Here is a 571,917-nt window from a genome sequence, read left to right as displayed (position 1 = left end):
AGAAGTGATTTCCATATTTTATTGCTGTTTGATTTATTTATTTGATGTAACATTTCAAAAACCTTCTCAAAAAGCAATTATATATCTCTTTTTCAATGTCCAGTAGACTTTTGGAAAAGGACCTGAGTTTCCAACTATTAAATGAGCCAGAATAAAATCCTAGTGGGATCTGGATTTCAAGTCAGCCTTTGCTACACGTTTTCCTCAATCATCTAAAATTATGTTGAGAAAGAAGTCCTGTAAACAAGTTTTTCAGATGCTAGTGGCACATGCAAATGTGTGGCACAATGTCTCCACGGCTGCAGACGTTTCTGCTGCTGTAGTCCTGCTGAACAAAGTAGTATTTCTTATTTCTGAACTAATGCATGGTCTCAAGACAACTGTCAATCTGGGTAAGTGACAATATCACTACATAATGTAACGTGCCCCCTAACAGGAAATTATTTCATTTCTTGCATCTAAATGCACATTATCTAGACATTGATATAATCTGAACAAACTTACATCCCCTTGGTGTTAAACAAAATAGCGTCTCAGATCTGAAAGCTATTGTACAGTCATGTGCAAGTCTTGTTAAAATATCTGTTGGGGGACCGGGGGAAAAAACCCAAAACACCAACAAAAAAAGGAACAGATCAAAAAAGTCCTAAAAGAGCATGGGAACTGTACTCTCTTTTATCCTGAGAGTATAAAGAATAACGTCATTTTCATGGTAAAACAGTAACCATATGTACGCATGATACATAATGACATATACATCAAATAGACATCTATGTATATATGTGACTTGCATATGTGTATATGCACATATATTTCAATACATATGTAAACATTTGGTAATGTACGCACATACCTTTATGTATTTATACATATTTAGAAACCTCTAAATGCACATTTATATTATTATTCATATCTAGATGTTCATCTGCTCAGACAACTTAGACATCTATGTATGATTATATATTATTATTTCTTATAAACATATCTCTGTTTGTATGTAATAAGCACATACACATTTAAAGAGCAACTACTACAAAATTTCTCCAAGTAACCTTCTGCTGTAGAATAACTTTGGTGTCCAGTTTATGTTCCCAGTTTGGTCCTGTGAGAGGGATTCTCTCAGGTAGCTGTGAACATCCACTGTATCACATCCAAAAGGATCAGAGTATCCTCACATGTGGATTGAAATAAACCATTACAAAAACAACTAAAAAAAATATGCTATTGGCACAACGTTTAAAGCGTTTGCTTTCATGATGTGCAGGTGGCTCCAAACCATTTGAAAGCTAACTGCTGTATCCTTGAGTGATCTCTCATGTAGAAAAAGCTTCTGAGCCTCACAAAGCTGATTAGGGCATGATGTGAAGGGAACATTTCATTCTTCCCATTTGCCAGAAGGCAATTAACAATTTGTTTTCTGTACAAACTGAGCACACAGAGTGCCAGTACTTGTGATCTATGCATTAATCCTGCAAAGACACCACCCAGGACTCGGCACATTCACTAAGCAGAAACAAAACCAGGGAAGAGAGCAGCTTCTCAACATGTAGAGGCAGAAGCCTTAGCATTTAACCTCAGCACCAACCACAGCTGCAGCGAAGTCTTTTTCACTGATAACCGTCACTTATGCTGCAATTCATGTTTTTTGATGGAACAAAAATACGAACTGTATTGCATCTTGGAAATAGGTCTCTGGTATATGATATTGCAGAGCTCTTTTTCCTCAACTACCTCTGAAGTCCACTTTTCAAGAAAACATTTCATGAAATAATACTCCCAGAAATACCCTATGTTTGGAAAACAGAACTACAGAAAGTATCAATGGAACTGATGCAGACATCAGCACGCTCTCTCAAAACCCCCAAATGTTTCCCTCGTGTGTGTGAGCTTAACACATTGAACTGATGCACATCTGGGTGGCTTAGCTGTGGCAAACAGCCAAACACCCACCCAGCTGCTCACTCACCCTCCTCGGTGAGATGAGAGAACTGTGGGTCTGCTTAAGGACTGGGGCATTGTTTACCGTTCACTGTCTTGGGCAAAAAAACATTTGACTTGGGGAAATGAATTCATTTTTTGCCAAATAAAATAGATACGAGCAGTGGGAAACGAAGACAAGCATTGAAAGGTTTTCTGCCTTAAATACGTTTTGACAGAACCACCCCACCCATGGCTGAGGGTCTGGGCTGTGTCCTGTGGATGGATCTGTTGGAGCTGGCTGGAACCAGGCATGACCACCCTGGAGCAGCCCCTGGCCTCCTCCCACAGAGGCCACCCCTGCAGTCCCACTGCTACCAAAACCTGGCCCAGTGCACCCAGTACATCTTATCGTCCACCAAATATAGACAACAGCCAAGGAATAATCTCAGTCTGCACCTGTAGTCTCAGGACAAACAAGTTTTCTTTTTTCTAGACCATCCGCAAGATCCTCTCCAACTTTATTTTTCCATCTCCAGATTCCATCAGGTTTATGCAAGCCTGCGTGGTCTGTGAGATACTTTGTCCAATGGCATGTTGGTAGCTTCACCTTCTGCAAGAACGGGCAATTTGCAGCACTCCCTTTTTCCTGAAGTACTGAAAACATGTCGTCTGATATTCTGTATATTTTTGTCACGCCCTCCCATTCCTCTCCTGCTTCTTTCAGTCTTTTTTTTTTTCCTTAGAAGCTTCTGTCACCTCCTAATTTCTATCACTGTTTCCATCATCTTTTGCACATTTTTGCTATATCCATTTAAAAATAAATAATGAAATGTTGGATTAATCCAGTATCTAAGCAATATATATGGCACTATTTGCCATAGTAGTCTATTCTCCTTACAATTTTTCCTCGTCAGTCGGACACTGTTTTGCAGTGAACAATGTTTTTACCATCTGGCCTTGAGTGCTATCCACAACTCCTGTTATGTGACTACATTTCATTCTACTACTCATCACTGCATGTCTCACTTTAGTGCATATTATGCTGTTAGTTAAATAGCCTTTTGTGGAGGACTCTGATAGAAGCCTTGGAAACTGCAAATAGCTGTGCCAGCTTGTTTCCCTTCTCCCCACCATTGTTCTGAGTACAGCAATAAACTGCAAGTGGACTCCTGTTGAAGAACACCCAAAGTCCACATGGCTTGAGAGACAAATTTTGAATGAGGAGTCAGTAAATTACTTCAGAGAGAAACTTCAGTTTCAGCCATTCCTGAAGATTTCCAGAACTACATTTTAATTTCCTTGATGGCTTCACGTAGGGGGGGGTGGGGGGGGGGGGGTGGGGGGGAGAAGAAGAAAAAAAAAAAAAAAAAAGGAAAGGGTTCACACACACACACACACACACACACACACACACACACACACACACACCGCAACCTATCAGTTGGAATTAAGAAGGGCCTTTAGGCTTTGGTCTGCAGAGACCACAGCAATATGGCCTCCAGTACAACCACACAAGAAAAACATCTAGCTGGTCATTTCTCTAGTTCCTCCTTGCTGGGTGCCTGGATTGCATTGTGGGATCACAATGAATGTGGTGGGAACACAATAGTATTTTGGCATGCAAATAGGTAGGAGAGGAATCAAGGAAATAAGGAGGGGTTGTTGATGGCTAAAATGTCCAACCTCTGCCTAATTCTTCCTCACGTGTTCTCAGTCACATTCCGTTCACAATATCAATCCAAATACAAAGTCAATTACATCAGTATTTTGTATGAGAAATACAGGAATGCATGTATTTATGACCACACACACAAAACCCCCCACTTTTGTGAGTTCTCAGAGGTATTCAGAAAGGAACTGCTCCTCCTGCCCACAATGTTTCAGCTCATAATATCAAACCTATTTAAGCTGGGTATATGTTTTCCACAGTCAGTGTAAAAAATGGACGAGATTTTTGAAATGGTTTCCTACAAAGGCAGACGTCTCTGTGTTGGACTCACAAATGACGCTGTTCAAAATGACAACTCATTAAAATACTTACTGTCTCTCATTTATTAATTCTTGCCCCTCTCCTTGACCAGTTTTCTCTTCTTCCACCTTACTCTTCCTCCTCTGCATGTGCCAGTTGAAATGGCAGGCAATCACCGGATGCTGTCCTTCTCTATGGAGCCGAAATTGTACCCTTAAAGATGGTAACAGCTTCGTTCTTCGCCTCTGATGGGAACATTGCAAAGGAAATGTACTATCAACAAGATAAATTTGTTGAATTATTTCTAATCTGTCCTGAGTACAGAAGAAGGCACCCTCATTGCTGCCCCCATTTTCTTCTTTTCTTCATCTTCCCAGAACAGTATCTCTCTCAAGTGTTCTCCCTTTTTCCATTATCAAGGTGCAGCTGAGAAACCAAAAGACAGGAATGAAAACAGAGCATCGTGGCTTTGAAGCAAAGTAGCTTCACATTCTGCTTCTTCAAAGTGACCCACATTTTATAAGTTAACTTCAAAGAGTTTTCACTATGTATCATACATGAAACAATAATTGCTCCATGAATTAAAACAATGAGAATCCATCTCCTTTCGGACCAGACTGCTTCCCTGGCAATGTTATTGTGGTGTTTAAAATGCAAGAGAATCATAAATGGGACAGAAAACTGCATTTGTTCTCACAGGGTGGTGCCGCTGATTTCCGTGAGACTGCTTTTTACAGAATGCATTACACTGTGAATGCAAAAATTATATAATGCTTAGGCATTCATTAGTGTGATAGCATTGGATTTTTTATGCCCAAACCAGCAGTAGTATATGTCACATACCCTAAGGAGCACAGTTTGTACATTTGGTGGTTTAGAAGTTATTTTTCTTCTTTACTTCTTTGGATTTCCTCCAAGTGGCAGTTCACAACTGTCCTTGCAACTAACTGCATCATCTCCAAGGAGGGTGAAAGGAACTGGACAAGGACACTCTTGAATCTCTCCCTGTGTCCACATTCACTGTCTGTCCTTGTTTCCGTTAACAGGGAATCCATAGCTGTGAGACAGGACCATCCAACAAGGCAGCCAGCTTTTAACTGTCGAGGTACAAAATACTGGTCACTCCTTCCCGCTGGTGGTGGGAAAGAGGGTGTTTTGGGTATCTTACTGGTAGGCATGGCCTAGAATTATTCGGGTGTGATAACATGTTATTTTTCTTGATCTTCCAGCTAGAAATCTATTCCTTCTTGTCCTCCCTGCAGTCGGTTGTGCAGATACAGTATGCAGCAGGCTTATACTTAGAACATCCTGCAAGCAATCATTGCGGACCATCTGTTCTGATTGTCTTTTTGCCATCTTTGGAGAACTAGCCTGATTATCCAGTTGCTTCACCAGGAACATCTAAAGTAACCATGGTGAGAAGCCAGGCTATGAAAATGCAATTGCTAAAACCCCTACTGGAAACACAGCACACAGGTATCTCATACCTTCACTTGCAAAAAGATATTTTATTGATATTAAGACGATCTCAGCACTAAGGGGAATTCCAGACTCTTGGGCTTAGTTCTAAGGATTTCAGGGAGAGAAAGAGACTGAATCCCCTTTCAAGGAGCTGCCAACCTTCAAGATCTACCAAAAAAGCATCGGTATTGCTAGAAAGAGTTCCTTGTTGCCAGACACCTCCAGAGAAGCCGTGCTTAGTTAACTCATCACTGGTAAGCACTTTTAACTGGAACAGTTTACAGGTAAGCTCTAGATGCCTGTTTTGTTAAAATCTTTTATAAAGATGACTCCATCACTATGGCAGGTTATTTCCTGACACAGAAGGACGCTATGGGAAAGACCAGTTGTTCAGCTCTGGAAGAGATCCTGATGATTAATTGTTGTGGAAGGCAACAAGAAGCCATCCAACCCAAGAGTGGGGATTGCTTCTTGTTCCGAAGTGGACATAAGGCAAGGTCCTCTTCACAGCCCCATCAGGGCCCAGTTGCTGGGGTGCACTCGTAACAGCTCAGCTGCAGCCCTGACTTGTGTTACCTTTCAGGCCAGTCCCAGGAAGCACCTCCAAATTCTAACTGCTTCGTTCAGAGGAGAACTTCACATTCAAGGCAGAACTTAACTTTCAGTCTAATGTGGAAAGCACGCTAACAAACAGGATGCCGATTCAAAAAAATCAGAAAGGAAATCTGAGAATCTCTTTTATTTACACATATACTACCTTTCTGTTTTGTTGACTTGGGAGAGGGGAGAAATAGTGAAGCAGGTGATTAAAACACCCCATGGAGGCAGCGAGCTGTGAGCAAGACTCAAATTTTAAGATGTTGCAGGTTTAGTCCTTATTTTCATATATACTTGTGTCACGAATGCTTGGCTTATGTTAAGTTGCTTAAAGAATCACCATCAAAGGTATGAGTGAAATAGTTTTAATCCGAGTTTGTGGGAGTGTGACTTCACAAAGTTGGATGGCAAGTTTCACTATATTACTTATTACACGGATAGAACACACAAAGGGAAATCAAATTAAAAATCAAGTTAAAAGAAAAATCAAATCCAGTTCAAATTAAGCCCAAAATGATATATACAGAGGTTTAAGGCATAAAGGGTAAAGGAGACCCTATCATTGAGTCACAAGGTTCAGAGTGGACCCCCTTGCTTTCTTAATGCTTCCATAGAGTTTTAGTGCAGCTAGATCTGATCTTAGTCTCAGACTTGGTCAACGGTTTATGTTTAATAGAAAAGGTATAAAGGGTAGGACAAAAGAGTAAAAGAAAGTCATGAGGTTCAGAATGGACCCCCTGGCTTTCTACACTCTTTATAGATTTTAGGTGTGGCCAGATTGAATCCTAGTCTCAGACTTGGACAACGGGTTGTATCTAGAGGGTATACAGGGAGTAAGATTTTATTCACAGTTTGAAGTTGGTCACAAAATTGTCACAGCACTTAATCATCAATTCATTTAACATTTACAGAGCAGTTCAATAGGATTTGTTTCAATTATAACAATGATTTAATTACAGATCTGAAATGGCAATACAGTATCGGTTATGAGGTATCTAAATCAATTTGAACGCTCGGACACATGCACACAGACAAAAAGGAATAGGTGTATAGAAATACATGTATAAATGTACAAAGGTTTACCTATTGATAGTCCCACTTGAGTTCAGTGAAATACTCACGATGAATGCCTTTGCATTTCTTACTGGCGAAGGGTTGAGCCTTGAGGAGCAGGAGTATCAGCCCGGGCTCTGTTGTCAGCTTTCAGCAACAGTGCCCCTAGTACGGCAGCCTTGGGAGTTCACAAGGTCTGAGCACCATCCCACTTGGAGGGAGGTGCTGGCTGCAGCCTGCTGTGCTCCAGGACCGCTCAAAGGGTCTGACTTGGACCACTCTTTATAGGCTTGGAGATGATTTGCTTTGGTCATCCATAAATTTCCATCCTGGCCTTGATCTGCGTTGGTCAATTGTCAATGACAAAGGTACCGTTCCACTCAGGCTATGGTTCAGGTCAACAATGTCCCAAGGCTGTCAAGGGATGACCGATTATGGTTCTTGCTTCCACCTTGGCCAGGCAACGGGAATTCTGCTCCCCACCTTAGTCATGCAAGTGTTGTTGGTACAATCAAGGGGCGCCTAACCATCCAGCTCTTTACTCAAACACCAAGGCCTAACTGGGACTCCTGAGGTCATAGAGTGGCACCTCCCTGGGAAGGGGGTGAAATGCACCGCCACAACTGGCTGATCTCAAATAATTACACACACTCCACTGCAGGAAATCAGCCAGAAATCTGCCTGTGTACAGGACACCTAGAGATTAACTTAGAAATGGAAGTCAAGGCAGAAATGTCTCCCCTCATCCCTGCACTTTCCAGCAGTTCAGAAGCCTGTTCCAATACAATGTCATGCTGTTGAGGCTGGTGATTTCCCAAGGCAGGCAGTGATATTAATCAGGTCACTACCACAATTCATCAAGGGCAGAATGCTACAAATCAGAACAGGGCATGTTTTCTTCCCCTTCTGCTGCTGCGGAGCTAGAAAAGAAGTCTCAAAAGCCAGCTACCCTAGGAGGTATAATTTTGAAACAAGAAAGAAACAATTGCTACATGGCAAGAGAAACCTTTAAGCCCATCAGCAACCCAGGCTGGTATGTGGGCATGGCAGACTGAAAAATAAAACACACAGTGAGGAAGCCTTGCAGCTGAAGTACTTAAAAGGGCATGGTCAAGAGGATTAGACCCAGAAGAACCACTCTGCTGTGATTCTCATCCAATCTGTGCAAGGTAAACTGTAAGAAAACTTTCTTTTTCCCCAATCAAGACATGCTTCACCTGACAATATATTAAAAATAACAAAAAGCATTTCTGAAACTTACTGCCAGAATAACCACACACAAAATGGTGTCCTTTATCTTGTTTTTCATAGCATCATTTTCTGCATTCAACTTCCTGCAGGCATGCAAGACCCCTTATGATAGAAAACCATCAGTTATCAACAGCAGATGAAGGAAAATGAAGCATAAGCATCCTTATGGATAGTCTATAGGAAGGTTACTTTAGAAAGTTCCAATATGTGCACCGCTGCATTTTGCTGGAGGCAATTAGGCCAACTTCAGTATTTGTATCTATCTTATCAATTAGGTTCTGTCATCAGTAATAGCTAATAGGGACCCTTCAATAGCTCAGGCAGTCAAGCACTGTTTTATCAGAAGGAAAACTGGAAATAAGTTCACTTAGTGCCCTATGCATCGAGGTTAGAGCTTGTACATGGTGTCTGCGGTACAAATGAGCAAAAGGCTTTCAAAGCTATGCATAGAAAAGTTTTTCTCCTTTGCATTCAGAACAGACTGTTTAAAAGGGGAATGAAAACATTTTCCCCACCTGCAAGAATTTTTGACAAGCCAAAATTTCAAACCTTCAAAGAAGCTTGAAAAGCAAAAGTCTTGTTCAAATCAAAGTGAGCCAACAAATACTTGGTTTCAATAATCCTGAAGACTTGATGTATTTCATCTGCAGTACTTGCTATAGATCATGTTTCAGCTCCAAATAAGTGTTTGTTCTGCGTACTCTGAACACTGCTCTTTAAACTGGAATCTTTGCTTTTACACTTTTTTTTTGGTAATGGCAATCTTATTGAAAGGGCCCTTTATGCCCAATCAGCTTGTGTTTTAATGACTCAAGTATTCTCCTCTGGAAAAGTAATGTGAAAAGTACTCAGCCAGCTGTGCTTCTATTGATGTGACTGAAGGGTACCTTCTTGCAAGGCTGACCTTCTGAAATGTTCATCTTATAGGATATTGAAGGAAATCTTCTACATTGACTAAAATGGAAGGAAATGTAAGTACCTTCTTCGTGGCACAGGCCTGACAATTACCTTATCAAATATTGACACCATTAAAGATATAGTTTAAAAGCGCAGCACTATCAGGTACCTAAAAAATACTTTGCTTTATAGAGGTACGTATTTGCTTTGGTTGCACACTGTTGTATCATTAGCAGTCTCTAGGGTACAGCTTCATTTACTAAAATGTGGATATAGCACATATAGTGACTCCCCAAGAGTTCTGAAATCAAATGCCATGCAAAACAAAATTGCTCAATTATTTCTTTGAATATTTGATAGTGTTTGATAAATGTGCACTGTATTTGAAAATAGCAATAGGGCAAACATGCTGAGGAATATCACTTTAATGGTGGTATAATGTTACTGTAAAGGGCAGAATCAGGTAATGGAGCCATTAGATTTTGACAGGAACGTGCTGGCATTACACCACATCACCTACACTCCGAAACAGCATTGCCTTCCTTGATCTTTCTGACTCAGTTCTTCAGGATTTTTTTATCTGGGTCCTTTCAATTTCCTTCTCATTTTCTTCAAAACTCAAAAAGGAAGACACTACAGTATAAATTACTCCATTGTTTTCCTCAAATATTTCTTTCTTTCCCTGAGTAATCATTATCCACAAAACCTTGGAATACCTTTGTAGCACAGTGGAAAAAAAAAAAAGAAAGAATCAGAAGATGAGTTTAATGTAACAAGCCTCTAAAGCTCTATTCTTCTGCTGAGGTTTGGAAGTGTGCAGAAAAAAGGAACACCGCTGTTAACTTTATTTCTAGGGATTGCTATAAACTGCAGTTCTGTTCTAGGAAAAGAGTCTGCTCAAACCACAGCTTTTTAATGTCCTTTTATGTCTTCAATTAATATATCATTTTCATGTATTTTCTTTAAGTAAAAAATACCAAATAATTGAAATATTAATCACCCAAACATGTGAAATAGCAGCATTGCATGAATAACCATGTTTTATGATTTTTTTCTCAGTTCACTGATCATATAGTTTTTACAAATTAATTGACTGATAAAATAAAAAAAGCTCATAAGTATAAGAAAATGAGATTATTTTATTTTCCTGGCTTCTGAAGTCTCAAATTTACTCTGTGATCGATACCTTCCCAGCGTTACTGGTGTGTCGTGTCCCCCCCCGCCGCCCCGAGAGAGGACAGGAGTTACACAATTCTGCATATGACGAAGTTATTAGATGGCCAATCAGGATAAGGATATCAAAGGTTATTTCCAATGAGAACTAGGTAAATGTGTCCTAGTTTTGCAAATCTTTGAATTAATAAAATGGCCAAGCTATGTTTCAGCAAGAAAGAAGAAAGTGAGAGGATGATCAGAGGATCCCTGGAAGCCTGCTGATTAATGGTCTTTTCCCATACCTAAGTCACGATTAATTTAATTCTCAAGCATCCATGGTTTAAATGTATATTTGACTTAAGCAATAATAGAAGACAGTAATAGAGGAGTTGTAGATCCGCTGATTAATCTCCTATATAGCCTCTGACTAAAGGAATTTAGGAAACCTGTGGGAAGACATACGGGATTATGGAAAGAAAATTGACTGGCTAACTGAATCCCGACTATGGACACCCTGTATTGAATACTGTAATTAAGGCCTTTATAGGCAATGTAATGATGGAGGTTCTCAAACTTCGAGTTGATACACCAGAAAAGTATCCAGAAATTTGGACACTGAAGTAATTGGACCATCATCTTGGGTCTAATTTGGTTGTCAATACAGGAAAACATCTTTTTTCTGGAATCCTAAATCTTTACAGCATTCAAGAACCACACAAATTTCTGTTCTAAGTGGAATAGGCAGGTTTGGACAGCATGGACACTTACAGAGCTCTCATAAATGCTACCCATATTTCCTGGCTTGAGCAAGATTAACTGCACAGGAAGCCAGGATCCACACCCGGGTTTAGTATTTCTGATCACAGCTCTAACATCTGGGTCAGTCGGCTGGATTCAAAGGGCAGAATCACAGACACACTCACAGGAGTGCAGGACAAGGGAACACCTCTAAGATGCAAAAATGCTTGTCTTTTGAACACGAGCTTTGGATTTCCTTTTAACCAAAAAGCTTCAGCTTCTCCAACTTTGAAATCTGAGAGAAACTTTAACATAAATGGAGGAAATATTCCATTCTGAAGATAGTATTTTTGCTAGTAATGGGCATCTTTCTGCCACAGCCTCATTCCAGTGAAATGTCTGCTTGAGGGCACCTTAAGAAAGATGCTTGAGCACTTAGCAACACTAAAGCTGAGGGATGAGCTTTTTATCTTCTCAACATAATAAGTTAATCCATGAAAGAAGAAAATTGCTTCAGTGTTGTGCAGAATTCTAATTAAAATCTTCAGAGATGTGCTAAAATCATTTTCATGAACAAATGATACATATAAATAGAGGCACTGATGATTTCAAAAGAAGCAACCACTGGCAAAATTTCAGCAGCCAGACTCCATCCTATTTGGAAGTCAATGGTAAAATTCTCAGTGGTGCCAGTGAGGACAAGGTCAGGCCAACAGCAAATGCTTTTGAAAAGTGTGTCCTATGAAATCCCCACTGACTGTGCGACTCTGCCATACAGAAACGGCACTCAGTGAACTCCTTGGAAAAGATTAGGAAAAGAAAAATAACCTGTGAACAGCTAGAGAAGCAAGGGTTTCACATCTTTCAAGCACTGAATCAGGATCGGCTTTTATGTGCAGAACCCCAAAGCGCATCTTTCTGTCATTTTTCTCCACTAGGCAAGCACTTCTCGCATCAGCTGCTGTGGGCTGAAATGTGTCTTGCAAAAGCCCCTTCTGCCAGCTGTTTTGTGCCCTGCAGTCTGCGGAACAAACTGTACATGTGCCAGTTCGTTACAAGGCATGTAAGGAAAAGGCTGCTGTACTTAATGCTTTCTTTCCCTCAGTCTTTAACAGCAAGAGCAGTTACCCTCAGGGTACTCAGCCCCCTGAGCTGGAAGACAGAGACTAGGAGCTGAATGCAATCCTCACAGCCCAGGAGGAAATGGTTAGTGACCTGCTCCTCCGATTAGACACTCACAAGTCTATGGGGCCAGATGGCCTCCACCCCAGGGTACTGAGGGAGCTGGTCGAGGGGCTCACCAAGCCACTCCCCATCATTTATCAGCAGTCCTGGCAAACTGGAGAGGTCTCAGAAACATGGAGGTTAGCCAGTGTGACGCTCATCCACGAGAAGGGCAGGAAGGAGGATCTGGGAAACTACAGGACCATCAGCCTGACCTCGGTGCCGGGGAAGGTTAAGGAGCATATCACCCTGAGTGCCACCACGCAGCACATGCAGGACAATCAGGGGATCAGGCCCAGTCAGCATGAGTTCATAAAGGCAGGTCCTGCTTGGAGAAACTCATCTCCTTCTATGACAAGACGACACTGCTAGTGGATGAGCGAAAGTCTGTGGATATTGTCTGTTGGGGTCTGCAGCGGGTCTGCAGACAGGTTAGTTGACTTCAAAGACTTAGCCATGTACCTTTAAGACAGCCACAAATTGTCAGGTGTGTAAACAGGGTGTGAAGAACTGGAATTTAGAACCGCAGCATACGGGCACCTACAGCAACAGCAAATAGCAAGCAAGAGGAAGAACACAAACATCTGTCAGGGTCTGACACATGTACTGTCTAAGGTATATAAATAATTTGTATAAACAATAAAGGCCATTTTGTCCGAACCCAGCCATGCAGACATAATGTTTTTTCAGTCTGCCTCAACCTGCATCACCACAGTTGTCTACCTGAACCTTAGTAAAGGCCTCGACACCATCTCCCACAGCATTCTTCTGGAGCTACTGGCTGCTCAGGACTTGAACGGGTGTACTCCACGCTGGGTTAAAAGCTGGATGGACAGCCGAGCCCAACGATTGATAGTAAATGGAGTTACCTCCAGCTGTTGGCCAGTCACAAGTGGTGTTCCCCAGGGCTCAGTATGGGGGTCGGTCCTATTTAGTAGCTTTATCAACAATCTGGATGAGGGGATTCAGTGCATCCTCAGTAAGTCTGCAGATGACACCAAGCTGGGGCAGGACTGTTGATCTGCTGGAGGGCAGCAAGGCTCTGCAGAGGGATCTGGGCCGGCTGGACCTATGGGCTGAGGCTGATTGTATGAATTTCAACAAGGAGAAGTGACAGGTCCTGCACTTGGGTCACAACAACCCCACGCAACACTACGGGCTTGGGGGAGAGTGGTTAGAAAGCTGCTTGGTGGAAAAGGACCTGGGGGTGCTGGGTGACGGCCGGCTGGGCATGAGCCAGCAGTGTGCCCAGGTGGCTAAGGCAGCCAAGAGCATCCTGGCTTGTGTCTGAAACGGTGTGGCCAGCAGGACCAGGGCAGTGATCATCCCCCTGTACTCGGCACTGGTGAGGCTGCATCTTGAATGTTGTGTTCAGTTTTGGGCCCCTCACTTCAAGAGGGACATAGAGGTGCTGCAGTGTGTCCAGAGCCGGGCAGTGAAACTGGTGAAGGGTCTAGAGAACAAATCTCATGAGGAGCAGCTGAGGGAACTGGGCTTGTTTAGTCTGGAGAGGAGGAGACTCGGGGGGGACCTTATTGCTCTCTACAGCTACCTGGAAGAAGGTTGTAGGCTGGTGGGGGTCAGTCCTGTCTCCCAAGTAAAAAGCAGCAGGACAAGAGGGAATGGCCTCACATTATGCCAGGGCAGGTTTAGATTAAATATTAAGAAAATTTTCTTCACTGAAAAGGTGGTCAAGCATTGGAACAGGCTGCCCAGGGAGGTGCTGGAATCACCATCCCTGGAGGTCTTTAAAAAAGGCATAGATGCGGTGCTTAGCAACATGGCTTAGTGATGGACTTGGCCGTGCTGGGTTAACAGTTTGATTTGATGATCTTTTCCAACCTAAACAGTTCTATGGTTCTATGGCTCTGTTTTGCTCTGTTTTCATTACTTATTCTGGTCCAAAGAACTTGTGCCTGTGTAAGGTTACCACAGTGAAAGCGATGTCTCTCTGATCTCTTCTCCACACCCCGGCCAATCAGCAACAGACTAGGCACTGATTATGCCCCCTTCTTCATATCCTGTACCAGCACCACCTGTGCCATTCACAAGAGTGAGCCATAGCAGTGACTTACCCCTCAGCTAGCGAGCTTAGCAGTTACGGATCACGTTTGGAGACTGATACTCTTGCATGTTGCTCCTTGCACAACAAAATTTTAAACTTCAGCTTTTATTTGAAAATGTTCACGCTTTCCAGTATGACTTCTTTATTACACCTGACGTTGAAGATGACAAGATCTGGTCAGACAGGCGACAGCTGGTGCCAGATCAAGGGAGCTGCCTTCTGGCAGAGCATGGATCTTCTCCTTCCTCTGCAACTTCATTAGAGTTTGTCTTCAAAGCAGCAGTCACACACCTTTTCCAACACTCCCAGGAACACGCGAAAATCTGAGTACCCAAATAAAATTATCATTCTCCTCTTTGTACAGGCTGGAGAACAGCTCTCAAGACAAGACACTTTACTTGAGGGTTGTTTATTTCCTTGTCATTCCTCCCATGGGAATTTGATCCCTCAACCCTTGGCTGTGTTTGACATTATATTAACCATCTGCATAACACCACTGCAGTTAGCGGAATGCTAATTTATACTATGAGTCCACGTGTTCATGCCAAGGGTTGGATTTGCTCTTTAATCCAGCAAAATGCATCTGAGATTTTTTTTTTTTTTTCCCAATGCTATGCAAAGGTGCCTGATTAACTTTCAATACTGCAAAAAGAAAAACAGAGCAAGGTATTTTGTTCTGTATTTTGTGCTAATGGCTTAATCTCAGCAGGATATCTGTTCCTCAAAAGCTTTGAAAGGCATAAAAAATAATTATATGTATCACAGAAAGCATTACAGTTTCCATATCTACTTAGTACAATGTGGCAACGTTCACAGTGGTATGCTTGTTCACCATAATCTTCTTCACAACAGTTTATTTTCTGTTTTCAAAGTAATGTTAAGGAAGGCAGCCGATGCCACATTCTACACATCAAGCCATAAACATCTATCAAGGTGTCAGCAGCAAGTAACGCCTCCAGGCTGTCAATATTCAGTCTGCAGCGAAATTAAATCATAGGCTGTCAGACCCAGTTCAACGAGTCAAGAATTTAATGCAGATGCTGCACTGGATGTCAGGAAGATTCGAAACAAAGGATATGCAATCTTCTGCCCCTTTTGACCATGGAAACACCACATAGTCTCTGCATATGCATGCTTCAAAAGCACAGCATCACCCCACAACACACCTTCCTGTTTTTAAGACCAGGCTGAATCAGCACTATTACTCCTGAGGAATCACCACGTTGCCCTAGTGGATGGGCAGCCTCAGCCCCACCGCTCGCTTATGTTACAAAGCCCAGCACAGGACCAGAGGGCTGTCATTAGCTGTCAGTGATGGGATACTTTCCTAGAGCTCTGTCCATGGGAACTTTGCGTAACCTGCTAGTACAAAACACACCTGCTATCCAAGGCACTCTGCTCCCATTTGTAGAGCTATGCCCAAGCCATCAGAAGGTGAACATGATCCTCTGTTAGCAACCCGATGTGGTAGCCACGCTCTTCATTAAATGACTACAAACATGGCATGCCACTGTGCAACCCTGTCCTTCCTGCATCTTCTTCCCTTCCAAAGCAGGACCACAACTGTTTCTGAATTTTTATAGACACTCATCAAACAGCAATGTGGAAATAACAACACTCCTTTGCCAGGTGAGTGGGACTTCCATTTCAAAGACCCCTCCGCGCTTTCTAAAGTTTAACGTATTTGGCTTGATAGAAGCTCATTCCTCCACAACTCATTGTGAGAGGAGCATTTGAAATGAAACCCTTGGACCGACTATCAGCAGCCATGCCTTCACCCTCTCTGTGCAGCTGATACGCAGGCAAACCTCAGGCCTGAAGGCAGCTGCCTGGGCTAGACTCTGCTAAAGCAAAGTGTAAGGAGTGGAGTGGAGCTGAGACACTGAGTCAAACCCCCAGCTAAGTGGCAGTACAGCCACAGCCTGGAATGCTGTTGTTTCCTACAATATGGGCTGAGTGTACTACAATGACGCTATGTAAATCTCACCCACTCTTCGCTGTTAATACTGTTCTCCTCTAAGAGACCGAGTCACTGGGAGGTGTAAGGTAGTGGGGAAGACTGCAACAACTTGTTTGACTAGATCTAGCCAGAGAACAAAGATCCCTTTGCCTACTGCTGTAGCCTCGCCACAGGACTCTCCTTCATCCACTTGGCCAGTAATGGCTAAAATACTAAGAATTACCTTCACAGGCAATTTCCCCAACCTGCAGTCAAGCAAAGGCTTTTGCTTTTCTCCACACATTTTCTGCAAATAAGCAAAAGCATGTCTGGTTTTATAAAAACACAGACCTGAGGCTAGGAAGTAACTGCATATGACCTGCCCTGCCTGTTTCCCATTGCTCCCTGTTTGTTCTACTTCTCTCTTTCATGGGCAATTTCCTTCAAAAGATCCTCCTTCAAGGCACATTACTGTTCTGATTAATCCTCATTCAAACTTCTGCTCACCACAGGTAACTCACAGACAGGTAGCATCCACCACTGGTGGCATCAGAAAGATGCTTGGGTAACAGCTAAGGGCTTTGGAAAGCCCTTTGTCAGAAAATCAGAATCAACTTTTCCCTTCAGCTCTACTCTAATTGCTTTTTTCCCTTGGAAGGTCAAAGTGCTGCAAAGGAGTGTCATCCAAAATATTTTTTTTTTTAAAAAGTAATTAGATGACTTAATTATTTGTGGCTAGGTTTTGCTTTTGCAGTGCATGTCTGTTTGTATTACAATATGGTTTTCACCTGCTATCATAAGCAATATGTGCCTTCGATTATTTTTTTTTTTTACCACGTCAAAAAGGGAAATTAGAGCTGCTTTCTCTCCCTGTTCTGCTAATCTGCTTCTCCCCTACTTATTGTTCATGTGTCTAATCTGGTGTAAGGTGACACACATCTCTGGCACAGGCATTCACGTTTTTACATTACTGTGGTTTGGCAGTTTATTTTTTACCGAGGTGTATCCTTCCTAAATAGGCAAGCTAATGGAGGATATTTACTAATTTCATCACTCATTTCATCCTCTGACTCTCAATTTGTCATAATTTGCTGTGTCAGTTTCTGACATCTCACTTCTTGTATCAGGTAGGTATAGGTTCTCCTTGAAAGTATTCTGCTGCTGCAAGTTTTTTTATTTGTAGTAGTTGCCTTGAAAGAGCCTCACATTTATTATCAAGCCCTCCACACACCTCCCAGCACTCAGAAGAAGAGGCACAAATTTAACTGATTGTGAATGCAGCAACTTGCCTAATGCTCCCGTAATTGGCTAATACCTTTTACTTCCTTAAGGAATATTCATTCCTGTCTGTACGCGTCTAGATGCTGGGTGCAAGGGTCTGCAGGGAACTCGGGGAGGCTGCCAAAAGAAAACTTCCACAGTAGCTCCCTACTGAAAAGTCGTCATATCCTGGGATCAGTGCAGACCTCTTGACACATTATTTGGTGGAGTTGGTGGCGTAAGGAAACCGATTTGCAAAACAGTGTGCGAATAGAGTTGTATAGAAAGCAGTAAATAATTTTTTGGTTTAGCTTTCAGAAACCTTTGCTCAGTGATACTTGCAGGCAGGATTCACCTGTGCCTGCCTGGGGGATGAAAAGCGTATGAAATAGCAGCGTGTTACAATGCAAAGTAAGCAGCTGAGAGAAGAAATACAGAACACTTAATTCTAATGTGAGTACTGTGCCCAGTTCTGGGCTGCCCAGTTCAAGCGAGACAGGGACCTACTGGAGAAGGTCCAGCAGAGGGGTAGGAAGCTGATGAGGGGTCAGAGCATCTCCCTGCTGAGGACAGGCTGAGAGAGCTGGGCCTGTGTAGCTGGAGAAGAGAAGGCTGAGAGGGGATCGTATCCATGACTGCAAATATCTTAAGGGCATGTGTCAAAAGGATGGGGCCAGGCTCTTTTTCAGTGGTGCCCAGTGACAGCATGAGGGTCAACGGGCACAAACTGGAACCCAGCGAGTTTCATCCAAATGTGAGGAAAAACATCTTTACGTTGAGGGTGACATGGCCCTGGCACAGGCTGCCCAGAGGGTTGGTTGGGTCTCCTTCTCTGGAGACATTCAGAACCTGCCTGGATGCGATTCTGTGCAACCTGCTCTAGGTGGACCTGCTTTAGCAGGGGGTTGGGCGGGGTGATCTCCAGAGGTCCCTTCCAACCCTCCTTCTCAAGAGAAAAGACTCTCATTTGATTTTAATGAAATTTTTGTCTGGTAGTTGGATTGGACCAGAAAGACTAATTTGAATGAGGAGAATGAAGACTTTGAAAGCTTGCTCATATGCATTTCTGTTGGGATGTAGTTATTTGTTTGTCTTAATACTGTTTTTATTTTGCCTGCATAGGAGACAAACAAACAGGAACAACGCAAAAAAACTGGGTGAAGATGTAGAAACAATTCCTCCAGATTACAGATTAACAGAAGAAAAAGTAATTTATTTAATGTGCTTAGTCTTACTTTCATTCTTCAGAATATGTGGATGAAACTGAAATGCCATTTCATTTTGAGACATTGATGTTTAGTTCACCCATTTTTATAGTATATAAACATTCTGGTTGTAGTTTCTGAGTATTTGTCATCTATCGTTAGATGCATACGTAGGCACAGAAGTGGCTTAGATGTAAGTACCTACACATGAATAATTTTGGCTGAGATTAGTGCACTGGAATCTCTCATTAGCTTTTAGTATTTTAGAATTTAATGAATTGTAATTGGTCAAAGCTGTTAAAAACCCCCAATGCTTCAAGGTGGTGTTTTCACAGACATCACCACACAACTCATTTGACATAAACGGGTTGCTAAGGTATAGCCAAGACTTGCACAACACTTGCCATTGTGAAAAGATACAACCTTTCCGGACTTTGCATCCAGGACTACTGCTAACAATCTGGAAGCTGGGAACTTTTATTTATTATGTTATTTCCATGGAGATTGGAACATGAAGCAAGGAAGCTCAGGATCCCACAATGAATCCATTTTCAGCACTCAGATGTTTTTAAATTATAGTATTTTAAATTTTTTTTTTGAGTGGCACCTTGAGTAACAGCAGTAGATGCTAGCGGTTACTAGATAGATCATTCTCTTGTGTTGTCCTATCTGTCATTCAGTGAATGCTCTCAGAGTGCTCTCGTGTTGTGTGGTCATTTAAGGAGTACTCGGTTTAATATAAGGGGATTTTTCTTTATAGGATAAAGATGGAAAACCACTCTTACCAAAACCAGAAGAAAAGCCCCAGGTAAAAACGTGAATATTCAGATAAATGTTCATTCATTAATTACTTACCCTAATGTCAGTAATGTTTCCCAGTCTTCAGTTTAAAAGTGGAGATAGATTGTGTTATCTGATCAATTCTTAGTGTATGAAAAGGCTTAAAAGCCTCTTTTTTTTTTTTTTTCTTTTTAGTGATAGCCTGTGAGTGAAGATGATCTTTTACTGGGTTTGACAGAAGGATTTTCCTGTTCTCCACCATCTTCACCATTGCGTACACCGACTGTATTGAAGGTGTGTATATTTGATTTCTGAAAATTTGTTTTATTTTCAAATTGCTTCAATAATCTTGATATTTTGTTTCATTTAAAGTTTATGCAAACTTTTAAAAGTAGAATTCAGTAACTAAAATTTTGAAATATTTTTTTCAATAAACTAATAGGGTGGGACTAATAATAAGAAAAAAAATTAGTTAAGTTAGCTGCTCTATCTTTTTATCAGTTGCTTGCATAAGTAATGCTGTGCAGTTGATAATTTTACAAGTGTTACTTGGGAATATAGATGGGCTTGGTGAAATTTAGCTCCTCTGAAGGCACATTAAACCTGTCTCTGACTAAAGCTATGCCAGGGTTTAACCCCGTAGTTGAGATGGAAGATTGAAGTTGAACAAACTGAGGTGCAAAACAGTTTCATAGTGCTTCCCACGAAGAGGTTTTAATCTGAACTAAGTAGAGCTTCTAAGAAAAATGAAAGTCCTAGAAATAAACTGTGTGGGCATTGCATTTTAGATGCATGGAATTTGATGTATATCTTTCTCTCAGTCCTTGGTTAGTAATGAGGCTGTGTCTTGTTTCAGAAAATCAAGAAAGATGAAACGCCTGCAGATTCCTTGGATCTTATCGCTGCTGCTACAGTTCCTTCAGTGCGCTCAGCAGCTCCTCTAGCCTCTACCTCAGTAAGCAACCGCTTCTGTGGATCCTTATCTCAAACTAAGAACTGGCTAATGGGGACGGACCGGAGCATGATCCAGACAGTTTTAGCAACATAGGCTGTTGCAGAGTTAAATAATTCATTGCTAATACTAGCTGTTGGGGGGGGGGGGGGGGGGGGGAAGGGGGGGGGGGGGGAAGAAAATGTTTCTTCTGGGGGAAAAAAAGTGAGTTTCCAGACCCTTCATGTTCCACTGCCTGTCTTGCCAGAGCTCCGCTCACTGCCAAGGTCCAGCCTGCCTTCGACACCTCCTCACCTGCACTTGGGAAAGGATGTGCCCCGTCCTGTGCTGACTCCTCCAGAGTTCCTGGGGACATCAGAGCACGTGTGCATTTCCCTTCTGTGGGTCGGTGTGGGTTACCTGCGTGCAGGTGTTTTCATTTTTAGGTTTGGGCCCTTAGCCAAACCACACTTTTCTTGCCCTGGTTATGTAATGAGAACATTTGAAGTAACAACAGTGTAGTCATTACCATAGCGCCAAAGTCATCTGTTAAGCTTGTAAAAGGAGTTTAGGGTTAATGGAGTGAGAGGCAGTGCCAAGACCTCCTTTTAATACCAGAACTTCCCTTCCTGGGGTTCAGTGGTGATGCTGCCTGGCCTGTTTCTCCATGTTGATCTGTGCAGCGGGAGCTCCATCTAGTGTTCCCAGACTGGTTTGAAAGCGGGATTTGAAGCTCTGTGCTGGGTTTCAGTTGGTTTTAAGGGCTCTTTTTCTAATCCGTTTTTGAATAAAACTGATATGAATTAACAAAAAACCGTACATAGTATGAAGCTAAAATCTTAAGAAGTTTGTTTTCAGATTGACACTTCCTTAGCAGCTAATCTGCAGTGATAGTGATATTTGCAAAATGAATAGCAATTACCAAACCCCAGTAATTTCATAGAACTGTTCACATTAGATCAGTTAATCTTTTGTGTAACAAAAGAAAGCCATTAAAATACATTCCATAGACCCTTCGTGAAATTATGTTTTCTGTAGGTCTAAACAGTCTGTAATTCTTTCCCCCTGGCTGTCACATAGCATTGTAATTACAAAGGGAGAGCTGATGGTTCATTGTTAACTGAAGTTGGCAGTTCATTAGCCAATACTTATATTGGTTTGATGAATTATATTATTTTTAGTGACGATTTGCTTTAATGAATGTGTTTATACTTTGTTTGGGCGGAAAGGAGATGGATGAAGCCCTGGATCTCCTGTCTTACTCCCTAGGACAGAGGGAACCTGACCCTGATGATAACAAACCGGTTGTTGAAAAAGTAAAGGTAACAAAACACATTCTGAGGCTTGTGCAGTCTGGGGATAAAAAAAAAATAAACCAAGCAAAAAACCTCCCCACAATCTCTTGAGATATTTAACTTCGAGATTTATGAGGTTTTCTCCATGTTGATCTGTGCAGCGGGAGCTCCATCTAGTGTTTCCAGACTGGTTTGAAAGCGGGATTTGAAGCTCTGTGCTGGGTTTCAGTTGGTTTTAAGGGCTTTTTTTCTAATCCGTTTTTGAATAAAACTGATATGAATTAACAAAAAACAGTACATAGTATGAAGATAAAAATCTTAAGAAGTTTGTTTTCAGATTTTTTAATGGTATACTGCAATACCACTTACATACTTGCAGAAGTATATGGCTTTCTGTATTTAAATGTGTGTGTATATATATATATATATAAAATATATTGCTATGGTTACTAGAAAAAAAAACCTATACTCTTTAAGTTGTCCTACATAACATATCAACCACTCTTCAATCAGATGTATTGCTTGTGTGTTTTGTGAAAAATGTTGAATTTGTATCTTAATTAATTCACTTCGATGTGAGTGTTGAAATATTACAGGAAATTTACAAAATTACAAAGAGAAGACACCTGCAAAATATTTAGAATAATATCAGTAAAAGACATTGAAATCAAGTAATTCTAACTATTTTGCAGGTGTCTTCTCTGGCCTTTGTTTCTAAAATTAATTTTGTGGCCTTCTTTTTGTCAAACTTTGATTTTTTTAACCCCACAAATGCCAAGTTCATTGATGAACGTGTTCATCAGTCCCATTTTTAACTTGCCTGTTTCTGCTTGTTTTGTCAGCATTCAGTCTTTCTTCATATAATTGCATGAAGACTTTTCTGCTAATAGAAAATAAGACACATTTCTGCATAATAGTAGTAGTAATAGTAAATTGGCAACTGAGATACTTCAGGTAAAGGACATAACTGGGGGAAAAAATGACCAGAAGCTGCCCATGGATAAATGTAGGCTGGAATCTAGAAGGAGATTCTAATCTCAGACCAGGCTCTTGTGTGGAGGTTGTTGTCTGCCTTCAAAACAGATTTGTATAGCCTGGGTAGTGCCGTAGCAAGGGGGTGAATCCTGATGTGCAAGACCTCAGCAACTCCTGTGCTTCATTGGAGCTGGAGGAGCCTAGCTTTCTTCATGTATGGTTTTGTACACAGGCACAGAAAATGCCTTTTAATATTCAAAATACTAAAAAAAAAAAAAAAAAAAAAGAAGACATCCTTAAAAATGTCTGCATTGACAAATACAAAAATATTCTTCAGCAATATGCCTTAAAACCTACTTGCAGCTAAACCAAGTGTTTTGTTCAGCATGGGTCTGGTGTGTTTGCCAGTAATCAAAACAGCTTAAATTGAAAGATGAACATAGCAGAAGGAAAGGTTCCCTCCTTGATAGAGTTTTCAGGAGCTTGTGGTGCTCTGCCTTCTAGTTGTGTTGGATTTGAACCTGACTTTGGCTTCTAAGCATGATGAGACGTGTAGGCCCATCTTGATCAGTCCAGGTGTGAGGTAGATAGGTGCCCTAGGTTCTGCTAAAGGTAATGACCTTCACAAGGAAGACATTGCAGGAACATAGGTTTTGTGTTAAAAAAATGCATGTTAAAAAAAGTGCATGGATGAGGTTCGATGTGGAAGTATGGAATGGTTCCTTCTAGTCATACTGTTGTAAAGCAGAAATGAAAGTTGACATAACTTATATTTATGTTGTGATGCTGCAGTTAATATATATGTTTAACTTAGTAAATGTGTACATTACATATTATAATACGGATAGTCATGGTAACCAAACGCTGTAAACATGGAAGATGGGGAACCGCATTTTGGTTTCATATTACATGGTATTACTTCGGGGAGAATGTTGCATCAATAGGTTGAACTTGATCCATTTTTGTAAGCACGTACATAGGAGAAGAGCATCAGTCTATTTCAAGGGAAATTTTCAGTAAATGGCAGCTGAAATATGTTGCTTTCAGAGAGAGTGTGGTCTTCTGTGCGGGGCTCAGTGCATGCTCTACAGGCTTCTCCTTCCTGTATTTGCTGACCTAAGAGTCACATTTCATATGCCTACAGCAGCCTCGGGATCCCCATCACTTCTCTTTGCTTGACAGTTTTAAGTAACAGCGTTCTAAAAGTGATTCGACTATATTCCTTCAACCACACATTTGGTTCTCAAGTCATTATAATCTATTTTAAAAATGGAATGAAAACCTACATACATTCATAAATAAGTATGCAGAATGAATCTGGTGGGAAAAGGAAGGCAGTTTCTATTTGTAAAAAAAAGAAAAGTTTGTTTGGCTTTTATAATCCAGAAATCCAGAAAATGGCTTTAGGCAAGGATGAAACTTCCCCATCACATTGTTTTCTCACAGGATACATCCAGGTAGATGCCTGGATCAGAAGGTGACATCTGGTCTGGAAATTTTGTGTTTCGTGTTTCAATTGATGGGATATCTCTTCATTATGAAATTGCCATACATGCCTTTTGTGTTAACACCAGAACTGTCCTAAGATTTTTTAATCTAAAACTGGGGGTGTGCATCTTTTAACTCTTCTCTTGAAGGATTTTTTCATTAATGTTTGAGTTGTGACTGGATCACTAGCACAGGTAAAAGGACATTGAGAAATAGGTATGAAAGAGGTCAGCCACAGCCCTCTTTACCTGAAACAAAGTAAGTGATGGTGGAGAAATGAAAATATATATACACAACAGAAGTTACAAATACTGTTGCTAAACTTTCTGTATTTCAATTGCAGATCATATTTATGTCTGAACTGTGACTTCTGAGGAGTATCTGTCACTGTTTTATTTCAGATTTTAGCTTAGTTCACAGTTTCTTATTATCTCTTGCTTCTCTTGCTCTTTAGAGGAAGGGACAGTCCTCCAGCAGCAAATCTGAGAAGCAGAAAACAAAATAAACATTGACTTCACTGGGTGAATTTTCTTCCTTCTTATTCTCTGAACTACCTCAAAGACAACTCATGCTAGTGCTATTAAAGCTGAGTTTTGGTGACTTGTCTTTTAACTGAACCAAGACATGGTTAGGGATGCTGTTAGACACACCACTTGGAATGACTTTGAACGTCAGTGTTCCTAGGCACGAAAGGTGCAGGAGGGGGCCTGGAAATCAGGACCATAAGTACCAATCAGTTAGCTGAAAGGAACGTGCTCGAGCTTGTAGGCCACAAACCCTGGGAGGACAAGGAGGGTGAATAGGTAACAACCAACAGGGTGAGTCATGCCAAGGAGATGAGGAACAGATGGCGCCAAGGAAAAGTAACAGGTTGCTGTTAATTGATGACTGTAAAAACTTACTTAAAGTGTCCTTTGTTTGTAGTTAACCAATTAGGGATTGCCTAGTATGTAATGCTTAGCTTAAAGAACCAATCTGTTTAAAGCGCGCAGCTTCTGAAAACATATAGCAACTCGTGATTGTGTACAATAAATCGACATCTTGCTTGCATCAAGCTGCGTCCCGTTTCTCCATCGCAGCAAACTGGTGACCCCGACATGATGGGTTTATGAACTGCCAGGCTGAGCGGCAGGCTGCGAGTCCCACAGAACATTGAATGAGCTGCTGAAAGGAAGCAGGAGCCGGCAAGAAGTCCCTCTGGAATTGAGAGGTGAGCTGTGGGAAACATGCAAAATCCCCTATGAAACATGCGTCTTCCCCTATGAGAGACGTATATGGACTCATAAAGGGTCTTCTGGTCAGATCCGGGAGTCGGTGCCTCAATCTCCTCAAATGGTGACCCCTATGGTGGTGTCCCGAAGCCTTGGAAGAATAAGGACAGAACTGGTCGATAAAAAGACAGCTCGTGGAAGAGGGCTGCGTTCCGGAGGAGACGTCTTGGCTGAACGATCGTCTTGCTGGGTGGGCCAGGCAGACAACCTAAACCCCGAGGATAACACCTGTATGCATCGAGACAGGTGAGCAGCCAAGAAACTTTAGAGACTTTGAAAGAAATGAAAGTGTGTACAGACAGCAGCCAATTGTATGACGCTGCCGCGGAGGGGAACTCCGTGTCGGGAATGCATTTAGCACCTTGGTGGCAAATTCTGACTACTCTTCACCAAGTGTGGACTAATTCTGCTAACGGTGCTAAACCAGAGGAAGCTGTAAATTCCACAAACAGTGTAAGCGCTGAACTGGAGGAGGCTGTAAATTCCACCGACAGCGCGACTCTTCTCAGCACACTGTCAACGATGGCGATTCTGTCCACACCTCCTCTGCCCCCAAAGCTTCTGTCACTGATTGCAGCGACCCTCACAACACAGGACCAAGCACGGGAACAGGACAACTTGGACAATGATTCCATTGACACTGATAAACCTTTTGATCCAGGTCCTATAGATTCAGAAAAGGAGCTAGACCTTTCCCGCCCCCCCCCCCCTGCCGCCCACCTCTCTCGATGCATTGACTGTATTTTCGGGGAGGGTGAAAGGGGGTCTGAGGGATCGGTGGCAGGAATGCAAGTGGGAAACACTTAAGTGAGGGGTTTTGGGAGTCGCTATGGCATGTTCAGTATTTTGTCAGACAAATCAACCTGCAGAGTGGCAGCCTGTGCGATACGAGGCTGTTAAAGAGTTAAGCAAAGCAGTGCGGGAAGGGAGGATTCATAATACATTTGTTATTTGTCCCTTCGTAAAGTGATGGCAGAGCCTTATACACTCACACTGCGTGACTGGAAGTTATTGCTTTGTATGGTACTAACTGATACAGTATATGATGTGGTTATCTGATTTTTGTGGGCTATGTGTAGTGGCCTTGATTGAAAACCTTAATCGGGGAATTGCTGTTAACTATGAGCTGTTGGCTGGAGAAAATAATTGTGCTGATTCTGTGACTCAGGCAAGGTATCCCAGGGAGAACGATTTTCAAATGAAGGAGATGGCTATTAAGGCAGTCCGGATGCGGGAGTTTGGGCGAGCCTCTAGTGAGTCGTTCGCCACAGTCTTGCAGGGTCCTAGAGAGTCACTAACTTTAATACTAACTTTATTGATTGGCTTCAGAATATTTTGCAATAAGTTGAGCATGTGGAAGCTCAAGGGTTGCTTTTAAAACAACTAGCTGTGATAATGCCAATGAAAATCGTAAACGGGCAACTTTCACAATCGCAACCCCAACATGTTTATATATAAGTATAACGCAGAACTCACAGCAGACTGTAACTCTCAGGCTGAGTTCTGGAATGCAGCGTAACACATTTTTGCTTCTCTAATCTCTTCTGTAAGAATAGTACACGCTCTTAATTTGCTTAGTAAATTAGGCTGCTAGCTTGCTAAACAAAGTAATACTACAAAGGCTATTATTTTTTTTTCTCTGGCTTATTGACAGATGTTGATTCTGTCCATCATATGTTGCTACAGAACCCAGTTGCTATTGATTTTTATTATTAGCACAGGGACACAAGTGTGAAGACTTTCATAGGATGCGTTATGTGAATCTGAGTGACCACTCTGAATTAATTCACAAAAGTATACAAAACTTAAAAGCCTTAAACAAAGATTGGCAGCAGAGCCAGGGGGGGGATGCCTTTGGTCTCTTCTCACGGCTGGGAAACTTTGGGCCATGAGTCAAAAGTATTACAGGATTTATTATAATTATCTTTAACCACCTTATTGATGTTTGCCTTATGTCTCCCATGCCTTTTTTCCTGTATTCAGTGTTTAGTTGATTGCAACATTAATCAGGTCATGATAACCCAGCTACACACAGCCTTTGCCTCATCACAGTTAACAAGCAAAAAACAGGAGCTAGGCATTGTGAAGGAGACTAGGAAAGATAAACATGGTTGTCTAGTGTTTAATAGGTGTCTGCACGCTTGTAGTGATATACAGCTATGTAACTGCATGAATGATTTCTGCCCTGAGCCTGGTGGCGCATACAGCTGCGGTTTGTGTCCGGGCTCAGAGATGTAAATAGGGGCTTCTCTGTTACGGTAAAGTGTCTCTGGTTGCATATATATATATATAAGTATACGTATATGTATATGTAAAAGAAAAAAAAAGAAAGAGGGAATGAAGGGAATGAGCCCAGAGGCACGTTCAGAGAAAGCATGCTATGTTTTGAACTTTTTGACTGAACCAGTTCTTGTTTGGTGTGCCCTTCCTTGAAACTGACTGGCAGACATTGTTGCAAAAAAGTGAATGTATGTGGGGAACGAAGAATCTTATTGAAAGCCTTGATATTTGGGATAATTGATTACCTCTGTATAATGTTAATCCAAAAGAAGTTAATATTGTTTGCACTTTGAGTGTCAATAATTGTTTTTATGTAGATGCTAATGTAGTAGGAGGCTATGATGGGAACGTATTGCAGCAGTTCTTCTCTTATCCGGAGTAACAGCAGGGAAAGCATTAAAGAGTTAAATCACCTTGTTTGTTAGGCAGTTAAGGATGTGAGTCAAATTTGCCACTGCTTTTTGTTGCTGGCTCAAGGACATGGCTGTGAGGATTTTGATAGTATGTGCTGAACGGATTTTAGGGACCTGATTGCAGCAACATGTTACCAAAATCTGAGAAAATGTCAGCCTTTTTGTCATCAATTCACTCAACTGTCAGTATCGTTTGTTTGCTATTGCCTTGGTTGCCGTCATGTTTGCAAGGGCCCTGCAGAACATGATAAACCTGGTACTAGCTGTTCAAAAACAAAAAGGAGAAATTGTAAAATTGTACGGAACAGGGACAGTGGGTTGTTTTGACATTGATAATGTGCAGCTGTGGCCTTGCTTTGGCGATGTGCAGCTGAGATCCTGCAGCAAAGAGGTAAATAAATTTAAGGGAGTATGAGAAGAAACTAGGATGCAACAGAAACAAAGGAGGAATGTGGTCTCACCTCTAGAAGATAAGGAAACAGCATGAACAGTAGAGAGTAGCCTAGAGTGAAGAGTGCTAAGGAAAGTGTCACATGAATTTGACTGATCACTCGAACTCTATTCATAAGCAGCTTGCTCAGTTAAGAAAAAATGTACAGGCCATAAAGGTTGAGAACGGGTTAATGGACTGGCTTTCAGGCCTTGGGTTAGGGGGTTGGTTACAAAATATAATCAAAGGAGCATTGATGGTATTGACAGTATTGCTGGTTTCAGTATTATGTGTTCCTTGTTTGTTTCAATGCTTACAATGAGTAATGAGTAACTTGACCGAACGCATGTTTAAAACAAATGGGATTTGGATTGCTCAAAACCAAGAAGGGGGAGATGCAGGAGGGGGCCTGGAAATCAGGACCATAAGTACCAATCAGTTAGCTGAAAGGAACGTGCTCGAGCTTGTAGGCCACAAACCCTGGGAGGACAAGGAGGGTGAATAGGTAACAACCAACAGGGTGAGTCATGCCAAGAAAAAATAAGGAGATGAGGAACAGATGGCGCCAAGGAAAAGTACCAGGTTGCTGTTAATTGATGACTGTAAAAACTTACTTAAAGTGTCCTTTGTTTGTAGTTAACCAATTAGGGATTGCCTAGTATGTAATGCTTAGCTTAAAGAACCAATCTGTTTAAAGAGCGGAGCTTCTGAACACATATATAAACTCGTGATTGTGTACAATAAATCGACATCTTGCTTGCATCAAGCAGCGTCCCGTTTCTCTATCGCAGCAGAAAGGGCCTTTTATTTTTCTTTTATTTTCTTTTTTCTTTTTTTTTTTTTTGTCACACCCTTGGTACAGTTTGTAAGAATTGTTTCACATAGGTAAATTTTTTCAGGTTAATGTAACGGAAGATTCCAAGGCATGACATACTGCTTCCCTAGTAAGACCCTTTTTACAAAACAATGAAACCAAGCACATCTCAATTGTTTTTATCTTTAGGACAGTGAGTTTATGTCATTATTTCTGCACCAGGCTAATTTTGGAACAGCGTCCAGAACAGATACAGAAAGTCCCACAGCTAAGCTGGCAGGTATAGCAGGTTTCAGTGTTCTGCTCTCAGCTTTCCTGGCACAAACACAGCCTGGTTCTGTGCACATGTTCCACTGCCACCATGTACTTCTTTGTACTTAGCTCGATCACATGCTTAATGTCAGAGTAAGTAATTAAAGTCTTTTGTCATTATCATGGAAGTATTCATGTAACTAGACTTTGGTGCTTGGTCCAAGTGCTTCAGGCTGGAGGGTTTCCTGGGGTGTGGAGAGAGGCAAGAGTGCATCCAGTGCTGGGCTCTGTCCACCCACATGCCAGCCAGGAGGGTCCAAGTTCTGTCATTCTAAACAACCTGTAGAGGAGCCACTCTTCTCCGACTGCCGAGGTGGTCCTGGCTCCTCTGAGGCTATGAGTAACCATATGCAGCAAAATCCCCTGTGAAGATTTGGCAGCTGGCTTCAAATGGACAAGACAGAGATGCATCATTACCCTACATCTGCAGTGGGCTTCTACCCTTACTGCGGTGTTGCTTTCAAACAATAGCAAATGCTTTGCGGTATTAGGTATTTCAGGATTTCTTTCTGTCACTATAGACTTAGGATTGCAGATGTATTTTGTGAGGTTTTTTTCAAGTTAAAGAAGATAAACACTCTTAACTGTTTTACTTTCTCTTCCTCTCAGGATCTTGGCATCTTCCTGTTGGTGGATAATTATTCTTGGTGAACTAAAGCTGATGCAAAAAGCAGGTGGTTATTTTGGGTGGGGTTTGTACAGTGGTACTTGATGGACTTTGTTCATATTTTTTTTTCTCCAGTAGTACACTAAGATGGCTTTTTTCTTTTTCCATAGCCATTCATTTTATTATATTCATATACTTTGATTTTCATGTAATTTCTTCAGTTTTCAAAGAGAAAGAATGCTTTATATTTGCAAGAAAATATTTCATAAATCAACAGCAATGCCAAAAAAAAACTTCTAAAAATTTTTAAAATCTAAAAAAAAATTAATAAGATTCTTCAGACTTTTGCACATAATCACATAGTGCCTGTAAATCTCAAGATTTTCTATGTGCTAGCATTTTTAACATAGCAGTGAATGAATGCATTAAGTATTCTGGAATATAATAAGCTTTAGCTACCCTCAGCCCACCTCAGCCTGGCTGTGCAGCTTTTCTCAAGCCAGTTCCTGCTGATAACACCATAGGCAAGCTGTGGGTAGCTAAAGAATGAAAAACTGAGGATTAACTGCTTCAAGGGCATCTAGTAGTCAGATAAGGATTTTAGTGGGTTTGTTTTATTTCCAGTCCTATCTGTACTGTTACATCGTTAATGTAGGAGTCTCTTGGCCTGAACAGATACAAATCCTATCGTAATAACCACACTGTTACAATCACAGAAGAGGAGATAAAGAAGGCATGTGAGCCTTAGCAGAGATCTGAGAAGGTCAGGTCAACAGGCACTTTCTTATTTTATTTTGCACTGTTTCTAATCTTTGCTTCTGTTCCTGGCACTCTAGAAGGGAACACAGAAAACAGGGCAGAAATTAATGCCGTGAGGACCAATGTCGCATTCAACCTGCTCTGCAAGAGAACAGGCAAGAGCAGGCACCTCTCATTAGGCTGCTGCAGACAGGGCTGTTGCGACAGAGGTGTGCCAAGTGCCTCCGTGTATTTTTGTCTGTCTTCATAACCTGCAGAAACATCTTTTTGCACATCCTTAGACAAGTACTGCTTCACCATTAGCTTGCTGAGGAAGGACATACCAGTGTTTGTACCGATGCCAAAATCTGACTCTAGTATGTAGCCTTGCAGACAGAGACAGCCCGGAGATTTAAGTTGGGGATATTTAGACTTCTGACTATATTCCATAGTCTGTACTCAGAACCTCTGTTCACACTAATAAAAGTTTTTATGAGTGCATGATGATGATCATAACTTTTCATTCATGATTGCTGTTATCTGAATAGCTACTGTAAGACAAAAGAAACCCTAGAAATAATGAAAAAAAAACCCCAAAGGTCATATTAAAACTGAATGTGTTTAAAAAAACCACCTGCAAAATACATCAGTGATACTTCATGAAGGCCCTCACAATCTGATCAAGATCCAACTACAGTTTTTTCCCCTTTCCTTTGGTTTTCAAAGCTGTATTGCAGTTAACTAGGACCAAATTTAACCTGTGGACTTCCACTGTTTAGGGAAGCAGCTAAACAATTAAGACATAAGCACAAGAGTTTTCAGAAAGGAAGCAATTACTTTTCTGAAAAAATCCAGTTAGAATTTCTATTGAAAAGTATGATACATAAATGATTAACAGGCATTCTCAGGCATCAGAAGAAACACTGTGTTTTCATGAATCAGGTGAACCCTGCCCAGCATCCCTGTACTCATCCAGATTCTCTCTGGGTGTGCCTCTGGTTTTGTGAGCACACTGCCATCACAGCACCAAGTCTGAAGTGTTCATTAGCATCAGCTCATACAGTTCTATCAATGACATTTATTGTGTTGAGATAATGACACACCAACATCCCTGTCTGTGATGCTCCCTTTATGCTGAAGAGGTCTGCAATGCATCTAGATGCACTCTGGCTAACTGGTGCTTTCCTCAAATAATAATAATTAAAAAAAAAAAAAATGGAGTGTGGAGCAAGAAGGGGGCTGTGGTATACTAGGAATACTACTTAATTTTCCCTGAAGTTGAGAAACTGAAGATGAAGCAGTTCAAGCAGAAAACAGGAGCACAAATTACTGCTCACCGCAGCAAAAGAAATGAATGTGCAAAATGACACAGGTGCTTAATCTAGAATCACGTAAACACATTTTTTGCTGCATTCCGTTTTCAGATCTGAAGACATTTTAAAGCAAACAATACCCATAATACCAGAAAATGTACACATGATGCACAGCCAACTCAGAATTCCTGTTTCCCTTAATGAGTTGAGGCACAAGATGCCCCTCATATATGAAAGGATACAGTGAGCAAAAGAAAATGATGTTTGCTACAACATTGTGGCAGAGCTTTTCACTCTCAATAGCAGAATCCAACAGCCTTTCTGAACTCCGGTGAGGTAGGTTTCCATTGCTTGGGCAGATATAATTTCTAGCTGAGAGAAGAGCAAGGCACAGGAAAAAACTTATGGTTAGTTCCAGATCATGCACTTTTCTCTACATCTTTATCTTTGTTAAAGTTTCTGGCTGCTTCAGCATATCAGTGAGGAAACTGAGACCACTCATAACTGCAGAAGAAATAAACACTATAGAATCATGGCAAGGGCATCGTTGCAACAGCAAAGAAATCAAGGGCATTTAAGCATGTATGGTAATCAGTTGGATTTTTTATTTTTAAGTTTAGTACAGAAATAAAAGTTTTCTGCAGGCGGAGACAGTCATTCACAACCACCTGTTAAAAAAAACAATGCTCCACAAAAAAAAATCCACCTCCAAGATTTCATCTTAGCTTTTATAAGTAACTGCCCCTTCCAAACACATAGTAATTTATCTCTTTAGAGCAGTTAGCTCACAATGCTTATAATTACTGTACAGAAAGATATAAAGACCATTAGGACTGACTGACTGTGAGTACAGGTGACAATAGCTGCGTTTCAGTTAGGTGAAAAAGGGATAATTAGCCAAAACAAACTGATGTTTAATCATCTAAAGTAAAATTCACCCACTTCCCTGCTTCCCGCCGCCCCCCCTCCCCCCAAAGATACACGTACTCATTTCCTCAGTGTTACCTAAAAGCGCAAGAACCTGTCCAGTGCAGACAGAGCATTCATGTCTGCAGCAAAAAGGGTCGGGCAGGACTCCTGGGAGAGGTTGGTGTTACAGGCCCAGCGGGGGGGCAGAAGCGCAGCAGGGATTCGGCATCACCCCTGTGCAGCACCCATGCCACCACAGCCACCTGCAGCCCCCTGACAGACTACGTGCAGCACGTAGAGACACAGTCCTCATATTTACTTCGACAGACACAATTTTAATTACAGTTGGTACGTGGTTGTTTTTTTTTTTTTAATGATGTGGTGCTTGATCTGAGGTACATGTTTGTAAAAAGTTATTCTCCTGGAAGCATAAAAATAAAGACATGGTAAGATTGCTCCAGAGATTTACTACACTTAGAGGTTAAAAGGAGCTGCCAGTTGTATCTTTGCAGGAAAGGCAGAGGAAGGCTCAACATTTGCAGGTGGAAAGCTTACCTTGGTTCTTTGTCTCCCAGCTCTTTCTGCTTTTCCAGAAGCAGTGTATTTCAGATTTCTAGTAGTCAGCCTCTCCTGCACCTCCATGCACTGTTCCATGTTCCTTGTAGAGGTGTTGCTTGGTGAAAGGCAGCAATGAATGGCCTAGTTCTGTTCCCAGCAAAACACAACCATGAGAGAGAAAAATACCAAGCAGCAGCATCAGACTGCCTTACAGCTCCTTCCAAAGGGACTAGTTGTGCTGTCCCTCCATCCTTGAGTTTTCACAGTTTTTCAGTGCTTTTCAGTTACTTCTGACAACCGTAAGCAAGGTCCCTTAATTTACAGGTGGCTGTTTTGCAACCATGTCTTGACAGTCTCAAAATTTCTATCCATCCATTTCTATTGTCTTCAATGGTTTCATTGCTGGACACAGCAAAGTCATGTGCTTTTTTCCTCCAGAGAACTGAAGAATTCTTTCACCTGTTGAGAAAAGTGTGAAAGAACATTTGATGAAGAGACAGTAATGTCTTTTAGTTGCACAGAAAGACTACCAAGAAATTTGTGAATCTCAAAGCTGGTCTTGGGTCTTCCACCCCTCTTCCCACTCACCCTCCACCCCAAGACCAGTTTTTAATAAAGGTTTCATAGTGGCTGGATCTCACCAGCTGAGGAAGATTACATTTCAAATCAAATTACACAAAACACAGTTGAAGGAGCTGTCATGTCAGATGAAAAGAAATTGTCAGAGCCATTAAAACTACACACTAAGCAGTCTGAGTTTTTTACAAACAACAGAGATTGTGGAATAAGTAGGAGAAATTATTATCATACATGACATCCAGGAGCATGGAGAATTTTTCCCAGAATAGAAGATGTAGAACAGTGGTGTATTTCTCACTGTTCTTCAGCATTTTTCTTCTGTCTGCTCAGAGAAAAAAACCTGATCTTTATATTTTTTCTCAGTACTTTGCAGAGTGGGTAGGAGATATTACTAGAGGCAGGTAAACCATGAACACTTTGGCAGACAAATATGCATACTCTGCAGCAAAGTCCACTGCTTAAAGAATGAACGTCTTTCTCCTTGCCATTGAGTTAATCCTCTCCCTCAAGTAATCTAATTCATTACCACTATCGTCTTTTTTCAAGGGAACAGCAGGCCCTGACGCCTCATAACTGGTCATGCTTGTAACATGTTAAGATTTAATCCAGATTTTCCTTTCAGTTATACTACAACTCTTTTTTTAAAACCAGAATCTGAATGGCTTACCTGTGCAAGCTGTGACCTCGTTAAGTACCAACTTGTCATGCCAGTGACAGTGCTTGCTATGGAATTCGAACGGAGTTCAAACCTGGCAAAAAAAATCACTTATATTCAGAAAATGTCTATTTTTGTAGAAAGTAGAGTTTTTAAAGTACAATTGGGTTGAGAGAGCAGTAAAACAACTTATGTTTCTTAAATTTCACCCAATTTTCTTTTAAAAATGTCCAAGCTAGATGATAGCCGGGTGGATTTTTGGCAACACATAGAATAATATGCAGAAGATCCTGAGTTCTTATGTCACCATGCAGATCTTGATCCATTAACCTAAGAATTAATAACAGAAATGGAAGCCGTTTAGACCAATAGATAAAGCTGACGAATTACCATTCCCTTAGTATTTGGTACTGTGGTTGAGAGTTCACGTTTCTACAAGTCCTGACATATCATTTCTGCTTGGTTACTTCCAACTTTTCACAACAGACTCCTCAGCCACATCCATCTTTCCCATTTCTGTTACTTTCACGTTACAGTTATTTGGCAGACCTGTATTCTGAATATAAAGGATAACAACAAGGCTACATTTTGCTCCTACTCAAAATTTCAAAATTAATATGAACTTCACTACTCCTCCTGTAAGAAAGGTATTTGTTCTACACTAAGCGTAAGTGGAAAATTTAGACTTGCAAGTGCTGCTCATGGCTACAGTGTCCAAACCGCAGTGCAATGCAAGAATAAATGAGTAATCAAACAGCTAAGGTATGTCTCAGGTGATACCTGAACACAGCTAAATCTGTGTCCCATGCTGTCACCCCCACTAAATGGCAGATTTTTGGCTTCTTCTGCAAAACCCACCTCCCCTTTTAGTTCATTTTTGTCAGTACTGTAGGGCAAATCTGAAAGGAAAAAAAAATATTTTGGTCATCTCTCTTTGATGTCATAATCAATAGTACTGGTCACAGTCTTCAGTACTATGTTACAGAGACATGTTATTCACAAGAAGTTATTAAATTGGAAAAAACCCCAAGACAATAAGGAATACTTGCAGTTGTCATGCTGTACCACAAATCTTCATTTGCAGGTACTGCACGACTTTAGCTTTAAACATATCAGTCAGGTAGTGCTTCAGCATATTTAATATACAGGATCCCTGCAAAAAGAGTGACAAAGTTTCTACAAAATTACTCATTAGCTGGCAAGATGCTTGTTTCAGAAGATTTTCAGCATGCCACTGATCTACATAACACTTCACTTTTGTATGTCCCTCTGATTAAAAAAAGTCAGGTTTTGTGTATATTGAAACAGTACGTTGTTTTTTGGTGATCACTGGTCTTAACAATATTACTGATTGAATAAGTTACGATATTTGTTTTAATTATTTTTTTTAATTACTACACAAGGCAGCACCATATAATGCTCCAGTGAAAAATGTTCCATGGTTTAAGAATACATTGATACAGAGGAAACATTTTAAAAATGGAAGCAACTGCCACTTTAATCCGCTCAGATGTTTTGGACAAAAAACTATTCCAGTCATAAAACCATTAACACCATGTGTCAGGGTTGTCTTATATGTAGGGATGAAATCAGTAAAATACAATTGTACAAGCAGTACAACTGAAATCAATAGCAATTAGGTATTTTACCTTCTGATAAGAAACACTATCAAACATTTCTAAAATTTGAGCTGGAGCTTCCACAGGAGTAGATACAGGATGTGATGAATTTAATGCATTCACTGTCATTAACACATCTCCTTAAGAAACAGTTTTCCTAACAGGAGGCAAAACCAAGTACTACTACTATATTGTTCTCAGTGACCACTGGGTCCCTATTCATTCACTTTTCAGTCCAATCCACATGGACTGAAAGAAAGCAAAAGATCTTCCTTTTTATTCCAGAGCATATAAAAAAAAAACCAACAAAAAAAGTATGTAATACAGACAGCCAAATGAGTTAGAAGTAACTTCAACAGTTGATGTAGTTGAAGATGTCTCTGCCCATTGCAGGGGGATTGGACTAGATGACCTTTAAAGGTGTCATGGTTTAATCCCTGCCGGCAACCACACAGCCACTCGGTCTCTCCTCCTCACCCAGAGGGACAGGGAAAAGAATGGGAAAGGAATGTAAAACTCAGGGGTTGAGATGAAAACAATTTAATAGGTAAAGCAAAAGCTGCACACACAAGCAAAGCAAAGAAGGGAATTTCTTCCCTGCTTCCCATGGGCAGGCAGGTGTTCAGCCATCCCAGGGCAGCCGGGCTCCATCAAGCATAAAAGTTACTCGGGAAGACAAACACCATAATGCCAAATGTCCCCCCTTCCTTCTCCTTCCCCCAGGGTATATACTCAGCATGACGTCCCACGGTATGGAATCCCTCTCTGGCTGGCTTGGGTCACCTCTCCTGGCTGTGTCCCCTCCCCATGTCCCGTGCCCCCCCAGCCCTCTGGCTGGCAGGGCCCAAGGAACTGAGAAGTCCTTGATTTAGTAGAAACATCACCCAGCAACAACTAAAACCGTCACTGTCCTGTCAACGCTGTTCTCACACCAAATCCAAAACAAGCACTGCACCAGCTAAGAAGAAAATTAACTCTATCCCAGCTGAAACCAGGAAAAAAGGTCAACCCAAACTGTTCAGTGATCTATTCTATGATTCTATGACTCTTAAAACAGTCAAGCTAGTAAGACTTAAAAATAACTTCAAAAAGACCCCCACACATTCCAATGGTTTGGTGACAGAGCAGTCAGTTGCCATAAAATAAATCTTAAAAAAAAAAAAACAACAAAAAGGTGAATTTCTGTATTACCATGCCACTGTAGTGCTATGGCTAAATACTGCTCAGATGCATTGTTCATCTCACTTTGGTAGAAAATTTCTTATATCAGACCTCTGCTAAAGCTAGGAAAGGTTTTAGTGTTTTCAGGTCTGACCCTATTTGATGAAATAAGATATAATAATTTCTTTACATTTTTGGAAGCCTAAATGACTTTTAAAAAAATACACTTTCACTGCAATCCTTAATTTCCATCATAAATTCCTGAAAATATTTACATACAGTTAAATCAATATTCCTACCCTTCAGCATTCATATCAGATAATCCTCTCAAACAGAAATTTAGAAGTGGCTCCCAGCACAAATCTGCTCTATGTTTGTCCTTACTAATTAGTGGATTTAGAAGGCAGTTACAAAAAATACAGTAGGGGCTGCTTAACAGCACTCAGTTCTGGATGGGTAACGTTGATGGACACATACACCATAAAGGTCGCAAACCCTTCATTTAACTACAGATCATCCCACCACTCCATGGTAACAAGGTTGCCAAGCCACTGGGGGTAAAAAAGAATAATTCCTGAATTTAAATACACAATTTATCACAAAGGTTGCTGTATTCTAACCTGTATGAAACTATATTTATTCTATGTTAATGACTTTTAAGGAACCTTTTTTACTGACGCATCTTGCTCTGGCCTCCTCCCATTGCATTTCTCATGTTAACGGTAATACACTAAAACACTGGCCTCCACTCAGCTTTCAAGAAACCCTGTTAAAGAAACCATGTTTGGCAGGAGAGCCATGTATGCAATAGTTAGCCTTTCCAAACTTTTATGTTCCTTTTTTGGTGGCCTGCCATTAGTTTCAAGGGCTGACAGTGGTGCAAAGGTTCAAAACAGGGTTGATAACAAAAAAAAAGAGTCATAACAGTTTCTAAGTTTCTATTGTCCTATTCCAGCTAAGGACTGCCCCAAGGCTATCAGGTGTTGTTATTGTGCAGATAAAGGATTGTTTCTGGTACAGCTAGCACAGTTTCCTCTCCTTCAGCTGTGCAAGATTTGCTGGTATGGTCAAGAGATGCTTTACTGCCCAATTCATTACACAGAGGCCAAGGCTAACATGGATCCCTGAGGTGCAGAGTGGCCCAGGGTGGGAAATGTTCTGTCACACTCGGGGCTCCGTGTGTGGCCCAGCAGAGCCCCTCCAGCTGTCTGCGGATCAGCAAGGCTCCACAGGGTCCTGTCTGGGGAAGAGCAAGGCTCCACAGGGTCACGTCTGGGAGCCTTGGGGGGGGGCGCTAGTGCCTGGGGGCCTTAGTGGACAGCAGGGCTTCCCAGGGGCACATGCAGGACCTGATGTGGCCCCTACAGCTGTCTGGGGGGGTGGCAAGGCTCTGCAGAGGTGCGTGGGGGGCCCCCCAACAGAGCTCCCCTGGGGAACCGGTGGACAGCAGGGCCAGGCAGGAGGGGGATGAAGAGCTCAAACGCATGTGAAGTTCCACAGTCATCTTATCAATGGCAGGGAGACACAGGCAGGCCAGCTGTGCCAAGGCCTCTGTTTCTGGCCTGCAGGATGCCCGGTTCCTTCCTGGGCTGCCATCCCAAGCGTTCCTCTCACTGCCCTGACACAGCACTTGGCTGCTGCTTCAGGCTTCACAGGCAGTACACCCACTGGAGCTGTGGGCCACTGCCGCCCATCCCCTGCCCCAGGAAATGGAAGCGTTGCAGAAAGCATGCACCCATTCAGGCTGGGATGTCCCTGGAGAGGGCAGGGCAAGCAAAATCTTTCCTGCACCTTTCCTCTTGGTTTTGCAGCCCAGCAGAGCAGCTGGCACCTTGGGGCCACGACACAGGGTTTGGTGTGTCCTGCAGGGCAAGGAGGCAGGTCCGGCTGCTCAGGTGGTGCCAGTGTGCAGAGCATCACACATCAGCTCTGCACACAGCTCCAGCAGCACAGCCAGCAGTCTCCCAGGGCAGGGGTCCTCCTCCTCCTTGCCCTCCAGAGCCAGTAGCACAGCAGTTGCAAGCAGGATCTGGAGGGATCACAGCCACAGCACCCTGATCAGCACGAGTCTGTGCCACCCCCTGTGATGGCTGATGCACTGGTTCATGCCAGTCTCCCTGCCAGCCCCATGGCCAAGATCCCCAGCCAGGGAGGTGCTCATTACTGCTACCCCATCAGTGGGCTCCTTGGCCCACCAGGTCCTTGCAATTTCCTTCTCCACTAGTAGCTCTGTATCCTCACATTCTGCCTGGTGGCCTGGCCAGGAGGGGAAACACACAGTGAATGGCAGGAACAACTGAGAGCAAGAGACAGCTGGCACCAAGATCACACTGGTGGCCCATGGGCATCTTGCTGCCCACCAGCACTCCCAGGCCCTTCTCTGCAGAGCTGCCTCCAAGCCCGTCAGCCCCAGCTTGTGCTGGTGCACAGGGCTGCTCCTCCCCAGGTGTGGGACTGCACACTTGCCTTGGCTGACCTTCATGAGGTTCCTCTGCACCCAACCACCCAGCCTGGCCAGGTCTGGCTGAAGAGCAGTGCAGCTGTCTAGTGTGTCTGATTCAGACACACAAAAAAGTTCCGAGTGAGGGAGACTACCAAGCCTTCATCCCCAAGACCCCCACCAAGAGGCAAGGGCAGCTGGGAGGGACTTATGAAAATAACTTATTGGAGCTAATTTTAATATGAAGTGGGGCTAGGTTATGAATAAGTATAGGTGTATTTGGAACTCTTACGTATATGCAGCATTTGATTATATACATGGAGGCAAGTTGTTGCCCTTAGCGTGCACGACTGGTGGGACTACCCCCGGTGCTGCCCAGCGCTGAATAAACATAGCTATAATACAATCTTGTAAGACTTTGGAGTCTGATTCTGCATGCCATGGCAGCCACTTCTCCCCATTTTGTATCATCAGCAAACTTGCTGGGGGTGTGCCCAGTGCCTTCATCCACATCACTAATGGGTAAGTTGAAGGTTCCAGAGGTTATCCCACTTTTGCTTGGCAGCTGGTTGGGCATAAATCTCCCTTACGTGGTGGTAGGTGCTTGCCCCTTGCCTTCAGATTGCTTGCTTTGTTTTTATTTATTCACCCAAGTGAAATAAAAACGAATATTTGTTTTAGTCTGTCCTCTTCCACTTCCTCTTTGCATATGATGAAACAGTTTTCATCTTGAGTCACCAAGCTGCTCGCTTTTACTCTCCCTTTTTTCTTCCCCCACCCAAACAAGCAGCTGTGTGTAGCTTTGCAGCCTGCCCGGGGTTAACCCTCAGCACCATGGTATCCTGCCTTGGTTTAGTCCGCATCAGTGATGAGCTGCACGCCAACCTGATCATTCCTTGTCTTTAGTGTGTGAGTCCCGCAGGGAATGGCTGAGAACATGACATTGAAATTAATCCATGGGGTTTGTAACAGGAGACTGTAGTAACCGGGAGGCAAGGAGCTGCTAATTGGCTGATACACAAGGTGACACCCTACCTGGAAGAGACAGCTCCAGGAAAGCAAAACACATTTGCTTTGCCGAAAGGGAACGGCCCTACTGTCTCTCCCTGAAACACCTTTTTTTTTATTCTGGAGAGACCTGAACCTTACTCTTGGAAATGTGGGTCTTTCTCTTTGCTCTGGACAGCTTTAATATGTCACAGAGGGTTCCAGGGAAGAAGCAGTTTATAGAAGTAAGATGCTACACCAAAGCTGGGGGGATATCCCCCCCTTTATTTGCTTGTGGCGCGTTATGCCCGCCGTACCAGAGCAAAGCCTGCATCTCTGAGGGCCTCCCCCCCTGCCCCGGGCTGCTGCAACGCGGAGCAGCAGCCGGGGGATGCCCGCGCCCCGCGGTGCCCGGGGCAGGGCGGTCCCGGGCCGGGGGCCGGGCCGCACAACACGGAGGGGCCGCGGAGCATGCTGGGAAGCGTAGTCTCCCCGGAGCGGCCACCTTGTGCGCGCCGGCAGACCCGGCGGCGCCCGTCCCGCGCCGCTCCCCGCGGGCTGGAGGAGGCGGCAGCCTTCCCGACGGGAGCGCGCGCTGGCTCCCGTCTCTGTCGGGACCGGGCCGTGGGCAACGAGACGGCAGCGGAGACTCTCCCGCCATAGCGGCGCCCGCCCGCCCAGCTCCGCCCCGCCCCACCTCCCTCCCGTCATGCACTGCGCGCTCCCGCCTCTCCGGTGACGCCCTGCGCGGTGATTGGCCGCTGGGCCGCCCCGGCCGGAGGCGGGCCGCCGTGGCAGCGAGATTTAAACGGCAGCACCCGGCTCAGTGAGTGCTGCTCTTGCCTTGGGTTCTCGTCCCAGCTGGCTGGCGTCTCGTCGGTGCGTTGGTGTCGAGGGGACTCCGGCCCGCAGCGGAGCTGTGCTGATGTCGTCGTGAGCGCAGTGCTCCCTGCTGCCTCTTCCCTGCGCTGCCTCCCAGGCGCAGCCCGCGGGAGGAAGCGGCCGCTGCAGCATCCTCGGGGGTCCCGGTCGCTGCCCTGCGGAGGAGGCTGTGGCGGAGCCCGCTCTCGCTGCCCGGCGTTAGCCAGGAGCCCCTGAAAGAGGCCAGCGCCTTGTGCCCTCAGCCTGCGGGCGTCCGGGCTTACTTGCCCGGTGACTTTATTGCTGGTTGTGCAGCACCGGAGCTGCAACAGCTGTGCTTTCGGTTCCTGTGGGTCTGCTCTGAGTGGAGGCGTGTGGACACTGGCTACGCTTTCTCCTTGCAGGTGCTGAAAAGAATTGCACTGCCCGTTTTCGTCCCAGAATGGCTTCAGCTGACTATCAGGAAGTTCTCCAGTACTACGATTTATACGAAACAATTGGATCTGGTAAGCATAATCTGTGAATGCCTGTGTGCAATCTGTTTAACTGCTTCAGTGTTTCTCTGACCCTTTCTAGAATAACTTACTGCAAAATCTATAGGCTGTTGCATGCGTTTTGGGGGATGGAATTCTGAAAATGCAGTCGGAAGTTGGTGGCAGTGATCACTTCTTCCTCGAATGAAGACGCTGTACACTGTGCATGCTATGTAGTCCAGCATAACTGTGATATTACAGGCAAGAAAGCATGTCATCACTCTGAGCTGTAAACATCTCTTTTGGTTTTTTTGTTTTTTCTTTTAATTCTAGGTGGGTTCGCAAAGGTAAAACTTGCGCGACACCTCCTCACTGGTGAAAAAGTTGCAATAAAGATCATGGACAAACTTGCTCTAGGGGTAAGCTGAAAGATACTTAAAAGTTGGCAGAATCTTCTGTTGTTCTTGTGGCAGGAACACAGGGATGCAGCACGTCAAAGTGCCTGCTTGTCCTGTTGACTATTGATGAATGCTGTAGACTTGAAAGAATTGTAACAGAAGACCACAGATCTTGCACCCTTTTATGGGGAGTGCAACGCTTGCTGGCTGTGAAGTTGAGGAAGCTAAAGATTATGACAGGAATTCAAAGAGAATGCTGATGAGAATACTATTTTACATCTACCCCTCTGGTTTTGCTGATCGGTACAGCAGAATTGCAGGGGGGTAATGGCAGAGCTGTTGCTGCATTGAATTTGAGCAGTTGAGCTGTATGCTCTCAGCTACATGCTGCGAAACTGTGTTGAGCAGTAGTCTGATGTTTACTGTGAAGTAAAGGCTGTCAAAAGAGTTGGTAATTTCATAGCTTGCTGTTGTGGTCTTTTAGGATAGCTTGTCTTCCATCAAACTAGAAATTGATGCCATGAAAAACTTAAGTCACCAGCATATTTGCCGGTTGTATCATGTGATAGAGACATCCAAGAATATATTCCTGGTCTTAGAGGTAAGAAGTGGTGTTTCTACAGTGGTGAAGGTTCCTGGGTTTAGCTGTAGTAGTAGATGACAACAACTTAAATAACTTTTTAAAGAATGGTTACATCTCAATGATGACCATGTTCAAGATACTTTCGTTTAAGAATTAAGCTTGTAATGTGTTCCATGGTTTCTTTTCTTCTAAAAGCTGCTCCTCACTGTTGTACAGTGAGTAGAATAACTCTAATTCCTACCTTGCACTTCAGCTGTTTTAAAATAGCACCAGCAGGACACACAGGACCCCAGAACTCCTGTGTGTTTGTCACCTCCTTGGCAATTTGTATTGCCTGTGATGATAACGTGATGCATCTGTTGCAACATGTCAGGCAACAGTCTGACTTTTCAGTATGTTTGGTGTGCTGCAGTGCTGACCCAGGGCATGCTTGGGCACTACTGCAATAAAGCAGAGGGAGTGGACTAGCATCCTCTAGTTGCTGTCCAGTGCTGCTGTTGTTTTGATTTCATTGCTGTGTTCTAAATACATTCTTTTCTTCCTGTCTTCATGCAGTACTGTTCTGGAGGAGAGCTATATAGTTATGTAACCTCCAAATGCCGTCTTTCTGAAGAGAGAAGTCGAGCATTTTTTCGGCAGATTGTTTCAGCAATTGCTTATGTTCACAGTCAGGGATATGCCCACAGGGATGTCAAACCAGTAAGTATGAATAGGAATCAGATTTGCATAAATAATAATGATCACCCACTTCTATTTCTTTGGGAGCTGGAGTAAGTTATGCCTTCTCCTTTCTCTTGTGCTTAGAGCTCTTTATCTAGCAAATGTCTTCTAAAAGAGCATTGTTTCTACATGCTAGTACATTCCTCAGCTGAGCTGGATGCGGCTATACCTGAGAAAGGAGCTTTCTCTGAAAGAGCAGAACAACATGCCCTAGCTGGGAGTGGAGCAGAGACATGGATCTGACTTTAAATGTTCCTTAGGTGTTTTTCTATCCCTGTTATTCCAGTTTGTATCTGGAGAGTCTTCATGGTGCTGCTCTCCTACAAAACGATTCTGTTTTCATCCCCAAAGGGAAAAGTGACACTGATGGTTTAAACAAGCATGGCTAGACAGAGGATGGTGGGGGAGATGCATGTTATGGGACCCATCCTGTAGCTTTGCTGTCATTGCAGAGTTTAAGCATAGGTTTAGGGAATGGAAGACTTGAGTGCATTTCTTCTTGAAGGGGTTAGGAATTAACATTTTTAGGGATGCTCTGAGAAAAGCAAATTCTTAGTGCACCAGCATTTTCCTATGCAGCTCATGAAACCTTTGTCTCCAAAGGTTTGTGGAAGGAGTTGGCTTGTAGCTGGAGAGCTGGCAGATTCATAGGGTCATGTAATAACTTGGGTGGGAAGTGACTTCTAGAGGCTTCTGCTTGAACCTCCTGCTAAAGCAGTGTCAGACCAAGCTTCCTGGGTCTTTATCCAGTCACATCTTTGACCTGTCCCAAGGATGAGACAGTGCAATCTCTCTGGGCAATCTGTTCTGCTCTTCACTGTCCTTATAAGGAGAAGGGCTTTTCCTGATATCCCCTTTGAGTGTCTCTTGCATGCCTGTTGTCTGTGATTATCCTGCTGCTGCTGTGGAGAGAGTCTTCCTGCCCTCGTAGTTATTATAAGTTTCTACTGAAGCTTTCTCATATAAAGGCTGAACAAACATGTCTCCCTCAGCCTCTCCTCGTTGTGCAAGTGCTCCAGCACCCTGAGCAGACGGATAGCTGTCCACTGAGCTTACCTCAGTTTGTCTTTACTGTACTGGGGGACAGAAACTAGGCACTCTATAATAGCTGTGCTAAGCAGAGGACTAGGAATAACTTCCAGTCTCCTAGCTGTGCTTCTTCTCATACAGGCCTTGATATTGATGGCCACCTCTTCTGCCAGGACAGACTGCTGCCTCTTGCTCAGCTTGCTGTGTGACATCCCTCCTGTCCTTCCCAGGCCCCTCTCAGCAGATAGGAATTAGTATTCCCCATCCGGAGTATGGGATGTCCTCATCTGCAACCATTCAAAAGCTCCAGAGGAGAGCTTTCGGTAGATTCTAGCTGCTAATGATAGGAAAAAGTAAGGGGAGGGAAAGCATAATTTCTTGGACACTTAGGTTATAGAAGCATTCATGACCATTTTCTCTTTTATCAGGAAAATGTACTGGTTGATGAGGAACATAATTTGAAGCTGACAGACTTTGGACTTTGTGCAAAACCAAAGGTAAGAGTATTGGTTGCTTTCCAGAGCAGAGCTAAATCAGCTGCTGCACACACATACAAAATGATATCTGACTTCAGAGTGTAATGCAGAGACTTGCCCACAGACCCTAAATTCAGGCTGTTTGCATCCAAGCTGTCATCTGATGGCTAATTACTTGGTAAGGCCTTAAATGCATGAGAGAGCAGGTAACTGCATGTTATGACTAGACTGTTGGGTCGTTTTCTTCTTATACTTTTATATCTTTTACCAAAATCTAAGGCAGAGATCGTCCTATATGTATATGATCTGCTGTCACATATAAAGGCCTGTAATACAAAGCTTATTCTGGTGTGCATTTTTTCCCTGTTAAGTTTCAGTGGGTATGTCTTCTTTTGAAAAAAGACTTGTATGTGTGTGGATATCATGGACAGAATCAAATAGTTTATTCCAGTTCCATTTAAAAATCCTCTGGTTCCATATGCTTGTGCTGAGTTGTTTCATGGTTTTAAAATTAGTTCCTGAGAGCCCTTTATATTTGTCAGCTTTTAATATGCGAGGTAGTCGCTGTTAGAAAGCAAACTAATGGGAAGAAAGTCTTACTGATTGAATGTCAGCTACTTGTCTTCAGATCATTTTATTTGACTCGGGTTAGAAGGAACATCTTACAGGTGATAGACAATTATACCATCATATTGACGGTATAATGTCACCCTATTCTGATATTAGGACAAAGCCCAGGCAAAGTACTAACGTGGTTTTAATAAGAAAGCATTTTTAGTGGTTCTTCACAAAGTTATTGCTTTAAATATTGGTATAAATAACAAGCTAGCCTCCTGCCAGTAGTTCTTTGATCACTTCTTCCAAAGTTCCATCTCTCTTTGCAGTCTCAAAGGGAAGTATTCTTATTAGAGAAGGAGCTGTGGAAAGACTGTTTAGGATAATGGATGAATGAACAGCTTGGGATCTAAATGTTTAGAGGATACTCATGGCCTCACACAATTTTTACCTAGTGAAGCTCTTATTGCAACAAAGCAAAATATAAGTTGAATGTATATGCACAGCAGAGGAAAATGAATCCTCTGAGGCCTCTAATATGCCAAAGAAGACTTAAACTGCATTAAAGCCAATGCTTCTGTGTGATTTTTTTTGTTATTCTAGGGTGGCCTTGATAAACCCCTGCATGCACGCTGTGGAAGCCCAGCTTATGCAGCACCAGAGGTGATTCAGGGCAAACCATATATTGGCTCAGAGGTAAGTAGCACAGTTTTGTTAGGGTCATCCCCATGCCCCCCACCTCCAACTTCATGTATTTAAAGAGGGTGAAGTTCATATAGGCTGACTTGGTTTTGCTCTCGAATACTGCTTGGTAATATCACCTTAGGTAGTTCTCAGAAGCTATGCAACTAACCTCAATGGTCACAGCCTGAAACAGCACATGGTGCCCTTGGCCATGGATCATGTAGCTGGCTATTTTGTCTCTGACTAATCTTTTGCTGTCTCCATTTGCTGCTCCATGTTCTAGTGCCCTACAACACAGTAACTTGAACTCCTCCCTTCTACTGCATGTTCTTTCAAGCAACAATTTGTTCTTTTGGTTTATCCAGCTCTTGTTGCAGGTCTTTGTGTGGTCTCAGTATCTTGTATGCTTTACCAGGCCTGTCTTTAGCTTGAAATTCATGTAGGAAAACCTGTTCTTTGTACCTCACAATGTAATAAAATTTGAGAGAAGAAAGAATGTGTTTATTCAGCTTGGATTCCGTGTCCAGAACACCAGGACCTGCCTTTCTCAATCGATCCAAAATGCTGTAACTACAGTCCCCCTCAAACTTCCTAAACAGCTCTGCTGTTAAATGACATCAGGTTTTTTTCCTTTTGCATACCTTCACGCCACTGTCCTTGGCCTTTAACTCCTGCTTTCTTTTTTTTAGTTTTGAATTCTGTAAAGTCCAGTGCTTTCCAAGCCTCCTTTTTCTTTATGTCTAAATGGAAATACCAGTACAAGGTGGTACAAGGCACATGGACCTTGTCATGCCTATCCAGAGAAGAAGCAGTAGGGCTTTAAAGTTGATTGTAACTGGTGAGAGCTCTTGTAATCAGTAATACATTACCATATAAAATCCCTTGTGATGAGGCTTATTTCATTTTTGCCAGTGAAATCCTTGTAGGTTGAAGGTAATGCAGCAATTTGGCAACCAAAGGAGAGGATATTGGTTTAACAAGTGCTCTAGCTTGAGTGAATTAAAAATTGAATTTGGGCTGTATGCTTTCACTTGGCATAGAAAGAGTTCTGTCGAGAATAAAGGAGCCTACTTTTCATGAGTTGTATGTGGGCTTTGCCAAAGTGATCTAAGCCCTAAAACTTCTTTTGCCACTCACTTCTATATCTTTTTTTTAGGTAGATGTTTGGAGCATGGGAGTACTGCTGTATACTCTACTGTGTGGCGTTCACCCCTTTGATGCTGCTGGTGATAATACCATCGTGTCTGTCTACAGGAGGGTACTGGTAGGTATTGCTGGTGCTAGAATACACTGGGAACAGATATTGCTAAGCATTATGAGAGGCCTTTTCTTTTCTGATGGCAGAACCTGGTGAGCTATGCCTGGAGTAAAAAGGCATATCTGCAGAATTTTGTTATGCTTTGCTACTTTTCCTACTGCTATTTTGGATATTGTTGCCCTCTTTGGTGGGCCTTTGCAGTACTCTAGCTTGGTCCTGTAATATGATAGGAAATTGAGTTTCAGGAGAAACATTTTCTTGCTGGTGGACTGGAGGTTTTTATCTGAGCCTTTATCTGGCTTCTCACTGTTGTATGGGATGGAATTGCAAGTCTGTCACTTGATTTACCAAAATGAATGTTTTGAAATGTTAGCTGTTCTCATTTCCAGAAAAAGCTGGATTCTGCATCTGCTATTATGCTTTCCTCCTCCAAAAAGAGAAGGAAATGTAAGACACCATAATAACAGAAAAAGTTGAATAAATAGTAAGTCATGTCATTCAGTAATTGGTTCTGTTTGACTTGTGCAGCTAAATGGCTGGTGTTCCTCTTCATACACACACCTGTACCAACCACTTCCAAGCTGCCACAAAACTTATGTCAATAAAGCTTCCAGTAAGCGAGTGGGGTGAGGAGCTGCTGTGTTGCATTAAGGGCTTTTCCTTCCTCTACCTCTTTTTCCTTCTCTCGCCCAGAGTCTATGTCAAACAAAAAAACCCCAAAAACCTCCTCAAGGTGTTGAAGGGCTACAGCTGGTCTGTGCAGGGGTGCAGAACAGTCAGAGCTCTATAAAGTGCAGGGTTATTTCCTCAAATGGCAGAGCTTTTCAGTCTGAAATTGGAATTGACTTGAATACCTTGACAGGAGATCTGCAGTGAGCTTAGTTTAATTTGTTGTAAAGACTTAAGCACCACTACTACCTTTTTTTACTTTTATATTCACATGAATCACCATTAAAATGATATGGCTTTCCTACTTGCATAATCACAGGATCTCCCACCTTGGAAAGGACCCATAAAGATCACTGAGTCCAACTCCTTGCTCCTTGGCTACCTGAAACTAAACAATGAGACTAAAATGTTGTCCAGATAATGTTAGCAAGCATTGGCAAGTTATCAGTAAAATTGATGTTACAGGTCATCAGTCAGACTTGAGCTACTTTTCCCTCTCTTCTTGTGGTGTGAACTGTGTTGTTTATCCATATAGTTAGTATACATTGAGAACTTGCCCATTTATATGCATCTTTTGTAGGATGACAGAAAATCCTTTATGCTGGTCATTACACCAAGATGCAGAACCTGGTAAATGATCTGTGTAAGGTATTAATGCCCCTAAACTTGTCAGTAGTTGCAACTTAAGCAGAGAGCTTAGATGTGGAATGGAGATCTTAAGATCATCAAAAATGATTTCTGCATAGTTACAGCTGACTGACATGCACAGGAAATAACAGCTGAGCTATATGACTGACAGAATGTTGGCCAGTGAAACTCTGAGTGAACTGAGACAACCAGGTTTTACAGCTCCATCTGGATGGGGTTGAAGACCAGTAACATCACAGGTGTCAAGATGCAGGCTTGCAATTTCCACTTTAAATTTGTTTCAATTTTATGTGGTTGTGAACTGAAAATTGCTTGAAATGAAGACACTTACACACTATTGTGGAATTCAATTTCACACATTATAGGTCCTGAAACTTACTGTAATCTTGACTCAGAACTATTGTTCCAAGTCAATGTAATAATCTGCTGCTTGAATCTAATTAGGATCATATGACCTGCCCAGAATGTTCCACATCTATTCATTTGGGAATACTTGAATAAATGTTTTTACTTTTTAAATGAAAAATCAAGCATGCGATGTGACTTTTGTAAAAAAAAAAAAAAAACCAAAACAAAAACCCCAAACTCCACAAAAAGCACAACAACAAAAAACCTAACCCAAACCAAAAACCCTCCAAACTTATTTCTAGTGATATTAATGCATTTTGTAGCTATTGCAATCTATTTTTTCCTTCTAGCCCTGCCCTCAGTCAAGGAGGTGCTAATTTTTTTTCCTTGTCTTGTAGCACTATATAAAAATAAAATGCAGATTACATGTGTTATTTGACTTGGCTTAGTTTCGGAGTAAAGCTGCATTGTGAAACAGGCTACAAACTATTTATAAGTATCTTATTAGCAGTGTCTGTAAAGATGGAACTTCAGTGCTGTAACCTGTGATGGGAAAGCTATACATACTCTGCTTAAACACGTGTTGCATATAATACCAACTGTTTTGTTATGGAAGCGTTTGTTTGCAGAAGGAAGTCTTCCATGGCAGAAGGATAGTGATGTTATTTCACAATGGATCTTTACTCTTTGGGTTTTTTTCCTCCATGGAGAAGTAAATGATCCTTGATGGTGAATCTGGTTTGTTTTTTAGCTACTGTTGTTGTATCTCAAGTCTGAAAGCTGTTTTCCATTTTCTTCTAATCAAAAATTTTAAAAGTAAATAACTTAATTGAAAAACTTATCTGTTAGATCTGTAACCTTTTTGCTGTCTGCAGTATGAACAGAGATCAAAACTCTGGTACTAGATGTAACATGTAAGAAAGGAAAAAGAAAAAGAATAGCTTAATGTTGATAATGGTTTATTTTTGTTCTACAAAGGAGGGATTTCAAGGCATATTCACATTTCAAAGTGCTACTCTTGACATTCATACTCCAACATGTTTATTTCTGAAACCTCAGTATTGAGTTGATATGAGGAAACAGTGCTGCCGCTAAAGAGCGGGTTAGCTGCCCAAGTGGACCAAGATGGAAATGTCACACAAGCTGGGTGGGTGAAAACTGCAGCTGATAGTTTAGGCATGGCATTTTCATTACTAATACAGCTGGGGTTTATTACTACCATTAAATTTAGTTGAGTCATTCTTAAAGCTAAGTTTGCGTGTGCCTGCTGTTCTTTTTGACTGAATACAGATGTTACTATCGTCCAAGTATTTTAGCAATTCCTGTTGAGCTGGCTGTTCAAGGTTTGTTCTAAATCCTCTTTTCTGCAGAACGGACAATACAATATTCCAGACTGGCTCTCTCCTAGCAGTATGCTGCTACTTAACCAGATGCTTCAGGTATAGGTGTTGCTTCTATTCAATAGGCCTATAAAGTACTGTTGTACAGGTCAGAACACTGCATCAATGAAATACTTAAAAGCTATGCAATGTTTAAACAAGGACTTTAATTCTTACAAATTTTTTAAGAAAAGAATAATTTTTCTTCTGCTGAAAATTCTTTGAGAAGAAGGATTTGGTATAGAAATTAAAGCAAAGTTTAGGTGATTAAACAAAGTCTTCAAGCAGCCTGCATTTGGGTGTTTTTGATTTTGCTATAGAAACAACAGCTAATGAATAATAAAAATAAATGAAGCTAAATGTACTGTACATGCATTTGGGCCACACTTAGGCCATCTAGCCAATGCTAAACATTCCTGGAACAATTATTGTAACAGATTCTGGAACTGCTCTTTGCAGCTCACGTGTTTGACCATCCTTTTGGCAAAGCTATGAAACAGCGTTGGTTTCCACTTTGGCTTGTAACCACCCTAACATTCTGAGTAGAATGCAAATTGTTCTGTCAGCTCGTCCCAAGGATTTCAGCTGCGGTTTTGTTCCCCACTAGGTGGACCCAAAGAAGCGCATTACGGTTAAGCAGCTGTTACATCACCCCTGGCTCATGGAAGGTTATTCTCGTTCTGTTAAGTGGCAAACTGACTACCCGGTAAGTGCACTTGTTGGATGAACACTAGAGTACTTGATGTCATCTTTACTGGCATACTAATGTTCTTATAGTATGAGGGTGTGAAGACATTTCTCTAAAGATGAACTTTGAGATGGCCATGGTTTGTTTCTGATTCTTCTTGCTGTCAAGATGGTGTTCTTTTCTCTGTTGAGGAAGAATTCCAAATGTCTTTTTGTTGTATTCTGCAGCTGATGGCCAATTAGCAAAATAACTGAATTCTCATCAAAATGTGAAATATTTCCGCACGTGGATGACCTGTTTATTCTCCAGGCTGCTTGGTCAATGCTTTAAAGTGCAAAAGGCAAATGTTCTGGAGAGTGTGGTAGACATGGTTATGGTTTATCTTGTATTTAGTCCTCACTGAAAATTGCTAACGTCAATTTGACCTCACTGAAGGTATTTGTCCTGTCTCTCTATCACTACTCTTGTGTAGTAGATAGAGATAGATAGATAGATACTAAGGTAGTATGCAGAGCGGGGGGGGGGCGAAAATGAAGTAACCTAGCTGTCCGGCAGTAAGTACTGAGAAGTTCCTGCATGTTTGCAGCCAATGCTTCCCATTGGCCACCTGATGTCACTATTTCACTAGCTAAACAGCAGCGTTGGCGTGCCTGCAGCATCAGTTCTAACTGGCTCTGGAAAAGAAGTGCGTGTCTGGTAACTGAATATTTATGGAGAGATGGAAGTGTAGCTTCCGTTCTAGTAAAAAAAAAAATCACCTTGTCAGGCTTTCTTCTTTGAATTCACAGGCTCTCGCCAAGAAGTGGCCAGACTGGGAAGTTGTTGAAGTTGTATGACTTTCTTGGTCTGTTCCCTACAACGTGGTTCTAACCATGTAAAACACAAGTCTAAAATTTAAAATCATGGTTTGTTATTGACTCTGCACACTGCATTTCACTATTGTGAAACAATATATGATATGAGACAACTTGAGAGCCTCATGCTTCAATATCCATTATGTTCTTGCAGCTGGTACAACTTGATGAAGAGTGTATAGCAGAGCTTTCTGTGTTTTATAAACAAAGCAAGGAGACTATATTGGATTTAATATCAGAGGTAAGAAGTATGCATCGGTACTTTAATTGAACACTAATACAGTAAATAAACTTACTGTATTATCAGACTAGTCTCAAGTATGACACTTCTTAATACTCTTCAGATTTAAGGAGCCCTTGCAGAACTCCAGAATCTAGCTATACCTTATATCTATAGTTCTGAAGTTTGAATTTGTTGGGTTTTTCTTATTTTTCTCCTTTAATTGTGCTCTTGATGTTTCCGCAACCTTACTGTAACTTCCCACCATGCTAAAAAAACCTTCTGAATCTCTTAAAGTCAAAATAGACTTAAAAAAATTTATAGCTGAACAACAGATGCCATTTGCTGGGTTAACTCTTTGCTTTGAAATGGCTCAATTAAGGGGAAAAACAGAGTTAAGAGAAAAATACCAGAGCATCACCCAGACTATAAAAATCATCTTTTTGGAGTTACTGTTTAGTTTTTACAGAAGTGAATGTGTTTGTCAGTTTTGAATACAAATGACAAGTTGAATGGGCTACCACTGCAAGAACTGTACAAATGTTAGCAATGACATTGCAGGCTATAGAAGAGACTTAAAGCTGGAGTACATGTCATGTTTTGACCTGAGTCTGAAAATTCTCCCTTGAAATTGAATTTTTTTGCTTCTTTCTACGTAATAGCATTGACATAGTTCTTTGCTTTGGAAAAAAACTTTTAGGTTTTCCATGTACCTGTAGTAGAAACAGATTTTTTTTAAATGCTTGCAGTACTTAAGATGGATTTGTAGAGCTAATGCTACTTGTTCTTCAGTTCTAGGAAATAATCTGAGTAATCTGTCTATATGGGGAAAAGTCCTTCCAAATGGGTTTGTGGAGTTTGCATAGTCCTTTACTGGAGGACTTACAATCCCTTATAGCTATTTCAGACTAACCGTACTATGCTGCAAACCTGTCAAGCATTGTACCGCTGTTCCTTACAGAAGCAGAGTTGCTGAAAGTCATGCAAAAAGTTGGTGTCACTTGAGGAGGAATGGGGGGCGGGGAGGGAGCAGACGACTTCCAAAAAAACTGAGACTTTGGTTGAAATATTGGCTAAAGCAAATTCATAGCTTTGCCATTCATTTCTTGATCTCAAACTGTGATTCAACTGAAGTCTGAAATTACACTTAGGGTGATCAAACATCAGGGATGCACATCAGGTAGAAAAACCTGAAATGTAGAAATTTTCCAAAGGTCGAGCTTGCTTTGTACTTACAATGTTTTCACTGAGGAGATTAAAATGCTCTTTTTTTCGTCCCTGTCGTCCCTCCCACAGTGGAAATATGATGAAATGTCCGCAACGTATCTCTTGCTTCAATCCAAGAAGGCTCGTGGCAAGCCTATTAGCTTAAGGGCTCCATATCTAATGGGGCATGCCAGTACAATGCAACCAGTAGGCTTCAAGGTAAGTTTTCAAATTCAACAGGATGACATACTGATTAAAATGCTGCTCTGCATTAAAAAAAACTCTGCCTGGGAAAACAGGCTAGTGCCCTAAAAATCAGTAAGAGAGCATGAGTGCAGTCAGCCATAGTCTTGGTCATTAAACAGTTCAGTCTCCTTATTAACATGTTTTAGCAAGTTGGGCTGCTTCTATGAATTGATATTACTAGAATAACTGTCTGGGACAACATGGTGCTTTATAAGCATGATGCAGAATCTCCCCTTGGCTACTCATGTAAACGTACTAAAATTGCCCATTGTCTGGCCTACATGATCATTCCAGATCTTTCTGTGTGATGCCCAACTCCTTGCTGTGCTCTTTCGTGTTTGTCTCTTAAGTATTTTTGTACCTAGCTGGTTGCATTTAATATGGATTAGCAAGGAAAGTCTTCTGAAACATCCTGGCATGCCACCTGGGCAGCCTACTTTGGGATGACATGGACACTACATAAGCCAGTGGTCAAAGCAGAAATACCCACTCCCAGAGAGGGCTCCTAATTTTGAATAAAGCAAACACATTGCTGATGTTTTTCTGATGAATTTGATTCTCAGGTGGTTTTGTGTATCTTAGAGTAATTTCTGTTCCTCTGCTTTGGTAGCAAAGTGCAAATGGAGTATTTCAGAACTTGTCTAAAGTTGCTAAATTCCTTGCAATGTCATATATAATATGCAGCTACATGTGATGTCAATGATACTTGTCTGTTTGACAAACTCAAAAGCATTCAGTAAAACTGCACACCTTCCTGTTATCCATTCCCCCTTGAACTGTAGATATCTGTGTAAAATTGTTAACTAGCTATCTGAATGTGCTGTTCTCTGCATAGAGGCAAGCACTCAAATATTTTCTTATGTTTGACTCAATTGCATGTAAATCATTTCAGTTCACTCGTACAACTGCTTTGAAATACAGGTGAGGAGAATTCTAAGATTGCCAGTGCTGGATATCATATCATGAATCATAAGTGTTGCTGAATGTGCATAATGTGATTTCCATGATTGTGGTGGGTTAGTGTTCTACACTGTGATAAGGTGGAGGATCTCTAGGTTCAGTAGTGCTGATGCTATGAATTACTTCATGTCTAGTGGAGTCCCAGATAAATTTATCTGGCTAATGCTACTATTTAACATTTGCATTATGCCTTTGTATGTGATTGAAAATCATGTCTACACAACACAACAATCCCTTAGTCACCCTACAGCACTCGGGACACAACTTACCTGCATGTAGATACTGTGAGTGAACATCAACTGAATTTGCTGAAATACCCAACTGGCAAAGCTCTCTGGCTAGAGCGGGTCTAATGTGAACACGAGCAAGCAAACAGAACATTCAGCTTAGCCAGTTTCTGAATTTAGTGGCACAAGTTTGTACATAATGCTGCCTTATTTCAAGCAGCTTCATGTAGAAGGATAGGATATTCAAAAAAATTCACCATGGCATGAGTTTCATCTGGAGCACAGCAGCTGACAAATTGTATTCAGGCATTTGTATTGTAACGGAATGTGAGTTCAAATGCAGTATCAGCCTGTTAGCTTCTTGGCTGTAGCTAGCAGCCCTCTGGTAAGGGCTTTTTAGTAAGTCATCATAGCAGATCAGATGGCATACTAGGAAGGTCTGTTTCTATTCCAGTAGTAATGAGAGATCTGATCATTGCAATATCCTTGATCATGGGCCGAGAAACTTAGCTACCAGCAGAACTTAGCTTCCTAAAATGAACTCATGATTTAAAATAACTGTATGCAATTTCACCAAATTGTATGAAATGGGTGCTTGCAGAGGGTTTCTTGACAATAACAAAAGGTGTTCAAAATTTGGGATACTGTGATATACATCTGATTGCTAACCTTCACGGCTCAGACTGCATACAATCTGGGCTGAAGTTATGAACCCTGTGATTTAATAAATTACAACATTTTTCACAGGTAGCAATTAGATGGAGGGTGCTGAATGTTAGTTCAAGTACTCTTGAAGATTGCATAATCATATGTTTTGGATGTAACTTGTTTACCTTTATCCAGCCTCCCTTTCAGACTTTACTGCATTCTTTTCTTGGGTTCTTTCCAGCTTATTTGGCTTTCAGTAAAAAGAGGTTATGGTCTAAGTTTCAAAATCAAAGGCAGATATCTCTTGTGAATTGCTTCTTTTCTTGACACAGGTCATGACAGATGACTTGATAATGGTGCTTCAAGAATAAGTTCACATCTGCTTTTGATACAAATGATTAGTCATATGATAAAACTTAGGTCACCAGCATGGTATCTTCCATTAGCTGTTAGCCATAATTAGAAACTTAGAAAGAAATAAGATTTAGATCTCAGTGACACTTTTCTGACAAAGTCTTACTTTTAATTGTGCAGTGAAATCTCAACTGAATTTTTCTTTTCAGTCTGAAAAAAACATTAGATATGAAGATAGGCCAGACTGCAGTGAAATGCCACATGTATTTGGAGTTTTCTGATTCAGCTTCACTGTTTGAAGAATCTGCATTAGAAGAAATTGTTCTAAATACTTGCAGAACACAGCAGGTGCTTGAAGAACAAATACTAAATCCTTAAAAAAACCCACTGTTCTTAATCCAAAAAATCTTATTCTAATTGTACATAAAACTTATTACATATTTAAATGTTTGGTGGACCCTGGCCAAGGGGAGTTACAAACTGGGTGAAGAAATGCTTTAAATATATAGCTGAACATAAATTATGGCTTTCTCTAACTGTAAGTCATGATTCATTTGATGAGAACTTGAGCTTTGACATTTGATTTGCATAAAACCAGCATCTAGGGAATAAGTAAATGAGGCAATGAGAGTTTTAAAACTGATGGAAAAAAGTTAAGGTACAGCAAACAAGATCTTGGATCTAGGCTAGAGCTTGGCAAGTTTTTAAAGAGGTTCAGCCTGTCTGTATTGAACAAGAAAATCCAATGAAGCAATTAAAATTATACAGATAAACTAAATGAAAAATCTTAGCTGTGTTTAGATGAGCTGGGGAGGAATAGTCTTAAATGTGCAAGCTGAAGAATTTAGAAGGAAATATAAATAAATGGCAAATGACATGAGATGTTTATTAGCAAATTATGGCGATATATAGCAGATTAGAGATATCAAAATATAGTATTGAAGAGTTTTTAACTATTTTGCTCAAAAGGCAAGCATTGTATTGTATTTTTAACCTGCTTCAGTTCTAGAATTTCCTTGTCTGTAACATTCCTGAATGTGATCAGAATACAGCAAAGGATGTCTTTTTTTTTTGTTACATCTCTTGTAGCATTCAAGGCATGATGCTCAACTGGATGATACAAAATTCACAACGTCAACTTCAGTGACAAGAAAAGGGGCACCAGAGAAGCATAAAAACAAAGAGAATGTTAGTCCAGAGTCAGCTTCAAGAAATGAAATGCCCTTTGCACTTCCTGCAAAGAGTCAAATTGAGATACAAGTACAAACCACACCTGCCTTCAAAGGTATGTTGATTGTAACTAATGAAAACTTAGAACACATATGTTGCTTAGGAATTATTGTAAATTCAAATATGAACATGATATTTGTGTATCTGAGACATCTGTTTCGGGAAGGCTTAACTTTTTTTGCTGTACTGGCAAGCCTGGTCATTCTAGTACAATCTAGTAAGGTGCTGCAAGAGGTAATTTTAAATTATGAGTTAAAAGGACATGTTAACTGTACATTAATTACTGAAGTCATTGCTACTTACAGTATTGCGTGTACATGCCTTTTGGCACATATGACATGGAGTCCAGTGCTGTGTTCCTAAAACTTGTATCTGGTTCCACTCTTCCATGAAGGTTGAACACAATTTACTCACCGTTTTTTCTTTGTTATTACCTCAAGTGAAAATAAAGATATGCTTTTAGTCAAGTGTGCTATTATTGCTGCCTCTAAGAGAAATCTAACTTTTGAATTTCTCATGGTAGCATATGGGCACTTTCACAGTAACAATCTAGTGTGGCAGTAAAAATCACAGAATGGTTTGGGTTGGAAGGGACCTTAAAGACCATCTAGTTCCCACCCGGCTGCCATGAGTAGGGATAATTCCCACTAGACCAGATTGCTCACAGCCCTGTCCAATCTGGCCTTGAAGGCTTCCAGGTATGAGGCATCCACAGCTTCTCTGGGCAACCTCTTCCCATGCCTTGCCACTCTTACAGTGAGGAATTTCTTCCTAATAAGTTATCTAAATCTACCCTCTCTCAGTTTATAGCCATTCCCCCTTGTCCTATCAGTGCATGGCCTGGTAAGAAGTACCTCTCCAGTTTTACTGCTGACTGCTTTAGGTACTAGAAGGCTCCTATAAGGTGTCCCTGGAGCTTTCTCCAGGCTGAACAACCCCAGCTCCCTCAGCCTGTCGTTCCAGGTACTGAGGGACATTGTTTGGTAGCAGTTCAGTCTTTGCAGGCTGATTCAAGCTAAAGGCATCTTGGGCATACTGTTGTTCAATGACATCCTTTGTAAAGGATTTAATGAAGTGCACTATAAAGACTAGTTGTTTATATGAGTCTGGTTTTTGTCTTAAGATTGTATATGGTACTTTGCAGACTTGTGAAGTTAGACTTTGTGGTAAGTTTAAAAAGCAAAAGTAGGTCCTTTTTATGAAATAGGAAATGCAGGAACACTGTTTCAGCTCATGTTAGTGAGATATTTCCGAGGATTGAACAACTAAAAGCTAACTTTTTGTTTCATTGAAAGACTTTTGATTCAGGAAGGGTAGTATTAATGCTTTCACAGAGAAAAAAAAAATGTGGAAGTATCCACTGGAAATTTTGAAGTCATCATTGTCTAGGGCCAGGTGCAGTTCTGTAGGGAGCTGAAGTTTCAAGTGTTAAAGTTGGGTTTAATTGTAACAACTCATTTTCTGGCTGTCTCACTTGGTGTTTGCTTGTGCACATTCAAACTATGCTCCACAGACCTCTGTCAATGTGTGGGTAATAGAACTTTTTAGGCTATTATATAGTGTGTATTATTAAACATAGCTATATAAATTTACACCCTTCATACAAGGGAAATGGCTTGGTGAGTAACACAACTATTCAACACAGTAAATTGCTCAGTATTTATTCTGGGACCAGTGGCAAAGCAAGAATGCAAATCTAATCCTTTTCCTTTCCAAATTTCTAATATTGAACTGGATTGGTTGCTCTAAGGCTTGATTTGTAGAGCCCTGGGGAAATCAGTCACAGTTTTAATTTGCAGAGTAGGGGTAGTATTGTTGTTATATTAAAAACTTATTTTTTCATTCTGAAGATACAGACCTAAGATAGAAAAGAGGGCTGGTTTTAGAAATAAATTGCTAATAATGAGAAATCCTTGCTGAAGAAAAGAAAATCAGTTATGCAAAAACATACCTGCTTTGGCTTTCTTTCAGAGAATCCACTCCCTGTAGTCACCGCAACTAAGAAACCCACAAACACAGACGAATTGTCAGCAGCTGAGGCTCTTACAGAAAGAAGGTAAACGTCCAGTTATTCGTGTGCATTTCTGACTTGGAGCAGGACAACCTTAATCCATGTACTGCCTGGGAAGCCTTGTTACAACAGCAAGATGTTGTTTTCATTCTTTTGGTAGAAAACTTGCTAAAACCTCTTTCTACATTCACTAGAAAACAGTGAAGGCAGAGAAGTTTTAAAACTATGTGACTTGACTTTTCAGAATATATTCCTATTTTTCATAATGTAAGTTCCTTCTTATTCTAGTTCCCATAGAGCTGCAGTTTCTATTTACATTTCTGGGTTTAAATCTCAACTGAATTCCCAACAGAAACTCTCATAAAGCGCTGCACTTGCTTTGGTTTTCTCCATTCTGTCAGGTCTGTTAATATTTTAGTGATGTACCTGAAATGACTAATTTCTCACTGAGGAAAAATAACAGGTTAATTTGTTCATGTAACAGGTGTTCAGGGGAGTTGGATCCCGACTTAACTCAGATGGTTACCAGACAAAAGAAGAGGAAAGCCAAACTACTTGAAAATCTTGAAAGAGGCCTAGATAGAATGACCAATATGCTTACACCAAACAAAAAGAAACTATTCACTAGAGATTGCCCGAGGAAAGTGAAGGTATGGTTTCTGGAAAAAGTCTAACATGGAAAGAAGTATAATTATTGAAAACATCAAACACCCTTAGAAATGCTCTGTGAAAACTTCTGTGATCTGACTTGCCTGCATTCTATAGTGAGGGGCAGTTGCTCTTACTGCATCTCTGTTAACATGATGATGTCCCAGTTATCACCAAGAGATGTCATGTTAATCTGGGCTCAGACAAGTCACCAGCAGATCAAGGGAGGAGTTTGGTTATTGCTTTTCATATCCCATCTAAACCAAATGTGAGGGAAGCAGGTTGGTTTAAGGAACCCTAGATGAAAATTTTTGATCTTGTTATTTGTATTGAGATACTGCTAGCTCTCACACTAAAAAAAAAAAAATATACGTATATTACTTTGATAACGTTCCTGGCTTAGGTTTCTGTGGTCCAGGAGTGATATGTCTGTTCCATGATAGTCTTTAGTTGTCAAGAGAACCTGAGATTAAACTTAAAGCCTAAATAACTACACCTTATGAAAAAATTTCTGAACACTGTCAGCATTGTTTTGATGTCACTGCATCTGAGCCAGTTGGCTACTTATTTTTGTCTAAGTAGCAGTTCCTCAATGCGTGGCACAGCACTTAAAAATTAATAATTTTTAACTGCCAGAGTAGAGTGACGAGGTTGGGATTAGCTTTGTGGAATATGCATCAAATGGCATTGGCATAATATAATACCAGTGTCGTGAACAGAATTGTACGGATGGCTCAGAAGCAACTAAATAATACTTTAACAGTTACACAAGAAGGAATTTATACTTGAATCTGTAGGTAACACGTTGGAAAGACATGATCAACATGAACGAGACAAGGCTGTTATAAGGCATAAATGGTTCCATAGAAATGAGTGATGTATACCTTCAGCTGACTGGCTGCTGGAGCTGTGGCTGTTAGGACACCTACTGTACAGTAAGAGCTGTCTGTCAGTAAAAGGACCACTCTGTGTTTTGCAGCCAGTGTAAATGGAATTCAGCTACTGTATTCCAGTTGGAAGCTTTTCTCAGGGGCTTTTGTCAGAGGAAAGGTTTTCAGTCTTACAAGTTCAGGACGTATGTTGGGCTCCAAACCTGACCAACTCATCAGACAGGAGTCCAGACTGCAAATAATTCAGGAACCTAAGCAATTGGAAACAAAAGCTAGATCTTCTGTCTCAAAAAGCTTTTATCCTTCTGCATCAGTCTCCCTTGTCCATAGTGTATGCAAAATTACTGATGCATGTCTAGGTACACTGGAGCACGATAGGGGAAGACAGAACTTTATCTCAGTGTTACAGCAGTTGTTGCAAGGAGCTGCATATGCTTTAGGCTGAAAAAGAACTGTAAGAACCAATCTTTTACTCTGACTTTGGATCCTCAACCTACATTCATTTCTTAAGCTATTTTATGGTCTTGTCTTCTCTCACCTGCTTCTGTGACTTCAGAAGCCACATAGAGCCTTTGTGGCATATTATACAGTTGGCATACACTTTCTCCCGTTACACAGGGATGTCTGAAAGCTGTTCAAGAAGACGCTTACTAGATGGAACAGACTCACCCAATATTAGGTGTCATACAAAACCTCTATAACAGTAAACTTAGAAATAGTTACCTTTTTTCTTTAAGCAGAGTGATGCTTTAGCATCTAGCACAAGACACATGGTGTCACGTGTGTTCTGTGGCATCAAAGTGCTGACTCACAGCTGGGCAACACACTGTAGGCAATCTTCTAGAGGTGGAGCATGCTGTAGGGTGCTCCAAGCACAGCTGTGAGGCTGCCTTCTGCAGTCCTTTCCAGGAATCGCCTCTGGCTACGTGCAAGATTTCTCTTGCCTCTGTGCTGTCCTGGCCCATCACTGCTACTTTGGATTTTATGATTGGGCATGCTTTAATATTAATTGTCCAGCAGTTGTTGTTTAGTGTTCCTGTTGTTATGACAATGTGTTGATTATGATAATATTGGGAAACTGAAGCATTTTAGCTGTTCTTGATGAAAATTTTTCATGATGTCTTCAGTTTTAGAAGAACAATTTTTTTTAATGAGCTGACTACTTTTAGGCATGCAGTAATGTTACCACCACTCAGCTACTGAATCCAGACCAACTGTTGAGTGAAATAATCACTGCGCTTACAAAGAATCATGTGGAATATGTTCAAAAGGGGTAAGTGTAAAATGACTTCAGCTTGTATTTGTCTAGTCAGTATTCCAATCCTTGATAAAGCAGAGTATGTAAACTTACTTTCTGAGCCCTGCTCTGTAAATTGCAGCAACTTTCTGTAAAGTGTACGGGCCACTAAATGAATGTGTGCAATAAAACTTGTACACACAATGCAGAACAGTGTTAAATGAGCTCTAACAGAGCTCGTTGATAGAGATGAATTGATAATAGTTAGGTAGCCCTTAGGCTGAGCTGAATTTTGTCTCTCTTGTGAAACTGTAAATACAAAAGGTTGGTTAGGGTGCAGTCACATGACCGAACTGGACAACTTTGTGACATGTTGGATACCTTTTAATCCTTCTTTTTGGCAGATAAGACATAAGCATTTAGCAAAAAGATTCATATATTTTCAAAACTGCACGGAATCCACACGCATTATGTGGATTACTTTAATTTGTAGAATTTACTAACTAGACTAAGTTACTGAGAATAGGATTGGTTCCTAGTTCTGATCAAAGCTTTATGTCAGTTTTCTAATTTCCCAGTGCATGAAAGAAATGTGCTCAAGAATATGCATTTTATCTAAAGTTCTTGACCAATTAAATGGGAGTCATTGTAGATTGTCAGGGTATACTTCAACCTGTGCTACATTTCCAAGCTCAAAGTCTGGAAGGATACTGAATTGTATAGAAGAACCTTCTCCAATTTTAATGATTTAAACTTTGCATTCAGTTTTTCCACTTTTCACACCAGCTGAGCTGTAATGAATGTGAGAACATCTCTGTCCTTCCAGCTCTGAGAATGGGGATCTGTGGCTGGGGGTGGTGCCTGTGGTTGGGTAGGCTGTTGGTGCTACACATGGGTACTTGAGCATAAGAGTGTTCTAGGGCTAAAATATTCACAGCTTTTAGTCCACTAAATTCTGGGTGGCTTCCCAATATTCTGAATAGCAATGGGGCAATTTCTGTCAAGTGCCTTTAACTCAAAACTGAATTACAAAACATTAAATTACTTCTATTTTATATATATATAAATCAATTACTGAACATTAAACAGTTCAATAATTATGTTCTTTGTTTTGTACAGTTATTGCCTGAAATGTGAAACACTGTCTGTCAAGTTTGAGTTAGAAGTATGCATACTGAGTAAACTCGGAGTAACAGGTCTCCGGCAACAACGGCTTAAAGGTGATGCCTGTGTCTACAAGAGAGTATTGGAAGGCATCTTATCTAGCTGCCAGCTGTGATGGGCTGATGTATGTACTGAGAAAGTAGCAGGTTTGCACCAAAGTTTTAGTCAAATATTTTAGAAAGGTCTGTTCAGAAAAGTAAAAGATTTTCCAAATACAGCTATGAATGCTGCAAAACTAATCTTCCTTGTTTTTAACTTTTATTTACAGAACGTTTATTACAAGTTTTACAATAATGGAGATGTTATGTAAGTTTTTCCCTGTCTCCTGCATATTTTACATGTACATGGATTAAAGTATTGGTGTTTGTGCTGAAGTTTATTTTGTACAGTTATCAAGTACATGTGGTACAGAAAGTCATTTGCATAATTCTCTTCTTGTCTCTGCTTAAGTAGGATTTATTGAGATCATTAACTAAGTCACAGCTGTGTTTCCAAGAGTTACACTACATACTCAATGTTGTACAAAATGGGACTGTCTTTAATAACTCTGAAGTCAAGATTGCTAGGATTTAAACTATGATCCCATATAAAACATAACTGCATCTCATTACTAAGCCTTGGTGACACTTAAAAAGTGTATGTACTTTCTGATGCTCTTGTGTTAAGTGCTCATGAGATCATTGTGTCAAGAACAGTAGCACCTTTGAACTGTTGTGAAGGGAGAAGGCATTTGTAACCCTGACTGTCTACATGCAGTTCAGAGCAGCACCTTTAACAGTGCAGAACTTGGGCATGAGAAATATATGGAACTAATAAGTATACACATGAGTTGGGGCCAGCAACCCAGCACCATGCAGCTGCTTGCTCACTACCTCCCCCTTCCCCGCGCCGCCCCCCCCCCCCAGAGGAGTGGAAGGAGCATTGGAAAGGAATGTAAAACTCAAGGGTTGAGGTAAGAACAATTTAATAGGTAAAGCAAAAGCCACGAAAGCAAGGAATTGCTCCCCCACTCCCCACGGGCAGGCAGGCTCAGCCATCCCAGGGCAGCCGGGCTCCATCACGTAACGGGTACTCGGGAAGACAAACGCCATAATGCCAAATGTCCCCCCTTCCTCCTCCTTCCCCCAGGGTATATACTCAGCATGACGTCCCACGGTATGGAATCCCTCTCTGGCTGGCTTGGCTCACCTGTCCTGGCTGTGTCCCCTCCCCATGTCCCGTGCCCCCCCAGCCCTCTGGCTGGCAGGGCCCAAGGAACCGAGAAGTCCTTGATTTAGTTGTTGCTGGGTGATGTTTCTACTAAAACTGTCACTGTCCTGTCAACGCTGTTCTCACATCAGAGCCAAAACACAGCACTGTTCCAACTACTGAGAAGAAAATTAACTCCATCCCAGCTGAAACCAGGACAGGTATCAGCTTAGACCAAGGTATGTGTCTCCCAAGCACTTGTGTTGTCTGCCCTGTAGCACACAACCACACCAGGATAAAGCCAAGGAGAAGCAGTGGGAAGACATACATTGAAGCCTCTCTCTATGCAGATACCTGGTAATATTGAAACAAGTTGGCAGTGTGCTACAGTGTGGCATGTGCTGTAAGTAAACCTCATGTTATTGCCCCTTAACTAAAGCCTGAGGCTCATTTATCAAAGGGTTGGGTAGTTGGATATAGTTGAGTGTTGTTAGAAGCTTCCAGTAACAGACATAAGATATGGCTACTAATTAAAACTGTCTGCTTACTATCCATGACCCTGAATGCAGTAACTAGAGGGATTTTTTGTTGAAGCGGTTACTGACCGAAGTAGAAGTGTCTATTCTTTTGTGGTTTTTTTTTTTCTAATGCCAAGTTGTCTCTTCTTTTTAGACATGTAAAGCAATAGGGACGTTTTTAGTGAATTTCAAGACAAAGCAGGAATGTTTGCAAAGGTAGGTGGAAGGGGAAAGCTCCTGCTCCGTGAAACAGTTCTGGTCAAAAACCTTCCAGATGTGGACGGGGATAATAAGAAAAGAGGGACGATGTGAGCAAGAACACACAATAACAAAAATGTGACTGACAGATGGTATGAGAGGTGCTAACGACAACCAGACCCCTGGTCAGTCACTTAATTGATAAGGGTGAGTGGAACATGGTAATTCTTGTTTTGGAAGGGTTATCTGATTGAGGACCTTGTCAAATTGGATACTAAAGGTAAAGGGGGAAGTCAGAAATGAAAAACAAAGCCTGACAGACAGAAAGACAACAAACAAGCCTGGCGAGTCACAGCAGCAGACAGGCTTTCAAGAAGATGCAGCACACCCAGGCTTTTGCAGCTGGTGAGGCTGGCAGCCCAGGGGCCCATGGTGTGTGTGGGTTCAGTGGGATGGTGCCCACTGGTGGGGTGATGTGTGTGTGTGTGTGTCCCAGCCCAGTGCTGGCTGCTGGCAGGGTGAGTGCCTGTGTCCTCCCCCCACTGGGAGCGGGTGCGGGGTATATGCACCTGCAGATGTGAAGCTGGACCAGTGTGTGAAAAGGAGGTCCCAGGTCTGGGCAGGGGTGTCAGGTGGGTGGAGGGTCCGTGCTGGTTTTGGGGTAACCCACAAGTGTGGGTTGCCTGTGAGAAGAGGGTACAAGTGCTGTGTGGTTGTAGCGAGCACAGAGCTCGACCAGCCTGTAAGCAAGGGACCCATGAGGGGTCAGAGGCCCAGGGGCTGGGCAGGCGTGCTGCAGGGCACAGAGCTGTGTCCCTGCTGGAGGCAGCAGCCACACTCTTGACATCCCTTAACAGCTAATACAGAAATGTAAATGGTGATGCACACATAGCACAGGATCTTAAAACAGTATGTGACCCCCACTTGAATTAAGGGTTTGCATTGATAACCCTATTGTTCTAACAAATTAGGGCTTAAAGCTTCATAATGGCACCTAAATACTTCCTGTACCAGACTCCTCTAGCTACAATATTAGATTCCTGTTCGCTTTTTGGATGTTGAAGTTTAAGTTTGCTAAATATCAGCTGGAAAACATCTAAAAATGCGGACAGTGCAGCCAAGGGCTGTAGCTGATATGTATCTGGAGGGCTGCAGTATCGTGCAAGCTGTTTTTTGCTTGCTTGCTTGTTGTTTGAATGCAAACTTTTCCCCCAGAATTTGGCTTCTGCCTGGAACTTGATCTGAATTGAAATAAGGGTAGAAGGTGGAAGGGCCGACTGAAGGAGGCATATTGATAACAATCTAGCTGATGTATGGCGTGATGTATGTTTTATATCCCCAGTCACAACTGCAAAGCCCAAGGGCTGAAGAATTGAAACATTCACTTTCTTTTGCATTCCCTGAGTTTTAATTTCAGGAATGTCTACAGAATTATCCTGAGTTACCTGAACTGGCCACAGTTCAGAAGCACATTCTGTGTGAGTAACTATTTCCTCGCTGTGGTGGCAAGACTGAATTCATGAAAGGACAAACAGTAATCAAGAAGTTTTGTTCCTTCCTTCTTTTTAAGCTAAAAACAACTGGGAGATAATTCGAGTTCTCTTACAAGCTCTGATGTGTGAAATAAGGTTCTTCTTCATAGGCTACCATCCTGACTTATTTTTGTAATATTCTTGCTGTGAATGAATGACATCTGGTGATAAGAATCGGAGAATGGGCAAGAAGCAAGATTCATTTGTGCTTTTTTTGAAACCAAACTGCTGCTATGCTTAAAAATTGACATATATGACATAAAAATTATGTCAGTAATTTTTTTAATTATTTTTTTTAACTGAGATTGCTGGAAGTCTGTTTCAGCTGATCTTAGGTGGAATGCAAAGGGAGGCAAGAACAAGGGTTAACAAATAAAGGAGCTGTTGAATAACGAGGAGCTGGTGGAAGCCTCTGCACAGAGAAACACAGGACCAGAAGGTTTGTCTTGCTTCTCTGTGTTCAGACTACTCTTCTTACAGGCAGTCAGGCTGTATAAAGTTATGTGTATCAGTCAGTCTTGAAATCAACCGGTATGCTACACCAGTTGCACAGTGGTACAACTTCATTCCGTTTGCTAGGAGCCTCTTTGAGAGTCTAAATTTATATTCGTTATTGTCCTGCTTTTGGCTGGGATGGAGTTAGTTTTCTTCCTGGTAGCTGGTGCAGTGCTGTGTTTTGGATTTAGGATGACAATAATGTTGATAACATACTGATGTTTAGCTGTTGCTAGGTAATGTTTATTCAAAGCCAAGGACTTTTCAGTTTCTGGGGCCCTGCCAATGAGCAGTTGCTGGGGGGGGGGGGGGCGCACAAGAAATCTGGAGGGGACATTATACAGAGAACTGGATGGATTCCTTTAGGTTTTGGGCACAGGAGTGGGAGGGAGATCCTTCTTTTGGGGAGCAAAGGCAGGCAGCACCTCTCTCTGGGCCTACTCAGAGGAGCAGCTCAAGGGATGGGACTTGTTCTGTCCCTGAGTGCCACCTGGAGCACTGGGGTCAGATGAGACAAGCTCCAGATTTGTTGTGTTTCTCTCAAACCCAAGTATGGTGCCAGTGACCAAAGCAGACAAAAGATATTGTCCTATTCTTAATCCAAGTTGGCTTTCACTTCCAGCACAGCGGCATGGCGCTCCCAGATCTCAAGTACCTTCTGAACTGCAAAAGCCACCCAGGTCCACACGAAAGCTCCTTTGGACTTGGTGCATGGGCACATTTTGGTCAGATCTTTGTGTTTAAGTAGACTTCCATAAAGCAACTAAAAAACCCTATTTCTGAAAATGTTTTTGCAGTGGTTAAAACTTAGACTAAGCCAGAGTCAGGGAGACTGGATAGATAGCAGGTTGGGGAGTCACCGTCCCTGGAAGTATTTAAAAGATGTGTAGATGTGGTGCTTAGTGATGGGGTTTAGTGATGGGCTTGGCGGTGCTGGGTTAATAGTTGGACTTGATGACCTTAAAGGTCTTTTCCAACCTAAATGATTCTATGTTTCTAGTATAAGAAGGATTTTACTGTTAGATAACACTGTCATAGTTTGTGAACACCGTACACAGCATAATTCACACAGGGTTTTGTCAAGTTAAAAAAATATCAGGCAGACATTTACTTATTTTTGTCGGTCAGCTCTGGCAAAACCATGTAGACTCAGACATGCTGTGAACATTCTTTGGTTTAATATGAGGGCTGCACTTCTTTAGAGAAAATAGAATAATCCACTGTCATTTTTGGTTTTATCATATTAGGTTTTTGGCAGAGAATTTATACAGTTTCCAATATATACTTATTTATGTGCTACTAACTAGCTTTTCTGCATTCCCTAGAGAAAGCTCCATTAAAACTCTTAATGTGACACCACATATTTTTAGTAGACTAGAAAATAGTTAACAGTTTTAATTTAAATTGAAATGACTGTGTAATGGCTGGACAAATCATTCTCTGTTCCCTAGAGGTCTTAATTGTAACTCTCTATTGTTTCTATGCATAAATTTTCTTTTCAAGTGCTCATTCTGAAACACTTACTAATTTTTTTAATGTTCTGTACTCATTTAATAGTTTTTTATGGTTAACAACTTCATGATTAAACTTTAATGTTAAATATAAATGGTGGAAACAATAAGCCTATTCAAGTGTTGGGAAAATAAAGTGTGTTTGTATTTTGAGATGATGTTAATTCAAGGAACATCCTTCTGCAGAAGGAAAGGGAAGGAGAAAACTGCCTTACTGAGCATAATGGGCAGATTTTGTTGTGTTTCCATAGCAGAGGAGCAATAATCGTGCTTGAGCAAGCAGCTCTTCTTTAGCCCTTCCTGCTGACTGCCTTGGGTCATCATGACATAAAATAAATCTTTACACAACAACCACTCAAAAAGCAATCAAGTAGTTTGCCTTTTGCATCACCCATGTTCTTATTCAACTTGGGCTTCCCCAAGAGACAGAGAGGAAGGACCAAGGGCCAACTCCTGCCTCCAGGGAGGTGGCACTCATCCCAGCCTGACACCTCCAAGGGAAGATGTCTGCCCCTGCTTCACACAGGGTTACCTTGGTTTTCAATGTCTGAGACACACACCTGCAAAGCCTTGTCCTCAGCATTAGCTCTTGCGGTTGAGGTATCTTCATTCATCACAGCCCTGGAAAGTATACAGTCTGCCTCTCTCTATCCCCAGCACTATTTCCTACACATCCTACCCTATCTGCACGCATCCTACCCTGCAACCTTAAGACCCTTCTTACTTATATGACCTTCTCCCTCCTCCCCACCTATGCCACCAGTTCTCTTTCCTCCAGAAGTCTTTGACCTTCCCGGTCCATGGCAGCTCTGAGCACCTTTGCCTTCTACCCAAAGCCTCCCCATGGAGGGTATGCTCTTGGCATCCCTTCCCCAGGTACTCTTTACATCCTATATGCCCTCTGGGTCTTCTGCTGCTTCTCCCTTGTCCATATCCTTGGTCCAGGCTTGAGTCTTCTGAAGTTCTTGCCACCTTTCCTGAAGACAATACAAACAAAGTGAGAGAATGACCTCCATTTCTTGGGCAAAAATCTCAGGTTTATCTTCTGGTAGGAAGACAAATTTCTGTCAGAGACAGACTGTTGTCTTTAATAGCAAGATGAGGTTGAACATTCAGATCATCAGAAGACATCACAATCCCACAGAAGAATTATGTCATAAGAAGCTGTAAACAGAAAACCAAATACCCCAAGATTTGCTAGAGGAGACAATTTCCATGTCACACAGCTGACGCCAGCCAGTATTAAAGCTTTATTTTGTGGTATGTGCCACCATACTCATAAACCATGTGTGAACAGTACTGTCTATCCCAGGACAGGATGCAGCTTGCTCATATGAGTGGGAGGGGAACGCTAGTGGAACTGACAAGCTAAGGTACAGCAGCAGGTTTGGGATCTCCAATACTGGGACCTCTCTTGGCCTACATCAGGCCTTTGCCTGGAGTGCAGGACCCAGGTGTCCCTGTGAAGGTCTGGCCAGAGGGAGGAAGTCCCATGTTGGGTCTCAGAGAAGTTGCCTGTCAGTGCAGGGCAGGGAGTTCCCAGGGCTCAGAAAACACCAGTAAAGTTCTGAGGAGTTTCATGAGCTTGAGGAGGAGTACAGCAGCAAGCACAGAAACTGTCACAATTGGGTAAATATGCCCCTGCAACAGAAGAAAAAGCAATATACTTTTTCTCAGGGTGAAAGATGATAAGGATTTGCCTTGCAAAATGGTGCTAACCATTGTGACAATCAAGTTTTCATTTCGAATTTGAAATTCCCCATCAAAACTGACTTTCCTGAAAACCTGTAGCTATCTGGGAAAGGAGGAAGTAGGGGAAAATATATCCAGCCATGCTCCAGCAGTCATTTGCAGGGTTTCAGCTTCACAGGCCAGCTGTGAAAATGTAAAACTGAGTTGCGGAATGTGCTGGCCTTGAGTGCTAGCAAGGGGAAATTTAGCTAAGATAAAGCAAAGCTCCTAAATGGGGAACAGTAAAGTCACTTGCTGCTGCTGGTAGCAGCATCTTCATTTTGAAACATGGGGATCTGCAGTCACATCTTCCAAAGTCTCTCAGTATCACTGTGCAGTGATACTTTACATCTTCCTAATACAAATGTTCAGGGTGATACAGGTTCTCTTTTAATTAAAAGCTCAGCAGTTAGAAACTCATTCATTTTTAATTAATTGTGTAGTAATAGATTTTCAGTTTTGTTTAACTTGTGGGATAAAACAGAAGTTTAGCGTTAGGATCTGGGCTGCTTAGATAAAATCCTCTTCAGTACAGACCTACGTAATGAAACCTTAAAGCAAAAAGCAAAAGAGCGCCACTACACAGACATAATCAGTTTTAGAGACAAAAGCCTCTTCGTGGGAACTTGTGCTGGAGAGGGTGTTTTGTGGGTTTCCTCCTTGCTTGGGGGATGACAGGTGTTTCAGGGAGGGCAACTGGGGAAGCGGATGCCCTGCAGCTGGGAGCAGGTTGCTGTTTTTCTGCTCACCGGTGCCATGCACGATGCCATGCTCTCCCTCATTGCTTGGATGGAAAGTGCTTGTGCTGCTGCTGGAGCCCCCAGGCTGGTGAGGGTCCCTGGGGCTGGGGAGAAAAGGTGCTGCTGCTGGGCAGAGCACTGAAGAAGGGGCTGGCAGCCCCTCCGGCAGCAGCTGCACTTCGGGCTAATGCTGCATGCGTGGTCTGGTGTGGGCTCAGCACCTGCCTGTTCATACCATGAGGGGTCTCTGGGCTGTGAATTGGGAGGCGGGGGAAAGGAGCTGCAAACGCGCTCAGGGTGCAGAGTGATTGCAGTATCCCCAGCCCCGGAATCCTTGTACCCGAATGCTGTCAGCCCACGGCCACCCAGCCATGCCAGTGCATGGGCTGCAATGGGCAGAGCTGCCAAGAGCTAGCATGAGGATGGGGCTCAGATGCATGGTTATTAACACGGAGCTTGCTCCTGTCCCTGCTGAGCCTGGGGATGCAGCAGCCAGGGATGTTGCCTACATGCTGGTCACTCCGGCTCTGGTGGGGTGGGGGGTGTGAGAAAGCAACATGGCAAGCAGAGGTGAGCAAGTCTGCAGGTCACTAGGCTCCTCCAGTTCCTGCACTCCTCCTTGGCAGGGGTTTTCCCTGTGTCCTACTGCAGACTGAGCACGTCCTCCCTGGGGCAGGAGCAGCTCCACACAGCTGATGAGTGCTTTGTCTGCTGGTCTCCCTTCCCCATGAAAAGCTAGCCGGGAGCCACCACAGATCATTCTGGGTGGAAGCAGAACATCGTTCTTCTTGACTTTGTTTTCAGGGTCAGGGGAGACGTTTTGTTCAACCTGAAGCAAAATGCATATCTTGACTTCCAGGCAGATCTCCCTCAGAAAGGAGCTGACACAGTAGCAGGGGAGAGAAATAATTTAAATGTACCTACAGTGGATGATTTGAAAAGAACCCAAACACCAAAAAACAAGTCAAACCACCCTAACATTTTGAAGAAATCCTTTCTGCAACAGAGCGCCTTGCAGACCTGCGCTGGCTCCAGCGATGGCTGTGACCTCCACGGCAGGTCTCCACCTTGGAGGGGCTGCTGTGACACTCAGACGCCAATGTGTCATGGGCTGCCAGGGGCAATGCCTCCGTCGTTTGGGTTGCTTTCAAGTCTCGTGTCCCTCTGTGTGTGTTTTTTTCCCAGTGTGCTGCAACTTTGCAATTTTGACCATATTTTAAGCTGTATAGTCAACTTCTCTTCCTTTTTTTTTCTTTTTTTTTTTTTTCCTATAATTTTTCTGCAACCAGTTTATAAACTCTAGGATTGGTGGGGTACCCCTATCCCCTTCTCATGTTCCTGAGTTGGATGCCTTGATAAAAATGAGGTGACCGAGGCTGATGAGCTGTAAATCATTACTTAGTGGAGAATATTCAAGTAAAATCTTAAAGCCATCTTGCTATACTCTTCCTTGGACATCCCGTGCTGGTCACAGCCAGATGGGCTGAACAGACCTGTGTGGTTGCTCTTATTTTTTTCCTTTGCTTAGAGAAGTTATTCTAACTGCTTATCATGTATATGGTTTCACTTAGCAATGGCCTTAGAGAAAAAGCTAATTTCTTCTCAAAAAGACAAACTCAAAAGATTTTACTGCCCAGCCCAACAACCACCCCCAACCCCCACCCCTCAAATGTAACAAGAATGGCTAGTAAGTTTCTGGTATATCAAATGGAATTTATTAAACTTGATATCAAGGATTGTGTAAGGTAAATTAATTAAATTGATTAAGTAGGGCTCAGGTGGTCATGGGCAGGTCACGATGATCTCTGGGTTGCTGCTGGCACACCAAGGTTTATTAAAATGATAAAGTTACAACAGGAGAAGATCCTGCTTACTATGCACAGAACAGAAAGAAAGAAAAGAAGGTTAATCAACAAATCATAATCATATAAATGAGCACAAGCTCATCCTGAAAAGCAATTACTTTTCTGGGCAATTTCATTCAACAGTGGTAGGCTGTGCTCTTGAATCATGTCTCTAGCAGAGACACAATTAGCACCAAGATGGCCTCATTATGTCCTATCAAATGTAAACAAAATAAATAAATAAAAAGGATCCCTTGCAAATACATCCTGTTCAGTGATTTTCATGTATTAATACATTTTATGTTAATTTAATCATAGAATGAATCTTTGAGGATATGCCTTGTAAATAATTAGTAGAACTCCATTTAACAGCAGTGTGCCAGACCTTTCCCCCAAAGGACGCTGAGCAGTATGTTGTATTTTCTGCAACAAGCGATCTGAATATTGCTTTGGATGCAGCTTCTCTAGCCCTAGTGTTGAGCCCTCTGCTGAAAGGAGCAAACCAGGATGTCACATTTGAAGTTACAATGGATTTAAATTTTCTGTAGGTTTTTTACACTTTTAGTAAGAGCAAACCAACATCTCTGCGTGCTCTGTCTCTTCCTGGCCAAGCAGACCATGCCTTGGAGGTGTGAGACATGCCTGTCCTCCTTTGTGGCCTTCTCCCCATTGAGCAGCACCTGGGGAAGGTCAAGGCTGGAAATGCTCCTGGTCGCCTGGGGACCACCATGGTGTGCAGGGGGATGACGGATGACTTCCCTTTCTCCACCGCTCTGCTAGCTGTGGTTCTCCTAGAAGCACACCTGGCTCTTTTTGAACACCTCCCACCAGCCCATGGCTTGTGATTTCTCCCAAGACTGAGGGTGCAGGACCAGGCAATAGCACTCACTGGGGCAGGGGCTCATGGCCTGGGGGTCTGGGATTGGGTCCCGCACCACAGGCAGGGTTTGGGGTGGGCTTCAAAGGGGCTGTTCAGGGCTGCAAGTGCCCTCAGGACCCTGACACCGAGCTCTCCTGTGAGCAGGATGACACATGCCCGAGATTCCCTTTCAGACTTTTTCTTCTGTCTACATTGTATCTTGTTTTTTTCCCTCCTTTCACCTTCCATTCCCTTTTCATTCAGAGGTGTCTCTCTCCCAGTGCTGCAGGAAGCCTTCTGCAGCACCGACTGTTGTGCGAAATTCTCACACTCACCACCCATCTTGCCCTTTGCATGGAGCTGGGCATCTTCTCTGAGTCTATTTCCCTCCTATGCGTTGGCTGGAGGTTGCTGGGACAGGACTGCAAAACCCCATGGTTTCCAGAAGAGCAGAAGTTGCAGGTTTTCTCCATGCAAATCACAGAATCACAGAATGGTTTGGGGTGGAAGGGACTTTAAAGATCATCTAGTCCATGGGCAGGGACACCATCCACTAGACCAGGTTGCTCAAAGCCCCATCCAACCTGGCCTTGAACAATTCCAAGGAGGGGGCACCCACAGCTTCTCTGGGCAACCTCTTCCAGTGCCTTGCCACCCTCACAGTGAAGAGTTTCTTCCTAATATCTAATCTAAATCTTTCATTTTAAAGCCATTCCCCTTTGTCCTATCTCTACAGGCTCTGCTAAAAAGTCTGTCCCCTGTGCAAATGGTCCGCAATGGTCTCTTGCTTCCAGAAGTTGTATCTCTGCCAGGACCCCACAAATAATGCAGCTCCTACGTCCTTTGCAAACTCTTCTCCTGCAGCATAACTTCTATTTATTTTTAGAAATATTTCTCTGTTCCTTTGATGTTAGCTAGGGGTGGTATGGGCTTCTATTGGACCACTCCTGAAAGACCAGCCCTCTTAGCATTTCTTGGCACCAGGAACTGTCCCAGGTTTCAGCCCTGAAGCAAGCAAAGCAGAGATGGTTTGAGCCAGGTCTGTGGCTGGTGACCCCACTCAAGGTGACCGTTTGGGGCAGACCACGTCTCCAGACACGTTAGTTGTTGGGAAACACAAAGATCTGGCATCCCTCTGGGTGTAAAGCATAGTAAAATGCTGAAGCTGCCTGCTTCGCGCCCTGCTGATAGTACACACATGCCAGAAGAGGTTCATGCTCTCCCTTGGTGGCCAGAGAGACTCTACTCAACCCCACAGCCTTGGCTCCCCACACAGATGATGGCACCAGCACCTCCCATCCCTGCATAACTCTTTCCCATGGAACTGGGCCGGCTCGGTTGCCATCCAGCACTGACGGAGGGCAGAGCGCGTACACATAAAGCCTATATCAAGTAGGCACAGTGAGAGACTGTGACAAGGCACTGGCCATATACTGTCCATATGGGCACACGCTGGTACATGCCCGCTGCGTGTCTCTGACAAATTGATGCTTCTCATCCTATCCTTACAAGCGCTGCACCTCAGGTAAGACCATCTCTGTGTAGCTGGCTGCTACAAACACAAGTTCCAATTATGAACTCCTTCTCCAGAGATTTTTTTTTTTTTTTACTCTGTCTAGATATCAACAAGCTGGACAAATAGGCAGGGAGGAACCTCATGAAGTTCAACACAGGGAAATGCCAAGTGCTGCCCCCAAAAAGGAACAACCGCAAGGACCAGCATACGCTGGGGATGACCCAGCTGGAAAGCAGATGACAGAAATAGCCCTGGGGTTCCTGGTGAACACAAAGGTGACCATAAGCCAGAAAAGAAGGCCAGTGGCATCCCGGACGTTGTCCAGAAGGTTGGGGGAGGTGAGCCTTCGTCTCTCTGCAGTGCTGGTGAGACACATCTGGAGTGTTGTGCCTAGTGCTGTGCCTCCCAGAACCACAGAGGTGATGAAGGGACAGGGACATCTCTCCTACAAGAACAGGCTGAGGCAGCTAGGACTGTTCAGCCTGGAGAAAAGAAGGCTCACAGGGGATCTTATCCATACGTATAGATACATAATGGGAGGAATGAAGGTGAGGGAGCCAGCCTCTTCCCAGTGGTGCCCAGTGACCCAGTGTTCCTCCTGAACATCATCAGCAAACACTTTTTCACTGTGAGGGTGACCTAGCAGTGGGCCAGGGAGGCTGTGAAGTCTCCATCCTTGAGGATGACCAAAACTGGCCATAGTTCTGCTCACCAGCTCTAGGTGACTCCGCTTGAGCAAGCAGTTGGACCGGGCCATCTCCAGGAGTCCCTTCCAGCCTCCAGCATTCTGGGATCCTGCCCTGGATTTTCACAGAAAGTGCAATTTAGGGAAACTTTTACCTTTTTATACAACAGAGGCAATAACATGACTGGTATACACAAGGTATATTATAGGGCAATGGAAAAACTTTGATTCAGACAGGAATGGGGCAGCTTGTGGGTAACTGAGACTGCTGACAGAAAGTATATTTGCACTATACTTTGTAGCTTTATGAAAACAATGCTTTTGCCTCCAAAACAAAGTACTAACAGGTATCATGAAAAACCTCAAAATCTGGAGCAGAAAGCTCGAGGTGTTCCACGTCTTGTGCTCGCGGACACACACATCTTTTGTGCGGGAAAAAAACTGTTGGCACGTGTGGTGTTTTGTTATTATGGCCTTTATTTGGAAGCTGTTCAAACATTTTCAGTGAGGTCTAGATGGGAATTTGTTTCTATCTCCTGGCTAAGCTTGTTGAAACAAGAGTGCCTATTTCAGTCACGATGCCATGAGCATGTTCGTGTTTCTGTCCTCATTCTGTTGCAACATGAGGGCATGTTTGCTGTTTAAGTAAGATGTAGTGGGACTGCACAGCGGATGTGTATTAAACAGTGGGGTTTTTTTCCCCCCTAAAGCTGTTTTGTACATTCCTGCAGAATAAATTATTAGTCTGCTCTGACATAATCATGCATCAGGAGGAGCATACTTCAGTCAATGTTGTTACCAGATGCAGCTGCTAAAATCTTTCAAAAAAAGACTAAAAAGACATCACGAAAGAGGTTATGGTTCAGGATGGCATCCTGCAGAGGCAGGAGAGGTAAAAAGTCTGTGTTTGCATGTGGCTGTAGCCATATACAAAGAAGTCCGTACTTGTTACCCAGCCAGGAATTCCCATGAAAATAAAACATGCTAGATTCTAAATCAGTTACACTAGATTTGGAAGACTGCATAGATCTTGTAAGACTGTGGTACGCACAGAAAGGATGGTCTAGTTGATCAGAGTCAAATGCTTAAGCCTTGCAGCTGAACCCCTGACAACACCAATGTGAACTTTCTTAGACATGGCCAGAGATTAAACAAATTTGGTTCTAACAAAATGGAGATTGGGGAAAAAAATGCCCACATCAAACAAGCCTGCACTGCACAGTGTTATGGAGAGAGATGTCCTTGCTTTTAAAACTGTTCTAGAAGAGGGATATAATTACCTGGTAAAACCTATTGGTTATCATTTTCTATTAGTTCTATAGGACACTTCCATTATGGAAGGTCACTTTTCTGCCGCTACTATATTGCATTTTGTACAACAAAGTACTCATAGGATGTGACATTTGGTGTTCTGCAAAATAAATTACAATTCTTGTCCTGTGAAAGCAGCTAAAAATAGGAAGAGAGAGCAGACAGTTACCTTGCAGCATATGCCATCTTTAAATGCAGGCAAAGACCCCGACTTGATGGGGGGGTGAGTCTGAACATTCATGTTTACGGCCAGCGCTTTCTGACTTGCTGATGCATGGTTTTATCTCGTGAGGGGGCCATGGCTCCATGGTTAATAAATACCAGTTTCCACACATTGTAGCAGCTTTGTTTGCCTGCCTCTGGCACACAAACGAGAGATGGAGAGATCATTCCCATTTTATAGCAGTGTTAACACCAGGCAAAATCTTTTGGGTTTGTTTAGATGAAATTTGGCGTTTGGTTGGCAGGTGGCTTACATTAAGAAGCAGATTCTTAAAATGGTTGTGTTTACTACACTGTGGTATGTACTACATAGTGGTATGCACTACATAGTTGTATACATGTGCCGTGAATGCCTTGAAGGTGAGTGCTGTGGTGTGACCTGGCCCCATCTCACACTTGACATTTGCATGATGTTGCACAGGTCCAGCGCTCAGCTCTATGCCACGGTCCTGCTCGCAGAATCGCTAGGAACTTCCGACTTTTTGATTCTTGCCTCCAGGAGAAGCACTTCAAATACTTTCCCCTAATAAGCAAGTAACTGAAGGACTTCCCCTGACACCTACTCCTGTCTCCTTGCCCGGAAAGAGCCTGGTAAGTGAAAAGAAGAAACAGGACCTTGCTCAAAGCCTAAATGGAATATTTCCTAGGCAGGGCTCACAGATCTCTCATTATCTTTGAAGAGGTGGTTGCTCTCGCCTTCAGTCCTCTTTGTTCGTGTTCTGCGCACACACACACACCCCCCCCCGCACCCACACAGCCCCCCCACATGCACACATGCGTGCGCACACGCACACACGTGCACGCACACACACACACAGTTTTTAGGTCTGGATTTGCTTTGTGATGGTGCTGCTGGGCCCACACCATTTGTTAGCCCTTGCACAACATTGCCGTGCTGCACATGGGAGATACTCATTTCTGACTTATTACAGATGAATAAAAACTTGCATTAATAGTTAAAAGTAGAGTATTAAAGCAGTGCTTTATGCAGGGGTGATTGATGGCTTCCATTACACTCCATTAGATATTTTATTCTTGTTAAATGAAGAGCAGCCAACTTTGTCAAGTATTTTTAGTTCCCTCTGGTCTTATTGGCTCCATCTATTCTCAGGGATGTCCTGTAAATGGCCACATATGGCTTTGTGTCTGTAGGAGTGATGACCGTACAGCTGGCTTTCATTGCCCACCAATTTACCGGAGCCCCCTTTATTGTGAGCCTGACAGCACCAGGGAGCTTTGTAGAACTAACAAAATATATCTATTTTCTAATTGTCTATTTATCACCTTCCAGGGATTGGTGGGCCTCTCATCTGAAAGCAAAGGGGGGACAGCCTTGAACAATGATCCTTGTCAGGGCAGTTGCTCACTTTAAATTAGGGTCTCATTGCTAAATAACTAATTTAGTCCTGCTATCAGACTGAAAAAGTGGGTATTCAGTGCAAAGTGCCAACTGGGGAATTGATTATGTCTCCTCTTAGTGTGCATGATAAAAGTGCCAGACCTGCAGGCGGTAGGTAGCACCCCAGAGGCCAGCAGCTTCCTGGCACGGAGGGTTTGCACTGGACCACGGGGCAGGAGCTGCATGGGGGAGCTAGACCCCAGGAGCCTCAGCATGTGCCTCTGGTGCTCGGGACCCCTGCCCAGTGCAGAAGATGTGTCCTGCTCCTCAGGCAGGCGGTGACGGAAGGAAAGCGGGTCACTGGCGCTGCCTCCAGCCTGGAGTCAGATCAGGAGGGAGGCAGGGAACAGAGGTGGCTCAGGAACAGGAACAGATTGAGGCTCTGGGAGGATGGAGGCTGTCTGCAGTTTAGTCTCCCAGAAGATATTTGCACAGCATCCGTGTTTGCTGTGAGCCCTCTTCTCCCATCAGCATTCCAGAAGAACAACCTCAGCATCTCTCATTAATGGTGAAATCTTTCCCAGACAGATCTAAGCACTGAGAAGCCTTTTTCCCAGTTGTCACCTGGGTCTGGGCTCTCTCCACAGCTGTCTGGTGGATGCTGAGGTGCCCTTCTAAGAGCTGCTCTGTGGGTGACTTACCTCTGCCCAAGGCAGACTGAGGGGGGTGGGGGTGGGAGGGACAGCATGCAGTGCTGGCCCCAGGGATTTTTAGCCAGCAAGGAGTGCATTAGAAAATATTGTTGTATAAACAAGGACAGCATAGACCGTTGATTAGCAAAATAATGTTAACAACAGGAGAATGTGTATTGTCTGTGTGCTGGAAAACACACACACAGATATTAACATACAAATATTCATATAAATACATATATCTGATATTATAATATCATATAATGATATTAAAGGTCTTTTTCTACCTAAATAATTACCAGATTCTATATTTGTAAAACATAAATATTTATGTTAAATGACAAACAGCTGGTTATGAGTCTTGTAACTTTCTCCCATACACCCCTTCTCCCATGCAGCCTGAGCTGCCATATGCCTGCCTCTGCGAGTTTTGGGTCTGGTTTTGAATTCCCTGCTGAGGACTACGGTGCGGATGCGCAAATGCATGAGCACCCTGCACTGCACTTAGGGAACTTGGTTTTGAACACAGCCCACTGTCACCACCCCCATCCCAGCTAAAATCTAAAACAGCACTGACTTCGTTGAGAGGAGGGTTGGAGTATGAAGGCACATGCACAAATTGCCAGCCTCTGCCTGGGACTAAACTAGGCAAGAAACCACTGGAATTTGCGGGCGATGAAAGGGGGAAAGGTTGGCCTGCTCCAGGGGCTCCCTGCTCCAGGGGCTAAACTAGCAAGGCAAAAAACAGCAGGCGTGATGGAAGGTCCAGGGGAGGCAGTGGGATCACCCCTCCAAGGAAAGAGATCAAAATGGAGTTGTGGTGGCATTTGGACCAAAATGACCATAATAGGGTGTAAAATCAGCAAAACAGGGACCAATGTGGAAAGAGTAAATGGGGATAAATTGTTTATTTGGGAGGGGAGCTGAAAGGTTGTACAGGACACAACAAAGCACATACTAGGGCTGCCCTGCTGACATTGTGGCATGGCACAGCCCATGGCAGGAGAGCCAGCAGTCTCCTGTGCCTGACCAGCCTCCTGGGCAGGAGGAGAGCCCTGAGCATCCTACGAGAAAAGCTGAGGATGGAGGGAAACAGGGTGAGGACAAGCTGACAGCCACGAGGTCTCTGGCAGCATTGATGGGACAGATTTTCAATGCTTTCTCCTTAGGAAAAACCTGCTAATACATGCACTGAAAAAGTCATGGGAGAGTTCTTCTCCATTCCCAAGGGAATTTGTAAAGAAAATCTATCATCTTTCTATTCCAGCTACAATTTGAATTTCAGCATAGGTGAGGAAACAAAAGGGGAGAAGATCTGTTCCCAATCAGCATTATAGCTAGTGAAGAAGCACTTGTGCTTATTCCTTTTCAGACATAAATCTCAGAAAATATTTGCCTAGTACTGTGAGCTAAGCCCTGAGTCACCTGTGTAACCTCAGTGCTAAAGACTGGAAATTGCAGTCCAACACTAAGCACCCCAAGTTGTTTCCAGTGCACAACAGTGCATCTGACATATCCAGGAGACCCCCTTTCCCTCTAAGCCTTTCCCTCGCCTCTCCCCTGCCCCAGCCCAGGCTTATCCCCTGCAGAGACAAAAAAGGCTTTACCATATGAGCTGAGAGCAGCAATTTTCCACTTTCTTCTGCCTCTGCGGCGGCTGGACATGCTTGGTTCTCCAGGAGAGGGACCCTTGGCAGCAAGCAGGCCAGCACGAGTGTGCACTGATGTATTTGGGACACACGTCTCCCCTTTCTCTGTGTGTCTTAGGCTGGTTGTAGCTCTTCCCTGCTTCTAGTCCCAAGCTCAGAGAAGCAACGGACAGAGGCAGGGCCTTCCTCGCTCCAGGTCTCAGGTTCGCTTGATACTATTCAGGATTCCTTTTAATGCTGGAATTCATTACTCCAGGGAGGGGAACGGTATGGAATTGAACACCTTTTGCTTCCTGCTCCCATGAGTTACAGGGGCTGGACTGCACTGTGGCTCATGAGCTCCGTCTGTGCATTCTCTGTGTGATCGCCTTGTGCTGTGCCACCCCCATCACGTCCCCTGACAGCAGCTATGGTAACTGAGCACAGCCATCAACAGCAAACATCAGCATCACCTCTGTGGGAAAATCACATTGAGGGGGAAATCAGAGAAAAATTGGGTCCTAATAGAAGCATAGTATTACAGAAAGCTTTTTAGAGTAAAATACAGCTATCGCCTTCAGGATGGTTGGCATGCACAGGATCTCCATCACCGCGGTTCCCCAAGGCACACAGCCTGCTGTCCTGGAGGAGCAGTGGAAGGTGGAGCGGAGCGGAGCCACCACGGCCGGGTTCTGCTGTGGTCCCTGCAGGGCTGGGCACACGATGGTACCACACAGCCCATAAGCTGCATAGTGGCTGCAAAATATATGAGAAGGTGTCTGTTGCTGGGCCAACAGCTGTGGCAAAGACCAAGCAAAACCTCATGATCTGTGAGAGAAGGTCCTGAACTAGGCCCCCTCAGCACTTCAGAGCCTTCTGACCAGGACACGTTAACCACTAAAAGAAAACAAACTACTGAAGTGATAAGACTCAAGGATGCTAGGGTGAAATAATTGTGGCAGTGGGAGATCACAACCTCCTACTCAAATGGCCCCCCTGAAGAGAGTGAATCCCCACTCAGGGAGCATGTGCAGTAAATTTAGAATGAACTGTGCCTTTAAATGAAAGCAAGGGAACTTTACACCCATCATAATGAAGGAATGTATGACTGGAGTCACTCAGGCTCCACCTGAGAGTAAAGAAAAACATAAAAAGTCGATGAATGAGGGGACAAGTGGGGAAAACACCACCGAGTACAAGTTAAGGGAAGATGCCACTGAGACGGACTCCTGGGACTGGCCGAGGGGCTGAGCCTTGCTTCTCCCCTCCTTGGGACGCCTTGGGTGAGACTGAAATTAAGCACTTCTTCGAGACACTTAGAAATATCTCTAGAGAATCACTTTTCAACATTTGTAGTGAGGCTGTATTGTTGTAACTTTTCCACACGTTTCATACTTTATAACATCTCATTTGCATGTGCCTTTTTGCAAACAGTCACTATCACTGGCAATCCAAGAACCTGTGTATCTGTTGCACAAATAAAACTGCCCTGTTAAGTAGCTGATTGTCACAGTTTCTCATGGAACGCGACCAAACCCTGGAGTATGGCCGTGCTAGTTCACAAGTGCGGCTGGACTGGCAGTGCAGGCCGCTATCAGTGTATCCAGGCCTGCAGTAGTTTAATACACGTATTAAATGCGACTGGACTGATAGTGGTAAATTGGACATCACTTAGAATTTAAACCTAGCCACACCTAACCTCCCACCTCGGTGAGGAAAGTGGGAAGGCAGGGGCGGGGGATATTTCCTGGTGAATTACTCCATCCCCTTTAACACAACAACCTCCTCAGCTGGCTTGGGCAGGTCAAGCATGAAGGGGCATTTTTCTTGTCTGAAGCTTCGGTCTAGCAGGGCACCCTGCGCTCAGCTGTGGCATCTACCATTCATGTCCTGACTTTGGTCACTACACACTCTTCCATTAAAATGCCAGAGATGCCAGTGGGTTTGAAGGAAGTTGAAACTTTTGCAAAAATCAATGTCCATATGCAGCAAAACCAGCAACCCAACACAATGACAAGTTTCTTCCCTGGAACTTGCACACAGTAGCACCAAAAGATGAAAACACCTTTCCTTCTCCCCCAAAACACTGGCTTTGGAAATAAATTTTGCAAACCTGCCTGCTGTGTCGGGCTCTGCTCCTTTCAGGATATAGGCTATGCAAGGTCAGATTAGCAAACATGGATCCCTGTCCCAGCCCAGCAGCGTCTTAGCATTATGGAATGACAGCAAGACACCAAGTCTCTGGCGCTGCTGGCAGATGCATGGATTGTTTGCAGCTTGCTGTGCACTGCACTGGACCTGCAGCTCGGTGTAGCCACAAAAAAAGGGAAAGGTGCACACAAGCCCTATGCACAGTGCTGCTGTCAAAGGCATACACTGTTATCACCCACCAGGACATGCCACAGGACACATGGTCTGCACAACCTACTGTGACAGCACATGACAAAGGCAGCAGATCCCAATCAGCCACCCACTGCTGGCTGCTCAGCCTGTGCCATTCCCAGCAAGAGGAGAGCAGGTTACAGACATCACTGTGTCCATCCTGGCCAGGCTTTTCAGAAAGTGCTCCTGTGGTAATAAGCCACCACATGGTATCATGAAGGTCTTCACAGAGAAAAAAAATGCAGAAGTTTTACCTACATCTTCTGCTCAGATTGCTGTATGCAGCTGTTGTGTGCTTAGCTGTGAAACAGTTCATTTTCAGTCTTTCAAGAATGCCTGTTTCCATCTGAAGGTGTTATGTATTTGGTAATTAAAAACAATAACTAGACTTGCATCTGACACCCATTAGAAACTAGCAAAGTGACTTGTGCTGATGACACAAAATGTTAGTGGCACATTTGCACATGTCCAGACCAGCTTGGGTGTAATGGGCCAGCAGAGCTGCCTTTTGGCAGCTACACCCCGCTACACCAGAGCCAGGACAGCCAGGGAATGCTCATGGGCATAACGGGTTTGCCTGCTGCTCCTACCCCAGTCTGTGCACCAGCAGATATGCTATAGGATGCAGATGTAAGGAAAGATGTGTCCTCTTGGCTCCATTGTGTCTCTCTGACAGATGCGTGTGAGACATGGGAGGTGTATTTGGGAACTGTGGTCAGGAACAGTCTCTTGCAGATCCCACCAACAGCTGCTTGGACAGGAGTGTTTGTGGTTGTTCCTAAGCTACATCTTTAGATGTTTCTCTAGAAGCAAGGTCAGGAGAGGGTATGCAGGTATTATAGATCTTCACAGTGACACAGAACCTCTAAGAAGCCCAGAGTCTAGTACCTCTGACTGTAGAAGCAAGCGTGGTGCTCTTTTCACCATGTGGATGCTATCTCTGCCTATAATGGTAGGAAATTAATTCAGGAATGAAACCAAGTGGACCTCCAGCATGCTTCCATTCTTGTAGGGAAATAGTCCTTCACTGCAACAAACCTTAGTCAGGTAAGTAGCGTCCTTCAGTCTTACGTGTCAGTGTTGCCCTGTGTGTTCAGCCAAGTAGCATGACAGCTATCGATATGCCCGTGTTCCTGTGGAAGGTTCTTCAGAACTGATCTATTTCCCAGGATGGTTCAGGTCAGAAGGGACCTCAGAAGTTTTCTAGTTTTATTTGGTTTACATGGCAAAGTTTTGGTACTGCGGGGGCTACATATGCGGCTTCTGGAAGATGCCAGAAGCTTCCCCCATGTCTGACAGAGCCAACACCTGCCAGCTCCAAGATGGAACCCCCACTGGCCAATGCCAAGCCCCTCAGCAATGGTGGTAGTGCCTCTGGAATAGCATATTCAAGAAAGGGTGAAAAACTATGCAACAGCAACTGCAGTTGGAGAAAGGAGTGAGACTGTGTGGGAGAAACAACTCTGCAGATCCCAAGGCCAGTGCAGGAGGTGCTCCAGGTACCAGAGCAGACATTCCCTGGCAGACTGTGGGGAAGCCCCTAGTGAAGCAGGCTGTCCTTCTTAGTCTATGGAGGTCCACAGTAGAGCAAATATCCACCTGCAGCCCATGGAGGCCCCCAAGTGAGAGCAGAGGGATACCCAAAGGAGGCTGTGACCCATGGGAAGCCTGTGCTGGAGCAGGCTCCTGGCAGGACATGTGTCCCTGCGGGGGATCCACACTGGGCCAGTCTGTTCCTGAAGGACTGTACCCATGGAAAGGATCCATGTTGGACAAGTTCATGGAGGACTGTCTTCCAGGGATGGGACCTCACGCTGGAGCAAGACAAGAGTGTGAGGAGCAAGGAGCAGCAAAGACAACATGTGATGAACTGACTGCAATCCCTATTTCCTGTCCCCAGCACTGCTCAGTGGGAGGAGGCAGTGAAGTCAGGAGTGAAGCTGAGGCTGGGAAGATGGAAGGGGTTGGGGTAACGTGTTTTGAGGTTGCTCTTATTTATCACTATTCTGTTGTGATTCATATTGGCAATAAATTCAATTAATTTTCCCCAAGTGGAGTCTGTTTTGCCCATGACTGTAATTGTTGAGTGATCTCTCCTCGTCCTTACCTCGACCTTTCACCTTGTTTTCTCTCCCCTGTCCATTTGAGGAGGGGAAGTGACAGAGCAGCTTGGTGGGCACCTGGCAGCCAGCCAAGGTCAACCCACCAGACGTCCAACATTCTGTTCAAGGCAGGGTCAGCTATGAGAATGGAGCAGGTTACTCAGGATCCAGTTTGGTCTTGAAAAGATCCAAAGGTGGAGGCTCTACAACCTCTCTGGGCAAGTGGTCCAGCAGAGGTCCTTGTTGGTTCCTCTGTTACCTGGAGGAAGAAATAATTGTTCTTCCTTCTGTCCGGGAAGCTTCTGAATGGCTTATATCCTTCTGTGTTGAGGACCAGGGCCTGCAAATGCAAGGTTGCTCTCATCTGTCTGTAGAGGGCCTCATCAGCTTGTCCTTCCTGGCCACATGGCTTGTTGTGGACACCCACTATAATGTCCCCTGTACCTGTCTTCTCTTTAATCCTAACCTATAAACTCTCAGTAAGCTTCTGTCACATGAAGGTGGGGGCGGGGGGATGTCGGGGTGTATGTGTGTATGTAAATCCTCTCAACCCCAGGTGTTTGATCTGTCTGTTAGCACCCCAGGAAAGCTGAGACCCTTGTGCCCGACCAGTCTGTCAGTGTCCCGTTATAGGGACCCTTCACTGAACGGTCCCGCTGGATCGGAGGGCGATTCGACTGACTCGTTCAGGGAAACACGCCAGCAACATTAGGGGACCCCCCGGTGGGTCTGCCCACTTTGGTCAAATGTGTTACCCACTGCTGGCAGCTGCTAGTGCCCAAAAAGGACTCACACTAACAGTTTATGGAATAACACTCTTTATTAATATAAAATCATGGCAAATTAAGATTCATGATTGCCAGTGATAGAGGCTGTCTGCTTGAAATGATATACAGCCAAACTACATACAAGTAAATTATAATCACTAATAACAGCTAGTGTGAGTTATTTAGCATGTGTAAGTCAAAATTTTTACCCAGCAGTCATCCCTATGGGGTAGAAGACAGGTTCAGCCCATCGACTGACCCCAGAAGTTATGATGGAGTCTTCTCTAACTTCTCTCATCTGTCCACTTTTTATACTTCAAAGTACCTTGCATATTCATTCATCATACACAGGATTGGTTACAAGTTTCTCATTTCTAATGCAAATTAGAACACATCTCAGCACTACTGAAGTTCTCTACTAACTATGTATGCTCCTCAAGCTGGGTTTTACCCTCTTTTGGGGGGCTATTTGAGTTGGAGGTCATGATGTCCCACTACCACTATTATCTTTGTCCTATTTTTAACTAATTTTCTGTTGATGTCTGTGGATTGCAACACCTTATCAGCCTGTCCCCTCTTGTAGACAGAACTTTCCTCACTTGAAGGCTTCTTTCTGCGTAACTTAGATAATGGTGTTCTTTTTCACTATCTATTCTCATGCTCCCCAAGGCTGATTACCTTGGTTAGAAGTCCCTTCGTAACAACTTTAGAGAGTGAGTCAGCTTGACCTAGCATTGCGAACACTGAATCAGAGTTGGGTAATCTGGGAATTCAGATGATTTCCCCCCTTTGGACTTATTTCAGCCCAGAACTAGTCCATTTCCATCACATTTAGGTGGAGCTTGAGTGATTCTAGTCATACATATTGTTACTAGCTGTTACAGTGTGCCCAATGAGGTCTACTAGTACCTTGGAGGCAGGTAACTTTGAGATGGAGGTGTGCCTTAGTATGAGATTATTTCATCTCAGGAAAGTAATTTCTCCACAGTGGTAGGCTCAGCCACAGATATCTCATGGATTCTTTGTGCGACAACTGCTGTGCAGCTGATCAGCTGTATGGTGCCATCGAGTTCCCATTCCTGCAGGGAGCACAACAGAGCGTGGCCACAGCGTCTCAACTCTGCTCCATCCTCTGCCACGCCTAACAGCATTGGCTGAGCTGGCAGGATGTGGTGCTTAGGGAACTGTGGTGATGTAGATTCCGTGCATGCCAACCATCGTGAAGGTGATAGCTGTATTTTACCCTAAAAAAGCTTTCTATAATACTAAGCATCTGTTAGGACCCAATTTTCTCTAATTCCCCCCCTCAAGGTGATTTTCCCACAGCTCCTCAGGCAGAGCTCCAGCTGGTCTCTCACATAATTGGCAACCTCTGCTCATCTTCACAGTTTGTCCTTCCTGAAGACCCTGTGTTCCTCCATTGCAACACTCAGGTCATGGGACCTATCCCACCATGCCTCTGTGACCCCAGCAAGATCAGAACCCTGCAGCTTCACACATATCTTTAACATACAATTAAGACATCTGGTGTAGAAAGTTACATTACAGATCAAGAGCTTACAAGATTTCTGCATAAATAAATGCTGCCCTGTTTGTCTTGCTCTTCATGTGACTGCATTTGATAGGAAACGGGAACTGAATTTCAGAACTGGTGGGGTTTTGCCAGTACAGGCTGTTGTCCACTTGTGTGGGGCTTCTGTAATGAAATAAGCTGAAGCCAGAGGGAACAGGGTGTTTCCTTCGAGGGTTATCTGGCATCTCCTTGCCGCAATGTAAAGCACTGGGCAGTTTGTTACTAGGTTTATTACCCATACCACAAGCATTATAGCACCTGCAATTTAGAGAGGCACCCCAGCATGCTAATGTCCCAGAAGGGGGTTGAGGTGTTTCTCCATAGCAGTGCCTTGTAGGCACTTCATTGTTTACATGCAAGTGATGGAGGTGACCCAGCGTGAGCTCCATTTGGTTTGTGTTCTGTTCCTGTCACATCAACCCATGATCTTTTCTCATCAACCTAGTCTATCACTCCCTCACAGAGCTGCTGGTTATTCTCTCACTCCCCCATCAACTCTAGTTACAAGCCTTCCTTACCAGGTCAGGCTTCCTGCTGGCAAAGGCATTTTTGAGGTGGATCCCATCTCTCCCCAATAGATATTGGCTTGTAAATAATGTCCCAGGATCACAGAACCCAAAACGTCACCAGCACCAGTTCCACAGCCAAGTACTGATTTGTCCTATTAATGCCCCTCAGACAGCCCTTTTCCTCACTGGTACCTCACCACCAGATGGTATATCATCACCTGGGCCCCTGTGTCCTTGACTACCTCCCCTAGAGCTATGTAGTCATTTTTGATACTGTCTAGGTTGCTCCTGGCAGTCTTTGGTGGCCACGTGGAAGAATATTGTGGGGTAATAGCCAGAGGGTCAAACGAGTTTTGGCAATCCCTTCACAACACCTTAGATCCAGGCCCCATTGCAGGCAGCAAAGCTCTTTAAATGATAGATCAAGACTGCTTCTGTCCCAAAAAGCAGGGAATCACCCACCACTGTCACTCACTGCTTCTTCCCGGTGGTGTTGCACAGTTTAGGGTTAGGTGGTCCAGATCCTTTGTTTGAAAGCACATCTGGCTCCTCTTCAACTTGGAGAGTGGTAAATGTGTTTTGCAGTTGTATACTGTTAGGTGGGGCAGGAACTTTCCTCTTGGTGCCAGAAACCTCCATCCTTCCCCTTGTTCAGAGGTTTCACTGATCTTTGAGTTGGGGTAGACACTGCCTGATCTTCTATTGCAGGTGGGAACTGAGGATCTTCAAGGTGTTTTGTCTTAGAGCAGACGCTGTTTATCTCCTTGTGATGCAGGGCAGCCTGCTCATAGCTCCCATAACTCCACCATTTGGCAGCACAGGTCCGCTAAGATGGCATACCTCCTGCAGGACAGAGGGACATTGCTCCTGGCCCCAGAGCAAGCTCCAGGCTCTCCCTGCAGCCTGGGACCAGGAGGGCTGCATCCAGCATCTGAATCTCCACCTGCATCAAAGCCTCTGCCCTGACTGGAGCAACTTGGCCAGCATCTGATGGGGAAACTGCCCTGTGGTGCATTGCTACCATATCTGAAATGGGTTATGCTAGTATGAATTCTGCTGAAGACCCCTTCTTTACACTCCTTTGCACAAGCTGCTGCCTGTCAGAGCTGTGCTCTGGGTCTGGCTCTTACACAAGCCTCTCCCAACCACCAGCAGAAGGGTGATGGAACCTCCCTAATCAGGGGCAGCTGCAACACAGGCTCCCGGCACCCTGGGTCAAGGCCAGCTCTTCAGAAACTAATAGAGCTCCCTTAGGCCCACAGCCCTGTGGCCCCCCTTATATCTCGTCCCTGCCTGACAGCAGCAGGCACCCTTGAGTTTCTCAGGTGGTCCCCAGGCATCCCTCAAATATCCTCAACCTTGTTCCCAGAAGGTCCAGGAGCTCTCAGAGCAGAGCTCAGGGTCTGCTGCACCATCTGCTGCCTCTGTTAGCTGTTGGCATGCAGAGAACTGTAGAGACCTTGAGGATACCCGTTTGATCATTGAGGAGACCGCGGTGAGGATGGCATGTTCTTATAGAACTAATGATCGATAGGGCTGAGATTTCTTTTAACTGTATAATGGACCACAGCAGCAAACTCGCAGCCTCTTGTAATTGGTGGTGAGCCCTGAGAATCTGCAGACCTCACCCTTACCCAGAGCATGGCACATGATTCCTACAGTTGATTTGGCAGGACAGAACACCTGCAGGGACAGGACTGGCAGCAGTCAGTCCAATTACTCTTCCTCTCCTCCAGTCCACATAGTTTGCTGGGGCTAAGCTATGACATACCTGTGAGAAGAAGCGTCCTTGCATGGCCAAAGCAGAGTAACAGAAAAGCTGCTTTAGTCTGAAGGCACCAGGGTATGCTGGAAACCCCCCTGAAAGCCCGCATGCCTTCCATGCAGGGGTGGCATTTGACAGACTGCTTCTGGTTGCCGCACCAAGATACTATCTGCTGCAATGGAAGGAGAGGGAGAACAAATGCCCCAGGTGGGTGAAGCCCTCACAGCTTGGTGGCAGAGGCTCGCACGTGTAATGGGAGGGAAGACATAGAGCTGGAGATTATGTTCACAGGGAACACTTTGTTTTGACTCTACATTTAATTATTCCCAAGAATGCTGGGCTGAATAGTTCCGGGGAGCAGTAAAAAGAAATAAACCACTTAACCCCTGGGCAACGTGCTCAAGCCCAGTCTATGGCACTAGTCCCTGAAAGTTATTACTGTCTCCATGCTAATTTGTTAGAGGAATTAGTGTCCTTAAAAGTGGTTGCTTAGCAGACAGCTATCTATGTAATGACCCTTTAGACATTATATGTTTGCACTGCCAATGCCAGCACAGCAGTAATAGTAACGTGTATTTTCCTCCCAAAAAAGAGCTTGGGCCATGAGTAAAAACCTCAGTCTTTGGGGCAGGTTTAGTTGCCACCAGGTTACCCTTCCCAGAGGCCAAGCTCTTACTGGAAAATAACAAAAGATGTTGGGAATTTGCTTTGGTTTTTTTTACTAAAATTCAGAGGTGATCTGGGTGTGGAATACTAACTGTGTTGATCTTACGCCAAATAATAGGGGTGGTATATAATATCATGACATCAAAGAGCAGAACAAATATCCCTGAAAGGCAATTCCTTTGAAAGAGTTACCAAAGTACCACACAGTACGGCTACAACCAGCTCTGCAGTCATGCAGCGATTTGATTTTGTACTAGCTCTAACTCTTCTTAGAAAGCCAATTGTAGTACATGAAATCAAAAGGCTGTGATGGATTAGCTGAATGCTGTCTTCTAAATATTGTGATTAATTTGTACATTCCACCATTTTAACGGCCACTGTTGCCGACCAGATGAAGCTGTTGTGCTTACACTTGGTGAGATGCAATCTCATGAGCAAGCTGCAGTTAGCTCCTGTATGTGCTGCTGATGTGTCTCTGGCCACCCTGACTCCACTGACCGGTGTTCACTCACCACCTCAGTCAAGGCATGCTTTACAAGCAGAGGTCACTCACTTGAGTTCCCAAATCACTGCAACTTGCAGCCTCCACCACTGCTACGGTACTGTGGGCTTCTAGGATCCCACCATTTTCCATATCCCAGGACACAGAAATATATATATATATATATATATATTTAAAGCAAATGGGGAAAACAGGCAGTACTCAAGTTGTGGCCAGCTTGTCCATGTCTCAGTCAAGGTTTTGAATCAAAATGTGATATCTTCCATGATTATGTTTTCCACTTCTGCCAATCAGTGAAAAAAATGACTTCATGACAGAATTTGTGCTTTTTTCCCACTTGGCATTTACTTTAGTACTGCTGTGTGTAAGGATGCCTACAAAATCATACAATGGTTATGAATAGGTGTTAATTTTAAGGTTGAAATAACATTGGTGATGAACACTTCCTCTTAGTGGTCACAGTTGTCACAATCACAAGGCAACTACAGGGTCCAACATGCAAAGGGACCTGAATTCTAAATTCAGGCTGAGCTATGCACAATGTGCACAGAAGCCTTGCACCTGCACTGCAAGGGAGCTGAGCTCAGCATGCTCCTGATGAAAACTGATGAAACTTGAACCGCTGAAAATTTGTAATAATGCAATGACAGACAGCCCTTGGCCTTTTGATTTTTAGCCTAAGCATCTGATGCATTTGAGGAGGAACACTGCAAAATGGTACACAGAAAGCTTACATGTATTTGTTGTTCTCTGTTGCTATTCCAGAACTGCTAAAACTCATCAACAACGAGACTTTCTGGCACTTCTCTCTCTGCCATTGTAGTAAACTAAGAGAAAGAGAGATTTTGCTTAGCACACCAAGGACTCCAGAGTGCAGATGCCTCTGATGTGGAGCAATTGGTTGTCATGGGCATCCACAGCATTTTAAACTGCAGTGTGCAGGGCTGTTATTGACATCTTGCGGGGGGGCAGCGAGGGAGGGGCTTGCACTTTCTACCTGCCAAAAATGAAACTGTTAAGAAAAAACCTACAGCAGAGCAGCAGCAGGCCTACCAGTAGAAGAAACCCAGTTGTCCCAAGCCTACAGCATGGATAGAACCACCGGAGATACAGAAAATGTCTCTACTGCTTCCTTTTTTCCTTATCCTCTTAGCCACAGGCACAACTCAGGTGCGTCAAAGAGTACAGAAACTCAAACTTCCCTTCCTCCTGGGTCACCACCCAATGCTTAGCACCTCCAGAGTCCCAGCTTACAAACTTGCCTTCAAGGGGACTACAGACTGCAAAGTCTGTGTGTGAAAGCACACACGCAGGGTCAGCACCCAGGCACAACTCCAGATCTCCAGACAGCATTGTGTTTTTGAGGCACTTTCTGTTAGGGTGGCTTGGTATGGGGAAGTAACAGAGGGATCTTTACTTTGGGAAGAACAGGTCTCTCTAGCTGCTGAGACTGCTTGTCCATCATTATAAATTATTTGGTATTTATATGATCTAATCTAGTTAATCAGACATGCATTTCATTCCTTCTGAGCCATTTACAAGTGCATTATGAACGTGCCAGAATTCAAACAGACTGAGTGTTTCTGGTGTGTCATCAATACCAGGATGCTGGAAGGTTCTCGTGAGCCTGACACAGATTCAGACTTTGTCTCTGCAAGCTGCCCAGTGAAAACAAAAGCTAAAATCTCACAGTAATATTTTGCAGCAACTTGGCATGTTGACTTTCATCTTAAACAACAAAGAATATTGGTTCTTATGGTCCTTTTGTGTGGTGGTGATGTCAAAAGCCACAGCTGGAAGATTTTTCATTGTCTTACTGCATTCAGCCCTTGTCAGGCTGCTTCCCCTTAGCTGTCCAAAAGTGAATCCACAAAAAGAATGAAAAGTGTAATTTATTTATACATCTTCTGTACAGACATTAAAGATTCCACAACTGCTGTCTTCTAACTTACTCAGGCAGTGTCTTTTACTGATCTGCTGTAGATGTATTATGCTGATGCTATTGCAAGCAGATGTATCAGAGCAGAAGCCTGTCCTACAAGCAGAGCAATGCAAACTCTGGCATGGTTGAATTATGAAGCTGTAGCCGAGGCAGTGCCCATCACGGGCTGGGGCAGGCCACCGCTGCATCCTTGCAGCCCAGAAAACCAGCTGGCAGTGTGCGTGTCTGAGAAGCAGAAGCAGCAGGGCCAGGCTGAGGGTGGAAAGCCCAGGGATGATAGTTACCCTTTTGCTTAATCCTTTCAGCAAAGGCAATGCGTGTGTGTTCAGCGGCAGAGCTATGGCACAGCACCTGCGATATGGCATCATTTGTCCTTTCCTCAGGCTCATCCCTTAACGTTACAGGTTGGGAGATGAGCAAGGGTCCTTGCATTCCCTTTGCTGGTGGGCATGCCTGTCTTCCCAAAGCAGGGGCTATTTTTTCACTTGAATATGTAATAGCTACCTCCACCTGGGTGACAGGCACCTCCCATGATTCTCCAGGACGACATGACAACAGCAGACTTGCAATTTTAATAGACTCCAAGTAGTTTTCGCAGACCGAAGCCTTAAAAACTCCCCAAGGAGAGATCATCAAGCAGAATGGTCCCTGATGCCAGATTTATTAGCAGGCAGGACGGGGAGGCTGATGAGCAGACACGCTGTCAGGCAGGACTCTTAATCCAATCAGCTACCTGTCAGAGGGGACTGCTCTGCATCTCCCGGCCACCGCACCTCTGGGGAGTGCCCTGCTGTGGACCCCCTTGCCAGTCACCCCCAAGTGCTGCCCTGGCCGGGGTCTTGGGGGTCCCCATCCTGCAGAGGAGGTGTCACAGCTAAAGCCACACTCAGACCTTTGCTCCCCTGAGAGCCACTACTTCCATGTACATGTCAGACCCCACTCAGGCTCACTGTGAAAACCTCGTATAGGCGCAACTAAACCTCCCTGAGGCATTTTGGTGATTTTTCTTAGGCTTTTCCACCAAGGCAATGACCTGGTGGGGCTCAAAAACATGTCCAAAAGAGTATTAGTGTATTCAGAGCTGATGACTTGGATTGCCTCCCCTGGGGTCTGTTGAAGCTTTTTGTAAAGAAATTGATACTACATGCATGTTTTGTTTTGCTGATGTTTTTACACAACGCAGCCAAGAAGAGCTGCTCAAGTATCCAGAACTCCTTAAACTTAGTAGAAAATTGTTTTAATTTCAGTGGTGGCCATTTCAGGCTCTTACTAATGAAGATGACCAGAAAGAGATGGCTCTGCTTCACAGAAAAGGCTGAAGATTTATGATTTTCGCTTGAGGAGGACAAAGAATATTCTCACAACCCACAGGTTTGCTCAGGTTTTCTGGGACAAAGTAGGCCTGTCTGCACAGTTCAGATGTTGCACTGTGCAAGCATTGGGATGGCTTTCCCACAGAAGACTGGGAAGACTCCAGTGGCAAACAAATCTGAATTGAAAAAGGAACTCTTCGGTTCGCAAGTGCTAGGAATAACCTTAATTACAGTCATTAGAGGGTAAAAATGTGTACGTACACACATATCTATATGTATATTTCCAGTCCCTTATTACTATGAGGCTTTCAAAACAGATGCTGAAACATGAAATATTGAAGTGTTTGTAGCTGCAAGGGCTGCCACCTCAGATGCTTTCCTTCTTGGTCTGCATGGTCCCCTTTTACCTTCTTCCAGGTGTGATGGTAAGGACAATAAACAAATGGGAAAAGATATTAAGAGAAAGGCACTTAAATTGCAGATCTAAACACTGAAAAGTTGAAAGATGCAAGGTACAGAGCTATCTGTGCCATAAAACAAAAAACAACCCCAAAACACTAAAGCAGCCACAGTAACAGTTTGTAATGGCAAGTGCCGGGTTTCTTCCATATACCTGTGGAAATGTTTTGTGCAGAAACAAAGCCTCTTTTGAAAATCTGCACAAACAAGCATGGCTAGCCACATGCAGGTGAGAACCTGTATTTCCTCAGAGCTGGGAGGGATGGCAGGGACAGCAGTGGGAGCACTGTGGGGTCCAGCCAGGAGCAAGGTGCTGCCACACCAGCAGCTTCGCAGGAGACGGTGAGATGAAGGGGAATGGTGGCAGCAGCACCAATGAGGGTGGCTTGTGCCCAAGCTTGGCATGTGCATTTCAGGGTTTTACTAGCTGTGTGGCTAAATCCACCTCACTCTGGGATATAAGAAAACTACCTGGGAACACAGGGACACAGTCTTTGTTACAGAGTAGGCAGGTGACAGGTCCCTGCCAATTTGTGACCACTGCTTAGGCACACAGTGGCTCTATCCCACAGTGGCTCTTCTGCCGGGAGAGAAGCATCAGACAGCCTCGGCAGCAAATCTGCTCCCCTTTTGCCTCCCCATCCTACCACTTCATTCTGAAGTGGTCTATGGAGGCAGGGCACATCAGTTTGAGCTCTGGGGATGTTTCCCATTACTGTGTGCTCTACCTCTGTGGCTCCAGTCCCCAGTTTTTGTGATAGTCTCTCCATGGGCTTCTCCTTCCATCAGTACAGGAGGGTTGCCGTCACCTTCACCGAACTCCTGAAGCAGGGACAGCTGCACTGTCAGCTCTCCAGGCTGTCCAACCTCTCCGCACTGCACAGGTGCGATGTCAGACAGCCTCAGCCCTGCTGTTGCTGGTGAGGTCTGGCATGCTCAAAACACTCACAGCTGACAAGGAGCACTGTGAGTGCAAAAAGTTGGTCTTTTGTGCTGGAATAACTCCAGGACAACATGCTGGGTGGAGGGTCTGGAGGGTCCTCCTTGCTTAGCAAGTTTTGAAGTTGGTAGTGAGACAATTTGGCAGAGGTTAGATTGCAGTTGCGGTGGGGTTTTCAGGAATTCTGATCCCTGCGTTTTGAGTGCCAGTGCCCAGGCGGGCAGAAGTTGGGCACACCTGCCTGGCCTGCTGCTGGGAACACCCTGACTGCAGCACGGATGCTCTGGAGCTTGGCAGGCCTTGAGCCCCCTGCAAGGATGCACTGGTGTGAAAGGCTGGAGCACACCAGGTACACGTGAGCACCCAGGTGGCAGAGCTCCCCTCACAGGGACACTCAGCCCTGGGCTATCCTGGGGCACAGGAACTCCTCGTGTTCCTCCACCACCAACTGCCACTGCTGCTCTGCACTTGCTCTGCACCTTGAAACTACCTATCCGCTGCCCTGCCATTCTGGTGCTCCCCGCCATCACCTGATTTCTTACTTTTCATTCTTTGCCAAATGTCTCTGTGGCAAAGTTGTTTTACGCTTTGATGTTTTCACAGCATCCACCCATGGCGAAACATGCCACGGCTGCAAGTGCAAAACGAAGAGGCTGGACAGAGACTGTGACGTGGGGTTGCAGACATCATGGTTTCTAGCCCTGCTGCAAGCTTGGGTGACCCTGGGCAAGGCAGTTCTGTTATACCCTGAAAATCAGGAACTGTCTTGCTCTCTCACCCTCTGCATCTGCTGAGTATCTAAATAAGGACTCTTAAATTAGCTATGACTGGGTAGACAGGACATTACATATACTATTTTACTGGGTCCAATAGATAACTTTGGGGTACAAATTATGTAGGATAAAACCTCTGCCTAGAAAATACTACACAGCTCAGAAAAAAATAGAATTTTCTTAGAATAAAATTAAAGTTTTCCTTAAAATAAATCCAAAACCTGCATAATTTTACACAATTTCTGTTCAATAATTAGCAATTGAACATGTGAATCTGTTATTTTTCTGAGAAGATCAGAAGCCCAATGTATGCCAACAGCAGTTAGTTACTCTCTTACTAGTGAATGATCATTTCCAATGTTTTGCTTCCTGGTTCATTAAAGAAAACCACAAGTCGTTATATTTTATGTGTGCAAGTGTACATGACTTCTGCAAATTTAAACAGGATTAATGACTCTCTTCTCCCTATCTGCTAGAGACCTTCCCAGAACATGCGAGCAGTATTGCTTTTTTTCTTTCTAGTGGCCACTAACATTTTTTGACCAAGGGGACAATTTTTAACATGGCTGGGCTAATATTTCCACTTAGACCATAAAAATTCTTGCTTGAACTTTTCTTGAAAGCAACATCACTGGCCTTTTTCAAAGGCTTGTGATGCAATGCAGCATGCTGACTCTAGGAACATGGTTCACCTGCAATTTACGTTCCATAGTTATAAAGAACCTTGTCATGGTCTCTGCAAGAACAGAAAGCAACTTCTTGGAGGTCTGTTCCTGTTCTGATCCCCTGTATTCACACCCAAGGGTGAACCTTGTGCTAGCACTAGGTAGTTGTTCAAGTACATGTTCAAGTAATACAACTGACCGATGTAGCAATATTAATCTGGGTAAACAGTAATATGCATCAATTAATGGTGCTTCCAACTAAATAAAGTGACAACAACAAACTCTCCAACACTGCAAGTGGCAAAATCCATTGTACAGGCAAATTGACTTTATGGGAAGTTCAGCAGAAGTCAAGTAAAATTCTGAAGGATACTAGAGATACCTAGATACTCTGTAATTTACAGTAGAAGCCCAGGGGTGTTCTTTACGTAATTCCAAGCTTTAGAGCATATGAACCTGCTAAGTGGAAGTCAGCCAGTACTGCTTCTGCCTCTGCTCCTTGAGATATCTCATTTTTACCTTTGTGTGCACACCCCTTGCACAGAGGGCTTTGGTAAGCGATCCTACAGTGTCTAACAGACTTCACAAGACTTCGCTCTTCTCACATTTGCATACTTTACAGTTTCATGCGTTTTGCTGAGATTTTAGAAGGGCGTGGGCAGTGTAGGGGGGGGTGGGGGTGAGGCGGAGTGTATGGTAGGTGCAGCTGGGACTTGTATGAGCCTTGTTGTATGAACGAAGAAGGATGCTGCTGCACTCTGGTGTGGTGGCATGCTCTCCAGGCTGTCTGGGTGGATGGTGCAAGTAGGACTTACGGCCACTGTGATGCAGGGATGCTGAGCTACCTGAAACAGAATGCTGTGGCAGTGCTGATGTACAGGGCTCTACAGCACTTTGCTCTGGAACAGCTGTGTGGGAGCACTTGCTGCTAACCTCTGTAGCTAACCTCCACAGGGATTTTGTACACAGAAACACATCTTCATTATTCTGACTGTGTTTGCTAGCATGACACTACTCTGTCCACACCACATGCCTTCAGCAAGCCATATTGCCTTCCCCCAGCCTGTCCTGCTGAGCAGGCTCCTCCTAGGACTGGCCAGAGATCCCCCTGGATGGAGGGGAGTGGTGCCAGCACCGCAGCTCATCAGTCTCACGGGAATGTAGGGACCCTCTTCAGCAGGACCTGATGCAAAAATCAGAGCAATTGCTGGAAGACCTGCTTTAACTGGTTTGGGCTTTCATAATTAAAACCTGAACACCTCAGTCATACATAATAGTTGGCACTTCTCTGCTGCCCATGTTGTTCCTCTGGTCTAATTAAGGAGCCCACGTCTGAAGACAATTAAAGGAATGTTACATTGCTGTACAGAGATGAGAATGCCTGTAGACTCATGGACACTTTTTATGACAACAGATGTGCTTTTTGCCTTGTGCATTAATTGCTCGTCAGCTTGTGTCAGGCACCGTCCCCTCAGTTTCCTCATTTTTATTTTTGCATTGTCAAAATCTTTAGCACCTGGAGCTGGAAGGGGGAGGACCAAGAACAGCTTCCCAGAAAACACATCTCTTCACCTAGCATTCCCCACTTGCTTACGTGGATTTGTATCATTTTGCAAATTAGGAGCATCAACTCATCAATCAATCAGAAGTGTCTCCACTGGTCCTAAACACTCCCTCTGCCCCAAGCCAGACAGAAAATAACACGTTTACATTCTACTTTTTTGGAGGTCATTTATTAATACAATTCTACTTTTAGGCATATAAGCAGCAGTCAAAAATGGTAGGCTTTCAAGAAATAAACAGCTTCACAAAATAAAGTGTAGCTCTCTGTAGTGGTTTAACCCCAGGCAGCAACTAAGTACCACACAGCCAGTCCATCCCCCACCCTGTCCCTGGTGGGATGGGGAGGAGAATCAAAAAAAGGTAAAACCAGTGGATTGAGATGAAAGCAATTTAGTAATGAAAATAAAATAAAATAAAATAACCTACTAATACTATTCATAGTTATTGTAATGGTAAAAGGGAGACACAAAAAGAGAAAGAGAAATAAAACTCAAGGAAACAACCCAAGCAATGCACAATACAATCGCTTGAGCTCTGCTGAGCCTCGACCAGCCAGTCCCTGAGCAGCGGTATCCACTACGCTGGCCAGCCGCCCCCCAGTTTCTGTACTGACCATGACATTCTGTGGTATGGAATATCCCTTTGGCCAGTTTGGGTCATCTGTCCTAGCTCTGTCCCCTCCTAAATTTTTGTGCCCCCACGCCCCCAGCCCCCAGCCTTCTTGCTGGTAGGGCCTGAGAAACTGAAAAGTCCTTGTCTTAGTATAAACATTACCTATCAGCAACATCTATGTGTCATAACATTGTTCTCACTCAAATCCAGAACACAGCACTGCACCAGCTATTGAAAAGGAAATTAACTCCATCTCAGCTGAAACAAGGATGCTCAAACTTTATGAGCGGTGCAGCACCGCATTCAAAAAACGTAATGCCCAACAGGACAAGGACGTGTTTTAACGCTGTCCTCTGGCTTGAACTAGGCAGTGTCTTTGTTTATAACCAGTAATTTTTGACTGAATTCCACTGCATTTGATGTCAGGTTTGGCACTCCCGTAAACCTATTATGGGAAAAACAGGTATGATGTGAGAATGGCCAAAACAGAAGGCCAAGCTCTCCAGAGCACCAGCAGCAAAGCCCCACCAACAAGCCCTTTTCCCAGATTTTCCTGACAAATTCTTGCCAAAAGGGAGCTTTAGGGTTACCACAAATTGCAAGGTGGCTGACCCTGCAGCCCACCCAGCTTGCTGGTGCCTGAGGGGTTTTGGCTTGTGGGGTGTGTGTCTGTGCTGCTTTCCTTTCTCCTCACCTTACCTTCACTCCTTTCACCAGGTCCTCACAGGGAGGATCTGCCAGCGGTTCAGGAGCCTGGTGACAAACATCCTCACTGTGTAGCATGAGCGCAAGCCTCACTGCCGCCAGCAGTGCCAGAGGCCACCACCATGATCCTTGGAGAGGACCCCCACCCTCCATGCTGCCGGGTCCCCACTTGGGAAGACCTAGTGCTGCCTCAGAGGACCTGTGTAGACCTTAATTAACACTGCCTATCTGTGCACAGCCTAAGAACCGAGTTTTGTCTAGTTTTACTCCAGCAATTAATTTTCCATTGGTTATATCATGTAGTACATATCAAGTACAACTCATTTTTTACTGTCTACTTGCATTTGAGGATTGTATTACAGAACTTCAGTTTTGGATAAGTGGTGTTCAGGGGAGAAAAGGAGAAATGAAAATACTATGCATTTCTCCACTAGTTGTGAAGACACAAAGTAAGAGATCTAGACATCTTTATCCTTACGGTGTCCTGAAGGGATTCAGCTGTCTTGGGGGGAAAGGAAGAAAATAAAAAAAACGCCAATTGCCACAGCACAATGTTGCTATAGGGTAGTGCACTGTCACTTTCCAGGTGTTACACATGGTAAAGTTACAGGCTTTTTACATAACTCATTGTCTTTTTTTTAATATGTAATTCCCAACATATAAGCTGCTAGGAAAAGCAGGCATAGAGAAAAGGAGAATGTTCCCAGTTTTCCCTTTTCTTTATAGAGCAACTCAAGTATGCAGGTCTGTGGGATTCAGGCTCCCTGGGATATTTTCAGAGCTGCCTAAGGGGAGATATAGAAGTCCACTCAGAGGGCACAGGATCTAGGGCTCTAAATGGGATGCAGAATTTTCCCAAAGCATGCAAAGCTGTGCAGAAAATGCATGGTGCGTGTAGGCATGTTGCTGCCTGCTGCCAGTATTGCATTGCAGTGGAAAACACTGTCTGGGAGTGACACGGGCTGTGTGCTTGCAATCATTGGGCCAGTGCCCCAAACATTTTTGGGGACTGCTCCAATTCAGCTTCTGAAGTCACCTACCTGCTGTTGTCATGGAGGTCTATACTAGTAGGATGGAAACTGACACATAAGCAAGGGAGCTGTGCAGGTGGGATGTCCTCAGACAAGCGTTAAAGCAGGACACGGTTTATTTTCCATGGGGCAGGCGTCAGGAGCACCTGGTCTAACTTGATTTTCATCTCTACCAGCATGTAATGTGCACACAACAAGCATTAGCACAGGTAACGCTGGTGTTGCCTGCCAAAGAAAGGACCGATACTTCGGCACCCATCTCAAGATCTCTGAAGATGGGATGAATGCCATCTCACCATCCATGGGTGTGTTTGCTCTGAGCCAGCTCCTGAGGGCTTGGTGTTCCCCCTGGTAGGTGGTCTGCCTCTTCATTGACTGAACAGTGGCCAGGCCACTGCCTTTGACTGAACACTGGCCTCTTAAACAGCTGGGGTGGGACAGAAATCCTGCAATGAAGAGCATCTCCAGAAGTGCCTTGACAGCAGCATCTTTGCAAATCTAATCCAAACAGTTCAACTAATGAAAATACATCCTGAGATGTTTTAAAACTTCATTTTGTATGCTGTTCTGGAAAAGTGGGGTGGGAACCTTTCAAGAATGTAGTTTCAGTGCTGTGCAAAGAGGCAAATGGAGAAGTAAAGGTTGGTGAAATCCCAGGGAGGGATAGGACAGCAAGGTCCAATTACAAATCCACTTTGTATAAGTTCTGTTTTCCAAGACGTTATTTCTTAATGGGAGGTAAAACAATGTGATTCTGGCATGCCAGAGCAAGGCAGACCCTGAGACTCCAGTCTGGCTTGAAAACATGACATTTTATGGGGACAATCCAATTGGCTTTATATGCTTTCTGGTTTTGTAAAGTCAGCGATAAACCAAATTGCTAACTCACTTGTCTGAAACACGGGCTTTAGAGGTTAAATGTGACACCTACTGTGGAGAAAATCTTCAGTTTGTATGTCCAAATGCAGAGTGGAAATACTGTCATTTGCCTTGGGGACATGAGAGGCATTCAGCCAGGTCACACTTTCCCCCTGCCAGCAGAGACAGCTGTAAGGATAAGACTAGGAAGGAAAGACAGATCAGACTGGGGACGTGGTGTCCAATAACCTTCCCTGCAGCAAGCACCATCACCAAAGGGCAGGCACTGAATCTTCAGGAATAAAGAGCATGCATTTGGACCCTTGCAGCATCCATAAATAAAAGCAATCAAGCTATCAGTACATTTGAGACATCCACCTTGAAGCAAGTGGACATCATTGATTATGATGGATGAGAGCAGTGACAGTGCTCAGGGGACTTGCAGGAGCCAGCACTTGTGCGACAAGTGATGACTTCCCTGGAAGGGACTTGACAAAAGCAGAGCACTCTGTATATCCACAAAGTCTGTTTTTTTCTGGGCTTTCAATTGCCTTTAACTGTCTGTGTGAGTGGTGTGGTGAGGAGCAGGCAACAATATGGAACAGCTAGAACAGGCTGTAAAATCCCAGTTTTATGGGTTTGCTGTTGATTGGCATGTCACTCTAAGAAGGGAAAAGTCTGAGTTGATTCAAGCTGCCTAACAGCAGGCAGCTGCTAATCTTTCATCTCATCTTAGTAAATGAATTCAGGAGGACCAACTCCAAATCCATCCTGGATCGGGCGCTTTATTTGCAAAACTGGGATTGCCAGAGCTGCTGTAGAATGGTTCAGAGAGGGAAAGTAAGGGTGATTCCGCCATTCAGCTTCATCTTGGAGCCCTTCAAGAGACTTCACATAGAGGGAATGTGGAGGCTGAGAGGGACCTGGGAGAGCATAAGAAATTAAGAATGACAATAGCATCACTTCTCAGCTTTAAGTTGCAGGTGATCTCTCATAACTATTACTTTAAGAAAGAAAAAGGAGGAACAGTTACCTGGGCCCTCCCAGAAAGCCCACATCCTTCAGGCTTTTCTTCACTCAACTATAACCGATTCAATCCACCTGTCTAAATGCCGCTGTGGTTTTGCAGCATGTGAGCAGATACATACCTTGTGATAACCACTAGTTCCCTTTACAACTTTGTGATATTTGGAACTGCACTAGACTTTGATACATCTGAAAACTAAGCAAAAAAATGCATGATCAGGAAAAATCAAGTCTACGCTGCACTGAGGGTACAAGGAGGGGATGGGGTGGCAGCAGGAGGGCAGGATCTCATGTACTGCCTCTGATCATAGCATCTCCACACAGAACTGTCCCACTATGCTGACGTGGCAGAGAGGCTTCTGGTCTAGCTCTTGTGGAGAGCAGCAGATGTGGTGGTGGGTAAGGACATGATACATGGTTGTCCAGGAGACCTCCAGGGAATGACCCAGTAGGTCTATGTCCTTGTCCATAGTACAAGTGTTCAGTAACAGCATGTGGGAGGAAGGCATGCCGGTGGAAATGTGCACAAAGGGTAATTATTTTTGATGCAAGATTTTAATTGCCATCAAGATGGGCAGTTCAGCATAGGCAGGGGGAGACAGAATAGAGAACAAAACCCCAACAGGTGAACCTCGCAGGCTGCAAGACTGGGAAAAAAAACACCTGGCCAAGGCAGAGCCCCTGGGGCATGGATCTGTCAGCACACACACACACACCCACACACACACCCCATGATGTTGAGCCCTCGTGGGGCTCCCCTGGCTCCATGGCCAGTGAGGTAGGACCCCTGTGCTGGCATCCCCCTTCTCAGCTGGGGGGGGCAGGTGCAGGTTTTGGTCTCAGCCAGCCCCTGGTCCTCCTACAAGGCTGCTGTGAGGGTAAATGCTGTGGGCATGGTGAGCCTCCGTGTTTTCACTGTGTGTTTGAGCCACAGCAATGTTCCCTTCAAGACGGTGCTAATTTTACAGCAGCTGAAGATATGTCCTGAGGCTTTTGCCTTGGTCATGTACCCTTTTAGCTTCTAATTTCTTGGATTTGTCACACACCCTGTAGATTAAAACATAGTATTTTATCTCTGAATCATTAACTTTTGTTGCTTTCTTATGCCCACTTGGATCTTTTTCTGCTCCAGACAGCCCCGATTATAAATAGTCCAATAACACATGTCCTCCTTATTTTAAGACTATCATTTATAGGACTAGAAGTATGAATGTGCAGTAAGTTAACAGTGATGCCATAAAGAGGCTAAAATAATTAATCACTTTGCCACCGTTAATGGATTCAAGGGCACAGGAACGTGTACATGAGCTCCTGCTGCAGCTTTTGAGAGTGTGCTCAGGAGGCAGGAAAAAGCAAAGGTGTAAGTAAGCATTTGGGATGAAAACTCTGGGGAGAGGGTGTGCAAGCACCTGTGTCTGTTGGACACCAGGGTTTCCAAGTATTGGTCTGGAAACATCTTTCAGCCCTGCAAGGACTGGCAGACAGCAGTCGGTGCAGAGGGATGCAAGGCAGAGCTGGACCAGGCCGGTTGGGAAGGAGGGGAGCAGAACGACAGTAACAAAACTAAGGGAATTCCTCCAGAAAGAGAGCATGTAGCATGCTTTCTGTGCTACTGCTTGGTAGATGTCCTAACTACGGGCAAGGCACTGCTAGCTCATGCAGCATTAGAAACCTTGCCTTTGTGGATGCACTGCCTAATGGGGAATTAAACCCATCCCAGCAACCAGTGGGGCAAGTGTGCCAGGGCTGTGTGCCATGGGTTTAGATGGTGCCACCAGTCTCAGTAGCTCATAAGGTGTAGGGGGGAAAGTCTCCTGTAGTTCCCCTCTGGTGACCCTCCCTTTCAGTGATCAGTCTTCAGTTTGATGTTCTGCACCGCGGTGAAATGTTGCCCCCATAGACCCCTGCTGAAAGACCCTGAGGGACACAGAGATCAAGTTGTCAGAGGCTTTGGTTGCAATGGGAAGTGCTGCCAGCAATGGGTTTGCTCACCACGTGTGTGTACAAACGTAAGTACTGAAGTCAGCTGTAAAAATTATGTTATACATTATGAAATCTGCAGCCAACGGCGTGATGTGTGCTTTCCACATCCTTTCCCAGCTACCACCTGGGAGACCCGTTGGTGGCATTAATGAGGTGGTTGCCTCTGCTGCCCTGTAGCTTTGCAGGGATGGCTTGTGAGGTTACCCTAATGTAAGCTTAATGGGAAAAAAACTGCCAGCCCAAAGTCCAAGGGCTCAAAACCCCTGGGCAGATGTGCTATCCTGGCTTAGGAGAATAAGTTGTACAGATTTGAAGTGAGATCTGTAGCAAGAGCTGAGCTGAGCCTCCACATCAAAATAAATTCCTCTTAACAAGAGCGCACACTTTCCCAGGAGATGCTCACTTCCTGAAAAATGCATCCAGGTGTCCTGTTTTTTTCTGGATCAGTGTTAGTGTTGTTAGAAACATAGAATCATTTAGGTTGGAAAAGATCTTTAAGATCAAGTCCAACCATTAACCCAGGACTGCCAAGTCCATCACTAAACCATGTCCCCAAGTGCCACATTTACGTGTGTTTTAAATACCCCAGGGAAGGTCACTTCACCACCTCCCTGGGCAGCCGGTTCCAATGCCTGACCACCCTTTCCGTGAAGAAATTTCCCCTAATACCCAATTTAAGCCTCCCCTGGTGCAAATGAAGCCCACCCCCTGTGGCCGCTCCCTCTTGCCCTATTGCTTGTTACTTGGGACAAGAAGCTGACCCCCACCTGCCTACACCGTCCTGTCAGGCAGCTGTAGAGAGCAGTAAGGTCCTCCTTAGCATCCTTTTCTCCAGCCTAAATGCCCCGATTCCTCTCAGCCACTCCTCGTAGGACTGGCGCTCCAGCCCCTTCCCCAGCCCCGTTGCCCTTCTCTGGACACGCTCCAGCACCTCTACGTCCCTCCTGCCGTGAGGGGCCCAAAACTGAACCCACAATTTGAGGTGTGGCCTAACCAGTGCCGAGCACAGGGAAACAGTCACTGCCCTGGTCCCACTGGTCATGCTGTTTCTGACAGGAGCCAGGGTGCTGTTGGCCTTCTTGGCCACCTGGGCACACTGCTGGATCATGTGCAGCCAGCCGCTGACCAGCACCCCCAGGTCCTGTCCCACCGGGCAGCTTTCCAGCCAGTCTGCCCCAGCTCTGCAGATTGCGTGGGGTAGTCGTGACCCATGTGCAGGACCTGGCACTGAACCTTGTTGGACCTCATACGATGGGCCTTGGCCCATCAGCACAGCCTGCCCCAATCCCTCTGCAGAGCCTTCTGCCCTGCAGAACATCAACTTTGCCCCCCAGCTTGGTGTCATCTGCAAACTTACTGAGGTTCTTAGTAAAAACTTATTAGGTTCCTACTTCCTAGTAGCTGCTCCAGTGCTGTGCTTTGGACTCAGGATGAGAACAATGTTGATTACAGACTGATGTTTTCAGTTGTTGCTGACAAATGTTTATATTAAATAAAGGACTTGTCAGTTTCTAGGGCCCTGCCAGCGAGAAGGCTGGAGGGGCACAAGAAGCCAGGACAGAGCAGGGCCAGAGCATCTGACTCAAACTACCCAAAAGGGCTATTCCACACCACAGAGCATCAGGCTCATTATATAAACCGGAGGGCAGCATGGGGGAGGGGGGAGGTTGGTCCAGTATGGCTGATCACTGCTTGGGCACTGGTCAGGAAGGAATGAGCAACTGTATCATGCATCACTTGGGGTTTTTTTCCCCTTTTGGATTTTATTCCTTTCTCCTTCTCATTACAACAATAACAACATAACAATAATAATTACTATTAATAATATTATTAATAATATAATAATTACTAAATTGTTCTTATCTCAACCCATGAGTTTTACATTTTTCATGAATCTCCTCACCATCTATCTTGCAGGAGGAGTTAGCGAGTGGCTGTGTGGTACTTAGTTGCTGGCTGGGTTTAAATCATGCCACTGGGGAGGGAGAGAAGGGGAACTGAGGGCTAAAATTATATTTTTGGCATGTTAAGACCTACATGTACAGATTTTAAGGGTTGTTTTGGCTTGCAAAGCTGGAGTTCCTCTGGTCCTCCCTCTGCTCATTCAAAGCCAACACTCAAGTACCAGACAAAGCTGCAGACACTGCCAGACCGGTTGCTGGCATGGACAGCGATGCCAGTAGCGATTAGGGGCTAGTTTTCCAGGTTTAAATACTTTTCACATAAGACAATGCTGCTTTTCCTAGGTAGTTCACTTTGTCCATCACTAGCCTGGGGCTAACGTGATTTTTGGCATGACTGAGCCCTGTGTGAAATCAAGCCCCTGAATGGCACCTCCACCCTTGTTTGCCAGTTTTGTCCAGCTCATGCAAGCTGTGCAATGCTGCATGCGTGCTTTCTGAGCTTCAGGAAAACCTTTGTGCAATCCCTAGGAGAAGGAGGTAACCAAAACAGGCACTCCTCCGAAACATGGCTCTATGCGCCTGGCTGAAATTTTATCCTAAAGCAAAGGAACTGGTGCAAGGGGGGTCAGGGTGGAACAGCATAACCAGAGATAACAAAGGAGCAGGTAGACAGAAACATTTCTACTTACTCATTACGTGACTTGTCAGTGTTTGATATTCCTTTGTAGGACTGACTTTTTCCTTTTTCTCTTTTTCAAAAGACATTTTTTTCTGTCTCTTTTCCAGTCCACTCAGCGCTGAAGCAATGAGAGTGTATCACAGATTACAGGCAGGTCAGAAAGGGCAAATTACTTGCCAAAATAGTCTCTCTGCAGGGTCTTATTGGTGTTATGTGCTAAGTTATGTGATAAGTCAAAGTTAGTGTTGCATAACATTCTGCCAGTACTTCTTGTAACCATTTCTGCAGTAGAGTGATTCACTTTTCTGCAATGCTGCTGCTGTTTTATTCCTGCTGAAACTTTCCAAATACACGTGTTAGCTTATTGCTTGATGATTCCTGCTTCTCGTTCCTGCCTTTGTGCCAAACACATGCCTGCTTTCAGTTGATGACGTTCCTCTGAGTTATGAGTAAATGCAGGTTCAATAGAAGAGTGTCTTGCTTATGCTCACTGAATTTACAGCTCTTTAGATCTTTGGATCACAGAAAAGTCACTCTGAAACCCCTAAAAAGGGTGAGATATTTTGACTGACAATTACTGAGCCAAGAGACTGAGCTAAAATTCTACAGCCTGCAGGACCCATCTCTGGAGGTCTTGATGGAGTGCACATGCCTAGGACTAGACTGTGGGGAAATGGTAAGGTGTGCATAGGTGCAGCTCCCATGCACCGAAAAGCCAAGAATAAATAGGATTGTGTTGAAGGACACCCCTCTGCATTTGGAAGAACCATGCTGGGGAACTGTGAGCTGATTTATCCTGGAGAAAGGTGGAGCCAGTGTGTGTGGTGGCAGCTCTTGTGATCTGGCTCACATAGGTGTGAAAGTTTTCTGCCAGCAGCATCAGGACTCCAACAGTGTAACCAGTGAGGAGGAGGCAGACCCTGAGGTATCTTCATTACCCAGTAATAAAAAAACACTCTTTTTGCCATTTCCTTCTTCTTCCTTCTAATGGAGATGTTCTTAGAGAAGTTTTTTGCCTCGTTGCCTTGCAAGACAGCCTTCTGGTGGTATTGCCATTGATAAGACTGCTCTGTTCACCCAGTGTGGTGGGTCAGCCATGCATGTTGTGTAGGTTATTGAACGCAAAAACATAAAGACAACTAGAAGATTAACCAGAGAATTACCAATCCTGTCCATTTTTAAAAAGAAAAAAAAAATGTGAGGAGAACTATTTTTTTTATAATCATTCCTCTATGAGTATCAACAGCAGCTATGGGCCACATGCTAGGTATATGCAGGTCCATGGTGCTGAAAGCAGCAACTGCTTTGTTTGTTTTAAGTTCTGTGGTATCAGGAGCCTTCCCTTCTTCCTTCATACTTGCTTCTCCATCCACTTGCTCCTCAGCTACTCCCACAATGTGGACACCTTCCTCTAGCAGGGCTCCCTTCCCCTGCCACGTGTGCAAGAGGGACCAGCCATGGTGTACTACCAGGTATGCTGCCTGGTGTCCATGTTCACTATTCATACATTCCTGTACTACTAATAGACTTCCTGCAGCCCCTGGGAAAAGATGGAAAGGCAGAGCATCGTTCAGCAAGGATTCAGATTAAAGGACAAATGTAGTTGGCCAAAGTGAACAATTATATGAAACAAAGGGAAAATCACAACTAAAGATCTTTCATTGCAGCCAGCTAATTATCATGAGTTCTGGACTTAACTGTTCAGGCATAGAATTAAAAACCTTAATTATATTGTCACCTTTGTCTCTCAGCTCCCATTGCCCACAAATGAATATTTACTGTAACTGCTGCTGATGGGAAGAAATTGATGGCAGCCCCACTGAGGTGGGAGAAAGGAGCTGGGGGAAAAAAAAGAGGCGGCATGGTGATGGCTGCACAGCTGGGTGACAACTGCATTCCAGGACATTATAAATTAAAAATACTTTTAATGAGACAAATACAGGTTTTATGGATTTTATGCTTTCCTTCCACTCCCTCCCCCCTTCCCCATGCTCTTGATGCCACCAGCATTGTCTTTTTAATTTTATGTTCTGCCTCTTGTCAGATCATTCTCCTTCCTCTGCTGCCAGCTCCCCAGAGACCCTCATCTGTAGCCCCACAAGATCACCAGTTAACAGGCTCTGGGAGGGTACAGGTGCTGCTGGAGAGCTGTGGGTCCCTGCCCATGGAGGGGAACTTTGCTGGTCACACACACAGGTATTGGATGCTTGCCAGCTGCAGACCTGGCAGCCACACAGCATCAGTGCTCCTTCCCTGCAGACAACGAAGCAGTTTGGTGCTTGCCCAAAGTCTCTCTGTTCAGCTGAAGATATTAGCTTATTTTTCCTTTCTTCTACTTGGTTCTGGGAATTTTGTTCCAGACCTCTCAAACTGACAGTCTGTGGGCAGAGGTGCTCATGATGAACAGAATTAAGGGGCCTCTTGTTAATGGTTTTCTTCCCCGGCGTCATGCATGCCAGGGTCGAGCTCAGTGGTGCCAGTGTCTTCAGTCCTGGATCCGGACCCGCTGACAGTGTTTTTCACACACGTTGCCATGGCTACACAGGACGAGTTAATGTGATGGAACCAGCACACGGAGCAGAGGGCTCGCTGTAGACTGTAGACGGGGCCAGTGCACATGGCCGTGACGGAGGCAGTGCGCGTTCACACCTATTTATTACCCTCGTGTAGTGGCAAGGCTTCCTGCTGTGGGTTTGAAAGCTCTGGCTTCAAACTCTATCCTAGCTTGACAGTTGGGGATGCACTGCTGCAGCCTCATCTCTTCGGCCCCCATGTTGGCTGGAGGGGCTGCGCTCGCACCCTACATCTACCCTCTGCCATGGACACTGAAATCAAGATTTTTGAAGAGGAGAAGGGAGGTTCTCTGGGGTGGGCTGCCCAGTGCTGGCAGCAACAGTGATGTGGATGAACCCAGTGTTAAAACTGGCTGGCAAGGCTGCAGAGTTGCCTTTAGCCAGTTTTACCAGCACCTTACTGACAGCTCACAGTCATCCTGCTTTGCAGTCTGTTTTCTCCAATTTTTTGTGGTTTTTTTGTTGTGGTTTTTTTTTTTCAGTTTTAACGTGGAAAACTGCTCTCCACTCTTTAAATACTTCCTGCAGCATTTTCTCTCATTTCCTGCAATTGGAATACATTGCATTCTGGATTTTACAGCTAGGCAAATCTATGCTGATTTACACTGCAAAGCTCCCACTTTGTAGCAAACATTTATGTATCTGCCCTGCACTCCCATGGTAGCTGCTGACAGCTGAGCCATGTCAAATCTAGTCAGTCGTTACTGCTCTGTGTTAGTTGCCATAAAGTCAAAAGGCCAGTCCAGGGGCATAAACAAGGTTTAGTGTTACTGCTGCTAACCTGGGACAGACCCATGGACTCATGTTCACAAAACCCCTGTCAGTGCTGATGTGTTCCTGTGCCCACAGAGATTCTGGCAGCTTGAAGAAACACATGATGGAGCAAATTGGGATGAGGATTTCTGGTTTGCTGCAATTAAAAAAAAAAAAAAATGCCTTACAGAGAGTGAAATACAAGCTACAACTTTGACAGGAAAAAAAATAATCCATTTAAAACCCTGTGAAAGTCCAATAGCATCTTGTTGAAGATGTCCCTGCTCACTGCAGGGGGGCTGGAATAGAAGACCTTTAAAGGTCCCTTCCAACCCAAACTATTACGTGATTCTATGATTCTATCAGAAAGTTGCAGTACAGCATAATAAATGGCTTAACAGAAGAAATCCTGAACAATGTGAATGAAACTGAAGAAGTGAAAATAGTTTTTACCTCCTTTAAATTACATAAATCCAATTGATTCAGTTCAACTCTCTCTTGCTGTTTATAAGGTTTTTTTAATAATGAATCAGCCCTGCTGGAACAACTGCATTTTCTGGTTGACAACTCCTATCCAGACTCCTGAAACTTTCAAAAAGTTCCCTTACCTTCTAAACAGTAAAAAAAAAAAATTAAAAATTGAGATCCTTTAGAAATTGTTTGGATTGCAAAAGTAGTTCTCTGGAAGAGCAGTCCACTGCTGCAGCAGTGTGCAGAGGGTCTAGTACTGCTGAACAGGCTACTGTGAAGTCCCCTGGACATGCTGTGGTGTGCAAGTGTTCCTCAGCCCCTTGGGAGCTCTCCTGCCCCAGCTCATCTTTGTGGACAGCTCAGCTCTTGTCCTCCATCCACTTGCTCCAGCCTGGACAAGGAACTGGCACCAAAGTTACTGCCAGGGTGACCTGGAAAGTATCAAGGGTGACTATGTGGCTCTGGGCTGATGGTCAATGGGAACCTGGGTGGTTTTCTCCTTAAAACTATCAGTGAGGGACAAGGGGCGAAGGAGGAGTAGGTAAATCTTGCAGTTGACAGTTGGTTATGTCCCTGGTGCTGGCAACAGGGTTTTGGTATTTATGGCCATGAGACCTTCTCAGGGGACTTAGGCTTGCTTGGAAGACATGGGATCCACCTGACTGAGCATGGCAAAAGGATTTGCCAACAGGCTGACCGGACTGGTACAGAGAGCTTTAAACTAGAATATGCAGGGTGGAAAGAGGATCACCAAAACCAGGTGAGGAAGTGGTAGACCAGGATGGCAAACAAAGGGCGTGGGGTACAGTGAACAGGAGGGAGCTTATCATCCCTGGAGGTATTTAAAAGGCATGTGGATGTGGCGCTTAGGGACATGGTTTAGTGGTAAGCTTGGCAGTGCTGGGTTAATAGTTGGACTCACTAATCTTAAGGGTCCTTTCCAACTTAAATGATTCTATGATTCTGTGATTCTATGATCAACAAAACAGAGCTAAAGTGTCTCTGCCCCAAGGGTATCCACATAAAGAAGGAAGACCCTACCAGACAGTTATAAGGTCATACCCTTTCTGGGAAGCCAGCATGTGGGGGTCCCTCTCTGAAATGCCTGTACACTAACACACACCACATGGGGTACAAGCAGGAGGAATGAGGGGTCTGTGTGCCACTGCGGAGTTGCAATGTCATTGGGGCCACAGAAAGGTGGAGGGATAGCTCACACAACTGGTCTGCTACACTGGGTGAGTACCAGTGTAGCTCTATAGGAAGGACAAGCTGGGAAGGCAAGGAGGGTGAGATGTGAGAGCAGCAGGAGTCTGTCTTGAGATGGGTAATGAGGCCAGTGTGACAGCCAGGGCACGGTGTACTTATCCTTGGTAGAGGAGGATCAGGTTAGGGAATAAACATATCTAAGTCTGTGGTGTCTGATGGGATGCACGTGTCAGAGCTAAGGGAGCTGGGTGGTGTCATTGCAGTACCTCTTTTGACTATCTTTGAAAGGCTGTGGTGATAGGAAAAGGTCCCTGAGGGCTGGCAGAAAGCAAACGTCACTCCTATTTTCCAGAGAGGCAGAAAGGAAGATCCTGGGAACTACAGGCCTGCCAACCTCACAGTGATCTGTGGGAAGGTGATGGAGCGCATAGTCCAGGAAGCCATTTCCAAACGCATGAAGAAGAAAAAGATGACTGTGAGTATTCAGCATAGATTGACAAAGAGAACATCACGGCTGACCAACCTGATAGCTTCTGTGATGAAAAGTGGAGAAGGGGAAAGAAACGGGTGTTGGTCTTGACTCTAACAAGGCTTCCAGTGTTGCCTTCCATAAAATATTCATAGACAAACTGACAGAGTCGTTAAATGAACAGTGAGGTGAACTGAGAGATGACTAAACAACCAGGCCCAGGGGGCAAGAAAGAAGTCCTGCTGGTGGCCAGTGACCAGTGGTGCACCCCAGGAGTTGATACCATGGCCAGTATCATTTAACATATTTGTTACTGGCCTCGATGATGGGGCAGAGCCCATCCGCAGCAAGTTCACAGGTGATGAAAAAGCGCGAGGGGTGGGTAATAAAGAAGGTGGATCTGCTGCCCTTTAGAGGGATCTGAGCAGGCTAGAGAACTGGGCAGAGAGATATCTCATGAAGTCCAACAAAAGGCAATGTGAAGACCGTGATCTGGAGAGGAATAACCACAACCAGGACAAGCCGGGGAACAGTGGGCTGGAAAGCAGCTTTGCAGACCAGGAGATTGACATCCTGGTGGGCAGAAGTTGAACATGAGTCAGCAGCATGCCCTCGCAGCAAAGAAGGCTGATGGTCCCTGGTCTGCATTAAGAGACATGCCACCAGTGGTTAAGGGAGGTGATCCTGCCCTCTTCTCAGTGTTGCTGATACACATCTGGAGTGCTTGGTCTAACTCTTGGCTCCCCTGTACAAAAGACATGGACTGCCTGGAGGAAGTCCAGTGCAGGGACACTAAAATGATGAAGGCACTGCACTATATAGTCATATGAGGAAAGGCTGAGAGAGCTGGGGCTTTCCAGCATGGGGAAAGGGAGGTTCAGGCAGGATCTTGTCAACATGTATAAGTAACCTGATGGGGAGGAGTAAAGAAGCCAGAGCTAGGCATTTCTCAGGGGTGTCTAGTGAACAGCTGAGAGACGATGGGCAGAAGTTGAAAGAAAATAAATTTCATTTAAATATAAGACAAAAACTTGTTACCATGAAGTTGGTCAAACATAATGACAGGTTGTTCAGAGAGGTCGTGGAGCCTCCATCCTTGGAGGTACTCAAAACCTGACTGGATATGGTCCTGAGCAACCTGCTGCAGATGACCCCAAGTTGAACCAAGGGGGCTGGAAAAGATGACCTCCAGAGATCCCTGCCAACCTCAGCCACACTGTGATCCTGGGATCTTCCTGAAAAACAGAAGTCAGAAGACCTGATAATCCTGCTGACTACAGTGCCATAAGATGGGAACTTCAGAAAAAAATCTTTGTGGGCACAATCCTGCACCAGAAATGGCCAGCAGTGACAGGGTAAAGCCTTTCTCATCTGAGGGAAGTCCTCTTCTGCTTGCAGCTGGAACAGTAGAAATGACCTTTCTCTTGTACAAACACCCAGAGCTACCAGGGAGGGTCACTATTGATCAACCATAGAACTTGGCTTACTAATTGCAGTCTTGTTCTGCACAGGAATGTGTAGCAGATCCTCTTTCTTCTTGATTATCTCTGTGTAATTTAGAAATAGCTGAAGATCAGATTTGGACCAGTGCACATTATTATTGCCAATATGAGTTTAAATTGCTCTCCTTGAATTATTTGGCTTTAGTTATCTTCTTCATCCTCGCTTTAATTTTTTGCTGGTTTAGGGTCAGATGCTGCCATTCCCACACATGGTGAGCGCGTTGTTCTTACAAGAGCATGTCCACTCTAGTCTGTGGAGTTCGTTTACCTTAAATGTTACAACAATTAGACTGAAATAATAAAGTTTAAGAAAAGTCACTTTTGCTTCTCTGTGAAGATGTTTTACAAGCACATGCTGGCCTTCCCCCCAGGCATTTTCACAACTTTTAAGATAAAAAATCACATGTAAATCAAATCCCAGAGGCAGTGCACACTTGGAAGGGGTTTCACCTCACCAGTCCTCAGCTGCCTAAAAAACATGGTACCCAGGCCAAGCCCTATATTCTTACACTGCACACCCACTTTGTGGTGAGTGGCAGGAGGCCATGGAAAGGGACCGTCCTTTCAACTCCATCCCTGACTTTGACAGATGCAGTTTGGAGCCTCAAATGAGCCACAGATCTTTCTCTGCTCAGAGGAGCTGGTAACATGGCAAACTGAAATGCAGGGTTTCGCCACGCCATCCACTGCATGCTGGTTCCCCATGGGAAAGTGCCCAGAAGGACACTCACAGACGACCTTTGGTGGGCACATGATGACTTAGGGCAGAGAGGTAGCAGTCCTCACGCCAAGGCTGGTTGTGCACCAGGGAAGTCCTTGTTCAGCAGAGCTGCCAGACCAATGCCAATGTCCATCAGTGTCAAATGAGGAGGCCTCTCTAATGAGGGGATAGGGCTGCATGTCAAAGTCATCAATGAAAGGTAAGGCTCTGAACAGGACTCCCGCAGCCCTGATGCTGTGGGTACCTGCCTCGTGTCTGAACGAGGGTGGTGTCCCATTGGGGGAGGTTTCTGCTTTTCTCCCACTTTCTGCCTGGCTCTGCAGCGATTGCAAACCAAACACGCAGCAGCCGCTGCATGTGCCAGTTTCTAATCTCCACTCCATTACTGGGGCACCGCACCCTGTACACAGAGCTTTATGAAAGAAAATAAATTCACTGAGTTTTCTCTTGATTTGTTTTCTAGTTCTTGAAATACTCTTTTCTGCTAGGGGGAGGAGTTTCTCCCTTAAGCTCTAAAACAAAACTGCCCTTTTGATTTGCCCTTGTTATTATAAGACATACAAGTTTAAGTGAAACACTAGCATACAAATTTAAGCAAAACACTAAAAGCAATACCAGTATTGCTGATGCCCTTTTAAGCAATGCATTTTCTAACCCTTCTATTGCAAGAGCAAGGAAGCAATGTGTTTTAGTGACTCTACAACTGCTGCCTGAGTGCTCCTCCCAGATCTATCAATGCCTGCTTCTGGATGTTTTGGATGTCTTATCTTTGCCCTCAAAGGTGGTGCTAGGGCATTCTCCAAAGAAGCTCCCTCTATTTCATGCTGCTGGAAGTGATGGGTGAACTGGAGTCCCATGCCATGCTGCCAGACCTCGGGGCTACAGCCCGGCTGCCTCCATCTGCCCTGGGCTGTACCAGCAGGGACTGAACTGGATGATGCCGGTCACCCAGAGAAGGGGATACTGCAGAAATTACCAGAGCAAACGTGTAGCCGTGTCTTGCTCATGACGAGAAGAGTATGTCTAGTTATTACCCAGCCTTTGTAAGTGTACCAACTAATGGAGCGAGAGACATGAAAGATTTCCATAGCCCACCTGGAGTGTAATTCAAACCTCCACTAAGGCAGGTCATGATAAGTAAGATGAATTTCTATCTTTCCTTTCCTTTCCAACACCAACCTTTGGCTTCTGAAAAGTTACTTAAACAGTGATAGTTTGATGGTAGCTGGGTGCCTTGATGAACTTACTAACTTTCCAAGGGCTACAGACATATCAGATATTGCAGGAGCTAGCAGAGACAAATATGTATTTCTTAGTCCTTCTTTTTGAATAAAGCTCTGGATTTTAATACTGTTGACAAGTGAAAGCATTTTGTGAAGCTATTTGTGATGGATGCTGAACTGTATGGTTCTAATTACAACAAGGTCATGTCATTACTGCTTTTTTTAAATCTCTGTTTCCTGACAAACGTTCTTCTAGCTAACCACATTCATTGCTACTGCAGACAAAATGATGGGATGTCAGTCTGTAAGAAACCCACTGGAAGCAAGGGCCAGGTCAAAGAACTTCCATTTTTTTCAGATCAACGGATTGGTTCTGTGTCTGCAGGTACTTAGTCCCTTGTGTCAGAGAGGATGTCACTTGAGGAAGACGTGTGAGGTTAAACTTCCCAAGCCCACAGCATTATGCCTCAGTCCCTTTTCCCAATTCCTCTCACTCCAGCTTTTCTCCAAAGTCTTTTTCTGTTTTAATCTATTACTTTTCCTTTTGTGATATGAAGCGTCACTTTCTCAAATCTTAAGTCAGTGCTGGGTTTGCAGCACCCCCGCCACAAAGGATCAGATTTTTTTTCCTGACAGCAAAAATCTGTGGCCACTGTGCATCCCAGGCACATTCTTACTGACTTTGGAGCCTTCAGGTGAGACCCTGGGCCCGCAGAAGCTCAGACTGAATTGCATGAAGGACACCTGGACTTTTTCTGTAACTCTGCTCTGATGCTCAAAGGCCAGAAGATGATAGCTTTCTCCAAAGGCTCTCTCTTGCAAAACTGTCTCTCTCCTTGATGTTTGAGCATTGCTCCATGCCTCATGGGTTTCTCCCTCAGCAAGGCTGGGAGAAGAGCTTTTCCAGAAAAGCACCACAGGCAGGCAGGCTCAGGGCTGTCTCCCAGCTCAGCATTTCAGCTTCCCTGCTTCTGAATAAAGCTGAATTATGGGGTATTTTACAGTTCTTGGTTTTGGACACTGCCTCTGCCTTCATGGGAGGTAAATGTAATGTTTTCTTCCATCACGGACTGTGGGATTGTCTGAGGCTTGGGAGAGTCAACAATATCTCAGATTCTGCAAATGTTTTGAAACAGAAGGTATTTTAAAGTGTTTTTTAAAACCTTGCACAGTAAGGTTTTAATCTAATTGAGCAATTCTGAAATAAATTTTGTTGCCAGTAAAACATAGCCCTAAATATTCAAAACCAAGAGATCTTTCCAAGTTACAAGCAGCTCATTAATGTCCTTTTAATAGGCTTTGTACGCACAACCTGAGCATCAGAAAGATACGTGTGTTCCCTAATAAGGCCCTTCCTGATGACAAATAAGAGCTGCGATCCTTTGTGTCTCAATTCCCATGCTTTAATCACTTCAGCTACATGAAAATCTCTGTTAGCAGGCTGAGGAAATTGTGTCCAGTCAACAGATGTCCACGTATTCAGTCCCATGGAGCCTGGTGCCACATCCAAGCCCAGATGACCATCAGGGACCAGACAAAGCACCCAGCTTTCAGTCGCAGAGACAGCACCTACCCCTGACAAGACATAGGTTCTGCCTTTGCCTGCACCACAGCAGGGTAGGAGCAATAAAACATTATTGGGGCAGGAGTAATAAAACATTATTGAATAAGGGAATGCTCCTTCTTCAAAAAGTCAAGATTCTATTGCCAAAGTGAAAAGTAATACTTTTCCTTTGATTGGATCAACTAAGCAGTATTTTTAGAGATATAAAATGAAACAATTTTTTTGCACTCTACTGGAAAACACCCAAACCAATGAAAATTGCTGAAATAAAGTTTTGGAATCTTGAAAGAAAAAGTGCATGAAAAGTGAAATTAATTTACTAAAAATTGATGGACACAAAAGATAATTTTTTCCCCAAAATTACTACTGTTTACAAGCCATTCCAAATTAAGCCATCTGTGAAACTTTAGCGAATTATGAAAAGGTGTGATGACACATTTTTCTCCAACTACAGGACACACCTTTGACAATGTCTCTGCACACCAGGATCAGTATTCTTTAGAGGAATCCACTTTAGCAATATTTCCAGAGATTTTCAGCAGGTTTGGCCCTGGAGTCAGCCTAGCAGCAACTTCCCCATGAGTACCATGTCGTGTGAGCACAGTGAGTCCCTTTTGGGGGTGGGCAGCAAATAAACATGTGTGCAATTTACCAAATTCTCCTTCTCCTAATTTGTGACTAGTGATGGCTGAGCCATTTTTTATAAGCCTTTTACACACCCTGCCTGAACCAGCCATCCAGCTGGAGAGATTTCACCCACTGACATGCCTAGGCAGCTGTGGACAGCTGGCAAGCTTTAATTCCCAGAGATCCATGGTTGCACCTGCCTCCCATGGCTCGAGCAGCCAGTTTCCCAGCCCTGTGCTTGTTCATGGGATCACCATTTTCCCTAGCTGTCATTTCTCCTAGCCCAAAAAATGCTGTCATGACCAGAGACTGCACTAACTGGCAGGTTTTTTTCTCAGTTTTTCATCTTCAGAGTTTCTAAAGATGTTAGCACCATGCAAGGATGACAAGATGAATTCCGACAAAAGATAATTGCATGAGTCCTTTGTAGCCAAGCGCTTACAGCACCTCAAGACTGTCAGTTCCCATTTCATTCAAACGTGTGTGTTAAAGCTGCCCAGAACCATAGAGTGACAGGGAGTGCTGGGCCAAAACCTTTATGAGGATTGGAACCTGTGTGTACTCAGAGGTTTTCTTAATACAATGGAGTTGGGCAGTTGGAAATTCGGGGACCAAGGTGCATCTTAAGCAAGTTTATGCCATACATAAGGGACCACCGTGGACGTTCTGTAGTTGGAGCAGGAGCAGCAGTCGTAGCGAGGGGTAGTGGGAGCCACCCCACGTGAAACAGCCATGTCTCCACCTGGGACAGGGATGAACTCCGTGGGGAGAAGCTAGCAGCACCAGCATGGCTCCTCATGGTCCACACCACAGGACTTGCCACAGGACTATGCTCCACCGCAGCACCACTCTTCCTGAGGAAAAAACACTCCCACCCAAAGAAGTGCAGTGTGTGTGTTTCCAGCCAGAGGCATGGGGACATGGAAACCATTTGCTGCTCCTTCAGGTGTCTCCTTTAAAAGAGCCTGGTGCCTCTAGTTACATTATTTTCATGCTTGCCACATAAGCTCATGAGATGTTGTGAAGTGATAACATGAATTACAAAATAATTCTATTTGAAAGGGCTTCAGTTCCCCCATGAAATGCCATGGCTGTAGAATGCCAACCTTCCTAAACCAATGGCTCTGCATGGCACCACTAGAAATACTTAATTTCACTCTGATTCAGGAGAATGACAGGTTTCAAAACCCAGACATTTCTCTTAAATCAGAAATTCCAGAGTTTTCCCGGCTGTGCAACTTGCCATGCACCACCTGCCAGGGACCTGTTTGCAGCAATGCTGATCACAGCCTTCACCAGAGAGGAGCTGGCAAGGGGCTGCACAAGAAAACACTTCTCCCACTTCAAAGAGGTCACATTACCATTTAAATTTCTACATTTTCTTACATTGTCTCAAGATTTCCTCTTTTAAAGAGCTGATCTCCTGCAGCAGCCCCTTGCTACTGCTGTGAGCCCAAATTCAAGATACCCAGCTGGTTCCCAGTCTTCTGCTAAGCAGGCCTGGACCCGCAGCAGGGTGCTCTGTGGTTTTTTGGGGCTGTTTGCTTCAAATAAAGTTGTTCTCCCCTTCATGGGACACTTCACTGAGTCTTTGTTATCACAGCTCCAGTGTACTACACAGAAACGTTTGGCATAGAGTGCCAATCCAGGAGGAAATGCAGTTACAATTTATGATGCAAAACCAGGTGAGAAACAGGGGACACCTTTGGACATCCAGGAAAATAGTAAGTGCTTGAAAACTTTTAACTCTGAGACAGGGAGTTTTTAATTTAACTCGCTGACCATCAGCCAAGCTCTTCTCTCTTCATGTGATAGTAAAGGACCTAGGTGCTGGGAAACAAAGCAAGTATTAGTTTGGCTTCTCTCTTGCATATCTACAAAAAAAGGCCAAATTAATTGCACACGGCAGCCTGACTTCATAGACTTTGTGCTAGGGAAACCCCCTGACAAGTGGCACAAAAGCCAGCAGCGCTGCACAGTGTGCAGGAGCATGAACTCACTGCTGCAGCTCTATTCCCAAACCAAGAGAAGCTGTGGCATTGAAATGCCCATGCCAAGGACAGCAGGAAAGATATCTGAGTGACTCAAAATTACAAACCAAATAGTTCATAATCTGGCTGCAAAACGTTGTGCTTTCAGCCAGGGTAACAGCTGTGTGAGATGCACCAAGGTGATGGTGCTCGCAGCTAAAGACCAGCTTTGCCTTCCTAAGCTGTGATGCAGGTAGGGACCTGCAAATCTGCCTGTCCCTGGATCCATCACTCTTGCAGCCCCTGCAGAAAGCACCCTACTTTAGTGGCCACCCCTGTCTGGTAAGCATCCCTTTCCAGTGAGCACCCATCTCTGGTGGGCACACCTCTCTGGTGGGCACCACTCTCTAATGAGCACCCATGTCCAGTGGGCACCCCTCACCAGTGGGCTCTCCTCTCCGGTGAGCACCCCTGTCTGGTGGGCACCTCTATCCAATAAGCACCCTTCTCTGGTGGGTACTGCTCTCCGGTGAGCATCCCTCTCCAATGAGCACCCCTCCCCAGTGGATACTCCCCATCTCCAGTGGGGTCTCACACCTGCAGCTGGTGCCCAGGTTTGCAGTGCCCGAGGGCCGGGATGCTCAGGCATGGAGGGAGCCAAGCTTTGGCAGGACACAGGGCTGCTCAGCATCGCTGAGACCTGGCCAAAAGTAAGCTGCAGAGTGCAGGCATGGGGTTCTGGCTGAGGGGGAGACTTGTGCACAATAGAGAGAAAAAACAGAGAGAGGGAAAAATAAAAAGAGACAGCTTTCAATTGGCTGAACTAACTGTTGTACATACTTTTAGGAGGCTGAAATGAAATATGTCTGTACAACTCTCTTGTGCTTTCTGCTCGAAGCCCAAGAGGGGGTCTTCAACACAACTGGTAGCTCCAATCTGCTGGGCACATGGAGTGGAAAAGCAAAATCAGTCTGAGGTTGACCTGCAGCCTTGTGCTCACAATGCATAATATTCCTTCTCCACAGACCAGCACTGTGATCCTAATCTTCACCAATGTCAAAGAAGGCACAGAGGTGAGGAAATCTGCTGCCAGTCTGGAGGCCTGCCCACTGCCAGGGTCCTCCAGCCCTGCTGGGCAGAGCATCGCCTGCCCAGTCTGCCTGCCCACCAGCACGAGGTCTGGCTGGCTCGCACAAGTCTTGCTTTCTGAAATAGTGCTGCCTGCTTGGTGACAGGTGTGTTGGCACCCACAGCAGGTGCTTTGGCTCCTTTGGTTCATGGACACCCTGGGACTAATGTGTAATTCCTGGTTTATTGCTTCAGTAAAATTTGGAAAAACAAGTAGAAAAAACTCAGCTCTTTACTTTCCTCTGCTATCATATTTAGTCAATTCATTAACTTTACTCTCTCCCTAGCCTGTCTCCAGTTAGCTGTTAATTTCAGGTGCTAAAAATGTAATTTAGTAACTGCACAAGACCAAGAGGGAGAAGATAATTCACTTCTCTGCCTCTTAGGGGACCTGTACATAAAGTAAATGAACCCAGACTTGTAGTTATATAAAAGTTGGTTGGGGGGGGGGGGGGGGGGGGCGGGGCGGGGGGAGGAAATCAGTGTAAGCAGACAACTGGCAAACTCAAGTATCAAAAATTACGAGCCCTAATGGACTCAGTCGAAGACACTCTATCTTCAGTTGAAAGGGCTAGGAATTTGTCAACCAGGCGTAATTAGAACTTGATGAAGTGTTGCAGTGCTGCAGCATAATGCATGCAACGATGTGGCCTTGATATAAAGCCCTTTCCCTTCCCCAGTGAATCCCTTCTGCATCCTCAGATTTATGCAGTGGCTTGGCCACAGGCAAGCAAAAGAACTGGTTAAGAGCTGACAGAAACACACCCGACGATAACTCCAGGTTTAACCCAAAAAGAAGGAAAATCTATGGATGCCCATTCAAGCTGAAACTCTAAGAAATCATTAGTAAGCCAAGTTCAATGATGATGACAAAAGAAATTTAGGGATGAAATGGAATTATTGGCATTTGCTTAAGTTTGCCAGTTTCAACAGCAGAGGGAAAAGATCTGTGCTGGGGAGCTTGCAAAGGAAAATACAACTTTAGGGGATGCACACAGCAGTGGGCTGGTGAGTATTGAAGCTGTAGACAAGGACCAAACCTCCGTCTGTGTGTGGCTGTGCTGAGCTCACCTGGTCACGGGCAGCTCCTGACCAGAGCCAGGGTCAAAACCTCCATCCACCCTCTAGTTCATGTTCATGGGATGAAGTAGCCATCTCCTAAGATGTCTTGAGCCCATGGTGTCTGGAGGCTTCCAAGTCCCTCCTCATCAGCAAACCTGCAGCACTATCAGTGCAACACAGCTGAGGTATGTTACCCATCTGACACAAGATGCAGTTCTGTCTGTTGGTCCAAATTTTCACCATCCTTCCTCAGATAAATGAAGGTGCTCTCGTACTTCTGGTGTGTAAATGCCTTGTTGCTGGGTTGGATGATCCCTGTTATTCCTTTTGCTGAAAATTAAAAACAGTGTAAGCAAGGTGCTATGTCGAAGTTCAGTCCAGGGGAGATTCATACACAGCTGTTTACTTGCCTGTGTCAGCACTTTTAATAGCCCTACGTATGGATTGGCTTCCCCAGCAAAGCAGGAAAACTCTATCCCAAATCCTGATGAAAGGTCAGGTTATGGCTTAATTTTAAAGTGAATTGCCTGGAAGCTATGGGATGGTCTGCAAAACCAGTTCTCCATCTATGAGAAACTAAGCAAAGAGAAAGACCTGTGCCTGATTTTAACTTTCTGGTTTAGTTTCAGTGTAAAAATTTTGAAAAGCGTTTATTTGCTCTCTATAAAAAAAAATAAAATAAATTCAAACTGGCAGATAGATTCATTTAAGCCTTATTGATATCCTACATTTCTTCCTCCAAAACCCAATTTTTTTATTAAGCATTGTAATATTTACCAAAAATATTACATAATTATTATAATTTTTACTTGATCTGTAATGTTGAATCTTTAATTTGTTTGAGCAAAAACTAGCCAGTTTTAGAGCTAAGGCTTTTGACTAACCCAGAAAATCCCTTCCAGTGTTGGAAAGCCCCTTTGCTGACCATTGCCAGAGGATATTGAATCAGACAGACCACTGGCTGTGACCAGTCTGTCCTTCTCTTCATCCTTTGATTTCAGGTGTTGTCACCCTACATTTTCCCTCCATTTCTCCAGGGATGGTATGCGGAGGCTCTGGCAGGGTTCGTAGGACTGTGTTGCTGCAGAGCAGTGATGGGCAGATGCAAACGGTGATCCAGCCAGCTGACTGCAGGGATGCAGAGGAGGTATGGCTCCCTTTCACCCTGCCTGTGGTCACACATCGTGCCTTCCTCCTGATTTCAGACACTTCTTTTGATCTGAACCAGGATTATGAATTTCAGAGGGCATCTTGTCTCATAAAGACACTTGCAGGGTGAAGGACGGCAAGAAAAGGCTTTTCAGTCTATTTCTTTATTTTGTTTCCTTTTCTTTAAGGGCCATCAACCATTCAATCAAAGTGCCTGTACAGGAAGGGTCTCGTGACGATGCTTCTCCTCACCTCCCCCACACCCAGAGACAGGCAAGGCACTAAAAATGATGGATTGTCCTCCCACTCAGACATCAGATGAGCTGTTTGCAGTGCAGTGTAAAGCCTCACACCGGGGGAATGCTTGTCCACCCTGGAAGAGAGATGGATACTGTAGGGGCAGAGAGGGGGCAGGAGCTGGGAAAGGGCAGGCTTCTGCTGGGTGGGTGAGGACCTGGCCACCCTGGAGCCAGTAAGAGAGTGGAGGCTGGGACTACTGGGTGAGGACAGGTCTGTCAGGGCAATCCTGGAGAGTGTTGGGCCTCTGCAGCCTGTTCATTTGTGGAGGTATGTACATACAACATATACCTCCAGACATGCTACCTTATCTCCCAACTTCTTTGCTGCCTCTTGCTGTTTTACAATGGCAAAGAAAGCCTTCTACCCACACCTTCCAGCTAATTTTTTTATTTCTACAATAGTCTGTACTTCAGCAAGATTGGGGACATTTAATAGGTAATATAATCAATTTCTGACAAAGTATGTTGGGTTCATTCTTCCTTAGCCAGCAGAGAAACCATTTGTCCTTTTTCCCTCCCCCCAAGATTTTAAACCCTCCTCCTTGCCTAATTCAGTGAAGAAACTGGAGCAGACCTGAGAAACTTAAAAGGCATCAAAACAGTTAATTTACTCTATTTCCCTACTTTGAGGTCCGTCAAGAGCTGGCATGAGTCCCCTAATCTGCAAGCCCTGTGCAGAAAAAGCAACTTGAGATACACCCAGCAGTTCTCCAGCTCTTCATCATGACCACTAGTCATGCCCCCCAGCAGTTCTGTCAGTCTATGCACTCCTGTCTTCCAATCAGATTTAAATGTATGCATGGTGCTTCCTGCCTTTCTTTGGCAAGCAATGAAGGACACCATCTTGGTTGTACTAGTCTCCTCATGAAGGCTGGATTCATCAAGCCGGAGTGGCTAGTCTAGGGACCTGTCCTTTGCAGAGCTCTGTGCCATGGGGCAACCACACTGAAACATGCACTTGTCACACACAATAGCTTCTTCAGTTCAGCTGTTGACATTGCTCAACAGACTTCATTTGATGGGACATCAATTAGTCCTGCCATAGGTGTCCACTTTGCACATGCCTTACTTGACAGAAGCCATCAGGTAGTGTTTTTTTCTGGACCTCAGTTTCACTGGAAAACAATAACCTGGGGCTCCAAAGTTCCCCAGGTATGTGGGGAACAACCTCACCTGACTGCAACTCTTCCATGAAAACTGGGCTACAAGCTTAAAAAAGTTTCTTCAAGAAGAGGGACCTCCAGCACCTGCAGCTGGCTGGAGGAGTGCTGCTCTTGGGGCAACAGGGCAGCCCATGAGAGTGTGCATGCTAGGGGTCCAGGATCCAACTGCAGACTTAACAGCCATGTCATGTATTCTTCTCAAAACTTGCAGCACCAGCCAGAATGGTGCTTTGGAAATCTCCAAAGGCTCCACAGCCAGACCTGAATGCTTCTACGCTGAACATCAGGTGCTGGAGTTAATAAAGATTAATATGGGTTTACCTGCAACCAGATTTGTTTGCTTGACTCCTAGTGGAGTTGGAGGAAGCTTAGGCCTGCATTTCTCAAAGGTCTGCCTTTCTTGTTTGGAACAGCTTCATCTGGTTGGCAGATTACTTCTCCCACACTAAAAAATAAAAAGAAGTTCATAATTCATTTTAATAAAACAATTATTCTTTTTAATTAAGATAAGCATCACATACATTTTCTAGCAGTTCCTCTATGCCTATCCAAGAACATCTTGCCATGAGAGACTACTATCAGAACCGACTTTGCAACTAATAATGTGGTCTTCGTCACTTAACTCAAAAGTCCCTATCGGCTTTAGCACAGTGAAGCATTAAGGAAATGAAACATTTTTTAAAAATGCATACCCTCAAGTCTGATTTGTTGAAAGCATTTCCTGAACTGACAAGCTACATGCCGTGTGTGTAGTTCCCACTGGGAACTTTCAAAATTTGAGCAGCAGTTTCTAATCACTGACTATCATTAGCATTTTAGTGAATAGATTTTTGATAAGAAAAATCTTTGCCCTGTGAAAAAAGATCCTGACATTTTTAGTGCAAACAGGACTTCTCTTTTAATTATTCCTTTACCTCTGCTCCAGGCATTGGGTACTGCAGTGAATATTCCTGTTGTGCCCTAGCAAGGGGGTATGGTGCTCTGGCAGCAAGTGCTGTCACTATGCTGAAACTTTACACCATCACTTACATATAACTGCACTGTATGATATGTCTTCTGCTGTGCACAGCAGTGAGGCAGGGGGTGGGTTCCCATTGTAAAGGGCACACCAGCACTTCTGGTGGACCTCGCAGCAGCTGAGCTGTGCCAATGCCATTGCACTGCAGCCTGATAGCACTGGAGACCTGAGCAGAGCAGGTGGGACCCCAGATTAAGGATACTACTGGCAAACACACACACCACAGCAACTTCTGAGGAGAAAGCTTTGGTTGTTTCAAGCTTGAGGGCAGAAGGCTCTGCAGAGGGATTGGGGCAGGCTGTGCTGATGGGCCAAGGCCCATCGTATGAGGTCCAACAAGGTTCAGTGCCAGGTCCTGCACATGGGTCACGACTACCCCACGCAATCTGCAGAGCTGGGGCAGACTGGCTGGAAAGCTGCCCGGTGGGACAGGACCTGGGGGTGCTGGTCAGCGGCTGGCTGCACATGATCCAGCAGTGTGCCCAGGTGGCCAAGAAGGCCAACAGCACCCTGGCTCCTGTCAGAAACAGCATGACCAGTGGGACCAGGGCAGTGACTGTTTCCCTGTGCTCGGCACTGGTTAGGCCACACCTCAAATTGTGGGTTCAGTTTTGGGCCCCTCACGGCAGGAGGGACGTAGAGGTGCTGGAGCGTGTCCAGAGAAGGGCAACGGGGCTGGGGAAGGGGCTGGAGCGCCAGTCCTACGAGGAGTGGCTGAGAGGAATCGGGGCATTTAGGCTGGAGAAAAGGATGCTAAGGAGGACCTTACTGCTCTCTACAGCTGCCTGACAGGACGGTGTAGGCAGGTGGGGGTCAGCTTCTTGTCCCAAGTAACAAGCAATAGGGCAAGAGGGAGCGGCCACAGGGGGTGGGCTTCATTTGCACCAGGGGAGGCTTAAATTGGGTATTAGGGGAAATTTCTTCACGGAAAGGGTGGTCAGGCATTGGAACCGGCTGCCCAGGGAGGTGGTGAAGTGACCTTCCCTGGGGTATTTAAAACACATGTAAATGTGGCACTTGGGGACATGGTTTAGTGATGGACTTGGCAGTCCTGGGTTAATGGTTGGACTTGATCTTAAAGATCTTTTCCAGCCTAAATGATTGTATGATTACAAGCTGTAGAGCCAAATATGTAGACTACAGGAAGGGAAGGCAAGGCAAGGGAGAGGAAGTCTTCAAGCCCTCCATGGCTGAATGATGCCCCTGGATTGTGTTTGCAGGACCACGGAAACCCCACAGAGGTGAGTAAAAATTGCAGTGCTACGGAGGGTCTCTCCGGAGAAGGGGAACTGCCCAATGAAACAGAGCCAGGACTGAGCTTAGCAGCAAGCCATGATCCTCCACATGGCTGAACAGTCACTGTGCCTCTGCCACAATCCCTGCAGCCTCAAGAGCTCAGGGACCAGGACCAGGAGTTAGAATGGATGAGACTACAGCCTGCATGGGCTGACAGACCCACTCCAGCACCACCCCACCAGGTTGTGCATCCTTCACCTATCTCACTTTGTATGAACACCATGAACTGCAACACATTTTCCTAGCTTCTTGCTAGGTAAATATCACTCTGCTGGACTGGGCGGGAGTTCTTGCATTACTTCATGTGCTTTAGCTGAACATCATGTCATGCCCCCTGTCAAAAAATAACTACTCCGTTATTTTTACAATTTATTTTAAGAGTGGGGCCAAAGGAGAGATGGGGCAAGTGCTCTGTGATGTGAATGCAGCAGTGCTGAGTAACAGCCTTTGGTTTTCACCAGTCTGGTGTTTTAGCAAGAACTCATACCATCCTAGGGGCTGGAGCTGAGGGAAAGAGCTGTTCCATCACAAGCAGTGCCAGGTTTTTCTTGAGATGTGTCTGGTGATGTGTGTGTGTGGAGTGCAGGAGAGGAACCCTGACTTTGGAGAAGGCACCAGGAAGACTATCCAATCCAAGATGCCTGGTCCCTGGCAGCACGTGCCTGAGCCTGGCCAGATGGTCAATGCTGCCTTAGGCAGCCTTTCTCCTGAAACATTTGTGCCTCAGGCAATAAGGAGAGAGGAGAAGAAATTAGCCCTGATCAGGAGGGGTTTATGAGCATCCACTCCACGATTTCTGGTCCTTCTGAAGTCCCATGGACTCAGCTACTGTCAGCTCCTTCATAACTGGGTCCACTTGCAGCCTACTCTTCACTCTGTTGGAGTCCAACAGCTCCTGAGCTCTTCCACCTTGGGTATTGCAACTGCCACCCCTTCTCCTCATCTCCCTCCCATTAGGAGCCATTTACCTTCTGCTTGCTGACATTCCTTGGCCAGGGAAAGCAGTGCTGCTCTCTGCAGAGCGAACAAGGTGAGGAGGGGATCTGGAACACAGGAGGTTCCATCTGAATAGGAGGAAGAACTCTAATAGTGACTGAGAAGTGTAAGAGGCTGCCCAGAGAGGCAGTGGCATCTCCTTCTCTGGAGACATTTGAAACCTGCCTGGACACAAGCCTGTGTGACCTGCTTTAGAAAAGCTTGCTTTGGCAGGGGCTTGGGCTAGATGGCCTCCAGAGGTCCCCTGCAACCCTGACCATGCTATGATTCGGTGATTTTCTGATCTATCCACCTCCAGCAGCATCTCCCAGTCCAGCGTAGACACAGGCTGCGTGCACCACTGGCTGTCACCGCCTGTGCTGGAGCCCACCAGCAACACTGGGCTGAGGTCTCACACAGCTCAGCAGCCCTGCCTTGCCTGCCTTCATCTGCCCTGGCCCTGCTTGCTCCTCCCGGCGATGGACACGCTGCCTGGGATCTCACCTCAGTGGGCAGGGAACAGCAATGAGCCGGCAGAGGCGGGCCGGGTGGAGTGAGGGCCCTGAGCGACACAAGGTCCTGTGTGTAGCAGGTGAAGTGCTCATCCAAAGCCACCTGACCCACCTTTGGGCTTCCTGAAGGAAAACATGGCCTCTAATGGCTGCTTTACCCCTGGGGCCAGCCCCCACTCCGTTGTGGCAGGGGGCACCTCTCCTCAGGGCTTGGCTTGGCGTGAGGGGAGCAACGGAGTGTCAGGAGGGGACATGGTGGGGCAGGCCAGGCTGTGGTGTGGGGCCCGACCTGTCCCTCCCAGGGAGCTGGGGAGCTCTAGGCCCAGCCAGAAGAGAGAGGAGGAGACCGGGGCTGGGGTGAAGCACCATGGCTGGGATTTTTTGAGGAAGGTGAAGAAGAAGGGTTCACGAAGAGCTCGCAACTCCTTCTCCCCGCCATGTACCCAGCCACCCTCCTGCCTGACAGGGAAAAGGCGAGGTGCTGACAGCGCTCGGCAGAGAAAAAGGGATGGGAAAGAGGGAGAGGCTGGCTGCAATCCCTGCTCAAAGCTGATAATTAATAAATGAAATGCCCTGGGACTCCACTAAAGCTTCCTCAGATGACTTATCTGTCGTGGGCTCGGCAAAGCATTAAATGGCCATTTTCTGACAGAATGACTTCACTGCGTCGGAGCTTCCTTGACTTTGTGAGGAATATTTCTCCCCTCCTCCCACCCTTTTTTTTTTTTTTTTTTTTAAATCTTTTCTCTTTCTTCCTCCCTCTCTCCCTCCCTCTCCCTCTCTCTCTCCCTAGTTGACGGCTCTAGTTCATTTCTGCCTATTTAATTGGGCCCCGGATGAATTTACTCGACAGGGCCATTCATCATGTGGCAGCGGCTGGCGGACGAGCCCAGGGGGAGTGGGGCTGACAGCTCCGGCAGCCTTGGATGCTGCCTGACTCTGGAAGTTCACATATTTGGGCATTAGTGCAGCTATTAGTTTAACAAGCTTCGTTTATCCCTGTCACTACCACTTCAGCTTCCCATGTAATCATTTGAAATGTAGATTACTGCTAGACAAATGGGACAGAGCAAGAGTACACAGGAGGGAAAAAAGTGACATGGATTGCTTGTTACAAGCTGTGGGGTTTTTTTCCCCTCCCCTCTTTTAATCCCTTCCAGTGCGAGTGCTTTGATTAACTTAATATTCGCATTATTTCTATTGTAAGCAGTTTGTCACCTGTGTACACCCCTTTTTAGAAAATAGTTGGTATTATTGACCCAAAGAGAAGGTTTATAGAAATTATACTGGTGTCCAGGGGTCTGAGGTCTGTGCACACCCAGCCCTCTCCCTAGGAGCTGCTGAAGGTCAGTCTCTGCCAGCCAGATACACCTATGGATTCTGAAACTGGACCTTCCCAGAAGGGGTCTGTTCCCTATGGTGGAAGCCATCTGAGGTGTTGTGATAGGGCAATGTGGCAAGTTTAATCAGCCCTGCCAGCCTCCATTTTAAAGGCTTTTGCCCACCATGTTGTTTTTGCACTGCAGGGGTCAAGGCAGACCAATGTCCCCAATGTACAAAGAAAGGTGTTGTATGCAGGAATAGTGTTCCTGTCTATTCTGCCATCCTTACTCCCTGGTCCTTCCCTGATCAGCCAGGCCCTGGGAGCTCTTGGTCAGCTGGTTTTGCACCTTAACTCTTGCCACTGCCATGTGCCACTGCCCTTTCTCTGTCACTCCTTCCCAGACATACAATCATAAAACCATATAATCGTTTCGGTTGGAAAAAGACCTTTAAGGTCATGGCATCCAACCATCAACCCAGCACTACTAAGCCCACCACTAAGCCATGTCACTAAGCACCACGTCTACATGTCTTTTAAATCCCTCCAGGGATGCTGACTCCACCACTTCCCTCCTTCCTATAAATCTCACAATATTCCATGCTTGCACCTGCAAGACTTTGCATTTCATCATGTGAAGGATGTGTTGTTCAAGTAAAACCAGCACACTTTACAGATTCAAGTGATCTACCAAGCCAGACACTTCACTAACCTGTGGTGTCTGCAGACTTTGCCACTGTGGGCTTGGGATTTTCTTCCTTGTTCCTCATAGAGCTAAGTGGAATTTAGAAATTCTGCTCTGGGGAATTCTGGTCATTCAGCACCCCTGTCCACACTTGAGCATTAAAATTCAGGAAATTCTTCAGATATTTTTTTTGTGGTTTAATCCATTTGAAGACACTGGAACGTGTAATGAGAAAACAGTCAAATGGAAGTTGCCTAAATTCCCTGGAGTGAAAGATGCATGTGCTATTTGTCTCTGGAACTGCAATTATGGTGGTGTCCCTCTTGCAAGAAACATGCTGGCAGCTCTGGGTTTGGATGTGATAGCTGGTATCACCATGGTTCGCTCTGTACATCTTCCATCGCTTCCCCTATCTGCACAGTAAGATCTCCAAGGTGCAGCTTGTGATATGTTGTTATCCCTTTCCAAGCCACTGCAAAGTGACACAATTCATTTATCCCTCACTCTGCAGCTCTGGGACTCCCCTGAGGGCCTCAGCAGCTGGTGTCTTCTTTAATGAAAACAGCTCACAGGTCCGTGTCAAGCCTAGTGGCAGATCAGATCAAAGGCAGCTGATTTTCTTTCGTCAGCAACAAGCCAAGGCACAGCACCCAGACACCTTCCCATTCCCCCATCAACATGACTGGGACAAAGAGGAAGGTCCTGGCTGGACTCCGGTAGGAATCTCAGGCTTGTGCCCCTGGTTTGGCTCCGCAAAGCCCCTTAAGTATTTCTTCTCTTCTGTGTCCTATTCCAGCCCTGTAGAGCTCCAGGGGTGCAACAGGAGACCAGATCTTCCTGTCATTCAGGGAATTCTGCAGGAGATCCAGCGTCAGTGGGATGAGGAATTATTCCAGAAAAAAAGCCAGAAGGAGAGAAATAAAAGAGGGGGTGGGGGTGGGGGGTGGGGGGCGGCGGAGTGGGTGTGAGGGGGAGGCAGGAACAGGCAATGGGAGTGATTAATGGGTGCTTGTCTCCCTGTCCGAGCTTGGAAAATCACTGCTTTGCAATAGTGAGGACATCCCTGAGATTCCCCAGCTGAGCTGGAGTTCCCTAGCCAGCTGTGCACTCCTGCCCTGCTGGGATGGGTCAGCCCCAGCCACTCTCAGAGCTCAGGGACTGCAGTCTCCAGAGAACAGGAGCAAATATGTTGATTTAAGGTTCTCTGGCATGCTTGTTCCTCCGTGTAGAGCGCTACCTGCTTCAGCTGCTTCCCCATCAGCGTAGTCAGTGTCTCTGCTCTCAGGCTGGGCCATCACAGGCAGCTTCTTCCCTTCATTACTGCACACATGGAAAAGAATAACTGATTCGAAGCCACATCACCTGGGACAGGGATGTTGCAGCCAACCATTGGTTGAACACACCTGAGCTCCTGTGGTTTCTGACCCATGTCACTACTAGAAATCCATCCTCCCAGCCTGTGCCCAAAAATATCTGTTGGGGTACAGGGCGTAGGAAGTAGGGGATAAATCACCTGTCTCCTACTTTCCGCAGCACTATTTTGGCTAGAAGACAGCTCTGACGAGCTGGTTTCATAGTCAGACTCCTTTGGATGCCACCTTTGCTGGGATGCCTGTGATTTTCAAGTAGGGTAAAACGGATTCTCCAAGGCACTGGTGCCATTGTCCGCATGGTTGTCTCTTCAAGAAGGTTCAGCAGAAGACTGTTCATCATTACTGTCTGTTAGAAACCATTAAGTTCCTGGGCTCTGATGAATTTGAATCCCATGCATGCCTAGGAACCTTGGTTACAGTGACTGCATCCTGAGAAAAGCCCAGCTTTGGTAATGTATATCTGGTCAATACCTCAGGATCATAGAATCTTTGAATGGTTTGGGTTGGTAGGGGCCTTAAAGACCATCTAGTTAAAACCTTCCTGCCATGGACAGGGACACATTCCAGCAGATCAGGTTGCTCAGAGCCTCATCCAGTCTGGCCCAGAACACTTCCAGGAAGTTATTTTCTGGCAGTCATCGGGATCCTCACCACCCACCTGACAAGTCTGAAAGTCTTGAAGCTCCCATCACCAACAATTTTTTGCTACCTTTCCAGAATGTGCTTGCAGCCCAGAAGAAGGGCATTTGCAGATCAAGTGGAGAACTGAGGAGTTTGGCCAGAGGCACCACGATCTGATGGCAGTTTTGCAGTCACTTGCAGTGTGGCCCTTCTGCGTCACAGGAGAGCTAGGAATTGTTGTCCTTATTGTAATTAATTATAAGCTATTAGCTAATAATTAATTAACTATTAAGTGACCAAAAATAGTTTTAGAAGGCCTTACATGCTCATGAATTTTTCAAGAAGCTCTTTTAAATGAAAGTGTTTTCTGATGTCCTGTGAAATGCCTCTCTGAATAAAAACACCTATGTGACACATGGTCTGAAAAGGTGGGGAATAAACCCCAAGGTAACATGCTGACTCCCTTCAATGACTTCTTTTCTTTAAAAAAACCTACTGAATAATAATGTACCAATTTTCCACCAACTGTCAACAAGTCTGGGGAAGTTTTTTAGCCTGTCAAATGCCAGTGATTCCTCAAACTTGCATCCTCTGGTTCCCATGCAGCTTCTTCACTTCTCTCCAAGCTAGCACATAGCTGGGTTGCAGGGGCTGAGCTGAACACTGCTTTCAGGTACTTGTCAAAAAGTGATTTCACATCATGTGCCAGTGGTACCAGCACCTGCCTTGCCTGGAGGTACGACCCTTGCTCCCCTACTTTGAAATAATGGTGTTTTCGAAAGGGTTTGGTATTTGCCCCAGTGTTTGCCTCTGCTCACCCTTTGCAAAACACGCTCTACAGTGCGGGGTGCATTTGGGGATCTGATTTTAAGGGTGTGTGAGGTCTGCTGAGGATGGCGTGTTGCTGCTGTCAAATCCAATCCAGAAAATTCATGATCACCCATGGGGATGCTTCAGCAAGAATGGTTCATTTGCCAGGTGTTCAGCAATGGATGCTTTTTCTGAATAAGTAGAAAAATACTAGAGAAATAAATGCATCTGGAAAGGAGACTTTTCCTGGCCAAACACCAGTGTTTCAACTATCATGCTTCCTGAAGGTTTGTGGATAAAGAGTGATTTCCTGTCTTGGGAAACAGATTTCCATGCAAACAATAACCCAAACCCCAGTAAGCAGGACTTCCCTTTTCCCTGAAGTGAAATGTGAATAGCTCCCACCAGAAATGATGAAATGTGAACAGATCCCACCAGAATGGCTGTTTGAATGCATCGTGGTTTTCAGTTTCTTTGACTGTTTAGATTTGAGGCCCAAAAGCCAACACATAATCCACAGCCATTTGAGATGTGGAGGATGTGTATCTGCTAAAACTTCATTTAACCTCAAGGGACTAGCCTCACCATTTGTCAAATATTTCTCTTTCCTTTATGCTTCAAGGCCAAGCAAAAAAAAAAAAAAAAAAAAAAAATTCTTCACTCAACATTCAAGCAGTAATTATGACTGGACTTTACAAATGGAACATAAATAAAATTACATAGCTAATTAAGATGTATCATGAACTGAAGCTTGTTTCTATGATACTAATTGCATATTTCACCTCCCTGTTAAATGAATTTGATAGTCAGAAAATAAGCTATTCATGTTATGCAGTAGGAGAGGTTTCAGTGAGCAGGTACTGCCCTCTGTCCAGTGGAATGTCAGGCCCCCCCAGCTAGACCCAAGATTAACAGGGTAAATTGATGAGCCTTTTTCCCAGCCCTATAAGGAGTCTGATTTTGAATGTTCCAGATTTTTGTCCTGCCCTGACCCCCTTTCACCCGCAAGACGTGCATGTACAGAAGAGTAAAATCCATTGAAACAGTGTAAGTGTTTCAAATACAAACTGATTTATTGCAACTTTTATTCACAGACGAGACAGGTTAGCAAATTAGCTTGGCTACCTCTACCTCTGTCTAGCAACAGCCACCCACAGCATTTGTTGTTTTAACTGTATAATTAATTTAACTTAATTAATAAGTTAACATTAAAGTAAGTTAATTGGTTTAATTCTGTAATTATCTGTGGTTCTGTACAGCAGGCAGACAGAGAGCTGCCCACACTGATCATCACGTGAGGATGCAGTAATTACAACATTAACGTAGGACCTGGAAAGGACGATTTAAAGTCTTCACTCTGTGGAGGGTGTTCCTCGTGGACTTGACCAAGTCCTGGGATCCTCTTTTCCTCATTGTGAAGTGAGGATGACTGCCTCGTCTCACAGCAGGGACACATTTCTATACATGTACGTAAGTGTATTTAATACATCTAATATAAATGTAGGTCGAGTATTTCTGGGGAGCGCTGCCTTTCAAAAAAACCCAAAAATCGCCGCATGAAGGACTGAAACCTAGGGTCTGCCACACAGAGGGACAGAGAAATATTTCAAGATTAAATGCTTTAAGTCCTGCAGTGAGGGAGAATGGAGCAGCGTACCCATGCCACAGCCTTTGCTTGCAGCAGGGGCATGCTCTGTGACCTCCTGCCTTGCTCACTGGGCATGTGACCCTCATTCCTCCACTTCTTGTTGAGAAGTTTTTCTCAGCTGTTAGCAACTTTGGAAAAAGGGCACAGTATCTGCATGGGCTGAGGTACATCCCCAGGAAAAAACAGTAATTTTCCCCCAGAGAGCTGCCCATGATTGAACTGGTCCAACTTGCTGCCAGCTGTAGAAAAACTGTCCACAGTGCAGTTTTAACAACAGGCAAGACAAATGGTGGAGAAGTAAACTTTGCACACCTGTGTATTCAAGGCAAGTGTTGCTGTGGAGGGGTCACACATTTTGGTTATGAAGCACTGTTTCATTGAAATACAGGACATGGCTCACAAGTTGGCAGGTGGTGAAGGAGAGTGGTGTCAGGTGCTGGATCCAGCACCTCAGCAGGTGTCCATGGCCCATGTCCAGCCAGCAGCACAGCTGAGCACGCGGTCCCAGCAGACGCACGCAGACACACATGTTTGTAACACATACATACGTGCGAGCACGGCCAGCCACACCAATCGACACAAATGCATGGAATGCACACATGAACACAGGCAGCACTGTCGGCCTCATTCTGCTCCTTCTCTTGCTGAGTAGGACAGAGGTTCATGTCCTGGTTTCAGCTGGGATGCAGTTAATTATCTTCCTAGGAGCTAGCACAGTGCTGTGTTTTGGCTTTGGTGTCAGACTTTCCAGTTCCTCAGGCCTGGCTAGCAAGAAGGCCGGAGGGGCACAGGGAGCTGGGAGGGGACACAGCCAGGCCAGCTGACCCCAACTGGCCAGAGAGGTATTCCCTACCATGGGACGTCACGCCTGGTATATGCACCTGGGGGTTGGCTGTCGTGGGTATGTCGTTGCTCGGGGGCTGGCTGGACATTGGTCAGCAGGTGATGAGCAGTTGCATTATGCAGCACATGTTTCTTCTTCCTTTCTTTCTGGATTTTATTCTTTTCGTCCTCTTTTTCATTATAACTCTTATTATCATCGTTATTATTGTTCTTTCATTTTTATTCTACTTCAATTATCAAATTGTTTTTACCTCAACCCTTGAGTTTTACATTCCTTTCCAACTTTCCTCCCCACTGCTCTGGGTGAGGGGGAAATGAATGAGTGGCCGTGTGGTACTTAATTACCAGCTGGGGACAAACAATGACAGTTCACCAGTGGGGTTATATAACCATGGACCAGCCCACGGTTCCTACTGTCCTTCTGTACTTGCAGCTGTACCAAGAGCAATGCCAGATTAAAGGTTTTTCACACTTTCTTCAGGGATGGGTTTGGTGTGTGCCTGACATTCTGGGCTGGATCTTCAGACTTTCCCAAATTTAGGGTTCTATTTTGGATTCGGAGAGCGCATGGTGTTTGTGGTTCATGTTACTGTCTGTCTTAATGAAACTACTCCATGAGTTATTCCAAGTGCTCAGATCTACAGAAATCAGGACACTCACTGGGGCTTGTGAATGGCATGAGCCCTAGGGTACAAAGTTTTGGCATCCTGGTTCCCATTCATCTAACACAGGGGTCCTCAAACTACGGCACGCAGGCTGGATACAGCCCCCCTGCATCCTCAATCCAGCCCCCGGTATTTACAGAACCCCCCCCCCCCGCCCCCCCCAGCTGGGGGCTGGGGGGGAAACCAAGCAGCTGCAGATGACTGCCTGCCACTTCATCCGCGCCGGCCCTCTGTTTAAAAAGTTTGAGGACCACTGATCTAGCAATTCAGGACTCCTTAATTACAAGTTAGAAATGGATATGAAAAACCTCACTTTATTTAAGAGATTGTTTATTTATTTATTTCTATTTAATGAGTTTATTCAGAACACTCAGTGCCATCAGGGCCAGGGTGCAACCCAGCCCTGGGAACACCATGAGTTTCTCTTCCTTTCAGCTCTGGGAATTTCCATCAAGTGACATTCCCCTCTCCTTCCCCCAGACCCTGTGTGTGATGCGCTGGGCCACACATGGAGCAGGCAGGAGATCCCCCCAGAAGCAGTGCTCTGGCTTCAAAAAGCAGAAATTTTTCTTTTCTGTTTGCCACCTTTTCCTCTCAACCTAGTGTCTGCTCTGGGTGTAATTCTTGACTTGTTCCCAGTAATGACACAAAGCGGTGAAACCAACGAATTGTGAATCAATGACACTTTCATAAAAGAGACATTACAAACTGAAAACATAAAGATCATTTTATCTTTATTAATAGTTTAATGCATATGAGAAAGCAATTTGACATTTTTCACACCTCCAACTCTTTTCTTCATGCATTGCTGAGCAGGCTGCGCCAGAGCTCATCCACTTAAATCCATTTCATAACTCAGTGGATATACAACGGAAGGATTTCAAGGTACAGTAGTACATAACTAGCTGTGTTAAATAAAACTAAGCCATGCCCTCCCTCAAAGTTTTCTGGTTAGAGATTAGAATCGGTGATAATAACGAAATTGAAATCAGACCTGATATTTGAAGTGGTCTGTCCCATTCCATTTCCTCCAGCAATTTGTATGCTCTTGTGTTGAGTATTTCCAATTCTTATCAGGAAACAGCTTTGTTCTGCTGTGTAGTTGGGGTTACCTCACCCAAGCTCCTCCAGAGTTTTCTCTTAGCTGTTCCTTGTCAAATGCTAGCTGTCTTGTGATCAGCCACTGTTTTTTGCATTTCGTTTCCTTGACAGTGTATTGCAAAAGTATGGTGTGATGAGTGCAGTAGACCAAGCTCACAATAGGAAGGCTTTAAGCACAATCAGCATGATAAGGAGTCGTTTCAGCAGTCACACTTTGTCCATGTCCCACCTTGATCTCATCTCTCCCCAGCTGCACTGCAGCCCAGCTCCTGGCACCATGGTAGGGTGCTTCAGCCTTTCTTCTCCATCGCTGTCTCTCTCCCCTCTTCACACCACTCCCAGCCTTCACCTCTTTGAGGTCCTTTTCTACCTCAGCTGGACAAGAAAAACCCACCCACATGCAAATGCTTCCCCACCAGGTAGAAAGGCCATGGACAGATGAGGCTGGAGCAGCTCACAGGGATGCATCATGGAGGAGAGGGTGATGGCATGCACACTTATGTCAGCGTTTGCTTATCCTCATCTCATTCTGCTGAGGGGCTGAATAAGCCTCTTGCCCCACCAAACCAGAAAGCAGCCTGTCTGATCTTCAAACAAGTCGTTGCAAGGCTGTGGGAAGCAGCTGGTACGGTGGTAGGCTGTGAAGCATCTCTGGTACCCATGGCAGGCTGCAAGGCAGCTCCAGTACCCATGATGGGCTGCAAGGCATCTCTGGTACCTACCATGGGCTGTGAGACAGCTCCTCACCCATTTCCATAGAAAGTTGAACACTTTGGTGCAAATCTCCTTGGAAAGATGTCCTCTTCTTATGTCCCCGCAGTTGGTTCCTGTTGTCAAGCCATGTCCTGCCACCCAGACTTTTGGTAGGGAAGGTGAAGTACATTGTGGGATCTGGCAGGGCTGGCTCTGGTGCTGTGCCCTAGCAGCATGACTGGGTGGGCTATGGGCTACACGCTGGACAACAATCCAGGCATTAATGATTCAGGTCAGCTGGACTTGTGATGTGCACCCACTTTCTGCCCAGCATTCAAGGACCAGTAGCACCCTAAAGGGTGTCCATGCTACTCTCATGGTGCTCGTCATGATGCTTACCATGGTATCAAAGGTAGGTAGGTCATTTTCCCTTCATTTGCCATGTTTGCAGGGTGTTTGCTGATCCTGAACTGAGGCAGAGCTAGAGCAGCCATGATGCCCTGAGCCAGCGGTGCCCCATGAGAGCCCTGCTTCTGAAACAGCAACCACTGCAGCAGGAACATGAGGGAAAACCCCTCCTCGAGTCTGGGTTTCCAGTGCCTCTTGGGGACCTTGTTTACTCAGATAGCAGTCTTACAAATTACTAATCAAAAAACATTAAAAAAACTACTTTGCATTTTCTCAAAGTTGTTATCCTATTCAGCAAAGAATCATCTTGTGTCTTTATAACTTACACAATTACTGTTCTTGATTAACAACAAAAACTGATGAGCTGGCCTTTCCAGCAGCCATAAGCAGAGTCAGCCAAGCAGAAAATATAAGTGAAGGGAAAACAATTAAAAGTTATTTTAGTTGCTACGTTGGAGTTGATTGTTACATTTACATATTTTTTCCCCATACAGCATGAAAACCTCCACTGCATGCTCAGTGCTACTCTTCCAAAGACAGTATGTGATATACGAAGTCAATATTTCATATTGGTCACATTAGTTTGGAATTAGTAAGCAACACGCATGTGGCAGTTTTGAGACTTCCTTTTATAATTGTGAAATAGATGAATACGGTAGAGAATGATTTGTTAGCTGTGATTATAACGCTTACAGTCCAAAGAAGTGACACAAACCAGGAAGAACTGGCTGTAACCAGCAAGGAAGATGCATATACATTTTTTTGTTGGTGTGATTTGTTTTTAAATAGTCCATTTGCAGTTTTCTGTATCATGTCATGCATTTCATATGAATGTATGGCATGATACAGAAAACTGCAAGAAGAGTATTTAAAAACACATCAACAGCAAAAAATAAAAAAAAAAAAAGAAAGCATCTTGCAAATCCTATTATGCTTTGGTTTTGTCCTAAAATGCATATTTTTACAGGGTTGTACATATTGTTGTCTGGGTATAATAGAATTTAAAGAATCAGCCACGGTCTCATTTAAATTTTTATTGATCATACAAACAGGTGATGATATATTGAAAAATCATCCACATGTTGGCACCTGCTTACAGCTAAATAACTGCTGAGAGAGAAATCCACCAAAACCAGTCAGCAGAGATTTTGTGTGAGGGAGTGACAGTTTCCGTGATGGGTCTAGAGATCTGAGCTCTGTAGTGATTTCTTCTGTGTCCAGCTCTGGGCCTCCCAATACCAGAGAGACATAGACATACTGTAGGGAGTCCAGTGAAAGGCAACTAAGATGCTGAAGGGTCTGGAGCATTTCTCTCATGAGGAAAGGCTGAGACAACTGGGACTGTTCAGCCTGGAGAAGAGAAGGCTCAGAGGGATCTCATCAATGCATGCCAATATTTCATGGGTGGAATGAAGATGAGGGAGCCAGGCTTTTTCCAGTGGTGCCCAGTGACAGGACCAGAGGCCACAGGCACATACTGAAACACAAGATGTTCCCCCTGAACATCAGGAAACAATTTTCCACTGTGAGCATGACCTGGCACAAGTTGCCCAGAGAGAATGTGCAGTCTCCATCCTTGGACGTACCCAAAAGCTGCCAGGATGTGATCCTGGGCAACCTGCTATAGGTAGCCCTCCTTGAGCAGGCTGGTTGTACCATATGGCCTCCAGAAGTCCCTTCAAACCTCAACCACTCTGTGATTCTATGAATGTCTCAGATGTTTTCAGACCTTCTCCTGGGACCTATTCTGGTATTGATATTCAAGTGAGTTAGCTGAGTCCATGGTGGCCATGGCTCTGCACAGTCGCAGGACAGACATAAGAGCAGCCTTCAGCCCATCTATAAAAGGTGATGATCTGTAGGTCAGAGTGTCTCAGAGCACATCCGTGTGCCTCCCGAGCCCCTCTCAGACACTTCTTTGGCAGTATCTTTTTGTCTTTGGCGATGTAAGTAGCCACAAGTCAGGTGTCCTGGACAGCGGGGAATCTGAACTGTTTGCTGCCTATGAATATAGATGTCATTGAATTTAGTAGGTCTTTCTAGTCCTCAGTTCTCCTAGTAGTAAGAAATGCATCAGTATAAAATGAAGATTCGCCGCATATCTGAGCTGCTCAGGTGCTCTGGTCCTGTCTGGATCTAGTCAAGTGAGCAGGTATTTGTCAACATGGATTTAGCTTGGTGTCTTTGGTTTGGCATGTGCCAGCTAGCCCAGTTCCTCTATAAAGAACCTGTGAGATGCAAGTTGTGACGGTGACTACTGAAGCAATGCATTACCTTCTCTGTACTGAGGGCTTGTATGTAACACATGTGTCTTTACCACTGAATCACTGCTCTTCGTTTACACAGCCACATAATGGACACCTCCTGGTCTTGATGCTTTTGCTAGTAAAAATAGAACTGAAATAAATAAAATGAGAGGACAAAGAATGAAACAAGATGGTAGGATGATGGTGTTGGCACAAAGCCATGCCAAACCAGCTCCAAAACCAGAATTTCCTTCTATCTGCTGTGTTTCAGGAGCTCTAGAAGCTCAGCCACAGTGAAGACCCCGCTATAGGATGTACAGAAACAGACATGCACCCTGCTATCAGTCTTCATATTGGACAAGGAGTATAAGAAGAAATGGAAGTGTGGAGATGTGACTCCTGCTCCTTCCCACCCGTCTCTAAGATATCACACAGGTTCTGGGATCTCCAGCATCCAAATTAAATCCAGCAATTTTTACCTCACAGAGTCCCTAGTATGAAATGTCGCTGTCCCTGCCACAGTTTAGACCATGGTTCCTATTATACTGTAGCATCTCCTCTGCTTGAAGGGAAAACTGTATCGCAGGCCTTCATCTAGGACCCCAGAACTCTCTGGTTGTTCTCCAAATACAGCAGCTTTACACAAAATCCATACATTCCCCTGCTTCTCATTCATCCTTCACACCTGATCTGGTTGACTGTTTTCTGGAATGAGATGAGAAAAAGAAGGATTTAAACCCCAAATTCAGGCCATTCTATATCTTCTACCTGTACCTATTCTGCAAACCCTAAGGCATTTCCCTTTCTTTCCACCTGTGCTCTCCCATTTCCAACACTATGTGATTCAGGAATATTAGCAGTGGCCTGCTCGTCTGAGCCCTACAGTCTCTGTCTAATGACAAAGAGAAGGAGAAGAAAAAGAAAGAAAAAGGCTCCTTTTAGTATTTGCCTTGATCATCACATTAGTTTTTAAATTAATCTTCTCTTGTTATTTCTGTCTTCCAGCCACTAACCAGGACTTGTTAACATAGACAAAGTTCTTGTCTGTCATCTATCAATAGCTGGTAGCGTCACTGCAGTTAAGAGATGAAGACATCAACCTGCAGACGAGCTGCCTTGACTTGCTGATGCCCAAGGGTCACTCTCGTGACTCACTGCCCTGCTCCGTGCTACAGCTGCTGGCCTTTAGGAGCGCATTCTTGATAACAGCATGAGAAGGAATGACCTGAACTGAACGTCTGCTTGCATCTGAAACATGCGCTATGGCTTGGATGACTGAGAAGGCATCACCCCATCCCTGTTATACTTACTCAAATATTGCTTAGAATGAAAAGATAAATCTCCACTGGGGTTTTAGTGTCTTTAGGACTGTGGGTCGGTATCACCTCCATCCATCAGAGATGCTTCTGTTTCAGACTAAATCTGTTATGTGATGATAACCTGGGGGGCAATCCAGCACGGTGTCTCCCTGCTTTGCTTGCTCCTGTCCCAGACTGCAAAGTTTGAGCAAGTAATTTTGTTTGCACTGTGCTGCTCTTCTTCTATCAGGTGCTTGCAGGAGTGATGGAGTGAACGTGAAATTTTAAGCCTGCTTGCTGTTTCCCTTCATCCCCTTGGAAATGGCATGTCCTCTGTCTGAAGTTTAATTCTGGCATGATCTTTTCTGGATCAGGTATATAGAGGTACCTGTTTCCAGAAGAGGGTTAGGGCAACCCGTGACTTTTGCTAGCTGTTATTGCCATATGAAGGGTATGAAGTGGATGATTGCAAGGGGTTAGCAGCCATGCTAAATAAACACCTGCACTGAGTTGTAACCTCTCTATGCAGCAGCTGGCATTGGACACTAAAGGAAGGACCAAAAGAGAAAGGGCTAGTTTAGAGCATGCATTGTCCCCATCTCTGGGAGCTGGTGATGGACAGACTCTAGTGTAAATACAGTATTAACATGAAGATCAAGATAAACACCATGGTAGAAGTTTTGTAGGAGTCTATTTCAAGAACATCTTGCAAGCCAAGTCTCAGAAGTTTGCTAGGGAGACACCAGCAATGTGCTGCTCTGGGGACTTGCTGCAGGGACGGAGGACACCCACTCTAGCTCTGACCTGCAGGACTCTTGTCAGTGTTCCCCACAGTCCTTGTGCAGACAATGGAGCTGGCACATGAGCAGGAGCCCTCATGCCATCATAAGTGCTCCTCAGTGGGAGCCATATGTGGCCACAGTCCTTCTCCTCCAGGATGTCCATGTGCCCATTGGGAATGGAACATGCTGGGTGTGCAGCTCCAGTTCCCCTCCCCAGGAAATGAGTGGAGCCATGCTAAAACCAGTTTGCAACCTGAACTGGAGCCCAAATGCGGAGGCAGATGATGACTCAATGAGAAGAACCTGCAGCAGGTCATGTTGGTCCCAGAGGGTGTGTGGATGGAGGCGAGCACCACAGCTCTGACAGCTTCTGCCCATATAGAAAATGGTGCATCCCTGGGACAGCCTGCAACCTCCTCTGTGGGGCCTTACCCCTTCCTGGGAGCTATTGCTGCCCACACGGAACAACCTTTCAAGCAAGCCCCCGAGCCAAGCTATACAGACAAAGTTCCTGCAGGACCAGCATGCAGCTACCCACGGACATGAGGCTGGTGTGCCAAACCCCTGTCTTTTCCTGCCTTTTCTCACCATATAGACACTATGAATTACATTTTGCTCCTCTAATTGAACGTTTTAGTATCATATGCTTGCATCAGCTGTATGTAAATTAAAAAGGCCTTAATGTGTTTGTTAATGAAAAAGTTACACTGGTATATTAAAGAAGAATTTATTTAACTTAGTTTAATTTAAAGGCCACTTAGCACATTGAGCATTAATGATCTACAGTAAATGTATTTCTTCAAAGGATTTCTCCATTATCGGGTGTTCTTAGACAAGAGTCTACATTGCATATATAGGATTTAGATAAATTGCTGCACAGGGTAACACAGTGTGATAAATGGGCATTAATTCATGCTAAATTACAATGAGATTCCTTCAGAGGAATTATTATATCCGTATGAATATAAAAGGCATCCTCTGTAACTGGGGGTTGCCTGGGAAGCCAGACATTTCTGTGTGTTATACCAAATTGCAGATGTATCCATTATAATAACATTAATCATGATGACTCCATTTGTCAGTTCCACTCTAATTAAGCATTGCTGCCGTAATAGACCATTATTTTAAAGTGTTATCAGGGACTGTTTACAATGGGTCTAATAGAGTTAGAAGCCAGAATTCTGCGGTCTCCCATCAGGTGTGACTTTCCTAGCACTGTGAGGTGGCAGAGGCTTAATAGGGACATCAGATGGCAGGAGTGGCTGGAGCATCCCTCTCAGCCCAATGCACATGTGTTACCTGCTGCACTGGGTCTGGCTGGGACGTGGTTCATTTTCTTCATAGCAGTCCCTGAGGGGTTGTGTTTTGTGTTGCTGCTGATCAGCTCCAGCTGAGCAGTACTTGCACAACATCGGTGGCTTACCTTTCCCCTACACTGCCCCACAAGCAAGTGGGCCCGGGGGCTGGCAGGGTACAGCTGGCCCCAGATGACCAAGGGGATATCCTGCTCTATATGATGTCACACGCAGCAATAAAATCTTGGGGAAAGAAGGAGGAAAGGGGGACATTCATGTTTATGGCATTGGTCTTCTATGGCTATGCGTGCTGAAGTTCTGCTCTCCAGGAGTGGCCGGATGTCTGCATGCCAATGGGGAGCAGGGTGTGAAAACCCAATGGGGAGCAAGGCAAAAAACCCTTATTTTGCTTTGCTTGTGCACACAGCTTTCCTTCTCTTATTAAACTGTCTTCGTCACAACCCACAAGTTTTCCTCACTTTTGCCCTTCTGATTCCCTCCTCCGTCCTGCTGCAGGAGTTGTGAGCAAGCAGCTAGGTGGGGGCATGGCTGCTGGCAGGGTCAGCCTACCACACCCAGGGAGAGACTACGGGGCTATGACCAGCAAGAAGGCTCATATGGACTCCATTGGTGATACCAGAATCCAGCTGGTCTGCTTCCAAGTTCTGGTACTTCTCCCACCTGTCCTGGCTCAGCTCTGTGGTGGGTGATTCTCGGAGCAGCTGCTCTCCTGCTGCTGAGTGTTGGCAAAACCTTCTTTTGGCCTCTCATCGAAAGATAGTATCTTTCTCAAACTAAGGTCCCATTGACTCAAACATAGTATTTTCTGCTGCTTTACTTTCAAGGGTCTCGTTCTCTTACTGTGCTTTAAAACTGTGGACACCTTACAGGTGTCCTGGAGGAAACGATCTTCATCTTCCCTCAACCCTGTTTCCCCCAGTGCAGGATTTCTCCTTTGTTTGAAAGCATTCAAACTCAGATGGTGGAGGAGAGGGATGTGGTGGGTACTCACTCTGTGTACTGGTGTTTCCCTGCAGTGCATGACAGTGAGATGGGGCAGCCTTGGAAGGAGAGAAGGGTCCACTCTGAAACACTGACAACACCTCTACCTTTGTGGCTGGAAGCATTGTGTAAATGGCCCAAACTTCAAGTCCTTTCTAGGAAAATCATCCTGAAAGAAAGGTTTCCTCTTAAGTCCTTTCAGAGCAGCTGTGTCAGTTTGGTTGCACAGATGGATGAGATAATGCAGCATGATGCATAAATATGTATCTTCTGGAAGTTCTCTGGGGAATCCATTTCTTCATAATCTTTTGATGCTTCTGCAAAATATGCCCCATTGATAATTCATGCTTCTAGCCTTTATTTGAGTTTGAAGTTGCTGCAGTCTGCCAAATTTTACCTGTTTTGTTGTGGGTGGGCCAGTTCCTCACGCGTATGGTGACAAGCTTTGGCTCTGCAGTTTTGGCTACACTTTCAATGCCTACTTCTCAGTTTGAAGCAAGGGCATGGGATCAGTTTCAGGTGTGCTCAAAACCTCTTGGCCAGCAAGTCTTTGGAGGAGCGAATGAGTGAGAATCACCACAGGTTTGCAGGCAGAGAGAAGTCCATCCAGCTGGATGGCTGCTGGAGCATGTTTTTCAGTTCAGGTACAGTCAGTAGCCCCACTGTTTTGGAAACACTGTCCTGAAGGACACTTCCTAATGGCTCCAAGACAGTGCATACACAGACAATGCATTTTCTTTTCTCCCTAGGGCTCTTCAAGAGTTTGATTTTTCGCGGAGAATGAAAATAGGTCATGAAATCCTCAGGCAGAAGCCACAAGTTTTTACCAGCTGTCTGTGACATTATTTCCAGATGTTCCTGCTCATAGCTATCATGGTCCACTGCAGGAAACCTGGCAAAGGGGCTGTCACTTTGATCTCTTTGTACCAGCTCCCGTGTACCCACCATCTCTGCTGCTGACTTTCCTGGCTGGACTGCATATTGTCCTTGTCTGCAAAATCTATTACAATACAGGGACATACTTTTGCTTAAACAAGGGTCTTCATTTCCTATTCATTAAAAGTTTAAATGACAATTCCCAGGCATCTTAAACAATGGGCATTTGTATGGAGGCTTGAGCTAAAATCATATTTGCATCCTTGAAGGGCATTCTCACTGAATGAAGCAGTATGGGGCCTCACACCTGGAGAGCCAGGAACATCCCACGCCTCTCACCGCAATTTTGTCATTTCTAATCCCACTGTTTTGCTGCCAGCAGGCTGACGTGGCATTTCACATCCAGCTTCCCATCCAGTGGGAGGGCTTCATGAGTAATGGGTACTGTTTGCCTGCTGCAGGACAGGCGATTTGCTCCTCTCTTAACTTAGCATGGCTGAAAGACAGCAGAAGTACAAAAAGTACAAAAACAGAGTCAGGAATGGCATTCCCTGCCATCAGCACCTCGCTGCAAGGAGAGGACAGCCACAACATGGCTCCTGGTGTCACCACCTGATAGCTCTCCTGCAAAGTCCCTTCGCTGCAGTGCCATGAATCTCCCCTGAAGGCTGCCCAGGCATCAGCACGGGCTCTGGGAGGGAAAGGGGCTTGGGTTCATCCACTCTCTGCCCTCCTCACAACGTGCTGAAAGCTGCACTTGAACATACCCTGCTGTAGGACGCCTGATGAGTGTGGTCTCCGAGCACCAGATGCGTTCTGGAATCCTGCTGCCTGGGAGGTGAGCCGTCCATGTCAATGCAGTGGGCTCTGAAGGGCTGAGGGCTTTTCTTCCTCCCCAAGAGGCATCACCACCAGTGGACATTGCCTACAAGAAGTTGAGTCTCCCAGGGCTCAGAGGGCAGCACAGGAGATACCTGCCCCTCTGGTGACACCTGATTGCTCAAGGCACCTGTGCCTTGATGGAGGCTGGAGGACAGCAAATGCCAGCGTGCAGCAATGAGGTGGGCAATGTCACTTCAGTCTGCACAGGGCATGGGGTGTGAAGGGCTGTTCCGAGGCCATACTTTCCAGAGACCATGGTGCATAGAGAACAGCTGGTGTCAGACTGCAGGAGAGGAGCAGGGGGGGAAGCTGGACAAGTGATGCAGGATGAACTGGGCAATTACAGAAAAATTATTTTTGAGCACTTGTTCTTAAGCCTGCTCCATGATACTGCAGGCTCAAGTGCAAGAACACCCACTCCACTCTGAAATACTATTGCATGAAAGCATCCCGGCTTTGTGCTGCCTGGACAGAAGAGTGCAGGCTTCTCCAGAAAGCGGAGCCTGCTGGGGACCGAGTAAATACTAGATGCAAGCTGCTGGTTGACTAAATTCTGCCTCTGTCTGCCTATTGTCTGTGATTAGACTGTGATTTTATTTATCTACAATTACTTCCTGAATGGTGGAAAGTTCCGTGAGTTCTGTTTCTCACGTTTAAGATTGAAATGTACGGTATTGGGACACAGAAATAAAACGGCATTGCACCCATTCTCCTGAACTCCCTGGAGGATACTGACTGTCAGAATCGATATTAATGTTTATTATAAGGAGTACATTGCTGTGGTGGGTTTAACACGGACAACAGCTCAGCATCCACCTAGCCACTTGCTCACTCCCCCCACAACAGGATGGGGCAGAAAATAGGAAAAGCAAAAGTGAGAAAACTCATGGGTTGACATAAAGTTTACTAAGTGAAGGACAAGGGAAAACAAAACTAAAAAAAAAAAAAAAAAAAAAGTGACGCAAGGGTAACCACTCAGCACCTCCCACAAGTAGACTGATGGTGCCCAGACAGTCCCTGAGCAACAGCTGTTTTGGAAAACCTCTCTCCCCCAGTTTTATTGCTGAGGACAACACCGCACAGTACAGATAACCCTTTGGTCAGCTGGGGTTAGCTATCCTGGCTGCATCCCTGCCTGCCTGTTGCACACCCCAAGCCTACCCTTTGGGAGAAAAGCAGAGAAAGCCTTGATGCTGAGCAAGACTGCTCATTCAGAGCTAAACATTGGTGTGTTATCAACACTGTTTTAGCCACAAATCCAGAGCACACACCATATTTATGAAGAAAATGAACTCCATCCCAGACAGACACGGTATAAACATCATTAGTAGAACACTAGGAATTCCGAAAGGGTGAAGACAGAAGTTCTGGACACATTCACCATTATTTGCTCATTAAAATTTGCAGTATCTCAGTTGTGAGAATACTGTTAAAATTAAGACAGAGAATACGGCAGCTCAGTCCAAATACATCTTATGTCTAATCAAATGGGTATTCCTTTACCACTGTTTCACAAACCGGGTGTTTGGAGTACTGTGGCAGCACTGGCCAGCACAAGCAGGACATGTTGGTAACAAACCCAGTAAATTTCTCACAACTCAAGGCTACACAGGAGGTTTGGCTCTGAGCAGTCCCAAGCACATGGATGCATTTGGAGGGGCACAGAGCTGCTGCCGAGATGGCAGATGGAGACACAGGCGACCTTAAAGGAATGTCAGTAGCACCAAAAATAAACCCCCACATGCGCTTATGCATCCAAATGTAGATGCATTCATAAATAACTCATTGAGAACAAATAATTAGTAAGTCATTAGCTACGGCTCCTTTTAATAAAAGGGGTTTTACAGTAGTAGTATTTAGCAAGATTGAAGTGGCACATACACGTGGGTATGTGCATCTCAAGACACAGCTGGGATGGGAGTCCAGGGCAGGGGGTGGGAGGGCTTGGTACTCTCCTGACTGGCTGCAGCCCTCTGTCTGCTGGTGGCTAGCTGTGACATGGGCAGATGTTTGGGGTCTTTCTACCTGTCTCACAATGGACAAGAGATTTTTGTATGGAACAAGAAGGAAGCTGGGGAGAAAATCCCTGTACCTGGGAGACCCCTTCCCTTCTGCCTGTGTAGCCAGAAGACACCTTCTCCCACAGCAGAGGAGCTGGGTGGCAGGGCAGGACAGCAGAGACCTGCTCTAAAGCAGGGACAGTCTCAGCAAAACCACCACCATCTTCCGAGAACAAGAGCTGCTCTTTAGGCACCCCTAAACAGCTGTTGACTCCAGTCCCCAGCAAACTGTTCCAGTTTGCATCTGGAGTTGGCTTAGAGGTTGCTTCTCCCTCATCAGGAGACCAACCTGCCTGCAGGAATGAGGACATCTGAGGATCTGGACATCCCTCACCAACACAAACCTTACCATTTGCCTGGTAACTGGGGCTTTGCTGGGTCCAATGGTGCTGCCAGCTGGTGAGGTGGGTTCGGCTGCAGTGGCTGGCCCTGCCTGATGGATGCGTTTTCACACAGGCCCCCCAAATCCTGCTTCAAATGCAAGCGTTTGTTCTGGGTTGTTTGGGTTTTTTTCCAAGGGATCAAGGACACACAGTGGAAACAAGAGTGAAAGTGGGGTTTTGAACTTAAAAAAATTACTTTTATTTTAGGAACCAATAAAATTATGGTAAATATTTACAAATAATTATCTCACATAAAGGTTACATAAAACCAAATGTCCACAAGTAACAGTCACTCTCATGAAAAGACACACAGATATTGAACTACGCCAATCTTATTGCATGTTTCTTCAACTAATCTAAAAATAAAAAGTGTTGCAGTCAACCATTTAACTTAGAATAAAATCACAAATTTCAGAATTGACAAGAAAAAGAATTGAAAAAAAACAAATAAAGGAAAAAAACCTTCAAACGGCCCCTCCCTTTTGACCCATGCCTTAGCACCCCCATTCCCCAGCCCACCTCCCTTTTTGCTTCCCAAAACAAAACCCAAAACAAAACCCCAAAATAATGTTCGACATCTTTGGCAAATTGGCACTGCTGTAATTACATTCAAATATTAAAACACACAAAAGCAACACACAGCACTAAGGAAAAAACACCAAGATTTCAAGTCTGTTCTTTTCCTACTAGAAAAAAAGAATACAAAACATACACATTTTAAGAAGCATTTTTTCATCTGTTTTGCAACAGATGTTATCCCCTACTTTCAAAGGCAATTCAACAGTTATTTTTATGTGGTTTTTTTTTTGTAAGTTTTTGTTGTTGTTGTTTGTATGTATTTTTCAAGGGGAGGAGGCTTTTATTTCTCTCCCTCTCTTTTCCTTTTTCCTCTCTTTTTTTTAAGACTTAAGCTTCAATGCAGGCATTGCAGACTTTGGTGGATACAATAGATATGTATTTCTTTGATGCTAGAAGTCCCTAATACAAAGTAGTTTGTCTCCAGGAAAAAAAAAAAAAAGCCTGTTCTTTTTTTTTTCTTGGAAAGGAATTCCATTTGCAATGAAATGAGTTTCTGTAATTTCAAAATGTACAAAGGCCACTACAAAGTGAAAAACCAGGACAAGGTTTCTTTCTACACGAGGCTGAGCAAAGCAAAAGGCAGGCCTAATGATCACCAGCCATTTTCCCATCTCGCTTTGACAGGGCAAGAGCAGGAAACCCTGGACAGAGGGGTCCAGCTGGGTGGTAGCCAGGGCTATCGTAGGACTCTGGTCCACCCCTCCACGACCCCTGCCACGGTTTAAGAGACTCAAGCATGTCTACACACACACACGCGTGTGCGTGCACGTCCAGCCCAACGTGCACGTCCACCCACACTGCAGTGCTGTGGCGGTGTCCTGCAAAGCCCCTTCAGCCTGGCTCCTGCCCTGCAGCTCCTGGGCTGCACCAGCCCTCTCGCAGGACCAGCTTGGAGCTGACAGTGACGCCAGCTGTGATGCCAAAGCAAGCAATCCTGGCACCAGGCACCTCTTTGACGTGCTTTTCACTCAAGTGTTTGCACGTCAAGTCTCATTAGCTCCACCAGAAAAGCAACGCTAACTGTTTTTGATCCTTTCAGATCATTTTGTTTCTCATGCTGCAGTAATGCGTACCTGTGACAGGAGCAGGTTTCAGTTTGAGGGACACAACAGGGCTCCCCAGCTGGCCTCCCCAGGCCTGTGGTGGCCACGGCTCGGGACGTGCATCTGGCACCTGTGTCGGTGCAAGCCGCCCGACCTGGCTCTACGTGATGGTCCCATGTGTGACCATCACCTGCATGCTCTGCAAGATACAGCAAGGCACGTTACCCAAGAACTGTTGGCCCTCTGACATCATTTTCTCAGTGAATCCAGAAGAAAAAGCAGATTTTCCCAGCATTTGCTGGGACAAAAAGTCACAGGGTGGTGGTGGGTCAGTTTAATGCTGTGCTGCCTGTTGTGGCTGTGGCCTCACATGTCCTGGTGGCACGTGCATGGGCACATACATGCAGAAAAGAGCACGGCACTGGGGAGGACACTGGGTTGCAGCCGTGTAGCTGCCAGCAGCAGCCACACAATTTAACTCCACTACGGGCCACGGCTCTTTGAAGCTACGGGTACTTGTGGCTGGAAATAAGCGACACCGAAGCATGGCTTCCTTTCTCCCCCATGCTGAAGGATATGAAGAATAGATAAAGTGAAGAAAATAAGAAAAGGGATACAACCCCATTAGTTAAGACCAGGCATGGCAGAGCAGTTATCACCAGCCAGCAGCTGCCATCAACTGGTGCAGCGAGCCCACCATGCTGTCCTCGCACTCAGCACCAAGGGGACTTGGCCACAGGGAGCTGAGGAGGGACGACGGGTGCCCCAGCCACTCCACTGTTGTGAGCTCCACAGACCTTCCCTCCCTGGTCAGAAAGGCTTTCTTCCAAAAACCACCTCTCAGACTTTATTTTTCCTCTTCTTCCTTTTTTCTCTTCCTGTTGCCATTTCTTCCCTTGCTATCTCCTTCCCAAGTGCCTCAAGGACCAATGCTGCCCGAACACCTGCAGTGCCAGCACAGAATCAGAGCACTGTTCGGACATCTCCGAGTCAACATGCACTCTCTGGCCCCATGCTCCCAGAACCTAGAGCATTTTTCTCATTTGTCAGAAAAAAAACAATGCTTTTGGTCTGCAGATTGGGTCCAGAGACATCCTGAGCTCTGAAGTTAGTGGAACTGCCCAACAATAATGCCCCCGTAACAGAACCTTTGGACACAGATGCTAAGCAAACACGATGTCCACAGTGTTTTATGTCTTCTTTATAGTCATATTCTCACAGCTTTTGTCTAAGGGTTTCCTCCACAAGTCAGTTCAGGTAATCTTAGCTCATGGCCTCTGTTGATTTAGTCTTATTGGCAGCATTTTCCCACTCCATCTCTCAGATTTCATTTCTCAGCCTATGTTGGCAATGCACTTAATACATTTATTGCTGGAGCGCATACTACTGGAAAACCCTCCATCTAGCTGAGCGTATCACAGAGTTTAGTGTTTAAAGTGCCTGAAGGCACTTTATGGGGCTGATTTCTGCAAGGGTCGTAGTAATGATACATGACACTACAGGGCATCCCACCAGAGCAAAGGGTAGGCAGAGCACCCCAAACCTCCATGCTGGTCTTGCTCTCTCCCCTCCTTACAGCCCCAAGGGTTCACTGGCTTCCAGCTCCCACCTCACCCAGGGATCCCTGATGATATGGAGGGGCTGTGGAGGAAGGGGCTGCAGCCAGCAACTCTCCATCATCCCCAGAGGACCATCATTTGCCAGAGGCACCTTCCAAAGATGCTCCCCAAGGAGGAGGAGGATTCCCCCAATGGAAATGGACAGAAAGTTCAGACCTCCTGAGGAAAGCATTTTGTAAATCCCCGGTGAAGTATTCTCAACACCAGCAAGTACTGTCAAGAAGTGTCTTTTCCAGAAGCATGGCGTGCATACTCAATGTGCCAACTTTTACTGCCCTCTGCTGCCAGCAAGGTCCCAGCAGATACGAGCAAGCCATGGCTGCCACATTTTGGGAGGTGGGCTGGACGCAGGCACCTGCCTTGTGCAAACGAGGGTGGGAGTTTGGGGGTTCGCCTCTGCAGCTCTGACCAGGACCTGTATGCTGCCTGTGCACCCACACCACCCCTGCCTAGCTCCACAGCTGGCAGGGTGGAGCCCACTGCTGTTGCCCAGCAGGGTGCCTCCAGCCAAGGGTCTCCCTCCTCAGGAAGTCCTGATGAAAGCCTTAGGGCTATCCATGTCTAAGCACCTCGGGTCACTTCATCCAGTGGCATCCATGCATCCTTCAGAGATGCTAAACCCACTGTGCCTAAGTCCCCAGCCCAATGACAAGCACTGTCAGCCTGAGCATACTAACATCTGCCAGTCTCATGTTTCATCTTCCCAATGTTACCTGAATTTGCGTACATCACACAAACCGTGCCGCTGAGGAAACAAATAGAAGAAACGTGTTTGCCCGGCAGTACACAGAGTGGGTGAAGAACCCACATGCCATCAACAGGAGCTGCTGTTCCTTCACTGGGTAGACAGAAAGGCTCGTTTCAGCCCAGTCTGGTCACCAAGGGGTGGTGTCTCCATAGCTGGTGTAGCTCAGCCCACCTCTGCTCCAGAGCCATCCCCTGCATCCTCACCACCTGTGGTCAAACCCTCATTTCTCTTCTCTTCAGCCAATGCAGCAAACAGCTTCATCCCTTCCCAAGCTCACAGAGAAGGTGTGTGTGCTCAGGGTGCAGGCAATGCGCACCCCTCAGCCAGGGGCTTGGATGGAATCCCCCTGCAACCAACAGCCAGGGACAGAAACACCCTTTGCAGCTTTGTCAGCAGGGTCCAAGCCATCACAGTGTGCCCAGAAAGGGACAACAGCAAAGCAGTGCTTCAGAAGGCTCCCTGTGTAAATTGTCCATGCTGTTGTTGTTTGTCTTCAGTTAAAAGTATGTATCAGCTATTAATTGCTGAAAGATGAAAAGCAGTACTCTTCTCACTGGTAAGTTTGTCACGAAATTTAATCCTGGGTTACGGACAAGGTTTGAAGGACTCTGGCCAAGATCCCTCATGGGCTCTGTGAACAGCTCACTGAAATGTCATTGAACTTGTGGGACCTGTGTGCCTCCATGGCTTTCAAAGATCTGAACACATCTGCCCTGGAAACTTGGAAGTGATAGCTGTGTTTCCATGGTGTGAGAGGATGCCACTGGAATCGGAGAGGGAGCTTATCAACAGGTCAGTGGCCACGAAGGACACCAGACACGCAGCACAAGCAATGAGGTGGGGAGGGAAGAGAGAGGACAGTGCTAACTCAGGAGCTGCCATTTCAGAATAATACTGGAAGCAGGTATTTGTACTTGAACGTTCGTTCACCCATGGGAACGCATCTCACGATCAATATGAGCAACGCCCTGGGACATACACAGGCAAGTGCTAGGAGGACCCCTCTGCAGTGCCTGTGCTGCTCTGGGTGGATGATGATGGTCAGCAGTAAGGAGGCTACAGCCAGATCTTCCTCTCACCAGGGCTAAGGAGCTTCTCAATTGCCCTCAGGAGGTGGGATGGATGGGTCATGCCCATCATCCATCCATGAATGAGGTTGGCTGCCCCTCAGCCTGGGGCAGGGGGAGGCTGCAGGGAGAAATCAGCAGCTCTCCTGGCTCCACTAAGTGGCAGTGATTGGTGCAGCTGCTAAGCCGGTCATTTGTAGCCACTCTCCTCTCTTCATTAGCCCCAGGAAGCTGCACATTGAAGGACATGTCACTATTAGTGCTTCCTCTGCGAGTGGGAGGGAAGAATGATGGAATTAACGGGGCAAAATTCCTTCTGGCACATGTCTGGACTACGGCAGCTTAAATTTGAAATGCCTTCACCGGAATGCACAGACCCTCCTCCACCAAAACAAGTGCCCTCCCTTCCCATTTGCCTTGGAAAGCCCATGTGGCCGCCCCCACGCTCAGTACGCCCCACTCAGTATGTCCGTCTAACAAAAATCATTACAGTGATACTTCTCCCCCTTCCTCTCAGGGTATTCATAATTAGGTTTTAGCATACAAACTATTGAGATGTACATAAGGTGTCAACTATTATTTAGGAATTCCTTCTTGGATGCGGCTTAACTTGAAACCAGAGAATTTGTTTCAGTGCTCATTATGATGACAAATGAACATAAATGAATATTAAGCAGTAAAATGTCACAAAACTGCCCATGTCTTTCAGTTGCCCATGTGTTTGATACCAGCACATAGCATGATCGCACACGACTGTCAGATAGGATGCTCTATACAGAAATAACATCAGCCCAAAATATAGCCACAATGAGTGTTAACGTGGTTCAAAGTTGCTTAAAGCTTACTGAATTCTTTGAATCAGTGCACCAGTTTCAAAATGCATTTTCAGATTCGCTTTGAGTTCGTATTTGTACAATGTTGTTGCTTATGCTTAAGCCACTCTTACAGTAATACAAACAAGCAGGTATTTACAGTGGTGCTTGGGTAAAGTTGAGCAGACTGATTTTCTCTTTGCCACAAAAAAAAAAAAAAAAAAAAAAAAGGAAAAAAAGAAAAAAAAGAAAAAAGAAAAAAAGAAAAAGAAGAAACGAAAATAAGAAAATTGCCTTGAGTCTCACAGCCTGTTTCAGTGTGCAGCAAGAGGAAGCCACCCCAAAGGGAGCTGCTCACACCTCTTCCTTATCCCCAGATACAGCCGTGGCACCCACAGGCGATTAAAGCAGTAGCCAGATGGCTGCAGAAGACATGAAGCTACTGCGCGTTTTTGATCACACAGAGCGTCAGGAGAACGCTTCCTCCTGTTTCTTTGTTTGAGTTGAGACCCAGCCAACATGACCAGATTTAAAGAACACAACAATAATCAGTTCACCAGGTTTACAGAGCAAAATTCCAATTAGCATGTTCCTACTAGGTATTTTCTCCTTCCCTTGCAGCATGGCTGGTGTGGTTGCAGCAAGGTGTCTTGTCACAGTTGTCCCAGGCGGTGCATGCAGTCAGTGCTAGTGCCCCAGGCCCCAGCGTCAGTGGCGGTCATAGGCAGCGGCAGCCGCTGGCGGGGCTGCCCCACGGGCTGCAGCGCTGTAGTAGTACGGGGAGCCTGCAAGAGAAGGGATGACTGTGAGGAAGACAAAGGTGGACAGATGCCAGCTTGCAGCATGCCGACACGGGCTGCAGAGAGCTCTCCTGCCTGAGCTCAGGCTCACAGCAGTAAAGGCTGGGTAATTAGAATAAAAATCACATTCATGCATCCTGCATGAGAACGTTGCTACCATTGCTTTGCACTTCTGCTGGCTGTAGGGTACCTGGTTCCCTTCCTCCACTCAAAACAGTAGTACTTGCCAAAAGAAGTGAATTACTTTTCAGAATGGAAGGTCGAAATGCTCCTGCCCCAACACATTACCACACTCTGGCTTCTCTGATTTACTTTTTCTCTCCTCTGGGGAGGAGGAGGTTGAACCCCAAAGCATTTAACATATTTCACTGGGACTCAACAATAATTCCCCCTTTTCTCAAACTCCTGTCAGGGAATAACCCCCTGGATTTTGCTTAGCTCCCATCTGTGGCCTCAGAGCTCCAGAAAAGAGTGGCCAAGTTTGTGCTCCCAGATCTGCCTTGTGATCACCCCACCACACTGGGCTCTGCCTGGCCAGGGAGAGTCCTTCGGCATCCAATACATTTGTTGAGGGGAGAAACTGCCTTTAGAAAACATTGGTGACCTTCACTTGGTAACGAATTTGAACTCGGAAAGTAGTTTACAACTACCTCCAGTGAATAATGCCTCATCCGATGAAGTATCTGATGCTCCAAATCACAGCTCTTGAAATGGACACTTAAAAGTCTCAAACGGATCAAATTTATGGTCTCCGTTTTCATTGAATACGTGTCGCACATCTGAATAAACTAGCGGGCCGGACTTAGCGCTTTGCAGATTGATGAATGCTGAAGCACTTGTTTACCAAGAAAAGGCCTGAAAAATATTGGTGACAATTTTCTGCCCCACAGGGCTAAGCAGCAGTAGACTGGGTGATCACCAGAGGATCACCTGGAACCTGGGCTGTTTGCTTGGATGAAGAAGAGTCTTTGACTACAGACGTACCTGGAGACATACCAATCTGTCCAGACAGAACTAGCTATTAAAAACCTTCTGTCGTGGTTTAACCCCCAACAGCAACTAAGTACCATGCAGCTGCTCACTTGCTCCATCCCCGCCACCTCCAGTGGGATGGGGAGAAGAATCAGAAAAAGGTAAGAGTCATCAGTTGGAATAAGAAAGTTTAGTAATTGAAATAAAATATGAACAACAATTGTAATGAAAAGGAGAGAGAAAGAAAGGAATAAACCCAAGGGGAAAAAAAACAAGTGATGCACAACATAATTGCTCACCTCTCGGGTGCCCAATGCCCAGCCAGACCCTCAGCAGCAGACTGGCATCCCCCGGCCAACTCCCTTCAGCTATATACTGAGCATGACATACTATGGTATAAAATATCTCTTTGGCTGGTCCGAGGCAGCTGTCCTGGCCCTATTCCCTCACACCTTCTTGTGCACCTCCTTGTTGGTCACAGCACGGGAAACTGAAAAGTCCTTGATTTAGAGTAAGTACAAATTAGCAGCAACTTAAAACATCAGTGTGTTTTCAACACTGTTTTCGTGCTAAATCCAAATATTGTGCAAACCTGGGCTTGTGCAAAGGGCTGGGTTTAAAGCAGATAAACCAAGCTTCAGAACTGTGGTCCCGGTTCTCTAGAATGGTAGTCCTCCCATACACAACAGTAAATCAATACAGTCTGTGAAATCACTGGCCAGGCTAAGCATTTGCAAACACGTCTGCGGAACTTTTAGGCAGGACCCCATCTCACTTAGGTTTACGAACTAAGACATTAAGTATTTTAAGCCATAATCAAGAGGCAAAGTAGACCACCTCAGAGGGTCATCTTCTCATTTACATCTGTGTAAGTGCAGAGCTGACAGCCTTGCGCTATCTGCTGAGGGCACCACAACCGCTGTCCTGGGCTGGACGGATGCTCCTCTTCCAGATAGCTGATATCAGGTTAACAAGCCCGAGCCTCAGGAACCATGTTTCATGGAGGAGAACACTGGAAAGTTTCACAAGGACAGCAAACATCGTTCTCATGGGTAGCCTAAAATAAGCTGCTGTATGTACTGTGTGTCCCAGCCAAATGCAAGCAATTAAAAGCATGGAAGCCTTTCTTGGCCAAACGAGGCAGTCTTGAATGGGCAAAGGGAAACTTAACAGTTCACCGGACTTCAAAATGTGCATGCCCTGTATAGCTGGCGTTTTGGGGATGTTCTCTGTACCCACTGAACTGGGGGCCACCCTCCTGGGGTGCCCATTTTGTCAGTCTGTGTCCCCTCACAGCCAGTTCTGCTGCCTGGGAGTCCCTGGGGATCATCTGCCGCTGCAGGGCAGGCAGCGTCTCAGAGTAAAACACTTCACAGGCCCACAAAGGGCCAGATGAAACCAATGTCCTCACCCACTGCCGCACCAGAAGGTCGATGGTGAGCAGGGGACACTGGTGCGCAGCAAAGACCCCAGTCCCCACCAGCACCAGCATGGGCCAAGGCAGGTCAGCTCAGGCAGAGGGATGGAAAATGCAGGGAAGTGATCCAGTAGCACCAAACAATTTCACCCTGACTCACAGAGCAGCATGTGCATCTCACCAGAGCTGGATGCGCTGCTTCTGTAGGTTTGAAGGTAAAAGGTCTTTCTGGGATCAGGGCCGTGGCTTTCCCCCTCCCTCGTCCTCCGCTGCTGTTCTGACTCAGTGCAACTACTGAAGCCCAATATTTCTCTCATGTTTTCCGAAGGCCTCATGCTTCTCTCAATTTTGATTTTTCCAGTTTGCCTTTCAGCAGTGAAATCAAAAAAGCTTGTATTTAAAGTGAAAAATGAAAACATCACATCACAAAGCATTTACTCTTCCTGTCACCATACCCCCATTCAGAACAGCCTTCTCTGTCCTTCTGCCATTTTTCCTTTCTAATTCATACTACCATCAATTTATTTCTTGACACAGTCATTTCTGGCACCTACTTGTTCTCTAATCTTTTTACAGGAACCCACAGAAGAACAGAATCTAATCCTAATTGACCGGCTCCAAGCCCTGCCTTCACCTGCTGCCAAGCTGGCACCAGCAGCCATGGCACCACAACAGTGCAGGCAAACCCTCCCAGCCAGCGTGCAGGGACCATGTCCTGGCAGCAGTGGGGACACCGTGTCACCAGAAACCTGCTGCCAGCAGCGTCAAGCTGACTGCAATGAGCGAAAGAGGTAAAGAAGTTACTGCAACAAGTCAGCATGAAATTGAATCGTTTTTCTTCATTAGATGGTGTGGCCATTAGCCACTCTTGGCACGTACGCGTTGAGCCAACTCTGTGCTGGTGCTCGCCAGGACACGCTGACAGTGACAGAGCTTGCTTCCCCTGCGCTCGTGCACGTGCCTCCCTGTGCATCCCTGTACTGTACCACCTGCAGGTCATTCACAGCACATTGGGGGGAAAAAAAAAGAAAAAAAAAAAAAAGAAAGAAAAAGTAAGCCCCTTTCCACCTTCTCTTCCAGCTTTGAGATGGGGACACCTGCTACAGCCACCAAGCCAGACACCATGCGAGCAGCTGGGGTTTGTGTCCTCTTCCCAGCATCACCCCTCTGTGATCTTGGGGTCTGTCTGCACTCCAGCCATGGCTGGGGTGGGATTGAGCCACCCCACGCAGCCAAGTCCATCAAGCCTCTGCTGCAGAGCTGGCTGTGGGTGCCACCACGGCCGACAACGGGATGGGAGAGCAGGCAGATGCCGCAGAGCTGCAGCAGGTAGCTGACTGCTTCTTCTGCCCATGCTTCTGTTGACCACCTGGAGGACTGCAGCTTGGCTGTCCCCCCTTCCACAAGAGCTGTGGGGCACAGCATTCAGGACTGCCCTGGCGAGGAGGGATCATGGTCACCTGGGGGAGACGTGGATGGGTTGCCCAGTGCAGAGGAGTGGGGAGCACCAGAGCAAGGGCAGAGCAGGTACCGGGGCGATGGGCAGCAGCCGGTGCTCTGCTGGGACCGGACAGCTCCCACCACCCGCATGCTGAGAGCATGGTCCTGCCTTCCCATGGAGACACGGCTCACATCTCTCACTCCGCACTCACGGGGCAAAGGCCAGGGACCAACTACCAACACCTTTTCACCATTCTCATCTCTCTCCATTCGTATTCTCTTTATTCCCCATAAAAATAATTTTTCAACCCAAGTATTCTTTCTTCCTGCCACTTGCAAATCACAGCATCTCTCCTTTTAGCTCCTCTTTCACAGGTCTCAGCCTGGTGTGATTGCTGTTCGTTCTTGCCAGCACAGGGAATTAATTGAATGTAGGCACTGTTAAGTGCTTACAGTATTACACCTTCATCTCAGTGAAGGGAGCGGGACTTAGTAAAACAAACTCTGTCAGTCCATGTACCAGTCCTGATTAATTTTGTCAAGGTTTCTACTTTGAGGCTGATAGTGCCAGAGCTTCCTCTCAGGAGAGAATTACTAAATGCACTCACGTATACTCCTGAGAAGAGTGGAAGCATCCTGGATATGGTTTAAATTAACCTCCTCACCACTGTGGGTGCTCAGACATGTCACACAGCGCCTTCTGGGTGTTCAAGGAGACCTGGAGCAGGTTTTTAAGGCTCTGCCACAGGCTCCTACTTGCCCTGAATTATCAGTGGGGTTAGCAGGCACCCTGGGAGAAGCGAGTACGGGATCAGGCTCGCAGGGAGAAAGGGAGAGCTGTGGATAAGCAGGATCTCCACAGGGCACAAGAGATGTGTCTGACACGCAGCCTACAGCCAAACATAGAGATGCTCTTGCTCAGGTCCTACAGCTGTACTCGGACCTGGCAGTGTCTCCTGGAGCACCAGGTCAATGCTCTTGCCCCCCAGCACTGTGTCCCACAGGCAAGCAGTCTGGGCTTCCTGTGGAGGAAGACACTCACTAAAAAATTATTCCCAGACATCCTATTGGCAACCTAGATTTCTTACTTTGTCTTGCCATGCAGTACTCGGGCTTTTGCCTTTTCAATCGGAGATGCAGACACGAGGTAGTGGGCAGCTAGGACCAACCTGGGGAAAGCTGGTCTTGTTTTGCCAGGCACCTAGTGCCACCACATGCCCAAGTGTGCCTCACCACCATTGCAGAACATTTATCTTCCTTTTCAGTTTCTGGTTCAGTGAGTCATCCCTCTTCCAGAAGACTCAGAAGGACAATCTGAGGAAACTCCCAGGGCAGATTTTGGAAATTCTGACGGAAGGAACACTCCTGGGCTCTCCAGCATTGGTGGTGGTAAAGGCAGGCACAAGGCTGGCAACAGGAGCCCTTAGGCTTCAGTGGGTTTCCAACCAAAACACAGCATCCTTGATCAGCAAGATAGTTGCCAGTCGTGGCAAAACAAGGAAATAATCAATGAAAAGATCAACTATAAAACCGATCATAGGTCTCCAGTACTGTAAGAGAAAAGGATCTCATCAGCCATGCTGAGGAAAATTATGGCAGAAAAGCCAAAGGCACAGAAAACCGATCCCAATCAAGAAGATCTGGGGAAATGGGGACTAGGAAATCATGGACCTTTGCAGCATCAGTGTGGTACGATGCTGACTTCTAATAACTGCCTTTCCAAACAGTCCACCGTTTTCCTTTTGGTGCTTCATGGACAGAGAGGTTTGTAAAGAAAGGGAATCCCAAGGTTCAGCTCGCTGAAACCTCACTGCCCAGCTCTTACATGGTGGCCACGGTGCATTCGAGCAGCACAAGGAGGTACAGTTACAGGCTGCACCAGCTCTTGACCAGCTCAGCAGTTCTTGCAGTAAGGACAGGAACAGAGCAGAACAGGCATTTCTACAACTACCCCTTCAGGAAACTCCATCACTCCCAGTTTTGAGACCAGGCTGAACTGGAATGGTAAATTCATCCTCAGTACTTGCTGCAGAACAAAAAAGTCCAATTTATTTTTCTTTTTGATGCATCAAAACTTCCAGTCCTGTAACTCCAAATCAGTGTGTCATTGTACAGTCAAAGCAATATAATGTTACCTGTGCAGTGACCCAGTTGGTGCCTACTGTAACACAAGACTCTGAAAATATTGAAAAAAAAGTATTTAGAAAGGATAAAACCCAGAAAGCCAAGAGTATAGATTTTGACAACTCCCGCCAGCAAAAAATGCCAGCATTGTTGTCATTATATTGTGAAACATTTCAATGTCAATAAAGCTGCAGTTTCTGAAGGAAAATGGTAGCATCCAAATCTTGTTGTCCTTGCCTCACTTAAACACATGCTCACAGCATGCTGCTGAGTAAATACTGCTGTAGAAATCCTCTCCAGCCCAAGGCGTGAGCCTTGCCACAGTAGGCAGTACACCAACCCTTCATCTTCGCTCATACCGCATGCCTCCCACACAGTCGAAGATGAGACACAATTTCCCCTCAAAATGGAAAGGAGAAAAAGAGGAAGAATAGGAAAAAAAAGGAATGGCACAGGGAAAGGGTGTCCTGGCAGCAAGTGGCTGGCTTCTGACCAGCCTCTGTCTTAAAGTCTTCTCCTGACCCAGACCTGTCCATCTCCGCTGGCTTCAGGCCACCACAGGGACATACCCTGCCCTGCACCTTGCAGAGCAAGCTCTGCCAGCATGCCCATCATCTCAAATGAAGAGCCAAGCAGGTCTTGGTGCAACCTGCTGCCGCCAGAGTCGAAGAGCAACTGCCTGTCCCTGCAGGGCGGCGCGGAGCTCCAGGCTGGCTCCAGTGCAGCGCTGGTGTGCAAGTCCTCCCCTGTGGAGGTGTGCACCCCCAGGGCAGGAGCATGGCGTGCGGCCCAGGAGCCACGCCAAAAGCTCTTTCCTCCATGGGGAAGGGCAGGGTTGGGGCTGGGTTTTCATTTATTTTTAATATCATGACTGGTTTTTTGCTCGTTTGCAAGCAAAATCTGAAAAGCTACCCAAAACCTGGCTTCCCAGGCCTGTCCAGGCAGAGCTTTGCTACAGCAGCTCTCCTGCTTCCAAAGGAGCTGCAAAATTAGAAATGAAGGTAAAGCATGGCTCACACTCTTACCCTGGCTAAAGCATCCTCCCCACATGGCTAAGCCAAAATCCCACAGGCGCTGCCAGCTGTGGCCATGGAAACTGCGGGTTTAAGCACAGGGACTCCCCTGGCTTTGTGCAGCTATGCTCATCCATATTAGCTGGAGATCTGTCTGCTGATTTATGATGGAAGCGCTAACAAACCCTTAAATGTGGCACGGCAAATAGCAGCATTATACCAGCACCAGGGCATGAGAGGCAGAGGCTGTGTATTGCTCCCTGAGGATTTGTTTAAGGACAAGAACCATGATGAATACAGCCTGGGTGGCTCAATTACATGGGGACTCAATTACTTAAAACAAAGAAACTGGATGAAAAAAGTATGACAAAAATTCAAAATTATTTCGCTGCTGGAGGTCACATATAACAGCCCTGTCATCCATAAATCTGGAAATCTCTAAGGCATGCTACTCATGTGTTGAGAGATGACAATTAATTGGTATTTTACTTACCTCATCCATGCAAATTATGCAGGGAAAAATTCTAATTACTGCATGCTACATGTATATAAGGTCAAAGTGGGCCAGATTTTTGACAGTGGTGTAAAATGGATTATGTTTATCCTTCACATGAGGGCCATGATCCTGCATGAGCCACAGGGCTTCTGCCTCCCACTGCTTGTAGGGACCATGCCGGCATCAGTGAGGCTGCGCGGGCACAGCGGTCCCTTGCAGAGGAGGGATGAATCAGGCAAACACACAACTGGGGAGCAAACACAACGTGAGGTCAGGGAGAAATGCAAAGTGCTTGAATGAGCAAGGAACAACAGCACGGGGAACAATGGGGCTTGCATTCAACCGTAAGCAACCTGGCATCCCAAGTTTTGTCTGAACAGGATTCCTCACCCTCAAAAAAAAAAGGGGGATCATGTCTCTGGAAGGATTTTATGGGGCAGAAATTGGAAGACAAGAGGTTTGGGCACGGGTTTCGTGCTGGCAAAGGAAGCCAAGAGCATCTGTGCACCTCAGTAGAGACCTCCAGTCCTCCAAGCACAGGGACTCGGGACCACACCAGGACGTGCATCCTGCCCACCCCAGCAGTGGATGATGGCCAGTGGGTTACAAACAAGGCACGGCTTGCACCGAGCCCCTAAGGTTCAGAGGAGACAGCAACTTACCCAGGAGTCCAGGGTTGGGAAACCTCCAGGAGTCATTGTATGTTGAATATTGTGGGTGGCTGTATGGGCTCCCAGAAAACTCACTCCCTAAGGTAAAGAGAAAGAGACAAAATGAAAGATTATTTGATCTGAGACTGCAATTACCACTGTGGGGGAAAGGGGCTCATCAGTGCATGCTGTGCTCTAGTGATGGCCACTCTCTTTGAGCAAGGGCAAGACGGGTGGGCAATTTATTAAATAAATAGGGGCAGCCATCTTTTACATGTCCTTTTCGTGCTGTATCTCAGGCCTGCCGAGCAGGTTGGATTTCCTCAGGCAGCCCATGCTGCAGGAGCGAGACAGTGAGGAGGGATGGAGAAGACTCCGGGACACACCCACGGGGCTGGACTTTGCCTCTCTGGCCCTACAGCACTCGGGGCAAGAAACATAATATGAGGACAGGGCTGCTCAGCCAGCCTCTCTGCTGGCAGGAGAAGATGAACCAGCTCATCTTCTAGATACTGGGTACCCTTACAGGCTCTCCATGAGAACATGGTCTTGGTCCCAGACATCCATCCATCACTGCAACCCAAGGAAAAGGGATGCTTGTGGAAGTTTCAGATGGTTTTTAAACCCTCCAGACAAAGGCACAAAAAAGGCTCAAAGAGTTGCTGCTGTTTATCTCCTCGCAAGCTCCTGCTCTCCCCATCTGTTTGCTCTCTTCCCATCACCTCCTTTTTCATACTTCATCTGCAAGCTCTTCAGGACAGGGCCTTGCACCATGGGGCTCTGACCCTGGGCAGGGCATGCGGTTCCACCACCATGCAAATACCAACACTGTTGCTGATTTATTAGGAAATTTTCCACAAATGACGGTTTCCTGCTCTCCTCGTTCTTCCTCCTGTCCTTCTCCCTCTGCAATACAGAAATACACGCACGCACAACACAGCACGGCAGGAGAGAAGAGTAGGTCTCCTACGGCAAGAGGAGAGGGCTGCCACACAGCAGAAAATGCTCACTGCGACATTTGCCTGTTCTGGTCCTCGGCACCGGCATCTCCCCTGCCCCATACTCGGGGGGCTGACTACCCCAGCTGAGCAGCACACCCTTGATGCCAGATCTGCAGCTCTCCTGGGGCTCAGCACCGCCAGCCGGTACGGTCCACAGACCTGTCCTGGGGACCTTGTCTGGGTCCCTGGGACCACTGAGGCGAGATGCTGGCCCCAGGGGAGAGGGGATGATGCTACAGTGACCGGTGGGATCATGCTGCCTGGCAGGGGGAGCTCTTGGCTTGGCTGTACGGTGGGCTGCAATGGCTGTGCGGTTCCTAGCAGCCACTGTGGCCACCTGCAAAGGTAGCTTCTGCCAATACAGAAGTAACACAGATCGGTGTCAAAAAACAGGCTGGGGCCCAGGGTAGCTCAGTCTCCACATCGTGCTGCTTCAGTAAAAATAAGCTGCCTCTCAGCCTATACCAAAGGATGCCAGCAAACACACTGAACATGCTGACAGCAAGAGCTGCCCACCACTGGTCCACTCCAGGGGGGTAATTAATACCCCTTAGCCCTTGAGACCCACAGGACTGAACCCACCAGCCTTGACCAGCTGTCTCTCTCCCTGACTTAGTGCTCACAGACAGGGCAGTAAGATGAGCTCTGAAGCCAGAAGCAGCAAATGCTTCCACGCTCAGCACACCTTGCTGTGTTGACCACATTTCTTCACAAGCTCAGAGCAGATTTTCATTACTGCCTCTAAGGAATGGTATTAATGAACCATAAGCCATGGAAAATGAAGCTGTTCCCAAACCTTTCTTGTGGGTGAAGTACATCCTATCTACATTTTATCTCTGTTCCCTGACCTTATGGGTGATAAATGACTCGAGTAACCAAAGGTTACCTCCATTACTGTGCTCACTCTTCTACAGTGAAGCATGGTGAAGACGGAGAAGCCAGAAGAGATGTCAGAAGCCACACAAGGTACCAGAGCCACTGGCAAAGGCATCCACATCACCCTCCGCCAGCTAGGGAGCAAGTTCCCTCCTGTACAACGCAGCAGCTTCTCTCTGGTCCTTTCTTCTGCCTCCTCACTGCCACACTTGTGGCTGCCTGCTCAGGCAGAGCCCTCTCTGCTCCCCTCCCTGTTCCCAAAGCCCCTCACCTTCCAGTAAGTCCCTCACCCAGCTCTGTCCTAACAGTGTTCGCCCAAGCCTGCAAAGTGTGCGGGCAGCAAAGTGGCTGGTAACTTCATGGGTGAGCGGTTAAGACCTTCCCCAGTCCCTGAAGGCTCATGGCCAGGTCCTTCTTCCAGCATTGCACCACACAAAAATCCCTTCATCCTGTGGCTGCCTCTTTGATGGGGAGCAGCTCGCACACCACCTTCCCCACTGTTTTCACTTCTCCCTTTCCACAGGGCAGTGAGAAACACGGAGATTTAGCCTTGGTTTAGTTGCACGAAACGGTTGCACTGGCTGACCGACATGACACACGAAAGCTGATGGCCACGAGTCTCGCTGCCACATCCTCGCCTGGAGCTGTGCAGTGCATGGACAGAGGGACAGAGCAGACAGCACAGTTCCCAACCCCTGCCGTGGGCTGTTTGCACAGGGTGTGCAGAGGAGGCTGCCCAGCTCCTCTGTGCATCAGGAACCCCCCAGGCTTTGAATGAAGCTCATGGCGAGCTGCTGTGTGCCTGCCAGAACTGCACCCTGGGGCAGGGCACACATACCCACCCTAGATCCGGACAACCTCCATTTTCAGCCGTCCCGCCACCCTCCCTCTCTCCTCTTTGCACCCACCGCTCCCCTCTCCCATCCCCCTGAGGCTGCAGAGTCCCAGTCTGTCCCATGCCGACAGCGTGCACACCGCTGAGCAGGCGGCAGCGCTTTCTAAATGCTCATCAGTGCTGCGGCAGGGCTGCGGGTGGGAACCGGCTGACATTTCATTGTTTCATCCTCTCCTGCCTTGCTCTCCTCCCCCACCATCCCCACTGCCCTCCTCCCCACACTCACACACAGACACACATCGTGGACCCTCTCTGGGGGATGCTCCAGTGCCTGTCAGGCTGAGGCTTCCAATTCTCTGTTTTTTATGCCTCAGTGGTCAGGGTGTCAAGCTCCTGCAGTACAGACCAGCCAGGAGCTCGAGGAGTCACTGAGCACCATCAGCTCGGTGACAGTATTGCTTGCTTCTTAACATACTCTGCATATCCATCAGCCCTGCTGAGGGAAAAGGAAAAAAAAAAAAAAAAAAAAAAAGAAAGAGGGAAAGAGAGAAGGGGGGCAGGAAGGAAAATGAGAGAAAAGAAATATGGGAGAGGGGAGGGGAAATGAAGAAGTGGGGGAGAAAGTCTCAAGCCCTGCTACTACCATCACAGCACTCGGGCAGACAAATGGTACAGCCGTAAGTGAAACTAAGCTAGAGGAAAGAACGCTGCATGAATACCTCGTGATTTCCAGCTGATATCCCAAGGTCCATCAGCTACACTTCTTGACAGCACTGCTTAGTAGCCAGCCCTCGTCCCATTCGAAAACGCAACGCATCAGCTACCCAGGGGCACGCGCACACGTGCAGAGCGTTGCACACACTTGCACAGCTCCTGCCCGCACCGCAAGGTGGCAATGGGACCCATCCGTCCTTCATGTGAAATGGTAAGCCCCCTCCTCAATAATTCCCGCGTGGCTGAGACACAAAGACACCAAACCAAGGGCTTCTGCAAGAGTTAGCCCACCTCTCGCCACCAGACCGGACTCCACACTGCCACAATGCTTTACGTGGCCACAGCCCAAACGGGGTCAGGCCCTTCCGTCACCCCCGAAGGTAAGAGATGCAGAAGGAGAGAGAACAATTCCCTGTATTGCTGCTGCTACAACACAGCAGCAAGCCCCAGGAGATGCCCTCCACCCTGAGCTGGTGGGATAGAGGCAGAGGCCCCTTGCCCACAGGGAGAGCCCCAGGGGGGGCTGCAGACAGAGTCTGACAGTAGTGGATTGACCCCCCCGCTGCAGGCAAACAGCAGATACCCCATTCTGCAGCACTGCACTGTCCATTCTACAGCATTTCCTCTGGGGGTTATCAACTCATGTTTACCAGACTGGTTTTAAGGTAAGCTTCCTGCATGTCTCCTTTGTGATGTGCACAGAAACTGAAAAGCATGAGCTGAAAAACCTCAGGAACCAAGAAATGAAGAAAGAGACTTCACGGTGTCTTTCAGACTGCCATGGCTTTAGAGAAGTGCCCCTGCGGAAGATGGGGGAAGATGCTTCTGTGCAACGGTGCTGGACTTGGGACTGGAGGCTGCTGGGACACTTCCTCACCTGCTAAAAGCCAGAAGGATGGGGCAGATGCTCAAAGCAAGGCCAGTTTTGACATAGACCGTGTCCAGCCAAGGCACAGAAAGCTCCCACGGACAAAGCCTAACCACTGTCATTGCACTACCACTGTTCACGGCACAGAGCATCCAGCTGTGATCCCACCAGGTAGGACAGCACTAACAACCATGTCCTTTAGCCTTGTCTTCTTAGGACTGTGTGGCATTTAACACTGGCAGAAACCAGCAGCCTAGTCAAACACAGAACATGTTTGTTACCCAGCTGCTGGTGGTACTTCTGGACTGAAACGCAAATTCAAATAAATACTCAACACAGAGGTTTTATATGTCACTTCCAAGTTCAACACGTTGCTCCGGTCCCCACAGTCTCAGAAAATCACATGAATCACAAGCTCCAGAGCCAGTATAGCTCAACCAGAGCCAGCCACATGAAGGCAGACCTGTTTATACACTTTTCACTGCATTTTGTCACATATCAGGTTTTTGCAGCTGTATTTGGGACAGGGAGAAGCCACTGGGACCCTGGAGGTGAATGGCTGTATCCACATGACAGCTGCAGGTAATCAAGGGTGCAGGTGATCAAACATGCCTTCTACAACCACCATGCGACAGCTCCTGGTGAGCACCGGCTGCCACCCAACAGGGAGAGCAACCACGACCCCGTGGCTGCGCCGTCCCTCCTGCCGGACTTGTCCCAGCTGCTGGTCTTCTCCACCAGTCCCCATTTGCTGGGTCATTCTGCTATCCAAGCTCCAGGTTTAGGACAGTGTCTTATTTACCCTTCTATTTGGCAGAACATTCAAACAAACCAGGAGAAATGGCGTTCGATAAACGCAGCTACATAAGGTACAAGAATGGGAAGCTGTGAGACAAAAATCAGTCTGGACAGGAACAGCAGCACCGTGCCCATTCCTCGTTAGGGTCCCAGGTAAATTTAAAAACAACCTGATGTACCTGTCCCTAAGTTGAGTTCCTGCAGATGAACCCCTCCCCCCCCAGCCTGACCTCTTGTCACAGGCTACAGGTGTCTCTACCTTTCCTTTGCAGCAAAGGACCTTACTGTAACTTTTTTAACATTCTCATGGCTTTTATTTGTTCTCGAGCATTTCCTTTTGTGGAAGGAATCAAATGGATCACAAATTTCTTCCGCAAATTCCAATAACAATCGTTACCCTGATAGCAAAGATACGCCTGACTGCATGAGGAGCAGGGCTAAACGCTGCGCTGAGCCACACAACTGCACCCAGGCGGCCTGCGTACCGCTGACTTAACACCACGGAGGAGCAGCTATCCCAACGCAGCCTTGAAAGATGTTACATGGAAGTCAGGTGTGCAGTGGGGCCAGGCGTCATCTGTGCTGGAGGTCGGCATAAGCCAAAGGAGAGCAGCAGAAGTCACTTCTCACCATACGCCAAACACAGCCTGAGGGATTGTTTTGTGACCCAGCATCCCTGAGCAGCATCCCATGTGAAGTCGGAGTGACAAACAACTGTGAGAGACCTTATAAAAGAAGGGAGATGCTCTGGCCTCTCTGCAGAGAAGAATGGCCTATCTTCCCCTCAGTAAAGCAAACTTGCCTCTCCACACCACGCGCTGCAGCAGCTCAGGGCAAGAGAGAAAGGAGTCTGCAGCTCACAAAACTCACTCCCTTCGAAGTCTTCCCCATGTACAGGGGAGCTGGGAAACACCTCTCAGTGAAAACTTGCTTTCACACAAAAAAGTCATTTCACACCACTAACACACTTCTGCAAACCTGTGACAATTTTGTCAAAATTCTTCCATTAAAAAGAGCCCTGGGTTTAAACTAATTCTTTTTCATCTGTTGTTTTCCAAAGAAATATCTTCTTTTTCTGTTAAATTCAGAGAGATGGTAAGTTTTCAAATTGAGTTCAGTGAGGCTAAAAAAAAAAACCAACCGAAAAACTCAAGTGGAAAGCAAACTGTCCTAAGTAATTTTTATTGTCATTTTTGTTTTGACTGAACTTTGGACTTTCTTGCAATTTTAACAATCATTGGCAAACAGGATCAGTGGGTTATTCTGTCCTAATCTGTAACATTAGCTGCATTTAACCTGGGGAACTAGAAACCCAGGGCACACCATGGGTTGACCACCAGTGATCTGCCAGGTCTTATCCCAGACCCTCATGTCTTCTTCGCCCACAAAAGTCCCAGGACAATGATAACTGCCTTCTGCTCCACGGACCAAGCACACTTGGTTGTTAATTTGCCTGCTCTAGATCAAGCAGTCCACGTGCTACAAAAAAAAAAAAAAAAAAAAAAAAAGGCACTAAAAGGGAAAAACTGCCAACGTACAGCCCTACTGAAATACAACATGTAGTTCAGGAACAATGTCCCCCCTGGGAAGAAGCCAAGCAGGAAAATACACTATATATAGCGAAAGCCTCCCATGTTCTACCCAATTTATTTCCATGAAAATACCAGGGTGATAACCAGCTAAAAACGCAGGATTCAAAGGCCGGTCTTGGGAAATTTTGTCAAGATTGGATTCTCAGAAACCGTGCCAGCACAAGTCACGGGTCCAGCCCGTGAGGACGATCACTGTTGCCATGAGATCCCCCTGGAAGGGGGTGGCAGCCTCGCTGGGGAGGCCATACGTGTGTCTCAGCTGTGGATGCCCACCCCTCAAGCCTGGCTCCTGCCAGGAAATGTTTCCCAAGGGGGACTGAAAAAGGCCGTTTTGGAAAGCTCTTCAATGAGAAGGTTTCAAAAAACAGGGTACTGCTTTTCGAATGCACCTGAGATCCTCTGCATCAAAATGGGATGCCGTTCCCTGTCTGTGGTCCCTCGCTTACCTGGTGTTGCATCCAACAATTTACCTACTCCCACAGGAAAGAAGCAAATAAAGCATTAATAAGTGGAAATGGGGAAATGCTTTCTGTAGTACAATGAATATTTCCCCTCTTTTTTTTTTCCTTTTTTTTTTTTTTTTTTAAGAATCGAAGTGGAAGTGATAGATTTCAGCAACAGACAGCCCTCACAAATGATTTTCAAGCAAAACTTACACAAAATCTTCACTTCTTGATATTTAAAAAAAAAAACCAAACCAAAAAAGAACAAACAGCGAGTTCTTAGAGCACTAAGCCCTCTGCCCATGTTGTTCAAACACAATACAATAAAATTTTGTCACAAATTTCATCCAGCTGTAGCCAAGACAGAGTCCCTGGGCCTGGAAATGTATTGCAAAAGTCCAGCCAACCATGAGTACATGGGCACTCACAGGATCTCAGGTAGTCCTATTAAAGCCATATAATTAATTACAAAGGGTCTGGAATGCTCACTGAAAGAACAGCCAGGAAACGTGGCAGCAACTCTTAATTAACCATGGCCAGCAGTGTGAGCAGCACTCTGCTTCTGCAGCTAAGCACCTGCAACACCCTCCTCAAATAAACCTGAACAAACAGTGAAATAACTTTTCCTCCTTAAAGCTCATTTCTCTCCTTAATTCAGGAGGAACAATCAGCTGGCTGTAACCCCAAAATGCTTCCTAGAACCTCCCCGTTCAATTATCTACAGGCACCATCACAGCAACCTGCCTGGACAGCCGAAGTGATGCTGGGGACAAACTCCAGCTGCAAGCCGGGGCAGGGTGTCTGCTCTGTTAGCGGGTGGGGTATCACACACGGACCCCCAGCAAGGGCACCAGGGAGCCTGCTGCCACCAGCACGCTCGGGCAGCGTTTCCCCAGGATGTCAGGGAACTGCACTGTCAGCAGCATCTTCCTTCTTGGGAGCACCAAGGTTGCACAGGCAGAAATACAGCCCGTGTGCACGGACAGACACACACCGACACAGAGATCTGCCCATGCACAGGCGTGTGCATGCTCTTTACACCTGTAAGGAAAAGCAGGCTTGCAAATCCCCCAGTAAATCCACTGGAAGAATTCAGCGGATCAATAGATCAGTTATTATCATCATCGATGACCCCTTCCACCAGTACACTTAACTCACCAAAGGCACATCCCACTTCTGTCTGTAACATCCTGAGTCACCGATTAACCCTTCGGTGAACACTCCAGCTGCAACCATCACCCACACTTTCATGTGTGTGAGGTCAAAATGAAAACTAGCCCGTGCACTGGCTAATTTTTCCTGCACATCAGCCAAGCAGAAGTTTATTGCAGTTGCAGCTGGAAGGCACTTGGTCACATTCAGATATCTCTCCAAAGCTCCCAGTCCCGTCGAGACTGCCAATTAACTTCTAATGAAGGCTGTATATAATCCTATGATCACCCAGACTGGACAGTATTTCCCCCTTATTTTACCTTTATATTAACTAGCACCCGCTCAAAGATGGGCAATTTTGTTTTAAACATTTCTAAGTTGTCATATTTTAAGAAAACCGTAACATGCAGATTTTTGTAACGCTACCTCATTTCCAAGAAGCTACAAGGCACAGAAATCCCATCAATGACTAATGAGTTGTGGGTTAAGGTGGACGTACCTTGCTGTGAAGTCACTGTACTATTCTCGACCCGTGCTGCCTGCCATAAAATTTTAATGCTGCTTCTGACATATTTATGAAATACCTCACCTAGTCTTCGCAGGGTGACAAAAAAGATTTACATCCACAATTACTGCAAGCACATAGGTTTTAGCTATGCACTTTAAACTTTTGTACACAAAGGTATTTAACTTTAATACAACAAAGGTAGGTGGTGCCACCAAGCAACCATATTGGAACTGCATTAGGAGAGATTTATCTCCCTGGACCAGGAGGACAACTGCCCGACTCATCTGCACAGGAGATGGCATCGCAATTAATACGATGAGGAATTTGCCCCTTCCCTCTCCCAGCTCCCCCCTCCAGGAGCCATCTACCGCCTCTACCAGCCGCTGGCATGCAACCTGTTGGGACCCTGGGCAGACCTGGCAGCAAGAAGCTGCGCCGCCGGCAATGCCAAGCCCCGCCAGACACGGTCGCCATGTGCACAGCCCCACCGCCAGCGCTGACGGCCACAGAGATGGTGAGTGGCACCGATCTGTCGCTTGCTGCCAGTGCTCGTCCCAGCCCAGCTCGCTGCTGTCCCCAAACGCAGTCTGCATGGCTGCCCGTGACCTTTGCAAAGCCCCATCTCACCCTGTGCCCTGGGAGGGCGTCATTTCATCCTGTCTGCTGTGGGCTGACCAGTTGGTAGCGCAGGTGGGACTAAAAGGAAAACTGTCCTGCAGAAAATACCAAGCTTGACAATGCAGTTTCATCCCAAATTGATGTAAAAAGTGCCAAGAAGTACCTTGTGCGATTAAATTCTCCAAACTACGTAATGGAACTGTTGCATTTGTTTCAGATGAAAATATTGCACTCTGTGCTTCATCCTGACTTTAGCCTCTTTTGTAAGTTCAGCCTTCATCATCATAATGTAACGTGTAGTTACTTCCACGAATTACACAAGCGATTTAGCCAGTAGAAGAAGTAGATACAACATTATGAGCCATAATAAGATAGCTACAACGTGGAAATTGTGAAGTCTGGAAATTAAGCATTTTGGTAGATTGATAAACGTACTTTGCTGCTGATGTGGAAGCAGTCTTCAATTATGTGCAAACACAGGTGTGAACAAAGGTAGGAAAGTGTCTGCATGGATGAAGGAGCATCCTCCCACACTGGCATCTTCTCAGGCATCCTGCTGGTGTCCCCATCCTCGGTGACTGTGTCAGATGACGCCACAGCTCCAGCTATGCTGGGTGACAGCCAGGTCCTGCCCTTTCTGCTGAGGTGTCAGCACCTTCGACAGATGGAGAAGTCTCTTGTCCTTGTGTAAACCCCCTGTGTGGATGAGCACTTCTGGCTGAGCTGCTCGAAACCTCAGCATCTCAGCTCTTCTGCCTGCAAGACCCGTTTTTCAGCTGGACTCTAGGATTCAGCCACCTCTGGACTGGGGCTTTAGCATGTCAGCAGGGTCTGCTTTCCCCCTCTGGTTCCTTCTGCCCTGGGGAGCTTGCGCAAGCTCTGAAGTACAGAGACAGCCCCAGCAGAGATGTCACTTCTTCTTTCTGACACCAAACACAATGCAAATGAATGCCTGAGTGACAGAAGACAGATAATTTCTCACTTGATTTTCACAGCACTGCTTTGGTTTTACACCACATCCACGTTACAGTCATCCTTTTAATGCAGAGAAAAAACATGTCAGCCAGTCTCAGGTCAATCTCCAGGAGTGCGGCAGTTCAGTCCTCTGGCAGGACGGATGCTCTGCTGGCAAACATTTTGTAGCCAAAGTCATTTCCAAGTAATGCAGGCAGCTGCTTAGCCTGTCCTGATTCAGCTGAATTGGTCAAAAATTGCGCTGAGGAAGAAAACACATGATGGGGAAGGGGTGAAGGATGGAGCATCTCCTCCCACACGTGGATCCCAAGTGGATGCTTGATGACACTGTGGCTGCCGTGGCATGTGCCCAGGGGGTACCCACGGTTCCCCACACATCCCGATAGCCCAGGGCACACCTCCAGGGAGCGGGCTCCCTTCAGTAAATGTGCAAGATCAAAGACTTCTAGGGCTGAAGGAGGCTGGTAGGAGGAAGAGAAGACAGGGCCGGCATCCTCACCCTATGCCCATGCCTCTCACTGGCACAGCAGGCAGCCCTTCTCCCATGTGGGCACTGCTTATCTCACTGTGGAGTCCATGCACACCTCTCCATGTAAGTAAAATGTCCATGGATGCTTGGAAGTCATTAATTCTATGACAAACCGTCCACGTAGCAAACCAAGTTTTGCCGCTGCTAGCTGAGACTGATGGGACTTGGTGCATCTGCTCCTAAACAGACCTTGAGTCAGGACCAGAGTGCTGCTTTTAGTCTTTTTACGTAGGAATTAAGTGGGTTATATTTAAATTTCCCAGCTTACTCTGCAGCCAGTGCAGAGCCCGATCCCGAATCTTCTGCAGTCATAGCTGACAGATGACTCGTTCGCAAAGAAAGTGTTCCAGTGCCTTATCTGCCGCTTGAAATAAGTGAATGTATCTTTCTTTCTGGAGACTTCTCACTGCCCCGTCTGGGCTGTCCCTCTTCTCCTGGCACAGCCAGATAGCCCATGAGCAGAGCACACAGAAGACACGTCCTTGGAGGCTTTCCAACCCACACCCCTCTGGGCAGGGATTTACACCTGCCCGACATGGGTCCACACACAAGTTTCCCAACGCCTGCACTGCTTCCTACACTTTGACAGCCTCCACTTTAAAATGTGTTTTCAGAGGAAAGTTCTGCCATGGAAATGAGGCAGTCCTTTGAGCACCTTCCTTCACTTTTACTAAAGGCACGCCATTTTGCCTAAAAATTTTCACTTGATTTGGTTTCCTTTCCATTACCGCATTTTATTTCCTTTTGCACTGCCTGCATTACATTGCACCGCACTGCATTGCAATCTGCTTGCAATTGTCTTGGAATCTTCACTTGTTTTGATGAAGTCTCAATGTGTCCAGAAACTCCTGGAAAGAGAATACTTAATTCTCAGAATATTTCATTTCAATTTGTGCCGTAGACTGTTCTGAGCACTGGGAGTTTACCGCAGGGCAGATGTTCGATGTTCATACTGTCCGAACTGCAAGCAAACTCCCTCCAGCAACCATCACACAGAAAGCAAGCGTCAGAAAACAAGTCTACAGCCTGAATTCATAAATAATGCTATGCAGGAGCAAACCCCTGCAAAAAGACTTCTGCACAGGTCATCCCGCAGCAGCAAAGGGGAGGCTGCAGGGAGCGGGCAGCACCTGTCTGCGGGATGTCATCTCCAGTGTTCCCGTGGCTACATAAATGCTGGAAGCAGAAGACATCCAGTTCATTGCAGGGCAACTTGGAAAGTGCTTCCTAACACCACGAGGCTGGGCAGATACTGCCCTGAGCCAGAGACATCTTCCAGTATAAGCAGAAATCCAGGCTTGGGGTGACGCAGGAGAAGCCACCCTTCCACGGGGTGCTCAGCGTGGGCAGCAGGTCTAACACCCAGGAGAAAAGAAACTGCATCCTCCGCAGCACCCACCATGCAACTAACCGCCAGGCAGCTGGGCTGTAGAGCTCGGATGTGACGGGAACAGAGACTCTGCTCCCCCATCACTGCCACCAGCTGCTGCCTTTGGGGTGACACCACGCGCTCCAGTGCAGCAGGAATACAGCAGCCACATCACACTCCTGCTCGAGCTGCTTTCCACTCTGCTTACTTTGGGGATCTCAGCGCTCGCTCGTAGCCAAACACAGTTTGTCAGGAAACTGCCTGATTTGATTCTGGTGGTTGGGTTCAGCCCCCAGCATGTGAGGCACAGAGCTGCTCCAGCACCTGAACTGCCTCCGGCAGCTGTGACGGATGCTGAACACGCCACTGTGCTCAGAGCTCCGGCAACTTGCTCTTTGGAACCGCGATGCTTTTGTAATCTCCAAGTTTTTTAAACTCTGGGCACTGACGTAACACAAGGAGGCACAAGTGTAAAAAAGCTGAAGGCTTAGAAATGACAAAGCATTTTGTGTGCTCCCACGGCGTTGCTACTCCGGTCTGAGAAACCTCATCATAAGCAAGTGGGCTGAGTTCAGCCCTGCAAGCACAAGCTGATCCAGGCCAGCTCTGATCATGCTTTCCCGTCTCAGCGGCAATGGCTCAGGACATCAGGCACCTTTAACTGGCTTTTCAATGCTCTGCTTCACTAATCCAAACCTTCCCCAAATCAGAACTAACTTAGACCTCCCAGCTTTCTAATTACAATTAGCTTTTTCTTATTGTGTTTCCACCAACGGACAGATGTCAATAACAACAAAAAAGCAGAGCAAACAGGAGGGGACCCACAGAGGGTAGAGGATGCAGCAGCGTGCCTCACCTGTGGCACACTGTGCCCTGGCTGGACACCACGTTCTCATGGCCAGCTCACTGGGGGCACATCATCTGGGGAGCCACTGTCACCGTGGGTTTTGAGAGCCAGGCAGGCAATGATCTATGAGGAATTCCTTTGTAAAGCTGTTCCTGCCTTCCTGGAGGAAGAGGACGGTGGTGCAGCCTGCGGCCCCCCGCACACAGAGGGGACGTCTGGCGGGCCCAGAGGAGACCTTAGGAGCTGCCTTGGGGGGGGGAATGGACCCTGCGTAGGGTGAGCTTTGCCAACCGGCCCCATGCTGGTCGGTTCCCAATGCCAGGCACTAACTACAGGGCTAACGCAATTAGCGATCAGAGGGCGAGCTTTTAGCATATTTCATGTACAAGCGCCTCAGCTTTAATTTTCTGGCTCTGGATGTTTTGGGGCAGAGACTCATGCTTGTTGCTGCTGCCAGCATGACGGGACTCAAAACAACTGGCTTACAGGGCACAGAAGAACGTTTGGTAACATTAAAAAAAATCCCCCAAAACAGCTGAAAAAGGCTTTTTAAACTCTTGCTGTTTCTTTTATAATCACTGCGACTGCTTAAAAGCTGGGCAGCACATCAGACATGTAACACTGAATGAACCGTCAACAAGGAAACAGCCTGTCTTTTAAGCTGCTGCCAGTCTCCTTGTGGGTACTGGCAAGGTCCTGCGATTTCCCCCCTCAGAGACGCAGGATGGTGCCCTGTGCCGTCGGCTGGGCACCCCAGCCCTCTTTTCAGGGACCGACACAGCGCTGCAGGCAGCAACCTCCTGGTGCCAACAGCGTGCTGCTTCGCACGGTGCGACACCCTCCACAACGATGCTCTGCGAGCTCCGTAACCGCAGCCAAGCCAGAAGTCCTGGGCAGGGCTCCAAAAGAAATGACCGAACAGCCCCGGCTTCCACCCCTCGGCATTAAACACCCCCCGCCCCCCCCCCGAAAAGTGGCACTTTTTGCCACAAACCACAGGTCAGACCTGAGAATCAGCATCTCAGCAGGGCACTGCCCTGTCCCACCGTGGACAGCATCGCTCAGCTGCCAGAGCCTCAGCCCCCAGTGCTGTCCTGGGGTGGGGAGGGGATGGTTTCAGCATCGAGGTCTGGCTGGAAACTGCCCCCCCACCCCCCCCCACCCCCGCCCCCCCGGCATTGCCACGCGCCGCTGCCGGCTGACGCGACTGATTGATTTGACTGAAGGTAGCCAAACTGTCACTCAGGAGGTGCCCCCTTGGTACCTCTTCTGGATGGATCTACTTGAGGGTGGGCTTGCCGGAGCCGCTCCTGTCAGGGATTTCAAAGGGAACAAGCGGCTGAATGCGGATCTGACAGCTCGGCCGAATTAGGGCTATTTGCATGCTAATTTCCACCGTGCTTAACTCACTGGCAGACCTAGAGCGAGAAGCAGCCTCTGCATGTTTGGAACAATGCTTGACTGATCTAGCTGCGTTAACGAGCAAATTATGGTAATTTTGTTATTACAAATGCATAGAAATTTCCAAAGAGTGGAGCAATACAATATGTTTTCTCTCCTCCTCCTCACTCCTAAATACAGACCCTTTTGTTTATACACACTTTGCCTTGCTTACTTATGTTTAGATAGGCACAGCATCTCACCTCGACAGGAGGAGGCAGAAATTGTGGCTGGAGCAGAGGGAGCCTGCAGAGCAGACCGGACTGGCTTTGCTGCGCACGGGACACTTGGGACTGCATCCTCAGCTGGTGTAAAGCTGGTGTAAAATCCTCAGCAGCACAGAGCCATGGCAGTCGGGGGTCAGGGCTAACTGACCCCAGTTGAGGATCGGGTTGTAAGAGGAAGGCGGGTTTGGGAACAGAAGATCCAGAGTCTGTTGGCTTCCCAACATTTCACCTTCTTGCCCTCTCTAGTGTAATTTCTAAATCAATTTAATGAAATAATAGCTGACAGCATCATATTGAAAACAATATAAATTTTATCTATATTCTGCGTGAGCATGGTAATTACATTCCAGAGAGATGAACAGCAAAACATTTCTCCAGGCTTCCAAGATGCCAGCAGAGCCTCATTCAAAATGTACATGAGCAGTGGATAAATGCATACCATTTACTTAACTGCTTCATTATTAATTAAGGGAATCATTTGTCAGTTGATCTGCAATGTGGTATTGCCCCCAGATATTCACTTGCTCCATCATATGTGATGAAACTTCTCCAGGATTTGCCTTCCAAGATTACAGGAGGGTGGGGAGGCACCTTTGTGGAGCAGCCCTAGACCTGTGGAAAAAGCAGCAAATCTGCTTAACCAGAGAACGCCAAATGTCACTGTTTCTGCCTTTGGCAGCAGGTCTTCTGGCTGTGCTGGTGGAAGCCATGGGTGCTTTTGTGTCCATCTCTGGAGGGTGAAGGCATTTTAGGGGCACTGGGTGGTGATACTGGCACAAAAAAAGTCAGTGCCCATAATCCCAGCAGAGATGCACATCCCTGCCATAACAGCAGCATGAAGCAGGCAGAACAGATGGCAAATGGACCGAGGAAGCACCTCCAGGCTCCAAGGAGGTAACTTGCAAACCTTCCACTTCACCAAAGAAATGTAAGTTTCTCTCTCACTTGCTTTAGCTCCTAGCATAAAAGGCCTGATCCTCCTTTCCCTTTCAGTGGCCACAATGGCATCACTGTGCAAGTAACCAAGTGGTTCCGGCTTTACGCTGTACGTCGGAGGACGACCCGGTTTGGGCTGCACCACTGGTGCCCTCCGTCACCCCACGTACTGCGATTTGCTTTCTCTGCCACTGTTTTGAAGCGGTTTACCTCCCAGCTGCCTCGCTTTCGGTTACCACGCTGCTGCACATCAGCAATTTGTAGATCAGCAGATTACAAAACACTGTTGCAAAACTTTGGGAGAGTCAGAATAAACAACAGAAATGCACCACAGTAATCATGAATGAAGTTTTTGGTGTGCCAGGGGAACTGAATCCCACCAATCCCTACAGGCTTTGTTTGGGATGTCCCACAGTCTAACTGCTGCCTCCAGACTCCCACCACGACACCAGGCTCACGCTTCTGCCCCCCCTGCACCTCTTGCTGCAGGCTGGTTCTCAAGCAGGCTGAGGGAGAGTGCTGGCCCTTGCTGGCTCTGGTGGGAGGAACAGCCCCAACAGGGAGAGGTCACGCAACTTCACTTCTCCTCCGCATTAATACCTGCTAGCCACAAGGGGAAAAAAATGCATTTGAAAACCACGTTTGTTTCCCAACATCATCTCCTGCTTTGCACGTTAGAACTACCATCTCCTCCTAGACAAAAGATTGCTAATGACACCGTTGCTTTCTTTTATGCTTTTCTTTTCAAAGCCCAGTTTTGAATGTCACTGTTTTCAGGTCCCTTTAGTCGGGTAATTGCACATAGACTTCATATAAAGGAAATTCATTTGTTCAGGGTCACTGCATGGTTTTTCATTAAAAACAAATTACCGGTGTTCAGAAAGGACATCTGGGTTTCGAGAGTCCCATTAATGACTATATTTTCAGCATCACTATTCCGGACAGTCTACCCTTTCCTGTCACCCAGCAAGCAGGGCCTGCCAGGAGAGGAGGGGACAGGGCAAGTGACAGTCCCTGGGAGGGGAGAATGAGTGGCAGGGTGGGGGCTCCATCCCTAGAGACAGGGAGAAGGAAGAAGGGGGAAAACAAACCAACAGGCAGCAGGGGCTGCTGTCCATCCCAGCACATCTAACACAAGAAATGAAATTAAGTATTTAAGTGAACGATAATGGCTCCTTGAGCACAACCTTTTTCCAGTTCAGTTGCGGCACCGTGAGCCTGACGGAGAGGGCAAGCAGATGCTGGAGCCTGACAGGGGCATGGTTTGCCCAAGGTCTCTCAGCTGTGGGAACCACCATAAGCCCCCCCCCTGCGCCGACCCTTAGCAGGGACCCAAACAAGACACAGCTGCCGAGACAGTGGTCCGCAGAGCAAGCATGCAAGCTGCAGCTCCAGCACCACTCCTCCTGTCTTCCCCTCTGTGCCCTTGCCAATGGACACCATCTTCCCAACACACGGCAGGACACAGACCTTCAGACATTTTCAGGAGCACTCCCAACAAATAGTGATCCACGGAGCAAGACTTGACTTGGCACTGGAAATAGGCTGGTGGTGTGCGGAACAACAGAGGACCAAGAAAAGACCCCAGGCAAGCAGCGCCGGTCCCCATCACCATGCCAGCCCCAGCCAGCAATGCACAGAGCCTAGGCAGGAGGAGAAGCAATGCTGGAAAGAAGGTCTGGCCTCCCAAAGGCAAGAGAAATATGGTAATGGCGTTCTATCCGTGACTAGCAGACCGTCACTCTAGCAGCTGTGCTCCCTTTCAAATGCTTCAAAAGCTGGGTCACTCACGTAGGCCACGGAGCACAATCCCTGCAAATACTGCGTTTCCCAGCGATGCGCTCCCAAGTGGCTGCTGCTAGGCTCCTAAAGCCAAATCTGCAGATATGAGGTGGTACAGGGAGCGAAGAGAGCAGAAGCTGCAAGCAGAAGAGAGCATCACCTCCGTTAGAAGAGCCAAAGAGCCCTGGGACACCTGTTTGGAAAGGAGTAAGCAAAACCTAGTGGCACTAGGCTCCGGGCTGCAAGTACTGGATGGGATGAGAAGATGCAGTTTGCACCTGCCCGCTCTTCCCAGGAGACAAAGGGAAGGCTGCTGGGAAAACACTGCTCTGTGTTTCTAAAGAGACAGAACCTTAGGGGCACAATCACAGTGCGAAGAAATAATAACAATAATACCAAATTATTGGAGATAATTTTCCATATACAGCGTCTCATTAACCTGTGGGATCCTGTGCACTGAGGTGGTACTGAGACCACAAACCTAGCAGGAATCAATAGTGCATTAAACCTGTAAATAGATAATGAGAACATACAGAGAGCTACACTAGACAAAATAAACATTTACAAGGGATACAGACACTCATGCTTCAAGGCATAAGCCACTACATGACAAGTAGTAAAGTTTCTACTTTGGGCAAGATGCTCCAGGACCTGCTGCATCCCTAGCCACAGGCCAGGTGATGACGGTGGGCAGCAGTGGCTGTTACCAGGACCCTCACGGATTCACATGACAGATGCCACATGATGTTGTCCATCTCCTGCCTGCTCTCAACACGTCCAGGAGTATTTACCAACAGTCACCGATCTTCTACCGGGTCCAGCTGCCAGGAGAGGCCCCTGACCATACCCTGCAGAGCCACACGTGCCACCCACATCCAGCTGGGAGCATGGCATTGACCACCACCTCCAAGCCCGATCTCCCAACCAGTTGTTTTCCCATCTATGTGCCCATGCATCCCCACCGCCGCATTTCACTTGTGCCCTGTGCTGTCAGAGGACTGTGGTCTGTGGGAACCACAGCGCATCCTTGGAGAGCTCCTCTCCAGTCACCTTTAAGGGGTGACAGCCACCAAAAGGTGGCAGGAGAAGCGTGCAGGGTCAGTGACCTGCAGAGGGAATACGTTTACGGGAGCCTCAAGCTCTCAGTTTGTAAAGCTCTGGACTGCACTCAAACCCACACTGTTTGTTTAGTTGGTTCCTTCAGAGAAAAGTAGTTGATTAATTTATTCTCTGGGACAGGGCAGACATCCACAAACTACAAAAAAAAAACCAAAAAAAAAACCCCCCAAGAAAATTCTTGTTGATATGCAAGTCCCTGTTCTTGCAGGGAAGGAAGGGAGGAGACACAACAGCATGGACCAGGTGCCCCCAGATGCAGCGGGGACAGGTCCTGGGGCATGTCTTTGCCTGTAGGAGAGGCAGGGAAGGACCCAGGGCTGGCTGGGGGAGAAGCCTCTCCTGTTCGCACAGAACAGCAGGGGGGTTGGAGAAGGGATAAGCACAGAGCAACACGCTGAATCCACACAGCTCCCACTTCCAGCTTGGAGATGTCAGGGAGCTGGATGGTGTCCCCTGCCCTGCCGGCATGCAGCAGATCCCCAGCAAATGTGGGACAAACAGCAGCAGCATGGCAAGGGACAGGTTTGCTCGCTGAAGCACAAGCAATGGCAGCAGCAACAAGCACGCAACAAAACACTGCCTATGTCTTACCATGTATACATTTCTCCCGTGTCTCCGAGCACTTAACTCACACAATCACTTAATTACGAGCAGAAATTTATGGCTAATGATTAAGAATCTTATCAAGGAAGCACACTTCCAGCAAGAAGCTCCAAAAACTATTGACAAGGCAGCAGTAGGTTGTGAAACAAATCCCTGAGACCCGGTACGACAAACGCGCACCCTTGCTCAGGCACGCTGATTTTGGAACAAGTAAGGATGTGCCAACGGCACCAGACTGGATCTGTCACCAGCTTCACAGCCAGTCCCTGAAGGACTGTGTGCTTTCCCTAGCAAGGCTCTGAAACTGGTCCTGCAAAGGACAGGAGTCAAAGAAGGATGGAGAAGGTATTTTGGATGCTAGTTAGCAAATTCTCACTTAAATGAGAAGAAGAACCTACAGGAATTGCAGCTGACCTTCACACTAGCTGGAGCAGAAGGTTGTTATTAAAGGAACCAGTGAGAGGAACAGTGCAGTTATTCAATATAATGGGTCACACAAGCCTATGTGTAGTTAAAAATAAAATCTATTACCCGGGAAAATCGGCTCAGATGACTCTGCATCACCGAACCTTCACTGCACCTCCTCTGCCTGAGCACTGCCAAACCCCACATCCTGCAGTTTTGCCATCCCGCCCCAAAAAAAGAAGCAAGAGCAAATATTCCCCTTAGCTGGGGAAGGGCCTGGGGCTCACAGCCGTATTTTCAGTGAAAGGTGCTCTGAAGGAAGGCGGTAGATTCCCGCAAGGTTTATACAAGCCTCTGAATCTCCACCTTTGTCAGGAATGATGTGTCCAACGCTTCCAGGTGTTCACTCTCAGCAGGAGGATGCCCCTGGAGAGACGGAGGGTTCAGGGCATCGGTGAAGGACAAGCCCAGGAGGGACCGGGGTGGGTGGAAGAGGAGGGAGTGGGACATCTGTCCCTCCCCGGGACACAGACACGACCAACCAAGCCTGCTGCTCCTCATGCTTTAAGGTATGATCACAGCTTGTGGTCACGCTAAAGAGTTCATGCAAGTCCAGTTCTTCACCTGGCACGAGAAGTTAGACGTGCCATCACAGTCAGGCAGGCCTGGCCAAGGGCGGAAAGATTGTACCAGTCACGGTGTCTGTACGTGTGTGTCCACGAGAAATGGCATGAAACCAGGACCAAACCTCATGCTCTTTTCAAACAAGGCTTGCTTTCAGGTTTTCACTTATTATTCTCACGTCTCACCAACTGCATCTGATACCCTTTCAGCGGCTCCAAATGATGTTACATTTTATGGGTAAAAACTGGTTTCAATACAACCTTTGATGGAACTTCTGTAGCCAGTTTCTAACTCTAATACACACATAAAATAGCTGGGGTTTTTTTCTTAACTTCTTAGCAAACTGGTAGAACTCCATTTGCGGAACATAATCAAGACTGGTAGCAAAGGTCAACCCTGAAAGAGCCTGGACACCGAATCACCATCACCCACTTTGCTGAGTACTTTCCTCTAAATCACCAACTTCTGGAGCCATGCAATTACAACTGACATCCCCCTTTGGAGGATTCTCCTCAGTACTCCTCTGACCTCGCTGACTCCAAAGAGCTGGCTCAAATGTCCTGAAGGGTTTGGAAAGCAACAAGGGAAAAGAAAAGAGTATCCCCAAGTTATCACCACTTTTCAAATCATCTGATACTTAGGGGGCCAGATCCATGACTTTTGACATCAGAATACTGCCCTCCCTCACAGCCAGCAGTGCCTGTCACGTCTAAACCAAAGGTGGCAAAGCTTGGGGACAAAGCCCAGCGGTTCTTTCAAGCTGAAATAAATCTGCTGATTTCCAGTAGTACCTGACCTCCAGCACCCAGGCAGGAGCAAGCCCCGCTCAGTGCTCCCACCACCACCTTGATGTTGCCGCCCCACCCTGGGCTGCATGCAGATCCACAGCAGACACCGATGAAGCTTGCACCGATGCTGTTCCGTGGTGCCAGCAGACCCCGCTGTGCCTGCACACCCTCTGCTCCTGCTGGCCACCAGCCGGCTCATGCCATGTGGCACTTCTGACTGCGGGGCTCCAAAAGGGGAAGGAAATCACAGAAATACAGTTGTCCTGAGGACAACTCAAGTGTTCGCCAGGAGTCAGGTGGGTGGGCGCAGTTTTGCACAGAGAAACGCGGAGATTAGGACAAGTCCACCCCCCATGGGCCAGCGACCTGAGCAGGGGGACAGCACGGAGCCACACAGCATGGTTGGAGAAACAGGTAGGTTAGAGCAAAGCCTGTGTCAAACAGGAAGAGCCAGGCATGGTCCAAAAGGGAGCAAACCCCAGGGGAGGCTGGGGGCTCCTTCAGCATCCCAGTGCAGAAGATTTGCCTTGGCTGTCTCCAGGCTGGATAACCTCCGGTGCTGGGGAGCCTGGTTTTCCTTCCTTCAGGCCTGCTTTGCACCTTCCCTTCCCCTCTTGCACTGTGGCTTCTGCCTCGTGCTCACCTCAGCGCAGAGCATCCACAGCATGCCACGCTCTCCTCCTGAAATGCTGTTGAAAATTTTTTTCTTTTCCCTTTTTTTTTTTTTTTTTCTTTCCCCCACTCCTGTTTTGAAGACTCACCAGGCACCATTCCTGTCAGCGCTGGAGCGGAATAGCTGCCCTGTCCGGCAGGAGGGACGTGCGGAGGGTATCCTGGGAGGGTTGTGCTTGCCAGCTCACGACCTGAGGAATCAAACCAACAAATCACCACGTGAGCATCACGACGAGCGGACATGGTTTTACATCTCCCCGAGCGCCCAGAACACAGCCATGCATTTGTCATCACTGCTCTGTGAGGACCAGCATGGGATTTCCAGCCTGGCAGGGAGGGCAGGCAGTTTTGCTTTCTCTACGAGCTGCCACAAAGCTCTGACGAAGTGAGAGGTGGGAAGGGGAAGAGCAGAGCTCTGCAGGGAGAGGAATGTGCCGGCCTGAACTCCGGCTGCTCGCCCCTATTCCCAAGTTCCTCCAAAGCTCAGATTTATAAAGTCAGAAACAGCAAAATGTGCAGTAACACTGATCTTAATGACACTTCCCTAGAAAACTCTCCAGAAAATCACAGTGCATGGGCTGATGTTTGGCAGAGATCTAAATGCAGTGCACGACATAAGTGTTTTTATCTCTTACTAAAGCAATTAACAAAAAAGAACAAACACAGGACACTGAGATGCAAAGACAGTTTCAAATACAGTTTGCTGTGGTGCCAGTGGTGCCAGCAGAAGGGTCAGATCTGTAGACACAGCCACAGTAAGCCTTTACTTAAGACCCCGCAAACATATATTTTTACTCAAGTACCCACAGGTCTTCCATGGAAATATTCCTGCAGAAAGCAGGCAGTGGGGTGCCCCCGTCTCCCTCTGACCCTGGGCCGGGGGTCTGGGGTGCCCTCTCTTCACCCCTCCCTCAGGCACAGCTCCCAGCACCGTCCACGACACATCGCTGCCAGCGGAGCAAAAACAAGAGATGCAGACGGTGCAAACTGCAAAGGGGGGCAGAAGTAACATCCTGACGCTGTCTGGACCCTGGTCCCGCGGGGGGGGGTCCCACGATAGCCACTGTCCCCACAGACTGCCGCTGCCGCAGCATGATTTTGGGGAAACTGCTGTCTTCTGTGGCCACAGATGACCCAGCAGGAGAAAGGGATGCTCCTGCGATCCCATCAGGGAGGATCCATCCCTCATCACAGGAGGAATCCTACAGCCCACTCACGGCCTCCCAGAGCATCCTTGGGAAGATCCCTTATCTAAGGACAAGCTGCCTTCAAAGGGCACCAGAGAATCTGCTCCGGGACACCACGACTGGGTTTGCAGCTGGATGCAGGCACTGCTAACCCCTCCTGGTGAGAACCACACACAGTGCCCAGGCCACTGCTTTGCTACGGGGATCTGCCTGAGCCACCGCCTGGCAAGGGAACGGTGCTGCCAGCACCTCTGTCCTCCTGCCAAGCGGCTGCTCCAGAGGCCAGGAGGAGGGAGGGGACCCTCATGACAGGGTATGGCCCTCCCTGGCTAAACCGCAGGCTCAGAGGCAGAGGCACAGCAGCAGCACCAAGCTCTGAAAAGGTGGGTGTGCACATCAGGTAAGAGAAAGGGACTCTGAGCTGCAGGGAGCCCCCGGCCCTTGCCCGAAGGATGCATCCCTGCTCCTCTGTCCCCTGCATGGCAGGGACCACTCAGGCTGCTGTCCTGGAATGCTGTTGGCCCAAAACAGCTCATCAGCCTGGCAAAAAAAATCACTGTGAGCGCAGGTTCCTTCACCAAAACGCGGCATGTCAGATCAACAATAAAAGTTATGTGACTGTTGATTTTAACACCAGCGACAAGAAGAAACGCACAGATTCTTGCAATTAAATTGCTGTCGTGGTTTAACCCCGGCCAGCAACCAAGCACCATGCAGCAGCTTGCTCGCTGCCCCCGACCTGGAGGGGTGGGGAGGAGAATCAGAAAGGAATGTAAAACTCGCGGGTTGAGATAAGAACAATTCAGTAATTTAAACAGAATAAAAAGGTAAGAACAACAATAATAACAATAACAATAATAACAGTAACAACAACGATTACGACGGAAAGGTGAAGAGGGTAAAATCCAAAGGAGAAGGGAGAAAGGAAAACAAGTGATGCACAGGACAACTGCTCACCACCCGCTGACAGATGACCAGCCAGTTCCCAAGCAACAATCCCCCCCACCCCAGTAACCCTCCAAGTCCATACACCAAGCACGATGTCCCATGGTGTGGAACATCCCTTTGGCTGGTTCAGGTCACCTGTCCTGGCTGTGTCCCCTCCCTGTGCCCCCCCAGTCCTCTGGCTGGCAGGGCCCAAGAAACCAAAAAGTCCTTGACTTAGTAGTATAAACGTCACCCAGCAACAATTAAAAACATCAGCACATTATCCACACTGTTCTCACATCAGAACCAAAACGCAGCACTGTACTAGCTAGTAAGAAGAAAGTTAACTCCATCCCAGCCGAAACCAGGACAATTGTTTTCTGTAGGCACTGGATTTTATGCTAGTGGTTTTTTTCAAGTCTCTAGAGCTTGGAGGAGTTGAAACTAAATGTTTTCCCACAAGCAAAACCCACTTTTTAACTGTTTTGGTTGGCAGAGATTTTGAGCCGTGATTTCATTTTGAACTGATCTAAAAATAAAATTTTAACTTTTTTTTTCGTTATCATCAAAGAAATGAGACCTCATCTGATGAGACAAGAGACAGAAATGCGAGTTACTGCAAATTGCTGCTCACCACCCCCGGGTCATGGCCACGAAGGCCGCTTTCCCCACTGCCCCCATCAGATGAAGAGGTCCATGCCGAAATGCTCCGGCAGCGTCTGGCACACAGGCATCGCTGCCGTGATCTCTCAGCACATGCCCCACTTTCCTTGGCGCTCTTCATCCACAAATTGGGATGTGTGCCGTTCCTCTCAGGCCCTTCCTACAGAATATTTATGGTGCATCCACATCCTGAAAGAATTTAAGGTTCAAAACAATTGATTAATTTGCTCTCCAGTTCTGGGGGGAAGCCAGATCCCTTACGGAAGGGCATCATGAATTCTAATTATTCAACGCAGGCAGAAAATGGCTCTTTTAGATTAAAATGTTCTCCCCTCATCACTGCCCTGCTTCTTTTCCTCCCACACAAAATTAAACTCTGAGTATGTCACCTCTACAGCCTGGGGATGGCAAAAGTATCTGCCATCTACTTCAAGTTGACCACAGAAGCAATGTTCATCCCCAGCTCTGGCAGGGAGTCCTTGACAAAGGGCTGCCTCTGACGCAGAAGAGCATCTCAGAGCCTGACCTCCGCGCTGGTACCCCACCCGGGAGACCAAGAAGGGACACCACCGTTCTGCCCTTCCTCAGTGCCCGGTGTCACTGTGGAAAGCCGAACGCCTTGTCACCCAAAGATGCCAAAGTCGGTGGGCAAGCTCCCCCCGCTCCTGACTTGTCCCACACTGACCATTCCTCACTTTCCAATAGCTATTAAAAAAAACAAAAAACACATTGCCCTGCAATTTTTTTCAATGTACTGAAATATTACAACATTTTTCGCTTTCTCCAAAGCCACTGTCACATCCAGCACAGCCGAGGGCACTGAGCTGTGTAGCCACCACTGGAGACACCAAGGAACGTAGGATCTCAGCTCCTCCATAAATCAAGTTCAACATCACTCATGGTCTTTCCACAGGTCTGGTCTGGTTTCCATCACACCCCATTTTCAAATTAAACATTCTGGAACCTGCCGACAAATGTTTGGGCCAAAGGTGACCAAGGGCACAGCTGCAAGTGCTGCAACCCCACCTCGTCCTCTCAATTGTATCCAATGTGCTTTCCCTAAAAAAAGGAGTGGAGCACCCCCATCCTCTATGAGATTTCCCTCCAATATTGGCAAGCTTCAATTGCACCGAAATAATTATTTCAGAGAAACAATAATAACCCTGGCACAAAGAGAGGATGAGAAGCAGTATCCGTGCCAAGGTGCTCCCACTCTACTCATGCAGGGAAAGCAGCCAAGAGGTCATGAACATCTTTGTTTCAGCAGTGAGCCACGGAGACATGGAGACCAAGGTCCTTCCAGACACACTTTCTTTGGTCTGGGCTTTTTAAGGTTATTTTAAATGTGTAAAGTTGGAGATGGGGCACAAGTGGCTGCAGGCAGAGCTGCCTCCCTCCTTGCCTTGCTGGGCTGGTGTTGTGTGGGACAGAGCAGCTCAGCCGCCAGCTCCAGCCTACGGAGAAGCTCAGCTGGAGCACAGTATAGCATGATTTCCCAAGAACCTCTGCCAACACTATGAGGCCATGGCTTAAAGCTTCAGGTACCCAAATACCTTGCAGAGTCTTGCCTGGTAGCCCCAGCAGCACTGGTACCTTCAGTAGTATCTGCTGGCATGCCTCCATGATGGGACCAAGGAGACCCTGGCTTGTCCTTCAGCCTGCCACCTCCTCCAGGCCACTTCGCTGAGCTCCTCCCCAGGAAAAGCACGCCCAAGGTGTGCACCAGCAAGGCAGCTCCGACTCATCATTCGTCCAGCCTCCAGAGGAGAAATGTCTTAGGGGAGAGGGTCGAGACGCAAGGGAGGTTTTGTTCAAAACACACACCATATACCATGCTTGTGCTACCAAAGGCAGAGCAGGTCCACGTTCTTCAAGCACAATATGGTGAGACTGGCAGTGTCCTTCCCAGGATGGGAAGAACGTCCTTTCCCCCATCACGACCAGGTCCTGATAAAACTGTCTCTTCCGTAAGTGACCTTGCCACATAGATGCTTCCATCACACCAACAGAGTAAAGCTCTATCCCTTTGCCTTCAGCAGCACCTGGCTGCAAAGGCCAGCAGGTGAGTACCTGGAGCCTTCAGCCGGAGTCAACGTGCTCTGGAGGCTCCCAAGAGCATTTGAGCAGTCAGGTGTGATGCTGAGGAGATGGGCTGCCACCACATGAATGTGGTGGGCTGCTGGTGCCACATGGCACACCACTTTCTTGTGGCACCCTACTTCAACAAGCCAAAGTGCACCGTTCACCAGGACAGCAACTAAGCCAGAGCCTGGATGATGGAGACAGGATAAAAATAGTAATGACATGAGAAGCGGGCTATGGAGAGAAAACAGGAGTACAGGATTATCTGCACTCCACAACTTGCCACAGCATCACACAGATAGCAGCAGATAACCCGTCTTTGAAAAGCAAAGATGCAGCGCAGAAGAGACCTGAGGTCAAGACGACTGCACAAGGTTGAAGTACTGCTACAGACAAGCTGCTGTCCCTCTCCAAGCTTCACTCAGCCTTTGCACCTCTCCAATGGAGAAGAAGGTTCGCCGCTTCTTCGGCGAGTTGCTGTTGGGTCTGAGGGTTTGAAAGTGCTGCAGCATGGAAAGAGACGTCATACTTGGAACACTTTTCTCACCCAATTGTGCAACGAGGACAGCCTGGCTACACAGCCCCTCCAGTGGGCAATTAGCAGGGAGCGATTCTCAGCGTTGCCTTGAGATGGTGTCGAGCTGCACAGGAGGGGACAGCACGGGAACAGGCACAGGTCCGGGCATGGGCACCACACTTCCATGAAGAAGTTCCCAACTGTCCATGCCATGGAGCCAAGGCTCCCCCAAGGGTCCAAGGAGCCAAAACACTTTGTCTGCAACACGGTGCCTCTGCACCGCACCCACGCTGAAATAGTACAAGGGTTACAACACCCGGTTCTCCTGCTCCAAGGAAAGCACTCGGCCTGGAGTCCCAGCTCTCTGCAAAGCCCCAGCAAGTCTGGATGCAGCCAGTGCTCCCTTTAGGGAGCTGCCGGTGCCACTGGGATCACATGCTCCTCTGGGTCTTCCCAGTGCAGAACCAGCACAGCAAAGCTCCCAGGGTTTCCCAGTGCAGGACCAGTGCAGCAGAGCTCCCGTGCCTGCTGCATGCCACAGTGCAGGTACGTGGCAGGGCTGCCTGCAGACAGGCTCCACGCTGAAGGAGCACATCCAACTGAAAACCCCTGCTACCGTGCCAGCTGGAGCCACCTGGGGAGGGGCTGGGGACCACGGAGCTGGACAGTAAAGTACCCCATGGGATGGGGGAGCACCACCACCCTGGCTGGCATCGGGGGGAGGGGAGCAAATGCCTCTGTTACAGATGCTCCTGCACATATACAAGCATGGCAAGCTCACCAAGGGGATGAAAAGTTGCACATCCCTTCCAGTCTTAGGCGTATCTCTGCCAGAATTTATCCCACATTACTCCAAAAAGCAGAATATGATGATGCCAAATAATAGCTGTATCAAGTGGCACCGCGGGACCAAAGGGTGCAGCCACATGTCAGAGTGCTTGGCTCTGCACAGAGAAGGTATGCAATAAATGTCCACCCCTCCATTCACCAGGAGCCGGCAGAGTGCTCACACTGAAAGTAAACTATCATTTCTCACAAAAAGTGCAAATAAGTAATTTTCTGCCGTGAAGGAAATCATTTTGCAACCAGCTGCAGGAGAGGTCAGCAACACCCTGCTGAGCAGCTGTTGCAAGCAGTGCTTGGGCATCAGCAAACGTCCCCTCTGCAGGACAAGCGCCCTGAGGCTGGCTGGGGCAAAAAGCAGCATGTGGCAGCAAAGGACTCTCCTGGCTCCAAACCGTTGTGAAAAAAGATGAAAGACTCATTTCGGATCACTCTTCAGTCCATCTACCTTTTTTTACCACAAAAAAAATTAAAAGGTGGCAAAGAACGTTTCCAAGTGTGTCTTTGTATACTACTGCGTGTAAACGTGAATCCAATTAACTTCAAATTTAAATACTAATGAAATTATCTCATTCGGCGATCAGCTCAGCTCTCATCCATGGCAGTAATTAACCACTGGGGGTTGTCACTCCCAGACACATGACACGAGGACTTCCCCAAGCTCAGGTGCTTCAAACCCTTGCAGAATTCATTACCCTGACAGTGTGAAAACCCTTCACTTTCAATACCACAGGGCACCAAGACGTTTTTTTTCCCCTTTATCTAACAGATTGCCAGTAACAGTATGAAAGAAATGAACCCACTGGACAGGTAATTAACTACTGCAAAGGATACACTAGAAAATGCCGGGGGTTCAGGTGGTGGGGAGGGGGCTCACACACCCCCTTTGCCACTGCCTCCGAACTATCCTCTACAACAGCAGGGCCAGTGATTTTCCTCTCCACGGTGGGTGGGCTGTGGGATGTGCTGAGGGGAACGGAGCCTTCGCCTGCCTCTCCATGCCTACAGCACACATGAAACTGCCATCAGCCCAGGAGCATGGTCACCAATCAGGCAGGGCGTTGGGTTCACGTGGTAATCCCACCTCTCTAGAGACGGGGGTTCAACACCAACAGGCCTGCAGCGTTGGGAAAGCCAGCTGGGCAGTGCCGACGTTATTGCCGTGCGTGGTCGCTCTCATCGCCAGCATCTCCGCAAGGTGAAATGACCACCCAAGGCAGCATGCACCCTCTGTCACGTCCAGCACCGGAGTGCTCCGCCAGCAGAGACCAGCATCTGCCCAGGGTCCATCTCATGTGCGTGCACCCTCTCCACTCCTGCCCAAAACCAGCCCCCCTCCAGACCTGCCCGCCTGCCCAAGGCAGAGCCTCCCTGGCTCCACACAGGGGCTGCTGCCCCACCTGTCTCTTCATGTCTTTCCAGAGAATAATTTTGTTTTTAAATGCAGGTTTACACTAAGCAAAATGGAGGTGAAGAGATGCCACCACACCGGCACACTGTCACCTGCCCACAGGATTGTGCGAGGACCTGGGCAGGCGCTTCCAGCACCGTCCCATTCAGTCTGCAGGTCTGTGGTCCCTCACCCAACAGCCCCTGCACACCAGGAACGCCGATGCTGACTTCATGCAGGGACACCACGTAGGTGCACCAGCAGAAAGGGCAAACCTATCCCAAAAGGCAGCCAAGTTGGACAGATGGGACTTGGCTTTCAGTTGTGCTCCCTCCTAAACGACCCTGCACAGTCTTTGAGATCCTTATTGCTCCCTACAGCTGCCTGACGGGCTGTAGGCAGGTGGGGGTTGGTCTCTTCTCCCAAGCAACAAGCAATAGGACCAGAGGAAATGACTTCAAGTTGCACCAGGAGAGGTTTAGATTGGATATCAGGAAGAATTTCTTCACAGAAAAGGTGGTCAGGCATTGGAACAGGCTGCCCAGGGAAGTGGTGGAGTCACCATCCCTGGAGGTGTTCAAAAAACACATAGATGTGTCATGTGGGGACATGGTTTAGCGGTGAGCTTGGCAGTGCTGGGTTAATGGTTGGACTTGACGATTGTAGAGGCCTTTTCCAGCCTAAATGATTGTATGATTCTGTCCCACAGCATGGCACTGCCATCATCAAGCACCCACAACCATCAGTAGCAGAGGAAGGGACCTGCACTGGTGCTCCTCTGCCACCAGAACCCCAGGGACCACTCTGCTGCTCCCAGGAGCCAGCATACATCACTCTCTCTATGGATGGGCTTTGGCAGCCTCCCCACCACGCCAGGCACCAGCCGTCCCAGAAGTAAGGGAGCGCTGGGATGCATTTGCTTAACACCAGAGAAAGCATAAACAACTAATTGGCAGAGATGACGTTTTGGAAGTCACTTCATCTCTGGGAAGAAAACCCCAATTTCCAGCCAATTTCAGTCAAACCTGTTAACAGAACTGACTTTTCTTCTGAAAAAAATTCAGCTCCTGCTTAGAAAAGCTCTTCCCTTGCCCGGTGAAGATTTTGACCATTCTAACCCTGTCGTTTAAATCATTACCCTAAAGGAATTGTTTTAGCCAAACACACAACCCTGTTAGCAGGATATGGACCTGATGAGTTCTATCACCCTGCTCCCTCCTGCTCCTCCTGCAACCTGGGGACACACATGTCACACCCAGGGTCTGCCCAGGGCAGCAGCATGGGGCAGCAGAGCACCCCAAACCAGAGATGAGCGCATCTTAAAAAAAAAAAATAAAAATATCTGGTTTGATCACATACAAAACACTGCTCCACGCTCGGCACAACAGCAGCGCAGCACCTCCATTGTTACTGCCTTGGGTCTGGAGCGGCTGTACACGTGCCCCGGCATGTGGTCCTGCCTGAACACAGCAAGGACTTTGCATCCTGCCGATGCATCCCACCAGTGCCTGTGGGATGGCATTTCACCCCGTTACGCTGGGAAAGGATACGGTGCCTGGCGCAGGACCCCGACACATTGAAACGCCGCTGTTAATGAATAACTTCCCTCCTGTGCTCATCTAGCTCTATTTGTGGACATCAAACCTAGTGCGGCATGCTTACTGCAATGAGTTACCTCTCCTGCACCTAATTAGAGGCAGATAAAACAGTGGTAACACACAGATCACCTGTAATGATTTTGCTGACTCGATTATTCTTCTGACAATTAGCTCTGGCTGCCAAAGCCTCACAGGAATGTCAAAGTCTACTTCCTACAAAGCAGGTAATGTCACAGGTGTGACCATGAAATCAATAATGAGGCATAGCTCTTGCAGAGGGCATCCAGGTCAGATGGAACAGCCCTTAAATTAAACATTGATAAGCAGAACACAATTATCCATCATGTTTAAGTGCCTGCGTGAAATTAGCAGCCAGGGAATGGGAGCAGTGGGGGAAAGATTAGTGGAGGAGGTAGTGAAATGCGCAGTGTCCACCGTGACTGGGGCTGCAAGGGCTTGTGACAGCGGCACCATAATCTGCTATCAAAGCTATAAAATTCAGATTAAGCACACTGCACTGAAACAGGGGTTGCAGATGTGGGTCTGTTTTTCTCCTCATCAGCAAGGCAGCAGCAGATGTCTGAAGGGAGTCCAGAGCTGCCCTTCATAGCAGGCATCTCTGCTACTCTTCCCATTGACACAACCACACTCCTAAAAAAGACGCAGGGCAGGAAAAAGAAAAAGGAAGAAAGAACAGTACTTTCTGGTAGAGGAAAAAAGCAGTGCAGAAGTACAGACGAACACTCCAGTCTCTTTTCTCTGCAATTTCTAAGCAAGAGCCGTGGAGCTGCAGCATGCTCTGCTCTCACCCTCATTTGTTCTGGACAATCTCTTCCAGCTGCTGCTGTGTAAATCTCCTGTCCCTTCTCCCTTGCAGCTGTGGAGCTCTTGCACCCCAATGAGCAACCCAACAGTCCAGCTTTTCACATACTCTTTAGGGTTACTAGTATGAGAAGGCTTTGTTTGTAGACTTGATCTGAGCTGCACCATCATCCAAATTGATCTTCAAAGTCTACCTGGGTCTCTCCCTGCTCCTCTAACATGTGCAAGGATAGAATTCCCCAGGTTGACCCCGCTCATTTAATGCACACACACAAAAAGTATTGGAGGGACATCCGTGTGGAGACTAGAAAAAGATACCCTAGGTGGACAGCATCTCTGCAAGAACCCATCCCTACCCTAATTCTTGTGGCCAACAATAAACCACATGCTAAGACACATCAGCGTAATTTAACCTCTCCCTGGCTCCTAGCAAATGAAACTTTCATGCCTCGCACAACCTTTCTCTTCATCCAGCTCAGCACAGGACTAGCAGGCACACCGGTGGTCCAGGCGCAGCAAGGCACGGCGCGGTTGGGTCTCAGGTGCCCAGCTACGTATGTGGAAGGATGTGGGGATTCATGGGAGACAGGTGGAGAAGGTCCCACCACACTCAAGGTACACGCACCACTGACTTCAGAGGGGACAACCAGCTATTGCTGGTGCTTCATCTATCAAGGGGGCACTGACAGGAACAGAGGGCAGATGGAGGTGAGCACAGTAACGATGAGACCTTGTGGGAGGACATGCAGCGGTCTGGAGGCATTTTACCAACACAGCCATTAAATCCCTTCTGTGGGGTCCTTCCCCTCCGACACCCACGTGCAGAACAGCAGCAGAGCAGCAGGGCACAAGCAGCACAGGGGGCACGCTGCTGCAGCCAGAGAAGAACCCCACAGGAGAGGGTCCCCTGGGGCACAGCCTGCAAGCCCCACACAGGTGCTCGTCCCTGCATGGTTTTAACGACAGCGATGTCGGCCCATTAAATAAAATTAAGGGAAGAAAAAAGATGAGGAAAGCCAAGCAAGCGCGGTCAGGCAGACAAGCCAGCATACCGGGGTGCGCAGCTCAGGACCAGGGATGCGCTGGGCAGGCGCTGGGGCATCCTCTGGCATACGGTGAGGGGTACGCAGCAGACCACGGCCATCCAGTTCACCTTTACGCCAGAGCCAGCCCAGACCTTCTTTAACGAAACCTTTTCATTAAAGAGACAGAAATGCCAAAACCACACTTGAACTGTGGACTGTACAGAGAGGCTGCTCATTTGGGTATTTTAACTCTGAAAGCTTTTGGGAAAAGCTTTGAAGATATTAGAATATTTGATTTTCCTTTAGTTTTTTTTAATCTCTTCTAAATTTTTTGAATTTTTTAATTTAAATTTTTGAACTTGATTTTTTTTAATCAAAAATGTTTTTTAAAAAATAATTTTCAAGTTGGGGATGACTTTTCTTGGTAAAATGTAGGCTACTGGGGACAGACACAAGAAGTGGTCCAAGGGAAGACAAGAGGTGCACACTGCCTCTGGACTGTCATTACCTTGTTTGCTGCTTTCAGGGACCAGGAAAAAAGTCAAAATGTTGAATATCTTCACAAGGCAGGAAAACCCACTCCCTGCAGTCGATAGTTCTGAGTACACTTCAGCATACAACAGCAGCTGCTGGGTCCACAGGGCTCGGCCACAGACAAGGGGAATTGGGCCCTGCATGTGCTCAGCCTGAGGTGGGGACCCCAAAAAGGGCTACAGAGGCAGAAGGACCCAATCACCCACCTGGACAAGGGCTCAGTCCCTCCACCAGCATGGAGAAGCATCTCCCTGGACCCCAGGTTTCAGAAGCAGGGGAAGGCGGCCTGTGCCGGCCCCCACAGGACGGGGTCTGCTGCTGGGCAAAATGAGATCTCAAAGACAAGACCACAACATACTTAACACGAAAACCGATGGGCATATTGAAAGAAGTTTTGTGCCTGGTCACACCTTCTCTTTATGTGGAGATCAAAGGATAAAGGTGAGAACTGGCATCCCTCTGTCCCAGATGACAACAAGGAGGGCACAGGGACTTTGCTGAAAACAGCCCCAAATGCACACCTCTCCCCATTTGCACTTCCACAGCTCATAACGCAAGATGGGGAGAGGCAACATTGCAGACAATTACTGCATGGGAACTGATGAAGAAGTGTGAGGGAAGCCAAGCCAGCTTCCACAGGCTCTGGAAGGAAAACTCTGCAGGTAAATGCAGCCTGGAAGCATGGATCCACAAGGGTGTACACGGGACAGAGACGTGCACAGGCTTCTCCTCCAGCTCTGGTCATACCACTGGTGTCAATTATACCGATTTGCAGTTTTCACTGTTTCAAAAAAGGATTCATTCGCTGCACATCAACTGCTCTGCTTGGCAATCTGCGTTAGTTTGGAAATGACATCAAGTGTTGCCTTCAAAGGCAAAAAACCCCATGTGTCTACTTATCTGAGAGACCAGTTAGCCTCCTCCTGTCAAACAGACATGTTAAAAAGGGAGAGAAAAGAAATCTCACATAAAAATAATGGGCTTACCACCATGGCAGGTCTTAGCCTTGAAAATATTTTTCAGACAAGTGCAGTTCATTGTGCAGTGTATTTTACAAGCAGCAATGAAATGATACTTTGCTTTAAAATAGGAATCATAAAAACAACTTCAAATAGTTCAGAACTTAAATAAACGCAAAAGAAACCAAAACTAAAAGCGACAAAAAAAAAAAAAAAAACCAAACCCAAAACCAAAAAACTCCCCAAATAAAATGCCTCTTCCTGCTAAAATGCAGAAAGTGCCAATCTGGCTGTTTTTCTGCTGCCATGCAACATGCTTCTGCATTTCATATCCCGTTGCATCTCAGGTCTGAACAGCCCTTACACACCTCACAACCACTGCCAAATTAAAGACGGGGTTTTTTTCATCCCATTATTTCTAAAATGTACTCCAGCTAGCACACTACATGCAATGAATGAAAAAAACTAGGAGAATTAAACCACGCAATGAAACAGCTTTCTGACGAATAAAGCTATGGAAATTTTAGGCTCCATTTACTTCTCAATCTAATTTTGCCCTCCAATGCACATTATGTCTGAAATGGGATCTCATGTGGTTTGATCAGTGCTCTTAACGCATGCAGAAGCAACATATTCCCTTTATTGTTGTTTCCTTTCTGCAGCACAGCAATACTTCTAGTAAGAGCAGCACAGCAGGCTCTGTGAGACTGTCTCTACTGTAATCGCTATGCTGCTGGAAAGCTGCAAGATGACCAAGATCTGCAGCTCAAAAAGTTTGTGGTCCGAGGGATCCCTGTCCTTGCAAATTCAGGGCTAGCTGTTCAATGCGCTACCAAAATAGCAAGTGGAACTGAGTTATCACAAGAAATTTAAATAAAGTATTTTTCCCTTTTGTTTCTTTTCCAGTGATTGGATTTTTGCATACGCCCAGAAGCTATTTTCTAGCCTTTTTTTTGCAACCAAGAGGACTAGAAAACTAGGACCAGTTTATGAAGAACGACAGACTCCTCTAGCTGTAACAGGGGTCCAGCCACTGGAGCGACAAGAAAAAAATGCTAGGATGCTCCTGAAAACTAATGTATGGGGAGAGGTGGCTGGCCTCTAACTTAGCCCTCTTCAAGAAATGAAAACCCAGCATGTTTTCACGTTAAGCCCATTTAGCAAGTATTTAGCAGTGAACAAAAAAGGACACGCACGTCAGAGCCAGCCCTGAGCCCTGAGGAGGGTGGGGGGTCCCGTATACCTCGTGTCCTCCAATGTAATGCTTGGGTCAAAAGCCTTTGCTCAGGCCAGGAGCTGCCCTGAGGATGGCAGAGCTGCTCACGAGGGACAGCATCCTTTAGGGCGAGGACCTGCCAGATTTACTTCGGAGACCTGGCCAGAAGACCCTGCTGTCCATAGGCAATTCAGGTGGAACAGCACACGGGCAGCTCCCTTACCCACTACTGGGCAGTGCAGCCAACAGCCATCTCCAGAACCTTCCCTGGCACCGCAGTAGTGCTTCAGGAAAGGCACGGTGACAGCATCTCCACCAGCATCTGCTGCCACTGCCGCTCCCTGAGGAGCAGGACAGTGGTGGCCACCACTGCCTGCTGCCACCTGGTACTGCCCCCACCGGCAGCAGGGCTGCTGCTACCTGGGGGATGCCAGGCTGTGACATGAGCCACCTGCCCGAAACAAGCCAGCTGGTACCCATGTTCCAGAGCATCCCCAGTGGCAGCAGGCAGGGCAGCCCACCTCCTCTGGCCAGCCCAGGTCCAAGGGCTGTGCGTGGGGCTCCGTAGACAGTCCCAGAAGCCGGGCAAGCCTTTGCTGGTGGTCTGCAGGGCCCTGGGTCCTTGTCATGACCCACTGGGCTGGGGCAGTACTGTGGGGGAAGGGGCTCTGTGCTCCCCAGCCTGGCACGGGAGAGTAGGCCAGTGGTCCAGCAGCAGCCTGGAGGAACCCAGCCAAGTGAGCAGGTGAAAGAGAAGGACACGGGTTTCCAGTCACCTTGCAAAGGACAGCAGTGACATCCACAGGGCTTTTGGGAGCAGTAAGAGCAGGAGAAACCCAGGAGCTATGCCTCAGTGCAAATCCTGCTTGCCCCAGGCCAGACCCTTGAAACCAATGCCCACCCCAAAGACGGGTGATGTGCTGGCAGGTCTCACCATCGCTCGGGGCCATGGCACATCCAGCCTGGCCCAGGGCACCACTGCAGCTGGGAACACCCGATGGCAGCAGGATACTGGGGACTGCCAAAGCTCAGCGAGATGCCAGACAAGCCACGGCTTCACTGTCGCATCCGTTGCCAGACAGACACTTCTCGGTGCCCGGGAGCCCTGCGAGCACTGACACAGTGGGCACAACCCTGTTAGCTCAGCAGCACATCCAGGAATGGGAAGAAGGGAGTATATTGCTAATCAGGTATTTGGCTTGATAGATAAGCACAGAGGGGGAAAAAAACCCCACCCAAACAACAGCTTTCACAGGCCTGTTTTGCAGAGTGGTTAAACCCATGCTGAAATCTTCCATCTCACAAGAATCAATATTTATGATCTGCATGTGGAATTAATCTGAGATGGAGACATTTCCAATCTAAGGATCATTGCTAATGTCATCAGCAGTTTTCTGCTCCTCACAAGAGAAGTATTTACACCCTAGATTTTAACATCTTAATTAGGGCTCAACAAAGTCCAGATCAACAACACAAGTGTGTTTTTTTCTGATATTTCAATAACACTATTTTTATCCTGGAATAAGATGGAAAGATGAAATCAGGCGTTTTACCTGGATACTGTGATTGAAGAAGTGAAGCTGTGGAAATGACATACTTGTGTTGCAGTATTTTTCCATCAAAATACTTCTAATTTTTAAAATCACAATATTTTATTCTCTTTAGTTGAAAGAACCTGGCACACCTCATTTGAAATCGCTTTAAGACACAATTGATTTTTCATCTGCCCTGTGAAGCAGCAGGACCGAGTTCATACTCCCAAGTCCCACGTCCTTCCTTAGCTGCCCGGTGGGTAGATAGCATCTCCCGTAAATGTAGCCAGATGTGTAGCTCAACTGATGCACCAGGTAGTTCAGAAAACAATAAGCGTACAGATTACTTTACGGAAAGTGTCGTCCAGTGAGTTCTGACCAGAGGACAGAACGAGATGTGGAACTGGATTTTGCTCCCAAGTCCCAGTGGGAGATTCCCCTCCTGCCACGTTGAAGCAGGACCAGAGCAGCCCCACCAGCGCTGGCCCCCCAGACCGGGGGATGCTGCAATGGTGCCCTGGGCTGGGCTGTTGGGCATCTCCACCCGCCATGAGAGCCGGGGGCTGCACAGCCTGCCTGTCTCTAGGTGAGATGCTCAGGGTTTGCCCAGCCCTTGGCCACCACCCTCCAACGTGGCAGCTCCAGGTTCACCTTTCCTCCCTGCCTGCTCCCCTCCCAGAAGCACCACTGAGGACAGCAAGCGGGGAGACAAAAGCAAGGTGGGAGAGTGGCCGGAGGAGGTCTCTGGCCGACAGCGCCCGTCACGGCGTCAGGATTTATAACTGTATTAAATGGCGTGACAGTCGGCCACAATAAATCAGCTCCCCTTCTTCCCAAATCACAGACAATAAAAGCTTTGGCAGTGAAAGTCATTCATCATCATAAAGGCTTGAGACGTTCCAGCCATCAATTTCACTCACATCCTTAATACACTGGAGAGGAGTGGTAGAGTTTTAGGGGGCGGGGAAAGAGAGGGAGAAAAGAAAGGGAAAAATAATTAAAAGAAAACACGAAGAAAGATTGGACAGGAATAATTACAAAGGTTAGAGAAAAGAGTCCCTTCAGGACAGTGCTTCTGATGATGGGGCAAAGCTGCCTGGCTCTCCACAGGGCATGTGTGATGCTGAGCGAAGCTGCGGGGCATCCCCACCACCCCAAGGGGTCCACGGGGGAGGAGAAGCCAGGACCGTGTCCTGGAAGGGTGAGCGAGTGCTATGCTACCCCTTTCCAGCCCCCTGCATGGTGCCACCACCAGTCCCCGCTGCCTACAACTGAGGTGCTGGGTCCAGAGCCGGGCCAGAGGAAGGGTGAGGAGTGCCAGGGTCTGACGCTGCCCTGTAGCACCGTCTCGCAGCAGTGATGGTGCCTTCCCTGCCACAAGGGCTGCAGGTTCATCGTGCATTCCCGCAGCAGGATGGGGCTGGTGTGCAGCCCCCACACACACACACACCCCACACACACCCCTGAGGTCTGCTGCAGCCAGGGGACCTCTCAGAGTAGCTGAAGAAAGGGAGCACTTCAATGAGGGTCTGCGGGCAACACCTTGCAGATGAAAGCAGAGAGGTAACCCTGCTGTCTACGAACCCTCAGATGATGCGACGCACCAGAGCATCACTCCAAGGGGCCAAGCACAGAGACAGGCACCACTGCCCACCACAGGGAACTGAGCGGCTGGGGAGGCAGCTCCCCCGGGGAATGGGTGATGGGTCCATTTCCAGAAGCGGATGAGCCCATTGGTGGACGGAGATGAAAGGCAGCGCAGTGCTCAGCACAGGCATACCTGTCAGGGCTCACAGGGCCACCTCCTGCTCCTCAGAGTCCGCACCACGCTCAAAGACACCGATGAGGCCACCGCTGCTTCAGTACCAAAGCCATCACTCATAACACACCCAAGGAGCATCACAGAGTGACTTCATCCATGTCACAGAAGGGCCCACCAATATCCCGCTCTTATCTTAAGAACTTTACAGGGGCACACAGCGATAGGACAAGGGCTAACGGTTTTAAATGAAAAGAGGACTGATGTAGATTAGATATCAGGAAGAAATTCTTTACTGTGAGGGTGGTGAGGCGCTGGCCCAGGCTGCCCAGAGCAGCTGTGGGTGCCCCATCCCTGGCAGTGCCCAAGGCCAGGCTGGACGGGGCTGGGAGCAACCTGGGCTGGTGGAAGGTGTCCCCGCCCGTGGCAGAGGGACTGGAACTAGATGGTCTTTAAGGTCCCTTCAAACCCATACCATCCTGTGATTCTATGAACTTAAAAAGATTCCCTCATTAAAACCTGGGCTGGTGAGACTTGCAGATGGTAAACACCCAGTACAAAACACGGACAAAATTTGTCTCCTGAGCAGTGAGCTGCACAAAGCCGCCTGCAGCAGTGCAGCCCCAAGCCTGTTAAGCAGCAATGAACTCTTACACAATGGACAACAGTGTGCCTGGCTGTGAGGTGGTGATCCCACCTCTGCACACCTCTGCAAGACCTGACGAGCCTCTTGCAGCCTTGTGCATCCTCACAGCAAGAAGCCATGGCAGCAGCCAGCACCCCCTGTGCACTGGGGAAAGCAGCTGGGCTTGGCGATGCTGAGGTGGTTGCACAAATGTTTGACTCCAGAGTGAACACGGGCTACTCCAGGGTGGATGAAACCATGGAGGTGCTCTGGGGCAGGACATGGGAGGTGCGTGGAGCATCTTCTGGTGTGACCTCCACAGCCATAGGCAAGGGCATGCAGAGCAGAAGTACGGCTCTGCACCCCTGCACACCACGCGTGTATGTATGGTGTGTGACATACGTGACACTCGTCCCACGCATCCCTGGCACACAGTTTATCACCAGTGACCACTGGTTCACGTGTGTCTGCCCCTTGCTTGCTGGGGAGCGGCCAGTGCAGCTCCACAGGGAGAGATCGGCAGGGCAACACAGGGCAATGCTCCTCAGCCAGCTCAGGGTCCGGACGAAGCTCTGCCACCCAGGCTAGGCTGGGTGAAGTCCTAGCTTCACTTAGTTCTGATCCAGTGCCTGTCTCGCAAGCTTGGGTGACCACCATGGGACCAAGCCAGGTCAGGCAGCACAGGGCACGATTTTGCTCCGCAGCAAACTGCTACCACACCTGTTCAAGTCTACATCAGTGCCTGGGAACAGTTTGTGTCCATATTCCATCCTGATTACAATACTACTAAGGACAGAAGGAGCAGAAGCAAGCCCTCTGTTCAGCACCAAGAAACAGATCTGCTGACAAAGGGAGCCTCATCCACATCCCCCAACCTCCCACACTTCTCTTACAGACTTTGCAATTATTGCAACTGCAGCAGCATCTGATGGCTTCCCACCTCAAACTTCCAAACCCTTCATTCACCTGAAGATCCTCAAGCCCCGATGGTCCAGGACCAGCCTTCCCACAGAGGATGCTCACCTCTGGTGAGGCCACCAAGTCTGGATCCACAGCTACCAGAAATGAAATCTGCTGGGTAGGGGATAACCCACATATATCCCCCCCTCTTTAGAGCGACACTGCTGATGCACAAGCCTTATTTTAGGAGTTAGCTCAGAAAAGATACATTGTCCTCACAGGGCTGAGCTCAAAGAATTTAAATTGTTGCAAAGAATGTAGGATGAAAAGAAGAAAAACTCCAGTGGGACACGGATCCTCCTTCCACGCCCTCACTGTATTCACTTTTCAGCCGTACCTACGGAAAAATCACAAGTCAGGTGTCAAGTCCCTGGCAGCACAGGCAGTCCCTGTCCCTGCTGATTCTCGTGGGATTTCCACAAGTGATATTCCTCGCTGTTGGTAGATGTTCCAGTTTCATCAAGCAGCTCAAAATCAGGCACCCTGTACTCTGAAGAAATGCCAGTGACATTTTCTTTTTTCCACTGCATTTTGCTTTATGTATTTTCTGTTGTTTGTTTTTTTTTTTATTACAGTTCAACATTTTTACGAGAGATTACTTCAAAACCTGAAATTCACACATTTTTGGCCCCATGTAATACAAAGTCATAAAGAAACAATGGTCCACTATAAAAAAAGGTCCAAATGGGTTTATAAAATCTCTATTCATAGATTACACAGTGTTTTCCAGGGCCAGAACCACAGGAAGAGCTCTTTCAACACAGAGAGTAGGAAAAATGAGCAAGAGCTTTCCTTCCTCCCCTGCAACAGAAGACATTCCCCTTCTCCCAAAACATGCTGCAACATCACTAAAACATCCAGGCCCTTTGGCTTCCTCTCCTCTGGTTCAGCAATGGGCACTTTTGCCAGTTCCTGACTGGGAACAGCAAGGAGCTGTCGGTGGCATGGAGCTGTGAAGAGCTCCGGCAGCACCAACTCATTCCCCGTCCTGGCTCTACACCCAAGCTGTCTCTGCTGGCCTCCTGGAGACCACGGCATGAAGTTGGGGAGCCTGCCTCCTTGAGGGCCCCTCCTCGGAGCCAAGCCTTTCAGGAAGCTGCTCAGCACCTGGAGGTAGCATCACCCACCAAGCTTGCTGTTCATGCAGTTTTGGACACTTTATATTTTGCAGCTTTTCTTTCTTGAGTCTTCCTAAGTTTCTCTTCTGAGATTTCCAAAAAAAGAAAAGACATGATTTCTAAGTGACAGTTTGACAGTGGGAGCTGATAGCAGACAGCAAGAATCCTTGTGGCACGCTCTCCATCACCTGGCAGTGCACACAGCCCCCAAATTGTCTCTGGTTTACTATTCCCTCTGCTCACTTCCCAAACTGCCCCTCTGACAATTCAGAATCTCCCAGCTGGTTTGGTATCAGATGAGAAGTGACTCATATTTGGCCAGCTAAGGTGGTGCAGCAAGTTTGGAGGTATCTTCAACCACTGTCATCAAACCAATTACCTCATCCTAGAAACGGTATGTATCTGTAGCCTGACTCAGACTGCCACTAGATTTTATTTTTGTTCGTGCATATGCACAGAAACCAACACATTGCTCTGCCCACCTCGAAATATCATTCTGGTGCCTTGCGCAGACACTCTCAGATGTTTTGCTGTTGTTGCAGGCCAAAAAAAAAAAATAATCTGGAAGCATTTATGCTAACTGGAGTGGTTTGCTTTCTCTTTTTTTTCTTTTTTCTTTTTTTTTCTTCTTAATTTCCTATTTGGAAATCTATGACAGATTTACAGCATTTCTCTGGCAAGGAAAAATGCTGCCTGTGGCCTGAATTGGCCATTAACGCCCTAAAAAGCAGCAAGGCAATGAGGCGGCGAGCCACCCCGCCGGCTCCGGGCACCCAAAGCCCTGGCTGCCGTGGTGGTGGCGGCACAGCTGTGGGTGAGCATCCCCAGGACCCACACACACCAGTGGGAGATGCCGCAGGTGGAGCTGGCAGGGCATTTTCTACCCACCTGTGCTCAGTGGGTTTGATGTCCAGATCTTATCTGAGTGTTTCAGAGGGGGTGAGCACCAGACGAGGCTGCTCGGTGTGTTTGCACAGCAAACCCCAGCCCCGCCACAATCAGGACCAGCACGGGGGTACCAGAACCCTCTTGTCTTAATCCTCCTGCCACGGCTGCTCGATTTGAAATTGTATTTATTATCCATACCACAGTGGTATTAGGGGCAGGGGGAAACAGATTTAATTAATTAGAGATAGCAAAGTCCTTAAGTAAAAGATGCTATGTAAATGCAAATTGTTATTATACATGCTTTGCACCAAAACATGTTTACCATAGTTAAATTCAACATTTAAATCCACAGCCAAACTCCCAACAGAGTCAGGCTGTACATCATCAAAAGAGGCAGTTAATAGCTTGGGTCTTAGTGGGGTACAAGTGGCCTCGTTTGCTTTCTCAAATGCGCTTGTTCTTTTTTAATGGCAAGATAAGAATTCATAAAAATGGAAAAATTCAATGGTGTTTTCAGTTAGACTCTGTCCTATCATTAAAAATGACACTTTTGTTTTTCAGATTGGCTGCCTTTCCACGGGAGTTTATGTGGCCTTTTTTCAAGTCTTTAACATGACAGGCCCTATGGGGAGTGACGAATAGATTATTGGAAAATGCATCTGCACTTTTATCTATTAAATGTAGAGACTAAGCTGTAAATCTAGCATTATGCTGCACTAGAAACCAGCCATCTACCAACACCAATTTGCACTTCAAAACAGACCCACAGAAATTAAAAGTATAATTTGGTGATAATGTTTAAACACTGAACAACATTTCCACGTAAAGAGATTATATGACCAAAACGTAACGGCCTCAGAAGACCTTTTGTTATTGCTATTATGATTAGCCAACAAAAAATTTAACAAAGCATTTTTCCAGAAGAAAAAGCAATTCCAACAAAACCAAACCCTTTCTTTACTTTCTTCAAGACTGTGTGGATTTTATGGAAAAAAGAGAGGGAAAAAGGAAGAAGGAATTCTGAAAATGTTACATTACTCTCTATTTCAGACAGTTCGAACTGGTAGTATACACTGTTCACTTTGAAACTACTTTTCATTAAAAAATTGCAAATACTGTTTACTTGGAAACAAAAATAATCAAAATCCTTTCATTCAGCTAGTGAAAACACAGCTGTAAAACTGTTGCTGACCCATATTTCAGCAAACATCACCCGGATAACGATTTCCTCCAGGACTTTCATCCAACCCTCCTTCCCCTCTGGGGGGCAGGTCCATCCCACCCATGCGGGTCTGTCTGGCTTAAGCTAAGTGCTCATTGCTCCCTCAACAGTCCTTGGAAAGAAACAGGTACCCTCTGATGCAGATCCCTAATTTTATATCCAAAAATGCATGGAATAAGTCATGTCCTGCAGGTGCACTCTCCTTTCCACCTGGAGATCTTGCTCTAGGGATGACCAGCCACTGACCTCATAAAATGGTGAGGAATCAGTGAAGAGAGTCCCCTGCCACATCATTCTGAAAATGCAAAGTAGCAAATGCATTTAAGGGTCAAATAGAGTTTCCTAATGAAACCAGGTTCTTTCATTGTGGTCAGCAAGACCTGGAACTTCACAACAATAAACAAACCACAACTGCAGAATCAACCAGATGGCTTCATTTTTTAATTTTTTTTTCACTATGTATATACACTATATATATATATATATACAGCAAGAATACATATATATATATATATACACAGCAATAAACAAATAAAATAAACATCCTCTTTTTCCCCCAGGAATCGCCAATGGCAGATTTCACAATGCATTTCCCAGCATTATTAAGGCACTTTTGGACTTCAGATGAAAGAAACATTGACCCTGTACTACATTTCTTCATCTCTAAAATAGCTGTCTTCACAGTGATCATAAGGCATGCAAGTAAAAGTGAAAAGTCCTGTTTCACTGCACATTCCTCAAAGGCATGTACTGGGAATCTTATTTTTGCTCCTGAGCTTCAGGTTATTGTTTCTATTGCACACAAAAAAGTACTTGGTTGTCTCAGATCACCATCAAAACTGGTCCATGAAAGGCAGATCAAACGAGGCCTACGCCGAAAGAAGCAGCCCTTTCTTAGCTCCTTCCAGCACCAGAAGAGCACTGCTTATCAGTTAAACATCTGCCTTCAGCTTGGCAATAACAAAGAGAAGGTAAAACTTCGAAAGAAGCGGTGACTTGGTTTTGATCTGGGACGAGCATCCAAGAATCCTGCCAAGCCATGGCTGAGGAGGGCAGCATCTTCCCTCAGGATCTACGTGGACCTTCACCAAAGGGTTCAGCCCATGACAGTTTCCCACCTTAACTATCCACACTGATTAAATACTCTACCTAGACACACACACACCTCACCACACACCACGCCTGCAGCTTCTTACTAAGACTAAACTCTTGGTTTCCCTAGCGCGCCCCTCAGACACTTAATATCCAAAGCCACAAAAATAAATAGGCCAGATTCCAAGCCGCGTAAACAGCGCCGATCTCCCCTCTTCTCCTGACACTCTCTCAGCCATTCCCAGAGGGACACAGCCTTTACAGCGTTCATCAGAGAAATCCAGTCAGGTCAAGGATCCCAGGGAAAGCTTTCACGAGCTGGTATATTTGCTGGGTGGGTAGAGAGCCAGGGATGAGGAAGAACAGGGGAAAAAAAAAAAAAAAAAAAAAGAGGGCAGGGGGAGCGGGGGGTGGGGGGAACAACCACCAAAAATCCCAAATGAAATGAAACCAGCAAAATATCCATCCTTTCTTCCATGTTTTGTGGTATCTAAAGAATGTTCTGTTAAACACATGTACAGATAGAGCAAAATAAATGGACGAGAAACTTTCCTCCCCCACCTACTCCACTTTCAGGCACATCCCACTACAGGCAGACCCTCAGAAGGTACCAGTGGTCCCAGCTCCATAGACTGCAGACGGTCTAGAACCACCTGGGCACAATGCCACCAAAGAAACGATGACACACAGCTCCTACCCAGCAATATGGAAGCACCGTGCCTCTCACAGAAAGAGTTTCTGAGGTTAGAACGCAGCTCTGGAGTTCATCTAGTCCAACCCTCTTGCTCAGAGCAGGGTCACCAGGACCATGTCAAATCAGGTTTTGCACATCTCCAAGGATGGATGCTCCACAGCCTCTCCGAGCAACCTGTGCCAGTGTTTGACCACCCTCACGGAAGAAAGGTTTCTTCTCATGTGTAAGAGGAGTTTTCCATGTTTCAGTTTGCGCCTGTGGCCTTCTGCCCAGTCACTGTGCACCATCAAGAAGAGTTTGCTTCCATTTGCTTTGCTCGCCCTCCATCACGTACTGATGCACACGGAAGGCTCCCTCTGTGAACCTCCCCTTCCTAAGTCCAAACACTCCAAACTCTCGCAGGGCACGCCATCACCACTTCCAAGCATGCATACGAAGTTTCTGGCCCCCTTCTCTGCATCCTTCTGCACAAACTGCTGCATCTGCCAGCTGCTCCCACTCTTGCTTTCTGTTCGGTGCACTCCAGTCCTGCCCCTTGCAAAAGACCCCTCCTTAGCATCAGCTCAAAAAGGCCTTGACCCTGCCTAATCGAGGACTGCAAGGACTGCAGTGCCACCATCTCATGCTTAGCTTCGGAAGTGACCAACAATATCTGCCATTCAACAAAACCCGGCGAAACAGCAGCTCACAAATAGCAGTCACAGCACAACGGAAGGAACAAAGCAGGACGATGTCAGGAAACAGACTGAGCACTCCTAAGAAAAAACATGCTGAGAGGCTAGCTGAGGACCGTGCATTACAGCAGAACAGTAGCAAGAAACAGCTCATCTTTTATCTGATTTCAGCATTTTCATTTTCCTAACTTACACGAACTTGACAAAATACCATAGAATCATCAAATCATCATAGAACCATCGAGTGGTTTGGGTTGGAAGGGACCTTAAAGAGCAGCCAGATCCACCCCCGCTGCCATGGGCAAGGACATCTTCCACTAGACCAGGTTGCTCAAAGCCACATCCAGCCTGGCCTTGCACATATGTAAAATACAGAGAATATGCAGGAACATGGATGGTTAAACATACTGCTGTTGCCTGCATTAGCCAGAAACCCGTGCCTTCTGTGAAGAAATTACCGGGCATAATACACTGCACCTAAGGTGCTGGATGCATCCACACTGAGGAAAAAGTCAACCTGATCTTTCCAGGAGTGGAGGAATCTGCTCAGCCAGATGCATTTGCCCCACCTGCTCTACGTTCAGTTCAGCCTGAAGTCTGGGATCCATTATGTCCAGTGGCTGAGCCCAGCAATGCAAGCCAGAGCAGGTAACTTAAGGTGACAGCCACTGAGAATGTCCCTCCTTCCCCATCCCTCCAGATGACAAACTGACCCTGCTCCTGGTTTCATTCTGTTTCTTCTCACCTTTTTGATGGGAACAGAAATGTGCAGGAAAAGCCAAGGCACTTGGCCCTACAGGAGCACCATCTCCAGGGCCGACCTCGTGAAGGAGCACGTAAGGTAACACACCTCGTGTGGCGTGGTTACAAGGCTGAGTGCAGAGGATGAAGAATAACCTGCCCGTATTTGGCAGAGCCTCAGCCTCTCCCTGCACGGGTGTGTAAGCTGCAAAATGCACTGCGAGTGCCCTGGCAGCAATGAGGAACAGCGGGTGAGCAAGGGATGACGGAGATGCCCCAGCATGGGAGGGGACCAGGCTCCGCCACTCCCAACACTTGCCAGAGGAACAAAAGCAAAGCCCGCTGCCAACGCTTTGCTCTGCGCCGCTTCTTTTAACAGAGCGATACAGAGTTCGCGTCAGATCACCTGCTCCGGTGAAACGTGCTTCTCTGGCTGCTGTGCAAGGCTGGCCGACAGCTGCTGCTGGCTCTGCTAATGCAAACTGACTCTGCAGCCAGCCGCAGCCAGGGCTGCCCACAGGTTTGTCAATCTGCCCTCAGCGCCGTGTCGGAGAGCCACGCAAAGGTGTCAATTTAGCATGACTTTGTCCTCTCAAAGTGATACCGACCACGCTGAAATCAGCAAGCTGGAGCAGGGAAAACGCACCTGCAGGTAATTAGTAACAATCACGGGATGCTTGGAAACTGCTGACTACAGCAGCAATGAGCTGGGCACATGTCATCGGCTTGTAAATGGAGAGAGCACTTATGGACTGTGGCAGCAAACAGTAAGGGAAGGTTGTTTTTTTAAAAAGCTTAATATTTAATGTGGCACAAAAATGATGCAGAGAAATCGAGTGGTTCTCTAATCAGAGGTTTAGCTGGAGCTGGTGGATGAAGCGGTACCAAAAATTGTAACTAAATTTCGCCTTAGGCGTATTCTAGCAGCGAGTACTGGCACAATTGCCAGTATTTAAGCAATTCTTTCACCTTCAAGAAATATTCCAAATGTTTTGATCTACCAGCTTGCTAAGAAATAGAAACACTTTCTACCAACAACTGCACAGAGGCTCTTTTGCATGTCGACCCTCAACATTGCTTTGCCACCCACACCAGAGCCCAGCAACAAGAACAATGGAAGACCGTGATAATAATTCCCTTAAGACCTCCATTCTTACCTTTATTTGCATTAAATTCTTTTACAATCTCTCTTACAGACTTAAGGCTAACAAGATGAACTAGACTTTGGTTTCTTCGCATACGGCAGGGCAGCCCAGAAAGTCTCCACAATTTCTCATAAAAACTGATTAAGCTTGAACAGCAGATACCAGCTATCAAAAGGACCTAAGTGTTCTTGGCTCCAACTTCTCTATGTCATATTTCAAGTTCTCTGCCTCTAAAAGGTTTTTCCTCCCTACACCCACCAACAGCCCCACTCTGTCACACAACCACACGTTCACAGCTCTGCTTCACACACACTGGCAGAGTTCCTGATACAAATGACATTTCCCACCAACAAACCATTCTGGATACTACGCCTCGCTTGCCAGTGTTTTGAGCAGCTCTTGGTCTCATTACAGTGAAGCTGTTACGAAAGTGTTTATGATCTGGAATGTCAACTGAGAAGTCAAGGTCAGCCTCTGAAGCCAGTAGAGGCTGGTAGCCACCAGACACAGACATTTTGCAGAGCTTTATCCAGTCTCCCCTCACTGTGACAGTTGGAAATACACTACGTAGCATGACTGAAACAAGTCGTCCCCCAAGGCTTTCAGTCCCCAGCTCTGAGTTTGCCTGGATGCACTATGGGACAGAGTGCATGGAGTGAGGAATAATGGAAACCTCCAAAAAGGGTGCAGAAATTAAAAGCAACCCAACTTCATGAATCTCAAGAAAAGACTGGAGTTTAAGTTGGCCATCCCTCCTCCAACTGAGGAGCAGTTCACAGAAGAAATGCTATCATGGATGCTCAGGCTCCCGCCTGCCAGACAAGGGGCTGAGGTTCAGGACCTAACTCTGGCAGGACTTCTCTTATCAGTCAGTGCCTGCCCACCAAAGCTGGGCTGATAAAAAGCTAACCTTCTTCCAGGTGTTGCCTTCCTTACCTACCATCTACTCCCACCCGCCCAACCCAGCGCTGGTTTAAGAACACTAAACCACTGGATTTTACCACACCTTTGGTTAGACCACAGGCAACAACACAGTTCCCAGCAGGAGGAGCGTGTGAAGTGTTAGCAAATGTTTGCTGGACCTCGCACTCATAACCACTGTCATGCATCACTGCCCAGCTCCTGATTTTCAGTGATACTACAGGTGAAAGGCCTGTAGCAATATGCACCTCTTGGTTACACAGGAAAAAGGGTCAATAAATGCATCTCCTCTTCCAAATCCCCCGTCCCACCAAGGGAACAGGGTCAGAAAAGAGGCATGACGGAAAAAACGAGTTCGTTCTGGATAGAAGTCCGTCCGGTTCTATGGCGAGAAGTGCATCACCTAGCGTGCCGTCTCTTACATGCTTTGCACATGATAAAATACGGCTTGCTGCTAAAAGTTTCCTGCCCTTGATGGTCTGCACACCCCCTCAGCTCCTAAGGAAAGCCGCGGGGTAGGAAGCATGACACGGACAAATAGTGTGTGCCCAGCACCCTGGGGCCCAGATCACGCCGGGGGCTCCTGGGCGTTCCCAGAGCACAAGCAGCACTAAAGAGTTGCTATGGGTGTTATGGCATGAAAAGTGAAGAACACAGTCAGTGTCCTCCGAAAATACATCAAAAGGCATAGGTTTTAAAAGGGTTTTGATATTCTCGTGTAAATCTGTTTTATGAATGCAGGCGTTCGAAAACTCTACAGCAATATCAAATCAAAGATATAAATACCTACTGCCTTGAAAAACGTGTTCTGTTATAGCTCTCACCGTGTCACATTTAAGACCAATGGCAGGTTTTTTCTAGACTTGCTACTCATAAAGTCTGCTCCATGTTTTCGAAGAGCCCTAGTAAATCGAACACTTGGAACTTTTGCTAAAGTGTAGGTAGTATCACAGGGAGAACCTATGCAAAACCTATACTGAGCTCCACAGCGTCACTTTTGTAGTCAGTTTTGCTCTAACGAATGTGATCCGTCACCTCACCGAAGTCTAAGGAAGTAGTCACATAAGAAGCACAAGTGCTTAAACCAGCAAAAAAGAATGAGCACTGTTGCAAAACAAGAGCTCTTGGATGAACCTCGTTTTGGCCAGATGCAGATCTTGGATATGCAGTTCTTTAGAGGAACACGGAAAGGAGGAAGCATTCAGCTTCTCAATCATCTTCTTGCCTTCCTAACTTTCACCCCAGGATAATGCAGCTCAGCAATTTCTTGCTATTTTGCCTCTCCCTCAAGACACAGCTCCCATCAGTTCCAATCCTGCACTGTGATCTGTGCATGCTCCCAGCCGGGAGAACCCCAGAAAGTGATGCCCACAGCATCCGCTTGTGCAGTCCAAGGTGCTGCTGGGCTGTGCTCATCAGCAGAGCACAAATGCCTCTGGCAGGACATCAGCTTTATCACAGGGCCACAGACTCAGATGAGCAAGAGACAAACACCCAGAAGATGAACAAAGGGCAACAGGCCACTTGTGATGTGCTGAAGCAGCCTAGGTCTTTTGCAATGAGCAGCACTTCAGGCTTCAAAGAAAGATGCAAGGAGCTCCAAAGCAAACAATTACAGAGTAATTTGCCTTAGAAAGACATTTCTTTTGAATTTTCACAGGCTGTATGGGTGGCTTATGACCCTAAACGTCTTCCTGCTTTTGTATTTCTTTTAGATTCTATTTTGTGCTTTCTGTATCTATATACGTATCTATATTCCCTATCTCTGTAACTATGCTCTATCTCCCTACCTGTTATAAGCCACACATGTCCAGAAATCCCTCTTTCTGTCCATCCAGCCACCCCTAGACACCTTTCTTGTCTATGAGCCTACCACTTGAACCATCCACCCAGTACCAGACAGGTAATTTCTCGACATCTCTGCCCTCCCACTTCAAGGTAAAAATATCTATTTTCTTACGGTTCATTCTCCGATTTCTCTTCAATAGTCTTAACATTTTGGCAAGAAGAGCCAAAGACTGACACCATGTTGGGTTACATCAATTTTCTAACATTCATTTTGAAAACTGCTCTCCTGCTAGCTGAGATTGTAAAGCTTTCAAGGTATGATAGTACTATACTAAAAACAGCATCACCTTCCCTTTTAGCAACAAAATAAACCAGTATATCCAATCTTGGGCAAAATGGAGAAAATCCAACGATGAAATCTGCACAGGTTAGACACAAGGATGGAAGTAAACACATACGTGAAACCTACATCCTTAAATTTTAAAATCCTTTTTTTCCAATTCCCACAATTCATCTGGGACACAACATTGTGATTTTCTTACCGTTTGGGTAATCTGCTTCCAAGCACTGGGGTCAGTCCCAACTAACTAGGTGAGCAAAGCATTCATCAAATTCTAGCTGTGCCTTAACTCTCACCCTATGCCTGCTAAATAAATGCAGATGATGCTGCACTCCTTGAACAAACCACCTTTGCTTTTCATTTAAACACTTGGCCTTGCTGCACAATTACAGTTCCAGAAACGGTAGAAAACACAATCATTTGTAGGAATCAAAAGCAAAAAAAAAAAAAAAATCAGGCTAGTTTGAACTGTCATAAAAACCCTATCCAGCCAAACATGCCGGGCACTTTTATGAAAAACAAGCAACAAAGCCCAAAAGCAGAGGCAGGCATTTCACTTTTTGGTTCCATGTTGGTACTCAGGACGCAAGTTTGGGGTGGAGGCACCTGTCCCTTCCTGCACAAGAGGGATGGATGCTTCATCTGTCAGCTCCAAGTGAAGGCTACTAGTTTATACAGGCCATACACCTGACTTGCAATAGAGCTGTATGAACTCACACTTAAAAAGAGTCTGTCTGAGCAAACGACTGTGCAGCTGATAGAACTCCTCCCTGAAGGGCATCACGCTGCACTAAGCACACTCGCACACTTCACACCACCTATCAGCGTTGTAAAATTGCTTACCTGCGACAATAGGATATGACTGAGGCCCAGGAACGCTCGCTCCCAAATCTGCAGAAGTAGGGCTGGTTATATTGGCCTTCATATCATCTAATCCACCAGCTAATGATGCCATGGCTGAGTATTCAGTTGCCTAGAAAAGGAAACAACAGGCATTTTAGCAATAACAAATTTGCTATTCAAGAGCTTTTGCCCGTATGAGAAAAAGTAGATGCAATGTAGTACTCAAAAATCCTTTGCTCAGTCAGCTTTAAAGGTGACACACATTTACACAGGGCTGTTAAACATTCAAAATGCTCAATAAGTGGGTCTGTGGTTAACACCAATGTTCTCAGAGAACACCAAAATGGGCTTTCTTTATAAAACCAAAGCCAAACTCATGAACAAGTAACAAGGCTTTCCTTAAAGAGGAAGTTTTGTGTAACTGGGCGCTGTAACTGCTGAGTGCACGTTACTTGCTTGTTAGAGAAAAAATGTTCATGCCGGTTAACCTGAAACCTCCCGATTTCAGGGGTGGCACCTGAACAGACATGCACTAATGAGCAGTTGGAAACAGGGTGTCCCATTTCCCCCCTTTTTTTGGGAATGCTGCATTTCCTCATCATTTCACAAGAAACAAAGTTCACATAAATGAGTGTTTGCTTGCTTATGGATGGATTTTTAGCCAACTGTTTCTATGTCCAAATTACTTAAAACTAAAATCACCTGACTGGTTTAAGGATGCTCTCCCATCTCACATGGGAATGTTCTAATCTCATTAGCTGAAGCTACAGTAAGTGAGCACAGGTCCTCAGAAATCAGACTAGTTTTGTCCTATAACCCTGTAAAAGTCCAGGTAGATCTGGCAGTCTACAGCAGGTGAGGCCAATCCATACATTCAAAAAGACTCCCGTATACATGGCACAAAGCTCATCTTCATTTGCCTTTTTCCATGATTTCTTATTGTCAGGATCGTTCACACAAAACTGGGAAGCTTCTTCCTTTCAAAGTTCTCCCTTCCCTGTTGCTGTGTGCGCTTTACGTTTTAATCCCTTATTTGTGAGATTGTAGTCCTGCCTGTAACAACTGGAGGATGACGACTTCGAGTGAAGAACAGTAACAGGAACAGACAAACTGAAGAACAAGCGCTCCCAGGCTGATGCCCATTGCATTTCTGCAAAGTCAATTCAGAAGCTGTGCAGACTGAAGCAATGTAGGGGAACCCCAGACTCCCTGATTTTTTTTGAGTGACCAAATAAAAAACGTAACTTGTTGGGTATTTAAAGAAAGAAAAGCTGGTCTGAGTGAACACATCTTTCTCGCTCTTCCCAGCACACGATCTGGTATTTGCCACAAGCTCAGCACTTCAGGTCAGACATATCAGTTCGTGTCTCTGTTGCTCAGTTCTCACTCCATCAGAAGTTAATTTACGTGGATAACCCTGTATTAGCAGGCCTGTGTTCGTACACATACTTCTTCTGAAGATGCAACCTGCGAGAGGCATGAGTACACCCTGTGACCTCGAAGGATCCCCCATACAAACCTCTTGCAGATGAACACATCAAATAGATTTTGCCACAGACCAGTTGCTGGCCATGCTGTCCCTTCACCCGGCCCACAGGTCAGCACTACAGGGTCCTCTCGGTCAAAGGTTTCTCAGCCACAACCCATCTCCCCCATGCTCCTGCCCAACCTTTGCATTAAACTTGACCTATTCCTCAGCCACTCCAGCTTCTTCCCCCTCCGGTGCCGCCCATGCCTCCATGCAGCCCTGGCCTTCGTGCACCCAGCCCCTTTCCTACCAGCGCTGCCTCAAAGACACGCATGCCTCTGCTTCAGCCCCACTGCTGCACCTTGGAAAGGACAGCCCTTGGAGCATCCCTCCGCTGTGGAGGATGCCAGCAATGGTCCCAGCCTTCCTCCTTCCCACAAGTGCAACCAAAGCTCCTTCTTCTCATTCTGCGGCCTACCAAGGTGCGTTTTTCAGCCTTCCCACACCACTCCATGCTGCACCTTCCCCCTGTGCTGGGTATACACACATGCAGTGGCACCACTGGGGGTTTTTTCACTCCCCCAAGCCCTGATCTGAAAGACACTGGAGGAACAGCATGGCTGCAGCCCTGCAGAGACATCCCGGACAGCTGGCGATGCACGAGTGGCATGGGATGGGACTGTAGCACGGCAAAGGAAAACGCTGCCCTTTCGTGCTGCTGTTCAGTATTTCTGATGCCTGGAGAAGAGCACACACCACTCCCTGGGGAAGGATGCCTGATGTCACCTCTGCTGCTGTAAGAAAGCTGTAACCACACCGTATCCAGACTAGAAAACCTCTTTGTATCCTCCCGCAGCACCCCAATCCACCACTCCCCACAGGCAGGGTGCGAATGTGGCTTCCAGCTTACGAAGGGGCAGCTGCTCACTTGTGATTTGGGAGGGAGCATGCAGCTGTGCTGCAGGCTGGGTGACATTTGGGGCTGGTGCAGGGCGTGCACATCTGCACCCACAGTCCAAAATGGCTTTTAGGGCTGCCACTCCTTGCAAAAATCCAGCTGGAACCAGTGCAAGCCCTTGCCTGCAAACCCCAGACATGGGAGTCTGGAGCAGGCTGCAGATGTTAAAACACCACCGCTTGCTTCCCTTCTGGGGTCCGAGGAACTGACCTAGGAGGAAGCAGGACCAGGTCTCACTTCTCAACTGCGACGAGCTGGAAGCGCTATGTCAATAAACCATGAGCTTGGCCCTTCAAGCTCAGAGGGACCGACCCATTTCAGTAACAGAAACAAGCAGCTATTAAGGTGTAGCACACCCAATCAGGGGCCAGGATGGTGGTACCCCGTGTTCATCCATGTCACCTCGCTACCAGGAGATGAAGGCACATGCAGCGGTATGGCCCCAAAAAGCAGAACCACTTCTGCAGGCCGTAGGGACTAGAAGTGATACAGCTGCCCAGCACAGTGCGGAGGGAGGGTCCACAGCTGGGCAGCACTGCTGCAGGGCTCCAGAAGACAAGATGCATGGGAAACAGAGATTTAGGCTCCCTTCCCACTTTTTAGTCACAGTAGCCTGCTGCAAACAGGAGCTGCACCTCTTTTCCCAGAGGTTAGAATAGCGGTTTTCAGGGATTTTCCAGCTGCTTCCCTCTTCCCAAGGCAAAACTCTGCCTGCATCCCTCCGCGGAGCCACCAGTGACCAGCCACCAGCAGCCACAGCAACCACGCGCCAACCGCCAACAGTGAGGGGTGGCAGGGAGGTGAGGGCCAGCAGAAGGCACCTTCTGGCCCCCAAAGAGTGGGGAGCCAGGGGTGCAGAGCGGAAGAGTCTCTACCCCCTGAACTGACCAGTGGGCACTGTCTGCAGCCCTCCTCACCCCCGCGTCAGGACTGGGAGACCACAGCACCCCAAGAAGAAGCAGCAACCCTCGCTGGTGCCATGGGTCTGCAGCACCGGGTGTTCCCCTGCTCGCGAGGGGCACAGCGGCATCCCCTCTTCCCGCTCCCCCCAGACAGAGCTCATCCTTCCAGTCACCCCATCCAGAAGAGGGGAAGAAACCCCGGGGGGGAGGCAGCACTCATGGAGCAGCTCCTCACCTCGTGGGCCCATCGAGACCCTCCTGCCGACCCTCCCCAGAAGCCTCTCTAGCCACTCAGCAGGGGCAGCAGAAAGGGGTCTCAGATCTGGCTCCTCCACCGGTGAGCCGGCACTGCCGCCAGCGAGGAGCAGCCCGGGATGGATGGACATGGCCAGAGGTCCCTCCCCGCGCAGCGGGAAGCCTGACCTGCTGCTCAGTAGGTGAAAAAGCAAGAGTCGGGTGTTCAGTACCCTAGAAATTACCTGAAAAATGACTGCCTGCGGTTGTACCACGCACTGTCTCATCAGCATGGAGCACCACTGCCATAGCATGGAGGAGAGAAAACACAAGACACGTGAAACGAGGAATATAAAAAGGAGAGACCGAGAAGGACAAACCAAAAGGAGGGGCAAGCCAGGGTCTTGTGTGTTCCCCCTGCCCCATCCCGCTCGGCTCAGGTGGATGGGACCAGGGGGCCTGGCAGGGGGCTGGGGCTGGGCCTCCCAGCAGGCACAGCACCTGGCGGGGGGTGGTGAGGAGAGGGGTGGTCTCTGCATGCCCATGGGCAGCAGCACACTCCCTCTCACAGGCAGCGGGGTCTGCACGGTCCTTCCCCCGCCAGCCTTCGCTGCAGGGAGCAAATGGGAAGGTTTCTGCACTGAGTGAAGTTTCACATCCACCTCTACCACAAAAAACTTTATTTCTAAATATTAACCCCTGGGGCAGGGCAGGTGATGGGCAGACGGAGGGGAAAGGAGTGCAGGAGTGTTTGGGTACCATTTGCAAACAATCTCCATGGTGTGGCAGGAGGCAGGCTCTGCCATCTCTGGCTGCACTACAGCGAAGCGAGCGGTGAGACAGCCCATCACCGGCTTCACCCTGCGCTTTTCCTAGCAAAGATGCTTGACCATAACCTACCGAAAGGTCAACCCACCCTACATGTACAGCAATTTTCTCCTTGACATTTACCTGGAATTTTATCCCTAAGTGGCAGGCAAGACAGACGCACAGTGGGGAACAAGACCGCTCCCTGAAACAGCCTGGTCCTGGGATGCCAGTGTAGGGGAGCCCTGGGCAGCACCCCAACCCAGGCAGCATGAGGCAAATCCACCCCACTCCTGCTCTGTCCCTTTTACAGAGCACAGACCCTGCACCCCTCTCGAGGGACCACACAAAGCAAAGACAGAAAAGAGTGTCTGCTGCGCTGGGCAAGCGGTCATCAAAGGGAGCCAGCTGGTGCCCACTTGGGAATCACACGTGTTGCTTTTTTTGCATCTGCTCGGTTTGCCAAATCACACCTGCAAAGCACCAGGCAGGCATGAAGTGACACCTCTTGTGCCCTCCTGCTGCTGGCACAGCCAGCCCCAGCCCCGCAGCACTGCTCGGGATGCAGCAGCAGCGGCGGCGGCGCGACAGGGGCTCAAACCATCAGAGCAGTGTCGGGGCTCCGAGATTTGGTCTGCCTCCACACCGACCACGTGTGCTGCCTGCCCTCCCTTCTGACAGACACAGTGCTCAGAGCACCTTCGCTGCCAGAAACAGCGCTTCTCCTCTTCTAAGCCAGCCGTTAACCTCAAGTCTCCGGAAAGTGCAGTGCCGTCCCCCAGGTCACGACCACCAAGCCCACCGCTCGCTCCTCACGGCAGCAGTGAGCCACACCTCATATGTAATATCTCCAAGTCATTGTGTCGTAATACTTCAAAAATAATAAGTAAAGGCAGAAGAGGTGTGCACCAGGCAGGCTGTCTAGGGAAGCTCCCACCTCAAACTGACAAAGGGACGAAATTTGTAACATTAGCTATGGTTCAAAGAGCTTAATCCAAAGCAGCTCTAATTAATCTCCCCAGGCTTTCAGAAACCCAGCGCCACTTGCAGCTGCATGGGTACCGGTGCTGCTCTGCCTGAAATTTTATGGGAACATAAAATCCATCCTAATGCCCTCCTCCTCAGCCGCCTCAGATCTGGATGGGAAAGGCATCCGAAAACCTATATGTAAAAGCCACACCGCTGCCACCTGCCAGCAACCCCTCCGTTTCCTAATTTACGTGACATCCCCTGCACTGCCCACCACAGCCACTGAAACCAATTGTGCTCTGGAGTAAAAGCTATTTACACAGGTAAGTGGGCCAAACCCCAGTTTCTCTTTGTTATCAGCAACATTGGGCTCTTTGCTGTCTCACAGTGGCATGGAAGTTTGTTTTTGGTGGTGCAATGTTTTTTTCCTGGGCTTAAATGGAGTTATTTCTGAATCTCCCTTTCACAAAACATGTCTGTTGTTTTTTTTTTTAAATTAACAGCTGTGCTTTGTTTTGGCCCAAATCCAATTAGGATTGTGCACAGCTCCAGAGACTCCTCTGAAGATAGCAGGTATCAGATAGGGCACCCTGCCATGAACACATTTACCCTCATGCTTCAGAATAACTGACCTGTTTTTGACCCAGTCTTCAGATTATCTGCATGTGGGAAACAACATGCTACATTTTACATTTCCACAGTGCGATCCGTAAGTGGACGCAGGCATCTCAGATTTTTCCAAAGGGACACCCCCCCCCCAGATCCAATCTAAATGCCTCGAATTTACCTGTTGTTTTTCTTTTATACATATAAATAGCTGCATTTCCATTCGCTCTTTGTTTCTCATTTTCATTTTGTTCTAATATCTGCATGTAAATGTCTGAAAATAGCATCTGTAATTGAAGATTATGAAGTATAGCCAGCTCCTGACAGGCTGCTAAGGAAGATGGATTATCCTCATTTTTCTGTAAATTTTGTCAATTTTGGAATTCATAAGCTATCAACACTGATCAAAATGTGACCGCACAGCTGTGTCAAAGCGGACAGCGCGGTGGCGGCGCAGCTCCCGAGGAGGAAGGTTCTCCCCAGCCGCCCGGCCAGGGGCACGCGCTGCGGGAATCCTTCCTGGCTGCTCCACATATCTACATTCCACCCCTCCAAAAATAATATATATATATATATATATATATATATATATATATATATTCAAATAAATAAATTGAAAGTACGCAAATTCTCTGGTGCGCCGATTCACATCGCAAAGCGTAATTTATTGCATGTTCTCCCTTTTTATTTATCCCTAAGTAGTAAACACGATTTCCATTCAGGGGGTTCGTTATGTTCCACTCCTACCAGGCAATCACGGCACACTTGAGGCAATTGTTTAGCCTCTTCCTCTCAATTTTCCCATTACTGGGAGTAAGTACTGTTGGGACTCTTTAATAGCCCGACTGCAGCCCATATCAATAACAGATGAGGTTTAATCGTCCAACACAAAAATTATTTAGGCTCAGTAAGGACATTCAATGTCATTTGCATAATGGCATTTCTATCCTGAGCACCTAACCCATCGCGCATAAACAAGGCCCTGGGACCATAAATAATAATAAATCATGACGTCCACGCTTCTCTTGCTGTAATAGGAGCCTCTCTTTGTAGAAATTATTTCAGCGGGAAATGGGCACTGCAATTTTAAAGACATGTGGCATTGCACAGGACAGTAAATCACACCCGTGTGCACACACACGCACGCTCCAGCGAGGCTGCCTGTGGCAAACAACAAAACCCCATGAAACAGCAGCACAGAAAAAAGCCTGCACTTGCAGCTGCAGTTGTCCTTTTTTTTTAATTAGTAGTAGTAGTAGTAGTAGTATTAGCATTCCTTAGTCAGAGCTAGTACACTGAGAGCAACGGCTGAATAGCCTGCGTGGTATCCGGGGATGTGTACACAGGGACAGTGGCCCCGTAAGTCTGCCCAGTCCCTGGCTGGCCGTCCCTCGTATCCGTCAGTCCCTGCACCCCTCCTGGAAGGTCTGGTGGGAAGGTAGCAGAGACACGCAGACGCTTGCAGTTGTTTTCCAGCCAAGCCTCTCCCCAGCCATTGCAATCCCAGTTGCTCGGCTGAGCCAGGGCAGGCCAGCGGCCTCTCTTCCTCTGGTTTTTAAGCAGAAGCCTCCGCAGAAAATCATGGTAAGGCCATCCCAAGGGAGGTACACATCCTGGGGAGCTGAGGTGGGTTTCCAGATTTCAGCCTCACCAGGCCACCAGCAAGGACCTGGGATGACCAGAAACAGCATGATGGTGGTGAGAGCTGCCCTCTGGTTTTGACAGGATCTGCAAGTTTGTTTCATCATCCACGCATTTATCCTCAACAGCTCCTTCCCCTCTCAGCATCAATATTGTTCTGTTTCCTCCAGGCCACGGAATGAAATGACGACGCACCCCAGCTCCCACCCACCCTGGTCAGCACTGCTGACCCCTGCATGGGCTCTTCCCCCAATGTTTCCATGCCAGAAGCTCCCAGTTCAGTTTACTGAGGAATACAGAAACTGCACGATCCATTTTGCAGCAGCCTCCTCCCACTGCCGGTAGTGCTCACCCCATCCTGACAGCCGCACCACAGCAGGCTACACAGGCGTCTCCTCCCTGAAATGGCATTACCCCCAGCCCCCCCTCCAACCTCTCCTCTCCCAAACCTCCTCCTCCTCCTCCCAGGACAGCCCCCACCTCCTCCTCTCCAGCTTTTCCCACGGATTCGCACAGGGCGTTTCTTCTCTTCCCCTCCTTCCCACCCTCTCCTCCCATGGCTCTTCTCACCCCAACGCAAACTGATCGATCACCTTGATGCTCTGTGGGCATCCTTCACCATCCCACCTGCAACGCTAAAAACAAGGGCACCCCAATTAAAACAAAGCATAAGACACCCAATTGAAATACAGCAAAATGAAACAGAGCATCCCACCCTGGTGGAAAAAAGCAGTTTGCTTTTTGTAAACCCAGCACAACCCCTTTGTGCCACTCATTGCCACAAGATATTGCTAAGACCCTCTGCTTCTCAGGAGAGGAACTGGACACTTCCACCCGCAACATTAACAATTTCAGCCACAGGAGGAGGGCAAATGTATGATACTCCATCACAAGTGGCTCCACTGCTTCCACCCAAGCACCTGGCACGGGTAAGCAGGGACAAAAACACAACCAGCAGCCCGGTCAAGTATTTCCCTACAGAGAAATATGAAGCAGAAATATGAAGGCACGCTGGGAATACGCATGAAGTTTACATCAATACTGCCAAACCTTCAATCCATCCTACTGACAGCTCCCACGACTTCAGAAGTCTTGTGCAAATTTGCAAGAACTTTTGTATTTCTGTAACTCTTTCAGACCAACTATCTGAAGGTGTTTCACGAACGCCTTCTAAGAACTGTTTGATAACACTCTCTGTATCATATTATGTATCATGTACAATAAACTGGTTTTAAAGGAGCACCCCAGGCAGCATTTACGATGGACCAAGCCTCCCGAGTGGCCACCGCCTCTGCAGTTGCTGCAGCTCTGGGTGCCGCAAATCTCTACCCAGGCGAAAGCCAACAGAGCAAGCCAGGGAGTTTTGCTGTGCTTTCTGGCATGTTGCAAAGTTCAAGCTGAATACATCCGTATCAACCCATAAACTCCCAAATTTCAGGGACTTTCAAAGACTGACAGAAACACACGTCCTTCATTTTCCAGAAGACTCGCTTTTCCTGTTGGCATCCCTGGGAGCCTGGTGACCCTACGGGGGTCAGGAGTCTTCTGCCTTCTATCTTGGGGGTGGCAACTTTCCCTACAATGTGATGTGAATTTCCCATCCAATCCCCAACGTGGAAAGGAGCTCAATAAAAAAACCCAAAAAACAACAACCAAATCGAACAGCACAACTTTTTCTTTCGTGTCTTCACCTATACCCAAGACTGGAATGGCAAGGACCACAATACTGCAAGCCAGTTTTCATTACGGCATGTTTACGAAAAAAGCCAAAAATACAAGGACAAAAACATTGTTCCTGGAAGATTTACGAAGCACTTTCTAGTAACAAGTCCTCAGGGATGTGGAGCTACAGAGGCAGGAGGAAGTGATCTCCATGGGGAACAACCCATGCGCTAACAGAGGGCAATGCAACTCCCCCAGCTTGGATCGCTCGGACAGGGAATTTTGTGCAGCAAACAAGGGTGCCAGGGAGGGCTTTGGAGGATACAGAAGTGTGAGGCAACCCTTCCCCTTCGCACACGCTGCAGGCATGCTTTGTGTGAGTGAAAACCCCAGGCAGGACAAAATGGGAAAATCTGGGGAATTACGTGGTGCTTTCTTTGCTGCGACAATGATTGAGAAGCTGAATGCTTCCTCCTTTCTGTCTTCTTCTGAGGAAGGGAAAAGGCCTCCTCAGCTTCAGAAAAAACACCTAGAAACATCAGAAATTGTCTGAACATAGGTACAGAAAATGAAGCAAAACAGGGGCAGGCTAACCAATGAGTATGGTACCTACAGGGTGCCTACAGGGTGGTGGTTCCACGTAAAGAGACTGTCTAATGACACCCACAGCCTGCTGCTGCTGGAGGCTCTGGACATCCTCCCTATCATGAAAGGCTCCAGCGAGGGACCTTCTACACAGAAAAACCATCAAAGAGCCCGAGTTTCGGCGAAACATTTCAGGTTTTATCAAAAACAGGTTCAGGCAGACATGCTGCTGTCTCAAGAACCATCATTTTGCCGCTCAAACGTCAGCTGAGCTGGAGACACCCCGGCACAGCACATGCAGTAAAACATCACGATGAGTAAAGAGCGTCAGACAACCAGAAGGGAACCCACTGCAGGTATGAGCCGAGCATCTCCCCCCACCCTGACAGCTGCCCCCGTTCTTATGCCAGAAGTGTATTTGGGGTTAAATTTTCAATTTTTTTCTCCACAGCCACAAGAAGCAGAGGGCAACCGTTTGCCTGAGGGGAAACACAGACAGGGGGCTGTGCCTTCAACAAAAACTCCCACTGGTGCGAAGCCTTCCAGCTTGGCAGTGCTTGAAAACCACTCATCAGGCACATAATCCGATGACAATTTCTTGCGTACCTTAATTCTGTCTGTTACTTAATGCCTTTTAGTTATTTAGGCAGGTCCTAATAACCGGTCCAACGCTCTTAGCCAAACGCAGCGTACGATGAGCGCAGTTCTTCTGCCTGGCTCCACTTTGCAGCCCCCATTTCGGAAAGGCACCTGCCGCCTCCAGCACCTCCTTCTCCCCCAGCCTGCCGGGTACGTCTCTGGACGTGACTTGTCTGGACTGACTCATACTTCAGGTCAGCTCTCAGCCCGGAGGAAACTTCTAGAGCATGGAGAATGAGCAGAGGAAACCCCTGCCTCTCCAAGGTTGCCCTTACTCGATTATATTTTCAAGGTGGGAGGAGAAGGGCTGTAACCCCCCCCCACACACACACGTTAAGATGCTCTCTTAGTGTAAGAGCTTCCTTCCTTTCAGACTTAATTATTTTTTTTCATTTCCGTGAATTCTGCCGCCACCAGATTTTTAAGCAGCTGCTATTCATATGAGCGGAGAGGAATTATGAAATGAGCCCTTTTTTCTGGCTTATCTCCACAACGGCTTTTTGTCGTCACACAGCCGGTTCTGTAGGTTGTCTCATTCGCTGACCCTCTAAACAAATGACAACCCAAAACTACAGCATTCTTCCGAAAAGCCAGCATCTGCACTGAGCAAGCTGCACAGCTCCTGGCCACTTCATCCCAGATGGGTCTCCGTCTCATCCTGCACGCTGTGTGAAACAGGTCCTGCTTTCCCACTCCAGCCGTGCTTTTTACATTTTCCATTGCAACCACACGGAAGTTTCCCCAGCGTCACAGCAGCTGGAAAGAACAGCTGGTAACTGGACATTAGGGTCATAGGATAATCCAGGCTGTAAGGAAGCTCCAGAGATCCCTCAAAGCAGGGCCAACTACTGGGCCCAGACAGGTCGCTCAGGATTTTATCCAGCTGGGTCTTGAAAACCACCATGGATGGAGACTGCGTAACTTCTGAGGGTAACCTCTGCCCTGCCTGCCTGTCCTTGGGGCAGGGAGAAGGGCTCCCTTGGACCCTGCAGAGCCTCTCCTGCCTCAGCTCATGGCCCCTGTCTCCTCTACTCGCACTGTGTGCGCGTTTGGCTCTTTCTAAGATGCTTCAGCCCATCAAGATCTCCGGGTGTTCACTAGCCGTGTAGGGAACGTACTTTGAGAAACTCATCTTTGTGGATTAAAGTGACGGACAAACGTAGGGAAAGCCTACAGAACGAGTGTCAAACAGCAGTAATTTCTGAACCAAAGGGTGGGCATTGTGTTTGCAACTGTGCAAAGCAAGCCTGAGGGATCCAGGCGTTTACTGGGGAATAAGAAGTCTTGTTCTATTCTTCAAATGCCGGTGCAAGCCCTTCCCCTCAAATACAACAGGAGCATGCCAGGCATTAAACAAACCAACGTGCAAGTGTGTTTACTCACAGATTTGTCCCTCCCTCTCTTGCAGGGCTAACACAGACATAAGGAGGTCATTCAATTTTGCTATGACATGATCTTGGCTGACTAGTACTGTTGCATGTTGCATGACGTTATCTTCTTCCACAGAGAAAACCAGCTTCAGGACAATCCCAAATCTATTTTCCTATGCAAGCGGAGCATCACCTACGGCTGTAATGTGCACGGATGGCTCCCCTACTGTTTCTCAAAGGGACAGAGACTACATGAGCAATTGTAAGTCTACTCATCTTGCTGATATATTACACTTTGATGTTTTATTGAAAATCTAATGGGCAGCCAGTAAATCACTCATCTCCGTCAGCTCTTGGGCAGAATCTGCTGTTTGACTGGCTACCTTCTGTGACTTTTTCTGTAATGACAGACCCTCTATCTGCTGGTGACATGAAACCTTGGAAGGAAGACTCCACTGAAGATAAAGATGAGGGGTATTATTTAAAACTTGCTGATATGTTAGACCTAGTTTATCTCTCTGAACTGAAAAAGCTATTTCCCGCAAAACACGTGATGAACAATCACTCAAAGCCGGTGCCCAAACTGCAAAGAAATGTGGACACTCTGGAAAGGTAACAAGAGGGGAAAGCTTTTCTTAAATTTCCCACCTCTGTACCACACATGGAAACCACAGCGAGATCACCCACTGCCTTTTGCAGACTCTGTGTTCCACTGTTGTCACTAAGCTGCAGGTGTAAAGCTGGTGTAAAGTGCTAAGGTGAAACCATGACTGGCAAAGCATCCCCTTGTGGTGTTACCCAACAGAAACAGTGCTAAGGCTGCAATTTCCAAACACGGTTTCCCCAGACCCTTGAGTAAAAAGCACACCACACTCCTCTTCGATGGCATTTCGAGTCCCTGAGGAGCTCCCAGCCATGTCTGAACACCAGGAAGCCAGTTCGACATCACAGGCTCTGGACCTCAGCTCCTGCAGGCTCAGTCGTGCATGTACGCCAGAGCCTCAGCCATGTCACTGTACCACATGTCACCGACAGTCCCTCTGCACGAGCCGGTGCACAACCTGGGCAGCCTGCCTGGGGGAAGAAACATCCCCCACTGCATCTGTACAGAGCAAAGAGCAAAGAGACAAGGACAAAGGAGATGTCAGCGCTGCAGACACAGCAAGGCTGGCCTTTCCCTTAACTTCAGAATTTGTATTTTCACATACGGTCATATCTGAGAGCAGTCAGGAGGAAAAAAAGGGGTTGTTAAAAACCAGGAATTCACTGCAACTCCTGAAGCTGTTATCTACCTCTGTATTTTGGGATCTTCAGTCCCTGCTGGGGCAAGGGGAGGAGGCAACAAACTGGACTCCTCCAAGTAGGAGACAGACCGACACGCTGCCCTGCCAGAGCCAGACATGGTCCCCAGTGAAGCCACATGAGCAGGGGGATGAGCCCCAGCAAGCCCTATGCGGCAGACGCAGAGGGAAGCAGCATCAGCGTAAACCCAGGCTGTCACTGGGGCTTCTCCAACAAAATAACATGCACTGGGAGAGCTCAAACACACCCTGAAATCCCCAGGACCCGTGCGCTGCTGTCCTCCCCCAGCTTGGTTTGGTTGCACCGATTTGGCCACATGTTGCTGGCAGGAGAGGGAAGAAGGAGGCATGGCCCAGTGGCTCTCTTTTTTTTTTTTTTTTCCTTTTGGTCCATTTCTTCAGGTTCTGACTCATTGCAGCTGAGTTGAGACAGAGAGACCCAGAAAGACAAGAAACGGCTTGTGGGTTTCCTTACGTGACAACAAGCACCTCCACGCTTTGCCAGCACAGCAGGGTCAGTGCGGTGAAACCCCAGCGCCAGTCCCAGGGCACTGCCCGCTAGGCACTGCAGACCCATGGAAACGCTCCCTACCACCTTCTGGAAAAGTCTGCAGAAATCCTGACCCCCCAAGATGCCTGTTGCTTCCAAAGCAGGAAAGCCAGTCACCGCCTGCTCCCGCTGGCAGGGACCCACAGGAAGGGACACTGAGCTCAGGTGGGGACACAGGGTATCTTCAGCTCTCTGCCTGGACAGAACAGTGGGCATCCCTTGCGTTATCCCACCTGGGTTTCTTCCCACCTGTTTTGCTTACCCAAAGACCAGACATTTCAGTTCCAGCCCTGCTCAGACAGACACCCCCAGGTATTCACGCAAGCTGCAGGGCACTTTTTAAAAGGATGATGCTGATGCAGAGAGACGTTAGAAGGATACACAGCTCCTGTCATGCTGCTTCCCCACCAAACTCCCTGCTGCCATGGCCCCACTGTCACGCAAAATACCAGGTGTCATACAACACAGTCTGCTGTGACTGTCACCACCCAACACATGTCACAACAAGGCGGCGCACATGGTGAGTTTTGTGCAGTGCTCAGAAGCTCACGCATAAAAAAACGCCTGTACAGGAGGGCAGAGCGGCAAGGATGCAAACGGGAGGTGTCGGCCCAAGGAACTGTGCTTTCTGCTGCTATTCGTAAAGAAAAAGGCTTTCTACTCATAAAAGTTGATTTGCAGCAGGAAGAAACACCATGGCAGGTTTCTTTTCTCCTTCTTGATTGTAAAACAGCGCAGAAGGTCGTGCATTGTCCCCATCCCATCCTGGCAGTGCAATGGAAGGATGGAGGGATGGGAGAAGAGACTCTGTCCCAAGGAGGCTACAGCCCCTCCATGGCACCGCAGAGAAGTCACTGCATGTGGCTGCTCTACCTTGATCTGCGCTGCTGGTGGAACTGCTTTCCCCTCCGCAGCCGTTATTTGTCTTCTCCATCCAGACAGCATGACCCTGGGGGACACTGGTCCTCCCCAGCTAGCCAGTGCCCAAAGCTCTTAGCCCTGTGCTGCCTGCTGGGTCTTCCCAGTACCACTGTAATGCAAGTAAGTGACAGTCGCAGTGGTAGTGAACACAAATAGGAATCCTACACAAAGTTTCGCATACTGAAGGCTCAGCCTCCAGAAGCCAAGGGCAGTTCAGAGCAATGAGCTCCCTGGAACAGCCAGAGGGTCCTGGAAGATGGCAGAGCTCTATCCAACACCTCTGCAGAAAAACCCGTTATTTGACCACCATCTGGTGGGGCTCCCCACGAAACCAGAAGCTGCAGTTGGCAGCATCCTGTTAAAGCAAGCCTTAGCTCAAAGGGCTTTGCACATGGAGCACCGCTTGAACAACCACCTCACGCAGGTGTCGTCTCCGAAGAGCTGCTGCTCCCTCCCAGGGACAAGCTCTGTTGTTATGGCTGAGCACTGCTACTCTCCAGTCCCTCTAAATTTCACCATTGTTGAAAGGTAATACTCGGGAAGAAAAAATATTACCAGCCGGAAAGCTCCTTCTGAGTAGCCTCTGACTGATGCTCTCCCTGTCTCTGCCCATTTTTACCACTAGCAGAGACGGGCAGCACCAGGAGCAAGTACATCTCCGCAGCACATACACATGCCCCCTGGGATGCAAGCACCCCCGTTCCCACACCCCCCAAGCACGGCTTGTCTTGGAACCGGCAGCAAAATCCCGCTGCCAGGCAATCCCCAGAACCAGCCAGCACCGCATCCCACTGTGTGAGCACGGCAGGGTCACCCACCTCCAGCGCAAGGTACCGCATCCTGCTCCTGCCCCGTCACGGGCCTGAGCACAGCGAGGGCGGACAGGCAGGCGGGTGGCTGAGCCACGGCTGCCCTTGCCCACGCTGCAGCCCCGGGGTGGGGATGCATTCCCTTCAGAATTCCCTTCGGAAAACAGCTTGACCCCCTGCAGCCCCCACACGGGGCGGGGGTCCCAGGCGCCCACGCTCCCAGCTGCTGTCCCTCCGCCACCCTACCCGCTCAGACCCCGCGCCCTTTCCATTCGGTAGGGGTATTGATCTGCTGGCAGCAATGGGCTGGATAATTAGCCAGGAATTAGGGTTTCTATTACAGCCAGGAGGCTGCCCCAGCTGATTTATCACCTGAATAATTTACTGTGATTGAAAGGAAATTAAAATGAACTCCATTTGACAACTGTGCGCTTTTATGGGCTTTAGTGAAGACTCAAAAGCCAAATTAATAGCCTAGTGTTGTTTAATAGTCTACTGAGAGTAAATACGGGAAGGTTTTTCCTCTCCTGATGTGCTCTCTTATGCTGGGGTTTAAAGTTGTTTTTTTTTTCCCCTCCCACCGATAAAGCCACAGACTGATCAGAGGAGGTTTCAGCTGGGAGAGGCGCAGCTGTAAAAACCACAGAGCCACCCCGGCTCCTCACCTGCCTGTTTCTGCAGGTGGAGGGGCTCACGGCACAGGCAAAACGGGAGCAAGCCAGCAGCCCCATTCAGCTGCCCACCCTGGCCAGTTTCCACCGGCATGGGATGAGGGACCAGCTGCTGGTGGGAGTGGGATACGTGAGACGGCACCGGGGTAACACAGCTGCCCACAAACTCATCCCGCACCATGGACCCCCGTGCACGGCGGCACAGGGTGCCCACAGCAGGGACATGCCTTCCCACCCAGCTCTGCCAGACTCCTGCACACGAGGAGCAGACCTGTCTGCAGAGCTGGCAGATCGATGCTGATTTCTGCTTTTCCTTTTCCTTTGTCTGTCCGTCTGTTTGTTGTTTTTTTTTCCCCCTCAATTTTAGCATTTGCATCCATTTGCCAAGCTGTGCAGTTTTTTGTTTTCCTTTTTAAGTTGCTCTTCATTTACCGCACCCTGTCACACAAGCCTTTGCGTAAGAGCTTGCGTTTACATGCTCACATCACTTCTTCAGGTAGCAGATCAAGAAAAGATTTGACTCTGGATGTTCACATACAGCCATGAGATAGTTCCAGCATTGCCACTGTTACTGGTGACTTGTTACTGGTACTGCACAACTAGGGAAGCCACAAGCAAATAAATACTAGCTCTGCATTTCTCGTCACAAGGATCAAGAGTATACAGCAGCCTCTGTCCACCCAAAGGCAGTGCCCCTCCAGAAAAAAAAAAAAACCCACACACTATTCACGCTCCAGGGAGCAGGATGAGCACACACTCCTGCAGTTCATTCTTTCCCTCTGCCTCTCCAACAACTGCCCTCGGAGAGTGAGCGAGTCACACTTTAAAACACACAAATGGGTCACACTTTCTGGCTTGGAAGTAGGACTTGCCTTGTTACTTCTGAAGATTAAACTCCAATATTGTAAGGAGGGGTGTTCTCAGGAGGCTGCATTCCTGCAAACACACCATCCAACACAGCTCCTCACAGTGGAAAAAAAGAGATTCCTCTTTCAAAGCTGCAGCACACTTGGATAGAAAGTAAAGCTTGAGGATTTTCTGAAGGACTTCACGCCCCCCCTCTTGGTCAGTTTAGAGAACTCCTTCATCACAACTCTTCAAAATAGAGGGCAATCGGGTTTCAACTTCATGCAATTTTTTGCCACCAATTCACTAATAATTTTTTTCATGTTCATTAGTTATCCACATTTCATCTGCCTACGCTTATCTCCAGACTCAGACTTCGCTGCGCTGCACATCATGAATACATACACTAGTATAAGTTTGCCAGGTTACTGTTTTCTACCTAAGCCCAGAATAACTACATTGTACCCAGAAATTAATCCGAGAACTGATACTCAGTTCAGCTCTAGCTAAAAGCAATGGGAAAGCATCAGTAACGGCCTGGGAATTATCTGCTATTAACAGCAAGCAATTCTCTTCCAAGTTGGTGACCTGCAAAGTGTTGAATCTGGTCACATCATGTTATGCCTCATTATGGCCTTGATCTAAAGTCTATTGAAGTCAATGGAAATATTCCTCTTGGCTTCAATGAGTATTCGATTGGACCCAAGTGTGAAGCTGAAAATACAAGAGAATCCATTTCTGTTGTGGACAGAAATAGAGCACAGATAATTCTCTTCTTTATTCGGAGGAAATTAATGCACTGCTGCTCCTATCAAGCTGATCCTGCTGTATATCCGTCACCCCCCGGTTTTCCCCTGTGCAAGCATTAATCCTGCTCTCACAGTCAGCAAAAGCACGTCAGCCTGCAAACCCCGGTGTTTCCTGCACCCGTCCAGCCTCCCATGCCTGAAGCCCTCCAGCTCATGGCTGTTTCCCAGGTCTTGATCTCCAAGAACATCTCCCGTCCATGCTTTGACTGGTAAACGCATGGTTCACACGACCGATCCCGCAGGTTCGGCCAGCCCGGGATGGCTGCCTCACAGAGCTGGGGAGAGCTCCTCCATCCCTCTGGCTGGAACGGTGGGAAACCAGCAGAGGACAGTCAGCCTCACGGCCACGTAGAGGGGCTTGCCGAGCACAGCCAGCACCTCCAGTTCCTCCAGCTAGATGCTTCTACTGGACTTTCAGGGGGGACCTTACTGCTCTCCACAACTACCTGAAAGGAGGCTGTAGCAAGGTGTGGTAGGTCTCTTCTCCCAGGACAAGAAGAAACGGCCTCAAATTGCACCAGGGGAGGTTTAGATTGGGTATTAGGAAAAATGTCTTCACCAAAAGAGTGGTCAGGCATTGGAACAGGCTGCCCAGGGAAATGGTGGAGTCATTGTCCCTGGCGATGTTCAAAAAACACGTAGACACAGCGCTTAGGGACACGGCTTAGTGATGGACTTGGCAGTCCTGGGTTAACGGTTGGATCTGATGATCTTAAACATCTTTTCCGACCTCAATGATTCCATGATTCTATTCTACGACCAGGCACCAGAAAATCCCACCATTCGGCACAGCAGCTCTGTGCACGGGAAGGGCATGGGATGAGTGCCAGTTCTGGATAACATCTGAGTTGCCAGTGCAGTGATCACGATAGGTGGGGTTTTGCCCCTGGCAGGGGCCAGGCTGCAGCATGTTGATCTGCCACGGCCGTAGCCGTACAGCACAACCCCATCGCAGGCAGGGAAAAGCCGCTCCTTGTGTCAGTAGTGGCTTTGTTCCGACGGAAGCCTGGATGTCAGCTGTGGAAGCAACACCCACAGCCTTCCCCGTGGGCACAGGGAACCGCACTGCAGAGCTAACGCACGGAGGAGCACCAGATCCACGCACCAGGATGCACGGAGAGAAGGGAACTGCTACCCATCCAGGAGGCAGATGCTGTGGCGGCTTTCCTTCTCTGAGACCTGAGGATTATGTGACATTTCAAGCTGTGAGCTTTGTCCCGGCCGATGAAAGAGCTGCATGGTGCTGGCGACCAGCAGCCATAAGCAGAACGGCTGCACAATGGCAGCACTGCAAACATGCCGCTATCTGCATTTCCAAATCCATGCCCACGAATACATGAAACCAGTTTTCCGCGAACATTAGCAGGCAGTGCGATTCGATCACAGGCTGTTTGCAAACAATGAGCACAAAAGGGCATGAACGTCAGGGAAAAGGCATTCATTTCGTACAAGAATTCATTTTTGCAGCAGGGCTCTGTCAAGGGGAAGCAGGCCAGGGCGCTTCTAAAGTGCTGACTATATGCCTTGGTTACTCCCCCGTAACGTAAAGACATGAGAGGACTCGACTCCGTTTGCACAGCAAGGCTCAGCTTCGGGCTTCCCAGCTCCCAGCTGCTCAACCTCACCTGCCATCCAACGTTTCTCATGCTCTGCACGTGCAGGTATCACATACCCACGCTGCAGAGTACACACCTATGCATGCACAGCTGCACCACTGGACATTCGGCTGCAAAATGAGGCACGTAATAGGAGATGCCTTATTTCTGTCCCCCAATACACGCAGGATGACGCAGTCTTTAATAATACGAGGTGGAATCCCTGCCTCACCCTGTGCATGCAGTGGGCACTGTTTTTGAACAAAGGACTGCCTGATACTTTATTTTCCTGTCATTGTCCAGTGGTTGCCTTCTCTTTCAGCGTCGTATAAGCCCTTCCCCAAAGACAAGTATTCATTCCCTGTGGGTCTCTCTATAGAAGGCACAGCTTACAGCAGCTGTGAAAACTCAGGTGATGCTTGTCAAGAACACAACATGTTTCGAGCTGAGAAATAACTCTCCATTTTAAACAGGTGAGCTGAGGGAAACATTGAAGATGGAAAAGTAAAGGAAAGAGATTGGAAGAACTTAAAAGTAAAGGGTTTGGCAGTGATGAGCAAGCACCCCCACACATCCCATCAAAACATATACCTGCAGGAGGGGCAATGCACGCTTTTCAACAGGCAAGCCCAAGTTTTGTCCAGAAAATTTATTACGAGGACTTTGGGCGGCAGAGGCCAGCCTTCAGCGGGGACAGAGCATGCTGAGGTTGCAAAATCTTTGCTGTGCAGACCTGTCCCCCCATGTCACAGCTCACCACGGCCAAGGGACTGTTCTCAGTGCACAAGCAAGGAGGAAGACTTAGACAGGCACCACAAAACGGGGAGAAAAAGGAGACAAATTGCTAGCGCATAGCAATTCTTCTGGTAAAATATCCAGAGCCTTGCTTAGGTGAGCAGCACAGGGACACCAACAAGTTTCTGTGCCCAGGTAAGACTAGGGATATTCATCTGGCTGCTACTGGCCCAAGATTCTAGTAAAACAGATAAGCAGTGGGTCAGCAGCTCCTACCAGACTTCTCCCCACACGTTGTCTCTATAGGGAGAAGCACCTTTTCCGTATTTTCCTCTACAGAAAGAACTCGGGACTCCATACATCCACAGCTGACTGAGTTCCTCAATCACTGCATCTGGGTTCTGCAGCACTCTGGACAACCAGATGCCAGAGGCAGGTCTTGGTTGACTGTGACAATCTATTGCGGACACAACTCTGGTCTTACAAGTCACATCCTCAGTATTTTGTCCTCATTGATTTGTTTGGCCTTACGAATTGATCCAGATAGCTTCTCCAGTTTGGTTAAGTATCATGACAGCCTTGCTTGAGTCACCAAAAGAGGTAAGACAAGACTGCTTCGATAAGGGGTGTAGCTCATACCATACCACATCCCTGTGAACCAGAGCTAATCATACAGACCATGACACTCACGTTGAAGGTCACACTCTACATGACACCAAAAAGCAGAAGCCGACCCCAAATTGCCACGAGCCTTTAACCATAGCCCAGCCTTCCAAAAGCAAACAATGCTCTGACCCATATGAAAGCCAATAGCTACAAAATCCATTTGTAATCAAACTTAAAAATGCCTAAGCGAGGCAGTTCTGCTAAGCACCTTTTTTACGTCATAGTATCACATTTCTTAGCGTCTATTTGACTTCCCAGAGCATGCAGAGAGAGTAGCCTGTTAACCAAATCAATAGCACCGTATCTCCGATCTCAATAAACTGACTGCACAGCCAGCCTAGACACAGCTGCTTACGTGGACCCAAGGAGATCCTTGCGCCACCAACAGCCAGATATCCCGTATTTGACCATCAGGACAATACTTCAGCAAACATCCTTCTGCAATTCTCTCATTCTCCTAATTAAACCGGTAAAAATTCATCTCTGGATAAGCGTTCACTTGCTCCTGCACTCCCTCCCTTGAGCTACAGTTCTGCATGACTCAGAGACTTCGGAACACAGAAACGAATAAACCATCCTCTTTCCTCACTGCTCTCTTTATTAAGCTTTTTTTTTTTTTTTTTTTTTTTGGCATGGAAAAGTTTCCCAGGGACAGATCTAACACCGCACAACTTCTAAGTGACCGACACTGAAAAGGCTTGCTGTAGGAGTGGGACACAGTGCTTGTCCTCTCCCAGCGTCACCCCTGTTCAGATGGGACAGCCACCATCTAGTGGTACGTGAAGGCCATTTCACCTTGCAGAGACACTTGGGCACTCCTAAGGAGCGTTTCAAAAAACCAAATTGACCTCAGCACCTTCTCCATCTTTTTCCCGCTGGAGTTCCAATCCGCAGAGCTTCTCAGCAAACACAAACCAAGGGAAACCACGAAATCAGCAGAAGCTGGTGAAAAGCAAATGGCTCTACGAATTAAATACCAAATGACAGACTTTCAGCACATGTAACTAATTTTTTTTTTCCCAAGAATTTTACACCGATACCTATTACTTAACTGGAGCCACGACGGTAGTAGGCTACCGTAAGATAATCTCCAGTGGCTTTCAAATGTATAGATTTCCCCAAGAGAAATCCAGTGTTTGTGTGCAGTCTGAGAAGTCCACCCACCTTGACAAAAAGCAGGTCTGATATGAAGAACACTGAAGATTAATGGCCAAATACATCCAAGCTAGACCAGTATCAGTGCTGAAAGTGATATCTTCATTTCTACCTCCCTCTCAGCAGCTAAATTAAAGGCTGCTGCCCAAGGAGAAGAACACAGAGAGACCCAGTTCACGAGTTTTAGCGTGTGCTTCTCTACTGTGCCTACAAAAATGGAACTTTCCCAAAAAATTAGTACCAAGTCCTTCTCAAACACGCTGCTAATCTGTAGGTGCAACTAATTTACTTTCAGATACTAATTGGGTGTTTCTTTCAGCAAATGGCCAATTACATGCCTAATAAGCCATTCCTGGATACAAAATCCAATTTGTGTGCGCCATCAGGCTAACTATGAACCAAAATTAGGCACCGGGTTTTGCAGGTCTTCTTGTTACATAGCCTGCTTTTGATCTAACAAAAGCATCAAAAGCTGTGATGTTCAAGGACTCATTTGATGCAACTGGTTCAGACCAGGTGTAATTTCGTAAGCAAACACTTGCTAATGTTTACACAACAAGTGTTTTTTCTTCATTTTTTAATACTCGGTCTTTTATGGCTAACATGCACTTTGGCTGAGATCAGCTTACATGACAGCTGTTTCTCCATCTTTTTCTACTGAGACTCTGAGAAGCATTTGGTGATGTCCACCAAACAGATCACTGCCAGCAGAAAGCATTATCAGGAAAACACCGAACATTTGCAATAGTACCTGCTCTGGTTTGATGGGCTCAGTTGTTGTGAAAATGTCAGAATAATGTTGCCTCTCGAAGACTCGATCCAACACTTCTAGCTGTTGCTGGGTGAAAAGGTCTCCTCGCATCTGTTTCCGAAGAAAATCTCTGCCTGGGAGAGAATGGCCATTTGGTACCGGAGATTCCTGAATACCTTAAAGAGGAGAGAGAAGATGGAGAATAAGTAGTCATTGCAATCATGACACCTACAGAGGAGTGCTCATTTTAGCCCTTGATTATATGTGGATACCAGTATCATGACACCACGAAGACTCTTTGAGAGGAGGTTACAAGCAAGATAAATATTCCCAGAAGACGCACCGACTGGTCTTCCATTACATTACCATTGCATTCCATTCCTTTCCATTCCAGCCAACCCTCAATCCAATTCACAATCAATGATCCCACACATAATTTAAAGGCAGGACAAAGGATAATGGCCACATCTTTGGTCACACCTCTTTTACTGCACCACCTGAAAACCTGTCTGGATGCAGGAGGACATGGGAGGATTAAGTACACCGCCTGATGCTACAGTCACAATCAACTTGGGTTACCTCCGGTAGATCTGCTTTGCCCAGTCACCGCCCATATGCAAGGTCCTGCAAGTCCTTCTCAGCTCCATCCTGTGCCGAGCTTCAAGCTATGGCACGTCCCATCTTGAGAAGCAGAGGCTCTCCACCCAGCACCAGGTCCCCCTGGCAGCAGCTGGCCAGGCAACCTCCAAAACACAGACATTTCCTGCACTGTGTCGAGATGGGATGTCGCTGAGGTTCAGCAACCACTGCAACACCCTCAGCAAGGCCTGAACTGATGTGTCGTCCTTGCACTGCCATTTCACTTTGTATTTCTTAAGCTTATTGACACAATGAAAGCCTGGGCTCCGAGGCACATTTTTCTCTCTCCCCGCTTTGGAAGAGATTTTTAGCAGAAGTCATAAGTGACTGCCCATGGCTGAAAAGCCCTGAGACAAGTTTGAAAAATGTTTAGATTGGCAGTTCAAAAAGACTCTTGCAATACAGGGGCTTGTTTCAATTTGCTTTCTGCAGATTCACAGTGGTTTTCTACTTTTCCTTCACCTGTCAGTGCCAGAAATGTATCTTTTATGCACTGAAAGCTGAGGTCTGCAGTATTCCCAGGACTCCAGGAGGTGGAACTCCAAGAACAACAGTAAATATCAGATTTCTCCAGATGGCAACACTGCACTAGACAGAGGGAGGAAATGTTTTAAAAATAGAAACTTGCTGCCAAGATAGTTTTGAGGAGCAGAATTCAAATGCATCCTTAACAACAAGATCTTCATGCCTATTGCAGTGGCCTACTGTCCAAGTAGCCTGCAGAGGAATAACATCACTCAGATCTTCTCTGGTAGATTCTGCGTCAAGTTTTTTTGGTGGCAAGTACAGAGGCAATCTGTGCAAAGACACCCTGCTGCTGTAGACACCAGTTTTGTCCATGGACATGCGCTGGCCATCGGTAACACGGGCGATGCACTGTAGACAAGATTTTTCACAAGGGACTACTGATTTGAGATCATCTTCAGTGCAGCTGGATTTAGTGGAAAATGCCATGTATCCAGGAAACCAGGCTGTTTTAAGAGAGATCTCCCAAACTGGGGGACCGATGCACAAGAATACTTTTTCAGCCTAGGTCACTCTCTGCAACAAAGCACTTCCACTGAACAGGCATTTGATGTTAGCAGTTAATGCTGGAAACCTCCTTCTAACTTTTAGTTCAGCAATTTAGGCAACAGCAGCTTTATATTTACCTTTTTAGAGAAAGTCATGCAACTTAAATCAAGAGTAGACAATGTCGGCTTTTGTAAAGTGCAAGGATCAGTTTATTCCACACAGTAAAAATACCTTCAGCCTGTCCTCTGAATAGAAAGTCTAAGCGTGTGTACAGAGCTGTGAAAAAACACAAAGCAATATAAGAAAGCGGTGTATCTTTAAATCTTTTCCTTTTTTTTTTACTATTCTAAATCAAATAATATCTAATAGACCTAGTGCTGGGTTTAGTCAACCATGGCTTATAAAATTAAAATTCTGGTTGCTAGCTGCATGGTAGCAAAGGGCCAGGGAGACCCTGTTTCTGCAGCACGGAAACACTGGCTTTAAATTTCAGGTTAAACTAATGTTATTCACTATTTGGCATCAAAGTTAAAGCTTTATGCAGTTTTGGTCTAAAGGGGGTGATGAAAAGCAGTGAAATGATCCAAGATGTGGCATGACCTGGAAAATTTCTTGGCGACATCAGCGCAGTTTGTGCATTGTTTATACACGCAGAGATCAGGTGTATAATGAGACCCCATCATATTTAAATACGGAGCTGCTGGCCTGCATTTCACCAGCAGCACTTTTATTACAGCATGCAGCTCTGGATTTTTGGGGGGAGGTGAATACGTTTGAGAAGATAAGCCAGCCAAAGGCGAAGCCTGCTGCAGCAGCCTTGGCTGGGGCTGGGGCAGCACCATGCTGGGAGCTGGGCTCCCATCTCAGATCCCAGATCCTGGTATCCCGAGGGGCTTGGGATGGGCACAGACAGAGACACCACAGAGTGCCTGTGGCACTGGCTCAGCCACCTTCATCCCGGCTGCTCATCCTCCAAGGGCAGCGAGGCAGAAGACCACCTTTGGGTGTTGCCATCAAAGCATCCCAAGAAATACAAGGAAGAGGAGGAGATCTCTGGCTACATGGGAAATCCTCAGACAAACACCAGACCAGAGAAACACGGAGGGAGCCAGTGGATGAGATGCCTTGCTGCACGGTGCTGGGCAATATGGCAGGGGACGAAATCACACAGAGGTGAGGGCGGGACTCTGGAAGGGTTTGGTTTCAAGGTGAGGATTTCATAGAATCATAGAACCACTCCGGTTGGAAAAGGCCTTTTAAGATCGTCAAGTCCAACCGGTTAACCCAGCACTGCCAAGCCCACCACTAAACCAGTCCCTAAGCACCACAGCTACACAGTTCCTAAACACCCTCAGGGATGGTGATTTGGCACGGTGCTGCCGGGTAGGGACCCATGCAGGAACGGGGCAGGGCTGGGACCACTGGGATGGCTGTCACTGTCCAGAGAATCCAGCACCTTTGTGGAAAGCATCTGGGAACCACCCAAACCTCGCTCGCTCTTGTCATCACTCCCTCTCTGCATTCTGTGAATGAAAAGATACCTGTACTTTTTCAGTCGGTTTCCCAAACTTGGACTAATTGCAAGTAAATGCTGGATTTCACTGCACAAGTAAAATACTTTCTATACACTATACATGACACCTGAAAGGTCTCTAGGATGCATTTGGCTGTTAGACATTATATAAATGTGAGATAATTACCATTAGCATTATGCATTGTTTGAATACACTAGAATATCTTCGGTAATTAAAATACTGTTGGCAGGTTTGAAACAGTTTGGGTTATAAATAGGCTCCAGGGAGTGGTAAAAACATTTTTCATATAATCAATGCATCCACCTAGGAGGGTTATGTTTTGTTGACAGTAGCACTACGTGTGTACCTACCTACTCTGCAAAACAATTAGTTCCCAGTCCAATGGCATCTTTCCAGAAATGCTAATGAAGAGCACAGATATAATACTCTGCTTAACGCAGAAGAGGACATTCTTCTCAGCCAAATGTGTCATCCCTTATCTCTAGCAGATTACACAGATGGGACAGGATGGTGCCGTTAGACCAACACAATTCCTGAACACTTCCCTCCCTGCACGAGGCCTCCTGGGGATGCGCTGGCAGCCCTTGCACCCAGACCTGTCCCGATGCCCCAGGGAGAGCCCATGCCTCCGTTGTGCGGGCACTAAGCTCCAGCAAGCACCGGACCTGCTCTGGTTGCCTCCCGAATTCCTCCCAGGCATCCAGCCCTGATCCGGACACCCCACTCCACTCCTCTCAAGTGCACAAAGCTCGGTGAGTGATCCCACTCGCAATCTGCAGCTGTAGGACTTGCTGTGTTGGGCACAGTCCCGGTGACAGCTCTCCGCACCCAAAGCCACTAGCAAGGACTTGCTAGGTGCAGAAAACAGCAACCACTTCTCACTCTGAACTGCACGGGACACCTTCTTCTCTGTTTGCATCCCACCCAGATAAGGTGACCCATGGTTTCACAAGAAAAGCCAGGCACTTTTCTGAAGAAACTGGCTAGACTTGAACATAATTTGACACGCTAGCAAAGATTCCGTATAGCTAGTCAAAGTCTGAACAGCCTAGGAAGAGTTAGGCATGGAACAGATCCACCTCTGAGAAGAGGTACCACGCACGGTCTCGCTGACAAAAGGCTCCCTACATACAAGGGTATCATCCAGAAACATTACATCTTTGTTAATTAAGAGCAAGTTATTTTCTGAGGACCTAAGCAAATGGCAAAATCAGTTTAAAGAATTTGATAAATTGTGATCTCACGGTTTTTAGCATACTTTTACGGTTGATTACTGGTCCGTGACATTTTCTGAAACAGTAGGAGAATATTTGAAATTGTTAAATAAGCCTAAGACAGATTTTTAGTGATACCACGAAACTCACTTGATTTAAAATAGTGTTTGGCTTGTACATTTCTAAGACTATGGGCCAAAACAAGGAGAGCAAAGGACCCTAGACCCTGCCTCCACAAAATGCTAGAGCATGTTTAAAAGCTCTGAAGCACAGTGTTGGAAGAAGCGTTCGCCGGAGTCAAGAAGACGCTCAATATGAGTTATGCATCTTGCTCAACTTTTTTAGTTTCTAACACTACTTACATAGAACCGATACACATGCACATTCGTAAAGCAGAAATATAACTGGTTAGTAGTCTCTAAACGCGCGCGGTTCTCACACCCCTAATTATCATGACTAAAATAAGCATTCTATCCATGTAGCTAATTGTGCTGCTGTGCTTCAGCCTTGTAGTTTGTTACTCCCTATTTTCCCATGCTGCTCCCTATCTTTCTTGGCCCTGCACCTGCTTTCCCAGCAGCTGTAGCTTGTTACAGCCACGGCCTGTTGGCACAACATAATTACTTGGTCTCAGGATTCGAGAATAGCCCAAGGCTACCTTTCTTGTTAACTTCAGCACAGCAACTTCAGTACAATTCTGATTACAGGCCTCTTCTAATACCAGGCCTGCACTGTGCAGATCTTCAGAGATTCTAAGGCCACGCTTCTGCAGCCATTCTTCTGCAGCACAGCATTAAAAAAAAAAAAAGCGAAATACGAAAACACATCAGTAAAAAAACCACCGAAATAAAGAAAAAGATCAGCTCCACCTTGGGGTTTTTTATTATTTACTTCTTTATTTATACTTACCTTCCTACCGTTTACAGTACCTTGCGTTAACACAGAAGCACGGTAAATCCATTATTAGATCTCTGAAGTGAACTCCCTTGGATTCACGGAAACCCAAGGAGAAAACACAGGATTTCCCTGTGAAAAACTGAAAATGTTACTACTTTGCGACCATTTTTCTCTCTTCCACCTCTACCAGCAAATCAGTAAATATGAACCTTGCTCTTTTAAGGGGGGCAGTTAATGAAAAAAAGTGTAAAATAGGCTATTTCTTTAAGGAAGTTGCACACAGCTGTTTATCAGGATCTGGCTTTCTCAGCCTTTCTACCAGCTGTAGGCGGCTAAACTCTTTTCAACGAAATGCCTGCATTCAGTCTTTTCTCACTTGGTGCTTGTTTTTTTCTTTTTCATTTAAATGACTTCAGACAACAGTACAATGCAATTACTGCATTATGAAGTGCCACTGTGAAATAGCACGGGACGGACCCTACCCTGGTCTGAGGGAGTGCAGCTCCACTCAAAGATCTCAGCCTGGTGACAGCAGCTGAGAAATGGGTCCTATCCGCAAATTCAGCTGCAATAATATTTCCAGGGTTATTAATAAAAATGATGTACCATGAAGCGCACGCATCCACAGTGCATCTGTCTGATGCAGTACTCTTCTGAAGAAAAAGAAAATTTTCCAGCTTCAGGTTTTCAGGTTCCTTTTTTCTAAGCAACGTGGTTTTACAGGGTTAATCAAGGATGTAAATAGCTAGTACCATCAACAGCCCATATTCATAAAGGACATGGTTTCTGTCTCTAATTTGTACTGTCCAACTTCATTACCTGGTATCATACCTAATTACTCCACCTTATAGGGAAATGCAGACTAATTAGGAAGGATGTTATTCACCACATTTAAAACATTATGAAGCAAATGAAATATTACCAGGAGGCAAAAAGGTGATTTGTTTCCTTGTATCATGCCTGTAAATTAGTCCAGAGAAGATAAAGACTTTGTTTAATTACCATTTGGAAGGCTTTGTTTAAAATGTAAACTGAATTTTCTTGCCACCTTCTCGGGACTGCGTGCATTTGGCAGCCAGCAGCCTCATGCTCTTCCCAGAAGAACACTGAGTTTCAGGGCCCCCATTCATGGTGAGAGATCTTTGCATTTACACTATATCTGAGTTTTCTAAGCACTGTTATTTATTTTTTCAAAGGACAGTATCACTAAAAAGAAGCTTTATATTTTGAAGTGCATATAGCTGCTGATCACACAAATATTTTCAAGAGAAATCACTATATTTCACAAAGATGCGTATGGGTTTTGCCATAGATCAAAGGGGGGGGGGGGGCGGGGGGAGGGAAGATAAATCATCAGAGGTCCAAAAATACTTTTCATTTGGAGAAGATATCAGGCCATTTCGATGGCACTGATAGAGTCTCTGCTCTGTCTCCATTACCCACCGAAGGCAGCCCGAGTCAGGAGCTGACTACGCTAGATTATATTCCCTATAAGATGGTCACCAATATATATATATATGATCTTCAACCTCTATTGATTGACCAATTTCACAAGCAAAGACTGGTGAAATGAAGCTGAAATGAACATCATGCTTTAACTCATTGAACCCATCAGGCCTGAGTTAATCTCACTGCCCACTGTCTCTGATAGAATTCAATTGATCAATCATGTTTCGGTGATAGTACCATTTCAGTGGCTTATTGCTTCTCCATTTCAAGGCTTGACCTGTTAGATACACTCGGACCAGCTCTGCTCCTCCTGGAGACACAGAGACCAGCATCTGCTGATGGTAGGGCATCATCCTGCCTCCAGGCTTGGAAAAACTCGGCGGCGGAGGGGAGAGGGTTGCTGCTGAACACTCCTACCTTTGCATTCTGTCTTTACAGGTATTTTAACAATTTTGCAGTTGGGATGGGTGTGAAGACACGAGGAGCCTGAGCGGCCCGAGTCCCCCGCCCTCTCATCACCTCCCGCCACCTCCCATCCACCCCACACGATCACCAGCTTAACAAGGAAGGAAAACACTGGGTTTGTGGCACATCTGTGCTCCAAGCCCTCGGGTACGGCACAAGCTGCAACCTGGCCTCTGCACACGCCATCAGGACGGGGACGGCCCTGGCCAGACACTGTCCGGCACATCAGCAGACCGTGCGCCCGAGCAGGGCTGGCCAGGGGGTCACCACACGGGTGGCTAGCGTTGGATGGTGGGGGCTCTTCAGTCATGTCCCACCTCCCATTTCAATGCACGGCCAGTGGGAGCGCGCCCTGCTCTCCCCCGGCCTGCATTTTTATGCTGCACAGTCACCTGGCACTACTGTAGCAAGGGCTGTCCAGACTCCACTGCCAGCAGTGAGGCATGCCAGGAGGGGTCCCCAGCTCCTGGCAGGTTGCCTGCATCCCATGCACAGTCTCGCAAACCAGGCTGCATCTCCCTGGCTCCCGGTGCCAAACCCTCACCGCGCCACACAACTGCCAGCAGCACCTGTGCAAGGCACGTCTGGCAGGCAGCTGCCGGTAAACCCAAGCGCTGCGTTTGCACTGGCTCCGGGAAATGGAAGAAGCGAGACAGAAGCAGCTGAGCTGCATCGTTGGCCTGTCAGTGCTGCTCTTCCTAAAACGCTCAGCAGCACAGCAATTAGCGCTTTTATCATCAGCCAGCCACCCCTGGTCTTCTACTGAGAAGTGATGGAGCCCCTCTCCACTGTGAGAACATTTGTCAATGCTCTCCAGGACAGCTGGAGGTCCTCCCTGATGTATATGAGCTGGAGCTCTGCCTGTACACCCACAAGGTACCACGCTGCAGCGCTGCTTCACACCTGGGCTGCGACTCCATAGCTGCAAAGCTGCACCACCCTGCTGGTTACAGGCATCATTGAAAAAGGAGTTTTATTTAACATAATGGATTCCTCATGAGATTACAGCTCATCTCCTCCCACAGCGATTGTAATCCTGCAGTAGCCCCACGGAAATGTTATAGACGTGTCTCCAAGTTTGTGTTCAGGAAGTGCCGCAGTTGCCTCCATCCCACACTTCCCTCTAGAACGCTCAGCAAAGGCATGGTGGGACCTCGCACCTTCAGCAACCCTAACACTGGTGAACCTGACAGCCAACCCATCTGAACGAAAACGCTTGTGCAAATGGTGCCCCTGAGTGGAGCTGGATCATGCACAGGCCACAACCCCACCACTGCGCCTGCCTGCCGTGCTAGGGGCTTCCAGCCAGGTCACAGCATCCTAGGGTTCCACTTTGTCACCCAGCAGCTCCAGCAAGGGCTGTGGAGGCAGAGGGGAGCCAGGCACCCTGGGGGCTCTCTGGACGACCCCCCCGTGATACTCCAGGGCAGTGGCGAAGCTCACCACACAGACATGCCCACCCCAGCAAGTGTCCCGGCATGTGGGAGACAGCAATCTTCTGAGCAGCACGGATTGTTGTCCTACCTGACCCACCAGCCTCCATGCGGCACCCTCGAGGAGCCATGGTCATGTCTATGCCCGCTGGCCCCACCACAGGGCAGGGGTCACCTGAGAAGAATGGCTAAAGGGAGTGACGGAGCTGCTGTGATTGCTCTTCTGATGCAATTTTGTGTTTAAAAAGCAGGAAAAAATCATGTCAGTGATCCCTCCCCCCTGCCTCGGAGGGGGAATCCAGAAGGTTAAAAGGAAGAGACTGAGTGGGATGGAGTGGGGTGGAGCAAGCCTGGCTCACACATGGTGGGCACATGCAAGCCCACCACAGCAGCCAGGGCCTCGGGGGACTGTGGGCACCTGGAAAAGCCCCTGGGGCAGGAGGACCCCTTGGCCAGCTGCAGCGTAACGTAGGAATGGAATTATATTTCCATGACTTTTATGATATTTAAGGGGAGATGTAACTGCAGCGTGTAAGTCATGACAAGTTTATTAACAAATGATTGCAAGAAACGGATTCTTTTCCTAATCGTGTTTTTGTAAGCTGTTTTCGGCAGCCAGCTGTGGAGACATGCACTTTATGTCATGCACTCCCAGCTCAAAGTGTGTTTTTAAATGGCTGTTAAAAGCTCATTGAAGCAATTTTAACATAGTTTATACCTACTTCCATACCATGCCATAACACATCCTTTTGTCATTTCTTTCCAAAAAATCATTTCTAGCTATACTTGGGTGACGTGGACTAAAGCAGGTTGAAAATGAAATTGTGCTCTGCATAGCTTTGGAAGAGCCAAACTGGCCTCCGGTTATGACCAACTGGGAGAGGATTTACAGCTCTGAAAAATACTGACAGTCTGAAATCTGACAGTCAAAGGAAAAGCAGTGGTAACAGACATGCAAGCACAGCCCAACAGGGTCCGTGCCAAAAGGGGTGACTACTTGGTACGATAACTCTGGGGCATTTGTTACTCTGGTGGAGTGAAATGCAACATACACCAGAGCAGAATCACAGAATCCTAGAATGGTTTGGGTGGGAAGGGACCTTAAAGACCATCTAGTTCCAACCCCCTGCCACAGGCAAGGACCCCTTCCACCAGCCCCGTCCAGCCTGGCCTTGAGCACTGCCAGGGATGGGGCATCCACAGCTGCTCTGGGCAGCCTCACAGTAAAGAATTTCTTCTGAATAGCTAATCTAAACTGACCCTCTTTCAGCTTAAAATGGACCTGCAGGAGCCACCAGGAGGCTGGCACATCACGAGCAGCTGCATTACATACCCTGCAAGAGCTACAGCCAGTGTGGACCTGGCAGAAATTGCCAAACTTCTTCCCTCCACGGGAACGGACGTTTGATGAGAAAAATACAGGCGATTAAATTGCCATCGGTCAAAACTAATCTTTCCATGCAAGCTTAAAACAGCAAAGCAGAATTTCCCCCTAGCGTCTTGGATTCTTCATGAAGCTCCACCTGGGAAACTTACCCAGAGAAAACAGAAGTGGAGAAGAGCTCACCCACATCCTACCCACTCGATGAGCTGAACTCACAAGCACCAAGAGCGCTGCCGCATCCCAGCAGGCTGACTGCTGGCAAACCCCAAGCAAGCTCTTGCTGGGGAGGAGAGCCTTCCTCCACCGCGCTGACAAAGACCTTGACAAAGCTCCTGAGAAGTGCAGAAGACTCCTCAGCAGCAACGCTACTCCTCCTAAAACACAGACTCATAGCAAAACATTCAGACAGTACCACCAACCTGTGGCAAGGTCGGATTTAACAGCACTCACAAACAGCTCTTCATACCTGCAGACTTTTCCTGTGCATAAATTAAATACAGACTCATTTTACAAAACCTAGAACTGTGGTCTCAAGCCTGCAAACGTGCACGCTCACAATGAAGCAAAGAAATGTCTCAACCGACTTCAGCGTAATGGTTTACAGGCATAATGCAAAATAGACTAACAAAGCACCATTATCAAAAGTATAATATGCACATACAGATTTTTACATGTTACACAAAGTGCAAAAAGTATTTATATATAAATCATCCACAAGCATTAGCTGGGATAAATTAACTTTTCAAGATCCTCCACATCTACATAATGTGGGATTCTACGCCTTGAGAATTTCTTGTTTACATCTCACGTCCAGGAACTGCATCTGTGCACCCATTTTCCTTCAGCTGCACTTTCTGTCTGCCTGAACACAGCTACGCTTTCCTGCCCTGGCCACAAACTGCAGGCGTCCCTGGGCTTGGGTCCCCCGTGCCATTCTGTGCCTGAACAGCATCCAGCACAGAGGCCAGGACACGGGTGCTGCCAGGCATGCTGCAGTTACCGCCAGCTGTGCAGCATCCATCTACTCAGCTCGGCAACACCTTCAGAGCACGGCATTTCCCCCTGCTCTGTCCCTCCAAGTGGAGGTGGATGATGGAAAAGGTCCGTTGAACCAGCTCCCGAAGGGGAGATGCTGAGCCGGTTTCTGGATCCCACTGATGTAATCTGCAGCTATTAGCCAGAGACAGGAGCATCCTGGTTTCAGCTGGGATAGAGTTAATTTTCTTCCTAGTAGCTGGCGCAGTGCTGTGTTTTGGATTTAGGATGAAAATCATGTTGACAAACACACTGATGCTGTAGTTGTTGCGAAGTTGTGCTTACTTTAAAGCAAGGACTTTTCAGTTTCTCATGTCGTGCCAGGGAGCGGGCGCACAAGAAGCCAGGAGGGAGCATGGCCAGGACAGCTGACTCAAAGTGGCCAAAGGGATATTCCATATCACAGAACGTCATGTTTATTATAAACAGGGGGGATTTGGCCGGGCCAGGCCATTTGCTGCTGGTGGACTGGCTTGGGCATTGGTCAGCGGGTGGTGAGCACCTGTACTGCGCAACGTTCCTTTTTTCCCTTGGGTTTTATTCCTCTCTCTCCCCCTCCTTTTCATTAAAATTCTTGTTCTTGTTCTTGTTATTTATTTTATGTCAGTTATTGAACTGTTCCTGCCTCAACCCGCAGGTTTTACCTTTTTCCAGCTGTCCTCCCCATCCCACTGGGGGTGGCAAGGAGGGTGAGCGAGTGGCTGCACGGCACTTAGCTGCCAGCTGGGGTTAAACCACAACAGGGAGTGCAGCAATTAAACAACATGTTTGCTTTTATTATCACTGTTTCAGCTTTCTGCATGTATTCATTCCTCCACACTCTTGGCTTTTTTAAAATTGCTGAACAGAAGACAACAAAAAGCACGCACTGGTATACATGCACTTGAAGCAGCTGGTCTTCTGGTGTTCACCTTGGGAGGCAGCTGAGGAACATCTGTCACTGCTCTGGTTGGGCCTGGCTTATTTCCCAGTTGGATGTGATGGTGTGAGCGTTGCCACTTTGGACCTCACCCCACAAGTCCTGCAGTTTCAAGTCCACCTCACCGAGCTGGCCAGCTGCTCTCCATACCCTTTGAGAGTCATGGAAACTGGGGACATCCCAGAAGACCGGAAGAAGGCTAATGCCACCTCCATCTACAAGAATTGCTTAGAGGATGATCCAGGAAATTATAGACCCACCTTGCAGTCCCTGGGAAAACATCCCTATCGAACGAAACTTCCTGGGAGCTATCACAATTCAAATGAAGCACATGACTGGGAAAAGCCAGCATGGATTCACCAAGGGCAAGTTGTGCTTGGCAGACCTCAGTGACTTCTGTGACAAAGTACCCTGCTCAGTTGATGTGGGATGAGTGGTGGACACTGTCCACATAGATTTCTCCAAGGCTTTTGATACCAATTCCACACAGACTCTTCCTAGCGAAACTGATGTGTTATGGTCTAGAAAAGTGGTCTGTGCAGTGGGTGGGGAACTGGTTGAAAAGGCACACCAAGGGTCATGGACCATAGCTCCTTTTCAAACTGGCAGCCTGTCACAAGTGGGGCCCCCCAAGGATCACTACCGGGCCCATAATTGTTTGCTGTCTTTCTAAGCGATGCGTATGATGCAGTCAAGCATACCCTGAAGTTTGCTGATGATACCAAACCTGAGTGGGGAAGTGGACACTTCGGAAAGGAGAGCCACCCTGCAAGAAGACCTGGATAGGCTGGAAGAGCGGATTAACAAGAACCTTATGAAATTCAGTAAGGACAAGTGAAGGTTCTTGCGCCTGGAAAAACACAGTCCAGGAGGGCAGCACAGGTTGGAATCTACCCGGCTGGGGAGCAGCTCCGTGGAAAGGGACCTGGGGTTGCTGGTGGACGACAAGCTCAATGTGAGTGGACACTGTGCTGCTGTGGCAAAGCAAGCCAACGGGATGCTGGACTGCATCAAAAGGGGCGTCACCAGCAGTGATGAAAAAGTCATTATCCCGCTCTACTAAGCGCTTGTCAGGCCACAACTGGAACACTGTTCAGTTTTGGTCCCTGCTACATAAAAAAATATTGTACAGGCTGGAGAGGGTCCAGAGAAGTGCCACAAAGATGATCCAAGGACTGGGAAACCTGCCATGTGAGGAAAAACTGACAGAACTGGGTTTGTCTGCCCTTGAGAAAAGGAAGGTTAGGAGAGACCTTGTCACCACGTTCCAGTATTTTAGAAGTGGCTACAAAGAAGATGGAGACCCTTTTTACAAGGAGTCACATGGAAAAGGTGAGGGGTAATGGGTAAAAGTTACTCTGACGAGGTTCTGATTGGACACAAAAGGAAAATTTTTCACAATGAGAACAAGCAGCCGTTGCAATAATTTCCCCAGGGAAGTGGTGGATTCCCAACACTGGGCAATTCTAAGTTTTGGATGAACAGGGTGCTGGGACATCTTGCCTAGACTGTGCTTTTGCCAAGAAAGGTTGGACCAGATGACCCTTGAGGTCCCTTCCAACGTGACATTCTGTTATTCTATGAAAAAGGCAGTCAGTGACTCAATGAAAACGTCTCCCTGTATATGTTTGTATTTTACAGCTCTGCCTTAAACTGGACACAGAACAAAATGAATCAGCCAAGATTTTACTTATAATGAAAAAAGTGTAGCTCTTTGCTAATTACCATAATTAATCAGTGCCACCTAAACATTAATTATTTATCCTGCAGTAAACTCAGCAATCCACCCTACGACTCCCTTGACTGCTTATCACAAGATGCCCTTATTAAGCAAGCATGGGAGAATCTCACTGCACTTAATTTTTGTTATTTCAAAACCTGCTTTTAAGTGGGTCACTTTTTGGGCTACACCATTGGAATTCTACCAACACTTTCTCAAGTGGGAGAGCCTGTTCCTGCAGCTTCACTTGAGACAAACATGCTGGGAACATCCCCCCTACGCCACCAGCTGAGCCTGCCCTCTCACTCATACCTGCAACAGTTCCATTAAGCTCACTTATTCCCCTCTGATCTAATGGGATGACTCCTCCGGGGCGGGGGGGGGGGGGGGGGGGGGGGAGGGAAATGAAAATTAAAAATAATAATAAAAATATATATATGGCTAGAGCTTAGCACATAAATTTTCAAGACTCCCGTATCTGAATGTTCCCTCTCTGTTCCCGACAGGCTGCTGCTGGCAAACCAATACTTTCCATGAATCGGTAATTCTGCTCTCAGAGCAGACACCTGGTGTCACAAACACAGGTCTTGCCTCTCTGGGATTGCTCAGTGCTGCAGCAGCCAAGGGCAGGGGATGTGATTCTGACTGCACTGCAAACCTGCAAAACTGCAGTGCAGATGGGGAAATTTTTTACTTTTTCTTCTATAGGAAAACACTGATTGACTGAAACTGAATCCTGCTCACAAGCAGGGACCATTTCTGAAAAACTCTGTCACACAAAGCCCTACTGGGGAAAATCCTGAACGTTGCTGCCCGTGCCTGTGGTGCAGTGCATCGCACGGAGCTCAGGATGCCTTCTGAGGCATTCTCCTCATTGTCAGTGCACACATACACAAACCAAGAGTCTGGACAGCCAGTCTGTACAACCAGGGCAACAAAACACGTATTTAAGAAGTATCAGTGGTTTAAGCTGTAAGCAAACTCTAAAAATTGTTTTCCACAGCTTGTGCAAGGCATGATTATTCTTCATTGTAGCTTTTGTCTAAAACGCTTTGACAAACAAAACATAAAAATTGGGGGGGGGGGGGGCGGGAGTTGGCAAACTTTTGAAGATAAATTAGGAAAATATGTCCACCTTTGTACTTGATGAACAACAAATAGTTAAGTAAAAGAGAAGGACTTCTCTTTTAAAAAGATTTACAGAATCTCTAGGAGGCGTTCATTATAATTTTTCACGGGCGTACCTCCCCAATTCTCTTCTTGACTTTATTCCCTTTAGAAAGAAAGGAAGCAACTCAGGATGCATGCTGCCTCAAGTTTTTCTTCCTCGCATGTGCACACAGGTATATACATCAACATTTAATGATAGCCACGGCTTCTTCTCAAGGCATGCTCTGCAAAAGCCCCTACCACCTTCTCGCACCCCAGCTAAAGCCAGTGCCAACCAGGCAAAACCACATAGAGCTCACAAAAACGGCCGGTTTGCAACACTGCTTCGGCGTGGAGTCTCTGAAAGTGACTTTTTTTTTTTTTTTTTTTAGAGTAAGAAAAGAAAGAAAGAAAACCTGTAACGTGCAAAGCTAACGCTGCTACCACGGCAGAGCAGGCACAAGGGCCGTAGCCAGGGAGCAGGTGGCAAAGCAGGGGGTGGGGATGTCACCCCCACCTGGTAGGAAACAAGGGGTTCCCTCCGCCAGCGCACCAGCATCCACTGCCCAGTTCCCTCTCCCTGAAGACAGCATGGCATCCCTGCCCGAAGCTGCAGACAGACTAACAACCCAGCGGCTACTCCACCACCACCACCGGGAAGAGCCAGGAGCATACCGCTGGTACCCCTGTGCCTGGCATCGTCCCCTCGCTGCCCACCTGCCCCAGTCAAGCCCCTCCAGCACCGCTGGCTGTCGCCCACCATTGGACCCCATGGCCGAGGGCTGTCCACCGGGCTCTACCGCCTCCCCACGCCGCCGGAACGTGGGCACCAGTCGTTACCGTAACACACTCGATTGTTCTCAGCGGTGCTCCAGCAAATAAAGCCATTAATTACAGTCTCTCCCTCAGCCGCTGTTGGCTGGAGCAGCAATCAATGCGCAACCCCTCATTGCCTGCTCTCGGGGAGTGGAGACAGATGCCATAAAAATGATCCGCAGCCCGCGCCGAGCCCCGCCAGCGCAGCAGCAGCAGGCTGTGCCCAGGAACGGCCACCACGCTGCTTCGACACACGATGCTGTATTTATTCAGCCTGCCGCAGCCGTGGGGGAATGCATCCCATTAGGTGATTATTTTTATCTTATAACGTCAATTTACTTATACTGATTGGCTTCCTGCCGCCAAATATCAATTAAATTGCAAATACCTGCTGAAGCTTGTTTTCTGTCTTTCTCTTTACCCCCATTTCCCTTCCTCCTTCCTCTCTGCCCTTCTTTTTCTTAAAGAGAGAAAGAAAACCTGATGTTCGAACATAATTTAATTTATTTCCCTTTCCGTATCTCCAAGGAAAATCTATATCTCCCCCTGGAAGGCCATTTGCCCTCTGTTATTGGGAGCTGAGGTATCACAGCACTGGGCAATTTGTTTCAACTGACTATCGGCAGGCAATGGGACTCCTCAGGACCTCTGCTATCTCAATACAATTGTATCTGGCACTGCCATTTATGATTTGTTTTGAATAGCTGCCGGTACGCACCAGACAGCCAGGTTTCAGTTCTCACATGGCGTGCCCACCCTATTCCTTCCCACGGTGGCCACGATGCTCATCAGCTGCTGACGGAGATCTCCACTCGTCCCACCGGCAGAGACCCTCATCAGCTGGGGCTGCAGCTCCCTAACAGCTGTATTTCAGGAGGTGATGGGGTGGCCAGAGCTGCTGGAGGTTATAAGCGGCAGGCTGGCAGATAAGCATCAGCAGTAAAATCAAATGCCCCTAGCAGCCAGCCACAGATCGACAGCCACGGGGGGATCTGGAGGGTGATCGGGAAGGGAAAGCAGAGCAGGAGCGCAATCAGAATGAAGAGGCAGGCGCTCATCAGCAATGAAGAGATGAAGTCCCTCAGATGCAGAGCGCACCCAATCCATGGGCACAGCACAGGACCAAACGCCTCCTGCCATGCCCGCACCACCTTCAGCTTCCCACAGAGGATGTAAGATGACCCAGAGAAAAGCTGGGCAGAGGGCAAGCCCGTCCAAATGGCCCAACAAAACCAGTTACAACTTCTCTGGATGCAGAGAGACCCCTCACACACAGATCTCCACCGCTTGGTCCGTGAGTGGGTGGGGAGCACAGGACGCACAGAGGTACAACACGAGAGCAAACACATCCCCACGCGCGCACGCGGTCCCCCAGCTAAGCACAACGCTCGCCAAAAGGGAATGGATCGTATCAATCTGAAAACAGACATAGGTTTGCCTGTCTGGCCACCGCTTCTCCTTCGTGCGGGGCCAATGTGGGCGAGGGATGCCCTTCCTGCAAGCAGGCAGGAGACATTCAGCTACGGCTGCCTTGTATGATGCAACACGCAGAGAGGAGTCGGCATGGCGCCATGCTCGTGAGGGCAGCCCTGAATTGGGTTTTCACAAACCTGACTCGGAGCCTTCGCTCTTCCACAGTGCTGCTGCAGCCTGCAGCCAGGCTCTTCCAGCCCCTGGTACCTCAGTTTCCCCACCGGCGAAGTGAGGACGCTCTAACTGAATACATAATATGGCAAGGATCTCCTACCAGCGAAGTCCTACTCGTTATAAATTGGCTGTAGCACATCCAAAAATTCTTTGGCACCTTAAAGAAACGCAGTTGTGTTGATTCTGGGCTTGCCAGCTACCAGACTGATCACCGAGATTATTTCCAGAACAGGGTTTTGGACAGAAAAGCTGTATGGGTTTAGCTACAGCTGGTTTAAAAATCTGGGCCCATGTATTTGAATGATGTATTCAGAGAGAAAAAAGAATGAGCTATGAGGAACACACCAGTGGGCGCATACATACCTAGAACTACCTCTACACATATACACATACGGTAAGCATACACGTGCAGGGCATCCACCTGTCCGTCCATCCAGCTATTCCCTACGTAGAGATGCTCATAAAAAAAAATACCCAGGGTAACAGGAAAGACCTCTGCACCCTCTGCAATGGTGATTATTGACCGGTTCGTTCCATGCCTGATGGGAGATAGCGTGATTGCCTGGGATGTACCTTGCAGGCTTCTAAACAGAAAACTCCAGATTCAATTTTGTGGTAACTGGTTAGATGTGACCGGCTTACAAACTCAGCACGGGCGTCAGGAAGCAAATTCAAGCAGCACTGTTACTTTTTTTTAAAATATCAGAGGCGAGGAGAGCCTCCCGGCTGGGCAAGCCACGGGACAGAAGAGAGATTGATGATTTTGGCTTGTTTTCATCTCCAAGGTGACAAACAGGTACACAGCAGGCGTGGTGCCATGGCTGGTGGTGCAAGGCGATGCTGAAGCTCCCAGTTTGCACAGGAAGATTTGTGTCTCTCCTGAAGCGAGGACAGCGCTGGCAAATTCAGTGTAGTGAGACTGGTTTGGTCAGCAATCCCCACTCTCACCGCTGTCCAAGGGGTCCACTCTGCATGGCAGCAATGTGCAGGGAGCAGCCCCCCCCCCTTTCCCACTCCCCTTCTCCTGTCCACCACTGCCACTGCACCAGCTCCTCCCACAGTGTCCACAGCCCTCATTTTGTGGGGAGAAACACTGGTCTGCAGGAGAGGGCCCAGGGGCAGGACAGAGGACATGAGCATCTCGGGAAGCTTGGTGAGAACTCATCCTTGGTGGCCACCATCAGCCAGGGTTCCCATCCCAGCAGTTGCCAGGGGAGCCATGCATGGATATCCCAATGCCAAACAAGTTTTCCAGTCACAGAGTGGTGAAGTGGCACCAGTTTCATGGTCCAGAGCCAAGACACCAACTCAACAACTCCATTTTCATCCATGACATCCCAGGAGGGAGCACAGTCGGGAACTCAGCCGTGACAAGGCTCTGGAAGAGTGACCCAGCACACAGGAACAAGACCAAGAGGTCCCAGAGGTTTACACTGATTTCACACACTGGACACCAGCTTCCTGGGGAACCACGGAGAGATTTTCTCAGCATCCCCGCACCCTGACCTCCCTCTTTAAAGTAAACTGGCCCACTAAGGTGCTGCGGTGGTCACACACCTTAAGTGTGTGACCCTCTGCAACAAGGACCATGTGGGTGTAAAAGAGGGAGGAAAGGTAAACTGAAGAGTTGCACAAATTCAAAACTCGCAGCTATACACCTGAACAGTTGCAAAAAAACCCCTTTCTCGGATTCAGGCACATCTGTAATTATCTCCCTCCCCTCCTGCACCACCCGCACCAGGCCGTGGCCGCTCTCCCCATCGCCAGCCAAGGCCGTGATGGATGGGGACTGTTATTTGTCCTCCTGACTGGGGCTAAGCAGGAGAAGACAGGCTCTGCTGTGTCACTAAACTTCACTCCTCCAGACACGCCGCCTCCCTCTTCCTCCTGCCTGGGAGGAAATCTGGGTGAGAAAGGGGAGAGAACAGCGGGGTCCCAGTTCTCAGGGAAGCAACTGGAAAACCGAGGAGTCACAGAAGAAAAAACCCGCTACGTGACTATTTCTTATTAGTCGACTTAGCGAAAAAAAAAAAAAAAAAAAAAAAAAAAAAGTCAGGCACTGTCAAGCATGAAATCTTATTGGGACAATAGAGATGGAATTGCCACTGCTGACAGTAATGTTTACAAGGGCATCATGTGTCGATGCTGCACAGCATGAAACCAGCAGCCCCGTCTAGCTCTGTGAATTGTAACAAGAGACAAAATGTCCCATTTGGGACAGGTAGGAATTGTACCACCAAAAATAACCACTCACGTGTAAAATCCATTATTACAGGCGGGATGGGAGGAAACACAGAGAAGCCCTGTTGGCATGGTGGGAGGCTCCTGAGCTCTCTCCAGCTGCAGGAGCTAGCATGAGCCAGGGAGATGACTCCGTTGGTTTGGGGGCTTTCCTTCACCCCCAGCCTAGGATGGGCCAAGCAGAGGGAGCAGGACAGCACCCAGCCCTGCACCGCTAGGCTCTGACCCCAAACCAGTGGGCATCACTGAAAGGTTTCCAGCTGCCTCCCTTCAGGCACACACTTTGAGCCCTTGTATCAGACCGTCACGAAATCAGGGCCATGTCTGAAGGACAGGAATCTTTCCAAAGCTTCCACCACAAAATCCCTCCAACTCAAAGGAACCAAATTCAGGGCGGTCAGGCAGCTGCAGACCACCATGCTCTACAACTGCTCCTTATGAGACCTTCTGAAGAGTAATCAGACATGTAAATGACTCAAGAGACAGCAGCTCCAGAAAATAATATTGCAAGGAAAGTGAAACAAGAAGGAATACCTTGACTGCAAAGCCCAACAGTAATTCAGTAATTGCTGAGGACTGCAAGGGAAGGGGAAGCACTGAAACGTGTTTAGTCAGTGTTAAGACATGCTGGTGGCTCCACCTAAAATCCTCAGCCAACCTGTAGCCTTCAATGTGCAGACTTGTGCACCAACCATCTCACAGTTTTTTCCTTTGGGGCTGCAGCTTCTCTCTGTCACGATGAACCGAAACGGGTGAAGAGGAGATGCACCCCAGCCAGCAGAAGTGGTGGTGTGGAGGTGAAACAAGCACCCGCTGCCACAGGGCAACGCAACAGCCCACCAGGCAAAACACAGTGCCCCACCAGTTAGTGCTGCAACAAGGCCAAACCAAGCTCTGCCGTGTGAGGTGGCCACCACTCAAGCAAAGTTGCTCTTCCAGATGTTTCCTCACTGCAAGTTTGCTTTCTTCGCTTTTTTGACTGGTAATTGACAGGACTTGTGTAAAAGCATCTGAAAGAAGCAGCTTATCTCAGTGACGCCACCATTCCAACAAGAAGAGCAGCCCTAGAGCACTTGTCCTGCTCTGCTCATCAGCATCTCTGAAGTCCTACAAGGGACAGTATTTTCTCTTGGCTCAGCTGCCCACCTGTAAGATGGTGCGGTACCACCGTGACAGGGCTGCAGAAAGTTTCTGAACGAACCAAGTGCTGGCAACAGCCACACATCCTTACCCAGCCTGGGCCCAAAGAAATTCAGAGAGCAGCAGATGCAGCCTTCAGACATTTCGGTGCTTCAGCACCCTGGGGCGCAGCTACAGGGAGGATGTTTTATGAAGATGAAACGTCCATGTGACCAGAAAGCCGTCGCTTTTCGCTGATGTTAGTCCCTGACAGATTTCCAATACCCTGACCTCCACCGTAGACATCTCTTTTGCCATGCTACAAATCCGCCAGCTCAGTGCCCAGCTGATAGGAGATTTTAACTGGATTTCCTTTCAACATGAAGCACCTTGGCTTAAAGATCCTTGGTTTCTAACCTCCACCTGCAGCATGGAACTGCAGCAGCACAAAGAAATCAGTAGTCTCCTGCTACAGCCGTAACCTTAAAGTAATTGCCATAAGTATACTTTGACTACAAGTATCTCTCAGCAGCTTCTCAGATGAGATGAAACATGGGGAAGCTCCACACTCCATTTTTCCAGGCATCTGCCAGAACAAAAGATGTTGGTTGCTTTCAGAAGTCCAAGCACTTCAACTGCTCTTTCCACCTCTGAAGCCATGGGCATCATTAGGTGGATGGTCACTGCCCCAGAAGCAAGAAGACACAAAAAGAAGGAAGCAGCCGTGCAGGCACCTCCATTACACACCAGTCTCCACAGCTGAGGTTCACGAAGCGAACAAGATAAATGAAAGGCTGTGAAACTGCCTCCAAGCAGAAGCTTATGCAAAGTTGCTCCAGAGCTACCAGCGCAGGGCATCAGCACCAGTGCTGCGTTCGCTCTTGTCACAACAGGAGGGCTGGAGTGAAGGGGAACAAATCTCAGACCACCTGGGGCAACTACCCAGAGATACAGGGAGAGAAAAAACCTAGCTGAACATGAAGTGGGGAAACAGGCTGACATTCGTCTTCTTGTGAAAGTTCAGCAAAACACCAGTGGAATACTACAGACACATGTACATGTTATCGGGGCCGGCAGGGAAACAAATCTCTGGCTCTTCCCGATTAGGTCTTCTTTCTCCATCTGCGAAGTCTGCTCAAGCAGGAAAAAAAAAAAATAATAAAAAGAGGGATCTGGCTGGCTGTGCAGCACATCTCCATGTCCTGCCACCTGCTCAAAGCTCCTGCTGATGGCTGATGGTGGTTGATGGTGCTCTGCCTGGGCTGCTGAGTGTCCGGGGCCCCAGAGAGCCGCTGTCCTTTCTAAGTACTACAGTTCTCTCCGAGCTCTGCTGTATCCTGGTCGCTATGCCGTGACAAATTTGTAAAAGTGCTCTTCTTGACTTAGGCACATCCAGACAATACGGAGAGCCTGCAGGCACGAGTCCAATACTTCTGCAACCTCAGCATCACCAGCTGCTCATGCAATTGGCTAAAAATCCACACAAAGTGCAAAAACAAGCCACCAAGTCTGCTGCAAATAATCCCTAGCTTGCCTTGCATTTCCTTCCAACCTTTGTTCGGTAATGTGACGGATTTGTAAACAATGGGACTATTCTGAAAATACCAGGAGAGGCCCAAATCGGTAGGATTCACTCAATACTGCACAACCACCTCTAGCAAGAAATAACCCTTGGTGCAAAGAGTACACACAAAGCCCATGGCAGACCAAAACCGAACTGGAGAAAACCTCCAGTTTTCAGGCCACCTCCATTTTCTGTGTCTCTCCGATTTCACGCTGCCGACGTACCAGGAACTTCCCAACTGGCAACTACAGCAATCACAGCTTAAAATATTAACTCGGGCTCTCCCCAAAGCACTAACAAAAAAAGCGGCTATCATTCAGGATTTCAGGAATTTGTCATTTCAGCCAAGAAAATAATTCCAACCTTACAGTTCCAATAAACTTGCATCAAATCTTGCGCCAACGGCACCAGAAGCAGATTGCAAGTCCTCCATGCTAATCCTGGTACTATCGCTGCATTTTGTGCAGCCATGGAGAAAGCAGCTAACCCAGTTAACCCACAGGACAGTTTACTGTTCCCCCAGGAAGAAAAGCAGACCCAGGAGGTGGGACCGAGACCCTGGATGACCCCTGCCCCAGCACAGGTGGTTGTCGGGGCATGCAGAGCAAACATGAAGCAAAGGCGATGGGGAAGCCTGACACAGAAATACATGATACACAGGGAGTTCCTGCTCCCGTGGAGGTGCCAAATCATTTACTTAATGCTTTGGCATCAGATCCTTCGTGTGGGAATGGACCTTGTGTATCTCCAAGCACCGGCTGCAAAAGCCAAACCTCTGTCTTCCAGGGTAAACGCCGGCTGAGCCAGCCACAGCTCCTCAGAGCTCCCCTTACACGCTTGCAAATGAAGCGTTTATTTTAACAATGTGGACATATTCTGACAGACCCAAGCGATGCAGATCTATGCAGAGGGGGGAAAAAGGGGGAAATCCAGCACGCACATCGTGACACAAAGTGCGCAGTCCTCCTCGCACAGAAACACCTCACTTGAGCACATCGTTTCAAGGAAAATCACAAAAATAACCGGCACGCCAAGGAAAAGCCAAACAACAATCTTTTCTTGGTTTTGTTCTTCAGTCCTCTCCAAGATCCCTGTCATCATTTATGATGTGGAAAGCGAATTGTGAAGGTCTGTGAATAATATAATATATCCATCCTAAGGCAAAACTTGGGTGACCTCTCTCTGTAGATATACATAGGCAATAAATACATCAGCAGTACATACGTACACACACACACTGCAACTGCACTTCAGTATTTCCTCCCCTCTCGATTCTACCAATTTCTTGATAAAATCAGAATGATTCATCTTGCTCATGACCTTTCTAGTTGATCTGATATTAGCATTTGTAACAAATATCCACCAAAATTGGCAAGTCCTGCTCTTCTACAGACCTGCTTTTTCTTTGGAAAATGCGTTCCTACAACAGAATCCTGGCCAGCCCCGGTACTGGCACCATCAAGACAATCTGACAAGACATCTACCCATAAACTGGATTTTAGCTGAATGCGTATGAAGAGGTTATTCCTTGAAAAGCATCCAGCACTCGACAGCTCCTGATGAGAACAGCTGGAGCTACAGCAGGGCTGTAAGGAGCAGTGGAAGCCTGGGCTTTTCATTAACACAGCTCCAGGAAAATCCCTGCTCTGCCAGAGGCGGTGGCAAACCAGCAGGGCTTCACCCTGGAGCTGGAAGAGAGCTCTCTAGAAAATAGGGGCCCCAGGGACTGCATTAGGAGAAAAGTGACAAACACACTTGACGTGCACACAAGACAGACGGTAACCTGCTCACTCAGAAAGGGCAGCTGCTCTGGCGGGGAGTTTTCCTACATGGAGCTGTGAACATGTAAAACCACCCATGGGCGAGCATCACCCACTGACTGCCGGGGCAGAACCACCCCATCCCTCCAAACCCCTCAGACATGAGGGCACGGGGATGTCCACCTCCAGGGACCTTGAAGAGGTCATCTGCTGGCACTGGTACCCCAGAGTACAGGGATGCAGGCAGCCCCAGCTGTTCAGCATGCTCACAGCTCAAGGGGGTCACAGAGAAGCTGGGAAGCATACGGACGGCTAGGAGCAAAAGATGCTCCGCTGTCCTACAGAGCTGAAAGGACCTGTTCCAGGAAGACCTCAGCCTGCAGTCTCCATCACCTGGCTAGGCAGAGGTCCTTCCCTCCCCACAAACACTGTGCGGCCTCAGCAGCACTGGTGGGAATGCACTGCCCTCATATGCCAGAACAGCTTGGTTTGGGTGCTGAAACGGCTTTTCATTTTGTTTTCATTAATTTGGACATGCAGAAGTTTCTCAGAAGCCCAGATTACGCCCTTTGAATGCTGCCGTAGCTGAGATCTGAATTGACGTACATTTATTCTTTTTTCCCTAGAATTTCATGATGAATGTCAAAATACTCTCTTTTCCTCTAAAAGAGAAATCCTGTGCCAGCTGAGCTCCACTTACTAATGTCTGGGACGACCAGCTCAGCACCAATAGCCCCACAGACAGAGGGTGGCTCTTGGGAACACCCAAGCATTTTAGTCGCACGCCTTGGTGGAGTCAAACTCCTCCTCCACACATCCACCACCACCCACGGGTGACATTGTCACTGCTCGTGTCAAACCACCACCATCCACGGATGACACCGTCACTACCTGTGTCAAACCACCACCATCCACAGGTAACATTGTCTGTGCTGGTGTCAAACCGCCAGCATGGCCAGAGGCTGCTGCCACTTCAGCCCATTCAGAATGGCCTGTGCCAGGTGCACAAAAGGTAAATTTGTGCGAAGAGTGCAAAGAGTGACACAAAACAAAGGCCTCCGTGTTGTGGGAAATTACATCCAAGGACTCAGGAAAAAAAAAAGCTTTCAATGACACACAAAAAAAATTGAAATCTCCACCAAACAATACACTGCACTGGATGTAACGCAGATAAAGCCACCACCTCAACGTAACTAGCAAAGTCCAGATCCAACTCTATTTAAAAGGATGCTTTCAGCGCCTGTGCAGCGAGGGAAAACCACGGCTTTCGAAGAGCTAACAAACCAATGGGACAAACAGCTCACCCCACTTCGCAACACCAGGAAAGGATCCCTGAATTCAGAGGACAATCTGAACCAGCAGGAGAAATACAAATCAGCACTTGCTGACCCTGTGAAACCTCATTCCCTGCAAAGGCTTCGTCTCATTATAGTCACTGGAGTTATCCCCAGGAGTAAAGGCCACTCCAGTGGGTAAGCGCCGCTGAAGTGGGCTTAGAAATTACGAAAGTAAACCACAGCACTTCCCCGGGATGCTGCAGGCGATTTCTTTCCCTTTAACCTCTGCACAGACACATGCCCCCCAGGGTCCAGGCAGGCATTGTCCCTGCCGTGCAGTACAGCTAGGAGGCATGGCCAGCCCGTCTCTCCCCTCGCTTGCCAGTCCTGCTCTGTACCCCCTCCCCAGTCAGTCCCCACAACTTACTTCAGCACCATAAAGTCCCAGTTTTTGTTGGCAGGTGGGTTTTTTTCTGTCCATAACCTTCTACTTTTTCCCCCTCGCAGCCCTTCTAGTTTTGACTGTTTCCCTTGCAGTTCGGATCCCCGAAGGCTTCAGGCCTTTGCACATCACTTGCACTGTGCAAAAGACCCCAAGGAAGAGCAGCAGAAGACAATATCAATGCCCACCATGTACTGTCAGGCTCAGGACCTTATCTGGGGTGATTTACGGGGACTTCTGTCCACGCAGGACCTCACCAATGGTTAATTTCTGCACTGAACTCCATCACCCACTAGCTGCAACACGTATTCTTTTCCTACAATGCCCCAGAGCATGGACAGGCAGTGCAAGTACGTCTGTGGGCTCCTTCACCTCCTGCGCTCCCACACCAGTGACCGCCCAATGCCCAGCGTGCTGTGACCTCTCATTCAGCAAGTCCTTCCCAATCTTGGGAGACTCAAACCCACCATACAAAAAGCACCTAAACTTATTCAAGGAACTCCAAGAAGTAAGTCCAGAGTGGGACAAGATCCCAACCCCTACTCAGGAGAGGAGAGGGCTTTCACGCCGGAGCAGTATCTCACTAGAGGTGTCCCAGGAAGAGTGGTACCCTTGAGAGCATCCGCAAAGCCAGGACACTGGCTGCTAGGAAGAGGGGCCCATGGGTGGCCAGAGCAGTCCCAAACTCCAACCGTCAAAAGACAGAAGAATAAAGATCCTCCATTGTCAGGGTACCTACAGTGAGATCTACTTTGCATTTGGAAATTGGAAATTGGAAAGACTTGGAAAGCCACGGCTGGACAGGGGGTTTACACACTCCCAACTAATCCCTTGGCTGGAAGGGGTCTCCTTATAACCCCTCCAGGTGAGCTTCAGGCTGACGCAGCAGCTCTCACCATGCTGGGCTTCAGCCCAGCCAGGACATCACCATAGCACGGTGCTGGGTGACAAGGCGGGAGCTCTGTGCTGGCAGGATGGATGGAGCGCACGGGCAGGACAAGCGGGACCAAGAGGGCAGAATGGTCAGACGTTTGCCTCCACCACAAGAAGACAAGAGGAGAGCAGGAGCCCCAGACACGATTAATGCGCTGCATGAATAAGCTGCAGGTCACAAGGCAGACCTCAGATGGGGACAGAGCTGTGGACGTCGCACCTGACCACACTCCACAGAGCTGGGTACCAGCTGTGGTTCTGGCGTTCGACGCTTAAAGAAGCGGAGGTAAAAACAGGAAAAAATACTTTACAAGCAGCAGCCTCCTCGAGTAAATTTCCTGGAAGCCGCGTTGTCCCTCAGCCACAAGGGGAGATGACACAAGACCCTGGCAGCACCTACTCAGCACTGAGCACCCTGTTGAGGCTGCTGACCATCTGCCATGCAGCCTCCAGGTCATTTGTGCCCACAGCCCAGCAAGTCTCTACCGAGCTGTGAGTGAAGCTTGTTTCTGTCCCACTGGGAAAACACAGTTCATGGGCCTGGTGTGGAGGCAAGAGACAAAAGGCAGAAACACTACCCGTATTATTAGTTCTCGCTCGTGTTTAGTCGTGCTTGCTTTGCTTTTCCCAGTCTCTCTGCCCCCCCGACCCATCGCTGGCTTGGCAAGCTCATGCCCACTTTCACCAGTACAAAACACTTTGTCAGCCGAAAACCAGTTCCAGCTGGCTGTGCAGGTCAGCACTGCTGGGATGGCCAGGGCATGCCCAGCCTGGGGCATCACTGTGTGAAAACATGGTGCTTCTAACATCAGGCGGTTTTATAAGACATTGGATTGCAGCCATCCCCAGTTTCTTCTCATTCCTTGTCCCTGCTGGAGGCTGATCCTCCCAGGCAGAAGACTGTGACACAAACAGCCTTTAAATATACCAAGTCTGCGTTTAAAGGCAAGGCATTTTTCAAAGAGTTCAGTTGAGAAAACAAAACACAAGCACCTACATCATCACACCAGATGCTAACAGCAACACAGGGTTATGACTGGTGACGATGGAAACAAAACAACCTGTATGAGTGAAGGTCTATTGCTAGTCCGGTTTCAATTCCCCAAAAGCCTCCACCAGTGAGAAGACTCCACAGCAGTGAATTTGAAATATGGTCTGTGCAGCTGTTAGGTGCAGGTATCTCCATCTGCCAAAACTCTTCTGCAGCAAGAAGGAAAGGGTGGGTAGCAGCCACTTTACGTCCTGCACGGTGCTTTGTGGAGGGTGTCCTGCTCGATTTGCTTCTGACAGCGTTTCCTGCCCGTCTGCAGTATTTGCTGCACGCAGCCTTTTGCCCTAACGAGCTGCACCTCCACGAGGAAGGAAAACAGACCGACTGGTCTAGCAAAGCCTGTGTCCCTTAGAGGAAATGCTCTTACCCTCCGTGCCATCGTGGCTGCACCCAAGCTGAGCAGTGGAGCGGTGCCCACGCTTGTCCCTGCAGCAGCTGGCATCACCCCCACACACATGCTCCCCTCGCTCCAGGGGGGGTGAAAAGGCTTAGAAAGGAGCAGCGGACACAGTGTGCCTCTTCCAGAGCACGGAGCTGTCGTGGAAGCCAAGCCCTGGGCTTTGCCTTGCTTTGATGGAGAGACGCTGGAGGGACAGCACCAGCTTACGATGAGACCTCAGGGGGAGAGCCACGTCCTGTGCCTCTGCCACGTGCGCTTGTTCCAGGGTCCCTCTCAGGTGGGGTGGCATGAACATGCCAGGAGCATCGCTCTGTTGGGCTTAAGCCCTTCTGCCAGTTCCCCAGTACCTGCAGAGCTCTGCAGCCCACAGGGCTTGGGGAGAGAGGAGCGAAGGGGGAAGGAGGGGTGGGCTCTGCAAAACAGGGCGATTGCTGCCCAGCAGCTTCTGCTGCTCGAGGCTGCAGTGGCCGACTGTATCTCTCTGACTTGTTACAGAGCAGCCTGCTTCTTATGTCAGTCTCCAGTAGCATGTCCTTTAACCCCAAGCGAAAGGAACCGATCCCCCACGAAGGCACATCTGCTCGAAGTCCGTATTACAACAGGGGAAAAAAAAAAAAATGACACCTTCAGCTATATAAACCAATAAAGACTGTATGATTTGGTTTGCCCCTGTTGCTACCCAGCGAGCTCCCCACTGGGTTAAAGACTGGGGACATCTGCTAAAAGAATGGCAAGAGTGAGGAGAACGAAAACGAAGTCATGAATCACACCGAGCATGCAGCTGGAAGCTAGCGGGGCAAGTCCACCCCACTTCGCTCCCTGGCCAAGGGGAGCCAGGACCACAGGACAAGCGCTGCACCGCTCAGGGCTCCGAGAGATGTACACAGGGAAGTACGGCAGCGGGCATGCACCTTTCAACAGCTACCGAGAAACAGCACGAGATCGCAAGAGACGCTGCGAGGTGGTGTAGTCTCTTATCAGCTCTCCAAAGTCAGGCAAATGGTAAAGTTAACTCTGCCCCCTTGTGCATCTGCATCATGATACAGGCCATAATTAGATGACGTGCTTCCCTTCCTCACGTTAGAGGCTAGCGTGTGTGACCCACCTCTCCATCACCTGCAGCACTGGAGCTTGGGATGGCTCCGTGGGCACCTTGCGCCCACCCATGCAGAGGCACCTTGTGCTGAGCAGGAAGGGAGGGGTTATGGACCCCCCCGGGGATCCCATCAAACAGACAAAGGTGTCGAAGTATCTGTTTAATACTTCGCCTTTCCAAATCTGTAGCCCTGAGCCTATTATAAAAGCAGTTTAAATGGTCTGCTGAGGACAGCATTACTGTCCAGCTTATGCGCTCGAAAATCATGAGTCATCCTGCCAAAACAATGCGGTTGTTTTAGAAATCACGTGCTCCCTTCTCAATGTGAACTGGCAAAAGCTGGGGAATTTCTCAGCTCTGCTTCAGCTCTTCCCAAGGAAATATTTCATTCTTTGCTCTACCATTAAACCAGAGCCTTCTGTAATCACAGGAACCAGTGCCTCAGGACAGGGCTGTGACAGAGCCATGTGGTTTCAACACAGATTGGCCTCTCTCCTGAACTGGCTGATAAAACAGAAAATTCTACCCTACCTGTTTGAACGCATGTATTTATCTATGCACCTGGGGCCTTGATTTGGAAAAAAATACCAGACGTACAATCGCAGAGTTAAGTAACAACAACGGCATACTCAGCAAGTACCTGAACAGAGCGAGTTTTCCACGCCCAACATCGGTCCAGTCCCCCCAAGGTTGAAATTGGCCCCACAAACCTCTTGAAGTTTTTCCCCCAGTTGAAGTAAAACAAGCACTGCTCCATGACCTGACTGGGCACTTCCACCAGTGCAGCCAGACACCCAACCCTGTTTGCACAGCTCCTGCGCCAGGCTGCTTGCCCCATTTCAGCCAGCCTTCCCCACCGCTTCAATTAATGCCGCTACGGCTTCTGCCCACTTGCTTGCCCATGACTCCATCCCTGTGTGGCCAGGCAGTGGCGGGGGGGGCGGGGCACAGGGAGCACAGGGATGCAGCCCCACGCTGGCTGCAGCGCGGCGCTGGACCCACACGCACAGCACAGGAGCCAGGGACCACAGCTGCTTCACAGCAAGGGGCAGGAGCTTGACCAAGCAGGCAGGACAGCACCACCCCTGCCAAGCACAAATGGGACCCCCCAGCCCACCGGTGCTGCCACAGGGTGGGCAGCCATCCCTCCTCCAGGTGCTCTCCACAGCCCCAACCACAGCATCCCCACCAAGGCTCCGGTGTCCCCTCTGCTACTGCAAATGTGTCCACGGTCACGGCCTCAACTCGCCTCCATAAGCCCTTACTAAACAAAAGGGAAGCTCTAGGTTAAAGGCGCTTTCATAAGGCACCAACACAGAATTCTTCCTCTTTTCCCTTCTCTCCAAAGCAGTGCTTCCACCAGGAAACTACCCAGGACGCAGAACAAAAACAGGACCAGAAACCCTGCAGGATCTGAGGAGCACTGGCAATACCCAACCCCAACCAGACCATGCTCATTTCCACCTCTGGACCGACAAAAAGCATCCTGGTGCCAGGGGGACCTGCAGACCAGCAGACAGCTCTGCTGTCAATTGTCTGTCTCTTTTTGGATGGAGATGCCTCCCTGACATTCTATGTTTCAAGTAGCCACAGAGTCAACACATTGGTGACTCTTCCCTTTTTCTCTGGCAGGAGGGAGATGTTCCCCACTCAGGAGGAGGGTCTGGTTCAAAACTGACACACAACCTACGCTTTCTGAAACACACAGACAAGCCCCTGCTCTTCGGAGAGGTCCTGCCTCTGGCCACCAGTTCATGCCAAACATCCCCAGCTTGGCTGTGACCTTGCTAAAGGCCAGCCAAAATAGGACCAAACCCCACCGCAGCAGACGGTGATGGGGGACATCCACGGTTCCATCGCATCACATGCACAGAGCATCTGCCCCGGTCCCATCCCACCCCTCTTGGTCATGCAGTGGTGCATGCCCCCCTGACTAGAAAACAGCTCCCACTACCTTCATCCCGCTTGCGCTTGTTGCTCTCAGTGCCGGGGGAGGCGATTCCCAGGATCCCGCTGATGGAGTAGGATGAGCCAGCGGAGTCAGTGCTGACGGAGGACACCTGGGTGACGGACCCCGTGGAGGCTGCAAGGCAAGGCCAGGCGGTCAGCGGGCAGGACAACACGAGCGCGAGCCTACCCAAAAGCCAGCAGCACCCACAGCATGACCAAGGTGGGCTGGGACTCTGCCGGCCACCGTGGCCCCCCCCGGCTCTGGAAGGACCCCAGTCAGCCCAGCCTAGCCGCGTGCTGCAGCAGCCCTGTGCAGGGGTGGGAGCAGGAGCATGGGCACCCATCACCCCTCTCACAAGGGGCTGGGGCCATGCGCTGCGGGATGGGCGATGCTCTTCTTTAGCAGTTGGTCGCCCCATCCTGAGCGTGGCACGGTGGGAAGGCGCGTTGCTTGGGCCAGTGGATGCTGGCAGACAACACACCAGCCTTGCCACTGCAGCAAGGCAGACGGAGCAGGGAGAGGAGCGTCCCCAGCAAGGTCCCGGGGCAGGAACCTTGTGGGAGCAGAGCAGCCTGCGCTCGCTATGCTTGGTTTGCTGCCTGCATCCTGCTGGCCCAAGCCACCAGGCTCCAGCCAGCGAAGATCCCCAGAGACATCTGGGGTTGCCCAGGGATGGCCAGCTGTGTGCTACACAGCTGGAAAGGCCCTGAGGCTCCTCGAAATAGGAATTAAATCCACTTCGCTTTGGCAGAGCCCTGAGGAAAGGGTGCGAGCTGTGCCCAGCCAAGGTGGGGGTCACTCATCACGGCTGGCACAAGCCAGGACGCGCTGGCCAGGGGTGCAGATGCTGTGTCCACATGATGCTGCGGGAACCCGAAGCTGCGCGGAAGCAGGCAGAGGAGGGAGCACTGCTCTCACCTCCATAGCTCACAGGCTGAGCCTGCGCTGGCACAGCCCCGCCAGCCCCAAAGCATGGGCTGGGGTCCACTGCAGCACCACACCCCCAGCCAAAGCCCACAGGGAGCAAACCTGCGTCTGGAACCGCTGCTGCCTCTATCAACCCCAACTTCTGAGAAAGTTTTCTCTTCTCTGCCTTCGTTTTCCTCAAGGAGAGGCAGCCTTTAAGCCATCACAGGGAAATGAGGGATGCTTTCCCCTCCGAGAGTCTTTTGGCATTTCCCAGGGGGAAAGGCTCAGGACATGGGGCTGCAGCGTGATTTCTTTGACAAGCCCGAAGAGTTCATGCAGCTCTGTGCCCACGCTCTGGGTCTCAGTGCCAGCCCACCCTCGCCAGGGAGGGAGCAGCAAGCACTTCCCCATTTCACAAGCGCCACTGTAAAAGCAGAGGGGAGCCAGGGCCCCCATCCCACCCCCCCTTCTGCCTACCCATGCCCTGGCAGCTTTCACAGAACTAGAAAGTATCCCTGAGCCCAGACTGAGCCCCTCCATCCCTGCTGCGGTACGGCAGAGCAGTCCCCCCAGAAAGACACCGTCAAACTCACGAAGGGCTGCAGATGCCGCAGCAGACGGGCCACCCCTCCCAGGGACCCCCTCTGCCAGCATCGCCTGCCACGGGGCACAGCGTTGCTGGTCTGTGGCTGAAATAAAGTTTTGGAAAGTTTTGCTTCACTCAAGACTGCAAGTGCACAAAGAATTACGGAAGGAATGGTTGATAGATGAAAAAAAACACATTCAAAACTACTTACTGACTAATGATGCAGAAAATGTTATGAATAAGTATCCCTTTCTTGATTTATTACTTTAATTATCTGACATTCTATAGACCCCCATTAGTGGGGGTTTTTTGGTTTAGATTTCAATTTTCTGTCTCATGGTGAAAGCTATTTATCATAATAATCAGTAAAATTCAAAACCTTTTAGCAGTATTTATAAAATTCATTTACTATGTTCAGCCCTTGGAGAATGACAAAGAAGGCGCATTAGCACGTGTGCTGAAGTGTTTTATGCAGAATTATCTGTCCATAAGAATGATTAAAAGTTCTTTAGAATATTTGTTATCCATTACACTATTTTTTTAATCTTAAAAAAAAAAAAAAAAATAAGTTCTCCTTACCTATGCTGTGACTGGAGGCTGGGACCTGCTGATTGGGTGGCTGCTGCACCTTCGTCCGTATGATCCTGTGCGCAGTTGAAAAGAAATGACTACTTAGCATTAAGCACGCAATTGCAGGGGGCATCAGACACTTTTTTTTTTTTTTTTTTTTTTTTTTCAGTTCAGGGTACCTGCATGAACGCGAAAATGCCTTTCCGCTAATTATCCCTTCATCATCCGCTGCAAGATCAAAGTTTGGCAGGTCGACTCACGGCCATGTTTTTGTCCCCGACCCCTGTTATTAGGGATACTGGGATGACTGCGTGCTCCTCAGGATGCTGCAGTGTTTGGTGCTTCAGTGCCTTTAAGGGCCTAGTCCTTATCGCCCAGGAAAGGACATCCAGAGCTATTTGGGCACCTGCTGGGACCAGCACCCCCTCCTCAGGGGGCTGGACACTTCTGAGTCCCAGCAGGCTGCGATGTGCACCCTTGGGTGCTGGGATCCATTTAAAAGGCTGTCCCTAGACCACCCCATGTACAGTACTCACACGGAACATGGGACGCCTGGGAAAAGGACCTGCCTGCCCAAATTATTATTAAAACAAAAATGCGTTGGATTAAATGCAAATTTTAAAAGCTGAATAAACGAACCGTCATCGCTGGGGACAGCCTCTGCTCTGAGGGACAGTGCTGTTAACCAGGAAAAATTCAGAGATGCAGATAAAGTAGAAGGCATGTGTTGTGTTGCAGGACAGAGGGCAGCCGCTAAGCAGAGCTGGGGACATGCAAAACCAAGTGCTTGCCTGCCGATGCACAGTGAAAAAAAGACAAGACAGGGTCTGAAGCACCTCCAGAGACAACACCGCTCTGCCACCGACTGCAGCAGAATTGAAACAGGTATTTCGTTGACGCACGCTGCTTGCTCACCGCACAACTCCTTGCCTGATGCCCTGTTTTTGCAGCAGTGATGCTGCAGTAAACACGTCTCCTCTCTTTGCCTAACAAACTCTTCTTCCATTTCTGCCTGCTGTGGATTTGGAAGTGGCGAAAGGAAGGGAACCGTGAGACGGAGCTGGTGTGGGGGTGCACTCGTGGGGGTGCATTCACAGGGACAAAAAAGTCACCCTGTGAGCTACCACGGGAACGACCACTGCTGGCACCTGGCCCCATCCCAGAAGAAGACACACTGCTGTCCCTCTGACAAATATGATGGAGGCTGGCAGGATTTTGGTCTGTTAGTAAGCCATCATCCAGCTGCCAGCCCCAGAGCAAAGCCGCTGGGTACCAGATTATCTTCAGTGGATGGGTCCCCGGCCACGGGCTGCAGCAGCCAACCTGGCATGGGGGTCAGAGGGAGCTGTGCACGCAGCTTTGGTGGGGAAAAGCAGCCGAAGGCATAAGACCCTGTGTGAGCAGGGGTGGAAACAAGCCCCAGCACAAGGCCTCATCGCCATCGTGGCGAGGGCAGTGTGTCCGGAGCCTTCTGACACATAAACATCTTCATCTCTAGAGGGATGGAGAACTGAAGCACTTCGAAGCAGCTGGGCAGCTCTCAGCTTATTTGAGCAAAACTAATCGCAATGATTAATTAAGCCTTAATCACACAGACTTGCTCCTGCTGTGGAAGAGTGGCCTATTATTAATATTAATGAATGTTATTAATTAATAATAATAGTTATTATTCACTCATATGTGGGGGCAGCAGCTCAAATTCATCTGCTAAAAGGCACCCTCAGCAGCAGGGATGTGTTGACTGCACTTCATCCCAGTAGTCCTGACATTCTCCAGAACAGCTCCCATGAAGGGAAGAGCTCAGCCCCAGTGCGTCCCTGTTCCTCAGCAGGGAGGCTGGGGCCGGGGTAGCAGGGTGGCTACTCCACCCTCTCCGCCGCAGGAACGCCAGCTCCTCGGGTTCACCCTCCTTGCTGTGGGACAGGAACCACGCTGTGCGATTTCGGTTGGGTTCAGGTCCATGGGGGCAGGGCAGCCCCGGCTTTGCATCTCGGCAGCGGATACGGGCATCGTGAGCAGGGGTCTGCATCCTTGATGTGTGACATCCCCACCAGCAAAGCCTTGAAGTATACCCTTCATTTTAACCGTGAAGATAAAAACACAGGGACTACAACACGGAACAGGCAGGATTTCGCAGTAAAGCCAAGTGTTCCGACGTGAATTGCAGCTTTCTTGTCATGACAGTTTGGTCCGGGTTTTCAGGATGTGCTCCCGGGCTGGCCAAAACAATTATCCAGGTAAAGAGACTGACTCAAAAAGATTGCTTGTATTTCTAAAAAGGGATTACACACCTTTAAGAAAATTGAAAGATCTTAGCCACGGCCACAAGCAGATGAGAAAGGATGAGATTTCCGGCCAAAAAAAACCACTTTGTGGCGAATTAAGAAACAGGTTTCTAATGCAGTGGCAGTGGGTGTGTGGACATTATCAGTGCAGAACCACACAAGGACACAGCAAGAGGCAGAATATGGAAACTGTGTCAAAACATGACTGGAGGTTACTTGATCTCTCTTTTCCCTGGAGCTATGATTGCCTTTTTGGTAGTTTTTTGGAGGATGCTTGAAGCCCTACTGCACAAACACAGGTCTGCTCACAGGAGCGATGCTTCTCACACGGCAGGGCTCAAGTTGACTTTATGGAAGCAGAGCTTGCCCTCAGTTACCTGAGGTCAGGCAGAGTTGTATTTTCCTTCGGTTTTCCTGCTGTCTACATTATTTCTCAAATCCTTTTTAAAACTGAAAATGCCATGTCCGTAGGGTTACCGCATGCTGATCCGGAGCCTCAGTGAGTCAGGGACTCCCAGGCAGCAGCGAAGGCTCCACGTGAACTGACCCATTTTTGCTCTTAAACACGCAAACGTATGACTCAACATTCTGTTCAACAAGGCAGAGACACCACTCTCCACTAAGGCTGGGAAAGCCACTCCGGCTACTCAAGCGGCAACTCCATGAATGCAAATCAGGTTGGGATAGCCAATAAAAGAATATTGCATCAATTTACTTCACGTCCATGGACACAGATGGGACTTTATAGCTAGCTGCATTCAAGGAATTTGCATTCAATCGCACAAGTGAAAACCATCTCACCAGCGTGGTGAGGTCGAAGCCCGGCGCAGAGCATCCTCTGCGAAAATGAAAGGACTCTGCTTGCCAGGAGTGTGGGTGTGCATGAGGCTGCCCAAGTGCTCTGCCTTCCAAGTATTAATCCCTTATTATCAGTCTGGCAGGGCTGGAGGCATAACAGAGTATTTCACTGGGGCTTTTTTTAACACCGGCTTCAGACATTCTTCGACTCAGAAGGAAGCAGGCAAGGACAGGTGTAACTGGGATAGCAGTAGGTCACTATAGCTCCAGACCCCTCTGTGAGCCCAGTTCTGCCCAGCGAGGTCATGGCAAAACTCCCAAACGTGGAACTGAGTCTCCAAATGAGATTCTCCTGCATTTTTACAAAAGCAATTCAAGGCCACTTAAGTGCGTCCATGTAACAAGCAGACAGCTGAGGCACTTGAAAGCTACCAACCCAATTCTCCCAGTGATGTTCATGCTGACAGTAACGGCCAGCACTGTTCTGGTGCCACCTTCAGCAACACTGAGCAGGCATCAGGAAGACAGAAGTGGTACCTCAGACCTGTGCCTTGGGTTCCCTCCTCCAGGCACCCTGGCCCCCTCTTTCCCCAGGCGACTGCTAGCCCACCCAACGGCCATCTGAGCTTTCCCCGGGGGAAGAACATCCTGCTGAACCCCCACCCCATCAAGCAGAACAAAGGTCTCGTTCAGAGCAAGCACGCAGGATCATCACTGGCAAGGACTGCAACTCACAGACCGAGAAAAGGATGGGAAAGAAGCAAAGGCCAGCTGCAGAACCTGCCCAGTCCAAGAAATGCCCATCACCTGCAACGCTTTGGCTGCCAAGGTGAGCCCACAGCTGCTCCCCAGCCCCAAATGCATCAGGAAACCCAGGCAAGCTGCACTTCTAAATGAGGGTTCAGTGACAGTGCTTCCGAGGAGCATCCCTCCCCGGGATCAGACAGATCTCTTTACCTGTTAATTGAACTGACGCTGGGCACGGTGTCGTTGTCACACACTCGCTCAGCAAGGAGTCTATCCCTGATCTCCCAGGCAAACATGGTGGGATTTTGGCGTTTGTATTCTGCAATTTTTTCAACGACTTTGGGTGTGGCGACCTTTGGTTTTGATCCTCCAATCACTCCAGGCTTAATACTCCCAGTTTCATAATACCTGGGACAACATCCAAAACAAAGCTTTAGTTATCACAAATAGACAGAGAACATGCTTCGAGATTTATAGAGAAAATAATTTCAAGGTAACCAAACCCCAGCAAATCCTAAGATACATCTTCACTTCCACATACACATTTTCTGCCTATGTAGTGCTTTATCACCTAACAGATTAACTTATAGTAATTGGAATTGGGCCTCAAGATACAATATATGTTTTTCTGTAATAGCAAGACAAAAGAAACAATGCAAGATTAAAGGGCATGCCAGGATCCAAAATTAACTGAAAATGTGTGTTATTAATCAGCAGTACCGGCAATAATAGAAACAAATCACACCAAAGACCACTTTTTGTGCTGGACTCTTTTGTAGCAAATTACTGTTTCTACAGAAACTCTCTGTCATTAATATCTACGTCTTGTTATCATTTCATAGCGAAATGAAGTTAGGTACTGTATTTTATTTGCACCTCTGGGATAAACATGCTGCCATAACTTTTTCCCATTTTATGGTTTTAGCACGCATATCACAGTTTTGAGAGTTAAGTGTTTCTCAAAATGCATCCTTTCTAACGTTAACATTTCTAGTAGTTTCAAGCACAGATTTGAAGGACAAGAGTGCTGCCCTTGCTCTGGAGGGGTCCCAACGGTGTGCAGGTCAGCTTATGTGACCACTCCGTGGCCCTTCCTCAGGAACAGCATCCTTACCCACACCAGCAGCTCTGCCGACCACCACGCCAGGAAAGGCAGAGCCCTGGGTCCCTGAACCCACAGCAACCCGCCAGGCTTCTTCACATGTAAATCACACAGGAGGAACTGCTTTGGATAGCATTGCAACAGTATGTCCCAGCTACATCCCACGTCCTACCGACCTCCCCTTTTAATAAACAAAGCTTTGAAAACGCTGCTAAGAGCAGAAGTCATTTTTGATCCCTGGAGGGACGGAAGGCAGACCAAGAAATGAGATTGTGCTCCTTGGCACTGTCAGGAAGCCCAGCATACGAGGCGCTCTCCCAGACAGGCGCTTCTTTGTATCTTGTGAATTTTCGCATGACCGCATGAAAAATAAACCCCATGCCTACCTGCCCCACCTGCCCGGACCCAGCACATCCATTCTGTACAGCGCAGACCGTGAGCCTTTCAACCAGACACCCACTGAGCTGCACAGTCTCAGCAGCTTCAACATGTCCACTCCACACTCTGTGCCTGTATTTCTAATCGGGAGCTCAGAAATGACTCCCAAAGAAGAACATAAAGACTGTTTATTAACGTATTTTCTCCACAGCTACTCGACATGCCCAGTACATGGGGAAAAAAAAGCATTCATTCCCCAATCTTTCCAGCGTGAGCAGAACACAAACGGGCTGCGCAGCCAAAGTCTGTCGCATTGTAACATGCAACCACGTTCATGAAATTCCTGCCAGGCTACCAGTTTTCAATTGTTCCAGGAGAGCTCTGTGTGCAGGGCCTTAAATTCCTTTTAAAGAGACCGCTACCGTGGCGTTTGCGTGTTTTCAGATATTCTGGATGCAGGTGTGGACTCCACCAGTCTCCACAAGCCGTTTAAGCAATACTAGTAATGGAAAGCATCAAGTGTCCGAGATGGATTAACCCTCCCGGTACAGAATCGTGCAGTCATTTAGGTGTCCCCAAACACAGCCTAGCCTGAGGGCAGGATTCAGCTCCCCCCATGCTTCCTGAGGACATGACAAAACAATGGTGAATGCAAACCGTAAACCTACTAGAAACTTGCACCCCTGGCCTCAAAACCTTCACCGCTGGCACCTCTCCCATGAGGAGGGTGTAGGAGGACGCCAGACAATACCATGGAATGCTACCAAACAAAAAGTCACAATTTACTTAGCTCCAGTCAAAACATGCAAGTGTTCTGGGGTGCTTCTCTCCAACAGGGCCTCACTGCGCTGTGACATGGTGGCAACTGCCTCACGATGCTGGACAGCCCAGCTGAGCGTCACATCAGCCAGCAGCTCGGGAAGCTGTGGCCGCGTGTTTTCCACAGCTGACTCACTGCTGTAGTTAAGCCATGATGACAAAATCCCTCGCCACCACCGTGCCGCAGCAGTGGCAAGCTCACTGGGGGGTGACACAAAGCCCTTGGTACCCTCTGGCCAGCAAGACCTCCACCCCCAAATCCTCTAACCACTGCCTACGCACCCGTCCTCGCCACCTTGAGCCCTGCAAAGGCACGCGCACACCAGCGGGAGACATGCCTTGAGCGGGAGGATGCAGGATCGGGCCCAGACCCTTCATCCCCTGCAGCCAAGAGGTCTCGCTATGAGGGGGGACAACCGTCACCCAGCGACGGCACTGGCATCCCCCCCCTCTTCGCCCTAGCAATGACCCTAGGCACAGTCGAAGGGCCCGCTGGCTGCACAGCATGGGCATCCCTGACTCCCGTCTCCATTTTAAAGGCAAGGACAGCCGCAGTTGGCTTCATTTTACGCACATCAGGGCCCGACCCTTTGCTCCCAGCCAGTTCCCCGTGCAGGTGAAGAGTGGGCACCCCGGCGTTACCCTCTTCTGAGGGGTGAGTTTCGCTTGCACTGCAACTACCGGTTCCCTGCCCCTGAGTGTTTTTTTAAGGCTGTACCAAAACCTGAAAAATTCCCACCAACAACATTCCAAACATAAGGATTTGTTATGATTCTCATTTTTTCACGCACACGAAAACACACACACACACAGAGCTGCAATTACAGTGACATTTTACCCACTGTAATTATTAGTTATGAAAATAATGAGCTATGAAATTCCAATTTATTGTTGACAACTTTAATGACAAAGCTCTGGAGCCTCACTCCCAGCTCTATAGTGCAAATATATCTAACAGTAAACCTATGGAAACTACCAAAAGCAAAACCATCAGACATTTGCCTGGTAGGTAAATAAATTGCCTGTTTCTTAGCTGTGCGCTGGTCCTGACGGCGATCAGTGGAAATTCTGGTGCAGCAGAGAGAATCACCAGCCAAGCCATGCCAGCCACGAGCAGGAGCCCATGCCGGCAGCAGATGCAAAGCAATATCCCAGTGAAACAGCCCATGATGGGCAGGCAGGTTTCAGATATGGAAAGTTTTCCTCTCTAGAATAGCAAATGCATCAGCATCCTCAAACCTACGCCGGGAGGAACGCATGTAGCTTGCAGGCAGAACGTTATCCCCCTGTAAATGAAGGCCTGAGAGAAAAAGCGGGGATACTGAGAGCAACCGGCACGCTGGACCACGCGGCTCCCTAAAATCATGCCATGCGGGGCTGTGCGGGCAGATTTCCATTTCCCAGTTAGGGCAAGTACAGGTAGGAGGGGGCTATGGAGAAAAGAGTGCCAAGAGCTACGAAACCTGGGGCCTGTGCTGTGCCAAGTCAGTCTGCTGCTGAACACTTAAATGGCCATTGCAAGATCATAAATGTTGCTAACCCAAGCAGATCCTCTGCATGATACTACCCAAAAAAATTGCTTTAACAGGCTTTGCAGCTATGCTATGTCCAGGAAAGCGAAGTGCGTCAAAATTGGAAAAGAAAAAGATTGTAAAAATGAAAACAGCGAGAGTAAAATGCCAAACAATGAAGTTAACTGTGAAAGTTCAGTAAATAGTTCAGGAATTAACTTTTCCGGATTATCAAGAAAAAGATATTCTAACAAAAAAAAAAAAAATGTTTTCCTTAACATAACTTGCCCAAGTACCTTAGAATACCTGGGGTCCAAAACCCTTTTAACACATATATTTTTTTACAAAAAATATGTTCAGATTTGTTCACGAGATACAAAGAAGCAAGCATGGCATTTTTTACCTGAATCTCTGTCACTTTTTAAAATGAAATCAGGCAAATACATGAATTTAGAGTTTAATTTGCTGTTGCCATAGTGGTTCGAGCAGCTGCAGCCTGAGCAGAGGGCTGCTCCCTAAATAGCCAGAATTAAGATGGTTAACAGTTACTCATGGTGTTCTGTGTTCTAATTAAGAACATATTCCAGCACAAGAGTGCAAAAATATGTTGAATTAAACAGTGGGACAGATTGCAGAACAGCCTGTGGGAATGAATGCATGGCAATGCTGATGCAATATATAAAGGTATTATTGCGAAAAAGAGAGTCCTCTTCAGAAAGCAAAACAAGCAACTTCCACAACTTTTTTTTTTTTTTCATTTTACTAAAGATGACTCCCAGATTTATTCTACTTCTTCAGAACAGACAGGTGCAGGACATACGCCATATATATAGCAAATATACCCCACATGGCATTTTGCACTTTCTGTTACAATTACCTATGAGAAACCCTGAAAGGGGCAAACCAGACATATGAATGATGGCACTTTTTTCCCACACCAGGCATATAAAACCACGTGAGCGGTCATGAAGCCCCTCTCCTCACTGGACCAGTTTCCTGAGGTTTCTACTATTGTCCATTTCTTTGCAGCCTTCAATTCAGGGACCGGCACTGACACTTTTTCTCTTGACAGACACAGAAGGATTCATCATCCCCCCTTTACCTGCCAAGTATTTTGCTGACGCAGCCATGGCTGACACGGAGCTGCCGGGAGATGTCACACGGTCGGACCCCTTGGTGGGCGAGCTCCACGATCCTTTGGCGAACCACATCTGGGAGGGGGCGGCCATTCACAAAAACACCCCCCAGCTGATTGACGCCTCCATGTCCTGAAACACACAGGGGAGGGGGGAAAAGGGCAGGAGAAGAAGAGCTGTGTGAGAATTTCAGGGCAGAACCCCCAGACCCAGCACTCCCCAGCGCTGGACATCGTTTCCCCAGCGTTGCTCCGACCTCCGGCTGCTTTTCCCCGGGCGCTGCAGGACCCGACGCGCAGAGGTGGTCATGGCCGCGCTGCCTGCGCCGCCGCAATGCCACTCGCCGGAGGGGAGGACTCTCCTGCCTGAAGGCAGATCGAGCCCCAAGTGGAAAGAAAATGGCCATGGGGAACCATGCAGCCATGCCCAGCTCCCCGCACGTGGGCATCCCAAAACCAGCAGCTGCCCTGGCCCGACTGTGGGCTCCACAGGGGCAGGCCTGGTGCTGCCCCGTGGAGATGAGGCTGCTTGGGAGCCTCTGGTGAGGAAATCGGATGAAAATAAGGCTGGGTGATCGCTCAGACTCCAGGCTATTTACGTCTGAGCACAGAAGGAGACTACCTGAAATGAAATACATAGGGGTTGTGGGGTTTTTTTTTTCTAGATGCCTTGACTTCATCGAGAAAAAAAAAAAAACAACAACAAAAAAAAAAGCATGATTTCCGCTCTTACAATTTACAGCAGTCTTGGAAGATATTATGATCCCACAAATGAAACATGAACAGTCAGGCAAGCCCGGTATATTATTCCTTTTTGAGCAGATTTGCACTGTTCACCTTTAGCAAGGTGAATCAAGTATCTGGCGAAAACGGGACCCACCTGAATAGGAGTGAAACTGTGTAAAACTCATGAACATGCCATAATCCCACATACCAAGTGAGGTAATTTAATTAACCCTCGTGTTGTTAATCATTCAAACTACTTAGATTACAGAGGAGTGCAGAAGCTGAAAACAAGCAATAGGGGAAATATGGATGCCAATTCCAAAACAAAAATAATACAGAAAATCTATCTGCACAGGGCTTGAATAGGCTGGCAAGCCAAATGCCTCAGTGTTTAAAAGAAAAATTACTATATAGACCTATTTTTATTTAAATGCAGTCATTTCACCATTGATAAACCGCTGTCAAACTTCGCAAACACCTTCTATAACTGTCAGAACACATAATGAAATCCACATGAAGGACATGACTGCTAAAGCCAGCTAAAGCCTGTGGCAAGCAGACAAGTGTCTGCTCTGCCTTCATCAATGCGAGATGCAGACCTCTGCCAGTGGCTGAGCTGACCCCAGGCTCGTGCATCCCTCCTGCAGTCCCAGAGAGCAGGGGAGCAGATCCCGGGCACCGAGGCTGCCTTCAGCCACCCTGCCCAAGGCCACGCTGGGGCTGGGATGATGCTGCAGTTGGAGCCGGGACAACTCAACGGCAGAGGCGAAGAGGAGCAGCCCCGAAGCGCTGCAGTGAACGAGACCTCGGGCTTCTCCCCTACTAGTGGCTTTGATTGTACAAAATCACGCACAGCGCATTCAATCTGACCGGCAAGGTCCGGTGGTGGAGGTCAGGGAAGGGGAGAGGGAAGAAGAGGAGGAAAGAAGGAAAGGGATGGGAAAGGAAGGAAGGGGAGAGAAGAAAGAGAGAAAGAGCAAGCAAGTGGAAGAAAGCAAAAGAAAGAAAGGAAAGGAAAGGGAAAGAAGGAAAGAAAAGAAAGGAAGCATTAAGACATGTCTTTCCTTAGGGAAAGGGCCGATTCTCACCCCGTAGCTCTCAGCCCCCAGGAGGCCGGCGGAGCCCGGGCCTGCCCAGGCTGAGAGCATCTGACCCTCCAGTCGCCGGGGGAACAAAGACCGGGGCCGCCGCCGCCCCTCCCGCCGGGGGACCCCTCCACAAACCCGCCACCGTCTCGAAAAGCGGCCCCGGCGCCTGGGCCGGCTCCCCGCCCGCTCGGGGTCCCCTTCACCAGCTGCCGCGCTCCCCGGACGACTGCGGCCGCCGGAGTCCCCGTCGGGCCGGGGGACTTCGAGAGGCGAGGCGGGGGGCACGGGGCTCAAGCCCCCGGCCCGCCGCACTGACGGGGGAGCGCGGTCGTTGCGCTGCTCCGCTCCCCCCTCCGCAGCTCGGAGCCCCGCCGCGGAGAGCGGGGACGGGGCGAGAGCCGGAGGCGCTTCCCGGCGGGGGGCGAGCCCGAGGGCGCAGGGGCCGGAGCCCCGGGGCTGCGGCGGGCAGGGAAGCGGGTGTCCGAACGGCGGCCGGTTCCGGGGAGCCGCCCGCGGAGGGGTCAGGGCTGCCCCGGCTGCGTGTGTCCCCCCCCCCCCCGCCAGCGCCCGGGACGGCGGTGGGCCCGGGCTGTGCCCACGCGGGACGAGGAAGTCGCGGGGACCGCGGGGGTGCCAGAAGGGGCCAAGGTCCCATTCGGGACCGACCGGGCACCGGCCGCCGTGCCCCGGGCTGCGCCGCCGGCCCCGCTCGCCCTGCCGGCGGCAGCCCCCCGCCGCTCCCCGGCTCCCCCGCCCTCCTCCGCCGCGTTTCACCGGGGTCGCCTCCCCCCTTCCCCCCCCCCCCCCCCGACTCCCCCGGGGAGCCGCGGCTCCGGAGATCGTTTGACGGCGAAGGGCCCCGGGGGTTCCCCCGCTGCGGCCGAGGCCCAGATCGAAGACCGGCGTTTTGGTTTGGGGATTTTTTTTTTTTCCCTTCTGTTTTGCCCCGAAATTTCTGCGGAAGGTATCGATTTCCCACGGCTGGCCATAATGCAGGGCGCCGCTGAAACCCCCGCGGCAGCCCCCGCCCAGGGCGTCCGGCCCCCCGCGGGCCCCGGGTCCGAGAGCGCCGCGTCCCGATCGTCCCCCGCGACCGGGCGGGAACGAGTGCCCCGCGTCGCCCCCCCTCCCCCCCACGCATCCCGCACGGCGGGCTTGCCGTCCGTAAAGTTCGCCTTTAAAAAAAAAAAAATAAATACATAAATTCAACACACAAAAAAAGCCGTGATAGGGTTCAACGACGGGAGAGAAATAAACGCGGATTTAAAACGCCGTGTTGCGCGGGGAGGAAAGTCCGTTTGCACGGGGGCGGCAGATGCCCGTTACCGGCTGCTATCCCGGCCCCGGATACCTCCCGAAACCGTGTGACGGACGGAGGGAGAAGGCAGCGGCCGGATGAACAGCGATCGAGGCGAAGACGGAGGAAGGGAGATTTCCAGCCCTTATGCTGGTTGGTTTATCTCGCAAACAAATTTCTTTTAGCTAAAAGGCTGCGGCGCACCAGGAAATGAGGTTAGTTCTACCTTAAATTTCCTCGCAATCTTTCGCCGTAATGCAGCGTTTAACTCACCGTGAGAGAAGATGTCATTTCGCATAACACTGTGCTAATGGATAAGTCTTCCCCGACCTCTCAAGCACAACAAATCTCAGGCAAGCCCATCGCGCACGACCTGTTAACCAGTTCTGCTGCCCGCTCGTCTGCCACCGCGCTGCCCGACGCGGAGCTCGCCACGGGATTGCTACGCTTTTCTTTGGGTGATTAAAAAAAAAATCAAAAATAAAATAAGAAAGAAATAAAGAAACTCTTCCCTCCAGCCCCGCTCCGTGCTCTTCGCATTTTTTTGCCTTTTGTTGTTGTTGTTTTTTTTAATTAACGAATATCAAAATGTTGAAATAGAGAGCATATCGTATAGCAAACTTTTCCGTTCCTCGGAAATACCGGGTGGCTTTCTTCCCACATATTCGATTTAGGAGGAAACAAACAAAAAAAATCCCAAACAACAACAATAAAAAAATCAACACACAAACAAAACACACACACACACATATATATATATATATACACAAAAGCATGCGTGCATATACACAGACACACGCAGTTAAGCGTGCGTGTGCACCTATCTATGCACGGGAAAATAAACCTCGGACAACCCCTCAGCATCCCGCCGCCGTCCATCCACCGGCAAAGCCACCCCCGACACCCCGCCGGCCTTCCCGAAGGGCCACGGCGGCTGCAGGCGGGTGACCCGGGGCCGGGGGGAGGCGGCAGAGCAGCCCCGCGCCCCGGAGCCAGCATCAGCCTCGGACCATCGTTTGTCCGGAGCCCCGGGGCAGGCGGGGAGAGGTGGCCCCGGTGGCCCCGTCCGCGATCGCGCAGGGCCCGTCGCAGCCGTGTCAGAGAAGTTGAACTAGCAGCCTACTTACTATGCATTGCTGCAAACGGGTCGTGCTTACAGTGTATTTCCATCGGAGCGGTCCGGGCCGGGGCGGCCTCGCCGAGCAGACTTCGATTCGCCGGCGGCGCTCGGGTTTGGGGCTGGGGAGAGGGGTGGGTAGGAAGCGCGGGGAAACAGCCGGAGACCGGAAAAAAAAAAAAAAAAAGAAGAAAAAAGAAAAAAAAAGAAAAAAAAAGAAAAAAGTAAAGAAAAAATCCCCCAAAAAGGCAAAAATAAATACAAAAAAAAAAGCCCCAAGAGTCCCGCCCGGAGCGGGGTCGCGGTATCCGACAGCACCGGCCGACTGCGGCTCCCCGCGCCGCTCGCCACGTCCGGGGACTCGGGAGGGGAGGGGGGTGAAAAGGGAGGGGGGGGCGGCGAGTAGCGGCCGCCCTGGACTGCGCCTATGCCCCCGGCCGCTCCCCGGGCGGCCACCGGCGAGCCGCAGCACCCGCCTCCCGGCTCCGAGGCGGTGCTGGGCGCGGAGGGGGCGGGCGTCTCGGTCCGGCGACCGGGAGCCCGGCGCTCCCTGCCCGACGGCTCTTTGTGCTGGCGGCACCAGCGGCTGCGCGGCGGCCTGGACGGGCGGCAGCGGGGACGGGCGTCCCGTCCGCGGGGCTCGGTCCCGGGGCGGCGGCGGTGCGCTCCGCCTGTGCCGCCCCCCGCCGCGCCGCTCGCAGCAACTCGCGGAGCCGGGCGGGGCGGCGGTGGTGCGAGGGGAGCGGCGGGGGAAGGTGTGCGAGAGGGCGGGGAGCGGGGCGGGGGCCGGGCTCGCCTCGCCTCGCCGCGGCCCCGCGGGACCGAGGCGCCCCGTCAGCGGCCGCCGTCCGACCTGGGGAGCCGGCGCGGCGCGCCCATCCCCATCGCCGCCGCCGCCGCCCGCCGGGCCGCGGGGCCGCCGCCGCCGCCGCCCCTCCCCGCTCGCCGTCGGCCTCCGGGCTCGCCGGGGCGGCGCGGCGCCTGGCTGGCTCGGGCGGTGCGCCCGGCGCGCTGCCGGCCCGCGGCGGGCGGCGGGGGTTGTGGCGGGCGAGGAGGGCGGGGGCGGGGGCGGGCCGGCGCGGGGGCGCGCGGGGCGGGGCGGGGGGCTCCGCCGGTTGCCGCGGGCACCGCCCCGGGACCGCGCCCGCCGCCCCCCGGCCTCGCCCCGCGACCGGACTGCGCGGCTCAGCGCGCCCGCGGAGACGGCGCGGCGGGTGGCGCTTCAGCACCGCCCGGCTGGACAGCGGCGGGCCGGCAGCGGGCGGCGCCCGCCCGTCACTCACCGCCCCGGCCAATCGCAAAAGTTAACTTGACGGCGCCCCGTATTGGCCGCCGGGCGGCGCCGACGGCCATTGGCGGGAGAGGGGCCAATGGGGGCGGGGGGCGTGGCTGCACGCCCCCACTGGGCGGTGCAGGGCGGAGGCTCAGCCATGCGAGACCGTGGAGGGAAGGGGGAGGGCTCCGGGGGGGCGGGCCCCGCCTCCCGGGGCCGTGGGCGCGGGACCCCCGACGGGTGGATGGAGCATCCCAGGGCTGGGGGATCCTCGACGGCGGGACGGCGCGTCCCGCGAACGCGAGTCAGCCGGCAAGCCCGAGGGAGCTTCCCGAGGCTGTCGGTCTCCCCGGCGGCCGGACGGCGCGTCCAGGGGCCGTGTGTCCCCGATGGCCCCCGGCCCCGGCAGCCCGGGCAGTGGGTGAGGACGCAGAAGGCCGCGGGCGGGGGCTGGTGTCGGGGTCTCGGTCTCCGCCCGCCCGCTCCCTCCGCCGTCGCGGCGGGGCCCGACGGCCCTAGGGGGAGACCGCCGCCTCCGGGGCCGAAGGTGTGCCGCTCCGGTCGCTGAAACGCGGGTCCTGACACCCGGTTGCGCCGGCCTCCGCTTGCGGTGGCTGCGGACCGGGCCAGAAATTCAGGGTCTCTTCCCCCTGTCCGCGTCTGTCCCGCCGCGGGTCAGCGTGGGGGCACGGCAGAGTCCAGCCGAGCCACATCCCCCACCCTCGGCCCCGCCGGGGGCCTGCCGCCCCGCCGAGGGCGCCGGAGTCCCGTCTCCCCGGGCAGCCGCCGCAGGGCCGGGGCCGTGGAAGGCGCTGTCTGCCGGCCGCTCCCAGGGGAGCGCCGCCCCCTTCCCCCGCCGCCGCTGCACCCACGGCCCACGTTCTCGGGGCCCCGGCGGCGGCAGGGCCGGGCCGGGCCCCCCCTAGGCGGCGGCGCTGGGCGGGTGAGCGAGGGGCGAGTTTTCGTTGAACGCGAAACTCCCGGGCGCGGCCGTGCAGCCGCAGCCGCCGCCGCGGGGACGGGACGGGACAGGGTGGGGGGTGGAGGTCCGGCCGGGCCGGGAGCCGTCGGGGGTCGACCCTCCCGCCCCCCCGCAGCTCGACGCCTCGACCCGAGGGAGATGTCGGGGTTGGGGCGGGGGCTAGGGGGGGGGCGCCGGCCTGGCTGGAACGAGGAGGGCGGGAGGCGCGGCACCCCCCCCGCCTGGTCTTCATCGGCCTCCCTCCTCCTTCTCCCCCCGCGCGGGGCACCACGGGTGAAGCCTCCCCCCGGACCGACACCCCGCGGGGATGCGGCGGCACCGGCGGTTCCCGCGGCGGGAGAGGCCTCAGGGCGCCGCGCTGCCCGCCCCGGGCTGAGCTGCCGGTACCGCCGCCCCCGGCCCCCCCTCTTCGCCCCCGGCCGCTCCCGCCGCGCGGGGCGTGCGGCGCGCCGCCATGAAATGCTTTATCGATTAAACGATTATTCAGGCGATTTAACTAATAAAAGTCCCCATCGATTGCTTCGGAATTGCATTTCGCCGCTGCGCCGCGAGGCCGCCTCGGCACCCGCACCCACCGCCGGCCCCACGGCCACGCCGCCGCCGCGCTCCCCGCCGGGACGAGGCTCTCCCCGGCCCTCTCGCCGGTCTCCGATACCGACGCCCTCGCTCTCCCGGCCCCAGCCGCGGGGCCGGCGGGCGGACACCCAGGCGGCCCTCGCCGCCGGCGCGAGGCCCCTCCGCGGGACACGGCGGGTCCCGGCAGCCCCCCCCCGCGCAGCCCCGAATGCCCCAGAGGCAGCCGGCCCCGGCCCCGCCGCGCCCGACCCTGCCCCGGGCGGCGGCTCACGCGTAACCGGCCGCGGCGGCTGGTCTCGGCGTCGCCACGGCCCCCCCCCCACCACCCCCCGGCCTCTAGCCCGCGTCCCACCTGTGCGGCCAGCCCGGGGGGTCCCGTAGGTTTTCTCCAACTCCATCCCGGGTTGTCGGGGCTTGGGGAGACGAGCAGCGAGAAAAGTTTCCACGTCGTGTTGCTATAGCCTTCCCTTTCCTTCTTTTTTCCTTCTTCTCTTCGTTTCTTTTCTCCTCGTGTTTCCTTGTTTTGTTTTCTCCTTTTCTTTTTTCTTACCTTTTTTCTTTCTTTTCCTTTCTTTTCCTTTTTTATTTTCTCTTTTCCTGTCTTTTCTTTCTTGTCGTCTTTTCTTTCTTATTCTTCTTTATTTTCTTTATTTTCTTCTTCTTATTTTCTTTTTTTTTTTTTTTTTTATTTTTTTAAGGAGCTCTCGCAGGTTGGAATAATTCAACTCTTCCGCTCCCCGCCGAGCTTTTGCAGCTGATCACTGAGCTGAAACTAAACGTTTTAGGTGGAAAAAAGCCTCTGAAGGAACCGTGAAATGATTAAGAAAGTAAAGAGCTCCTCGCCATGTGAGATCATGTCCTGTTCTCTAAAACATCACAAGATGTCCCCAGACGCAGCCAAGAAAACCCAAGAAAACTCTTTGACATCTGTTGTAGCAGGAATCAAAGTTTGCTCGCAGCCAGCCGCCCCCCGAGCGCTCCGGCGGCTGCTGCAGGGCGGCGGCGGCGGCGGCGGCGGTGGCGTAGGCACCTGCCCGCTCTGCCCCCACCCGTCCAACCCCTCACCAACTTTTCAGCAGAACCGACTTCCCCTTCCCGGGCCGGGAGGTGACGCCGCAAGCCCCGGCGCTGCGCTCCCTGCCGGGCCGGGCCGGGCCGCAGCGGGGGCGGGACGGGGACCTGCCTGCCAGAGCCTGGGGGACGGCGGAGACACCCCCGGCGCCGGCATCGCCCCCTGCCCTGCCCTGGCCTTCGCCCCCGGCGGAGGGAAAAGACCTTAAGCCGGGGCGCAGCCCGGGGGCGAGCGGCCCGACGGAGGTGCCGGTGGGGAGGAGGGGGCTGGGCTGGGATTTCCCGGCCCTGGGTGCAGGGGACTGCTGGGGTTCCCCCCACCCCCCGCACCTCCCGTTTGCATGGCGGCCTCCAACCGGTGCCGAGCCGCGGCTGCAGACCCACGGCCGCGTCCCGGAGGCCTCGGCGGCGCCGGTGAGGGCGGGGAGAGGAGATTTCACGAGGCCTGATCGTTCCCAGATTTATTTTTCAGCAAAGCGATTGGGGGGGGAGGCTGTGTTTAAAAAAAGTAACGGCGCGGCTTTTCGCAAGGAACGAAATCAACACCAGCCCCACACGGTATCTGCCGTTAAACCGGGGCCGCCGCCGCCCTGGCCCGCTGGCAGCGATGTCCCCGCTGCCACCCGCGCACGCCCCCGGCCTCCCACGCCGCCGCCAGGTCTCGCTCTCACGGAACCCGCCCAGACGTGAAAACCGCCCGTCGGCGGGGGACCGGCCGGGGTCTGCTGCCCCCGCGGGGGGCCGAAGGGAGGTGGCAGAGCGGCCAGGGGCAGCCCCGCGCCGCGGCCGGCGGGGAAGGAGGGCCGTCCCCGCATGTGGGGAGGCCAGGAAGGCACCGGGGGCTCACGCCCTCCCCCCCGGCGCCCCCTCGTCTCCCCCAGGAGCTAACATGGACGCGGCTCTGCTGCATCCCAAAGCCGTACATCCTTCTCCCGCACATCCCTCCGCTCCGGACGCCGGCGCATCCCAGGACGGGCGACCCGGCTGCCCCGGCTGGCTCTACAGCTGGGCCGGCACCGGGCCCACCGGGACCCCCGGCCGCGTGGCCCCGTCCTGCGAGTTTGCCTCTCGCTAAACGCTTCCCTTTTCACCAACGTTTCTTTGCTCTCATTTGCTTACACCAAAATAGCCGGCGGACAGAGCCCGTTTTCCGCTGGTTCTCTCCGAAATGCAGCCGCTGGGTGAACAACCGCTCCGGGGCGGCCCTTCCCCTTGCCGGGGAGGCAGCCCCCGGTAAACCGAGCAAGCGAACAGCAGACACCCCCCCTCCCCATCCCTTCCAGATGCTCTTCTCTCCCCCGGCCGCGGCAGCAGCGAGGAATCCCGGCAGCGCTTCTCCGACCTCACGCAGGGAAACGAACGAAAAACATTTTATTGTCCCAAGAACAGGCCGCGGTGCTCCCGCCCCCCCACCTGCCTCGGCATCGCAGCCGCCCGCCCCGGCGCTGCCACACCGGGCCCGTTGCCCTCGGGGACCGCGGCATCCCGCCATGTGCGGGCCTGGCTCCGCCGCCGGGACCCGACCAGCCTGGGCATCCTCACCGCCGCCGCGGGGCGGGGGGACCGGGGGCAGCGTTTGGGGCCAGACTTGCGCTCCTCCGTCCCAGGGCACCCCCGGCACTCCCGAGCCTGACCGAGGGAGGGGTTTCGGGCGGGGGGCGAGAGCCGTGCCCCGCCAGCAGCCAAGGGAAGCTCTTGCTGTGCCCAGCCGCAGTGGGGGTCCCGCCACTTGGGCGGGTGCCCCCGGGAAAATGCCTCTGGCTCCAGCAGCAGCAGCAACTTCTGCAAGGGCGTGTGAAATGCAAAGTCGCACCGTAGATGGAACCCAGCCCCAGCCCACCGCAGAGCCCACCACGTTTCAGAGTACTGCCGTGCTTTCTGTGCGCGCGGAGAGGCCGCTGAAGACACAGCGGGGAGAAGGAAGAAACCACAGCACGGCAGAATTATTTTTTTGTTGAGAGTTTTCCAAGGGCGGTTGTTGTTGCCTGCCCTCTCCAAAACGACGAGAAGATCATCAGCCCTGACCAATCTTTTGTGCTTTTCTTTCTGATGCACAGCGTGAGGAGGCAAGAGGGTGACCCCCACCCTGCAGGCACACCAAGGAGCCGGGTGCTGCGCAAGGTTCGGATCACCGGCAAAACACCTGGAACCGCTGGAGCAAAGCATTCGCATCGCCTTGCCTCCCTGGGTACCAGCCTGCTCTGCTCCTGGGGCGTCCTCCTTTTCCCGAGGCAAGGGGAACCATGATTCTGGGGGAGCGGAGGGGCAGAGGGTTGCACAGAGCATCCGAAGCCCCACACCATCTTTACAGTTAACAGTTTCCTCACATTTCTGTTAAACACACCAACACCAAATGTGAAAGAGGGAGAGCGCCACTACAAATGACCCACCTGCCCCTCAGCCTAGGCAGGACTAGTAGAGGGTAGGGGGTGTTACTGTTTTAGAAATAGCCGCTGCTTCCCAGTGGTACCATCGTCTCTTTTCCCTCTAATGTCTGTCATTTCAAATTGAAAATATGGGAGATCTAGTGGTGACTCCGGCCCAGTATGTTCCCAGGGATAAAAGTGAACTCTGAGATGGGTGTGACAATTAGGCTGTAGGAACGTAAAACGTGTTAGATGGGCAGTCCTGTAAAGCTGAGAGCACTTGGGTGGCATAATCTGATATCCAGGGCCCTCTTCAGAGAGCTGTCCACAGGAGGCCATTGGGAAATGAGGTTTGAAGGATGAAAGCATGGAGAGGAGGCATCCCATCATCGTCAGAGTTTGCTGGGGCAGCCCATGCGGAAGAGGTGCTCTGTCCCCATGGATGATGTGCTAACAATGGGAAATTTATTAGGGAGAGACATTGCCAGTCTTGTCAGCGCTCCGTTTCCCAGCCTGGTCAGTCCATCAAGGGAGCAAAGCCGAGGGGCACAGCTGGCAATACCAGTGGGGTTTATTTTTGAGTGCGAAAGGAGGGCAGGAAATGCTGAAAGACTTCTCTTTTTCAGTCAATGTGCATTATTACTTTTGCTCTCCCCTCCCTTAACACTACCTGCTGTCTCAGAAAGTTGCCACTGGTCGCACCAGATGGCAAGTGGTGCGCTGGGGGTCCTCGCTGGGCGTATTTAGCAGAGAGCCCCTGGCATCCTGCTGCAGGAAGCACCAAGGCAGGGTGAAATGCTTTTCTGAAAAGGCTGCCCGCGACTTTGCTGTACCGCACCCTGAAGGCTGCTCCTCACCACCGTTTCTGCACCTCTGAGACTTTTATTCTCCATTCCACAGCCTTACTTATTACTTACTTACTTACTTACTTACTTACACAGTGGCCTGGACCTGCATTTTCACTGATAAATTTGCATCTAAGCAGAAGCCCAACCCAGTTTATCAAAACAATGAATAGCCCAAACCTGTTTTATCAGTCTTTTGTGGAAGGGTTCAGGGACGTAGCAAATGCTTCAGTCCCCTCAGTCACTTTCACTGATCTCAAGTGTGGTTATTTTGATAGTTAAGACACGGTCTTAAAAGTCAACTTGGCAGAACTTTCTGCCTGGTGACACGGTTACATGCGCAGCTGAAAACGAGCCAGCACCCGAGGGAGGTCAAGCCACACCAGATGCTGGCTTCTACCTCTTCCTGAGAGCCGTGTGAGAAACCCCACCGTATCCTCTGACATTACTGCAGTGACGTGGTACAGTGAGGGCCTGGCCTCCCAGGAGCGCAGCACGGCTGGACTGCAGAGCTCGGGCTTCCCCAGGCCCTGCATGACAGCTCCTCGGCCGAACCCAGCGGAAGAGCGTGACACAAGGCACCACCGGCAGCAGAGCTGGTACCCTGCAGCCAGTGGGATCCAGCCTGGCAGGATGCTCGGGAAGGCAAAGTGCTTGTTCCAGAGGCAGTGGCGGAGGTGGGGTGAGTGCTGCTTTTGGGACCGGAGTGCAGAGCAGAGGGAACAGACCCTCAAAGGCTGCGGTGCCTGGGCATGGAGAGCAGCTCCCACCTTGCCAGCAGAGCTGCAGCCAGGCGCCGGGAAGGGCTGCTGATCCCTTTGCCACATAGGAAACCCCAGGAGGTGCAGCAGCACGCCTGGGGAACGCGCAGGTCCGGCCAGAGCACAGAGCAGGAATCGGATCCGTGCAGCTGCAGGTCAGGGGCCTCGTGAAAAAGCCCCTTCGAAGTCCAGACTTTGTCACCAAGCTCGGACTTCAACAGTACCCCTGGGGCACCTGGCAAGCGGCATGTCCCGAGGGGCAGGCTGTAACGGAACTTCTGCATTAGGCAGAGCCGACAAGCTTGCTGCGGGGCTGCCGTCTTGCTTGAAGGAACAGCTTGCTCACTTATAAGCCCTGCTTCCTTCTTTCTGAATGCATCCTCCTGTGGATATTTTGAAAAGAGGGGCCCATTTCAGCTACACTGTGAAGTAAAGAGACCAAGAATGAAGATCTTTTTTTACGGGAGATCTAGCTGGAAAGTGATCGACTCTCCTTATACAATGCTTGCTTTTCCAGCCTCTCTCTAGAAAGCCAAGAACAAAAAATTCAACCCAAGTTCATCCTGTGCTGTAACTTTTGTGTTTGCTGCTATTAAAATGCTGAAAAAGGTCAAATTGATTCCTTTGCTTTGACGCTTGCTGGGAGAAGAGGTAGATTGGAAAATAGGAAGTTAAATCACTGAATAGTCGGCTACCAACAATTACCAGTGAAGAGGAAAATACAGCTGATTAAGTGAGCCCTTTGCTAGACATTAAAGTGCCCAGAAAACGCAAGCAGGAGACAGGAGGTTAGAGAAATCTATGGCTTTCTCAAGGCTCAGAAGGAGCCATACCCAGGGTGTTAACTGTTATTTTTTCTAGATTAGGTGTCGTGTTAATATCCGCTTCACACCTATTGATTGAAAAAAAGGGTGGTGGGTCACAGCCTCCAAACACATAATTAACTGTAATCAAATAAACGGCCAAGATCAGAAACCGGGCAGCATTCAGAGTCCAGCTTTGTCCAGAATCTCTCTAGGTCAGGTGTTTAATACCTACAGGAAAACACAGTACAATATTCTCCTGCTTCTCCTTGGCTAGATAGTTGATGGTCGAGTAAATACATCTCTCAGTTGACATGCTGCCACATACACAAATAGATGCCACTGTAAAACCTAGCTGCCAAAGGATTTTTCATCTCAACATCTTGCGCTTCTAAAGAGATCTCAAATTTTCCCGAGAATATTTCTTAGATACATCAGAACACATGCTTTAGGTAGGTGTTTTAACCACCACCTTTCAATGGCTTGCAGAAAGGTTTCCTTTCACAGTTTTAGGAACCATGCCAGTACTTGCAAGAACATTTAAATATGTATTTTATCACGCTAATCACCAGAGTTTTTTATGCAGCAAGAGCTATATATTTATGGCAGATATTTAAAGGAGCAGAGTGGATGAAAATGTTTGTACATGTCCAGTCCTCAGGCCACACTGTTACAACCCAGCACCAGGCTTGCTTGGACACCAGCAAAGAGCAAATGACATTGGCTGGGCCCTAACAGAGGTGGTATGTTCTCGTCATGATGCTCAAAAAAGTAATTATGTCTCTTGCCAGCTCTGTTGTCTTTCCGTTGCCGTGCTGCTCAGGGTTTCCATCATCACGTCCTCCCAGGATCCGGACAGAATAGTTTCTGACAAACTGGAAATGCCCGTACCATGGCAGCAGGACAGACCCCGTGAACTGCACCATCATCAAGGTGACTCCACAGTGGTTGGCCAGCACCCGGTTTGGTGAGCCAGGTGCCAGCCTCTCTGTCACTGCAACACCACCTCTGCTCAGCACGGATATTTTTCTGGTGACCATTTCTTTTGGTTTGCCTTCTGCCAGGATACTGGCAGTGTGGGCCAGTCACCCCCTCCTCCTTGTTCGTGTCCAGCTGTCTCTGCTCTCCCAGCCCTGTCAAGACTGCCACCGCTTGCCCTCTGGGCCAAACAGCCTGCCAAAGAACAGACTGAAAAAAAAAAGTCCGTTGCCCAACAAGGGGAAAAAAAAATAAAAACAAAAAAAGGAAAGTTTCAGCACACTTGCTATCTGTGCTTTATCAGTTATTTTACTTGCAAAGGTTGGGAAGGCTTCTTGCCTTTTCATTTCAAGAATCAGCTCCTCCCCTTTTGCTTTCACTGTGTTTCTCCCACCTGCATTCCTGGCCACTAGCCTCACTCCTAGTAATTTACACCCTGGCATAAAATAAAACAAAGCATTTCCTTCCCCTGGAAATACTCGTGGGCAGTGTTTCAAACTGCCAGGCCTTGAAAAACACCGAAAGGCAGAGGCAGCCTCCAGCTGCAGGTCCTGGGCAGCCTCAGCAAACCCTGCCCAGCCCCGGGAACCGGGAATCGCGTGGGGAACCGGGAATTGCGTGGGGAATCGGGAATCGCGTGTCCTGTGGCCTCTGCTGTCTGCCAGGCTGGGTGCCTCACCTGTCCCGCTGCAGGGACGGTTGCAGCTCCCTAATGCCGTGAGCTTGGGAGGAATCCATCCTGCAGAAGGGATGCGAAAGGACTGTCTGTGTGTGTGTGAGTGACCTGCAGTGCTTCAGCTACACGCAGCGATAAGTCGGGGGTGTTTTCAGTCCGTGCGTTCCTTTGAGAATAACTACCGCACGAGATGATTGGGTTTTTGGTTGGGTTTTTTTTTTCCTCTCCTTAGGTATTTTTGGTGTAATTTCTTTTTCTTTATTTGCATTCACTTGAATTCTGCAGGGTGGGGGCCGTGTTTAGAGCAGATGGCAAAGAGCTCTGCCCTTTATCATCACACGGTGAAATTGTAGTTAACTGGAGACTTTGAGAACAATACAGAAATCTATTTCATTAACTCCAGATACTGCTTACCTCCAATTACACAGCTGTATGAAAATTACTGGGTGTGAAATATGAAAAGGGTGTTTTGTAATTGAAATGTTTTTTTTTAGTTAAATTTTGAAATCAATAAGAAGAAAATTAAAAAAGAGCAGTTTGATAACACTTACTCTGTTTGCTCAATATATAGCTATAACCACCATGAAAAGCTATTTACCTTGTGCTGTGTTCTGCAGGAAGGAAAACCGAAGACTCTCCTTGCTCACTGGCTTTAAAATACAGTTACATAAAATAAAATACAGTTAAGCACAAGATGGGGCAACACATGTGAGCAGAAATACAGGGTGCATCACCAAAAGGAGAAAACTCTGGTAATCACAGCCAGTGGGCAAGACTCCTCCATCATCTCACCAGCAAAAATTGCTCTGCAAAAAGGCTTTGCCTGCACCGTCATGCAGCAGCACCTCGACACAAGCTGCCGATATGCGGGGCCAAGGCTGCCTCAACGTGCGTGCGTGGGGGAAAGAGCCGCTCGCCCTGGTCGGGAAGGGACCATGGCTGTGGGCAGGCACCATCTGGTGGCCCAGAGGGCACAGCCAGCTCTGCCTGCTGCATGATGCTCGCTGGGGAGCACTGCGTAATTGCCTGCTCAGTAGCTCAAACAGGAAGAAAAGGTTCATTTTCCCCTAAAACCTAGCCTCTCTCTTTTTTTTTTTTTTTCCCAGGCTGGAGACCCTAGCAGGTTATTATCTGGTGGAACTGTGGCTCTGGGGATGAGATGGCGTTGTCCAACGAATGTCCAGCTGAGCCCAGCTGAGTTGTGGGACAACCCCCCTGCTCGCACGGGATGCGCTCCTGTCACCAAAGCTCATGGCAGCCTCCAGCATGACGGAGACTGCAAAGACAAGCCCTCGTATCTAGCGTCGCTAAAGCGGAACAAAACATTCTTTAGGGGAATTTCCTCACTGCTTTTACAGCTCTGCTCTTTTATTTACGTCGCTCATTAATGCTGCTATTTTAGTTTTGTCTCTATTTCTTGCCCTGTAGGACATGCATTATTTCAAGCATAGCAACCAATTTCAGAGGAGTTTTTCAGAGGTTTTGCAGCAAGCTACATGGGACCTTGTTAAACTCTTGTTTAGGGCACGGTGATGCCTGCCCAGCTGGGAGACCTCTCTGGAAACTCGAGGTGTGACAAAGATCTTGCTTTTTGGCAGTTCTGCCTTTCTCCATTCCCCTCCCTAGTTTTAGAAGTCAAAGAAACCACCCTGGCCCATATTCCAACCTCACCCACAGCACAAGACAAGTGGGTCTTGTCACCGCTGTGAAGGAAGATGCCACCAGCTTTGTCAGGCTGTCATGATCTGGTCAGGAGGGTAGTAAACCCAGCTGGGTTTACGCTTTGCAGCAAGGCATGGGTGATCAGCAGGTAGCTCCCCATCTTTCTGTCTCACTGTCTGGCCCAGCAGACAGGACACCACCTGAAGAACTCCAGCGGTACGCTGCAAAGGAAGGTCTGTCCAAGTCTGGTGGGGAAGTACAGTTGTACTGGCAGGATATCTGCAGGGAGAAGGATTCGGTCTGAAACATGGAAAGGCTCTGGCATGGAAGTCAGAGGTTGTACATGTCCCTAGCTTGGCTGAGCATTCTGGTTGGAGGGCAGGCTTCAACATCTCCTAAGATCTGCCAGATCTATGTGATTAGGGCAAAAAGATCCCAGCACAAACACAGGAGACGAGCAAGGCAAAGATCTGTGTCAACTCTCCACTGCTGTTATCTCACTCTTTTGTTTCAAATTTTACATACGTTTTGCTGAAAGCTCCACCACTTGGGTTCACATGAAACTCCTTGGGCTGTCAGCTCTCCTTGGAAAAAGCAACGCATTTAGTGTCTGCAAGATTGCAAAGGAGAAGCTAAAAGAGGCAGCTCCTGAGCATGCAAATCTAACAGCAAATGAGAAGATGTTAAAAGACAAAACTTACTATTTTGCTAACTACATTACAAAGCTGTGACTGGTGACCTGACGGTTCTGACTGCTGAGGCTTGTTTCTGCCCCCTTACTCAAACGAGTGACACTTAAGAACAGTAAATGTTTCAATGGGTGCCACGAGTAGACACTTCAGGAGGGAGCACAGGCATCTTCAAGGATGGAGTGAGCCTAGCCCATCCATGCCAGTCCTCTTCACCACTCAGCCAAAAGGCTGGCTCTCTCAGCAACATTAGAAGGAGGAGACACGTCGCCCACCCCAACCATTCTCACTGTCTCACCAGCAAGTAAATGACACGCTCCAGACAGACAGAATGTGAGCAGAGCAGCTTCCCCCCACACCCTGAATCCTCCTCAAATCCATGCTCACTAACTAGCAAATATTATTACTACCACAGGAACTAGCGCTCTTGACCAGAGCCTGGCTCCCCTGTACACTAGCAGCTACGCAAGCTTCACCACTAAAGACACCTTACATACACGCTCCTTTTCCTACTCCCAGTATTACTGTTTTGTTTTGTTGTTGGGGGGTTTTTTTTGTTGGTTTTTTTTTTAAATTAATACCACCAGTGGGCTTCCTCTGTCTCCATCTGAGAGATTTTAAAAAGCAGTCATGGTGAGATGGCAGACCTGACATGCAGTTCCTTGTCCTGTCTAGGTAAGCCACCCAGATCTCAAACTAGTTAATTGCACCAACACAGTGACTCCCGCCTTGCAGCTGGATGAAATTCAATCTAACGACTTCATTTGCTCTGGTTCAATACTGGCGTTTTAAAATATACAAGTCTAACTGCAAACTACAGTCTTTAATCCAACCTTCAGAACATGGGCCTGAAATTTTAAAACCACACAGAAGAAGCGCTTTTCTACTTTCTGTATTTGCTATGTGAACATTGCAAATGATTTTAAAAACAGAGTTGTACATGTATATCAGATATAATTTGAAGTAATGAGTGTATTTTTCTAATCTTCCCCAATGCCAACCTAACAACCCATTTCCAATATCATGCATAATAATTAATTTGTTTTCTGTATAGTAAGAAGATTAACAACTTCACATTTACACGAGTTATGTTCAAATAAAGTAAGTTCTAATGAGAAAAATTGGAAGCGGCAGCAAATCAATGTTCCACTCAGCAATCCAGGTTTATGTGTGTTTGTCTATCTTTTCTGCATGTATTTTTGTCAAGATTCCACTGTAAACAAGATAATTTCTTTCATGTTGGGTTAGCCTGGGTAAATATGTTTAATGAACAACAAATACATTGTAAACATTGAAATAAATCTAAATACCTCAGAAAACGTGCTGGAAACTATAGGGTGCTTCAACAGATACAGTATACTAAATATGAGGTTACACTGCATGAACTCACCGCACAGAGAAAGCTGACATCAGGCACAGATTGATTTCAAAATAATTAAATAATTCGGAAAAGCTTGATTTTAAAAAGATCCACCCCTATATATCAAAGGAGCTTCTTTTTTGCCGACGGGGCTGGAAAACTTGCCCTTTGTAAGTAAAATATTGAAATATTAGCCGGAATCAATCAATTCTAACTAAGCAAGACAAAGATTAGAGAGATTTCTAGTTCGTTCTAGAAATCGATACTCATAGACAAGCCAGGGCTAAAATACACTGCAGTGGCTGCCTGAACCTAAACCTCCAGGATTTATCCTAACAGTCCTTTTTCTAGGGCTCCTGCTTAAGCCCGTGCCTCTCAGACACTGCGGTAACAAGGTTACACATGTATTTCTGCAAACACGCAAATGAGTAATTTCACCGGAGCGTTTCTGTACTAACACTTAGGGCATCCATCTGCCTTCCCGCTAACGGGGAGCTGGGTACCAAAGGTGTGGCAGGTCTCCACCACGTTTTTTTAGTGCAGGGAGCCATCGCAGTACAGGTTGGGACATACCTGTAGATCTCTTGAACACAAACGAAGACCTCTACAACTAGTAGAAAGCCCTTACGTCTTCCCGGGGCAGGATGATAACAGAGAGCGAAGACACTTTATTCATCACCACCACGGCAGGGTGCGTCTCCACACTGCCAGCACAGAGATAATTGCTGGCATCTCATCACGCCATGCTGGAGCTGCTCAGAAAGGGGAGCCAGGGGGCCCTGATCTGGAAGATTCTTTGAGCGTATCTCCACCAGACTGCATGGGAAGGTATTTTCCCAGCCAGTTGCAGGGATTCTGTCCCTTATCCTTCAGATCCTGTGTGACGTACAGACATGGCCCTCTCCTCCCTGATTCCCATCCCTGATTTGCAGCCTGTCCTCCCTCCCGCGCCAGCGCAGCTGTGGTGCTGTCCCAGACCTGGGCGACTCGCGCCAGGTGCAGGAGAACCCCTGATGGAAGGCGGACCACAGGTTAGCCGGGGAAGCCACAGACACTCGATGTGGCTGTGGCTGAAACGGTGGGAGGAGAACAGAGAGGTCTGAGACCCATGGCTGTCCTGTGCCACCCAGAAATCCAGACCTGAATCCCTGGGTCTTGTAAATGGGACAGGTCCTGCCCAGGAGGGACTGGATCCACCATCATGTGCTTGATCAGCACCAACTGCATTTTCCACCTCCCTGGGAAGTCCCCATGGCTATGGGGCTGTGCCGGTCCCCACGCCCAGGCAGGTCTGTCCTATGCCCTGACATGGCCCTCCAGCTCCCCACACTGCAGACACCCTTGCTTTCCTTTTATTATTCCTGGGGCCATGTTCATATTTGACGAACACGTTTTTGTCAAAGCTCTCCACATGCTAACCTGTGGACAACATCTAGATGGGGAGATCCCAGACCCGGGCTCCTCTATGTCCGCCTGATGTCCAGCAACGGAAGGCAGGGGTGGGAGCTCCCTCTCCCATCTCCCATGGCTCAGGAGCTGCCACCATTCAGCTCTCACAAACGCCAGCAGCTGTTCAGGTGCGACTGGGAATCTGTAAGGAGCATCGCAGCCAAGCAGACCAAAGCCACTCACTACCAGAAGTGTCTCCTGGTCTTGCCGTACAGGTGAGCCGAGGAACGGGATATGAACATCTGGGTCAAATTTCCAGAACAAGCCTTTTGCACTATGCCGTCCTGCCTTGGCCAGGGTCTTGGGCTGCTGGATGAGGGAACATATCACAAATGGGTTACAGCCTGCATGTCCCCTCTGGACATCTGCTTTACCATGGGAAACAGCGCTCAGGTTCCCCGTGTCTGCTCGCCTTGTGTCATCTGTGCAGGCTGCACCGAGAAACGCTGCATGGCTGCAGGACCTGCTGAGAATGAAGCAGGGCCAGACCCCACACGGAGGCAGGGTCCGAGGGCGGCTGCACCTCGGTGTGGTGGCCACCCCAACCATTGCCAGCGAGGCTCTGAGACCTGCCTGGCCCTAACCGCTGGCTGGAGAACGGTCAAAACGAAGCAGCTATTGTTTGTATCGTTTCTGGTATAGACACGTTCCCTTGTCTAATTATAGGTGATTCAAGGTTCACTGCCTAACTAAAGCATGGCCATCACTTCCCATCTGATCTTCAGTTGCTGACACCTTCACCAGATTTTAAGAGATTGGGCTGAAAGTTTCCACACCATGCATATGACTCAGACGATGGTTTGGTTCTTTGGGGGTTTTTTCGCTTGTTTTGGTGGTTGTTTTCTGAAATAGCTTTGATAAAAAGTAATCATTTCTCAAGAATACAACAATCCATGCTGTATTCCTACCTCAACTTCTTTTTTTTTTTTTTTTTTTTTTTTTCAGAATTTGCTTCAGAGCAGTACTTTGACCAGTTTTTACCATGAGAATACCACACTTATGTAGTAGTGGACTTCTCAGAGTTACACATCTATTTTTTCCCTGTGGAAAGCCACAGATGTTTGAGGACACTGTAAACTGCTGGTTCATATATGACCAGCAGACGTGAGGCAACTGGCTGCTCAAGCACCTGAACTTCCACCCACGCTGAGCAGCATCTTGTCTTCCTTCCGCTGCCTCTCTCTGGTTCAGACATGTGTTGGTTTCATAAGGTCAATAAGTAGCTTGTTTCAGCCCGGTCTGAACAGGACATCCTGGGAAAGCCTTTCCCTTCAGCCTTGGCTTTGGCCACCCAGGGAAAAAAAAGGAGGTTCAGCAGGTCACCAAAATGTGGGTCCTTTCCTAAACACCAGTACTTGACATCAGGACTGTCATGTTCTGTCCACACAGTGTAGCCTGTCTGCCCATCGATGAGCAGCCAGGTTGTCTCTCCAGCACAGGAAAGACATACCAAATAGGTTTTCAGAGACATTTCTTGTCTACTAAATGCAGAGGATTCAACCAAAGAGACCCATTATTTGCTTCCTCCATCCGCTCCTAGAATCACAGAATCATTTAGGCTGGAAAAGACCTTTAAGATCTTTTAGAGTAGAGACATCCCCTCTGCATCACCTTGCTTCAGAGCTACCATATGAAATCCTTCCACTTGTGCTATTCTGCACCAGCCTGCTCTTAGAAATGTGCAATAACTGGTCAGGCTTGGTACCCCTGAGGAGACCAGCAATTTTATGTAATTCATTGCTGAAAAAAGCAGCAGCTCAACAGGACGATGAGCTAGGTACCCATTACGTGATGGAGCCCGGCTGTCCTGAGGATGGCCAAACACCCGCCTGTCCATGGGAAGCGGTGAATGGATTCCTTGCTTTGCTTTGCATGTGTGCGCAGCTTTGCTTTACCTATTAAATCGTTCTTTTCTCAGCCCTCGAGTTTTACGTTCCTTTCTGATGCTCCTCCCCATCCCTCTGGGTGAGGGGGAGCGAGTGAGCAGCTGCGTGGTACTTAATTACCAGCCGGGGTGAAAACATGACAGTATCTACCACTTATTTCAGCAATGGAATTAGCTAAAATTGCAATGAATAAAAGAGTTCTATTTACATCACCATGACCCTAATGTTCTTGCGCTGGCAGATGTGGTTACCACTTCTCTTCCCGTCAGTTCAGCCCTGTGCCTCCTGATACCTCCCACTAGAGCAGCAGCCATCACTGGTTGGCTTCCCACCACCCTGGCAAAAGGCAGAGAGTTTTGCCTCCCCAGCCATGTGCTGCTGAGCAACTGCCTGCTTTGCCTACGCTTAATATGTCCCATCTGCCTTCACAGGAGACATGGTCTTTTGCTCCCACAGTGTCCCTGGGGATGTGCCTCTGTGGTCTCTGTAGCGGAGAGCAAACACCCTGAAGCAGCCACAACCGGACACTATGTAGAGCTGCTCTCATGTGGACACTTCGCCACCACGGAAAGCTTCCCTACAGGGAGAAAACGCATTTGCACAGCACTTTTTCACATTCATCATCACCACAGACACCGCAAATCCAGAGATCTTTGCTCAGGAGCACCAGAGACTGTGCCCAAGTATCGGAGTCTGAAATCCCTGCAGCCGTGCGCATTGCTCCTTGCAGCTGTGCTGTGACAGGCAGCAGCTCTCCTGGAAAGATGTCTCTGTAGCCTAAGGCAGGAGGAATGAAGCAGGGCTAAGGCCAACTGGATGCTGTTAACGACACAATTCCCGCTCCATTTGCCCTCCTGAAATGAAAAGCAAAGAATGAAGCAGTGGGCTGTGAGGTGGCCTCAGGGTTAAACTTGCTGCATCTGTACTGGCAGCTGTTGCTCTGGCAGTGCATCGGCAGTCACATTTGTATGCCGCACTGCTCGGACTACTTCGGGCTTGTTTTGCCCCTGCACTGTCCGTACTGGCTGCGTTACCCCTCTTTGCCTTACACCTCATAAGAGACACCTGTGGTGCTGCCTTGTCAACAGCTGGCTGCTCCCGAATGCCATTTAAATCGAACACCACTTCATAAAAGCCCAAGGGAATGATCACTGAGCTCTGCAGGGTGCTGCAGGGGCTCGGGGCTGCGGGGGCGTCTCCTGCCATGGCTACGTCCTCTGTCTGCAGACCATGTGCATGTTTGCAGAGCATGCCTAGAGAAACGCACAACCTGGCAATACTGATGCCAGTAACTCCTGCAACTCTGGGTAGTGCTAATCTGCAGCTCGGAGAGCAGCGCAGCGTGGTCCAAGGGTCTCCCCAGGGTCCTGGTGAATCCACACCGCAGCAGTTCACATGCTGTGTGATGTGTTGCACAGGTGGCTCTGCATGAGCTACTCTTCTACCTTGGGGTGCAGAGCAGAAAGACCCTGGGGTGTCAAATACCAAGCATCTGTGGGAACAGGCTTGGGAGCAAGGAGAACCTGCCTTTCTTAACTCCCAGCATCATCTCTTCTGCTCTGTCCATCCTCAGCAACATGAGCAGTTCTCCGGTGGGATCTTCTTCCCATGAACAAGCACCACGAAAGTCACCAAGAAGAAACATGGTGCTGGAAGCAGGTTCTGGAGTTGCATGTAGTGGGACATATGGCTTACTCGAGCAGCCTGGTTGCGGGGTGGGTTTCCCTCTCTGGGTGCTGCCTCTCTGGGTGCTCCTCCCCGCCCCTGCCCCAGCTTGGAGCCCCTGTATTGCCACCCTTCTCATCACTGCCAGCTCCTTGCACAGGCTGCAGGATCCACAGCGGGGTGGATGTGGTCTGTTCCTTCACAGTACACCTCCTGGCTTAGCCAGGGCTCAGCACCAAAGTCGGGGCTGATGTAGAATACGGGAAACAGTAGAGGGATTCACCTTGCTACAGGGGCGGCTATGAGGTAAGCTGGAAAACTTGTGGAGTTTAACTGGAAGTCCTTGTGCACAGGGAGGAAGGTTAAGCTGGACCACAAGAAGCAAGCCTGCATCTGCATGGAGCAGGTGCAAGAGGATGACCTCTCAGGGAGTCGTTTGTGCAGGCAGATTGATGGTTATTTCCCCCAGTTTTGTGACAGAACAGGTAAAATGTCCACTGATGCTGTTCCCAGGGAGGGAGCGAGGCGAACAATTGCAAATCTCTGGTAAAGAGACAGAGAGATGGCTTGGAAAATTGCATGAAAGTGAGTAACAAAGCTTGTGGTGCAGCCAGAGTGACCCTGGGTGGGCAGCACGGACTCCCCCCAGGCAGGTGGGCTCTGGCCAGCGAGAACATGTTGCAAGGGGAGAATCGGGTGGAGGAGGCTCCCAGGGTGACTCTGCGCTGACGCACGGCACAGGTGGTGGCACGGGCAGTCTGGCAGCAGTGGTGGTGCTGGGCTGGCTCTGCGTCGCTTCAAGGGGTCCCACTTGCCCTTCCCCACTCAGCTTGTCCAGGGATCAGGGGAAGGGGTGCGGAGAGGAGCCACGTGAGGTGAAAGGATTGGAAACCTCATGGGCCCAAGGCTGCATGAGCTATTCCACTTATCAAGGAGATTGTGAGCACTACCTGCGAATGCCTTCCTGGCAAGAAGAAATTTGACAAGGCAGGGCTGTTTGGTGCAGCAGACAAACTTAAAAGCATGACCTGCGCCTGCAGCAGGAATCGGATAAACCCGGACTGGAAATTAAGCTTATGGTTTTGAATGGTGAGGACAATTCACCACCGCAGTGATTTACAGGGTAGTGCCGGAAAACTTCAAAGGAAGATTGATTTTGTTGCGTTGTTACATTTTGCCCCAAATGAGGTGTTTGCATCAATTGCTATGGGAGCTACCAGGAAATTGTCCAGGGGAGCTGCGTTGTCTGGGCCATGCCTCCTGCTCGTGAGGATTCTTCCCACATTGTTAAATACTAAAATCGTCTATAATGATCCCCCAGAAACAGAAGGAGGCATTTCAGGTCAGCGTTAAGCAATCTGTTCTGTGGGACAGCCTGTTCCCCCACTGAAGGCTGTGGTCCCGGTGCTTCCCAGGTTTTCTGTGCCCGCCTCCCCTTGTCTCACAGCAGGGAGAGCTCCTGGAAATTTTGTTCCCACAAGCGTTAAACATTTCATCAGCTTAGACGGAAAGGCTCCTGGGAAAAACAATGTTAGATGAGACTAAAATCTCGGTGGTAAAGCAACCAGCCAGGAATATTATGCTACTGTCTTGGCGAATGATGGTATTTACCAGCCTATTAACCTGAGCTAAAGTCATTGCTCCTTCTGATTGCCTTTCCCTCAAACCATCCTGGTAAAGGGAGAGACATGGACCATGTCTTCAGATGCCGCAGGCTGCCTCTACTCCAGATCTGTGTTCAAACCCTTTTTTTACATATAGCCTGACACACACTTAACACTTACAAGTAAATAAAAGCCCAGAGTTCGATTTACTATGCCATTACACTTGCAAAATAAGAAGGAAAAACGAGCTTGTATTAAGCGTTGATACGCACGGGTTTTTTTCAAGCACAAGTGACATGTTACAATGCGGATTTGCTCTCTGAGATGTCAGAGTTTAATGAAGTAGGAGAAATCCTGCAGAGAGCAGCACAGGACTTAGATTTCCCCTTACGAGGATTAACTTCATACCCCTGTTTGGCAAAACAAACATTTTCTTCAGTAAATGGAAGTTGCCCAACTAGCTCGGGATAGCCTTTTACAGTCACTACATGGATTACTTTCTCCTCTCCTGGCCTGCTCCTTCTGATAAAGCACACGTTCATATCTGAATGTACAATCCCAGTGGTAACGAGGACCCCAGGTCCCAGCAATGATTACCTACTTCGTGCAGAAGGTCCAGCATGCCTTTGCCATTCTCAGGCAAAACAATCCGTGCTCACATTTAGATCTTTTCCTGGACCTAGCGACGAAGAGCTGCAGCACCGTGGAGTGCGCTGGAGGGGAATCTGTGGTTACACAGGAGATCGCTGTAACGCACGCTTATAGCGAAAGGCCGTCTTGCCCTGGACCAAATGTGCAAATCTTGCTGCAGTCTCGGAGCGTTGCTTTAAGCCCTGCCGAAACAGCCTGGCTGTGGTTCATTTCCCAGAGGATACTCATTCAGCTATTTCGTATTAGACTGGCTTCAGCAACGGAGTGGAGGTACTGCACACAGATTAATCCTCTCCGCTCCCGACGCTTCTGATGGCGGGTGCCACCAGAGGCACAGCACCTGCTCAAAGGACTCAGCAGCTGGACGCAGTCTGGTGCACTCCATGGACTCCATGGTAGTTATCTGGCCAAATTCCCGGTTGCTGTGTTTCCCAGTCAGACTGGGAGCTGAGCAGAAGGGGGGTAGGAAGAGAAACACATTCACTTTGGGGGAAAAAAGTGGCTTTTCTGGGGCAACTTGTCTTCAGCCTTCCATGAGACTTCCCTTGGAGGTCCCTACTCAACCCTTAACTTCATCATCTCCTACAGAATGATGAAAACGGTCTGTGACCTTCAAAATAAATGGATGAACTGCAGCAGGTGGTATACACCTGGGAGATGCGAACATCTCAGACTGAAGGTGCCTGTCCACCTGCACAAAAGAGAACAGCAGCTTTCTGTTTGTTGACAGATATTGGACAGGGGCTGCAGACGATTACAGAGCCCAAGAACTTCTGTGCTCACCATGTGGCAGGCTCTTGGAGCAGCTGCACATGTCACCAGCCATTTGGTTGCAAAGGTGGGAATTTAAGACCGTTATAAATGGCCACTTCAGAAAGCAGTCCTGAAACTCTTCTTGCTTTATGTTGCATCTGTGGCTTGAATTGTTCTTTCCAAATTTGGTCCTGAACTGTCTCCTGGACTAAGTACTCTGCTGAAAACCAAGCCCAAGTGCCATCATATTTAATCAAGCCAGTGATTTTTCAGTAAGAATGCCATCAGTTAGCAATTTCTCCAATAAATAATGGAACTAACAAAATCTACAGCTTTTCTCCCTATACCCCATCTCCCTCATTCATCCCAATAAATCCAGCTTTCCTCATCACATCTCTCGCTTTTTGTGCAACTTCCTCCTGTTCTCCACCCCCATGTTCCCAGCATCTGCTACTTCACAGCTCCTGTTTCCCCAGCATCCTTCCACCTCACCTCTTCCAACCAGCACAGAGCCAGAGGCAGCTTGTGGTCTGCTGGTCCTGGACCACGTCCAAGCCAGGAGCCCACACAGACCCTTGCTGAGCCCATTCTGGAGCCCTGTGACCAGTGAGGACACTGGTCTCCCTCTGTCTTCTCCACAGAGATGTTTTTCATGAAAATCCTCTGAGGTCATTCCCCTCGAGTTCCTCGCTGCTCTAGTGTGTTTGACCAGACCTGGTGGCCTGTACAGCACAAGCTTCTGGGAGGGTGGAGAGCAGGACAGGGAAGAGGAGCAAGCAATGGCTGATGACCCAGTTGCCTACCTCATTTTTTAGGGAAATCCAGCTGAAAATAGCCCATGGGCTGCTCTCGGTACACATGATGAGAGGTCAGGCCTTTGGCCTCTCTCCCGATTTCAGTGTAAAGTGGAATCCTGCCTGAGCAGGTGGGCTCCTCCTATAACCCTGCAGATGCTCGCAGACTCTTGACGTGCATCGAAGCATGGTGAACAGCAGTGCCACGATGCAGCTCTGCGCAACCTTAAGAGCTGTTCAGACAGACACTAAGAACTCCAGCAGGAAGGTCCGTCATGCAAAAGCTGGACATCCTCTTGCTCTAACCTTCTGCCTACCAGAGAACAAGGTCACAGGACAGTTCAAGCTGGAAGGGACCTCAGGAACTCTTTAGTCCAATCCTCTGCTCACAGTGGGGTCGGCTAAGAGACCAGACCAGGATGCTCTGGGCTTTCCCTAGCCTGGCCTTGGAAGCTCCCAACAATGGCAAACCGCACAGTCTCTTGCATCATTTTGCACCGATATTGGCTTCTGTTTTCTGTCACAGCGCAGGTCCTCAAGACAGGGGCTGACAGCAGAGGGTGGAGCAGCTGGTTTGCTTCCAAGCAAGTGACTTTCAAGAGCTCCTCTTCTTTGTGTATTTGTGATCAAACCAACCAAATCAAGCAATTTGGAGTCCTAGGTGGATCCTTAGTCATGCCTTTCCTGTTCTTTCTCCAGGTACATTATGTTTAGGCATATTAATCCTCCCATAAGGATCTGCCATTCTTACATGGTAATTAACATAGAATAACAAACTTGTAAACTCTGAGCAGATTTGATTTGGAACATGTTGATACATTTGGCACCAGAAACTGGGTCACTGATTATATTCCATCTATGCATCTGGTACTTGTTGTTCACTTTCTGCCACCATGCCAGGAACACAGGTGCTAAAAACTGAACACTATTTCTCTGGATTTATGAGTCTATATTGCATTCAGTGCACAATGTCTTAAACTTAGCTTTCACCTTTTCATAGTGTTGTTAAATAGAATTATTTCTTTTTAAGGTTGTGTCTTTTCCCTATAACCCCCCAAAAAGGAAAGAAATCTTCCAAACAGATCCATGCATACGCAGAGAATGAAACAGAGAATTTAATCATAATGCTTGTGCATGACTTTCAGACTGACATCTGTACGTTAAGAATATGTAAAAATACCAATTTCATGCTCTGACAACTTACTCTGTATTGATGGGGGATAATGGGGATAATGCCATGGGAATGCCAAATGTCAAAGCATTACATAATGCAAAGCATTCACATACTGTCTCCTGGGCCATCACTGGTGGTTTCTTACGGGAAATTTTCCAGAAAAAGAAGAGAAACAGAGACTGGGAACTGCCAAAAGAAAATGGAAATCATGAAGTCAGGGTTAAAAACTGTTGGCAGTGCAGCATCAGGTCTTTGAGCACAGAGTCTTTTCTGGCTCTCAATTGTCCTTTCACTTCTGTCAAAAGAGCAAATTCACATGTGTTCATTTCATAAGCCACAGATAAGCCCAAAATGGTTTTCCATGGAGGACCTGCACATTCTTTCCTCCACCACATTCTTTTAAACCACCTATTTTTGGAAACTGTGCATGTCCAGAAGGGCAACCTCTTCCCTTCAGCCCAGGACCCTCAGAGCAGGGGGCAGCAGCAGAAATGCTGTTCTCTAGCAGGGAGCTGCCCCAGAGGCAAGGGGAGCACACGGACGGGTACCTCCTCGCTTGCCTGGTCCATGTCCTCTCCACCAAGACAGCAGAGCAAGGAGGAGAGCCAGATGAGGGAGCAGGACTTGCCTTCCCAAGGCTCCCAGCCCAGCCCTCCACATGGCAGCACGGCATGGAGCTGTCACGGCTGCTCAGCCTCCTCTGCCCGCTCCAAGGGCACTGCCCAGTGTGGCCAGCACGGCTCACTCCACAGCGCGCCGGGGCACCGACCCCATAAAGGAGAAGGAAAACGGCAGCTTCACCGATTCACGGTTCCTGTCTGAGCTCTGGCATTTGGCAGCTGGCAGGGACTCTGCAGTGCTGCACGTACCCAGCAGACCGGGGTCCTGCGTGTGTCCCACGGAGGGCTTCAGCTCTTCATCGCAGCAAGAACGTTGGGGGCTTTTTGCCCTGAAAATGCTGAGGGTTCTTACTTGCTGGAATAGGGAGAGAGGCAGAACACCATGGCAATTATTTTGCTCATTCAGTGAGAAAATCAGGATGACTGAGGAAAGGAAATACTTTCTCTGACAAGGGTCAGCGTGTTGTGAAAGCCATTCTGTCCTCCAGAAACCGATCCCCACCCAACTGCACTGCAGGACAGTCACTGGCAGCGCTTGGATTTGGAACCTGGGCATTTCTGCTCTGCCCAAGAAGGCAGGCAGGCAGCTATGAAGGACATGCTTTGGTGATGCCGGTGCACAGCATCCCTGGGTGCTCAACCTGTGTCCCCATCACCCTCCACAGAGAAACCATGCTGCCACCCCTACACAGCTCTGCCTTTCCGCTCTCTTCTCTGTCTCCCTCTGCTTTACAGCTGCTTCCCATTCCTGCAGCTCTTGCCCAGGTTCCTAGCTGCCAGTGACCCTGGCCCTCCCCTCCGTCTTCTCCCTCCCTGTGGCTTCTTCCTCATTTCACCAAGTCCCTCCCCTCCCTCAACCCATGCCCCCCAGTACCCACATGCTCTTCTGGTCCTCCACTGACTAGCACATCTGAAAGTGTAATTAACAAGCTATGAAGCACAGTAGAGCTAGCTCTAAGGAGCTAAATAATTACACTCCCTCCCCTCTCCTGCTGCTTGGTTTGAAGCGGCAAAGTGGAGCACCGGGAAGAGGAAGAGCGGATCAGGTGTGGGGTGGGAATTTAATTCACTTCTGAAGTGCTCCTGTCCCTGCTGCACTCGGCTGAGGATGATGGGCTGCAGCTCAGGAGGTTGCAGAGGTCCAAATGCAGTGCGGTGATAAATGTCCCTGTGGTCTGTGCCCAGATCCAGTGGCACTGGGAGTCGCGCATAGCTTCCGCGCTCTCATGAAGTTCTCCTAAGTGGGATCCCACCAGGGCAGGCCACTGAGTACCCTGAGGTCTGCCAAGGTTCAGTGCCTACGATCTTTGTATGCTGTTTCAGTGCAAAGTCTTTTGAAAGTGCTGGTTTTGTGAGCCAGGAAACGCAGGTTTCTGATGCTGTGCCGTGCAAGGTGGCAAGATGCAAAAATGGCAAGTGCAATAGCAGACATCTACCACCTCTTCTCTGTCCTGTCTTAGCTGTTCTTCTTCCTCTCATTCCCCTCCACTTCCCTGCCTCTCCCTGCCTCCTTGCCCAGCATCTTCTGAACCGTTTCAGTCCTCCTGCAGCTGTAACCTGTCAGGTTCTGTGTGAGACCAGTGCAGGTGGTGCTGCCTGCTTCTGCCTGGCACAGTGAGGCAGGACCACCTTGGAACTTCAAGGAGGAGGACTGGTTCATCACCTCAAAGTTTACACATTTTGCAGGATCAGGACAGATGAAACTAGAGTTCACAGGCTTACACACCCAACACAGACAATCGGTTCGGATTGTCATGGATGAAAAACATCGGTTGCAGCTGCTGGACCAGCATGATTGTCAGGAAACAGCCTGTGCTGGGTCAGAGCCAATTTTCCTTAACACAGGTAACCACAAAAAAGTACAACCCGTCCCATTCAATAAGTCCAGGTAAAAATAGCGTTCAACAAAATTACAAAATCAAGCTCTTAAAAACAAGGAGACGAGTGCATGTAGACATTTAATCAACTTCCTTGCACGCCTGCATTCTTCAGTCGCATTCTCACATTGTTCCAGACTGAAAGAGACATCACACAAAGTTTTCAACGTGGCCAATGCTCCTGGGATTTTCTTCAGCGAGGTTCTTGGACAGGGCAGCTCCTTCCAGCTGTAAATTCTCAAAGGAACGCCAGGTGAAGCAGCAGCTCTAGGAGACCACTTCACATCACAGGGCTGACAGCCAGCAAAGGTAAGAGAAATAGAAACCAGCATCCTGACATGTTATTACATGACTTATTAATGAGTAACCCTGTTGAGACTAACTCTAGATTACTTCATGCTGTTTCCTACAGCACACGGAAACATGCTTGGAAGAGAAGCCAAGGAAAATCAGTATTTCTCTTGCCCAGGGTCCTTTCTGACAGCTCCTCCCGCCCAGGCACCCGAATCCTCCAGGCTTCCCCGGTGCTCCAAGGAGAGCAAATGTTGAAGACCTCTGGTGAGAAGCAGTCAGGCTTGCACAAAGGCTATGAACAATGCTGCACATTCTTGGGTGCCACCTACTGGCATTTGGACTGTAAATTGCCAGTACACACGTGGAAAATCTCCCGCCTTCTTCCCTTTCCATGTTTAAGCCCGTAAAGGTTGTGGTGGAAGAAAGATGGTCTCCACCTTGGAAGACTCAAGGTGACCCTGGCCATCCCTAAGCAGTTGGAGATGCTGCAAAGCCTGCCTGCGCAGATATCCCCAACAGACTCTGGCATGCCTGTTTCTTCTTGCTGTGTTTGTGCAGCCATGCGGGCAGTCTCCAAAGGGCAGGAGAGTGGGGGGGGGGGGGGGGGGAAGGGCACCGTGGGGATGCAGGGTAGTACTGTCAGGCATGGGAGAAGGGATGCTCCTTTCCCTGCACGGACAGTGACTTATGGGGGGTGGGGGGGTGGCTGAGCAAATCACAGCAGGAAGATAGCACTGTGGTGGCCAAAACACCATCACTCTCCTTCTGCAGAGGATTATGCTGGCTGGAGTTGAGTGTGGAGGATGCCCATGCCATGCTGCAGGCACAGCCTGGACTGGGCTGCACTGCTTTTGCAGAAGATGCCTTGAGCAGTTAGCAGTTAGCTGCAGCACACCGAGTCGGGTAGGAAGGAGACAGGGTTGTTTTCAGTCCTGCTGCTCCCTGCAGCCTTGGAGCCCAGCTCTGGGCTGCAGGAAGATGCCTCCTTCCACCTTGAGCAGCTTGGAAAGCTGTGGAGGAAGGGGACTTTCTCCAAGGAGGGAACGCAGCCTCGCAAGCTGAGCCAAACACAACCACGGATGTCTCACAGCACCAGCCCCAGGGTGGAAAAGGGTTTCCACTCTCTCATCTCCTGGCTGCGTGTAAGCAGCAGAACGTGAATCTCTGTGCTGTGCTGAGGTTCTCTCCTCTCATGAGCGAGTCACTCATGTGAGTGTGCTGTTTAGGGGAAGAGGTAAACAGTTTGGACTGGGTTCAGGTGCATAGCAGGGAGAGTTTAGCAGTCCTTCTAAGAAACAGCTCTCAGAAGCCAAGGCAGCAGCAGGACTCAATTTGCCCGAGAGAGAAAGGGTGCAAGGGTGAAAATGCCGGTGCCTGATGATGACACATTGCATTGAATGCAGGCGACTCCGCTTCTCCGCAGCAGCAAAGTACACTGTAGCACATCTAAAATGGAGCTGTGCCACCTCCCTACCTAGGATGGATGCCCTTGGACAATATGAAGTAAAAGCTCTGACGAAAGCTGTTTCTTCCAGGAGAGACAAACAAGATGAAGGCAGACATGTGGCCTTGCTTTTCCCTTGCTGCATGACATTGAGAAATTCTGTAACACACCTAAACCACTGTGCTTCAGTGTCTCCTAAAGTGGTGACTGCTTTCAAGTTTCGCTCAGTAAGAGACATTCCGGCTCCTGAGGACCTCACCTGCACACAGAACTGGCTGGACTAGAGAAGCTGCGCTGGAGGACCTGGAGAAGGCACCGATTCTCACTGGGGGAGGCTAACAGTGAATGCTGTTGGCACACCTTTGGTTGAAAAGTTTTGCTGGCTTGTTTGTACCGTTTCTACACTGGTGCAAACCAGAGCAATACAACCCATATTAAGACCTGCCTTCAAGCATCCATCACAAGGTAGTCCCATATGTACACGTATGGCCCAGGCTGGGCTTGTGAACTGACAGCACGGGGGCTAACTGGTCACTGGCCAGCTGAAGAGGCTGTTGTCAGCTCCTGCTGTGTCCCCAGGGTGCTGCGGGGGTGCACAAGTCCATGGGGACGGGCGACCGTGCGCAGGATGCATCAGAGGCGGTAGGTTGCTGACTTTCCGCAATGACGCCGCCAAAAAGAAACTTCCTCTCAAGGTCAAAATGGGCAAGACTGAGTTCTTGCAAATGCAAAATACCACTGTATCAGTGCTAAACCCAAATTCTCAAAACTTTCGGTGGCTTATTCTAGAAGTATGGCATTTTCTTTCCTTGTTACTCTGAGGAAAAGTACCTGACCTGAGCTCTTTCTCCAAACATGTATTTTACACCATTTCAGTGACAGTGCCAGGCTCGGTGGCTAGCGCCCAGCCCACCACCCCAGTCAGGAACAGGGCAGCTGGGGGTCACCAGGGCAGCCCCAGGCACTGGGCACCTCCATGGGGACTGAGATAGGACAAGGCTGGCTGGGCCACGATGCCAGCCCATAGGCAGGTGTCACGATCAGGCCTGGTGACGGGAACTGGGGTCAGACACGGCCCTGGGTCAATACAACACACTGGTGTCCTCAGGGCCCAGACAGCTGCAGTTCCAGCCCATCCTTTAATCGTATTAACAGCCTATGTTTTACAATAATTAATTATCTGATACATTTTGAGATGGTTTTGTAACATCCAGAGGCAGTAAAAACACTTTGGTTTCGAAAGGTGTTGTGATTAGATCAGAGAGAAGTACCTGTTGCAAGCATCAGGTGTCACGGCTGCGTTTCGGACTCTTGCCAGGGTCTGCTTACTCTCTGCTGGAAGACAAAACCTTCATACTGTGGGTCATTTTCTGTTCACTTCTTTCTTGACAGAAAGCCTAGACGAACAGAGAACCAGATCATTTTGCCCTCTGAGAGGCACTTCTGCAGCCAACATGTACATGGCTGTGCTAATGTTCCCAGAGGCAAAACGCAGGTTGTAATTACACGCCGGTAATGTTGAAAATAAGAGGACTAGCAGCGCATTAAGGAAACCCCCGAAGTCTGAAAGGCCTACAAAAAAAAAAAAAAAAACGAAATGAAAAATGAAAGATCTGGGCTCAGCAAACGCAGCAGTGTGCGTGTGGCTGGCTGTGCAGGCGAACCACCCTGGGGAGCCAGTGCAGAACACTGCTGGCCCCAAGGGAGCCGTGCAGGTGCCTGTCCCGGGGCAGGACAGAGGAGCTGCTCCATGGTTGCAGGGTGACCGGGCACATGACCCTTCTTCCTTCAGCAGCAGATCCAGCTGAAGTCTTCCATGGCTCCCTGCATCCAGTCGTTTGTTCCTGCTCACCTTTCCTGCTTCTCGGATGCCCTGCATGACAAACCACACATCCCCCCCCCCCCCCCCCCCGCTGCTACTTGCTGTAGCTCATCAGGGCTCACAAAAGCAGAAGCACACTATGCAGACTCTAATATGAGCTGCTTTGGCAATATTAAACAGGACATCTGTTTTCTAGGGTGAGGGGCTCTCTATGGTGTGTTGCACAACTTTGTATAGAGGTCTTAGAGCCAGCCAGAGGAGCTGGACCCCGGGTCCTAAGGGATGTGTGTGATGACGCAGCACCTGGGGGGATGCAGCGCATCCCCGCTGGCTGTGTGGGCAGCGAGGGGCATTGCCAGTGAGGGGCAATCACTACCAAATGTAAAGCTGTGCCGGCCAGCAAGGAGGGCAGCCAGCTTGGGAGCCCAGTGTCAGATAGGTACTGGAGAGACTGGAGCATCCAAGTGCTCACTAGCGAGTGACAGCGAGGCTAGACGTGCTTGGTGCATATGTGTCTGTGCGTGGCAGTTGGGGACGTCAGGGCAACCACAGCTGGCTAAAGTCAACTACTAGCATGACCCACGTGTACATACATCACCCATGTGCCTGCATACGTATGCATACATCTATGTGCATGTTTTTCACCAACAGACCTGCGTCTTGAGCAGCCAGAGAGGGGAACCAGACAAGGCTGTGGTTCCTGTCCCTGTTGATAGCCCATTATGGCAGGCTGCGTGCACATGTCTACGTCTACGTGCTCCGCGTGTGTGTGTCTCCTCACGTGCCCACGGGCAAACACGCTCACTCTCACTCCTGGCTGGTCCCAGGTATGCGGCACAGGGCAGGCTGGGCTGCTGGCCTCGGCAGGCCCCCGTGGGGGGAACCCCTTGACACCCAGTGGAGAAAGGGGTTCTGCTGCACTGTTGGACTGTGCTGGGGTCTCTGCCAAGGGCCAGGAAGGAGCAGCCATCCGCTGCTGTGCAGGCAGATAGCCTTTGCACAAGCGAGAAGAGCAGTGCCGCCACTGAATGCCTGTGTGGGTATGTGTACGAGGGAACTGGAGGTTGCTGTAATGAGGACATTCGGGAGAACAATAAATCAGGCCAGTTTGAACTTCAGAACAAGGCTGAGGTTCATTAGCAGCACACACTCATTAACACCACATTTCATGCCCACAGATGGTGCTGAACCACTACGTGTTCAAGGCAGCCAGTACTCCCCGGGCTTGCCCTCCATTCACTGGGAGCACAGGAGCCAGCGGGGCCACGCTGGTGGCTGGTGCTGCCAGGGTCACAGAGGCAGAAGTGTGCAGGCTCTTCCTGGAGGCAAGCCTGGAGTGTCTTCCCTCTCCCACCAGTATGGGACCCTGCCCACGCACAGGCTGGAGGTGATAGCTGCTGCAGGGTGCTGGCAGGCAGAGGGGCTGCTTCGATGGGCCACGTGGCTGCTTGACCTGCTTATTCCTCTGCTTGGCTGTTGCCTCTTCCCCAAAACCAGAGCAGGCTTCTCCCAGCTCTCGCAGTTGTGCTTTTCCAATGACTGGTAACTGATTAGTTGTCCCTGCTGGTCTCTGGGGTCTCTGCTTCCAACCCGTGCCCATACCTTCAAGGGCCTCTGCTGTCATCACAGAAGAGAAGCCTGCTAGCAAGCTCTGCCTCCGCACAGCACAGTCTGACAGCACAAACCAGGCCAGGGCCAGCAGCGCGCTGCTAGCAATGGTACATTACTGCTGCTGGGCCACCAGACAAAAAACAACCCCCTCCAGCATTGCCTCAAGGGCATAAAGAAGAGCAGTTCTTGCTACAACCACTGAGATTTCCATGGAAGTAATTCAACCAAAAGCTGGAAGGAGAGAATTACTCATCACCATGACAGAACATGTGAAAACCAAATCTGTACTCTTCTATAGAGGTTTGCTTTCAAGAGAAAAAAGGAAAAAGTTACTTGAAAGCCCATGACGCATTGAAGAATGACCTGTTGTTCAAGTGAAAACGGCTTGCGCCTCCTATCCGTTTTGAGTATTTGAACAAGAAATCAAAACACAACAAGCAAAAAGCATGTTAAAACTTTCTAGCATGCTCCAGGGGAGTACCATGGCATCACTGACAATTTCTACCAATCATTTGGATTTTGTTTCTGAAACATGCTTTTACACACGGGGAATATTTACCACAGATGTTGACTTTAGCTCCTTTAAATGCTTTTTTTTTTGCATTCATTTTTATTCATCTTTAGTAAGCTGCATAGGAAAATCTTTTAACTGCTGCCATCAGAGGAGCAGGTAAAGCAGTCTGGTGCAGAAATTCAGCTTACAGAATGTTTCTTTCTATGAAAAAATTATATCCAAAGCCATTAACAGATGACAAATATCAAGTGGGGTTTAACTGAACATTCCAGTGTCAGGCAAATCCTGAACAAATTCTGTGGAGAACTGCATGCTCTTGAAAATCTGCATGTCTGTTCTGTCCCTCCAGGGTGGAAGAAGTTCATTCTAAAATCAAAGACAGCAAAATCAAGAAACATTATTACTCGCTGTCTTTGCCAGATCAGTGTAATGAGAAAACCTCCTGTATTAGCAAGTCAGGGAAGAGGCAGCTATTTTGCACTGGGAGGTGCCGGCTCACTACGATCCCAGTAAGAAAGGCACTAAGACTCCATAAAGTATCACCAAATATGCTAATTATTAGAGCTAGCACCGTAAACAGAGGATAACACAGATAATCTTGGGTCCCTTTAAATGCTGGGACCCACAAGCTGTGCGGCACCCGACAGGCTTCCAACCATCATGCAGCATGCCCCGCAGGTCCCATCTGTGGAAGGGGTACCCCACTTTGGTCGTTTGGGCTGTTACAGGATTTTCTCCGAAAAGACCCAGCCCTATTCGTCACCTGTACTCTCAGCCAGAAAGCAGTTTTGCATGAGAACTCCTTGCTGCACTCATGGATAAAGGCAAGGCCAAGGCAGGTGGTATAATTGCTGGGACCAAGTGGGAGCTGCCCTGCTGCCATCACCAGCTGGGGAAGCTCATCCTGCAGCCAAGGGATGTGCCCAGCACCTCCCAGCCTGAGGGCCAGGCAGCGTGGGCCAGCTCAGGTTAACCACCACGGGGGTTCAGCAGCGTGGCCAAAGCTCTGACCCAGAGTGTCCCTTCTCCTCCGAACTGCCCTGAAACATGACATGCCAAATCCTCCGCCTTCTCCAAAGCAGCCACTGCTTGAGATTGAAAGATCTGGTTAAATCGCTTCAATCTGGCAGGTGGGTCAGACAAGAGGCTCACATTTTCCAGGACATCCATCAAACCCCACAAGCTGGTTATTCCCAGTCTCAGTCCCGTCCTCAGCAATCCTCAGCAGACTCCTGTGATGGTTCACCGTTATGTCCCAGTCCATTCCCTGATGTCCAAGTCCGTTCCCCTGAGGGCAATCGGCCTCGGAGTTACTCAGGCTCTTTGCACCCAAATGACTGCTTCTTCCTCAGCCAGCTCTGCTTTCCCCGAGGCAGCCCAACTCGTGCAATCCCTTTCCTTGACCGGTCTGCAAAGATACCGCATCTTCTTCCCCAGAGATACCGCAATCATCCTCACCAACTCTTTACGGTGCATCCAGCACGGCGCAGGCACACGGAGGGCGTTGATGGGATTCATTCCCGCTGACCACGGAGCTGCAGCCCCACACCGTCCTGTTCGGGAAGCAGAAATTCAAGTGGCAAAGCAAGCGGGCACCGGCACCGGTGTGCAGCTGTGGGGAAGCCAGCCTGACCGGGGGTTTGCTCCCCAGCATCTGCGTGCTCCCCCCTTGCCTTTCTCCCGCGACACCCCTCCCCGACCCCTGCTCCCTCCCGTCCCTCACCGGGGCTTCTCGCAGGCCTGGAAGAGGCCTAAGCTCAAAGGCAGGTGGGCCGCAACGGCAAGCCTTTCCAAACGCCCAGTTCACGGTAGTTTCTCCTCAACGCCGTGCTGCCACCCGCCCAGCACCGCAGGCCCCCGCACCTCCCTCCCCCCGGGCCCGGCCCCGAGGCAGCGGCCTCGCCCAGCAGGGCCCTGCCTCCCGGTGAGAAGCCCGGGCGGGTGCCGCGCCCTGCCGCTGGCGGAGGCGGGGCCGGGGGCCGGGGGCCGGGGGCCGGGGCCGGGGCCGGGGCCGGGGCCGGGGCCAGGACCGGGCCGCCCCCTCCAGCGGCCGCCGCAGCCGCCCCGGCCGCCCCGCTCCGGCCCGGTGCGGCCCCGCCCGCGGCCGGTGGGGGCGGAGCGGCGGCCGGGGGGCGGTCCCGGAAGCACGTGGCCGGGGAGGCGGGGCGCGCCCGCCGCCACTTCCTGCTCGGCGTGTCCCGGTACGGCCGGCAGTGAGTACGCGAGCGGCGCCGGCGCCGCCCGGACCCCGTCCCCGCCCCCTCCCCCGCGCCCTCCCGGCTCCCCGCGCTGCCCCCGGCCCGGCCCGCGCTCCGCCACCGGCAGAGCCGCCCGCCGGCTCCCCCGCCCCGCCCCGCCGGGCCGGCCCCGGCCCTACCGCCCCGGGGCGCTGCTGCCCGCGGGCCTGCCCCCCGCCGCCCCGTGAAGGCCGCCGTGCTCCGGCGCCGCAGCCGGCGGGGTGCCAGTCCCCGTGTCCCTGCGGCCTGCCTCCGCCGGTGCGGCCCCCGGGCGCGGGCCGGGCTCTGGCCGCTGTGCCGGTGTCCAGCGCCGCAACCCCTCCTTGCCATTAAACTCTGCGAGTCGCTGCTGGGTGTCCGTGTGTGTCTCTGGCGGCGGCGTGTCGCGCTCCTTCCGCAGCCCCAGCCGCCGTCGGGCCGGGGGCCGTGCGGGGGCCGCTGGCGGGGCCGGCCTGCGGTAGCTCGGGGCGGCGAAGGTCCCGCCGGCGCCGGGCCGCGGGCGGTACACGGCTGCCAGCAGCGCGCCCGGCCCAGCCCTTGGCCTCTCCCTCTTGCTGCTCCAAGAAGCTCAGGGTTGTGTTTCTTGCACGCGGGCACAGCTCCCTTCAGGTCACCAGACCAGACCTGGTCCCAGTGGAAGGAAAAGCAAATGTATTATTTTGAGGATGTGCGTGCAGTTACTGTTAAACACAATCCTGAAAACTGTTGTTAAAGGGGGAAAAGTAAAAAAAAACAAAACAATCTTCCAAAAGGCTTGAAGTAAACTTCGAATGTTTTGTTATTTTCCAGGGTTTGGGTGTGGAAGATCTATTCCTGTGATCTCCTGAAGGTATAGCTTGTCACTAGAAAAACATTCACCTTTTCTCCAAAGCTTTTTCTTCTCTCCTTTACACTCACTTGCGCTGTATTTAAAGAAACTACAGAAAAAAAGACACATTTTCTCGAGCGCACAGCAAATCGACATAAACACGCGTTTTACATCTCAGCATCGAGCAGCACAAGTTATCCTTGTGAAGAAACGAGCGGCAAAGTTTAGTCGACAGTAATTAATAGCAAATGTCACTGCTAGATGAGGTTTATGGCAATGTCAACCCTTTTCCTGGCTACTTGAAACTGAGACAGTGGCTACTGTACATACTTGTCGGGGTTTGCTGCGTGAAAACTGAGGGGGTGGCTGCCCTGGAATCTGCCTCATGACATGTTAACATGTTTCACTGTGAGCGCATTTCTCCTCTAGATTGAGCACATCAGCGCAGGGAACAACTCGAGGTGTCTAATGACTGCACACCTCACCTTGGGTGGCAAATGAAGAGAATTTCTCTCTCACATGCTTCACGTGCAGCGTGGTTATCGCTGTAAGCCAAAATCAGATCTGTATAACGTTTGGTACAGAAACACAAAACGGGTGAAGAAAACCCCCGCCTGTCTCCTGGCATTGACCTCTGATAATAAACATATATTGTTGTGCTTTTTATTAAAGAAGTATGTTCAGGTTTGACATCTGCATACCTTTGTAGGGTGGCAAGAAGAACAAAGATGTGACATTCTGGGGCCGTGCTTCATCACAATAATTTTGACTTCTCTCACCTAAGAGGGGTACGCTGCTTTTGGTGAAGGGTACAAAAGTAGTTACCAGCAGCTGAAATGAAAGGTTTCATTTAACTGAATTGGAACAGACAAGTTCTTCATCAATTTTGCGGTTGTGCCTGTGCAGTATCCTAACAGTCAAAAGGCCTAGGCAGTTTATGTATCACAAATACGACTAAATAGAAAACCGAGAAAAGGTCTAGGCTGCACACAACTGTTGAGTTTGTTGATGTCTCCTGCCATTCCCATGTCTGAACCTCTGCTCTGGTAGATACTTGCGGTTTTAGGAAGTTGTTGCTTATTTCCTCACAAGAACTTTCTTTCCCATTTTATTGTTGTTCCTATCTGTAACAGAGGCTGATGATAGGGTTATGTTGTGTTTTTACCTCCTAAGACAGCAAAGAACACATTTGTTGCTCTATTTTCAACTCGGCCTTTGTCACAAAGTGTTAGATCTGACAGTACTGCAAAGATAAGCAGAGAGCAAGAAAAATAAGGAAATACTTGGAATGCACTGGTGATTTGTGGTAGGAATAGTAGACTTGTCCGAAAAGTCTTATTTGCAAAGGACAAATAATCTTTTTTGCAATTCCTTTTTTGTTTGAGGGTTTTTTCTTTTAAAAAAATCTCAATATTTGAAGTTAAGCAGAATGCATATTTCAAATGGCAAGAGGAAGAGAGGAGAAGGTTATTGTGTAAGCTCTGAAGGAGGAATTTTAAAAGCAAGAGCAGCAGAAGTAACGAAGCTAAGCAGAGGAAAGGAGGAGTTGATTGGGAGAAATGAGGTGCATGAAGGAGGAATGGCCTCGGCATCTTGCTGCCACTGATGCAGAGACCCTTCTGCACGTATGTTACATTTGAGTGTCCCAAACTGCTTTCAAATTTTGGCTGAGGGGGATAGCTGTCCACACCAACTTGAAAATTGCTGTGGGTGCTCAAGATTAACTTGTTTGTGCGTGTTGTCCCTGGCTGCAGGTTGCTGTCGGCACCTCCCTCGTTACTGCTCTGCTGCTGCCAACTTGTTACTTTATCAAGGGGTGGGCTGTTGGTTTTCTTAATGGACTAGATGAAAAGTACTGGCAAGCAGTCTTTGTAAATGACCTGGGGAGATGATCTCCTGCCTTTTCTAACTGTATCTGTCTGGAGTTTTGTTCAAAAACGGTGAAAGGAAATTCAGATAGCTTGTGATGTTTTGATTTTAACATCAGCAGCCATTTACCTGAACTCTCCTCCCTTAGAGCCTACCACAGAGGCAGTCGGGTACTTTTGAGGAAAGTTGTGGTCTGGGTTCACATAGGAATGGGGTTGCGTTGATGAAGGGACGGGGTGCTTTTGTGGCCTAGGGTTTGAGGGTTTTGGGGCGTTTTTTTAAAAGTACGGCAGCCCCGTTCCAAACTATGATGCATCAGTGTGTTGCGCTCTCTGCAGCCTGTATTACCTATCAAACCAGCTAGTCTGTGCATTACTATTATTTTTAATGTGGTTTTCACACTCCGACATGAGGGATGTCTTTATCACAGTCTGGCTGGTAGCAAAAAAGATGATTGCCCCTAAGCTAAACCTTTCACTGGTGAGAAGAAATCAAAATTGCTGAAGACTGGCAGTCAGATATATCTTTCTCTGTTTGAGTATCAGTATGAATACAGTAAGAGACAATCTGAAAAAACAGCAACTTTTTGTCTGTTGAGCTCCAGTTCCCTTTCCTAGCTGCGGTGGTTTTGTCTGCTTTGATGCCAAACACCTGAAAGAGGTTTTTCTCATTCTGTGATGAAGAGGTGGGCATAGCTGTTGCCTGAGTTTGAGGATGGCGAACAGTGGAACTAGGTATCTTCAGACTATGCGGTGATGCTGATGTTTGTTTTTTCCCCAGTGGCCTGCCATACATGCTGAGCAAGAGGAAGAGCCCTTTGTCATTCCAGTTGTGCGTGGACCTGAGAGGAGGAGGACAAGGAGCTGCTGTTTGACCTGAGCTTCTGGGGAGGATAAATTACAGTAAGTGTAGTGCCATGCTGCCTCTTCTTACTCGTCTTAGTTATGCAGCGTCTGTGAGTCAGCTCCTTGGGCACTCTTCGACACTTGTGATCTCAACGGGCTTGTTTAGCTGCATGTTTTCAGCAATGGTCACATACTTACTTTCTGTAACTTCATCCAGCCGGTGACAGAGTGGGAAGGAAAGAGTGCTTGAGTTGGCTTGTCGAGTATCACTAAAATTATGGCATGCTTCAGGGGAATTCTTTAATTTCCTGCATTGGTGACAGTCTCTTTTCTCATGTATAGCAACCACAGATTAATATTGTAAATGTGCTTGATTGGAGCCAGGTCTGCTTTTGTTCTTGCCCTGTGGGTGGGAGCAGACCTGTTTGAAAGGGTGACTCCACATAAAGTTGAGAGAGATGTTTGAAGTATGGGTGCTTCATGGGGTCTGTCAGATGCTTTTCTGTCTTAGTTTTTTACTACCTACAACCGCACAGGTGACCAGCATTTTACTTTCCTCCTATCTATGGCATCCAAACCTAAATACTGGTATAACATAGAGTCATTTAGTTTATTACCGCCAAATTCTGACCTCATTCTTTCCTATTTTATTTGGCATAATAGTTATTATAGTTACCTAAGAACGTGGATGAGATGGGCAGAGCCTAGCAGATACAGAGATACCCTCTTTATCTTCAGGTTATTGCTGCACACATTATGCCACTAAGCAGAGTTCTGCGTTGACAGGTGTAAAAGTTTCGAGGCGATTGTAGTTGCTGTGTGGTTAGGAGAGCTTTTAAAAGAGATTCTAGAGCCTCCCCTCATTAAGTTTTAGGACTGTATTTGCAGGTTAGAAACCCACGTGAGTGTATTTAGAAGGTGGCAGAGCTGAGCACACGCGTGGATGAGTAGGGTTCTGGTGGTCTTTGGATGTGATCTCAGCTGGTGATGACCAGGATGATTTCTTTGAATGACATATGCTGATCTGCTGGAAGCCCCAAAAGAAAAGGTTACAGTGTATGAATTGTATTTTCCTGCTTGTTTGGTCATGGTTTATGTGGTTTTGCTTTGTTTATTTTTGTGGGATAAGTGTTTTCCTCTTTAGTTTGACTTCTGGTGTAACAGGAATACTAATGAGATCAAATGTATCATAATCAGGGAAGAAGCCTGTGCAGGGTGAGCACAGAAAGCTGTGATAGTAAGAGTTCTTCAAATACCATCGTCATGCAAATTACTTCTGTACAAAACTCCTGAATCGAAAAGTTTTTACTTGAGTATTGGTATGTGAATTTCAACAATACCATGCAGCTTACTTCCATGACTGAAAAACTGAACCCCATCTGACAGTATTCATATCTAAAAAAGTTTGTTGGCTTCCCTGGGAGTAACTGTAACACAGAAATAAAGGTAGGCTGTTCAGAGAAAGTATTCCTTTGCCTCTCCTCCAGGCATGATGTGGTAGTGTAAAAGACTTAAAGTATCCTGTGAATTAGGCAAAGTAACTTCAGAAGGTCTCTGGATTTGCTGTAGGCTAGGGAGTAGGTGGTGAGCTGTAGAGACTCACTCTTGGGTTGGGATCGCAGGATAGCTGAGGCTGGAAGGAACCTCTGGCAATTGCCACCTCCAGTCCCCTTGACTCAAAGCAGGGTGACCTAGAGCAGTTTGCTCAGGGCCACGTCCACCTGGGTTTTGAACATCTTCAGGGATGGAGGCTCCGCAAAATGAAAAAAAAAAAAAAAAGGTTTTTTTCTTATGTTTAAGTGAACTTTCCTGTATTTTGATTTTTGTGTCTCTTGCCTGTCGTCATGTTGCTGGCTGCTACTCAGAAGAGCCTGGCTCTGTCCTATTTACTCCCCCCACATCAGGTATTTAGGTGCATTGGTAAGATCCCCCTGAGCCTTCTCTTTTCAAGGATAAACAGTCCCAGCTGTCTTGGCCTGGCCTCATATGACAGATGCTCTCGTTTCAGAGGTCCTTCATTGCACTCACCCCAGTATGTCCATTTTTTCTAGTACTGGAGAGCCCAGAGCTGTACGCAGCACTCCAGATGTAGTCCCATGAGTGCTGACTGGAGCAGAAGGATAATCTCCCTCACCCTGCTGCTGCTGTTCTTCAGGAACCCAGGATGCTTTTTGTCCCAGAAGCTTATTGGCATATGGTCAACTTGGCCCATCCCCAGGTCTCTTTTTGCAAACCTGCTTTCCAGGCAGGAGGCCCTCAGCCTGTCTCCTCCCCAAGTGCAGGACTTGGCATTTACCTTTCTTGTCCTTCATGAGGATCCTCTCTGACCACTTCTCCAGCCTGTTGAGGTGCCTCTGAATGGCAGCCTGACCGTCTGGTGTATCAACCACTCCTCCCCATTTTGAATCAGCTGCAAGCTGCTCAGGGTGCACTTTGTCCCGTCAGCCGACTCTTGTAGCATCCTTGTTTAAAAAGCAGTATGGCTGAGTACATGAGAAGGGGGAGGTTGAGGCTTTAGTCCTAGATCCACCAAAAAGGCCGTTAAAGATTGTAGGTAATTATTGCTTAACTGGTAGCAGCACCGAGATGTCACAGCTAACGTTGAGCTGGGCAGACACTGTTCAGAGGTCTATCTTCCTCAGGTCTCAGAACATTGTAGTTGCATTTTCATGGCTTTGTAACTCAGTTGGTTAAGTCCTGATGGGACCATGCGACCTGCTAGCTTGTATGGAGGATGCAGATTTGTATACTACCTCTACTGTTCTGGTTGGGGTTTTTATGCTACCTTCAGACCTGAGCTTGTGCTGAGCGTCCGTGGGTGCTTTGGTACCATTGCCCTAGCACTTCTCGTCAGAGGGTTAAATTCTGGAGTGCCAGTTCAGGTGACTCTGCAGCCCAGGTGCAGATGGGCTCCAAGTTATTTCTGTCAAATATTGCGAAGTGTTCCTTCCCTGCTCTTTCAGGTATCTACATGTTACTTAGTAAAACAAGTTGCAAAGTACTCAGAATTAATACTAGTTGGCGGAATGATCCAGACTGTGCTTCAGACACTTCTCTGGCTCCCAATTCATGCAGGTACCCTCATTTTGAACCCAGGATAGGAAGGAGCTGAGGAAGCTGAGAGCACATGAAGTGCAACTTTCCGAGGCCAAACTAGCTGAGGTTAAGTGGTAGTTAAAAGTAAAGCAGGTGGACCCTTGAGGAGCGTTTGCTGTTACGGATTTGAGCATGGATTGTTGTAGCTGCTAAGTCTGCTCAGTTTTATGTTCTGTACGCAGAGCTCTGCGACTAACCTTAGCAATTTCAGAAAGACCAGAGGTGTCATTTGAAAGGTTGTTTTGGGCATACATTCATGACCATTCTGATAAAACCTTTTGGCTTTTTTATAGATACAGACTATTCACTTTCCAGAATGTTTGGCGGATATGAAGACGCCGAGGATACTGAAGCGTATGAAGATGAACTTTATAACGAGGAGTCATCCAGTGAGCAGAGCGTTGATAGTGAGGTGGAATTTCATCTGTACAGCCAGATCCACTATTCCCAGAATCTTGGAGAATCCAGCACGCTGGAAGTGGATGAGGAAGCTGACGTTTCAGGAGCCATGGGTCACAGTTCAGCTCTAGCTGAGAAGCAGTATGAAGACAAGAAAATCGCTGAATTAGTTGATCGTGGTGCTCAGCTTTCAGATGACCCTGAGCTCATCGTCTTGTCTGATACACCAGAAGAAGATAGTATTTACAAAATGAAAGCGAAGCACTCAACAAGCTCTTTAGCTCAAGGTAAAACGCATACCCATCCAGGATCTTCCACACCAAATGAGGCCAAAGCTGCTAGATGTAATACCCTGGATCCTGCCGGATCAGGCACAAACATTTCAAGGCCATGGAAAAGCATTAGTGGGAAGCTTAGCCCAGTTAGTTGTGCTGGAGTTCATGACATCCAAGATGTGTTGGTAATAGATGACAGCTCGGAGGAGGAGAGCTTGGTATCTGAAAGTGGTGATGTCCAGAGTTGGATGCTTTTGGGAGCCGGTGCAGATGACAGAGATAAAGATATAATGTTGAACCTTGAAGGCTGTCCAACTTCTGTCAGTGAAGGTTAGTACTTTTTTTTTTAATCACTTGTTTATTCTTCTGTGTGTGGGATGATTTGTCTGCAATGATACTGATGTCAGTGTTTCACATTGTCTAGTTTGTCTAGTTTTGCAGAGTCTGGCTGGAGGCCTGTAGCTAGCGGCTGGTACTGGGTCTGGTCCTGTTCAATTTATTCATCAGTGACCTGGCTGAAGGGACAAAGCGCACCCCCAGAAAGTTTGGTGATGATACAAAACTGGGAGGAGCGGCTTGATACATCAGATGGCTGCATTGCCATTCAGTGAGACCTGGGCAGGCTGGAGAGCTGGGTGGAGGGCAACCTAATGAAGTTCAGCAAAGGCCAGTGTAGGGTCCCGCACCTGGGGAGGAACAGCCCCCCACACCAGTACGGGCTGGGGCTGACCTGCTGGGGGGCAGCTCTGCGGACTGGGACCTGGGAGTGCTGGTGGGCAGCAAGATGCCCATGGGCCAGCCGTGTGACTTTGTGGCCAAGGTGGCCAGGGGGATCCTGGGGTCCATGAGGAGGAGCGGGGCCAGCAGGTGGAGGGAGGTGACCCTCCCCCTCTGCTCCGCCCTGGTGAGGCCACCTCTGGAGTGCTGTGTCCGTGCTAGGCTGCCCAGTTCAAGAGGGACAGGGAGCTACTGGAAAGGCTCCAGTGGAGGGGTACGAAGCTGATGAGGGGGCTGGAGCATCTCTCTGGTGAGGACAGGCTGAGGGAGCTGGGCCTGTTTAGCCTGGAGGAGACTGAGAGGGGATCTTGTCAGTATCTGCAAATACCTTAAGGGCGAGTGTCAGGAGGACGGGGCTGGGCTCTTTTCAGTGGTGCCCAGTGACAGGACCAGGACGGAGGCAACAGGCACAAACTGCAACACAGGAGGTTCCTTCTGAACACGAGGAAAAACTTCTTTTCTTTGAGGGTGACGGAGTGCTGGAAGAGGCTGCCCAGAGAGGCTGTGGCATCTCCTTCCCTGGAGACATTCAAAAACCACCCGGCCACGACACTGATGTCGACTTTAGGTCACTTAAAGAGTCACCATCAAAAGTATTAGCAAAATAGTTCTAACAGGTATTTGTGGGAGTGCAACTTCACAAGGTTAGATGGCAAGATTCACTCTGTTACTACATAGATAAGTCACACAAAGAATCAAATTTAAAATTAAGCTAGAGTGATTCACACAGATTATAAATGTGACAGAGTAAGGGAGATCCTCCCATTGAGTCACAAGGTTCAGAGTGGACCCCCTTGCTTTCTGAACTCTTAACAGAGCTTAGGTGCCATTAGATCCAGACTTGGTCAATGGTTTATATCTAAAGGAAAGGCAAGCCTTGTTCACAGTTTTAAGATTGATCATAGCGGTTTAGTAGCACGTAATCAATGACTAATTTATTGCTTACAAAGTGAATCAAATAGGATTTACTGTAATCACAACAGTGACTTAATTAGGGATCCAGGATGGTAATACTTATACTATACTTACTATGAGGTACTTAATTCACAAACATATGCACGGACAAGGGATGCTTAACTGCCCGACTCGTTACACAGCGGCCAGGGCCTAACAGGGGTTCCTGAGATTGCAGAGCAGCCCAGGGGAGGGGGCAAGATGATCTCCAGTGGTCCCTGTTTGAAAAGAATGATGAACAGAAAGCGAATCGGAGCGCGTAATGATGCATACAAAACTATGACCAAGGAAACAGCCATTATTTACACCACTTCAATACCATCATTTCAGTAGTGTCATCAGAGTGATTCACAGTGTGAGCTTTCCAACTTGCCTGTACATTTTGTTTTCCTAAGATCATAGAAGAAATTGCAAGGGGAAAGGGGGTTGAAATGAAGAGGGAATACAATGTTTTCTTCTTGTAAACAAAGTATGTAGGAAAAAACAGCCCTTTGAGAACTACAGGCAGAGAGAAAGACAGAGGTAGAAACTGCGTAACAATAAAAAGTTTGAATAGTACCACAGGGCAGGAAAGTAAACAGTGCTCATTGCCCAGGGAGCAGTGTCATTCCTCTTTTCATGTGATGAGGTTTCTGGCCCCCCTGCCCCTGTCTGCCTTGCCTCGTTGCCCCTCAGCAGTGCAGATGCCAGTGCTTGTTTAGGCTTTGCCGCGTGCTAGACCAGAGAAGTTGGAACTCTGATGGAAAGGGATGAGCTGTAACAGGAGAGGGCAGGGAATGGAAGGGAGACCTTCTGAGCTGGTTCCCCTTCCTGAAGCAGGTTGTGTTAACCACTCCTTCAGGAGTCTTGACAGTTTGAGCTGTTGATCTAAAATTTACTGGGACTTCTTGCATAGATTCTGCATTAAGTAATTCAGAGAGATTCCCAATTGCTAAGAACTAACATCTTCACATTTTGGGTATTTCTCAAAATATTCTTCCAAGTTACAGTGTAGAAAGTTAGTAAATGTGATGGTTAATGTGACAGATTTTAGATACGTGTTTGCAATAATCGTACTATGTAATACATACCTCGTCATCAGCAACTAAAAACTCTGCTGGGCGATCCAGCCGTGCTTTTTCCTTGCCCACCGGTTTCCCAGTGCACAAAGATCTTTTCCAGAAACAGCATCCCTTGCCAGTGTGAGAGAAAATGCGACCTGAAGAAAGGCAAGGCTAGCCGCATCAGCCACAGCGCTCAGGACCTTTGCAAGACTAAACCCTGTCGTCGTCCCCCCCCCCGCTTTAATATAATTATACCATAATTTTACTAGGTGCGCATGCAAATTGGTGGCGTTTTTTGGTGCAATGAAGTGTTCTGCAGCAGTGATCTAAAGGCTGACACTCATCAAGTTTTTGTAAACTGCTGCTGTTCGCATGCTGCTACTAAGCTGTTTTGAGAGGGGAAAGCTGAGGAGGCCTTTGCCTTCTTTTCTGGCGAAACACCTGTTTCTTGCCTGTAAACGTTCAGTAACTTTTTGCTTAGAGTTGTTCTGTCTGGTTTTGCATAGTACGTGGCTAAGGAGCCCATAGCGTGCACTCAGTCTCAGATTGTTGATTAAAGATGCCAGCGTGCTTGCCCAAGCCTTAGAGATTTAAGAAATGCTTTCCCTCTTCCCAGCGCGATGCTGGAAGAGTGTCAGAGCATTCAGTTGCCATGCCAGAACCCCAGACAGCCACATTATATTTGGAATTTATGTAATTTTTTTTCTCCCCGTGAATCTTTCAAAATGGAGTTTCTGAGAAGCTGCTAAATTTCATTAATATCTTTCTTTTTGTATAGCCGTATCCTATCTTTTTCTTTGAAACTAGAGCTAATTAGCTTGTCTTTTTCTTAAATTACTCTGCCTCTTGGGGAGCAAATGTTTGGTGCCATGTGGTGACTGCTGTAACAGTGATGCAGTTTGTGCCTAGCACCATTAATGCATTTTCTGGGAATTGTCTCTTTTTCTCACAACTGCTGGACAGGCAAATGACCTGGAGCTAGGTTTCCGTTGTTTAGTTTACTCTGTGTATCAATTTGCATTTATGTACCAGAATTGCTGATGGTAGCACTAAACAGTACTCAAGAAAACAGAAGATAAAAAATGTTTAAACAGTACTTGAGACTTCAAGCATATTTCAAAATTCCATATACACATTGTGGTGAACATTCTGTAATTAATTTATTGGAGTGATTATGCTTACTAGGTATACATGAAAATGAAAATTTATGTCTCCGTTCTTTGCCAGTGCTTTGCCTCGCAAAAGTGTGCCAGTGCTAACTGAGAGAGGCTTTTAAAAATCAGCGTGGGCGGTAAATATCAGGAGGCAGTTTTGCTAACTTGTGGTATGCTTTTGTAAGAAATTGGGTAATGTTTTTTATTCATATATACATTCATAGATGCTGAAAATAAGCAAGCTATGTTCAAGGCAGGTAACAGAAGCAGAATTTTCCTGCGCTGTATAAAATTGTCATACTGGTCAGAACTAAAATTGTTGAATTTAATGTAGTCAGTGTAAACACATTTTGAGGGGCTTGAGTGGGAAGTCAAAAGCAGCCACACAAGAAACTCATATAAATACAACTGTTCTGCTCCTACTCTGATTTTTATTCTCCAAGCTACATCAAAACCTCCTCAAAACCCCTTCTTGTGACTTGCCTCGCATCAGTAGTGGTTTTGCCAACAGCAGCCTCGTGCCTGGAGGAATGGGACATAAGCAACATGCATGAGGCACGTGCAGCCGTTTGGGAGCAGGTGCTGGTACGCACACCTCTCTCTTCATCTCAGCTTTTGCCTTTCTACAGATGTATGACTTTGCAGAAAGCCTCAACCTTTGCACAGTTCTTCCAACTGAGAATGAGTTCACGGTGATACATTTGACTCCACTGTATGTAGCGGGCAGAGCAGAGGGCCATGCCCCCGTGCTGGCCTGACGTAGACACATGCCCGAGGTGGAGTGGGTACCACAAGGCTGGGCTCTGGTCAAACCTCAGGTTCTCGACCACCTCCCAGATTCCAGTGAATGTTATTCAGGTAGCTCTGGCATGCAAAAATTGGGTTCGGCTGGTCTGTTTCTAATGGTGATGGGGTTGCAAAGACAGAGGCTTAAAATAAATCATTGTGGTATGTACGTGTATGTATGTAATGAAAAGCCAAAACAGTATCAAAATAGTTTTAGGGAACAAAAACCATAAATCTTCCTAATGTAAAGTAACCATAATTTGTTTATTGAGCTTACGCAGCGTTGTATCTCCAGTTCTATAAAGGACTCCCCTGCTGAAACAGAAACATAAAATTTTAAATCTGAAGGAAGAAATGCATTTAAAAAAAAAAAAATCTGTGTTTTTTCTGGCAAAGATATTATCTGTTAATTCGTTGAAATTATTTTGAGCCGTGTGCACAGTTCTGTTTTCACCATTTCTAAAGAACAAGATCAAGTATGTAGGTGACTACACAGTACGTACATTACTGGTTTAGGGCTTGCAGTATCGGTAAGGATGGATGTAGAGTGGAGTGACTGGTGAATCCTTGCCTTTTCCTTTCTCCCCCAAAACTGCCTGTCTGTAAATGGGATAGACCTCCCGTGACAGTGTCATGGTACGTCCAGTGTCCAGTTTGCTTCACATTAAAAAGGGAACTGAAACATGAATGATTCTGTGACTCTGAGCGTAGCTGATTGTGTCAGTCATTTGATGAGTGTGTTTTCATGTCTGCCTCCCTGAAACAGGGGTGCTGAGGTTCCACTGGAGTCAGAAATAACTCCTCGAGGGAAGGACTTGGGCATATCTCCTTATTCTGCGAACTCCTCTACATGTTATTTGTCTGCCCTGCTCTTGTCTAACAGCCTTATTATTTTTCATGTTCTCTGTAAACAAATAACACTTTCTTGATGCCTCCAATGCACAGAGAGTCTTCTTCCCACACAGCCACTTCTAGCTTCAGTCACTGCTGGCTGCTTTGGCAGAAATGAGCCTGAGAAATGACCTGTGGTTCCTGATAGAAAACCAAGACTCACCTGTACCCTTCCATCTTCAGTTCACATCTCAAACGTTACGGCTGGTCCACAAACACTGCTGTTCAGTACACAGCTGGAAACTTTTCCTGCCGCTTCTACCCTCTTTCCAAGTGGCTTTAGATACCTCTCACTTTTTATTTTGCTTGCCTAACACCACATTAAGCAGCAGCGTATCTCTGCCTGTATTTCTGTAAAATACAGCTTTTTGTCATGCGTCTGCTGGTTGCTCCGTAAGACAGCTGTACAGCTGATTGGCAACATTTCGTTAGCCGGGATATATAGATGAGCACTGGCTTTCTCGCTTCGCGGGGAGGGGTATCAAGCAAAGCGCTTGCTGTGTCTGTAGCGACTCTTGTCCCTCCTTATTCTGACTTTGTTGTTTGTTCTGTGGTGAGATTGCGCATAGCTTGGAAGCGAAGCAGGCGCTGGAATTACAGACGGTCGGCCAAGCTGAAAGACAGTGACCGTGTACCTGTGATGTGTTACTTGCTTCCACTCGGTCGTCGGTGGGTTTCCTTGCAATGGCATTTGGAGAAGCGTGCACTGCTGCTGCTGCTTGGTCTTTGCATAAAGGGTCCTACCTGCTTCCTGTGGTGTTTCAAACCCAGGTAATTCAGCAAATCTAGGTCTTTGGTATGATTTTTTCTGATTTTTTTTTTTAATTTTTAGGCTCTAGAAGTAAGTGTGCAAAGAGAATCGTTACAAACTGTACCATATAGTAAATGGCAGTGAGTTCACTTTTAGTGTTGGAGCGTTTCCAGGTCTTTGAAGGAGGGTTCTCCCCTTCCATCCCTTTCCTCCAGTTTGCAGTAAGAGTATATATGATAAGAGCATTAATCTGCTGTAGTTGGAAGTCTTCCACCCATTCCTTCATTAAATGCTTCCTTTTATTGTATTTCCTCTCCCACGTATAGCTGCAATCATAACCTCTGCAATTTGGTTTTTTTCCTCACGGCTTTTGGAAAGACAGCTTTCGAAGGTGCTGCATTGATGTCAGGCCACTAAGGGGTACAAAACCCAATGCATCGTCTGCCTGTTTCATCCTTTGCCCACCCAGTATCGCCCTCGGGCGCAAGAAACTAATGTGATTGCACTCTGCGCTTGGCAGCTTTGTGGTGTGCAGTGGGTAGGGCTGCTTTTGAATCCAAAGTTTCTATAAAATAGCACATAGGTGCTCTGCTGGTCTCCCAGGGAGGGAACGGTTGTTTTCTTCTCTGCTCGTGATTTTTTTTCTTATTAGCGCAGTAAGTGAGGCTTTTACAAGAGCATCGCTAGAGATGCTACTTCCAGCACAAGAAGTTGCTTTTAAAAGTAACAGTCACTGGGTATCAGTCTGTTCTAGTAAAGAGCGTTGTGTCCAGGTGCCTTTGCGGTCATTGCTCCACGGCCTGCAAACCTCGTCAGGCACCCTGGTGCCACCTCCTTAGCAGCTCTTGCCACATTTTCATGACATTTACAGACAGTGACATGGCACACAACCGTTGGAGCAATTCCCATGTGTGCTGCTCGGCGCAGCTGCTGCACGAGGTGTCCCCCCCAGACCAAGGACTGACGTGGCTTCTGTACGGGTGCAGCGCCTGTTCAGCCGGAGCTTGCTCCTGCCCGGGGGCGTAAATAGGTTCTGTAGCAAGGATGACACTGTGCTTTTATTTAAGCATTTTGTTCCACGACTGTGTAGAAGCCGTGTGTGGTGTAGCTTTGGCTCTGGTGGTGACCTCAGACACACGGAAGAGCAGGATGCTCGGAGGAGAAAGCACAAAACTCAGCTGAGGCTTATGGGGTGTTGCAGGATATTTTGAAATCTGTTTGTCACATGATCTTCTAGCTATCTTGAGTAGATGAAGTGATTTTGGTGTTTCCTAACAGAGTGACTTCTGGAATTTGGTAAAATACAAGTATTTTTAATCTTCTCTGTTGACAGGAGTTATGAAGGGAAGCCAGCGTTCAAGGGGTAAATCATTTCACTTGAGGCACAGGATTTTATGTCAACTTTTACTGTCCTGTAAAACTGCCCTATATGAAAAGAAACAGTGAACATAAAACAAAGGGCAAGCTACTATTTCCAAAGCAGTTGTTTCAGCTTTCCATTTTGGCATCTATTTCCATCTTGTTTTCCAGGTTTAGAGGTCTTTCTATACACTGCTTTTTAGCCTGAGTTATCAAGTCTCTCATTTTAGTAAAAAAACCCCAAACAATAAAAGTACATCTTTCAAAGAAAAAAGAAAAAAAAAAAAAGATTTGAACATTTAGTGAATGAAACGGTTAAAAAAAAAAAAAAAAAAGGTAATTTGAAAGCATTTCATTTGACCCTCTTCCCTAAAAAATAATACAGGAAGGAGTTTTCTGTTCAGCAGCAGTAACTACAGCTTAAGGAGTCAAAATGAAAACAGCAGTCTCTGATAAATTTAGCTCATTGTTTTATCTCTGTCAGCCATGCTCAAAAAGGAAATACCCTTTGTTAACTATTGGTGTTTCAAATGGCGGCTTCTCGATGTATGACTTAATTTTCTCTTAACTCTGCATGGTACTACAGAAACTATTCAAAGATCTGACCACATCTGTATTTTTTTTTTCCTCTCTGTGCTGTTATTCAAATCCTTTGGTGTATTTTTAAACGGGGAGAAGGGGTAAGCTTATTTCTAAAATGACAAAAAAGTACAGTGAGCTGTGCTTTTCTTCTTTAATTTACCCTTCCCCTTGACAGCTAGTTTTGAACACGACCTTTGCACAATGTAGTATGTTTTTGTTCTAGAGTCTTGTTGGTATTTGTAGCACCAACTTAAATTTTCTACAAAAACGTCTACAAGAAAGTTTTCATTTTGTTAGGCTACAGAAATACTATTTGAGGAGATGTACTTTTTGGATGCTTGAGCTGTGGACTTGCTGGATTGAATTCAGCAAAACTTGCTTTCAAAAGTAAAAAAAAAAAAAAAAGATTTCTTGGTGAAAATTAGTTTTGCAATGAAAATATTTTTCTTATTAATACCTAATGGTATCAGCAAGACTAAGTAAGTGTGGTTCACGTACAAATTCCAATGTTGCAAAAAAACCAAACAAAAAAAAACCAGGAAAAAAAAACCCCAAACAACAAAACCAAAACCAAACCAAAAGGCAAGGGTTTGTTCCCGGGCAGTTCTGCGTGGCGGCGCACGGCTGGGTGCTGCAGGCACGTTGCTGCATCTCCACTCGCTGCTGGTCCTTCTTGAGGCCGGGGAGGCTGCTCGGGCGCTGCGGGTCGGTGGCCATCCACGTCACGTCATGTCGAAGGCGGCTCGGTGGCCCCTTGCCGAGGGGTCGCGGGGGCCAAGCTGTTGTGACCCTGGAGCATGGCGTCTCCCCTGGGATGCTGAGGGTGGGCGCTGGGCAGCTGGAGGGGTCAGCTGATGGAAGAGCTCGCAGAAAGATGCCTCGGTGTGAAATTAGCGGCTGTTTGGAAGCAGCCTGTGCCGGGAGTTGTGTTTGTGAGGGCTGGTAAGCCATGCACATGGGACTGCGCTGTCTGTTGCCTGCTGCGAAGCCTGAGGACAGAGGGGTTTCCAAGAGGGGGTGGGAACCTGTGGTCTTTGGTCCCCCTTGCCCAGGCCGTGCCCGTGGCCGTGCTGCGGTCCCGCCAAGCATCCACCGCACCACGGTTCCCCGTCCCATCCCTCCTGAGCAGAGCCAGGCGCGGGGCTGGGGGCTTCATCCCCCTCCAAGGGCGAAACCGGCGGAGTGATGCCAGGTCACGCCGGCTGCCTGGAAAGTAGAAGCTGATGTCACCGCGTTTGGTGTTTTGTCTGTTTGTGGCTGCGTTGCTGAAACCCTTTTATCAGCTTGCTTTCCTCAGAACCGTGCGCTGCTCAACACTGGGACTTTGCCTGTGATGTGAGGGGGTTTTTTTTCTTCTCGCTCCCGTTTGCTAGACCCTTAACGCTACTTCAATGTAGTAGGAGTGTTTTGTGCATGAGTTACTATAGCAGAATGCACCCCGGAGCAGTAATAAGCAGTGGGAATCCACCCACCATGTGGAAGATACAGCACATGCATATGGATATTTTGATTAAAGAAAAAAACTTAATCTTCTTTGCCGTGTAATGTGGATACACTCGAATCTCTTGATTATTTAAGAAAAAAATTAATAAAACTAATAAAGTTCCTTTGCAAATCTGAAGAGATCTAGACTAAGTATACCTGCAGCCTGAGCAGGCCCTTTTATCTGTACAGATTTCTCTGCTATTGTGGACCTTAGCTCTAATTTAAATTTCCCATGGCTTTGGATTGCTGACTAGGTTTTCTGCAAGAGTGCCCATGCTTACATGGTCATATATTCTGGGTGACTTTTTCACTTTTTTCTCTCTCTCTTTTTTTTTTTTTTCTTTTTCCCCCCCTGTTCTGTTGATTGTTATAAGACGAATTTTTTTTTCCCCACTTCTGTCATCAGTTTGATCTTTCTTCCTTGTCCCTGTTTCTTTGGGTTTCTTACAGGTGGGGAAAGACTGTCATACTGCAATTGAATTTTTGAACACTGGTGGGAAACTGATTTAATCCTTCTGAAGGAGAAGTTCAATTTTTTTAAGTAATTAAAAAATGCAACAGAGAATATACTGAAGACAAAGGACTTAAGGGTTTAAAAAGGGAAAAAGTAAAGTTTGAGTTGGGCTACAAAGGGGCATAAATCATGCAGATATGTGCATGAAATAAGCACAGGGAAAACAGCTTATATTAATGAATTTAAAACAGAATGAAAGTAGAGAAGGCCTGGTAGGAGGAATAAGGTGGCTTGTTAATACCTTCTGTGTCTTTCCATTAATAGGAGCACCTAGTGAAAGTGGGTTTGTGCTTTGAAGCTGTGGGCAATATTGACATTCAGAGGAATGCAGAAGGATGGCACATCATTTTGTGAGCCCTTAGGCAGTAATTGGCATGCGTCTAGAGAAATCGGGGCCTTTTCGCCTCAAAGAACTTGCTCCGTTGCCTTCTGGCACGGGATGGGATTCGCTGGGAAGGTTTGAACCGCAAGTGCTGAGTGGTCAAAATGGACATGCATGCAGCACATCTGGTAATCTGTGGGTTTCTTACTGAAGAGCACAGAAAACTTACCCTGTGCTGCCATCATGGTGACCATGAGTCTCGTGACAGCTGGTATGCGGTGGCTCATCGCTTTTTTAATTTGGAGGAGATACAGAAGTAGATCCTTAGCCTGTTGTAACATCTGTGCATGTTACAGGTAGATACACGCGATGTCTATAACGCAGGCCAGCGAGTCCTGGGATGAATATTGTTGTTGTCTTCATACTCTATTGATGTATATAATTGATATTCCAGTGTTGTTATTAATAAATGTTATATGCCTTTCGTGCCAGTGTTTCCTGCGTACCAATCCCCCTCCAGCATCTTTTGCTAGATGAGAATTGTGGTGTCCACTGGCGAAAAGTCAGTGCATGTCAGTGCACGCCTGGCATTGTTCACCAGCCCCGCGGGCACCACTGTCCGGCGTGCTTGAGGCTGAGCACAGCCCTGCGCCTGCTTTCACATCGTTATTTGACTGTACGGTTTCCCCTCTCGCACTGACAGCGTTTCCAGTCTTCCACGTGCAAATCCAAATCTCTCTCCAATCTCCAGAGAAGCTCAGATTTGGGAGGTTTTGTTCACCGGGACCTGTCCAGTTGCCTGATGCTGCCAGTGCCCTGGTTCTCCCTGGCAGCTCTCGGTGGTCGCACGTGGTCCCCCTGGCCGTGCTGCGGGGCTGGCAGGAGCCGAGGCATGGCAGGCGCCGAGGACCTCGCAGGAGGTTGTACCGGCAGCCTGCCGAGGGTTTCTGGTTAGCAGGGGCATTTCCCATTAACATGGCATGTTGGGCAGTTGTGGAATTTAGCTTGAAGCTGTTTCTTTCTATCTGAAAATTTTTAGCGCCAGGAAGGTTTCCCATCTGCCCGGCTCAACCTCCACTCACTTTCTATGATGGTGGTGATGGTGATGCTTGGGTTTCCTCCTGCTAATGCTCCTGGTTTTACATGGTATGCAATGGTGACAGGTATCCCGGTTACATCTTGGGAGATAATGACATTGTTAGAAATGAGAAAACATGACAATAAAAGCTCTCTCTGTTCAGCCGGCCTTCTTGTGGTGGGTTTGGTGATGTATGGCTTATATGACAGAGCAGCGAGGCCATCACCCACGTGCTTGGAAGACTATGTGCACTGACCTGGCTGCCAAGATGCTTTTTGTCACCCATTTGGTGCCAATTCTGAGTGCCTTTGCGCAGGGTCAGGTGTGAGAAGTGGTGGCCGTTTTTCTTCCGTATGGCCCCTTTTGAAGTGTAGGTGAGGAGAATATACTCACAGGCACTGAGGAGGCCCTATTGCAGAGCACAGACCTTGGCGCCAGTCACAAAGCAAGTCTTTGCTCGAAGAGGGCAGTTTTATCTGCTTTTTGTCGCTGTTGCACGGCTCGTCGTGGCGTGCTCGTCCTGCCTCAGAGCCCTGAAGCACCAGGAACAGCAAAGTCCCGGCCAGCCATCCTCAGTACTTGATAAATCTTCCTCCATCAACCCCTTTAAAACCCCAACAACCAGAGAGTGAGAGGGGCGGGTGGGGGGTGGGGTGGGGGGTGGGGGTGGGGGGGGGGGCGTGTGGGAAGGCTGCCAGATGCTTTTTTCGGTCTCTTTTGGAAACTCTTGTGCATGGTGAAAGATCAGTTTTCTCTGCCCTTCTCAAGGGGAGGCAGCGAAACGTTTGGTGTCAAAGCCTCTGTGGTGGCAGTAATTGCGTTAAGGTTGCACACACCTCCCAGCCCCGACGCTGCCTGAAGGTAAGCCGTAAAGCCGCTAAGTTGATAACCGTGTCTTGTATATTTAAAACTTTAGCTGCAGAGATCGGGGGATTACCCCCCTCCCCCACCCCCGAGCCGTGGGGGGCTCTGGCCTGAGACGTGGCAGCTCGCTCCGGTTCGGGACTGCCTATAAGCGTACATACACACACATGTAAGCATATGCAACATGTATGGATTTGTATGTATATTTTTAGAGGCGGATGTGAGGGTGCAGCGTTCCCATTTGCCTTGCGTTCGTGCGGGATATCCAGCATGCAGCGTTACAAAGAAAAGTGAAGTGGAAAAAAGTTGCCAGCTTTGAACGGAGATTTCTCTCCTGTTTCAAAATACACCTCCGAGAAGGGGCAGCACCATTTCCAGCCTTTTCTTCCTTCCTGAGATGGCTGGGGTCTGTGTGATAGGCTTCAGTGTGCGATAGTCGTGACACAAAACACAGCTGTGCCCTGAGGCTTGCTCTTCCGAACAGAGGCAATTTCTGTGTCATCTAACTGTACTTTTGATACTTGTAGAACTAAAGCTGAGTGGGCATGTGCCAGAGGGGGTTTTCTCATCTGTTTTTGAATGAGCATCATTTTGTTTCGGCATAAAATTCAAAGTGGCAGAGAAGAGGATCCCTTTAAGAAATCAGCGTCAGCAGCCGGAGCAGAGGGACTGCAGCTGGCATTTGTAGTATATATATGACTTATGTCGTACACCTCCCATGAGTTGTGTTTTTGTGAGTGGGTAGCGAAGGCAATTTATTCCCTGGGTTTTTTTCTGAAATACGTCCATGCTGACCTTTGTTTTGAATGTAGTAGTGATTTTGTCTGCTTGTCTGCTTTTATTCTTTTACCTATTTTATTTCATTTAATTTTCAATTTACTCTTTCAAAAAAAAAAAAACCCAAACAAAAAGACCAACACAAAAACTTTTGGAAGTTTTTAGATTTCTACATAGCAAACCCAAGTATTTAAAATGATCTAGTGCTACAGCCTTTTGTCAAAAACGAAGCCTAAACCAGGCATCAGGCATTCACTTTGCTTTTGGGTTGGGTTTTTGGGTTGTTTTTTGGTTTTTGGGTTTTTTTGTCCTTTTGAGCCTCGCGCCGGTGGAATGACACTGTTTTACTTGTCATTTCTCTAAAACCAGGGTGATTTGATTACAGCTTAAGAGTCGCAGCGTGCTGTGTTTCAGTGTGGTTGCTTTGAAAGCGAGGTGCACGAGGATGACTGGGATGAGCAGCGCGTCACTGGTCCCGCTGGCTCCCACTCCCCTCCGCCGGCCTCTCCGGGCAGGAGCCCCCGCTGCGTGGCTTTGGGGGGGGGGGGGTCGTGAGATGCCCACTGCTGTGCCCTGCACCCCTTCCCCTCCTGTTTGCCTCTCACTGCTGGGCCGGTACCAGGTTGCTGGGTGGCCGGACCCCCACCGCCCTCCCAGCCCTGGCCGCAGTGCTGCCCGGAGCATCGTCTGTTGATAGATGGGTGGCTGGGGGAGAGGGGTCCTTGGCGAGGGCTGGTGTCAGGGCCAGGGTCAATGCCAGGGATAGTGCTGCTGGCCCTGCAGACCAGCCAGCCAGGGAGGCAGCTGGACAGCGAGTCGCATCTTTCCTGCCCCTGACGATTAATGGGATTAAATGTAAGATGTTGTGTGCTTAGTACTAATTAGTTTCTCATCGGAGAGGTTCATTCTGATTTTTTTTTTTTTTTTTTTCTCTCCTTGTAGTATCTTTTCACTGTTTGACTACATTTGTGGAGGAGTCAGGGGAGACCCAGTGTGCTTTTGTCTCCGGTCTTGCTTTCACAGTCCCTGGGACAGAAGGAATGTGGCTAATGGGCCGTTCTGAACCCAAGCCTTTGTGACTTACCTTAAAAATTACCTTTTCTTTAAAATGGTCATTAAATTACCGACTTCAGAAAACAGTAAAATTGCAAAAAATCCTTAAGTTTGGCTGTTAGTTATATATCTTAGCTTCCATGTCCAAAATGCACTGTTTTTAAATATGAATGGCGCTTTTATGACGTGTGTCAGTGATGTAATTTTTTAATGGCACATGCATGTGCTGTCTCTGAAGGACAAAAGCTAAAAAATACTTCGGCTTGTGTGGAAATAGACATTTGAAAATCATTCTCCAATGGACTCAAATAATTAGGAAGGAACACATGAAAATGTGCTAGGTATTTGGTGGGGCAGTGAAACACAATTGCATCAAAATAGAAAAAGGCAGCTGTAACTGCTTTTCAGCCCACGTTGTCTTAGCACTGAAAAGGGAAATAAATGCAGACTGAGAAAGCCTGGCAGCTCTCCGCTAAGCACCTAAGGCTTTGTCACGGGGTGGAAAACAGCTAGCATCCAGCAACAGTCACTTGGACCTGAGACTGCGTTCATACGGATAGGATAGGCCTGCCTTGGGAGTTAGAGGGACTCCCTTTATTGATGGAGTAGTGGTACTTCCTTGGGTAACTAGTTTTAAGCCTGCAGGTTGCTTATGTCTAATGTATTTAGTTCATTTAAAGCCTATTTGGTTTGCTTAGCATCCTACGTTCATCATCACGGAAATGCACCTTCAAAGGCATCTTCCCCTCACGTTTTTATTTTTATTATCAATTTTTCAAAGCTTGGCTAATCTCAAGTTGCTTTGCGAAGCTAAAAATCTGCAGGACCTTGAAGGAGCAAGGAGGCTTGCTGGGAACTGAATTCTTCCTAAAAGAAAATTTTTGTAGTCTCACTTTATTTACGGTGTTGTAAAAGAACCTGAAAATCTATTGGTTATTAAGGATAACTTTGCTGAAACATTTTTTTTTTCTTAATTTGGCAAATATCTGATCTTTTTTTATCAGTAAAAGTTGAGAACATTTCTCAGTCGGCATTCTTACGTCGCCATTCCAGTTTGTATCTCACAGGGAGGACATCTGCTCATAAAAGTAGGCATAAACGAAAAATACATCAAAAAATCCTTGTCAGTCGTTCAGGAATGGTACAGCTGCAAGAACAACTTTTAATTTGGATGTAGCTCTCTTCTTCTGCAGTTTCTCCGAGAGCATAAATACGCGAAGGAAAGCATGACAGCTTCCCAGCGCAGGTGGATTATAATGTCAGCAGTACGCTTGCCAGACAGCACAGCTGCTCAGATGCCCTGCAATCATGCAGCAAAAACCTGCATGTCCTGACTGGGGAAATTGTAGGTATTCCCACGCAGAGCTTCACTGCGCCGTACAGCAGCATGAACACAGCGTGTGCATCAAAACCTCTGTGCTTCCCCATGTGCTCCAAGAGAATTGTGGGAGTTTTTATGTTTTTAAGGTTAACCAACGTAAGGAAGCCATTGTTTGTAATTCGTCTTCTCATAGGTAATTCTGTTGGTTTGAACTTTGGGTGCAGCACTTGAAATTAAAAGGAGAAGCAGGAAAGGATCGCAGGCTTGTGGTATTAGCTATGGTAGAATTAAATGTCACAGGTCACCCTGGTTTGAATCTGCTTTCTGCCATCTCCTGACAGGACTGTCCACAGTGGGCTCACCTGAAGTTTGCAGGATAAATCAGACGGGGAAATAACTGAGATCTTAGTGCCCATCCTGTTTTCCTAAAGGAAATGGATAGCTGGTTTAATATGTCTGGTTAGTCGCTTTTTTTAAAAAACGGTATACGTACCATTAATGAGGAAAACATGAAAATCATTGTTAATGTCAACCAATTAAAGGATAAAAGAGAAGAACAGAAAATGTTCTTCCCGTCTGAATGGGAAATTTAGATAGTCCACAAGTTCTTCTCAGTTTGTGTTCCAAAATTTAACTTTATTGTTGTAATTTTGAAGTTTATTAATAAAATTAAATGCCATGTAGGACACGATTCCGTATGGAATGAATGAAAAATCAGTCTGTTCAAACAATTGTCATCTAGAAAAAGAAAAAAGGACAGGAGGAGAAAGGAAGAAAAATCAAAATGACATCAAGGAATAAGTATCAGGCTGCCTTCACCAGCCTCCACACTTAAAATTCTGTGTTTTAAATATTGACCAATGGCAGCGTGGTTCAGTGAGCAAAAACTAGGACAAGTGACCTGAGCATATACATTATCATTGCTTAAGAGTTGAAAACAATTGACAGTTAATCAAATTAGTACACAGGCAACATTGCTGAACCTCCATATTCAGCTGTGTAGTACAAGCATCCTATCTCCGCATACACTTCTTGATTAAAAAAACCCCATGATTTTTCAGCTTTTTGCTTTAAGCAGTGTAATACAGAGTGGGTTTTTTGTAATAAAAACAGGCTTAGTTCTCTGTTTTCTAGTATACTTGATAAGTAGTGGAACCAGTAAAGCAATATAGTACAATGTTTTCCCTGGTATTTGATGTGTTACCACAGAAATTAAAATCACTACAATTGCTCTCATCTCGGTGCTTCATGCAGAATGCATTGTGGCCTGGGCACTGCAACGTCACAACGGGGAGAAGAATGGTGCAAGGTAGTCTGGGGGCAATAGGTACGAAACCCTCAGTGACTTAAGAATATGTTTTTCCTTCGGAAGTTAAGGTTATTTTCCCCCTTGAGAGGGGAGTAGTCTCAAAGAGACATCAGGAAAAGTGGAGGAATGGCCCACCTTGTGGCCCACCAGAAAGACAGGGCACTTGCTCGTTTACACTTTAGCACTGACTTTTCTGAAGACATTTTTGTGGGTTCCCCCCCCCCCCCCCCCCCCCCCTTGAACACATAGTTAATAGAGCAATTTCTGTAATATTTATACAAAATGAAGTATAAACATAGAGCTTCAAAATAAACTTTCATTGTATCTTTCTGGAAACAATTACGCTACCTCTGTGCTTTTCAGCTCTGCACACACAAATTCTATTCAACAAAACTCATTCCTGTATTTTTATTTACGGCAAAATCCTTACGTTTGTGGCTGTGTAGTATCTCTAATTATACAAATGTTAAATAAAAAAATTTGGATGGAGTATCTGTGAAGAGATATATATTAGTTATTTCTGAAATTAAACATACAGTAGCTAATAACAATTTCAAAAACCTGCAAAGACCACAGTTGTGCTAAGTTGTTAATGCCACAGACTGCTAATAAAATACTAACACTAGTAAGTTCAGCTACGTTCCGTCCTGGACCCCAATATCAATGGCTGAAATGTGCCAGAAAACCATATGAAATGTTATTGCAAAATAATAAGCTTCTTGCATTGAAATAATCATCTTTAACCAGCAAAAATGGCAAAATATGATTTCCAATTTTATGTCATTCTTATTTTCTGAGGCGGAAAGATGACACGAGTTTATTTCTGCAGCAAATGCTGTTAGAGGATGTGTATGGGAAAACAGCTACAGTTAGGGGGTGATCCGTAGCTGGAATAGCTGTGGTTTGGATTTTTTTGACCTTTAACATTTGTCTGTTGAAAAGTAGAGCTAGTTTTGGCACTGTACGAGATAGTTAACTTGTAAAAGCTTTAAGGAAATCACAATGTGAATGCATGGTAACTGCTAAAGCATAACCTGGAAAGTAACATTTGCTATTTCTTCTTTGGTCTAACTTGCCGCCCGCCCCCCCCCCCCCCCCCCCCCGTTGTTGGTTTTTTTTTTTAGCAAAAGAGCGGTTCCTTAAAATATATTATGATCTTTTAAAAACTATAAATAAGGTGGATGGAAACAGAAAAAATCCTTGTTTGACTGCAGCTTGTAAAAGCCACAGTAATTGTGACTTGTCTTTAACAGAAGGCTCTCACTCCCCACCCAGCCACCCCCCCTTTTTTTTTTGTTAACAAGTAATAAATTAACGAATAATTCACATGGATTTTGGCACAAGTTATCTTGGAAGCAGGAAAATTACTGAATTTCTAATATATGTGTATTGGAGAAATTTAATTTTTCAGTGGGTTTAGTGCAGTAACAAGATTTACCTTTGGAAACATGTTTTAGTGTTAATGTGTGGTATCAGAGTAACTGTTCTCATAGTTCTGATACTACAGTGTTTTATCCCTGTGTTTGAACATAAATCAACAACCCGAGGGAAGGAAAGAATAATAGAAGTTGTTGCTGGGCTCTGTAAGCGGCTTACTTTTTCTTGCAGGTTTCTGTGCTTGCATTTAACAGTAGCGGGATGTACCAAATCCAAATGTTTAAGGCCCAATGGCACTGCCAGCCGAGAGATTATGAGGCGGGGGGCGTGTTGAAGTGATGGAGAAGAATCTGCTTTAGATAGCAAACAAACGAGGGCTGGCTTTCAGGGCAGTCCTGTACAAGTACACGCTCATCCCTCGGACACAGGGGCGTTTGTAAGCGTTCAGTCCTGCTGGGCTGAATTCCTGCCCCGCTTCATGTTCTCGTTTGCAATTTACTTGGAACACTGTACCTAGTCTTCACCCCGCTCTTTGACCTCCTTTAAAGCAAGATTACCGTTGCTTTCATGCATTTTGGAAGGGTGCCGTTTTAAATGGTTTGTTGTTTGGATACTTGTCACTTCGCTCATCTTCCCTGCAAAAAGCCAAGGCTGCTTTAAAGAGAACTCGGGGTAAATTTCATCACATGTGGCAAGAGGTGTAAAATGGTAATTGTTGTGTCCAACTTGTGTGCTTCCTTGTGTAGTAAATGTGCTGATAACAGGCCTGCTTAGTTAATTTTCACTGATTAGAGTATCCTGTGGGCCAGGAAGGACAGACAGGCTGTACCAAACATTGTCCAAACAGCATCTTTTCTCAGGATGCTCCTCTGCCAGTATCAGATCCTCTGAGCAGCAAGCTCTTCGGTTGCCAAAGCTCACTAGGTAAATTTTTCCTGAATACTGCTTTCCAACAAATACTTTGTACAGCTGTCCTGTTTTAATTATATTTTTCTAAACACGAGTCTTAGATTGAACTGTCTGATTATAACAAGATGTGCCTCTTTCATCGTGTGCTGGAGCTTGGCCACATAGAAACAGCGGTCCAGGTGCAGGGATTGCTGGCTGGCAGACGCGGCAGGATGCAGTCAGTCTGGCTGCCCCATTCCAAATGTGGAATACTTATTTTTTGATCCTAAAAGAGGCAAAACATTACTGCCAGTTTCTCTAGCGTGCTTTTTTTTTCCCCTCTACTTTCTCTGATTAAAAATTTATTTGCCTCTTCCAAGTTCCACCAGCGAGTTATAATATCATTCAAGGTACAGAAAATGGCCTCTAGGCATCTTGCCAAAAGCTCTTCATTTCCATCTTTTGAGAGGTCAAATTACTCTTCTTGACCTTTTTGCTCTGTACCTCCCTGACCCCCAAATAATCCCTTGACATAATTTGAAATAATGAGGAACTCATCTTTGGAATTACACAGATAACATTTTTGATGGCATGTGATAGTTTGAAAGATACAGCCAGACTGTTCTTTAATTGGAATACTTGGCAACGTCTTATTTTTATATTATTCATGCATTTTGCAAACTATGGTGGGGGCTAGAAAGCAGCCAGCTGCATAGTGGGCTTAAAGTGTACGTTAGTTACCACACCAAGAAAAGAAGAAAGGAAAACGGCTGTTAGCTGCCATTTTGCAGGCATAGGTTATTTTCTTTGGTTTAGGAAAGAGAATCTTCTGAACTGTGTGAATTTATGAGATGGTATTGAATGTCTTAATGCTGAACTGGCGCTGCATTTGGTCTTGGTTCTTGCTGTTTGCTGAGTGGCGTTTCTGTCTAGCCCGTCATCTCAGTGTTAGTGCCGGTAACTTCTTTATTATGCAGGCTCTAAGGAGACCCCCAGTCAACAAAATGCTACTGCTGTTCAAATAATGCTGAATTCACCTTCTCTACAGATTTTTTGGACACCCTCATTCTGGAGGGCAAGGTGGGGTGGTGGGAGCAGAGCTGCAGGTGGTGCTGGGGTAGAAGACAGAAGCTCAGGCTGTCTTCTGCGTGTGGTGGCAGCAGACTGGGGTTTGCTTTGCTGCTCTGCCTCTTCCAGTCCCCCATGCAACAGACGATTAAAGTGAGCAAGTGTAAAGGTAGAAGAACTGAGGCAGTTCCACTGGCAGGCTTTTCTTCATTTCCTTGGAAGAGCCTGTGCTGACTGACCATGATCAGGCAGCCTGAAGGCCGGCTGCAGAAGAAATAACCTCAGATGGGTAGAAGATCCTGCTGCAGCTCCAAGGTGAGGATCGTCTGGGAATGGCAAACGCAGCAATCCAGACCGGTCCAGAGAGTCTGAAGGTTTTTCACAAGTGATACCCTCTTCCTACCCCCGTGAGCATCGCATCGCTGTGTGCGGTGATGCCCATCTGGCTTTGCGTTAGGTAAACGGCGAGGTCACCAGAAAAGCCTGATGGTCACATACTGCGGCACGCTCAGGATACCAAGTGCTGACCTACTGCCTCCGAAATGCAGCCCTGTCCCTGCAGGATTTATGAGCTCTGACAGAAGACTACTGGACACGCCAGAACCTCTGAGCTCCTTGCATCTCCCAGCACTGCGCTCCCTGGAGCCCTGCGTTCAGGACGGCCAGTCTGGCACGGGGCACAAGCGCACAGAAGATGAGTAAGCCCTTCAGCAGCCTTCATGCAGCCAGAGGTTCCCGGCATCCCTACGTCAATCAGCGTGCGCTCTCGTGCTTTACGATGGCTTGAAATGGCTGGGTTGGCTCAGGTGCTCGCGTACTCTTGTGCCCGACCTGAATAAACCCTGGCGATCCTGAGCTTTGGCGGCCAGCTGTGTGTATCTAGGCTTCTGATGGGGTTAACTCCTGGCCTATGGAAGGTGTTCAGTGGTAAACTGGGAGCTGACTCATGCTCAGGCTCAGGATTCAAACCAGCATCAAGCCTTGTCGCTGGCAGTGGTCATCTGCGTTGCCTTGTTCCGTGTGGGGCTCTCCTCCCGTCGGGCTTGGATGAGGAACATCTGGCCACTTCCAGTCAGGGGCCTTCTGCAGGCTGGTCCCACTCTGTGGGTGGTCAGTGTCCATGTACTGACACAGCTGTTCCCCACCCGCCAGGTGATATGAGCAACTGTGACTTGAAGTTGAACTTTGAGGATCTTCAACATTAGCAGATGTAGCCCAGGTTTGGGTTGGGGTTGGGAGGGGTTTTTTGGTGTTTAGAGTGTATTGCGTAGGTGGGCTGCTAATGTGTCGTGCTTAAGAACAAAAGTGGGATGCGTATGAAGACATCTCAATTTCATACCTTTGTAAAATTACAAATGGGAGAGTTTCCTGCCAACAGCTACTCCATCATCTGGTCACGTAAATGCAGAAGGGCAGCTGAAGAAGTCCTGTTACCAGGTTCAGATTTCGAACATGTCACGTTTCCTGCATTCACTTACGTTTGGAAAAGCAGAAATCCAAATCGGTAATCTCACGTGTCTTATAAAGGAAGAGCATTTGTCTGGGACCTCTTATTAAATGGAGGTGAATCTGCCGTATTGGAAATCCCTGCAGGGCAGGTGGGATTTTTAAGGCTTCAGGATTGTAATTCAAGGAAGATTGAGGATTATATTACATCAGTAATTAAAATCTTACAGTGTAAAACTTCTCAGTGCACTCGCAGTGAGCATCACTGGAGCAGCATGGAGACTATTGCAGAAACTGTGGTGGCATTTTAAGACTTGTGAAAAGAAGACATGCACTACCTAGAAGGTAAATTTTACAGTAAACTCAGAGGGAAATATAATGTATTATTTTCTTTTTTTTTTTTTTCCCCTTCACAGGATGGATGGACTTTGAGTACACATTGAGACGTTTGATACTATGATTGTATTCTGTCACCAAGTTCTGCATTTAAATAGGAGTTTGGGGTATTCTCAGGGGCATTTTGGCAGATTGCATGCTAGTTTTTGTTCTCTTTTATGGAACGAGCTAACCTTTGCAGTTAGCACGGTGAGGTCAGTGTAATCACAGTATCTGCATACCATGGATACTAGTAAAATCCATGTCAACATTTTTTAATTGCTGGGAAACCCCAGTCTGCAGCCTTATCCTCTGAGCTTTCTTCTGTGCAAGCTGTCCCTTCACGTTAGGTGGCACCTCAGCCTTTCTGACTTGCTCTCTTGTGTATGTCTTTCTGGTGAGAAATACTGCAGGAGTCCTAACTTTAGTACAGCCAATACTACAGCATTGTATTACTACCTAATTACTACATATTACTGCAGTAATGTGGTAGATCGTGTAGTAACGGCTCAGAGTGAGAACATTAGGTGAAGCTGAGCAACTTCTAGTTTGGCCAGGATCGTGACAGGTGTGTTTTGCACTGCTCTGGCAAAAGCCCTGCCAGCATGCCCCTCAGTGCTGCGGTGGTTCGCAGTGGCACCCAGCCCTCCCAGCCCGCCTCCCCATGGCACGCAGGGACCTTGCCATCTCCCGAAATGGCCAGTGTGATGGGTGCACACTTGGCTCATCCTCTATGCAAGTGCCTCCCCTCTTCCCCGTGCCAGCTTTTCTTTGCCCAGGAGTGAACTGCTGGAAGCACAGAGCCAGGGAAGCTTCTCGAGGAACCCACAGCTGGCGATGCGAGGTGCAGAGTCACAGCGTGGGAAGGGTACTTGGGCAGCAGCATAGGAAGTAACAGACTGTGCATGCCAGAAAGGGCAGTGTCTGCCTGCTCCTGGGATGCTGAGGGTCTGGACAATGTCTTTGTGGAGGGAGGAGTGTGCAGGATGAGGGATGCACCAGGAGGATGCCAGGCATCGCCTGGAGCTGGGTGCCTGCAGCAGCAGCACCGTGGTGAAGGGCAGCCACTAGCAAGACCTGTATTTCAACCACAATCTGGTGGCCAGCTCGCCAGGAGAAAGGACTTCAGCGTGACAGCTTGATCTGGGGAGAGCAACTGGCAGCACCCTTGGCTGTGAGCGTTGGTCACCAGCGCTCGGCTCGCCCCACCAGCCCGCCGGGGCTCTGTGCTCCCCAGGGACTCAGCAGCCTGGAGGGGTGTCTGACATGGGGATGGTCGCCCCCGGCCCCCCTCCAAGGAGGGCTGCTGGTGGGTGCGCGTGCTGCAGCCCCAAGTGCAGCCACGCTGCCGAAGGCACTGCGGGTCAAGGCAGGTGGGAGAAGGGGTCCGCAGCCCCTGCCCCTCCTGCCCCCTTGCCAGCAGTGACCTTTCCTCATACTTCTTTCGTTTCAGATCCTGGTGCGGCCTTGCAGTTGCAATAAATCACTTTTTTTGAAGCACAGGCCAGTGCAGAGCCTCGGTGGATGTGGGTCAGGTACCAGTGCTGCAGGGGCACAGGTTTATCCAGCCGTGCTGCATGGGGAAGTCTTCACTGGAGGACAGCTGGAGCTGGCAGTTGTAGCTGGCTACACTTTCTAACCTGTGCGGAAAAAGTTCGTTGTCTCCATTTGTGAAGTGTGAGGTGCGGCAGTTCCTCAGGCTGCTGCTCGTGATGCTTAAAAAAGTTGATTTGCTTATTTAATAACAAGGCTTCCTTTATTCTTGCAAAGATTGCGTAACACACAGCGCCAAATACAATAGTTCTATTTTTTATTTTTTTTTTTTGAATTGGAAAAACAACACTAAAACTTGGAAAAGCTTTTGATACGTTTAGTAGGTCTTCTGCTAACTTTAGTAACAGGTATTACAAAGCCCAAAACTTCTTTTTGGCACTTCTTTTATCCCTTACAGTGAGTTCATGCAATGTCCAGCAATCGTAAGCCCCATTTACAGTGCAGTCCTGGGTAATCCTCATTTCCCATTTGAGCCATCGTACTGTCTTGGTTGTTTGTGAAGACTGAAAGTGGAGCCAAGGTGGTCTGGCAGCAACAGGAACTGCTGCTCTTCACAAACCCGTTCCTCCTCTGAGCGCATCCCAGATGGGACATTGATGCTTCCCTAGCTAGAGGCTACAAGAAAACAATCACCTGCTGCCCAATGAAGTGAGGGAAAACCTACAGAATAGAAATAATGAAGTGCACTGGTTTTATTAGTGTAAATAGTAAGTGTATTTTTTTTTATTGTTGGCTTACATACATTACTTGGTGAAATAAGTGTTCCTGAAGTGACACCATTTACTCAAGGCACAGCCTGACTCTAATCTTAAGTGCATTACTAAAAATGTTGTAAACAGACTTGCCCTTGAAATGGTGAATGTAGTAAGGAGCAGAGTTAGGTTCAGGTTTTCATTGTGACGGTATTTGAAGCCTCCTCTTGACTTCTGTTACTAGTGCAAGAGAAAAAGTGTAGTGCGTGTCTTTTTTTCTCTTATGCCTGTTACTATTTCTGAAATCCTGGCTCCCGTACTTGAAGTGTGACAATATAGGTAAGAGACAATTAAAAAATACAGTAGTTTCTTCTGGGAGCAGCAGGGTCTAATGATGGCCTGGGCTATTAGATCAGTGAATTGAGTGCAGTTCTTCATTCTGTATTGCAGACATCCCCTTAAACCCAGTAAATACTGTTGGATTTAAGAAGTAAAAGTACTATGCTGCTCTTTACAGAAAGAAAACACTTGTAGAAATACTGGTGCTGCAGTGGAGAGGGTGGAAGGAGCTCAGGAGAGGCCCAAGCAGCATGCAGTGCACGGGTTTCGCTGAACTGCTTGTGGGAAGCGATGTGCTTTCAGCCCCAGCTGTAACTGTGAAGTGAAAGCAATCACACACTATACAAAACTGTCCTCTAAAATCTTAGAAAAGAGTTTTCTGCTGTATTACGATAATAAAGCACAGATTCTAGAAGTTGAAAGTCTTAATTACAGTAAGTTTCCTGTCTTCTGCAGAGCAGCTTTCCTTTAATTAAAGGAAAAAAAAAAAAAAGCGGGGGAGGGTGTGTGTGTGAGGAAAAAAAAAAAAAGAAGCTCTGTAGCATGCATTACTTGTACATGGTCTGCTGGATTTACACCACCAGTTGTTGGCACAGAGGTGTAAGTGCAACTGTACTACTGAAACGCCTGCCACTTTTTCGCAGTGTTACTCCATGCATAGGATTTTCAGGTCACAGCCAGAGCAAAATTCGAAAGTTTGCCCCTTGCCTCTCTTCAAGTACCTTACTTTACTCCGGTTTTTGTGGTGTTTTCTTTTTTGAGTAAGTCAGGCTGATAGAAAAGCAGGGTGGGCTAAGAGGGCACGGGTGTTTTCAGTTTGTGTCCAAAGCAGTTTGCAGATCAAGTGCTGTGTTTCTGAAAGCGAGGAGTACATGTGAAAGCTGTGAGCACACGGTGTGTTTTCCAGTTCACCAGAAACACATCCAATCCATTTTTTGCAGGTCTGGGCAGGCAAAGCTTTTTCAAAACTGAAACTGAAATCTTGCCCCTGCTGTAGCTTTTTGCAGTTTGGGCAGGACCTCCGAGCTTGAGCATCTCAAAGGCACATTTCCGCGCTCCTCTCCAGTTTAACAAAGAAGCACGAGGTTCTTGGTTACTGCTTGGAGACTTAAACCAAACCAGTCAGCAACTGCTGCACAGCAGTCTCTTTCAGTGAGACATCCAGTCTGAAAAGGAATCCCTGCGCGCAGAGGCGTTCTTAAATGCATCTTTAAATTTGCTAGTAGTTGCCTTTCTTTAGCTTTGATGTTAATCAAAGTAATGCTCTAGTTCATCATTAATATGTCATTATAATGCTTTTCAAAATTTATTTCCTGGTTTTGGGAAGAACACGACTTTAAAGGTGCATTAAATGCCAAAGAAATTGGAATGTGTACAAAGTTTAATTTGTGCAGTATTGCAATACTTGCACGTGTAGGAAACATTAGAAATTAGTTGCTTATGATTTAAAAGGGATTTTTAGTTTTTGTGAATACGTGGGCTTATGTCATCTGAATTTTTAAACTTTATGATATAGGTATTGTCAATAATTCTGGCTAACTTCCATTTCCTTTAAAAGGGTAATTATGTGCAAAAAAAAATCTTTAATATAATACTGAGTTGAAGGATCAAATATTTGGAAGTTAAGCAATTCAGTTTTAGCATGAAGTGCTCATGTTTAGTAATCTGCTACATTAGTTTTAAATGATTTGTCATAATATGTTGTTGCAAGTTACTCCTAAAAAGTTTCAAAATAAAAGTTACTGCGCAGGATGTGTCATCTTAAACTTGGTTATTTCCCAACCCTCGCTTCTAAAAGCTAACTAAAAACTAACCTGGTGGCATAACATTTTGAATGGCTGAAACCCGTGATACTATGCAGGTTAACACATACTATGGAATTTGAAGTCACGAGCTATAAATGAGTGTGAACTTGGAAGAGCTGAACCCTGCAAAGGTCTTGGTGCCCGGTGCTAATTGCTGGCTGCAGTGAGGTCTGCAGGGACGCTTAGTGAACAGACACCTCTGGTTTCAAACGGTGGAGAAATTTTAGTTTCCTGAATAAGGCTGTTGAAATGTAAATATTTGCTTGGTGAACTTCCAGATTTGGACAATTACAGACTTTTGTATCGATTTGCAATATAGCGCTACAGTGCTGCCCAAAGATTCGGTCTCTACTGTGTACGTTTAAAATGAAAACTACTCTCTTTTGTTCTTGTGCTTATTTCTTACATAATACCTCAACATGAAGTCTGGTTTAAAGACTAGATGTATTAAAGGGCAATTAGGAAAAGGGATATTTTGGGGGACTTTTTGTGATCCGTCTCAGTGTATAGCTTTCTGCGCAGTTTTAACATGACAGAATGTTTTTTAAATGCTGGGGGGGAAAAAGCAGAAAAATAACTAGCACTAAAGGAAAAATGATTGAGGTACTTAGAACAATAAAACCCAATGTTAAAATTGCCCAGGCATTTAATTAATAATTTGAACAGTGTGCAGTGAATGAGACAGAAATACGCAGAAAGGCTTTGGCTCAACAAAACACTCAAACATGTGCTTAACTTCAAATGCATGCTTATGTCCTCTGTATTTAGGATTATTCTCGTTTTAAAGCTAAGCACACCTGAAATATTTTCCAAGTGGAGGCCAGGGCATTTCAGCCTCGCCTGTGGGCACGCTGCCTGGCTCTCCCGTCCCCTGCCCTTGCGCGATCAGGGGGGTGCGTGTCTCCGCAGTGGGAAACCGCTATGTGGTCCGTAGTGACGGTATAGGAGTGAGAGCGTGGCATGGTCATGGGGCGGTAATTTTTCAGACAGAGAACTCCCGCTGCGCTTGTCACACCCCCGCAACCCCTGTGGTCGTGCCGCGGTCCCGGCGCTGCCGTGGGCAGCCACGTCACGGGGGACTGTGTTTCCTTGTGTGCCACACGTGGCACTGCGACGGCCACGTGGGCAGGCTGGGGGTTTGGTACAGCTTCACTTTCCATGTGCCGTTTTCAATTTGAACAGAAAACGGGTGTAAGGTTTTGGGGGTGTCTTAATAAAATATTCTTAAAAGAACAAACAAACCAACCCCCCCCTTCAGGTAAAGGTGAGATGCTTTGGATTTGTGTAGCACTGGCTACCAGAAGCTGTTTCACACTGCATAGGACCATGGTCCGGGGCAGTTGTTCAGCCAGATGTTAAGGGACCACACTTCCTTTTTTTACATATTAATCATCATATTGATCGTATTAATAAAATCCAGGACATGGTATGCTCTAGATAATATTTGTTTTCTTTTCACTGCTTGGTATATTTGATAGAGAGTGGTGGTAGTGAAATCAGAGACTGCATTGTAATGTTTCTCTTTTTTTTCCCAAACTATTTCTGTCTCAGGTAAATGTATATTGTCTTACCTCTTTAAGACACATAACCAGAATTCTTTTCAGAATTTGGACAGAACTGTTCACCTGGTCGGTGAAGAACTCACTTTCCTCAGTTAAGAAAAATCGTATTTTTATCAGCTTTTCAGCAACAGTTGAAGGAAATCTAAATACTCTGCTCCTTTGACTGCATTACCTGGCTGCCCGAACGTCATGCAAGGGGAGCCTCTGTTTTCTAGCTGCTGCTGGAGAAGATTGCACGAGATATTATGGACATCCTCCACAGCCTTTGCAAGATGTTCTCTAACACCAGTAAGCCAGTTCACCGGGAGGCAGGTCGAAAAATATGACGGGAACCCTGTGACTTTAGAGTGAAGCTGTTTGAATACTGGTAGCTGGGGAAATTCTACGGGTGTGAATTCCCATCCAACACGTGCATGCACACGCTGATTTTGTAAATGCAGCTGGTGGCACCAGTGAAGGCAGCACCTTCCTTCTGCCATTCCCCGCAGTACACGGCCATTCTGGGCCAGCAGACCCGTGCGAAAACGTGATGGACTAGAGCGGGCTGAGCCCTGCTTGTCAGAAACCCCAGCCACGTCCCACCAGGTAGTTGTAGCTGGACCAAGTCACCCGGAGTAGGGCCGTGAGCTCTCCCGAGTAGGTGGTGTAGGTAAGTGCTGTGATGGTACCGTGTGTTACTGGGCCACGGTGAACCAGGTTTTAACCACAGGACGTACAGAATGTGTAATTATATATTTCAACTTGAACTTAAAGGTCTTAGCGGAAGGGTTTGGTTCAAAAGCTGCTGCAGTGTCTAAACTCTCGCAGTGGTTTAAATACGCCAGTATGAAATGACTCTCTTGATTTTATTTTTGTTTTTAAACAACGTTTGCTTTCCTAATCTAGACTGTGAACCGCAGGGTGTACCCCTTGCCCAAATACACCGTGCTAAACTAACCGTTAAACTTTTTGTCGTTATAGGACCAATTGATTAACAAATAACATAATGCATAAAAATAATAGTTTATTACACTCCTAGAGGAAAAAAGGGAGAAATGAGTCTTAATTACCAATTTGTGAATAGTAATGGAAGTGAAACAACTTCCCAACTGTTTGGCTTTTTAAACCTGACTTTCTTAGAGTCTTTCCTATATTTCCTGTGTTCACCATGGCGCATTAGGGTCTCTGTGTCATTTTCAGGTTTAAAAAATAATGTGTTATTTTTTTAGGGAATGGCAAGTTTTAGCTGCAGTCTGAGGGAGTACTGGCATCATGTGGCGGAGGACATGGGAACGCACTGCAGAGCTGTGTGCTGAAGAGTTTCTGCAGTGTACACGCGCTCTGGTACCACCCAAGAATTACCAATGCTTGCAAAGACAAATTAACGTGATTATTAGATTTACTACCAGGTTTGTTCTGGTTCTAATGATCAGCACTGATCCTAGGGAGGGTCCTCGTGGCTTGCAGGGTTTGAGTGCCCAGGCGTGGGGTGAAGCCTCACCTGCACCTGGCACAGGATGATGCAGAGTTTGCAGCGCGTATGGGGCTTGGTCTGTGCGCTGCTCTTCAGTGTCAGTATGTCCACATCTGCAGCCGGCTAAGGTGTGGATGCTTTAAAAGTACAGTAATTGACAGTCTTCCAGATGTCTGCTGTCAGTTTCTATTCATCCTGACATTAAAAAAAAAAAAAAAAGAGTAGCCATGCATAATTTATAAATGTCATGCATGAGACTATATGGATCTCATTTTAAAATTAAGATGAAAGATACTCGTTTCTGGCACTTTCTTGTAGCAAAGTATTTTACGGTGTTTCTGCAGACAGTAGGTAGCTGAACTCTGTATTTCATCTGTTGAGATGACTGCTGCTTCTGCCACAGCACTATTTACATAAATAAGTGTAACATCTACGAACCTCTGAGTCAGGACATCAATACCAGCTTTTAAAAGTGGTGAACTAAGGCACAGAGAAGTTAGATGGTGGCACAGAGCTTGCAGACGTGTCTGTAGGAGAGACAGGAAACAGATTAACAGAAAAATCAGTTTCTTCCCTAAGATATTTTTTTTTCTTGCTTTTTATTTTATTGTGGGAGAAATATGAGAGGTTTTTCATGATGTGCCTTGATCTCAGCATATCTAGACACTCGGCAGCTTAGACTAGCATGAAGCAGACAGGAGTAACCTATGTAAATCTTTATTGGCTTTTTTGTAGGAAAGAGGTGGAGCTTCTTTTTTTTTCCCCCACTGTTAATGGTGTTTTCCTAAAATATGATGGATTTATAAATACGTTTAACATGGCTTTCCTTTTTTTGTCTTAGTTCTTTGCTCCTAACTTGCAGGCGCGGTGGCTGAACAATAAGCTGTGTGGTGTGACAGGTAAATTTCACAATTTACCTGCTGTAATAGTGTGCTCTGTACTGCCATTCAATCATCTTCGAATTTTACTTGCCTGATTAGTTGAGTGCAGCAGATTTTCAATTTAAATGTAACTTCATCTGCTTGATTAAAAATGTAACAGAACATTATCTGTTGCAAATAAATTTCAGAGGAAGAGATGATTTTGCCTGTTTAAAAATAACATCTGTTTATATTGGCTGGGAGCAGATGATTAATACCTCTCTAATTTCGAGGTTTACCAGTCCAGCTCACCTGTCTTTTTGCATGGATAGCTGAAATTGATGGCTGTCGGGTATAAACATTTACCTGTTGATGTTTATTTGATGGATTTCTTTTTTAAGGATAATATAGAATCCCATCATTGGGCATTCATTTATTTGCTGCTCATCAAGATGATTGACAGTTTTGCCAGCAACATAGAAAAAGGTTTTCCTTCTTGGCACATGCAAGAGAAATTTACTTCTGAGTGATAAGTGCCTTGCAGAGGAGAACAGATTTCTGAGATTTGTCACTTCCAGCATTTATTTTAATTGTGCCAAAGGGAGGCTCGAGGTTGGCGTGAGCCTGGCGGGACGTAGCGGGAGGTGGGTGTCCGACAAATCGCAGGGCAATCCCGCAGCTGTTTTTTGTGAAGTGATGGCTTGTTTAAGCTGCAGAGCAAAACCAGGGAAGCTCCCTCCAGCTGGAAAGGCGGCGGTTTCCAGCAGCATTTACCGGAGCGGTCAGGTCTGTGAGGGCACCTGCGAGGGCCTTGACCGCTGGGCAGCCAGTGCTGCAGAGCCCAACCTTCCCACCGCACGGGAGCCAGCCCCAGCTGCCATCAGCCGGTCCCAACTGCTGGCCGTGGCTCTGCCTGGTGCTCTGCACCCGCTTTTCGGCCGGCACCCTGCTCACGGTGGGTGCCCGGAGGCTGCCACCACCACGCGGAGCCCGGGGACCTCGTGCGTTGTGCTCGCTCTCACCAGGAGAGATGCTCAACTCAAAGGGTGCGGTTCCCAAGGATGGGGGCAAACGTGGTTCCCTGTAACTGTGATAGATCTAGCAGGGCTGAAAATGGGGGTAGGGAGCCGCCTCTGGGCGCAGGGTAGTTGCTCCACAGCCAGCAACCTGTTCTGCGTCAGGAAAACAGAGCTGCACACACATCCTACCCTCAAGGTGGTACCTGGGGTGCAATACAGAGAATCACAAGGCCGGCGTTCGCACCAGGTTGTGAGGCGTGATCTCCCTGTGAGCCTGGGTGAATGGCTTTGTTTAGCTCCACATTTCCCAATCTGTGACAGAGATTTGGAAGTAGCTGCCCAGCGTTGCAAAGCACGTGTGCTGCATGCATGTTGCATTGGTTTGTTTCTACTGGTAAAAAGACAGTTGCTTCAGGATTGGGGTTTTTTAATGCAGAAATCGGGTATTATGGAGAGATCTATAGTCAATCCCTCTTGCTCATGCCCTAAAACTATGAAAAAATAATGATTTCTTTGAGAGATCAAGATGCATTTATATTCGTTTCATATTGTGGTAGTTGAGCAAAATACTGTAAATATTTTTGTCTGTAAAACCAAACAGTACAGACACTGGGGGCTGGTCCTCTGTTGCATCTGTGTGACATCCACAGGATGGTGCTTGCGGCTCCTGTATTTCAGCCACTTTGCCATGGGGTGATTTAAAGCTGTGGCGAGTTTGCTATAGAGCCTATAGTGGTCTGTTTACTGCTGGAAGAAATGAATGCAGTGATGATCGACACTTTTCTCCATGTTCCCTCCTCTGTTTTGTTCAACGCTAAGAGCAGCTGGCATAGAAAACAGCAATGGAGTTTTTCCCCGCTTATTCGTAGCAAGCCCCGGTATTCCCAGATTTTCCAAGGCCCCATTACTTTGTTCCCACAGCGTAAAGACAAGACAGCTCTGCCAAGGATTGCTGCAAGTGCTAAAATTCTGATGTAAAAGTCAGGGTGCGGCGTGGAAATGCCCAAACCTCGTGTTTGCTTGCGCTGAGTGGAGCCCCTTGTCCTACCTCTTCAACAGCACAAACCAAGTGTGACATACAGCTTACCTGCGGAGTTCTTTTCCTTTTTTCCTGTTGCCAGAGCACCTTGGAAAACTCGAGGCATCAGTTCGATTCTTTTCCAGTGGCTTTGAAATGTCAAATATGCATTTATATGAAAATCACAGTCTGTTACAAGCTTGACCTTCCTGTCACTGAGATTGGGAGCAAAATTCTTCTTTCCCTGCGGGATCTGCTCCCAGACACACCTCACTTTCTGGCCAAAGTAACCCTAAATTAGGAGAGCAGCCCTTATTGTTCAGCTTTTTCTTCTGCGTGTTTTCAGGAATTTTTGGTGGACCTAATTGCACGTGTGAATTTTTTTATTCTTGTACTATTATGTTCTCCTAAAAATTAGGCTTGTTAAAATACAGCCCGGATGCTCCTGGAGGCCCGTGCATTTGTCAGTTCCAGACATGAATGCCTCTTATTTGACACAGCTGTGAAAAATTGCAAACCACATCCAAACAGCTTTTAGAAAAAAAACCGTATTTTTTTTAAATTGCCATTTGTTTTGGGTTTTTTTGCCCTCTGTATTGGAAATATAGAAGAGTTCTATGTGCTGGGCATGTAAATAAACCTATTAGGTTTTGGTTTGTTTTTTTTTTTTTAGTATAGTCTATTTCTCTTTATTATATATGAGTGAAAGGGTTATTGTATTTTTAGATCTAGAAGCTCAAGACTAATCCCGGCTGCGTGGAAAACAAGGGGGTGTACTTCAGAGGATTTGCTGAAGTTCTGCTATTGTTGGTCCGCAAGGTCTCAAAACACGGTTTCAATAGGCCTAGATGACCTCATCTTTCGCTGCTCACTAATCCACAACCTCCATTTTCACAATGTCTTAGAAAGGTTTATTTAAGGAGACTTGCACTGGAATAATAGGTGATGCTTTGCATAAGTCATAAAGTCAAGTTAAACAAGTACATCTATGTTGTACTTTGTATACTTAACACTGAAGAAAAAAATTGCAAAATTTGCTGTTTGGCTAAATTTTGAGAGGAATGTGTTATTTTTAAGCAGTGATGTCAGAACGTAAAGCAGCCTCATGCAATTCGTAACGAGTGCTTAAGTTTAGTATTTGTGCTTCAGTTACCGTTTTGTGAAATGTGTTTACTTCGTTTTTCAGTCCAGGCTAGGAAAAAAACAGCGAAACTGGCTTTCTGGGGGAATCTTATTCCTTGCATGCTTATTTTTCTGGTTGAAGCCGCTTGTCACCCGGTGTCGTGGCTGCTGAGGTCCGTGGCAGAGGTGTCGAGCCGGGTCCCCGCGGTACCTCGTTGCAGGCCAGGTTTGGTGGTGCCTGTGCATTGCCTGGCAAGCCTCAGCTGGCTGCTGGTGACGGGTGCTGGTGGTCACGCTGCCCTGCAGCCGTCTGCCAGCTGCAGTCCCGTGTTATTCCCGTTGATGACAGGGTCCTGGAATAGTTTGTGTTAGAAGAGACCTTAAAGTTCTTCCAGTTCCAGTCTCCCTGCTGTGGGCAGGGAACCTTTCCCTAGACCAGGCTGCTCAAAGCCCCGTCCAGCCTGGCCTTGAAGAAGACCAGAGAAATTTAAAGAAACTTGAGGTCATTCTCATGCTTCCATGAAAACATACATTTTGGGGAAGCAAGCAGAGGCCAGCTGCAGATGGCAAAGAGGATAATGGCTGTGCTGGTTTCCTTCAGGCTTTCTGCTGTCCCGCGGTCCTTCTTTGGCGAAAGAGGTGAAAAATGCGGGCTGTCATGGTACCACAGCGGTGTTCAGATTACACAGAGTAGGAGATGAACCGCCCAGGCGTAAGGGCTCATTTGCAGTGGACCCAGGAGCACTTGGACATCCTTGGATCTGCTGCTCCTGTCAAAGTCCTCCCGACCCGTGTCACAGCTGTGGCTGGGCACAAAAAGGTCATTCTTCTGGCCTGGATTTTGTTATTGCAGCTTCACCCAGCAGCTGACCAGACCACCTCTGCCTCGGTCAGTCCATCCATGAAGGTGCCAGGCTTCCACTGTGGGATTCGGCAGAGGACCAAGTCCCCCTCCCCGGGGGAAGGTCTCCCTAGCCAGTGTCTGACCTGTTATGCGGACACGTGGGTACGGCGTCAGTGTCAAAGAGCTTTGAAATCTGTTTAGCAGGGTTTCCGCTGGATTTACAGGACAGGCTGTGTTTTTATAACTTAGCAGATGATACGAGTTTACCCGAGACACTCCTTCACCCAGCACTTGGGACCACGTGCTGGTGATTGAAGGCAGAGTGATGCTTTTGCAGAAGCAGCCTCTGCAAGATCAGCTTGAGTTGTCTGTGCATACTGAGAAATGCTATCCCTCTCTAATGACGACTGGAAGAATATAACTTTACCACCCCTTTTAATTGAAAGCTTCAGCCTTTTTATGGCGCAGAGAAGAGGTAACGCGCTGTAGAGGTCCTTGCTTTTAATTTTTGCTAGGAACTGGAATCTAGCTACAGGCTACATAAAACTGCCAGTAAGAGTTCATTATAAAAAATAAAAAAGATGAATCAGGCTAACAGAAATATTTTATGGTCACACCCCAGAATATTGTTAGAGTAGCTGATAAGCAAGAGGTGTGCGGGGTGTGCAGTCATTTGACCAGTCACAGAGCCATAAAATAGGACTCGGAGGTTAAAAAGCTGAAGTGGCACCAAATAAACAATTAGAATCAAACGTTGATCCACGCATCTGTCAGTCATGCCACCAACTTCTGTAGCCATTAGATTGGCAGTCGGGCCATGAAATACTAGTATTTTCATTCTGATGGATGCCCAGAGTGAGGTAAGGGAGACATCTGTGTGCCTCATACCCAGTTTGGCTCCACGTTGAAGCCCTTACGAAATCCCAGACTTAGTTCCTGCTGGTATCTCTCTCCCTCACCTCCACCCGTTTCCTTCCCTGACCTTTTCATCCCCTTGTTATCCCTCCTTTGATTTCAGCCAGAGCATCAGATTGAGCCTGCCAAGGGGGATGGTTTTTGCAGCCTTGCACTGAGCCCGTCAACAGACCAGGCAGATGAAACTGGTGCCTTAAAAGCCTTCGTGACACAGAGTTCTGAGGGAGTGTAAACTGCCCGTCTTTCTGCAGAGGTGGAGAAAGAGAGACAGTACCAGGCAGGGAGAGGGGCTGGGAGCCTGGCCAGACACAGCTCCTGCCTTGCAGGCAGCCTGGCCCGGGTTCCCACTGCGGTACCCGTGCCCTCTGCACCATCTCGCTGCTCCTGCCGGCAGACAGCAACGGGGTTTTGCCCCTGGCTGCACTGCTGATCTTCCCACTCCTGGAGCCCAGGCATCCAGGGTTTCCAGTCTGGGAATGCTGCTTTCTATATGCTGGAAAACAAGGCTGGGTTTGCAGCTGGGGTCTCTTACGAGGATGGGGTTTTCAGCTCTGGTCTCTTACATCCCAGTGCCGAGCTCTGCGTGTCACCGTGAGGGATATTTGCTGTGTGCCCATGACGTCTCCCATAGGGGAAGGATGGAACGTGAGAGGCAGCTGCCTGGGGACAAAACCTGACAGATGTCTGGCTGCAGGGAAATTACACTTTCTGTTGAGAAATGCCGAGTTCTGTGGCCTCTTGGAGAAAAATTTAAAAAGCTTCAGACCTGTGGAGTTAAGGAATTTGAGATGAATTTGTTAACTCCCACATTCAAATTGTCTTCTTGCAGACTTAAGGATGCCAGATCCTTCAAATCCTGTTCTCAAAGTTAAGACGACAGGCATGCTTTATTTTATAAACAGAATTACAGTATGGAGGACGAGGTGAACACCGTAACAAAAATCATGGCCGCATAACTCAGTTATGGTAGGCCTTGTTAAAATGTCACTGGTGAAGTGGGTTTTTTTTCCAGTGATTTGTTTTTGGGATACTATTTTTTTTTTTAGTCTACACAAGTAGTATTACAGTAAATGTTCACGTAGTTTGAATTTCTTTGGTTGAACATACTGCTCGGAGCACCCAAGGGAAGATGTGCTATACTATAATGACACATACCTATATATACATTGTTCTTCGTACCCTTTTATTGTTTTGCAGCTTGAATCTGACAAGGGGATGTTTTCCTTTTGCAGTTGTCCTCATGCACTCCTGTTTTCACTGGTGCTAGCACACACTGGTGATTGGAAAAGGGATTACAGCCTTAACAAGTTTGAAAGTCATTTCGCTTCTTTCTTCCAGCAGTTTTACTAGTAAAATTAACGTCACTAGGATTTTACAACCCCTTGCTGATAAAGGAGCATGCTGTCTCCTGTGTGTGCTGTATTCAGAGTTGCTGATTTTTACTGCTTAAGGTTTGGTTGCTCAGTTGGTGTCAAACTGTTCCAAAACTTCATGGGTGCCAGTAAATACAGTTCTTCAGATCAAATTATGTTACTTCCACTGTTGGTCAGAAAGTCGCAGCTTTACAACCTGCTGCCTTAAAACCCTGCCCAGGAGGCACTGGTTGGGCTTTGTGGCTTCACAGATTTACATTAGTTTCCATGTTATTTATCGGGGATCGGGAAGACTCATTCATCCGTTGCAAAAAAAAAGCTGCTTCTGAAACTCCAGCTTCCCCTGTTTTGAGCCACCATGACAAAGCTACTTTTTTTCTGTTTCACACAATAGTGCTTTGCACCACTCTCGCCCTTGCTGCTCCCTGATGTCCCAGCACGAAGAGAAAGTCTTTTTGCCACCCTTGTGCCTCGCCGCCCTCCTTGTGCTGTGGATGCCCTCTCCTGATTGCCAGGGAGGGGGAGGGGGGTCACATCCCATGTGTCGTGTCCCCCCCCCCCCCAGTCTTTGGTCTGCACCCACCTCCTTTTTGCTTCTGGCTGCCATGCAGGGTGATGTGTGGGAGCCCCGAGAAGGCAAAAAGGGCACAGGTGAGGAAATCGCCCCTCTCTAAGACCAGTGTTTTCAGGGGAATGGATTCCCAGGACGAACAGAATATGCAAAGTTGATTTTCATAAACTTTTTATCCAAAGCAACGGAATTCCTCTATGCAGTGCAAGTGGTGCTATGAAAATGTAAAGTTCATTAACAAGCTGTGTATTTTTTTATCCACTTGAATGTAATTTAGAGATTATAGACTATAATAGGATTTATAACATTATACTGTATAATCTTTATGGTTTTACAAACACGTTAAGTACAGTTGGCAGAACCTACCACTTGCCTTCAAAGTAAGGGTGCCCTAACATAAGAAAACAAGCAACACATGCTTATCTACAGAACTTTTGTTTCTTTTATTGGCCTTAATGGAATTAAAGGCGTCTGTAAACAGCACAGAACACAAACGTGATGAATTCAGCATCTTAACTTTCAAGGATAAGGTGGTCCTGATTTGGTGGAAATTTGTATTCGATGTGGAGGGTATTTGTATCTCCACGTCAGCAAGCTGCTGTGTTCAAGGATGTGTTTTAAAAAGCGACTTAGAAAGTATCCCATTACCTAGGGGAAAGAAAGTATTTGTCTTGAACCAGAGGAACAGAAGTTCTTTACCATCTCGCAGTATATAAAGCCTTCAACTAAATGGTTTGGGAATAGGTATTATCTCGTTTACGTCTAAAGGGGTAAACCAAAGCGAAACAACAGAAATTTCAGAAAGGCCAGTGAAAGCAGAGGGTGCTGCGCCAGATACTGTAATACAGCACACTTCTAAGTGAATATTAAAATACTAGTCCGAGTCAAAACCATTCTCTCTTAAGTACAAAATACTGCTAGGCATTCCTTTATGCTTTTGTGCTTTCCAAAATACATCTTTTTAGTTCAGTTTTTAACCATTAAAATGTCACACAAAAATAAGCCTCTGGAGGTTTTCATATTACCTAGGACTCAGCACCAAATCTGCCCATTTCAGGGGTGCGTGGGGGGTGTGTGGGGGTGGCCAAGAGAAAACCAAGGTGTTTTCCTGTAGACCTAATTTTGGGTACCCCATCTCCCTTGATTTTGGCTGGATGCACAGACCTACACACCTGTCTTTCCTGTCCTCAGCATCTGGTCAGAGATTGCCAACACAGCCAGATGCTCTTGCTGGGTAATTCCTTGTCCTTAATAAAACGCTGGTTACGTTTACTCTGCGATGAGTTGCAGTCAGCGTTAGTAATTTGAAAGAGACGTGGTGACGCTTCGTCTCTGGTTGTCATGCTGAGTGTGAACCATCTTCTTTGGGAAAAGGAAATCCTTCCAAACTCTGCCGGTGGTCATTTTGTTGTTAGCAATTTTGATAAATGTGCTAGAGAGAAGGGGTTTAAAAAATGTGCTGAGCTCAGCGTAACACACAGCCTTTCAGTAACATGCCTTTACCTGAGGACAGCTGTGTGCTGGGCTAAATCTTATTTCTGCGCGGGCTGGTTCTTAAACTGTTAGTAATATTGTCGAAATGGAGAAATATGACATGTATTCGTGTTCTGCCGTTGTTTTAGTTTCACAACATTGAATTGGTCATTGGACCCTCAAAGGCTGTAATTTTACACCGATTTTGAGACATGGTGCTGGTTTCCCCCCCCCCGTTTAAGTCTGCATTGAACAACCATGGAAATGCCGCTCTGCTGAAATGCAGGATGTTTTTGAGAGAAGGATGGGAGAGGAGGATTTCTGTGTAGATGGCAAGGCATGTCTTGTTAAATATAAACCAGTTTCAACGTTAATCTGCCGTAACTTACTATAAACCAGGTAGTACTGACCTTAGCCAGGCTGCTTCCCTTAAGAGAAGCAGAACAAGTGGTGTCTGTTCAGCTCAGCAGGCCTTTTTGTGAAGTGGCAGAAATCAGTGAAATTTAGAAGCTGAGGAGAACTTTTCCTGTTCTTTCCCCCCGGAGTGGTTTACGGCTCTTGAGCTTTTGCTTTTTAGAAAAAGGCATGATGTAACAAATCTATCAACAGCACTATGTAAGCATCTAGAAATCTGGATACCCACCTTGGAAAAATCAAAGCCGCAGCCATTTCTACCCTAACAAAATGTGATACAGTGTTAGCAATTACAGCAATGGGAGCGGTGGCCTGCGTGCCACCCTGGGAGCGCATGCCCTGGCTGCCTCTCCTTCCTCAACCGTACGTCATGAAGACAGCCGCCCTCCATCCCCCAGTACAGCCTTTGTCCGGGGGCTGGGGGGGGCTGCCGGACCCCTGGAGCAGCTGGGTATGGCAGCTCCCTGCCTCTGCGGCGAACGCTGGCTCCGCATGGACTTGCACGGTAACACGGCCTCCTCCGAACCCTAAGCTGCTCAGCCAGGTCCTTTCATTGCTCAGAAAGGTCAGATGGGCTGAAGCTGAGCTCCCCGTGTCAGGAAAAAAAAAAAAAAATTTGCTCAGAGAAAGCCATCCAGAAATAAAACAGGCACATGAACCATGCGGCTTCAACAAAGATATCCATTTGTCAGTAGATGTCACTCCATAAACTGACCTAAAATGTCCTTTTCTTTCTCCCCGTTTCCCTGTTAGCTTGTATTTATTTTTTACACAAAATGTCAACTTTTTAGCATTTGGGTTATTCCTTAGAATGGATCTTTTCTTTGTGTGAAATAAGCTTTGGATGTTTATTTAGATGTTCACTGAAACTGTGTGGAGAGCAGTAATTGTACTAAAGAATTAATCCATTTAGTCATGGGAACACTACCTAGCCCTTTTTTCTTTTTTCTGTCTTCAGTGTAACAGGCAATTTTAAGGAATTACAACCTAAATTTAGAAATTTAATTCTAATCATGACATTGAGAAACTTGCTTTCATTTGGGGGAAAAGCAAACCCCCTCCACACTACTATTTGCTTATTTTCCAAGGAATTGTTGGTTTCCATAAAACCATATTTTTGTGCTTCTCTTCCTCTTATTCTTCAACTTCTGAACAGCCAATCTTCTTGCAAAACAGATGCTTCAAACTGTTTCATGGAGACCACTAAGCCAGCTTAGGAAATCTTAACATTTAAGCATATAATTGTCTACTTAGAGCCCTAGACTGGTAAAATAATGTACATAGCTTGCTGTATCTATTGTATGTTGCCTTTCACTCGTGTTAAAGCAGTCATGCTTGGGGTTTTTTTGTTGGGTGGTTTGTGGTTTTTTTAAACCTCCCTGAACATGTTCTGGATCTCACTGTACAATGCTGCTGTCTCTGTTAGAAACACAGCAGGGAACCATTTGTTTACTGGCTGGTAAAACCCCTTCCAGCAAAATTTCAGTGTGTCTTCATTGGCTTTGGGAGCATCCAGAGCAGACCGTTAAAACCTGGCGACGGCAACGGGGCTGGCTGGCCAAAGCACATCCCCGCCGGCGGCTGGTCCCCAGGGCCACCGGTGGGGCTGTGGTGAGGAGGAGGGGGACTGACGCTGCCCTCACAGAGCGGGGAGGACGTTGGGGCACGGCTGCTGGGTTTGGGAGGGAGCAGCGTCCGTGTCTGAGGGCAAACCCAACGATCCCCGTGGGGACCGAGGGGCTGAGGCAGAAGATGTTTCTGCAGGTGGTCACAGGTCTGTTCCTGGAAGAGTGGAGCTGAGGGGTTGGGGAGAACACGCCTCGCGCTTGGTCGGAGGAGGATTTCCTACGCCTGCCTGTGGGCACCGGTGGAGATCAGTGTGTCCAGGGGGACCTGACCTGGTGTAACTTCTTCAGTCCTCCCCGAGCCCATCCTCCGAGGGCCACCCTTGGCAGCGTTGCTGTATGGGGCCGGGTTATCTCAGCAGCGTCTCCTGGCAGAACAGGCAGTATGTGTTCTGATCCACCAGCGAACTGTGCGCGATTTGCTTGCCTCTTCCATACATCTGTTCATTCTTGATGACTGCAAAGGCTTTTAATGGCATTATTTAGTGCAGGTTGCAAAATGAAAGTGGGAGGTTGTAATCAACCATACTTGCTTTGCATAAAATTGATACACAGTGGAATCTACCTTTTGTCCCCGTGGCCTTTCACTTACACCTTTATATTTCATGGATTTAGGAAAACGTTTAAAGTAATGGAAAATACACTAGAAATTGCAGCATCTGAAATGTGTAGGGGTGATCAAGTTGCAGCATTTTTTGAGCGGTGAAGTGTCTGGGGCTAAAGCCCAGCGGCCAGCTTTTCAATTCTGCCTGTTTGCCCTTCGTACTTCTATGTGCGGTACACAAGTAGAAGGAGATTGTTAAAATCGCACCAATGAATGTGTTTATCAGCTAGGATGAAGCTGATGGAGTCAGCAGGCTGTCTGCAACATCCCCGTCCCTCAGAAACACGAAATTAAAATGCTTTTAAAATGAAGTCTGTTAGGACTAGACCAGAGCAATGTAAGGACTGGGAGCTGCGGCTGGATGGGTTGGCTGTTCTTGCCCTACGCGCTACATGCATTGCTGGCACAGGAGAATTTCAACTCAGTTTTTAGTATCTTCTTGTCAAATATAGCATCTTCATTATAGTTACGCAAAAGTAGTACATCTCTTCTAGCCATACTTGTGTGTTCAAAGTGTGTTAAGCTGGGCATTCGAACAGACTATCTGGCAGGAATAGAACAGGTGAGAAGATAAGACATACAAGGCTTTTTGTTACAGAAATACAACTATTTTCATTTTTTCAGCAATGAAGATGATGGCACACATCAGTATTTCTTGGAGTCGGCATCTGAATTTTAGGCGTTTAACTGCCTATGTATTTGTGCTTTTAAATGTTACTGTACAAAACTAAAATTTGCAAATACATTCAGACGGGATATATGCGACACTTCATGGTGATTCTCAGATCCTTTATAATTGCTGTTGATAAATGAGGCCTCAAACAGAGGCAGTGGGAGGGTGACGAAGGGGCTGCGTAAAATCGTATGTGTGGAAAAGAGGATTGTTTAAAAATTTTTGTTGTCTGTTCATTGCGACCACCCAGCAAAGCTGGCATTTGAAACAGTCCTTCTTCAGGCTCCGTGTCACCCAGCTGGGTCACTTCATGACACAAGATGCTTCATGGGCTCAGAAGACCCATGAGGGCAGCCAGGAGAGGTTTCAATGCCCTGGTACATCTCCCGAGGTGCCAGCTCTTGGCCACAGCTGGAGATGAACTGGCCACAACTATTTGTTCCAAGCTCCTGCAGCTCTGTTTGTGTCCAAGTGACGTGCCAGATGTCTCAAAGGCAGCAGGTAGCCCCAGCCCTTTGGAGGTAGAACAGAAAAGGCTGTTAACGGTAAAGATAAGTAGTCACCGCAGTTTGCTGCTTTTTACAATTAGTCTGTCATCTGGCTCCTTTGGATTATGAAGAGACACGGGCGTATTTGGAAATAAGAGATTTCGGGGCCATGGTCCTTACTGCTGTGGGCACCCCACGCAGGTTTGCAGTGCCACCAAGCAGGTGGCCCGTGAAGTCCATCCCCCGTGCCACAGCCGCTCTGGCCCCAGTCGGGTGCTGCTGTCTGGTGAGCTGCGTTGCAGTTGCGGTTGAAGAGTGACCTGGCGATGGGGCAGACGGTCTCCAGAAGGTGGGCGAGAGCAGGCGGCGCTGTGTGGGGACAGCTGGGAGGCGCTGCCAGCGGGGCTGGGTTCAGAGGCTGCCCTGTCCCAGCTGAGGTGTCCCATCCTGCCACGGGCCCCCGTGTGTGTTGCGGCTGATCACGGCTCTGGGGACCACTTGGAAGAAGCAGAAATTGGCCTTTCTGTCAGTGGGCACTCCTGTCCCAGACCATCTCTGTTGAAGAAGTTGAGGGCTTTTCCGGACACCTCTTGCTTCTGGGAGGTTTCCCGTGCCCGATGGCTGTGTTGAAGCGTAGTGTTTGCAGTTGTTCCTAAAATAGCCCTCTGCTTCTTAGTCCAGAGGGCAAGAGGTTGGCTACTTACTCCACATCCAACATTGTTCTTGACATTTGCGTCTGTGCAGATGGAACAGGAGGCTTTCAAGCTGGCGCCAGTTGTAGAACCATACAATCATACAGTATCTCAAGTTGGAAGAGACCCATAAGGATCATCGAGTCGAACACCCTGCTCCTTGCACTGCTGCTGTGGGAAGCCACACAGCTCTGAAGAGCCGCATAAGCATGGGCCACGAGCGGACGAAGGGCGTTCAGGTGGATCTCTGTGGAGATCCTGGTAGTCTGCTGGTTATGGCAGGTTTCGTTCTCTCCCTTTTTCCTGTGAGATCTGTGAACGTTTGTGTTGCACACCTCTCCGTGACTTGGTGGATATTGGATTGCACAGAGGCCTGCGGGTTTGTTGCAGTGACCTGACAAGTGTCCTGGCTTAGTACAAAATGTGCTGTGGTCAGGCAGGGCAACAATACAAGCTGGTCAGATGTGCCCGTTTGGTCACATTTCCTGGACACCCTGTGGTACCTGTGCTTTGGGTACAAAAAAAGGTAGAAGAGGTGCATCTGATGTGCTGCTGTAATGTCCAAAATCTGTGCCTTGTTCTAATCGGGGGATGGGGGGTGGACCAACAAACCCACCACCAAAAAAAACCCCAAAATACCTAAAATTGGTCTCCTACTTTGACTGGGGTTTAGCTGAACGTTTAATATGGATTTAAAAATTTAGTTCCCAGCACCTAGCCATCACATCTGGCTGGACAGTGCTAAGTGCCCAGCGCTGAAGCAGCACCTCTGCTGTACTGGGGGGTCACTCAGTGCCATAAATTTCCTGACAGATATCAATCAGATATCTAAATTTCCTGGCAGATATCAATCAGAAATCCAGACAGATAAATACCTGCCAGATATTTCCTGACAGCGCTAAAACATCTTTGTCAGGAAATATCTGGCTTCTACTTAAGAAGTGTGTAGGGTGGTTGCATGCTTTGTCCGGCGTCAGGCTGGATATTTAATTCATTTCTGCTGATCTGGCATGTCCTTGCTTTGGCTGACTTCCCTTGGTGGACGTTTCCAGCTTTGGGAAAAAGGCACCGGGGTCAATAACGGGAACTTTTGACCCAAATTTGTAGCTGTCTCAGGATCGCCGGGGATGGCTGGAGGCTGCCTCCCACTGGGATTTGGTCTTTGCTCCTGGGTTAGGTCAGCCGTGGGACACTGGGGGCTCGCACGTCCAGTCTGAGGGCTGCTCACCTCTCGTGCAGCGGGAGTGTAAGAGGCACTTTGCTTTCTCCAGTGGCCCCAAATGGCCATCTTTAGCTTCAGTCCAGTTTTACAGGTGATGGCACTGGGACACGTGGAGCAGAGCAATGCCAACCCAAGACTAGGGAGCTGAATGAACTAAGAAACCCTCCCTTTTCACCGCTGTAGCAACACCATGAGGCAGACCCTGTCACGAACCCAAAATGCTCTTTTAAAAATCAGGTTTTTAAAGCCTGAGAAGCCAATGAGACTTCTGCATTTGAAGCGTCAACTTAGAAAGGCATGCCCAGAGCTCACACTAGGATTTTCTCTTCCTCCTGCCAGTTGTTTCAGGTTGTTCCATACCTTTCCAATAGCTTTTTCATCAGCAATATTTCCTGGAAAAAAAAGAATTATTTTAATGAGATTTACTGACCGTTTTTAGGTAGGGCCCTGTGGTTTGCTTAACAGAATTACAAAGCAAGATGCAGCTGCAGCAGAAAATAAGTGGGAAAAAAGGAAGAGTGGCTAGAGAGGAAAGTGCCAAAGATCTCTAGGCAAGGGCTGTTCCCGCTGCCTGGCCAGCGCAGCAGGGAGCGATCTACATGCTCGATCGGTTTGTCTGCAGGCTGAAACTGAGAACAAGTGCAAGTTATTTGCCAGTTCCCCCATTTCTTCACGGTGCCTGGAAAAACATGCCGGATAGGATTCTGATATGTCTGAAGTTAGATGCCTCAGACGATTACCTTTGATTCCTTAATTGCCGGGGAAATGCTGAATGTTTGGGATACCTAAACTTGCAGCCCCTCATGCTGTTTGTTGGAGACCTTTGGAAGTTTTACTTTTCGGGAATTGCCAGTAGGCAAGTGAACTTAAAACACTTGATTCTTTTTGCCATGTCCTGTTTTTTGTGAAGCCTTTATACCAAACCAGTTCACCTTGACTCTTGTGATTTTTGGTTTTCTTTTGGGCAGAGAGCAGTACAGAACGTCACAGAGCAGCAGCGAGCGTCCGCTGGCACTTTTCTGCTGAGAAGGGAGGTCATTCTGTTTTTTATTCTTCCATTTTTTCAAAAGACAGCAAACCGTAATTGAAACCAAGTTGCAGCAACTTGTTAAACACTTCAGGACCAGCACCCGTTTTTATCCAGCACCGATATTTAGACTGCAGCTGCTGCAGATAAACGCGAGGCCCCAGATGGTGGCTGTCTAATCCTCATGAGAATTCATGTCCTAGAGGCAGCTCTTATCTCTCCAGACCTGACATTGTCTGCAAGTCTGCTATAAGGGGAATAATATAAACATGCTATGCATGAGTTTCACTTCCTTGAATAACACAAAGACACAGGAAGTTAAGTTAAATGTTACCAGAATAGAGTTCAGATTACCGAAAGTCTGGCTATTTTTGTGACCCTACTAGGTAGCCGGTGGTTTGGGGCATAAGGTGCATACTCCAAACATCATATTGATTGCATTTTGCCACTCAGAGCTGTGGTACAGAGGTCGTTTTAAAGAATCTATTTGCATTTTGTTTTGTCTTTGCCACTAGTCACCCTTAGCTATCTGGGTAACTTTATAAAATGCAACTTTTCAGTCTCATCCCGGCTGTGCGGGAGGTGGTGGAAATATTCCTAGTAGATGTGTATCTTGGTGTTCTCCTTTCTGTTCCCCTGCCCCCACGCACCCGTTTGGCTGCCCTGGCAGGTGTGGGATGGACGGGCTCCCCTCCTCTCCAGAGCCTGCCAGCCCTGCGGGGGGACATTGCGGCTCTCCTGGCAGGCAGAGAGGTTTCTGTCTACTGACATGAAATGTCTCCTGTAACTTCTTTATTAAGTTACTTCGCCGCTACGTAACAGGGAGAATTTTGCACCACCTTCTCTATTTCCTTCCATGTACGCCTTTAAAAATAGTCTGTGTTAGGCTTTAGGTGAGCCAACTTTGTTTTTTAAAAACAGTGCTGATCGGTTCGTTCTAGCAGGTACCACAGGTATTTTTGTTGGTTTGGTGTATGACTTCACTTTTATCTTTTCAACTCTTAAGGTTTATTTTGCGCTCCACAGCAGCTGTAATGGTGTATTTTTTCACTGCCTGTGTAGGAGGAATTAGAAATGGAACAATTTCACAAGACCTACTTGCTTCACAAATTGAAAGTTGCTCCCCATCTCCTTCAGTGACAATGTGTGCTTGTGAACAAAAGGAGCTGCTAAAAAGGAGTGAAATCTAGCAGGGCTGTAGAGCTTAAAGTCCAAATGTGCCAGTATGACCATGCTTCAAAGGTAGCTAAGACTCAAAAGCATCTAGTTAAAATTTAAAGGGAGAAAAAAAAAATGGGGGAAAGAAAACCCAAAGTTGCTGGAATGGTGTTCATGGGAACAGGTTATCAGAGGTAAGTAAGTTTGGGAAGATATTTGAAAAGGGTAACTAAAAGAAGTATGTCATTATTGTCAGAAAAGAAAATTTACACTACTAAAAACCTAGTAGCATGGCAACTTCTTCAGAGACCAGCCTTTCTTGAAAGATGTATGTGTACTGAACTTTTCTGTGCTAAAATTGTGAGAAATAATTACAATATTTTTCAGCAAAGGAGGAATAGGAATATAGCATAAAATACTACAGCCTGATTTATCATCAGTGTCGTGGTATTTATTGAGTTGTTAACCTTTTGCTGATTTTACGTCTTATCTAATTTATGCTGTGCCTTATTGTTCTGCTCCGTACATGAAAAATTCCAGAGGCACTCAAGTTTCTAATGTTTCTTTCTAATGCTATATAAGAGTATCTTTTCTTGCCCGATATATTGCCCACTGCTCTGGAACTGAAAAACACAACATCTCAGGTGGTTCTGCAAAAATGTACATCTGAAGTCTCTGTAACATTGCAAATGGAGTCGTAATTTGGAGGTTTTCTGCTTTATTTAAAATAGAGTGAACAAAAGTTGTTAGATTTCTCATTCAGAAGCAAGCTAAAATCCTTTAACATTTTTTACCATGTGAAAGAAGGGAACAAAAATCATGCACTAAACTCTTGACAGTTTTGATCTATTTTAGGTCCAGCTGCACACAGAAGAGAGCTTATATGCTTTTTTTTTTCCCATATTTTAAATAACTGTGTCCCAGCCAATAGCATGTTGGTGAGAATGTACATGTGTTGGAAGTTTCACTAGTCAGATTTCTTTCAGTTGAAACTGCTTCATGAGGAACTACTAATTTTATCTCTCTAGTTTAATTTTGGCAAAAACTGGCAGTAGACTTTAATGGTATCTGGTAAGAAGGGTACTAGGAAGCTTTTATACATTGGTTTTCCTGTCATGGAAGTTGTAATTAAATATAATCAAACCATAATTACAAAATTTAGAGCTGTGTCCTGAAATTAAGATTAAATTGCATTTTATCTCACTATATAGCAGTACTGAGGACCTTCCTCGAAGAGACATCATCTTTCTGTTAAACCATCTATTGCCAAAGTCAGCTGGTCCACGGGAGCAGGCTCCAGAAGTACGCGCTGGCTTACCTCTCTGTGCTAGGCAGGATGCTCATGTCAGCTTGTTCACAGAAACTATTCCAGGTTGAGCTGGGATGCTCTTAGGCTTTAATAAACATTTTCTTAATATTTTGCCTGTATACATTAAGTAAATAAATAAAAAAAAGATCCCCTGAAGTCAATTACAGTTGTGCGGTTCGCTCATTAGTGATTCTATTTGTGTTCCTAAATAATTATTGTTAGCATTATTTATACTACGTACTAGTTTCCTGGGTGCACATTGTTGCATTGCAATAGCTGTAGGAGCACAACAGAATGATAACCTCTCAAGAGCTGAACATACAAGATAAAAGGTGTTTGAGATTAATATGCAAACAATTGAAAAACAATAGAAACAGAAGGTAAACTATACCACTTCTTGAAGTTGGCTTTTCTGTGTAACAAAACACTCAAAGACAAGAAATGTAAATGAAGATAGTTGTAACTACGGGGAGCACAAGCGTCATAGAATTTGTACATTATTAGTATGGAAAGCGAGCCAGGTATAGCGACGGTTTATTCCCGATGTAATCTTAGAAAATAGGGTGCAGTAGGAATGAACTTCCCTGTTTGCACTTGAAAGATTTCTCTGTGTTCTCTTTAATTTTAATGGCATTGATATTCCGTTTGCTTTATGAAACCCTTTATTACAAACAGTTATGAATATGAACATCTCATTTGACTGCTGATGAACAGAGGGGGAAATCTAAATTAAAACTTTAAATACCACTATTTAATTACCCAAATGGCTTTGACTGTGCTAAAGAGTGCCTGGGATTATTCTGTTTTTCAATTTGTTTTAATGCTTCCTTGGTAAAAGCTGATGGATTCCCAGGCCCATTGCTGTCACTGATGAACTATATAAAGATAAATGACATTATGGTAAATTCCACTTAATGACACATTTTTAATTTTCAGAACACAGACATTTTCTGGCTAGTGAATGAGGGCTAATTACCTGAAGATCAGAACAAAATAACTCCTCGTTTTGAAAGATAATAGAAAAGAAATGTTGCAGATTAATGATGCTATTTATCTTTAAAAGAAAAAAAATTCTATCTTTATCCTGATAGTGCTGTTCCCTGAGGAACATGGTTATAAAATGAATCTGAAGTCGCAACTTAATAGGTTATTAAAATTATTTGAGTGTGGGCTCCTCTGGTTCAGCGTTTCCATAAATTTAAATTGAAGGTCTGCTGTATTTCTAAAGAAAGCGGCTTGTTTACGAGACCACAGGGAGCAGATAGGTTACTGACAAAAGATGCACTTAACCCCACTCTGTATCTCCTTTTTTTAGGCTTGAATGGAACAGATATGTTTCTGAAATAGTTGAGAGAAAAGTTTAAAATGTCTGAATTATGTTTCACTTGAGTCTTTTCTTTTTGGCTCATGTCATTAGAAGAGTAGATGGGAATAAAGAACACAGAGGTAAATTTGCTGTGGGGATGTGACATCGCGGCGTTGGCTATGAAATGCTGGAATCAAGAGATTTTTTAACTGATTGCACAGATGATATGCTGTTACTGCTTGCTGAGAGGACTTTAGCAGTGCAGTTTCACCTTTTAAAGAGCATGGGTAGAAAAATATTCTGAGTGCAGGTTTTGCATGCACTTGTTTGGGCTGCCTTGCTTCGTTTATCATTGTTCCCAGCTAGATTGCCAGAAAGAGTTCCGTCCCTCTCCATGCTGAAATTACAAATACGTCGTGAAAGCGAATTCCTCTCAGATACCATTCCCCTGCAGGGAACTAAATTTTTGGAGTGTGAAAATGTTAACGTGAGAAAGAAATTTTCATCCATGAAAATATCTTTCACAAGAGTTGTTACCCCGGTCCTGAAAAGCTGGACTCTCGCTTGTACACTGACAGCCACGCTCCTAGAACAGGTTGTGCATGCCGAAGCACTCTTCCTTACGCCATCCCTGTGTGGTTCTCCCAGCGCCACCGCGGTTCTGTGGAATAACATTTGGGGCTCAGCCCCAGCAGAGTTGCTGTCAATTGGGAAGATGGCAGAGGTGTCCTGAGTTGGCCCGGGCAGGTAAGAGGGTTCTTGGAGTCTCCAAGGCTGGAAGACAAAAAGGTAAAAGGCGATTGCGTTCACTAAGTTCAGATATTGTGGGCTGAAGTCATAAGTGGGTTTTGCAGGTTTTGGTTTTTTTTCTGTTTCTGTTCACGAGGAAGGGTGTGTTGTTGGTCCCTCTCAACAAAGCTGGGCCTCACGCTGGTGATGCTTCGCCACAGCTCCGACCGCAGAAGCACGTGGATCTGCTCCTGCCGCCTGCGCTGCTGGAGGTGACGGGGCTGGACGTTTCCCTCCGTTGGGCAATGCATCTCAGTGACGTAAGGGTCGGTGCTGTCCTCTCTCCCCTGAGCTGCTCGTCCTCCTCCGCATTTGGACAGGCAAAATGCTTCAGTGTTTAAATATAGCCTGGTCTTCGGAGAGCTCCCCTCAGTAATTTTAAAGCTTTCCGTCCTGAGTGCCTCACCCTGCTGCCAGCTCTGTCCTGCTGTCCGTGGCGTAGCAGGCTTTGCCTTGGCAGCGCAGGAGCTGCAGGAGGAGCAGGAGGTCCTGCCCGGCTCTTCTCTGTGCTTCCACAGCCTGAGCTGGGATGCTGGGCAAGGGTGGAGCTGGTGGCATCACTTTGCTTCTCTGCCCTGTGCTGCTAATTGTTACACAAGGTAATGTGAAGGGGGGGGACGCTTACTCGGCCACCAGTGAGTCCTTCTCTAGCACCAAGGCATGCCCCATGGCTGCTTTGACCCTCCTTGGGAGCCTGGCGCCTGCTCCCTGTCCCAGCAGCCCAGCTGGGAAGGCGTCCTCAGAGCTGCGGCGTTGGTACGCGGCTGTAGCACTTGTCTGTCCAGTCTTGAGTGCCCGGGCAGCGTTGTGCTGCCTGGGCGGCATGTGCCCTGATGGGCTCCCCAGCACTGCCCAGAGCTCCCAGCAGCTCCCAGCTCCGTCCTGGCTCGGTGCATGGCTGAGCTCCATCTGCTGCTACTGGCTTTGGCCTGGCGTCCCTTCGTGCCACTGCACCTCCCCTGTCGCAGGTTGAGCTGCCATGGTCCCTGCACGCCCCAGAGCTGGGCAGCCTGGGTGGGGGCTGTGTCTGGGGGGAACCGGCACATTTGGGACCACTGGGGGCTGTGCTCTCACCCCTCCCTCCCCCCTGCCCAGGCCTCCCTCAGGAGCTTCTGAAACCCCCTGCATGGTGCTGCCATCCTTGGCCATGCACCCTAAGGCCTGTGGGCCTCTGCCTGTCCCGCCGCTGGTGCTGCCCACTGCCCCGGCCATGCTGCCCCCACTGCTGCAGCCCGGTCGCTGCGGCCTTGCAACCTGCGCCCCCGCGCCCCGTCCTCACTGCTCTGGTTGGCCCCAGCAGGCCCCGGCGGGCGCTGTTATCTCCCTGATAACGGCAGCGAAGGGCAGAGCAGAGTTTCACTAAAGAAAAAGCAGGAACGGAATGCTGGCAGGCAGGCTGCTCACACTGCTCCCTCTGCCCTTCTGGCTTGTCACCAAATGAAATCTCTGTTGAAGTGACCTCTCCAAATGTAGGAATGTCATCTAACCACTCCGTTTCATGAAACACTTTAAAAATAGTAATCTAAAGGGAATTTTTATTATTATTATTTGGGTTTAGATACAAATTACTGCCACAGATACCTGTCTGTGAATTCTGAAAAGGCAGTCTTAAGAAGAAATGTCTTGATGGCAACTTGTACGTGTTTGTTGGGCTTCATATTGTTTGTTTCCATCTTATGCATGCTGGAACAGATTGGGTTGCATATGGGGTTAAGTGCAGAATAATTAGAGTTTTAACCCCTGAGTAGGTCACTTACTAGTAAAATGTAGTGCTTTTGATGGCAAGAAGCAGAAAAAAACACCTTTAGCATCTCTGCTGGTTTTGCTGTGTTTTTCGTAGTTCTGACTACTTTGTGCTTGTCCTTTTTGCCTATCTTTTGCAGTGACATCTTTGCTCTTTCCCTGTGACTTTCCTTTCTTTTGGATTGTCCATCTACCTTGCAGACACTGGTGACCCACGGGTGGGGTTTTTTTGCATTTCTACTAGCCAGAACAAAACTAAAACACTTGATTACTAGCAAGACAGGCAAAAACACAAGGGGAGATCATCATACACAACTAACACATAGTGCCAAAGTAAAGAAGCAAATACAGAGCAGATTTATTTTGATTAAGTTTCGAAACAACTATTTGTTGAATTTTTTAAATTTTTATTATTTTTAATGCCCACAGCTTAAGATTCCACTGTGGATATTTGTTGCTGTGGATGAATCAGCAGTTCATCCAACAGTATTTTCTGTAAATTATTAATCTATTCAAGAAAGTCTAATGTGAGCATATTCTCTGCTTTTGAAGGATTACTGGAGTTTGCTTATGCAAGGGAGCAGTGGCTCACATGCCGGAGCAATTTCAAATGATTCAGAAACCAGCTACCCCCTGGTGAGTTCAGTCCTAGAAAAGCTTGATCTCATCTTCTGCCAGGCTGGTTCTTCTGCAGGACCTCTGCAGGAGAGACGGTCCATGAGAGCAGGCGTGCACCCCTGGATGTGCAGCTGGAGACCTTAGCGTCTTCTCTTGCTGTGCTCTTCAGGGCGTATGTATTGCAAGAGGCCACAGCAGCAGGTACTGTCAGCACAGGCTGGAGAACCAGGTTTTGGTTTCCCATTGCAAATTGTGGGGTTTCTTCACAAGAGAAGATTTTGCTTCTCTCTGTAATCCCGGTATTTTTAGGTGCAGCTCAATGATAACTTCCCTTGTACTTTTGTGTTTCATCCAGAAGTTCAGCAGATACTTCAGGAACGGTTACCAAAAAAACCCAACCGCTGTAAGAAAAGGGTTTATTTTCAAAATGTTATGGTCATAGTGCGGCTGAGGATGCTTCATTTACTGAAATTTTTTTGGAAACCAAACATCTTACAGAGTCTGGTCTGTCTTGGGGAATTGTCAGTGTTCATGTAGTAAATACACATTATTTTATCATCCCTACCTGCAGAGAAAAATCATATCGCTGCTTCTTGTGTTGCCCGTAGTTTACTATTTTCACTGAAAGTTTCAGTTGGTAAATCTGCACATTGTTCGAGAAGAGACTGTACAGCCACAGTGCTATGAGGGAGGATACTCTGCATTTCTTCAGTAATGTGTGTGAGGGGGAAGGAGCAGCACTTAAGGACTAAAGCAAAGCTGTTTTCTGACTGATCAGGGTTATTTTTTTTACCCTTTTTTTTTTTTTTTTGGAGGCTCAGAATCACAAAGATAGTTTTGAGAAGGAGCCTCCTATAGGTAGATTGTAATATCAAACCTATATCTTTTAATTAATGTAATTATGATACTACATATATGGAATAGAAATTGTATTCCATATACAATGGAATGTATCACTTAGGTTTAATAAATAGTACAATGCTATATTCTGAAATTCCGAGAGTTAGTTTTTCCTATTTTATTGTAGTAGTGCACAGAATATCAGACGTGTATGTCAATATTTTGCCTACATTTCTGATGGATTCTGCCTCCAGAAACTACAATTTATATTTTGGGGTTATATGGCTTTGGCTTTTCTGTTGGACAATTGTCTATACAGCTGAGGAGATCTTATTTAACAACAACAACAACAAAAAAAGCCCCCACCAACCAACCAACCAAAACCAAAAAAATTTCATTTAGATGATGTTATCCGTAGGCATAAGTCTTAAGAATAGCTGGCTCCCGTGGCTGTTGTAGCTCGTATCTAGCATTAATACATAAATTCTTCCAATTGTACTAATGGAATTCCAGTCCCAGGCAGCAGCGTTTTACAGCACCGTAGCAAAAAGCAATGTCTGAAACTAGGAGTGTCTCTAAGAAGTTCTTTCACGTTTAAGCAAAAATGTGCTCAGCAAAAAGAAATGTAAATTTAAGGAAAATCTCCAATTTCCTATTCTATGTGAAGCTTTGATTTTTTGCTGATTCAGGCAGTAGGGTTGACATTGGAGCCTCTCATTTCATCTGAAATAATCACTTTTTACTTTGGAACAGTCTTTCATTTTTCACAGCACTATCTTCTGAAACAGTCCACTTTGTATGTATGAATCTGTTTTTCTCCAGATAACACAGAAAGTAAAACTATTAGAAACAGGTTCCCATCTATTACTTTCTGGAGTGCATAGAGAAATACTAATTTTCAGTGGCACCCATTCGGGGACTTTACTGATGTTTTTTTGCCCCCCTTTCAAAAAAGACAAAAAGAGGAAGGAGGAAATACATCTGTCGTCTAAATTGACTGCGCGAACTAAAACATTACATTTCAATAGAAAATGTAAAAGGCACAGAGTTAATGTTAATAAAGCTGTCAGTAAAAACCCAGTTGCTGCAAGAACCATGCCTGAGTGGTTGCTGTAACCCGTGCAGGACCCGCGCTGGAGTGGTGCCTGGAAGCTGTCCCTGGAGCCATAAGCTTTGCCTGCTGGCTGGTGGGTAGCGCGGTGGTCTGTTCCTTTCGATCTCGTGCTGTTAAGATTTAAGACACACCAGGTCCACTTGACGTTGTGTCTTGCTGTACCAATTTGGGAGTCAAAATGAGGCGCTGCAGGGAGCGCTGTTAAGGAGGTTGGAGTAGCCAGGCATGCCTTTTGCAAGTGGAAGGTTTCACTCACTGGAGAGTGGCGCTGCTGATCTTTGCCCCGGTGAACTTGCAGCTGGTGGAACTCTGGCCTAGCTGCATGTAGGGAGGTTTTTCACCGATGCTAGCGCAATTTTAACCTTTTCTTTGAAGGTGGGATTGCCATGCTTTAAGGTACAGTTAGCATATGAATTCGGTTTTTCCAGCCATGACTGCCGCAGCGTGCCTCGTCCCGTCCGTTCATCTGTGTGTGAGATCTCGCCACGTGCCACACACGGATGGCGGTGGAGCTCAGCGCACGCATCCCCATGCTCCAGCCACGGCAGGCTGCCAGCTCCACCGTCTCCGCCAGCACCGAGCCAGGGGAACACACAGGTTTTGGCTAACACCATCCATTTTGGTAGCTGTCATGGCTGATGTGTCCCCGTTTCTTCCCTCCCCACTCCGGGGGAGGATAAGTTCAGCATTGCAACTTCTGGGCTGTGCAGCTTCTCCCTGGTGCGATCTCAGTTCCGGGGGTGTGAATACGCTGCTCGTCGCCAGAAGGGCAAGAAGCCTCTTCTGATGGGAACTCTTTTGTTCTGTGACCCAGGGCCAACCCCAGTGGCGTATCTCCTCTCATCATTTCATCTTAAAAACTGATTTTGTATCTCCTTCTGTTGCTATTCTGTGGCGGCCGGAGACTTTTACTCGTTCCACATGCTCTTGTTCCATTTCTGCCTCTTGTCATGCAGAACCAGTTCTCAGGGTCAGGACCGCCAGCTGCCTTATGTTTGTGACGCTACTGTCGCACTGAAATGCCATACAGGTGGACAGTGTTAAAGGCAGTATAAGAGCGTTTTGGTGACACAGTGAAAGCTGGAGATTGGCTGCTTATCTAACAAGATAAGGTTCGACAACCTGATTGGAACTGGTAGGAGCAGGCTAGAGAAGGGGACTCGGGTAGGGCCAGCAGTGCCGATGCCTCTGCAGATCAAGCTTCATTGAGGACACTTAGAGCACTCACGCAGAGAGGAACTTTGCCAGGAGTTGATGTTGTTCTAAATAGCAAAACCAGACTTTACTGATGGCTGGGAAGTGAACGCAGCTTTGATGATGTGCCCAAGTTGCTTTTAATCCCTGAAGAGATCTGCTCCTTGGAATGATATGCCCCACCAAGAAGAATGAGAAGAAGAGAATGTAATACTGTGGACAAACACCACTAGATCAGGCATTCCTGACATGCTCTGGAGGAAGTCTTTTCTGGTCCTCAGCTGGAAGGGTCATGGATATAACTTCAGAGATTTGGGAGGCAGAGCTGTTGTAAGGAAGGGAAAAAAATCTGTGAAGCTGTAGGTAGTGTGAAAAGAACCTCTGTGGGCCGGCAGTTGTGCTGTAATGCAATCCTTCATAATATGCTGGTGGGTAGCTTGGCCATACTGCAACATTTTCACGGGGCTAATCTGATCTGCTTGCTTCCCTTGCCTAATTACTGATGATTTTGGGGTTAGAAATAGGGTCTGCTCCCAGGACTCGTTGGGGTTCTTCTAAGGTTTGTTTTGTGTATGGCTTTCTGACTACTGTTCCTCCCTTCTGGTCACTCCTGTTGTTTCAATATTTTATTTTTTTTTCCTGGAAATAAAACCCCTGGTAATCCCTCCTGCTCCTTCACTCTACAGAAGTGTTTTCTTCTGAGTTTGGCTTCAGGGTCTTCAGTGGAGACATCTTCTGCACTCCTGGAGCAGCATTATTTTCTGTCTTGTGGCAGGCCACAGCTAGGTTCCCAATCTCCCAGCTCTTCATCTCCACTGCGGAGAGTGCTGGCCAGGAGACTGGTCTCTTCTCCTGAGGTTAGGCATGGATGGCGGGAGTCACTGACACTCCACTCTTCCCTCTGCTCCTGCTCCTCATGCCTCCGCACTCTTGGAGCCGCTCGGACACTCCCTGGTGCTGACTGTTGACTTCAGGCTCAGAGGCTGTCTTACCTTGGTGTACTTTGCTACTGCAAGTCTTTTCAGGCCAAAAATAAGGCAAATTTTCATTTTTCGTAAAGATGCGTTGCACATTCCAAACAGCAGTCAATTTTTTAGTGTATGCCTTCGGAAACCGTCACCTCTTGCATGGCAAGTAATTTAGGTTTCCCCTAGCCAATGCTGTTCTTGTCATTCGTGGGTTTGTAGCCTACTGCCTTTAAAGTTAGCGTGGATGACTGAAGTTAAGATATTTTCCAAGGCCCTTCTGTAGGAAGCAGTCTGTCTCTGATGTAACTTCTCAAGTATTCTTAATGCCTTTCCTCTCCACAAAATTCACTTTAAAAAAGCATAGGTAGCAAATGATATATCCACCATTCTTGTCAATGTCATGGCCTTGTGTCATGATGCTGAAAGGTATCTCCTCAAATTATTGTTCTCTAGTAGTTGTTTCTTTCGGAGCAGGCCTCTTGTATAGCTATTTGTTGAACTGTGTACCTACTGAATTAGTCAAAGACCTGGCTAAAACCATTTTTTTCTTTTCCTCTTTACCCCTCCCCCAAACTTGCTTTTGTTATGTATTGGCTTGCTAATCCTTGTGTTGAGCAGTATCAGACATCACCTTTCTTGGGGGCACTTAGTCCACTCTTCCGCTTTCTTTGTCAAAGGGCTCCCTTAATAGGAGAAGTCAACAGGGAGGACAAAAGGGATTGAAAGTTGTATTTAATCGGGGTCAGAGAGGTGGTGTTCAGAGTGACGGGCCCACAGGCAGGCTGGCCTTTTATGCTTTCCGACGCAGATGGTCCCAAAGCATTCAGCTAAGTGAAGAGAAAGCTGCCCAGTGAAAGCTATTGTAGGGCAGCATCGTTACAGTTGAGAAGGGTTGCCAGGGGTAACTGGAGAGTATCACCAGCATCCTGTGATCACTAGTCTGTGCCATTGAAAACCTTAGACCGAGGATCGCTCTGGGTCCCTTGGCATCCTCATGCTCCTGCATAAGCAGCAATATCTTATGCTACCTTTTTAAAATTTAATATCATTATTTTTACTTTGAGGCACATAAACTGTAGAATCATTTGCATTTCTTAATTTCCGAATAGCCACCTTCTGCAAAATGTACAGCCACTTGCTTTAGAACATATTGCTTTTCTTCCCCTGGGGAATAGTCTAATAATATTTGAACTTATTAAGATAACACTATGTTTACAGAAAGTTAATTTTTTAAAATTTGTCTGAGTGCAAGAATAGCTGAATTAAAAAAAAAAAAAAAGAAGACGAAGAAAAAAAGAAGGTTATATTATTCAACACAAATAAAGCCTGCAGGCATGTGCAAGAGCTTTGGGAACTGTGCCCAAAATAACCCAGGGGGATTGCTACAGTTCCTTCTTTGGTCTAAACAAATAGTATATCGCAGCAGGTAAAATGTGTTCCTGACAAAACAGTTGAACGCTGCTTTCCTTTTTAAACAGGAACCCTCCTGATTTTTTTTTTATTTTTTTTTGAAGCTGTAGATGCTCAAGATGGTAACTGGACCTTCGGTCTCATGTGAAACGCTCTTTGGAAGTGCAAACACAAGCGTGAACCTTGAGCAAAAGTGTCAGGAGTTCAGCACAGAAAAGTAACTGGTGACCAAGCAGCTGTCCCGTTCCCCCCCCTCCCCCCATGTGTGCCAGCAGCAGGCTGTGACCGTGCAGACGGCATCCCTGTGTGGCCAGGAGGGCGAAGGTGCTGCCCAGTTGGTGCTGCGGCTCCACCATCCTGGTGCTGCCTGGAGAGGACGTGGTGCCCTGGGACAGGTCTGACTGGGGCGGGTGGAGAGCCCACCCGGCAGTGCCCACACACCCAGGGCATCTGCTGGCGCCGGGGCTCGTCTCTTGTGCCAGAGAAGTGACAGGGACAGGAACAGGAGGTCACAGTCCAGCCTCGGCTTTATCATTTGCGGTTTCTCACAGTTGGTCATGACGAGAGCGCAGTCCTCTGCAATGTAGTGTAGAAGTGGCACAGCACTGACGGGATGCTTACGGAATGTCAGTTGTGCAGACTCCTCACACAAGTTAGCTGTAGAACTCAAAATTGGGAATTTCAATAAAAGGTTTGTGTGCATCTCATGAGATAATTGGAGACTTGACAGGAAAATCAGCCATTTTAGATATTTCAACAGTTTTGTACATTTGTAAGAGGGCAAATATTGTCCATGACTAAGCAACTCATATTTTCCACTAGTTTGTTTGTTCACTGCTGCAGGTCACGAGATATTCCAATCTAAGAATTCTCTTTGAAATCGGGAACAGTGGCGGCACCTATTGTGGGCTTCATTGGCCGTGTGTTCTCTGCACTATTTTTTTAATATTTTTTTTTTTTTCATTTGGTGTCAAGGGTTGTGTTATGGGTAAAAGGAATACCTGGAAGAATTCTGTGTTGTTTTCACTGTGGCACTGTAAGATTGCAAGGGAAAAGAAGGTTTTGCAGGGTTTTATAATGGCGAGCAGCCTTGGAAGTCAAAGTATAATCTTCATTATAATGAAACGTAGAAGTAATGAAGGCTGGAGGCAGGTATGTAATTCAAAGAGCATGTCATCAGAGACAATGGCAAAAAAGGAAACGAGTGTTTCTACAACGCCTTAGATATGTTCTTTTCAAGCAACCAGTTAATTTATCGTTCTTCATGTTTCGAAGAGAGGAAGGCAAGTTGTACGTGCCCTTTCTCAGATTAACAGTAAGTAGTTGGCCCACTTATTTTCTTAGATTTTGAATGTTGCTGGTGAGTGATGTAATCTGTTTAAACAGTTTGTTTACTTGAAAGCATTTATGTTGAGTAGGTGGCTTTCTACTTTTGTACTGTATTTTCTTTTTTGAAAATCACTCGAAGAGGCTTACTGGGTAACAAATTGCAGATTATCTTTCCCTTATACTTCCCTCTGCACTTCTGTTAAGAAAAATAATAACAGTGCGATCGCATTTTTCCTACTGCATCAGCAAGCTATTGATCTTGCATGAACACAGGAGTAAACTAAAGCAAATGTACAAACAATGCGTTTCAAATATGCTGTCTTCACATTTCTTGAAAATTAATATATGATTTTTCAAGCTTGTGCAGTAGATGCAAAATACATGTCTGAATTCAGTCATACTGGATCTTCTGAATCACTGACTTACAGAAAAAGGAAGGGCAAACTCTAGCATCCCACCATTTCTTACTGACTTGAAATAAATTTATTTAAGGTTGTTCTCAGAGAGGTCCTAACTGCCACCCAAACCCAGTCATGTTTTAGTAGTTTGCTGCCTCTGGTTTTGCCCTCAGTTTAGGAGGTGAGTGCATGGGAAGAATATTTTAAGTCTGGTTTTTAATTGAGTTGGATTTTATTTTTTTTTTAGTTTAATTGAGAGTTGGATTTTTTTTTTCTAAACCACGTGCACTGAGCATCAAAGCCAAACCTCATGACAATTCATGGCTGTCAGCACCAGGTGCATGTGTACAATAGCTTCAGTGCCAGGCCACATGCTCGTTGCGTGTGGGACTGTTGCACGCTTGTGCCGCTGCATTTCTGTTAGTGACACACTGAATTGCAATTGCTCACCGGCGCCGTCAGTGCTGACCGCAATCCCCCACTGCAGGCAGTTGTTCCAGCAAAAACCACCTCCTGCAGCCATAGTTTCTTTGAGGCTCGTGAAGGCATCTAGGGCTTGATCCAGTACCAAAACCAACAGTGCTGCTGGCGAGCCCCTTCTGTGCCAAGGGCGTTCGGTAAGGCAACGTCTGATAAACTGACACCAAGTGAAACCTGCTGGTGTGCATGTTACTCTGCTGTCGAGATATGACAAATAAGACAGGACTTGTCTTTGGAGAGCCTCTGTAAGCACCAGAGCGGCCACTGCTGCAGTGCCCCGCATGTGCTGATCTGCCGGCGTTCGATGGACAGCCAAAGACGGGAGGGTAGACATGAGTCGTGTTCTGTCTCCTCCTCTGAAGTCTGGTTTGTCTTTTTTCAAATGCTGCCATCTCCCTTCACGAGTGTCTCTTGTAACGTTTGCCATGAGTTTCCACTTCCCAGACCCTCAAGACTATTAGAAATGGTATTGATCTTCACGAGATCTGTGGTGGCTCCACTTCACGGTGCAAAGCCTGTGCCCCGGTGAAGGATTCACAGCATCCGATGTGACGTTTTGTTGCTTTTCTTGTCCCCTTCCTCTTTGCTTACCACCTAGTGAAAGACAGTGGGAGTTAGAAAGAGTGTCTGTATTATTTTTTTTTTTAAAGGAGTGACCAGCTACCACACTGCTCAGGAAATTCGGTTGATTGCACATTTTAAATGAGGCATTGATAATTTTTTTCAGCGGTGGGACCAGTTGTTTTTTTCTGAGTGTTGCTAGGTAGAAGCAGAATCTGCTTTGCAACCAGCCCTTTAATCATGGATTCAGACATCCCTTGCTCTTGTCCAGATGAAGGGGGGCGGGGGGGGAAACCTGATTTCTGGAAGATTTCACAAATTATTGCTCGGACTTGTGATACGGAAAGTATATTCAGTGTTTGCAGAGTAGAATCATAACTCTGCTACAGTGTAAGGGACTTTCGCCTGAGGCATATAGGCTAAACTGATTAGGTTATTCAGGCCTTATTAGAAAAGAATGACTTAAATCACAACTTCAGAAATGTTTCAGCTTTCTCAGATTAATACAAATGTTTCAGTCCCACACATGAAGTTACTGAGATGAATTAAATAACTGCATATTTTTAAAGAATATGACTGCTTAAAAATCAACAATGAAACAAACAAAAAAAAGCTTTAATCAAACAAAAACATTATAAATTAAAAAACCCAAACACCTGTAAATATGAAGTGCGTAACAGTTTCCTACTGGAACAGTGAAAAATCGAGAGTTGCAGTATTTATATCCAGGTAGGAAGAGCAGGTGTGTTATACAGTTCTATTAATGTCAGGAAAAAGTGCTATTAAATGTCTTTAAGTGCTACTTTCAAAACAATTACGTGCACCTTAACTACTTCTGTTGTCTCATTGATTTTCAGCAGTGGCTGGTTAAACTCTCTGAATTTAAATGCTTAAAATCAAACATAAGACTTGTGAGCTCTACTTGTCCCCACAAAACTTTAATATCTTGAGCAGATCAACACAGGCTGTGAAAATATTTGAGCAGCATTCACCAGGGTTAATATGGTGCTTAACCACTGGGGCACTTCTTCCTTGATCTCATGTTTATTCACCCTCAGATATTTATCTGAATGGACAACTTGCTTTTTTTTTTTCCAATGATTTTTTTTTATAGAACAAGACTTCTGAATTTGAGCACAGATTGGTTGCAGTACAATTTCTAGGCCAGTAACCACATCCAGCACAAACTGTATTTATGCTTAATTTCTTTCTTAAGTAGAAAGTAGAACACAGGGTATGTTATCTATGCCTAAAAGCACTATGGTTCTAGTTTAATGCTTGTTGGTTATTGAAACTTGGTTAGTAGTGCATTCAGAGCGTAAGTATTGCTATTGTCTAATTGCAGTTCAGTGAAACAGGGCTGACTTTTCCTCTGACTTCTTTTATGCATCCATGCTGAATAACCAAAAAACCCCCACCCAAACCCCCAAACAAACAAACAAACACCAAAAAAAAGAAGTGTAAATACCTCTTTTGTACCAGGCGCTTTAAGTGTCAGTTGCGGTTACAGTGCATCCTCCTTCAAAGGACTCCAGCTTTTTTTCTGAAAGAATGAAAGATAGTGTGTACTAAATATACATCGTCTTTCAAACACGGGATCTGAGGATATGGAAAAAAACACCATATGAGGACTTCCAATTTTTCTATCCATTGCAGGCTTTTGTACAGAAAATTGGCTTCCCTCTGTTTCTTTGGTAACTCTTTGGCCACTAGTGAAAGCCATGGCCTAGCGCAGTGGTCTCCAAACACGTTCGATCACACACCCCTATCAGGAAAAACATTTTTGAGCCCACACCCTCACCATATGTGTATTTATTTATTTATAAATTATATACATGTAATACTGTACTGATGTCTTATGTACATTATAAAACATAGACAAAATAGAAAGTAAAAAAGGATGAGAAAAACATTAGGTAAACGATGTTTTAAAAACATATTTTATTTTATTTATTAATGGTTAAAAAAAAAAAATTCCTCCTGTGGTGCCTGTACCCCACTGTCAAGATGTACATGCTGGTGTACATGGGAAACAGATGAAATTGGGAGTCTCAGATGCTTTGGGGGATTATTGTTTTCCACTTGCACCACTGAAACATTTTTGAATAAGCAAAAATTGAATTCTCTCATTGAGAATCGTTCTTTGCTGATTCTAGAGAGACATCACATTTTCTTTTCCCCACTTTCTCTTTTCTTCAGAAAAAGGAGGAAAGAGAGAGACATCTTTTCTGCTGCGTCCTTCTTGCAAGGACGAAACTGTTCTAGCCAGTGAGAATTAGTAGTTCTTTAGCAAGGCCACTTTGTTTTTCATCACCTTGCAATTGTGCCTCAAGTATGGAAATAATGTGTTTCTGGAAAACTCTGTTTTCTATTGCGAGCTGATGTTGAGAGAAGTCCATCCCGGTTGTCCCAAGAAAAGGATGTCTTTGTCATGTGGAATGTAGTACACCAAAAAATGAGGACTGAAATGGAAAAGACACTGTTCTTTTGAATTCTCTGCTTCTTTTCAATCTGTGTCCCTCAGAACCCAACCAATGTGAGATCATGCTCAAGAGGTACGACTCTCAGGGTCTCCACAGCTTACTAATGCTGTTTGGTGCTTTCACATTTGAAGTGTCTACAGAGCTTCACAGTGGGTTGAGAGCAATGTATCATCTTCGCTAGGGCAAACTACAATCTTCCATGTTAGTGACTCTCAGAAGAGCCACTGCAGCATCTTGATGCATGCTTACAAACCATGAAGAAGGCATTGAGAAGAACTTTCCCCCTTTTCCGGCAGTGAGAGATGTTTGTGGTGCATGCCTCCAGATACAGGCTAAAAGATCTGCCTGTCTGGTATGGTAGTAAGCTCGTAAAAAGCTCAGGAACACCAAAATTAGAGCAGAGTCTTAACACTGGAGTTTTCTTCTCGTAAAATCACGACGTGCCGTTAGACATCTGCACTGGATCAGTGCTTTGTTACCACTTGCTGTTAGGAGTGCTGTGTTGCTGGAGCTTTTCTCATGTCTTTGTTTTCCTGGAAGTTGCGAGTTTGAAGATGATTTAACATGGAGGGGCACCGTAGTGCCCAGGGTGCTGCTTGTATTCCTCACGTGTGCCACATGAGGAGGTTTCCTTGGGTAGAATTTTTTCGTCTATGGGAAATCAATGAAGTGGTGTGGATTTCTGTTCCTGAATTGTTAGAATTTTTCTTTCAGTATGAATATTTTTTCAGGAGCCTCCTGCATGTGTTTCCTATTCCATCTTTACTATAATCCTCACGAGGATCAAAAAGAGGAACTAGGGATGTATCCAACAGGTTTTCACCCACTCCAGGTCTCCATAGTAGCTTTAGCTCAAACTTCAGTTCTGCTCTCAGGGTAACGCAGTCGCCTGCATCCTAGTTTTGATCAGGCTTTGGGGGATTCCTTTCATCTAGAGGTAAAGACCATGTAAAGACCTCTCTGGTGTTCTGTTCTGGTGTCATTTTAGCCTGCTCTTCATCACGTTAGAGCTCTGTACTACCTTTGGAACCTGTTAACCGCATTGGTGCCGTTACACTTTAGTACTCGGGCATTCCCATTTCCATCTGTGTCTTTAGAAGTGTTGAGGGTTGTCCTCCTCCATATCTGTGAAGCTACCGAATGATGTGTAACATTTCAAAACCTTGAAAAGCTATAGGCACGGTCTAAGTCTGGTTGTGTTAACAATTTATAAATTGCTTCTCCTAAGAACCACAGAAGTGCCAAATGAGAATCAAGCCACGATGTCTAGCCGTTACAGTTTGTTCTCTAGAGACAGGTTAGTCACTGTGGAGTTTGTTTGAATGCTCCCAGGAAAGGAATCTGAAAGCACTGAGAACCTTTGGAGCTGTTCTAGTATGACCACCTGGGGTCTGCCTCATCCCAGAGACCCAGTGGTGGTTCTTCACGACTTCCAAGAGCTGTTCTTCTCCCACATGACTATGTGGGGAGAGCCTGGTCTGACCATGAGGGTGGGAAGGGGTTATCAGAACTGGGAGGATTTAGCTTGCCATCGCCCAATGAGTCAGGTTATCAGCATGAAGGACAGTTGAAGTGAAATTCTAGCCCATAGCCAAAGACTGGCAGTTAGCTTGTGTTGAAATGTGATTTTTTTTTTTTTATTCTTTTTTCCTGGTTTAAAGCTTTTTTGAATTTCAGGGCAAAAGTAGAGGCAAGAGCTCCAATTAAACTTTACAGGCTTCAGATGCTTATCTACATCAGCATTCTTCAAACTCAGGAATTTCCTAATGGCAGCATCAAGAGAGCCGTGCTTTTTTTCTAGGATACAGTTGATGGTTAATGGTTTCAGGTTTGTTATTCAGTTGAAGAATTAATGAATCATTTCCAAGGAACTTTAAATCTGGATTCCTCTCCATTGTGGGAAGAGGCATAATGTTGTTAGCCCATCTCTTACACAGCTTCTTTTAGGCCCAGTGACTTTGCCAGATCAGGCACCACGAGCCTTAGTAGAACAAGGCTTCGTGGACTTTGCTCCCTCTTTTCTATTTGTATCTCCTTCATTCTGTATTGGTGGAGAAAGACGCACTATGTTGCCAAAAGAGATTCCCAAGGTACAACTGTAGATTTGCTGTTAACTGACACTTGAGAGGTGGAGCAGCGGTACTTTTCAGGCTCGTGTCTTAGCCGTTAATTGAGTACCATTTTAGCTGACTCCGTGAAGGAATCTGTACAGATCGTTAAAGCAATCCGTGGGCACTGGTTAGGCTTCTGGGCTCTAACAGTTAACGCTGATAACTGCAGTAGATACCAGTCTTCAAGGGCTGATTAAGAGGTGAAGATTCTGCATGGTGATGCAGCTGCCAAAGCCTCTGGCTTCCCTTATGACCTTCTTCGATGAAGTGCTGTATTGCCACTGACAAAATCTGCTGCGCAGTAATGATGACTTAAATACAGAAATAGGCTCAGTGATGTTGGAGTCAGTACTCCAGCATCAATTCTTGGCATCCTATTGATCCTCCAAGAAATTTCAGGATAGCACTTGCCCTGGAGCTAGACCCATGCAGACCTCTCTAGTCCTCCACGCCAGGACCTTGACCGCCCAGCCCGAGCTCTGCTGGCGGTCGTCCCTCGCAGACTGGCTGGGGGGAGGTTTGCAGTGACGTTCAGTTCGATACCTGAGTGAATAGTACGGACGTGTTGTCAGATGAATCGCACCAGAAAATTATTATTCCTATTTTGAAATTATAATTGTGATTTTTTAGTGATTAACTTAAAACAGTCTAAGGCCATTTTTGGCAGTAATCTGTCCTGAAGCTTCCCTTTATTTTATGACTGTACTTTTGATTTTATCTCATGCATTTTTTCACAGGTAATTCTGAGTTAGCATTTATTATTTTTCTCTTCACCAGGGACTGCTGGAATCCAAAAGGTATTTAAGACAACTTAATCAAATAGTTTAAAAGGCTTTCTCTTCAAAGTAAATTATTCCTATTTCAGTCATATAGGAAATAGTCAAAAAGTGAATTCTTGATGCACCCAGTGAGGACAAAGGATTTGTGTTCTGTCTTTCCTTCTCTAAATTAGAAATCACAGTATAGACAACGGAATTTCTAAATCATATGTTACACCTTATTCTCTGGTGGGAATAAAATGTTCATGTTTGCCTCCTTTTCTCTGTTTAACTTTGACTGCTGTGAACACTAGGAATAATGACCCTGCAGCTTTTCTTTCTTTTTTTTTTCCTCTTCTTCTTTTTTTTTTTTTTTTTTTTTTTTTTTTTTTTAAATCTATTCATTTTATACTTTTCAGACAGATTTTTCCCCGGGGTGAAACAAAGGTTAACTGAAATTTCCTCTGTTGTGTACCTGAACGAATCAGCAGTTTGAGAAGGAAATCCCATTGATGGGCAAAGAGAGTGACAGGCTCTATTTAAAGAATTCCCCCGACTGTGTGGTAGACCAACCATGCCATGAATTTAACTGTTCCTGTGGTCCCCATACTTGTACCCACCAAAAAGAGAGAAAAACCTACTTTGTTCTGCAAATGTTGCGCTAAGCTTTGAAAATCATGAGCCACTGAGTTTTGTGAATTAACATTACTAGCAGTGGTCAAGACTAAAGGAAGCAGTGTTTATAGCATGAGACAGAAAACAGACAGAAAATTATGCGTACTTACCTAAGAGAAAAAACAGAGTATGTATTTCTGTTTTAACCTGTGTCTGTGCATTTTAGCAATTTGGTGCTATACATATTCCTCAAGAATACGATTTACAGAATCATATTGTCTTTCACCTTTTTCACTGCACATCATTATTCCCACTTAGTTCGTGAAACGTCTTGCCCATACATACCCATAAGAATAAATGGAGTTGAGGTAGATGCAAAAGGACATACACTTGGGAGAAGGTTCAGGATTTATTGTTAGAGAAGTTGTCTAGCAGTTCAGCTATGCAGAAAAGAGAGACACAGCTGAAATGCAATACTGAATGCCTGACATTCACCAAAAAGAGGCAGGATGTGCTAGCACCTGGGTGATTCTTGTATTTTTTCGTGGGCCCTTTAAATATCAAAAGCACACATCTCTGCCTGGTTAGGTTACTCCTAATTCATCTGTATTAAACTTCATGACCTGTGCGTCTTCTTGAAAACTGCGGCTCTGGCCCTGCAGCGGGCCCCAGCCAAACATGCTGCCTAGGGATTATAAGTACCACGTCGGAGCCCCCAGCCATCAGACTTTCCTTCTTTGGCAATGACGGTTGTCTTCTCCCATGGGTAATGGCTGCTTAAATTTGCTTAAAGTTGCTTTCATAGGTCTTGGGGTTTGGTGGTTGGGTTTGGTTTTTTTTTTTGGTTTTTGTTTTTTTTTTTCACTTATGCAGAACTGTTCAGAGGTGTGGGTTTTTTCTTCTTAAACTCTGGTATGCTTTTGGCCGATGCTGCCTTCGCTTCAATCAACTTCTTACGTTTTAATTCATTTCAAATGGGTTGAGTTTTGCTGCTTGTTCACTGTCACCTTTCAGATTTTGTGAAAAAGTCCTGCTGGATCAGATGAACGTTCCTAAAAATTAAGTATTGCATGTATTTTCTCACTGGCAGAAGTGCATAGTACTGCACACACATACATACATACATATATATATACACACACACACACACGTATATACATATTAGGTAGCAAGGGGAGAGGCAGAAGTAAATCACCTTTTTCCTCATCAAAGCAAAGCTGAGAAATCCCTAGAAGTGTCTTAAGAAAAATACTACAGTTGGTTCCATTCCCTCTTCACAGCAGTTAATTTGAGTAACTGGGTGTTGCAGAGAGGGCTCCATCCACTGTGGCTGGTGTGCATCTTCTAGCCTGGGTACCCTGCAAGGAGTTGTCCATGTTGGGATGGAGCTGGAACTGCAACAAATCAGGAACCTGTGATGCAGGTGCGTGACTGGTCTCTCCGGACAGTGTGCTGAGATCCACAGGTTGCACGAGGAGTCACTCAGACCTGTGGTTCCCTCCCTCCAAATGTGTTTTGGAGCCCTCTGTACCTGCGCTGTGCTGCATCCAGATGTGGCTTGGGCACAAACTTCAGGCAGGATAAGGAGGACTAGCTCCCTTTTCAGTTCACAGTTAGTCTTCAGTGCCCGCAGAGAGATGTCGTTTACTTCAAAAACTTCTGGTGACGTGCGTGTGCATGTATATAGATACACACACACACACACACATATATATATATATGGGTACTTGGGATACATCTTCCCAGAAGAGAAGAATGTATAGTGCATCCTAGTGCATAGAAATCTGGATTCCTGTGCTTTGCAAAGTCTAATGCAGGGAGGCAATCTCGACTTCTTTTGTGGGACGCTGCTTGGTTGGTACGACTTCACACTTCCATTACTTGTATTTTGGAGGAAGGGCTGCTTGAACACAGAAAAACGGGGAACTCTTTATAGAAAATTATGTTACAGTCAGACTTGAATCACTTTGGTTCAAACATAAACAGGAATTTTTTCAGATATACGCAAAACGTCACAATGTGAAATTCTTACAGATCTAGATAATTTTTAGGGGTTTAAGACTTATCATTTTAAAATGTTATTTGTTATTCTAGTAGCAGCAGAAGCTGTGTCCTGACATGCTAAATATTGTTCAGAGATACGTCTGAAACAGTCCTTGCCACAGAGGTCTTACAGGGGAATGTAATTAGGGTTCCCTATTCTGTAATGTGCTATATTAATTAGCAGTCAAAATCCAATTTTTAAAGCCCAGCTTTGAATTGTGTTTGCCCTTCAGGCCACATATCGTACCGTCACAGCTTGAAGCATCCTGTTTCACTGAATTGATCATAAACTAAACTAAATAAAATACATGTCTGCCTGTATTTTCCAATTAGAAGGGAGCAGGGGTGGCACGACTTGCCTTCCCCTTTTAAGAAAACGTAGTGGTTTATTTTCAAAGTTGAATGTCCATACTCTACCGTTTCTCTGTGTTTTTTAAATGAGGTAATGGAATAAACCCTTGCAGGCAGGCTGAACTTGCATGGGGAAACAGGGACGTGTTTTCTCCCAGCCCCAATAAGCAAAGTGTGACTTTTTGGCGGGGTCAAAATCTGCGCCCGGACGTGCTCTGCCTTGCTGGGGTAGCCTGCTTGCTGCTGGGATCGTTGGTGGTGTGGCATATAAGGAAATCTTCTGAGCAGTTTATTGTTGATTCTAAGTCAGTTTTTTGTTCTGTGGAAACGGATTGTTTCTCCGGGTAATTTCAGGGTTTGACTGCTGGTCCTCATTCTCCCTCCTCCCCTCTTCTCCCTTTCTGGAATGAAAGAGGGAAGGCTTGAATGCACATTGAACAGTGGTCCTAAATCTGGCTTCGCCATGAGCACTGCTCGGAAATTTACATTTTCATGCTGGTGGAGGGATACATCTGAATCTCAATGATCTTTCAAAATTTTTCTTTAAGTAAAAGCAAAGCTGTTGTGTATCATTCATCCTGTTGTAGAGGGGCACAGGACAGCCAAAGTGTAATACTTGCTAAAGGAAGAACCTTGCACAGAGCTTCCATTTACATCTAAACTGTAGATATTTTGCATCCTCTTCTTCCCCTCCTCTCCTTCCCTGTTCTGCAATTTGAAAAACCCATTTTTTTCAAAGTATAAATTCAAGAAACTTAGACAACAAGTTGTATTTTTTTAGTTGAGGTATAGGAATTAGTGTAATCTTACAAAGGAGATTGCTTTTAACGAATGAAGATGAGAAAGAATAAAAGCACAAATTTGCTGAAGATGTTCTGGGAGGATTTTATTAATACACTGTGAAATCTCACAGGACCCTTTAAGTAATGTAAATTTCAAGCGTGCAACTTCTCCACAGAAAAAAAAAAGAGGAAAGTCTTGACAGAGATTATCTGAATACTTTTAAAACTGCTGCTTTCTTAAGAGTAAAAACAAAGTGCTCATAGCCCCATTCTTAAGGCAGAAATCTGTCCTCTCTGTGTGTGTGTGTGTGTGTGCACGTCTGAAAAAAGGATGAAACGATTTAATGAGTTACTGGCTTGGCCTTGGAAAACATCAGGTGGCAGATTTAATTGTACCAGTCTTTGCTAAATACGGAAACTTTCCGTAATTAGCATATGTGTTTCATGCCTGTGCTTTGACCAAAATCACCCTCTCAGTCCCAGGGGGAGGTCTGAGGCTACTGATTGGGGGTTTGGGGTGGGAGAGCATCGTCCTTGCGCACCTCAAGGTGCTGAGGGGTGCTGGCTGCCTGCCCACCCCAGGGCTGCAAGCTGGGCCACCACTGTCTCCTTGCAAGAAGAGTTTCTTGAAGTCAGCGGTCCCAGGCCTGTCGCCTGCATGCCTCTGAGTATTAAGGAGTGAAAACAAACGTTATGGGTGCTACAGACCAGGGAGAGCGCGGTACAATGGGGTCCTCAACACGCCGATGGGTATTGCCGCTGGAGAACGAGCAAAGGGCAGCTGCAGGGCTGGGGGAAGGTGGAGTGGCCAGAAAGCCAGCTCAGGGGAACCCGCAAGCCACCCAGAGACTGGAAGTGCCTGTTGGACAAGTTAATTCATCCGAATAAGTACAGTGAACTGGGGGGAAGGGGAGGTATTTGTCAACTTGAGCAGAGTTTTGTGCTTCGTCTCATGATTTAGTGCTGTGGTCAATGAGGAAAATCGGTGGAGATTTTTCTGTGTGTCTCTAAAGCAAGATTTCGTGTTGGGTGCAGAAGTGTAACCCTTCCTACGTATTTCAGTCTGAATAGTTTCTTGTGAGTAAAACCAGAGCCTGATGCAATCTGTTGTGAATTAGACGTAACTTTTAGGTCACCAAACAAGTTTAGTGGAGATATATTTTGTAGTAATATTAATTCATTACTTAAAAAAAAAAAAAAAAAAGTATTTTTATACAGAAAAAAAGAAATGAAAGCTCTTGTATTTATTTTTGAGCATTTTTAGTTTCTAGCATTAGGAATAATTGAATCTTTGTATCACGGTTTTCCCCTATGAAGCAGGGGATTTTGACAGTGAAGAAGAGAAACTTAGTTGGTTTGTCCTCAGGAAGGACATGCCTAATGATTAACAGGAGTTAATTCGCTGGTAATTTTGATCTGTAACCTGCCAACCATTCTGTACGTGCATTTCTGTGAAACATGGCGCTCACAGTACTGATTGCCAAGGCAGAATTTTGAATTACAGATATTTTTTCTTCATGTATGACTTTCCCTAACAGGCTTCCAAGTAATAAATAATGCTCTCAAATATGTCAGCACGTTTCTTTACTTGCAATGACCGGACACCAAAGGCCTGATTTTCCCTTGGGCATACCCACGACTCACTTGCACCGAAGCGACCTGATGCAATGCTGTCTCTTCCGTCCTCTTTGCTGGGACCTGAGAGTCCGGGAGAAGCAGTCTCCAGGGCTGCGGGCATGGTACCACTTCTCGTTCGGGTCATAGCTTCTCACCCTGAATGATGCTCGAGTGAAGGATGTGTTGGGGGCTTGTACTGGAGTTTGTGCCGTGGCAGTTGCTATGTGTACCATGACTTAGGTACGACACATCATTCAAATTGATGTACGAATAGGCTAGTTAATTCATTATTTATGTCTCTGTGATGGTTTTTAAGTGTTATTGGCATTAGCCAGTAAAATAAAATAAAAGCAAAATAAAACCATTTCAGAGTGCTTTCAGATTACAGAAGATAGTATTAGCCCCAGATTCTGGATGAAGAACAGCAGCAAGCAGGTATTATGCTCTAAAGCACCCCTTGCATGTTTGAGTGACGTACCTTGTACCCAGATACTGCATTACACACTTCAGCTGAGATTACTGACTTTTTCCATAAATGAAGGGTTAGACATGACATTATAGAGGGTATAATTTTAATTTCTAGTCATTGGAAATGAATAGTAACAATCAAAATCAGTTGGATACATTTTTACTGGTTTTTCTACCATTTGTAAATCTTGATGTTGTTGTGATTTGTGTTAATAACACATATATAGATGCTTCAGATTTGGATTGTGGGAACAGGATGGAACAATTTGCATTAAAAAGTCTGCAAACACACGGGATTAATTTGTGCACAGGTTGTAATGGTTACTGCAAAAGTATAGGTAAGGTGAACACCTCTGTTGACATGAATCCTCCTTTAATGATGAAAAAGATGATGCAGCTGTCTTTGCACAGCGAGAGAAGTAAACAGTGTTGACATGCAGAATTTTTAAACAGCTGTAACTGCGTCCCTGTTCTTTTAGCTCGCTGCTTTTTATTTCCTTTTATATTTTTTCTTTTTACTTCTGCCAGTCCAAAGGCTGTCTGTGAGAAGGTTATGGTGTGACAGTTGATAATTTAGTGTGTCGTCCTGATTTATTGCACATTACCAAACTCTGTTTTGAAATAGAGTTACTTAGCTTACAGTCTTTAGTTGCCGTGGTTATGCATAAAGTCATTTTGGCATGCAGCAGTCAGAAAGCAGTGCTGAAGACACAGATTTTTCTAATTTGCAAAGAGGAAAAGCATATTTTATGCTGCGCATTAACTTCTTGTTCCATGTGCTCCCACTCTGGCAAGCTCTGGATTGCAGCTAGGCATCCCCATGAGTGCAGGCAGAGATAATTCAAATGGCTGGAAACAGAAGCTTTGGAGTCCCTGCCTCTGAAGAAATTAAATCCTTGCCTGAATTTATACCCTGGGGGGCAGCGCAAGAGGGTGGTGTCAGGTGAAGTCCACCCAAGAGTTGGACGTCTGCTGGTTTTAAGGTCAAGCAAATTTGATGCCGAGTGGGCTGATAGCTTTCCTTTACTGAAGACAGAGCTAGTTTCTCTGCTTTAGTACAATTCAGAGTCTATTACCAGTTTCAGTAAGTGCAGTGATGATAAATTTGAATATATTATAGAAAAATATTCACATAAATTAAGTGCGATCAATTTTATTTCTGTTTTTCAGAAGGAGTTGATGTGGACTGGTCCATCTGCAATAAAGACTTAGAGGTAACACAGACAACCCAAATTGTTCCATAATTCTTTACGTTTCTTAACAAGCAGAGCAAGGGCAATGGGATTGAAATATCCATCTGTAGTTTTGGTGTGGAATCCTTAGCGGTGTCCTGTCAAAGGCAGGTGAAGCCTGAGCTCCTGTCCAGCAGGAACGCTGGAGCAGTCACACAAACGGAGTGGGAAGAGGGTGCCGTGAATCAGGAGTGCCTCCTCAGCTCCTTCCCAGTCTCTTCAGAGACTAGTAATTGTTTTGTGGGAGCTAAATCCCATCCCCGCGGGAGCACTACAAGCCATCTGTGTGTGGGTAGCCTTCCTGCCCTCCCGGAGGTCGGAGTTGGCTTAGGAGCTGATGCTCTTAGGCTGTGGCCCGGAGTACTCGTGCAGCATGCCATCGTGTCCAGGAAGAGTACGCTTCAGCTATAAGATCCAACTCCTTCGAGTTCTCTTTCCAAGGTTTAGTAAAGCTTACATAATCGGCTAACGTTAAAAAATTCTTCCCTTTAAGAGAAATGGTATTTCTGTACCTCTCCCATTCACTTCTTCAGTATTTTATTTCAGGTTTGTTTTTTTTTTTTTAATTACGATGTTTACTAAGCCGCGGAGGTTGGAGGTTGGATTTTCAATTCTGTTTGCCAGCACAGAAGGGAAGTGTGAGGTCACTGGGAGAGAGAGAGAGAGAGAGTTGTTTCCAGCTTCTGGTTTTTTCCTCTTTTTCCTTTTTAAATCTTTCTTTACAATTGCAACTTGCAGATTTGGTCTAGACTTGTATAGCATTGTACTTTGTCCAAGAAGTTTCCTTTAATGTGTGCAAGGGAATGTGTAACTTATATTTGCAATTAATGTTAGTTATGTTTGTATTCTGAGAAAAATGTCAGTTCATCGTGAAGTAGCGTAGTGAGTAAAAGTCTCTTGACTAATCAAGGGAACGCAAAACTTCACAACTGCAATTTTAAACAGCAAAAAAGAATGTCCCGAAGCATATTTGAACATTGAACAAGACTATACTTCAAGACTCTGCAGGTTCCTTTATACAGAATTATCCAGTTCAAACTTGTACATGTAAATTGAACTGGTAAAAAGTTAGATTTCTAACTTGAACGCTACCAGCAGTGACCTTCACAAATTTCCAACAAACACTAAACTACAGAATCTGAAATGATAAATTTGCTGCTTTTTTCTTGTCTCACCAGGCACAGATCTCCAACTATGGAAGTTTGAGGCATACCAGTATGCGGTACTACAGAGCCAATAAAAATGTTACCTGTAGAAATTGTGATAGACCAGGTCATTTGTCCAAGAACTGTCCTACTCCAAAGGTAAATGCAACACCTAAATTGCTTGTAGTTGCAGCTGTGTTTTCTAGTACTCTTTCGCTCTTGCCGTAACAAGCATTACTTCAGTGGTTTGTTATTTCATTGAAAAGTTGCTCCAAGTTGAAGGATAGTTTGCACAAGATCAGTTTACTACATAAAACTAGCTGTCTGTTTTGTGGAGGTCATTGCTTTTATTGTTTTTATAAAAGGAAACAATCTGTGAGTATAAACTGAGCAAAAAGAGGGTCAAGTACGACATAGAAACATTTTTTTTTCTTATTGTAAAACCACTTTAAGATGTACCTTGTTTTTCAAATGGATTTTCAACATTCAACAATCCAGAAATCACCCTTACTAAATGAATGAAAGCAGATATCTATATAATGAACTGTGATAGGAATAATGTAAAAAATTACAGACAGAAAGTTTGTTCGAGGATTAGAGTTTTAAAAATCAGTCGCTATACTGTGAAGAAGTGGGGGCAATTGCTTGAGAGTCTGGATTTACCAATCCCCACAACAGAATCTAAAAACCTCAGTCCCCTCGGCTGGTACCCACACTGAGACTTCGAGCAACTGCATCCCATCTAGTTGAAACGTAAGCCCTTGGAGTGAGGATACACTCGCTCACTGGGAAGATTGGCTTTAAAGAGATACAGGTACGGCCTTAGAATAGTCTTCAGCGTTTTGTATTTGTGGCTGCATGTGCTTGTTTGTGTGAGTCGCAAGGCATGCAGCCAAGTGGTTGTGGCGGACTGACCCTGGCTGGCAGCTAAGCCCCCAGCCGGCTGCTCGCATACACACTACTTGTGAGGTGGGGGAGAGGGCAAAAGCAAGAAAAACTCAAGGGTCGAAAGAAAGACAGTATAGTAAATGCAGACACACCCCGCCCCCCCCCCCCCCCCCTCCCCCGTGATGCAAAAGCACTCATTCACCGCAGCAGATTGCTGCCCAGCCAGGCCCTGAGCAACAGCAACGTCAGAAAACCTCCCTCCCCCAGTCTGTTGCTGAGCACAGCACTGTATGGAACAAATACCCCTTCAGCTGTTGGCTCGACTGTCTGGCTGTGTCCCGCTGGCCTTTGGTGCACCCCAAACCTGCTGGCAGTGCAATGGTCTGTGGCACAAACTATATTTACAGACCAGTCCAGTGTGTTGTGGTACAAACTGCGCGTCATGTTCCTATGATCCGGTTTGTTTTCGACTTTTAAGAAACGTAATAAAAAAATCAAGTGTTCCTACAGAGTGCCCAATACTTCCACTCTGAGTGAAATACGCTTTCCGGTTTAATGGTTATTTTTGCTGTATTCACTGAGCAAATAACATGGGTGCTGGGCATTTAACAAGTGCTTCGGATGCAAAGTCCAAATCAAGAAAGTACAGGGAGGCTAGAGAGTTACAGCTTTGAGTTTTACTCTATTCGTAGTCTCCCTTCACTTTGATTCCTTGGTGAAACATAACATCTCCGCAACACCTAGGAAGCAGTAGACACTTACTTGGGGTGGTCTCTTTGTTTCCTCTTTCTATTTTTTTTTTTTTCCTTTTCTTCATCTTTTGAAACATTCTCGCTTAACATAATTCTTTTTTTGTTTCTTCACAGAAAGTTCCCCCTTGTTGTCTGTGTGCAGAGAGAGGTCACCTACAGAACAGTTGCCCAGCACGTTTTTGTTTGAACTGCTGTTTGCCTGGCCACTTTTTCAGGGAATGTCTCGAGAGAGCCTATTGGAATAAACACTGCAGTCGCTGTGATATGAAGGGGCATTATGCTGATGTGAGTATAGCCCGTGGCAAAGAGCTCAGTCATTACTGGTTTTGTATCTGTCAAAAATTGAATTTACAACCACCACAGTCTTCTCATGCTTCTCTAATTTTATATAGTGTGTATTTTTCTAAGCATATGGAACTATCGTGGTTAGTATCACAGTCTTCATGAAGAACGGTTCAAAGAAAACAAGCTGGAGCATTGTGAACGCTCAGTCTTTAGTTTAGTTTTGTCCAGTTTAGTTAGGGGGGAGAAAAATGTCCTCATTTCTATTGAATGGAAGGTGTAGGGAGGTTGAAATTAGGAGACATGGTATGCTACAAGCATGCCAGCAAGAGGTAAAGAATAACGCTGATGCTCCAAGAGTTCCACATCCATGGGTTTTTTCCACTATGGTCTTGTATTCCACAATGAAAATATGAGGAGTTTAAACTAATGTCTAGTAGCCTTCCGGAGGTATTTTTACGTTACAGACATCCTTTAAAAACAAAATGGAAATGGTACACCTTATTTCTCACGCGGTTATAGGGGAATAAAAGTTGTATCTGACAGTAGCTCGTAAAGAAGCAGGTCTACAACCACATTCATGTGCCTTAGCTTAGTTTCTGCCTGCTTTTTGTCAGAGTCCTCGATTATTTGTGAATATGCAAGAAGAAAGACAATAATGAAATTGTCTCTCTACTTCCTTATCCCTACGGACAGGCCCATCACACATACAGTGTAACAGAATTTGTAGAACAGTTGGAAGAAGGTATACCCTGCTATTAGAAGTATTGACAGAAGCATTTAATGTCTGGAACCTACTGATATTTTGTCTTAATCCCACGAGAACCACCCTCGTGTTTTCCATCTTCACTGCTGTCATTCAAACCCGAGCTTCTGCTTAGACCAGCTCAGTTGGGTGGGCGCTGCTCCTGTTGCCAGTCATCCTAATTCCTCGTTCATGTTACGTTATGCTGCCTCTGTGTCACAAGTACTGGAGAGAAAAAAGTACTTGGTGCAAATAAGAATTTCCGTACCCTACCTACTAAAACAACGTTTCAGAGGCGTTCGTGAGCTGGCACCTGTATTCCTAGCCAAAATGGTTCTGTCAAGTGGCAATATGGAAGCTCACCTTTCATCTCACTAGGAGATTGGATGTTCAGTGTATTTCCCACCAGATGTTTGGCCACTTGGTTCGGGTGGGAGCAGCACAGCGGGGGAGGGGTTTCTATTTATTTCATGGGGAGGGGGAGGCCCCGTAAAACACATGCATTCTGCTTGTGTTCTGAGCGTTCAGAGTTGCCTTGGAAAAGTGAATGAGTAACATTGGCACGAAGTTACTTTGTATGTTCCAGGTATGGAAACATGAAAATCATTGAAGTCCTGTAAGGTACTGAAGCATGTTAAAGGTCATCCAGTTACAGTGCACTCTCTGCACTGAAGACTGGGTAGGAGGTGAGGTCATGGGACTTCATTTGACTGAGACTTTTTTCTCAAAACTTTCTATTGTTTAAACACTACTGTTACGGAAACGCACTCTGCATGATCTCCTTCCTTTAATATAGTTCTTCAAATCGTCTGAATGCGTTTTGAAACAAGTCGAAACTGCTTTGCTCTTGAGAGTCTGCCCAAAGCTGTTATTACTGCTCGTGGAAGTTAGACAGAGAGATGCTATATGCCAGGGACAGTAGTGACAGGACAAGGGTCAATGGTTTTAAACTAAAAGAGGGGAGATTTAGATTAGATCTAAAAAATAAATGTTTTATAGTGAGGGTGGTGAGTTGGCCCAGGCTGCCCGGAGCAGCTGTGGGTGCCCCGTCCCTGGGGGGGCTCAAGGCCAGGCTGGACGGGGCTGGGAGCAGCCTGGGCTGGGGGGGGGGCGGTCCCTGCCCATGCCAGGGGGGCTGGAACTAAATGGTCTTTAAGGTCCCTTTGAACCCAAACCATCCTGTGACTCTGTGAACTTAAAAGCTTCTCGCATTAAAAGCTTCTGCTAGTACTTCAAAATACATGCATAATACACGCACACACACACATATACATCTATATAAAAACAGAAGTTTTTTTGTAATTGCTCAGAGAATTCACAAACCAGCGATATTTGTTTTCTTTTTTAAGTATGGTGTACCTCAAACCTAGACACCACTGATTCTTAAATTTTTGCTTCTTGGATGAATTATTTCACATCAAGTTTCAGTGCAGGATGAACTACTTTGGCACGAATGTTACACCTCTGAAGGAGACTTTTATACAAAAGCATTCTTCAATATTCTTAAGAAAGTGTTGAATGCTATAGAATTGGAAGTTTGGTAGAAAAATAAAAGAGGTTGGCAAAACAAGCAAAATTGTCGAGGTTAATAACTATATTTAACATTAAAGATCTGTGTGATTACAACCAGGCAGAAATATATTGCAATGATGATACCGCTTTATGACACTAAGTGACACTAGAAAACTACACTTGAAAAGGTCTTGTATTTATGTGCTTTTGTGTGTGTGTCTGTGTACAAAGCCCTTCCCAGATAGTCTTTAAACGTGTGTACTTCTCATGTAGTTACACAGACAGTGCTGAACTGATTTTTGAAAAAGTAAACTAGATGACGGTAGTGACTTTGCAGTAGGACACTTAATTCGGTTTAGCAGGAGGTTCAGTTATGAAGGTGACATGAAGATTTGTCCTCATATTTCCTAAATACAGGCAGAGGACTTGCTGTGTCCTTTCTTTAATTTCTCTGTGGCTTTTTGGTAGCAGCAGCCATTATACTGTAAGGACTGAAGAGAAAGACAGAAAGAGTTTGAAGGCCTTTGAGTTTGATATGATCTACTAAGAGAAAACATGGGTGAAAATTCAACTGTGATTAAACATATTTTTTTAACTTTTTAAGATGTTATTATGGTTTTACGTGTCCCAGAAATTCAGTCCTATACATAGAAATGAACCTTTTATGCTGTTGGGTTTTTTTCCCCTCAAATTAAACACAAATTGATGAGGATAACAGGCAACCTGTGGTAACATCAGCGTACGTTCCTACTTCGTTTTCTATCTAAAGATATGGCTTAAATGTTTGTCTTCCAAATACACCTGCTTGCTTCCCTTAAATGCTGGGTTTTGTTGAAATTCAAAAGTATTATAACCTCTTCCTAAATATCTCCTCCTCCTACCTTTATTTCTTCTATTTGGTCAAAGAATGAGAGAGATCCTGAGAAGGCCTTCTCCTCCCTCTCACTGAGTACAGAGGTTTATCTGAATAACTCTTCTACCTGATAAAGCTTACATTCCATAACTGCTGTCATTATATTCAGTCCCCGTGTCGCTGGATGACGGAATAATAGCGTTTCAGCGGGAGGTTTGACCCTGTGGCTTAGCAGTCCAACGCTGGAGACCTCCTTCCCTTCCAGAGCTTTCTGAGTGTCCTGTCCAGGTGGGATGAGAGCAGCTGTGCATCGGGCTCTGCCTGGGTCCATCCTGCTCCTGCTGAAGATGCCCTGGAGCTGCACCAGATGTGAGCAGTTAGGGAAGGAAAACTGAGAGTTTGTGGCAGGCTCACCATAGACAGGGAGATTTCACTTCGTCTAAAGTGATTTTCTTTTCTGTAAAGGATTATATGCCTCTATCATCCCCAAATTTAAATCCTACCTGAGTTGTGTAGATTTTCAGGAACATCACAGCACATGTATTTTTTTTCCTGCTCATTTAGGTCCACCTTAAGATGAGTAGGGCTTGTCTTTGAAACTTTGAGGCAGTATTCTTGTGCTTCTGCGTGACGGGCATGAGGCCGCCTGTGCAGTGAACACTGGAGTGTGAGAGCAGAGTCTCGTCTGCCTCAACCTTTCATCCTTGGAAAGAAATGTGGCATGGCAGAACTGCAGAGAACAAAATGAAAGCTGTGAGGCTGCATGGCAGGGTGGGAGAGGACACAAAAAGCAAGAAGGTGTCATCTGAAAACCTGATGTCTATCGGCAAATGAAGAAAACAGAAGTGATCATAAACTCTGGCAGATTAAATGTGAAAGTGCAGAACTGAGGGTTAAAAGGAGTTTAAGGGGCACTTCACAAAGGACTCCAAACCAACAGTAAATCTTTATTCACATCAGAGCAAGAGGCCTGTAAGGCCAACAGATGATCAAGACACGAAAGAACACTGAGCCAAGATAAGGCTATTTCTAACAACCTAAAAATAGTTTTGTGGTATCTAGCATTCATCGTGGAAGAAACCAGGGACATCCCCAACACCACAGTCCTCCTTTGTGGAGGGAATCATCAGAGGATCTCTGAAATTGAAGACAATGTTAGGGTTACTTCTAACCTATGAATACTAACCTGTTACCAGAACTGGGTAACAATTACCCAAGAGCTGTTAGAGGAACTGGCAGGTCAGATAGCCAGATGACTGATGGCTGTGGGTAGCCTTTTGCTTTGTGCCTGATCGGTGACCGAGTGGCAAATATAATGACAATTTTTAAAATGGGTCCCAGGGAGAGCTGGGCCACCAGGCCTGCCAGCCTGTTGTGTACACCAAGCCGATTAGCAGGAACGGCAATAACAGCGGCATGGTGGAATGGATGCATAAAAATATGATATACCTGGGAGGATTCGAGATAGCTTCTGTAACAGAAATCCCAGTTCTCAGGAATCTGTGGAGTTCTTCAAAGGAGAAGGTCAACAAGCATTTGTGTAAACATGATCCAATTGATGTAGGCAGCAATTTCCAAATGACATTTGACAAAGTTCCTGACCAAAAGCTTTTAAAGAAACTGAACAGGTGTAGAATAAGAGGGTAGAGGTAGGGTATGCTAGTGTGACATGGAAAAGGGTGAACAATAGGGCGACAAGATTTGCTGAGAAGACTGAATTTATTTAGAGTGTCCAGCTGTGAAGAACTACCCGAGTACTGGAAGAAACAGAGGGAGAGCCCAAGAAAATGGCAGATGAACCTGAGTGGCAAAGTAAAATGCCTGAGGAAAAATAATCCCATCTTTGCATGCGGAATGGCGGGCTCTGAGCATTACTATTCAGGACTCAAATGTCAAGGGTTATGATATACCATCCCCACAAAAATCAGTCGAGTGTTCACAAGCTGTGAGAAAAAGGTGGTGAAATGCTCGGAATCACCAGAAGAGCAGCAGACACCTGGGTGCAACTTTGGTCCCTCTGTTCTGCATCCTTCAGCACAGCTGCAGCTCTTCAGCGTGGAAGAGAAATGACAGAGGGAAGGGTCTGTAAAGAACTTCAAAGTCATCCGTGGTGGGAGACCGTGGTTATGGATCAATTGTTCATTGTTTCTTCCAGTGCAAGAGTTAGGGGATGAAGGCAGTAGGAGTTCAGTTCAGAAGAGACAGAAGGAGGTCACTCGTCATGCAGTCAGTAGCAGACCTGTGAGACTCCTTACCAAGGGATGCAGGAGATACAGAAAGTCTGCTCTGGTTCTGGAGGAGGCAGGAGCAGTTCATGGAAGAGAAAGCGTGGACTGATTGAACGCACAGAAACTTCATCCAGCTTGCACAGTTGGGTGTGGAAGAGTGTTGGGGTAAGGGTGCATGCTTGCCCTGGTTTTAAGCTCCATGAGCATTGGCTTATGGCCGCAGTTAGCGACCACGGGCAGGTGGTCTGACGTAGACAGCTCTGTAAACTGATCATAGTAACAGGTTCTTATTTCTGTGCCTCTGCTAATTACTTTTCTGTAAAGGATTACAAGTCCTCCGTGGGGCATTTCATCAAAAACCTGGAAGTGTTTTCCCAAGCCCACTCACTGTGACTGTTCTGTATCAGCCTGCCTGTTGGGTTGTTTCTTCCATGTCCATAGGAGGTGGAGGCAGGTCAACAGGTTTTGCTCTGAACCTGGGGCTCTATGAGTCCAACATTCCCCAAAGCTCTCCAAAATTCTCTTGAAATGCTACTGCAGCCTTCATAGACCAGAGCTTAATAGGGGGGGGGGGGCAAGACTTAATATATTCTCTAATTTTTTTGAGCCATTATCAAGTACTTTGGATGCTCCAAAAAGGTTTTGTCTTTCTCAGAAAATTTATTCTCTTTTACTGTGACACAAAGCATGCAGAACGAGCTCCTGCGCCCAGTGTTTCAGAGGGACTCTCCACAGTCATGCTTTTGTCCCGAAGTGATTGTGAGGCAGCTCAAGATACTTTGCCTAGTCTGATTTGAAAATGTTCAAAGTTATTTAAAACATTTTCAGGGTAATACTCTTATTATTTTAGGTCAGTCTCTTTCCCCAGGGCAGCCCTGAGAATGTATGGAATCATCTTTACACGGAGTCCTGTTGGAAGCAGCTCAACCTCGTGTGCTTTCTTTAGGAAGATCATCAAAGGAGCAGGTAGCAGAGCTGCTCAAAAGTTTCAAGTGCAGCTCTACTTGACCATACACTGCTCCCCCTAGAAAAAAGCACATCAGACATGTGCACGCATAGACATGTGTATCCATATTTCTGTGTGTGTATACGTGTATATACACACATACTTATATATGTATATATATAATTATGCTCTTGTATATATATGCGGCAAGCCCCAGGCTGTGAACACCCTGTGTTCTGCCGCTTTGGTGGCAGTTGGGTGGGTGTCACGATGCTCGTGGTCTCCAGTCCTGCCTGCCAGCTGCAAGGGTGGGAAAAGAACTCCAAAACCAGGGTGACGTGGCAGGGAGGAGGCAAACATGGCAGGCAGAGCAGCGCATCCCTGTACGCCTTCAGGAAAAATGTCATGCAGGTGCTGGGTAACGCCTGAGCTTACCCCAGCAGCACCCTGGCCCCTGTCACTCTTCAGCCATGCCATGCCTGCTGGCCCCATTCGTAAGGTTTTGTCTGCACACCCCCGAGACCCAGTAAGGCGTTCTCCTTCCCGAGAATCAGCCGAGCATCTTGGCCAGCATATTCTTTGTGTCTCCTGGCCATGTAAACCACCTCTTCTGGAAGATTTCCTTCTGCCTTTGTGGGCAGCGTGCCGGTGCGTCCTGCAGGATGTGGCAGCCCCGGTGGGCCGAGACGCAGCTGGAGGCATGGGCACCAGTCCATGGGGGCTGGCGGGCGGCCATTCCTGCCAGCGGTGCTGAGGCAGAAGGAGAGGGGGGTTTGCCCTTCTCCCCCTGCTCCCCAACAACACTGCCCACGTTTCACGCTCACGGCACACTGGTGCCCACCTCATGGCTGGCGCGAGCGGACGTTGCCAGGAGCCCGGTGGGCACTGGCGTCTGTCCTAGCAGTGGCAGCCACCTGCGCGGGCGGCGCGGCTCGAGGTCTCGACATCTGCTGGTGCAGGAGTGGTTTTGAAGAGCAGCATTGTGCACTCTCTGCCGCAGTTCCCATGCGGAGGTGATGAAAAGTGCGTGTTTTGGCAAATCTTTTGTTTTATTGTGGTGGCTTGCGGTGGGGCAGCTCCTAGCAGCCGCCGCTTTGACAAAGCACCAGAGGATTCTGTTAAAAAGTTGTGTTTAGTAATTGTAGTCGTCGTGTCAGACCATAACTGACTTGGAGCTGAAGGATTTTTGCGAGATGAGTAGCTGTGCCAGCAGGGACCCAAGTCTCCTGGGCCAGCCGCGCTCTCATTAAGATTTGCCGCTAGCCGTGGCGGTGTTCGGCAAGTATGTGACGTGCATGCTGTTATTGTATGCTTGGCTTGTCAGCCTGCAGCTTTCTGACACTCACTTATGTCACTCTTTATTCAGAGACGAAGAAGCTTTTGATAATTTGACAAGACAAGCTCTTAAACGATCTAGGTCATGGCCTTCACTGTCTGTGATTGTGAACATATTTCCTGAAAGCCCTGTCACTCATCACAGCTACATTTTCTCCCGGGGAGCTGCAGGCCCGTCCTGGTCTCCTGTCAGCGCGTGCATTTTGGTTATTCATACGCCAAATACAGTAGCGGGGTTTTTCCTTCCCTTTTGCAAATGCTCGCATGTTAGCGAGGCTAATCCTCTCCCCCGCGCCGCGCTCCCAGCAGGGCTGCCGTCGAGGGCCCTCTCGGCGCAAGGCAGACGACTGGCCAAGGGGAGCGGAAAGGAGGAAAGGCCGCTTAGTGCTGTTTTTGTGTTTGCTCATTGTTGTGGAAATATGAGAACTGGTGGCAAGGGCCTTGTCTATTGAGCACTCGAGTCCTGGTCTGCTGTCAGGGGCTGTTTGAGATTGAGTGTTTTATTTTCTTTGATGTTCACGTTTGAGAATGGGGAAGTGGGAATTAAACAACAGATGCATTAAGCCGTTGTTCTGGTAAAACAATAATTAGCACCTGATAAAATTCAATACGGGTCAAAACGTGCGGTACCCAGCCTCGATTCATCTGCTGAGGCAGCCTGAGCCGGATCAGGCTCCGATATGAATAATCACCCTTCCAAATTAACTGAATGCGGGCCGCAGCGAAAACAGCGCGGATTTGGGAAAATTAATTGCCCAGCACTCGTGCGGCGAGAGGCCGGCGGGCACAGCAAAAGGTGCGGGGGAGCGCACCTCGCCAGCGCGTCCTGCGGCTGTGCTGTGGCAGCGCTGCCAGCCGCCGCAGGCACCTTCTGCACTGGTACAGCTACATGCTCGTAAGGTCAGACCACTGGGGCAGGAAATAGATGCAATTTTATTTTAATGCAGTTCATCACGCTACCATCATGGTTGTGTACCACGAGGGCTTTTCTTTATATGAGGGCCGTTCATGGTTAAGTACTTTTAAATAAATAAGAAAAATCACAGGTTCGGTGGTTGTTGTATTTGGTTATGCTGTCTTCCATAGCGAACCTCTTTGCTTCATTTGAGAAGCCAGTATTTGGCAGTAATTGTTAATTATACATTTTGTCATCCTGTGATAGAAGATGCAGACAATAACTCTGAGCTGATGCAAGGTAATAAGACTCCTAGTTAAAAGCATTGTTGCTAAAAAGCAGTTGTTTAGCCAGGCATCCGTTTTTCAACTATTGTATTCAACTTCTGAAGTTTGTAAGTGATCATTGTGACCATGAAAAGTATTGCACTGAATCACCATCTGAATGAAGAAATATGCTTGGCCAATTTTCCCTTGCCACCTTCTTCCTACCTCCCCTAAGTTTTCCCACAGCCATAAAACATCCTTAAAAGATGGCGATGATAAAACCTACCTCTTGATAGCACTGCAGAGGGGGGGGGACTGTGCCTCTCCTGGTGTTTTGGTAAGAGTGGTAAGAGCTGTGCCAACTGGACGTTCCTACTCCAAGTTACGGATTTTCGCTGTAAGTGATGCCTTTGTGTCCAGAGCAAGGGCGGGGGGGGGGGGGGGGAACCAAACCCAACCAAACTATAATTAAAAAATAAAGTGGTTTGGAGGTTTTTTTTTAAATATTAGTAAATAGCTGCTGTGCGAGTAAAGGTCATATCACAGAGTGGCATTTTGCCGGTATATGACAACTCATTGACTGTGATTTTTCAACCATATTAGTCTGGGGACACTGTGGTAATCGAAAACTATCCAGAACTAATGTATAAATAAGTGCTTGCTACCCCTGTGCTAAACCAGCAAAAGTCTCCTGTACAGTTGAAACCTTTTACAGGTTTGAGGGAGAAGGCAAAGCCCTTGATACAGTATTTTTATACGCTAGAGACTGTTCATGTATCGCGCCTTCAAATCCCACGTAAGTTAGCAAAGCAGAGGAAAATCCTTTTGTTTGCACTCGAAGACAGCTTGAGTGTGTTCAAACTGTCAAATGTTGTAGCCTGTTCCTCTGCTAGAGATCTGATGTACTTCACACATTTTCTTTATAGAAATATTAATATAAAACTCAAATATTTACATGCAGAATTTGAGTAAGAGGAGGAATGTCGAACTATTACACAGAACAGATTGTAGATTTTTCGCCAGAAAATGGTGTTACTGATGGAATGAATAATAAATAATATAATTTCCATCACATCCGGGAAAAACATGCTGTATGTGCCGTAGAGTGACAGTCAAAAACTTGGATTATTTTTTGAGAGGTTCAGTTGCTGGTATCGGTTGCTGAGTGGGGTCTTTCTTAATTAACATGCTCTGTCAGACGAAAAGAAGGCCAGAATTTAGGCATGAGTGAAAAATTTATTAGAAATCTAAAGAAATGTTAATAGTACTCATTTGCAAGTAGTCATGAGGCTTCAATGTTTGAAATTGGAGCTACAGCGTATTATGTAGAAGCCATGGAATAACTTAATATTTCTTCATAAAATACTGAAAATTGAGATTGGCAAACCAAATTGCTAACTGTTCAAATGATTAAGGAGCTATTTTCATAAAAGGGTAAATGTTTTAAACAAAAGTGCAAGACCTCCATTGAAGTAACCGTGTGCACACTCCCTTAAACACTTAAATGGCTAACAGACAAAGTACCACTATTTTTTGCGTTTATTTATGGCTTGGGGGTCATTGTGGAAGACAGAAATATTGTAAATTTCCTGAAGATATTAAGAACCATTGAGAAAGTAACCTCTGTCTTATTGATCATTAACACAGTCTGATTTTGTTTGTAGAAGAAGATCCACATTTTCCTCTTTCCTCTCTCTTCTGTATTCCTCGGGTCTATTGTGTTATTGCTGTGATTCAAAAATCTGCTCTGCGAAATTTTTTACGAAGGGCTGCACTTACAAGTTTGTTTGCAAGTCTGGCAAGTTTTTAAAAAAAAAAAAAAAAAAAGAAAGAAAAAATAAAGTAAGCCATTGTAAAAATAGAAACGTTAAAGCAATCTGTTATGCCTCTTGTTTACAACTCATCTGACGTTAGGCTACTGAGGATTATTACATGTAACAATTATATTTTGATTAGGAAAGAGATATGTACAAAAATACTAAAATATTTCTGTTCCTCCGTGAAAGGAAGGTACCTTGTGATTTAATTTCCAAAACATTCTGTAAATATAAAATGTCAGAAAATGTAGAATTTAAATTCATTCCTGTTTGTTTTGCAGTATTAATACTTACTACAGTTAAGAGCACATTACTGTCCCAAACTTCTAACCTTCAGAGAAGAAGGGGAGAGAGAAAACTGTTACTGGCTTTCTGACAATGGCAGGGAGTGTGTTAAACCAGTGTAAAATTCAATTAAACTGTCTAGCCAGGTTTTTGAAGCTGAAATGCAGACCCTTTCAGTTAAGCTTCTTATTTTCCTGTGACCGACACCGGTGGATACTGTGTTATGCCAAAACCAACAGGCTGTAAAGCACCTTGTTTCATGCTCCTAGCTGATCAATATTTTTATTTTCCAGGCTTGCCCAGAAATATGGAGGCAGTATCACCTAACAGTAAGTAGAAACACCTTTTTTATTTTCTTCTACACCCAACCTATTTACTCTTCTGTGAACTGCTGACCATAAAATATAGACAAGCATCTTCTGTGAGAAGATAATAAACATCTGAAGAGTTTTTGAACTGAAGAATGCAATGAAACACTGTCACTATTTTTTAAACATCTTTAGAACCTGTGATTTCATTTTAATATTGTAATCATTAAATGAGTGCCTTGCAGCACTCTCTCCTCTCGGTGGCTACATTTACACATATAAAGAGGGTTAAATTTTAAGTTGAGATGCAGAGCAGAGGCAATAATCCCATCTCAGATATCCCAGATGCTGGTAATTAATCACTGTGTGTGACAAAGCTTTCTTTTTAAATGAGTAAAATAAACCTCAGCTAGAGTGGAGATGCTAAATTGAGCAAATACACTTTATAAACTTTTGCAGAATGATTTCTAATTGGTAAGGATATAGCTATGGCTGCCTCTTTGGCCTGCATTAGTTGATCTGTAATCACTGAGACAAGAAAATAGCACTTTGTGAACTGTACCAGTGTATTACTTAAGGTTTTTCCTCCTATGTAAAACAGAGATAAAAATAAAACAAAATGTGCATAAATTTGGCTGATATTTAAACCTGGAACAGTATTTAACTGGTGAAGACGGTATTCAATGGATTGGTATCACAAATCTTAAACATATTTATTTATAAAATTATTGCACATAAAAACACCTTTGAAGATTAGGATTTTTGCACTTCATCTGAACCTTTGCTGTCATTGCTCTCCAGATCAACCTCGTATGTATTTAGCTGTTACAATTAATCACTGCTGTCCATTCAAAACAAAGTGGAAAAGTTTGTCCACTACTTTTCTTTATGCGTCTTTGGTGTGGGCTTTTTCTTTGGAGCAATAAATGGGATGTGCTTTATAATTAATTTCCTCCACCTCTTCATGGTAGTGGAATGGTGTTTTTTCTGGTTTTGCTTCTAAAGTCAATGAACAGGAGAAATCGGTTCTTAAAACCTCTCGCTTCTGTTTTCTGCATAATGGTTTTAAAACAAAGATCTGCTTTGGAAATCCTCCACGCGTTCTGAGCATTTACTTTTATTTTAAACAGAATTGGTATAGACTTTCAAAATAAAACCCCATTATAAGCAAAAGGTACATTCACTGAGTATTTTTGTTTGCTTTTTTAAAATTGCATGAAGGAAAAAGTAAATACTGTCTTTCATTATAATTCCTAAGATTGCATGTGAAAACTATTTCTGAATTGTTTATGATGTTTGGAGTCTAATAATCAGATAGGTATATTAGATGTAGTAATATGTTGGGTTCTCTTTTTACTGAGGTGTAAGTTTTTATTTAATTTTAGTCTTGCTTGCCATTGAAAATTCCCCCCAAAAATGAGTTGCAGTCAACACTTAGAAAAAAAAATATTTTTGGAAAAAAGTGTGGGGGAGCTTAAAACCTCACCCAGTGGTTACTAGGGCAGAATTTGAGGTACCTGAGGTAGGAAATTTTATCTGTGAATATTGTAGAAAAGCTTTGGAGTTTACACTTTACTTAGTATAAAGCCAGAAATATCTGTCAAAACAAGCTCTTGTTAGAAAATGTAGTTGTTACGAGTACCGAGTGTATTATTAAAATTTGGAAATTCTTAGTGCATTTTAGGGACATTCTGAAATGCGGTCAAATGTGGGCACGCAAAGACAAATTGACATGGAGTCAGACCCTAGCTACTGATAAATATTTTTTTTTATTTTGCAGTGAACTGAAAATTATCTGTAAATAATCAACATTTCTGATAATGTGGGAAATGCTTTGCACATCTCCATTTTTTGCCTGGGAAGGCTCACTTTGAGTGACAAAGTTACATTAGTAGTCAGATTAAGTGTGGAATTTAAAAATTTGTGTGGTGAAGGACGTTTGTGATACAGAAAAATGAGTTAAACCTCAAGAAACTTCATTGTCTGAATTGTTTAGATGTGAGTCCCAGCTTTTATTATTCCATTTAAATATTCTCTTTTGCACCCAAAGCAGAACAAAAGTAAACAGTGTTCTCACAAGGATCAAAACTTCTGCGTTACAATAATGTATGTTATATAATGATAGGATCATTAACTAACAAGCTGAGGTCTTTTACTCTCATATCAGCATAGTAGTATTTCACTACAGAAATTAGTTTATAGTTTTCCTGGTTTAGAAAAAGTATTTCTGGACGAGCAGGGTTACAGTTTAAAGAAAAGAAACAGAAGTTTGAAGAAAGGTAGTGTCGTGTTTGTTGCTGTGCTGCAGAGGCTACCTGATCATTAGCAAACAGACCAAGGCTACAGTGAGTTTTTCCTGTGCTTTAGCCATGGATACAACCCCTAGATTTAAATTGATTTTGGTAAATTGATCATGGATGTCACACATGCAGGTACATATAAGCGGAAATAAAACAAGGCATTCAGGTTTGCCATGAAAGACCGTTTTTATAACGTTGCTTGCAGGCAGCCGTTACAAAGTTTGTCTAAATGTTTTGCATTATATGAAGTATTCTTAGTTAATTGCTGTGAATGCTTGTGAAAAAACACACAGCCTTCCACATTTCTCTTTTGTGAAGCTTTTGGTGATTTTATTCATTATCTGGCTCTTTCCTAAGAGATGGACTGCCATCTATTGACTTTTTGAAGCCCCTGCACAGAAACGTGGATTGACTAGAACAATGACTAAATAATAAATCCATTCTGTTGTTATGGATGGTGGTAGGTTTTTGTTTACATTAGCTGTGGTGACAAATTTTGGCACATTACAAATAATTTGTTGTATGGGCAGAAATGTCTTATTCCAACCAAAATAGACTGCCAGTGCAAGAAATGTTAGGAGCGGTTGAAATGGCAAAAAGGATTATGAGCAGAATATTTTAATTTGCCTTTTGATAGAAAAAAGATTATCATATTGTATTCAATGTAGCTTAAATTTAAAGGCTCTATGATAATCAAAGCTTTGTAAGTGGATGAAGTTAGTTTCTTTTAACTTGTTCTTTCAACTCTGTTAACTAGAATTATTCTGCAAGGAGCCAATCAAAGTCAGCAGAACAATCCAATTCCCACTGTGGTTTAAAATAATATTTAATAACCTCTTTAAGATGGTGATTTAAAACTTTTACAAATAATTTTCATTATGCCTGCTCTCTGTGTATTTCTCCTGTAGCAGAAAAGGGAAATTAGGTTTGTCAAAACATATTTTAAGTTTTTCTTCCTGTAGATATCTATTTGCAATAAATAGGTCAGTTTTGATACCTGCTTACATTTATCAAAGGAGTTATTTTCAATTCAGATACTAACACAAGGACTTCATTGGCAGATCCAGGATAAACAGTTTTGATCATAGCTTACTGCAGTGTAAATAATAAGATGTGTGAAATTTTTTTCACAGGCGAGGCATGTGAAGGTCTTGTAAAGCGCTTTGTTCATGATTATAAGGAAGCTTAGATTACAACTTTGTCTGTCTAAATGCCAGATGCTCCACAAACCCAGAGAAATATAGTCTGTGCTGCAAAGGACATGCCGTCACATCCCCTTTTCGTCTTAAGGATATTGGGGATGCTCCTGGCAGGGCTTTTTCATCCTCAGAATGTTTGGAGCCTTTTCATTCCCTTTCTCCTCTATTTAGGATTTCAGCCGTAAAGGTAGAGGCATTTATTAAGTATTCCGCACTGAAGTGGAGGCCAGTCTGTAGTCCTCAAATTAAAAAAAAAAAAAAAAAAAAAAGGGCATCAGTGGAAAAACTTGGGAGATGAAGGCACCCCACGATTTTCATGTGTTTGGTTCAGTTTTGCGGTTCATTCTGAGAAAAAATACAATAGCGTCCCTCTGAGTCCGACTGGCTACCCAGCTGCCTCACTGCATGCTCAGTGGCAGCTGCCATTTTAAGCGGGTCTGGTGTGCTGAGGTGAGGGGTCCCGCAGCCCCCCCGGGCTCGGAGGTTCAGTGTGGGGCTGCCAGCGGGGTCCCGAGGTACAGGAGCTGCCGTGACCGCCAACAGCTGGGGCTTCAGGTGGCCAGCGCGGCTGGAGCTGGCCTTCTGCCGGGGCTCCGCGCCATGGAAGGAAGCGGCTCGCGCTCTGCAGCCGAATGGGCCCCGGACCCCTAACTTTGCCGCTGGAGTGGCCCTGTGAAGGTGCGGGTAGAGACACTGCGCTGCCGTGAGCGGTCACGTTTCCACCCAACGGATGACATCGTGGCAGAATGCAAAGGAAATTTATTTTTAGCACGTAGTGACCTGTGCTTTGCTTCAGGCGTGAAGCTGCGCTTCTTCTGAGCGAGGCCCCCTCAAGTGCAACTCAGCCCCCTTCTGCGCGGCGGGACTGGAGAGGGTACCCAGAAGACGTGCAAATGACCACCTCGGTATTTCCATGTCAAATGGAAGACGTGCTGGCTGCGTAGATCTCCCTACGTACACTGCACTGCTTCATTGTTCGGGGGGGACTTGTGGTACACAGCAATGAGCGTAGCTGGGCCGGCTCGGGAGCAAGGTGCGGCTGCGATAATCAAATAGGAGATATTGTTGCGAGTATTAGCGTCTTCTTCAGTAAATATCCGCAGAGTAATGAAATTCTGTCCCTAAAATGGGCAGAGCACAATTTTTTAAACGTTTCTGACGTGTTTCTCAGTGTCGAGCTGTGTGTTAAAATCCAAATCCTGCTCGCACTAGGTGTTTTCTTTCTGCAGGGATTGCTCATTTTTAATAACCTTTTCCTCTCCCTCTACTGCTCTGGACGTAAGGACTCCTTCCCCCATCCCCTGCCTTCACCAGTCTCGTATATATTAAAGCTCCTAGGCCAAGATGGCCACCAACAGAGTTTTAGAACCGTCAGAATTTTTAACTAGCAGAAGCTATCATTTAACATGCTTTTTGACAGTTTGTTAATCTTACTTTTAATCCACTTACATAAAAGAAGGTGAACCAGGAATTGGCTGTTTTGGCCTCTGTGCGTAAAAGACATGAAGGGACAATGCATCTTTTGTGTTTAAATTTTGCGCTCGGATTTCTTTGTGTGCATTATTAAAATTCCTCATGGCCTGCCACTTTTTTTCGGAAATGAAAATGTAAGCAGCGTTGCTTAAAGTCAATCTGTATCCTTTCAAATGTGACTTGCAGAAAGGGAAAACTTAAAATCTGACTCACTCTGGGGAAAAAAAAAAAAACCAAAACAAAACCCCCCAAAAAACAAAAAACAAACAACAACAACCAAAAAACCCAAAACATTTAAGCTTGGGAGAGAAAGAGCATTTGGTTTCCAGAGAAGCTTTGTAGGTTTTGTGCAGTGAGGGAAAGGATGGGTTTAGAAGTATTTTCAGGAGGAGATTAAGCCTGGCTTCCCCGTGTGCAGGGATGGGGCTGCTGCAGTGGCTGTGAACATGGCTGCAGTGCCAGCTCCTCCAGTCTTTGCGTGACGTGGGGCTGCGGACCATGAGATCATTGCGTTTGCGTGAAGTATTTCAGCACTTGGCCAGTTTCTCTCCAGGTGGTTTGAGGTTATTTCTGTTAACTCCAGTCAAATTACCACCTGGTTTATGTGACAGACAGTGTATTTTTTCGTATTTCGGACTCACAGAGCGGGTCCTTGTGTGCCAACGCTTCCATAGCCATTCGGCAGGATGTTTCACAGGGAAGGCAACCCAAAATTCCTGAGGATATGAATTTAGGGTAAGGATGGCTTTCCCTCCTGTGGATTGTAGCGGAATCATGAACACCTGGAGGGTGATGCTGTCCCCACACTTGCCCTTGAGGGAGCGGTGCCGTTCTGGTGCTTAGGTACGCGAAGATTTCATCTTCGCCAAAAACGCGTGCTAGCCTCTTTCGCCAGGGGAGGAGGTAGGGCAGGTCTTGGATAGCACCAGCAGCAATTTTATTTTTAAATTATCTACATACTTTCTTCAAGGCTGAGCTCTACCGCTTGTGCAAGTGCCGTTCTGTGATAGAGATGCTTCTGAAATGCCTGCCTGCCCTGCACAATTGTTCTGGTGAAACTAAGTACGTTAGAGGTGGTTTGGTAAGCTGTCTAGAGGGTCCCTTGGATTTTATTTTACATTGTGTTTATTTTCCCCTACTGATTATAACTTCTCCCTAGTTACCATTTTCTTTCAAGTCTTGGATATTTTTTGAGGCTGCCAGAAGCATAAACTCCAAATATTTTTTCTGTTGCAAAGAAATTGTAGTTGACGAAAGACAGTATCCTTTCTGATATTTTTTTTTACAGAAAAGAGAGAGGATTTCAGAAGTAAGTGTGTGTTTATGTGTACAAAGCTGTATGCTATTGCTTTCAGTACAAAAGCATGCTAGATAGAGTTCTTTCCCAATTTTTACTTGAAAACTGGATTTTAAAATTTGCAGGAAAAAGAATAGCTTCAGTAACTTTAAATATGGAACATCTACAAAAAGTACTGGTTAGAGTTTGCCTTTTCATGAAAATGTTAGTTTTTAACTAATACCCTCGGCTGGTTATGACTACCAAATAATTAAGGGGTGGGGGGTGGGGGTGGGGGTGTGTCTTGTGTGCCGGTTAAGTTGAAATAGAAGGCTCAAAGCGGTTATCTGTAAAATGCCGACATATCTTTGTGCTTTGCACTTTGTTTCCTGAGAAGGAGCAATGGTGTCTTGGTGCCTTTTTAGTGCAGAGGACAGATCCCTGGCTGGTGTCTGCTCCGACAGCCCGGGCTCAAGGTCATTACCCCAGGTCAGCATCCAGCTCTTGCCAGGCTGGACCAGACTCCAGAGGCCGTTCGGGTGGGCTGTGCAACCTTCCAGCAGCGCCGTCACCAGCTGCCACCTACCTTAATCGTGTAGGCATTGTAGAGAGCATCCTTGCTTCCTCTTAACATTTATCCGGCTCATGCTCTTCTTCCTCATCTGTCTCCCCAGAAAATAAAATAAAAGGTGCTTTTGAAGTGGACCACTAAAGACTGAGTACAACTTGACCAGAAATTGCACTTTGATTTATATCTGGAGGCAGTCTGGGACTGGAGGGAAACAGAAAGCTTGGCTGACTGAACCAAGTCACTTCCAATTCTCTGATTTTGGGGTTCCAAATAACCTCCTCGAAGCGTTTGTCTTTGAGAAGCGGCGTCCTTCAGAGAATCCCTGACTGCAGTATGCATGTTACTGTTATTGAAGGAACGCTGTGTTTTCTGCAAAAGCAACGCCTTTTGGGCCTGCCGTTAAATGGGAAAAGGAGAAGTGCAGGGCATGGAAATCAATACATTTTAATATTTTGAAAGTTTAAATCTGTGGTTAGCTGACCCCTGCATGCCCAGGAAGCTATTTTTGCAGCGCGTGACATTTTTCAAACGCAGTGCCAGCAATCCTGGTGGCAAGATGCACCCATGACTGCAGAGAGCTGCTCCCTCCCCTGCAAACTTGCAGGCAGCAGTTCCTCTGTTCTCAACGTGGAGACTGCCATGTGCATTCCTCCTTCTCCCAACACGCGCCAAAATTGTTGTGACACACATTTTTGTGATACACCAAAACTGTTGGGTAGCTGGTTAATTAAACAGAAAACAGGACAATTGTGGTAAGATTGATTGCTGGCATGGCTCCCCATCGTATACGTAAATGCAGTTCTTTTAACGGGGGGGATTCAGATGATTGTCTTCTTTAATGCTTACAAATTTGGTAGAAATTTTCACCTCTCCTTTATTTTGAAAAGGTGAACCTATATGATCATTTAAAGAATTTTTACTAGTTCTAGTGTTAAGCACCTAAATAAGGAAAATAGAATTTTCAAGCTAGAGTGAGATTTTCAATGCATTTAAAAAAACCAGGCTGTTATTTGAGAAAAAAACATGTGCCCTTTTTCTGCAGTAAATTCTGTGTATGAATATCCATATTAACGTTCCCTGAAATTCCTGAAAACTATTCCTCTGGCCTTGATATAAAGGTGTTTTTTCTCAGTTTTGTTTTTTTAGATCTTAAGAGTCAGTTTCAAAATTCCATAGGAAACCAAAAATTGCCTGTGATCTATCAGACATTTGTAAACATGTAAAAACTACGCTTTCATGTAGGTAACGTAAAATGTATTTTGGTGCATTTTCGTATTGCAAAGTGGAAAAAATGTGAAATGTCAGTAGAGCGTAAATGTCCACAAACTGTTTGCGCCTGTATCCTAACTAGGAATGGCATTTTTACTTGTCAAATGTCCACTCAGTAGCTGCTTGTAAATTATGTGCTTTAGTAGTACTGAAACTGTTGCATTTTAACAGACAAATGCTTTGCATGGTAAAATGTCACAGGTATTTAGCAACGGCAGCCTACAGAGCTCTGCGCTGGCATCAGCATATGTGATCGTCCATGTCGCTCCCAGACCTGCTAGTTTATCTTGTCAATGATCCGTGTGTTAGGAGCAGCCAGAAGCTTGCATTGGTTAAGACAGTAACTTTCTCAAGTTATGCTTGATCATGTTAATAATCTACAGATTAGGATTCCCTAAAAGTATTCACTGATTTAATTCTGAGAGGGTCTATCATGTCTATAATATTAATACATCTTGTTAGGTCCTGTCATGTGAATAGGAAAGTTGCTATCCCCATGACAGAATTACCTTGAATTTGGTTTCAGATGTTGAAAAATCAAGCATGAAGGGAATTCAAAGGAACCGAAGACCCATACAAAGTGATGAGTAGCGTAGAGCCATATGCCGAAAAGTTGGTGCTATTTTACTGCAGCACTGGAGAAGTCTCAGAGCAGTGGGTGATTTGCACGATATATGCACGTATGCTGTAGCACCCACGTATGGCAAAAGAAGGCAGCATCCCTCGGAATTTTTGGCTTTGGGGGAGTGAAGTTAGGCCCTCAGTTTGAACTTATTTTTTGAATGTTGAACTTGGGTGACATCAACATTCGACAAACATACCCTAACGGCCATGTGTACGGCTCCACAATGTCCGTATGGCCCTGGTGCTGGCAGCAGCTTGCATCACAACAGTGTGGCACCGCTGCCTCGCTGGTCTTACCGCCTCCGCCGGGAGCAGGCAAACTTTTTTACCTGCTGCTTCATTAGGCATTTTACTCTGTAGCCCAGTCCACACCTGGCCTGACAGGCCCGTTTTGGTGGTCCCTTTGCGGTGCCCTCCGCATCGCGGTCTGTGCTGCGGCAGCCCAGCGCGGCACGAGCATGGAGCAGGCTTTGCCCCCCCCCAGATGTAGGAGGGGGGCAACAATTACAGGGTGAGCTGCTACTTTTATAGTAGACCAGGACAAAATGGAGAGTCACTGGTCACTGCTGGTGTTCAGAGTCCAAAATCTGCATGTCTTTTTTTTTTTTTTTTTTTTTTTCCCCCTTTATCTCCGCCCCCCCCAAGTTACAGTTTCTCTGCCTCTAGCAACTGCTTGTAGTTAACAGAAAGTAATTTCATGTTGTTTCTTGACTATGCAGTTAAATCTCTTTCTAAAACATATTTGTAACTTCCTTTGGCTCTTACGAAATGGGGTGGTGGGTGCCTGTGCACGAGGATACGCAAACGCTGAGGGATTTCTGTGGAATAAATGGTAACCCCAAAATATCTTCTCCTTTAAAATTAATTGCACTGGGTTTGCGCGTGCTATCCAGTTGCTGTCTGGCTTATTTTGATGGCTGATGAGACCCCGATTAAATTAATTCTGCTTTTCTGATGATGGTGTGAGGAGGGAAAGAGAAAACAGCACTGAGATACCTAAAAGTTGGTTTGGAGAAAACAATTTTGATCAATGGCATATTTACATGATGTGAGAGAGCGGAAATCTGAAATCTTTTGATCCATTTTTAGATGCTGTAGACAGTTTAGAAAGTACCAGGTCGTATTCAAGGAAAAACTTCATGGAATTGAGACTGATTTACAAAAACAGATGTGCAAGAAGGACATGGAAAAGCTTGTGTGCGTTAATGGTTGTATACAGACTGCCAGACATTTCTTCAAGGATGTATGCTGGATGAATGTCACTTGTTAAAAAGCTAGGTAAAAATAATTATGGCATTACTGAATATATATGATGCTCTTAAGTGGAGAACACATGAAAAAATAATGAGAAAATTGATAAACAACATGCACAGTTAACATGTTGCCAATGTCAGGAAAATGCTTCTGTAAAATTGTCCGTCAGTAAAGGATGCTACAGATTGAAGCCTAGCTGCTACGAAATTTAAAGAAAAAAGCTTGAATTACTGTTTATTTAGAATATACCCAAGCAAAAACCCTCTTCTAACAAACTGATGCACCACTCTTTTGGCATCTGGTGTCCTCCAGCAGCACTGTATTTTTTCTGTGTTTACTTCAATTTTAGCTATAATCAGAAATCACCTCAAAGTAAATATCTGTTAAGAATGTTCCGCTAAGAAAGTTATTTCAAATGTGGTACTTCCTCCTTTTGCTTCTGATCGTGAAAGGTGATTAGTAGACAACATAAAGGTTAAAGAGAGAGAAAGAGAGAGAAAGGAAGCTGTAAATCATCTAGAATGACAGTAAAAATTAAAACATTGGGGTTTCCTGGGCTCCCCGGTGTATTAGCTAATAAATATAACCATGTTTTAGTTCTGTTCATCTTCTGATTTTACAGGCTTTGCAAATGTTTGTGTTCAGATTAATGTATAAATGTATGTGTAAGTATGCATACACTTAGTGCAGCGAGTGTGCGAGCGTGTAGTGCCTGCCTGCGCGTGCTCTCTCTGGGCACGTATGCCTGGGTGCAATATAACAACATTTGGCGGGTCTCCTAATAAACATTCAAATAAAATCTACGTATCCCCATGCACGAGTCTCCTCCTTCTCCTCCTCCCCTGACTCATCCCCACGCACCCCCCTCCCCCACCCCACTTCAAAGCTTGTGGTCCTTTTTCCATCCTTGTACTAAAAGGTTTCTTTGTAAGCCAGGCCATTTGTCCGTCATTGTTTGGGGTCCAAACAGTGGTAAAATACCCTGTCACCGATCCAGAGTGCTGTGAATGGCAGCTTCTCTCCGGACAATTGGCAGTGGTGCCGAGAAATATTCCTGAGAGGATTATTTAACCTTTCAATTTAGGGGGCACAAAGCCTGGCTGATTAATGAACTTTCTGATGGGCGCTGATAAGCGGATCTATTTCTTTATTTCCTCTAAAAGTGATTCCTTCTCCTGTCCCATATTACTATAATCTTAAACATAAAATGTGGCAAATAGATTAAAAAACAGCACTAAAGAGTTTATCTGGCTGGCAAACTGAAGGAGCTAAATTAAAATTGGTAATGAAAGCAGTGGCTGAGCCCTGTATATGGTTTTTAAATGCGCTGTGTATTTTGAAGAGACTTATTCTCCAGCTTGCCTGGTAATGACTGCTTTTGGTGCACAGTCCGGGGCTGGCTTCTGTTATCCCCCCAAAAAAATGAGTTGTGTTATCTGGATGACTGCAGACACATATGCATCCCCCTTTCTCACTGCATGGGCAGACAAGGTCGATAGCATTACAAGGTATTTGTGGCAGTGCTTGTTTCAGTTTTCAGAGCTGCCAGTTTTCAGCCAGATTTGAATTACAAAAGAAGAAGCTGGCATGAAAATTGAAAGGGTTTATCGGCTAGTCTGAAGCCTCATAGCACATTGCTTATTTATGCAGTCCATTTGCACCAGGAAATGTAAAAAGGAAATACATTTTAAAAATAAGGTCATAAAGACCCAGATATGTTTAAGATGGCAAATAAAATATAGATACCTATAATATCTTTCCAGGAAACGATTTCACTTAATGTTGCACATTACTTCGGAGGAGCATTTATGTTACTGTCATAAATTTGTGCATTTGTGTCACTGTATAGATAGTCTCTGGGGATTAAGAAGGAAGTGTTTGCTAACTTACTTTAAAATTAAAATAGAAGAAAGATAGGTTTGTAGTTTGAGAGCTGCATCAGAAATAGTTGAAGTTTAATGCACCGTCCTATTTAAATAACGTTTTGCATTCTGTGTAAAATTAGCCATGGACGACTGGATAGATGCCACCACCTTTGGAGAAAATTGGGATGCCTTTTAAACCATGAAGATTTTGAGGCATTCAGGGATTGTATTGTTGTTATCCTTACTATCTTGCATATATTCATTTTCTCTATGAACCTGAGAATTTTTTTGTCCATTTTTCAGGAAAGGGTTTTTGAATTAATATTTTAGGATGTTTTTTTCTCTGCTTTTAAGAGTATCAAACGATTACATTCATTTCTTTAAAATATGTAATATTGTACTTTTTGTCTCTTCCTTTTAATGTTTCCACACAGTCGATTGTAGATGCTATTTGCATCTATTTAAAATGCATTGTAGAAATGTCTTATTTCTGTAGAAAATAACCACTTCACAGTGCTTATACTGTGGACTGAACAAGTTAAATTTCTTCTTCTGGGAAAGGTTTTGTTTTTCCAGACTGTGCAATCAAAAAAATATTTTTTTCCTTGATTTGTAATCTAATGTGTATCATGTACTTCAAAACAAAACAAACCGAAACCTGAAAGTTTAGTTAGATCACTTTTTTCTTGGTTATTTTGCTGCGTTTTGGCGCAATCCAGGAGGAACGAATGCTACAAGCACATTTAGTAAACTAAATGTCAAGGTGTAATTTGTGGAAAGATACTCAGGTGTGACCCCCACAACACCTGTTGGAAGAGCAAGTTTATTTAGATGGCTTTAAAAATTAAGAATAAAATCTGGTAAAGAAATTGTTCTATTTATAATTGTTTGGAGTTTGGGGAGGAGTTAAAAGTCAAGATACCAAATTTGTGTGTTTCTCACTTATTAGCATGCATCAAGCTCAGTATGTTTCTGTCATGAATTTTCATAAGGATTTTTACTACGTAGCATGTGTGGCTTAATGATGCAATCACCTGATAGACTAGGAAGACTCCAAAGGAGACGTTCCGGTCTGTTGTGTACATAATACTTGTTTCAAAAATCTGCCTAATTAAGGAATTACCCAATGGAATGCAAGTCTACTGGGTGCATGACATGGTTAAAGAAAATAGCAACAACAAAACCCCTCAGTATAATTACTATATTACATGATATCCTATATTGGCAATTTTGAATATAAGGGAATGATGCTAACCTGCCATTGTTTTAGCTGGTATACAAGTAGATTATGATAATTGGTAAAGGGAAAAGAAATGTGTATTTTTCAGTGATAGAGCTGTTGTGACTGTTCCCCTGTCCAACTCCAGTCAGCAACCCACAGTGTGTAATGATTCACTTGATGATCATCTTTCAGTGACTCAAGAAATTGGTGAAACATCACTGCTAATGAGTTTTACTCCCAGCCTCATGTCTTGTTTGTCTCAGAGAGTTGCACAAAAACAGACTGCGGTGTGCAGAGCTCGTGTTCATTGTGTCGGGCACGTTATTGGAAGGAGTGTCCTGGGTCTGCTTTTTGACTCCCCCTGCATTCTTTCTGTAGTCCACTGTTTAATTACTTAGCTTTAGAGTGCAACAAGAAATAACAGTAAAAATTATCTGACAGATTAAGTATGAGCATAGCGATGTATGTAAATGCATCAGGAGAAGTAACTGTCTCTTCTTGGCGTGCAAGAATGGCGTTGAGTGACTTGGAGGTGGTGTAAGTAGCTAGTCCTGGGGTGCAGTGGGTGAAGGGTTTACAGAATTATTCCCTCGCGTGCTAAAATGGGAGTTGCCCAAACTGGTGGTGTACGTAACCAAAACCAAAACCTCAGCGCAAGCCTTAGGCAAAGGCAGCGCGATAGCTGATGGATCAATGGAGGGCATGACCCTTGTTTCATCTGATTACGAGCCCATGGAATTTATCTGAATTTTAGTTACAGAAATTTAGTTACAGTACAAGGAATTTATCTGAATTTTAGTTATTTTTCACTGTGGTTTCGTTGGCACGTGGGGTAGGGTGCAAAGCTTTTCTTTTCGCGGGTGCGGCGCATCTTTGCGAGTTACAAGGTGGCTCTGTCTGTCTCCCGTCCGGGCTTGAGCTGCTGTTGGCCATCAGCGACACTGGGTGTGTGTTGTCGTACCAGTGAGGATCACAAAGCATGCCATGACGCGCTGCGCTGCGCTGTAGAAGTCAGTTGGCGTGGCTAGCCACGAGATGCATTTTTCCAACACGGGCGGTCTGAATGGCACAAAAGGGTCTCACCTCTGGTCCCCCAACGCCATCGAGGTCCATGCATCACATAATGCAGAGGAGCAGAGAAATCCACAAAAATAGAAGTCAGAAGATTTTCCTTAATTAGTGAGATTTAGCCAGATTGCAGATCCTAAGTAGTAATGAGCTTCATAAAAGCAAGCCCTCATTGGATCAAAGTCAGTGCAGATAAGGGGAGCTCAAGGTCACAGAGGGAGCTGCCCAGCAGGTCCATTTGCATAAAAAATTACTGTCAAAAATAGGCCAGAGAGGCAGCCCTGGCATTTTGATCTCTTGGCCTTTGTCATGGAGATTCCTAGTTGAGAAGGGAGGAAGGCCAGTGTCCCAGATAATGATTAACTGTTTTAATGGCATTCATTCATTCATTCCGCACTAACTACTCATGCAGAAAAAAGGGTTATGTAAAATGACATTAGAAGAAAAATCATTTGTAATCGTTGCATCAGGCTGCACTTTGAGGAGACATTAGGAGTAAATCCATGGCGTGGTAGGCTTATGCTTTATCTTCTGATATTTACTGAGTTTACTGGTGCATGAAAAGCTTTCAGCAAGAATAGCAGATGGGATGGACCTTTCATAGGTAATGCTATCTACCAGGTTATTACTTCTATATATTGATAGTGAAGTAATCTCCAAGATATCACCCTACAAATATAGATTATTTAAATGTTTGTAACAAAAAAACCTATAACATAAAGAAGCTACGTTCATGAATAGTTTATTTTGTACCCATATGGCTGGAGCCTTTAGATGCTTTTTTAAGCCTTCAATAATAACAAAACAGAGCGTATATAACATGTGGGTTTCCTTTTTGTTTGGCCTTGGAAAGGAGTAAAGTTATGCAGAGTTGTAATCTGACCTGCAAGTATTCAGTTTAATTTCTTTCTTTAAATATGACCTTTTCTAGTAACTAAACAAAAGGCAGCAGGGTGGGGGGAAGCTGGCCTGGGAGGGGGTGCAGCGGGGGAGGTTGGGGTCACAGGGGGTGTATTCCTAATAAATGGGAGCATCGGAAGGGCTCCTGCACTAGCGGAAAGCCCCGACGTATCTTTTCACACCTGGATTATAGGTGCCGGTATCTCTAGCAAGGCAAGGCTGTTCTGCAGACACCTCTCCATCCCCACAGGTGCTCCTCCATCCCCGCCGGTGGCACAAGGGCAGCGGGGGGATGGTAGCACCACCGGCACTTTGCACAGCTGCTGCGTTTCAGCTGGATCTCTTGTTAGCCACTGAGAGCTGCAAGCATTTAGTAGCAGGAGCGCTCACATACCGGTGAGCCAGTGCCAGGTGTAATTTCTGAGTCAGGTGAGTTAACTCGCATCTCCTGCTGCCTGTTTAACTTTTGGATTATGCGGAAGCACCTATTGCAGGAATGTGTAAAGGCTCTTTACTTACTAATTTAGCCATATAAAACACTCCGGTGTGCGTGCTCCATTTCTTGTCAACATCCATACAGCTGGCAGGTGGTTTCTTTTCTGTAAAAAGTAACAGTATCTTACTGTTCAGTGCAAATTTTACTGGAGTTTCCATGTAAGAACTCTAATGATGGCCACAATCATCATTATTTATGCTGCACGATGCCCATTCAGCAGATGAAGGTGTTGGACCCTACAGCAGGTGCTTTAGCAGACAATACCTTGGAACGTAAAGGATCATGTCTCTGGAATAATGCATGGTTTTTATAACTATGTGTTGTTGTTACACTGCACCTTGCAAGGACCAAACAGTATAATAGTGTCATTTTCCAACTGATGTTATGGTTCATTTTAAGGCCTTCTAGCTGGCAGAAAGCGGAATAGAAACGTAATGGTCTTGATTTTATTTTTGACAGCTGTATTGCACTAGTATTCTGGTCGCAGAGCTCTCCAGCAGAAAGAGCCTGACTGAAGGAACCTGTTTGGGTTTTGTGGCAGCATCCCAGTGTGGGCCTCAGTGGACATCAGCTTTGAAAACACATTTACTATGGGTAAAATTCTACACGGTGGGAAGACGGAGGAAGGTATCACTCGTAGGATTTATTTTTGCTCTTTAGGAGCCCTGTCCAAAGCGGAGATGATTTCTGGAGCCACTCCTCATGCTAAAAACTAACTAGAATACAGGTGATTGATCCAATAAATTTAACACACAGATTTTTTTCCTCACAGGGAATATACAAATGTTTGCATTTGGCTGGGGGTGGGTGAGTTCCTTGCCTGTTCTATGTATTTATGATAAAAGAATACCTGAACTACTTAAGCCGGCTTAGTAAGTCACTTATACACTGCTGTTAGCTGGAGAGCGCTTGCTGTAAGACATGGATGAGAAATATACAAATTACTTTATAGATGGTGGTTTTTCCCTTTCCCTGTTTCCCCGCCTTTTGTCACAAATCACTGTTGGATGTGTCACTCTTCCTAGTCTTTCTTTAGCCTCCTTCTGCTGAGTGAATGTGAACTGAGGAACATGAATCTGAAATGCATTTAAACCCGAGGCTGAAGAGGTTCAAAATAAGGTGACCCTGCAAGTGTGATCAGATTCATAAAAGATAGGATTGGAAGATTTCTGTTGTTTCTGACTATTTTACAAGCACTGCTGTCATTCTTCTGGAGGCTATGCAGGAGAACACAGCGGCTCTAACAGCGGAAGAGAGTGGTGATACAGATTTAAAGAAAAAAGCAGTTCCCCGAATGAGCATTAGCAACCACTACTAATTTATTTGAAATCCAGGCCACTCTCCAGTGCTCCTTTAGTGCCAGAGAGAAGGAAATGCATGCGATGTGGGAAGCAGTAAGGTCGCTCTCTTGGCCCGCTGCTTTGTAGCTGGAATACACGCACCCCTTGTTCATCGTGTGCCTGCTGTGGCTAGGCACAAGCTCCATGGCCACTGCTTCTCCAGGGGACGAGCATGTTTGCGCATGTGAAAAGTAAAGGAACAGACAATACATTCACGTAATCCACTTTGTGGTAGTAAACAGGGGAAAGAAAAAGCGCTGCCTGTTCCCCTGAAGTTGATGGACCGTGCTGAATCTTCCTTTGCCCTACCTAAGCCCCAAGAGCAGCTCTGGACTGTAGCATCGTGTCTCCTCTGCTGGGAGGAGAACTAGTTCCCCATTCTCTAGGACGGACTGGTAGGTTCTCCTGCGGCACGCCAGCTTCAGGGCACCGCAGCTGGAAGCAGGCATAGGCTTGGGAATGCCGCGGGTGAAGGCCTGGAGATCTCCATCAGATCTTTGCTGTATTGCTTTAAGCAAAACTAGTTCAGCAATACACAAATGTGCCTATCCAGCTGGTGGATGCAATATCTGATGGCCCTGTCCCTCCCTGGGGATGGTGGCACATCTGCGAGAGGGGGAGGGGGATGGGAGACAAGGAGGAGGGGAGAGAGATAAATCAGCAGCCTTTTTTCTTGTATTCAGAGCTGAAATAACATGGCCAGGTGGAATAGATACTGGGGATGCCTCTTCCCACCTCATTTGTGATGCTGAGGCTGAACCTTGCTCTTCAAAATTACAGTAATACGAACCACTTGCTTCTTTTTCCAAGTTAATATTCCAACTGCAAGTAGGAATGTATTGATTTAAGCATAATAAAATTATATTTATGTAATTTTAATTTATTTTTAATTCAGCACTCGGAATACTGCCAGACCTGATTCTTGCCTATTTCTGTGTTTCAGACAAAGCCAGGACCAATCAAGGCAGCCAGTTCTCACCCTGAGCACTCAGCTTTGGTGTACTGCTACAACTGCTCTCAGAAGGGACACTTCGGATATGTAAGTCTCAGCAGTCTCTGCTTCAGTGTTGAGTACATCCTTGGAGTAAAAATTCATCTATGCCGTGGCGTGTGGTTGGAGAAAAGAGATGGAAGAGTCAAGCTAATGAAGGGCCACCCTAAAGAAATGTTTGTGGCTTTGTGGCGTTGCTGCAATCAGTGGAGGCCAACCTACAAAGTGGTCTCACCCATCTGGTTTAAAGATACGGAGGAAAAGTTACTGTCTCTCCTTGGCGGGTTTATTGCTTTGTTGTTTAAGTCTTAAATCAAAATGAGACTGCCTGGGAGACAGAATATTCATTAGAAAATAGACAGTGACAGAACACAGCTTCCACACCCCCCACCCCCCTGTGGCTCATGGGATGAATTATTAGTGCCTCACTGCTGTGTTCGACATCATGCAGGATTTTTCACCACAATCAGCCCGACAATTTGAATGCCCGTTTTAGGAATTTTCCATTTCTCCCTGCTTTCAACTATCCTCATTTGTAGTTTCGTAGTTTAATCCAACATCTGAATTAAGTCTGACATCAACCCTCTGTAAGGTACACAGCCTGGTGAAGGAGGACATCGTGATCCTTAAGTGGCCTCAGTGAAAACTGGAGGTGTGCTGCATCTTCTAGGATTGCTTGCTTATGTTTATCACCTCTTTCAGTCCCCTGTCGTGACAAGTGCAACTCTCTACCTGCAAATATGAACACCTAACAAATGTTCGTTCTTTTCTTTGATGGAATAGGTCCAGGGCCCACAAGTATTGTAGAAAATGAATGTTACTTATGTGTTGGATGGGCTAAGTTTATTGTTTCCTACAGCAAATTCCCGGCAAATTCCTTCCTTCTCTCCTGCGTGCTCTGTGTGTTGACTCCTACGTCAACTATGACTACTATGACTACTGAAAATGTACTGTGAAAAGCCTGCTGCTGTTTTCAGCTAAAGGGTTAATCCCTGCGGGGAATAGTGGGACAAGTAGGGCGGGTTTGCTGGGATCTTCTCATGGCAGAGCTGAAAGATAGATGGAAGATTTTTAGTGCCAAGCTGTCTTTGGAGGCACATAAAGATTTTCCCCTTCAAGTGGTGCGCTGAGGTCATCGTGAACATCCAGGACATGCTGCTGCCCACGCAGCTGGATTGGAAGGGGCAGGAAATACTCAGCGGTTTCAGTCCAAGCTTGGTAGGAGGAGACGAGCATGAGCCAGCAGCCCAGTGGCACCCTGGCACAACAGGAGCGCAAGCACTGCTTCGGCTGCAGTGCACGGGGCCCAATCCTGCAAAACATCTGCTCGTAGCACAGCTACAGGTGCGGCAGCGGTGTAAGACCCCAGTGATACAGTCATGTGAACTAGCTTGTTCTGCCCGCTGTTGGGGAGTAAAGCTGATAAAACCTATGAAAGCAGCGCTGAAACTGATCCTGTTAAAACCAGAATAAAGCCCCTGCCAGTAATACAGGCACTAGAATGAGCATATCGAATAAAAACTGAAGTGACGGGATTGAAGAAGCGGTGAGGCTGATTGCTGGCAATGGATCAGGAGCGTTTTCCTGAACTGTTAAAAATTGAGGAAGGCAACCGTACATGGATACGAATAAGGCTGCTGTAAAAATAATTAGTAAATCTGTGGGAGGAGCTGGTAGTAGTTACTTGAATAGAAAATGGGCGAAGCTGCATGAAGTCAGTACAGGAGTAAAGTGACTCAGGCACAGCATTGTATGTCTTCCAAAGTTAGAGAAGATAAGACAGTACGAGGAGCAGAAATAGCCTTAGCAGTGACTGAAGGAAGATGGGAGAAGTCAGTAACAACACAGAAGGGCAGAGATACCAGACCTTTGTATACGCACACAGACGAATGTGCGGGGCGCGTGGCAGGTTATGTGATGATAACCGAGTATTTGCCTTCAACTCACTAACCCTGTTCAAGAACGGCCGAGGAAATTGGACTGGCAGGCTGCACGTGCATCTTCACAGCGACCCAGCCAGGCAGGGAATGCATCTGAGAGCTGCGGCTCTCACTGGCTAAGAAAACCAAGGTCATAATCAGTGCCTGAATTCCTGCAGCGAGCAGCTCTGTCAGAGCTTGGAGGCTCTTGCCTATAATTTAAAGGGGAGAAAAAGGTCTTTGGTTTGGTTTTATTTCATGTAGTTCTTTTTAAGCAGGTAAAAATCAGTTGTGATGGCAAGCATCTCTAAACTTTTGTCCCCTTTCTGTACCTCAGGAACACTATCCTATTGCTTTTCTTAAGCAGTTAAAGCAGAGGAGTAACAAACTGACCCAAGAAAAAAAGGCTGGTGTTAGTTTTGTGTACACACACCATACTCAGTGCTTCCCGCTGCAGTCCTTTCCTTTCATGTTACCATTTAATTCCATTTAGGAACACCGGAATTCCTTTCCTTTGCTAGAGGCCTAGGGAGACCTTTCCCCAAAAGAGAGACAAGAGCAAAATACTTGCCTAATCCCAGAGTTAACTGTACAGTCCTGGCAAGGAGGTCACTGCAGATCACTTCTTGTTGTTTCTAGAAATGGAAACAGTTAAGACAGTCATGTTTTTACGTGAACTAAGGGCAGGATTTAATAAGGACGAGAAATCTTATTTAGCAGCCTTTTCATCATACTTCATTTCATAGCAGTCCACACATCCAAAACATTGTCTCTTGCGGTCCATGACAAAGATGTGGTCATTTTAAGGGACACCCCCATGCAAAGTTAAGAGGGAGGGTAAGTTAATGAGGCACAGCCCGCTGCATTATTCAGGCTGCAGCAAGTTCTCAAGGCAGCAGGGATAAGGAACTGTATGGTATCTGCAGATGTACCTTGCATTCACATCCCAGCGTGCCAATCGCACAGAAAAATCCTCCTGCAGGTTGGTAGCGGCTTCTGCTTTCCATGCTCTGTACGATACCTCCGATGCTGAAGGCTGTCCCGAGAGTGTTCAACAGTACCTGGCGTATGGGAGCAGCGGCAGCTTACTTGGGAGGGATGCTGGGCATTGCTGGGCTGATTTATCAATGCAGTGGCGACAAAGAGGAAAAGAGGAGTGCTGATGGGGGTGGCACGTGCCTTTCATTCACTAAATCTTCTCTGTCAGCGCCTTAACAGAACAAAAATAATGAACAGGCCATGTGCGTGCAGGGCAAGCCCTAGATTTGATGCGGCATCTCAAGCCGTACATTTCACAGGTGCCACAGAAAGCTGAATGTGCCTTTGCCTACTCCTGTGTAAAGCCAATCTATGTTGTTTTCAGGAATGGCAACGTTTAGAGACAGCATTTTCTTTCATTTTATTTCAGATAAATAAAAGCAGGTAGCTTTGTGCTCTGCCTAAAGGCTACTTGGAGCTTTCAGTCATGTGAAATGCAGGTAGTTGAAGTGGCGTTTTCTCTGTTATGCTTTTCCAGCCTCTTAAATCTGAGGGAGCACATGGAGGACCTGGGAAAGGTGAGAGAGGAGGTTGTGTGGTGGGGTGATAGCTGGCCATTCAAGGTGTGCAATAAGAAATCCGGTCGTCTTCCAGGGTGTGCATGTCTCCGATGAATAGCTGCTGAGCCCAGCCTCAGGTGACGGAGCCACACGCCCCCTCCTAGGTCCCTTTCAGCCTGATTCACAGTGCGGTAAGGCTGAGCCCTCAGACTTGGGTAGGCTCCAGCTACAAGCTGCCGCTGCTTGTCCGTGCTCCTCCATGCTTGGGGAGACCAGCCAGTTGTCTCACAACCTAATGATGCCCTTTCGGAGGACACCACAGGGAATAACTTGATTCTTCACTTAATTTCAGCCAAGTCCAAATACAAGTGGAGAAATACGAAATATATGTGAAATGCATCTCTGATGTACTCTGCCTTGGCAAAAGAGAGGGGGGGAGGCAGGAGGACACGAAGAGAAAGGATATGCTGGAGGTGGCACCGAGTGGTAGAAGCAGCAAACGCAAGAAGGAAAGATGCTTAGCTTGTGGTGGAGACACCAGGGCAAGCGAAAGCTCCTGACAGTTTTTTGAGAATGGAAAGGCCCAGAGTTCACTAGATTTGGGCAGTAGGAAGCAGAGAGATAATATTGCAAAGCACAACGGGTAACAAGCAATTTACAAAGAGAAAAAAGCATCAGTTAATACCACAGGGTGCCCTGAAAAAAAAAACGACCAAACTGCAGGAAGCATCCGCTTGCTCCTTCCCTCGGCTCACCCAGCCTTTCAGTCCGCCGCGTTTCTGCACCTGCTTTCACCCAAAATGACCTGGGGCAAAAAAGCTCCCCTGCAATTACAAGTGGTTTGTCTTTCGAGGAGGTTGGGCACGTGGTTGTGCTGGGAGGGTGGAGAGGGCAGCGAAGGCGAGTGGCGGGGGGACCTGGCCCCACTGCAGGCAGGACAGCCCCATTCCCCAGGTCCAGCAGCTGTGTTTGCAGTTTGTCTCCCGCTTACCTCCTACTCACCGCTTCTACCGTTGCTGATGGGCAATTGGATGGGCAGAGGTGGGATCCTCTCAGTTTGCTGCGAGAGGACAGCAGCTCAGCTCATGTAATACGTGTAACGTGGGATTATTGGATGGTAATAAAATTAGCAATGTTTAAAGAATTGCTGGCCACATCCTCCACAGGTACAGACCAGCACCTGCGGAATCCAACCCGTTTACCTTCCCAAAAAATTGCAACTCAGCCACATATGGTGACGCGAAATGTGTTTTGCAGGAGTGCTCAGAAAGGCGGATGCATGGGAGCATGTTCCCTACTTCTCCATTCATCTGCTACTATGATGATGAATACGATATCAAGAGAAGAACAAACAGATTAAAAAGAAAGGCTGCAGGTACAGTATATTTTGGGAGATTCCTCCTACCTTTCAGTTCTTAGAAATACTTTCTTCTGTGCTTGCTGCTTTTAGAAATATTGCGGGACTATTTTCCTGTGTTGAGAAAAGCAATAGGGATTTGAACAGTTAGTCTAACGATTGTAAAAGATTTGTGACTTCAATCATCCATGTCTGCCATGGAAATTTATTGTGCCGAAGTCACTAAAACATCCTCACATTGTCAGATGTTTTAATTCTAAAAAACATAGTGACATTAAAAGTGCTATAAACTAACAAGAAGAGAACTAAACTGTAATTTGTTAAGATTCTAGTCTATTGGCAGGATAAAAAACACTATGAAAAAATCTTTTCAGAGAGAAATTTTTTTCTCTACCTACCTTCAACGTCCATAAGGAAAGCTGTCATGACTTGGCCACTGGCGTTTTGTGTTTTCTGCATCAGTATTGAAATAAACTGCTCTGTTTTACAGAACTACAGGAAGCCGGCCTTCTGCCAGAACAGTCAGAGACACTGTGGCAGGAAGAAAAACACGGAGGGCACAGCCATAAGAAAAGCAGCAAGCCTTGGCAAGAACATAGGAAATACAACAAAGATGGCGAGTGTTACAAAAAGATGAGGATGTCCCAGGCAGAGAAACCCCGAAAAGAGAAATACAGGAGTGAAGTTGCAATGGACCGCTGTTTGGAGGACTTCCCTCAAGGGTGTAAAAGGCATGCGTGCAAGGGCAGTAAAATCCGTTACAAGTCCATTTTCCAGGCATTCTCGGGCAGCAAGACTGCGTACGTGCAGGAGCCTCTGGAGGGTGCTAAACGGAAGAGGAAATGGAAAAAGCAGAAGGACACTGGTCTTGATATCAATGAGAATTTATTCCTCATAAAACAAAGGAAGAAGAAGTCCAAACAGAAATTCTGGTGATGAGGAAGCAGATAGGTAGCACCAGCCTTTACTGGCTCCGGCTCTGCCTTCTGTTTATTTTTGTTCCTCTCTTAGCACGCTGATTTTGAGTCCGTCTCTGAGCCCGGGCAGCATGCCCAGGCGGCGGTCACACACCAGACATCCCTCTCATGAACATCAAACATCGTCTTTCATGAACGGTCCGCTTGACAGGTTGGACTTTGTGCCCCTGCCTGAAATGGCCGTACTTTCCAGCAGTCCCAGAATAGGCTGTAAGTTTATTTTTTTTGCTTGGGGAGGGCGGGGGGGGGGTGATGGGGAAAGGGTCGTGCTGGGTTTGGTAGGGTTTGTTTCTTCACCAGTGAGATGTTGCTCTGCCTGTCAGAGCAGGATCCGCTGCTAGGGAGCACAGTGCCTTCGCAGCTGACGCTGGACACGTCAGGAGTCATCAGGACAGAGACCGGGGGCACAGATGTAGCAAATGTTCCCTGCAGCCACTCAGTCCTCTCCAGAGCGCAGCTGGGCACACTTGCACTGCTGTCCCTCCTGGAAGGTGCTACAAAGCCATTGCCTTTGCACTTTGGGCTGTGACAGTCTTCCGCCTCGTGCTCCAGCGTGGTGTCATGGATCCATCTCTCTCGGTGCCGTGGCTTTTGGTGCTGAGCACGGACAAGCTCTGCGCGAGTCTGTTCCCTCTCCTTGCTGACTGTTCAGCAGGGCAGGAAAAACCAGCTGAGAATGGAACAGAGTTTACATCTCAAATCACGTCCTTGCTCCCCTTGATGTGGAAGTTGTTTCTGGAGAAAAGGTAGCAGAGTATGAAAAATGTATTCAATTCCAGACAAACTGTGCTAAAATTTAGTAATTTTTCAAAACACAGTTATTTTTGTACACTGGAATTAAACAAGCATGTTGTTAAAAGGTTTGTAAGAATAATCGCTTCATCGAAGGAACAACCTAAATAAAACTTTACATGAGGGATATTAAAAAAACGTAGCTTTGTTCTACATTTTCTTGCATTACCAAACATAATTAAAAAGTGTCGTCTTCTCTTTACTGAACCCCTGGCAAGAGATTTTCTGGTTTTGAAAAGGAAATTACCTATGCTGTAGCTACTGTACTGTAGATTCATGACCTGCTCTGGACGATACCACTCCTTTTGCTAAGCATTTAATAGTAAATAACAGCACAGCTTCATAAAGGTGCGTGTCCTCTCTGAATTTTTACGAAGAAGCGGGCCTTTGGCTACAGTTCTGTTTCAAGATTAGGAAGCGTTTGTAACCTACGTTAATGCAAGGCTATCTGGGAAAGGGAAATGGGTACACTAGAAAAAAATCAGGACTGCCCTTCTGCCAGTAGTGTCCCATGGTAGTACTCCCTAAATTCATCAGCTTTTTGTTTGGCAAGGTCACCAGCGAGAACGCTGGTACTTCAGTGACCATATCACCTCATCTCCGAGGTGCTAGGGGTAGAACTATGCCAGCCTAATACTTGGGAACCTAATGCCCGGTTTTGCTGAAGTGTGTCCTTGCTGGCAACTGAAATTTAATTTTGCTTAACTTCATTGATTACATGGTTGTAAAGTTCCTGACGATATTGAAAAAGTAAATCGCTTTTACCCCTGATTTTTAAAAAAATAAAAACAATAAATTAATTCCACTCCTGAAAAGACTTGCCCCTAACACTGAAACTCGTCTTTTCCTGTATGCTTTTTGTTTATCGATACCTGGTTGTATTTGAACGAAAGCCTCTGGTAGCCTTTAGCTGAACCAGCACGTAGACTGGCAGGTAGGGGAGGAGGGTTGGTTTAGATTGAGCATTGAGGTCAGCTCTGACTCCTGCGGTGCGTCGTGTCTGGCTTCCTCAAGCAGCCTTGCAGGTGAAGGCCAGGATGTGACTCCCCAGCCCAACACGAGGCAGCAAAGCTGTAGTAAGAGAAGCGAGATACTGGTGCAACGTATACAAACTGGAGTATTAACTGCACCGTCCACTTGGGTCATGGCATGTTAAGACATCGGCCCAAATACTGACTTATATCAGGCTTTGCACAGCAAAACGGAGCAAATCTGCTATGGAGGGCCAACCGGAGAATCTGGAGAAGAATCAGAAGGTCTGGATAATGCAGCTAGCATGGAAATACTAAACATGAATGTATTTTTCATGTATAAACATCTGTATTTTTCTAGAGAAAAGCAGCTGGGTAAATAAGGTGCAAAGGAAAATGGCTGGTCTTAATAAGTGGGACAGCGAAGAACAGACACGTGTAGATGAGGCACAAAGAAAACAGAGCTTAAACCAGTAAAGGTGATGGGAGAGCAGCAGGTTGTCCGAGGCGGGCGTGCACTCTCCCTGGAGGGTTTCAAGGAAGCGTAGAACAAACATCTGCCAGAGATGACAAGAGGTGGTTGGAGCGAGCTGATGCGTGAGCGCTCTGCTGAGGTCCCTTCAGTGGTTTCTCAGCAGCCCGGTCCTGGCCTTGCCCCCGTGTAAGCAACGTGCCCGTGCTGCTGTTGGGCAGAAGGAGCTCAGCACGCCCTTGGCCAGGCACTGCTGGAATAGAGAGCAGGAGAACCGAGACTCTTCGCATCCCACCGGTTGTGTAGGGCTGCGCTGTCTTCAGCCATCGCTCCCCAGCCCAAGGCAGCGCTCGGGTCCTTGAAACCCAGTGCCCCACCTCTCACAACCAGCATACTCCAGTTTCAAAAGCACCCCTCAGGCTGGGTGCTGAGCCTTCTTGCACGTGGGAGCAACAAGGTGCAGCAGGACAAGGATTTGTCTCTTGCCAGCCAGGACCTTCTTCGGCAGCATGTTTCCAGCCGTGGAGATGGACCCCCCGCAGCGTACACCCAGTGAGTGAACCTTCTCCCCCCCGACCGTTAAACTCTACGTGGAGGAGTCAGGAAATCATCTCCACTTACCTGCAGGAGACCAAGCGCCTGGTCTGTGTGCCTGTGCAGTGGACGACACTCCCAGATCATCTCTCTTGGGACGCTTTAACTAAAAGGGGTTGCTGCCAGCACCAGAAGCCTGTCACTGGTAACTTGTGCCTCCCAGCACTGCCAGTAAGGCTTCTGTCTAGCAGATTGATGTATTTTACAGAGCTTAGTGCAAAAATAATACAGTTGAAGATGTTTTTGCATTAGATGAGAAGGACAGGATGAGGAAAATGGCAAAAAGGAGTTAACGCATTTTCCACAAGCAAAAATAGCACATTAGCAACTACGGAAAGGAAAGCTCTGCATTAAAATCCTGTTCGGGACCAGGTGACTTGCAGGCTGAATTACTTTCATCAAGCTCCATTTTATCCTATTAAACCAAAAAGTGCTTCAGCTTGTCATTCCTCCCACCTGCTTTTTCCCCCTTCCTCTAAAGAACTGTCAGCCTTTACTCCAGAGATGCCTGGGACTGAAAAACATGCTTATCCCAGGAGAGGACAGTGTCTCGAGGTCACAGTTGATGTGCACTGGTGAAGCAGCATGAGGAAACCTACATTGCGTGAATAAATAAAGGGGCGTAGCTCAGCCCAGACTCTGTGGAGGAGACAAGATGGATGGATCGAAAGGTCAGAGTCTTGTTTGATAATGGGGGCACTTGTCCCAGGAGTGAAGAGGGGAGAAGAGAGTATTTGGTCTATCATTTGTTGCGGCCGCTACACAGCAAGGTTGAGGAAGAAAGGAATAGTGTTTGAGGTGTACATCCCAGCAGCGTACCAGCGTGCGTTGGCAAAGAATTAAACGTGTCTTTGTAACACGCTGGCTCCTCCTTGAAGCTTTCGTTTCACTAACGTCTGCCTAAAAATGTCGGCATCTCTGTCTCTCAAGGCACCAGCTCTTGTAGATTCTGCTGGGAAAGTCATTTAACCAAGCGTGTCCGAGCTACGCAGCCACCCTGTGCTGCACCGTGGGGAGCAGTGACCAACATTTCAGTTGTGCACCGTGCAGCCGGTGATGCTGGGGCACCGCAGCTGCATCCTGGCCTGGAGCCCTCCTGCACACCCCCAGCAAAGAGGTCTGGAACCCACAGCAGAACCGTAACCTGCTCCCGTGTCGCCAGTGCCAGATCAGGGAAGCACCACGCGTGAGCAGCATGCTGCTGATAGCAGGGACAAAATTCAGAGTTCCCCCGTCAGACAACGCCGCCGGTGAGGTGCGGGATCCCGTGCTGGTCTGACTGGAGCGTGTGCTACCTCCTTGGGGCTGGCGCTGTTCCTCCAGCAGCAGTGCTGGTTAGTCTGTCTTGGACACGACAGCTCTCCAGGCTGGCACCCAGTTTGTCAGCAAACTGGTGAAAATGTTGGTCCCAGGCGTCCTGCAGCAAAACGTTGGTTCCAGAGCTCGCCGTGGCATCGGGGCACCACAGTACAGAGCCGTGTCCCAGTCCTGCCCAGGCAGAGGCTGCAGTGGGAGCAGGTGGAGTGGGGTGTCCTGGAGCTGGGGGCGCACAGGCTGGGGGGCTATGGAGGGAGCTGTTATCCCCCCGTTTTGTTGGTGGGAGGACAAAGGCCGGACACCTATACCTAAGACCTCCCACACAAACAGGAGCTGAGCACAGGCATGGCCCCGTCACCCCTAAAACCATTCTCCTTCCCTCTCAGGCAAGGAGCTGCAGCTACACCGCTGTCTTGGCAGGCTTGCCAGAGCACGTGGAGCTTTCAGCCCTTTCTCTTTGCCAAGAAGTAATCTCTTGCTGTGAGTCATTTGCAGAGCGTGATCATGACTGGGATTTAATTTGTTGTGCTTTGCGATGGAGCTTGCTGGCTTTGGCCCTCTTCCTTAACTCAGGGCCCCAGCGCCACACGTAGATGTTGTCTCTGCTGGCAGAGGTGAACGGAGTGGAGCAGTGGCAGGCAGATGGGCAGGACTGGTGGGGCGGCATTGTGCTGGTGAGCTGGGCTGCAGGAGGGCGTGCGCCCAGCCATGGCATCCACCTGGGAGCCAGTTAGGGGATGCTGCTCTGTGCCACAGGAGCAGCTGGAGGCCACATCCATGCAGGGAGGCAGCTGTGGATGCTTCCTGCCAAAGCAAGGCAGACAGGGTGGAAGCCACCCTGTTTTGGGACCGTTTCCTCGCTATGGGGCGAGATGTGGATTTGCCGTGGTGGGTTTGTCCCACGAGGGCAGAGGCGAGTCAGTATCCCCCAGATGAGCTGTTGAGCCAGCAAGCACCGAATGTAGCTGCAGCCGCACTGCCTGCAGAGAGCGGGACAAAATTAGCTGTCTTTATCTCCTGTCATTTTGCTTCCGCCAGCTGTCTTAAGCTGGCAGCTGTGTGTCCCTTCTGCTCCTTGCTGCTGGCATGGATGAGGGTGTCCTAGAGAGGGAAAGAAAGCCCCAGTTGCCCTGGCATAGTTTTTCCAAGCCTTGTGGGCATCAGGCATTCACAGCAGATGTGCAGGCAATGCTGGGAGAGCCGGGAACTGCAGAAGGGGAACAGGGCAGCTGTGCGATGGTGGTGGTGGCAGGACAGTGGCATCTGGGCAGGGACAAGGCACTGGCACCCTGTCAGCAGGCAGGAGCGCTGCTGCAAAATGGAAATCAAGGTAAGGCTGCAGCTCATGGCACAAAAGAGCCCTGCAGCCACCTGGGTGGATGAGTGCAGCAAAGCAGGGTCCAGCCCACAGGATGCCTGGCACAGCCCCGCCAGCCCCTGCCCGGTGGTCCTGGCGGAGACGGAGGGGACCGACCGAGCACTCACGGCCCCGCAGCACTGCTCCGCTCTCCAGCCAGGGCCGCTTTTATCCCTGCGACCCCGAGCAGCTCTTCACTGTCTTCATGTGTCCACCAGTTACAAGTGCCTGTGGCACTACCTGGCACGGCAGCCAGTAACTGCACTGTTTTTTGCATTGCAAAATGATTATTAGCACCTCAGTTCATTATCAAAGCAAATTTAATTTTTCAATGTAAAGGAGCCAGTTGTATTTATAAAGGAAACACTGTTGATACAGCCAGAAAAAATTAATTCATGACAAATGTAAGGAAAATTAATAGTCTTTAACCGGGACAATATTTGACTGTGTCTAATTATGCTTTGCCGGGTAAAGTACATAATCTTTGAAAAGGCCTGACAGAGATTCTTGCAGAAGCATTTTACACTTCTTGTGATGAAACTGCATTTAAACATTGGGGTTTTTAATTAACCTTGTACCAGTCTGGTCAAATCATATAAAAACTGTTGTGAAACCTCAGTATCCTCTTGTGTGTTTGTGCACTGCCAGAGGCGTTGTGTACATTCAGGAGGCTCTTGTGTAATCCAAACCCGTTCAGGCAGGAAAAAAAAAAAGGGAGAGGAGAAAACACCAAAGGCAGCATGGCTGCAGAGAGCCCCTGGACCTCAGGTGGGGGTCCTTGCTGGTGGGACGGCAGCATGGACATGCAGACGCCACCTGGATTCGGCCAGTGCCGTGTCTGATCCATCACCTGTCGCTGCTTTCCTCTGCCAGCCCTCCCTGCATGTGTGGCTGTGCCGGCTTACACGCCTGTACGCAAGAAGCAGGACAGGGAAGAGGAGTGGGAGCTGATGGGGTGAGCGCTCCTGCATTTCCCTTCAAAGGGGAAGCCAAAGAACCAGGCTCTGCCCCGGGGTCTGTTCACCGTGGAGGGCTTGTCCCTGCTGGTGCAGATGGCCTCGGACAAGCGGGATGCCTGTGCCTTTCCGAGGGCTCTGGCTGGCCCCGCTGGCTTTCCCCATGGCAGACAGACAGCAGAGCACCGCCGCATCAGAACAAAAGCCCGAAGGCTCCTCACCAGACACGTGCCCACATTGACTCAGGGCAGGATGAGTCCCCAGGAGATGTCCACAGGGTAGGGTCTTCCCTGGCAGATGCCCTTCCTCAGGCTGACTGTGGCCCGTGGAGCCTGCAGGCAAGGGTGGCCACAGGAACTCCACAAGTGGAAGGTTCAGCGGGTGTTGGGGAGGTTGGGGTGGGGGAAACCTCACAGAGAGATGTGGGGATCTCTGGTTCTCCTTAGAAGATGTTGCTGGCGACAGCATGCGGATGCAGGTGACATACTGAATGACGGGTGCTTGTCCATAGTAAAAACAGCACAAGCCCAGCCAAGGCACCAGAGGGTCTGTTTCTGCCTGGTTCTCCAAAGGTTTCCGCATCCTGGACATGGCCCAGCCCCTCTACAGTGCCAGCTGTCTCCATCCCTTGGACACAACCGCAGCAATCCTGACCGACAGCAGCAGGAGAGCTGGATCCTCTGTGTGAAGAAATCCCAGGTGCACATCGCCAGGATGAGTTATTGGTGTTGGCACCTTCTCACAACCACGCACTCTTTTACCAAATGATATGCCCGACCCCTGCAGCTCCCAGTGGGGTGATAACTGAGCCAACCCGGGGCCAAAGCTGCCATCTCGTCTCCTTTCTGCCCATGCTGGCAGCTGGCTGCCCGCTTCCCCAAGACGGACTGGTGCTTCCCGCTCTCGGGGGGGAGATTCAAAGCTTGTCCGAGCTTTGGAAAAGCAAACTGGAGGACCCCAGTGCATGAAATCACCAGGCAGGCAGGATGAACCCCACCGTTTTCCTCGTTTCCTTATGTGGGTGTTGCAAAGGGAAGCTCTGCCCCCCGCAGCATCCTCCTCCAGCCCCGCGGCCAGTCCCATGCCACCATCCTCAGCCCTCCTCGGGACAGCTTGGAAATGCGCCATCTTCTCAACTCGGCCTGCCAACTTGAAGCCAATTTGCATTGGATAATTATTTTCAATTAAGTGATAACCATCCTGCTCTGAACAGAAATAATCTTGTCCGAAGGCCAAACAGTTTATCCTGGCTCAGAGACGAGGCTGCAGCTTTGTGCAGACGCGCAGCAGCGTCGGCACCGTTATCGGCTCTGCTGTGCTGAAGGATACAGCTCGTAGCCAGGGAGGGTTGCACGCAGCCCCGTGTGCTGACTAACGCAACACGCTTAAAGCAGCCCGGCTGGCCACCGCGGCAGCCTCCAGGTCCTCACCAGCACCTGCTTCTCCTGTGCAAGCCAAGTCTCCCTTCCCGCTCCCCATCAAGCTAAGGGATTTTGCAACCCTGGAAGTTTTATTCTGGTCCCCAGGCAGCGGCAGAGCTATTTTGCATCTGCAGATCTCACCTGCCCACCAGCTGTCTGCCTCCTGCAGCACCATGCGGAGCGAACACATGCTCTGCACAGCGAGGTACTGCCAGAAGAGTGGTGAGCACCGAAACAGCCCCGATCCCCACCAGGGCCGGCCTCACCGATGGAGAGGGCTCAAACGTGTGTCGTACAAAGTTGGTGCCTTCCTGCTCAGCATCCTCCCCACTAAAGCCAGCTGGCCTCTGCAAGAGCCAGCAGCAGCCACCCTAGGTGCCCTGGTGACCGGCCACTCAGCACTGGTTGTGTGCAAGCATCCTCTCATAGAATCACTTGGGTTGGAAGAGTGTTCAGCTCATCAAGACCGTATTTGCTCTCAAGAGCGCCCTGAGCCACTGAGGGTCCCTCACGCACAGCGGGCAGTGAGTGCGGGCTGGTGACGTGCCCCCGAGGTGCTCTGCCTGTAGGCCGTTCCTCTTGAACTTGGCTGTTGCAATAAAGACAAGCAGGACTGCCGCCCCCGAAGCAGAGAGGCGGCTGGGCCCGTACTGCCCTCGGTGGGGCAAGGACCCACCACGACCAAGCGATCTGCCGCTTTGACAGAAGTCACAGGGATTGAGTGCTGACATGTAGAGGCTGTGGCCGGCCCGGGGAGGGGGAAAGACTAGCGGTGCCAGAGGCCGTCGCCGTCCCCAAGAGCTCGTGCAGGTGCACAGCACAGCTGCACCGGCCTCAGAAGTGGTCCATCCTGGGTGGCTTCTTCCCCTCATCGCTCCATGCCTGGCAAGGGCGGGCATCAGCCAGCCAGGCCGCCAAGCTGGGGTGGTGACGGTCGCATGCACGTAGATCTCTGTACAACACTTGGCTGGGTGGAAGTTGGGGTGGGGGGTGGGGGTTGTTTTTTTTTTATTAATCCACCAAAGCCCAGTCGGTTGGGAAGATTGGACTCCGGAGCTCCTGCAAGTGAAAAATAGCAAATCCAATATCTTTTTAGTGGTGTTTTTATATTCAAATTAGACATAATCTCCATGAATAAAATTACTGTTCCCAAAGGGATCATGCCCAATTTAAATGTATAAAATGTCATTAAAAGGGCACTGGCTTGCTATTAAAATTTAACTCCAGCAAACCCCCAATGTCATTTGTATTATAGTTTTACAATTAAGCCAGAGATGTTGGAAATAATAGTTTTGATGTACAATCTGGTACCATACAGTAGGACTCCATTGTTCTTAAGAAGTCTGCAGCCGGACCCCTCACTGGAAACGCCGCCACGTCGGAGCAGTGGTGCCGCCAGGGCTGGCCGCAGCGCCCGGGGAGGCAGGGCGCAGCCGTGGCACTGCCAAGGGGCATCCACCCGGGGAACAGGACTGGTGCCACACTGCACCATTGACTCCAGCTCAAGGAGCAATCTCGCCCGAGGCCGATGGCTGTGGTGAGGACATAGCCAGCACAAGCAAACATCCCGCTGGAAGGACCCCAAGCACAGGGCTGGGACCCCCTCCCTTTCAGGGATGGGAAAGCTGGCCCAGTACCACGCCACGTAAAGGCTGTGGACCCCCTTCCTTGCAGTCTTGCTGGCTCAAAAGCCAAATGCTGCATCTGGGAGGGTGCAAGGGCTGGAAAGCAGCACCACGGCTGCAAAGCAGGGGCTGCTGGGCTGTGCAAGGAGGGAGGGAGGCACTGCCAAGGAGGAGGCAACCACAGAGGCAGTGCTCTGAGGGATGGGAGCATGCGTATCGCCCCACCACCACCACCACCTCCACTCCTCAATGTGCGGACTGCTCAGGCTGCAGCTGGAAGCAGCAGCTGGAGGCAGGGAGGTGGTGCAACTGCTCACTCACCCGCCCCCAGCAAAGACGTCGCTTGCACCAGCTCATTACTTTGTCTTGAACAGAGTGCTGGTTCGGCCGCCAGTAGCTGCTGGCTGTTCTTCCCCAGTGCAGCGGTAGGAGATCAGGGTCCTGTTGCAGGAGGCAACATCTGAGTGTACTTGAGAAAGGCGGGTGGGCTTTCAGACATGCAGAGACCCCCTCAGTTGCCAAGTGACCTAATGAAAGGCATCTCCACCCTCCCTAAGTGATGATGATTCTGCTGAGCTCTTGCTGTCATGCACTACAGTCCAAAAGAAAACCCATGTAATCCTGGGAGGGGACAGCAGCCATGGAAATGGCTTGTCCTGTCCCAGACACTGCTGGTTCTGCTCCCCTCAAGGCGTCTCCTGGCTTGGCATGCCAGCTGACTGTGGCCACCGAAAGCATGCAAGTGGCGTTTACTACAAAATCTGAGAACGCGAAGTGCCCAGCTACGGTTAGCAGGAGCTGTCGCTTTAGCAAGCTGGTGGCCAGCTCAAGAGCCTGCGCTGACCTCGGGCATCTGAAACAAGGGCCTCTTTTGCTGAGATGTGGAGCAGAAAAAGGAATCCAAGCAAGCCCTCCAGCCCCTTCCCAGCCAACGCTTTCTTTCACACAACGCGCACATGGACCCTGTGCCACCACCCGATGCTGCTGCACTGGCAAGGTGTCTGTCACCCGCCGGCGTCCCCCAGCAGAGCCGTGGGCTGAGGCCAGCCCAGGGCACCATCACCAGTTCTTCCTTTCACCCCGAAAAGGCTGACCCTTTGTCAAAGCCGCGTGCTTGCTCTGCAAGCGCCTGCCCTAGGCGTGGAGAAGACAAGGTGGCCGCTGCGAGAGGTGCGCAAGGGGGAAGGCTGCGGGGCAGCGGGCACAAGTCCCCAAGCGCCTTGCGGGCACAGCATGCGTGCCCCGGGGCTGCAGCGGGGTGCCGTGAGCTGAAGCAGCGCACGCAGCCCAGCCATGCTCCGTGACCTCAGCAGACCTGTCACAGTTTGCCTTCCAGAGTCAGCACGAGACTGCGCACGCAAACAGCCGCTCCCTTGAAAGGGACTGCTCAGAAAGAGTCTTCGCTCTCTACCAAATAATTACTATGCATTAAAGGGTATAATGCATATTTAAATATGCATTTAGCTGTCAGAGTAAGCAGGTGAGTGAATACGCATGTTATAAAATACACGTATTTAACTAATATGCAATTAATGGGGCAAAACAGTCAAAACTATTTATTACTTCAGGGAACAGAACACCTTCTCCAAAGCATTTTAATTACTGCAGCAATATTCGGAAAGCAAAGATCACATTCAATCTTCCTCACTCTCCTTTCTTTTTCCCCAAGGAACAGAAAAACTATGTTAAACCCCACCGATCCTACACGTAGGAGAGAACTGTTCAGCAAAACCAAATATGCGGACCCCCGGGAAGGTTGCGATCGAACAAAGAGCTGCGACGGGAGAGAAGTAAATACCCTGGTGGAGACGTACAAACCAGCCCAGCTTCTGGCCTCCACTCCAGCAAGGTGCAGCTGCAGCGCAGGACAAAGCTGCAGCCCCCGGGGGGGACACAGGCAGCGCTGCAGGGAGCAGCGCCACAAGGGCTGTGCCCAGCACTGGCACAAGGGCATGGAGATGCTGCAGCACAGGCAGCCTCAGGGGCTGCTGCCAAAGCTCACCCTCCCAGCCGGGTGGCTTCTGGCCACCCCTGGGGAATGAGAGGTCCGAGGCATGCCCCCTTTGGTGGCACCCACGGCAGCCAGAGCCATGGCATCCTCTGCCAGTCTCCTCTCTTGTCATCTGTCTGGCAGTTGCCTGAATTACTACTGGAGCTCATAAAGCACATGCAAACAGCCTGCAAAATGGGAAGCATTCATCTGAGACATGCAGCCCAAACACCCTGCTTGCACTGCAGACGGATCACTTAGCCTTGTCATTGTGTTTATGAGGGTGAGAGAGTTTTTCACTGCCACGATATTTTCCCATTAGCCATTACAAGGAGATGCTGCTGCAGGGAACAAGGGAAAGGTTTCTCCTATGCATGACTGAGCTGCAAAGGCCAAATCAAAGGGACCGGTTGTGCCCTGGGTAATTCTTACCTTGATTTCCATGTTGAAACACGATAAGCCATGTAATAAAAACCTCGCTTCCTTCCCGCACCCTCATGTTCTCTCTGCTGGACCCCTCCTGGAGCCCAGCCCCATGGCCACCAACAATGCTGAAATTTCAGTGGCACGCTCTCCCTCCTCAGGCCAGCGCTGTCACTATATGCCCACAGCAGCGGATCCCAAACGGGCCCAGTGCCACACCACTGGGGTCATAGCGAGGTGCAGCAAAGCCTCAATGCACAGCGGTGCAGAGGAAAAACGAGGCCTGGGGACCAGCCTGCAGATCAGCATGAGTCGGTGAGCTGCGCCATCAGCAGCCACCACTGCACCAGGCGGCCCCCACCCTCATCCCCCTGGTCTGCCTGGCCAGGGTCTCCACTGCACACATTATTCTCCTCCTGCCGCTTGCCGGTGCACGGGCACAAAGGGATGGCAGGAGAGGGCACGGCTCTGCCTGTCTGCCTCTTGCTGCTTCTCTCCTCTGCAGCCAGCAGCAGCAGCCAGCAGAAACCCCCCCTGTGAGGCAGCGGTGACTGTGGAGCAAAGCCCGTATCTCCACAGGCTTCTCCTCGTGTGCAGGGCTGCAAAGGAACAGCTTGTTCCCGCGTGCACCCAGAGACCAAGAACCAGCAGCGCACTCCAGGTCCCCCATTGTTCGCGCTGCGCCACCTCCCCGAGCACTTTCTGCACATCCTTCCCCGGGGGAGGGAGTTCTGGTTTTATTGTCACAGAGAAGCAGCAACTTCATGAAAATTTTTTTTTTTTTTTTTCCTTTTAAAGGGGGGTTCCAAATTGATGCTAGAGTCAGAATGCTTCGAGTCATTAGGTGACTGACAACATACCAGGTCATATTTTGCATTAAAATACATGAATACAAAATGAAAACATTGGCAGATTTAGCATCCAGTGGTCCAATGGGGAAATGCCCCCATCCGGGCATTTCCAACAATAGATCACATCTAAAACTGTTCTGAGTTTGGTCCTGACCATTAATGTTCTGCACAATCGCATGAAAAAAGTCCCTTTTAATTCTTAAAAGGAAAACAGTTTAATCATTGTAACTAACTATACCTTCAGGGTATCATTTCAAAAATACAGGCAGAGATTAGAAGGGATTTGCGAGATTGTGTTTATTCCCAATTTAGGTGCTTTCCATAAATTAATTATAAAAGCAAGCCCAAACCAGTCAGAAGTACACTGGGAAATTCTCAGAGTGTTAGTCATTTTCATGCACTAATATTCATGCCATCTGCCTGCCTTTTTTATTTTTATTCTAAATGCTTCTTTGTTAACCGTAGCCTGCTTGCTTTTGCTGCGTTCAGTCCCTCTTCCCCTCACCCTGCTGCAGGTAGTTACCATGAGCACGCTGTTATATTTTTATTGAAAGAGCATTAAAAGGAGGAAGGCTTGTTTTGGTAATCGGCACTGATGCACGGCAAACAATGCCTCCTCACGATACAGCCAGGAGCCGTCGTTTTGCTCCCGTTTAGAAGATTTGCTCCCACGTGTGCCTCGTTGCCTTTCCAAGCTCTCCCCACCAAGGCGGTTTGCAGAGGACCATGGGCTGGAGGTCGCTTCCCGGCAGTTTCAGCAGGATGGAGAGCACGGGACTGGGATGCACTTGCCCTTGGCCCTTCACCTAGCACAATGTGAAGCGCTGGGAGAGCCACAGGTGTGGGCAGCAGAGCAGGCTGACCATTTCTCCATGTGTGGTATCCACGTCACGCAGTCAAAGACCAACTTGTGGGCCGGCCTATAACGGCAATGCTAAAACACAGGTGTCAAGCATCCCCCAGACAAGCGTCCTCCAGCATCCCTGGCAAGCGATGGCAGCAATGCAAACCCAGCATAGGAGCTCCTCTGGTAAGACTGGGGGACAGCGGGTCATCCTGGGACAGGACGAGATCTGCCCGAAAATGGTCCCACTGCCGTCAGCACGCCTGCAGCCTGCCCAGGAGGAGCGTGGCGATTAACAAACCCTCCATCGCCTCGGGAGCTGCAGCCCCAGCTTAACCAACCCAGCTTCGTCCAGCCGCTTTCAGCTGGGGAAGGGGGACACGGGGGAAGCAGACGCGACCTGTGGGGACACACAGGGACAGCTGAGCCGCGGCTGCAGGACGCGTGTCAGGGCAGCCTGGTGCCATCCTGGGCAGGCGCAGGGCGGCATGGGGGGGCCGTGCCAGGCAGAGCCAGCGCTGCTGGCCGGGACACCCATCCCTCTCGCCAGGCTGGCAAGGGTCACCACCTCCTGCCCTCGCAGGACTGTGCCCCCCCCCCCCCCCCCCCAGCGCGTCTGGGGACGGCTGCTCGGGCAGCCTAATGACAAGAACCAGAGCTCGCTCCTCTCTCGCAGCTCTCTGGGCCCCGCTGTGTGTGCTGGTTGTTCCCCCCACCCCCCCGGCGGGGTCCTCCCTGGTGCCCCCGAAAACACCCTGAGACACCATACGGAGCAGATGCCTGCTGTGAAAATCCAGCAGCCCCACTTCTGCCGCCTCTCCGGGCCAGCCCAGCCAGGAGGCAACCAGCAGTGGTTTGGCTTTGTCCATCGAGCCACTGGGAAAGGGGAAGGGGAGGGCAGGAGTCAGCACGGGGAAGACCCCAGGAGCTGCATCCCCTGGCCAGCAGAGACCCAGCGCGGTGGCCCAGGCCCAGCCAGGACACTGCACGAAGGCAACTGGTGCTGAGCTTGGTCTTCCGCTGTGAATTCTCCCCAGGTAGAGCTTTGAGCCTTCTTTTAAAGGTGGCAGTTGTCTCTTTTAAGAAAGGAAAATTCAAATATTGCTCCTTAGAACAGCATTGCCCAAAGGTTTCGGTTGCTCCTAAATAAAAAATCTTAGCTATCCCTTAAGAAGGATTAAAGAAACCAGTGTGGTTGAAATCCCTAATGGAGACGGTATGTTTTTTTGTCCCTACAGGAAACTTTTGAAAAAATTTTAAAAATAATCTTGTGATAATAGCCTAACAGCCCAAGTACACATTCGCCCTCCAGTAAAGTCAGACTCTCCTCGGGCTAATCGACTTCTGAACATCACAGAGCCTGAAATGGCAGTGCCCTGCGCCTCGTGTGCCGCATGCGAAACCCCCGGCTGTGCAACCTGCACCGTGGAGAGGAGCCACCTCTGCTGCGGGCACAGCGAGGCAAGCAGGAGTAGCCATGGAGGGAAGCTCAGACTGGCACAGGATGGGAAAAGCCAGGCTCCTGCTGCCCTCGGCCCCAGCTGGGTGGGCAGTATGCTCCCACAGGTCCCTCTGTCCAAGGAGAAGTCCTGGAGATCCAAGGGTGGTGAGAAGGAGCATGGGAAGTGAATGCATTAGGAGAAGCAACCCCAAAGGGCCGTGGCTCTCCGTGGGTCGGGGCAGTCCCACCTCCATGCGTGTAGGTGCTGAGACACCATACGGAGTAGAGCTTGGAGCCTTCAGGTGATGGGGGGAAGGAGAGATGAGGGCCTGTGGGAGCACACATGAAGCCCTTACATGGACCCAAACCTTCCCATCACCACGTACTGGCGATGACAAGAAAAATTACTGATGGAGCATAGGACGGCATGCTGGGAATGGGGTGGGATGGGATGGGATGAGATGGGAAGCGATGGGATGGGATGGGATGGGATGGGATGGGGGTGGGGTGGGATAGCTGGACAGATGGAGACCCAGCTGTTGTGCTGGCTTTTTGCAAGGAACTGCCACACCTCCACACTCCTGTATCCTCTGGAAGGCTGCAAACTTTGCCAGGGGGTTCTTGTATTTTGAAAGACATCACCTTCATGTAGTGAAAGCCAGTGCTTGTCTTTCTCCTGCCCTGACATGCACTCTAAAATGCCATCAAGGTCCTGCTGTACCCAAGAGGTGATTTTTCCACCTCCTCTGGTGGAGTACACCCCCCCCAAGTCACTGGCAGAAGCTGTTGCTCAACTTATGGCAGCTCCCTGGCCTTGCTGGCAAGCAGCCCGTGGCTCGCAGAGGCTGGGCAAAGCTCAGACACGTCTCCTACAGCTGCCTTCTGACCCAGACGGTGAGCTGGCTCTCTTTGCACCAAGCCCAGTGGCAGGAAAAAATATAAGCGAAGCCTTCAGAACAGCCTCATACAGGGGAAACGTGAAAACAGCATTCAGGGAGGCTATTCCCACAATAAGGCTTTTCCAGTTGTGACAGCATTGATGTGCTAGCTGCGAAGACAAACCCTTGCAAGTTTGCACAGGGGGAAAGAAAAGCTGGACCTGGACCTGGCTGGGACATACCCAGTGTCCTTGCTCCTCCAGCAGCAGCCCAGCCGTCTGCCAACAAGTGGAGAAAGACACGGCATCTGTTCCTCTCTCTCATTTCAGCTTTCAGACAGGCTTTGCAGAGCTCTGCAGAGTTTCCCAGGGGTGAAATGGTCTGCAGGACTGTCTGAAACAAAGCAGATGGTAAAACCAGAATTTATTTACCGCTCAGTTTTCACCAGGGTGTCCAGATAACAGGAAAGATGCCAGGTCACACATGAGAGACCAATTAACTAACTGCTTTGATGATGCTGAAACTCCGGGGTGAAGCAAAGCAGGGTAGGACAAGGAAAGGCTACAAGGCATCCCCAGGTCAGGCGCGCTGATGGACACTGTGCAGCATTTCAGAAGGAGCCAGCAAAGGCGGGTCAATGGCAGAGGTGTCGGTGGAGCAGTGGCGGGTGCAGAGCCATGAGGAGCAGGCAGAGGCAGCGGGGAGGCCGGGCTGGACTCCCCACAGCCACCCACGTCAGTGGCCTGCCCCGGCTGAGGCGATGACGGCTCATACACAGCAGGAAAATGATTCCGAAGGAAAAGGTGGGATGGGAATACTGTGACGGCTAAAGATGCTGTGGGGGCTACGCCTGACGTATTCATTGTCATGGTGTGCACAGAGGAGCGGAGAAGCTGGCCAGGGGGGTACCGCGGAGAGGCAGCGCAGGCTGGCATTTCACCAAAAGAAGGGAATTAGAGGAAATACAGAAAATACGACATGTAAATGATGCATATATCTCTGCCTGTGTGGGTTTTTATACGCATATACATGCGTGTACTATTTACAAAACACCAAAATGGGAAACTGGGAATTGCTATCCAGTTTGTCCCATGGGACAAGAGGAAGAAGAGAACGGCAGGTTGAATGACATTCAGTGTAAAAAAGAGGGAAGGAAATAGCTCCTTCTCTTCGTAGGGCTGTGGTGTGCCCTCGAGCCAGGTGACAGAGGGGTCTCAAACAGACTGAACACTCATCTGCTCATCTGAGCCCGTTCAGGCTCAGAAATAGTCACTGCCCACGTGTTTTGCCCGAGGGCACAACTTCTGGGTCCAGGTGAAGCGCTAATTAATAGGGGTTATTTCTTGGGGTGGCTCACTGGTACCCCTGCTCTGAAAGGTCCAAAGCAGCTGGGACCGGCCAGCCTGGGGAGTGGGCAGGGGGATGGGAGCACCAAGCTGCTGCTCTCTGCCCTCAAGGGATGCTCAGGCATGGCTTCAAACTGCTTTGGTCCCTGCAGTGGTGGGGCAGCTGCACACCCCTTGGGATGTGCCGTACAATCTACTGCCCGATTTCCTACAGCCCTTCACACCTCCCTGCAGCTGCCCCCATGCCACCCCTTTCCCCCAGACCCGGCTTCACGGTCCTGCCCCAGTCCCTCCAGCTCTCCCGCAGCACTCCCAGTCTCCTCCTACCTCCACAAGCGCTGGCTGAGCAGGAGCTGGCTGGTGCTCCAGGTGCCTGGGTGCCTCTCCAGCAGGACCAGCAGCAACCACAGAGGAGGCATCGCTCCATCCCTTGCAAGGGCACTGGCCCTGCTCCCCCACCTTGTGCCCAGCTTGAGCAAGCAGGACTGCTGGCCAGGCTGGGATGAAAAGTGGATGGAAGTCCCATGCACGTTAGGGAAGGGTCAGCAGAGGTGGGCAGACGTCACAAACCTTCATCCCTGCAGGGAGGGTGTGTCAGCAGGCACTCCTGACACCCCCCGCAATGGAAGGTGAGGTACCAAGACTGCACCCCCCTCTAGTCAAAGAGACGGCATCAGGCACGCTGTCCTCCTCCCACTCCCAACTCGCTGGCTCAAAAACCACGAGGGCTTGGAAAAAAGTTGGACCACTCTGATTTGCCCTCTGTGTCTGGAGATGTGAGCCGCATTTCTACAGCCGTTGGGGCAAAAGGTGGATGTGTAGAGGGCCAGGACCTTGCCAATGACGCGTGGAGGGGAGGGCTGCATTGCAATCTCGAGTCTTATGGTCAGTGCCTTCACCCCCTCTGTCCTCATCCCCGGGGAACACTTCAGTGAGGCGTCCACCTCCTTCAACACTGAAGGCGGTCATCCACAAGGAAGAAACTCACGGGGAATCAAGCTTCATTTCTTCCCGTGCTCATGGAATGCCTTTTTAAAATCAAGCGCACAAGCCCACGATGCCAGGACCCGGGGCTCCAAGTTACGCTTGAGATGGGGTGATCCAGGGGAGGAAGCTGTGGGCATTAGGAGCAGGCTTCAAGTGCAATCCCTTTTGTGCCCGGCCTGACGACACAGTTTTTGACCAGCACAGGAGTTGAGGAAAGAAAAGGCTGGGGGTGGGGGTCGGGGGTGGGTGTCATATCTCCATGTATAAAAAACACCCAGCAGGGGAACAAAGTTGCAGGAGCCAGGCTCTTCTCAGCAGTGCCCGCACCCAGACACGGAAAGTTCCACGGCAACAGAAGAAAACTGCTTCTTCACTCTTGAGGATGGCTGAATGTTGGAACTGGTTGCCCAAAGAGGCCATGGAGCTTCCATCTGTGGAGATACCCCAGTCCCAGCCGGACACAGTCCCAGGCAACTGGCTATAGGCGACCTTGCTTTGAGCAGGGCTTGGGCCAGGCAGCCTCTGGAGATGCCTCCAGCCTCAGGGACCCTGTGGCTCTGAGCTGCACCCTGCTGCAGAGGACACCCGTAAGATGCAGTGCAAGAGCATGGCACTGGCAGCGACCTGGCCTCCAGAGGGACTGAGGAGCTACCACCTTTCCAAGAGGCAGCAAGTTTCTCACCATGCTGGGTGAGTGACCGGCGACGGGAACAGGCACGTAGAGCTGGGCTGCTGCCAGCTTGTATGGTGCAAAAGGATTTTGTCACCAAACTGTGCGAGTGATGGGATCCAAAGGAGCGGGGCTGAGCCTGCAAGCAAAATATCCTCAGGTCCCACGTGAGAGGCTGGATTTGTCCCACTGGAGCTGACTGCCAGCTGCATGCAGGGAAGCAGACATTCCCTTGTCCTCGCCCGGGTCATGCTGTCACAAACTTTTGCCACCGAGCAGTGGTTTTCTGAGGCCATGCACACGCACACCACGCTGAGCAGATCCTGAGACCACTGTGTGCCTTGTACTGGTGCTGCTGGAGGAACTGGCCAGGTGTTCAGACATCATTGCTGTGCATGGCACGCTGGCTCCAGCAACAAGAGGCACCAGCAGACTTGGCACATTCTCCTGGAGGAGCGACTCCACCGCCTCCACCGGATGATCAGCAGGAAAAGGAAAAAGGGAAAAGCGAAAAGGGAAAAGGGAAAAGGGAAAAGGGAAAAGGGAAAAGGAAAAGGAAAAGGAAAAGGAAAAGGAAAAGGAAAAGGAAAAGGAAAAGGAAAACCCTTGCAGCCACTGCGCTGCAAGATTCGTGTGGAGATGTCATGCTGGAGAGCGTATACTCCTGACACAAATCCTTACGTGATCAGGGAGGGAGATAAGATGTCAGCTCTAATGATAACCCAGATCAATAAAATCAAATAAACTTTCAAGCAATTACTAAAAAATAAAACGGATTCTGCTGGCATAATCTGACAACATACTGGCGGTGGGAGCAGACATGCATCACGATAAAGGAAAATCCTACTAGCAGAGTACAGTTTCATTAGATAAGCTGATACCTCATATAGCACTGATGATTCGTGCCAGAGAAAAGCACTGTAAGTTGCTGGCCTCGGAGTTTGCTATAAAATTCCCGTTAAGATCAGACAGTTGTGCACTCCAGCTCTCTCCAGCCTTCTTGCTAAAGCTTCCAGCAGACAATGAAGACTCTTATTTCCCCGGGCAATGAGGAGGAGGAGGAGGCCCTGTAGCAGACAGACCTTTTGTTTTCCCAGCAGCACCGGGCGCAGTGAACCGCGGGCGCAGGGAGCCACGCGAGCCAGCCAGGCTCTGCCTGCGGGCACGTCGCAGCTGCCAGCCGGGGCACAGGGCCTGCAGATCCTCCTCCTCACACAAAAACCTGCCGCCAGGTGTGCTGCAAGCCATCCCCACCTCTTGCGTGGCGCAAGCTTGTGAAGCACCTGCTGTGGAACCGCAGAAGGAATCCCAGGTAGATATTCTGGGATGTTAAACTTCCATGCATGTGTTCTCTTTAGAGGTGTGACTGTACTTACTCCCAGGGACAACACGCCTGTTCTAGCCCGCCTTCCTATATGAGCTCATGTCTTTTTTTGGCTTCTCCACCCACCCACTCCTATAGCCAGCTGTGTTCATTTTGTGACCATAAAGCAGATGCGGGTCAGGCCCCCAGCAAATTTCAATCTGGCTATTAACAAGCAAAGTCTGTTTAGCGCTGGGAGAGGCTTTACTCCGCCTCTCTCTGGCCTTTGGAAACTTCACAAAGTAGTCACGGCAGACTCTGAGGTGGAAATGATCATCCTACAACAGTACCCAATGCCTGTAGTGTCAATTGTCAGCTAGGGGTGGCAATCCCTCTTCATCAGTGAAGCTTAGGCAACCAGCTCAGCCTAGATCCTTACTGGTGGGGTGCTCTGTATGGCTTCTTCAAGCAGCTGGACAAAGGGATCTCTGGGAGATGAATGCTGTATCTGGAGCAGCAAGCTGCGTGGATGGTTCCTCTCAGCCGGCACGTTCTCACTCTCACTTCAGAGTAGGTATGCGCTGCTTAAGAGATGCAGGTTGGGTCCCAGCAGGGTGTATCATGGCTCCTCTGTGCCTCCTGGGCCAGCGGACAGAGAAGTACTTCAGTGATGCCTCAGGAGATAGAAGTGAAAGAGATCAGAGCTAAAAAAAAAAATAAAATTCCTGATGAGGGATGAGGTTGGGTGACCACAGCAAAACAGAACCTGGGAGGACCCATCACCCTGTACGTGGTCTGGAAACCCAGCACCTCCAAGCAAAAGTGGTATAGGTCATCACCAACCTCTTTAATGACCTTGGCACAAAGCCGTGGCTAAAAGCTGGTTGACGTAGTAGTTCCCACCCCGCCTTACTTACTGATCGGTGATGATATTAGACAGCGTTACACCTTATAGCATTACAGCAGTACTTCTCCTACAAAGGCATGAAGGTGTCACCATGCTGATGGACCCAGTTCGGTGTCACAGTTTGCGATATTTGGTATGGCCTCTCTGCCAGCTCTGGAGAAGACACCAGAAGACAAGAAGACATGTCACCAGAAGACAAGATAGTACCTTGATGTTGCAAGGAATTTGAAAAAAAAAAAAAAGTCAAAAGGAACCCAAATCAATGGATGCAAACATATATACACATATATGGGTATGGGTATGAACGCACACACGCTCCCAGCCGAGCCTCCCCGAGCGCGCCTGTTCCCGGCGGGGCGGGGCGGGGGGCGGGGCGCGGGGCGGGGCGCGGGGCCGGGGGCGGGGCGCGGGGCGGGGCGCGGGGCGGGGCGCGGGGCGGGGCGTGGCGCGGCGGCCGCCCGGGGTCGCTGCGGCGGCGGCGGCGGCGGCGGGCGGGCGCGCGGCGCGGCCATGGCGGTGTTCGTGACGCGGCGGATCCCGGCCGAGGGGCTGCGGGTCCTGTCGCAGGCCGGCGGGTGAGCGCGGGGCCGGGTGCGGGGCCGGGTGCGGGACAGGCGGCGGGGTGACGGGCCGCGCTCCCGCCGCAGGTGCCGCGTCCAGCAGTGGGACTCGGAGGAGCCGGTGCCGCGGGCAGAGCTGCTGGCCGGCGTGGCGGGGAAGCGCGGGCTGCTCTGCCTCCTCTCCGACCGCATCGACCGCGAGGTGCTGGAGGCCGCCGGTGGGTGCGGGCTGCGGCCCCGAACCCCCCCCAACACCACCCCGTTCCCCCCCCCCGTCCGCGGTCCCGCCGTCCCGGGGCGACGCTGGGCAGCCGCGTGCTGGTGGTATCTTGCAGGACCTGGCCTGAAAGTCATCAGCACCATGTCCGTGGGCTTTGACCACCTCTCCCTGGACGAAATCAAGAAGCGGTAACTAACCCTCCGGGGGGGGTGGGGGCGTGGGGGGGCAGCGGGGAGGGAGGCGAAGCCATTGGCACGGCCTGGGCCTGCACCTCCCTCTTGCTAGGTTGGGGTTGGGGTCACCCCCGACCCGCCTGAGGTCACCCCCGACCCGCCTGAGGTCACCCCTGACCCGGCTGGGGTCGCGGGAGCCTTTGGATGCTAGGGAAGGGCTAGGCTGACCCAACGGCAATTGAGAAGAGTCTTGAGGAGGAGGAAGGGCTCAGGGGCCAAAACGGGGGCCCTCTTGCTCGTGGTGCTGCAGGTACCTAGAAGGAGGTAATAGCTTCAGCAACCTGCCCAGAAACCTGTAGGTAGCACCACGAGGCTGGCGGCGTTGCCCCCGAGACCTTCCTTGCCTTGCAGAGGGATCCGGGTGGGGTACACCCCCGACGTCCTGACCGATGCCACTGCAGAACTCTCCGTGGCTTTGCTGCTGGCTGCGTGCCGCCGGCTGCCGGAGGCAGCGGAGCAGGTAAAGAAGTGAGTATCAGCAGCTGCCAGCTGGAGCAAGGGCCTGGCTTCTGAGCCTCCCAGTTGAGAGCTGCAGGAGAAAGCATGCCACACCAGACAGGTGAAGGCCAGAGTTTCACCCGGCTTGCACCAAAACATCTTGCAGGCCCAGGCCGAGTCCCCTGCAGTTCTGTGACACTTTGGAGATGCGCTCCGTGGGGGCTGTGAGAGGTGCAGAACTCCCCCTCTCTATGCTAGGTTAGCGGACCTGTGGCAGACAGCACCCAAAGCCACCACAGATCCCTCAAGGAGGACACACGTGGAAGGTCTGGCCATAGCTTCTAGGGCTGTGGTTAGTGGTGCCTAAAGTTGGCCCCAAGGTGGCTGCTGTGCGCCCAGGGTCCAAGCAGGTTCCTGCAGGAGACCACCGAGGTCACAAAACGGGAACCTGAGAGAATGTGGCTGGACAAGGCTATGAGCAGGCTCTCCCCTGCTGCTGTCTGACATTTGTTTCCATCTCACGCTCTCTGCCAGTGGTGGCTGGACAACGTGGAAGCCCTTATGGATGTGCGGCTATGGTCTGTCTGGTAGTACGGTGGGCATCATAGGTCTGGGGAGAATAGGTAAGTGCAGGTTGGGCTCAAGGTTCGTGTGTTGCTGTGGTGGCGGGGGGGTGGGAGATTCCGCTGAGGCGGTGTCCCTGGCACTCGCCTCTAAAATCCAGGAGAACAAGGGGAGATGTGTAGGGCCTCCTCTGAACAGCGATCTTGACTCACCAGGCCCAAACCTTAGAAGTTTAAAGCGTTCAGACATGCCTGCTACCTGAACGCTACAGCAAACTGGACATTGTCCTCTCGATTTTTAGTTAAACGAATGCCCTGTACGAAGTCCAAGGTGACGTGCCTGTCATCCGTTCCGTTGTGAACTTTGTCAGCCGATGGCTTGTGTCTTTCCTTCTTTCTTGCTCCTAGGACAGGCAGTTGCCCACCGCCTAAAGCCGTTTGGGGTCAAGAAGTTTTTGTACGCTGGCACTTGTCCGAAATCAGAGTGCGCTGCGGAGTTTGCAGCTGAGTTTGGTAAGGAGGGCGGCAGAAGCGGGGGCGGCTGTCGGGCAGCGGCGGCAGGGCAGCGCGCAGCACTGTGGCTGGGTTGGCTCCGGGGGAAGTGTCACCCCACCAGGGCTGGCCTCCCACAGGGAGGGGCGAGCAGGAGGTTCTGGGGGGCTCCCTGGTGTAGCTGGTGTGAACCACCGTGGTGGCAACAGGGGAGGGGATGGCAAATCGCAAACGTTCCCTGCGCAGCGGCGGGGAGGGGCACCTGCTGCCTTGAGCCGGGCAATTCCAGCCGGAAAGCTGGACACACCTGGCCGCGAACTGGCTGCCCACCGGAATTGTGGGTTGTGGCCGTTCCTGCTGCTTTTGCATTTCATCTTTCCCTTGTGTCCATCTGTGTGTGACCCCCAGTTTTATCCCCGCAAGGAAGTGGAATGGAACAGACAGGGAGGGGACAGTGGCAGCTGCCCCTGGGAGGAAGGGAAGGGTCTTGTGGACCTCCCCCCCCCCGCGAGATGGGTACCGAGGCATCTGTCCTGCACGGAGGAGGGGACAGGCTGAGGCTGACCACAGATCTTTGCTGAGATGCTGGCTGCTGGAAACAAACGTCAACTCTAACCTCCTGCTTTAACATTCATGTTAAATTAATGTCCGGCCAAGCCTGGGAATGTCTCTTAGCTGCGGAATGGGACTTTTCCGTGGCCCTGTTAAAGAGTCCCAAGACTTGCATCAAGTGCTAATTTTCACTCCAAAGCCAGTGCATTTCCAGTTGGTACTTTTTTGCATGAAATTATCGGCAGAACTTGTCTGTCTCCTTGCACTTTTCCTCTTGCCTCCAGGAGTGAAAGAGAGATTTAATGCTGGTGCAAACTGCTGCTGCCATATTTTGCTGTCTAAACATGAAATACATACCAGAGCCTCCTTCGGGCCAGACGGCTGAAGCATCACTCGTTTCCCCTTTGGCTCAATTTTAAATCAAAAGTGAAACAAAACACTGCAGTGCTATCTGCAGGAATGTGCATGGTTTCTCATGTTTTCTGGTCTTTGTGTCTCCCAGTCTGTGGAGGATGGTCAGCCAGGTCTCTTCAGAGCAGCACGTGCTTTCTGGTGAACCTTATGGATAAGAGGGTTGCTGAAGTGGGTTGGTGACATACCCGAGCAGAGCTGTGACCTCTTGTTTCTCCACTCAGTCCCACTCACGAGGCTGGCCGAAGAGTCGGACTTCGTTGTGGTGACTTGTGCTTTGACTCCGGCCACCCAGGGAATGTGCAACAAGGACTTTTTTGGCAGAATGAAGAAGACCTCTGTGTTCATCAACACGAGCAGGTAATTGCAACCTAGCTGCTGCACGGGGGGTGACTGCCACGCTGCCGACAGCTGTGGTTGCAGGGGAGAACTGGTAGGCTCTGAGGTGCGCTCCCGCTGGGACTCCAGACAGCCTGTACATGTTCATGGCTGCAGCTGCCGGAACCGTTTGTCCAGCACGTTGTCCATCCAGCCCAAGGTCTCTTGGGATCAAGGCAAAGGCATGGGAAGTTATTCAGGGGGCTGCAGCCTCTATCTCCTCCCCAGGGCCCCGTGTCCCACCCCGGTGAGGTGGACGGGCGGTGACAGTTGGGTGGTGTGGGGCTGAGGGCTTGTGCAAGAGACAGATGCAACTGCCAGAAGCCTTGCATTTGAGGTGGAGGCAGCTGCAACAGGACTCCTTGGTGGGGTCTGGCAGTAGCCTCCCGTTCCCGTTGCCTCCCACCGTGGCTGCCCTGGGGTCATCCTGTTCTCCAGCACCCAGCTCTTCTCCCTGCTGGTGGGCAGCCTGGAGCAGGAGCAGCTCATTGCAGTGGGAGGTTCAGGTGCATCCCAGAGAGGGTCTCTGCTCAGGCAGCCCTGGGGACCTGGGGGCCGGTGCCCAGGCTGTCCTACATGACCCAAGCCCTGGCCACGCACTCCTGGGAGCCCACGGGACCCCTCAGCAGCAGCTTGGGCCTCTCTCTCTGTTTTCCAGGGGGGCCGTGGTGAACCAGGATGACCTGTATGATGCGCTGGCCCATGGGCAGATTGCAGCAGCAGGCCTGGATGTCACGACACCGGAGCCACTGCCCACTGACCACCCCCTGCTCTCCCTCAAGAACTGTGGTAAGTGGGCAGCAAGGCCCCCAGTGTGCTCCAGCAGCCTGTGCTTGGGGTGCCTTGGGTGCCCACAGCTGGGGACCCGCTAGCTGGTGTGACGAGATTCTCTGTCCCCGTTAGCCTGCCAGTGCAAGCATACACTAAAATGCGGAAGGACAGAAAGGTCAAGTGTATTTGAGCAGACTGTGCCCACTGTACGATGCAGGGAGCTGCCAGAGGGGAAGATCTCACCAATGTGATGTCAAACTAGTACGGGAAGTATTATAATTCTCCAGAAAGCAGTTGAGATCAGCTCATTTTTTAGCACCTTCCTGATGGATCTCCATTCAGGGGGCTGAGGCATGGGGTGAAATTCCTGAAGGGGTCTGATACCAGCAGGTGCCTGAATGGGAAAGCAAATGCCTGCTGGTGGCCTGCCAAGTTCTGTTATTCTGTAAACTCCTGGGCATATACTCAGTTAGAAAAGCTTCCCATGCAGCTAAACAGCTGGGTGCTGGATCTACCTAGAGGAACCTTGGCCTTCAGAGCGCTGCAGCCACTGCGGGGCTTGCCCGTTAGCCCACCCGCTGTGAGCCTGGTGTGGGATGAGCAAGGGTTTCTTTGCAGGTGGGCTAGCTGCATCCCCTGGACAGCCCAAGGCAACTTTCACAACAAGGCATCAGGCCGCTGGGAAGGTGCTGGTCCCAGGACTAGTGCGTGTCTTCTCCAGAGGAGGTTAGGTCGGAGGAGAAAGGCTGGTTAGGAAGGGGCTTGCTCAGCTGCTCTTGTGCTTCAGCATCGCCAAACCGCTGGAGGCAGGAGCACCTTCAGCCAGGGGCCAGTAGCTGATCGCCGCTTGATTCACCAGTGCTTTCCCGAGACCTTGCTGAGAGCTGCTGTGTGGGGCAGGATGATATTTTGGGGCAGGATGATATTTTAGCGCAGGACGTTGGCAAAACCCTCAGTCTTAGTTCCTGGGATCCTCGTTGGTGAAGGGTGAAGGGGCTGTGCTAGGGGCTGCTTCTTATGGCCTTGCCACGTACCAGCACAGTTCCATCCTCACAGGCATCACAGGCTGGCCAGCAGCCTGGGACAAGTTAGGGATAGCTCCTGGTGTGTTCACTGCCTTCCCTGGCGTGGCCTTCAGTGAGTATCTTGGCCTGTCCCCTGTAAAGCTGGAGCAGGAGCTTTCCTCCTCCACAGGCTCGCAGGTATCCCTTGAGGCAGAAAAAAAAAAAAAGACAGAAATGCAACACCGAGCAGGCAGTGCTTTCTAGTTAGAAAGTAACCATCTTGTGATTGTCTGCTACCCCGTCACTGGTGCAGGGGCAGGGTGCCTGTTCCTACCTGGGTGCTGGGCTGTGCTGGGGTGGCCAGCCCTGCTGAGAGCTGATGGCACCAGGTGGGCCAGAGCAGCTCCCTCTTGCACGATCGAGTGCCTTGGCTGCTCAAGCTGCCCCCAAAGCGTGCGAGCCAGCGTGTGCATCTTCACTTGCATGGGCAAAGTACTGGAGTGGCTGTGCAGGATGTTCTCTTTCCAGGAAGGAGGGTTTTGGAGTAGGAAAAGGCTGTTTCCAAAAAAAACCCAAAAAAAACCCCAAACCATAGAGGCACGCATGACGATTGGGGATGGCCTGTGACCAAGCGTTCGTTTCTGAAAAACAGGTTCATAGCTGTTGCTCTGATTATCTTTTTGCTAAAGAATATTTTTGATTTGTTTGCTTTGGTCCCCATAGTAGACAGTGTGAGAAACTATAAAAGCAGAGACTTTCTGGAAATACTTACAGGGCTTCTGAGATCTTAGGAATATCACCAAGCAAGAGAAAAGCAAATACATACGTATTCACGGAAATGAGGCTTTGATAATTCTGAAACTATTCGCAGCTTTCACCCAAACCTGCCAGATAGTTTCAGCAGCTGGAGGAGCACGGAACCTAGGCTGGTGGCCCCACAGTCCTTCTTGGGAAGGCCTTCTCTCCCCGGGACAGCAGCCTGTCAGGTTTCTGCATTGTTGGTAAATGTTCTCTGTTAGAAAACAACCAGGGACTGCAGTGCAAGTACCTTGGGCAAGTACCACCCGCTACTAATGTTATAATAATTTACGACTAAAGCAGCTTTGGCTTGGTCCTTTCTACTGCCCTGACCGTGCCACAGCATGGCAGCTCTGTTCAGCAGGGGCAGTTTGCCTCCACACGTGCCTCTCCCGTGCACCCAGGGGTCTGTAAAACAATGTTTCACGACAGTATTCAGGTCCTTGCCCGTAGAGGTGCTGGTTCGTGCTTGTCCATGAGCAAAACCTCCTAAAGCTGTGTGGGAGCGGCAGCGTGCAATTTTCAGTGCGTGTTTGTTGCAGGGATGGTATCTGACATCTACTGCCAACTCTCAGTCTGTGCGGGAAGGTAAGTACCAAGCCTGAACGCAGAAAGGAGGACCCACTCTTGGCTGACTGTCTTTTTGCCTGAAGGACTTAAAAAATAGCTTAGTCAGCCGTTTATCAGATGTCTTTTCCAGTCCTCAGTGGCTGATGATTTTCTTTCAGGCTCTATGGCTGATGTAATCCCAGTGTAGCTGTGGGGGGCGCAGGATGCAGGTTGCCCCCCATGGGAAGGCCCCTGTAAGAGGTCAGCAAAGGTAAGAAATGAGCAAGGAACTCCCTGTCCCCTGCAGTGATTCTGCCGCACATCGGGAGTGCCACGTATGCCACAAGAAGCACCATGGCAGTGCTGGCAGCCAACAACCTGCTGGCCGGGCTGCGAGGGGAGCCCATGCCCCACGAGCTGCTGCTGTGACGGCCAGAGCCCCGCTCCCTCAGAGCAGCAGGACTTGGCGTTCCCTTCCCTGGAGAAGCCTCGTGGACCAGTCCTGTGCCTCCTCGCCTCTGCAGCAGCATGCCAGTGGTGCCTGTGGTGAGGGAACTGCGCTGTAGCCATTAAAGAGAAGCAGTGACCACGTTGTGCTCATTTCATTTGATAACAGGGCGCGGGGCAGAGCACACAGCGCTGCGGGGTCTGCGGGTCCATCCATCAAGGCGATGGATGGGGTTTGGCCCCAGCTCAGAAAAACGCTCTCCAGCTCCAGGAAGGGCAGAGAGGCAGGTCTCGGCACAGCCCACGGCCGAGGATGTCTTGCTGAATTGGTGCCAAGGTGTGATGCTTCTGTTCCGCAGGTGTCTAAAGAAAAGCAAAAAAGCTTGCGTGCCCCCCCCCCCAGCATCACCAGCTCTGTCTTTTGTATCTCTTAACTAATTCTGGGCATGGCTCTGAAGGGAATTGCAAACTGCAATTCATGCTGGGAGGTTCTGCAGCCCCACACTGGTTCCCCCCCTCCCCAGTTCATTTTTTTTTCCCAGACACGTGTTAGTGCAAAGGAAAAGCTGAGCGGGGTGCCAAGCCTCTAGCTGCCAGGAGAGGCCTGGCTGAGCACATCTGAGCCCATTTCAGGGGCTTTTGAGGGTTTTGTCCCTCCTGCAACAATTGTGCCGCTTCTGTAAATGGGGGTTGGAACCCATCTCTCGCTGGTAGTCCTCCCCAGCAAGCTTCTGCTCCAGCTGGTGAAACAACTGGTGAGGCGTGCCCCTTGGATTGCACCTGCACGCTCTTTACCATGTCCTGTTTGAGGGATGCGTGCTCCGATGACATTTCCTTAAGGAAAAGATAGGTGGCTGTGACATTGCATTGCAGCAGCAGGAGAAATGTTAACACATTGAAATCTGGTCAGAAATCCTGCTTTCAACGCGTGTGTTGAGTGTGATCCCCCAGCATCTTCCCACTGCAAGGGTGGAAAGGCTCAAGGAAGTTTTCCAGTTTTGTACGGGGCGTGCCCATAAGCTGTCTGCCGCAGGATCCTGCGCAGAATAAAAGGCAAGGATTTGACGTATAGGATTGTTGCATTTTGAAATCAACACCGAAGTGCGTTAAACAAGCAGTCACGTTACTTTGCTGGAGTTCTACCAGAGGCTTGTCGTGCGCCCAGTCTTGCAGTGACAGCGCTGCCACAGCTGGACACAGCTGCAAATTGTGAACTTGTGTTCCCATGTGTGATGAGGGAGTCTGTTAAATTGAACTTCTCACGTTCTACCTCTGTAGGGTGGTCGGGGAGCCTTGGCAAGGGCAGTCTGCTCGGGCTGGTGCGGGGGGACGAGACCTGGGTCTGGTCCATCCCTGCCTGGCGGTGATGAAGCTGCTTGGAGGCAAATGTCGACCTCACCGTGGTCCCATCCCTTTGCACCCTCCTGGCACCTACGGCCACAGGGCAGAGGGGACAGCCCTGCCGATCACGGTCACGGCCGCTCCGGCCAGCTCCGTGGGTGCCCTCACTGCATGGTGTGGAGATGGCTCTCACCCGTTTCAGACCAGTCTCCTCCCAGCTCCGTGTGCTCCCAGTCATGCTGGGGAACAAGGTGAAAAGCGGACCTTGACTCGAGTCCCCTTTGAGCTGTACTCTCGGTCAGGCCCCCTCCTCTCCCAGCCTCATTGCTCTTCCTCTGCTCAGGTTTCAACATTCAGAGCAGCGTATGAAACCGGGACAGTCTTGTTTCTGAGGCTGCAAGAGGCGTGGAGAGGAGGAGGAGGAGGAGGAGGAGGAGGTGAGTGAACATTTCAGTTCACTTGATCCCAGGGGAATTCCATCCCCCAGACACAGAACACAAGGCGTGCCCGGTGTGTTCAGCCAGGGCAGGTGCTGAAGGTGCGGAGCAGCGATGAGCTCTGCCGGCAGCAGAGCACCTGCACCAGCCACCCAGCTGCTACCAGGTCATCTCCACCCTATGTTTCCTCCAAAGGCAAGACTGGACCAGTTCGGTTGGCCTCACGGGCACGGGAACCCACCGTGCGCTCCACAGCGCAACATGTAAGCGTAACCCAGGAGCTCGTGGCTTTGGAGGAGCCGCCTTCAGTCAGGATTAAACATGACTAGAGACGGTGCCTTGAAGCAAGGTTGAAAAGCTGTCCCTCATCCCCGGGCAAAGAACTGGGATTTCTGCTTGGTGCGTGGGATGGATGAGCATGGGATGGATTAGCATGGGCACCCCGCTTCCAAGCCATGTGGGCTCCAGCGCGATCTCCAGACCAGCCCCCTCTCTCATCCCCCCAGCTCTGCTTCTCTGTAGGCATTGGCTTGGCCTGTTGCATTGGATTTCGGTTTAGCAGAGTGATAACAGCCACGCACCGCAACGGCAGGGCAAACACAGTACCGCGATTCCAATACACGGTGGGATCGCAGCAGCAAAGTGATGACCATCCCCAGTCTCTGGATGCTCCACTGTCACCGTGCTGGGCAAGCACGTTGGCCTGGAGCCAGCTCAAGGCTGTTGCTCTCTTCTTGCTGTTTAGTGCTTGTGCTGGGCTGAGCCAGGTGAACCTCCCTGTGGTGGCCAGGCTCATGCAGGAGGACACCCGGGCTCCTTCTGTGGTGGCCAGGGTGAATGGTGGCACAAGCGGCTGATCCACCCAGCTGAGAGGTGTGTTTGTACAGCAAGGGCTGCTCAGCTGTGGCCACCCGTGCCCTCTCCTCTGCGCCTTCACCTTTGCAGGCGTTTGCCAACGTGCCTTTGCACCGTGGAAGGGGAGGTGCGGGCTCGGTGTCGTCCCCACTCGTGCCCCCCCATTCCCAGAACCAAGTGATTCTGCAGCCAGGCAAATGCCTCTGGGCTAAACATATGTCCCGGCTGAGGTTTACCAAGTCTCGGCAAACGTCAGCCTTCAGCAGTAAACCGGGGTGAAGCTCAGCCACCGGACCATGACCCAGCCTCCCCACCAGCCATCCCCGCTGTGTCTGCCCTGGGAGCAGCTGCCCTGACGGCATAGCATCGGTCTCACCGACCCAGCCACCTCTCCGTGTCCAGCAGAGCGAAGGTCTGAGCACCAGAGACAGCCCACTCCTCCCCACCAGCCAGCTGCCTCCTTTTTTATAGCCACTGAAGATGCCAGATGGGATCTTCAGCTGGTACAGACCATGGTGCCTACCTGCTGTGGCTCTGCCTGGCCATGCCACACGCCCAGGGAGGAAAGACCCTTCCTCCTATGGTCTGAAGGCCCCCACCACACTTGAGGTCTTGCTGAGAGCTGCTTTGCTCATGCCTGTAGAAATCACCCTGAAAAAGAGAGACACAAAGCCTCAGCTGCTTGACTGATGCAAAACCAGCACTGAAATGCTGGTGCAAGGGGAGGGGGCTGCACAGGCAGGAGGGGAAGCGTCTCCTTCCCAGCTCAGGAGCTTGCTGGTGATGCTCCCAGCAGCAATGCTGACAGCCCCTCTCCACTGAGCTCCAGGAGCCAGGAGGAAGAGCCTCGTGGTTCCCCACACAGGGAGGCTGCCGCCCGGCCAGACCTCTGCTGGCAGGTGCCCAGTGCCCAGCACAGCTTCCCCGCAGCCATCCCAGCCAGCCAGCCCAGTCTGCACTGTGCTTTCCAGCTCTCAGCCCATATAAAAGCTGAGCAGGGTGCTGCGGAATAGTCCAAAATACTTCTGAGGGGTTGAGAGGGGAGGGCAGCAGCTGGCAGTGTCCTAAGCCTGGTGCAGGGAGGGAGCTGAAACACACAGAGAAAAGCCTGTGCTTGGGAATTAAAGTTCATCTGCTCCTCTTTCTGTCCCATGGCAAGTGTTCTTGCTAAATTCCCAGCTTGATTTCCTCTTGATTACTACGATAGGAATGGTAGCTATTGAAATATGTTCATTAATTAGTTGCCGGTGCTGGCTAGTTAAAGGAAGACTTTTGCTTCATGCCTCAGAGAGTCTCTGACATGTTCATCAACGTGTTTTGATTACAAGCCTTGCTGATCACTGTATGCCCACACATCAGAAACAGAAAGTGTCTGGGAAGTTTTTAATGAGAACTCTGCTGACCAAGGAAAGGCTTGTGGCCGTGGTGGTAGGGAGGAATGACTGGGCTCCCAAGCATCTCAACTGGCTGGAAATTTTCCAATTGATGTAACAGAAATCAGAAGGATTTACTTCGATGTGAAAGTCTTGGCTGTATTACATGGGCGCAAGCCCGTCAGGTGAGTTTGTTGGTCTGTATGCTTTTTCAGTTTTGATACTAAAGATTCTGGTATTAGCGAAGTTACTGTAACGCTGAAGGATATTGACTAAATATTCAGCAGGTTATCGTGACCCCTAACAATGTGAGAAATAGTTAAGCGCAAATGAAACGGTATCTGAGCACTTGTATTAGATCCCCCGATTACGTTAAGAAATAAGATACAAGATTGTAACTAAGGCTGCCAGAATGACTGGAGCACATCTCAGGTGTCACATCTTAAAAGAGTACCTTCTGCAGCTGTCTATCATTTTGCCAGGCACAGAAATTAGATATTAGGATATCAGGAAGAAATTCTTCCCTGTGAGGGTGGTAAGACCCTGGCCCAGGCTGCCCGGAGCAGCTGTGGGTGCCCCATCCCTGGGGGGGCTCAAGGCCAGGCTGGACGGGGCTGGGAGCAGCCTGGGCTGGGGGGGGGGGGTGTCCATGCCCATGGCAGGGGGTTGGAATTAAGACAGTCTTTGAAGTCCCTTCAAGTCCAAGGTGTTCTGTGATTCTACGAGAAATCATCGATAAGCCCTTTCTGAAAAGATTTTGTTTTCTAGAAATACTTAAAACCCTGTAGGTAATAAAATGTTAACCTTATCACTCTGCTCCTGCTTAAAGGAACCTGTAGTTTTTTAGGCAAGTCCGAGTGTGGCTGGTCAGAGCTGAATGTACTGACAGCAAAGTATGAGTAAGTCTTGTCCGTCCAAGAGGAAACACCTCTTGACAAGATTTCTTGCTCAGTAAGTTCTGGAAATACTCCATACCAGCAGTCACTAGTCAAAACTTTGGGCCACCAGCAGCTAAATAGCTAGCCAGTGTGGCGAGCTGCAGCAGCTCCCAGGGCAGAGCAGCATCAACATCTTCCCACAAGGAATTCAGAGAGCAACAATGACAACAGATTATGGATTTTACAGATGCTGCGTAGATACTAATGCTATTTCAGCTTTTACAAAAAGCATATTCTACTAGGGCAAAATTCTTACTGAGTGATGTACAGGCTTTTACAACTAGCTTTTGCTAGAACAAGTATTTCTTTACAGGTTGACATGAACAGTAATTATCATTTTGACCGTGCCTTTCAAGCAGCCTGTTCTGGTGGTTATTTGGCTGATGGTGCTGATGAGATTCACGCTCACCCTGCCATGGGGGAAGGAGCTTTTCACACCAGCAGGGCAGCTGCTGCTTTCACCACACGCTCACAGCAGAAGGAAGAGCCTAGGGAAGAGGCGCAGGAACGCAGTCCCTCTGGACAGGTGGCCGGTGGTCATGCTTGCTCTTTTGAGCTGCTGGCAAGGGTCAGCCCCCAGCATGTAACCCAGAAGCAGTAAAAGGTGGTAAAACTGCCACAGAAGCAAGAGGATTTGCTGCAGCAGTTCGGCACTTGAAGTACATAATGATGTTTTGAACAACCATTGCCAGGGGACTTCCTGAACAGAAATATTCTTGCTGGGGTTTGGTAGCATTTTACAAGGCTGAATTATGAGCAAAGGGATGCTTGTGGACCGACCTAGTGAGATTGCAGCGTCCTGGTGGAAGTCGCCGACGCGAGTGAACAGCGCTGGCTGCCCGCAGACGCAGCTGGCAGAGGCCAGAGCAAACAACCTAGCCTCTGTGGAAGTTTTCCAACAGGAAATTTTGCCACAGTCTTCCCAAGACTTATTTTCTCTGGCAGGAACAGCAAACCTTCAAAAGTGGTTCCACAGCGCAAGCAAACACAAGGCTTCAGCTAAGCGTGCGCTCCTACAGTTACGCAGATGCGATGTTGATGTGTGGCTTCTACCGACTGACGTCTTCCATTAGTTCGATCATTCCTTTTCATAGGAAGCTCCAGGCTGAGTATTTTCACGTAATATTAAGAAAAAATTAAGGGAGTGCAGTATAGCATTTAAATTGCAGACTGCTACTTTTATGCCTTTTCAAAATCTGTTTAACTGCCCTGAATGACGTGAATGATGCCATCATGTCATGCAATTTGGTCCCGGCGGCACTAGTACATTGTGTTAAGCAAGTCACCAAACCAGCCTTTGTTAGTTGCCTTATGCGGCAGATCTGGAAGGTCACCAATGAGAATTTAGATGTTGTCACCAAAAAATAATCGCCCCATTACCTAGCCCCTTAGCCTTGCTACCTTGCCAGCACGAGCACCTGCACAGTCACAAAATGACCTTATCAGGGAACTGATACTGCTAGGAAAATAATGTCTGTAATTTCCATGCACAAGTGGGGATGCTCCCAGGATCCCAAGGCTATCCAGCCTTCATCTGATGAGGGAGAGGCAGGCAACGTGCCCCTTCCCATCAAGGCTGCGGCAGGAGCAAGAATCCCTTCAGGGAGGTCAGCCAGCCATTGGACGTCTCAAATGGTGCACATGAAACATTTTTAATGCCGCCTTCAGAGCAGAGAACTAGCCAGAAGACAGCCCACCGCACCGGGTCCATGAGACACGAAACCAAAGCCACCACGGTGAAGTCCAGCCACACTCTCCTGGTTTGGACTAGCTCACAAAGCATCGATGGGCCAACACGGTCCTTCAAGACCTCATACTGGCTCAAATGTGGACCCACTTCACGTTGATTAGCTATGACATCATGATGTCCTTCTATGAGACGATGACCTGCCTAGTGGATGATGGAAAGGCAGTGAGTGGTGCCTACCTGGACCTTAGTACAGCCTTGGACACAGTCTCCTACAGCATTCTCCTGGGGAAACTGCCTGCTCATGGCTGGGACGGGTGTGCTCTGCGCTGGGTTAAAAGCTGCCTGGATGGCTTGAGGAGCGGTGGTGAACGGAGCTACATCCTGTGGTGGCCACTCACACGTGGTGTCCTCTGGGCTCTCCGTGCTGGGGCCAGCCCTGGGTAACGTTATCAACGATCTGGACAAGGAGATAAGAGTGCGCCCTCAGTTTGCAGATGACACCAAGCTGGGGGTGAGGGAAGACTGTTGACGTGCTACAGGGCAGGAGGCTCTGCCGAGGGAACGGGGCAGGCTGGGCTGATGGGCCAAGGCCGATTGTACACGGTTGAACAAGGCTCACTGCCTGGTCCTGCACGTGGGTCACACCAGCCCCTCAGGGCTGGGCCCCCCGCTGCAGGAGGGTGGATACTAGGATTTTTTTTTTTTTTTTCTTCATTTCTTCACGGAAAGGGTGGTCAAGCATTGCCACAGGCTGCCCAGGGAGGTGGTGGAGTCACCGTCCCTGGGGGAGTTTAAAAAAACCACGCAGATGCGGCGCCTGGGGACATGGTTTGGTGTGGGCTTGGTAGTCCTGGGCTAACGGTCAGATCTTTTGATCTTAAAGGTCTTTTGCAACCTCAGTGATTCTGTGATTCGACGTGTCCTCTCAGAACTGGCACAGCCACAGCACAAAGCAGGCGGGCAGCCGTGGGCAGCAGCGTGTGCTTGGCCTCGTCGGACAAAAATGCCTACGTGCGTGCCTAGATACCAACAGAGGATCATTTTGCACTGCCAAGTGATCTAGTAAGATCTCACCAAGAGCCAAATCAGCTAACACACAAGCATTACTTGTTTATAGTCAATCCATTGTACGGTTTTGGCAAACACACCAGGATAACATAAACAAGTAAATCAAGTCAGACACAGCAGCACAAAAACGTAGGGTTTATTTTTCACGTTTCGTAATACTAACATAACTGACTGCTTCACATGAGCTCTCACTGTAGCATTTGGAAAGTTAAATTCTGAACAAAACTCAAGAGCGATAAGCTCTTTGACAGCGTTACCAGGCTTTGAGATGAGATACTCTCAGTTTACAACAGGGGATAGCTAAGTGGAGATGCCACTCTTGAGATATTGCTTCATATTGGAAGACCAGGAAAGCGACAAGCCAGCCACAGGCTCCTAGGTTTGTAGTGTGCTCCTCCAGCTGCACTAGATGGCAATGAATAATGGAATTGAAAGTTGCTACTTCCAAAAATGCTCCCAGTTGATTTTTTTTTCTTAAAGACATGAGTCCTCCTGCACAAGGTCTGATATTTCCTAATAACATTACAATTTTAATTTCATTCAAAAGGTACAGTTAACTATGTTCATCTGCTCGTATTCGTTCTCAGTTACTCTAATCTCCTCATTTGCATAGATGTTTTATCCCTATGTGTTGTAAGAATTCAAAGAATTCAGATGTGCTATAGGAAACAGAAAATGTAAAAAAACACCCTATTTTTAAAACTACATGCTAGAAATGCAAGGAAGATGAAACCATCAGAATGTCACTAATAAGGCAACACAAGAAAATATTAAAGTACAAAATACTGCATTTTATTGACATTTCAGTGAGATTGTTTAGTATAGCTCAATGCTGTTAGTCCCCTGATATCAAAATCATTATAAAACAAATTGTGGCATATCCTAATGCTTTAAAAAAATGCAGCACATTTCCTTAATGCCTATAAAATCAAGAGCTAGAAATATGACCATTAAATAAATCCTGTAACAAAATCTTAACATTTTAAAGGAATTAATCCATTCACTATGTTTCCATGTTCCTGTTTACTTTGTACGCTCGAGGCGCAAGTAACACATTGACAGACATTTGGCTTTTTTTTTTTTTTTTTCATGTGAAGCACTGTAATTAGAGATGAAGACACATTTCTTCATTAGTGGATTACTGTTTCACATAAAGCCAAGTACAGAAAAATTTCCGTATTTCCTTTGGTCTGACAATGACTGTTTGGTTTCTATGCTTCCACAGTTTTGATAGTTCATCCCGCTAAATGACCTACAGAACTATGGATAAGGATTTTATTTTCAGTTTATCCAAATATAAATCCAAGACGTTTAAGAAGGCAAACTATTAGGTAGCACAAACTCCATAAAACTGCTGAATGTCATCACACAAAATGCATTTGCTATACAGAATAAAATAAAAGAGGGGAAGGTTTGCAATTTTTTTTTTTTTTTTTGTATTAACGGAAAGCTGTTGTTCTGTGACTTAAGATACCAGGAAATGCAAATCCTCTGTCTCTCCTAAGCAGCAGACATGCTGCAGCCTTGACCCAACTCCTATATGGTACAGCAACATTTATCAGCACAAGTGCTCCAAAATTTTATTCAGAAACCCAACATGCTGAACACCAGTAGTTAATTCATTTGCATCTTAAAAAAAGACTGCAGACAGTACTAGTTACAACGGTATCAAAGAAGAGGAAATTAAAATAAGGTTTACACAATTCACTTCAAGAATAACAATCACTGATTTTTTGCCATACAAAGTGCTATTTTTTAAAATTAAATTTATGCGCTTTTTTTTTTAATTTATGGGAAAAAGTACATTTGTGACACTAAGTGGAAAGAGTGTGTTTAACAACTACATTTTATAGCGGCATAAATAAATATGGCAAATGAGGATCATTCCTGACTGGTTTGATACGAGGAACAATCTATAGTTGTGAAGGAAATTAAGTAAGTGTACAGAGGAGGAAATTAAAGCCAGAAGGTAAGCGTGTCCGAAAAGGACAATATACTTATGCAATATCGGGGATCAGATTGACTATCAGCATCTGGAAACAGCAAGAGACTATCTTACACAGTAAAAAAAGCCATCACAAATTCTCTCTCTCCTTCAAAATAACAAAGCAGACAAAGACAAGCTCTTTTTCAGACTTCTGTGGATAGATAATTTTAACATAGGAGATACAAATCGGTTAAAATACTGCTAAGAATAGCACAAACAAGAAACAGTACTTCACTTACCACTTAATACAAGTTTCTACAGAAAAAAAAAAAAAAATCAAACATCCAGATCTTGCTGTATTCGAAGTATCTATATACATTTGGCAGTCCAAAAGTTACTTGTCTGGGATTTAATTTAAGCACCTTCCTTACACAGTGTCCTTTACTACAAAACAGCCTAACATACATTCATAACCCTAGAACTATCTTTATAATTAGCATATTTTAAAGCATTATGTCAAGACGGGTGCATCCAAAGTTGTTCTTCTCTTTTAAAGATATGCACTCTGCGTTAGTTCCAGTTAACAGCTCTGCCACTACTGTCCATACATAATGCAGCAACTTGTTTTACAGGTCATTTTTTAAAATGCTTTCACTTTTACAAAATACTTTGGGGGGGGGGGGGGAGAAAAAAAAAAAAAAGAGGAAATTTGCACTTCAGTTTCTCGTTGTTGAAAACGTGCTACTTCATGAGATAACTACTACGTTCTCACCCCTCTGCCCTGCAAAGGAACTGCTTAGCTTTAGGGATTGTATCCCTGGCAGCCCAAGGCCTGAACGTACGTTGTAGCCAACACTTCACCCACCTACAGTGCGACTTCTGAAGATCTCCAGGTTCTTTGCTTACAGCTGCTTAAGCCTCACAACACCCCTGTGAGGTAGGTAAAGTAATATCCCCAACTGACAGACCCAAGACTTCTGTGTGTGTGGCACAATCACACGGGAAGCGTTCACCGACCGACAAGAGCAGCCTCCGAGCCTGCAGCCTCGAAGAAAATAGTGTTCACACTCCTGTGGTGCTTCAGGGAGCTAGACTGGCATTTTCCTTTGGGCCTGCGGTGGAGAAGATTAAAGCAAAGTGCTAGGCAGGTTGCTGCTCTGCCACCTCAGGCAGGTTGTCTTGGAGTGTTTGTAGAGGTGGCTGGACTGGCTGAACCGCTTGCCACACTTCAGGCAGGCGTAAGGCTTCTCTCCCGTGTGCACACGGATGTGTTTCTTGCAGTCCGTCAAGGTCAAAAACGTCTTGCAGCAGATCTTGCACGCATACTTGCGTGCACCTTCTACAACCAAGACATTATGCTCAGATAAGGCCTTCTTGCATTTTGAAAGGACATCTGCGGACGCCCTTGTCAGCTGTGGCGGACCAGGTTGTGATGGATGCCCGTTTTCAAAAGAAGTGGTCCCATTCATAATCAGCTGGGAACTGGATGAGTTATCTTGCAGCTGGGAGCTCCTGACTGAAGTGACCACAGGCATTTTGGGGGCTATGCGGCGGTACCCAGGAAAGCTGCTAGCTCCACCTCTGACTGAGCCCATCATTGCCCTTGACAAGGAGTGCAAGCCCAAGCCTGACCGCGGAAAATCCATGCCGAACTGTTCTGCTGCTCGGTACCCAGATGTTTGTACACAGGGGAGCCCCATCACATCCTGCATTGGTCTAACAAAATGAGAGTCTGCAGGTTCACTAAATGGGTTCTCAACATGGGAGACCGTGGCAGACGAATGGCCGCCAGCGGGCCCCGACTCTGGACTCATCAGATAAGAGGCATCACTGTCCATTCTGCAGTCACTGGTGGTATTTGGAATGTTATCATCACTGTTTTGACTAGCGCTGAAGCCACCACCTCTGCTTTTATTTAGAAAATTAGAGATACTGAAAGTAGACTTGTGTTCCAGGTTATTTGACACCTCCATAATATGGATGTCTCCCACCCTATCAGTACTGGATTGCGGGTCAGAAAAGCTACGATCGCTGCTCTCGGGACTCAGTTCTATCTTCTCTGCACTCACTACTCCTCCCTCCACTTCAACAGACTCGCTGCCCTCTGCTTGGGAAGTGACATCGCTCACCTCGTCTTGAGGCTCTGGGGAACTCAAAGGTTCAGACTTCACCACCACCCTCATGTGCTCTTTTTCATTCAGACTGACCTCTGGGTTCTCACATGGGAAGTTGTTCTTCTCAGAAGCAGCCTCCTGGTCAAAGCTGGTTTCTACCTGTGTTGCCTGGGATGCCATGGACATCTGTGCAATGTTGCCTCCGCTGTTGTCAGACTGGCTGGGCACTTGAGCATCTTCCTGAGCACTGAAAGACTGATCAAACATAATAGTATTATCCTCCTGGTTATCAGCAACAGCATCGGCCTTAGAGTTGTCCACAATCTTCAGTGAATCTGGTGAGAAGAAATCTTCCCGTGAATGAACTACTGACTGCCCACTCTCTGCAGTCACGTCAGAAACAGACTCGTCCATGGCAGGCCTGATGCGCTGTCTGGCCCGATCTTCAGAAGACTGTTTACGTTTGTGGAGACGACGGATAGGAAAAGTAGTGCGCTGCTCAATGTTACTTCTCATCGAGGAGCTCATAGTATTTGGCTGCTCCTCTGCACTCTGAGTGGAATTTAAAGCAGAGCTCACAATGCTCAGTCCAAGCTGCTGGAGCATGAAAGACCTCTGCATGCGTGCATTTTGCTCTTGAACTCGATCACTCGGTGGAGACATTGGCAGCGTCCTGGTAGTAAGGTAGTGTTTGCATGCTTTCACAACAGAGTTCAAATGTAAGTGAGAAGCAGCCAGCAAGACGTCCATAACGTTGCTCTCCCCAAGCATTAGTGTGGAAGTATACATCATGTCTATCAGAGCAGCAAAAGCTTCTGCTGTCACCACTTCGCTGTCCAGCTGAATCATGTTCATAGTCTGATCTCCCTCTGCTACAGTAAACAGAGCTCGGAAATGCGTGCTACATGCTGCCAAAACAGAGCGATGGGCTTTGAAATGCCTGTTGCCCACCACAATGACACAGTCGCAAAGCTGGCCATGAAGCCTCTGGTAGTTGAGCTGCTGAAAGATTTGCTCAAAATGTCCTGGAAAATCCATGATCCTATAAAACAAAAGAGAAGAAACTATAATACTAAAAACAGCTGAAGCACCATTCAGACCACAAGAAAACCAGGTTTAAAAATGAAAGATGACAGCTGAAAGACAGATAAAACAATAACTGATCTTAATTTACTGCTGCCACATTGGTACTGTATCAAAGCTGACAATCTTGTGGAGGAGGACAAGGAAGAAAATACAGGTTCTGCCATGGAGCTGACCTAGTGCAACAGTCACATCAGCATCAGATGTGTCACAGGGAGCTCTGCTGTAAACTGAATAACGCAGGTCATTTCACCTGTCCAAACTAAACCACACTCTTTAGTAAAACATTTAATCCTGTGGGTGGTTTTTTTTTTTAAAAAATTGTGAATAATTTACTGCAACCTTTGATAAATGGCTCACGTTATTAGATAACCCCCCCACTGAAAAGTCTGAACTTTGATTCTCATCTCACGTAATCCAATTTCACCTTCTGCAAATGACTTTCTGCACACTTTCTCAGCTACTGTGCAGAACTGTCATTCAAGTACCTGCTTTCAACACAGACACCCAGAAAAGAAGAGTTAATGGAAAAGAAGGGAGACACTTCTGCACTGGAACGAACGGTCAGCTCTTAACGCAAACTGCCACTAGCTATCAAAAGTGCAATACAATTTTCTTATTGACTGTGGTTTATCAGCTAGGATACACTAAAAGTCCTCAGGTTTTCCCACAAAATAAACCCCATTTCTTATTTTATTTTGTAGTGAGACAGAAAAGTCTGTCAACGTTAAAAGCCGTCTCCATACCTTTATTTTGAAGAAGTTTCTTACAAACCTTCTTGGTCTGTGCAAAGTCACAAGCTATGTGAATAATCTGCATACAAGGTTTCCCATAGTCATGCTGGACCAGGAAAGAATGGTTCGCTCAGAAATAACATTTTCTTTCAAACTCTTCCCAGGTGTTTCGCTTTACACACCAGCTTTGCTCAGAAGGTATGCTCAGGCCAGAGACAGTGGCTGCCAAGTACGCACATTCATTCAGAGGAAAGCAGGTACAGCTGTTGATGTAGGTTGTTCATTACTTTGGAATTTTGTTCACCTGGAGGGCTGTCTATTAACTATTTACTTGGAAGGATCAGCAGAAAAAGCAAAACCTCAGCTATCGAGATGGCAGGGATGGAGGAGCAGCAGCAGCACGTTGCCACTAAGGCTCCCTCAGCCTGCAGGAACTCAAGGCTCTGTACTCTGCTGCGCTGCAAGGCAAAAAAAGGCAGGGAGGGAGGCAAGGCAGGCCGGACACGTGCTGGTAAGGGCCAAAAAGCCAAGCAATACACACAAGATCACAACGGATTTACACATTTCTGCATATGCAAGCTGGCAGCTGCAGAATTAGAGAGATCCCTTGGCTTCTGGCAGCAACTCCGCTCAAAGGAGGGAAGTAACTCTGCAATCTTCCCCCGCCTCGCATTATCACCACTAGCACGTCAAGTGCTAGGAAAGCAGGACAGTTCTTGATCCTCTGTTATGAAGAAGACACTTCTTTGGAACTCGTTCAGGAGTTATTCTGCAAGCAGCACGAGGTTAGGTTTTTGCATTTGGAAATGAAGTAAACCCATGCGGTGTGTGCCCTCACTACCTGTGTGTCCTGGTTTCAGCTGGGATGGAGTTAATTTTCTTCTTAGTACAGTGCTGTTTTGGCTCTGATGTGAGAACAGCGTTGACAGGACAGTGACGGTTTTAGTTGTTGCTGGGTGATGTTTCTACTAAATCAAGGACTTCTCAGTTCCTTGGGCCCTGCCAGCCAGAGGGCTGGGGGGGCACGGGACATGGGGAGGGGACACAGCCAGGACAGGTGACCCAAGCCAGCCAGAGAGGGATTCCATACCGTGGGACGTCATGCTGAGTATATACCCTGGGGGAAGGAGGAGGAAGGGGGGACATTTGGCATTATGGCGTTTGTCTTCCTGAGTACCCGTTACGTGATGGAGCCCGGCTGCCCTGGGATGGCTGAGCCTGCCTGCCCGTGGGGAGTGGGGAAGGAATTCCCTGCTTGCTTGCTTTCGCTTTACCTATTAAATTGTTCTTATCTCAACCCTTGAGTTTTACATTCCTTTCCCATTCTCTTCCCCATCCCTCTGGGTGAGGGGGAGAGAGAGCAAGTGGCTGCGTGGCTGCTGGCTGGGGTTAAACCACGACACTGCACGCCAACCCCACTTGCTCCCTCTCCACGGCCTGTCAGACCGAATCCCCCCCAGACCCCAGAAGAAGCTCAGGCTGGGCCTGGGGTGGAGTGACGTTTCCCAGTCACACCATCCACTGGCAGAGAGTGGGACAAGCACGAGCTGAACACATGCTGGGTAACTATCAGAGCAGCAAAAAGCAAAAAAAAAGTAACAGTAAGGTTACAAAGCCAGGCTCCCCCCTTTTCTAGCAGGCCCACAGGTATAACCAGTGCTGGACTTAAAATACTTAACCTCCTCACTCAAAACTTACCAGTGCCTCCAATAGCTATGGAAGGGGTGGCCAGAGCAACACTTCTTGTCATCAACACGTACTTTGCAGCTCTTTGCCAGAAAAAGATTTAACCACCTAGTCCACTGCACAAAGACCCCTGCCCCCTCTCCAAAGGATACAGGCTCGTGAAGAACCAGAGTTTTACCTAAACGCTGAAAAGGCAAAAAATTCTGCTGGCAAAAATCTGTAATTAGTGCCTGTGTATTTTAAAAAGATGAAATAAATAAATAAATTACAGTTTATGCCTTCCAGCAATGGTGAGGGTTCCGGCTTACCAGCAGCATCAAAAATCCTGTAATTTGGCAGCACTAAGGCTATGATGCCTGAAATAAGCACCATAAATAGATTAAATACATCTTCCTTATCTCTATATAGTTATGTAATAAAACAGAAGAATTTGAGCTTGCCACTTTTTTTTTAAAAGAAGAAATAGCAATACAGGTAACAGGTGATTTTATTTATCTTTCAATACCAATGTGTATTTGACATGAAAAATAAGATGACATTTTCAAACAAAAGTATGTTAAGCGAGACAAAACCTTGGAACTGCGGAGTTATTATTTCTACGCATTTTCTCCAAGAGAAACGCAACAAGAGGGAAAGTGAGGAAATGCTTCTTGGTGTCGTAGGAGAAGGGAGGCGCAAACTGAAACTCTGTGACCTCAGGCAGGCAGGCAGACAAAAGGAAGACGGGGAACCTGTGACAACAGCCACAAGTCCCGGCAGGAAGCATCTGGAATGTGGCAGAGGCCAGGGCTGTTTTGTGAACAGTGCTGCCACATCGCTGTCTGACTTCTGAGCTCCGGCACACCTGGTTAAAAATACTCCTGGCCTCCTTCGTTCCAGCAAGCACCGTGCAGGCATGACCTCCTCTGTGAGGAAAGCTTCCCCTCAGCCGGCCGTTTCTGGAAAGTTGAGAGGAGACTGCCGAACAATTCTTTCACTCACCTCTGAGATGGGCCAGGTGTTATGTGAGTGATAACACTTTGTCCTTGGCTTCACAGGAAAGGGACTAAACCGCAGCACCTAGGGGGAATGTGGAGACAGGAGGAGGAGGAGATGGGGGGTAGGGGCAACAGTTGCCAGAGCAACAAGAAACTCTTGCTCCATTCACAGTACCATCACTATAGCATCAGTGCGCTCTTGTGGGGCCTGGATGCTGGTCAACTTTCTTTTCACTTCATTCTCAAGTCAATATCAACAGCTCCAAAGAACCATTTCACACTTGCACGACTACGCGTAGAGCAGATCTGCACAGCATACAATGCTACAGCCCGCTGGCAGACTCGCCAGAAAATGCCAGGCACCCACCACACCAGGAGAGGCAAGGGATCTCCTTTCCCTAAGGAGCACAACTGGCAGACGCCGTGGTACTGCTTTCCAAAACGTGTCAGTGATGAACCATTAGCACCACCAGCTAAAAGGCAGGTCAGTAAATCTCCATCCTGCGGAAAAAAGCACAGGGCCCAGCAGAGACCGCTCCAGCTTCAAGGGTTGTCAAGAAGCAAGCTGTTCACGAGCACCCCAGCAGTTCCCAGTCTGTGCACTGCTTTAGGTCATTCTAGGAAATGCACCGTAAAGGATTATCAAATACTCGAGAGTTCGCTCATGCCTTGCCCCTATCGAGCCAATCCCAGGAGGTGGTAATACAAAGGTATTACAAAATGCTTTGTAATAAAGCCTTTGAACCAATGCCCAGAGAAGACTGGAGGTGGAAAATGCTGAACATGAGGACAGGATCTCACATCAGCAAGAAGATTGAGCCAGACTCCAGAAAGGAAGCTAGGTTACAGGGATGGTCCGATGTCTTCTTGCCCAGGCAGCAACGTGTACCCGAACCCGAGAAAACAGCCAAAACTCATTCTTTTGAGCAATGAATAGGGACTTTAGAACCCAAAGAGTACTGGCTTACAGTCACCAAAAGCGAGTGCATCCTTCATGCACCTGAAACAAGACAAACCCCACTTTTGCTTCAAATAACATTAATTTGGCTTGGTATTTAACTTTTACTACACTATAAAGGCTGAAGTCCTTGAACCAGAATCAACAAACGGACCGCAGAGTGGAGCTGAGATCTTGCACAAGATCAATTAAAAGTTATAAAACTAGGCTGAGCGGTATATACTACATTATATCCACAGACCACATTCGGTGAGATATCAGCTGCTTCAGGTTACTAAATACACGCAACGCACCTAAGTCAGTATCAAAATAAAGGGGTGGCGTATTTCTGGAGATGCAGATTCAGTCTGTCTTTCCCTCCTGCTTCAGTGATAGCCCGTCTTTCAGCAAGAGCTGGCCATAAAGACTCCGCTGAACCACCTGTGGGCTGCACATCCCCATCAGTCCCCTTTCAAACAACCCAACACCTCCAGCACACGATGGGTGACATCCCATCTCACGGCTGTGTGAAAGCCCATTCAGATGAAAGACAAGAGATGCTCCCAGCTGAGCAGTGAGTGGTTTCAGCGGCCAGCGTGCAGCTTTCGTGAGGCTCACAACCAGCTCCAGTTCACATCCTGGGGACCCAGGGAATGTTAGATGAAACCTCCTGCTGAATCAGACCCAGTCAGTGCGACTCAGGGGAGGCATCAGTGGTACAAACGGCAGACACCGAGTCCCAGCAGCCTTTTGGAGAGCAGCGGGAGAGGGAACAGCTTAGTTTTATAATCAAATTACCACAAACGAAAAGAAACTATACCAAATTGTTTAGTGGCAAGTAGTTTTCCTACAAATACAACTAGTCATGAGCCAGGAAAATTTTAAGGGCAAGCAATGAAAAACCATCTACGAAATACTGACTGGAAAACAACTGTTCTGCCTCTTCTTGGACTAAGGCTTAAGAAATGAAACCAGCAAGGTCAGAACCAAAGAAACACTCCTCCACGTAACACAGTAAAGCGACAAAACTCTTCGCCATGGGCAAGTACACGTGAATACATAAGAGTCACTGAAGAAAAATTAATTGAGAGCTATTAAATATTCAGACACCACCTCTACCTGGGAAGGCACTAAACCACAAGTCACCGGAGGCATGGTTTTACATACACGAGGTTTACCTCTCTGGCTTTCTATTTGACAGTTTGCTTTGGTAATTTCAGTAGAGTTTGACAAAGGAACGACAGATTTTTTTTAATGTAACATTAATTGGCTAGAAAACAAGTAAAGCAGCGTTTTCTCCCTAGCATTTGGATTACATCCTTAAAAAGGTAATTAAACTTTGATAAAAAGCGTGCTCAATAGATACTGAAACCGCTAGTGGAGATCATATCACAGCAAATCAAACAGCCCATGAGAGGCGAGGCTGCTGCTGCTGCTAAATATCCCCAGGTCCCAGCAGGAGAAGACAGCAGGAGAGCAGGAGAAGACGCATCCCCAGCAGGCACAAATGCACAGAGCACATGTACACACTACAAGAGACACTCAGCACTCACACATGGGCAGAACCAGAGGCCTCGTTCAGCTTCCCTCTCTGCCTGGGCAGGGTGGAAGTCCACCAGTGCGAACATCCATACAGGCATACGAGGTAGACCCCCTCCGGCAGTTGGCCCTCCCAGTAGCTGCCTGCTGGTCCCCAGTCTCCCCACCCCTAGCCTGCAGGCAGGCAACAACCTGGCTCCAGTTGCTGGTACGGACTGTCACAAGTCCACAGAGCCAGCCAAGACTCCTCTGGTCCCACAGCTGACCCCACCATGGTGCTGTCCCTGTAGACACAGGCACTCTCACACCCAGTGCTGCCCTTAGGGATCCATGGACACCCCCGCCTTTGCTCCCAGGCCACTTCACCGGCTCATCCAGGTTGAGCTTCACCGGCCATCAGACACCCGCACAGCTGCACTTGCTCCAGTCAATGCCCCACGGACAAAGGGACCCTCTGCCTTGTGGCTGTGCTCGTATCAGGCAGAGAGACCTCACCCAGGACACAACCAGGAAGGAATTTGATAAGGAGCAGGACAGACAGCACTGACCAGGTGCAGGACATGGCCAGGCAAGTGCACTGACGAGCCAACTGCCTACACGCAACGCGACCGGCCCTTTTTATTCCTTTACCCCTCTCTATTTCCACACCTGTTCGTCCCCAAATCCCTTAACTCCTCTTTTCCCTCACTTTTGGTTTCACCCCTAACCATCCTGCGGGATCCCAACCTGGCGTTCCCTGCAGCCCATCTGTCCCGACAGCAGGCAGCATCTCCCTTAGCACAACAGGACACTGGGCAGAGGCTGGGCTGGGACTGCCCTGGCAGGGGCTTGAACAACGTGCTCCTTTTCTCCCTTTCTCAGGGGGGTTCCCACCTGTGCCTGTGCTCCTCTGGGCTAGCAGAGATGGGCCTGTGACGGGCTAGCTCCAGGAATGGGCTTACAAGCAGCCCCACGGGGCTCCCACTCCTGTCCTTGTGTTTTCAAGCTCCTTTGGGGCTGTGCAGAGGAGCTAGAGCCCCGTAACCAAACATTCCTGGTGGCACATTCCTCATGTATACAGATGGAGATAGGGCTTAGATTTCTTAAACTAAGCTTTCCATGTTAAGAAAGCATCAGGATTAAAAATACCTAATGGGGAAGATGATGTGCAAGCGTTCTCAAATTCTAGGAAAAAAAAAAGACCTACGCTTTACAATCACACAGCCGGTTCATTAATTTTCCATTAGATATTAACCTCTGGGTCTGTCTGTCAACTCCAACCAATTTTACAAAGTGGAGACTAGGTGCTGAATCCCCTTCTTTTTTTTGCGGAAGTTGGTGTCTGGTTACAGAAGCAGCCAAATTATAAGGACCGCTTTTCACCAAGTCATGCTTAATTCCCTTATTCTCTTAAACAACACAAAACACCCAAAACCAAATTCAGCCAGCTGGCCAGTTTGCACACACAGCCCAGGCAGGCAGGTAGGAGACACAAGGGACAGCTGGTAACAAAACCACGTGGCAGGAGAGAAGGGACACTATCGATTTCTCCAGCAGAATTCCAGGTTTTATTAGCACATATTTCTACTACTTTTAATAGTAATTGTTTCTTCCTATGATTTCTTTTTATTTCTTGAATGATGAGCACTGACAGTACTATGCAGACTTACAGTCCCTTTTCCCAGCAAATCCCCCTGCTCTAATACTTAAGCTGCAGCAAGAGGAGACACGGCAAGTATTTAAGTACACTTGCACTGAAACTACTGCAGAATCAAAAACTTTTTCTCTCATTTCTTTAAAAAAAGTTAAACTCACTATAAAACGGTGTGAAAAACAGCAACTCTGTACAATGATCTACTTAAGTGTTTTTTACTATGTCCCATACTAAAGGGCACAGTTTAGATTACACTGCAATCCTGAGACACTGTCAAGAAGTCAAACAAACAAAATATTCAAAGAGAACCTCAAGTTGCTCCCTAAAGAAGCTTTTAAAAGTCTGTGGAGGAATTCATTTTGTGTGATTAAACCCAACAATAAAAGCTGCCTCAGATATACCATTCAGCAGAATGGCATCAGAAGAAATCTTACATTCAAACACAGTACTGCAGACTTTGGACTAGGCATTTGGGTTTTCCTTATCAGATAAATGAAGGGCAATTTATTACTTGCACCTCAAACCTCATTTCCAACAACCTGTATTTAAACGCATTCGATATTGTAGGTACTAAGCCTGCAAGAATCCTTGGCATATAGTCAAAACCTGAGAGTACGCCAATATAATATTAGTAACTGCTTGCCTCTTCGCTTAAATTACATTTTACAAAATGTTACAATATACTTGTACTGTGTTTAACCATTGTGCTTGGAATAAAAAAAATCTTAAAAAAAGCTCCGCTGAAGACTGAAATAACAAACATAAATCTAGATAGGAGTCAGCGATACAAACGTTCCTTTAGAAAACTTTCTATCGGTTCTATCCGTTTTTTTAACAAGTCAGCGGGACAGTGGGAGAGTAGAGGAAGGAAGAAATGTAAATCTTCACTTTCTTTGACACCTCCAGCAAGTTTTGTCACTTTGAAACACGCAGTGTGTGCATTCTCTGCTCTAAGAGTGTTTTCAAGCCAAACATATGGTGGAATTTTAGTTAACAGTCAAAACGATTTCTGGATTTGCCCCATACAACTGAAGTAGGCTTCAGTGTTACACTGCTTTCATGCATGTGACAATGTTGAGTGCCAGCCATGAAAGGCATTTTTTGTGTGCGTCTGACGAGACACATCTGCAACTAGTGACTTTCATGACTGACACTGAGCTTACAGTATCTCATTTTAGGCATTTCCTTAGCCAGGTTTTATATATAGTTTAACTCACACAGTTTATCTCTCTATTTATTGTCAGGGACAACGAGTTACAACTCATGTAAGAATCAGAAAGGATAAACTGCACTGCAAATGCCGCTGCAAGTTGCATCAGCCCTCCAGAGAACAGTAAGAGATTAGCACATGGCTTAGTATTTTCTCATCATCCGAATGGTACTGTAAATAGACAGTCAAACTCATGGCAACACTAACTCATTAACAAAGAGTAACAGCACAGCTTGCCAGTTGCAAAGAGCATCTTTGAAAGGAGCAACAAAAAGCTTCCTAAAAAAAAAAGACGAGTTTTCTTGGACACCTAGTTATCTGAAGAAAGGGACACCACCTGCGACAGGGCATCCTCCTGCTTCCTGACATTTCCACTCACCTCCTCCCAGCCCTGTGACGCATCTCTGTGCATCCAGATCCCACAGCGCAGTGTGATACTTCGGAGAAGACACACAGGAGGAGAGCAAAAAACCCCACTCCTGCATTTTGATGTGCCATCTCAGCTTGTCACCAGGGGGGCTGTTTCTCTGTTGTAGTTCCACTATTTAACACACCTGTAATGCTGTATATTCAGAACAGACTGAACACTTGTTCCCTTTTAATTCCTGGCGAATTCCCTTCACCAATTGGACTTCAGGGTCAGTACCATAGCTTTCACAGGCATTGGTCTCTCTTAAAAAGGGCCGACATGCTTTTCTGGTCAACTTATAAAAAAAGCACAGTGTTTTCTAGGTATCATTAAGAAACAGTTCATGGATTCTGTCCTTGATCTTAGGAAGTTAAAAACCTGCGTCTAATATGAGACAATTCCCAAGAGCAACACAGGGTTTTAGGCATTGCACACTGAAACACCTGAAGAAAGCTGTTTGGGCAATATCCCTATTTGATTTATTTACAAAGGGAAAAGCAGAGAATGCTGCTTCACAGAACTGGCAGTAAAGCCATTTAAGGGTACGGGAAGGTGAACTACCACCACCAAGGACTGATCTAAACTCACAGTTACGTTATCAGTTCAGAAGACCTCTCCTGAGGTTCATGACACCACGTCAGTCTCTGTAACTGTCATCGTCCTTTCGCAAGAATGGCCAGCACTGCAAAGGAAAGACATCTGCCAGCTTCTTCTGCCTGCCATCACCCCCCATTCAAGAATCAAACCACAAACACCACGCAGAACCAAATGTGTGCAGGCAAGGATGCCACAAGAAAGGGCAGCCACAGACAGCTCAGTGCCAGCATGCCGTCTTCTTGCTCAATACAGCGATGATTTCTAAATCTAGCTCTTCAACTTCACCATGTACCAGAGATTCAAGAATTTTAAACAACCCGATCCAGCCATGCTCCTTGGTGACTCCTTTGCCTAAGATTTTAACCCCAAGGAAGCCAGGGTTAACTGCGCAATGAATAATCTATTTTTGCCAGGAAATGTTTTAGATTGAAGTAACAAATATTAGTTTGCCATGACCACAATGGATTCATTAGTATTACACATCTTCAGCCTAAGCAAATAACTCTATCCACACAACTGATTCAGTAGGTGACTACTGCATTTCAAATGAGACCTGTTGAATTATCCGCTTCTGATCTTCCCAAACTCATTTAAAAACCTCATTTTCTAACATCATCCTTTTACCCTCGGAAGGGAAAATATCTACACGGAGGCACCGCACAGTTCTGTTTTGACATTGCGGAGGGCTGATCAGACACCCACCCAGTCACTCTCTCGCTCCCTTTCCCCAGCAAGACAGTGGAGAAAGTAAGATGAAAATCTTGCAGGCTGAGATAAGGACAGGGAGAGCACTCACCAATTACCATCCGAAACACTCTACTTGGGAAAGATTAATTTTATTTATTGCTGATAAATACCAGAGTAGGATAGAAAGAACAACAAAACTAAACGCACCTTCTCCCTCCACCCTTCTTTCTGAGCTCAGCTTCACTCCCAGCTCTTTTTATCTCCTCCCCCTTGAGCACCACAATGGGGATTGCGGTCAGTTTGTAACACTTGATCTCTGTCGCTCCATCCTCCTCACAGTCTTCCCCTGCTCCGGCATGGGGGCCTTCCCATGGGAAAGTGTCCTTCACAACCCTCTCCAGTGTGAGTCCTTCCCACAGGCTGCAGTTCTTCACCAACTGCTCCAGCGTGGGTCCTTTCCGTGGGGTGCAGCCCCTCAGGCACAGCCTGCTCCAGTGTGGGTCCCCACGGTTTCACAAGTCCTGCCAGCAAACCTGCTCCAGCCCGGGTTCCTCTCTCCACGGGACCACAGGTCCTGCCAGGAGCCCACTCCAGCGTGGGCTGCCCATGGGTCACAGCCTCCTTCGAGCATCCCTCTGCTCTGGTGGGGGGCCCTCTCCGGCTGCAGGTGGGGATCTGCTCCACTGTGGGCCTCCACGGCCTGAGGGTGGACAGCCTACCTCACACCGTGGGCTTCACCACAGGCTGCTGGAAAATCTCTGCTCCAGTGCCTGGAGCACCTCATGGCCTCCTGCGCAGACCTGAGTGTCTGCAGAGTTGTTCTCCTCGCATATTCTCACTCATCTGTCCGGCTGCAATTTGTTGCACAGGTTCCACCCCCCCACCCCCCTCCTTAAATACGTTATCCCAGAGGCACTACCACTGTTGCTGGTGGGCTTTGGGTTGGCCTTGGCCAGCAGTGGATCAGCCTTGGAGCCAACTGGCGCTGGCTCCATCGTAAAAGCCATGGGGAAAGCTTCTAAGTGCTTCTCACAGAAGCCATTCCTGTAGCTCCCCTGCTACCAAAACCACGCCATGCAAACCCAATACAAGCATAGACGAATGAATTTCAAAAAACATCACCTTAATCACTGCTTAAAAGTCACGCTAAAGGATAACAATTTCTGTGATTTGAACATATCACGCTAAATTAACTAAATTACTGCCGAGTAATTTTTGAAAGATGAAGGAAAAAATGAAGCTGCTTTTTGTCAAGTTCCGAGGTGGTGATTTCCTTCTCCAATTCCACACAGACGCCACTTCAGGTCTACCATTTCTTTATAACATATGGGTTTACAGCACAGTGCAACACAAGCTCCAGTCTGACCACTGACCCCCGCGGAGTTTGCCTTCACTAGCACAACCATGAGAAAAACTGGAAGCTAGTGAAGTCAACACCACAGAGATAAGACATCCATTCCAGGGCAGCAACCGGTGCACGCGGAACTTTTGTACACCAACAGTACGTGTAACGCCACTCCATCTGTATGCTGTCCTCCACAAGATGAGCTACGAGTCAGTAATTACACCAAGCGCAAGAAAGTAAACCCCAATTTATAACATGTCATCTGAACACGCTTCTCTGAAAATTCCAGAACATGAAGTTAACAGACAGATAAGAAATGCTGTTGTTCCTGCATAGAATCCTGAATGCATGGGATGCACTGCTCTGAGAAACTGAGTTATGCCTTTTTTTTTTTTTTTTTATATTATCACCTGGGATCTCCAACACTACGCCCCTCTCAAGACTGGCGACAGCATCTGCGCCCCATCCTTGCATCCCCAGCTGTTAAAACCACATTTCACGTATTTCATTTCTTATCTTACACGGGCATCGCCGTGAACACAAGGTGGCCCTCCAGGGATTCCCTGCCGAACGCAGCATCTCGCACTCCGCCACGCGGTTTGGCGTGCCGTGACCAGGCCGGGGCCAACGAGTCCCGAGGCAGAGGCCAGGCTCCAGCTCCGTTCCACCGGCTCCTGGTGGAAGGCCCGACCGACCACCGCCGGGCTCTTCACGGGACGGCCCGGCCCTGCCCGCCGCAAGCCCACGCCTGAACAAGCCCCACTGAAACCTCCAGTGCCCGGCAGGCGGAAACCCCGCGAAGGGAACCGGGGGCCCGGGAGAAGCGCCGCCGCCACCGGTTCGCATGCTGTCCGCCGGCCTCCCCCCCAACACAGCACAGCCGCGCTCCCCGCCCCCGGGCCGATCTCCTGCACGCACCGGGGCGGCGGGCAGCCCGCCTCCACCCTCCCGCGGGGCTCCCAGGTGGCTCGGGGCGGCGCGGCGGAAGCCGGCAAGGGGCAGCGAGGGCTCCCCGCTCCGCCCGGCCCGGCCGCCCACGTCACCCGCCGCGCCCCCCGACCGCCCCCCCGGTGTCTTGCGCCGTCGCCTGCCAGGCCCGGCAGCGGCCCCACTCACCTGAGGTGCCCGCCCCTCCCCGCTGCCTCTTCTCTCTGGGCGGGAAGGGCCGGGCAGGGCCGGGCGCAGCCGTCGTCCTCGGCCCTGCGGCCCCGTCCCCCGCTCCCGAGGCTCCGCCCCCACGGGCCCTGCGCTGCTGCGGCGGCCGCGCCGGCGGCCGGAAGTGACGCCATCGCGCAGCAGCCCACCGGCGCCGCGACCCCGCCCACCCGACCGCCAACCAATCAGCGGTCTCATTACTGATAAGCGACGGCACCGCCCTCCCACACTCTTCCCTTCACGACTCGGCAATAACTATAGCCGTGATTGGGCAGCACTGCGGCCGCTGGAGCGGAGCGGGCCCGGTGGCGGCGGGGAGTAGGCCGCGGCCTGCTGTGGGCGCCGGGCCTCACGTATAGAGCCGCTCGGGGAGGCAGGGCGGCCCGGGCCGCGAGAGAGCTCCCTCCGCTATGGCCGCCGCCACCTGGTGCTACCACGGGGACCCCGAGCCGGAGCAGCCGGCGGTGCTGGGTGAGGCGGGCGCTGGGCTGGGCTGGGCTGGGCCGGGCCGGGCGGGAGCCACGGACTGGAGCGGGACTTACGGCCTCTCCCCTCCGCCTTGCAGTGCAGTTCTCCAACGGCAGGGTGCGGCAGGCCGACTCCATACGGTTCACCGTCTACCGAAACAAGGACACGGCCCATCCCGGGAAGAAACACCGGAGGATCCTGGTAAGGGCCCGCCAGGGAAGCAGGCTCCCGGCGGCCGCCTGCAGCCGGTGCTTCGTGTTGGCAGCGTCGGCGCCTCCGCTAAGGAGCTCCGACACGTGCCCGCTCTCCGTGTGCGAGGAGCACCCCGCTGCAGCACGGAGGGAGCGGCGCCTGGGAGGCTGCGGGGCCTGCCAGAGACCGGCGTGAGACCAGTACCCCGAGGCATACCGGCAACGCTACCCACCTCAGCTAGTGACGAAGGGTTTGCACTTCTTCTGATCTCGCTCCTGCCTTTTATGTCTGTGGCCGTGGCCGCTCCTGCAAGTAGGGATTGGGAACCTGGGTCAGACATGCAGGCCCTGTGGTCCCGTTTCAGGGAGACTGCTGCTGCCCTCAAACAGCTGCCCTGCTCCAGCTGCCCTCCTTACTGTACAATGAACAAAGCTCGGAAAATCTGCATGGAGTTTTTCTTTGTAGCAAATGTGTATATAAATAACTAGAGTTTAACCCCAGCCTCTGTGAAACATTTCGATTGATACATGGTTATGTATTCTCAGATGAAGGTTCATTCATTTACTGAAGTTCTGTGTGTTGTTGATTTATTTTAATAACCTAAAGGGAAATAATGTTTGAAAGTGACGTTACTTAACAACTAGTCAGGTCTTCATGATCACAAAATCTGTTGTGTTATGTTTACATAGTGAACACAGTGAATTCTTCACCCAGATTTTTGTTACATTACATTACATTACAAGGAGATTTCTGCTTCTTTCAGTGAAGAGGGAACCACGATTAAAGTCAGGAGATGCTTTCTGCTGGTATTGTTAAGTCTTACAGCTGCTTGCATGCATGATTTACTCAAGGAATAAATTACTTCAGTACACTTTCCCTGAGGATTTTGTCTGAAGTACAGTAGAAACACAAAGTTTTGAAGTACATCTAGGTGATTGAGCCATTCCTGATAGTGCTAGCTCTTTGGGTTTGTTGGTTTGGTTTTGGTGGGATTTTTTTTTTTTCCAGTGAATTGCGGTCACTTGGAGCTTTGAGCGGATCATTAGACATTATATCTTAAACAGTTCCCCTTGTCTGTAGTAGTGACTGTGATCAGTGTTTGCCTCTGGCCCAGGCTGAAATCTGTAAGGTTTGTCCTCGTTGGAAGCTTAGAGAAGCTTTGAGCGGCTGTGTTAAGGACCCTAAAGCATTGGGAATAGTATCTTAAATTCTCTGGCAGAGAGGCCTGATCTCTATTCACTGGCAACTTTGTGAATAAACCTATTACTTTCACAAAGTTGCTTCTGGATTAAAGTACAGCAGTAAAGACTGCATGATGTTTTAAGTGTAGTGGCACCCAACTGCTACAGTGATAAAATCTAAATTCAAATTATGATGCTCATAATTTCTTTGCAATGGTTCCTCATCTTCTGGCCCAGTGAAAGCTGAAGTAGAATCATGGGTAGTTTAAGCTTCAAGAAGTGCTGTCTTTTAAAGATTTTGACTTGCTGCAACACGTACCCAAGTTGGGCAGTGAAGTTTGCGTACACGACTCGTGTCTGATGCCTGGGAATGTAGAGCTTTGTGGCATCAGGGATAATAAAGCAGATGCAGAGAAGGTTATTTACAGCCCTGTACTCAGGTAATTTTTCTTTGTTTTTCAGGTCTCAGAAACTGAAAGGCTTTCATATGTGGGGAATAACTTCAGCAGCGAAGTTAGGAAATGTAACTCCCTATGCAGGTATGGGTTGCAGGCAAAGTGGGGGCAGGAACATGGAGGTGGATGCAGAGGAATTACTCAGATACAAAGTTCCTGGTAGACTTTCTTAAAGCTGGCTCAGAAGTCCCCACAGAGGCTGTGATTTTAATCAAGAAGATTTTGACAGGAGGCTCTAGCACCTAGCAGCTGCGTTGTTTGTGTGTTGCGTCCCTTTGGAAGTTGTGATGTTACATACAGATAGAGTGTATTTGTAAAGATCTTGTGAAGGGAAGGGTGAGAAAGTGATTTGATGTAGCTGAAACCTAGGAATAACAGCTTTGTTATTAAGAAACTAAAAGATAAAGAATTTTCAAGATCATCTGCTGCTGCCCAGGAAACCCCTGGGTCATTAATCATCCCTTAACTTCAGGGCCACAGCATGATGCTGCTATGTGAACTGATAAGGCGTCTGTGCCATGCACTATAAAAGGAAGTGTCGGTGAAATCACCAGCCTTTACATGTCCTGGTTTAAGAATGTGACCTTTGTGGCACTGGCGCAGATCCCACGGTCCTCCTAAGGAGTGTTTTATATGCGAGATCTGTCTCATTCTGGAATACAAGAACCGCCAAATGGGTGGAGAGCTAACGTGAAATTTGCAAATAGTCTATCAAAACATGCTAATACTAATAATCTTTGTTCTTTCCGAGAGGTGAAACCAGGAGCACTGGACCGTCAGATATAACAGCCTTCAGTTTTAAGATGCTGTAGCGGAAAAAAAATGAACAAAGGGGCTTTTTCTTCCTTACTTCGGAGAGATAAATTTAGTTTAATGAATGTGTGATACAGGTATTGCAGTGTTATTTCTAGGGCGATTTAGTGCTCTTATCTCTGAACATTAAATAAGAGATGATTTTAGTGGCTTAAGTGGTTCTTGCCTGCACCTCTGGAGATTCTGAGCTGTGGTAACTAAGAGGGCAAGCTAACAGCTGATATACATTCAGCTTCAAATACTAGTTTTGCATTAGGTGTGCATATGCCTCAGGATCTCCAGAGATGCAGGCAAGAATTAATAAATTAATTTCTTGCTTTTCTTTCAAGTTTTCCTATCCTTTCCTTCTGTCCCTTTCTTCCTACGTGTGCTTCAGCTACATGTGTGAGGATTTCCTACAGTGGATCCATTCCCGTTGCTCGTGGCAGCTGTCAGCCTAAAACTGTGCACTCGTAACGGCTCTTGTTGGTATAACACGGAGCAGAAGCCACCTCTGAACAAACAGTCCAGTTTTTTTCTGAGTCGATGAGTTCAGCAAACCTCTGGGCTTTCTGGAACAGCAGGAACTGCCAAGAGATCCTTTCCTGACCAGCGAAGTATGGTCATTTGCACTGTACTTGGGCAGTAGTTGCGTGGTGTGTTGCTCCCACTGCAGCAGGCATCCTGTTGTGCTGGTGGATTTTGTCTTCAGGGAGCGTGTCCTGAGTTTTAGGAAGATGTGTTGTGGAGGAGAGCAAGTTCGGGCGCTAGTCAGAAGGGTTGATGTGGAATGAACTCTTCTGGCCAGATAAAAAACTGGTGCTGTTGATACCCCTGATCAACTTCAGACAAGGGTGTTCTGTTCCTGTTTCTGGTGGGTCATGAGGCACAGTGAGGAGCAGTACAAACCATTTGGGCTTGCCCCACTGAAATGTGGGCTGAAAAGGAATTTACCTGAGAGAAATTACCGTGTTCTAGAGACAGCAAAGTCATGTTTCTGAGAAGCTCTGAGAACTTGGTGACTTGTACTGAGCAGAGAACTGGCTGCAGGGAACCCAAGATTTAAAAACACAGGAAACTGCATAGAAGCACTGAGAAACCAAGGGTCTTGGTGCATCAAAAAAGACAGAGTAGCAGCTAGCACTCCAGCACCTAGGCTTCAACTGTGCGTTTGGGAGTTAATTTGGTTGTCTTAAGGCTTCTACGTTTACTTAGAGCAACAAGTCTTTAGAGAGATAAATATATATATATATATATATACACACACTTGTGTGTGTGAACTATGTGTGCGTGCCCTGAAGGTAGCTTGTTTTATTTTGACGTCCTGAAAGCGCTTGGAAGACTTGTATTCGCAAGGCAGAGGGTTGGCAGGGAGTGGGGAGTACACATGGCTCTGCACCATATATTTTAAAACATCACTTCCACTGATCTGTCTCTCACTAACCACTTGCTCCTGTTCTTCCCAGGTATTTTGTCGGCGTGTTAGACAAGGACTCTGGGCAAATGCAAGTCTATAATGCTGAAATATTCAGCCTGCAGCCCTTACTGTCAGGTAGGAAGATACTGTGTGTAACTCCAGCACCAGAGTCACAGTGTGCTAGACCTACGTACTCGTTGAGCTATGGACTGCTTGGTTGCTGACAGCAGTGGTCTCTGTTGTCTCCCTGGCTGCTTTACTCCTCGTTTTTGCTTTATTCCCTCAGCATCATCTTCCAAGGCACTACATGATGCGAAAAATGGAGAAGGAAGCAAGGTGAAATTTAGGGTGGAGGATAAGCAGAGAGTGTTATGGATGGGAGGCTGGAAGTGCTGGAGTCAGTAACAAAGCTGTCACTGTTCAGAATAAGCGCAGCCTTGTCTAGGTGCTCTCGACTTGAGGGAAGCCTGGAAATTGTCAGGTCGAGGGACTGGATCACTGAAAAACAAAACCATTTTTCTTCAGCAGAACTGCTTTTTGTTACTGACCTCAGGAGGATAATCCGAAGTCTTTGGGGAGTTTATTTTTAACCTGTGCAGCAGGAGCCAGGTATTGCTGCAATCCACGCATTAACACTTGTTCGCTTTATAGCAAAAACTGGCCTGCCGTTCCTTTTTTGTTTACGGTACATACTCTTGTGTATTCAGTGTTTTGTTTAATCGACCAGCTCCTGTGGAGGAGATCTCAAGTGATGTGCCAAGTCTTTCAGTGATGCATTAGAGCTTCAGGAATACGGAGTATGTGTGCTGTCCTGGCTGCTGCAAGCCAAGCGTGCTAACTTTTGTTCTTTTATAGATAACTTAATACCTGATGACACAAAGGATTATCAGAAAAAATCCTACAGGGAGAAGGTAAAGTTGAAAGCCCATATCGTGTTCTTCTGTGATTATACAGCTAACAGTGGCAGATGATACTTGTTTGAGACTGTGAGGGTTGGTTTACTGCAGGGTGTACGTGCAGGTTCAGCGCTGTCTCTGTGCTTTGGAGGTCCATGAGACAGTGCATTTTCAGTGCCTGACTTGGCATTACTTTCACAATTATTTTAGGCTTGATTACAATCCCAGTTACCTCCTGCCCCTTTGCGCAGATCAGTTCTTGTTGTGTGGTTGACTTGGGCCCAGGGAAAAGTTTAAAGTTTTCTTAGGGAGTGTGAATGTGGAACAGGTGGTGCTTAGCAGCTGAGTTTTCCTCTTGGATGCAAAGTGTCTTCAGTGTGTTTTAATCTCTGTCTACCTTGCACAGATGGATTTGTGCATTGAGACCTTTGGTACCAGCAAGCAGAAACGAGCTCTGAACTCTCGGCGAATGAATGCAGTGGGCAATGATATTCTGAATACAGCTGTGACAGAAGCAGCAGCAAACATAATAGATGCAAAGGGAGTAACAGGTAAGTATTGTCTCAGAGTTTAATTAATGTCATCAGAAGTACCTTTTTCTGTCTGTTACTTGCCGAGTATGGTAGGAAGAAGAAAGGGCTTTTCTTCAAGGAAGCAGCTGGTCTAACAGCTGAGAAGGGCGCAGGTGGAGGAACTCGCAGATCTTTCTGGTGGAAGGGGAACTGCTTCCTTCTGATCCTGCTAGACTTAGTGTCAGAGTTGCCTGAATTAGGGAAGGTCCCTGTGGCACCACTGTCCTTCCCTGCCCATTGTTAGGAGCTCCTCTGGGGGTCTCTAGATACCACTTTATTGGGATGAAGGTGATACATTCACCTGGTCTGAACCGAGATGCTGAATGTTCATTAAGGTGAACTTGTACCCTGGCTTCACAGTGGCATGGCTGTGGAAAATGGTCTGTGCCCTAAACCAGGTCACAGCCCCATCAGGTGCCATCCCCGGTGCTGTTGTGAACCAGGCTGATGGACTTAGGCTACAGGGAACGTTCACTCTCAGAGGCATCACAGTGAAGTGATGTTTCAAGGACAGTTGGCGACCCCACTACTGAGTGCCCTTGAGGCTGCATCTGTACTGTGTTGTCATGCCTCTGCCGCCCCCCCTGCACCCTTGCCCTGATCAAGAAGGAGGTAAAAAAATGACAGAGGAGGCCGAGGAGGATCTAACAGCAGCCCCACCGCTACCTGAAAGGGCAGTCGGAGCCAAAGCCGCCTCAGCAGTGCCAGCAAGGGGTCAACAGCACAAGTGGCAGTGGTCACCCCACCTTGGGAGGCGGAGGCTGGGGGAACCTTCTTGCCTCAGAGGGTGGTGCGGCCCTGGGACAGCTCACAGAGGTGTAGGGTCACCGTTCTTGGGGGGTTTCCAAGCTTTGGAGGACAAAGCCAGGGTTGCCCTGATCTGGTGCTGGAGACAGTCCTACTCTGGGCAGGAGGTTGGACAGTAGACCTCCAGAGTTTCTTTTCCCCTGTATTTCTGGGATTCTGAGCTTTGTTGGCTATGCATGGAGGAGATATCTGTTATCAGGCTTTCATGCATTCTCTTCCGGGTTGGATATTGCTCTCAGAGCTGCTTTGTACCATAGGCTGCCAAAGCCATCTTCTGCCCGTCCTGCAAGCAACAGGTAGGTGCAGCAGCAGCAGCAGCAGCAACCAGTTTGTCTTGGTGCGCTTCTTTCCTCGATTTTTCTTTAGTCTGGAGTGACTTTTCTAAATCTTAAGGAACACAAAGTTTTTGGTAGAACTGATGGCACCAGGTTAAAACCCAGCACGCTGAGTACGTAGCAGGCGTATCAGAAGCTCCCGGCCTTTCTGTGCATACTGGAATGTTTTCGATGTAGTCAGCACCTACGTGTGGCAGTAATAAACAAAACAGGGGAGAGCAGTAGCCTTTTCCTTACTACTGGCCCAAGTGGGACAAACTGGAGTTCTAAAACTTTAAAACTCCCAACTGTGACTGAACTGGTGTTGACAAAAGAACCACCATTAAGTAGACTTGCGTTTAAAGGAAGGATTTGGGTTGGGGTCATGTTCTCTGTGTTTTTGTTTGCGTGGTCCAAATACTGTCGTCTTTTTTGCTTCCTTCCAAAGCTTTGATCCAGGATATGGCCCAAGATGATGTACAGAACATCTCCATCTTCCTCCCACCGTGTAATGAAGATGCTGACAAACCAGAAGATGTTTACAAGTTTGAGGACAGTATCTTTTTCTGTGGTGGAGTGGTTTCCCACACCTCTAAGCCTTTGGTGTCAGTGGTCTGGCACATGGGAGTGAGTGCTGGCAGGTGTGTGAATGAGCTGAACCTCATCCCCTCACAAGCCAAAAACTGAGAGCAGGGAGATGCTTTGTTGAGGTGGTTTTTTGGTGGTTTTGGGGGTTTTTTTTGCCTGCAGTTTGACTGGTAATAGTAATGAGGTCAGAGCCATGCGGGAGAAGTGACTTGGGGTCAAACCACAGTCCTTTGTTACTGACTGGCTTCCAGGTTGTGGTGTTAGGTCCTACCTATTTCGAGTTTCTTTCCCTACCTACTTCCCTACCCCACGCTTCCTAAAGTGAGAGTGGATGGGGCTTATCTCACTGTGGGCCCTTCAGTCCGGAAGGGTGAGCAAAGGCACACTTGTTCTTTTCTTGAAAATCCTTCCAGTTCTGTCCCCAGCAGAGTATGAAGCGTTGCGGGTTCCAGCAGCGGTCTTTGTTAACATCACTGCGGAAGAAATCGCCAAGAAAACGGAAGATAAAAGGTAATGCTGCTGCAAACAGCCTTGTAATAGTGAAGGTGGGCCCTGTGAAACTGTAGTTTATTCTGTGGGGCAGGTTGGCTACTGCTGCCAGCTCCGCTGTACCCAGGCTGATTTTTTCAGTACAGAGGAAGGTTATTTGATCCAAGCGTGGCTGAGCCGCACCTACCTTGTGGACCACGGGGTTTAGTTGTGTACAGGTGAGGAAGCTGCATGCACAGCAGCACGGCTGCCCTTTGGGGAGCCAATTGGCAGAGGAAGAGCGTGGAGAAATCCAGAGTGGGCTCTGAAGTCACGTGCCTAGAAGGTAAACCACAGAACTGTGCTGAGCACAGTGTGCCCATGGCTGGGGACTGTCACAGAATCGTGTTACAGAATCGTATCACAGAACGGTTTGGGTTTGAAGGGACCTTAAAGACCATCTAGTTCCAATCCCCCTGGCCATGAGCAGGGACACCTTCCACCAGCCCAGGTTGCTTAAAGCCCTGTCCAGCCCCGGCCTGGAACACTGCCAGGGATGGGGCACCCACAGCTGCTCTGGGCAGCCTGGGCCAGTGGCTTTACCACCTGCACAGTAAAGAATTTCTTCCTAATATCTAATCTAAATCTACCTTAAATGTCCCAGCCAAGTACTGACTCGCTGCAGAGGTTGCTCTAGCCTGGCAAGCTGGCAGGGACATACACTTAGAGCTGTCAAGCCTTTGTGCTGGGGGGGCTGAAGTGAGCAGGAAAAGCACCGTGCCTCACTCCCCGTACTTCGTGGCTGCCTGTGCTGAAGCAGAAGTGTGTCTGAGTGCCGCGTTGAGAGCCTGCGGTGTGGGGACCTTCTTAGCCGCACACTGAAACGGGGCTGGCTGAACGTGAGGGACGTTGACAGGAAAAGTGTGCTCGCGAAGCAGCCTCCTGGGCTATCCTTTCCTAGGTGTCCAGGGGACTCTCCTCAAACAGCTGAGCACTGAGGTTAAAGGTGTGTCTTCTGAAGATGTAAACTAGTTCCTAGTTCTTTGAGCCTCATCCTCTCCCTCCGTCTCCTTTCTTTTAGCCATTGCTCCTTTGTTTTAGAGGAGCTGAAGTTCCTGCCTGCTGATGAGAAGAGTAGAGATCACAAAGCCCGCTGCCTCTGGTTCCTGGACACCCTTATTAAGTTCAGCTACCTGAAAATGATCAAGAAGAAGCGTAAGAGAGTTTTAAGCTACCTGCTGAGACTTGGTTTGTAATTCCTACAGTGGAAAAGAGTAAAGCTGCCCAGAATGAGCTGTGTGGTCAGGCAGCTAGCTGCAGCAGTTGCTTTCAGCCTGTACCATGCTGAAGTTGAGGATCTCCGCGTTGCTGAGGGTTGTTAGCTCTGTGTCTGCTGGAAGATGTATGCCTCATCCTTTTCAGTCTCTTTGTAACTGCTGTGCATCAGGATGGCACCGTGACATCCTCTTGATAGAAGATAAGGTAGCTTAGATTGAAAATGTTGAGGTTCTTTCTAGTTTATTGATAGTACTGTGCTTACAAACATGGTTTATATTTTCACTTTAGGCCTAAGCCAAGAGGCTGGAAACTGTCAGCGCTCTCTATCCAGCCTCCATATTCCAGGTGCAAGAGGCATACAGTGTGTGATACATCCTTTGTGTCTCTTTTTGTGCTTTTGAGAATGTTTTCATCCTCCTTTGCTTATTAGCTCAATGTGTGAATCGCAATAATCCTGTGTTCAGGATCTTGCTTTTAGAATGGTAGGAACTGCTGTTCTCGAAAGCACTGCACAAAAGATTTTCCTGAAGAATTTCAGGATTTGCTGTCTCCCATAGAACTTGCATACCTTGAGTCTTGTCAGTGATGAAAATGTTGTTGTTAGCATTTTCAGTGACTGGGGGGGGGGTGATGGAGGAGATGGCAAGCCTGGCTGTAAATATTGTCCTGCGTTGCTGGAGACACAGGAGTCGCCCTGCAGGATTTGGTCAAGGAGGATGTGGAAATGACCAGTCTTGGTGCTAGCATGAATTTGTTAGTGTGGTTTCGGTTCTAATGCTACTTTGTGACAGGACCATCGGTTGAAAGGCAGGTATCTATTAGGAGAAACAGGCATAGACACACACATGCGTTGCCAGTTGTGTTGTGTTGAAGTGAGAGATCCCATTTGTAAAGAAAATAAAAGCTGTTAGGAGCCTCTCTGACCTGAAAAATTATGAGACCTAGAAATGAAGTGCCCAGGCTCCTTCTAGGTTCTCAGTATTCCTGGAAAGAGGCACTAAATGTCCTGGTAGCAGATGTGCTATTGTGACGGCTGGAGGTGGGCAGTACGAGAAAGAGTATGTGTTTCTCATTCCACTGCAAAACCCCTTTCTGTCCTAGATCCGATGGGTCCTGAATGCCCACACATTATTAGCAGGAAACTCATGAAGAATTTCACTTCACTGACCTACAACAATGGCAGGTAAGGAACTATGTGTGTTTTGAATGTCCTTGAGGCAGAGAGATGCCCGATTCAGCCTGAAGGGCCGTGAACACATTATCTATCGGGAAACTTCCTACTAGAATGGAAGGTAGCTTCCTCGCTTCACACCCCCAGCCCTTTAGAACACTGAGTTGTGGCTGGTGATGGTCCATTTTAGACAGTGCAAGTCTAAAATGTCACTTGGAGAGACAGGATCATGTGTGCAAATGCAAGCCTGCACCTATGGATATAAGCTGGCTTGACGAAATGGGGTGCCCAGCCATCTGCCTGATGGTTTCTGGATGGAGGATGGCAGAATGGGTGCTGGCTTTGCAGCTGGGTCTTGATGGTGCAGCTGAACAGGCAAATGTCCACGTGTATATTTTCACTGTGAACCGAGGCAGCTCACGGATGCATCGTCTCTTCACCGTCCCAGAATGCGTCAGGATGGAGGTGGTGCAGTGGCTGAATAGTGGCGCTTTTTTTCACACTTGCGTAGTTTTATTAGCCGAGCAGGGGTGCTTTTACATCAACTTTTAGGCATGACTTAATTTGAATTCTCTGGTGAAACCTACACAGACAAAACTGTGTAAAGATTTGCACTAGTTAACTTACCCTGGGCTGAGACCCACACCAGGAGAAACTGCCATTCCGTGACTGGAGCGGAGGCTGGGAAGTTCCTGCAGGTCCTTTCCAGCAGTGTCAGGGCCACTTGTGGGATGCTGAGTGCTGTCTTACTGCAGTGAGGGCCTTGGGCAGCTGGTGGAGGTGCCTTTGACCGGGTGGCCCTTGGCTGCAGCCTTCAGATGGATGCCACATACATCTAAGTGGCTAGAAATCTGAATAAATACGCATTATTCAGCCATCCCGATGAGTGGAAGCACCAAATTACAGGCAAGGGTGAAGAGTATCCTCACTCTTGCCAGAGTGCCTTCCCCACACTCCAGGAGCCATCAGCCTCTCCACCTAGAAGCAGCGTATAATGCTGATGCTCCGCTAGCGCTAGCACAGCTGCACCGCCACTGTTGATGTGGTGGGAGCAGAGAACTTGAGTCCAAACGGGCCAGCTTTTGTCTGGAGTCTCAAACCAGTGACGAACAGTGAAATGCTCCCAGAGGATCACCAGCTAGCTGTCTGCTTTGTCTGGATTATGTATTTGAGGTGCCATTACTAGTTAGGCCAAATGCGCTTGGAACAGCTTCCCTTTGTTTCCTCTCGCAAGGGAGCAGCGTGCCGAAGAGACTGAAGTGGCGTTAGTTGGTGGTTGCACCTCTGAACAGATATGGGCATGTGAGGGCAGAGGAACCTGTTAGGTCCCAGTGCTTGGAGGTCTGTGTTGCTCTGAGCTCTTCTTTGGTGGCTAGGAAAAGTCAAGTCCTGTCTAACTGGGGCTCCGGTTCTGTCTGTACCTTGTGCGGGTTGTGTTCTGCGTTCATTGACGCTCCGGATCTCATATGTTCTCCCTCTTGCCATCCAGTGTCCAGAATTTAATCTCTGCGTCCATGAAGGCTAAAATCACAGCGTATGTCATTGCATTGGCTCTGCACATCAACAACTTCCAAACGGACCTCACTGTTCTGCAGAATGACGTGAAGCTCAAAGAAAGCAGGTGAGTTGCTGCGTGTGTTCGTGCTTGCTGTGATCCTCCTGAGGAGAGAGCTGGGGAGCTTCTCCGGCCCCTGGGTGGCATAGTAATACCTACTAGTTGTAAGTGGACTCTTGCCTTTTGTGTGTCGAAGCTTTAGTTTGAAGCCTTGGCGTTCATAAAGGAGGGGTGGTTACACATCTCAAAAGACCCTCAGGTGCATCAAGAGGCTCTTCAGCTATTCTGCAGGAAAAGAAGCAGAGGCAGGCAGCACTGGAATGGCCAGCTGGGGCAGATGGCAGGATGGTATATCCACTGCCGCCCAGCTGTGTTTCTTGCCTGACAAGTCACATCACTTTTCCCCTTCCTGTCCCCTGTATCCCTTTTTCCTGCAGAGCTGGAAGGTACCTGTTAGGTACCAGTCTGGCTGTAAGTGCAGGTTTGTAGCCGACTGTAACAGGCAAACTAGAAACAAGAGGGGTTTGTTCTTACAGTCACACTGTGGGCATATAGGTGGTGTTTACATGGAAGAAACCCAGCCCCCTGAAATTATTTACTCTGCCCTTGGCTTCTTGGTTCTTGTTTTTGAAAAACTGATGAACTTGGGGACTTAACAGCAAAGCTTCATGGGGAGAGGTTGTAGGCAGAACTGCTGGCCCCAGGATTTGAAATAAGGATTTGTCACATCCGGGTTGGTGATGGTGAATGGGTTGCAAATTCCCAGATTGCAAACAGATTGAAAACAGATTGCAAAATAAACTTCAGGGCAAACGACCCTTGCTCCGTTAGCTTTTGGGGGCGGTTGCTCCCTGGACTCTTAATTTTCCCTGGAAGACTATGTACAGAAGCATCGTGCACCTGCTGCTAGCTGCAAGGCATGCCTTTCCCAGCAGGTGTCAGCTAGATCCTGCTGCCAGCTCCTCTGGCACTTCTTCCACTGCAGCTTGTGCTGTACTGTCTCTCTGCCTCTCCCCCCCCTCCCCCCCCCACGGTAAAATAAATCAGGAATTGATCAGAACTGCTCGAGCAGCCCACTGTGCTGTCTGGGGAGTCTCCCAGCAAGCAGACATCAACTCAGCAGGCAGCTTCTTAATCCTGGCTGGGAAGGGATCAGGTGGCCCCGTTCGTGACTGTCCAGCCGTGCTTATTAACATCTCTTTCCTGCCCTGTCCTGTTCTGTGAGCGATGCTGATGCCAAGGACATGTGCTTCATAACTCAGTCACCTTGGTCTTTCTTAACAGGATTATTTAGTAGTCACGCGGCTGAGCGGGAGCCGTGGAGGGACACAAACCCTTCGCTGCAACCGAGAAAAACGTTGTGGACTATCCTAGGGTTTCTTTCTGAGAGCTTTATGTTAAGGTCTGGTCGTAACTGGAAGTTATCAGAGCCCTTAGTCACCTCTTGGTTTTGCAAGCTCCCTTATCAGCCTTGCTGCAATTATTTCTGATTTTGCCCACAGTTATGCTCTTTATTCTTTGATGGGTAGTAGTGGGTTTAACAGCAGTGTTTGCTATTGGTTTCTATCCAATTTTTATTTAGGGTTTGGGTTTTTTTTTTCCTCCTTTTTCTTTCGGAACTAAGCTTTTTAGGGAATCCACATTGATTTTTGCTCCCAGGTTTTGTTCTTCTGTACTGGAGCTAGGAACGTGGGCCGTAGGATGCTGTTGAGAAAAGGGGGGAGGAGGCTGGTACCTGTTAGAAAAATTGAGGAGATACACATAGCCCTGGGCCACTTGATGGAATAATTCTTTCCTGGAATGGGAGGTTTGACTGAAGAACCCTTCCCAACTGAATCTTTTTAGATTTCAAAGATAATAAAAGTCAGCTGGAAGGATTCTGGGATTTGTGTGTTCTCAGGACCCCACCTGAGGCTGGGACACTGTCGTGTTAAGAAGTGGGAGTTTCCTTGAACCATTTATATTTGATCAGCCCGTCGGTTTCCCGAGAAAGACGAGACCCTTGCATCCAGCCAGCCTGCCTGCTGCTAATTCAACCAACCTATTCGGGGACCCCCGTTGACAGAGTCACTGAGTCAAATCCCTTTTATCAACTACTCAGATCTCTGGAGACTTACACAAAAGGGACTTCAGCTGAGGATTTTTGTTACATAAAATACAAGTTTGTGACAGAATGAGGTTCAAAGATTGCTGGTGTTAATACACTGACTGCAAAGCAAACTTAAAACAATACAGGTATTAACAGCTAGCATGAGTTAAGCATAGGACAAAGTTTTTTACCCAGTAGGTGTCCCTACAGGGGAGAAGGCAGTTTGGCCTGTCAGCTGATCCCAGAGGTTACAATGAAGTCATCCCTAACTTCTCCCCTCGTTCGTCCACGTTTTATACTTTGCAGTACACTGCATATTCATTTATCATACACGGGATCGGTTACAAGTTTCTCGTTTTGAATGCAAATTAGCACGCGTCCTCAGACAGCGCTGCTGCAGTTCTTTACCGACTCTGGATGCTCCCCAAGCAGGGTTTTGCCCTTTTTCGTGGGGGCTGTTTTGAGTCCGAGGTCATGCTCTCCCACTACCGCTGTTACCTTTGGCCTGTTTTCAACTAATTTTCTCTTTATGTCAGTGGACTGCAACACCTTATCAGCCTGTCTCCTCTTGTAGACAGAACTTTCCTCACTTGAAGGCTTCTTTCTGCGTAACTTAGGTAATGGTGTTCTTTCTCACTGTCTGTTCTTTATTTCTCATCCTTCCCAAGGCTGACTCCATTGATTAGAAGCCCTTTCATTCATGGAGGGGTGGGTCATCCTGACCTAACCTTATGCACGGATTTATATATAATTCAACACTAAATCAGAGTTTGGTAATTTAGGAGTTTAGACAACAATTCCCGCCCCCTCCCCCACCTTTGGACTTATTTCGGTCCAGGGCTAGTCTGTTTTCTTGTACATTTAGGTGGAGCTTGAGTGACTCCAGTCATACGTTATTTTGTTCTTCCTAACTGGTATTGCGTGCTGCCAGCAGCAGCAGCTGAACACAAATAATGCTTGTTCTGCCCTTTGTAGGGAAGTGGAGAGCAGCATTATTATTTCTCAAGGCAGCTGGCCGCCGAGTAAGGCAACAAGGGTTCATAACGCTCTCTGAGGTGGTGGTGCACAGCTCGGTAGCGTTCTGTAGCCTTTGAAGACTTACAGCTTCTGTCTCCATGGTATCCTTGAGATGCAGAGAACGCATCCTGCTTGCTGGTGTCTCCTGCCTTCTCCCCTGAGGCAAAAGGCTGTTGATCTCTTTGTGCAGTATCGTGGTACAGAAGGCTTGTGCTCCCCACTGACATAGTGTTCCTCTGCTGTTTTCAAGGATGATGGATATCGCAAAGGCCATGCGGCTGAAGGTCTCCAAGGCAAAGGGGCTGCCAGGACTTGAGAACGATCAGAACCACAAGCTGGGCACTCTCTCTCTCCCCTTGCCTGTGCAGAAGGCATCAGGGAACCAACGGAAGCGCAAGAAAATGAACTAAAATGGCTCAGAGGTCTGAGCAGGGGCAAAGGAGTTTCTTTCTCAACTGCCACTCTGCACACAGACCAGCACGGGGATGCTTCTCTCTGTCTGTTGGATTTGGCTGTCTAACATCAGCACGTGACCCTGTTGAAACCCTGTCTTGAGGCTGGCTTACAACAGATGTTCACTCATTAAACTGCTGCTTTTTTTGATTTGTGTGAAAAAAGCTACAATAAAACCTTTTTTTTTTTTTTCCTCCTGTCTACAGGTGGAGAGAAATACGTAGGATGTGCTGCTGTGCAGGATCATGGTTTGAAACTGCAGGTCCTCCACCGACTACAGTCTGGTTCTAGCAGTGACCTCGTGGCCCGTGGCCCGTTCTACCCCTTTTTCACACATGCAGGGTAGAAAGCACAGAAAGAGACACTGAGCAAAGAGTTACTTACAACTTTTTGGCTCTGTGTGTGTCTGTTTCACTGGAGGTTCAGTGTAGTTCTGTGGTCAAAAAGTATGAGGGTGCAACACAAACAAAATATTTCTACCACTTTTCCTGTCCTGGAGGGAGGAGGGAGAATTGTGCTGACTTAGAGCTGGTGTCGTCTTCAGAAAGGGTGAAAAGCTGAGGGTCACATCCAAGAGAAAAAGCTTATGTGAAACAGGAGCATGGGATGGCAAGAGCAATCTTCTCTTTCAGATGTCTTTGCTTCAGATGGTAACTGGGGTTTAGTACATCATTTAGGGATTTAAGAGTAACTCCTTGCACACCCTCATGCCCCACTATTCATAGCTTTCGTTAGAACTGACACAAAACATCCAGTTTCCTGGGTGGAGGATAATTAATGCCAGGGAATTACAGGCTGCAGATAATGCGTAGGAATGTTTTTATTACAGAATGGTTGTGGTTGGAAGGGGCTTCTGCAGGTCACCTTGTCCAGTCCCCCTGCTCAAACAAGGCCACCCAGAGCCAGGTGCCCAGCACTGCGACTATTTCCAGTGACAGAAACCACAGCTTCCCTGAGCAACCTATGCTAGTATGTGGTCATGTGGTAAGAGAAAAAGTGTTTCCTGACGTTCAGAGGGAGCCGGTATGTGCCCGTGGCCTCTGGTCCTGTTACTGGGCACCACTGGGAAGAGCCTGGCTTGTTCTCTTGGCACCTTCCCTTTGAGTTTTTATAGATACGGATGAGATTCCCCCAGAGCTTTCTCTGTGTAGTTGCAGCTCCCTCAGCCTTTCCTCGTAGGAGTGATGCTCCAGTCCTTTCAGCGTCTTGGGCGCCCTTTGCTGGATTCTCCAATATGTCTGTGTCTCTTTGATACTGGAGAGCCCAGAACAGGACACGCCACTCCAGATGTGGCCTCACCGGTGCTGAGCCGAAGCAAGGGATCACCTCCCTTGACCTGCTGGAGATGGTCCTAATTCTGCTGAGACAGTGTTAGCCTCTGCTGCAAGCTCGTGTTCAGCTTGGTGCCCACCAGGACCCCCAGGTCCCTTTCTGCCGAGCTGTTTTCCAGCTGAGCAGCCCCCAGCATGTCCTGGTGCCTGGGGCTGCTCCTCCCCAAGTGCAGGACTCCATGTTTCCCCCTTTTGTCCTTTGGAAGCCCCTGACTTACCCGGGCCTCATCTCTCGAGTCTTTGGTACAGCGAAATAATGCTCAGGGAGCTCCTCTGGCTGTAGCCACTTTTGTGAGTTTTTGTAATTCTCCTTGGGATCTGGTCTTCTACATAGCAGAGCCAGCAGCTCTGACTTAAGACCGGTATGAAACTGTATTCGGAGATACACCAGTAGTTTACCCTCTTTATCTGAGGTCTAGCTTGCTGCTGTTTTGGGGAGTTGATACAGGGTGTGAGGAGGGGAGCAGATGTGGATTGCCCTGACAGCATCATGGGTTCTTGGATGAAAAAATCAATTGCTCTTGCAAAGCTGCTTCTAAGCTGTGGCAAAGGCAAGCAGAGAAGTAGAAAGCGCAGGTGGTTGCCTGAACAACCGAGCAAGAAGTGATGCTCTTTTCCGTAATACGGAGCCACTTGCAGCAGAGATGAGAATGTTAATTGTATCTCTTGACATCAGTGCTGTGTGCATCAGAGCCTGTCGGACTGTGTCCGAGAGCAGCACCGCTGATTCGGGGGAAAATGAGTGCTAATTTAGTCCGAGTGGGTGAATGAGTCATCTGCGACGTATGTCACCGTTCGCTCTTGCGCTTTGCAAAGCAGCTGTTCACCTTGGCGATAACGCAGTAGAATCCTTTGCTCGAGGGAAAGAAGTCCCAAGGCAGTGATAATGGCAGTGGGGGAAGGGGACCGGAGATCCCATCTTGGGGTTGGAGAGGAGACACGCAGCCCCCACTGAGGGAGACAGGACAGGGTTGCAGGGAGGTCCCGTGGAGGGGGCACTCGCCAGGTGGGAACCACAGCGAGGTGTGGGTGGCCAAGAGGGACTCGGAGCCCCCAGTCAAGTGTGCCTGTCGCTGGCCACATCGCGGAGTAGCCGGGTTGCCCCCTGGGCCGCCGACGCGCAAAGTGAAAAGAAGAAATCCAGCAGCGGTGGGAAAGATGCCTTGCTGGAAATGAGGTTTGCTAAGACGCTGCTCAGCTTTCTGGGTCACCTCACTCGAGGGGACATCCTGGACACTTGAGGGTGCAGGAGGGGCTGGGAGAGGCAACGCGTTTTCTCTCTCAAGGCGCTCGTGCGGGTTTGCCCAGCGGGAGACTGATGGGCACGGCAGCTGCTGGTTAGAGAACATTAGCCCTCGCCAGACGGGCTGCCTGGGAGCAGGAGGGTCATGGCCAACATTTTTCTTGGACTCCCACTGACCACAGCTGCCTTAGCAAGCACATGCAGTACCCGGGCAGCACGGGCACGCCTGAGCCAGCACCGGAGATGAGGCAGGACCTAAAGATGGGTTGCATCATCGTTCTTGTTCCCACGGGAGCAGGGTGGCTCCCACAGCTGCCTGCTTTGAAGGTGACCAGAAGATCGCCTTGCTGCTCCTCTGCCGCCGCCCCAAGATCACTCTAGTGCTTTGGGAGCATACAAATGGCATTATAGTCCTCTTGAGGAGGTGGCTGGCCACCAGGTGTAAAGGTTCTGGGAAATAGGCTGGGCACGGGCTCTTTCTCACATCTAAGCGCACAGGGCTCTGTAGGACAGTGTTGGGTTGGAGTCAGCTTCTCTTGGCGATGTTGGCGTATTGTCTCACGACAGGAGCAGGACAGGCAGAGCAGCAGCGAGGCCCTCAGCTTTCGCCAGTGCTGCTTTTCTGGAAACGATGAGCTCTAATTAACTGACAAGCAGACAAACTGCCCTCTTTGAACAAAGCAAAACGCAAGGTCTGTGCTGTGCAGGGAAGTGGTTGTGCAGGTCGTGGGTGTGCGTTAGCTTTGCACAACATTCAGGTGGTGAAAAAGCCAACAGAGCTGCAGATTGTGGCCTCAGCAAGCCTGCGGTCAGGGTGCCTGGGGGCTGTCACACGCTGTGTCACGGCGAGCACTGGAGTTGGGGGTTTGCATGGGTTCAGCTGCACCCCACGCCGCAACAGGTTCTTGGTAAGTGACTAAATTTTGAAATCCTAGCGAAGTGGTACAAAGGATTGGCCGTGCCCCTGTAATGTTGTAGCTAGAAACTGTTGGCCAAGCGTGGGGCTAAGTCTGGATCCATCCGCGCCGAAACTCCCCTCTTGAGAAGGATTCCAGAATGCAGGGGTGTCCTTTCTGAACCTCGTGACTCAGCGGGAGGGTCTCCCGACAGTCTTCTCTGGCTCTGTCCTCTGTGCAGTAAAGAATCAAGTGTACCTTGCCACTGAATCTTGCTAAACCACCGTGGCATTTACTATCGAACTTTGTTAAATCTCCGTTTTCTACCAATAAACGTACCGCTGCTTCTCCTTATGAGTGAAGTGTGTCGCTCCATCCATGACAGGCTGACGGGATTCAGAAGCCTCTGTGAAGTGCTTGAACTGAGAGAGATTCTCCGAAATCCCGGAGTTCAGGCCACTGCAGGCAGCCCCAGGCGTTGCATCTTATTTTTGAGCTTCTCCGCGTTGCTTTAACGTGTGCAAGTTTAGCCCGCTCCAGCCAGTAACCACTGCTGTGAATAGTCGGAGCAAGAGCACGTCTATTGCAGTTGTGCTGTTTATTTCCCTAACAGGCTTTCTCATAGTGGTACCGAACATTTCCAGGTGCTTCCGCAAGCATGCCAGCCTTCTGGCAACTTCCACTTGGAAACACCCAGCCATGACCTTTTACTGTCTGTGCCAGCAGCCTGGCTCTGTCCTGCCTCACGTACAGGTCTCTAAAGGTTCCCCAAAGTCCCAGGCCCCTCCACACATCAGGGCTGTGGATCCATGTCTTTGTGCGTGGGAGAGTCAGTGCTGCAGAGGCAGCTATGGAGAGTCTGGGACTTCAAGTTCCTGCCCTACAGCCTGAGTTTGGCTTCTCACATCCTTCCCGCAGAGCCGTCCCTCCTACCGACCTGTGCGTTCGTTCTTCTCCTGCTGCTCGTCTCCCGCTACCGTTGCCGGCTGCTTCTACTGCTTGACTCTACCCCTGCCCCAGGACCATCTGTCAAGCGAAGCAACGCCGTTATCAGCTGCAGGGTCTCAGCTAGGAGCTACATCCTTCCCTGAAGTCTCCTCCTGCGTGGGACCACCACAGCAGGGACTGCTCTGCAATGCCCCAGTGGGGCTCGTCTACTTCATCTCGAGCGACCCCCGCTACTCGGCTCTCCTGGTGCTGTGTGCACCTCCTCCCAGTCTGCCCAGGAAATGGTGAGCAGCATTTCCTGGTGGATGTGCTGGTCTCCGAAGGCTTGTGCTAAGCTGCCTTTGCCGTTATCCCGTGGCAAACTGGGCCTTTAGATGATCTCACTGACCACAGAGATTAGAATGCTGTTGCTCACCTCTGGTTTTAAACCTGCTCTTGAGCTTGTGAAACCCTCCAGGCTTTGGCACAGGCTGTGGGCTTGCCCAGTGCCTGTCCCTGCCAGGTGGCTGTGACTACGTCCCATAGCCTTGCAGTGTGACGAGCTTCAGAAAGGGCCCCCCCAAAAGCCACTCTGGAAAATGTCACTTAGTTTGGAAAGCGGCTCCGTTACTAAATTAGAGACACCTTTTAAAGGATAGCATTTCATTTGTGGCAGTTTCCCTTTTTTTAAACAGAAGAGATGGTCTCTTCTTACAGAATTGCTTCGTGGAGAAACAGCAGATGACATCAGATTGTGCAACACAGTTACACCAAAGTGTACCGGAGGAGAAACCTATGTGGACACTTCGTTACATGAACAAGACAGAGAAAATCCAGCTGGAAACTGACCGCTGGTTTCAGGCAGGGGGATGAGAAGGCAGAACTTGCTAGCAGGTCATGCGAGGTTACAGCACGCAAGCCTCCACCTGCCCACGGTAAGAGCCCTGAGCCCCAGGGACCACTGGGGGACCCCTGGTGACACGTTCAGAGGGGTGAGCCCCTGCTCAGTTCCTCCCAGTCCCAGGGGAACTCAGCCTCACAGGCTGGGGGACACCTGCCCTCTCCCCAGCCCCTCACGGACCCAGGGGTCTCTGCCAGGGGTATGGGACACGCTACAGCGGGCAGGGGAAGAGCATCCCAGGATTGCACAAAGCTTATTAACGGGATGCCCAGGGGAGGAACCAAACTGGGAATTGACACAGTTCAGGCAGGATGAACACGTGAAAACAGAGGAGCGAGGCAATAAAAGCGTCTCACTGTGCGTAGAGAGGTGATTGGTGGCAAAGTGTAGGACAAGGCCTCAAGGACAAGAGTCCAAGTACTGATAGCCTGATGAATAGAGACTTGTTAGAACTTGTAGGGCACAAGCCCTGGGAGCAAAGGAACAAGCTAACTGCAGACCCCTGAGCCGTCACAGTTGAGGAGGCAACCAGACGGACAGAGAAACAAGTAGCCAGATAAGGGAACGGATGGCGCCGATATGTAATCAAGAAAGCCGCGTAGAAAGAAACTCCCTAACCTTGGAATAGAAATTATTGCTAGGGCAAGATAAACTAGTAAGTTCCTATTGTTCTAACGGTGTGCCTCAAATATCAACCAATCAGTGTTTTTTATGCTTAAGATTTAACCAATCAGTGTGTAATATGTAGAAGGTAGAAACGTTTATAATTGTAAGAAAATCACTAATAAAGGGACAACTTGCTTGCATCAAGCTGCGTCCCGTCTCTTCATTCGCTGCAGCAAAGGACAGATGCAGTATCTCTATCTCCATGGGCTTGCTACTAACAAGGTGGTGAATTGGTTTGGGAGCCCAACCGCCCCCTCTGTCTGTCCACCTGGTCTGCTGAGGGGGGATGCTGCAGGCTCTAGGGTCTCATACGTCCTGGTGCCAGAAACCAGAGAGACTGGGGCCCTGGGGCAGTACTGGGCAGATGGCAGCCGAGTCTGGGTGCTGGAGGGACATGCACTGCGTGTACGTCCGTCTGTCTGCGCTGATCTGTGTGCCCCTTCCGGGTCAGAATCAGCACAGAGACTGAGCAAGATCATGCAGGACAGATGCAGACGGTCACTGCCAAAAGAGCTTCAAAGCAACTGGTTCCCCAATCAATAACGCCATGGGCCCCACGGGAGGAGAGGCTTGTCCAGAGCTTGGGCTGGGGAGGCCCAGGCTGGTTCTGCCAAGGAATGCATCCCATCTCAGGAACTGCTTCCTTGTAAAGTTACCCCAGCAGCAATCTCGGTGGACAAAGAGGAAGACATTAAGACATGAACGCTGTTTTCCCAGCTATTTTTTTATTTAGTGATGTGCCACTGAAGTTGCAAAACTCTTCGTGAAAAGGGAGTACAGTCCAACAGGGGTCCCCATCCCTGAGCTGTGAGAGCTTCCCAGCGGCCGCTCTGGAGAAAAGACAGGCAGAGAAACCAGGGAAGAAACCTCCTAATCCAGTCAAAGAATGGTGCAGAAGATGCTCCTGCGGTGGTGGCAGCCCCCATCCATCCTGGTAGTTGTGCTGGAAACCCTCGGACCACCAGCCGCCATGCAGGAGCCCAGGACACCTCCTCTGACGTGAGGCCGTGCTGGGGGGTTAATCAGCATGCACTCCATATCAAACCTGGGAAAAGGAGAGACACCCCATGCGTGACCATGAGCAGGGTGAAAGGGTGCTTCCAGAGCCGCCTCAGAAACACTCCCTTGAAGTTCCCCCATCAGGGAGGGAAGGGGCAGAGCAGCGCTGGCAGGCGCACAATGCTCAGACGCGACGTCTGTTCTGAAACACAAGCGGGACAGAAATGGTTGGAGAATTGAGACGGAACATCTCGCTTTACTGCAAAACTACCTCCCGTGATTTTACAGCCAACACCTCCAAGTGCCTGCAAGTTCTAGGGGGATGGGTCAGGAACCTGCAGGAGGAAATTCAGTGCTAGGACCTCCCGAGACTTGCTGTAAGGGAGCCAGATTTGAAAACCTAACGGAGGAATCGTGAGGCTAAAGGCTCTGGAGGAGGTGGTGGGAATCCTCTCTAGTGCACTTGACACTGATGCTATGGGAGTCTGGAGGACTAAGTGACAGCATCACCAGCCTGGGGGCCCACACATGTAACCTCCCTCCAGTAATGCAAGTCTTCCAGTTTCACTGGGTCCTCTCTCACGCCATGGACCCAGGGAGTAGAGTCAAGGTCAAATCTTTTTAGCTAAAAAGAACAACCCACTGAATACCCAGCTCTTGTATGGGTGACGGGGCTCCAGCATTCCACCCTCGGGCATCTGTTGTAGAGTCCAGCTCTAGAGTGACCCTTTTTGAACAAGGCCTGTAGTGAGAGTCACTGAGATCTGGGTGACGGTAAGCAGCTAAGGGAAGCTTTGCAACACCCATTGGAGATCTGCAGCTACAGGAGTACCTCTGAAGACCACCAGAAGACACATTCTCCCTCTACTGGCACAAAGACCAGGGTAGCTAAATCAAGCCCAGGAAGAAACAACCACTCCAAGATCCATTTTCCCCTTGGCTGTTCACATTGCTCTGGGCAAAAGCTTGGAGGTGGAATCTGGTGCCTGAAGCCACCCTCCTCCTCCTCACCAGCACCAAAAGCCCAGTGCAGACTGGGGTCGGATCTGGCCATCCATCATGAAGACCCACGTAGCCTGACAAGGAATAATCCAAGCCCCTTTGGTGGCTTTAGAGGTATCCCAAGAGGAACCTCCTGGCTCTGCTTGGTCTGCAGTCGTCACCTGCAGTGGTTCACCACACATGTGGGGCTGGTGCCATGGGTCAGCAGGTATGGGAAGCTGAGAAGAGGCGCTCCATAGCACAGCCCTCCTGTGCTTGCCTAACAGGGGAGCACAACGGCGGCTCCGAGCTCACAACTCCACCCCATGGTGCTAGGGCCCTTACCTTTTCTTGACGGTGAGAAGCACATTGTCTTGGACAATGCAATCTTCTGCGTTTGACATTGGTCGCAAAATGAATTTCTTGGATCTTCCTTGGAAAATGAGGTTTTCCTGCACCAGGCCTTTGGCTTCGTCAAAGAGAGCAATCCCATAGTCCCGAAAGGCCTGGATCCTGTTCTTGGTCACCTGCAAATTAAGCTTTAGATGGGATGGCACAAGCAGAAGGATATTGTTCATACGGCTCTTTGATCGACAAAGAAACAAACTCCAAAGCTCCTCTGCAAGGCTCACTAGCACTCCCTGGCAGTCTGGGAGCATACCAGGGGTTCAGACTGGATGTCCTGTAGCCACGCACACAGAAGCTTTCCTAAGGCCTTCTACACATTACTGGTGGCCCCACCTGGCAGCTCAGCTTCTGTCAGTGGTAGATGCTACAAGCTTCCCTTCAGCTGGTACCCAACTCCCTGGTGCAATATGAACCTGCTGCTGCTCCTTGCCCTCCAGGTTTTGAATGGCCATACTTGTAGGCTGTCATGTCCTTCTATACGGAAAAAAAGAGCACTTAGGATTCTCCTCTTCCCAAGACAGACAAGGCCACGGCTCTCACCATGCCATCATCTAGAAGATCAGTTTGGTCCTTTCTCCTTGGATCCACAGCAACAGCTGCTGTGATGCTCCTTCCCACCCAGCACCGTGCACCATCTCACCCGCTCTCAGGCACCTGTTGGGCTCTGGCAGTGCGTGGACGAGCAACGACAGCGCCAGGACATCACCAGTACTTCAGCAAGGAGCTGCGCCCCCCAACTCTGCTCCCCAAATGAACCCTGCAACATGAATCCTGCCTGTGTGCTCCAGGAGACTGGATGGCTGGGACCATGGAACATGCAGTGGGTTTTAGCTTCTGCTCCAGAGGACAATCTTTTTCTACGGGCATCATTTTCAAAAGGAGTGTGTAGCCCCTGCAGGACTCATGCAGAGCATTTGCTTGGCAGGGCTTTCTGTAAACTCTTTTTAGGGGTCCTTCATGATGAGTTAAATTGCATTTCTCATTTTGATGCATGATGGCTTCCCCTCAACAAAGACCAGAATGGAGGCAACCTTGTACTCCAGGAGGTAACCTGGGGAACTGGTTAGATGCTTGAAATGCTGCATCTAACTTCCCAAAAAATCTAGTTCAGATGCCAGCTACCCCAGACCTTCAGCACAGCTCACGCAGCCTGCAAAACCTCCGACAGAGCCCTATGGGATCACCCACTTGACTGTGCCGTGCGGTTAAATACAGGGGACAGGCCTTGGAGAAGATGGACTTTGCTGAATGCCATTGCACCAAACCACACAGGAATCCCTCTGCTGCTCTGAGGGAAGAGAGGTGTCTCTTACAAGCCCTCTGTGAATCCACGTGTGGGAAATGATTACTGAGCTGCCCTTCACCAAGGCTTAAACATCAGACAGATGTGACAAACCACCAGAGAGGATACAGCCTTGACATAGGACTTCGAAAATTTACTCTTTTTTTTGTTGTTGTTGCCACTAAGCAATGTCATGAGCTCACGCAAGCCCTTCCCCTGTGCGTCTGCCCATCTGAAAAACCGCTGCTGCTAAAAAAACCGCCTTGCGCATTCCGTCACCGAGTGCACTGGGGTAACACGGCCAGCTCCCCTGGTACAAGTGTGCTTTCCTGCTGCATCTGAGCAACCGTAAGCACAGACCCAACAATGCTGAGGCTAGGGGAAGAACTTGCCTCATCCTTCTGGGCCCTACAGAGTACTTCTAAACCTCTCTTGACAGATGTTAGGACATGATGCAGTTCAAACACACTATGGATAGAAACATCAGTTTCTTGTGAGCAGTGCGCTCTTGTTTTGCACTGCTGGCCCGATTAAAAAGAAACATTTACTTAATTCCCACCTACACCTTCCCTCAAACAATTTCTGCTGACCCTCGTCCAGCCTATTCCCAACGACTGGCCAAGAAAAACACAAAGTTACAGCATGCTGATGGAAGGGACCTCTGGAATAGGACTGTCTCCAGCACTAGATCAGGGCAACCCTGGCTTTGTCCTCCAAAGCTTGGAAACCCCCCAAGAACGGTGACCCTACACCTCTGTGAGCTGTCCCAGGGCCGCACCACCCTCTGAGGCAAGAAGGTTCGCTCAGCCTCCCACCTGGGCCTCCCAAGGTGGGGTGACCACTGCCACTTGTGCTGTTGACCCCTTGCTGGCACTGCTGAGGCGGCTTTGGCTCCGACTGCCCTTTCAGGTAGCGGTGGGGCTGCTGTTAGATCCTCCTCGGCCTCCTCTTTGCCAGATTAGCCAAGCCCAGCTGCCTCTGCCTCATCTTAGCAGTCACACATCCCAGCACTCGCCCATCCTGGTAGCTCTGCAGTGGACACTCTCCCTTTTCTTCACCTCTCTCTTGACCTTCAGGTCCCAAACAGGACGCAACATTTCAGACGCAGCCTCCCAACGGCAAAGGAAAGAGGGGACAACTTTCCCGTGTCAGCTGGACACACTTCTAACGTAGCCTGGAAATTACACTCCCTCTATCACAGGGTTCGCAGGGTCAAGGACACTCCTCCTGCTGGCAATGCCAGGGTGGTCCCTCCTGTCCCGCTTGCGAACCGGGGGGCCTGCTGGCTTCCCCTCGCCCAGGGAGGGAGGGCAGCAGCAGGCGGCTCTGTCTTGCCTCTGCCCCAGCCCTGGGGCTCCACAAGCAGGTGCCCCCTCAGCTCTCTGCAGGACTCACCTTCATGTCTGCTGCCTGGAGCATCTGAAGGCCACACCTGTGGTTGCCGATGATGTCATTCTCTTCAATGACACCCTCGCCCTTGGAGATGATGCCATGGCTGCGGTTCTCATAGATGCCATTGCCGCGCAGCTCCACCTGGCACTCGGCCTCGACCAGCACACCTTCCCGGCTGTTGCAGCAAATGCTGTTGTTTGTGATGTGTGTCAGCTGACTGCTCTGCAGCACTGCCACCCCGCCGTCGCGGTTGGCGTGGATTACATTGGCGATGACGCTGAGCGCTTCGCTGCTCTTGATGTGCAACCCAGCAGCTGCCAACCAAAAAGAAGATCTCTTGGTTAAGACCGTGCAGCCTCAGTCATACGTAACTCCCACAAACGCACTTCTCCTTCTAGAAGCTACCCAGTCTCTTCTGCCACAGGGTGACTTTCTGACTGGGAGCTGAAGGAAAAAAAAAAACCCCACCCACACTCAGGTCTCAGCACGCCATTTCTCCAGGGTGCTCCTGGCCTAGTGGCAGCTGAGAAAGACCTGAGCTCACCTCCGTTGTGGTTGATGCTGTTCAACTCCACCAGTGCCACGCTGATGGGAGGCCGGGCAGCTGGGTACTCCTCCTCGCTGTCGGGGCCGTTCTCCCCACCGGCACCCTCCCTCTCCTCCTGGAAGGTCTCGTTGCCCCCTTGACCAGGGGGATAGTCACCAGCCTCATCCTTGCGGCAGAACAGTGCCACCCCATAGATGCCGTTGTGGCTGATCTGGTTGTTGATGAGATGTGGAAGGCTGGAGGACATCATCCACACGCCACAGCCCTTGTTGCCTGCAGCGCAGGGCGGCATAGCCCACCAGCTCAGCAGTGCTTGGAGACCCTCAGCCCTGCCCCAGAGCAGCAGGTAGCGCACACGCAGTGCAGGTGCGGCAGAGGCCATCCTCCTCTTTGAGTACACATGAAGGCTAACCCTACACGTCAGAGGCTCACAGCGATCCTTTGACCCTGGCTTGGTCCCACTGGGCCACCTTGAGTTTGGGAGCTAAGCGCCTTTGTTTCCCCACCTCTACTGCCTCCTGGCACTGTCCGTGCTCCGACCCCAGCCCGAGTCCCCAGGTTTAACTTATGCAACCAGGAGGTAAACCGCTGTCCGCTGGCTGCACGTACGGCTGGCTTTGCTGCAGATGGACAGCCACACTGCTGGAAGCCCATGTGTCCTGGTTTCTCCTCCTCCACGACTGGGAGTCTCCAGGGCCAGGGAGCACCGAGCTGGTTTTCCCTGAGGCTTGGCCTGGGGGCCAAGGCACATTCTCCATGCCCAGGTGGCTGGGCCCTAGGAATACCCTCCTGCTTCCCCAGCCACTGCTGTTCCAGAAACTTCTGGCAACGCCCTAGCTGTGTGCCCTATACTTGCTGCGAGAGGCTGACAGTGGCCACCAGCACTACTGGCCACCACTGCCTCCAGCGTTACTAGTGGGACAGAGGGACAGGGGGACGCGCACCAGGCCATGCTATGTAACCGTCTGCATTCCATCGCTGTCCTAAACAGGGGCAGAGAGGAGCACAGCCCCTCCAGGACTCGGACCTGTGCCCTGGCAGCAGCGTGCTCTCTGCAGCCACTTCAAAATCCCTTTAAAAAAGTGATTTCCAGTTGCCTAAGAAAATCACCTGGACGGTTTACACCTTGTCAGACGTTTAGCCCAGTTAAGTCCTGCCAGACTCCTCTGGCCCCCGGTTAGTGGGATGTGGGATGGCAGCAGCTGTGGCTCCCCACGTCCCGTAGGGACCGCACATCCCCTCCTGCAACCCTGCCCTGCACGAGGCCAATGGTGCAAGGCTGGTTTCGCTCTCAGGGCTCAGAGGAAGCTCCTGCCTTCCACTAGAGACAAAGTGGTGGTCTCCTCAGTGAGGAGATAGCCCCTCAAGAGCCACAGCCCTGCAGTGCTGGTGGCACAACCTCTGGAGCAGTGCTTGTGCTGGGCTGGGTCTGGTGCCGTTCCCGGTCAAGCCTCCTGGGCACCCACCACTGCTCCAGAGCACACTGGAGGTAGAGGACAGCCCAGCAAGCCCAAGAGGACAGGGGGATGAGGGAGAAGGTGAGAATCGTTCTCCACCCAAGCTTCCTTACTGTAAATGGCGTTTCCTTCGATGAGGCCCTTCCCGCGCTCACCCACCACCACGCCGTCTGAGTGGCCGCAGGAGATGAGGTTGTTCCTGAGGATGGGGTCACCACCATGGCGGATGTCCACTCCACCCCACTGGTTCTCGCAGATGATGTTCCCTAAGGCCAGGCAGGGAGGATGGGGTGACCACACGGGCCTCCTGCCCACGGAAGAGCAAGGAGACCTGGCAAGCTGAGACCTGGCCCCACTGAAAAGCTCCCATTGCCTGTGGCAGAGCCCAAGCCCCAGGAGCTTCCCTTTTCCCCCATTCCCCTGGCAATGCTCTCCCGCACAGGACACCAGTCATTAGCAGTTCCAGTAACCACCACCTCCCTGTCCTCCAAGGTGTAGGGCAGAGTGGAAAACCACCCAGAGGTGCCACAACAGCAGGAAACATCGTTCACAGCTTTAGCTTATCAACTGGATGGCATGGGAGGGGAAAAAAAAATGCAGTCCACGTGGCAGATTGCTCTGGAGCACAGTTTCATGTCCCAGCTGGGCCAGAGACAAAAGAAACAGGAATTTGGAGGACACGCTGCGGAAAGGCGTGCTACCTCCGTAATGGCAGAAAGGCCAACTAGAAAATGCAAACCAGGGGATTAGTGCACCTGAAGTCACCCAAGAGCCACAAGATAAATTTTGCAATCAAACAAACACAGAGGCTTTGTATAGAAACAAACTGGGCATAACAATGTCATTTCCATTCCAATACCTGTGATCTGGCCTCTCCCATTCTCATTCACTGCTATTCCAGCAGCCAATCCCTGGAAAATATGGTTCCCACTGAGGTAGGAGAAGAAAAGAAAGTTACCAGCTGCAGTGTTGCCTGTTCATGGTTTGCACCGATGCCAGCCAGCGCAGCAGCAGGTCTCTGCGGAGGCACCAGTCTCCCTGGCTGGCGACTTGTCACAGCCTGTTGCCTGTGGCCAGCAGTGAGAGGTGGGCATGGGGCAGCTACGCAGTGAAGTGCAGCAAGAGGGAAGCACAGTGAGGAAGGGGTACATGCGAAGCAGAGCTGAGGGACTGACAGCCAAACCATTTTAAAGGAGGCGAAAGCACAAAACGAGGCACAGAGAAACATGCATCAGTAAGGGAAGAGCAGGAGGTGCTCGTGAACATCCAAGTGGCCACCATGTCAGCCCAGTTCTCTGTTCAGCCAAGGTCTCCCCACTCCACATCATGGGAGGAGCCAAGAGGCTTTATCATCCATGGGACTGCTGCTCCAACAGCTTCCAAGCCCTGAAGCCAGCAGGCATCCAGCGATCGTTGGTTGATGGTGGGAAATGTTAAGGACAACAGCAGGAGCAGAGGCGGCGCCACGCTGTGAACAACAGCCTGGAGAGCACATGAGCCCCGTCACACCTGACAGGAGGCGTCACTTGCTGTCCCCTGGGCTCCCACCTACCACCTGTCAGAAGGAACAAAGCCCAGGAGCCCCAAGGCCACCACCAACTCCTCCACCACAACGTGACCCCAAATCTCTGGCATGCTGCTGAGGATCAGAGCAAGAGAGCAATCAGGTTGATCGCAAAGCAAAAGGACCAACCAACCAAGCATGGACCCTGCCCCGGCCCCCACTCAGGAGCGCTCACTGGAGATGGCTCCATTCCCTCCGGGCTGTGAAGGAAGCAGAGGGACCACGAAGATGGTCAGGGGGCTGAAGCACCTCTCCTACGGAGACAGGCTGAGAGAGTTGGGGTTGTTCAGCCTGGAGAAGAGAAAGCTCTGGGGAGACCTTAAAGCAGCTTTTCAGAACTTGAAGGGGGCGAAGAAGAAAGAAAGAAGGAGAAAGAAAGAAGGAGAAAGAAAGAAGGAGAAAGAAAGAAGGAGAAAGAAAGAAGGAGAAAGAAAGAAGGAGAAAGAAAGAAGGAGAAAGAAAGAAGGAGAAAGAAAGAAGGAGAAAGAAAGAAGGAGAAAGAAAGAAGGAGAAAGAAAGAAGGAGAAAGAAAGAAGGAGAAAGAAAGAAGGAGAAAGAAAGAAGGAGAAAGAAAGAAGGAGAAAGAAAGAAGGAGAAAGAAAGAAGGAGAAAGAAAGAAGAAGAAAGAAGAAGAAAGAAAGAAGAAGAAAGAAAGAAGAAGAAAGAAAGAAGAAGAAAGAAAGAAGAAGAAAGAAGAAGAAAGAAAGAAGAAGAAAGAAAGAAGAAGAAAGAAAGAAGAAAGAAGAAGACTTTTTAGTAGGGCCTGTAGCGATGGGGCAAGAGGTAATGTTTTCAAACTAAAAGACGGGAGATTTGGATTAGCTACAAGAAGGAATTCTGTACTGTGAGGGTGGTGAGGTGCTGGAACATGTTGCCCGGAGCAGCTGTGGGTGCCCCATCCCTGGGGGTGCTCGAGGCCAGGCTGGACGGGGCTGGGAGCAGCCTGGGTTGGGGGGGGACAGGCCCTGCCCACGCAGGGGGGGTGGGACTAGATGACTGTTAAGGTCCCCTCCAACCCAAACCATTTTATTATTCCCTAGCAGGGTGCCAGGGTGGGAAAGCAGTGCCTGTGCCATGCTGTCACCGGCGCTGGCTGGGGGTGCAGGGGTGGGCGCAGCCCTTCACACTGCTGTCCTGCCCCAGGGACAAGTGCAGGCAGAGCAGGGGCCACCCCAGCCCGTCAGGCAGAGCAGCGCAGGCTATCAGTGCCACCCAGAGAATGGAAAGCTGCTTGTGGGCTCGCATGCACCTGCCTCTAGAAAGACGGACCAGGTAAGTGCACAAGGCGCCTGTACTTGAAATCCACACTCGCTCCAGCAGCCGTGAGGGTATGGAGGATGAGAAGCTGTGAAACCATCCCAGAGGCAACTCCCCAGCAGCACAAGGCAGGGGCTCCCAGCTGCTGAAGTCCCAGGAGCAGGCGGCAGCCTCGCACCACTAGGCACCGTCACACTCTGCACCTCCCAGCCTTGGCCTCAGCACAGTGGGGGACACAGTCTTACCCAAAAAAACTTTTTAGCTGCTCCAGGGAGTACCTCTGATTTTAAGACACACGTGCCCAAGGGCCGGTATTATGGTTAAAAAAATGGTACTTGGCACCCAGGTGGCTGTCACACTTCTCAGGACACTTCCTGCTTTCTGCAAGAAGCGCCTCGCAATGCCCCGCTGAAACCTGTCCTCTAGGCGGGCAGAAACGCAGGATGGAGCTGGGCTTGCAGCTCTTGGGAATGGGCAAAACATTCTGTTACCAGCTGTAGAAAAGGGACCCAGCAAAGGACATTACTCCCACCCTGAACATGCCCCTTCTGCCAGCCCTGCCTGCCTGCAGCCGCACACACCAACCTGCTAGTGAGCCCCAGGCACGCTGACAGACCCTGTTTGAGCCCCGTGGCCAACACAGTTGCACATGGCACCGCCAGGCCAGCCCCGGCGTACGCAGCCTCAGCCAGCGCCAGAGCCTGCCTCAAGTCAGCACAGAAGAAAGGCAGCACACAGCAGCATGCCCAAGCGGAGCAGAGGGGCTCCTCCAAAACGGGTAACTGGTCAGGCAAAAAAAAAAAATAAATTTTCTTCCCACCGAGCTTCCTCCCTGCCTCCTCCCCATCGTCTCCTACGTGCCATTAAGCACAGTCGCTCATACGTTAGTCACAAGGCGTAAACCGGTGTTGCAAACGATGTTGCGAGGCAGTACAGAGTTCAGAATAGCTAGTAAATCTCTCTATCCCTGCCACTACACCACCGCTTTTCTCAGAAATTAATACCTCTCCCACAGTTTCGGCATCCTGTGTTGGAAAGCCCAGCGCTGACCCCTGTGCTTTCAAGGGCTCGTATGTCTGGCGCAGACTTCTCCAGGTCCCAGACAAGACTAAATGCCTCGGTAACCTGTTCTTAAATGTCCGTATGGGCAGCCTGTCTAAACCTCAGCAGCTCTGCGTGCGGATCATGAAACCTGCAAGAAGCTGCTTTCATTAGGTCTGCAGGACTCAAGGCTAAGGCGCTGTTAATTATCAATACTTCCAGCATCAATACTCGCATCCTAGCTAGGAGGGGCAACCATTCTCTTCCCTTTGTGCCTCTCCCTGCTCCGTAGCGTGACTGTGAGTTGTCGCATGCCTATTCCAGGTCCCTCACAGGCACAGCGAGAGGTAGGAGGGGGTGGCAGTACAGATGAGATGCCCCTCACATGTGCAAGCAATACCACGCTACACCTGCCATGTCATTTCTGGGTTCGGTGCTACCAGTGGATACAAAGCATTGAACCTGAAGAAAGCCTGCCAGACACCAATACTAACATCTAAATCAAATGGTATTAAACACACAGAAGTTAGTAGCTCCAGGTGTTTAAAGCAGAAAGGTGAATTGGAGTAACAATGACTGGAGTGCCACGAACTGTTTCCCCTTTTCCTGCAAAGAGCACCATGGCATGTGTGAGCTGTTCATCTTGAGCACAGCCTATGCCTCCTCAGATCCAGGGGGAAAACCCAGGACTGGCACTTGGCAAAGACCTGGGTGGAGCAAACAGATAGAGGGAAGTCATAGAAAGGCACTAGTGCACCATCGTCCTATTTCTGCTCTACGCTGGGGATAGGGGAAAAAAAAAAAAAAAAAAAAAAAAAAAAGAAAAAAGAGAGAAGAAAAGTGTGCACAGTGGGAGGAATAATTCTGACCAGATGAAGGAGATAGAGAGGTCAGCGCTAGCGAACATACCTCACAGCAGGGTTTCCATTATACAGAATATAAATGCCAGCTTCTTTATTCCCATAGATCTGATTGCTACGGATGATGCCTTTTCCGTTGCCAACGACGACAATGCCTGAGCGAAGGCCACTGTGTATCTTATTGCACTACGGTTTTATTTTTGAACATGTAGAGAGAATAAAAGCAAAAGGAAGGAAGGTCACTCAAAAGTGAGCAAGAGGAGGCAGCAACCACAGAGAAAAGCAACGGCTCCCGGCTGGGGAAAAGATCAGAAGGGTAATTAATCCACCTTCGAAGAAAGCACTCTCAAACGGTCAAGGCACATGTCACTTTTACCCTGCTTTGGGGTTCTAGTACTCAAAATTTCCCTTCCCGTCGCGTCTGCAGCCTCTTCTTCCACCAGCAGCTTCTGTGCACAGCTCACATGGAGAGCTCAGTGCAGCCACAGGGTCACTGGGATGGCAGTTTGTATCTGTATCTCTGCCTCCCCCCCCCCGCATGGTGAGGCCCTAGTTCCTTCGAGGATGGCTAAAAACACGAGCGTTCGGTAAACAGGGACAAGGTCAACCTGCTGCCCAGCTGGGAACGCTACCAGTTTGGAGGAAAAGCTATGCTGCCGGAGAGCGGGGCTGCTGCTCCCATCCTGCCTGAGGCTGAGCAGAGAGCTGAGACCCTCCAACCAAGTCCCAGGATAGACAACATGGTGGGAGAAACAATTCACGGTACAGTGCCCATTTACTACCTTGCTTGCGTGAGTTCATTCGTTACGGAGAGGTGCTCATTTGACAGGGGAGCATCCCCTCTATATGCAGGGATTTTAAGACACAGACCATTAAACAGAGCAGGAGACCATGCATGTACCATCAGGCAGCACTTTACTGTGCCTTGCCCTCGCTGAATTCGTTAATTCGTCAACAAAATCCTAAGGAACAGGCTGAAGGGCAAAACTAACAGAAGGTGTCTTCTATAACCCAGAGATGGATCCCTGCTGCCCCTTGGAGAGAAACAGCATGTGAGAGAGAGAGAGAGAGAGAGAGTGCAGTGCCCTCCAGCACGGCTTGGAGGAGTACGTACCAGAACAAGGGGGTTAGCCCCCTTACGAATGTCCACTCCAGCCTCACAGTTTGAATGAATGTTGTTGTCCGCAATCAGGCCTCCTGCCAACAGGCGCAGGAATATTCCCGAGGCTTTGCAATGGTGGATGTCATTCCTCAGCATGATAACCTGCAGGCAAGAGAAGCACCCGTAGCTGAAGTTCGGACAAGGAAGAGGACATGACCACAGGGCATAGCTCTCTCTCCTGCAGCTTCTGTGCATCTATGACCTCTCTGCCTCTCCTGCAGCCCGAGGTGTGCCAGGCACACAGACCAGCTGAAAGGAAGATCAGCGCATGTGGGCAAGCGCCACGGTTAAGCCCATTCAGCATTACCCACTGGCGTTGGTCCCTTTAGAGACTGGGGACCTGCAGCGGTCGGTGCTGCGCAGCCAGAGCAAAGATACACTCTTGACTTGACGCATCCCTCCGCTGGACAAAGCCTACGTTCAGGTAGGCTCGATGGCTTCCTTCACTGCCTTACACTTGCACACCCCCGACAACAGCGAGCAACCGGTTCCCATCCCATCTCCGCACCGCTCTTAGTGTGACAGACCAGTCTGCATGTACACAGTCAGCAACACACCGCCTCCTGACTCTCGCGGTACGGAGCTGCTTGGAGGTGACATGTCAAATGCCACCGAACCTCCCATGAGGCTCCCACGAAGCTGACCGGGCCAGTGCACTACAGCACACGTGCTCAGCACGCGACCTGTCCATCGCCTTGCACCTTCAGAACAAAGATTCTGCCGTCTGGGGACGGAAATGTCCCAGCCAGCAAACTGAAACAACTTAGTTTCCTCTAAGCAAATAACTAGTTTCAATATTTATGCAGCAGCAGTCCTTTAGTATTTTCTAGCCAAACAAAATCCCGTCTGAAATCCGTGTCTTACAAGTGCTAACAGATAACCTACAAATTGCTTTTGCATATCCCACTTCAACAAGCAACGCAGATCAGAAATGATATTTCCTTTTATTTGCTCAGTCCAGAAAGGTGCTTCTTTCAATCTTTCCACTGCCTGTGGAACTCAGCAGGACTTGACAGTTGCCTGTCTTCATCAGTCGTGCTTGGCTGTGCGGGGAGGGGGTTACAGGAGGCGAGAAGTGCAGACACCCACTACAGCCAAGTCCCACACAGCAGACCCTGGCCGAGGCTTGTCCTGTGCTTTAGGGTCCTGACCGTGCAAGGACACCTGCAGTGCTCCCGCGTCACATTGCGCCTTGCCCCCATCTCACAGCCAAGCATTTCACTGTCTCCTGTTGCCTGATGCTCTGACACCCACCTCCCGTCAAGAGCCAATTCCCAGTTGAGAAAATGCTCACTGATAGCAGCAGCTGAGCTGGTCTCATCTCCCTGCCATTTGCTCCCAGTTACGAGCAGGCTGCTGAGTGAACTGGAAGCAAACCGAAGGGAATAAAACCAGAATGCAGTCCAAAGTGCATACCTCTGGTACGGGTATCCCCCGGAAAGAATTCTCCGCTGCCAAGCAGCAAAGTGTTTCTGCACAGGCACCAGTGCTCTGCAGTCCTGTGGGGACTGCAGATGGGGAGCTAGCACCATCACGGCAAAGCCCTTTCCCAGAACCAGGCGGAAAAACATTCCCCTTCTTCCCACTGCACAAAACTTTTGTGTGCAGGATTTCAAAGCAGTTAAGACTGAAAAATAGGCCTAAATCCTGTGCTGCCTCAGCCAAGTGGTAGAGATAATGTTGCCCTGGGCAGGCACCTGGAGAGGGGCTTCCCGAGCCCTCCCAACACCACCAGCAATGGGGATTTTGGCAGTGGGGGGGTCACCCTCCAGCCCTCACGACCACTGTCCTGTCTGAAGGGGAGCACAGGCACAGAAGTGGAGAGCTGTGGGCAAGCACAGGGTTAGACGCTGCTACGCTGAAGGAAAAACTTGAGTTCAGCACTGTGTCCCCGGCCAAAATCTCTGCCTCTACCTGCAGCAGGCACCCACCCCGAAGGCTCTCCTGAAGAAAGCAGGACTGACCATGGCAGTCTCCAAGTTTCTACATCTGTGGTACAGGCTGCGCGGGGAGCAGCAAAGGCGACAACAACACCTTTGTCGGCAGCACTTGTACAGGGCAAGAGTTTAATTTACAGGTAGAGCAGGCCTGACTACGTGACCCCAACATGTCACCAAGTTAACACCTCCAATTGCAATGAACAATACTGCTGCACGCAGAAAGCGGGCGGCAGCACATGCCCGGACTTTCTTTTGGGCTGGATAACCCGAGCAACGCGTAGTAATAATGATGCTGGTGGAGCAGGAGGGGGAAGGAAGAAGGCTCACAGTAGTCTTCACAGCACCTTACTGTTTTGTATGCAGCGCACTGCGTAGGTCAGATGCCTGAAGATGCTTCCTTCCAGTTTTGCTTGCCCTCGAGAATAAATTAATATTCCTCCCTTTCCATCCCTGAAAAGGCACTGGCGGATGATGCAGCCTTGCAGAGAGCTGGCCAGAGACTGGGCCTCCTTGTCCTGTTGCAGCTCCTGCTGCAGAGACTTGAGCTTAAGGTCCGTCTGAAGGGCATGCAGCCTGTCGCTTTGAAGCCTGCTGTCTGTGACATCAGCAAGCGTGTGACTGAGGCTGTGGGCTTGATAAGGCAGTTTGTATGCAGCCCGAGCATCCTCTTCATTGTCGCTGCTTAAGTCACTGTCACTGGAGTTTGAGTCAAGGGCCAGGTACTCCTCCTCCTTTGCTGCCTGAAGGTTCTCTCTGAATTCAGTGACCTCCTGGGCCGAGCCAAGCAGAGCCTGAGCACCCACAGTAGAGATGAAGCTGCTTCGTTCTTCCCCTATGACAATCTCGCACATCCTCACTGGCTCCAGCAGTGATTCTCCCCAGCCATCCTGCTTGGCCACAGGGCAGCCAGCTGGGCTGGGCTCCCACACGGATGCTGTGCAGGACTTGGCCAGCATGGCCAGGTGCTTGCAGGCCCAGTTACGGTCAGAGCTCGGGTAGCCCTCCACAATTACGGAGGCGTTCTCACTACCAATGAACTCACAGTTCTCCAGGACACAGAGGGCCACACTGCGGAGGTGGATGCTGGACTGGGCGAAGGTGCAGAACTTCACCTGGCATGTCCCCGGTGCATGGATCTGCAGCTGCCCGCTTTCAAAGTTGCAATTGTCAAACTGGACATAGCCTGAAGTTGTCTGGAAGAGTAAGCACAAGGTGAGACCACTGCACAAAGCAAGAAAAAGCAGTCCTGGACGTACCATGAAGTCTTTGCACAGGAAACAAGCTCACAGTCGCAAACACAATACGCATTCAGGTGTCACAAATGCAACAAGTTCACCGAGGCACAGATGCAGCGCTGCGAGCCGAGTTAGCAAGCGTCTTGCAACAAGCGATAACCACTGACTTTCTTCCCTGCTGGCAATATTTCCTTAACTTCCCCAACAAGACACAGCTTTGCAGTTTCAGCAAGGCCCAGCAGTCACGCATGGGAGCTTTGCAGTTTCAGCAAGGCCCAGCAGTCACGCATGGGAGCAGACAGGGACCAGATGTGGTAAGATTACTAAACCTTAGCAAAGCTCCCTACACAGAGGAGTTTGCAACCTTCAGAGATGCGTATTTGCCAGCTGGCATCATTTAATGGACTCAGGGGGTTACTGGGTGCAGTGGCAGGTAAGATGACATCAAACATTGCTTGGTTGGCCTGCAGAGATACAATTCAACCCAGAGCCGTTAGCAAACTTGGTGGAAGGATGCTGCACCCACGATGCGTCAAGTGCAAAGCAACAGGTCAAAGTTTGTGCCATGCTGCTGCGCAGGCATCGTGCTGTGGCACTGCAGCAGGAGAAACACCACCAACACCTTGTTCCCTGGCTGTGGTTTCCCACCTAACTGGCAGAATGGAGCCATCCCTACCATGGCCTTCCTGCTTTGCAACACAATGCACGGGGCAATTTATGGGTGCTGGCAGGGCTAGTCTCTGCTTATCTACAGAAAAGGCCAACAGAAATTGAACAAGGTACAGAGGAGCCAGGCCAGAAAAGCTGAATAGCGTGCTTGGAATTCTGCTGTGCTCCTAATTTGGTTAGGAATCTCCTAAATTGTTCTTTTTTCTCCCCAGGTCATCCCGCAACTGCCTAGTGCACCACATTAAAAGCTTCACTTCTGACAGGTGACTGGGGCAATTTTACAGAGATTTCCAGAGTTTCCAGCCAAAATGCTGTCCTAAGATTTGTTTTCAGCCTTGAGTACTCTCAGAAGTGGTCATACTGCAAAGATGTTTTGAAATGCATTCATTTGTACTCAAAGATAACTATACAGAAATCCCTTCAGACCGCTAGCCTGCTCTGGACTGAATCATACCTTCCCTTTTTTTTTTAATTAAAAAAAAAAGGTAATTAGAAGGGATGCAATCCACTCAGCTTCTGAGAGGCTGTTTGTGAAAGCCCTTCTGAAATTGCAACTCACAGGGTTTTAATGACTGCCAGTAGGATTGGCGTTAAGTTTGCTTTTTAGTTTTTCATTGATGGATTTGGGAGAAAACTCCCTCATTCCACTAACAGCAGGTGAAGGGCCGTACCATCACCCTGGACTTTCAGACTGATTAAGTTCAATACGTCACAACAATAAAACGGTGAAAGGAAATGAAACTATAAATCATAACCAGTGATGGGCTGACTCATCACAAGGAAGGGCTCATTTGTAGAGGCGCAGCCCACAGCTGCGGCACTCACACTGGGCACATCCCACTCTGGACCAGTCAGCAGCTGTCCATGGGGACCAAGGTGTTGTCAGGGTGGACCACAGCAGCAGGACTGTGCCTGTGATTCCATGCCCTGGCTTAGCTCCGGAGAAGACCCTGGGCATCCTGGCCAAGGGCATCCAGTCCACGCTAAGGGCAGAGCACACAGCAGCAGCAACTGGGTTTTGGGGCAGCAGGGCTGGTGTGGAATGCATTGTGGGCAATGCTGGCTCCCGTGTCCAGCCTCTTGGGCCACCTCACCACGAGGACAGTTGGAGCAGCAGCTGGGGAGAAGGGGAAGATCACTGAACAAAGGAAAACATCTGCCAGCCTGGGAGCTGGGAGCCAGAAACATCTTTGAGAAGCACAGCTGTGCCTCTGAAGTGCAGCCAGGTATTGGAAAAAAAAAATCTCAGGATCCCATAGGCATCCCGGGATACCACCAGTAAGTGCAAAAAACCAGGGACTGTAATAGCAGCTTTTCATCTGGAAAACTGGAACAGTCTAGGAAAATAAAATTGCTCTGAAAACCCAAAACCATCATCATCCATTGGCTACTCCAAGTGAAAAGTGGAAATGAACAGCATCTATTGGTTGCTCAAAGTGGTGGTGTTCCACAGCCTCTTAAACACTTATTTTTATCCAAAACGGAGCCTTCTCTCTCTGAGAACATCCCACCCTGCACGTATTTTCCCTTTACTAAACTGGCTGAACTCTCTGCATGAACCTGCTGTGAGATCTCGGACTGTAACACGAAGTGTCTTTGATGCAAGACTCTGTTACCTCGCCAGTCCCCTCTGGCCCCACTTTTGGGGTTGGGTTGGTTTGCCCTCCCACCTCTGGGATGGCTGGGTACCCTCCTGGGATGCTGTGATGGCTGTGTGCCTCTGACCGAGCGAACGGTACTTGGGTTCAGGCAGCACCAAGTAGTCCTTGCTGAAGTCAGCCCTGCTGTGCACGCCACCAGAACAGTGCCAGGCCAGACCTTCTCAGGGACTAAGGAGTCTAGGCCATGTCTTACCAGGAGCTGACAGCACCAGCCTGAGCTGGGACCAGACAAAACTAAAACTGCTACAGCTGCGCACCTGCACAAACACCAAAGACGGGATTGCCTGCAAGTCCAGCACTTTGTACTGTACAAATATGCAGCCTCATGAGCCCACCGAGCCCTCCTGTATGGCAGCAGGCTGCACGGTGGTGACATTCCTTGAGCAGTGACCTCCAGGTTACTCTTTGAGGCTGAGAGACCCCTACCTGGTGTTTGATACCTATAACAAGGCAAGCAACCTTTTACATTAGGCCTAAAAGTATATTGTATGCTACCAACATTTATATATCTGGCTGCAGCTTAATTGTTAGAAAGTGTCGTAATAAATAGTAGAGTGTTTGACCACAGTCTAAATTATCATTTAAATCATCATTTTAATCAGTGTCAAATCACTGTCAAGTCAGTGCTTCACTACCCGTCAATTATTGCTTAATTACTATTCGATTACCATTTAACTGCCATTCAATCATTGATTAATTATAATTTGATCATCATTTAACCATTAGCATAGCCTTTGTAGCTTACCCCACAACCATGACCTCTCTTAATAATTCACCTGTGACAGTTTGGCCCCTTCTGAAATCTATCTGACTCTATCCATACCTGTACCGCATATCCAAATAATCTATCATAAGCATGTCCGCTGCTGTGTTGGTGGTGAGTTTGCAGGCATTTACCTACTAGTATTTACCTGCTTGCTTGCTGCTGTAACGTTGGTTGTTGCTATATGACTGATTGTTTCTATTACTGACTGCTGTCATACTATTCATTGATACTGTACTATTGATTGCTGACGGTAGTTTCTAATAGCCCGAGATGGGCATACAAATATATATATGCATGTATATAAATATATGAAAATACATGCATGTATATATTTATATGTGTTTGCTTTATTAATCGAAAGCATTCTTATTCTTGCTAGTAGTGATTTGTGCGGCATCTGCGGCAGCCTGCAATCAAGCGGAGACATTCTGAGGACGAAGCCCCCAGCCCCCATGCATCAGGGAGCCCCGCAAACCCCTCGTCACACCCTCCCAACGCTTGCAGGCTGGGGAACCCCCTGGGCCATGCCACCTCGGCGGCCTCGCCATCCCTGCTGCCCCCGCTCCGCTGAGCCTCACCTTGTAAAGCACCGAGGTGAAGCGGGCCGGCATGAAGACCACGTTGCAGAGGCGGGCGGTGGGGCAGTGCTGGTTGATGCTTGCCAGCAGCACCACCTTCCCCAGCTTGCCCTGCCCCACGACCTCCACAGGCACCTTCAGCAGCACCTCGCTGTGCTCCTCGTGCACGCCGGGCAGCAGCACCAGCCGGTCGTAGGGGCTGGCGACAGCCAGGGCAGCCCGCAGGCTGCTGAACTCGGCCACTGCGCCAACGCAGAGCCGGCGACGGCCCTTCCTCCTCTGGAAAAGGGAGAGGCAGTTGGAGGACTCCAGGGCTTGGGTGGTTTTGGTCCAGGTTTTGGAGGCCAGGTAGTGCTGCTTGAAGGTGTCCCTCCAGGACTGCGGCTCCACGTCAGGCTGGACGGGCCAGTGCGGGTGCCTGTGCTCCAGGCAGCTCAGGCAGAGCTGCCGCCAGCGCGTCCTGTCCAGGCTGAGGACGAGCTCGTTCCAGGCCCTGCAGACCGAGCTGCAGCGGCCCAGGTCAGGGAGGCACAGGTAGGATAAGATGAGCTGCCACAGCTCCACGGGCAAGCCGTCGGCCTCCATCAGCACCTGCCAAGGGTGGGACACAGTGTCAGCGGCGAGCCCGCAGAGTGCCGGGGCACGGGGTGGGAGGCGAGGTGGAGTCGGGGCAGGGGGACACAGCAGCCCCCACGGCACTTGCCTCTCCAGAGACACAGCCAGCCAGAGGCAGGCCCACCTCCCTCCACCACCACGGCCCTTCCCTCCGTCTCCTGCCAGCCCCGCAACACCCCAACAAGCTGCCCTTTTTCGGGGCACTTAAAACTTTGTGGCTTAACCCTGGGGCTCCAAGGCTGTGCACATCCCTCAGCAGTGGGGCTCACAGGACCGTGCCATGGGGGAGAGGGCTGCGCTGCGAGCCCCCCAAGCCCAGCCTGATGGCCCTACCTGGGATGCAGGGCTCGTTAGGAAAGGTGTGAGGCTTTCTCCAGAGGCTGAGTTCATGCCGTGGCCCAGCACACAGGGACACCAGCAGCACCCTCCGAGCAGAGGAGGGATGGAGAAGAAGAAAGCATTCACGACTGCAGCACCAGCAAAGCGGGCACGGCTCCTAATGGAGCCCCAACACCTGATCCCACCCTGGCATGAGGCCACTGCTGCTGATGGCATGCAAGACTGTGCCCCTCTGCTCCAACTCAAGCCACCACCTGCCCAGCATCATTCCCCATGCCCTGCCCTGAGAAACGGTGGCTGCCAGTGGCACGATCCTGCTCCTGATTGCAGGATTTGAGCCCCCGCTTCCTACGCTGTCCCCTACCCGGTGCATGCAGCAGTGGAGCCTCCTGATGCCCCGTGTGCTTGGCGACCTCCCAGCACTCTCCAGAAAGTGTCAGACAAGCAGCTTCACGGAACAGGGAGGTACCTCACAGAATTTATCACTTGGTATTTGAGAGTAGAAGCGTTATTATCAGTGACCAGAAAGACAATAATACAAAACAGGGAACTCCACCATCTATTAGCATTCCCCCCTGACGCAGCCCGCTTCATGCACGTTCTCCACTTTACAGCAGCTAGGGATCAGTGCTCCCGTGCAGCGGGAGCCCTATGAACAACACAAAAAAGCACGTATGTCCACAAGCTGGTTTCAGGTCAGCTGAACGGTCACGACAGCCTTTGCTGGCAGGAGCAGCTCTGACCCCACTCCCGGCAGTTTTGGCTTTGCCCCTGCCTACCCCACCACTGCCAGCTCATGCCCACTCGCGTGCCAGGAAACGCACTCCGGCAAGGAGTGTGGTTACGCTCTAACGCCAGGGTTCACCTCTCATGTGATGCTGTTAAAAGCAGCCAGGCACCAGGCTCCCTTTCTTCTCTCAGGGATGCACGCTAGCAAGGCAGGCGAGCACTTCGCGCTTTGAAAAAATATTCTTTGACCAGCCATGGGGAATTTTACTTCTGCTTCCAGAGAGCTGGAACCTCTTAAACGATTACAGTTCAACCCGTAACGATAAGCCTGTGGAAGGGAGAGCAACGGCAAAGAGAAAGCGCTGAGCATCGTGCCTGCTTTAAGTGTGAGATGAAGCCTTCACCCTCCGGTTCTGCTCAGAACTCTTCCCGTGTCGGTGTCCGTTCCCACGGCATTGCAATGGCAATGGGCACAGCTCAGCACTTTCTCTTTGCCATCGCTCTCCCTTTCGCAGGCTTACGGTTATGGGTCGGATTGTAATAAGCCTTCCCGTTAAACTTTGCAATACAAACGGGAAAAATAAACCCGAGCCATTGCTACTTACTCCTAAAAGTTAATCACCGGCCGCGGTACCTGATCCCGGAGCCTCTGCGCGAGGGGCGGCACAAACCCGGGGCGGCGCTGGCGGCTGCGGAGCTGGAGAAAGACGAAACCGGTGCAGAGGCTCCGCCGAGCCGCTCTCCCTCGGATCGCAGCGCACGGCGCTTCCTCCGCGGCTCCCTCCCGGAGAGAGCTCCGGTACCCAGGCCCTCTGGCAGACCAAGCCCTGTCCCGCCGGACCCGCCGGTGCTCAGAACTCCCGGGGCACGCTGCGGCCCGGCGCTCTGCCCAGCGGGGCTGCGCGGAGGAGACGCGCCCGGAGCCTACCGGCGGGGGGTGGCGGAGGACGGACAATCGGGGCGGGGACCCCAACGACAGGCGGCAGCCCTTCCCGGCGCGGACACAGAGCCACCGGGAGCTGGCGGCGCCCCGGCCACACGGCAGAGAGCGCAGCCCGCTCGAAGCTGCCCGGCCCGCCGCCGGCCGCGCTCGGCTCGGCCCCGCCCCGCCCCGGGGGAGGAGCTTGGGGGCGGGGCGCCCGCGCGGTGCCGCTGATTGGTCACGTGCTGGGGAGGGGCGGAGAGACCCGACGCCCCACCCCCCTCGCGCCCGTCGCCGGCGGCGCCGTCGCGTCAGGCGGCGCGGTTGCGTGACACGGCGGCGCGCGCACGGCGGCAGGCCGCGGGGCCGGCGGAGGCTCCGGTCCTACTGCTGCCATGGCAACAGCCGCAGGTGCGGCCCGCGGCGGGGCCCGGCCCGGTCCGGCCCGGCCCGGCCCGGCCCGGCTCGGCTCGGCTCGGCGCGGCGCGGCGGCCGCGCAGGCGCACGGGGGCGGGCGGACGAGCGCGGTTCCGTTGGGAGTGGGCCGCAGCCGCCGCCCCGCGCTCCGCTGCCCTGCCGGCCTGACCTTGAGGGCGATCCCGGTCGCGGGCCGCTGGGAGCGGGGCAGCGCTGCAGGCCCTGGCCCGGGAGGGAGCGTCTCCACCGGCCGGGCGTAAGGGGCGGGTGCCTTGTGCCGCCGGCCCGGCGCGGCCGCGGCCTCCCCGGCCGCCCGCGCCTTTGCAGCTTCTCTGACTCGGGCCTGGCTGTTCCTTTCAGGTCGCCTGATGCCGTGCCCCGGAGGGGCTGCCGTCGCTCCCGAGCGTTCCCCGCACGCCGGTGCCGCCGCCGGGCGGCCCTGCCGGCGTCGTGAGGGATACTGAGGCCTCCTCGGCGGTACCGGAGCGGCGGGTTTGGCCGCGGGGCTGCGCGGCGGGAAGCCCCGCGCCGACAATGCGGTGAGTGGGGGGAGCGTGCTGCCAGCGGGGGGCTGGCGAACCCCGGCTTCGTAACCTGGTGTACCCCGTACCGGTGGGTGATCGGCTGCAGGAGCAAACGAACAGATACGTGGGTTCAGTTTTTGGCTTGCCCCCCCCCCCCCCCCCCCCCCCGGCTTGTCCAAGAGGGACCGGCGAGATGCGGGCGTGTGTCCAGAGGAGGCCGAAGGGGCTGGAGCACAAGTCTTGCAAGGAGCATCTGAGGGGACTGGGATGTTTAGACTGGAGAAAAGGAGGTTCAGGGAAGGCCTCATCGCTCCCTAGAGCCTGACTGGAGGCTGTAGGCCCAGGGGGGAGGTTAGGGGCCGTGTCAGTCTCTTCTAGTGACGGGACAAGAGGAAGCGGCCTCAAGTTGTACCACAGGAGGTTTAGATGGGATTTTGGGAACAATTTCTTCATGGAAAAGGTGGCCAGGTATTGGAACAGGCTGCCCAGGCAGATGGTGGAGTTACTGTCCCGGGAGATAGAGAATCGTAGAGTTGTTTGACTTGGAAAAGACCTTTGAGATCAAGTCTGACTGTTAACCCAGGACTGGCAAGTCCATCAGTAAACCCTGTCATGAAGCACCGCACCTATGCATTTTTTAAAGACATCACACACTTCCCTACTGGCAGATCCAGCAGTTACACCAAAAGGAGCATGCAGCTTCTGAAACTAAATTAAAGGTGTGTCTATATATTTTTTTACATTTTTTTTTATTTATTCGGAGTTTCTTTTGAGAGGAGAAATATGTTTTGGCTGCCTGCAGCTGCCACCCATACAAATGACCAGTTGCCAAAGGCCTTTTGAATCATCTCCGTAACGGCGTTGTCTCTGGTGAGACTCCACATCGTTTAGTTGACTTAGCATGACCCACTGTGCCCTGTTTTAAGACGTGTCGGCAGATGTGGCTTTTTTTAGTATATGCAAGGAGAACTACTGTAATCCAAATGCGAGTCTGAGCAGGTGCATATATAAATTGGTGTGTAAGCCGTGAATCGTAGTCTCTGGTATTACTTCTCATATTGACAAAGACACTTCATCTTTTTAAATGATGTAGATAGAACTTTCAGTTGCCAGGCCTTAAAGGATTACATAGTGTCTAACTGTAGGGAAAAGCCAGTCCAGGTGTATATGAGTTTTGGTTTAAAAATAGCGTACTTTGTCAAAAGAATCCATAAGGTTTGCTTTGAGCGATCCACCTTGTTTCTGTATAGCTTCCACTATACATGTGCCCTTCACCTAACAGCCTGTAGTGGCTGCACCTTGAGAAACGGTTCCTCATGCCCAGCAGGAGTATTAGCCCCAAATACCACTTTGAAACCATGGAAATCTCACGCATGTTGCTTGTGGGGAGTATCTGAAGTTCACAAACCACCACCAGCCTCCCTTGGTTGTTACTGACTTCACTAAAGCTGTGCTGTAGTCTTAAATTAGGATTCAGATCAGCTGCAAACCCCCCAGCTTTCTGCAATTGCTGAAATAAGTAATCCCATTTTAAATGAGGAAGAAGCGTTGCCTGGTAATGATTGCTTCAGTACTATTCTGGTTTATTTGGTAGAACTGTCTGTGTTTGCGTGTCCTTCGGGGCCTCGGGTCTAGCCAAGTGCAAGGTATTGAAACTTTGTGACAGATTGTGAAAGTTACGGGTGGCTTCAAGAGGCTGGCTGTCCTTGTGGATGCTGCTGCAGGCTGATTTCACTGGAACTTTCAGAAATTTTCAACACTCTTGTTAGAAGAGTTCTTGTCCTTTAACTTAAGTCTGGGATTACGATTGCATGCAGGCCTTGACTAGGATAGAGTTAATTTTCTTCATGGTAGCTGGTATGGGGCTGTATTTTGGCTTTATGCTGGAAACTGTTGAAAACACTGGGATGTCTCACTGCTGAGCAGGGCTTGCAAGTGTTAAGGACTTCTCTGCTCTTCACCCTGCCCAGTGAAGGAGTTTGGGGGGGGGGACACAAGTAGGACAGCTGACCCCAGGGGATCTCCTACACTATATGATGTTTGCACGGCAATAAAACAGGGAGGGGGAGGTTGGTGGCAGGTGATGGGTGATTGGCAGTGAGTGTTTTCATTTGCATTGCTTGCTTTTCTTGGGTTTTATTTTCCTCTCTTTTTGTTGGGTTTTTCCCCCACTCCCCTATAAAATATTTTTTTAATTTCTTTTTAGTTATTACATTATTTTTATCACAACCCGCACGTTTCTTTCTTTTACTCTGCCGGTTCTCCCTGCCATCCCACCAGGGAAGTGGGGAAGAGTGAGTGAGCAGCTGTGTGGTGCTTAGTTGCTGGCCAGGTTAAATCACAACAAATTGTTATTTAAGTTATCTTTTGTTTTCTGCCTTAGGAAAAGGCAGACTGGAATCTGGAATGATGAGAATTTTTAATACTACTGCATGTCTATTTTTTAAAAAAAATTTTTTTAATTATTTTTTATTTTATTTTCTTTTTTTTTTTTTTTTTTGAATCTGCTCTGTCCCTACCACCACCGTCCTGGTGAAGTGTATTTTATTACTGTGAGAGTAGACATTTCAACGTTTAAATTCCTCGGCATAGTGAATGAGGAGACCTAATGCGTAAGCTTCCTCTTGTTAGCTGTAATGTAGCGCTTGAGAAGTTCATCTCTCAATTTCCTTCCCAATTTATTTCTATTTTAATTTGAAAGTGTACAGAAGGGAAAAACTTCAGGTCTCTGAGAAAACGGTGCAGCGTCTGTCCAGTATTCCATGTGTTGCTTTTCTCCTTGAAATTTTATGGGCTTTCCGTGGATGTCAAGTAGCAGGTGCTGTTTGAATGATCCGCTACCGTGAAAAAAGCTGCGGGGTCACCTGCAGCTCTGCTTATGTTTGTTCTTTTCTTCTTTGATGTAGGGAAGGAGAACTGAGATATACTGCGGTAAGAAAAACAGTATGATGGATTCAGAACGTTCTGCCCCAACAAATTCAAAGAAATACCTAAGCAATGACGTAACAGCTACCTCTGGTAAACATTATCTTTGTGGCTACTGTGCGGCCTTCACAAATATCTCAGTCACTTTTCCCATCCAGAAGGTTCTCTTTCGACAGCAGTTGTATGGTTTGAAAACAAAGGATGCGGTACATCAGCTGCAGAAGGACGGACTTAGAAATCTCTATCGTGGCATCCTTCCTCCGTTGATGCAGAAAACGACAACGCTGGCTCTGATGTTTGGCTTGTACGAAGATTTCTCCTCCCTGCTCCATTGCCACGTGAGCGCTCCTGAACTACTCACTCGCAGCATGGCAGCAGTGCTTGCAGGGACCACGGAAGCTATTCTTACACCTTTTGAGAGAGTTCAGACTTTGCTTCAGGACTACAAACACCATGATAAATTTACAAACACTTACCAGGCTTTCAAGGTACTGAAAGTCTATGGGATGAGAGAATATTATCGGGGATTGGTGCCCATTCTGCTCCGCAATGGGCCCAGTAATGCACTCTTCTTTGGCCTACGGGGACCTATCAAGCAGTGCCTGCCTGAAGCAACTTCTTACAGCACTCATTTAGTCAATGACTTTATCTGTGGAGGGCTGTTGGGTGCCATGCTGGGATTCTTGTTTTTCCCAGTGAATGTTGTAAAAACTCGCATGCAAGCTCAAATTGGTGGTGAATTTCAGTCCTTCTCAAACGTTTTTGTGAAGATATGGCTGGAACGTGATAGAAAGCTGATACACCTTTTCAGAGGGGCCCATCTGAATTACCATCGCTCTGTCCTGTCCTGGGGCATAATCAATGCAACCTACGAATTCTTGCTAAAGATGTTGTGAAAACCACTGTCTTCCTTTGGCTCTTCTGTTCATTTGGGTATTGGCATGTGTGATGTCACTTAATCCCAGGGAACAGTGCCTGCGTAGTGTGAAAGGTAATTAGTGTTGGCCTTCAGTATTTATGGGGTGAATGGTGATGCATCTAAATCTTGGTGCAATTAAGATGAAAGTTTGAAAGTATTTATTTGCTGGCAAGTGAGTTTTCCCATAATGGACCTAATAGACAAATACAAAGTTTTGGAGAAAAAGGAAAAAAAAAAAAAAAAAAAAAAAAAAGAGTATTATATTAGTCCTGCAGCTTGTTCTGTATCACTCCCAAAATTTCTTAACGCTCTGTGATGGAATGTACTCCACCATCCACATTGTAGAATATAAAAAATAAAGGAGGGGCTGATGAAAATTGATTCCCTTAACCTGACAGACTTCAAAATCTCAGTTTAAGAACTGCATTTTCAAATGCTTCTGGGTCCTAAGAACTTCTTACTGTTTAAATCTAAATGGATGGCTCCAGTTTGAGGATGACTGAAGCTTAGACTTCAAGCTTAAAACTAAGCCTACACAAACTCTTCTGCCAGCTGTTTTGATGCTTGGCTTTGAGATGAACATTTCATTCAGCAGTGTTAAGAGTAGTTACTGAATGTTTAACTTCAGTGTAAGCGGACTCCAGTTCAAAGTGGGATCTCTGTGTGTACATGTCTGTGTGCCTTCATGTGAAAAGGGAAGAGTAGAAGGAAGGAAACACCAAATTTAGTAAAGCTTTAAAGTGTCCTTCCTTGTTAAAAAAAAAAAAAAACAAACCTTCTACTTGTAAACATCAAATTTATTCTGCTTTTTGTTGGGGTTTTTGGTGGTGGTGGGTTTGGGTTTTGGTTTTTTTTTTGGTTTTTGTTTTTGCATTGCTGCTTTTTCTGTTGCTTAATTCTGTGGGGCCAGGAAGAAAATGGCCCTTTCTGTAATACAAAATAGTCCAGCCTCCTGCAGCTGTGACAGTAGTTCACAAACACAGCTCTTTTGTACTGAGATTTCTTGTCTTTTGCAAATTACTTCTGTTTTATTTGGGCTGTGGAATAATGGATCACAAGGAGGTGGATTTTACCTGAAACTTGGGAGTTCAGCCTGCTTGTTGTGTACTCTAAAACAAGTTCAGTAAGACAGATGTACAGCAGCACTGACAAGATGAGGTTTTTGGTCTGTAAGTGTAGCAGAGACAGTAGCCAAAGATGACTTTGGAAGCAGCTAGGTAGGAAAGATACAGCGCTTGGAGATGTGTTTGTGGACTTCTGTAGGTGAGGCATGAAAAAGACTTCACCGAAGTAAGAAGTGTCAAGTGTCTGACAGGCTTGGGAGGTGAGACAGGCAAGACTTGAGGCCTGAGAGAAAGGGAAAGAAGAGCAAGCGTGACCACGAACAAGGTGACTGTCTTAATACAAAGCATTTGATTCTCTTGGGGGACTCCCTGTGAAACTATACATATATATATAATTATTTTGGATGATGGGGGACAGGAAAGCTTTCAGAAGCTGGTGTGACTTGATCTTCTCGTAAGTTTTGGAGTGGCTATTACTTTGCATTTTCCATTTGCTAAACTGTCCTCAAATACCGATGGTAATCAGTGTGCTATAATCATAATAGAGTCCCTAGCTTCACAGTCAAAAATGGCCAGGCACAAGTGAGCATTCTTGTATCCAAATGTTGTGATTATTTGCATTTAAATAAAATGTTTACTGAATGTTTGTTATTGGCAGATTCTGATTTTTACCAGTGTACTGTTGGGGGTTTTTTTTTGTAATCACTCCTTGATGGAATAAAGACATTTGCATCCTGCTTTTCTGTGAAAGATACTATATACTTCTGTAACGTTGGGAAATCTGAAGCGTTGAGGGTAAGGTTTTTAACACAAACCCACTACTCATTGATGATTGGCGTTACTGTAGGGGGGGGGGGGGAGGGGAAATGTAGTCCTGGTCTGTCTCTGCTTAGGCAGCACAGTTAGATGGAGCGCGCTGTAAGTCTGTCAGGACAGAACTGTGCTTGAGTATCATCTCTTTATAACCACCGCCAGTTTTCCAGCACGCTCAGAGGAGTGTGCTTCACAAATGACAGGTGTTTCACGCCTAAGAGGACACATACTTAGTGGATGGAGGGGTCCAGTGAGTTTTGGCACACTGTGAGATGGAATAAGTCACGTACCAAACGGCATGTGTTGGCCAGGCCAGGCCAGGCAGAAGGAGCTGCAATGCTTCAACTAACAGAAGGGGAAGAGGAATTCCATCAACAACAGTCAACAGGAATACTGCTGAGAGAAAGACGGCTGGAGAAAGATTCCTTCAGCAAAACTTCACGAGAACAGCAACGCTGCCTTCAAGGGTTTGCTGTCTAAAGGTGCTGTCTTACCCCACGGGTGCTGTCTCAGGCGACAGAATGGGTAATTACGCCGAGTTTGTAGTTAAGCATACATATGTCCTGCCTTCTAGGCTGCGTGAGTGAAGTGTTCTTTCTCACGAGCATGCTGGGTGGCAAGGACAGTCGCAAAGAAACCTGCAGGGGGAGAGAAACCTTCCTACAGAGGCTGTTTGGCTCGAAGCAATCTTTTTTTTTTTTTTTTTCCTAACTTTGCTGGGGGGAAGAGGCAAGAACCGGTGAGCATTACAGAACACAGCTCCGTGTAAGATAAATACATTAAAATAGATTTTAATGAATTGAATCATTAAATGTTTAATTTATTATGCAAGCAAGACAAACTGTCCACAAATAGGAAGTTACTGTACGGCTTTAAGTACAATTATTTTCAGAGTAGTTCTGATACTGTCTATACTGTATTAAAAGGCTACAATTTTTACTATGAAATCTCAAGTATTTCAAAATATTCTACGTGCACAATTTGTTCTGGTATTAAAAACATTAATTAACTGAAGACATTTTGTGCTTAAGAAAATGCACCTTTGACTAAGATCAGGAAACGAGAAGTTTCTTTTTCCTGCAGGACAAAAATATTATGGGCCATTGACTTTCTCCTTTTACTGCAACTTCTTAGAATCTTGTAAACTAGATTTTTTGAAAGCTTTCATTTGGCAAGTGTGTTTCTTTTTTTCTAAGAGTTCACATTTCATATAGCAACAGACCCATGTTTTACGGTATCAGGACCTTCTCCACATCAGTGTTACCCAAATAAAAAATAATTAAAAAAAAAAGCACCACAGAAAAAAAAACCTCACAGAATCAACCAAGGTCATGTTCCCTGCCCCCCCCCCCCCCCCCCCCCCCAAACAAAAAAAAAAAAGGAAAAAAAACCAACCCCAGAAAAACCCGATGTTTACATTCTACTTCTGGTAGTAGGCAATCAAACTGTCCTTGCCAAGCCTCCAAGAGTGCAAACAAACGTGCATGTGTGTCTACATCATCACTGTGCTTTTTTCCTATCCCAAATAGTTCCGTTGGGAGGTTACACTTTTTTCCCTGAACTACCCCTGTTTGACAAGTGGACTGATGCCCCGTGGCTGGATGTTTACTGAAATACACACAAACACCCACCCACCCACAAAGTACACACACGTGAATGTCATTGTACAGTCCTATTAAGAGTTTCTGTCTCCTTCCCCACAAGTATCTTAAGAGTGCTGCAGTGATTTAAAGACTGACCTCTAATGAACACTCCGAAAATGCATTTGCTCCCACAACAGTCACTGGATTATTACAAAAAGAGCACTTGTTCCATTCCTGTAGACGCTGCTATATGCTGACGTTCCTATACAGACCTTAATTATGCAGGTCATCTGCTTCTGCTGATTTGCCATGCTGCGAAGGGAGGAATTCTTTTACTACAGAAGTTAAAAGAATACAAACCCCATGCATTTAAAAAACATCCTGCATGCTTTACAATCCAACTGAGAGCTCTGTCTTCAACAGAAATACTGTCACATTTATTAAGTGATGTTAACACTTGAGTGGTTGAAAATAAACCGCTTGAAAGAAATCTCTGGTTACAAGCCCCTACCATATTTTGCTGTTAGTGCAGGCTTTCGTCTACCATTTGAAACGTTTCCTTCTATTTGTTCCAGACATTTCTATCGAGTTGCGGAAGGTTAAGAACTCATCTTTTGAAACATAACAGTAAGATAAACCTTTTTTTTTTTTTTTTCGTACTATCTAGAAATCATCCAAAGCTTACCAACCAGTACTTCATGAATTCAGTAAGGCAAGGTAATATTATTCAGAGAGAACTGAAAATCACTCCTTCCACCAAGATGCAACTGCAAAGCATATCCGCTGTCAACTACTGAACAGTGTTTCAGTAAGCGTTCCGTGAACTTCACAGGTAAAATAAGACGAACTTTCATTTGAAAATGCCCAAGTATCGTTGAGAAGGAGCAATCAAATGATCAAAATGTAAGATTACCCTACTTACTCAAACTTATTACAAATGTAATCAGAACTAAGTCACATTCCTACAGTATACAGGGACAGAATTCATCTTAATAGGAATCTGCTGGACATGCCACAAAAGCTCCATCATCATCATCATCATCAACCCCCTTAACAAGCTCAGCTTTTACCAGCAGTCCTACACTCCTGCTCAGCAGCCCCGGCTTTCACAGGGGTTGGGTCAACCCACCGTTCTTGGTGCTATGCACTGCAGGTAATGCCTAGATGTCGTGACATATCTCGCTTTGGAGTAACAGTTCTTTAGACAGGAAAGTTCAGTCTCCAACGTTTCAGCACAATACTCTGGTAAAAAACAGCGTATCATGAGGTAGAATTAAAAAAGTAACACTCAGTGCATATTAACAGGCATCGAATTAAAGTCATAAGCAACCTACCTACCAGTTCAAGGATCTTCTGACAGGAAAAACCAAAACCAGCCGTGAGAACGAACTAACAGACCCACCCAACCACTGCTTTTGATTTCACAGGTGCTTCTTCGCCTCGAAAACAAACACAGTTCAAGCCTGTGCAAACAGGAAGATTTCTTCAAAATGTTACCTGTAGTCCCTCCAATGATGTTTAGTAAAACACGAAGATGAGAAAAAAGCAGCCTAGAAATGAGGAGAGAGAGTGCACGTGGAAAAAACCATCACGTCCAGCGCAGGGATGGGGGGAGAACCTAACAACTTCTAGCGGAGGGGCATGCAGAGAAATGTGAGTGTTCACACAGGCACACTGCATTCTGTTTGAAAATTCTGAATTTCAGAACTTCAGGAACAGGAAACCAAACACTTCACTGGACTAACGTCAAGAACGCAGTATCCACGAGTTTTACAACATGCTACTACAGGAGTATTCCGATGGTTTGTGGGTTTTTCCCCCCCCCAAACAGCTTGGCCAATTACAAACTCCTTGTAGCGTATCTCCTCTTTTGCATAAAAATCTTGTATTCCACAACTGCCCTCAAAGTTTTCTGCACAATTCACTGCCACTGTTTTAAGTCACAGACAAGGGGAAACCCCCCCGAACTGTTTCTAACACATCGAAGCTCTGCCCCCAACATAGGTTCAGGTTCACAGGCTTTTACGCGTACACAAAAGGAGCTGGGTGCTAAAGGAAGTGATGTATTTCTAACTGGTCTCAGATACACCTGTGTATTTTTTTCATTCAGTCACTAGGCCCCATTTTTCACGGCTTGGCCGATTAACAAAGTGAAAAAATACCTTTTCATAAATTGCGTTCTTTGCACGCAAAAGTTCCAAAAGCATTCAAAAGGTACAAGTGTGGGAACCTCAGAGTCAGCGTTTTAGAAAATGGGGCATCTCTCTTAATTTACAACTTCGTCTGTCTACTTTCGAGTTCAAGACAATGGGTTCAGCAACAGTGGAATTGCTCACAAGATACGCCATGGAACACTTCAACCTACAAGTTCCTGCCTGAGAAGACCGTGGGCATTTATTTCCATTTTAAGCTGAGTGTATTTGCTTAAAAAAAAAAAAGAAATAGAAAAAAATTTTTAAAACTTACTCCTCCAGCTGGATGATACCATCACCAAATAATTCTGTTAGAAACCCATGAGAACAGCAAGTTCAGGCCTTCTACCAAACAGCAGGAGTCTTGTCAGCTGCACATACTTGACTACTCGAATGTAATCCTTTAGCAGTCCGTTGCTATAGATGATGAAACCCAATGCAGAAGTAACTAACTAGTCCTCAGATTAGCAAATGCCCAATATTGAAGGCTTCGAATTCCTAAAGAAATTCTCCAAAACAGGGAATAGAAGATTATTTTTTTTTTCTCGTCATGCAGAGGAGCCTTAAGTTTCCAATGACTTCACCAACAACCACAGTATGCTACCTATGCAAATTCAAAGTTACAAGAGGATCGTCAGGCTTATGTGTTTCCAGCCACCTCCTCTTTATAGGTGTCTTCCTTTTCCCCAAAGTTGCAAAAGGTTTTGTAAGAATCAGCTTTTAAAAAAGCAAGCTCTGTTGAGCTGGAGACAGTGAACACTGAAACAGTACAATCCCTTGTAGGTAAAGTTTCCTGCCGAGTTGAGTGTGTGATTGGTCAGCAAAACCTTAGTGAAATACTGAAAAAAAAAAAAAAAATAATCTTGGAACACCTAAGCGATGAGAATATTATAAACTGATATGGACATACGAGACTGAAATAACTGCATTTACAAGGTTAGCCATATGAACTGCAGGGCTAAAACTTGGCATTCATACTTCGTTTGTGATTTAATGGTGAACATGAATGTTTTTCACATCTTACCATAAGCCCAGTTAAATCCATATAGATCTTACTGTAGACAGGCGTGCTTTTAATCCAGTCCCAAATTGACAGTACATGTGAAGAAAGGCTTATCTGGTGATACTACAGACACGTCCTAGACAAATTCCTCTCACAGCAACAGTGCAGGTGAGGTGCAGAAGAACAGTCAGGTAGGAGCCAGCCTTAACACCCCCAGAAAATTCTTCAGGGTTAAGTTTCAAATGCAGGATAAAGGTTTACATTATTGATGCGGAAAGCTCCCTACAACAGAAACCATGGTGGTTGAGGAGTCAAACTTGCCCAAGAGAAGCCGAGCAAGGACACCCTCGGCACATGAAACATCCAAACAGTTCGTCTGCGGTCGTTACAGGGCAGAGTCTTCACCCATTCAGCTCCTGCTTCCCTGCCCCAGTCTTTTCCTACTAAATTCTCTGACAAAAAAATGCAGCTACATCTCCATATAGACCACCTCTTCCTTCTGGCAGTAAACACTATATATGCAATCACAGAAAACAGAATTCTTTAACTGCTGCAAAAGCATTACAGAAGGTCGACTCATTTTTCTAGCCAATCACAAACCACCGAATTAATATCTAAATGAAACCAAAACTTTCTTTTCTTTTTGTGACAGAAGCTAATTGTGTTAGTTACGTAGAAAAGCAGCTCGTTACGGAATAATCGCCATATAGTAGTTTCAGCAACAGAAAAAGTGCAAGGAAGCACACATGAGGAAGTTCAGCTCCTTTGGAACACGGAGGTGTCGTACCCAGGGAGCCTGGGTGAGTTTCTGCTGAACTGCTACCCTTGCCCCATCTACATTTCTTTCAAAGAGCCCCTTTCAAGTTGCATTGAAGGAAACTACCAGCAAGTATTATGATACAAACAAACCAGAACAATGACCGGACGACAGAGCATCAGAGGTCTGCTTGGGAGGCTGAAAACAGTGCACGGACTTGTGGATGCAGTATGAGAACGCATACAGTGCTGGGCTGGAAACGCGTTCCGTTGTTGTGTTGAGAGATCATAGTACCTATGACCTTATCCGGGTTTAAGAGATTTCAGAAAGACCACACTTCAACTAAACTGAAGTAAAAAACCACAAACACCTGAAGGTCCTGTTGATGCAATCCGTGCCTAGAACTTTGGCTGATACAGAGAAACACGTCCGCTAAGGCACCCCGAGGCAATCTGACAGTGTGTTGGAGAAAACTTGGTTGTCAGTACCACATCACTGTGAGAGTAGAGGGAACGGATTTCTTTCAGTGGACTAGCTTCTTTGGGCAAACAGTCGACAAGTTCGCTGCAGTGTGCATCAAATCCCAACAAGCGGATCCCAAAACCATGCGGGGATGAAATCATTCGGCCATCAGGACTGAAACAGAGTTCTTTGATGTAACCCCGGCCCACATTGGCTTCTTCAATGCAATGAGTCAATCGCAGGGAACAACGAGGTGAGACAGGGCGCACAGGGGCTCCTTCCTGGAATTCATAGACACAAGTCCACTAAAGGGAGAGGCAGAGAGAGGAACATTGAAAGAAAGGTAAAGCACTGCGAATCCTCGTTCCCTCCCACTGCATGTTCAGTGAGTAATGCAGGAATGTCCTGTAAGTATTGGTTATCTACTCTTTGATAAGCGTGATGCGAAACACTGAAAACAGGCCACTTCCCTTGGCATCTCCTCCGCTTTGAACTAAGCAAAGCGGCTGTCTAGCATCAGAGCTGCTTTTTTAATTAAATGGATGCTAGATACAATATTTTTTAAATTTAGTTTCTATCTGCAAAGAACAAATCCTAATCCTTTGGCCAGGCACCTGCTCTAATTTAGTAAACATTTAAATGAAATCTACAATAAGTAGAACTCAGCCTACTGAAATTTACAACTGAACATTGACACTTTGTGTCCTTTACTTCAAAAGGAAAGAAATCTTCAAACAAGAGAGAAAGGGACTTTTCAGGGAATGTTATGAACAGCTCTGTAACCAGTTTGTTACTTGTGAGACAGCCAGAGACTTCAACGTGTAATCTAATTATCTAATCTCAAACCAAATGCAAAACCAGCTCTATGACAAAGTTTAATCATGTTGAAAGACTCAATTTCAGCCACAAGACAAAAGAAGTGTTCTTAGTTTTGCTTCATGTATTCCACTGAAATAAACACAAAGGGGACAATACTAATATTAACAGAAGGGAGTAAGGCAGACACTAGGACTACGGGAAATTATACCTACATCTATCATCAGCACCACTATAACCCAGTATAATACTTGCATTTTCAAAAAATTTGGTGTTGTATAGTAGTTTACAGAACCAGCATTAAGATTTGTAACAAATCTGCTAGGCTTTCATTCAGTCCTCTACACATCTGTAAGAAGTCACCATAACTAAGACTGCCTTTCCTCTAAAAAAAACCCCACAAATTAAAAAAATAACAACAATCACTCCCCCAAAATACCCAAAACCAAACCAAACCCAACTTACATCAGCTATCAAATTAACTAAACTGATTTTATTATTGGTCAAGCGTTCAAAGAATCACTTGTCCTTTTGGAAAACAAGTCTCAAACCTCTGTGTCAGTGTTCTGCACAACTGTCACGCACCGCTAACTTTGAAATAACCCTAGGCAAAAAAAAAAAAAAAAAAAAAAGGTGCTTGCAAAAGGACCATCTGGCGGAATCCAGGTGTTCTGAAGGCTCTGGTTGGGCTTTAAGTTCTAAGTGAACTTGAGTTAACCTGGAAGGTGGTACTTCAGAAGTAGGTGCTCCCAAACACAACCGGCTCTCTCAGACTCGGTCTTTTCCGAGTTCAAGTGTCCTATATTTTGGCAGGTACATATTTTTAAGGCATGTATTTGGCAGCACAGGTACGGCCTGAAAACTTTTAAGAGAGCTGTGACCTACATAATATAGTCTGTGAAGGAGCTGGGCAACGGGAGTACTGAATACAGGATACAAAGTCATATGAGGTTATAAAAAAAAAATAATTCATCATCTTGATGTGAAATTAATGCACTTGTAAGCAGAAATAACTGACTAGTTTATTCAAATGCAAACGTACCCCCCAAAACAAGGAAATTTCAATATAGCCGTATGATTGATATATCTACTCAAAGTACTTAAAAAAAAAAAAAAAACCAAACCAAAAACCACCACTGTTTTACCTCCTGGTCATCCGTATTACTTGAGCACCGAAGAAGCGTAGCCCACCCTTTTGGATGTAGCTGTAGTGATGTAATGCAGTTGCCTCGATCTCTTTCTCCAGGAACTTCTGGTGTTAAGACCTCCAAACTATTTCTAGGTGATCCACCTAGCAGAAGGGGAAGGCAACTGTTAAGTCTCAATGAAGTCCATACATCGATCGTCACCCCTCTCATCAGCCTACTGATGACACTTGCATCCGAGTGCTAGAAAAGACAGCACCTTTATAAAAGGATAAATCAAAAAGGCAGTGATATGAACAAGGGAGGCAGATACCAATGAGCTCAGTCTTGCTTTCAAATAGCTTCTACTTTGAAATCTGCCTTCAAAGACCTGCATTAAATCACCTCCTATTGTGAGCTAAGTCAGAGCTAACTTTCCACACACATGCTCTTCATTATCATTAAAAAAAAAAAAAAAAAAAAGTATCAAGAGTGAGGGTTTTTTGTAAGAACTGCTGGTTCTCAAACTTGTATGATGTCCTTTCCAAATCCTTTCCAAAGTCTGCTCAACCGCATGCAGCTTGCCTCCCTTTTCCCCCCTCACTGCTAGAAAGCTTTTCACAGATAAATCATGCCTGGCATCCAGATAAGGCTCCTCCTTTTGTTAAGTACGTCTGAGTAACTTAACAACCATGAGTAGGTAAAACTTAACATTACACTTATTTTAAATTGCATATGGTTCACAAAGTGTTTACCGATTTGCCAAATTCACATTGACGCTATGAAGGTTTATCCTAGATTCAGAGGAAGCCTGATAAACACAGGGTCATCAGTCTTCATAGGTCTGCCGTGAGGTATGACTTCATTTGTAATTAAAACTTCACATAACAGTCTGTCCACATTTAAGATCTGTTTGCGTGCTATTTTTTTGTTCGTTTTTTTTGTTGTAAGATCTGTTTGCATGGCCTTTTTCCACGCTATTGGCTCCTCATGGAGAAACTGCAGATACACAAGCCCATCATTAAGAGAAACAAAAAGCAAAACATAGCTCTTGCTGGGGATCTTTGAGGGGTTGGAGTGGGGTGTGGGGGTTTTTTTCCCCTAAAGGTCATTCACACAAACTTTGTTCGAGGAAAAAACGCAAGGAAAAGGGAGCACCTCTAGGTAACAACAATAATGTATGAATATTAAAATAAAGATCCTGTTGCTGTTATCAGATTTCTTGGGATAAAAAACTGATTAGATCCCCAGACTGTGGTGTGCAACAGTATTTCATTGGTTTAACACAAGTCATAGCAACACTATTATTTTAAAAGTCACAGAGACAAAAAAGCCGCTTTTCACTATTATGCACTTTTAGATGTAAGTCAAAATCCATGATTTTTTATTTTTTTAATCTTTTCCTACCTTCTCGCTGGGAGGACCGTGACATGTGTTTCTCAGACACTGGACCTGAATCATTTTGGTGACACGGTGAACCAACAGCTCGAGGACCAGAAGAACCTGATGACGTTATGTCTGCAAACAGCATCAGCTACGTGAACAAAACAGCTAAGCACAGCGCGCTTGTGCGCATCCCTCAACCCTCCTCAGAAATGTTAAGTAAAGGGGAAGGGGAAGGCATCTTGTAAAGAAAACAATTTTCAAAGCTCAGTTTATAGGCTAAAATGACCGTGGTCTTTGTGCCTCCTACAAATAAAACTGCCAGCACAACAAACTCTACTGGGGATAAGAGAGGAGCTGCCTTCCTTCCTTCCTTCTTACGCACCATCATCACCAGAGGCTGGGGTATGAATTTTTCCCCAGGCCACTCCCTTTATATCCTGACACCCCAAACGGCAGAGTTTCTGTCCGGATTTTGTTCTGTTACTGCCAGAAAGCAGGAGCAAGCAAGCAGCGAGACTTCAGAGGAGGCGATTCCTCCAGGTCTGGCTGTCAAGGGCAACCACACCGTTACACATCAGTCAGTAGTAGCTGCTGCAGCTCACACCCGCTCAGCCTGCTCAACACCGGCTTCGGGTTTTTCATTACAGGACCAAGGACAGTAGATAAATAAAGCTAGAGACAAAGCTAGTGACAAAATTATAGAGGTTGTAGCCTGTAGCACTGAAGTCCTGCCACCAGAAATCACCCTAGACACTTTACTCAACAGTAGGTGTGTGTGACCCCTGAACAAAAGAGCAGCTACCACGCCAAAGCGTTCTTCAGCAGAATCCTTCCAACTCCACCTCTGCCGCCTTTTGCTAGCTAAGAGTATCCCGTAAAACAACCTCTAACACAGAAGCCACCACGGCCTTCCATAAGCATTCACCTGAACTTGAGGTTGTCCTCCTAGCTCTTAAAATTGGGTAGCTGCCAACCTCTAAAGATTTGTTTAGGTCAAGGTCGTGCAAAATCAGAAGATATCCAGAGGAGGTTGAGATCAGCATTTTGGAACAGTCTGGCGTCAGCCTCATTCGCATAAGAAAACGGGTGTGAAAAAACTTCTTGTGGGGACATCCATCTTCCGTGCACCTGGGCAGCGAACAAAAGCAAAAGAAGTGGCTGCAATTAGCTTTGATTCAAGCACCTAATGATGTTCAGAAAGTCCAAGATGCACTAAGCATCCTTCTTCATTCTTTGAGTACTGCTTTACACTACTTAAATCAGATTTTAATGAAACGACACAAGTCACATTTTCATACTAGCACAGCAGCGAAGACAGAACCTTTTCAAAAAGGAAGGACTACGTTTTGGCACATCAGCAAGAAAAGCTCTCCTTTTAGCTACTGGACTATTACCATATAAAGGTGATCCAAGTTCTCAATAAGGGTTATAAACTAATCTCAGTATTTAAGAACGCGTTAGAGCAACATTCAAAGCAGCAGGCTTTCAGTCTTGTGCAGAAGAACCCTACCCTTTTGTTTGTATTCTAGAAACACAACGGCACGAACACAGCCACGTACCTGTTTGTGTCCCAAATGATCACATTTCCATCAAACCCGGATGTCACTAGTAATCTCGTATTGGTATCATACTCGATGTTCTTAACCCAGCTGGTGTGACCATGTAAAGTGCACACTTTAGTGTTCAGCTTTCTCAAATCCCAAAGTGCTATTGTAGTGTCATCAGAACAGGTCGCAAAGAGTCGATTATCTAGAAACCTGAAAACGGGAGAGAAACACTGTGGCTGCTCAGTGCCTTTTAAATATTCCTACGCAGAAATCTAAGCTATCACAGAAATAAGAGTGATCACACACACACACACAAAAAAAAAAAAACCCACACAGCAAAATATTTGCCAATAAAACAGTTCAATTAATAACCAGTTATGTTGGGATACCAACCAGTAGTACATCTGTAGTAGCCAACAAGTAAACCCACAGAAGCATGGCTGAAGGTTTTTGGGTGGGTTTGGTTTTTTTTTTTTATGATTCATGTAAAGATCACACAACCACCAAACCACCAGTGGAACAAATGCTCACACAGAATCTGTGTGGTAACCAAATTAGTTACCCATCTGGAAAATACTCAGGTTTAAACTTACCAAGTCTTTACAAGACACAAACGTCCTAAGGACTGGTCAGCTTTGACACCACTGCATTTCTGCCAGATTCTTTCACTATTACAGACAGGCAGCACCAGAAGACACGGGAATTCCATCATCACTTCAGACTACACAAGATCCTATCAGCTCGTAATTAAGCACACGCTCTTCTTAACTCTCATTTCTACCTACGTATTCTTCCCCTGCTATACTGTAAATCTTCCTCTCTTCTCCACCACAAACATAACTCAAAGGAGGCTTTTAAAATAAAGATCACCTTTTGTTAGTCCTCTACCGCTTTTAAACCTTGCTGCTCTGTATGGCACACATTCCGCTAGCTCAGCCGAAACACACGGTGCCCACGTCTCCCTTAGCAACGCCTGAACACCCCCACCTCTGAGGTGGTCCGTACCACACACGGTTGCCTTGGCATGCGATGTAGTCAGCCCCCAACGAAAGCTCTCACCGGATCTTGTCCCCAAGTGGCACAGGCAGCAGTGGAACCACCTGTCCTGGGAACGCTCAGCACCAGGCTTCTCAGGGCGCTGGTGAGGCAACCCAAAGCCCTGGGCTAACCAGCAGGCTGTTACAGATGACAGGTCTCCCAAAGGCCCTTTCCAAGAAGTCCTCCTGCCACTCTTGTGACGCAGCCACAGCCCTGCACAGATGCCCGGGGCTCACCGCACGTCTGCACCGAGCACACCTCAAAGCTGGCCCTGTGGTTTTCCACGCAGTATTGCTATCTTGGAAACACGTACCAGATTTCAAACCGAACACTGGCCGCTGTTTGCACGTTTCCCTAGAACCGTAACTTCATTCCATCCTTGCTCATCTTTTGCTTTGGAGCCTGTCCACCCCCGCAGTGCCCCAGGAGCATGGCTCGCTGCAGCTGCAGAGCCAGGAGGAGCCATGCAGACCTCCCACATCAAGGAATGTTTGGTACCACCTGGACAACCTCAATGCTCTCCATTAAAAACCAAGGGACCCATCCCTTCTGCCTTTTCTTCCCCCACACTACTACAGTTCATGTGTTTGAAGCAGACACACAAAGTTGGGCTTTTCAAATGTGCGAAACCAGGTACACGTATCAAAGTGCAAGTGCACAGCACTGTTGAGGGTAGAGAATTTCAGATCATCTTTGGAAGTAGCAGCTGCACAAGTGGCACAAGCTACCCAAATTTACCAACTCCTTTAATACAGTTGTACATGTGAGATTTGAGTGGTTTGAGTTGGAATCACAACATTCCTACACGGATCAGGTTAAGTACTTAGCCTGTTCAGGTGGTAATTCTTTACCACGATCATTTCTGGTCTTCAGCCAAAAGTCAATGTATGTATCACTCTTGCCTGGAGTCACATGAAGCAGCCTGACCACCTTCAAATCATTACAGAATGAAAGAATAGCTGATGTGAAAACACTCTATCAGAAAGAAGGGGATAGAAGGGCTAGAATTCAGCACTGAATTTAGAAGTTACTGAAGCAAACACACGACTTTTCAAAAACAGCTACTGAGGACAAGCCTTTGTTTGAAAGCGCACCTAGACAAATTATTTGGTTCAGGGAGAAAAATCACTGGATAGAATTATTTCACAGATCAATGTTTATCATGCTCCATTCCCACTGCAATTTATGCATGCCCTTTTAGGAGGACAAAGCATACTGGTTTAGGTTTGTAATTCATGCCTGAAGAAGGCACTTGGGAAAAAAAAAAAAAGAGCCCCACCTGACGTAAAAGGGAAAATAAAACCTATCTGAGTAACACCAGAAGCAGCTTCACATGAATGCTAAGGCAAGAACAATCTAGCAGAGACGTGTTGTTACCCCTAGAAACAGCATTTTATCTCTTTAAGACTTGGAACCAGACTACATCATGTAAAAATAGCAACAACCTCAATGAAAAATAACCAACTACAATGGGAAGAATCCCACAGTTCAGATTTTCAGGGCAAGTCAAACAGTACACCTCTTGCCTGTAAAAATCCAACGTTTGCCTTTACCTTGGATGCTACAGGCAACCCTGCTTCACCCACCACAAACAGGTTTTGGAAGAAATTGACTGGGAGGTACAAATGATACTGGACAGCTTTCATATAGGGGATGGCCAAGTAGACTAGGATTCACTTGAAAAACAGCTCCTTTAAGGTGCGTATGACGCTGGCACATAAAACTGACTGGCACGGAGAAAGTAAATAGAGATTATCTTCCTCCTTAAGAAAACAAAAAAACTTAAGAGGGCCTCAAACTAACCTAGCAATTTTTAAAAAAACACTAACAAATACTCCGTGAAACACAGCTGTGCCCCGGAGCTCTGTTACTCCGGAGTAAAAAGGAGAGTTTTAGGTAAGCTCAAAACCTGATCAAATTCAGGTGGAAATACAATGTCTGCTTCAGACGATTACGCACAAATCTGCAGTGACTGTGGCAGAGCAATTACTTGCTTTTAAAAAGAAAAAGAGAGGAGGAAAAATGGAAGTATCTATAGCGAATTGGACAAATTTGGGTAAGAACCTAAGCTAATTAGGTGTAACTAAACCCAACTGTAAACCATTGTTCAAAGCATATAAGAAGTTTTACTATGTGTTAAGAGGTGTGCTAGCTGTGTGGATCTGGGACCTAGCGTCCATCTCTGTGCAGAGACGCAACAAACAAGTACCTCTGTGTGTGTGGACTGGCTCTTGCAGACTGTGTGAAGTACCCAGATTTGCTGGAAGATGACCACCACATGCTTCCTTGCTGGTAAGTACCTCTGAGGCACCTGCGACAGGGCACAGTGGTAACGGTGTTTGGTTTTTCGGTGCTTATTACAAGGAATTTCTGTAGTGCTACAGTGCCTGGTGTCCTACTCACTAAGCGGAAACAACACTCCAGGTAATGCTGTACTAATCATCTGTTACCAAATACAGCTAACTTCCTTGTAGGCAAGTTTGTAACAACACACAAATGCCGGGGACATGCTGGAAAACAGAAAAAGATGCCAACATCCTACAAAGGCAAAACAAAGCTTTAGGAAGCATTTTAAAGGAAAGCAGAAGAGTTTACTACACATTGCCAGTCTGGTAATTAACAGTAGATCTGAGAGTTATCTGCTTGGAGGTAGTACCAGTATAATTATCAAACTACAGAGAGAAAAGACATTTAAGGACCAAGAACGGATGTACAAAGCCTCACAGACAGCCAAAGTCGAAAGAAAGGTATGAATAAGAGAAAAAAGTGGCAGGAAGTTTCAGTGCTGTTCTCAACCAAGTAATAAGATAAATTTTCAAGACCAGCACAGCTGACTGCAACAGAGAGAGCTAAACAGTCAAGGGGCATGCAACAGAACTCTCTTTGTAAAACATGACCCAGGCTCACTCACTTCAAACCCTAGCAAGAGCAGTATGGATGTAAGGATCAGATACTGAATCAGGGATGTATGAAAATCACAATAAATCCGGTTTGCCTTTGCCTTCCAATCTCTCGGTAACATGGCTTTATTTCGCACCCAGCTTTATCTAAAAACTAAGCACGTTTAAAGCACAACCACTGGCATGCAAGACGCGAAAAGCTGTATTTCCTTACAGGAAAGCATGTTCTCAACGTCTCTTCTTCTATTTGTGCCAGCTAGCCCCAGCTTTTACTTCAGCTTTTCTGAAAGAAATCCAACTGATGTAAAACTTCAGCCTCTTGAAAAAGGACAAGCAGTTTCAGGAAAACATCAGTTTCTCTGACAAATGTGTAAAGGCACTGGCACCCCTCATTCAGCTCTTTTGAGAGGAAACGCTCAGATTGCTTCCACAAGTTTTCTTGGGGGATTTTTCGTTTGGGTTTAGGGTTTGGGTTGGGTTGGGTTGGGTTTTTTGCTTTGAGAATCTGAGTGAAGACAGGCTGCAACATGGTCCACAAGATTAAGAAGTGCCTTAAGTTCACATGTCAAAGTCTATCCTCAGACCCAGAGCAGCTACAAATAATAGAAATTAAAAGGAAAAACACTACATGACAAAAATACTGAAGGTCTGGGTTCCTGTGCTTGCTGATTCCCACTTCATCCTAAGAATCAGACAAAGGATTTAAACCATAAAGACTGAGTTTAAGTTGAATTGAGGAAGCCTTTCCCCTTTCCCAGCTCTTCTATAGCATACCTGTATCTAAAGCAGCCAAACTTTCTTCGGAAATCTCTATGCAACTATGGCAGTTACGCTTACAATTCAAAATACCAGCTGTATTCACATGAATAGCTACAGTCTCAGACTTGCCAAAATCAAACACTACCTGTTACGTTGACTTACTACGTTCACGCAGGGCATTCCAAAGGGCAGGTAAACCAGGTAGTAGTAACTTAACACTCTTCCCGTCCCCAAAACTGCAGCTCCTCCACCAACAAAACCACCTGTCAGCATTATATACCGCCACTTTCAGACTCCTCCTCTTCCCCCTTCCAGCATTTCCCGACCTCCAGTGCCAAAGAGAAGGAAAATGGCACAAAGCACACTGCAACCTAACGGCATCGCAAAACCCACGCTCTCCAAGCAAGTGCCCAACACAAACTTACCACGCTGTTGTAAGAAAAGCATCTATGGCGGAGACAAAATATTCCTTCTGACCTACCTGATGTTATTGACACAGTCCTCATGAGCTTCGGAGAGAGTTTTGATGTGCTTTGAAGATATTGGGTCAAAAAGCAGTACTTCAGTCTGTTCACAAGCAACAGTCAGCACTGACCTGCAGGGTAGCAGAACAAAGCAGAAACATTTGTATTCAGTAAGAGACACGACACCTGTGCGCATCCAGCTACCTCCCTTTCCCTGTCCTCACAGAAACACAGCTTCACCGTCAATTAGCTTAGCTTTCTGCTTACGCTGCAGAGAGTTTGCAGCAGTGTTGATATTTTTGTACTGCCTTCTTGCAGATGCCTATTCTCCGGCACCTAACACACAAAACACGCAGAAAATACCACGGTGTTTTATTCCGGAGAACTTAACTTCTCTAACTCCTTTTTGAGAGACCGTGACTCTTCTCCTACCTGGCTGTGGCACAGCTGGTGCATTTGCTGGAAAGACCACATGATCTTTTAATTAACTTTTTTTTTTTAACATGAAAGGTGGTTTTTTTTGTTATGTACTTCACAGATCCAACGATGGCATTATTTAAATCACACACTTAAGTGTGTTTTGGGGTTGTGGGGTTGTTGGTTGGTTTTTTTTTTCAGAAGTTACTTGAGGGAGATTTGCCCCAACACTGCAGTGAGTGCATGAACTCCATGGTTCCTGCCTGGGAAGAAAGAAGAATCAAAGCGCTGGCATGAAAACCTGCTGTGTCACTCATGTGGGGATTATTTGCTTCATGCTGCAGGAAAGAAAAATCATTTAAAAAAAAAAAAAAAGACAACAGCATCTACTCTGGAATTCTACTGCAGATTTCCCAGACGACTGTGCCCATGCCATGGTATCCTCTGTCCGTTCCCTGGCAACACTTTTTTTTTTTTTTTTTTTTGGGGGGGGGGGAGGGGCACGTGCATAAGCCAACAACCCGCGAGCCACCTTCGGATAACTTACACTCTGTCACTGCGCTAACCCAACATAGGGTAAGAACCCTCTCCCATCTCCCTCCTTTTATCAGCTATGACAATATTTCCCCCCCCTAAGACCTTAACAGACGTCACCCCAGCCACACCACCACTTTTGTAACGAGCAGCCAGCGCCGAAGTCCACCAGCCAGCTTCTCGAGGTTAAAAACATACCGTCTCCTTATCTCCTTCCGTAACACTGCCTTTGACAGCGAATTTAGTTTGGCACCCACCCAAAAGCAGCATAAAGATGACATTCAGACTGTGTATTCAGAAGAAGCGTTTTTAAAGTGAACTGCAAAGCATAGCGTCCTTCCCCAATAATCCAAACTCAAGCAGCTCTGCTGACAGCATGCATTTTGCTACATCACAGTACGAAGCCAGTAAATGCTAAAGGCAGAAGACCGGTTCAAACATTTCTTCCAAATGCCTAGACTTTCTGCGGCTGAGTCATTTTTTCACTGAAACCTTACATAACAAAGTTTTTAAAAGTTTTTTGAATGAGCAAGAAGTCATGCTATCAGACATTACAAGCTATTAACTACAAAGAAAAAGAGTCTTCTGACAAAAGGTATCGTTTTCTAAATGCAGTAGTGGTGGTGTGCCGGTCAAAGGCAGCAACAGCAGGGCACTGGCATCAGTTTAAATTGGGCGTTAGTAGAGAGTCAGGCTGGGAACATGGCTCATCGTTATCCATGCTTTTTGAGATGGATTTCACAACCACGCTGCCATTACTACTCTTAGGACACAGAACAACCCAGATCAAGACTTAGTACTTTAGTGCATCACCTAATTCACTTGCCAAAACCAGAACAAATTCCAAGAACTACAACTTCAAGGACATTAATTCTTTTAAAGAAAAAAAAAAAGAAAACCCAAACAAAACACCAGCATCTTTTCTTTCCCACACGAAGACCTCTGTGTATCCATTTAAAGGTTTTCTCAGAGGAAAAAAAACCAGGACTTTGTCCAGAATACACGTTATTTGTGAATGAGTCCAGAGAGATCTCTGCAGAGCATTCACAGGGGTCCCAACAAGCACAGAAAACACCAACTTCGCAGCATGGGCAGCCTGTCTGGCTTTGCACCAGCCTCTCCCGGGCTGTTGACACATACTGGGTTCATGTACGTTGAAGAAGTCCAAGTACGGTGACAGTGAACGGTGGCCTGCTAAACTAGTGAAGCTGACCTCCAGGAAAGCTGAGAAGTTCCTCTGACCAGTACAGCAGTGTTAAGGCAAGAGGGCAGCCACCTGCTGTCCACAAAGTCAGCGCTTGAGGAGCAGCATCCCAAGGGCAGGCTGGACCTAACCGGCAGCACTCACCCAGCCGAAAGGCCAGACTCCCGGCGTGGCCCAAGAACAGTGCTTTGAGGAGCCAGCAGCCAACAGAAGGGGCAAGGAACAACGATGCAGCACCAATAACCACAGCTGGTTCCCCTGAGAGAGGCTCCAGGGAGACCAGAAGTCTCCATCGCACAGGACGGGTCTGCCCAGGTCTTGTGACTGCTCCAAGCCAAGCCTAACCAGCAAAGGCTCATGCAGAAGCGAGCATGGTTTGGGCTGTTTCACTTATTGAAATATTAAAGTAAAGGTATTAAAGGCGACAGGTTCAGTGTCATGGCCCCAACCTACGCCCAACACCACTTGCAGCCTCCTGGGCCAAGCCCTGCAGCCACGCAAAACGCCAGGTCTGCGGACGCGTTCCTTCGGCAGCAGAACTTTTTTGCTGGGCTCGTTTTCGGCCAGGGAAGGTCCCTGCTTCAGCTCACCATACAGCCTCACAAGCATCAGGCACAAGGGGGGGGGCAGGCAGAACCCAAAAATCGCCCTTTTTGCCAGAAACATGCACAAATAACCTTAAAGCGCAGCCCAGGTGTACTGCTACTACAGCTGACGATTCCCACACCAGTACGGAACATCCGCCTGCGGGGTATTCTTGCAATTCAGTCACCGTGGCTAAGCCAGCAGAGCAATCCCACCCAGCTTCTTTGTGCCGCCAAGTACAGCGGCCAGGACACCGGCGCCCTGCCAACCTTAAGCACACACACGGCTGGGGAATCTACAAAATAAATGGTTTTCCAGCAACAGTCACCTGGGAATGGTTTTGATTGTTTCCGGAGCTTAAACTTTATCCTCTTGAGAAAAAGAGAGGAACAAATAAGGAGTTGAACCTCAGATTTACAGCACAACCATGGCAAAACCATCACCAGTTCAGGTGCTCCTGGAAACCAGAGCTCTGTCTTGATGAAAATTCACTGAAAATAGAAAAAGCAGACCAGCCAGCGAGGGTGACAAAGATTTTAATTCTGGCTTATCCACACCGTGAGACCACCCCAGGCTGCAAGAAAACGTCAGCTACAAGCACAGCGTGCGCCAGAAGGGATGCCAGCATCTCCTGCCCAGCTGGCTGGGCCCCGAGCCGGGGCGCCAGGGCTTGCTCGGCTCCGGCCGAACCCGGCCGCCGCCCGCTGCCGCCGGTACAGCCGCGTACCGCAACGCGGGAGCCCTCGGTGCGTAACCACGTCCCGCGCCCGGCAGCGCCCGGGGCGGCCCGACAGGCTCCCGCCGCCCTAAAGCCACGGTGCCCCAGCCCGGCTCTCCGCCCTGCGCCTCGGCCGCGGCCTCCGCTCCTGCGGGCAGGGCCGCGGAGGCGCCGGCGCACCCCCGGGCAGCGGGCCCAGGCCGCGGCCTCCGCCCCGGGCCCCCCCACCCCACCCCGGGGCCTCCCGCGGAGCCCGGCCGGGCGGGTGCGTGCACCCCGCCGCTCGCTCTGCCCGGGACGGCGGGGCCCGGGGCAGCCCCACGCGCGGCCCGTACCCGTCGGGCGAGTACTCCAGGTTGAAGACGGCGCCGTGCGTGCGGGTGCTGAGGTACACGGAGTCGGCGGGCTGGATGGAGCCGTACAGCCCGGTCATGGCGCGGAAGGTATCCCGCGCCGGGTCCACGGCGGCGCTGCGGCCCAGGCAGCGCCCGCGCAGCCAGCCGAACAGCCCGCCGCCGGGGGCGGGCCGCGGGGGGGCGGCCGGCGGCTCCATGCCGGCGGGCGAGCCGGGCCCCGGGACGGCCGGGCCGCTGGCCCCTGCCCGGGGGACCTTCGCCTCCGCGCTCATCGCGCCGCCCGCCGCCCTCCGCCCTGCCGGCCGCCCCGCGCCTGCGCGCCGCCCCACGTGACCGCGGCGGGGCCGCGTCTTCCGGGAGCCGCCGCCGCCGCCGCGCCCGGCCGGAGCGCCCGTCCCTCCGCCGGGGAAGCGACGCGGGGCACCGGGTCGGCGCGAGCCCAGACACGCGTCACCCGCCGAGCGCCCGGACCGCGGCCTCCCCGAGCACGGCAGCGGAGCCGCCGGTTATCCCGGGAGTCTCGCCGGGCGCAGCGGGGAGGGAAGGCGCCTGGCGCTGCCCCTGTCACCCGTCTACGCGGTCCGAAACATGCCGCGCTCGGTGCGGCGGTGCGAGCCCGGTGCGGAGTGCGAGCCCGGTCCGTCCGTCGGGGCGCGGGCACCGGGAGCGCCGCCGGGCGTGCCGTGCTGCCCATCGCGTGGGCTCCGGGTTTTGCGCGCAGTCGATGCAACGAGCTATGCGATCGGACGCGGCAGAAAAGGCAGTTCTGGTGCCTGTGCGCCCCGCCCCCCCCCCCCCGGCGTTCTCACGGCCGATACCGTGTCTCTCCAGCTCCTGGCGATGCTCTTCGGTGATGGCAGCTCGAGAGACTGCAAGAGCGAACTCCAGCGCTGGCCAGCTCCCAGTATACAATGGTCTGTGAGAAGACACAACCCAGAGGTAGCACAGACAGCCCCAGCAAACAAGTCTTAACTGGCTGACCACCTTTTATGCTCCGCAAACCAAAGAGATGGCAGTACGTCTTCCTCGGCACCCAAACCAGATGGCCCGGCTATCATCGATCAAAAGACTCCTCTGTTTTACCGCCCTTCTCATCTTGGGGACTCTGGCGGTTTCGCTGAGCAAGCCATGGAGGAGTTTTTGAAACACAACCCAACCCTTCCGGGATGCTGGTAGCAAGTTCCTCCACAGACCAGATCAAAATGGCAAAGGACGCAGGCAGCAGGATGAATGCTATGCAGGTCAACAGTCCCTCCCCACATCCTCCTCAGAAGGTGGATGAAGATACACAGGTCCTCACCTCGAGGTCCTCCCCCACCCCAGCTACTGGTTTGGTTGCTCACCAGTAATGCTACTAAGCCAGGTATTGAGGTAGGGCTCCAGACACGTCAGGATTGCTGGGCACCACGTAGACTTTAAGGAGCAAAACTTCAGGTAAAAAAAGACATGAGAGGGTCATTCCCACCTCCCAAAGGACCACGCAAAGGAGGTGGCGTGCAGTTACTTTTTGAAGGTCCCTTCCAACCCAAACCAGTGTTTCTATGATCATCCATGTAACCAATTCATCTGGGTGGCTGCTTGTGAGGTACCTAATTATGATGAGAGACATGAGATCTGGCCAACAGGAAGACAACAGTTCTGCATAACAGGAAAATTCAGAGGACCAAAATTGCTTGCTCACCGAGTAGGAAGCTGGGTTGGTACGTGTACATCTCAGAGGCAGATGGCTAGGAAGGGTGTCGTCTGTTCTTCCCCTTGCTTTATTGTTACTTTTACGGAAAAGCGCAGTGTTTAAAAGCTGCTAAGCAAGTTTCAGGCAAGTAAACTATTGGTAGCTTTTGAAGGCAGAAAGAAACAACCAAAAAGAACAGGGAGGGACCCTAGGACTGAGGCTTTGCGAACCTCTAGTGACCACTAGGTAGGCAAACCGTAACTTCTACAGGAGCATCTAGCCCAGTGACTGCTCTAAAGAAGCTGTGGAAAAGGTGGCTGTGCCTTGCTATACTCAGAATCAATCCCAACCCATTTTCACAAACAGCTTCACAACAGCGCTGAGGGTCTGAGGAACTTACCTGGCTGCATATCAGCACTCATGCTCTTTGCCTTTTTTTAAGATAGGTAGCAGCAGGGTTTCTTCAAAACTACATTTCACAGGGAAGATCAGGGTCCCTCCTGCTCCCCATAAAAGCTACTGCTTTACTGGACTTTGAAAACATTTTCATAAAACCAGTGTCTTTTAAGAGCATAAACCTCCTGGCTAAAGAGGAGTCACAAGAAGAGATCTTCTTGCTCTGGTTCAGTGCCAGAAGGTAGCAATGCTGCAAACGGTACAGGAGAGATGCTGAAGAGGGCGGGATCCAAAACAGTCCTACTCTTCAAGTCAAACAAAAAAAAAGGTATGGGAATGAGAAGGGAAAACCAGACCTTCATACAGCTAGGGGCATGGCTTCATGCCAGCAGCACAAGCGGAGCAGAAAGCTTCACACAGAGACTGCACGTATGATGTGGGAGAGGCATAAGGCCGTGCTCCTAGTGAGCCCCCAGAACCTGCCGAGACCCTCCTCCCAAGCTCTCATCTCCCATAAGCCGGAGGAGCAGCCTACCCGCGCCAGCTTAGTTGACAAAAATCTAGCTTTTACCAACGTACCTGCAGAGCAAAAGCAACGACAACAGGCCCCGTCGGTGACCTACCCAGCAGGAAACATGAAGGAGGAACAGGCAGTCCTCAGGCTGCGTTTTCCCCGCAGGCTGGAGAGCCACGCGGAGTTCCCTACAGCCGGCTCGCCCTCATCTCCACGCTGGGCACGCAGAGGCTGCCTGCCTGCTGCACAGGCATCCCAGCACACAGCAAGCACTTCATTCCTCTCCCTGCTGCTGCAGGGTGCAGGCACCTCTGCCTCCAGGCTCCCCCGTGCAGCTGTATTAGATCCGGCCGAGCCCCCCTCGCAGCCCTCGGTGCTGTGCTTGTGTTGGTAGCTAGAAAGGTGGTGAGAACACACTAGTGTTTCGGCTGCCGCTGAGCAGTATTCGCACGGCATCAAGGCTGTGTCTCCAACCTTACCCACCCACACACACCTCTCACCGGTAGGCTGAGAGTGGGCAGGATCCTTGGAAGGGACACAGCCAGGACAGCTGATCCAAAGTGACATTCCATACCATATGATGTCTGCTCAGATATAAAAGCTAAGAGAAAGGAGGAGGAAAGGGCGGGGGGGGAGGGGAAACCTTGCTACTTGCACTGTTTGTATTCCAGAGCAACTGCTACGGGTACAGAAGCCCTGCTTCCCTGAACATCACCTGCTGATGGGGAAGTAGAGAATAACATCTTTTGGGTTTTTTATTTTTCCGCTTCTGCATGCGCAACTTTTGCCATTGCTTCATTAAACAGCCTTTATCATGACCCACAATTATTTTTCTATCTTATTTGCTCCCCCTCTTCCCTGTTCTGCTGAGGAGGGGCACGATAGAAGAGCGTGGTGAGCACGTGGCATCCAGCCAAGGTCAACCCACCACAGCAGCGCATCACGTGCTAGAGGGCACAGCCTTCCTCACACAAATTTTTCACACTGCTTTGCAGGCAGCTCATCACCAAGAACTGTTGGGAAGGCAGGCAGGCTCAGCAAGGACCTGCCCCTCCCTCGGGAGCTGTTTTACACTGGGCCCTTGGCTGTGACCCAACTTGAGCCACGCTGTGGCTGCAGTGCCTGGCTGCATAACCCTGCTGGGTCTGGAACCTGACTGACACCCTCGCAAGCCAATTTTCTGGCTTGATCTTGGATCTTGCCTTGTCCCTATGGACTTGCCTGGGAAATCTGGCTGACCCTGGTCACCACCACCAGATTTGCCCTGTTCCAGTAATACGAGGCCACAGCCTTTCCCATGAAACCAGTGCCTCTGTCTGCACCCTTCCAGCACACTCGGTTCTTGGCTCATCTTCCCTTAGGCAGCAGCCTTTCCTTTCTTTGTTGTGACACAGAGCCCAGTGCAGCGAGGCAGCAGAGCTCGGCTTAAGAGCTGCTTTTTAACCACAAGCTAAAAAGCATGAAGCTGAAAGCAATACAAGCGAAGCCAGAAGCAGCTGTGCAGTTCCAGCCTCTGCCAGCTGTTATTATGGGCTAGGAGAAGCCACAGTGAGGCAATACATCTGAGGATGTCAGAAATGTCGCTTCTAGCAACTTTTCACATCTACAAAGGGAAGGGCAGTTTTGAGGTGGTTGTATGGTTTATCTGTGTTACTGTTCATAATGGCATTGTAATAAGGAAAAAAAAAAAGCCCCGAATTCAGCAGGTCAGTGAGACATGGCTCAGAGACATTGGGCAGAAATCCAGTCTGTTCAAGGAAAAAGACAAAAAAAAGTCAAGACTTGTAACTTAACACAGAACACAGAGGGCAACATTAATGCACGAGGCTTAGAGAACAATCTGTTAGCACAGCACTGCCGGGGACTCTCTGCAGTCGCATTCTCTTGCCCTTTGAGCCCATTTATACACACAGCTGAACACATAATAATGCGGTTCCTCATTAGGTGTTGCTGCAGTTCCATAGCAGGTCTGATTGCCCTGCTCACTTCATCCACAGCAGTAACGACCGCGGTCACACTGGCAAGCTCCTTTCCAAACTGAGAGGCCGTCTCCATTTGGTCTCCCTGCACAGAGGCTGCTGTGCCCATTTCACCATCCTAAACAGTCTGTAGCTCTCCTCTTCCCTCCAAGCTTACAGGAGGCAAGACAAGGCTGACCCAATCTCAACAGCACACCATTCGAGGTGCCAGCGCAAAGTGGATGCATATGCTGGCGCAATGATGCTGCTCTACATCTCTCTGGCTGCTCTGCCCCCGATAACTGCCACCTCTGTGATGACATGCGAGGCTGCCTTTTCCTGAGCATCACTTGCTGCCTCTCACATGCAGGATCAGCCAACGCAGTGCCCACCTGTGCCTGGATCCCAGCAGTTGGCAGGGTTCAGCCTCAGTGCCTGGCTGCCCACTGCTGTTCTGAACGGTTTAGGTTCTCTGTGGCTGTGGTAACTGCCCACAGACTCCATCAGCGTACTTGCTGCTGTTCTTCAGGGTGTTTATGGAAAAGGGGAGTAACCCAGGTGTCACAAACCCTTCTGGCAACCTCCCTCCACTGCCACACAATTGCCTGTGCCTTCCTCCTGTCTCACCCATCTGTTTACTGTTAGTTAATCAGGGGGAGGCTCTTCTGTCTTCCTCCACAACCTATAAGTTTCATAGAATCATAGAAACATTTGGGTTGGAAAAGACCTTGAAGATCATCAGGTCCAACCATTAACCCAGGACTGCCAAGTCCGTCACTAAACCATGCATCTGTGCAGGGTTTTTTTGAACAACTTCTAGGAACGGTGATTACACCACCTCCCTAGGCAAACAGGCACCGAGGAACTAGACTGGCAGCACCGTTTGGATACCTAAGTCTGCTAGGTTGGTTTGATCCTACACAGAGGTCTTTGCTGACCCCTCCAGCGCACAGACACACGGGGCTCTGCACCACAGCAAGTGACATTTGAGCTGACTCCTGCCCTGTACATCACATTTACCCTCAAGTCTGCCGACTCCTTCCCTTATCCTGCAAGCTTCACCGGTGCCACTGCAACTGTAGCAGAGCAGAGATTCAACAGGCTGGCAGAAAGCATAGGGAGGGATGGACCAGCACTCCCCTGACGGGAAGCTCTTGGAAGAGAGAAGTCCCTATGGAGCTGTGGCTGGTGGAGTGTTTTCACAATCAGGAGGGATGGTGTGGTATTCCTTCTCAACAACAGCAGGGAAGGAGAGACTTGTCCAGTTCTCTCTTTTTTCCCCTTATACAGAGTTCTGCATTAGGTTTTACTGTTCTGCCACTGCGCAGCCCATTTGGCTTTGGAGAAACAAAATCAAAGCTCAAAAGCAGAAACACCCCCAAGCCTTTTAATATTGTCATCAACACATCTCCTGCCGGTTTTTTTCTCCATTAAAAATGTTAAAAAGTACTCCTAGTAGTGTCTCAAGGAGATACAGATGCTCTCTCAGAAAAACAAATACACATCAGTGCGCCAGCTAAAGCCCATGCGCAAGATGCCATCTGAAACAACCCACTAGTCCCGTGGAACCAGGCAGAGTCACAATCTTGTCAACACTCTGCAGGATTTCCAGTAAAATCCCCATCCCATAGACTGGAAGGAGCTTTGCAAGGAGGGCTGCTCACCTCAATGTCAGGTTTTTGTTAGACCTAACGGGACCAAAACTGCTCTCTTAGGGCGTGTGACCTACTCAAACTCTCGACCCTTTCCGCTGACAGAATCTTGCGGCAGAAATCTTTTCACCTGAATTTCTGCTTCCTCTATGAGCTCCACAATTCATACGGCATGCCCTTCTTATTGGGTACTGTGTACTGGGCAACAAGCCTTGCAGCGTTCTCATCCTTGGTGCCGTATACCACCTGGGACCACCTCCATGGTCCCCCTGAGGCTAGGGGAGGCTGAAGCTGGGGAGAAAGGACAGAAGAAAGTTTGTTATTTGGAAGGGCACATATCATTTCTGCAGCCTGGGAAGGGAGGACTTTTCCTCAGCCACTTCTGCTGAGTCCACCAGACTTGGGGGCACCTCCACCACCGTAAGCGACTTGCTGCTCCATTAGCAGGGCAGTGGGTGCTCTAGGAAAGGAAACCCATGTCCCATTCCTGGCTGTAGTCCTGCTGTGGTTTAATCCTAGCCAGCAAGTAAGCACCACCCAGCTGCTCACTCACTCTCCCACCTCCTGCCAGTGGGAAGAGGAGGAGAATTGGGGGGGAAAAAAGGTGAAATTCTTTTCACAGCACCCTCCAAACTATCAAGCTGCAACAAGGTCTTTTACCATCTCATACCAACATACTCATCATGCTACTCACTCTACTGCCTTCTCCTAGTCTCTCTCATCCAGGGCCCGTTCTCTCTGCTTCTTCCTCAGCTGCTCTCTCTTCATTTGCTCTCAACCACTTAACAGAACCAGCCACACCTGCACCTTACCTACATCGGCCAACCCACCGCCCCTGAAGCCAACCCACAGTTGTATATTATCAATGTTAATTAACCCAGCTTCCCTCCTCTACAAAATTTGAGGTTTGGGATAAGACAATTTAATAATTGAAATACAATAACAATGATGCTGATGATGATGACAAGGAAAAAAAGCCCCAGGTGATGCAGAATACAATTGCTCACCACTCGCTGACCGATGCCCAGCCAACCACTGAGCGGCAATCTGCTGGCCCTGGCCAACACAACACACACACACACAGATCCAGTTTATATACCGAGCATGATGCTCTGTGGTGTGGAATAGCCCTTTTGGCTAGTTCAGGGCAGCTGTCCTGGTCCTGCTCTGTCCTGGCTTCTTGTGCCCC

The 571,917-nt window shown here is 47.8% G+C and overlaps 10 protein-coding genes and 2 long non-coding RNA genes across 30 annotated transcripts; 7 read left to right on the top strand and 5 right to left on the bottom strand.

The window, feature by feature from the left end:
• Positions 1-18,235: 18,235 nt before the first annotated feature.
• Positions 18,236-20,562, top strand: LOC130142683 (calpastatin-like). The gene is made up of 5 exons (XM_056324991.1): positions 18,236-18,303; positions 18,652-18,736; positions 19,495-19,542; positions 19,716-19,808; positions 20,371-20,562. Exons 1-5 carry the CDS (start codon positions 18,236-18,238, stop codon positions 20,560-20,562), a joined length of 486 nt encoding a protein of 161 aa, XP_056180966.1.
• A 21,712-nt stretch (positions 20,563-42,274) lies between these two features.
• Positions 42,275-64,310, top strand: MELK (maternal embryonic leucine zipper kinase). 2 transcript variants are annotated; one of them, XM_056325748.1, is made up of 16 exons: positions 42,275-42,656; positions 42,957-43,042; positions 43,506-43,622; positions 44,160-44,303; positions 45,782-45,850; positions 46,988-47,080; positions 48,225-48,332; positions 51,362-51,430; positions 51,978-52,076; positions 53,067-53,153; positions 54,429-54,557; positions 57,863-58,058; positions 59,975-60,059; positions 60,499-60,664; positions 62,722-62,825; positions 63,909-64,310. In XM_056325748.1, exons 1-16 carry the CDS (start codon positions 42,593-42,595, stop codon positions 64,066-64,068), a joined length of 1,776 nt encoding a protein of 591 aa, XP_056181723.1. In that variant the 5' UTR covers positions 42,275-42,592; the 3' UTR covers positions 64,069-64,310. The 2 variants fall into 2 exon arrangements, with proteins under 2 accessions (XP_056181723.1, XP_056181724.1); XM_056325749.1 differs by lacking the exon at positions 51,362-51,430 and having other exon boundaries at positions 42,276-42,656.
• An 87,834-nt stretch (positions 64,311-152,144) lies between these two features.
• Positions 152,145-291,508, bottom strand: LOC130142532 (paired box protein Pax-5). 4 transcript variants are annotated; one of them, XM_056324665.1, is made up of 12 exons: positions 290,015-291,508; positions 286,842-286,953; positions 282,571-282,736; positions 277,869-278,066; positions 273,838-273,902; positions 271,767-271,895; positions 240,614-240,789; positions 221,771-221,827; positions 217,964-218,093; positions 187,948-188,049; positions 166,150-166,236; positions 152,145-158,010 (listed from the first exon to the last, which is right to left on the bottom strand). In XM_056324665.1, the coding sequence occupies exons 2-12, from the start codon at positions 286,882-286,884 to the stop codon at positions 157,934-157,936; spliced, it is 1,230 nt and encodes a 409-aa protein (XP_056180640.1). In that variant the 5' UTR covers positions 286,885-286,953; positions 290,015-291,508; the 3' UTR covers positions 152,145-157,933. The 4 variants fall into 4 exon arrangements, with proteins under 4 accessions (XP_056180640.1, XP_056180639.1, XP_056180642.1 ...); XM_056324664.1 differs by lacking the exon at positions 286,842-286,953 and having other exon boundaries at positions 290,015-291,494; XM_056324667.1 differs by lacking the exon at positions 221,771-221,827 and having other exon boundaries at positions 290,015-291,493.
• Positions 291,509-292,516: 1,008 nt separating this feature from the next.
• On the top strand, positions 292,517-295,320 carry LOC130143113 (uncharacterized). The gene is made up of 2 exons (XR_008819642.1): positions 292,517-294,626; positions 294,774-295,320. It is a non-coding gene; the product is annotated as an uncharacterized LOC130143113 (long non-coding RNA).
• A 23,775-nt stretch (positions 295,321-319,095) lies between these two features.
• LOC130143015 (uncharacterized) lies at positions 319,096-321,132 on the bottom strand. Its single transcript, XR_008819609.1, has 2 exons — positions 320,755-321,132; positions 319,096-320,584 (listed from the first exon to the last, which is right to left on the bottom strand). It is a non-coding gene; the product is annotated as an uncharacterized LOC130143015 (long non-coding RNA).
• A 57-nt stretch (positions 321,133-321,189) lies between these two features.
• On the top strand, positions 321,190-441,249 carry LOC130142596 (zinc finger CCHC domain-containing protein 7-like). 4 transcript variants are annotated; one of them, XM_056324833.1, is made up of 11 exons: positions 321,190-321,244; positions 322,058-322,097; positions 324,726-324,847; positions 328,180-328,890; positions 401,698-401,738; positions 402,935-403,060; positions 404,656-404,826; positions 415,999-416,034; positions 433,814-433,909; positions 438,576-438,693; positions 439,166-441,249. In XM_056324833.1, exons 4-11 carry the CDS (start codon positions 328,203-328,205, stop codon positions 439,609-439,611), a joined length of 1,722 nt encoding a protein of 573 aa, XP_056180808.1. In that variant the 5' UTR covers positions 321,190-321,244; positions 322,058-322,097; positions 324,726-324,847; positions 328,180-328,202; the 3' UTR covers positions 439,612-441,249. The 4 variants fall into 4 exon arrangements, with proteins under 4 accessions (XP_056180808.1, XP_056180804.1, XP_056180805.1 ...); XM_056324829.1 differs by having other exon boundaries at positions 321,191-321,244; positions 401,695-401,738; XM_056324830.1 differs by having other exon boundaries at positions 321,193-321,232; positions 401,695-401,738.
• Positions 441,250-461,275: 20,026 nt separating this feature from the next.
• On the top strand, positions 461,276-468,352 carry LOC130142910 (glyoxylate reductase/hydroxypyruvate reductase-like). 3 transcript variants are annotated; one of them, XM_056325383.1, is made up of 10 exons: positions 461,276-461,372; positions 461,445-461,575; positions 461,693-461,765; positions 462,162-462,278; positions 462,783-462,871; positions 463,220-463,324; positions 464,491-464,626; positions 465,303-465,433; positions 467,760-467,805; positions 467,946-468,109. In XM_056325383.1, the coding sequence occupies exons 1-10, from the start codon at positions 461,308-461,310 to the stop codon at positions 467,956-467,958; spliced, it is 906 nt and encodes a 301-aa protein (XP_056181358.1). In that variant the 5' UTR covers positions 461,276-461,307; the 3' UTR covers positions 467,959-468,109. The 3 variants fall into 3 exon arrangements, with proteins under 3 accessions (XP_056181358.1, XP_056181357.1, XP_056181359.1); XM_056325382.1 differs by lacking the exon at positions 467,760-467,805 and having other exon boundaries at positions 468,074-468,352; XM_056325384.1 differs by lacking the exon at positions 467,760-467,805.
• An 8,333-nt stretch (positions 468,353-476,685) lies between these two features.
• Positions 476,686-494,069, bottom strand: LOC130142488 (zinc finger and BTB domain-containing protein 5). Of its 6 annotated transcripts, none has more exons than XM_056324526.1 (3): positions 493,910-494,069; positions 484,441-484,518; positions 476,686-480,998 (listed from the first exon to the last, which is right to left on the bottom strand). In XM_056324526.1, exon 3 carries the CDS (start codon positions 480,992-480,994, stop codon positions 478,970-478,972), a length of 2,025 nt encoding a protein of 674 aa, XP_056180501.1. In that variant the 5' UTR covers positions 480,995-480,998; positions 484,441-484,518; positions 493,910-494,069; the 3' UTR covers positions 476,686-478,969. The 6 variants fall into 6 exon arrangements, with proteins under 6 accessions (XP_056180501.1, XP_056180499.1, XP_056180500.1 ...); XM_056324524.1 differs by lacking the exon at positions 484,441-484,518 and adding an exon at positions 481,131-484,397; XM_056324525.1 differs by lacking the exons at positions 484,441-484,518; positions 493,910-494,069 and adding exons at positions 481,131-482,890; positions 483,472-484,433.
• Positions 494,070-494,196: 127 nt separating this feature from the next.
• LOC130142619 (DNA-directed RNA polymerase I subunit RPA49-like) lies at positions 494,197-509,852 on the top strand. The gene is made up of 12 exons (XM_056324882.1): positions 494,197-494,419; positions 494,514-494,617; positions 496,252-496,328; positions 498,503-498,588; positions 499,309-499,364; positions 499,756-499,900; positions 501,491-501,598; positions 502,044-502,140; positions 503,180-503,313; positions 504,478-504,559; positions 506,037-506,168; positions 509,459-509,852. The coding sequence occupies exons 1-12, from the start codon at positions 494,359-494,361 to the stop codon at positions 509,616-509,618; spliced, it is 1,242 nt and encodes a 413-aa protein (XP_056180857.1). The 5' UTR covers positions 494,197-494,358; the 3' UTR covers positions 509,619-509,852.
• Positions 509,853-516,329: 6,477 nt separating this feature from the next.
• LOC130142933 (F-box only protein 10-like) lies at positions 516,330-538,188 on the bottom strand. 4 transcript variants are annotated; one of them, XM_056325427.1, is made up of 11 exons: positions 537,713-538,188; positions 535,425-536,015; positions 530,860-531,708; positions 528,528-528,677; positions 527,463-527,599; positions 523,551-523,621; positions 522,805-522,957; positions 521,232-521,507; positions 520,691-521,001; positions 517,951-518,144; positions 516,330-516,670 (listed from the first exon to the last, which is right to left on the bottom strand). In XM_056325427.1, the coding sequence occupies exons 2-11, from the start codon at positions 536,007-536,009 to the stop codon at positions 516,505-516,507; spliced, it is 2,892 nt and encodes a 963-aa protein (XP_056181402.1). In that variant the 5' UTR covers positions 536,010-536,015; positions 537,713-538,188; the 3' UTR covers positions 516,330-516,504. The 4 variants fall into 4 exon arrangements, with proteins under 4 accessions (XP_056181402.1, XP_056181401.1, XP_056181399.1 ...); XM_056325426.1 differs by having other exon boundaries at positions 537,742-538,188; XM_056325424.1 differs by lacking the exon at positions 537,713-538,188 and adding an exon at positions 536,373-536,654.
• Positions 538,189-538,308: 120 nt separating this feature from the next.
• Positions 538,309-544,615, top strand: LOC130142881 (mitochondrial nicotinamide adenine dinucleotide transporter SLC25A51-like). Its single transcript, XM_056325322.1, has 3 exons — positions 538,309-538,440; positions 538,807-538,985; positions 541,877-544,615. The coding sequence occupies exon 3, from the start codon at positions 541,916-541,918 to the stop codon at positions 542,789-542,791; it is 876 nt and encodes a 291-aa protein (XP_056181297.1). The 5' UTR covers positions 538,309-538,440; positions 538,807-538,985; positions 541,877-541,915; the 3' UTR covers positions 542,792-544,615.
• Positions 544,616-549,431: 4,816 nt separating this feature from the next.
• LOC130142695 (DDB1- and CUL4-associated factor 10-like) lies at positions 549,432-564,847 on the bottom strand. 2 transcript variants are annotated; one of them, XM_056325007.1, is made up of 7 exons: positions 564,516-564,847; positions 560,740-560,853; positions 555,574-555,771; positions 554,940-555,142; positions 554,036-554,146; positions 552,650-552,795; positions 549,432-550,969 (listed from the first exon to the last, which is right to left on the bottom strand). In XM_056325007.1, exons 1-7 carry the CDS (start codon positions 564,806-564,808, stop codon positions 550,625-550,627), a joined length of 1,410 nt encoding a protein of 469 aa, XP_056180982.1. In that variant the 5' UTR covers positions 564,809-564,847; the 3' UTR covers positions 549,432-550,624. The 2 variants fall into 2 exon arrangements, with proteins under 2 accessions (XP_056180982.1, XP_056180981.1); XM_056325006.1 differs by having other exon boundaries at positions 549,432-550,993; positions 564,516-564,845.
• Positions 564,848-571,917: the final 7,070 nt, after the last annotated feature.

The sequence above is a fragment of the Falco biarmicus genome, chromosome Z (assembly GCF_023638135.1).
Source record: "Falco biarmicus isolate bFalBia1 chromosome Z, bFalBia1.pri, whole genome shotgun sequence".
Classification (NCBI taxonomy): domain Eukaryota; kingdom Metazoa; phylum Chordata; class Aves; order Falconiformes; family Falconidae; genus Falco; species Falco biarmicus.
Note: the sequence above shows the minus strand (reverse complement) of the source record. Positions and strands in the feature narration are given on the sequence as shown.

What these genes read in the sequence shown, in the direction of transcription:
- LOC130142596 (XM_056324829.1), top strand. Translation starts at nt 328,203, where the DNA reads ATGTTTGGCGGATATGAAGACGCCGAGGATACTGAAGCGTATGAAGAT. An exon ending in TCTGCAATAAAGACTTAGAG is followed by an intron (nt 401,739 to 402,934) that starts GTAACACAGACA and finishes TTGTCTCACCAG; the next exon opens with GCACAGATCTCCAACTATGG. An exon ending in AGAACTGTCCTACTCCAAAG is followed by an intron (nt 403,061 to 404,655) that starts GTAAATGCAACA and finishes GTTTCTTCACAG; the next exon opens with AAAGTTCCCCCTTGTTGTCT.
- LOC130142619 (XM_056324882.1), top strand. Translation starts at nt 494,359, where the DNA reads ATGGCCGCCGCCACCTGGTGCTACCACGGGGACCCCGAGCCGGAGCAG. An exon ending in TGTTTACAAGTTTGAGGACA is followed by an intron (nt 501,599 to 502,043) that starts GTATCTTTTTCT and finishes AAATCCTTCCAG; the next exon opens with TTCTGTCCCCAGCAGAGTAT. An exon ending in GAAAATGATCAAGAAGAAGC is followed by an intron (nt 503,314 to 504,477) that starts GTAAGAGAGTTT and finishes TTTCTGTCCTAG; the next exon opens with ATCCGATGGGTCCTGAATGC.
- LOC130142532 (XM_056324664.1), bottom strand. Translation starts at nt 290,060, where the DNA reads ATGGAGTTGGAGAAAACCTACGGGACCCCCCGGGCTGGCCGCACAG. An exon ending in CGCAGGCAGTCATTTTTCAG is followed by an intron (nt 218,094 to 221,770) that starts GTAATTTCTAGG and finishes TTCCTTTTCTAG; the next exon opens with GCAACTGAATACTCAGCCAT. An exon ending in TCCCAACCCTGGACTCCTGG is followed by an intron (nt 158,011 to 166,149) that starts GTAAGTTGCTGT and finishes CTTCTCTTGCAG; the next exon opens with GCTCCCCGTACTACTACAGC.
- LOC130142933 (XM_056325424.1), bottom strand. Translation starts at nt 536,594, where the DNA reads ATGCCATCAGCAGCAGTGGCCTCATGCCAGGGTGGGATCAGGTGTTGG. An exon ending in TGGGAGAGGCCAGATCACAG is followed by an intron (nt 522,958 to 523,550) that starts GTATTGGAATGG and finishes GCCTGGCCTTAG; the next exon opens with GGAACATCATCTGCGAGAAC. An exon ending in CAGCATCAACCACAACGGAG is followed by an intron (nt 521,002 to 521,231) that starts GTGAGCTCAGGT and finishes TTTGGTTGGCAG; the next exon opens with CTGCTGGGTTGCACATCAAG.
- LOC130142683 (XM_056324991.1), top strand. Translation starts at nt 18,236, where the DNA reads ATGAGGGTCAACGGGCACAAACTGGAACCCAGCGAGTTTCATCCAAAT. An exon ending in GTGAGGAAAAACATCTTTAC is followed by an intron (nt 18,304 to 18,651) that starts GTTGAGGGTGAC and finishes TTGCCTGCATAG; the next exon opens with GAGACAAACAAACAGGAACA. An exon ending in ACAGATTAACAGAAGAAAAA is followed by an intron (nt 18,737 to 19,494) that starts GTAATTTATTTA and finishes TTTTCTTTATAG; the next exon opens with GATAAAGATGGAAAACCACT.
- MELK (XM_056325748.1), top strand. Translation starts at nt 42,593, where the DNA reads ATGGCTTCAGCTGACTATCAGGAAGTTCTCCAGTACTACGATTTATAC. An exon ending in AACCATATATTGGCTCAGAG is followed by an intron (nt 47,081 to 48,224) that starts GTAAGTAGCACA and finishes TCTTTTTTTTAG; the next exon opens with GTAGATGTTTGGAGCATGGG. An exon ending in GTGGAATATGTTCAAAAGGG is followed by an intron (nt 62,826 to 63,908) that starts GTAAGTGTAAAA and finishes TGTTTTGTACAG; the next exon opens with TTATTGCCTGAAATGTGAAA.
- LOC130142695 (XM_056325006.1), bottom strand. Translation starts at nt 564,808, where the DNA reads ATGAGCGCGGAGGCGAAGGTCCCCCGGGCAGGGGCCAGCGGCCCGGCC. An exon ending in GACTGTGTCAATAACATCAG is followed by an intron (nt 555,772 to 560,739) that starts GTAGGTCAGAAG and finishes TCCCGTTTTCAG; the next exon opens with GTTTCTAGATAATCGACTCT. An exon ending in ATCATTTGGGACACAAACAG is followed by an intron (nt 555,143 to 555,573) that starts GTACGTGGCTGT and finishes TTCGCTGCCCAG; the next exon opens with GTGCACGGAAGATGGATGTC.
- LOC130142910 (XM_056325382.1), top strand. Translation starts at nt 461,308, where the DNA reads ATGGCGGTGTTCGTGACGCGGCGGATCCCGGCCGAGGGGCTGCGGGTC. An exon ending in CTGGACGAAATCAAGAAGCG is followed by an intron (nt 461,766 to 462,161) that starts GTAACTAACCCT and finishes CTTGCCTTGCAG; the next exon opens with AGGGATCCGGGTGGGGTACA. An exon ending in GGAGTTTGCAGCTGAGTTTG is followed by an intron (nt 463,325 to 464,490) that starts GTAAGGAGGGCG and finishes TTCTCCACTCAG; the next exon opens with TCCCACTCACGAGGCTGGCC.
- LOC130142881 (XM_056325322.1), top strand. Translation starts at nt 541,916, where the DNA reads ATGATGGATTCAGAACGTTCTGCCCCAACAAATTCAAAGAAATACCTA.